Genomic DNA, 562,046 nt, shown 5'->3' with positions numbered 1-562,046 from the left:
GAAAGGAGGCAGAAGAGAAGGCAACAGCATAGAAGGAAGGAAGGTCTTCCTTCATGGCTTCCTGGCTGGAAAGTCACTGGAAGGGAACTAAGTTAGAGTGTTCTCTGGAGACAGCTCTTTTTTAGAGCCTTGTACAGCATATGGTGACGAAAAGGACCAGAGGAGAACAAGAGGTCAGGTGACCGATTTCAGAAACTATTAGTGCACAAACAACTGAGGAAGAACAGGGCCTTGGAACAGGTGTGCAGTCAAGTAGACAGGGAAAGGTAGACTAAGCAAGAAAGGCTGAGCAGGCAAACGGCCTGAGCTTGATGACTTGAAAGTTCCCATGGAGTAGCAGCCCACAGGCTGGGCATCATCCTTGACTGAAGCCAGGCGAGGGTAGGCAACCATCTGTCCCACTTCTGCTGGGCTTGGCACAGTACCAGCTCAGTGGCTACCCTGCTCTTCTTTTTAGTGTTGAGATTATTTCATGTTGCATGTATGAGTGTTTCTGCCTGCATATATGTCTGGGCACCATGCATGTGCCTGGATCTTACAGAGGTCAGAAGAAGGCATCAAGTAGATCTCCTGGAACTGGAGTTACAGATGTTTGGGAGCCACCATGCGGGTGCTGGGAACTGAACCTGTGTCCTCTTTGAGAATAGCAAGTGCCCTTAACCACTGAGCCATCTCTCCAGCCAACCTTGGGCTTCTTTTACCTGTCTCCTCTTGCGGATGATGTATTTGCCTGTTTTCGTTCTTTGAGAGCAAAGATGGAAGGGAGTGAAGGAATTTCTGCTTTGAGTTTGTCATTCAACTGGTTGACTCAAGTTATCTTTAGAATTGGACAGGTAAAAATAAGTATCTGAGAATAACCGCAGGTCTGTGTAGGAACAATTTCACATCTCCGAGACAGGAAAACAGATGTCAAACTTATTTCGAACAGCATGGGCCAGCTTCATGGTAATTGTGATGTCCTTTAGTCCTAAAACAATCTTTCAGACATGAGAGTGATAGGTCTCATTGTGGGCGATATTTGATCATGTGGTGACATCCTAACAGTGTTAATAAAGTTGATCTTGAATTGGGGTGGGGGCCAGGTACTAGCTGTCCAGAATTAGCCATAGAAAAGCCATCATCTCATTTTGCAGATGAGAGATCTGGACCTAGGAACAGCAGAGTAAACCTAGGCTTCTCCGAGGAGAGGTCCAGGATGTCAACACAGCTCTTCCCAGAACTTAGTTTCCCCACGGTGCAATAGAGGGCCTGCCAAAGATTTCCCCTACCCCTACCTCACACTGCTCACATTTGGATTTGAAAGGAGGCCTGGGGTGTGGTGCTGGGGGGTAGCTGTGGGTAAGGCAAGTAGCTTTTCTGAATCTTGCTTTTCTTCAGTCAGAAACTGGATGAGTGACCTCAACCCAAACAACATCACTGAGGAGTGGAAAATGTTGGAACTTCTCTGAAAAAGCTTTGTAGACTGAGGCCACATGCCTCAATCCTGATATCCTTCCTCTTCTGTATGTAGTACCTCTAAGTCTGCAACATGGCTATTAACAACGACAGCCATCCTACTGGCTGCATGGCAGGGGCTGGGAAAGAAAGAACACTAGACTCAGCGTGGTCCCTCTAAATTCCCCACTTACAATCTATTCTAGCAATGGGGCAGGGGGTGGGGGTGGGGTGGTGCTCAGGGAAATCCAACATATCTAGTGTTTAGCAATGTGGCATTTGAAAACGTCTGTTTGTAAGTCTCATTTCATTCTTCTGCAGCTGTCAGAGTCTAGAATTACACAGGAACCACGGCCAGGTTTGGGGGAGATGGCTCTGTGGGGGAGAGATTTTCTCAGATGAAAGAGATAACACACCAGGTCAGTGGTCCCCTCCAGTCACTATGTCATCTGGCAGGGCAACCGAAGGGAGGAGGAATTTCCCCTGTCCCTGACAATAACAGCTTTTCAAAGTAAAATATGTTGAAGCTGAGAGGTTTTTCTTGGCGGAGCATTGTACCATTAACTCAAGATTAAATGCATCCTGTCCAAATTCTTTTGCTACTTGTAATGGGCCTCTGGCTTGAGGCATCCAGATGTTGATTCCACACATGCCCAGGGAAAAGAAGCTAATTGTTCTCTTCTACAAATGTGGAAGTGGGGGCTGTGACGGCTGTCCCTTATACCCTCTCTACATTTCCCAGAAGACCGGAGAGATCTGGTTCCTCCAGCTTCCGGCACTGTGGCCAGCCGATGGGACACTAAACTGATTGATGTCCATAGCTGGATTCCTCTTTGGATACTGTTCTTGCCTTGAGGCAGGTGCAACACTCCAAGTTATACCCTGGCCAAGGCAGCCCCCTGCCCACTCCCCCGTGATTGGCAGATGTAAGGCCACAGAAGCCCCGCCTCCATACCCCACTTTGGGATAACTCAGAAGGTCTCCCACAGCTTTGGGTTCCTCTCTGTGATTGCTACTCATGATTTGGATTTGATAAGATTTAGCATTCCTGTGGAAGCAAATTGAGAAACCCTGTGCACATGAGGGAGTTTCTAGACTGGGTTCATTGAGGAGGGAAGAGTCACCCTGAGAATGGGCACCGTGCCGTGGGCTAGAGTCCAAGACTGAGTAAAAAGGAGAAAGTGAGCCGATCACCAGCGTTTACCTGTCTCTGCTTCCTGACTGTGGGTTCAATGTGACCTGCTACCTGCTGTTCTGGTCACCATGAAGTCCCTGGCTTCAAACCCTTCCATCCTTCCTCTGTCTCTGTCTCTGTCTCCTCATCTCTCTCTGTCTCCCCTGTCTCTCCCCTCCCATCTCTTTATCTCCTAATCTCTCTCTCCCCATCTCTCTCTCTCTCTCTCTCTCTCTCTCTCTCTCTCTCTCTCTCTCTCTCTCTCTCTCTCTCTCTCTCTCTCTCCCCCTCTCTGTGTATGTCTCTCTGCCTCTGTCTCTGTGAGTGTGTATCTGTCTGTCTGTGTTGCTGTCTATCTGTCTCTCTATCTCTGTCTCTCTTTCTCTCATGTTTTAGCCACAGCAAAGAGAAAAGTAACAAATATACCCCATGGGATTAGCAGAGTCCATGTTGCAAAAGCACAGAGTTCATCTTCTAGAGGTCAAGTTCACGTCTTTCACTCCCTCGCCACAGAGGTTGCCCCAGTAAACTAACTACGCGCGTAGAGATCTTGGCTTCTGGTATGGTCTGAAGACACTGACATCAAGGAGCGAGATCTCACCAGGTAACTGGCCTTGAACATCCACTGACTGCACCAGGATGCTATAGACCTTGCTGAAGATTCCATGGTGGACACAGCTGGACCATATGGAGAGGAGCAGAAGAAATAGTTTAGAAGAAAGGAAAGCAATAAAGGAAGGAGGAGGGATGGCAAGAAAACGGGAGGCAAAGAAACTGGAGGATCTTGGATTCAAACATTTTTCTGGGATCTGAACCCAGGTCCTCTGGATGAGCAGTCATGGTCATTAACTGCTGAACTAGTTCTCTAAGTTGCGACCCACCCCAGCTTCTTAGTTCCATCCTAAAGAACAGGTATCAGGTATCTAAAAGGCCTGGTAATCAAACAGCAATGCGTGGGTTCTCTTTTGTTTCATTTTGAGACTGGAGTCTTACTCTGTTGACCCTGGCTCGTGTTGAATTAGGCTCAAGTGAGCCTCCTTTCTCAGTCTATTGAGTAACTGTGACTGGGAATTGGACCACTTTTCCTAATTTAGGCGACTTTTACAGGGAATAAAAGCAAGATGATCTTATCAGTGGTAGAGCTCTCTACTAATCTGGACGTTGTGTGTATGTGCGGGTATGTTTGAAAGTGTGTGTGTGTGTGTGTGTGTGTGTGTGTGTGTGTGTGTGTGTGGTGGGACGGTGATGGTGTTGTCATTGTAGTGGTATGTGCAGGAATGTGTTAGAGGTAGTCAGAATGTCCTGGACTCTCTGGAAACTAAGCTTCTGTCCTGGAGTGGTGCCATAGTGATTTCCCAGGGGAGGTTGCTTCTAGGCTCTGGGGACCAAGAACTTTGTCAGCTGCTCTTGGCTCTGGCATTTCCCATCTTCATTTGTTTTGTCCTTTACCTTACTCATGATAGTAAATGTGATGCGCTTTGTCCATGCATTTATTGATCTATTTATTTGATTTTTTTTAAATGAAAGTGATGGTTTTGGAGAAACTCTAGATAAAATAGGAGGCAATACGGAGTCCAGAGCATCGTTCCATCGCTACCAATACTCATTCAGTGTTTTGGGTTTTTTGTTTTTGTTTTCCATGCTTTCTTAAATTTAGTTATGATTTGTTGAAGCTTGACTGAGGATTCAGAAATGCAAAGTGAGTCACAAGCCTTAGAAGCCAGTCACGGGGGCTGGAGAGATGGCTCAGCAGTTAAGAACACTGACTGCTCTTCCAGAGGTCTTGAGTTCAATTCCCAGCAACCACATGATGGCTCACAACCACCTTGAATGAGATCTGGTACCCTCTGCTGGCCTGCAGACAAAAGGGCTGTATGCACAATAAATAAATAAAATATTAAAAAAAAGAAGCCAGTCACACACCTTTAATGCCAACAGCCAGAAGCTAGGAGGTGGTGGTACACCCCTTTAATCCTACAACTCAGGATTAAGAGGTAGACAGATCTCTGTGAGTCCAAGGCCACCCAGATCTACACAAGCGCGAGTCAGTCTAAAAGAGAACTATAGCTCATACCTTTAATCCCAACATCAGGGAAATATATAAGACAGAAGCAAGGTCTCAGAGAAGCGTTCGTTCTCCAGTCACACTGAGGAAAGGTGACAGTCTGAGGCTTAGTGAGACCTCATGGAGACTGGACCAGTCCACTCAGCCTAAGGTAGAGGTAAGAAGCTAGTGGTCAGCTGCTTTACTTTTCTGATATTCAGCTTGAAGCTTGAACCCCAAAATCAGTCGTGTTACGTAGTTGTGTCTTGACCAAGGCGCATTTACGAGTCATTTAAAAAGTCAGAGAATGTTGGCTTTTGAGTGCAAACAGCACAGCAATGGCAGAGTGCTCCCCACCCCCGCTCCTGCAGGCACCCGCCTGCTGTGTTATTACTTCTCGAAGCTATATCTAGGATGACCACACTCATCTCCCCACAGAACACTTACACTACTATTTCTTCATATGCTACTTTTAGAGGTTTTTCTTTTCCAACTCCTCGGGAGTCAGAATTCTGGCTCTAACATACTCTGCTGCCAAGCTACGATTCCAATTCTCATTTTCGTCTCTTTTTTTCCAGTGAACCCAAGGTTGGCTAAATAAATGATCTCTACTTAAATCTTTCATGCCTAGGTGAATATGATTAGAATACAGCCACATTTCCTACGATGATTACATCTCTTATACAACTTTCTTTGCTTCCCTAGGACTCAAAGTAGTTCCATTTTGTCTACCCAGCTTTCTGTGGCCCCATTGCATAGCCAAGCCAGACCACTGGTTTTCAACCTGTGGGTTGCAGCCCATTGGGTCTAACGACCCTTTCACAGGGGTCACAGATCAGATATCCTACATACCAGATATTTTACATTATGATTCATAACAATAGCAAAATTATAGTTATAGAGTAGCAACATAATAATGTGATGGTTAGGGGTCACCACAACAGGAGGAACTGTATTAAAAAGCTGCGGCATTAGGAAGGTTGAGAACCACTGAGTTACATGGTATTTCCCTCATATATTAATTAGTGCATTCAAATACCGGAGGCTAGCCGGGCGGTGGTGGCGCAGGCCTTTAATCCCAGCACTTGGGAGGCAGAGGCAGGCGGATCTCTGTGAGTTCGAGGCCGGGCTGAACCGACAGCCTCCAAAACAATACAGAGAAACCCTGTCTCGTAAAAACCAAATTAAATAAATAAATAAATAAATAACAAATACCGGAGGCTAGGTCTTCCTCTTGGTCCTCAGAGACATCTCCCTGGAGCACTGTCTTTTTTCTACAGTCTAGGTTGACTGACTGTTCTTCATACTCAGCTGTGTCCCAAGTATTCTGTCATTACTAGTGTGGTGACTCTTATAATTGTCTGTCTCTTGTGTTGGACTTTCAGAGGCCTGGATATCATATTTTCCAAGGCTTTGTGTTCTTTCTCTTTTATAGTGTGTGTGCGCATATGTATGTGCATGCTCTGACTATGCAAGTGTGCATGTATGCATGAGTGTGTCTGTATGCATGAGTGTGTCTGTGGAACCTTGCATGCTGGACCTTAGAAACGTCTGCATTGCTTTTCTGAGGCAATGTTCCTCTGTTACCTGTTCTGTTTTCCATCCTTCCCCACCCCATACTCTTTTGAGCTCATTGAGATTTTTCTTGGTATGTGACTCTATTCTAACCTCCCTGTTAACTTGATAACTAAAGCTCTTTGCTGTGTTACTTTAAAAGTTGCTTTACATTCCGCAGTGTGTGCAGACACTTTTTGCTTGTTGTGTGGAGATAGTTTTCCTATGGATTGCAGTTCAGGCATCACTGACCTCTCCACTGCTGAACTATAGGCACCACCAGGCCCAGTTCACTCTCTCTCTCCCTCCTTCCCTCCCTCCCTCCTTCCCTCCCTCCCTCCCTCCCTCCCTCCTTCCCTCCCTCCCTCCCTCCCCCTCTGTGTGTATGTGTGTGTGTGTGTTTCCAGACAGGGTTTCTCTGTGTAGCCCTGGCTGTCCTGGAACTCACTGTGTAGACCAGGCTGACTTCAAACTCAGAGATCTGCTTGCCTCTGCCTCCCAAATGCTGGGATTAAAGATGTACATCACCATCTCCTGGCCACAGTACATATTTTTAACTTACAGAGCTACTTTAAAGTAATGTTAAGTAGGGCAATTGTGGCTCATGCCTTTGATCCTAGCACTCGGGAGGCAGGTGGATCTCTGAGTTCAAGACCAGCCTGATCTACAAAGCTAGTTCCAGGACAGCCAGAGCTGCACAAGAAAACCCTGTCTTAACTCCCCCTCCCCCAAATAAAAGTAAAGCAGAGGCAGGTAGACCTCTGTCAGTTCGAGGCTACCCTGGTCTACAAAGTGAGTTCCAGGCCAGCCAGGGCTGTTACACAGAGAAACCCTGTTTTAAAAGCCAAAAATGAAATAAAATAAAATAAGTACATCAGAACCTTACAATTGAGATTTCAATACATATTTTATGTAGACCTTTGTGTTAGTTTCATTCTTTTACTACTAAATACCTCACCCATTTGCTGATATTTTGTTAATATTTTCGCTTTGTTGTATTTTATCTTTTAAAAAGATTTTAATAATAATAAAAATAGTTGTTTATAGATAATCAGGGTAGCACAGGCCTATAGTCCCAGAACTTGGGAAGCTGAGGCAGGAAGATTACTGAAAACTTGAGCCAGCCTGGTCTTCATAGAGAATACGGTTCTGCCAAGGTCACATGGTAAGACAGTATCTCATGGACAGGAACAGCAAACAGCATTTATATCTATTTCCAGTGTTTCTCATTCGTATTTCCGCCGACATCACTTCTCCTTGGAGCCCTTCCTTTAGCATCTCTTACAGTGCAGGCATGCTGCTCGGCTACTTCAGCCTTTCCATGACAAAGTATCGGATCCTTGATGTTCTTTGAAAATTATATTTATTATTAGTAGCATTGTGTGTGCCTGCCTCTCTACCTTCTGTTTTCATGTCTGTAGTGTGTGTGTGTGTGTGTGTGTGTGTGTATCATGTGCAGACCACAGGGTACTTGGAGGCCAGTTCACAGCTCTGTAGAGTTAGTTCTTCTCTTCTACCTTTATGTGGTTTCTAAAGATGGAATGCAAACTCCTGGGCTTGTATAGTACACCCCTGAGTTGAGCCATCTTCCCAGCCCGCATGCTTGATTTTTTTGAAAGATAATTCACTGTGTAAAGAATTCTGTGCTGACCATTTATTTTTTTTCATTCTCTTCTTGGTTAAGAATGTTGCTTCATAGTTGGAGCTTGCATTGCTCAGTTGAGAAATCTTTGCTTATCCTTATCTCTTTTTTTCCTGTGTAGAGATGGAGTTCCCCTGCCGCTCCTCTTAAAATTTTTCTCCTTATCATTAGCTTTAAGAAATCTGATGATCCCATGGTTTGATACCATTTTTTCATGCCATTTTCAGTTTCTTGGATTTGTGAGTTTATATATCCCCTTATATTTGGGTGGAATATTTTTTGCCTCCAAAGTTTTCCTTTTGGGGGGGATCGTTAGTGTCTGGGCTACTCACCTTCACACCTGCCTTTTGTCTTTAAAAGTGAGTCATTAAACCCAGTACACATTCAATGTGGAAGACTCATCCAATGGCTTGCACAGTAGGGAATCGCTTGGTTTTTTGGAGTCCACTGCTCAGTAATCCTTACTTTTAAGTGCTTAAACCTGCCCCACATTTTACTGATGCTTTTTGCCTTGTTTTGTTGCGAACCAAGCTGGCCCCAAACTCCTGAGCTTAAGTAACCCTGTCTTGGTTTGGCTTCTCAAGTACTAGTAGTTCACACCTGTAATTCCAGAAGCTGGAAGGTAAGGCTGGAGGATTGCCACGAGTTTGATGACGTCTGGGTTACAGAGTGAGACTCTGTCAGAGAGAGACAGACAGACAGACAGACAGACTGAAAGAGGAGTGAGGGAGGGAGGTGGGGAGGGAAAGAATTGGAACTAGAGCAGGCATCGCATTCAGCTTGTGTTCCTTTTTGACCAGAGTCTTTTATTTTTCATTCTTCATTCTTTCTAAGGCAGTGTCTCCAAGTTCATTGCTATATTCTGATGTCTCCTTTATTACTGTTATAGCAGTGTTCAGAGGTTGAATTCATAGGAGACACTTAGACCAAAAAATGCACCAAGTCCATGGACACAACAGGAGAAGGCTAATTGTAGAAGGGGACCCTCCCCCCCCCTTCTCTGATGTTCTCCCATCATGTGATGGCCTTCACCATACAATGATACAAAAAAGTAGGACCCTCTGTTCTGGACATCCCTCCAAAGCCACGAGCCGCATAAACTCCCATTATTTATGATTCATGCAGGCTGTGGTACTCTGCTGTAGGACTGGGAACTGGGAGAGAGCATTCACAGATCTTTTTCTCTATGACGTGCAACGTGCCATTAGTGCTGTCCAATCTAGTTTTCATGTTGGATATGAAAAATTTCCCCTCCAGTTCCGTGTGGTCTTTAGTTACATCTTCTGTCTCTACACATTGAATCTTCATGTCCAATCTTTCCTCTAATTTTTGCTACTTGGAAATTTAAAATGCAATTATCACAATATTTGTGTCTAATATCATCATCTGCGTCAGTCCCCCTCAACTGATATTTTTTCCTGGTATGAAGTCCATCCTCTGACTCCTGACTTCTTTTCATGATGGTATTATCTATCTATCTATCTATCTATCTATCTATCTATCTATCTATCTATCTATCTGCTGCCAGGTATTGTATTTTGCTCGACATGGTCTAACTATCCTTGCATTCTTGGGAAAACAAATGAAGTTAAATTAAATGGAAGAAATATAATCTGTTTGATTCTTGCTTTTAATCTTTGTTAGACTGGAAGCAAGCAGTGGTTAAACTAGGGGTGACTTCCCCCAAAGCCTGATAAACTCTTCCTTAGTACCCAAGCCAATGCCTCATGAGTCATGAAATGTTCCAGGAGCAGGCACTGGTCCAAGCACTAGACCCTCTAATCCTCTCAAGTGTTCTGTGCACTTTGCCTTCTGAGTTTTTATGATTAAATTCCCCACTGCCTCACCTATCCCTGGAGTCTCCAAGGTGGCACCATCTACAACTCAGTATCCTTAGTAGGAGAAGCTACATCATTAACCCAGAACAGATGCACAAGGATGAGTGGGCTTCTGGAGGGCTCCTTGCTCCTTATGTAGAGTCTGTGTTAACACTCCAGCATTGAGCTCCACTCTGAATTTCTAGAAAGAGGGAGCCCCACTGGTTCTGAGCCTGTCCACGCATGGGCTTGCTTTGGCTTTCTTTGAATTCTATTGAAGAGAATTCGAATAACCTTTCTCTTCTCATCTCCCTCCATCAGCCACGGTTAATCCATCGATTTCACTGGAGCTTTGCTGATATCTCTTGTGGGCTGTTGTCTCCTCTCCACATTGTTCAGCCCACCAAGGAAAGTTATCCTGCTGACTGTGTCAGGCACCACTGTCTGTTTTCAAGCTTCCAGAATTTTGTCGCTATCTCTAGTCTGTAACATCTCCTCCCGGGTCCTCTTTGTCCTACAGGCCTGTGCCTCTTACATTCCTGTCCTATCATTCGAGTGGGATTCCAGGAGGCTGTGGAGATAATGCATGTGGCCATGGGGCATTTACTGGAAGAGACAAGACAGGGACCCCAGGCCATCTATCAGGAAGCATGGAAGGTGGTGATCAGGCAATGCAGAGGCCATTTCTCTTTTCTGGCTACAGCCTACCACGGGGCTCCATTGTCAGGGCTAGCTCAAAGGAGAGTGAGGCAGTGACCACAAGTTTATCGCAGACTCAGCAGGAGCACTCCTAACCCGTCATAGCTGTGGGGACCCATTTTATTCCAAAGGCTTGCGCTTGCGGTAGTGCCCTTTGACCTCAGGACCCTCATTTTTTAACCACCGTGGAAGCCCAGAGAGCAACTTCCCTTGATATCTGGAGAGCCATAATTGCTCAAAGCTACCTGAGACCGGAGACCAGAGACAGCCATATTAACAGAAGTTTGATATTAAAGACAGACAGGGGGGGCAGAATTACTAACTAATCTAGGTTTTCTGGTGGAGAACTTTAGTTGAACAATGCCCCTTTGATCTTCGGAAGCAGGCCACAAGATCCTGCCTACTCTAGGCTTGGAGCAGACCCTGGAGGCCAGTTGGAGGCCCCGGTAGAGTCCAGTTTCCAGAGCTTCAGACCGGAGTGATTTGCATTTCAAAGGCTTTGGGATCAACTGCCAAGAAGCACGTGGGGAGGGGGGGCAGAGATTATTCCAAGAATGAATTTCAGAGAAGAGAAAGTGTAGCGGATCACAGGGGGAGGGAGTTGGGAGACGGAAATAAGCAGGAAGGAAGGGGGGGCGAGGGGGGTCGGGCTCGGTAATCCGAAGTGCCACCGCCCGCAGCACCTGTATTTCTAGCTTTTCAGATACATCGGGCTGGCGCGAAGTTCCAAAAAACAGAGGCACTTAGGTGTTAAAGGACAGGGGTTCAGTCAGCGGCCAGGTTCCTGAAGTCTACATGAGGATCAGAAGCTAGGTCTCATGCCCCAGTATCGTGTTCCCCTCAGGTGCCTACCTACCTCCAGACCTGGCAGATACTGACCAGTGAGGCCTCTCTTTGATAGAGGAAGGACCATGAGGCAGAGGAAATGGGCTATGGGGAAGGTGTGTAGAAATGTAAGATCAGTCCTCAAGTTCTCATTTTATGATCATTTTGAAAGTTTTCCATTTCTTTTTTTAAAAAATAGCATTTATTTAGTTGGTGAGCATGTGTACCCTTGCCCTCCTGGGGAGGTCTGAAGAGGTCAGAGGACAACTCGGGAGGATCTGTTCTGGATAGAACTCAAGTTGTCAGGCAGCTGAGCTGTCTCATCAGCATGATGTGTGTGTGTGTGTGTGTGTGTGTGTGTGTAGAACTGTTCAATGACATGTGTGGGAGTCAGAGGACAACTTTGGGGAGCACGTGGGATCCCAGGATAAACTCAGGCCATCAGGTTTGTGTAGCAAGTGGGTTTACCCACTGAGCCACCTCAATAGCCCTGACAAGATATATATATTTTGAAAGAATATCACGTACCCGAATGCAAAGAAAAAAGTTAAATGCACATCAAAAGTTAATAGTGGTTATCTTGGACAATGAAATGATTGTCTCTGGTGTTAGCCTGTTTTCTTGCTCAGAATATGTCATATATATATATGTATGCATGTATGCATATGTATGTACATATATGTAATTTGTAGATCCAATAAAAACATGTATGTGAAAACAAGTTATTGAAGTATATCGCAGAGCTTTGTTAGGTGATGCTGAGAATCAGACCAGGGGCTGCAGACGCACCACACAAAATCTCTTCATCCTTCCAGGTCGGCCATTTTATGCATGCTGCTCCATGCTTAGGTTTAAAAAAAATTACTAAAACTGAGCTGTTGTACTGTTTTCATATTTTGATCATAGAGCAGTCCCTACCTGACAATGCATACAAGAGACTTTGTAAGTGTTGAAGCAGAACCAAAGAGATCGTGGATTACCAGTTTGAAACAAAGGTTTGTGTTACTGTCCCTGTCGAGCCGCTTGGCTGTGAAGCCAGCAAAATCACACTTGATTATCTTTGGATGGCTTTGCTTTTTAGGCTCCAAATCAAACATTAATTAAACATTTTATAGGAAGTCAGATGTGGAGGCTCACACCTGTAATCCTAGCACTTGGGAGGTTGACCCAGAAGGATGGATGTGAGTTCCTAGCAATACCCACAGAGACAGCTGACCTGAGCTTGTGGGTGTTTACAGACTCTGGACTGACAGCTAGGGAGCCAGCGTGCGATCAAAAGTGTGTGGCCCCACTCCATGCTCAGTGCTTGTCTTTCTGAGTCTGGCTTTTTGAGACTGAATTTGCTGCACATGATGACCTTCAGCTCCATCCATTGTTCCACAGAGGTCATAATTTCATTTTTCTTTACAACTGGATAAAACTCTACATAGAGTATACCGTACAAACTATACACAAATACTGTATTTTCTTTGCCTTTTCATCAGTTGATGATTATCTAGGCTGGTTCTTTATCTTGGCTATTATGAATCAAGAAACATGGAAGCCCAAATACCTCTGTGGGTATAATCCCAAGAGCAGTATAACTGGATCATATCGTTTTTTTAGTGTGCATTAGTGTTTTATCTGCATGTATGTCTGTGTGAGTGTGTTGAATCCCCTGAAACTAGAGTTACAGATGTTTGTGAGCTACCATATGGGTGCTGGGAATTGAACTCAAGACCTCTGGAAGAGTAACCTCTGAGCCATCTCTCTAGCCCCCTAGTGTCAGTTTGTTTGTTTGTTTTTTCGAGACAAGGTTTCTCTGTATTGCTTTGGAGGCTGTCCTGGAACTCCCTCTGTAGACCAGGCTGGCCTTGAACTCACAGAGATCCGCCTGCCTCTGCCTCCCGAGTGCTAGGATTAAAGGCATGCGCCACCACTGCCTGGCTAGTGTCAGTTTTTTAAAGGGCTTTCCTATTGATTTCCACAACGGCTGCACCAGTTTACAGCCCTACCATCAGGGAGAGGAGTTCCAGTTCCCCCACATTCTCATCAGTGTTTGTTGTACTATTTTTCTTTTCTTCCTTTTTTTGGAGATAATATCTAAACCCATAATCCATGATGGCCTAGATCAAGTTCTAGCCCAGATAGCCTTGAGCCCATACCAATTCTTCTGTGGCAATCTCCTGAATGTTTAGATTACAGATGTGAACCAATATGCTTGTTTTCTTGACAATCACGCTGACTGGCATGAATGGAGTCTCCAAGAACCTTTAACTTTCATTTCCCTGTGGCTAAAAATGTGTATCATTTCCCCACACACTTGCTGGCCATTTGCAGTTATTTTTCTTTTGAGAATTATCTGTTCATTTCTCACTTATTGATTGCGGGATTATTTTGGCATTTTTTTGCAGTCTGATTTATTCTAGATATTAACCATCAGTTGGACGTACAGCTGGGAGATCTTTCTTTCATTCCATCTCTTCACTTTGTTGATGGTTTCCTTTGCTATGCTGAAGATTTTAATTTCTTGTACTCCCATTAGTCAGTCTGGGGACTATTTCCTATCTACTAGGCGCTTTGCCTATGCCTAGATCTTCTATTTTTACTGTGCTGTCTCAGAGATTTAGGTCTTCACATTAAGATCTTTGTACAGATCTAACGTTAGCCGTTAACTCAGGAATATCCAGTTTCCCAGTGCCATTTGTTGAAGAGACTGTCTTTTCATATTTTTGATATCTTCATCAAAAATTAGGTGGTCATAGCTATGCGGATTTATTTTTGGGTCTTCTATTCTATCCCACCGGCCTCTGTCTATTTTTGTGCTAGTCCCGTGCTATTTTTTGCTACTGTAGCTATGTAGTGTTGTTTGAGGTCAAGTATTGTGATGTTTCCTGCTTCACTCTTTCTGTTGAGGATGGGTTTGGCTGTTTGGGGTCCTTTGTGCTTCTATGTGAATTTTAAGAACATTTCCATTTCCTAAGACAGAAACTCCTTGTAACTCCTCACTCTTCCCTGTTTCCAGTTCCTGGAAACCACTTGTCTATTTTATGTTTCTGGGTTTTAACTACTCCAGGTGTCTCTCACATGAGTGAAATTGCATGGCCTATGTCCGGAGTCTTTGTCCTCTCCATGTCAGCACAACGTCTTCAAGGTTTTTTTTTTTTTTTTGCTTTTTTGTTTATTAGGTTTTGTTTTGTTTTTGTTTTTGTTTTTTCTTTAAGGCAGGGTTTCTCTATGTAACCTCCCTGGCTGTTCTGGAACTTGATTTGTAGACCAGGCTGACCTCAAACTCAGAGAGATCTGCTTTCCTCTGTCTCCCAAGTGCTGGGATTAAAGGCGTGCACCAACACCACTCAGTCAATGCTTTCAAGGTCAACTCATGTTACAGCATCTCTCAGAACTGTAATCTTTTCTAAGACTCAATAATATTTCACTGTGTGTGTTGCATGCCCCGTGTTGTTTATTCAGCTGTCAATGGGCATTTGGGTTATGTCCATCATCTTTTCACTGTGATGAATAATGTTCTTGTCAGCAAAGGTGCATACAGCAGATTTGTTCCTATCTCTGACACACACACACACACACACACACACACACACACACACACATACACACACGTGAGATTCCTGGACCATATGCTTGAACATTGACTCTCCTCTCATAATAAAGACTGTCTATACTGTGACCTTGGGTAGGTAACTGCTTCTTTGTGTATGTCATTGGAAGTAAAAACTCAGCTAGGCATCATTTACTATTTGGACAGGGATGCTATATAGATATGACACAGGTCAAGAAGAAATAATTGGCTGTCCCAGAGCTGTTCACAAGTTAGAGTGACCGATAGTGTCTGTCCTGTTAAGGTGGCCTCTAAGCATCACCTCTGGCCTGTGTAGGACCCTGACTGCAGAGCTTCATTCCCCAGCCCACAATACCCCCTACTTCTGTCAGCAGACTGTGTTCCTGGAAAGTCATCCAGAGTACTATTTTAAAGCTCGTTATTCAAGGAACCCTGCGGTGGTTCCTTCTGGAAAAGCAAGGCTCTGCCGGTGGAGGAAATAACATGTTCTAAATGACTCGTCATAAATCAGAACCTTGGTATACAGGCTTTGACCTAGCCTGGGACTTCCCAGTTGACACACTGCTCTAACCTCTGCCCGTCCCTGTCACCTGCTACCATGTACAAAATGGGCTCTTTCCTTCAGAAAAGAAGCAATGGGCTAGCATTGCTGCCGCACACAGGGCTTGGAAAGCTTCCGATCTGGCCTTGATGGTGTCTCTCTGCTGTTATTTGAGCAATACTGACCAAGTTGCTTATTCTCGCTGGAACCTAGTTTCCTCATCTGGAAAATGCAGATGGTGTGTGGGAGGGATTGGGTAAGATGAAGCCGCTTAGCCCATGACACGGAAGCATCTCGAATGCTGCCTGGAGGAGGCCTCTGAATAATATACATATGAAACCTCAGAATTCTTATTTCATCATTGTTTTGATGAGGCTTTCAGACAGCAATTTTTTTTGCAGTGATGCCAGGATGAAAGGTCTTTACTATGCATGGCTAGTTTTCTGCAAGCTTCCCCAGTGTAACCCCCCTGGATGATTTGTCTAGTGTGCCTTTCAAGCCAGGCCTTTATTTCACTGCTCGATCTGTGAGCTCTTGTCCCTTTTATCACTCGTTCTTTATAACAACAACAACAGCAACAAAAGCCCAAAGTCCAGCCAACAAACAAGAGCTGAAGAATACGGAAACGGTGAGCAGGGTAATATTGTGTTTCCCGAGCAATGGATTAAAAAAAAGAATCTATAAGATAAAAACTGGAAGTAGTTTTTCTCAAGAGGGGACTGCTGCTGTCCCATGGAGTCAGGACAAAGCCTTGTCATCTGTCTGGTGCATTGTGGAACTGCACATTCCTCACATTCCCTCAGCCCTCGAGATAGGCAGTACTGGGACCATTGTCCTCATTTAGAACCTGCAAAACTGAGTTCCAATCAGTAAACTCAGTTGCCCCAGGAAACGGGCTGATGGGCAGATGAGGCAGTATCTCCTCAGGCCACAGCCAGCCAGTGGGCCCCAGAGCCACTCTGTAGGCCTGCAGTGGGGACTCTTACACTCTCATCATTCACAGGCATTAACATGCTGAGGGCGAAGAGACCCTTTTAAGGACCCGTGTGCATTCATACGCGCGTGCATGTGTGTGTGTGTGTGTGTGTGTAACCATGCAGATGCTGAACTCATTAATAAATAATAACCACCATTCTAGACATTTTCAGGGTCAGTTGTGCAACAACTGGAGACAGAATTCCTCCGTGCAGGAAATAGCCTGCAGAACAAAGTGCTCTTATCTCAGGGGAGGCAGCTGAGGTTTCTTGGGCTCCTGCTCCTTCCCTCGGGGGCCCATCACCGGAGAGGCGCCAGAGCCTAGAGAAGGCTTGCAGACTGACTGAACCCCAACCTGGCTTGTACTCGACATACCCACACATCTGTGGGACAAGGACCAACCAATTCTTGGCCTTGCCGTTGCCATCTGAGAATGAAGACAATAGCGTGTGAGTCTATGCACTATGAGGACTGAGGGAGAGGTCAACCCAGCATTCTAGGGAGTGGGAACCAGGCAGTGGGCTGGTGCAGTGATGGTTTTGCCTGTTGGCTAAGCTGGAAGAGAAAAGAGGGTTTTAGGTTTTAACCAAGAAGGCCTCAGTGAGCCCAAGATAAGATGCCGAGGAAACCATGTGTATCACCCTCGTCAGCAGGGGCTACAAGCCTCCGGGTAGAGGGAAGCTTGGGACAGACGTAGATTAGAAGGCAATTCTGTCACACGCCATCCTTGGCCCTCTTTCAGAACCCAACGGGACACTCCCTTTCTTTCACTGGCCAGGACTCTCTGCTCACACCACCAGAGAAACTGTAGACACTTAACCCAGCAGCTTCCACTTCCTGCCTGGGAGACAGCCAGCTCTCACCACAGTAGTTCTCAGGATATCAAGAACATCAGTCCCTGTGTTCTTGTGACAAGGCGAGCTGGTCCTGCTGTTCTAAGCTGGCTGGCCTCATGCTCTCCTAGGCTCCTGGGAAACCCTGGTTCTGCTCTCCCCAGGAAAGAAGACGATGCCCCAGGACTTTGTTTCTGTGACTCACAGTCAGTAAAAAGTGAGTCTTTGCTCCCATGTTTGGCCAGCATGACCTCCACTCGGAGTCTTTTTGGCAAGTGTCTTTGCATGCACATGAACAAACATGTGTGTGTGTGTGTGTGTATCACTATGTGTGTATATATCTGTGTGTCTCTCTCTGTGTGTGTGTATGCTTTCTTACATGTCTTTCTCCATTTGCCCCTGCTCCTCTCCAGGCTTCAAACCCTGATTGTCTGGGTGTCTGCCTGTGGGGTTCATCTCTGTGAGTCACTCCAGTGGGCCTCCACCTGCCTGCCAGTTCATCAGGCCTCCCATGCCGCCTGCCCTTTAGCCTGCCTGTCAGAAAACTCTTCTGGACTCTGGCTGAGGTCAGGGGTTGTCACGTGGCAGGGAGAAGCGCCGAGTGCTAACAACTGGCTGACAGCTGGTCACAGCTGGTGACAGCCAGGCTGGCTTGGGCGTGGGAAATGCAACTCAGGCAGCAACAGCTGGGAAGGGGACCACACTGAGAAGATGAGCTGATGGGCCGTGGGGCCGTGTGCAAAGGGCAGGACCCGGTTCCTACCAGTCTCACCCCTGTCTCCTGGAAAAGAGCCAGCACAAGGAATGGCTCAGAGTCTGCACTCCCAGCCTTCGTTGCCTGGTCAGAGACAGTTCTGTGAGTGTGTGTGTGGGGGGCGCGGTTCACAGAGCTCTTCCTTGCTCCCGCTCAAGCCCAACTTGGGTTTTATTTGTGGACTCTACAGGGTAAAACCCGAAAGCATGTGTGCATCTTGGAGAATGCTTACATGGAAGCTGTGCATGTGGGCGTGCAGCGAAGGGATCCCAGAGGAGTGAGGGTCCTATGGGAGAGCTGACATGGCTAGAGGGCCAACAAGGGCCTGTGGTACCGACTCTGTAGTGAGCATTGTGTCTGGAAAGCAGTGGATACAAAAATCTACAAATGGTGCCCATCGTCATGACGACGGTTGCTTCTCCTTTATATCAGGAAGATTTACCTACTTGGCATAGACACAGTTCAAAAAACGCACACGTAGGTCCAGCAGTGGTGGCTCACACTTTTAATCCCATCCCTCGGGAGGCAGAGGCAGGTGGATCTCTGTGAGTTTGAGGCCAACCTGGTCTACAGAGCAAGCTCGAAAATAGCTAGGGCTGTTGCACAGAGAAACCCTGTCTTGGGAAGCAAAACAAAAAACAAACTCAAATATCCTGCTTTCTCAGTCCAGAGGCCTGGAGCACAGGTAAACCAAGAGCAAGGACTGTGTGTGGTTGGAAAGGTAGGCCGGACCTAGAGGAGGCATAAACTTGTTCTTATACCAGCTAGGCCTGGGTGGTTCACCATGGCCTCCTTATTGCCTCCATTCCAGGGGTGCCTACGGTAACTTGTGGACTCCTGGGGGCCCCTCCTAGTTTATAGAGCAGATGACAGGGTGGGCAGAGCTGGGTACCACGCCAGAGCTACAGTCAAAAGACTCATAGACAATAATGGGGCAGACCATTTAGTAGAGCTCAGGGGCTACGAACCTTTGCTAGACATACCCAAGTCTCTGGGTTCAGTCCCTAGAATGCCAAAACCAAGCAGAACAACAGAAAACTCAGCCAAGCAATAAGGAGCTGGGATTTGATGGCCACAATTGTTTTGGGTTACCCTGCTTGGACACCCCTTAGGGAGGGGGTGAGAAGTGCACCAAGGACAGGGGCACTGTGAGTCACTGAGAAGTTGTGCATGCTGAGGAATCCTTTGTTAAGGAAGTTAGACACGCCTTTACACCCCCTCCCAAGGTCCCATTGGCTCAGGCAGCTGACTCTGATGCATGTCCTTTTCTCATTGGTGTTTCTGGGTCAGGTGTCTCTCTGTCAGCATCTCTGGGCGTTGAGGCAGGCTTGGAGGCGTGGCTCATGGAGGAAGTGCCTGCTGTGCATGCGCATTCGGGCTGGCCTGGGCACTGGGTACAGGGTGTCTGCGGCTTGGGTAGGCTGACTGCAGTTTCTTTATACACGATGGGTTTACTTTTGGCTTTCTTCTTTACGAACTTGGGTTTGAAGTGTGTGTGTGTGTGTGTGTGTGTGTGTGTGTGTGTCTTTGTGAGAGAGAGAAAATGAGAAACAGGATAGAGACAGAGAAGAGAGAACAATTCATGGTTCCCCAGCAATTAATGCACTTTGCATATATGAATATTGCAAATTTTTAAAAATCTGAAATCTGAAACACTCATGATCCTAAATAACTCATAGAAGGGATGCATAACCTGTGTGTATCACATCTGGAATACTTTGGATTGTTCTTCTCTCCCCCCCTCCGTTCCCCTCCTCTTCCCTCCCTCCCTTCTGTTCTCCCCCCCCCCCCACTGGTTTTACACAATATGGTAGGCTGGCTTTGGCTCAAGATCGACTTGTTTCAGCCTCTCAAGTGGTAGGACTGCAGGACTATGCCACCATGCCCGGCTAGACTATGAGGTGTTTTGTTTGTTTTGTTCTGTTTTTCTGTTTTTTTCAAGACAGGGTTTCTTTGTGTGTAGTCCTGGCTGTCCTGGAACTCACTCTGTAGACCAGGCTGGCCTCCAACTCACAGAGATCTGCTTGCCTCTGCCTTCTAAGTACTGAGGTTAAAGGCGTGAGCCACCACCGCCTGGCAACTATGAGTTTTTAAGGTTTATTTTTGATTATTTTTATTTATGTGTGTCTGTGTGAGTATGTACCATGTGTGTGCAGGTACCCGAGGCTGACATACTAGAACATCAGATCCCTTGGAGCTGGAGTTGTGGGCAGCTCAGAGTTGCCTGGCTTCAGTGCTGGGAACCAAACTCATATCCTCTGGAAAAGCAACAACTGGTGGTCTCCAACCCCTGTTTTTTTTTTTCTTTCTTTCTTTCTTTCTTTCTTTCCTCCTTTCTTCCCTCCCTCCCTCCCTCCCTCCCTCCCTCCCTCTTTTAGAGTATTGGGATTGGATGCAGGACTACACACACCAAGCAACCAAGGGTTGGGATGAGCTAAAATCTACAAGCCATGCGTCATGCCTCCCCGAAGGCATGGTGGTAATTCCAGCACTCAAAGAAACCGAGGCAGGAGCATTGCCAAGAGTGAGTCCAGCACATTTACATGATGAGTTTCGGAGGCCAAAGCCAAGTACAAACTCTTACCTCAAGAGGCAGAGATGGGGCAAAATGTGAGAGGAAAAAAAAAAATCCAGAATCCCAAATTTGAAATGCTTTGATATCCAAGAGATTTTCTGAGCATAAAATGACACCATAAGGAAAAGTTGCACACCTGACTTTATGAGACAGATTACAGTCAAGATGCAAATAGCCTAAAGCTACTGTATAAATGACCTTCAGAAATGATCTGTGCACACACCAGTGATCACAGAACTCTCCTGGTTTCAAAGGAGGATTTCAAGTTTAAGGCCAGCCTGGGTTGCAAAGCAAGATCCTGACTCAGGCTGAGGAGAGGTGACTCAGCAATTAACACCCTTGTCATGAAAGCAAGAAGACTGAAGTTTGGGTCCCCCAAGTCCCCATCAGAGCTGCGTTAGCATGGCAGCTGCATGTAAATCCAGCCTAGAACACAGGAATGGGATTCTAGAGTAAGCTGGCTAGCCAGCCTACCATACTGGTGAACTCCATGTGTGACTGGGAAATTCTACCTCATAAAATATGGTGGAAGAGTGATTAAGGAAACTTTCAACACTTGTCTTGGACAGCTATACTCATATGCACACATGTACACACGGCCCCCAAGTGTGCACACATGTGTGCGCACACACACACACAGGCAAACACACATGTTTGCACACCATATATAAACACAGAAAAAGGAAACCGAGCAATCCTGTCTCAAAAAACAAAAACTAGCCAGGTGGTGGTGGTGCATACTTTTAATCCCAGCACTCAGGAGGCAGAGGCAGGCGTTTTTCTGAGTTCCAGGTCAGCCTGGTCTACAGGTTGACTCCAGGACAGCATGAGCTACACAGAGAAACCCTGTCTCAAAACAGCAAAGATATCACCATTATGTTCCGTTATGACTCTATATGCAACATAAGCGAATTTCATGTTAGACTTGGTCTCATCTCCCAAAAAATTTTCTCTCTCTCTCATATATATATATAATATATATTATATATGTATATATAAATAAGACCCTTTAATACAGTTCATTATGTTGTGGTGATTCTCAACCATAAATTTATGTTGTTGCTACTTCATAATGATAATTTTCTACTGTTACGAATCATAATGTAAATATCTGATGTGTAGGATATCTGATACATGACCTCAAACAGGTCCAGACTCATAGGTTGAGAAATGCTGGTACAGGTCAAAGGATGACCTTGGGTATCTCATATATATATATATATATATATATATATATATATATATATATGTATTCTTGGTATCTCATATATATATATTCTTTTCATATATATGCAAATGTAAGGAAGGGAGTGGTAGGTTGCTCATGATCCAATAAATGACCCTATTCCCATGTACAAACTGAAAGTTCTGATTGGATTCAATGGGCTAAAACAGAAAAAGGACATGAAGTTAGGAAGAAACATGTCTATATGTATGAAATCCTCAAAGAAAAAAAAAGATTTGTTTCTCTTCATTTTACATGTGTAGGTGTTAGCCTGCACACATGTCTGGGCATCACATGCATGTGGTGTGTGATAGGGCCAGAAAAGGGCATCAAAGTCTCTGGAACTGGAGTTACGGATGGTTGTGTGCCACCACATAGGTGTGGGGAACCGAACCCAGGTCCTTTGCTAGAGCAATAAATGATGCTAACCATGGATCCATTTCTCCAATCCCAGTTAAAAAACAAAACTTGAAATGTTTATTGTCCCGAACATGTATTAACCACAATCTAAAATAATTTTATGTACTTTTTAAAAAATTGTAATCTGTTCCCTAGCCTGCAAGTTACCTGCAAGCTCTTTGAGGTAGTGGCCAGTGTGGTTTGTCCACTGTCCTATGTAACTCTCAGCATCCAGCCAGCTCTCCTCACTCCAGGCACTCAGTAAATATTTATGAGCAGAATAAATGGCTGCAACACACTCATATCTTGGAAATCCTGGCCTCACTGAGCCAAGAGACATTCCAACATGACGGAAAGTGACATCGACTGTCCTTTAAAAAGACATGGCCCTTACTGTTTGCTCAGCTTGCTCAGGATGGGGGAAGATAATCCCCTTCCTTAGGATATCCACTGTCCATGGAAAGATGGACACAGTTATTATGCTTGCACCAAACAGAATCTCAAACTTAGAGTCACAAAGCAAGTGTTTGTATGTTGGCTTAGGGGTTGAGAATTAAGACAAAACAGTGTGGAAAGACTGGATTCTCTCCTACGGCCTCAGCAATTTGAGGAGAAATAGACTTTTCTATGATGTCTCTACTGAGAGGACTCCAAATCTGAGACCTTGGATCAGTAACAGGATGGCTTCCTTGCATGTGTGGAAAATGATGCCTTGGCTATCTTCCTGTGGGATTGTTCATGTAGCGTGGGGTCCCTGATAGCATGGTGGCAGATTCCAAACACAAAACTTGCAAACTAGCATGGAAATCATGGGGTATCACTACTCCTTCCCTTTTTTCTTCCCCATCTCTACCCCCACCCCCAGTTTATTTGCTCATTCTTTTTCTTTGTGTGAGCATGAGTCCTGTGCCTGTGTGTGCATATGTGGTTCTCAACCCTCCTAATGCTGCGACCCTTTAACACAGGTCCTCATGTTGTGATGATCCCCCCCACTAGCCATTAAATTATTTTGCTAATTCATGACTGTAATTTTGCTACTGTTATGAATCATAGTGTAAACATCTGATATGCAGGATATCTGACATGCTACCGCTAGTATAGACCAAAGGATGATCTCAGGCGCCATTCCTCAGGCACGATCCTTCTTGGGGGGGGTTGTTTGTTTGTCTGTTTTTTTGTTTTGAGATAGGGTTTCTCTACTGGCCTGGAACCTATCAAGCAGAATAAGCTGTCTTCCCAGTGAGCTCCAGAGGTCAACCTGATTCCATTTTCTTAGTAATGAAAGGATGAGCCACCACTGCCCGGCCAGTTTTAACTCTAACCACAAACCTTCCAGCCCAGAGACCTCAAGTTTACCCAGGAGAAAAGTGAGGTTCAGAATGGAGGCAAGAAGGCTACTCCAGACCACAGTTCACAGAAGATGGTAAACACGGTTGCCTCCTCCAGGCCAGGAGTGTTCCCATCCCGTCTCCCAGCAGACCTGGTGACTGACAGACTCTGTTAGGATTTCCGACTCTTTAGATCAGGAGAAGATGTTGGCGGTTTACTATCATTCCACACTTTGCAGGTGGTGTGAAAGCAGGCATTTTGCCGGGGTGGTTTCTGGGATTTTCTTTTCACTGCTGTCTACTGGCCACTTCTGTATTTCCACGGGATGCAGTCGCAGGGTCACCATATCCAACCTGGACGAAACCCATCTGAAGAGTCAACCGCGCTTCCTCGCTACATGCAGTCTCAGGCAGACACTCATGGATGCCAATTGTTTTCGCAAAGTGGTTCTACCAGTCCATACTCCCACCACCAGTTTATAAATATTCTGGCTCCTCCAACATCACCACCACCCAATATTTCCAGACTCTAAGCTGCTTCCCACTCTAGTGTGAAATGGTGGATTCTTTGTGAGTTAAAAAAATGCCTTTTCCTAATTAGTAAGTAAATGGAACAGCTTTTCATATGTTTAGTGAACATAGAGGATTCTTGTTAGATAAAGAGGCTTTTCCAGTCCTTCCCCAAATTAGCTATGCAGTTTAGTTATTATATGAATGATAACTTAATGCTTTATCTATTACACTTGCAGACAAATTATCAAAGAACGGTGAGCCGGTAACTCGCTGTAATTGGCCTGGTTTGCATTGTTCTGTTACAGCAACACGACAGATTAAGATACCTTGGAACAATATGCAGATGACCCAAATATAACATGTACTATTAAATCAAGATATGCCTGGTCTATACAGTGAGTTCTAGGACTGCCATAGGTGTTTTACACACACACACACACACACACACACACACACACACACACACAAAGCTTAACACAAACAAATGAAATTCCATTCAATTATCCACTGTTTCATTAAAAAAATCTCAAATTTGATGCCTTACAACAACAGCATTTATTTTTCTGGTGGACAAGGTTCAGGGTTCAGTAAGAACATAACCTCAGCTTTGGCATTTCTCACTTGTCCCTAGTCCCGTGGTTCTCAAGCTCCTAACGCTGCAACCCTTTAATACGGTCTCTCTTGTTGTGGTGACCCCCAACCATAAATTATTTTCATCGCTATTTCATAACTGCAGTTTTGCTACTGTTATGAATCACAGTGTAAATATCTGTGTTTTCTAATGCTCTTCGGTGATCCCTGTTTGAGAGCCACTGCTCTGGTGGATCACTAAGCAGAATCTATTAGTCCTTATGCCTCATCACCTCTCTTTGTCTCTCTGATGCATCCTAAATCATTTCTTTATAGTCCAATTTGCCATTTTCTCCTGTTGGGATTAATTTCCATTTGAAGGCATCTATTTAATTTTTAAAACTTTAACATCCTTTTTTTTAAAACGTTACATAATTTACTATAATTAGTAGCAGTATGTATGTGCACATACATGCTATGACATATGTGTGTGGTCTGAGGCTAATTTTCAGGGGTGAACTCTTTCTTTCCATGGTAGTTTCCAGGGATGGGGCTCACATCCATGCTGCACATACCTTTCACCTGCAGTATTATCTCCTCAGCCCCTGGACTGTAGCACAGAAAATAGAAGACCCAGAGACAGATATTGGGGTTCAAGCGTCATGCTGAAGATCAGAGAAGCAAAGCAGCCAAGCCACTAGCTCTTACCTCTACCTCAGACTGAAAGGTGATCCTGGCTCCACCAAACCTCAGACTGAAATCCCAGACTGCAATGCTCTCCTCAATGTGACTTAAGAATCCTGAGACTCTGTGCCTTCCTATTCAGGAGTGAGGAGAATGAATGCCAGCTCCAAGTGTAGCTGGAGAAGGTATACCAACTCTGAGACCTTGCTCCTGTCTTATATCCCTCCCTAATGCTGGGATTAAAGGATCAAAGCCTTGAGCTCTGTTACTCTTTAATGTTGTGTAGGTCATGGTGGTCTTGAACTAACAGCGATCCATCTACTTCTTAATCCTGAGTCCTGAGATTAAAGGTGTGCACCACCACTGCCTGATTCTACAGCTTGAGGCTGACTTTGTTTTCTGAATCCTCAGGCAAGCCTTAACAGGTCATAAATAATATATCACCACACTGGACTTCCTTCTTTCAAAATATACTTATTAATAATAATTTGAAAACTATAGAAGCTATATATCCATTGATCAGTCAGGTGAATTTTGACATATATATATATATACATATATATATATATATTTAAGGTAATCTTCCTCCCACCAATTAAAATATAGTAATCTGTGTCTTTATGAAGATCCACCTATAAATACAATTAGGATGCTTTATTTAACAAACTTTAAGCCACATTTATGTACTGTAGGTGTGGGTGTGCATGGGTATGTGTGGGTGTATGTGTATGGGCCTGTGGGCCATGGTGCAAATCTGGGGTCAGAGGACAACTTGTGGTGTCAGTCAGTTCCCAACTTCCACCATGTAGGTCCCAGCGGTCAAACTCAGGTCATCAGGCTTGGTGGCGAGAGTATATCTTGCTTGCACATAAAGTATTTTACTGTCTGCATAAATGCAAACTATATCTACGCCTTTTCATAGTCAGTAACAGCCATCATGCCTCACCTCACTCCTTCTCTGCCAACACTATTCGCATTTCCCCATCACAAATTATATTTTCTTGCTCTAGACCCTGTTATGAACGAAATCTGATGGCATATGCTCTTTTGAATCTGTGTATAATTTTCTCCTGTGCATAATTTCAAATTTTACTCTGATTCAAACTGTATCAGTAGAGCCCCCATTATATGAGAATAGCAATTTATTTATTTGTCCTCTCATTCATAGACATTCATAGATTTTTTGTTTGTTTGTTTGTTTTTTGGAGACAGGGTTTCTCTGTGGCTTTGGAGGCTGTCCTGGAACTAGCTCTTGTAGGCCAGGCTGGTCTTGAACTCACAGAGATCCGCCTGCCTCTGCCTCCCAAGTGCTGGGATTAAAGGCATGCACCACCAACACCTGGCAACATTCTTAGATTTTTTTTCCATTCCTTTTTTTTTTGTCATTTTGAATAAAGTCACTACGCCTATCGAATATAAATGCTTTTTCTGGGCATATGTTTTCCACTTTGGTAATTACCCCAGAGTAAAATTGGTAGACGAGGGGAAGTTTATGTCTAACATGAGAGAAAATAAAGCTATTTTCAAAGTATTTGTGGCACTCTACACTCTCTCCAGCACTGCACAATTCTGCTGCTCCCTGGGCCTTGCCAATATTTGACATTCTTAAGACTTGAAAAGTTTTACTAGTCGTCCTTAACTTCTAGCGGTATCTAACTATAGTGTTAATTTGCGCTTCCCCACATCTCAAGATGTCAAACAACTTTTACAGGCTTGTTGATCACTCACATTTCTTCTTTATGAAAACTGTGTTGCATCTTCTGCCCATTTTAAAATTGGGTTATTTTTTTCTTCTTATCGAACTACAAAGTTGTTATTCGCATTTCTAGATGTAAGTGGTGATAGTTAATATTGACCGTGATGATCCAAAGCAATGTAGGGACTGAAGTGTCTATTTTGTCTTACAGTAGGGGTGGGGGTGGAGTGGGGGGATACAATCTACCATGGCCAGGAAAGCATGGTAGCACAGAGGGCAGTGGATCCCATTTCCTGAGCACATAGGAAGCAGAGGAAAAGAATAGGAAGTGAAGGTGACGTATTTCCTCCATCAACAGGAGACACAGTGTTCAAATCCATGAGCCTATAGGGGGCAGTTTTCTTTCAAACCATGACAGACAATATCCAGAGTCACTTCTGGGCATGTCTATGAGGGGGTTTATAGATTTGATTAGTTGAAGTAGGTAGACCACCTAATCTGTGCCACTCCACAGGCTGGGGTCCTGTAGTAAGTAGAGAGACAAGAGAAAGCAGGGTGAACACCAGCGTGCATCTCTCTCTGCTCCTGCTGCGAAAATGTGCTGTACCCTCCAACTGTGAGCGAAACATTATGCTCCCCTTTCTCGAACTGTCCTTGGCATAGCCATGAAGAAAGTGAACAACACAAAGTCCTTCCTCTGTTATTGTGTACCCAAACATTTTCCTCATGTCTTCCTTTTTCTTTCTTTTTAAGCTTTTGACAGAAATCTTAGTTATGTTCCCAAGCTGGCCTGCAACCTACAATCCTCCTCCCTCAGACTGTAGAGGAGCTGGGGTTACAAGCATGCACCATTATGCTCAGCTCCTTCTCCGTGATTTCCTGAGAGGAAGAGGACTTTAAAAAACATTCACTGACTGTCACTCACCCCACCTTGCTGTTTTTGTTTGACGCCCTACGTAGAACACACTGAAATATATATTTATGAACTCTATCTCCCCTACCAGAACATAAATTTAACGGATGCAGGGAAGGGATCTGACTCTCTGCTAAGTGCCAAAGCCCTGTCAGCTGAAAACATTGATATCTAATGGGCATTGTATAACTCTTTAAGAAAATGGGTACAGTCCTATTTCTTTCTTTCTTAGTGGGATAATAGAAACTAAATCAAAATTTTATTGTAAATGTATGTGCATTTACTTGTCAATTGATATCTAAGATAAAATTTAAGGGTCTTAGCTAGCAAAAAGAATTTGAAAGAACACCTAGGCAGAAACAACATTGGCTTCTTACAGAGTTAAGGGACGTGCTTGAGGAAAAACTGCCCAGTTTGAAAGATTGTAAAAGCTATTGTCTTCAATCATCTTTCTCTAGGCTGTTGCGCTCTTTAAAAGAGAAGTTGAGACAATTTCCACACCAGGAGATACACAGTGAATGAACAGCCATTATCTGTGCTCGAAGTCTGACAATTGCAGGGTTGAATAACGCCATTCATTGAGAGAACTTTCAGAGAGTCAGAGAGAGAGGCTGCCATAACAAAATATATTTATAGAATTCTCTTGCCTTGACTTTAAACAACTTGTTATCAGTATAAAACTCTCAGCTTTAACCCTTTGAACAGAATTCCACACATGCTTCTCACCCCCCCCCGCCCCCCCTCACACCCCTGCCCCCGTGCATTTGGATCAAGCTCCAAGGTTTTTCACGTACAGCCTTTCGATTTATAAATTTAGCAGTACCTGAAAATTTTATGGAAGATACTGTCATTGTTTTCCTGGAGGTTCTACAGAGTGAGCTTCAGCTGACTTACTCGTGATTTTATCACTGAGTTAAGACTTCCACCCATGCCAGCTCTGTTGTCCTGGAGGTATCCATAGGGTTGGTTTAAGAGGGCACTTTTGCTGACTTGGTTTAATTCACAGACTGTGTTATGTTCAAGTTTGCTAACAGTTCATTGCACTTATCTGCGTTCACATACACACATAAAATGACATGTACATCTAACTGAGAAATGGTAGTGGTATTAAGTACTGATCCCCCCCCCCCAGAAAAAAAATGAGCTGGCTAAAATCCCAACCCAGATGACACTTGCTGCCTCTGCAAGGTTGATGGCTGCACCAACAGCGCCCCCTAGAGGTCTGGGTGTGACGGGTCCTCAGCTAAAGTGTGCAGCCTGGCTGCACTAGGGACCATTGTCACCTGTCTTTGAACATTGCATTTTCATCATTTTTTTTTTTAGCCACCTGCTTTCCAGTGTTGGTGCCGACATGCTTCCCGTGGAGTGCTTTCAAAATTTCTATTTGCAAAGGCTCTTAGATTAATATTTAGAGACCAAGTGGAGTCTGGGAGTGTGGCTCAGTTGGCAGAGTGCTTGCCTCGTGTGCACAAGCCTTGGGTTCAAACCTCAGCACTTTAATCTGTGTGGTGACATGTGTTGGTACCCGGAATTATGCTGACCCCGCCCCCCTGACCACCGCAGGCAGGGTACCCACACAAGCATTCAGGCAGATACTTAGGCAGCTCAAAGGGCCCTGTGCTGTGTGGATACGCCATGACTATGTCATGCATTACATGGCCGCAAAAGGACTCTGAGCATGTGCAAACTTCCCCTTTTAAGCGAGCTCTTCCACCCGTTCGCTCTTCGTCTTCTTCCCCCTTCTTTTTTTTCTCTGTTCCGGGTTGGCCAACACCTCACCCCGTGGTCCTGTTGAGTCTCGTGTTTCATTGCCTGTGGGGGCCATAAAAGAACAACACACACTTGCAATTCCAGCACTGAAGAGACGGAGACAGGAGATCGGGAGTCTACCTAGCCTCAAAAAAGCAAATGAACAAAAAAGCCAACCACTAACTGTGTTCTACTTAAGCATGGAACAGAACATCCTTCATTCCTGTTGTTTTAACTGTAGATATCCCAAGTACTCCCAAAGTCGTCAAGGACTATGACAATCCAGCTGGGCCTTCCATTATTGATGCTTCTGCACTATGCAACTGGTTTGCTGTGGTCCTCCCTGGAAGATAGAATCTTCTAGACTTCATCCTGCTTGGAAAGGACCCCTCTAATTGTCAGTTGTCATTGACTTACTGGGTGTTTCAAATGCTCTGCTATGGAAACATGACTTCTGGCCACCGACCACAGTTTTGCTATTCGGTAGGTGGATTACATTTATAAACCGAGTTATTTTATAAACCAGACATGCGTCTCTTGGTATTGTAAATGCACACCAGCTATGATGCTCGGGACTAACTCAGTAGTTTTTTAAAATTGAATCAAAATGGAAACGTCTTGGGAACTGGAGAAATGCCTGGGCAGTTAGGAAGAGCTTGCTGCTCTCCTAGGGAACTACTGCTTAATTCTTAGCACCCAGATGGCTCAGAATCGCCCACAGCTCTAGGGGATCCAACAAGGATACTTGCACTGGAGTGTACATTCCCCTGTCTCCGAACATACAGGTAACTAAAAATAGTAAAAAAAAAAAAAATCTTCAAAAACTTTCTAAGCTAGGGGAAGTTGGCTTTGTACTAGACATGTTAGAGTGATGCCCACCAAGTGAAAATGCTGACCAGCTCACCTGATTGGAGTTGGCAGAAATGATTACATTCATGTCCCCTGCACCTCTGTATTCCATGGAGATCTGGATAAAGACGGATGGAGTCTTGTCTTAAAGACTTTTCTTCCTGAGCAACAGAGCTGTTCACTCTCAATAGCAACCAGAATTGCGGAAGTGAACCTAGGGAAAAAGTTTAGGATGTAGGAAGTTAATAATGCTGTGGTGTGATATCTTAAGTGACATCAAGGAAAATTTTAAATTAGTAACGAAAGACGTAAAAGTAAATAACCTATTTAAAAATAGCTTATTGCTGATGAATTTGAATGGCACTTGTAGTGGATAGTTATGGAAAGTATATTTAAAAAACATTTTTTTGTTGTTGGGGACTGAACCCATGGCCTTGTGCATACAAAGTGATCGGTTCCTCGTGGACCGAAGCTCCAGCTGAGCTGTGTCATTTAAGCCATGCACTAATCTGAAAAAACAGGACTTAGTTTCTTTCCCATTTTGGAAGGGAGTAGAATAGGCTTCGAAAAACGAAGGTCTAGACTCGTATAGCTAAGCGGTGTATTTCTTTCTTTTTTTTTTTTTTTTTTTTTTTTTTTTGGTTTTTACGAGACAGGGTTTCTCTGTATTGTTTTGGAGGCTGTCGGTCCAGCCTGGCCTCGAACTCACAGAGATCCGCCTGCCTCTGCCTCCCGAGTGCTGGGATTAAAGGCGTGCGCCGCCACCACCCGGCCTAAGTGGTGGATTTCTAAAGCAATATTCTTTCTACCACATTCCACCCATCACTCGTTTGAATGTCATTGTTGAAAATGGGTGATTTGTATCAACAGCCTGGTGATTAGCATTACAAAACGCCCCAGGTTTTGGTGAGACACCCATCAAGGGCTGCAGGAACACCGATGGACCCAGTCGGTTGCTGTTGCATACGGTAGCACCTGGAACAACCAACCCAACTTAGTGAATGTTCTTTCCAGGACTCTACTCCAGCTTTTCAAGGTTAGAGCGAGGCCACACAGCTCTCTGCCTCTCCTCAAAGGCTTAGACACATAGAGCACCCCCAGGAAGCATTTATTAGTGACAGAGACAATTACACTAACGCGCTGTAGAAATAGAATGACCTCTGGATCTGTCGACACAGGCTGGTGATCTTAGCTGCTCAGGTAGCTGAGACAGGAAGATGGAAAGTCTCAGAGCATGAGCTCAAGGCTAGCCTGGGCAACTCAGTGAGACCCTATCGCAAAATAAGAAGTCAAGTGACAGCTGGGGATACAGCTCAGTGGGAGAGCATTTGCCTACCCTGTACAGTACACGGGTTCAATCAAGACTGCGAGGGGGGAAAAGAGACAACAGTTAAACAGTTGATTCCTGGATCTCCACAAAGGCAGCAGTCTCCTGCTGCATTCCAGGCAGAAGACGTAGGAAGATCATTCTGTTTGCAGAACAGGCGCCTCGTCTGGAGACGTGTGTGTTCCCTGAGATAATGGGAGGTGGGTGCCGTCTTTACCTAGTGCATCATTCATTGAGTGGAGATGAGCCAGACGCTCCAGGCCTGCCCCTCTTCTCTGAAGGTGCTGCAGAGTCCGACCTCCATGAGAAAGCACACTAGAGACATCGGTCTCCTTTTGCCTTTTGCCTTCAGAGTCCTGCACTACCTTGCTGTTCATGTTAAGTGCTGCTCTTGGGAGACTCTATTTCCGAGTGATTCGTTGAGAACATTGAGTGCCAGACCACATGCTAATTAAGGCTTGTCACATACCATAATGGCACCTTAGCAATACACCAATTAACAGTTACTTTAATTACACCACTTACATGAAATTAATGAAGAGTCTAGCTGATGAGAAATGAGAGCCCGTACATTAGAGCAACACGGAGCGTTCGTCAAGCCTCTGGTGAAACAGCCTCTCAGAAATCTGTTCCTTTCCATTGCCTAGTTTAAAAAAAATCACATATATTCTCGGGGCGCTGGGGTGTGGCTCTTTGTAAAATGAGCCTTCAATAAGCAAAGGGAGAGGACTCATTTTTGGTGCTAGAAGGGATGAATGTCCAAGCTTTGAAGACAGAGGCTCAGTTCAAATACAACATCTACCCTTTCTAATTGTATGCTCAGTGAACAGGTATAGAGGAGAGTTTCTTCAGCTCAAGAAAAGGAACCTAGAAGCATCAGGAGGTAACAATTTAATTGTGATGAGGGACTATATGCCCATTCTTTCCACTTCTATTGAGAGTTGTATGCTGTATATAGTAGTCCATAGTTAATGTGACAAGAGAAAAGAAAAATGCATCTAAACGGAAAGAAACAAAAAAAAATTCTTAATTGTAGACTGCTTGGTTACTGTGATGGTTAAACTTGTCGGCTTGATGGCAATAAAACTCAGGGCATCTCTGGGAGGGTTTATCAAGATTAGGCTAACTGAGGTGGAAAGAACACTCTAATTGTAGAGGGTACCAGTCCATGAGTTGGGGTCCACTAGTGGGAATACCCCAAATGTGCACCAGTCTGTGGGATGGGGTCCAGAAGAACTCCCTAAGTGTTTACCAGTCCATGGAATGGGGTCCTAGACTGAACATAAAGGAGAGAGCAAACTAAGCACCAGCATCCCTCCATCTCCGCTTCCTGACTGTGGATGCGGTGTGACCACCCGCCCAAGGCTCCTGAGGACCTGCCCTGTTTACCGTGACAGACTGCATCCTCAGCCGCAAGTAAGAGTAAACCCTTCTTTCCTTAAGTTGCTTCTCTCAGGCATCTTACCACAGCAACAAGATAAGTCACTAAAGCAACCACTTACGTAGAAAAGCCAGTGAGTTTAAAAAGTTACTACAGGGGGATGGCTCAGTTAGAAATGTGATCATGACACAGGCTTGAGGATCTCAGCTTGGTCCTCGGAGCCCACATAAAAAAGTCAGATAGGTGGTACCCTTTTGCAATCCCAGCACCAAGGAGACGGACAGAGGATGATCTCTGGGGCCCAGTGGCCAACAAACTGAGTCAAACTGGTGGAACCCCAGGTCCCAGTGAGAGACCCTGTATTAAAAAATATGATGGGGGCTTTTATGATTGACACCCAAGTCTGACCTCTGGTCTCCACACACATATGCACCCACACACTTTGAACATGAATGCCCCAACACCCACAATACCACAAAAAACAAAGCATCTACAATTAACAGGCGACTTTTGCAAGATTGCAGCATACGAGGTCAATATAAAAAATTATTGCCATATTTCTATAAACCTTGGGTAACTCTTTAGCCTCCCTGGGTCAGTTTTCTGTGTTACATGGTAACAGATACTTTATGAAATTGTTTTGGAAGGTAAGAAAAGGTAAGTTTCTAAGACAAAAACCAAGAAACATCGGTTTCCATTTTCAGTATATAGCACATGGAAAGTCTTGTGGACCTGATGTGATAGCTTACCTTCACAAGAAGTATGAAAGAATGAATGGTACCCTAGAGCGGAGGTTCTCAGCCTGTGGGTCGCAACCCCTGGGCTTAAATAACCCTTTCACAGGGGTTGCCAAGGCCATCGGAAGTAACCAGATATTTATATTATGATTCATAACAGTAGCAAAGTTACAGTAAGTAGCAATGAAAATCATTTTAGGTTTGGGGTCACCACGACATGAGGGACTGTATTAAAGGGTTGCAGAGTTAGTTGAGAACCACTGCACTAGAGGAAGGATACTGAGGTCTGGAAACATCCAGGAACCCTAGAGATGGAAACCACACAGATGGAGCGACTGTCAAGAGACATCCCGGGCTCATAGTCCAAGCTACTCATACCTGACCTCCTTCTCATCTGCTGTTCTATTATTTGCATATCCTGAGTTTGAGCTCAGATTTCATAACAACCCCTGTTTGGTGCCTGTGTTTTCAGTGGTGCCCCCTCTTAAATCCAGCCTGCCCACGGTGGTCAGTGCCGTCTCTTCGGAGTGGAAATGCAGTCCCTGTCTGTTTTCCCTCTGCACAGAGACTCGAGGTGCCTCCTGGTGCGCTTGCTCCAAACACAAGGCACATTCTCCAGTCCTGATTTCCTGAGTAGACTGCAGTTCCCCAAAGCCTTCTCTCCACTTGTACCGCCTCCCAGTCATTGCCCAGCACACCTCCCTGAGCCCTGAGCTCTGTCTCCAGGCCATCTCTCTGAAGTCTCGTAGACTGCTGGAGACAGGGTGAGCTTCCAAAGTCTGTGCAGCCTTCTATCATGGCGCCTACCATATTCTGTTGCAATCGATCACCTGCCTTTCTATACCTCGAGGGCAGAGCCGCCCCTGCTTATCTCTGTGTCCTGTGCTCAGGGGGACTGCATACACGTTTACTGGAGATCTCCATCATGTCCTGCTTCCTAACTTGTTGCCTTTGCCCCACTCCGGTCTAAACAGCCCTACCTGTAGGCACATTTCTGCCTCCACTTACCATTCCTTTCTTCAATTTCATCCTATGGTCAACAGCGAAATTCTGGCCCTTTCTGAAACCTACCCCAGTGTTCACAGCGGCAGATTCTGCTGTCTGGGTGATCTGGCATTTCCTCTGTTGGTGTCTTCCTTATATTGCCCTGCTTTCTTAGTACTGGGCTGAAAAGGGGAAAGGACCGCATTTAAAACAGCTTTCAAATCAGGCACAATCCCCTGAATGACTCCGCTACTTTATGTTTGTTTGTTTTTTCTTTTGTTTGAGACAGGGCCTCCCCATGCAACTCTAGTTGACCTGGAATTCACTATATAGACTAGACTGACCCCAAACACACAGAGACCCACCTCCCTCTACCTCCTGAGAGCTGTCATTAAAGGTGTGCTCTGCCATTCTGGGACCTGTGAACGTCCCCATGAGCTACAATGGGAGGCCGTGTTTTCCAACAAGACTAATGACAAGAATCCAACTCAGACCTGGACAATCAGAATCTCCAAGAGAAGAGTTTGGAATTTCCAAGGGATGGGTGTAGAAATGTTAACTGATATCTTTGGGTGATTCTTAACACCAGGAAAGACCTAAGTTAGGCATTAGGGGAGTTCACAGGTCAGGCCTGATGGCAGACAGAGGAGGGGATTTTGTATCTTAACCTCCTTCCACTAGGGTTTGCTTGGTTACTTTCCAAGTCTCTGTGACTCAGATGGCTCCATTTCTGAACAAAGAGCAAGGCCAGTGCTGGCAGCTTTGATGTTCTTCTGCCTGACTGGCTCCAGGGGTGTAAGGAACATAGCAAGAAAAGGATATAACTCTACCTTGGGCAAAAGTATTCAAGGAAAGCCCCCTCTCATATCTGTAGCCTAGATAGCTTCTCTAAGCTCAGATGCTACTTGGAAGATAACTACAAAAAAATGTGGGAACACCAGACCTTGAGCAGAGACCCACTTCCCCTTCTGCCTGGGAGTAGGCAGCTGTAAGACAATGTTTACTAAAAACAATACAATGCCTGGGGGCATTAAGTTCCTGGAAAAGGCCTGCCCGCAGAAACCACCCTGACCTCGACCTTGTCCAAAGACTAACCACCTCTTCTGCCACGCCCAGATCAGTTTCTGGGGTCAGAGCAGAACCAGCCAGGGGAGAAGAGAGAGCAGAAGCTTCTCTGGTGGGAGCCTTTCTTGGGAAGTTTTCTTGAACCTTTTTGGAGCCTGCTTAAAGTTTTCTTTACATCGTTGAACGAGTCTCTGTGTTGTCAATCCCCGACACCCTCCGCACGTTCTCGGACACAGGCCGCGCAGCAGACGCGACAAAAAAAAAAAAGCAAAAGAAACAAACCAAAAACCAAACATATATATTATATGCACACCCACACAAACACACACACACACACACACACACATGCACCCACAAGCGTGCAAAGAGAGAGGTAAACTAGAAAAATTATGAGACATAATACTAGACAGTAAGGTGTTGTTATAAATATGAGCATGTAGATTATGAAGCAGAAGGACCAGACTGGTAGCTCTAGCATACATGGGAACTTGATATAGACAGAAGTAGACTTAAGGAAAGGAAATTCATTCAGTAGATAATGTAGAATCTCAAGCTGTTTCAACCCTAAAACTTATTTTATTTCACATTATGCTTTGAAGTAAGCTTCAGATGAGCTAAGAAATCAAATGTAAGAACATGAAACAAAGAATTTGTCAATGATTTCATTATTTAGCATCCAGAGAGCTACCTGAAGTGAAATTGAATAGAAGAAATAAAAAAGAAACATATGTAGGTTTGAACTGTGTGTAAATTGTGCAATTAATTATTTATTTAGAGACAGTATTTCACTGCGTAGCTCTGGCTGGGCTGAAACTTGCTATGTAGACCAGGCTGACCTTGAACTCACAGAGATCTGCCTGTCTCTGCCTCCTGAGGTTTGGGTTTAACTGCCACCACACCCAACTAAAATGTGCATTCTCAATGAACAATTTTAGGGCTGGAATGGTCACTCATGGATAGATTGCTTGAATAGCAGGAGCAAGGCTCTCAACTTGATCCCTAAGTTACCATAAAGAAAAGAAAGAAAGGAAACAACAAAAGAAGACCAATATTAAATGTTGGGGAAGACCTGTTATTTGCCTGTTATTTGTCAATAAAGTACTGTTGAGCCTGTAGGAATCTAGATGGGTGGGGCTAGGAGTCCAGGAGGATTCTGGGAAGGAGAAACACAGGGAGTCAACATGTAACGCCATGGGGGTAGGAAGCCTGGAACTATTCTCCGGTAAGAAACATACTTAGATTAACAATTATGGGGTAATTACTTAAGTCAGAGCTAGCTAGTAAGAAACAAGCAAGGCCAACAGCTTCATAATTAATATAGCCTCCTGTGTGTTTATTTGGGACTGATTCGGATCTGGAACCAGGCGGGCAGGAAGGCTCTTCTCAAGGAAAGCTTCTCTTAACAATTAAATAACAACAACAACAACAACAACAACAAAAACCCTCTGAAGTCAGTATAACTAAAATTCATTATTGAGTATATAAAGAAATCCTACAAATAAATATAAATATACCATGAAGCTGCTTTGAGAGACAAGACCCCATTCAGATAATGGATTATTAGATGATATGCCTGAGAGTCAATATGTAGCTTAATCATACTCTGGTATAGTCAATCACCAAATACAACTAATGACAAATAAAATTATGCCACGATTTTCATTCAGCAAATTGTCCCAGCTTCTAAAAGGTAAAACTGTGAATTATTGGTGAGTATATTGTAAGACAGACTTTGTTATGAACAATTTTTGTTTATTGGTGAAAATATAACTTTAAAGATAGCAATTTGATGGCAAAAATAACAATCTTAAAATCATAAACAACATAAATTAAATCAAGGAGGCTCCTGACATTCCCAAAACAACAGAGACAATTGCCTCTACTGTTGGTTGCCAACCAGAACTACTTGGCAAGACCCTGTTGCTTAAGATACCATATGCCTTTGTTGCAGGACATAGAAAAATCAAGCTAGAACTGGGCTGGACATCCCTTCCCCCTCAGGTAGCTCCCACAGTACTAGAAAGTGCTATGCAGGTTGCTAGGGAAGAATTGTCATCCACGATCTTACTCAGTTGTGAACTCTGTGTGCAACAGTATGGGTTGGTCAGACAAAATGAGCCCACAGGTATAACAGTGGCAAGTCTATTATAGGAGTAACCAACCAATTTCTGATTAGGTTTGGTTCTTGTTCCACAAGAGGGAACTGGTATACTGTGATTGAAAAATCTCATGGCTGAAACACTTAAGGTCATCTAACAAAAATCCCAACACCAGGCATAAGAAGCCTTTTGAGCTGTTGGTCAGGGTTGTTAAGAGATTCCCAAAACACTACCAGCTATTGTTATTGCTCTTGGTTTCCCCCTAGAAGTAGAAAGTAAGTTCCTATTGCTGAAGACATCATGCACTTCAGACAGAGCCCAGAGGCCCCTGAACTAGAACTGGCCTGAAGCTTCTTCACTGAGGAATAGCCTTTATGGTACCAGAAGGTAGCATAAACGCTTCCAAAGTGGGAAGCAACCAATGCTCCTACCTAGTTTGATGTCTATGAACTACAACAATGACCAACATGGCACAATAACCCTAAGGGTTCATTAATGGCACATACACTTACTTGCCTGTAACCAGCAGCTCTCTAATTGGACTTGAGACCTGCTCAACAAAGGGGAAGTCATGCCTGGTACTGGAAACCTCACAAATTACTCATGGTTAGTGAAGTCATGAATCTTAGAGGATAACTTACAACCACCACTTTACTGAATCGGCATAATCCTTAGCCACATTCCAAACATTTATCCTTCTACTTACAGAAAAGTCTAGTTCTCACTCCGCATCAAGGAAACTTTTCTTTGCAACAAATGGAGAGACCATACAGGAAATCAAAAGCATCCAAAAAGCAGTTATGAAGCTTAGTCCCAAATGGATACATCTACGCATTCCTGTATCTAAGGCCAAGGGAAGATTCCAGAACAGGGGACAGAAAGTTTGTAAGAGACAGGATCAAAAAGTGTTCTGTGAGATTGTGTTTCCTGGTAGTGTCAGAAGCTACACATATAAAGTCTCCGAACATGAATACGCAAATGTGAACTGAAAACTAGACATGCTAAAGTAGACTAGGGAAAGATGTGAGCCTCAATTCCACACAAAGAACTACAGGCAACTTAGGAATGCTGAGAATGAGAAAAATAGTCTTCCCCAGGGAAGAGCATACCAACTGGTAATCCAACACCAAATAGTCAGTCCTAAACACATGCATGCAAGTAATATTGTACAGACAAAGTAGGTTGTTCTTACATATTTGGGAATACATAAATAAATATACATAGATGTATGTAACTATAGTTAAGGAAAAAAAGAGGTCATGAATTTGAAAGAGCAAGGGAAGGTATAAGGAAGGGCTTAGAAGGAGGAAATATAAGGGGGGATTGTGTAATTATATTTTGACCTCAAAAAATAAGAGAAGTCACTAAAAAAAAAATCTCATAACTGAGGAGAGCATAGACCAATCAGGTGTCTTAGGCAGGCAAAGTCAAACAGATGTAACACACCTTTACATAATTAAACACACACCCTTACATCATTAAACAAATGCAGCATAAACAAAAATAGCACACCTTTTCTCAGTTAAAGTAGTATTCCACAGCATAAGCAAATGTAACACATCTTTGCCTAGTTAAAATAATATTACAAAATAGTCACTGGTCGGGGAGGGGACAAAATTCATTAGATTTGTAATGTGATTCGCAAATATACATGCATAGACACATAATAGGATGTAAAACTAAAGTCATACTTTAAGACGATCCACCGCAAGATGAGTGCAAACCATATACCAAAATGTTAGCAGAGGCCATGTGGGGGCGGAGAATTATGAGTGATTTTCTTTCTTTCTCCCCCCTCACATTTTCCACAGTGTCTGTACAGAAGCCTATTAATAGTCATTCTTCTGAGGTGAGCCTTGCCTGACCTTTCCAGCCTACCACAAAAAAAGGTCTGTGTCTGAGTGAGGAGCTTTAATCACTACCGTGTTTTTCTCTCAGCTCCAAATGCACTATGGAATCAGCTTCTGGTTAAGGGCTGGGATTATGCAATGCCAACTGGCACCCTCAGACAGGGAGTCAACAGAGAGCATGATGGGAAACCGGAAGGCTGGAGCCCATACTTTGATTGAGAAATAGTTTGTAGGTTGTATAGAGGCTGTGCATGGGATGTATGCAAATGTTAGACCTCCTTAATAAGAGACTTAGATGGCTTTGGATTTTGGTACCCACAGAGGCCCTTGAGCCAATTTCCTGGGGATGCCAAGAAATGGCTGTGTTCTTCCGGCCTTTGTTGTGCAAGTGAGAAAAAGTCACAGTCTGTAGACCAGGCTGGCCTCAAACTCATAGAGTATCTGCCCGCCTCTGCCTCCCTAGTGCTGGGGCTAAAGGCCTGTGCCACCACTGCCAGACTAGGACAGCTTAAAGAGGGATCATGGGAAGCCCATGAGAGACGTGTCCCGGAGCCACATCCTTCATGATTAAAGGATTTTTGCCAGGTAGACAGGGTGAGGGTTGGTGCTCTTCACATGTAACTACAGGAGGCCAGAAGAGCATGGTGTCTGTCCTCAAAGAGCAGAAGCAGGGAGCGATGGAGAATGGGTGGGTGGGTGGTGGTGGTGGTGGTGGTGGTGGTGGTGGTGGTGGTGGTGGTGGAGGGACAGGAGAGGAGAAAGTGATCTTCCTGGAAAAAACATCCATTCTCACCTAGAGACCTTAGACTTCATCCTAGAGACCCAGAGACCCTGACCCGACAGCACCTGCCCACTGTGGTCCTGGGACAAGAGGGTGGCAGGGCTGGGTAGGAAAAGCCAGGATGGCAGTCTTCTCTCGGCATCTCCAGCCTGCTGCAAATTTGCACATGACTGTTCTGGGGCAAACTGAAGCTGCTTCCTGCAGATTTAATTCAGTGTCAGCTGCAAAGCTCTATTAACTAAATTGGCCATCAACCTGCGTGTCTGTTCCACATAATGGGGCTTTATACAAAACGAGTTTTTCTCTGCGTTAAAAAGTGTCATGTTTGAATCAAAACTTATTCCAGCGCTCAAGCTAATGAAAGCCCCGAACGAGAGCTGATCAATGGGTCCTGAGGTGTTTCCATGGAAACAGGAGCAGAGAGGCAGTGCACCTAGGTGATGCTCCAGGGTGCTCATTGGCAGGACCCCTTCCCCCATCTATTCCAGCTGAGGTGCTAAGACCTGGAGGTGCACAGAGCAGGGACTTAGATGCAGTGTTACATGCAAGAGGTCCCCCAGCTGACTAAAAGCCCCGAGCAAAGCCCATTTGCTGCAGAAGTCAAATGCTTACTGGAGGATGCACTTTTAGCCTGGCCTTATGGTGAAGACCTACAAGCCCAGCAAGATCTATCAATCATACCAGCTACTGAGAAGACTGAGGCAGGAGGATGGCAAGTTCCAAATCTGCCCAGGCTCCAGAGTTAGGTTAAACCTGGGCTGGACAACTCAGTAAGATCCTGTTCTACAATTAAACACAAAAGGGAGTCCCGGATGCAGGTCAGTGGTGGGGCAGCTAGCCTAGCATTCACAAGGCTCTGCATCTAACCTCTAGCACCACCAAAATACAAACAGACAAATAGAAACCCAAAGTATACAATTTTGTATTTTTCCTGGGCCTTCAATGTTTCAACTTAAATGCCTCCCACATGCTGCCCGCTCAGTGGGTCCTGTCTTCCTTCATTTACCACACTAAATTGGGGCGAGCAGTGAGAGTTGGCATTGAGCTTGAGGATGGCACCTCACAGCAGGTCTCCGGAGTCACTGCCTGTCTCTGGCTGTAGGTTCCCCATCTCTTAACAAAAGGTGCAAGTGGACTGCTAGAATAGGACCTCATTCAGACTCCATTCTCTTTCCGCAGATGCTAGCCTCTCTGAGGGTGAGTTCCTCCGTCCATGGTCCTGCACGTCCTGATTCTTCTGGCTAGGATAATGTCACTGGGTTAGGCATCTGATGGGACTTGGGCCAGCATATAGGCAGCCTAGATGACATGGTGACTCCCACTTAGGCTTGAGAGATAGGAGAGGATGTAGCTTATGTTTTGTCTGGGCATAGATATCACACACACACACACACACACACACACACACACACACACACACACACACACAGGTTACCACCAATGCCTACTTCCTGGGTCTAGTTTCCTATCTCATGTCAGTTTCATACTCTCTAGCCAAGGGAGGCCTTGAACTTGTCTTACTCCTGCTTCAGTCTCCAGGGTAGCTGGGATCAAAGGCCTGCACTTCCAGGTCTGCCTTAAAAAACAAAAAATCTATTCCAAGGGGCAGTCAAGACGAGAGTAACCGTGGCCCTGTCGCAGACATGTGAGGCTGTCACCAAGTGAGGAGGGGGCAATCAGAATCTCGTATTTGTTATCTCCTCCCTCTCCTTCTCTTTTTCTTCTTTTTAACCGACCATAGTGGCTCCTGAACCCAGCATTGTCCCCCTGAGCCAGTCTCTGGCTGTGGCTTTGAAGCCAGACTTCTGGGCTGGCCTGTGCAAGCTGCTGTGAGGCCTGACAGCCCGCCACAAATCCACTCAATTTACCCACATGACCACATGGCCGGGGCCTGCTTGTGTGTGGAACGTAAGGCCAGTGAATGGCCCACTCTGTACCAGGAACCAGGGTCTGATTCAATTTAAACCTGCCTGTTCAGGAGTCAGCCTAAGGCAAGAAAGCCTGCTTTCTTTCTGAGAAGCGTAGGCAAGCTACAGCCAGAGGCCCTGTAATCAGGTTTGCAGGGGTAACATCAGACCCAGCACCAGTCCCCCACCCCATTAACACCGCCTCTGTGGGGTCAGTGTGGTGGCATGCCTGCCCTGTGGCCTCATAAGACTCCTCTTTCCCCCTTAATCAAATCCGGCCTCCAGCCTGGCATTCCCCTGGCCTGAAGTCATCTCCATGGGGAGGGGAGCTGTGCCGGTGTTAGACACACAGAGCTGAAGGCAAGGATGGCTGAGGGAGGGACCTAAGAAATCATTCATGGCAAGATCTTAGGCAGAATAGGCAATTCGCCTTCACAAATGTCACAGGGCAGGGCATGGAAGGACAGGGACTCCAGAGCTTAGGACCTGAGTATCCCCAAAAGCAAGGACTGCCACTCTCTCTTCCTGGTATAAAAACTCATGCACATTGGAAAGAGAATGGCCAAATTATTGTTCCCCCAAACATGCCAAGCCTCTCAAAATAACAGTGAGAACAGAAAGGGTTAAGAGCACACGCTATCTAATATCATCTAGACCACTGGTTCTCAACATGTGGACTGGGGGTTGGATGACACTTCTTCGGGGGTCACCTAAGATCATCAGAAAACACAGATACTTCCATTACAATTCATAACCGTAACAAAATTACAGTTATGAAGTAGCAACAAAATGATTTTAAGGTTGGAGTCACCACAACATGAGGAACTGTATTAACGGGTCACAGCATTAGGAAGGTTGAAAACCACTGCTCTAGACAACCACTGTTCTACACAGCCACCACTCAGTTGTGAGACCAGCCTGTGGATTGTCTCAGAAGTGAGAGAACTCTGCTTTTCCAGAGAACTGGTTACTGAGAACAAGCAGAACGTGCTGGGGACAGGAGGGTCAAGAGCCGATGACATGCTTTGTGATGATCAGGCAAACCACACACATAGGATTTACAGATGTTCCTCTATGCCTGTGACATGCTCATAAGCAAAGAGGCTCTTAAGCACCAGAAAGCTGGGAGAGACTGCAATGGAGAGAAGTATTTGCTGTGTGCCTGTCCTGCCTGGTCCTGTTGTCCAGTAATCCATGAATGACTACAAGAAGCCCAGAATCCAGCTGACTGCATGGCAGGGCAGCGAATGCTGAGCATGGGGATATTACATGAAGACAAGAAACCCCTGAGAAAGGAAAGGAGTAGCAACGCTCTCTAGAAACTGGGGCTCCTGCAGAAGTGGTAGAGGAGGAGGGTGTGCCTAGTACAGGAAAGAACATTCTAGTCATAGAGGCTCAGGGTCAGAAAGTCATGCTACATGGGATTCTGTACCCCACAAAGGGCCAGTCTGAAGAGGTCACAGTGAGCAAAGGGGTTAATGATCTGTATCCGCCAGGAATCATAATCTCCTGGTGTGGCACAATGACAGCAAAAGCCTCCATATGGGGGCTGCTGATGACATTTCAACGAGAGGCAGTTGATCAAGATCAGCTCTCCAGTCGTCATGGGGGCACAAACCTGTGGTCATTACAGTTGGGTGGTAGAGGCGGGGGATAAGGAGTTCAAGGTCACTCCTAACTATGTGATAGCTTTAAGGCCATCTTGGGCTGCAGGAGACCTTGCCCCCAAACACAAACAGATTACATTCCATTGAGAGGGTCATGCCTTCAGAGATACAGTATAAGCCCTGTTTCTGACGAGAGGAGGGCTGGGACACTCAGACAGTGGGGCCATGCAGAGCTTGGGGCTAAGGTGATCGTGACAGCTGGGACAAAAGGAAGAGGAGAGATCTTAGACATATGGGGAGGGTATGCTGGGATACTAGAATGCACTTCAAGAATGACAGAAGAGACTATGAGGGTTGTGCCCAGATTTCTAGATGGAGGGAGGGGCAGTATTATGAGATAGCAAGTCATCATGAAACAAAATGGAGTGAGACGTAGATGGAGGGGCTGGGAAAGACATGGTGGGAAACTCAGGAGCCCTGAACGCATGTGGGGAAATCAGAATTAAAACTTAAAACCTGGAAGGATCACCCAAGTGTAAAGATGCATACAGACAGGCACAGAGACAGGCAGACAGACAGACACACACACACACACACACAGAGAGAGAGAGAGAGAGAGAGAGAGAGAGGGAGGGAGGGAGGGAGGGAGGGGGAGAGAGAGAGAGAGAGAGGGAGGGAGGGAGGGAGGGAGGGGGAGAGAGAGAGAGAGAGAGAGAGAGAGAGAGAGAGAGAGAGAGAGAGAGAGAGAGAGAGAGAGAGAGAGAGAGAGAGAGAGAGAGGGAGAACAAAGCATCTTCCCATCAGGGCATCTGGAGACTGAATACACTCAGCCTCTCCGGTAGAGGTTGCTTTCCTCCTTGAGAGAGAATTTAAACTGCTCCTGCACAGAACTGGCATGAACCACTGCCAAGTCTCATCCTTGCCTCCGGCTCCTTACATGAACCCATGGTGTGCCCCTTCATGACCTACCAGGTCCACCTAGCAGAGGCATTGTGAGCCTTTCCGGCAGATGCCCCCTTTGGGGATTACCAGAGCTATCTGGGAGCTGTCCAAGGTGTTTCCTCTAGGAAAGGTACTTAACGGAGGACAAAAACCATGCCCCAGACCTAGACTGATTCAATCTTCTCCATGCATCCCCGGAGACTTGTCATCACGTGACCTCAACTGCACCTCTAGGACAGTTTGAGGCAATGGCATCTAGTAATGCCAGCTTGATACATAGCATTTTGTGAGTACCAGAGCCTACCAGAAGTCTATAAAACACTCAATGCATCACTTCTTTCCCAGGAAACAGACTCAGAAGACAAAAGCTCTTTCCTAATCTCAAAGCCCAGATTTAGAAAGCCACCAGGTGTCCTCTGCTTCCCCTGGTACAACTGACTCTGCTGACTCACCTCTGCATGAAGACGACTCAAGCAGAGGTCAGCTGTGAGTTCTGACTCTCACTGCTTTCAGTGTTCTCTGTGTCTCCATTTCTCTCCATCTCTTACTGACAATGCTTGTCCCGAGAATACTCACAGTCCCGGTTTTGGTGGACATTTCAGAGGAAGTCTGCCTAGTTAATGATCAGCTTTGGAGGAGACAGGCCTGGAGAGTGCCCAGTATAGGTGGGGCCAGAAGAGCTGATCACATGCTCATGAGTGACAGTGACACGAGGCTCAGTGATAATAGACTATTGCTCCTTCCCATCTGCCCAAAGTTCCCAAGTGTGACTACATCTATTCTCTAATGATTTTTCTTTTGATTTTTAAAATTAGGCGATAATTCAGTCTAGTAAAATTCTCTTTTATTGCACACACACTTTCAAGAGTTTTGAGAAATACACACAGTCATGAAGCCACCAGGGCGGTCAAACTACACTCACCACTTTGTAGTGAGCCCCTGTCTCTCCTCTCAGTCCCTGGCAACCTTAATATTTCTTCTGTCCCATCATCTGGGCATAACATAGTCTGGTTATCCTGTCACTAGATGAAGACCATTGAAGTTGCTTCAGGATAGTTACACAAGCCTAATAGTTAAGTCATGGTGAACTATACACACCACAGTAATCTCCTGAGACTTTAACAGAACTGTGTCCCCATGGCCTAGTAACATTGTAGCCATAGTATGCTGTATTGCAATGCATTCTCCACCTCTATAATCGGCCAATCACTTCTACACAGTCTGCCATACTTGATAGCAGTAATAAAAGGACTGTGAAAGTCATATCTATGTGTTATCTCTTTATTTTAGTGCATTGATCTGTCTGTCTGTTTTTGTGATGCTGGGGGTCAAACTAGGCAACTACTCTACCACTGAACTACATCCCCATTCTATTTCTTACCTTTTGAAAGAAGGTTGACTGGGCTAGTGTGTTTAACAGTTTCCTTTGAGACTGAAACATTCCGTACTGCAGAAACTCACACACACACACACACCACATGCATACAGCTGAACAATACACCTACACAGGCATACATACACAGCTGCCCAATTCACCTACATATGCATGCATGTATACACACACACACAGCTGAGCAATGTACACATATATGTATATATATGTATGCACATAAACATACATACAGCTGAGCAATCCACCTACGCATGCATGCACACACACACACACACACACACACACACACACACACAGCTGAGCAAGTCACCTAGACATGCACACAGACATGCACATGCAAAACTTGGTATAAAAACAATCTAATGAGTGATATCAGCATCAGTCTCAGATTTCTTGGGCTTGTCTTTTGGATGAATCATTTCACCCCTCCCAGTGCTTGATTTAATCCCTTGGTGTTGTCTTTGTCATGGACTTATACTGGCTAAGCCCAATGCACATACCATGTGACCTAGATGTGTCATGGGTTATACAAGTCTTTTTTGACTTTTTTCACTCAAGTCTCCTTTTGATGGAGAAAATTTTACACCTGCCTTGGGTTATTTAGGCAAATAAAATATACAAATTAAGCTTTACTGATAATAAATTATTAAGGAATTTATTTCAAAATAATTCTTATAAATATATGTTACCGTCTATTATAGACTAAAGCAAATTTGCATACTAATGAGATAGACATGCTTGTTTATTTTTACATGTAGAATTAAGTCTTGGCTGAATATTTGGTTCTGCAGGATGTAGAGCATCTTCCACATTTTTCAGGGTTGATCGATATTTTGATTTTGTAATTGTCAATGCTGTGAACGCCGCTTCGCATAAATATGCAGTACAAAATAGCAGAAGTATGTTCTGGGCCATTTCAGAAATTGTTGGAAATTCTGTTCTTATCTCAAGCCAAAATTCATTTTAACAATTTTTAAATATGAAACTCAAGTCAGCAACTCAAGCAGCAATTTTTAAAAGTTAAACATTTTAACACAATGCAAACTGAAGCTATACTAATTTTATTACTTACATGAGAGAGGAATGGTGGTAGGAAAACAGAGAAATGTCTTTGTTTTCCATAATTAAACCATTATGCTTCTGTAGGAACAGAAATCTTGTTGTATGCAGAAAATATGAAACTGCAATTTGTGGCATACAATAGCCTTGGATGTGAGCTAAGGTGTTTGAGGCAGGGTTTGTTGGCGCTGTGGTGTGATGGCATGTGAGGGGCCCTGTGTCCATGTTGTATGTTCAGAACCATGTCTGCAGTCAAGTTGCATTGTGGGACACAGCCAAGCTCTGCCACTTCATCTTCCATTTGGTTGGAGCTCAGTTTTGATTACAGCACATTTAGAAATGTGTCATTATTGCCAACATTTCCACAATCCCTACATTCAGTTACACCACCCCACTACTTTCGTTTTAGGAAGCTGTAGCCCATGGTATCTTAACTCAAGGACACTTGAGGATGCTCCCATCACCAAATCATCAACAAGCCATTTCTCAGAACATGTTCTCATCTGGCAGTGGGTGGTTGAATTTGGTCAGAGATTGGGAATAAACCCCATGCCAGCAATCACACACTGGCTTTTATGACAGTGTAAATGTTTAGTTCTCTGAGTGTTAGCTGAGCAGTGAGCTGGTTGGATCACGTGGTATGCATATGTGTTACTTTGTGAGAAGCTACCAGCTTTAGTCCAAAGTGGCCACCTGCTTTTTATTCGCTTCGAGTCCTGGCTTCTTCACTGGGGCTCTGCTCCGACATTTCTCCTCAGATATTTGCATAAGCACACGATACATTGTGTAACTCCGATTTGAAAACTATCATAAAAGACTGCCAGCGATCATCATTTCTGCACTTTCAGAGGTTCAAACTGAAGCTCAGAGCAAGCAGTGATTCACACACATTTAGTGACTTTAAAAATCAGGACACCCACTGGGGTCTTCTGGATGGGACTGGGGCTCTCACCGTGTGCTGGGTAGAACACCTTCTCCAGGCGGTGGTGTGGGCCGAACAGGGGTGTGAGGAGAATGGAGAAGACCAGGGGATGCCATGCCCTGCTCCACTGGGACTCTTCCTGAAAGTCTTGATTTAAGTGGGAACTGGAGTTGAGCAGTGACAGACATAAAACAGGGAGAGTAAGTCAGGCAGAGAAGAAAGCAGGGCCTGGCCATGAAGGTGAAAACACGAACCTTGAGGCTAGAGAGATGAAAGTTCAGCTTTTCGGAGCTCTTGCAGAAGATGCAGACACAGTTCCTGGTACGCACATTACGACCACTCATAACTTCAGCTGCAGGGGATCTGGCTCATGTATGAACACATATATGCAGACAAATTTTTTTGTTTAAAGAAAGCACACATACTGTGTTTGCACCCACTCTGCCTCCAGTATGTTTCAAGAGGACATCACACTGCAGGGGTTGGCTGGGTAGAGTCCAGATAACTGTGATGTTGGGAAGTGTTTCTCCGGGTGAAGAATATAATCACACCCCTACCCCCACTTCCTGCCTCCAACCCCCATGGAGTACCTCAAAGGAGCTCATACAATGCCAGATATGAAAGCTGCATGAATTCCACATGTGAGGCCGAATGAATACTGCCAAGGGCACAGTGCCCCAGCATCAGGTGTGTTCCTCAAGAGCTTTCCATTTAATGTTTCTGAGACAAGGTCTCAGGGATCCAGTGCACATTAAGAGTGCCTCACGTCCGCTCTAGATCAATACCTCCAGGTTCTGAGGTTCTCATATGCTCTGACTTCTCTGTGGCACCTAAGCATCCCTTCAGAGATGCAGATGAAACCCACCAGCCCTTCAAGACTCATCCCTTCCAAAAAGCTGCCTGGGATCTGGTCATCAAAACCCATCTCTCCCCCAACCCAGGACCCCACAGAGCTCTGCAGGAAATATGTCCCCTGTCTCCCCCTTTATGTTAAAATAGACATAACATTACAACATAATTGATCATTTTAGCTACTGCAAGTGACAACCAGACGATGAGTAACATTAAGTACATTCATAATGTATAGAACCTTTTGCACTGAACATTTCTGGAATGGTTCATCTCATAGTGAGTCCCCCTAGCCCATGCACTCCCCATTTCCACATTTCCACCATCCTCACAGACTCTGGCACCAGCTACCCCACTTCCTGTGACTCTGACAACACTTGGTACCTTGCGTGAGTGGCATCACACAGCATCTGTCATTCCCTGCCTGGCTTCTCACATTTATCATGTCCTCAGGGCTAACCTCTGCTGCCGCTGTGTTAGTGCTTGTTCTAAGCAGTGCCCCGTGGCACACAGGTCCATATTTTTTGTTCATCTGTCAGCAGAGGCTGCTATGTGGCCCCTGTACCCTGGGCCCCCTGCTTTCAATTCTTTTGGGTGTCTACCTAGGAACGGTTCTGCTGGGTCATGTGACAATCTGTGGTTAGATTTTTGAGGAATTTTCTCCAACCCAAGAGCATGAGGAGTGTGGAACCCACACCGCACCCACCTCCACGTGGCAAGCTCTAAAGAGGACTTTGGGATGACCTCTGGTTCAAAAGTCACCTCTACTTATTAAAGAAATGTATATTATTTTCATGTATTCATTTTATGCATATGTGTTTCATTTTATGCACGTGCGTGTGCACAGTGTGCAAATGGAGATCAGAGGACGGCTTCAGAAGCTGGTTCTCACCTTCTACTATGTGGGAGATCAGAGGACGGCTTCAGAAGCTGGTTCTCACCTTCTACTATGTGGGTCCCAGGGATTGAACTCGGGTCCTGATGCTTGATGGCATCACCTGTACTCACTAACTCATCTCAGTTCCCAGTCCCGCCCCCAGCTCTGCCTCTTAACCACTGTATCCCCTTGTTTATAATCATAACACCTCCCTCAAAAGGTTGCTGTAATTATTGGTCTTCTTATTTTATTTATTTATTTATTTATTTATTTATTTATTTATTTATTTATTTATACAGAGTCTCATGTAGCCCAGGCTGGCTTTCAACTCAACCTGTAGACAGAGATGACCTAGAATTCCAAATCCCCTCATCTCTACCTCCTTGTTCTGGGATGGTGGGCATACACCACTGCCTAGTTTTTGCTGCAGTTATCAAGAGACTAATGATGCAATATTCCTGGCACATTGCAGGTGCTCAGGACATACCCATCCTGCCATGCTTCACTTCTGTCTCTTCTGCAAAAAAAAAGGGGGGGGGTGAAGAAGAAAAAAACCCTATTTACCTAGTGCCTCCAAATCCCAAGTGCTTTTGGGACAACTGGATAGAAGCATTTGTGGCAACTTTCTTTAGAAAACATCACCCCCCCTTTAAAAGAAGCCCACAATTCCTCCACATGCTCTCCCATCTGTTCCCCCAAATGTGATAATTAGGAAATGATGCTGTCACTTTCCAAAGTGTGAAAGCTGCCCCTCCCCTTCCATCTCTGAGTGACATGGCAGAAGGATGGGCAGGTCCAAGTGCTCAGTAAACCTCATGCCCAGGCCCCCAGAGCACACCGGGCCCAGATTTGATGGGGTCACAGATGAGGCCTACAAGGCAGCCTGAGGTGTCTGAGCAGAGGGTGCTGGTAGAATACCTTAGCCATCCCATCAGCACTTGTGGTCCTTGTCTTGTGGAGTCCCCAGCGACACTTAGTGTAGGGAATCGAACAATCACCTTCAAGGCCAGAGAGTGGTGATCCATGGCGGGTCTATGGGCTCCAAGATTCAGCAGTCTGGGAAAAGAGCTAGGTCACCTTCCTCCTTTTAATCTCTTTTGCTCAGCAGATGGATGTAGTGTGTTTGAGTGAGTGCGTGCGTGAGTGTGGCTGTGTGTGTGTGTGTGTGTGTGTGTGTGTGTGTGTGCGCGCGCGTGCGCGCGCACGAGCGCGTGCGTGCATGTGTGGTCTGAGAGATTTATTCATTCTTAAATATGTGAGTGCTAGATTTAACAGTGCTTGCCTAAATTTTATCCCAGGACCACAGAACAGGACCCTGTAACAGTCTGTGTTTTCCCACCATGGCTAAGCGGGATTGGCAGGAGTCCGTAGAATGTCACAGGAACCATCAGTACCACAACGGAATGTTCGAAAGAAAGCAATATCCTTCCATTTCTAGCCTTCCTTTGTAACTCTCACTGGCCAATCACACACATCCTTTTAAGCCAAACTCAGATCCCACCCCAGCCCTGAACTCTGCCTCTGCTGCCTGCCCCTCATGTAGGCATGCTCAGGTGTTTGTCTGGGGCTACGAACCCTAGGGCAGAACATTTCCACAGAGCTTACTGCAAGGCTGACTCCAAGGTGGGCCTGAAGAACTAAGGCTAGTAGCAAGACTGGTTACAATAATCCTATTCCCATTGCCAGTGTGACTGAGAGGCCCATGGGGGACCAAGGGCTTCTCAATCCAATATGAAGAGAGGCCTGCACCAGGCATCTTCTTTTGGGTCACCAACCAGCTCCCTTATCATGACACAGAGATTTATTAGTTTTGAATGCTTGGCCTGGCTTAGGCACATTTCTGACTAGCTCTTTTAACTTAAATTAACCTGTTTCTCTTTATCTACAGTTTGCCTCAGGTCTTTTTACCTCTCTTACTTCTATATGTCTGTCTGTCTGTCTGTCTGTCTGTCTGTCTGTCTGTCTGTCACCTGCCTGGCTTCTTGTACCAGGCATGTCCCTTGTTCTCTCTTCCTTCTTCTTCCTCTCATTCATTCCATCATCCTTGAGCCTAGATTTCTCCTCCTATTTATTTTCTCTGCCTGCCAACCCCGCCTATCCTTTCTTCTGCCTAGCTATTGGCCGTTCAATTTTTTTATTAGACCAATCAGGTGCCTTAGACAGGTAAAACAAACGCAACACATCTTTACATAGTCAGACACACATCCCTACACTGTTAAGCAAATGCAGCATAAATAAAAGTAACACACACTTACACAGTTAAAATAATATTCCACAGCATGTTGGGCAGCTCAACCTCTGTGTTGTGAGCATAAACAAATGTAACATATCTTTGCCTAGTTAAAATAATATTCTACAACAGAGGTCTTCTGGGAGCTTTGGAGGAAAGTGTCCTAACTTATCACAGAGACACAAGAAAGCACTACTCATCCATCTGTCTGGACGCAGCCTTGCCAGGAAGTGGACACTGCTCTCTCCAGGGCACTAGTGGTCATTTGCAGACACACACAGAGGTTGAGCTGCCCAACATGCAAGTTAACCCAGGTCAAACAAGGTGTAGCTTCATTCTGCCTCCTTGTGCCAACTCTACTACATGAGTATAGTGTTAATGAATCTGCAAGACATGCCTAATAAATTGTTAATTAATGAATGAATCATTGCAGCACTAAGGTTGATCCTAAGGGTTTGGACATGCTATGTAAGGACTTTATTCCCGGACTCACACCTTCCTCTCTCCCTTCCTTCCTTCCTTCCTTCCTTCCTTCCTTCCTTCCTCCCTCCTTCCCTCCCTCCCTTTTTGGAAACAAGGTCTCATGTAGCCCAGTTTGTCTTCAAATTCACTATGTAGCCCAGGATGATCTTGAACTCCTGATCCTCCTGTCTCTACCTCCTGAGTTCTAGGGTTATAGGTGTGCATCACTGTGCTTGGCTTATACAATGCTGGAGATTGACCCTAGGGCTTGTTAATGGTGATATATTGTTTATTATGTAATATAGTCAGCAAAGATCTGAGCATCAAAGCATTTAGCCAGTAGCTCTTACCTCTATCAAAGCTGAAATGGAGAGCCTGTTTTACCTGTGACTGGAAATTGAATCTCTCCTGTCCTCAATGCAGCTGGGGACTAATTCCAGAATACTGAATGCTGAATGCTCTGAGACCGAAGACCAGCTCTGAAACCCTCCTCCTTCTTATATACCTCTCTGGTGCTGGGATTAAGGGTGTGAGCTCTGTTTCTCTTTTAGACTGATTCACTTTCATATAACCCTGGGTAGCCTTGAACTCACAGAGATCCACCTGCCTGTCTCCCGAATCCCGGAATTAAAGGTATGTGCCACCACTGCCAAGTTTCTATGGCTGTCTAGTGTGGTTGGCTTTGTGTTCTGTTCTTCAAGCAAACTCTATTAAATCATAAATAATTTATCACCACAGTGAGTACTCTACCAACATCCCCAGTATGCTTTTTGTACTTTTCAAAATTCACAGAGACAGAGTTGCCCAGGATGGCTGTGGACTCAATGCTATAGCCTGGGCAGACCTTAAATTTGATATTCTTCTGTCCTTTCATGGTGAGTATCTGAGATCCTAGACCTCGGCTATGAAACCAGCCCAATGAGACATCTTTATGGAATGACACACATATGATAAGGCTATATGTTATAAATTAAGGAAAATATGAGCAGAGGCTGGTAAGATGGGGTGTCCCTATAGCAACTGGTTCAGGGTTGATTCAGCACTCATGGTTGTGGATAGAAGTTTCTGTCCCACACTTGTATTGGTCTAATAAAACTTCGACTGGCCAGTAGCCAGCTGAAAGCATAGGCAGGGCTACCAGACTAGGAGAATTCTGGGAAGAGGAAAGTGGAGAGAGAGTCACCAGCCAGGTACAGAGGAAGCACGATGAGAATGCCTTACTGAGAAAAGGATTAATTTAAGTTGTAAGAGCTACATAGTAATAAGCCTGAACAATAGGCCAAACAGTTTGTAATTAATATAAGCCTCTGTGTGTTTATTTGGGACTGAACAGCAGTAGGATGGGGCAGGACAGAAACTTCTGTCTTTACATGGTGACTGAATAGGACAGAGTACTGTTAGTAAGAACTAATTAACCCATATGGGCCCAAGTTTTAATTATTCATCTCCATTCCAATGTTTATGTAGATGGCAACTTAGAAAAGGGGTGTATTTCCCAGGGTTCTGTATGTCCTGAAGTGACCATAGAAGGTAGGGAGCCATGCGAGTATCTGGTGGCATCTCTTTGTGTCACCACCTCCCTGCCATGGTCTCTGGTGCCCAGACACCTGTCCCAGCCAGACCAACCGATGGTCATTGGTCACAGGGTTCTGAAGGGTGGGGTCAGTCTGTGAGAAGCTTTAGGAGTGACCACTGGAACCTGGTTTTACCCACTGGTGGAGAGGGAGTTGAACTACTGTGTGGCTTCAGTCTCAGAGCTATTGTGAGGATGACATAGGAAAAAATGTCCACAGTAGCATTTGACGGAGTGGAAGCACCTAAAATGAGAGAGAAGGTCGGATGCAGGTCGCAATTTCATGTGTGTCAAATTTGCTTGATCAAGTGTGTGTACAAACTCATCCTTAGCACTAACTTCATGAGGGAGATGTGCTGGGCTACCATCTGAGAACAGAAACCTCAGGGCAGCCCTCCTCAGAGTCCACACAAGCAACACTGAAAGGGGGATCTCATAACTTTCTGTCAGAGTTCTCAAATACGGAGCCCAAGTCACCTGTAGAGAATTGAAGACAATCCCCAGGCACACGCGCGCGCGCTTGCACGCATGCGCGCGCACACACACACACACACACACACACACACACACACACACACACCTGCCATTCACATGCCACCAGAGGCCTCGGAATAATTTTTGGAAAATTTCAAAGTTAAGCAGGACGAATAAGAAGAAAGGGAGCCAGGCAGTGGTGGCTCACACCCTTAATCCCAGCACTTGGGAGGCAGAGGCAGGCAGAGCTCTGTGAGTGTGAAGCCAGCCTGGTCTACAGAGTGAGTTCCAGGACAGCCAGGGCTACACTGAGAAGCCCTGCCTCAGAAAAAAGAAGAAGGAAGATAAGCATCAAGGTCAGGTGGTCTTGCCAAGAAACCCGTAATTTAACTGGGTTAAAAAAATGATGAGCCATTTCTCTGTAGAATCACTAAATATATAAAACACAGGGGGAGAGGATGCATAGAAGGTGATGCCCACTCTAAAACTTTCAGTATATTTAATAGAAGTGACAGCTCAAAGGCTTTGTAACACTTAATGTTCATGGAATTAAAAATTTTAAATTACCTAGGAAAACTTACAAGCTAATGGAATAACCAAGGAAACAGTCCCAACTACTCTCTTGGTGCTCTGTTTGCCTTGATCTGGGTATTTCTTTTTCCTTTACCTCTCTGCCCTGCCCCATATCTATCCCCCAAAAGATTATTCTAGAACTCAAATCCACCATTAATAACCTGCAATTGACCAATTAGGTTCAGCTTCGAAGTTAGAATTACACACTTGAAATCTTAAACGTTCCGGTTCAGCTTAGGAAACAAATGAGACCAGAAAGCCCCGTTTTACTTAATGAGGCAAATTTACCATCATTAGTGGTAATTAAGATTAAAGTGTTAATGACTCTGTTTACCAGGGTGGGAAAGCAGGCAGGGCGCGTTTCTGGAGGCGAGGCAGGAGCTGGACACTGGGCTCTGCCTGAATGGAAAGTCCCTGGGGTGTGGAGAGTGCTACCTTTTCTCACCTCCTAGAATGCTGGAAGATGGAAGGTGCCTTATGAATAATGTTTCATGCTGGGAAAACTGAGACTTAAACCACAGGGCTTACTTGCCCATCTGTAGTCACAAAGCACTCTGCAACCCTCTACTTAGAAACTGTCCCCAGTGGCCTGCTGAGCTTTTGCTGATGGGAAGTATGAAGCAGGGAAAAAGGGAGCTATTTATGGACCACCCGTAGGGGTCAAGCATATTGGTCACCTGCATACAGGATTTGAAATAAACTGGATCAATCCCAACAACTATAGCTAATAGCATACCATCACCCCATTTTACAGATGAGAACAACAGAGTTGCAAGGGAAGTCGAGCAGCTTATGCAAAATAACACAGAGGTTAAGACTTAACCCCAGTTGGATCCACTTTATCCTTAAAGTTTCAAAGGTCCCCAGCTCTCCGGACTCACATCTTCCCAGCCATGGTCAGCCTAAACCTTCGGGAGGGAGCCTAGAAAGGAAGACAGGAATCAAAGAGCGTTTGGGACCTGATGGGGCCTGCCTACCTTTCCTGGGGTTGCCCTGCTTGTGAGGACCGGCCCAACCCAAGCTTCAGGGTGGGAAAGGACAGAGCTGTGGTATTTCTGAGCTCAGGGGTGGAAGGCAGCAGGGAGCTAATTAACGGGGAGAGAGCAGTCAGGGATTGAAACAATTACCCAGCTAATTGAAGCCCAGTGGCCCACTTTCCCTGAACATCTGGGTGCCAGGCCCAAACGTTTGACAGCCCTAGCCATCAAGCCGACGGCAGCTGAACCATCCGCGCGCAGGGGGCACACGGCGCCCACAATGCTGCTGGCGCAGAGGGTTCATCTTTGGCCGTCTTTCCGGAGGTGAGGGAAGGCTGTGCGAGAGGTTGCTGTTCACAAGATCGGCCACAGGCTCTTGGCATCCTGGGGCCATAGAGAGCTGCTTTTCATCAGTGACATTGGATTCGATGACTTCTTGACACTTTGACATCTCTCTGAGTTGGCACAGCCATTTCACGTTATAGCCAGCCGTTTGCTCGAGCTCACAGCCAAACCCGAGTTAGCTCGTTTTACCTGGGCCTTTCCACCCCTGGGCTGTCATTACGCCCACCCCACCCCCATCCCACCTCCGGCTCTCACAGCTAATACTTGTCCTATGGGTTTCGTCAAGCCCTCTCCCATCTCCAGCTTTCCCATCTCTAGCCCCCTCCTGTAGAGACAAACCCATCCATCCTCCTGAACCAATGCTGAGGTCCCCCGTTCAGAAGCCCAGCCTTTGTATTTGTTGTGTACACAAAGGCAGCCCAAGTTAGCACATGTGTTCCAGCAACTTCCACCCCCAACTCCTCTCTGAGGACCCACGGGAAATTCTGCTAAGATAATTATCTCCAACTGGGGTTTTGTTCAGTCTGCTGGTAAGACAAGCCCCCCCCCCCCCCTTTAGAATAATAAGGCTGTGCTATTGAAGGCTAGCTGGGAGATATTTTTCAAACAAGCATTTCACGTATGTTTTTCGCATATGCCGCTCATTAAGGTTTATAAGGCCTTTTGGTCTTCACAATAAAGCTTGTTTTTTTTTTCCCCCCAAAAGGTTAGAATCAGCATGCCCTTGGTTACTGCCAGCAACCTGCTTCCCTCTTTAAATGGGACAGGACTGCTGGGAAGTGTCGAAAGGGAATCAAAGAAGCTGATGTCTACAAGCCCAAAGGAAGGAATGATGTCCCCAAGAGGCTGCCATTGCCCCAAGAGATGGAGGGGGAGCCTCCCGTCCCCTACATAGGGCTCTACCATGTGGAAAGCAAGTGCATCTGTAAACTTAATGATTCTCAACCTGGCAGTATCTTTGCCGGGAGGTTTGGACACTTAGTCCTCCAAATCCAGGCTAAGGTGGATAGAGGTTGGATCTTGGTGTTGATTGGGGTTCAAAGGTATACTTTCTAGCCAAGGTGAAAGCTGTTGGTTTTCTCGAGGTCCCTGGGCAATGCTGCAAGCAAACAGGCAATCCTCTCCATTCTAGGAAGAAGAAAGCAGGTTACTTGAGCAGATGCCTCCAGCCTACAGTGCTGGAACTATAGAGCTAGAACCTACAGCTCCCAAGTTCCTTGCTTGCCATCCACCGAACGGGGCTGACTGCCATATCTGGACCCCAGGCCTTAGTAGCCAAGTTCTTTCAGTCCTGACCAACCACTGACATCAGAACTGTGATCCAACACTTGGCAGATGAGGACCTGGAAAGAATGCATGACACTACACCAAGGTTTTCCAGAAGGCAGGGAGGGAACTGGGGCCAAAGGAATTTGTCCATCATGTTCTCACCTTCAGGTAAAGCAACATCTCCTTCCTATGTCTAAAGAGTCTGTAAATATCTTACAAAGAATGATGAGGCTATGTATGTTGACTCACTAGGAATGGCCTAGATGCTATACCACATTGCACTTAAATTTACAAATTTTGACTATTTAAGGCAGATACTACTTTCCTTAACTTAGAAGGAAGCCAAGGGCAGTTGAATGACTTATCATCACAGAGCCAGGAGGTGAGCTCAGGTTACCCTCCAAAGTTTTTGGCTCTATGCCATCACACCTTGTGGTCACGTTTCTATCAAAGTGGTGTTGGGAGGAGGGAAGGGTTATTGGAGGTGAGAGGAATACAAGAGAAAGATGAGCATGCCCTGAGAATGCACTATATATGTGTATGAAATTGTCAAAGAATATGTTAATAATAAAATAATAAAAATAATAAATAACCTGCCCAGATGTAGAATTTCAGGCAGATTTGAAAACAACAAAGATAATGTTTTAAAAAGGAAAACTTTCATGATAGCCTTGGCTTTTTTTTTTTTGTTTTTAAAGTCACTGTTAATTTGATACTAGGATGTGTTAATCAATTAAGTCTAAACCAGTATTTATGAACCCACATTGTCCACATTTTTACCTCTAATTAAAAACATCGCTCCTTTCAAATAGTCTACTGCCAAGCCGTCATTGCTTCCAGTTTCTTTTCAACATGGCCACAGGGGCAGTGAAAGCAGAACACTGTAATTTGGAGTATGTTCAAAGTGTGGGGAGTCAGGAAACTAAGAATGTCTACCCAGCATCCCAGCTGAGTGATTCAGGACGAGTCACATGACCCTGGAGAGCATCAGTTTCTTTCCTAAACGAGAGATGATGGTCTCTGTCTCATCTCCCTGTCAAGGATGCTATGAAGTGAAAAGGAGACAATCAAAATAAAGCATTAAAATCTACAGGGTTATGCAAATAAGAGGGTTTGTTGCTAAGCAAGGCATTGCTATTAAAAACTAACAACTGTTTACTAACAGTGGTGTGAAACATGCAGTGTTATTCCTGTTGGGAAAATGTCAACGACAATTGGAAGGCCGTGCTGTCCTTTGAGTTCCTGGGGACCCTCAGCCGTGGACTATGTAATCCATGGGACTGGTCTCTCTGTTTCTAGCTAAAATTTCTTTCATGTCAGGCCCTAGGCTTGGGAAGGCATGGTGATCAGATCCAGTGTACTTAGGTTGGGGTGGGTGACTTATGCTTTTGCCCATAGACCACAAAGCGGGAAGAAGCGTGGCCTGGAGGACAGGGAATGGAAGAATTCCATGACGGGCGCTGGCATGCTCTGAGTCAGCTGTGCCTCCCACGCTGGTCAGCTTCATGGTTGTTCCTTTGCACTGATGTCCCCAACCTTCAGCTCCATCCACAGTCTCCTATACTGTTTCTCCCGGGGGGGCGTCTCAGCAGAGTAGGGGTGTGTGTGACAGGCCGATGTCCACAGAGTGGGCCTAGAGAGTACTTCGGAGAGTGTGAGCGCGACAAGGGCGTTGATGTCACCATAACGTTCGATTTGCTTATTCACCTCCAGCTGCCCTGAGCACGTAGCCTGAAAACTCCTGAGAGAGAAACTTCTCCGGGGAGTCACACAGGTCAGGCTGTCGGTGTGTGTTCCAAGTATTCGTTCGTCTGTTTGTCCTTCCAGAGAATTTCTTTGCTGGCCAGCTGCCATTGACACATGGACATTTGACCAGCCCGCGTCCATCCCTTTTCAACACTCAGCTTTTGGAGGAACTGCCTGGAGTTATCACTCGCTCGTTCAAAAGAGATTTATTGGCAATCTGGTATTGGCCAGGCTGATTCTCTGTCAACTGACATCTCTGAAAGCCTTCCTAATTCAATTAGCTATGACAAGGAAGTTCTTTTCTCTTTTCAGCTCACCTAAAAACATGGGATAACTGTAATGTATTTATCAAAAATGCCATGTTTCATTCAGTGCCTGTATCACATTCCATACAGTCTGATACTTACAAAAAGAAGATAAAAGTCCTGATTTATTGGAACTCTCAGGGCTAGCTGGTTAAAGAGAACATGTCCCAATTTATAAGAGAAAACTAAGGCCTGATGACTTGGGAACAAACTGTTCCAGGTCCTGAAGTAGAGAAGGGGTAATACTAAGATTCTAAACTTCCTTTCCCAAGATCTGGGTCTCAGCATTGCATCAGAAATATGCCTAGAAACACCAAGTGCAGCTACACAAACTCTTAACCACTGAGCCATCTCTCCAGTTCCAAGACAAACTCTTCTTTGGAGGCAAGTTTCTCACCTCCAAAGGACTCCTGGTCAACCTCTCAGTCGTGTTTTCTAGGCCTTTATGCAGACCATCGGCTGGCATGCAGTAACAAAAGCTGAAGGAATTTGGCCTGCTTTCTACCTAGACCATAATGAATCTGTCGGTAGATTCAATCTAAAGGCACAACCGTTGTTCCTGAACAGTCTGTTCAGAACCGTAGGTAGGCTGCCCTGGGGTGTTAGGGATGATGCCGGACTCAGAGAGATTCTCCCATGTGCAGTTCTGGTCTGTTATGTCTTTAGGAGTTTGGTATATCTGAGGTGAATTCTTGGCACCGACAAAGTGGGCAGAATTCCCACCGCTGTGAGCCCAGATCCTAACTGCATGCGTGTCGTGCCCCCAGCTCCTGGATGATACCCTGGTGGAGCACAGAAGGGTGCCAGTAGACACCCGTTCATGGAACCAAGCTGCCATGAGCGGCCAGACTCTGTGAATTGCTCTAAGAGGTTCCTTGGAAGCCACTCAACTACCAGATGCCCAGCACCTTGAATGCGGTCCCTTATCATTCATCTTCTGTCCTAACCACCCACATGATGTAGTTGCTCAATAGTGACTATTTGAGCAGACTATTCACTACATGGTTCCCTTTGGGTGTGGAGACAGTAGGCAACATCACCTTCCATCCTTCAAGTCTGCAATTCTCAAGTCAAAATAAGAAGACGAAGAACCCTGGCCTGAAATGATTCTTCTGAATCTCACTGGAAGAAGACCATGATGAAGATATACTTCATAAAGGCAACTCCCTGAGAAAAGTGTTAACTCGTGTTACTGCCACGACGAGACAGAGGCATGAGGGCTTCAAGAATCCTAGGCAGAGGAGGGCAGGGTTCCATCTGAAGAAATGCCAAAGGAAATATGGCCTTTCAAACTCAGAAGATAAGACCAGTTGCATAGGATTTGGTCAATCACTTGCTTGGACACTTTAATTTGGGGTGGGGGACAGAGCCAGCGACCAAATGAAAGACACTCACAGTCCAGGCAGGGCTTCTGATGGAAACAGCTTCTTTCCTTCTGTTGAATCAAAATGTGAAGCGGGTAACTCACATCTATCTATGAAGTCTTCGCTGCTCTTAGGGCACTTTACATACCTTATCCCATTTAATTAGTCATTTGAGGGAGATTCAAAACTGCTGGCCTGTGGTTATTTGGTTCTGGAATTCAGGGATCTGGGAGGGCTGAGGTCAAAGGTTTCCCATTATCCAAGCGTCCAGAATGACAGAAAGATCCAACGCCCGCCGCCTGACCTCCACCTCTACCTCCGCCTCTCCCCGTTCGCCTGCCCAGCCTCTGCCTTATTCAAATAAACAGTCTTGGGTCCCAAACGGAGTTCCCCTTGAAGCCAGAGCAGAAATCCTAATTGTGGTTTAATGAGGCCAGGCTTTGCTCTCTACTGAGCTGTTTACTGAAGCAATTTCAGTTTGCTCCTTCTGGCCAGAGACCATAGTCACTCACCTAACCCTGTTTAAGATAAATGTCACCGCAGGCACCAAGGGAAGTTTTGACGGCTCCCTTCCCAGTGTCAAGCCCAGAATAAGCGCCTGGCAACCCCTGTGCTCCCACCCTGCAAGAAGAGCTGAGGTCTGAGGAGGGAAGGACGAATCGAATCGTGTTTCTAAGGACTGTCTGTTCACCAAGGAGGCAGTTCCCAAATGGGCAATTCTGATGGGGGCTCTAGGAACTTTGAAGGTGCAAGGGCAGCCTTTAAACCCAGCTCTGTTGGATCAAAAGGAGGCTCTCTGTAAAAGAAAGTGTGGCACAGCAGCTTCTAAAGGGACAACAGTTGTGGGGCCCAGGATCACGGCACCCAGTAGAGTGTACCGCCTCTGGCCTCAGCACACCACTCATTCATCAGGCCAACCAATCATTCATCCAACCAGCACACACAAGTGGCTGGACCCTCAGTGCGTTGTTCTAAGAGGCCCATTTCTTGAACAAGTTGAAGTTAACTGTTGGTCCTTGACTATTTTGATTGATCAGTTATTAGTTCTAGCGTCCAGTGGGGGAAACTGAGACTTAGAGGGACAATGACTTGCCCTGAGTCATAGAACAGTGGAACCAGACTCTCCTTAATCATTGATTTGCTCAGCGATTATCCAGGGCTATCGAGGAGCCAGGTGTGGTTCTTAACGCTGGGGATAGCTCCAAGAATAATGAAAGAACGGGTCTGATGGAGATGGGATTCCAGGCTGGGAAACAGACCATGAACACCTTGATGTAAATATAACGTTGATGATACATGTCTTACTTTCATTCTGCTACATACCACCTTGGCTTTCATTCCAGAACATCTGGCCTCTGACGGTGCCCGGCACTGTGCTTATTTCTGGGAGCTGGACATGCAGGCTTCATAGCGTGCTGTCTACCCACACGCCTTCCATAAACCCTAAATGCTCCTTCGGGGGTTCATGCCATCCCCACAAAGGCAGTCATGGCATCAAAGGAGAACTGTTTTCTGCCTGATGCCTGTGGAGCAGCTGTCCTCAGCAGGCCTGGAATCCGCCCCAAAACAAGTCGGCCCCTGGGGTTCTCCCGTCCTTCCTGGAGGTACCCTCTGAAGTTCCTGGCGAGGAAGTTCTGGTTCAGATAAAGGTTACCCAAATAGCTGCAGCCGCCCCAAATGTGGTGGGAGATTTACAGGAAGCAGGGAGGGGCTGCCCGGCAGGAGCCGTAAATCTCTGCTGCTCCAGGCTGGGGAGAGAATGTGAAGCAACCACTAAATCAATTTCATTGGCGTGCTGCGGAGTCTCTGCACTTGGAGGCTGGGCCCGGAGTAGAAAGGAAACAGTTGTCAAACACCAGGAATGATGAGGACAAACGCCAGAATCCGAGGTTTTGATTTCCTGTGGACCAGAGAGTTGGCTTAGCTCTAGGTCTTTTCTGTAGGGTTTTGTCACAAAATGTCTCTGTCCATCAACTCAGTAGTCCAAGCTCTATGGTGCTGACACTCTCTAGGATCTTTCCGGTCTTCTCACCTAGTCCCATATGAGCTAACTTCTTGGGGTTCTTTGCATACCTAGCTCCTGCTCATCGGTGACACCTGAGCTTCAATGTCCCTTTGGAAAGAGGCCTTCCCTGGACATTGTCCACTGTGAGCCCAGGTCTCCCACTGCTTGCTCAGAATTGCTCTGGTTCAGCTTCCTTGCAGACAGCTTTGTTTGAAAGAATCTGGTCCATTGACTATCTGGCTGTCCACTCCCCTAGATAACTGGCCCACCAACATATTCTGTACATGTACCAGTAGGTACTCAGTGCATATTGACCCAATAATTAACAATGACTGCATTCACTCAGTTTACCTCCTTCATCTCCATCTTCCACCATGAATAGCAAAGAAGGAGTGTTGGGGTGGCAAGGGAAATCCATTGATATTTACCTCTCATCCTCATGTCTATTTGTGGGGGATGCTTAGCTCTAAGAGACATGCTTACATACCGATTTCTCTCCACAGTAGGAACTCACAGAAACTGACATATTCGTTTTTTTCTATGAGGGACCTGAGACCCCAAGACTTGCTGTTGACTTCTGTCCTTGTGTCTTACTGTTTCCCTGATGGGGGCTTCCCAGCATCTTAGAAGCGATGCGGCTTCAGGGGCTGGTGGTACCCTGGCAGCTATGACTCTGCAGCCACTAATGGTCTTCATCTCCCGGCCCTCAGTCTTTCTCATCTGGAAAGGGGTGACTCTCCTAGGACAGGAGTACTCGGCTATTTCAGTCAGTCCTTTAAAGATCTCCTGCCACTTTCTGGAGCTACACATCAGGGTTGAAGGTCACACAGCCAGGAGAGGTGTCAGACTTAAGGACTCCTGACCCTAAGGTTAGCACCCTTTGGACCACATGGATCTTTAATACTCCAGGAAGCACACTGCAGAGCCATCCAGCCATTCTCAAATGGAGAAAAGTGCAAGGCACTGAGGGCCAGAACACTCAGGTTCCAGCTGCATGGCCTTGATCAGACTGAAGAGTGTCCGTCACCTGGCCTTGAGATGATCTGTGGAGGAGTATTTCAAAGGGGGATGTGTCTCTGTGTAGCACTCAGAGATCTCTGAGGTTCCTTTCCCTTTTATGTATCCACGGTCCCCCCAAAACTATGCACACAACCACACACACAGAACTACACACACACAAGCACATACATACACACACAACCACAACCACATACATACAACGACACACACATACACATAGTCACACATATGCACACAACCACACATATACACATACAAAGACACACACACTGTCACATAACCACACACACATACGCACAACCGTAAACATGTATATGTGTGAGTTTGTGTGTGCTTGTGACAGGGTGTGTGTGTGTGTGTGTGTGTGTGTGTGTGTGTGTATGTGATTGCAGGGGCCTGTCAGGGCTAGAAGGGGCTGTTGGTTCTTGGTTCCCCTGAACCTGGAGTTATAGGTGGCTGTGAGCCTCCCAAATTGGGTGCTGGGGAGTGAACTCAGACCCTCTGCAAGAGCAGTTAAATGACCTTGCCTGCTCGATCATCTCTCCAGCCCCAATTTAACTCAGTGTTAAACAATAACAGCTAATAAACAAACAAACAAACGAACGAACAAACTGCTCCAAAACCTGGAAACTATCAAACAATAAAAAAGGAAGAAAGAAAAGAATCAAGCAAGGTTACTATAGAGACAGCTGTGCACCTTTCTACACTATAGTACCAGCCCCAATAGACATACTATGGAATCCACCTAGGTGCCCATCAGAGGATGACTGGGTAAAGAAAATATAGAATAAACATTACAGACTTATGCTTAGTTCTAAAGGAGAACTGAATTATTCATTTCAAGGAAAATGAATGGATTCAGAGAGCATAATATTGGGGGTGGGGTAATAAGCCAGACTCAGAAAGACAAGCAACAACTTTCCAGTTACTCCTCCCTGGAAGTGTTCTTGGATGTGCACCACTCCTCCTGGAAACCATCTTCAAAAGGGAGAACATCACTCGGCATGTTTTAACTTCCCTTTCTGGTTACAATTTTAAGTAGCCGGTGTCTGTCAACATTTATCCATTCAACCAACACAGAGCCCCAGCTGTGTGGCAGATACAATCATCAGCTTCGAGAATATGCTGACAAATCATGCAGAGACCTCACTCTGAGAGTTCCCGGTCTAGTGAGAGAGACAGACACACTTGTGCAGGTGGAATGAGAGGTTTAAAGAGGAAGTCATCTAGATTAGTGCCGGTGGCTGTGAGGCGGCCAGTGTTTACCGCAGCGGAGGTGTGACTCTCATGTACAGAACGGCCCAGTGCGCATGTTCTGGGAGTGGGGACAGTTTCTGTCAGAGGTTCAGGGAATGCCTCCCCAGCAGGAGCAGCAACAGACTGTTCAAGGCAGACCAGCGGAACCAACTCATGCACTGTTTTAATTAAAGCACACGTGCTCAAGCCATCCCCTCCCGGCCAAGCAATGGGGGTCTTTTCTAGGTCGGCAATACATAATATTCAAAGAAAACCCTAAGGAAAACTCTCCTCCCATCTGGCTTGCTACTCCCTTGGAGTCAGGTAATTTCACAGTAATGAAGTCATGTTTGGGAAGTACTTGGGTAGCTCCATTTCCCATCCTTCAGTGTGGTCAGATGGCCACCTAAAAGCCACACGCGCCTTAAGGAGGTATGCTCAGGTTAGATCCTCGACGTTCACCAGAGAGGCCAGGTGGGGGGACAGATGAGTATCCACTGGGTGACAGGCTCACCTCAGTGAGAGCAGGTGGTTGGAAGGTCAGGGAGCGGCTGCACTGTTGGCATCCCAAGGTGACACAAACTGCCCAACCCCATGAATCAAGGACCCAGAGACAAATGCAAAAATAAGAATAGGTGGTCACCTGGCCCTGCCTGCTCCTGATTGGATCCCTACGTATAGCCTATTCAGAGGCAGCTTCATTCTCTTAGCTTGTAGTGTCTCTCCAGCCACGCTGGGGTTCCGTGAAACTCTCCTTCATCCTGTTTAGCTTACATGATCTTCTGAGCCCAGACCTCCCCTACTTCTTGGTCTCACAGTCTTTGTCCCTTACTTTAGAATAGAGGGAACAGAAGGGGTAAGTGACTTTGCCCAAGTCTCTCAGAAAATTCGTGGCATGTCTGGGAACAGAAACCAGCTCTCTTCCTCACGGGGATCTGGTTCCTCCCCTTTTGCTGTGTCAAATCTGTTTATAAAAGAGAAAAACCAAAGACGTTGTGTGTCTTCCAACTTGGTTTTGAATCACGGAGGCTTTCATGGAGGAGACATAAGGCACGTGGGAGGCTGGAGGAGGGTCTGCTTCTCCCGGGGAGGCTGGAGGTGTCAGGGAGATGTGACACGAGGAAATACATTTGCACGGAATGAAGATGGGGACTGGTGGAGGGGCGACTTCCAAACCTTCCAGCAATTAGGGGAAAAAGGCATCTCAGGAAATAAAAAATGACCCTTTTAGGAACATTCCTTCAGAGAGTGCGCGAGAAGCCCACACAACTATTACATAAAGTAAATAGTCTGGGTACCTGATGCTCTGCATAATTGATGGCACATCAACACAATCACTCTGGCATTTGTGAACAGATCCCAAAAACTAGTTTTAACACTTGCCACACACCAAAAAATAAAAAATAAAAGGGAGGGCACAGACACATCCCCCTAGAAGGAATTTATTTCATCGCCCCACAAAAGGGTTGATATAGATAACAGCTCCCATGGTAAAGAGCTTGTTTTGTTCATTTCTGCCCTTGCTGCACTGCCCAGGACAAGTTCAACCACATTTTATGTCCAGCCGCCCCGTGTTCCTGCCCTGGATGCTTGGACCGCTGTTCCTGGAGGATGCTCTGACTGGTACCCGGAACTGGGGCAGGGAGGGAAGGGCAGGATGCAGAAGAGATGCTTACTGGGGGAGAAGTGGCAAGCAGACCTCTGACTCTAGAGACAGGCAGCCTGATTCCCAAGCTGCTGTGTCTTCACTGTGTCACCCCGAGTCTCATTTCCCTCACTAAAGTAAGATGGAATCAAGCTGAGAGCCCAGTTCATGAAGCCGTGCCCATGGAATACCCAGCACACAGCCAAGTGTGTGGTTAGCACTTAAAGAGAAGTAGCATACTATCTCTTTGTGCAGACCCCTTCCCTTTCCTGAAAGAGCTCCAGGCTCCAGGAAAGAGACAATTAGAATGCAGTGTGTTAAGTGCTTTGTGGGAGAATCTTGAAATAGAAGCAGAGCTGCGGAGAGGAGAGAGTGATTAGTTGTCTCTGGGAGGGAGAGCGGGAGGGAGTGTGGGTTCATCTCCCCGAGGTGCCTCTGCTCAGGTGAGACTCTAAAGGATGCAAGCCAGGGAGGGGGAGGCATTTCTAGGCAGGGCTGATTGGTGAAGAATCTCAGAGAGGAAACCTGCTAGGAAGCCAGCAGACTTGGTGCACAAGGGTGGGCTAGCCTCATCAACTGAACAGAAAAAAGAGCCTGGTCCTGGTTCATCCCGTGTCCAGAAGTGACCATCGCATCTGTCCTGCCTACGAGGACTTCCGCTGGAGCTCCACAGCCTGAACGCTGACCAGAGCACGCCCTGCAGGAGGCATCCTGTCCGCTGTGACCACTCAGTCTGAAGGGACACTCTGGCTTTGCAGCTCCAGGAAACCAGCTCCAGTTGCCCAGATGGCAGTGGGCCCCCGTAAACCCAGACAGGGGGATCTGAAAGGGACCCCTCAGGGGAAATGGCTATATATCCTGATGAGGACCCAGAAGAAAGAGGCTGGGAGGGCGATGTGGAAGAGAGGGAGGGAGAGAGGATGTCTTAGCCAGTGTTCTTTCAGTGGTCTATTTCTGTCCCCAGCTAGCACCGTGGTGCTATACCATGCTTCCTGTGCAGGACACAGCCCGTGTGGTCAGAGGCGTTGGTGCAGGCCCAGCTGGAGAGACGGTTACATGGTTAAAGCACTCACTACACAATGTGAGGACTAGAGTTTGGATTCCCAGATCCCACATAAACACTGGGTGGACATGATAGCTTGCCTGTAATTCCAGCTCCGTGAAAGCAGAGACAGGGAATTCCTGTGGTAGCTGGATATGTAGGATAACTATCCATCAGCTCTGGGTTCAATTGAGGCACCCTGCCTAAATGAATAAGATATAATAGACAAGATCTAAGGCTCCTATATCAACCTTAGCTCTCTACACATATGTACATGTCCATGCATGCCTGTACACATGCATGTCACGTACAGGCATACATCTACACATATACAGCACACACACATACATATGAAAACAATGTTTAAAATCTGTTTCCCCAATTGACCAGGAGCAAAGGAAGTTAGTGTTAAGAGATATGATTGGTTAGTCTATACCCCATCCATCAGACAGTTAAACTCCTGGGTGAACGGAAATGGTTGCCAGGACCCTTTGTTTCCAGTCTAGGATCCTGGAGCCATATTCTCATCTCTTAGCTTCCAGAGACTTGATGCACAACCGGGCTCCTGGGGTTGTTTAGTTCAAGTCCTAGGGCTTTTGGACCTGTGTCCTCAAAAGAACTTGAAAAGCTTCAGTAGCTGAGAAGTTGGCATCTTTGGCCTGGTTTCAAAACCATGATGCATCCATGAAGCTCTTGCCATGGCCTAACCTGTCCACGGCCAATCCTGCTGAATAATCACTACAGACATGCTGCTGGGCCCAGAGGACACCTACTGGTTCTTCTCTAGACGATGACACTGGGACAGCTAACACATTCACTTGGAAGATCATCCTTAGGTGCCAGGCTCTGCTCTGCATGGCTGCTTGGAGTTGACCTTAGTGTAGACAAAATATGATTAGTTTTCCATCATTAGTCTAGTGTGCCCACACACAGTACATACAGCATCAGCCGATAAGTAGAACAACATCTTTGGAATTCAGTTCTGTTTCCCTTTATTGTGATGCCGTCTATATGAGTTAGTTTAGGAAGGAATGGTTTAGTTCAGCTCACACTTCTTGGAGTACAGCCCACTGTGTTAGGGAAATGATGGTGGGGGAACTTGAGGCAGCTGGTCACCTGGTATCTGCAACCCGGAAGCAGAGAGCGCGATGAATGCACTTAAACATAGCTTGTCCCCCACCCTCTTCTGGTCAGTGCGGGGCCTCAGGTCATGGGATGGTGCCACCCACAGTTAAGGTGGGTATCTCACTTCAATTAACCCAATCTTGAAATTCCCTCAGACTTGCCTGGGGCTTGTCTGCTTGGTGATTATAGATCCTGTGAAGTTGACAGTCATGATGAGGCATCACACTTCCTACGCTCTACCCTTTCCGTGCAATGTGGAAACGGTACTGGGGGACTGCTACGGACGCTCCGCCCCGTGTGAGACACACACACCGGCACTGCTTTCCTAGGGTTTCTTGTCATTCGCACCCCAGAAGGCCTTTGTAAAAACTAGCTAAATCCTCAGCACCACTGACCGCCATATTAGTAACAGATAGAGTTGGAGTTAGCACTTAGCTGTACCGAGCACTTAGATGTCTCCTTCTGCACACATCTCCTAAAAGTAAACTTGAGCAGGTCCGTTTCACCCACAGGGATGCTGATGTTCCAGCCAGTGGGGTGAGCTGTCCTTGCAGGGAAGGGGGAGCAGCTGTCAGCAGAGGAGAGCTATCTGAGCCAGCTCACGGACCACACCCTGGATGTCTCTTTCCACTGTGTTTGTCTTCACCATGCCACTCACCCTCTGATTTGTCACGCTGGGTTTAAGTCGTTAGCTTTCTCCTTGGAAAGAGCCTGCTTTCATTTGGCATTGGCTTCTGCAACTGTGCAGTTTGAGAACAATATGAAAATCAGCACTTCATCAAGATATACTGCTTGTCAAGCGAGATCTCGGAGTCTCCAGAATTATTCCTCCAGGATCGGGTGGAACAGAAGACATTTTGGTTTTAAACATTCGTTGGAAAAAAATGTGACATATATGTGCAAGAATTTATCAAAATCAAGCCCAAACAGTTGGGTGAGTCTTCTGCCCTGTGTGGGTTTTGTCACAAAATTGACCCCTGTGCTGCAATATGTTAAGTGTGGGGTAGGGAGAAGAATGAGGGCTGGAAATGGGGATCAGCTCCTGCTGCTGCTGGGGTGATTCCTGCATTCTCTGCATGCATGCTTCTTCATGAAGTGGGACACATGCTTCCCACGAGGAGTTTGGGCTGGGAACCCCTGTGTCTCCCCTCACCTGTGACTGTTGGCAAATGTGACCACCAGTGCTGAGGTATTTGCAATAGGACATAGCAACTTGGTCTCAGCTTCCCCCTTGGGAAATTAAGTCCCATGCACATCCAAAGAGATGAAAACTGTGACAGGGTCAGCCTGAAGTTCAGCTACTTAAAGAGGATCACACCAGTATCCACTACACACCTACCACAGGAGAGTCCTGTGAATATGGGACCTGGTAGCTTTCCCATGTGACGGGAAACGTGTTTTTTCCCAGCTGTGCAGCGCCTGCAGAGAGGTAGGGGCAGTTCAGTGCCAACACCTTAGGACAACATCCCTGAGGTGAGAGGAAGAAGGAAGGAAGCACGTTGGAACTTCGGCAGAACCAGGAAACCCTCCCAAGAACTCAACAAATGGGCTCAAAAACAAAACAACACAAAACAACAAAAGGGATCCAGCCAAACGCACAGCTGTCTGGAAGTCAGGACTATTTACCATAAGGATGCAGTTCACAGTCTAGTGGGTGCTTTGCTCCTGCCCGTGCAGGCAGAGACAACGATGTTCCCAATGGGACAGCTGGAAGATTTCAACTGAGTGGGTGTTAAAACAATTCTTAGTAGTGTGTGCATGCGTGCATCCTTGAGTGTACACACACTTGGCACACAGGTGCCACAGCACATGTGTGGAGGCCAGAGCCATATCACTGGCCCAGAAATTGAGTATTGTGTGTAGCAAGCATGGCCAACATTTTGACATTGTGACACAATGCTGGCATCTGCAAGGTTCATGACCAAGACCTGCTCAGTGGAGTTACCAACACTCCCACCCCCATAATGTAATAAATTTGCAATGCTTTAAGTAAGTTTTGCCTGGAACTATACTCAGAGCTATCCTCAGCTACTGACCACAGCCCACCAGCTGCAGGTTGGCCATGACTGGAGGCACATGGACCGGTTTCCAGCACATAGCAGGTAGCCCTCAAAGGCTTGTCCAGTTAAGGTAGGGGTCATGTGGTGAAGTAGACTCCTCCTCTCTGCTCCCTTCCTTCCCATTCGATCCTTTCATTAGTTCATAGAAGCAAAGGAAAAATGGGGAAATGGCTGAATTGTCTTTGAGACCAAAATAACTGTTCTTGCCCTCCATGCCTGGAGCTCCAGGTGTGTGTGCTCAACCCCAGACATTTCCAGAAAGGGAATGTCTGCTGTTGTTTAAAAATGCAAATTAAGGGGGTTGGGCTTAATCTCCAGAGAGAGAGAGAGAGAGAGAGAGAGGCAAAGGAGCCATACCAAAAGGGCATGGTGGTGAATACTTCTACTAGGATTGAGAAAACTGAGGCAGGAGGATGGCCATGAGTTAGGGATTAGCTTGAATACTCAGTGAGCTCAAGATGAACCTGTCTCCAAAAGAAGAAAAAGGACAGTTAGAGAAAGAGGAAGGGGGAGGAAGAGGAGGAAGAAGAAAAATACCACTAACGAGGACTTGAGAAAATGTGACTCTGTAGATGTCAGTTCGCTGTAAAATGTATTGAAGCCCCAGGCATGTCCTCTTAGAGAACACATGGGACCCCTGAGTGAGAAAGGACAGACCTGAGCCCTGCAGAAAACCCAGGGCTGGGTGCTCTGGTATCTTGACTGATCCATCCTTATTCCCAGAATTTGACTGCATTTCCTGTCTCAGCTCCCCTCGGCTTCCTGGAAAGCAAGGCTCAGTTTGATCGCATCAGTAGGCCTCCTTTCTGTTGCTTTGTTCCACATCTGTCTTCAGTCAAGACCTGAAGCAGAGGCAGTGGGGAGGACAGCAGTTCTGTCCCTGAGCTCCTGGAAGCTGGTATGCATCCTTGTTCCTCAGTTGCTGTCAGTCACAGGCAGAATCACTGATGCTCCAGTGCAGGTCCTTGTTCCTGTGGAGTAGCATGTCCTCTCAGATTGGATGGTAGTTGGGGTAGCGCTTAGAGGTCTCAGATGTTCAAGCCATGCCTGGTGTGGCAGTCACTTCCTGCTGCCATCAGATTCAACTGTAGAACTCTCAGTTTCTTCTCCAGCACCATGTCTGTCTGCACAATACCATGCTTCCCACCATGATGATAATGGACTAAACCTCTGAACTGTAAGCCAACCCTAATTAAATGTTTTCCTTTATAAGAGTTGCCAAGGTCATAGCGATAGAAAGCCTAATTGAGACATAAGTCTTGCTGTCTTTGACTCCCTAGTCATAACAAAGCTTCATCCACAATTTTGAAGGAGTCAAAGGCCAGAGAGGGCTGAAACTAGAGTTGTGTGGGCAGGTGTTGGGGGGGGGTCCCTGCTCTCTGTTTCTTCCTTCTCATTAGCAAGGCAGCTCCTAAGCTTCTCCCATGAGCTGGAGATTTGGAGCCAGGCTTGGTGATGCAGGCCTATAATCCCACCTAAGAAGTGGGAGCAAGAAGATCTCAAGGTCAAGGCCTACCTAGACGATAGATCAAATTCAACTTGGGAAACATTAGTGAGATACTTGAAACAAAAAGTAAGAAGAGGTTGGAGGGAATAGGTTAGTGGTAGAAGGCTATCCTTGCATGTGTAAGGCCCTAGGTTCAACTTCTAGTACTGGGGAGAGGGTGGTGGGGAGGTTTGGAAGGGCTGGAGAAAGACATGAATTAAGAAATTTGGGGAGCGCCGGGTGGTGGTGGCACACGCCTTTAATCCCAGCACTCGGAAGGCAGAGGCGGGCGGATCTCTGTGAGTTCAAGGCTGGGCTGGACCGACAGCCTCCTAAACAATACAGAGAAACCCTGTCTCGTAAAAAAACCAAAAAAAAAAAAAAAAAAAAAAAGGAAAGTTGGTAGAGCTGACAGATTCTTCCAAAAGCATGGAAGCTCTGCTGAGACTGAATCATGAATAGTTAAAACATAGGATAGAAGATAGCAGGTTAGAGGTGGATAAGCAAGGTGAGAATAAGGTAGAGGGAAGGCAATGCCAAACACATAGAAAAGGAAGATGAAAAACAATGAGGAGAGAGAGAAACACAGGCCATGAAAATTGAAGAAAAGAGATGATCCATATCAAACTCATGTCCTTCATGGCAAGTTCCATGAGACCTATAGTTTCCCTATAACTCCTGTTTTTCCTTGTACAAGAACCAGACTTTCCTTCCATCTACCCATCTGCCCATCTACCCACTCATTTATACATCCATCAATCTATCCATCCATAATCCATCCATCATTCATTCATCTATCTATCCATCATCCATCCTCCATCTATTCATCCATCATCCATCCTTCATCTATCATCCATCCAGCCACCCATCCATCTATCCATCTATTCACCCATTCATCATATATCCACCCATCCATCCATCTATCCATCTACCCATCCATCCATTCATCATCCATCCATCCAGTCATCCACCCACCCATCCACTCACCTATCCATCCATTCACCCATCCATCATCTATCCATTCATCATTCATTTGCCCATCCATCATCCACTCATATATCTATTCATTCATCCATTCATCCACCCACCCAGACATTTGTCTGCCCATCCATCATTCACCCAAACATCCTTCCATCCATCCGTCCACCCATCTACCCATCCATCCATTCATCCAACCCATCTACCCATCTATTCATCCATCCATCTGTCTATTCACCCACATATTTGTCCATCCATCCATCCATCCATCCATCCATCCATCCATCCATCCACTCAGCAATCCCAGTAGATCCATGTGATGAGGCCCTAGGTAAGTTTCCCTAGAATATTCCTGCAGGCTCCATCAGTGGTCCCCATTTCTAGAATTCTCTCATTCTGCTTGCCTGCCCAGAGCAGTCCTGCTGACCCATAAGATCTTCCTCAAGTATTATGTCCATCAGGATCACTCCTTTGCCTATGGTCCTCTGTTTTGGAACATATTACCAGGTCATTCTCTCTGCCTTCCCTTGGGGTTTCCACTTGTATCCTTTCCTTCTGGTTAAGAGACAGCTGGAGTCATGTTCTTAGCTTGGCTGGGGGTCCACTTTTTGGAACAAAGCAGTGATTTCCTCCAGTATATCCCACACTCCCAAGTCCTTAGGGAAAGGCAATTTGTGGAAACGGAGCTGCTGGGTAATAGATTTCTCTGTCACCATGATGAGTGAAAGAAAGGACTAGGTAATTACCAGTAATGCACGTCAATTATGGCCCCACCTCCCATCCCCCCCACCAACCTCGGCTCCTTGTCCCCATTTAATTTTCATCTAAAACAAAACAGTTGCCACAGACCCCAAAGCTAAAAACAGAAATCCCTTTCAGCTCATGGCAAATTAGCAGGAATGTCTTATTATGGAAGCTGTGGGCGACAAACGTCTTCCAGGGCCATACAGGAAACAGGGCCTTCTCTCACTAGCCATTTTCCAATGCTCTAAGCAATTAACCTTGTCCCTGCAGGCCCCAGGTCACCCTTCCCTCAAAAGCACGGCCTAGCCTCTTTCAAAGCTCTTCGCCTGAGGAATTCTGTCAAAAATCAGTGGCACCTTAGAGGAGGCCCCAGGTCAAGGGACTTCCTTGCTACACAGGAAGGCGCGTCCTATTAGAAAAGGGAAGTGCTCCCGATCTCTCAGATCTTGGGCAACTAAAAATAAACTAATAGGCCTTAAATTAAGTTTTTCTTTCTCTTGCCCCACCCCCACCCTTCCCTTCCCTCTAAGACTTTTGAACTAGGAGGAAAAGCATTTATTATCTGAGAGTGACACACAGGAAATTAGACTTATAAAATGTGCTTAAAATGTTATAGTTTCCAACTTTCTTTAATGCTAATCTTAATGCTAATAGGTTGTGAGATATGTGTTTTGACTCAAGAAGTTTTTTTTCTTTCTAATTAATTCTCAGCTACACCACATGAAACATTTGTGGTGGAGGAGTTCCAGGAGCTTACACACTGCTGGAGAAAGGGGCTGCCTGCTGGGTCTGAAATGGCCATTTTCCTATAGAGGCTTCCAGAAGAATGCTTCTTGGAGAGTGTTGTTTATTTAGTCCATCCGGAGAGGCAAATGCACCTTCTCCATTGGAAAAAAGATGAGATAAAGACATTGCACTGCCCTAATGCTGGGTCCCTCTCTTCCCAACCCTTGTTATGAACTCTGAAGTTCTAGAACAGCACTTTCTGTTCCTGTCTGAAAATCTCTCAGTGTTAGCGTGTATGCCAGGTTCACACAATTCCCCCACCTGGAACCCTGCCATTTCCACAGGATTCTAACAACTGTGGCCCATGTGAGGACCCCTTCAGCTTTGGTACGTATTTGTTCTTCCAGTTATTAGGTGACGGGCTCGGAGTTACAAGTGGGAAACCCTCTCAAGGATAGGAAAAGTCTGATCCCTAAGCCTGTGCAGCACTTAATACAGGGGATGTTGATTCAGGTAGTGTTGGAGGAAGAAGGTAGGGGAATGTTTCATGGCTTTCTATAATCTTCGAGGAAATCTTTCAGATTAGGGGACCTCAGAGTAAGTCTACACCACACACACACACACACACACACACACACACACACACACGCCCCTTTAAGATGAAAGTTAATGATGTGAAATGTAAATGCCCATGGAAGACTCGTTATCTATTCCCCAAGTCAGTTGTCTTTCTAGGCACAGGGATACACCATCTGTCCTGCCCCCTTGCAATCAGCTGTGGGCATATGACTAAATCTGTTCAAATGGAATCCAAGAAGACATGATGTCTGTCATCTGTAGTCACTACTTTCAAGCTTCCTGGGCAGGTAACCCCCAACGCTCTTTCCTTACCTCAGGGCCTGGGTACAGGAGGAGGCAGAGGCTCTGCTGGCCGTCTTAGCCACTGATTGCTATGAAGCGACAGCATGACCAAGACAACTCTTAAAAGAGAAAGCTTTTAACTGGGGACTTGCTTACAGTGTCAGAGCTGTAGCCCATTATCATCGCCACGATGTGGAGCGGGGAGGCACATGTGCTCCGCAGTAGTAGATGCATTCTGACCTGCATACGGGTGGAGAGACAGAGACTGGGCCTGGCATGGCTACTGACATCTCAAAGTGCGCCCCAACAGACACATTTCCTCCAACAAGGCCACACCTCATAATCCTTAAAATCCTTAAAAAAAATCCCACTCCCTGGTGACCTAGCATTCAAACATATGAGCCTATGGGCCATTTTTATTCAAGTCACCACAGATATTTTCTGTCCTAGTTAGGGTTTCTATTGCTGTGATAAAAATACCATGACCAAAAGCGAGTTAGGGGGGAAAGGGTTTATTCGTTGTACACTTTCACAATGTAGTCAACCACTGCAGGAAGTCGGGACAGAAACTCAAACAGCAGGAAGCTGGTTGCAGAGATCGTGGAGGGTGCTCCTTACTGTTTTGCTCCTCATGGCTTGCTCAGCCTGTCTTCTTATAGAACACAGGACCACCAGCCCAGGGATGGCACCACCCACAATGGGCTGGGCCTTCAGTCGTTAATTACTAATTAAGAAAATGTTCTTCAACCAGATCTTATGGAGGCATTTTCTCCATTGAAGTTTCCTCCTTTCAGATGACTCTAGCTTATGTCATTGATATAAAACTAGCCAGCATAACTGACCCCTGTCAACTAAGACACACAGCATATCACTATTAAGACCGAACCTTTCTAAGATCACACATAAATATCACTACATTATAAACATGCCAAAATAGTGAAAAGTCCCACAGGCTTTAAAAATTCAAACACTCAAAACTTCAGTCTTGCCAGGCGTTGGTGGCGCACGCCTTTAATCCCAGCACTCGGGAGGCAGAGGCAGGCGGATCTCTGTGAGTTCGAGGCCAGCCTCCCAAACAATACAGAGAAACCCTGTCTCGAAAAACCAAGAAAAAAAATAATTCAATCTCTTTAAAAATTTCAGTCCCTCAACTATGTCAAGAACAGAGGCTGAGAGGTTACCTGTGGCTATGTCATCCAGGGATCGGTGAGCGGGCAATGAAAAGGCACTAAGGTTTCAGGCAGGGGAAGGCTGTAGAGCAGTTCTCACCTGTGGGTCAAAACCCCTTTGGAGGGTCTGAATGACCCTTTCACAGCAGCCGCAGACCAGATACCCTGTATAGAAGATATCTGTATTTCAATTCATAACTAGCATTAGTTATGAAGTAGCAACACAATAATTTTATGGTTGGGGATCACCACAACATAGAGGGTTAATCCCAGCACTCGGGAGGCAGAGGCAGGCGGATCTCTTGTGAGTTCAAGGCCAGGCTGGACTGACAGCCTCCAAAACAATACAGAGAAACCCTGTCTCGTAAAACCAACCAAACAAACAAACAACAACAACAACAACAACAAAAACAAAAAACCACTGTCCTAGAAGGATCTTTTCCAAAGACCTCTTGAGACCAGGCCAGAGAAGGGAGGTCAGAGGGAGTTTCAGTTCTCTAGGGAAGAGATGATGGCAATCTGAGTTGTGATGCTGGAAGTGGGCTATTGACATCTCAAAGTGCTTCCCAACAGATACAGTTCCTCCAACAAGGCCACACCTCATAATCCTTAAAATCCTTTAAAAAAAATCTTCAGCCTGTCTGACATCCACAATGAGACATCCACAGAGATACATCCCAGATGCTCCTCTGAGCATGCCGCATCCAGCTTATTAGTGGCTCCCATTGCCTAGAGGACCAAGTACAACTCTTTGCAACTGAAGAACTTCACACCCTTCCAATATGTCACGAATCACCCAGGACCCCCAGACTGAGGATGGCACCACCCTCAATAGGCTAGGACCTCCCCCATCAATCACTAGTTAAGAATATGACCTACAGCTGGATCTTATGGAGGTATTTTCTCAGTTGAGGTTACCTTCTTTCAGAAGATGACTCTAGCTTGTGTCAAATTAACATAAAGCAGCTAGCACAGCTGGCCTGGGTGAGCAGCCTTCATCTTTAGCCCTGGACTCACCTCCCATTCTGTCCTTCAGTGGGAGATCAAGCTGAGACTCTCCAAGGTGTATCTGCAGGTCTGTGCTGTGAGAAAGGACAGCAAGACTGGACATTGAATCCAAGTGTGACTCTCATCTTCAGAGCTTTGGGGAGCGGTACATATCTCAGAGAACCTTAGTCTTTCCTTGTAAACGGAAATACCACCATTGTCTCATGGCGAAGAGAATTTAGTAGGATCATGAACTGGGAAGCTCTTTGGAAACAGTAGACCTTATATTTTGTTTTACTTAACAAGCCCACAGCGTTGTATGGCAGAGTGCTTACTTAGCACATGTGAAACCCTGGGTTGGATCTTCAAAGCAACACAAAACTGAGTGGTAATTCTGTGCTTGCAATCTCAGAATTCAAGTGGTGTAGCCAAGAGGACCGGAAGTTCAAGGCCGTTCGTGGCAATGTAGTGAGTTTAAGGACAGCCTGGGCTACATGAGATCCTGCCTTAAAAAAATATCCAACGTGTATCTGAGAGCATTTGGTGTTCAGTGGTCTGACATGGTCATAGGACAACCATATCCTCTTTATTTTTCCTGTGTCTGTAGAGCAGCGGTTCGCAACCTGTGGGTCATGACCCCTTTGGGGGTTGAATGATCCTTTCACAGGGGTCTCATATCAGATGTCCTCTAGTCAGATATTTACATTATGATTCATAACAGTAGCAAAATGACAGTTATGAAGTAGCAATGAAATAATTTTGTGGTTGGGCCACTGTCGTAAAGGGTCGCAGCATTAGGGAGGTTGAGAACCACTGTTCTAGAAGAAGAGTGGAAGAACAGAGCAGGGACCAGACTTGACCAAGAAGCCCGTCTCATGCCAATACACTCATGCCTGATGCAAGACCCTTTCTTGGGCTTTTAGAAAGATGACCTGGCTCCCGCATGAGGTCATGTGATGTGGCTAGCCAATGAAATAGGTGCACAATAAACAGCTAGGTCACTTTTTCCAAGGCATGTAAAGGCCACTGTGCCATGATGATGTTGTATGAAGTAATGAAGGTGGCATCACAGAACAGAACCTAAAGTCTGAGTCTGGAGTGATCATATAATTTAACATTAAAATGGAGACACTTTGGATGAAAGTGGTGTGTGTTTGTGTGTGCACATGCATGCATTAATGATGGTTGTGCCAGAAGAGCAATTATAAACCAACATGGCCCCAGACAAGTGGGAGGTTCAATCCTTTTGATTGACTAGTTTGGAGGGGGAGCCTGAATTACCAGCCAGGATGTGGAGTAGACTTCCTATGTAATGGACTTGGTGAGAAAAAACTACCCTGATTAGGAGAATCAGTCACATCACCAAATCAGTTTGCACAAACACTCTGCCAGGTGATATTATTTCCTTCAGATGAGACAAAGGAAACATATAAAAGTTATATGTCTATAACTTTTAGATAACTTTTAGATAATGTCTAACATTCCAAGACATTGTAACTGGTTCAAATCTTAATTTGGTCTGATTCCAAAGGTCATATTTTTTTTTCTGTCCCATGTTGTTTTTCTCCTTACTGCTAAGTTGAGACTTTCTAATTCCTACTTCCCCCACCCTGAAAGACTAAACCAGAAGATGCTAGAGCCCGAAAGAGACATATGTGGGCCCCCAACCCTTCTGCCGTAACCCTTAAGGTGGAACCCTCCTGGCTTCGTCCTCTACCTGCAGAGTTCTAAAGGGAAATGCTCATATTTCATTAAAAGAAGAAAAAGGAGAAAAAGAAAGATCAAACACCCTCCATCAGTGACTTCAACTTATTTATGGGTTTGAGTTTTTTTCTTGGATCATTTCCCTTCATTCCTGCCAGAAGCCCTCGCCTGCAATCCTCCCAAGTTATTAATAAAGGCAGTCAAACAGTAGCGGGTGCAACGGAAGGTTCTTGGCTCCTGTTGCTGTGTTTGGGTTTGTGCTGGAAGCAGATGTTTTCGCCCAGATCCCAGACACTTGCCAGGCCCTTTACATCTGTCCTGTTCTCAGATGAGGACAAAAGAATTCAGGGAACCAAGTCTCTTTCCAACTCAAATAGGAGAAAATGAAGACTAAGAGATCACACTCAGTGTAATGCACTGTGGGTGCACTCTTGCCCGAGCACACATACATTCACACTCCTGGGAGTTTCTGGTGCTGCACAATTACTAAGGACCCCCTAGTGAGAACATAATCCATAAACACTCACCCTGCTTTTCGTCCTGCTGCCTCAATAGAGTGCAATATGTCAGCGGTTTCTAGGGTGGGGTTGTAAAAGGCTGCTATACTTTCCTATTGTTATACACAGCTTTCTTAATATAGCTGTGTTGGTAGTGTGTGTGCATGCGTGTGTGTGTGTGTGTGTGTGTGTGTGTGTGTGTGTGTGAGAGAGAGAGAGAGAGAGAGACAGACAGACAGACAGACAGACAGACAGACAGATATAGACAGAGAAACAGAGACACAGAGTGAAGACATCTTAGAAAGGGGCTGGAAAGATGGCCCAGCAGTTCAGAGTGTGTATAGTGTGTATTGCTTTTCCAGAAGTCCTAGGTTTGATTCCTAGCACCCACATCAGGCAGCTTTCAACTTCCTGTAACTACATCTCTAGGGGCTCTGACATCTTTAGCCTCTTCAGGTACCTCCCCCATTCGCATATATTAAAATGATAAAATAAATCTTTAAAATATTGTTTCTTTGCCCATTTGTCAGATGCTTTTGTCCCCTGAGATTTTATTTTATATGTGTAGGTATTTGCCTGAATATGTATGTGACTATAAAAGCCACCAGAGAGAATTGAATTCATTGGGACTGGAATTACAGAGGGTTGTAAGCTACCATGTGGGTGCTAGGAATCTAATCGTGGTCCTCTGGAAGAACAGGCAGTGCTCTTAACCATAGAGCAATCTCTCCAGCCCATAATATATACATATACATATATATATAAACATATACATATGCACACCTATCTGAAGATCTATCTTCTCTTTATATTTTTCATCTCTCTCTCTCTCACACACACACACATACACACACACACACACACACACACACACACATCTAGCTGGATGTTTAGGCCCAAAACAACAGATATCTTATAGCTGAAATTCCAGGGCTCAGAGGGGAAACTAGGGTACTAACCCTTCTCAGACAACTTTATCTTGACCAGGATTTTGTTCTCCATCCCCCTGCCCCTACCATGCAAATGAGAGTAGGTGGAAAGTTTCTCTCTGCCTGTGTGGGCAGCACACTCTCCTGTCATAACCAGATCTAAACATTCTCGCTTGATCTACATGTCTTGACTACGTGTGGTGTTCATGCCTGTAATCCCAGTAGCTTGGAGGCTGAAGCAGGACAATAAAGAGGTCCAAGCTAGCCTGAGCTACAGCTATGTTTTAAATACAATAATGAAAACAAAACAACAATAGCAAAAGATGAAGTCTTCCTTTGAATTTTCCCAGACATAGAAAATCCAGTTCTGTTGAGAAGGTCCAGGATGAGGAAGACTGAGGCAGAGTATAGATGGTTTATAAACTGAGAGAACAATGCAAGACTGACAACTCATGACCCAGACTCAAGGAAACAGGGCAGATCCTGAGAAACTTACAGGCAGGGTCACAGAACCCTGCTGCTACTGCTGCCTCTGTCACTAAACAACAACTTTGGCTTCTTCATCTGGAAAAGATGCTTGGGGTAAGGGGTTAGTCACTTGTTTGATTACCAAAGGTGGCTGTGAGAATGAGATATCAGAAGAGGAATGGCCATCTGAGTGGGAGGTCAGTGCAAACTTGAAGGTCATTCTACAGTTGTTTGCCCATTGCGAAATGATTGGGCCAAGGTACATAACTAGACCTGAATTGCTCAAATTTCCACATGTGCTTGTGTCTTAGTCACTGCTTTATGGCTGTGAAGAGACACCATAGTCAAGTCAGTTTTCATGAGGGAAAGCATTTAACTGGGGGCTTGCTTACAGTTCCAGAGGTTAGTCCATTAGCATCACAGTGGAGAGCATGGTGGCACACACTTGGCACTGAAGAAGTAGCTAAGAGCTCTATAGCCTGGTCCATGGGAAGGAGACAGAGAGAGAGAGAGAGAGAGAGAGAGAGAGAGAGAGAGAGAGAGAGAGAGAGAGAGAGAGAGAGAGAGAGAGAGAGAGAGAGAACTCTGGGCCTGGCATGTGCTTTTAAAACCCCAAAACCCACCCTCACTGACATATTCCCTTCAACAAGGCCATACCTCCTAATCCTTCTAATCCTTTTAAACAGTTCCACTCCCTAGTGACTAAGCATTCAAATATATGAACCTATTGGTGTATGTACGGTGTGTGTGTGTGTGTGTGTGTGTGTGTGTGTGTGTGTGTGTGTGATTCTTATTCAAACCACAACAGCTCATGTGTATGTGAACACACCAGATTTTAACTGTGGAAAGGAGTATTGAGGGAAAGACTTCTTGCAGCATTGCCAATGTGCCCTTCATGGATGAACCAGGCTGGGCAAGCTTCCCTCATGGCCTGTTCTGTCATAGGCCAAGCACTGAGCTATGTGCCTGAGTTCCCAGGCATCTCCAGATCTGCTCTTCTATTTGGCTGACTCCTGGCCTGTAGCCACCTGCTCCCAGCCATTGGCTTGTTTGCATGTGGCCCCTATAGGTACCCGTGACAGATGCCCACACGATGAGATAGTTGTGTTCCTGCTCTGACCCCTAGAGTCCAACCCGAGGTCTGCTCTCTCATTATGGGCTCATTCATCTTAAAGGACACACAGCCAGTCACAGCCTAGCCAGGACTCACCCAAGAGGCTGCTAAGAGCTTATGTCATACAGGCAACATTGCTCAGATTCCTGGGGGAGGAGTGGCGAGGTGCCTGGGCAGGTCTGCAAAGATTCTTCCTGTCCTGGTCTTGATTCAGGTGTAGCCTTACTTCCTGGTTCTGGCATGCTGCTTGCATCACCTGAAGCTGGGCAATTCTCTCTCGGGGTCTTCTATTCTTCACAGAGAAGGCACATCCTTATAGGACAGGTTGTCTGAGCTCCAGATCTGCCACTTGGCAGAAGCATGATCTCTGTGAAATTCCTTTGTCTCTGATGGCCTTCATTGATCGATTTGTACAATGAAGATATCAATTCTGCCACTGGAGACGGCCGTGGCAGTGAAATAAGCCATGTTGTGCCTGGCAATGAGTAGGAATGGATAAGGGGTTGTGTATTTGAATAAATGCTGTGGCTTTGGGCTAGGATTTATCTTGCAGGGCTTTCTCTCTTCCAGGGAAGACAGGTGACCATCCTGGGAGCAGAACATGGGGCCATAGTATGGGCAGAGCATACTGAATGGACAGATGTGAGGCTGTTCTCTCTACTTTTTGGCTTTGTGCTCAATCTATGGGATGTCTCCATGATTTTAACACCATTGGGTGGGGTAGACATGTGGCTACGGCCCAGGGTGAGGGTCATGTAAAACATGCATGGTGACAACGTCTGAAACTATAATGGCCTCTTCACAGCACAGACTCCCAAGCTCCTTGAGCCTGTGCTACCCTTGCTGCATGTGTTTCTGATTCAGATTACACGGGCTGACCTCACTGGAACTCTATGCCTGGGGTAAGCTGGGAGCGCAGGGATTTCTGTGCCAGAAAAACTAGATACTATAGGTCAGTCTGCTTTCCTCTCCAGCATACAACCATCTCTGGATGTTTCTGGGCTTGCCTCATAGGTCTTTGGCATTCATAGAAAGAGGGCCAGGTCAGGGCCCAGGGTCACCAGACACCTGCCTCTTCCCTCTGAAAGTAGCCAGAACTTTCTGGCTCATTCTCCTAAGATACTCTTCTCTGTAGAAAGTTTTGAAGAGCATTCAGGGTGTACTCACAGAGATGTCCCTCTTCTCCCAGGACAACCCTGGGAAGGGCAAGGACGTTGGGACTGTGGAGGGGGCATATTGAGTTAGCAGTAAAACCTACAGGTGCCACCAGATCTTGACTTTAAGCTTGTGTCTCTCCATTGTGACGGTGACCTGGAAATACAATGCTGCCGGATCCGCAGCATGCAGACAGAGCACAGGCCATCTCTGGGGAGAGACTGGAAGTGCATTGAAGGTGTGGATTGATTTCTGGGGCCTGTTTCCCCACACTGTGCGTGGTATTTACAACTGAACACATGCAGGTTGGGCCACTGAGTGCCTGCCCAGCTCTGCAGATGATAGTCTGAAGACATATCACCTGACTTTGAGAGAACTGCAGTCTAGGAACAAGGGAGTCACCAGGCTCACACTTGGGAAGAAAGCAGATCAGGATGGTAGCCATAATCAGAGAGGGTGACACCTGGGCTGGGACTTGCCTGTGGGACAAGACTATTGGGAGGTGGAAGATTAGGGCCTCAGTGGGGAGGGACTGTCCAGATGGAACTAAAGTAGGGCTATGGAGCTCCAAAGGTCTCCCTGCCTGGGACATGCTGCTCCTCTGTCCTGGACACATGCACTCCAGAGCTCTCTCACCCTCCAAGTTCAGTCCAGGGTTTTCTTCCTTTCTCCCTCCTTGTATCCCTCCCTCCTTCCCTCCATTCCATCCATCCCTCCTTCCCTCCATTCCATCCATCCATCCATCTTTCCTTCTTTTCTTTCATTCCAGCAAAGCTCCCTCTAATCCTGCCTTGGGTGTCCTATCATATCTCCAACATCCCTTCCTCATACTACTTTCTTCTTCCTATATCTTCTCAACTTATTTGCCCTTCATGTTAGATGCCACAGACAGAAGCTTAGGAAGAAACCCATGCATGATGGGAAAGAAAGGACAGTGGGCTAGTGATGGGCCAGGCTGTGATCCAAATGTATGGTGTGTGTGTGTGTGTGTGTGTGTGTGTGTGTGTGTGTGTATGGTATGTGTATGATATGATGGTATGTGTGTGGTGTGTTATGTATGCACATGTATGTGGTATGTCTGTGTATGTATGATGTGAGTGTGTGTGTGTATGCATGTATGGTGTGTTTGTTTATGCTCATTCATTCATCATAGAGACGAGACTGGATGTGACTATCCTAATAGTCACCAGATCACCAGGACTTTGTAAATCCTAAAACTTGCTTGGGAAATTGGTTTCTTTCCCAGTAGCATCAGAAGCAACTTAGCTTCAGTTTCTCTTCTGAAACACCCCACCTGAGCCACAACCAGGACATTCCCTGAGATGCCTCAAGAGCTTAATTTTCTTCCCTTCTCCTTCCCTCCCTGCCTCCTTCCTCTGCCCTTCTTTCCTTCCTTCCTTCATTCCTTCTTTCCTTCCTTTCTTCCTTCCCTCCTTTCTTCCTTCTTTCCTTCCTCCCTCCCTTCCCGTAATCAAATAGAAACCTGTCCCCGAGAAGCTCACAATCTACTGGGGATAAAAAGGGTGCTAAACTCTGCAACTGAAGTAAAGCAGATTCCTGGAGGAGGAGGAGGTTCTCCAATGTCTTCATGAACTTCTGGGCAGCCAGACAGGAGACCCAGGGGCGAGCTTCCTTGTCAGGATAACAGAACCATGGCAAAAGGCAAAAGGGGAAGAAAGAGGGAGCTTAGTCACCAGCCAGACCTTGGCCCTGCGGGACAGAGCGTGGGAGCTAGGGAGGCCGATGTATCAGGTTCCCCCGGAATCAGTCCTATACTGCTTGATGCCCTTATGGAAGACTTCCCAAGGAAAGTGCTGGGGAATCCACAGAGGACGAGGGAAAGCAGCTTTGTCGCATGGACAGTGGCAGCCTTGAGTGCTATAAGCTCCATTTGTGCGTATTGATGAGGGAGGGGAGACACCGCAGAGGTGAGATAGAGAGTCCTCTAAGGGACTTTGAGAGCCTAAAGGCTGGAGTGACCTGCGGTACCCAGTTAGGGAAGGAGAGCCTCCTAGGACAAAGAGGAGAAACATGAGGAGCAGGAACTGAGCATCTAGGTAGAGGGACCTGGGAAGACAGGCAGGGGGCTTGGGACCAGGTCAAGGCTGTGTCTCCCTAGGGACAACCTCAGCCTGGCCTCTTCCTTCCTTCATATGCCCAGCTCTGTAGGTTCCTAATTTATTTAGCTTGAAATTTGGGTCAGACTTTTTTTTTTTTTTTGCGGTGGGAGAGGGGAGGGACGGCATAATTGAAACCAAACCTCTAAATGCTTGCTCATTCCTAAAGGAAATTAAAGGTGATTTCAAGCACTAAGATCACAGAATTCAGAAAAGGGGACCGAGGGGGGAGGGGACATATCTTCTAAACTGGAGCTCAGCTGGGGAGGTAGGAGGCAACGAACAGGATTCAATTAGCTGCAGCTGATTGGCCTTTCCAAAGGTGAAGTGTTGTCCACAGGAGCTGGGCCTATACCCACCCTGCCCCTGTGTGGTGGCTCAGTGAACAGAAGAAGGGCTGTCAGCTCCAAGGCCTGAAGCAAAGCCAGAGGTCTGCGGCCACCTTCTCCACGCCCCCTTGTCTGGGAAGGTCTAGGATTGGGAGTGGTCACTGGACTCAGATGTCCTTCTCTGGAAGCCGTTGTGATCTGTCCTAGAGGGAAATGAATGGAGGACTCAGAGGAGAGCGTCTTGGTCCCCTTACTCAGGAGCTGTGCAGCCTCAGGTCCTCACCCAACCCCTCTGAACCTTCTGCATCCCAGTGATCTTGTTCATGCAAGGGGGTTGGCAATGCTACCCCGGAGTGGAGGAGGAGCAGAAACTGAAAGAAATGTTGCATGTGAAACCCTAAGGGTCTGGTCGTAGCAGAGCACAGTGGGGAGAGATGGAACCCCAGCTGGCCTTGGGTTACAAATAGGCACTCAAGCAATGCACTTTATTCCAGGAGTGAGCGGGGGTGTCTAATAAGTAAACGGTATATGCCTGCCTTCCAAAGGCCTTAAATATGGTCGTCCTTGTGCGAGGCACTGCTGCGTCTATCCTGTGAAAGGAAACACTTGATAAAACCAGAAACTGTCCTTATCATCCCATTTTAAAGCAGAGAAAGGTAAGGGTCAAACAAGGTGGTATGACTCTTCTTCACGGCACAGGACAGGGCTTGGGGAGAACCTGATAAGCATGGCCTTAACATGCCCATTCCCTGAGCTTCCTTGCATGCCAGCTCAGGGATTTTCTATAGACCTGGGCATATTCCTGAAACTCCCAAGGGGTGCCCCGTACTCCAGAGAACTGCTGTGGTCTTCCTCTGTGTTTCTGTCTGCTCTCGGACTCCCTGCCTCTCCCCTCATCCTCATCTCACCCCTAGAATGGGCAGCCAGCATCTGTCTTCTTCCACGCTCCTTCCAGGTGTTCACCAGCAAGGCTATCTGGGGTTCACAGATAGCACATGTCCTACCCATCTGCTAAGACCCTCTTTCACGAACGTGATGTTAGGTGGTTCATGCCCAGCCCTCAGACCTGGACCAGATACCAGCTCCCCATATTTGAATTGCCGGCCTATGGCTTTAGTGATTTAAACCATGTCTCCAAGGCAGAGTCTGGAAGTGGCGGTGGTTCTCCAGCTAATCTCCCAGAGGGGGATCTTAAGCATTGGCTACAAGGCTAACCTGCGTCAGGACAGAAGAAGTTCCCTAGTCCTGGAGGTGTGCAGGCTAAAAGGTACAAGCAGATGGTCTCTGGGCAGGAAGCCACAAAGACCAATCCGACTTGCCTCCTGGGAAAATTTTACACAACATTAGGGCTGGCCCACCTGGGAGGCATCCAAGTTATTCGTGTGCTTGCTCACGAAGCTCATGGCAGCTAACACCTCTCAGCCCTTTCTGATCTGTCACTAGTCACTTCTGCTGAAACTGCCTAGTAGACCCCAGGTCTGTGCTTGTCCTTTCTGTGGATGGGTTTGAGACCCAGCACCAGGACCAGGGTCCCGGGCAGGTGTTTGAGGCTGGCCAGCAGCCCACACTGAGCCCTGTCTTGGAGTTCCTCCTCTCCCACAGCTTTATCTGACAATCACACGGTTCTGCACCCAACCCTAAAACTCAGTGAAGTTCCCAGCTTGGCACCAGCCCACTGCACCCAGGTCTCCGTTTCTTCCCATGTGGCCTCCTCTGCAGACTATGTGGTCCAGCTAACTTAGCATCCTCATTAGCCACAGGAGGTCATGTGGGCTAAGATGACACGGTTCAGGCATGGGTATGAATGAGTGAGTGGGTGTGTGTGTCTTTCTCTGTGTGTGTATGTGTGTGAGTCTCTGTGTGTGTGTGTCTCTTTCTCTGTGAGTATATGTGTGTGTGTGGTATATATGAGTGTATGTGGTGTGTGTATGGTGTGTGCATGACTCTCTGTGTGCTTGTGTATGTGAGTACGTGTCTGTGTGTGAGAGAGAGACTCTCTTTCTCTCTCTGTGTATATGTGTGTATGATATGTGTGTGTGTGTGGTATGTGTGAGTCTCAATGTGTGTGTCGAGTGTGTATGTCTGCATCTGTATGAGTGAGTGTGTGTGTGTGTTACTTGTGGAAATGCACATTGTGTTCAGCAGATCTGGAATCCAGCCTGAGATGACATTACTAGCATCCGAGGGATGCTCCTGCTGTCAGTCAGTAAGCAATGACTTGGTGGAACAAAAAGAAGCAGGAGACACTGACCCTAAGATCCTTGGGTGTTGGACAAGGGCAGAGGCCAGAATTTCCATGGTACCCACTCACCAGTCATGCCAGTTTAGAATAACACGTTAAACACACATGATTCAGTTTCCTTACATGTGAAATAGGCTAATTATAGTAACTACCTCATAAAATTATTGCCAAGAGAGTCAATACAAAGCACTCTAGAACATTACCTGCAGATGTGCATGGGAGTTTGTTTCATTTTGCTTTAATGTAAAAGGATAGGTGGATGTCTTTGATTTTTTATGATGTATCACAACTACTTAATAAATGTTTGTGACATCAAAAAATCAGGGGATTGGTGAGAAATCATCCAGGTCTTCACCCTTTCACCAAGAACTTTCACCAGAACTTCGAATTGGCTTTAGGGGAAATATTCCACAAATGCTATCATCCCCCAATGCAAAGATTGGCATCTTCTTCTTCTTTTTTTCTTGAATCTCAGTGAGTTACAATCAGCGAGTTTCAGAGCTGGCGGATATCTACCATGTGATGCAGCTTCCTGACTGTGCAGCAAAGGGCTGCGAGGCAGGGAAGAAGACCACTCACCAGAGAAAGCAAACCATCGGCTCCTTTAAATTATCCGGAGTCCTGGTGTTTCCTGGAGGCTTTGCATTCTGCTGGCAAACTGCTTAAACAGCTCATTGTCATTATTGTTCAAAAAGCTGCCAACTATACCAACAGCAGCTCCTGGGGTGACACACAGTTAGGTTTCTGTGAGGTTGCTGTCACTGTCTCATCAACCCGCAATGCATAATATTGTGTGATGTGTGTTCCCAGGAAAAGATAATGTGTGTGGTAGAAGATGTTGACTCACCCACACTGAACCGCAGCCAACAGCACATATCTGAAGGAAGAACTGTCTAACAGCAGCATTTTCCCCGTAGGGCACGTCACTACTCCTGTGCTTAGGAAGTACGGATGGCATTTCAGGGAGGTGATTGGAGTCCATTTCTAAACACACACACACACACACACACACACACACACAAAACCAATGAGAAATATAAAAGTATGAAACAGCTGCCCATCATAGACAGACTACACTAGGAAAGCTGGGAGAAGCCAGAGTTCACACTGCTGACCTTGGCTGGGAACAGGCACATTTGATCATTTGGAATTTTCACCACTCTAGACCCATTAACAAATAACACACACACACACACACACACACACACACACAGCACACACACACAGCACACACACACAGTAGTATACATGCACACACATGCACCGCTGCCTCTGATGTGGGTGTTGAGTACAATTGTTGATGTGGCACATTCATGAAACAGAAGCTGGGCATATTGGAAGTTGACTGCATCTCTGGGCTTTAACACCCAGTACTGGGCCAGGAGCTGTGAGAGAGAAGGTCTCTGTCTTTTGTCCTTTTTCGTCCCCATGCCCTGGAGTCAGGGACAAGAAAGAGAGAGAGGGAAAAAGTGAGGATGGAGTTGGCTACAGCTCCCCAGCAGTTCAGGAGCCAGCAGCCAGTTGGTACTTTGGGAGCTAATACTCTCTCTAATGGGCATTAGGTGATGCTATGTAGAAAAAGTCAAGACGGCCACTCTCCAGGCACCAGAGCCATTTCCCAATTGTGGGTAGAGCTGCTCTCCAGGCCTTAACTCTCATCCTCCCTGCCATTCCTGCCGGCATCTCAGGGGACCAGCAGGTTTGGTGGCATGGGAGATGTGGTTCAACTAGGGCCTCTGTTTTCATTAATTGCTGTCATATGCCCACATGCACTTGCACGCGCGCGCACGCGCGCGCGCACACACACACACACATACATAAACACAACCTGCCTACTCTGCATAATGTTACTTGTATGTATGTTTTCAGGACTGACCATGTGGTACTGGATAGCCAATTGGTGTTTTCTTCCCTGGGGAAGACTATTTCTCGCAAGACTATTTCCCCACCCACTTTGGCATGTCTATTATTGTCGCCCTTGTTCAGCTCATGTAGATTGGTGAGACTGTATGGCTGTAGCTTCTGACATTACGAGAGGCACAGTCTCACGGCAGACTCCCTGTTCCTCTGGCTCTTACAGTCTTTCAACCCTCTCTTCTACAATGTTTCCTGAGCCTTAGATACAGGAGCGTTCTGTAGAGGTGCTCATTAGGACCAGGCTCCCCAACTCTGTGCTTTGATTGGTTGTGGTTTTCCATAATGGTCTCTATCCGTTGTAGAGTTTTCTCATTGAGGGGCAAAGATCACACTAATCTGTGTATATAAAGACAACTATTTGGAGTATAGGAGTGCTTCAGTGCACAATTCTTACCCAACTATGTAGAGCAGTGGTTCTCAACCCTCCTAATTCTGTGACCCTTTAATACAGTTCCTCATGTTGTGGTAGTGGCCCCCAACCACAAAATTATTTCATTGCTACTCCATAACTGTAATTTCGCTACTGTTATGGATCATAATGTAAAAATCTGATATGCAGGCTATTTGATATGTGACCCTTGTGAAAGGGTCATTCAACCCCTGAAGGCGTCTCGGCCCACGGGTTGAGAACCACTGATTTAGAGTGTAGTTAGAGATTGGGGTGGTTTAGTCATTGTACTTTATTTTTTTTAGAGTCAAAGGCTAAACCACAGCAGTCTTTACCTGCTACAATGGGCCACCAGTTCTAACATACCCATCAAATGGGCAAGTAACAGTGGAAAACAAAAAAAGATTTATTCAATGGGGCCACACTGGGAGGTCCAGTGGCAGCCCCCCCCCGCCTTAGGGATCCTAACTTGAGGGTTAGGATGCAGTCCTAGTCAGAAAGGATGGTCCCTCCCATCATCATCACTTAGTCTCTGGTCCCTCCTACACGGCGGTGGGAAAAGTCACCAGAACCGTGTGGAATCCCTTCCTGGAAGACGTGTTTCTTCTAGGGCTGGCACTGAGCTTCAATCTCTCCCTTCTTCCAGTAGATTACTGGGGAATTTCTAGTTCCTTGGGGACCACTGTGTAGATGTATGAAAGCCAAGGGGCAGAAGCGTGTCTATTTAGAACATTTTCATCCCGGATAGGACAAGGCTCACAGTCACAGCCAAAGGCCGGTTTCACGCTCCAAATGTCACGTTCACCCTACCTCTTCCTCTGGCTGATGCTGGCCTAGGACAAGTCACAGTGACCAGTCTGTGTTGTGACCTTAACCAGGAGGCAGAACTGCGGTGGCTACATTTTTTTTCTGGGGAATGAGAATTGAAGAAAAAAGCAGGCCTCTAGCTCCAAGGGTGGGCCACAGCTAACAGCAGGAGGGAGAGTTATTGAGGTCAGTGCAAGGACCTCTGACCCCTCACATCTCCTACCAAGGGACAAAGGGCACCTGAAGATTCTCCATACTGGGTCAGCATGGGGACCCAATCCTGGTGACTTTCTGGAGCTCTGCAAGGGCCTACATAGGTTTTACCATCCACAAGCAGACGACAGATGGTTCAGCTCCTCTGTCTGCCTCCTCGAACTTCTCTCTTCCACTCCTCAGCTGTTCTGTAACCCTAAACAACCAGGGAACAGGTCGAGTTCTCAAGTCAGGGTTCCTGAGCTCACTTGGCTGTGCAAAGGCAAGCAGGGATGTGTCAGAGGAATGGTGACAGGAGAGGGTCAATGCTGAGTTAAGCCAGGGGGGATGGGGAAGAAAGCAGTGCTCCTCGGGGATCCTCCTTGGCTCCAGAACAGGCAAGTCTTGTTGATGGCCACTGAATGCCACTGGGACCTCCTGTGGCTGGGGAATTCACTGCAGAATAAGAGGAGCCCTTTCTTCGCGCCCAAGCCCAAGATCCCAGCTTCACTGGTTCTCACAGGCTTCATCAAGCCCAGGGATTAGGAGTATAAGTAGAAATGTGGGTGTTGAGAAGGCATCAGAGATGGCCTGCACTTCTGTTACAGGCAGGGCCCAACTCAGATGTCTTCAGTCCTTTATCTCAAATGTTCCACCAGATCCAGCTTGCTGGAGGCTATTGGATCCCCAACTTCAGCCTGGAATTCAAAGACATTCTCTAGCTCAGACTGTTAGGAATACAGCACGAGGTGGGACCTCAGGGGATCCCATGGTGGGGGACAAACAGGCCATCAGGTGGGACTTACAAGGGAAGGAATTTTCATTGGGAAGGGAAGGGAGTGGGGGAAGGGAGAGAGAGAAGAGAGAGACAGACAGAGAGAGGAGAGGGGAGAGGCAGAGGCAGGGAGATCTGTCTGCCTCCTCAGAGGGATGGTGGAAAGAGAGAGAGGGAAGGTGGGCGAGTTGCCTGTTAAAGAAAACTTCGTAGCTGCCTGCGGATTATGTAGTGATTTAGCAGCCATAGGACCATGGGCTGGCCACAGTAGCCGGAGTGCATCCTGCCAGGGGACAGGGGACAGGGGGCAGGCCAGCATAATGCCTGAATCCTAACACAGACTTCCCAATATTCCCTGCTGCTCTTGTCTGAACACAAGACAACACCCAGGACAGGACTGAAATTCTGGCCAGCCAGATAAAGGGCTTGACAGCCTGCTGCAGCTTTGTGAGCATGCTCATCCCCTCAGCCTCGAAGCGTCTGCTCTCATACTGAACCAGGATCATGACGAACTCACAGGAGGAGAAAAAAACCCATGTGGTTCAGATCTGGCACTGTGCCAGAGGGATGGGCATGAACATACAACGCGATTTGAGACAAAGAGAGAATGACTGGAAGTTTTCTCATTAAAGGAAGAGAGAGTAAATGCTGTAGGTTAGGGGCATCCTGTGGCCTCTGACGTAACTGGGCAGTAATGTGCAAACAGCCATAGGTAATAGGCAAACACAGAAGCATGTCTGTGTCCTAATAAAACTTTATTGACAAAAGGAGGCAGCACACCAGACTTGGACTGCAAACCTGGCCCCTAATTCAGGATATAAGTTAAACAATAAATTATTTTTAAACACAGAGGAGGAGTGATTGCCCTGGGGTGGTGATGAGCTGTGGAAAATGTAACTTTCCTGGGAAAGAGAGTGAGGCGTGCAAAACAGAAACTGGGGGAGAGAGAGAGAGAGAAAGAGAGAGAGAGAGAGAGAAGGAGGGAGGGAGGGAGGGAGGGAGGGAGGGAGGGAGGGAGGGAGGGAGGGAGGGAGGGAGAACATAAGAATGAGTAAGTAGCTCAGGCTGAGAAAACATCTGAAAAAAGTTGCTATTGGTCTTGAATTTGCGAGACAAGCTCAGCATGAGAGGAATATTCCCGCTTGAAGGGCCTTACAGTAAGGGCTGAGGGGAGATGCAAAGTGAGGCAGGTTCCTCACACTGATTATGAAGACCTTCAGATGCCAAGATAAGGCCTTCATGGTTGATCTGATAAGGCAATCTCAAGCCTTCTCCCATCCACCCTGGAGAGGTGCTGACTGCATGATGGGAGCTGGGCTTTTGTTCAGCAGAGTACAGCTGGAGGCATTCTCTTCAACAGCCCCTCTCCAGCTTGTTGGAACGACACAGAACTGGCCAGGCTCTGTATTTCCTTCCCTTCTAGAATGGAGCAGCAGGTCACAGTGCCTTCCGTGGCCTGTTGTAGGGCGTGCCAGTTGGCGACTGTGATTCTTGTACGCTGGCCACCAGCTCCTGCCATTCACTGGCCACTGAGCCCTTTTCCATATATCAAGTCTAGCTAAGGCACTCTTCATGCATTCCCAGGTCTATGTGCACTCGCATGTGCAAGTGTACGTGATCACGTGTGCACATGTATTAGGGGGCCAGAGGTCAAACTGAGATATTGTTCCTCTAAGGCAATCCACTTTGTTTTGGGGACAAACTAGAACCTGGGTCTCTCACTGGAACCTGAGCCTCCCTGATCAGACTAAGCTGACTTTGCCAGGGAGTCCCTGATGTCTCTGCCTCCCCAGTGTGGGGATTACAAACATATGTAACCATGCCTGGCTCTTTTTTTTCCCCATGAATTCTGGAACTCAAACTCAATTCTCGTGCCTGAACAGTTTATTAGCCATCTCCCCAGCCCAAGTTGCCATACGTAACCTTCACACAGTCCCATTGGATAGTCTCACTGTGCATTGACTTCATTTTCAAACCAAGAGACTGAGAAGAAAAATTCAGATTTAGCAAATGCCTACCCAGTGCAAACTTCGTTGCTCTGGGAGAAGACTGGGAAACCGTGCTGTTGTCAGGAAGTCACTGGTTTCACTGTACAGACCTCCATCACATTTCTTCTTTTTAAATCGGGGAAGACAGAGGACCCCAATTCACCCCAGCTCCCAGAACTCAGTATTGGACTGCTCAGAACTGCCTGCAATTCCAGCTCCAAGGTATTTGTCGCCCTCTTCTGGACTCCTTGGAAACCTGCACTCATGTGTACATACCCCCACACAGAACACAAGCCTACATACATAATAAAGAAAAAAAAATCTAAAAACAAATGGACCAGGACCGAGAGGAAAAGGACCACCCTTCTGAGTCACACAGCCTGCATGGTAGGCTCTCTGTAAGCCTCCTGCTTCCTTGACCTGGGATCAGGGCAGAGCCCCCCTTCCATGTGGTTACAATTGGCCCTTTGAGGGGCCATAACCCGAGGGGACAGAGCCAGCTTCCCTTCTCCACCCCCCAAGTGGTCCGATTAGAGCCAGCCACCAGAGAGAGGCATCCGGGGGCAGAGGCCGGGCAGTGATGGATAACTCTAGCCAGGGACACACATATCCAACTATTTTGGGGCCTCCTGCCTGGGAGGCAGCCTCCTTGGGGCACAGGGGCCAATGACCTGGAAACAAATTAAAGGCACATCTGTTAGGAGGCCATTTCCAGCAGTGGCCCCAAGCAGCCGCCAGGATTCCAGGAACAAGGGGTCTGTGTGTGTGGTGAGTTGGGTACAGGCTGTTGGAGCAGAGAAATGCAGGCCATAGCCTCTGGCCAGGAAGAAGCAGGGTGTGGGCTGGACAGAAGGAAAGAGTCATTTCTGGGTCTTGCTTATGTCCATCAGAAGGGGTTATTTTTTGACTGACCAGTGTGCAGGTATCAGGACATTGGATACTGAGTGTCCTTAACACTCACACAACTCTCTCATGAGAAGTCCTAAGATAATAATCTCCAATTCCTTGACAACAATCCAAGCACTGTTATATTTGCTCATGAGGTCTGTTGCTTAACATACTACTTAGGCCAGGAGCTCAAGAACTCTGCAAACTGACTATAGGGTACCTGGGAATGTAGAGTCTGATTGTGGACATTACATTTTTGTCTCAGTGTACCTCTGGTGTGCACCAGGGCAGTGTCTGGACTCTGTAAATATTCTCTGGTGCATGGGAAGTGGGATGAAGGATGGATGGATGCCAGATGATGGATGGATAATAGACTGATGAATAGGCGGATGGCCAGATGAAGGTTAGACAGATGGATAGATGGACGATGGGTGGGTTGATGGATGGGTTGATGGATAGACGAATAATAGATGACTGTAGGGGAACTGAGTTGAATGAAGACTCTGTGTCTACGCAGACAAGAAAAAGATAAAAAGCTGTCCACGGCAGAACCTCCAAGCGTCTTAGATGTTGATGGTGTTATCGTCACATGAAAAGAAAGCTGACAGGAGCAGGAGCTTCATGGCTACCCCAGCTCACTCCTTATGATTCAGCACAAACACCATATCCTCTATGGGACTTGCCTTACTGATGTGCCCAGGGCCCAACCCCCCCACCCCTGTACCCAATCCCTGCTGTGACGGGGACAAGCAGGGAAGTCAGGAAGACCATCCCCAAAAGGCACATATGAAAAGCATCTAATTTTGTTGACTGACTGTTGAACTTGAAAAACTCAGAGAGGATGAAAGTCTCCATTGACCGTGTTCATTGATCCATTTGTTGAACAAATACATTCTCTAGGCACTTGCTCTGAGCCTGTCTTTGTGTGAAGGCTGAAAGAACCAAACATAAGTCATCCAATTCCTCATGTCTAGGGGCTCACAATCTGGCAGGAGAGGAAAATAAACTCATAGATGGACATTATGATGGCAGCAATGCTGTGTCGTATCAAAACCAGAACGCCTAGATGTGAGTCCTGGCCCCATCATCAACATGTTGCATAGCTTTGGAAAAGTTCTCAACTTATCTGTGCCAAATTTTGCCATCTGTAAAATGGGTATAATTGTGGGTTAGAAAGAACTATTATTCATTAAAAGAGGTTCTACTTGTTAAATAAAATAGCAGGATGCAGAAGAGATTTTTCTAGAGCATTTCATCTGAACCAGAAACTGATGAATGTGTAGTTTCATGTTTAGCTGTTCCTTAAGTTTACCTAAGATATCTGCTATATTCTGAATACTATTAGGTTCATTATCCACTTGGTCTTTCATCCTTCAATAGGCAGGTGTGAATGTTATGTGCACTTAACACATAAGGAAATGGATTCAGCAAGGCTGAGGAACTTAACCAAAGTCATACAATAGGTCAATGGCAGAGCCAGGCAGCAAAAGTCAGACAGATATTTTGGCTCTGCCCTGGCTTGAAGACAGTTGCTTTGTGGTCAGTGGGGTACCTACTTGGGTTGAAACTTAACCCTCATTTAAAAACACACAGGCAGGGCTATTTGTGACTCCTCCTCACATTCTATCATTCACTTTCCAACCACCTTTCTCTGTGTCTTTCGGGTACCTTGGGCACCAGGCAGCATGTATCCTCTTCTGGAGAGGTGGTGCCCGTGCCTCTTGCTAGGGTGGCTGTGTGTGTGTGTGTGTGTGTGCGTGTGTGTGTGTGTGTGTGTGTGTCTTCTGAGGGAAGAGTGTGGTGGAGTTTAGTTCTCCTAAGCAGAGGCGGAAAGGGTAAATCTGCACCTTTTCATCAGAAAACACCACAGAGTGTGCCCAGTGTGCCATGTGTCTGCTCCCCAGTGGCTCCCATGTCCTCTCCCAAGATGGTTGGTATCCTCAACTCAGACCCTAGAACCCAGGTGAGACGATGTAGCTGGCAGGGGTTCCCACTTCTTCTTCTTCTTTTTTTTTTTTTTTTCATGTGAAGAGCCTTGGGCCAGAGCCAGGAGTTACGGCTCAAGCCTGGATAGCATGTCCCCTCACCTGGGAACACAGGCAAGCCTCTCTGGTCACCTGGGAGCAAGGACCAGCCTTTCCCCTCACTGCCATGCCCAGGATAACTTCTGAGGCTGTGCATGTGCTAGAAAAATAAGTCTAGCATCCTGCCCAGAGAAAGCCAGTGCGGGAGAGATGTGGGGCTGATGCCTTACCGACTCTCAGATTGCTAGTGTTGGTCTTGTGGTATAGAAGTTGTAGGTGGAAGAAGGTTCCATTCTCAGCTGCTGGCAGCGGTCAGTAGGCCTCAGGGTTGACCCCAGACACTTCCCATGACAGGGTATGCTTTGATCTTTAGAGCATGTCTCTGCACCTCCCAGGACCAAGTTCCTGCTGGAGTTGCCCTGTGGGTACCACATCTGTCACTCCCTGGGGCTTCTTGGGTCTAAAGGGATTGCTAGAATCACCTCTGCAGCATTCAGATACAGGGCAGAGGAGTCAAGTGACCTGGCCAGGTCTCATAGAGAGTCATTTCCATTAGAATCTAGAACATGGCTAAGCCCTTCTCTGGCCCCAAAGCCCGGTACCTACCCCGGCACAAGAACTGACAACAGTGGGATTGGAAGTAGGAGGTGGCTGTGAGAAGTATAGGTGTGTATGTGGAGTGTCTGTATGCACAACATACATTATGAACTGCGTGTTTCATGTCGGCTCATTTTATGTGCATCATGTGTGCTGCATGTTGTATGTCATACAAGCATTCTGAGCATATCAGATATGTGTTGTGTATACTGTGCTGCATATATAGTGTGTACATTGTGTCTCATGTGATGAACATTGCATGTGTTGTATGGGATGTGCATCATATGCATTGTGTGTCACTTGTATGTTACATATACTGGGCATAGGTTGTATATGTTGTACTTTATCTGTAACTCATGTGTTATATGAATATGCTTTATGGATTGAGTGTTATTGGTATTATGCATTTTTCATACTGTATGTTGTATGTATCATGTGTGATATACATTACATGTGCTGTATATGATCTATCGCATGCCACTTGACTATTGTATATATTGTATTTTCAATTGTGTTGTACATGTTGTGTATGTTGTTGTGTTAATATGTTATTGGTACTGTATGTATTATATATGAAACACTACATGTGTTCTGTGTTATATGAGTATGCTATGTGAATTTTATGTTGAGGATGTGTTGTGCAAGCTGTGTGTTGTATGGGTCATATGTGATGCATATCGTGTATGTTTATTGAATGTTGATTATGTGTTCCATGTGTGTTGAATATGCTGCATCTATGTTGCATATGTTGTTTGTTCTATGCCATTTTTGTACATATTAGATATGTTGTATGCTGTGTAGTGAGCACTATATGTGCTGTGTGTGATGTATGTGGTATGTATGCTGTGTGTTACATGTATATGTTGCTTATTTTGTGTGGTACTAATTGTGTACTATATGTATTACATGTTGTACATGCTATGTTCATTGTGTATGTCATATGTGATGTGCATTACATATGTATGATATGTATCCTGGATAGTTTTATATCAACTTGCCACAAGCTAGAGTTATCAGAGAGGAAGAAACCACCATTGAGAAAATGCCTCCTTAAGATCAGGCTGTAGTCAAGTTCATAGGGCATTTTCTTAATTAGTGATTGATGGGGTAGGGCCCAGCCCATTGTGGGTGATGTCACCCCTGGTCAGGTGGTCCTGGGTTCTGTAAGAAAGCAGGCTGAACAAGCCACGTGGAGCAAACCAGTAAGCAGCACCCTCCATGGCCTCTGCATCAGCTCCTGCCTCCAGGTTCCTGCCCTGCTTGAGTTCCTGTCCTGACTCCCTCAGTGATGAACAGTGATGTGGAAGTGTGAGCCTAATAAACCGTCTCCTCCCGAGTTGCTTTGGTCATGGTGTTTCATCACAGCAATATAACCCTAACGAGTATGCTATACAAGCATGATATTTTGAGTGTTGTATGCATTGTGTGTGTTAGATGTAAGGCACTTCTGTGTGGCACGCATTGTGTATATTATATATATTATACATGTGGGATATTATGTGTTATTTGTGGTATGTAGTATATATGTGCTGTTATACATGGCATGTGCTGTGCATTGTTATGGCCCAGTAGGGCTGGGACTGGTAGTCTAGTCGTGTCCTCATGAACAGAGCCTCTAAACTGAGTCTGGAAGGAGGAGTAGCAGGTTCTATCAGCAGAACATGGGAACAGCTGCTCCCCAGAAGTAAACTGTGAATATTCAAGGGACTGATGTGCTGGAGACGAAAGGGGAGACAAGCTACTGTAACAGATCCAAGAAGATTCTAACTGTTCAGTCCTGGGGGGTGCTGGAGCTGGATTTGCAAGAGCAGTAGGGCCAGCCATGTGTGAAAACCCTCTGTGGACAGCAGGGTGGGGTGCTGAGACTTGAGACGGAGCATGCTGGCCTGGAACATCCTGGGCCCCATGCTATCAGCACTGGGAGGCCCTGATAAAGCCTGGAACTCCTAGGAGGTAGGTCAGAACAACACAGGGAGAGTAGGATGAACCCCCACTGGAGGGTCAATCATCAGCTGACCCTGCAGGAGTCTGAGGTCTGCCTGAGAGTACACTCAAAGGTGATGGTGGACAGGCATGTTTGATTAAGGAAAGGGTCATGGGTTCAATAGCCCTGTGGTAGGCTTAGGGGCTGTCTTACTGAAAGGATAATAGTCACCATGAACTATTGAGGACTGTCAGTGCAGCATCAAGTGAAGCAGGAATAACTTGTGACATATCCTGTACTTCCCACAAAAGCTGCCCTAAGGCAGCCCCCAAATCTGAGCTGAGGACAAAGCCTGAAGGATCCAGGAGTCTTCCCCATGGAAACCCAAAGGAGACCTTAGCATCATACACTCTGGCCACCATAGTGGCTCTCAAATCCTTGTTCACCTCTACTGTGTCTGGACCCAGTTCCGCACAGGGGGATCTCATGGCTTTTCAAGGCTCTCTTCATCTCCCAACTTATTTCTGGTTGTTGAGGAAGAACCTTGCATACCTCCTACGGATGCCCACCCAACAAAATGAGGCGGATGTATACACCCATCTCATAGGTGGTTAGGATAAGCTAAGAGCCCCTTGAGTGTGAAAGCATGGTGAAGGGCACAAGTTCTCTCTGTCACCAGTAGTGACCATTGTCGTCACCAGTGGTGGTGAAAGCCAGTCACACACCCACTAGAAAGTTCCTCTCTGGTCCTATTGAGTGATTTAGAGCACAAAGCTAAGGTGAGGATCCAGTTATGCCCTGGTTATGTTTCATGCCTGTGCTGACCTGCTGAAGGACAGACTCTCTTGGAGGAATGAGTCTACCACCACTGCCGCTGTCCAAGTGGCCTCTGGACATTCTGTGTCTGTGCCTCTGATAATATTGAGAGGATATCTATTTTAAGTGGGATTTCAGGGCAGGAATCTGCACATTTTACTTAGTGAGGACAATGGAAGCTGAGAATCTATTGCTGCCACCGTTCCCACTTTACCCTCTCCCCTTCACATCCGTTGCCACCACTGTTCCCACTTACCCCGTCCCCTTAGCATCCATGGACACATCTAGAAAGATTTACTTTTTCACTGTTCAGTTTCTTTGGGGCCACTGTTCTCCCCTCCTCTCATCTTCCACCATTGGCCCGGCTAAATTTCTCCATGAGAAACCTCCAGGACAGCTGGAACATGAGGGTGGTCAGGGGACTTCCTTCCCCCACCTCAAGGTGGACAGAAGATGTCCTGTGACCTTCCTCTGTGGTTATCTCCTTTATCTGTAAACACGGAGCAGCCTCTCTGGACATCCGCAGCCTCACACTCAGGGTGACAGGCTGTTTGGATGTACCTCACCGGGCTGCCTTTGTTCTCTGAGCTTAATGAAGGGACTGCTAAAACCTCGGTTTTGAGATAAGATGACAGGGCCATCTTTTAGGGTTATAGATGGTACACAAGAGGTGACAGGATGCATTCCTGTGTGCCGAGGGGTCTGGGAGCCCTGCCGGCCATCCAGAGGATGTATTCATTGCTACAAGCTTAGTCCTTTGGTTCCCAAAACAAACATACCAGAAGATCAGAGGGAAAGAGGGGTGGCATACACTTGGGGTGGGGGAAGTGAGGACATCACCCCCACCAAAGCCAGGCCTGAGCACACCTAGGAGGGTGTTTCCATATCAGCCCACCTTCAGACCAACACGTCCCTGGTTTCTTTCCCTCACAGTAAGAGCCACATCTCAGCGAGTACAGTTTAGTTTACAAAGTGCTTCTCCTTGAGTTAACATCATCATCCCTGCTCCTTGAGAAAGAAGACATGATGTGAGGGCTCTGGGATGCCAGCATCACCTCTGCCATTCACATCTATGTGTGTGCATAGATGCTTGTGCTCAGTGTGTGTGTATATATGTATGAATGCATGTTTCCATCTATGTGTGTATATAGATGCTCGTGCTGAGTGTGTGTGTGTATATGTATGAATGTATGTTTCCATCTATGTATGTGCATAGATGCTCGTGCTCAGTGTGTGTGTATATATGTATGAATGCATGTTTCCATCTATGTATGTGCATATATGCTCGTGCTCAGTGTGTATTTATATATGTATGAATGCATGTTTCCATCTATGTATGTGCATAGATGCTCGTGCTCAGTGTGTATTTATACATGTATGAATGCATGTTTCCATCTATGTATGTGCATATATGCTCATGCTCAGTGTGTGTGTATATATGTATGAATGCATGTTTCCATCTATGTATGTGCATATATGCTCATGCTCAGTGTGTGTGTATATATGTATGAATGCATGTTTCCATCTATGTATGTGCATATATGCTCGTGCTCAGTGTGTGTTTGCATCTATGTGTGTGCATATATTGTGCATATATGCTTGTTTTCTCTCTCTCTCTCTCTCTCTCTCTCTCTCTCTCTCTCTCTCTCTCTCTCTCTCTCTCTCTCTCTCTCTGTGTGTGTGGTCCAGAGGTTGACCTCAGGCTTCTTTCTCAATCACTCTCTACCTAAGGTTTCGAGCTAGACTGGCACTGAGTGGCCAGTGAGTTCCAGGTTTCCCTTGGGTCTGCTTCCCCAGTGCTGGGATTACAGGCATGCGCCACCACACTCCCTTTTACATGGGAGCTGAGGATCGAGCTCCTATCCCCTGCTCGTGGAGCAAACGTTACAGCAACTGAACTATCTTCCCATCCCACGGGCCACATTCCTGCTGCCTGAATAAGCAATTAGTGGGAGCATTGGTACTTCCAGTAAACTACCAGAACAAAGGTGGAGGAGCCTAGGTTTCTGTCTTTAGGGATACTGCACCCCAAAGTTCTTGTAGGCATCTCCAGACAGACGGAACCTTCTAATAGTTCCTCCCTGACTCATCCCACACACCAACCACTTTCAACACCCCAGGGACAGAGGAACTTTCTCTTCTGACCACTGGAAACTGATCTCACCAAAAATTTCCACGCCTCAGGGAAACCAGGGCCACCAGGCAGCTGAGCACATAGCTACAGGAGTGCCAAGGGGACTAGTCTGGAGACTGGGTGTGGCTTTTAGGACTCACTCAACTTCCAAGGGAGGTTTCTATGGAACTCTAGGGAGGTTTCTATGGGACTCTAGGGAAGTTTCTATGGGACTCTAGGGAGGTTTCTATGGGACTCTAGGGAGGTTTCTATGGGACCCTAGAACCACTTGGCCATATCTTCACTAACTGCAGACTTCTGTGGCCTCTCTTGTCACCTTCCAATCGCAAAGGGCCAGGAAGGGCTGTAACCCAAATCGTCCAGTCTGCAGCAAGCTCTTCAGTCTTGAACAGCCTTTTCCAAGGGCTTTGCATTCTGCCAAAGTACCCCTACCTTGAGTTTTCAGACCGGCAGGCTATGGATGCACATCCAGCAGGCCGCTCCGAGATAAGCTTGAGGCGTGTGGCTGTACTTCCCCACCTCTTAACACGCCTTCATCTCCCTGCTCTGTGGCTCTCCTCTCCATGCACACAGGCCTGCATGGGAAACGGAGCTCAGTCAGCTAGCTGGGCCTAGTCCGCTGGCAAGCTGAGGCCTGAGGGTCCCTAACCGTGCATTCACAGGCAGACAACGCTGGCCTGTGGCGCAGAGTGGGAGGTGGGTGTGCAGCATGATACACCACGTAACTGAAAATGCGCTGTGACGGAGCACAATAAACACAAGACCCGCAGAGACTCCCCTCCCCTCCCTTTCCCAGCAACCGCCTGGTCAGCGAAGGAACCCGCGTTCCCCCACTCTGCTACCCACAGGTACCCACTCCTCTCTATTTCTTCCCAACTCTCACCATCGCGCCAGGCCTAACACAAAGGCCTCTTTCCTTCAGTCTGACCCCCTAGAAGTATATGCATACTGTGAAGCCCTGTGACACAGCTGTCCTCTCTCTGTTGTCCATCATTCTTAATGGCTCCGCAGTGCCCCAAGGCAAACATTGATTGCAGAGGTTGGAATTCAAGGCTGACCTCTGTTGCCAGGTTGTCCCTTAGCTGTAGCCCTGAAGACAGGGAAGGCTACACTTTCTTGCCACCTCACCCTCTCTATGCTGTGCCCACCCCAAAGTGCTCCCTGATCTACCCATCACCCACCTCTCAAGTTCTAACTAAAACCCTTTAGGGCGTAACCCCACCTACCCACAGTACACACCTTCCTCTCATGAGGCTACCTCCTGAGTCACCAAAGCCACTCAAGCAGCCGGGCTACAGCTTATTCCTTGCATTGTGCCTGTTCCCACTCTGGAACTGCTCAGAGCAAGGAGGGCAGATGCCCACACAGATGCACCCGGCAAAGGTTCAGAGGGATCACTGAGGAAATGCATTAGCGCATTCCTTTGAGTTGCTGTGTAGGCCCTGGCAGCAATGGAAGAGGCTGATGAGGGGGACATGGTATAAACTGAGCTCTGCTGGGCTGTTCCTGGGAGAAACGGCAGCTTGGGGGTGGAGGGGAAAGCTCACACTGTCCTGTGGGGGATGTGACCCTTCAGAGATCTTTATTCATTACAAACCGTAATTGATATTCTCAATATCAATAAATATGATGAATTCTCCCTATCAGATGTTAAATCTCTATTGATCTAAGAGAAAAAAAAAAGAAAAATGACAAATCCGAAGAAAAACAAGAGTGGATTAAGGAAAACCCAAGAAACCCCAGGAATTTGGGCCATGCTCTGGCTGGGGTGGGGGAGTGAAGGGGTGGGGTGGGGGTGGTGTCTCTGCTAACCAACAAGGAAGAGGCACCTGGAACACTTGACCTCTCTGGTCCTGAGCCACCAAGCAGACAGAGTCAGAGACAAAGGGGGAGGAAGGAAGGGGGAGGGATAAAGGGGCAGAGATCATGGGAGGCCGGGATGGGAGGAGGTTTGGGTGAAATAGATCAATAGCCTCAAATGAAAGGGAATTAAGTTGACAGAGCAATGACAGAACCCACATACGTGTACTTGCATACACACATACACATGCATACATGCACATATGCACACACACATGCACACATACACTGATGCACACATATACACACATACATGGAATACACACATGCATACGCACTCATGCACATACATGCACACATACATGAAGCACACATGCATACACTCATGCACACGCACATTAAACACACATGCATACACACTCATGTACATACTCATGCATACACACACACACACACTAATGAGATTACGGGGATGTTGAGTCACGGATAGCAAGGGACAGGACAGGAAAGAAACAACAAACCTCCTTAGTGACAGAGAGGGTATGGGCACCCAGTTAGCTCACTGTTGTCCCCACTTGTTCAAGACACACAGAAAAATGAACAATTTACAAGAGGGTCACCTCCCAAGTCCCTGATTAGAGCAACTTTCAGAGTGTGTCTTTCCAGCAGTCAGTGCTATCATCATTAGGAATTACACTGACTTAATTATTCCCCATAACCCTGGACCTTCCTGGGTCAACAAAGACATTACATTTAGCATTCCCATGGGACTGCTTGCCCACATACCACTGCGCCAGACATGTGATAAACACATGCAATCCACACACACAATGGAATAAGAGTCAGTCCCCAAGTGGGTAAGAATTCCAGTACATACTACATGAATGGCTTTGGAAGGCATGGAGTTAAGAGAAATAAGCTAGACATGAAAGAGCAAAGATTACATCATCCCATTTAAAGGATCCCTGAAGTCTTCAAATCCGTAGAGATGGACAATGGGGTGAGCATTACCAGGACAAGAAAAGGGGTGACAGTTTAATGTCACCTGGGATATTTGCCATCTTCCCAGGCCCTCATGTGCCTCATCCTTAGCAATTATAGTGAATGGATACAGTCTTGTACTGTGAGCTCAGTACCCAGGATAAAAAATGTCACGACTCTGCCTTCAAGATCTTCATCAGGCAGGGAGAGACCTGGTATCAAATGTCCAAGATGCTCAAGAGCAACCTCTGAGGAGGAGCATGGAGCCTGGGGGTGCTCCCAGGATGCTCTGGCTCCAGACCAAACCCCAGAAGCTTTAATCAGCTGTGCACTGAAGCCTGACAGGGTCTACAGCTGAGAGTAGAAGGGGTAGGAAGGGGACCCCGTGACTGGGTAGGAGGTGTCCCCAAGGAACTCAATAGAAGGTCACGTACCTTCTCAGAAGCCTTTTGATTGGCCCTCCCACTCACAGGCTGTGTGTGGACACCTCCATTTCTTCTTTATTGTTCTCTGGATATGATATGGCTGCTGTCATGTCAAAAATCAGAATTATAATTCCCCGTATGAGAGAGTCACAAGATTGGGCTCACTAACACTTCCTGGTGGAAGAGGGGAAAGGCTCATGAAGACATGCATGAGGGCCTTCCTCAGTAAGGATCTATAGACATAAACAGTTGCTGGAGAAGGAAGAGACTCTTCAGTGGTATGACTGCCTGTAAGGTCCCCAAACCCTAGGAAATGTCCGCAAAGCATTCACTGGCCCACCAAGCTTGATGGCAATAGGATCTTTGCTTTGTTGTCCTCTCCATTTGGAATGGATATAAACAGACTCACAAGAAAAAGCCATGCGACACATCTGAAAGGGACATGGTGGCCTGGGTGGGGGGACGTAGCAAGGCATGAGGTACCCCAGGAAGATGTGCTTAGGTGTGTCTGCTATGGAGCATCTACACATAGCAGTAGCGTTGAGGCCCTGGGTATGTGAGATTTCCAAATTGGTCCAAGCTCAGTGGAGAGTCTTCCAACCTGACTGTTTAGTCAGAGAGAACAGAGCCACAGAGCTTCAGGAAGGCAGCAGGAACGACAGCCACAAGTTGAAGGTAAGCTGGAAGGTAGCTAGGCTCCAGCAAGGTCTGGTAGTGTGTGAAAGCCAGATCTCCTCAGGTGAGGGCCCTGCCAGCAGTGCCGAGCTTAAGGGAAGAAAGGGGTTTTAAGGCCCCACCCTCTCAATCCCGGCCACCACATCTGGGGTTCCCTCCCACAGTCACTATCAGAATTTCATCATAAGCCTCCCATGATGCCGCTACCACCACCGCCTAGCCCCTTCCCACTTTCAACCCCATCTGGAAAATAAGGGGTAGGTCTCACAAGAATTGCCCAGCTGCGACTTTTCTGGTTCTATTATTTCACAGTTCAAAACAGCATGACGCTGTGACTTGGCGGGTCCCTGGATTTAGAGGCCAGCTCACTATTTGTTGTCTGTGTAGTTTGGACACACTACGTAAAGCCCCAGACGTCCTTGTCTGTAGGCCATACTCACGACTGGCCAGATTCTGGGAGGCCCACGGGAACTTGAACGTTTTTTTTCTCTCCTCCAGAACTGGTAATTAAAGCCAGGACCTCATACATGTGAAGCAAGCACTGTTCCACCAAGCTACAGCTCCGACCCCGGGAGCTTGCACTTTTAAAGGGTTCAGCCACAAGGAGTTGATGCCGCGAATTCCTCCCCAGACGCTGCTGCTTATCAGCCTCCCCAGAGGGCAGCTGTTTTGGAGGAGAGCCAGGGAGGCGTGGAAAATGATTTTCTTCCCACCCTTCTCTGGTTGCCCCCTGGAGAAGTTGGCATAACTGAAGAAATGAAGCCGGCTTGGATGGTAATCATCAGAAGGGCCAGGGTCGAGACTGCTGGAAAGAGAAATAAACATGGCGGACCAGAAGGGAGCTCAGATTCCCAGAGCAGGGGTGGGTTCCAGACCCTGGGCAGGGGCTTCGACACCTCCTTCATCTCGACAGCCCAGTGAAGAAGGAAGGTACAGGAGGAAGAAGGAAGGAAGGGAGGCGAGTCCCAGAGACCGGAGGAACCTAAGTGCCTGCCTGGGGGCCCTTGAATGCCAAGGAGAAAGCTATGGGGAGAGACTATTTCCGGACAATTGCCTATTAACACTCATTACCCATAAAATGGGCAGTTTTCAAATAGCCAGATAATTGAGGCTGTTGGGGGAAGGGGGCTGGAATTACTTGATTAATTGCCACACTTGTTTAGACACAGTCTCCGAGGGTCTGTTTGTGCTTTGAAGTCTTGCTGCACTTTCCCTGTTTCTCTCTGTGCAAGCATCCAGCCTTGTTTCCCGAGTTTCCCAGGAGCCCGTGCATCACATCCGTCAACACACAACAACCATAAACTTTTCTTTTTAATCCTCCCTTTAAAAATCAACCCTTTGGGGCCTGTTCTGTGCTTTAATCTGGCTCCAAATTCTGTAGAGTCACTCACCACCCCCACCCCCAATTCATTTAATAAAACTGTATCAAGAGCTTATCACCCGCCCCCTTCCAGCCTAGGCCCCAGTGGATACACACAGAAACAACAACAAAATAAAATCAGAGCTGGGGTAGAGCCACCCAGCTTAGGGATGCTGAGGCTGTGTTTCTGTCTGCTCACACCACGGTGGTGACCACAGCTCCTGCTCTGTGGGGTGATTGGAAAGGGAGTACTTTATCTAAAAAGAAACAATCTACTTCCCTGCCTGTTGGAAAGGCAGCACGGGTAAGTAAACAAACAAGATACAAACTTTGGAGGGAATGGGCAGGAAAGTGAGGGGAACTGTTTCCTGCCTGATGGCCGGAATAGAGTCTAGGAAGTGGCCATGTACAGCTGGGACAAGCCCTGCTCTGCTCAAAGGAATGTCGGCTGGCTGGCTGGTTCCAGACATCAGGATCAGACGTCCCACATCCCAGGAAACTCCTCAGTCCCAGGAAAAGGAGTCAGTATGCACAGTGCACTGAACAGGGACTGGACTTGGATGCTAAAAAAAAAAAAAAACAGCAGCTGCTGCAGGCTAAGCAGCAGCCTGGTGAGCAAGGGACCAGGACCTGGACCTGGAGGCTCCATCCCAGAAAAGTGCTCAGATAGGATATTTTTCAAAGGATGCGGAGATGTTTTACTGTTGTTGTTCCAAGTAATAGATAGTACATACCTAGTATATTTTAGGTCAATCTTCCAAATAACCCCAAGGAATAGACACTGTCCCTATCCTTTACAGAGAAGCAAACAGAGGCCTATCAGGTTCCATGACTTTCCTGGACTCCACTGGAAACAGAGTCAGGGGTTAAATGCAGTGGCCCAGAGCAGAGTGAGCATCCCTCCCAGCATGCATCACTGCTACAGTCTTTGCTCACACAGTGCCACTCTTGAGAATCAGGTAGCGCATTTTCCAATGGGAGAAACTGAGGTTTGCATCTTCTGCCTGTGCGTCAGCGATCAGACCATGAGTGATTCTTTAAAGCCGGGATGTTCCTTGTGAGGCCAGTCCTAGCTCATTCTTCAACATGACACCATGTTGCAGAATAAGCCTTGATACCCATGGAGAACCCCTTGATCCCCAGGCACAGGCTCAGCTCCTGGAAGAGATCAGGTCATCACCGATGCCTTGGCTAAAATGCCTCAGAGCAATTGATTCACCAGAGGCTCTGCTACAATAGCACCTGGGTCCCTGACCCTGCCTGGCACTCTCTGTCTTTCTCACCTCTGCTCAGGTGCACATTGGGGTCACGGCAGCAGGAAAAGCCTAAAGGGAACCTGCCTGGATACCGACCCCCAAACACACACACACACACACACACACACACACACACACTCACACACACACACACCCCTGCCTGCTCCTTTCCCAAGGGAGAGAGAAGTATTTGTTTTCCCTGTCGCCCTGATTTATGGACCACTTTGTTCTTTTATCTGTTTGCACAAACTCAGTAGAGTGACCTGTTTTTTCCCAGAGGGTGGGATGCTGTCAGCACCTTAGGGTCATAGGTCAGTCGACCTGTCTAAGGAAGAAGGGGTTACAAAAGGTCACCTGGGAACCTGTTGCAGGTACCAGCGTTGCATGGCTCCACATGGCTTCCTTGGGACTAAAGAGGGCAGAGCAGAACGGTGACCCTGCTAGGGAAGTTCCAGTGTCTGCACTTATCAGAGGTTGGGAACAGAGACGTGGCAATTTATCCAATGTGGCACAACCAGAGCGGATTTGACTCAAAGCCTTCAGTGACCAACCCTGCCACTTACCCATTAGCCTGTCTTGCTCTGGGGATATAAGCCAGAGAGCTCCACGACACCCAGTGCTTTCAACTGGGTGCCTAGGCAGAGAGGCCAACTGCACCCTCCGCCCATCTCTCTGTAGCCCCACCTCTCTGTGAGCCCCAAGGATGCACAATATGTCAACGGGAGGTCAAATTCAAGCCCCTTGTGGCCACACTCCTGGTGTATTCCTTTGCCGGCAGATCTTTTCCTCCCAGACTGCCCTAAGATGACTCTAAGGGGGGGGGGATAAAAAACTGGCAGGGGGTAAGGAACCCTCAGCAAGCAGCAGATTTTTCTCTAGTGATCTTGGAGGACCTCACCCTCCAGACTTCCTGGAGGTCTTCAGGATGGCTGAGGAACAGGTAACCTATGTGTGGGGTTCTGTGTGACCTCTAAAAGACTGTACCTCTTTATTTCACAGAGGAAGACATGGCCAGGCGCAAACAGTAAGAAGCTGATGTTGCCTGAGATGTGGTCACCCCAGGAATCTATAACATGACCTGTCCCTATCTCACCAATATCGGAAGGTCTGAAGATACGCATTGTTTGGGGGTAGACCCTCACTTAGTGAGACAGCTTCCAAATATACCGTGAGGGGTTGAGGCAATTATTCAGGTAATTAATGTCAGATACTCCTACAGATTTTTCTCCCCAATTATTAGCATATTTCAGGTGTAAAGTGGTGGGGTTTTCACTTAAATTACTTGGTTAATTGTCGTGCAGGTGTAGACACATTCTCAGAAGGAGGAGACTGCCAAAATTGCTTGCCCAGCCCCCAGCCCCAGGCACCTTGGCACAGCAAAACCTTTGTGAGTGAACCATCTAGCAGAAATAACAGTTATTATTATTATTATTATTTGAAAACATGAGATGTTGGAAAAATGGCATGCATCCAAGTACGGAAAATACTCTCCCCCAGGGGTTGCCTACACTAATGATTTCCCTGGTCGTTATTTCAAAACTGACCTGGTAGGAGATTTCTCCCCTGGAAGCCCTGCCAGGAGTTTTGAAACTAATGCATTTAAAGAATGTTCAAACATCAGAGATGCAAGAGCTTTTAAAGTTGTCTAAGCAAACACCCTCATTTTATAGAGGGGAGCATCAAGGCCAGAGGAGGGCACTTGCTTCACAACATGACGTCCACGGCACAAGAAAGAAAAGGAGGGCGGCCCAGCCTGGAGCGACCTCTTTCCCCTTTCACCTTGCTGAGTCTTCCATTGGTTTTCCTGGCCCCATCCTTTGCCCCACCCAGTGACTATGTAGGACAGTGCTTCTCTGCAACAGAAGAAAAAGATTTGGTTCCTGAGGCTAGGCATCCTCTGGGGCTTTTGTTCTCATGCTATCTGCAAGGGGTAGACACTCAATCTTCACAGAGATTTTCAGTTTCACCTTCATGTTGCCCAGAAAGGGAATGAGGTCTAGAAAGCAAGAAGTGATGATAACCCTCGTTTTATCAATCTGAAATGTTTGAAGTGGTACCTCTGTGTCTCACCAGGCTCACAGCTCAAGGTCTCATAGGAGATCCTTAGGGTTCAGATACTATAGCATAAGCTGCAGAGAGTCCTGTAACTGGTGAGCCACTCGTGGACAAGAAAGCTTACTGTGCGGGACAACTGGGCTAAACTTCCTAGCCTTGGCACCAACCATGCACGCCTCTGGTGTCGCCCTTATCTTCTGGGTAGAGACTTTGTGAATTGAACCCAGAAGCAGGAGCAGCCCCGTAACTCCCAACATTTTAAAAGCTCCCAGCTACAGCCTTGGAGAATCACACCCAAGGTTCCCCCCAATACACATTAACACCCAAGGAGCATGCAGGGCCCTCCCTGTTGATAAAGGGTGCCTCTGAGTCCCACCACACTCTCCAGGGAGAACTCTCCAGGGAGAAGCAGAATGAGTCCAATTACAACAGACACGGGAAAGGTTGTCAGCTTGACAACTCTGATTCCAACTCCAAGTCCTGAGCCCTCTGTCCTAGCCCAGAGTGAGGTCACGTGGGGGTGAATTGGTTCTAAGAGACTTCTCAGTGGCTCCCTGCTTTGTGGGCTTTGTAGAAATGCTTTGGGCAGGGAACGATTCCTGGCCAGCTGCTTTCATGACTTCCAAGGTCTTGGGGAGGTCACTTGCACTCAGCCTGTCTCCTCACATTCACAGTGAGTCTGATGAGTCATCCAGCCCACCTTGCTCCTTGCTGCTCAGCTGGTTTTGTTTTGATTTTTACCTCTTCCATCTCCTTGAACTGTCAGGCTTCCAGCAATGTGTACTGAGCAATGATGTTGAGGGGACATTTGTACTTTTCAGCAGCCAATAATAACAATAGTAACATCTGTGGGGAGCAGAATTGGTGTGACACCAGCTGACACCTCCAGCTCCAACTGGCCAACCTATATCCTACCCAAAGCTGGAGCTTTTCCCTGGCCTCTACTGATTGGGGACAACTGCCTATATCCGACTTGGGGTTGGGGACACAGAAAGTAGACACCCTCACTAGTGGTAGGTGTGTTAGATGGGATGATGCAGGGGTTGGAGGCTCTTAGGTCCCTAAGACCTGCTGTTCAGGTTCCATCTACTCAAAGATACAGAAGCAATAGGTACAACAGCCAGGGCTCCTGGGGCAGAAGTGACCACCTGGGCAAGTGACCATAGCAATGTCCAGAGTGCACTGCTCAAGACCCGACACATCGATGGAGCAAACGGCAGCTTGTGGTTCTTGAAGGGAAGGTGTCTTTCCTGATGTTTTTTTTTTTTTTTGGTTTTCTAATCCTTCTGAATGTATTAATTTCCCCCCTTGAGTGCGTGCATACATGAGTGTGTGTGTGTGTGTGTGTGTGTGTGTGTGTGTGTGTGTTTCCTTAGGAGCTGTCTGTCTACCTTGTTTTCTCATTGGACTGGGCTTGCTAAGTTGTCCAAGCTTGATGGCCAGTAAACCCCAGTGATTCTTTGTCTATACCTCCCTAGATCTGGGGAACATGCTACTGTGCTCAACTTTTCCTTCCTTCCTTCCTTCCTTCCTTCCTTCCTTCCTTCCTTCCTTCCTTTCTTTTTCTTTTTTCCATGGGTTCTGGAGCTTGAACACATGTCTTCTCATCTGCAAGACAAGCGCTTAGCAACTAGACCATCCCCCAGCCTCTTTTCTGCCTTTATTGATAATTATCATCTCAGTTACTGGCAGTAAAACTCTGATTACTAAAGATACCACATGACCAAAGTGTCCCAGACCATTTGAAGTCATGATTTTCTGTGTGTGCTCTCAATCATGTGTGTGCATCCTTGTGCCCATCTTTAACTCTTGGGATAGTCATACATGCTATGATAAGTCTCAAAAGAGTAACCAAGCGAATTCATCAACTCAGTGGCAGCTCCTGGCACCGAGCATGTCATATGATCAGACTTCAAGAATCCCTCCATCCTCCCCCTTCTGCTTCCTTACGCAAGGTCAGACAGAACCAGCATGAGGTGTTTCAGGTGATTTGTCACCCTGAAGACCAAAGCATCCCTGCCCATCACTCTTTCACCTCACCTCAAGCAATCCCTGGCTTGATGACCTTCTCAGCTCTTCACCACTCACATCGGTCAGACCACTTGCCTTCTCCACTGTCTCTTGCTCTCTTGACTGACTCTGACCCCACCTCTGCCCAACTGAGCATGGCTCGGTTTTCTGCCCCACCGCCATTCATGCTCCCATCCACCTACTTTTCTCCTCTCTTTGCTTATTTATACGGCCACCATGACGATTAATATTGGCTGTCAACCGGACAGAATCTAGAATCACCTAGGAGACAGATCTCTGCGCATGTCTGTGAGTGATGGTCTAGACCAGCTGGAGGCAGGGAGACTCACCCTGAACACAGGCTGAGGTCCATTAATAAAAACAAGAAAGTGAGCCACCAGCATTTGGAACTTCTGCTTCCTTAGTGTGGATGTAGTGCTGTTTGCACATGCAGCGTTACCAACAGCCTCAGCTCTGGTCGCCACGATGGACTGCCACTTCCAACCATGAGCCAAAACAAGTGCTTCCGCCCTTAAGTTGCTCTTGTCAGTAGTCTTGTCACCGCCACAAGAAAAGTAACAAATACACCTATGCACTCTGCTCATCACTCCAGTCTTACTCCTGTCCATAGGGGGTGCTAGTTATCCTCTACCCTTTCATTGGCCAGCAGAAGGAGGTAGGTGTGGAGTGCTAAATCTACCTTACCCATATCCAAGTTCATACTCCCAGGCCTTCAACCTGGCTCTGAGTTTGCTGAGGCCATTATCATTATCCCTGGGCATTCCGACTGGAGCTCCTGATGGATCTTGTAATTTAGGACCAATAGAGATAACAAACCTCATTTCAAAGAGGAGAGTCTCAAAACCAGGAATGATTGCAAACAGGCCTGTTTTCTGTGCCCTGTTGAGTGTGCTGGTCAGCCTCTTCATTCTTACTGTGACTGATGAGAGAGGTCTCTGTGGTCCAGATGGACAATGGCTTTGAGATAACACCGTCATGTCATAACTTTGTAGTTAGTTTGCATAATTTTGACACGACTCTTAAAAAGATTAAACATCTTAGTGAGGAGGAAACAAATTGCTGCCTATCAGTAATTAGGAGTCTATTTTCGTCTTAAAGCAAGGAACAGGTTGAGGAAGGTGACAAAGAATTTCACTCAGAAGTGATGTGTCAAAATTTCTCTTGAAGCAAGAGTATCTCCTTTCTTTCCATAAATGAACTCTCCATCAATCTAGGTTGACATAAGTGGCCATAAAAGACAAGTCATAGGGATTGGGTCCTTGGTTAGCATCCAGACAGAGCCCTCTGTGCAGGAAGGGAAAGCTGAGGTCACACAGTTAGAAGCCTTGCTTGAGGCTTCCCAGGAAGGGAGAGGTAGAATCTTATGTAAGACTTAGTGGATTGTGGAGCCAGAGTTGAACAGACCCTCCCACCCCCATCATCAGTCCGGAACCAGAACCTGAACCTCAACCTGGATAATGTAACCTTGAGTAGGAAACTCTCATGCTGTGGATTTGTGTCAGCCTGATTTCTGTTACTGTAGCCAGTTCCTGAGGGCTGGTGCCTTATAAAGAAAAGAGCTTGAGAGACTCATGGTTTGGGAGAGTAGTGTCAAAGGCATAGTTGCGGCATTGGCTCAGCTATAGTCACATCCTCATGGTAGATGGTACCACAGTAGGAGTGTGTGCAAAAGAGAGAGATTACATGGTAAGACAAGAAGGTGGAGGGGGCCAGCGATGACTTCCCACTAGGCTCTACTTCTATGGATCCCACTACGTCTTAAGACCACCATGCTGAGGACCAAGCTTCTGAGGTAACCTTTGTGGGTGCGTTTGTTATTTCTCTTGTTTCTGTGACAAAATATCTGGAACAGCAACTTAAGAAAGAGTAGGTTTATTTTAGGTCACAGTTTCAGGGTACAGCCTATCATGACAGGGGAAGTCATGGCAGCAGGGACTTGGGGTAACTGATCATATGTTCCATGGTTAGGAAGCACACAGTAATGAGTGCTGACACACAGGTCACTTTCTCCTTTTTATCCAGTCTAGGACCAAAGTCTATGGAATAGTGCCACTAAAGTTAGAATGGCTCTTCCTACTTCAATTAACCTGTCTAGAACCTCCCCCAGACATGCCCACAAAGCTTATCTTCAGGGTGATTCTAGATCCTTCTATGGTAGTGTGAAAGAGCATTCCTCATGGTCTTGGGCATTTGAATTCTTGATCCCCAGTTGGTGTTATGTGGGGAAGCATAGGAGGCATGGTCTTGCTGGAGAAATTATGTCACTTGGGGGTGGGCTTTGACAGTACAAAGATTTGGAGCCATTCATGGTTTGTTCTTGGCTTCCTGCTAGTAGTTCAAGAGGTGAGTTCTCAGCTTGCTGCTTGGGGATACCATGCCTGCCTGCTGCCACACTTCCCTGTCATGATGGTGATGGGCCTTTAGCCCTCTGCAACCATTAAGTCCAAATAAACCCTCCCTTCTGTAAGTTGCTGTGATCATGGGGTTTTATCACAGCGATAGAAAAGTAACTAAGACACCTGTTGAGTATCAAATGTTACATGAGACAAAGTGCCCCTGTATTCAAATCACAGTGGGAATGAATCTAAAGCCTCAGGGAGATGAAGAGTCACCAGCATCCTAAATACATTCTTGATTGGTGGCTTGTGTAGGGCACTTGACACCCAGGGTTTATCATTTTTTAACCACACCCCCTTCTGCACATACCCTTTTAGTCATAGGCAATGTTAGCTTGATCATCTCTTGTTTTAAAATAGGTCATTAACAATTAAAAACAAAATGCATTTCACTTTCAAAGAGGTTATCAGAATTTGGTAAAATATTTTATGTGCAAATTAAAACTTACATTATTAAGGAAAAATTTTTACCTCATAGCTCACATGTGTCACTGTTTTAAAATTTAAACATTAATTAAAACTGAGTATTTACAGAGGGTAGAATAAAGAATTCAAGTCCTGTTTCTTCTCATGGATATTTACTTCTTGTATATTACAACTTCAATAACGAATGATCTCACCAGATCAGAGATGTGGATCATAACAAGTCAAGACCAGAGTACTCAGCACTTGCAAGACTGATGCAGGAGGATTACTATGAGTTCAAAGACTACATAGAAGTAGTTTAGACTACATAGAAGGTTCAAGGCAAACCCAGACTGCGGAATGAGCCTGTCTAAATAAGTAATAAATAAATACCACCACAAACAAGTCACAGCTTTTTCAATCCATCCCGCAAAGGAATTATTCTTTTCTCTTTCACTGAATCAAGCAGAGGTGGGTAACGCAAACAGGAAGAAAAAATTAAAATAAGACAGGCTCTTGAAGACACAGAAACATTATGATTTGAGAAGTAACTTCAGCCAGAAGTAAAATGTCAATTGTCTTTGCATCGATAAAGCCTGCAGAGGCTACTATATCACAAATGCCTTCGACTGGAAAACTCACAAAAAGACACAGCTGTTCACCATTCTGGAAGTGGGGAAATCTCCAGGGTCAGGCACCAGCAGATTTGGTACTTATGAGGACCTGTCACTCATGAAAGGGACCTGTGTGCACCATCATGTGATGGAAGGGTAAACGCTCTTCAGATCCCTTTTACAAGGACGTTAACCCAATAAAGAGCGCTGCTCCCTCTTCTTAAAATATTGACACAATCGAAGTTGGATTTCACTATATAGATTGTGGTTGGCTTTAAAATTCAGATCATGCCAGCAGCTTTTAATCTCCATTCTTAAATTAATTTAATGGCTGAGTTGTTTAGGTTAATGCTCACTCCCATGTCTACAATACAGGGAAACTTTCCAAGTCCTTTAACATCGATTTTCTTAACAGACTGACCATCTTTATTTGTGATACATGAAAGGAGCTAGAATTCAAGCTGTTTCACAAAAGCTTCACAGACAAAGTGTAATGTGAGCATGTTGAGCATGTGAGCATATGAGTATGGGTTTCTTCTATAAATAATGCAAGACCATTCTTTTTATGTGAGTCATATTATTGATTATTATTTGATCATAAAAATCATGCTTAGCATTTTGTGAGGTGGCACTTTTTTATAAATTATTTTCATTTACAGTATTTCACTTTATTTTCCTTAATAATTTTATTGTCTTGATCTATTCTTGGTCTTGCCATGGTCTATACTGTAAAAAATGTATATGAGATGACTTATGAACAATAAAAATTGATTTCTCACAGTTCTAGAGGCTGAAAAGTCCAAGATCAAGTCCCTGACAGATTCAGCAAGAGCCCATTTCTAGTTCAAGGCTACTGTTCCCTACCTTGTCTTCTCAGGGTGAAAGGGCAGGTGACACTCTCTGAGGCTTCTCTCATACAAGTGCTATTGTCACCTTTCGCTGCTGTGACTGAGTCCTTCCCAAAAACAGCTTAAGTCAGCAGTTCTCAACCTTCCTAATTCTACAACCCTTTAATGCAGTTCCTCACGTTTTGATGACCCTCAGTCATAAAAGTATTTTCGTTGCTACTTCATAACTGTAATTTTGCTGCTGTGCCGAATCATAGTGTAAATGATTTGTGACCTCTGTGAAAAGGCTGTTTGGCCCTCAAAGGGATCGAGAACTACTGACTTAAGGGGTGAGATATTTATTTTGGCTTGTGATTCCAAAGCCCCTCAGACCAAGGAAGGCATACTCAGACACCCCCATCCACACAGTGAGCTTATGAGGTAGAGAGCAGCTGTTGACATCATGGCAGACTGAGGGGAAAGTAAGGTCTAGAACCAGGGCTGGGATATACACATCAATGCCTACCTCCAGTAACCTACTTCTGTCAAATAAGCTCCACCACATAAAGGCTCCATATCGTCCAAAAAAAAGAGCAACTCCAAACAGGGAACACACGCTCTAAACACGAGTCTATGGGGGGCCATTTCCAGTTCAAGCCATGATATTTTACCTCTGACTACCAAATGTTCATGGCCACCTGTCTAACCCTCTTTGCTGTAATAAACACTGTACATAACCAAAAGCAACTTGGAGAAGAAAGAGTTTATTTTAGCTTACAGGTTAAAGTCTATTATCAAAGGGGGCCAAAGCAGAAACACAAGACAGGAGCTTGTAGAGGAAATCAAGGAAGAACATCGCTTACTTGTTTGATCTCCTGGTTCATGCTAGTGTTTTATCAGCCTTCTTATAGATCTAGACTTGTCTACTCAGGAGTGACATCATTCACAGTGAGATAGGCTCTCCCAGATAATAAAGACAATTCCCCACAGCCTGGCTACAGGCCAATCTGATGCGGTAATCCGTATAATGAGATGGCTTCTTCTTAGGTAACTCTAGGTTGTGAGGGCTAATCATCATCATCATCATCATCATCATCAAAAATACTTATCCCATAATGAAAAATGCATTTTAGCCCAACTCCAAGAGTCCCCATATTCTTAACTTCCAACATTCTTCAAAAGTCCAAAGTCTATTCCAAGGTACAAACTCTTAGCGGTGAGCTCTGATAAAATGAAGAAACAGTCAAGTTTCTGCGTGCCTGCTGTTGTGTAACAATTTCCTCTGAGAATGAAACATTCTATCCTGCAGGGAAACTCTTGACCCAGGAAAGGGAAGAACTCAAAATGGCTTCAGGAAGTCCCTGAAACTAATGAGATTCACTAGGCCCCTCCCTGTACAGTAAGCAATAAAAGCTGAGTGCCCCCCAGAGGGTAGGAGTCTGAGTGGCAGAGACTCAGACCATACCTGGAACCAGCACAAGCCAGTAGAGCTGCCTGGAAGAGGTTTAGACTAACTGAGGCACCTGGGAAGGACTCTCTCCAGCCTGTTGCAGGATAGCCTGGACAATGGGAGACTCCTCCAAGCAAGTAATTTGCATACTTCTAATACACAATGGTACAGAGTAAACACTCATCCCCAAAGAAAGAACCACAGAAGAGCATGGAACAAAACCAAGAGTGAGAAATGAAAACCAAACATCAAATCCTGTAGCTCCACATTCTGCACCCGGGGCACGGCATGCACCGCACACAGGGTTTTGTTTTTTTTTAATGTTAATTGTAGCTCCTCACACTCGCATGGCAAGCACTTTACAAAAAGGCTCATCTTTCCAGGTCCATATTTCTTTTGTTTTGGCTCACTGTGATGGTTTGAATGAGAAATGTCCCCCCCAGGCTCATATATTTGAATACTAGGTCCCTAGTTGGCATCTCTTCTTTGGGAAGGTTATGGGACTTTTAAGGGGGTGGAGCCTCACTGGAGGAAGTTCATCACTGGAGTAGGGGCTATGACGGTTTATATTTTGCCCCATTTCCTCCCTGATCCCTCTCCTTCCTGCTTCTACCACTATGACTTCCCCATCCTATGGATACCTATTCTTCTGGAACCATAAGCCAAAATAACTTTTCCTTAATTGCTTTTGAACATGGTATTTTATCAAAGAAATGAAAAAAATAGCAAACACCCTCGCTTTTTGAAAAATAACACACACCCTCACTTGGTGGTCATTTGTTACAGCATCCCAGAAAAGGAACCCATATAGAAAAGGGTCTGAGACAGACAGGAGGCCTCATTGCTGTGGTGGTTTGAATGAAGTGAGGATGAAGGTGTTGCAGACATCTGGGTACAAGCAGGTAAGTCACAGAGTGAACCATTGTGGTACCTGCCCCATGCCTTGCTCTCAGGCTGCATGTTCCCAGAGTCATTGCAGAGGGATTTGTATGCTGATTCATGTCTCTCGGCTTTGCACAGGTGACCCATCTGCCTGAGCACCTACCACCCTTCATCCTCAAAGACAGACAGTATACTGTCTCTTCTTGGAAGGTTTCCCTAATTCGTTCATTTCTTCAAAAATGTTTGCTGACATCTACAGTGTGCCCACATTTCCCAAGTGGTGAAAATCCTGACAGATTGTTACTCTCTTCTTGGTACTATTTCTCTGTTTGGGTTTCTTGGTTCTATGTATAGGAAACCGAGGTCTAGAGAGGGCACGTGACTAAAGCCAAGATGATATAATCAAAGAGGAAATGAGGGCTGTGTGTGGTTGGCTACAAATGGCTTTTGAAATCACATAATTCCTGATCACAGAAAATGCTGCCAACTCATTGAAATCTTGCTCATCATGCTGGCCCAGGACTCAAAGGGATTGGAATTACATTACCATGTTTATGCCCCACCTGCCTCTGGCTCATGTCTATTATTATTTCTTCATTGTCAGGGGCTGTTGTCCTAATGCCAGGAAACACATATTTCACACTCTGCTGGGAGGGACAAAAGAATTTAGGGGCCAAAACAGAAGTCAGACTGTCACATTGTTCTAAATAAGAATGTGTTGAGTCGATGCCAGGGATTCAAAAATGACGAGAATGGAGATGTGTATTTTGCTGCTGGAGAGTCAAAATATTTTCTTTGGAAGGTGTCCCATGGGTGCTCCCTCTACTGCACATCCGGAAATAAAACACTCTTGTTAATGTGCTCTTGGCATCGAGAGACAAAGGGATGGATGACCAGAAGGCCTGTGAGTCCTAGCTTAGGTTGGTAGAGTGGGTTTTCGGAGCCAAGCCCTGTTGACCACACCCAATCACAGACCACATGACCCATCCACATCACTTCCTGTCTCCTGCTTGTAAGTTCCTCAGAGCTAAGTAACAAAGGGAAATAGGGGTTCCCCCAACATGACCCCATGGCAGAAGTCTGGGTACACTGACATAACAAGGACTGGAGGGTAGGACCTACGGTGATGGGAGATGTCATTCTGTAAATAAGTTTCTCTTATTGGTTAATGAATAAAGACACCAGGTTTGAAAGTTCATGTACCAGAGGCTGATAGGGACTCCCTCCATGTCTGAGTTGACAGTTCCCCAAACCTTTTCACACTAGGCGTCCTTCTGGAGGATGTCAACAGCCTGTCAGAGCAGATGATCAAGTCACCTTTTTGTGCCAGGGAAATGAGCTGAAAGACTTAGATTCTTTGTGTCACATCCTATGATGACATGTCTTGATCACCTTCTGGGGACACAAAGCAAGGGGATGTGAGCCCTTCCTTCTGAAACGCACAGCTTTGTCTGCTACACAGCAGTCATGGGAGCTTCCAGGTGATAGAAATGGAAAGCTGGGGAAGGCCATGCCTCCATACCGTAAAACTCTGTTGTTTGTGGCAAGTATTGGTGCATGGGACACTCATGGTACTTACCTGGGTATAGGGGATAGAAGACAGCTTCCTGTTTCAGGAAATACAAAGGGACTTCATAGGGATGGGATCCACAAGAGGCACTCAGCTTTCTCCTGAGTGTGGACATTGCAGAGCAACCTTTGCTTCTGATCAAATGGAGCTCCAGTTTCCTCACAGCAGTCAATGATCCTAACATTGATTTTTCCTTCAAGTTCATAGACGGTCGTAAAAACTGTAACAGCGGGAACGTTTGTCTTCAGCACTGCGTTTAATCCTCACTGGAGAGCTTGATTTAGGTGACAGCACAGTCCACCCTGTCTGGATGAGCAAATGATGTTTAGGAAAGGGGCTGTGACATCCATTAGACTTCAGAAATGACACTTGTTTGTTTACCGCTAAGCTCCAAAATATTATAGATAAAAAATGCTAATCCAGTATCACTTCTATTTTAAAAACTCCCCTCTCAAGCCAGACTCTCTTGTATCTCTAGCTGATTGTGAACTCTCTAGAACTCGAGTATCTCATCTTCCTGCCTTTGTCCTCCCTCCTGGAGGGCCAGAATCACAGACAGCCATCTTCCCAGGCCAGGATTTCTCCTTTTGTGCTAAAGTACTGCTTATTTTTTAAAGCTGTTCTAGGTCTCTTGAGCAGAAGGCACCAGAGATTTTCACATCACAGTCCCCTCCACCTCCTGCCTTCTTGAGGCCTGAGAAACTCTTCTGGCCCCTGCTGAGTGAAGTGAGCTGTTTCACAAACACCAATTATCATTTTCCTAATCTCCTAAATTCTCCACCTGAAGAGGCCAGCTTTACTATTTTTAACTCCTTAGAAGTGTAATAGAAGATGGACCATACACCCTCTTGTCTTCTTGAACAAGGTCCGAAGAAGCATCAGTGACTCCAAACAGACTTTAAGACCCGGCAGGAGTATGGCGTCATGTAGGCTGGCTACCTCCACAGTGTGTCCTGTAGTTAATGGTTGGTTTTCGTTCCCATTGCCTCCCTCACCCAGCTACTGTGTCTCTGTTCCTCCATGTGTGGCCAGTTACTTCAGAACTGTTCTCACCAACAAGGAAAGGATTTAGGGTTTCCTGAAGATGTCAGACATCCAGCCTAACTAAACCAGAGATGTGTACTTCACACACAATTCCTATGCCACCTAACTCTCCAGAGATTGTCTGAAGTTGGTTTGTGTCTGCTCTGTGCAAAGCTGAAATATACATGTGGACATCCACGTGGTTGTTATTTGTGTGTCTTCTTGTTCTTTCCAGTATCATGGCCAGATGAGCGGAGTGCTGAGCTGCCCCGCTGGCCAGGTAGACTTCTGAACCATCAGGGTATTGGCCCTGGCCATGCACAAGAAATGCATGCACTAGAGTTAGAATAAAGAAGCAGACCCTAACACTTGCAGACAGGCACACCAAGAAGGAAGCCAAGGATCGGGGTGAGTGGGGTTCGTGTCAGAGGAAGAGAGAGAAACAACTCTCCAGGAAATGATGTTACCAAGCTACCCACCTGCTAAAATGAGAGGGTTGTACCAAGCTACCCACCTGCTAAAATGAGAGGGTTGTATCAAGCTTTGTGAGTGTCCTTGGCAGCTAATTTGCTGAGTGATCAGAGATGCCCACTTCATGTACAGTTTTATGCCTCCCCTTCCTCTTCCAACTGGTGGTCCTTATACGTAGGTGAACAGTTTATATAGGGAGAAAGCTGCTAATTTAACAGCTTCAAGAAGTACAGAGAAAGTAACCAGGAAGGCATTTCACCCACAGTCCTCCATGAAGCCCAAGGGCTCTTGCTGGCTATGACATGCCATACCTCCAGCAAAATGAACCAGAGTCACACTCCTGAAATGACACTGAACATAGCTGGGGTATACCTCTTAAAGCCTTCTCCTTACCCTAAGTCTCTTGACACTACCCTCTTCTACATTCTTGCCAAGAAGACTCCTGAGAAATTCAAGGGTCCTTATTTTACAACATTCCTCATGCCCCTGTTTGTGATTAACATCCCAGGAAGCTACCCAGATGTCCCAGCCCCTGAGATCCAGCTTTTGTATCACCCAAAGGTAAAAGTCCAAGGTATCTCTTACAGGTACAAGTCCACACAAGCACACAGGTTTAAATGAATGAATGTCTTAACAAGTCATTTCAGCCTCCTACTAAAGAGCAAAAGTCACCATATCTTCAAGAAGTCAAAAAAAGCATTGCAGGTCCCATCGGGAGAGTTTATAGAGATGGGTTTTGAACCTAGGTCTGAATATATGCAAAGGAACCACTGTCCCTTAGTGTCCTTGTCATGTCCTGGAATTGTTCACCTAGCCATGTGAAATGGGTGTTTCCAGACCCACTTTAATCTAAAGAAACTGAGGCTGAAAGGGGTCAGTCATTAAGGACATTAAGGTGACTCCTTGATGAAGGGACCAGAGTCAGCCTAGTAGACATTAAGCCAGTGCATGCTACACCTCAGCCCATAGCCTCAACAGTGTTCTTGCCTGGGCTTCCTCATTGTTGACTGTTGACCTCTGTCGAGAGTGTGACAATGTGAAATTGGAAACTGAGTCATCTATTTGGCAAGGGATCCTGATTAACACTAGGCTAATCTTAGATTCCTTCACAATTACTCCTCCTAATATAGAACAGCCCTTAGGATGATGTTGGCAGGTGTTTTGTTTTTGTTTGATTTGACCAGAAAAGAAGGAGGACCACAAAGGAGATGAAGTCATGGGGATAGTACCGATCTGGCACTTGCTCTCTTTGCACAGCCTCAGGAAGCTCTGATAGGGTCAACGCCAGGAATGGCCTTGGGTTTTTCCAGCTAATTGTCAAAGGTCTTTCTCCTCAGTTGCATCCCCAAGCTTCCTGGCTAGAGATTAATAGAAGCAATCTAGCCTGGACTTTCTGAATCTCAGAGCCGTAATGAATGCTTTTAGATGGCAAGCACGTAGGGGGCGGGAAGCAGGCAGATGCCAGCTGGGCAGAAACACCCCAACATACCTGTACATGCATGGCCTCCCCTCCCCCTCAAATTCAGCTTCCAGCCACCATTGCAAATGAAGTCAGGTTGTTTGAGAATTCATGTTGGAGAAATTACACAGATTTTTTATTTTCTGTAATGTCTACTTTTCTAAAATATGTTTTATTATTTTTATAATGTGGTATTTCAATGCCTTAGGAATGTTCAACATAAAAGATATCTGCCACAATGTGAAATCTCAGCTTGTTAATATGAATCAATATGTTTGAAAATAAAGAACAGTTTAATTAAAAAAAAAGAAATCAGGTTGTCTCCTGCCCCTGAAGAACACTGTCGTGGGAAGCCACCAGCACAGATATTATGAGTACCCGCCTTATAGTTAGGGTTTCTATTGCTGTGATGAAATACATGACCAAGAAGCAACTTGGGGAGGAAAGTTGGGGAGGAAAGGGTTTGTTTGGCTTACACTCCCACATTGTTGTTCATCACTGAAGGAAGTCAGGACAGGAACTCAAACAAGGCCGGAACCTGGAGGCAGGAGCTGATGCAGAGGCCATGGAGGGTGCTGCTGACTGCCTTGCTTCCCATGGCTTGCTCAACCTGCTTTCTTATACAGAACCCAGGACCCGCAGCCCAGGGATAGCACCACATACAATGGGCTGGGACCTCCCTCATCAATCACTAATTAATAAAATGCCTTACAGCTGGACCTTATGATGGTGTCATTTTTCCAACTGAAGTTCCCTCCTTCCGGATAATTGTACCTTGTGTCAAGTTGATGTAAAACCACACAGCACAGCACCTGAGAGTGATCATGAACATTTGAATTTTATTTTGTTTTGTTTTTGAGACAGGGTCTCATGCATCCCCGAACTCACTATGTATGATCTTCCTGCCCCCATCTTCTGCATGCATGAATTAGAGGTATGCATCGTCTTACCTGGTTTATGCGATACTGGGAATGAACCCAGAGTTTTGTACATGCTAGGCAAGCATTCTACCAACTGAGCCACATGCCCAGCACACGAATATTAGCATTTCGGAATCAATTGACATGTCCATTGCCTTTAAGGGAATCACAAGTTAACAGTTTCTCCTTCTCCAATGCATGGGGTAGGATATGCAGCACAGGTGTCATGTATTGAAGCAGACACACCTGTAGCTGCATGGCAACACCGTCATTTCTGGATTGTGCTAGCTGTGTGAACTTGAGTAAGTACACGCCCCACCTGCCTCAGCCTCAGTTTGTGTATCTGCACGTCAGGTTGGATTGCTTGCTTCAGGGAACAGTCAGGAAGGCGGGGTTGAGAAATGAGGTGGTTTGAAAGAAATGGCCCCATAGGCCCCTAGGGAGTGGCACTATTAAGAGGTGTGGCCTTGTTGGAGTAGGTGGGGCCTTGTGGGAGGAAGTGTGTCACTAGGGGCAGTATTTGAGGTCTCAGATGCTCAAGGTAGGCCCAGTGTGACTCTTTCTTCTTGCTGGCTGCTAATGCAGGTGTAGAACTCTGAGCTGTCTCTCCAGCACCATGTCTGCCTGCATGCCACCATGCTTCCCACCATGATGATAATGGACTAAACCTCTGAACTGTATGCCGGCCCCAATTAAATGTTTTTCTTCGTAAGAGATGCCACGGTCATGGCATCTATTCACAGCAATAGTAACCCTAAGACAGTTCACTGTATTGACTCAGTCCTGGTCATCAGGGCCTCTATGACAGAAGGACAGACCTCAAGGCTCTGGTTCTGGAGTCCTCTTTGGTTCATGTGTGAAGGTCAGGGAGCAATATTGGATGTCTGCCCTCACATTCCCCCTTGCTTGAGACAGGGTCTCACAAAGAACTTGGGCACTTGCAGAACTATGGCTCCCTTGTTGGAACCTTCCAGAGACTACTGTGAGGGCTGATCTATAGCCAGACAAAAAGGGGAATAGAGTTGCCTGGAAGGCATTCTAGCTAGGGAACCCCCTGGAGAAACTTCTCTGGTCTTATGCAACCAGGAGTCACAATCATGAACCTGCTTGTAGTTATGAAACCAGATGCTCTGAGGGGCTGAGTTACAAAGTCACACAGTTGTCTGCTAGGAACCAACTTGAGCATGACACTTGTCTGCTTGTCCAGTGCCTCAAGAGCTAGGGTTTCCGTGAAGTAAGCTTCAGGACCCCTCCCTTCCCTTCAAGGTTGTTCAGAGGCCTCCCTGGACAAAGAATGAGACCCCACAGCAGAGCTCTTCCTTCATCCCACACCTGCTTGCTAGCAAGTGGTCACCAGGTAACTGTTAGAAATCAGAAGAGAACAGACATCAGAACAGTCTTTAAAAACCACTGAATCCAAACCTGTGGTTTCCACAGCTGGGGAAACTGAGGCCAAGACAGAGAAAGGATGCCGAGCATAAAATACAAGAGTAGGGGTTGTGAATATCAGTCTTGGCTTTGCTTATAAATGATTGAGTCTATAGCTACCCGGTAAGAACACACACCTGCACAGCTGAGAAGGGGTGGGCTTTGCCATTGCTTCACACCGTGAGTGTCATCCGCAATGCATGTGGGTGGGATTGGGGGAGCTCCAGCTCTCTGGCCCTCCTTACCACACCCCCAGCCTGCGCCCCACACTGAGACGCAGAGCCAAACTTGCATGGGGTTTGCCTCCTTTTCCCTGGCCTGGGAGTGATTAGAAGAGAGATAACATTCCGTTGAGGGGGGCAGGGGATGCAGATGGAGACTCATCTAACTCCAGCCTGCGGGGTTTCGCTCCTCAGCTGTCTGTCCGTCACTGGAAGGCCCTGGCCCCCAGCCCTAGGAATGTAAGGAATCCCCCTCCCAAACTCCACAGTGCTTCTCTCCCCGAAGCATCTCCTCCCTCCCAGGCATCCATCAGCTCAGGCCTTTCTGGAATGCTCTTGCTCCTGGCACCACCAGCCTCCGGAAGAGTCTTAGTCTCATGCTAATCCCTCAATGCATTCATCACTCCTCTCAGGCTCTGCCTCGACCTGCCAAGTCCCAAGGCTGGACAGATGGCTGAAAGGACAGACAGCCCAGAGGGCCAGGAAGGTGGCCACACAGGACATGCCAGTGGTCCCAGCAAGGTGTGTGCGTTTGGGGGGTGAGGAGGGGACTGTTCTTGAGATCTCTGCATAGCTGTAGAACTCTGGAAACCCCAACCTTCCAAAATGCATTTTGTTAGATGGTGGCGAAGACGCCTAGCACTGGGGAGCACTTGAGGCTTGAGAGACTGACACAGCCCTCACTCACTCTGGAAGAGGGTGAACAACCCTGACACACAGGAGGAGGAGGGTTGGAAGGGATCAGAATGCTAATCGCCCTCATTTGATCATTATGAATCATTTGCCCCCGTCCTCACAAAGCCACGCCCCATCACTATATGAAAATGCACATGTGAATTAAGAAATAGAAAGTTTGGGGACAGACTGGGGAGAATGTCTCAGTCCATAAAGCCCTACAGCCTGGGCCTCTTTACCTCCTGAATACTTCCCAGGGTCTCCCCAGCCCTGGTTGGTATGCCAGACACCACTGTGCACTTGGCACTCTTTCTTTCTCTCTGTCAGGGTAGTACCCCACCGATGCTTCCTTGTCAAGGCACCTGTGTCTTCAGCGCTCACAAAAGTTTAGTTGTGGTCATAAGGCATTGTCAAAGCCGGCACTTCCTGGCTGGGTGGTCATCAGCCACTCTGAACCTCTCTGAGCTTCCATTTCCTCCTCTGTGAAATAAAGACCCCCCCTCTCTGCGAGATAAAGACCTCTCAGAGTAATAACAACCTAAGGGCTTATCTTCAAGACTGCCATTCAGAAAGGAAGTTTAGACACCAACAGAAACAATGGAGGCACAGCGAACCCTAAAGCAAGGTATTTCCAAAGACACTGTGCCTATAGACGGGCGTCCAAAATTTCTTATGTGCCGGGTGTCACCAAACCCGATCTGTAAGGAAAGTGTCGCGTTTCCTCCTTGCTCATTACTTCAATCAATTCGGCAGTTTCTGAGTGTGTCCTGTACATTGGACACAGTGATATGCATTAGGGACAGAATGAAGAGCAAGATAGTCCATCTTCTAGAGGAGAGAGCTTCGTGAACAGACTGATGCTGGGCAGTGTGACAAATGATACGGTGGGGGACCGTATTTAGCTGGAACTGGCGCAGGAGGAAGGCGTGCAAAGAAGGCTTCCTGGAGGAGATACACACACACACACACACACACACACACACACACACACACACACACACACGGCGAAACCCTGTGGTGTGAGCCAGGCGGTGGATCCAAGGAGAGGGAACACAGAAGGATGGAGAATGCCTCGCTGTTCATATGAAGCCCTGGTGGGCAGGGCTGGGGGTGGGGTGGGGCGCACTCTTCGATCCTGGTTCCCTGGAGGCTGCCACACCTCTGTCCTCTAGGCCCCCAAATGGCTGGGAGCGCAACCCTGGATGTAAATCAGCAAGATCCACAAAGGCCCCTGGGCTGTCTGGCTTATAGGAGGAATGCAGGAAGGGTGGAGGGCACACAGCCTTCAGCTGGTAATTTTAGACCATTGTCATGCCTGCCCTGGGCCACCCCTCAAGTCTGGCCTGGCTAAACAGGGAAAAGTCTGGAGCCCTTGAGAGGATGTGGGCGTTGGACAGAGGCCAGGCTACAAGGCCCTGGTGGCAGAAGATTCAAGAGGGGCTTTGGGTGAGTGAGGCACTTGCCGGGCTGCTTATACCACGGAACCCCCACTTAATGATATGGTATCTATGGAGGGAAGGAAACACAGCAGATCAAAGCCCCCCCCCCCAGTTTTTATTTCAGAGGAGTTCTGGAGCTCTGTAACAAGGGAAGAGTAGAAGAGCCATGAGCGGAGGGGTAGATTGGGTGAGCCCAAGGACACTCAGCCTCCGGCCTGCCCTGTGCTCTAACTGCATGAGCGTGGATAGATGTTATGCTTCCCAGTGCCTTAGTTTTCTCATCTGTGAAATGGGATCATTCCTGCAGGGTGACTAGCAGAATGTCTCACACAAGGTGAATGCTCAATAAACATCAAGTATGGTCCCAAATCCCCAGCGCTGGCCTCAGTTCTTACCCTCTGACAGTGTCATCCCCTGTCTAGGCCTGGGTTTCATGTCTATGGGAGAAAATGCCTCAAATGAAATGAGTGTTCTCTTCTAGGTACAAGGACAGGAGGTGCACCTTCCAAAGCAGATGTTGCTTTTCAGACCGTATGAGTTACTCAGTTATGCCCCCTGGAGACTTTAGTGCCCCCCTTGAAGGGTGGATACCTGCAGGCAAGTCACTATATCTCTGACCAGAAAGGCTCTGCAGCGAAGCCATTGCTGGACAGTGGTTTGAAAAGAGAAGGGAAAAGCCACGAGGACGTCTATGAGATCGGAAGGACACTCTAGTTAGGAAGAGGGGACCACGACTTCTGTGCCACGATCATGGGGTGTTTGGATACAGCGGCATTCACAAAGTTTCTCCATGGTCTTCAGTGGTGGGGAAACCAGTGATGAGGCATGGAGGGAGAGAGCTCTCACGAGATGACTTATCTCACTCCAGGGCTGAATGCAGAGGGCGGAGTTCAGACCCTGTGTGTGCCCTGTGGTCCCAAGAAATGAGCTGCAGAGCAGGCAGCAGGCCACTGTGCCCAGGCTCATCTTTCGTAGCAGTGGCCATCGACAGCCCGGGTTTCTGCCTTCTTTTCTTTCCTTGGCTACCCTCCAGCTCTGTAAGCGTCCTCTCCTCTGGAATGACTGCTACAGGAAGGCTCTTGAAGGCACGGGCACTTTGTCATGAAGGCAGAGTTTGGAAGAACCTTTTCCAGATGCCACCCGAGCTCCCCACTCTTCCCTGCTGGTCCTTCTCAAGCTGCGTCTCATCGTTAGTCACTCAGAAAGTGAAGAGACTACAGCATCTGCCTGTTCGTAACAACCAGCTGACGAATCGGCACAGGGAGATTGCTGTGCTCTGCACGTCACTGCGGCGTCACTTGTAACGTAAAGCACTCCCAGAGCCGTAAAGCACAGCCCCATCTGCTAACTTCTGATTGATTCCTTGCCACGAGGAGGGCATCTGACCTCCTAGTGAGTAGGGCAGGCCCAGCAAGGTCAGCCATGTGCTGAGTCAGAGGACTACATGTCTTTTCTGCAGCCTGTCATGGCTGCTAAAGTGGGAGGCTGGTCCCTTCGCCAAAAAAATGATGTCTAAATTTATCAAATCAAAGCCAGAAATCAGCAAAGTGGATTTAAAAAGTGACACTCATTATAGCTAGGGGAAAGCTAATTTTCATAAATTGCATACATATTATTTGAGTTCTGGGCCTTGACTACATGGGTGGTCACACACACACACATCTATATAGGTGACAGAAGGCATCAGACTATATACATGCCTACAGTTACTTTCCCGATTGGATATCAAGCTCATTGTTTTGCAGGCACCAAGGAATCTGGATGAAATGCGTTGTCAGGAACTTCTTGTTTTATCTGCTGGTTCCTGTGAGCCTGTAATTATTTCAACATAAAGAATTAAAAACAGAAAGATTCTACTAAGAGAATGAAAACATGAGCCACCAAGTGGAGGGAAATGTTGACAAAAATGTATCTGAAAAAGACTATTGTCTAGAATCCATTAAGAACACAGGTGAGAATTAGAATACAAGTCATACAATAAAGATGGGCGAAAGTTTGGAACACATACTTCACTAAAGAAGAGACAGGGATGGCTAAGAGTACTTGTTATTGTGGAGGACTCCAATATCCCCAATATCCACCGCTCCTATGCACAGTTTTCTTCCCGGTCAGTTCATACCTGAACCCAAGCCAAGAATCCCAGCCCACCTTGTTGCTAACAATGAATTAAAATCTCAACACTATTTCTCCTTGGCGACCAAGCTATGGGTGGGATGAACAAGTCCAATGTTGAGTAGCGATACCCAAAGCTTGCTGTTAAGGATCAGATCCTGCACCAGGAAGATGTCTCATGGCATTTATAGCCAGCCCATTCATGGTCACTAGGACACAGAAGTGATCCAGGTCCCCTCCGTGGAGTGATGCAGCAACCCAAATCCCTTCCTCCCAACATCTCTCCTTCAGAATAGACTCTCCAGTTGTCCCCTTAGGCAGAGAACATGGAAAGATGCAGACAGTGATTTGGCTTGGTTTAATTTGGTCCATATAGCCAGGGCTTAAAGCAATGGTTCTCAACCTTCCTAATGTTGTAACCCTTTAATACAGTTGTGGTAACCCCCGACCATAAAGTTATTTCATTGCTACTTCATAACTGTAATTTTGCTACTGTTATGAATCGTAATGTAAATATCTGATATGTGACCCCCACCGCCAAAGGGGTCGCAGCCCATAGGTTGAGAACCACTGGCTTAAAGGAACACTCACATACCATTGGCTAGAGCTCCACTCATGACTCCACAGGAAGTCAGAAACTCTCTGCATTGCAACGGAAGCAAAAATGGAGACAGCAGTCTCTGCTATGGCCCTGTTAAATCCTGTTCCTTCCCTATCGAGTGAGGCTTCCCTGCTTCCCCCGAGACCCTCTGGGCTCTCTCCAGCCTTCCCCTCACTCACCTTGCATCTTTTCACCTACTCTGGCACGTGGCCTTTGTACTCTTAAGGGATTGGTGTAGTTGAGCCTGATGATGCTGCATTTTCAAAGAGAATCAAGTTTGCAAGCATGATTCCGCAGCCACAGGGTATTTTCTGAGGCAAGACTCCTGTGGTGCCCTAGACCTCATAATACCCTGAGCAACTGAGGCTCCAGTGGAGAGCTGGCAGGAGCTGACGGCCCAAATACACCTCCCCACCTCTGCTCATGTGTCTGTGCTCCAGGCAGACTGGACCAATCCAAGTTCAGAAGGAATGCTGCCAGGCCCTCTCTAGGATGGAGGGGACCACTCTGTCCTCTGACCTGGAGAGACTCCTACTTTTCAGTCCAATCCTATTCAGTCACAGACAGGGAATGTGGAATGTGACTAAGCCAGATGGACAAGCAACTGAGGACACAGTATTTACAAGGCTGGGCCTTTGAAGAGATTGAATCCAAATCTTCTCCCAGCTCTTTCACTTACTAAGAGGAATTTGAACGATTAGCTCAAACTCTCCAAGCCTCAGTTTCCTTATCTACAAAATGGGCATAATGCTTAATTAGGGTCATTACAAGGACCATATAAGAGTATATAGAAACATTCTGTGCCCGTTCCTGACTGTTGCTACTGTTCCAGCCTTTCTCCAATGGAAGCTCTGCTTATCCACCCTCCCCCACCCCAAGCTTCGTCCCTCCATTTACCTGATGGCGGCTTATATAACTATCGGCAAACACCTGAGCCCACACGCAGACTGAGTGTTCACTCCAGCCGGCAATCACTGAGCTCGCAGTGACGGATGGTATGACCGTTTTGTTTGGGTGTTTGGGATACACAAGGACATGAGAAGATGAGGGAGGAAGATCCTTTAAGATACAGGTAGGGATAAGGATGGGTACCCTGCCAGGTGATGAGCTGATCTATATGTTTCTGGAAGGAAGACCAGTACCTATAAAGATGCTGAAGTATTCAAGAGCACGGCCCATGTGAACAATAAGGGGGGAAGTTCACTATGGGGTGGAGAAATCATAGAGGATAGACTGGAGATGCTGTAAGGCACATGGGCTTTAGGGAAACGATTCACTATAAACTACCACTCTATGCTAATGACTCTGAACTTGACCCTGAAAGCCGCTAGGCACTGTCAAAATGTATGAGGCACAGTTAGATTCATTTCTCAGAAAGGTCATCTGACAGCCTGAGGGGACACGGATGCCTAGGGCAGAAGCCAGGGGAAAGGAGGGAGCTGTCAGAGAACATTGTAGTGACACGAGCCCAGGAAACTCGTTGACATTGGAATGGAGAGAAGAGAAGCGCTGCTCTTCTCTCTTCTGCTGCTCACAAGAATCTCGGCTGTAGCTCCTTAGGGGAAAGGACCAGTAACCCGAGGATGTTCACCCCGCGCTTCTGGCTGATTTAGGCTCCTCCCTGAAAGTCATAGCCCCCAGCCCCCCAACTATAAGAAACCTTTCCCACCTGCTCATTTTCCACAATTCTGTTGCCCATTTGCTCCTGTGGAGATTGCTGGAGCAGGGCGGGAGGACCAGGACTCAGAATAATGACAAAGGATGACCGTGTGCTGGGAGCAAGGGAGAGAAAGGAGTTAGATGCTACACCTTGTGGCCTTCCTTTCCATTCTTGTGAGCTACGTGGCCTCACGTGCGAGCCATGCTTACACCTCCCTGAGACTTGCTCTCTGGTTTTGAAGAATCAGAGGGATGATAATGCTCCCTGTATCGTATTCTTCAGTCTTGTCTGACATGGGGTCTGGCACACAGCAACCGTGAGTAGTATCTGTGACACTGAGACATTCTCTGGTCGTAGAGGTAGTGTTTGAGCAGATAGTAATGATCACTAAACGGCTCCATGGGGGAGAGATGTGGGGGACTGCCTGGGGGTGACGTAGAGCGGAAAGAGGCTAAGGTCCTGTCAAGACCCGTTGGACCTTCCTTCTGTCTTCAGAGAAAGCCTGCCATCCACAGTCTTGGTAGCTGCGTTAGTGATTTCCCAGTGCCTTCTTGGGAATGGGAGGGAGGAAAAAAAGATGCAGCCAGATGCATGCTTTAAAAATAACCCACGCACGAGAAAGAAGAATAAGATTGTGCGTTTGTTCCCAAGCTGGTCTGAAATATTTGAAATACACAGCCTCCAATCTGTCAGGAATCTGTAGCTCTATTTGGTTTGTTTCAACGTTGGGGTTAGACACAAAAAGATGGCAATCTGGTCTTTTAAAGCTTCTGCAGCTGCATTTGGGATTGTCATCACAATAGGTGTGTCCCTCCATCAAAGGAGAAAAGCAGAGCAGGAGAGAGAGAGAGAGAGAGAGAGAGAGAGAGAGAGAGAGAGAGAGAGAGAGAGAGAGAGAGAGAGAGAGAGAGAGAGAGAGAGAGAGAGAGAGAGAGAGAGAGAACGGGAACTCTCATTTGGACCGCAGCGAAGCATTTGAGGTGCCTCAGAGGAGGTATGGTCAGTCATTTACTTTACATGATTGGGAAGAGAGGGTTTGCACTGTGGCCAAGTGAAAATACAGTTTCAAACACACACACACACACACACACACACGCACGCACGCACGCACGCACGCACGCACGCACGCATGCACGCACGCACAGAGCTTTAGTGGTTTACATCAAACACTCTGGTGCTAGACAGCCCCAGCCGGAGTGCGCCTCCACCACTCCAACTGCATGACCTTGGCCATGTGATCTAACCTCATGGACCTCTACCCGCTTCCATGAAGATTAAATGAGCAAATGTTTACAGGGCACAACGTCAGGCTCACGGTAAGTGCAATGAAAGTGTTTGTGCAATAATAAACAAGTAACGTTAAAGTTAAAATGAAAGGTAGGGATTGTGAACCTCTTGGGGACATTTGCCTGCTAAGTTTAGTCTTAGAAACTCAGTACTTTGAGTGGCCTGTCCTCTCACATCCAGGCAAAAGGTACTATAAACTGACTCTACAGGCTTTCTTCCTCCAGATCTTCTCTTCGCAAAAGAGGGAGGAGTGGGACTCAGGAGACGGCTCAGTGGGTACAGCTCTTGAAGCATAATTGTGAGGACCGGAGTGCAGGTGCCCAGCAGCCACATAAAACTGGATGAAGCAGCACACATCTGTGAGCCTGGTGTTCTTACTGAAAGATGGGAGGCGGAGACAAAAGCATTCCCACAAGTCCTGAGTGAGCTGAGAGACTCTGTGCCCAACAACAGAGCAGTCAGAAACCCTTGTGGTAGTCCTCAGACTTTCATAGACGTCTCATGGCACGCCTGTGCATACACTCATATACATGAACACACACACACATACATACACAGAGACAGAGAAAGGGGAGAGAATTTTAGAAGGTGGGAGAAGGTACTTGTATTCCTAAAATATGATTTTTTTTCCAATTTCCTTATAGGATTGTGATCAAGCAAGCTTTATTACTAAGTAAGTTTAGGAACCACTAACTCCAGAGAGCTTGATCTTAGTTAGTAGAAACCAACAGGGTTTGGTAGCCTGCTTTTCTTGGTGCCAGACTTTTTCTTGTCTTCCTCTTACCCCCAAAACAGGTCACAAACCCTCCCCTAAGTGAGCACCCTATCCCTAAGCCACACCCTAAACAATGTCCTTTAGGTCATGAAGTCAGAAGCCCCATAGACGTCAGGTCCCTGGACTTTGACTATATACCCCAGTCTTACTCAGATAAAGCTTAGGACCATCACTGGTATAGGTAAGATTCAGACCTCCTTGGATAGCTCAGTCACAAAGAATGATGGAAAGATGTTGATAAAATTTTTCTGTCCTAAATACTTCTTAAAGATACTCTGGGCGAGAAAAACAAAGATGTAAATTGGATCCATGTCTGGGAGAGATAAGGGAAGATCTTTTTTTTTCTTTTTGTCATCCAAGGCCCCACTTGCATCAGGGAAGCACTAGTCTCAACAGGAGCACTGGGTTTATTGGAGTCACGAGGCCTGGCTGTGTGGCCCTGGATTTATCTCCTTACCATAACAATCCCCTATCTGTAAAAATGGATCTGTCTCACTATGATGAAATACCTATGGGGTCAGCAAATTCTGGGAAATTAAAGTTCAAGTGGGATGACGTCACCCAAATGGTACCTAAATGGCAATCAGTCTCCTCTCTTCTCCAGCTTGAGAGAGAAACTCTGATGGGAAGGGAATCTGATCTTGGCACTAGCCTGCTGGGGCTGATGGGAACCTTGCATCCTCCCTGCACTCAGGGAAAAGAGAAAGGAGTACTTGATAGATGTCACAAGAGGGGTGGACTGAGAGTGAAGGGTTATTATGAAAATTGCACAGAAGCCTGAAAATAAGACTTGTTTTGTTTTCACCCTTATTAGAGAAGCTGAGTCCATCCATCATCCATCCATCCACCCGCCCATCCATTTACCATCCATCTGTCCACCCATCTACCCATCCACCTCTTTATCCATCCACCTGTCCATCCATCCACCCATCCATTGTATAAGAGACCACTTGCTACATGCCAAGCATGGGAGGATTAAAAAATAAATGAATGAGCCCATTCTGGATTCCGCTGGGGTGGTCATACTGTCGTGGGGAGGGCAGGCCTCCAACAAGTCTCAGAATTGTGATGTGAAGCATGCCTACGGGTGGAGAGCTTTTTTACGGAGGCTGTAGGCTAAAGGTTGCCTGCAATGAGGGTGGGCAGATAGAGAGGAGAATGAGAGATGTTGCAGCTATGGGTGGGACAAGAAGAGTCAGAAGTAGGAACCTGCCAGCCTAAGGATCCGAACACAGAGCTCGAAAGCTAAAGGGAAATGGCTAAAAATCTGAGTCAGATACAGCCTGTGGGGGACAGCCCAGCCTCCCATTTTCACCCCTAGACTCTATTTTACAGGTGATCTCTCCCACAGTCTACGTCCTCAACTGTCGGACAAGCACTGAGGTTGATTCCCTCTTCTGTGTGTAACCCTCTCCTGGTCCTCATCATCTTCCTTGACCATTCCCTTCTCTGTACCTAAGCCGAGGAAGCCAGTGGGGCCTATCCATCTCAGAGGGGAGGAATCACCCTGTCTTCGGGATACAACCACCCTCCCTTGGATCAGAGGCTGCACATCGGGGCTTCAGATGAGATGAAGGCTTTCGGGAGATGTGAGACCTCAGGTGAGTGGTCATACGGCTTGCAGTTGGCAGGCAAATAAAGCACTGGGAGACCTTGTCTTAGACAGGAGCCTATCACAAAGGGTTACAGAGGGCTGCCACAGCCCAAGAAGGTGGAAGAATAGACTGCTTGGCAGGGTAGCCACTAGGAACAAGACCCTAGGGGCACAGGTTTTCCCATCCATAGTACTTGGACATAGCTTGGGGGTATGCAGGAGTGCTCATGGGGTGGGATCTCTTCTGTGGTTTAAAGTGAAGCTGCCCTAGGAAGACACCATAATGCTATGAAACAGACCCCTTCAGCCCTTAGAGAAGTAATGGGACCCAGACGTGATGCTCCCTACTTGCTACTGTCTTGCTGGTGCCCAGTGAACACCCTGGGTTAGCACGGTCCTTTGGGTGTCTGGGAAATCACATGCTGACCTATTCCTGAGCCAGCTTTGACCGCAAGGACATGTCTAGCAAGTACTGGCTGAATTGGCAATGCTGGTAAGGCTAGAGGGTAGAAGACTAGTAACGCTAGTAACGCTAGTAATGCTGCCTCGGGAGCCAAGTCTGCTTGCAGCTTTTGCCTCCGTGTGGCTATCTTGCCATTCACTCCTCCCCTCCCCCATGCATCTGTTTTGAAAGGGTTCTGGAACCTTGGATTCTGGAGACCTGATGCCCTGCCACAGGTCAGTCTCTGGGGCACCTCCCAGCGCTGCCCTGCTGCCAAACCACAGCCGGCACCTGCCACTGAAGCTGGGAGATTGGCCTGGCCCCGTGCCCAGCCTGCACAGCTGGGGAAAAACAGTCAGCAGTGTCTTGTCTATCTGTGTGACCTAAAGGCCACAGGAAGTAAATTACTCCCAAATGATCCCAGCAGGGACTTCCCTAAAGCCCGAGGGACTCAGAAGAGTCCTCCTGCCCAGCCCAGCGCCAATCAGAAGCCACATACTTGAGTCTGAATCCTAATGGACCTGTGAGCAAGTTAATAGACCCCGGTGCCTCGGTTTTTCCATCCATAACTAAGGGTGATAACGGTATCTACCTAGTGGAGTTGTGCAAATTGAGTTAGTACAAGTAAGATCTGATACACGCTAGCTATTGTTATTGTGGTCCTTCTTTGTGTTGTGACTCTCTGGCCTCTCTACATGCCATGCCTTTAAAGGCTAGCCGGGCCGTGGTGGTGCCTTTAAACCCAGCAGATCTCTGTGAGTTCAAGGCCAGGCTGGTCTACAGAGTGAGTTCCAGGACAGCCAGGGTTACAAAGAGAAACCATGTCTTGAAATAACAAAAACAGAAACAACAAAACAGAAAACAACCAGTCCACATGCCAAACTCTCTCTTGCCCTGACAGATTTGTAGTCAGATCTTCTCTTCTTACACTCTCCTTCATGTGAGAATGAGTCCCTTGCTTCCTTCCAAATTGCTCTGGAGGAGAGAGTCTGCATTCTCTCTGCTTCTTCTGGTTCCACCCTTCTCATGACGGACTCATTTGTCCACTTTGCCTCTGGACCACTGAAAACAACATCCCAGGAGTGACTAGAGTTAGACCATTGTGTCCTGCCCCTTATTCTAGATGTATAATCTCTTGCCAGGCAGCTTGGTATTACTACAGCTTGATCAACTGCCCTCATAGACAGCTAACTCATAAAATTGAGCTTGTCCTTCCCTAGAAACTTCTAGGAACCACTCATTCAACCCTGTGCACCAAGAAACCTTATATCTGGCTGGGCGTTGGTGGCACACACCTTTAATCCCAGCACTTGGGAGGCAGAGGCAGGTGGATCTCTGTGAGTTCGAGACCAAGCCTGGTCTACAGAGCGAGTTCCAGGACAGGCTCCAAAACAATATAGAGAAACCCTGAGAAACCCTGTCTCAAAAAAACAAAAAACAAAAAACAAAAAAAAAAGGAACCTTATATCTGTATCTCTGAGAGCTTGTTTACTTGAACTTTTAAGACTCGAAGACTTTGATATTCAGCCCATGAACTTTCACTGGTTCACACTGTCCTCATTTGATGTCAGCTGTGATAGTCATTGATCCCTGATGCTGCATCCCAGCCACGGTATCCCTCTTCTGACCCCCAGTAAAGCTGCACAGGTGAACCTCAATGTCTTACTTTCACTTCTGTTGCTATGATCAAATAACCTTGACAAAAAGCCTGTGGGTGAGGAAGGACAGCAAAGAACATGAGCAGAGATGAGTGCTTTCTCTCTGTCAGACGTGGTTAGCATACTCCACTTCCTCTAGTGACTACTAACAGGGAGAACGGATTCTATACCCACCCTACAGTTGACAAAACATAGCTAGCATGGTAGTGACTGACAGCCTGGATCTAAATTCATCTCATTCTAGTTCAGAATCCATTTTCTTTTCCTGGATATTGTCTTAGGAATTCTAGGTGACCCCAGGGCCGAGATTTCCACTAGTGCTAAGTGGGTATGATGGTTTGAGTAAAAATGACCCCCATGGGCACACAGGGAGTGGCACTATTAGGAGGTGTGACCTTGTTGGAGTAGATGTGGTGTTGTTATAGGAAGAGTGTCACTGGGTGTAGGCTTTGAGGTCTCAGATGCTCAAGCCAGGCCCAGTGTAGCCTTCTCTTCCTGCTACCTGGGGATCTGGATGTAGAACTCTCAGCTACTTCTCCAGCATCATGTCTGCCTATGTACCGCCATGTTTCCTGTTATGTTTTCCACCATGATGATAGTGGACTAAACCTCTGACACTGTAAGCCAGCCCCAATTAAGTGTTTTTTTTTTCTTTATAAGAGTTTCTGTGTTCAGAGTGCCTATTCACAGTAATAGCAACCCTAAGACAGTTGGGATATGAATTATGGATCCAGAGAAATGCCAGTCTTGTCTGGGGATACCTTGTTATCATGTGAGTTGGGGGAGTGTTCTAGTTTCATTGTAATTGCTCTGGTAATGTATCCCAACCAAAGCAACTCAGGAGAGAAAGGGGTCATTTTAGCTCATAATTCCAGATTACAGTCCTCCATAGCAGGGATGTCAACACGGTAGAAATTTCAAACAGCTAGTACGCCCATAGTCAAGAGCAGGAAGAGATGTTACTTGTCCCCAGGACCCCTTTTCTAGGGAATGGTACTTGCCAGGGTGGGATAGTTCTTCTTATATCAATCAACATAATGAAGACAATTCTCTCATAGACATGCCCACTGCCCAACTTGATATAGACAATCTCTCTTTTCAGGTCATTCTCAGTTGTATTAACTTGACAACGAACACTAACTATCCCAGGGATGTATAATGACTATGTCATCTGGTATGTAAAAGTCAATGACAAACATCCCGTGATGTATAGGACAGCATCCATGACAACGGGGATGAGGTTTAGAAACTCCGCCTTAAAGTGGTTAGTATAACCATCTGGCTGAGCACTGACTGCATGAGGCTCACACGCACACACACAACACACACAACCAACCCAGAAAGAGGGAGACCGGGAATGGAACTCACAGCCTAACTGATTCTAGAAAGAGAGTCACACTGAACTGCAGCTCCATCAGATGGAGCATCATCACAGGGGTGACCCCAGGGCGCACAGATGATCTCTGGGACACCTCAGGAAGCGTGTCTGGCTTGTTCGTGGTCAGGGGGTGTTGACGCTTCTTGTCCTCATTAGGATTCCGAGATGGCTGGCCTTTAATTCAGCCCTGAGCTTGACGATGGAGGTGGGATTTTTTTTAACAGCTGCTGTGACGGTCTGTACATAACTTCAGAGCTTCCTGAAATTTTAACTTGAGGCTGCGCATCGTAAAACACCATGTGGTTTTCTTGTGGTTGCTTCATTTCCTACAACATGCCACACACAGAATGTACTTGACAATGAACATGCAGGAATGAAAACATGGTGACCTTCATTAACTGGCTCGCTCTTCTTTCAACCCAGGATTGCCTTTCAGAAACGTAAGAGAGGAAGATGAAATGCGCTGTCAAGTCCTTCCCTTGGGGGGTGTTTCCTAAGCCTTCTTCTCTTCATAAGTTCTGCAAGATTTTATTGAAAAGAAGTATCCGAATCTGTGGCTTTAGGGAATTCTAACTTTCTAGTGTTCAATCCAAAAATAAACAGGCAGCCAAGTTCAGAAGGAGGCACCTTCCACAGGGAGGGCTCCCTTGATATCAAAAGCTGGCCTAGGAGCAGTGAAGGAACTGAGTGCATTTTGAAATAGCAGAGCCAATGGGAATGACTTGTCCTTCCCCTTTGCAGTTTTCCAGTGACAAGAAAAGGCCGCAAGTGTGGTGTAGCAGAGGTTTTGGCGCCCTCAAAACATTTGCCTGCAAGCTAAACTTTCATCGCCGACTCACCCTACCCTGGAGACACAGTAAAACAGGTTCCCTGCCCACTCCAGAATGACCTTTAGTGGCTTCCAGAAAAGCTTGGTAGAAGACAGAAGCCCCAAGTGTCCCAGCACAGTGATCAAGTAGTCTGAAAGATGAAATGGCATGGTGGCCCTCTCTGCAAGGGGTTAATGCAAACCAGAGACTGAGGCTGTCAGTTTCACAGCCAGTCACAAAGGAAAGGCTTGGGAGAAGGCTCAGGCAGCGAAGGAAGTGCTCATCTTGCAAGTAAGAAGGTTTGTAGTTGATTACCCAGAATCCATATTATAAAAAGGAAAGAGGAAGAGAAAGAAGAGAGAGAGAGAGAGAGAGAGAGAGAGAGAGAGAGAGAGAGAGAGAGAAAGAGAGAGAGAGAGAGAGAGAGAGAGAGAGCGAGCACACCGGGTTGAGGTGGTGCACACCTTTAATCCCAGCACTCGGGAGGCAGAGGCAGGTGGATCTCTGTGAGTTCGAGACCAGCCTGGTCTACAAGAGCTAGTTACAGGACAGCCTCCAAAACCACAGAGAAACCCTGTCTCAAAAAAACAAACAAAAAAGAAAGAAAGGAAGGAAGGAAGAAAGAGGGGGAGGAAGGGAGGTTGGGAGGGAGGGAGGGAGGAAGGAAGGAAGGAAGGAAGGAAGGAAGAAGGAGAAGGGAGGAAGGGAGGTTGGGAGGGAGGGAGGGAGGAAGGAAGGAAGGAAGGAAGGAAGGAAGGAAGGAAGGAAGGAAGGAAGGAAGGAAGGCGCAGACAGACGAGTGAGCACGTGAGCAAGTGAACAAACTCAGAGGCAGATGCAGATGGATTCCTGGGGCTCACCGGCCAGACAGCCTAAACTACCTACGAGTTCCAGGTCCGTGATAAGCTGTCTAAAACAGCAATCAATCAAACCCTAGGTGGACACTGAGAGCAATGACAGTCATGGCTGTTCTCTGGCCTGTATTTGCATGTACATATACATACATGTGTCCTTACATACACAAATCTGTACATACATGCACACATATGTAAAAAAGAAAGGTAGAGAAAGAGAAAGACTATCGCAGATAGGGTACAGATACAATGTCAGTCAGCACTGGCCTTGTATCGTTGGCCTGTTCCAATTTCTGGCTGTGACCCACTTTTCTCCATCTCTCTAGGATCCTCCTGTCCCCTGATCTCAGGCAATCATGGTTTCAGTCTCACCCTATTAGGAACAGGTGAATAAGTAAACAGATGTTTGACAAGTGCCTGGGAAGGAGGCGAGGAGAGAGTTGTGCCCTGGGACACGCAATAAGTTATTTTTAAATTGTGTTTCTTTCTTCTTGGGCCACCTGGATCTGGGTATCAGGAAGATTTAGTAGAAGAGATGAATGTACACTAAAGCTAAACATTTGACAAAATAGGTCATGCTCTCCTTAGGGACATGCTGGAAATCACAGAAACCCAGTCAGGGGCCTCTCCTGGGCTCAGCGTCTACATGAATTTTGATACTTGGACAGAGAATTGAGTGTCAGGATGGTCGAATATGAGGGTGATGCACATTTAGGAGAAGTACAACCTTGTGTGACCCTGGAGTCAGAGTCCACAGTCCCCATCAAGGCTGAGAGGAAGCCTCATCTGTGAAAACTCAACAGAATAGCTCTGTACATGAGCAGTGGCTCCCCAGACCAATTCAAGAGGGAGGGGGAGGGGGTGGAGGGACCAAAAAGGCTTCTTGTCCCTATGAGCCCCATGTAGAGTAGCAGTAATGAAACACCTAACTCAATTAAATGCCATGTTTATTAAGTTGTTAGACCCAGAGTGAAGGATGGGCTAGGCAGGTCATTCTTGTGATAAGGGACCCAGAGGTGAACACCAAGCGAGAGTTCATTCAGAAAACACGTCCTAACATACAGCAGAAATTGCTTCTACCAGAGAGGAGAGGGTGGGGTGGGGACTCGGGTGTAGAAGTCCTAGAGAAGTAAGGACCTGCTGGGTAGCATGATGACAAACACTAGATGAGGTTAGCCCTGTGTAATGGAGGATTTGAGCAGTGTGAGCCATCTGCTGTAGAAAGATCTACCATCATCACAGATGTTAAGTTCCCATCGTGGGAGGTTCTCAAGTGTAAGCGAATGGAAGAACTTATGAGAGGCAGGGTGGTTCCACTGGTTCATGGGCAAAGTTCAATAGTTCACTTCACGGTTGCTTTCAGCTTCGAACCTGACACATAGTAGGTAGGCAGAAATAGTTATTAAATATACTTATGAATGATTGAGCTATGTAGTGAGTCCCAGACCAAGTTGACTGGCAAGCCAAAACCTCCTCTATCGCCTGGAGTGGCTTTGTCTACCTCTTCATCTGTTGTGGCTACTGTGAAGATCCAATTAAAAGAAATTCCACGTTGTGAAGTTCCGATGAATGCATATGGCTGTGCTTTAAAGAAAAATAGTGCCACAAAAAGTCCCAGCTTGTCTCTCTTTTGCAGCCCTGCATGCAAGTCTCAGGGTGACTATCTTTCTGTTCATAACAGTTCTGACAAGAAAAGGACCCCCAAAGAATTTGGCTCCAGCCCTTTCAAGGAAAAGACATGGAAGTCTTCAAAGGCAGATAAAGTAATTTATATTTATATGGAGTCAGAAAATCCTCTCTCTCTCTCTTTTCTCCTCAGTTCCCACACTTTAGATTGTTAAAAGAACCATATTACAAAACAAACCACTCTAAATAAAGAGAGGAAATCAATCCCAGTTTAGACCTTGTTTAAAGAAATCATTTCAAATCCCACACAAGAAAAACATACACAGGCCCTGATAAACGCCCTGGAAGCCAGCATGCCTGGGAGGAGTGCGGGGCCAGAGGAACAGGACATAAACACAACCGTGCTGAGCGGAAATTCACAACCATCTCCTGATGCCTTGGGTGGTAACAGGGTAACCTGGCAGGAGGGCTCCAGCTTTGTCCAGGCTGAATGGGCATCCGGCATTGGTGAGGCCAATGAAAAAGGGAAGGCTGTGAAGATTCTGGGAGTTGACAGCAAGAATGAGGGACCTGGTTAGCAACATGAAGGCCAAAGTGCATGGCTTAGAAGTCTTCGGGGAGCCTTGGCAATCTTCAGGGAAAACACACACACACACACACACACACACACACACACACACACACACACACAGTGGTGGAGACAGGAATAGAGAGACCTGAGGTCACATTCCTGCTCCTACCTGGGTGAGACCTTGGTTTGTCCACCAGTCACACAGTTGAGGTTCTCATCTTCCAGTCAGAAGCACCCAATCTATATCAATGTCAGTGAGCACTCCCACTATGGGCTAGAAGGATGCCAGGGGCTTCTCGTAAGGACAGTGGCTGGGGAAGGAAGCAGGAGAGTGTCAACGTTTGGGAACTGGGATACGGGATATTCTTGCCTGGCTCATCCAACATTGCCAACCAGGATCTGCAGCCTTCCCCTGTTCACCTGTACCAACTCACTCAAGAGCCCCTCAGGCCTGAAGTCCTGAGATACATGGCCAGACTCTGTTCCCTGCTGTATCGTGGCATCAGGAAAGGTCAGCTAATACTCACGTATATGGGCTTTGACCTGGATTTCCAACAAGACCATACTCTTGGAATCATGGTTCTCTCACAGAAAATAGGGTTTTGTCAGGAAGGGATGTTAGATATGGACCGTCATCAGATGCTGCCTTTAAGGAAGCCTATCCATTCAGTCATTCAATGTTTTGTTAATCAAGTGACCCAACAAAGAAGACAAGTGTTCAATAGAAAAAATAAATCTTGAACCAGACATATTGGCACACGCCTCTAACCCCTCTATTTGGAAGGCAAAGCCGAATGGATCTCTGTGAGTTTAAGATCAGCCTGATCTACAAAAGGAATTCAAGAACATCCAAGGATGCATAGCGAGACCCCATCTCTATATAAATAAATAGTACATTTCCCCTTTAGGTTGTTACATTATGGAAAATTTGTGAAAGCATGTAATTTTACTATTTATTCATTTTTAAATTAGTTCGGAGTTTTTTGTTTGTTTGATTGGTTGGTTGGTTTTGCTTGCTGCCTTTGCCTCCTGAGTATATGAGTGTGGCGGGTATGTGTGGTACCATGCACAACTGAAAGGTAAATAACTGATTTTTCCACTAGACACCTTGGTGTGGCATGTGTGGCACAGAAGAGCTACTCAATCAAATGGCGGGCTCACGTGTGTGTGTGTGTGTGTGTGTGTGTGTGTGTGTGTGTGTGTAGGCCATGCATGCCATGGTACACAGGTGGTGATCAAAGAACAACTTTGGGTACCAGTCCCCCACCTTTCACCCGGTATGGGGCAGGGCCTCTTTCTTGTTTGCCCCCGCATATGCCAAGCTAGCTACCATGAGCTTCCAGGGATTGCCCCGCCTCAGTCTGCAGCCTCGTCAGCACACACAGATACTGCAGACACATGCTACTACACGCAGCTCTCTGTGGGTTTGGGATATTTGAATGCAGAACGTCACCCTTACACAGCAAGTGCTTTACCCACTGGTCCCCCGCCCCCAGGCTCTCAAATGGCCTTTCTTAAACAGAAAACGCAACAATATCCTGTTTCACATCTATGCATCTGGCAAGAATTTAAAGCTCTGATAACATCAAGTGTTGGTGAAGACGTGGAGTGAGGAGAACTCAATTAGAATACCGCAAATGCATGCAACCACTTTGGAGAACAAGTTGCCAATATCTAACAACATTGAAAATGGATCCAGTCTATGAGCCAGATGTCCCAGTCCAGAAATACATGTATATATTTAGAGGTCTAGTGAATACACTGAGGCCCACGCACAGGCCCTGGTGACTCACAGGCAGCTTAGAGCCTCTGTGTATCCTTGCAGGATCTTTCTGCAAAGGCATCCAGTTGCACAAATGCACAAATAGTCACAGAGAAGCAGAGATGTTTATTTCCTAGGGGTTTTTTGGGGGGGGCAGGGTGCAGGGTGCTAAAATGGAACACTTCTGTCCTTCAGATTTTTCATGACTTTAGAAAATGCTCTGGCCCTCCCTAACAGATTGGGACATTTCCTATTGTTGTCGCAGTGTGTGTGTGGGGGGCAGACTTGTGATGCAGGTATGTATTCACATGCATATGGAGGTCAGAAGTCAACTTTGGATGTCATACCTCAGAAGCTGTCCACTTCTAGAACCAATTTTGCTTTGATTATTTTATGTTACCTGGGCAAATCATCCCTTAATACTTACAGCTATACCTTATACTGGGTTTCCTGTTTCAACACTCTTCTTCCTGTGGATCTGCCACAGACTTCCAGAAGCAGGAATCCTAGAACTCCACCTTGTCTGTAGGAGAGGAATACAAGATCTTGTGTCACCACACTCTGTCCCTCCATGGCACCACAAATGTCACTTTCTGCTGTTGCCTTCTGTTGTGTTCTCTACTGAGCTACTGAGAATAGGTTTCAAATGTGCTGTAGCATCAGACTGCAATGCTTTGCCTGTCTTAGAACCCTCCTGTAGTCTGATACCCACAGAAACCCCTCAAGACCTGCTGTCCCCATGGTTCCCCCCTGAGCCTGTGTCTGTGGGGACCACCTGTGCTCCCTGTGTGTAGCTACCATGTCAGTGGCCCTGCATGACTTATGCTCTGCCTCTTCTGCTGCACTGAATGATGCCCTAGGATCTGTCCTTTGCCTCTCCATCCCCACAGAGCTCAGGAAATACGTGTTGGAAGTCTTTTCTACAAATATAGGAAGCAAATGTTATAGTTCTTGATGCCTGGCTAATAATTGCTTCTGAAGTCAACAGATGATGTAGGAAAGCCCAGGACAATGGCCCTTAACTAACATCCCATAGGAGATAGATGGAAATATGTACAGAAAGAGTCAGCCTAGCCATGAATCTGTCACTTCTGCTTCTCTGGAGAGCGCTGGCCAACACACCAGGGACAATGATACACCTGTGCTTCTGCTGCATTGGCCTTGGGATGATGGCCTCGGTGGTGTAATGTCAAGAGCTCTATAGGGATGTTGTAGCTATCCTTCTGCAGCAATGAAGGCACACTGGGGAAGCACAGTATTTTCACTTCCGCAGGGCTGGGTAGGGGAGCACACAGACTCCACTCTCACTATCTGAAGCCATCACTAACTAGCAACAATGCCTTAGGAAAGCCATGGGCCTCGGTGGAGCCTGGTGACCCAGCCTTCTCAAATCCTTTCTCACAATCTTTCAGGTCCATCCCTTTAAGGATAGCCCTCCTTGGTGGCCCCTTTGCACCTCCTGATGCCTGAACGTCTTGTTTAGTACACACAGCACCACAGTCAGGCGGCGGTGGCACACACCTTTAATCCCAGCACTCAGGAGGCAGAGGCAGGCGGATCTCTGTGAGTTTGAGGCCAGCCTGGTCTACACAGAGGAACTCTGTATCAAAACAAACAAACAAAAACAAAAACACACAGCACTACATGTCCCTTTGAGTTCTCCCATCTGCCACCACTCACTACCTATTGCAAGTGCAAGGACCTCCCTCGCTTGTGCTTTGAAAGATCTGCTTCCTGTTTCCTGCTCCTCTGTACCCCCAACTGTCTTAGTTTGCCTTATATTGCTATGATAAGTACCATGACCAAAAGCAAGTTTGGAAGAAAAGGGTTAATTTGGCTTACATGTTGCAGTCCCTCATGAAGGGAAGTCAGGGCAGGAATTGAAGCTGAGACCATGGAGGAAGACAGCTTACTTCATAGCTCCTCTGTAGGAGAAACTGTGGCCAGCCTACCCAAGCCACAGTAGCTGTACCCCGGTGCCCAGGCCAGCCCGCATGCGCATGCAAGGCAGGCATTCCTTCTCTGAGTCAAGTCGACAAGTCTGCCTCAACGCCCGGAGACTCTGACAGAGAGACATCTGACCCAGAGACACCAATGAGGAAAGGACATACAGCAAAGTCAGCCGCCTGAGCCAATGGGACCTTGGGAGGGGGTTTAAAGGCAGGCCTGACTTCCTTAATAAATGAGTCTGCAGCTCGCTCTGCTACTCACTGACTCCCAGTGCCTGAGTCCCTGGTGCTGCGTCTTCTCTCCCCCTCCCCCAAGGGGTGTCTGAGTAGGGTAACTAGCAACACTCCTCATGGTTGTCTCATTTTGCTTTCTTAAACAACCCAGAACCAACTGCTCAGGGGAGGCATCACCTATAGTGGGTTGGATCCCCCCACATTAATGATAATCAAGAAACGCCCCCACAGAGATGTTCACAGTCCAACCAGATGGAGGCAATGCCTCAACTGAGGTTCCTTCTTCTCTGGGGACTCCAGGTTGTGTCAAGTTGACAAAGACTATCCAGTATAGGGACATTTGACGATGGGTCACTGGGTCGTGAGCCTCAGGAATGAGCAGCCCCTGTGACCTGTTGCCCAGGTCTCTAATGACTCCTCCAGGTTTCCATAGAGACATGCTTCTAGGACCAAGAATTTATGCTAGAAAACGACTATTTTCAAACAGCCCATTGTACCTTTCCACTGATGTCATCTACACATTCCCAAAGACTCTGTCCCATTGTCCCGTGTTACAGGTGAATAAGCAGGAGCCCGGGGAATCACGCCGGGAGACACTGGTCTTACAAAGACCAGAACCCTGGTCTCCTGACTCTCTCTAGGCCAGCCCCACTGTCTCCTTGACTGGGGGTGGGCATGGGGTGGGCTGGGGGTGGCAGCTGCTGGTGGGAGTTGCTGGTGGAGAACTAAAGAGAAGGAAGACAGCCCTGCTTTCACAAAAGCTCTTCCCCACAGAAAGTTAAATGAGGACAATAACGCCTTGCCTGCTTCCCTCCCAGAGGTGTTTTGAGGCTCTGCTGAGATAATGTGTGTGACAGCTCTTTGAAAAGCATAAAGTGCTGTAGAAACACCTGAGTCTATTATATAGCCAAGCCTTTCCCAAGTCACGTGGCGTTGGCAGCATTTTTTTTTTTTACTGCAGAAAAGAATGAAGCAGGGTCCTTCCTGAAAGAAGCTTCTAACACCTTGAACATAAGGAAATCCTTCCCCAGCAGAACCAGCTCCAAGCTAAACAGGGGAGAATTGTTTGCAAGAAGCTCCCACTTCCTCCTTCCCGCCCCCCAACCCCCATGCAGAGTATTTAAACGGGCACTAATTTCACTTTATAAATGGAAACTGAATCACCGCATTCCAGGCTGGAAAATGATTGGAAATGAGAGTATGTCTGAGGTCAAGACCTAGCCACTTCCTCTCTGGACAGGAAGTAGACTCTCCAAACGGTCCTTGCAGGACCTGTTATGATAAAAGGCCTACTCTGGCCCTTAACTGGGAGAGCTGTATGGTGTTTTCAAATGGCACTTTAAAGGAGCGAGAGGGAAATGAAAAACCCGGATGTCCCTTTCTAAACAGGCATGTCAGCTCAGGAAGGAGGGGTTGTGCAGCTGCCTTCTTGCAGGGGATTGTCGACAGCATGAGAATTGTTTAAAATCTGTTATAAACACACACATAGTTATGGTGAGTCAGGGAATGGTACTCCGTCTCTGCAAGAATGCACAGGGTCTCTCAGGGCATCCAGACCCTGCTTCACACAGCTGACTAGGCTGTAACTCTAAAGACACCAGAAATCTGGGCACATGGAGGACCCAGATAATTTGTCCCAGATCCATGTTGGACACAGTGACGTCAGGAACACTGTGTAGCAGAATCTGAAGTTAAAGAGAAACATTTGGTGGCTTCTGTCATCTGCTATGTGAACCAAGGAATAGAAAACAAAAAACAAACAAGAAACAAAAAACCATGGGGATTCCTGGAAGGTCATTCAGATAGGATCCCATAAGGCTTCAAGGGAAGAAGCCTTCAGGAGCCTAGAAATGGAGATTGCGTGATGAAGAATAAGAGTGTGGTTAGGAGACTCCTGTGGACTAGGTGCGGGGATCTCTGATCACCTTACCAAGACACATGGAAACTCTGCCCCACACCAACAACCTGGGCTTAGTACTCTGCAATTTCTAGAGGGATTGTTAGTATCAAAGATCAGGTCTGGAGATATACCCACTATAGGCTTGGAAAGCTGAATTTGTGCACTAAAATATCTGCCGAATAAATCAAAAAGGTCAAGTAACCCAACTCGAAGAAATCTAGATCTTAATAACACAGCTGCGGCACTAATTTTTTTGTTTGTTTGTTTGTTTGTTTTACTTGTTTATCCTAAGAGTAGAGAACACACACTATAAAGCCCATACAGAAAGGGATCACCAAAGGCAGCCACTGTTAACATGTTAGCATTCTCTTCTTGTTTTCTTTCTTTATTAAAATTTCTTCTTGTTGCTATTTTGTTCTGTTTTGTTTTTTGAGACAGGGTTTCTCTGTAGCCCTGGCTGTCCTGGAATTCACTCTGTAGACCAGGCTGGCCTCAAACTCACAGAGACCTGCCTGCCTCTGCCTCCCAAGTGTTGGGACTAAAGGTGTGCATCACCACCACCCGGCTTTTTCTTGTTTTCAAATTAATTTTTAGTACTTATCACACTTTGCATTTCGGTTGCCGCAGAATACCTTCCCAAGTATTGGGTGATTTAAAGCAACGCCCATTTAATAGCTCATCGTTTGGTCAGGTAGGAATCCAGGAGGGCCCACCTGGATTGTCTGCCTAAAGGTTACATGCTAAAATCAACATGTTGGATATCTGGGCTTCTCTAGAAATCAGGGAAATGTCTTTCCAGGCTAGCTTGGGGCTATTGGCTGAATTCTGTTCTGTTTCTGGAAGCTGTAAGATAGGTGTCTCTGTTTCCTTGCCAGCTTCTCTTATCTTCTAGAAGCTTCACTGCCTGAGTTCCTCCTCCTTCAAGGCAGCAAGGCTGAATCAACTTGTCCTTGTGCTCAGCATTTCCTTAGCTCTGTGGCCTGCTGGAGTGAATGTTTAGATTCTAACTGGTTCAGGTGATTAGGCCCGAGTGGACAGTCTCTCTTTCATGATATGGGTTAGGTACTTTCCTCATTTTGACATGACAAGAAACAAGCTAAGGAAGGAAACGCTCATTTTTTTGGCTTACAGTTTAAAACAAAATACAATCCCTTAAGTCAGGGAAGGTGTGGCAGCAGGAGCTTCAGATGACTGGTCATACCGAGTCAGGAAGCAGAGAGTGAACAGGAAATAGAGCCAGGCTTGAAGCCCACCCACCCAGTAACTCACTTCCCCCAACAAGGCTCTACTTCCTGTAGGCTACACAACCCGACTTTCTGAAGGCATACCACCAACTGGGGTCCAGTCGTACCATTACATGAGCCTGTGTGGTCAACATCTCTCTCAGTCCACACCCCTATATGGTCTAATCTCAGGAGTAATATCAGTTTAAAGGTCATGGGAGGCCATCTTGAAGTTGTGTCTGGCACATTGCATATTCAATTCTGTTTCCTAATATCAGGATGAAGAAAACACCACTGTCATGTTCCTCATTAATTGCTAGAAATTGTTTGGGGGATGTCCTGTTTAACTGGTTAGCTCTGAATATTATTGTTAGTCAATTATTAACTACTTTGAATATAGCCCTTGCTGACAAGCATTTTATCTATTAAAGGCGACGGAACTGGGCTCAGGATGGCTGGTAACCGAAGAAACACTTGTGTCTAGGAACACAGAGGAGATAGAATAAAGATGGCCTGCCCTCACCAATGTGGATGGACACCCATGCAATCCACTGAGGACCCGAATAAGGCAGGAAAAAGATTTTTGAGCGGGACACCCATCTTCTCTTGCCTTCAGATGTCAGATCTTTGGGGTCTTTGAACTCCTAGCCTCTCACCAGTGTTCCCATATCTCTTTTCACCGGTCTCGGGTCTTCAGACTCAGGCTGGATCATAACACTGGGCTTCCTACTTCTTTAGCTGACAGGCAACAGGTGGTAGAATGGTTCTCCGCAAGCGTAGAAGCCAGTTCTGTGAGTGTGTGTGCCTGTGGGTATATACAAAGTTTGTTTATCTCGTCATCCATTTATCCTGCAAGCAAACACTGAGCTTCACCCGTTCACTCTGGGGGATAGCGCTGTGAGTCTTGTAGTCATACAGATTGCTTAATCCAAATTGGGAATGCTGGGGGTAGGAGACCAGTCAGCGACCATGGAAACAAATTGGGGCCCTAGAGGAAATCAAGTGAGAGGAACACTGTCAATTCACTTAGTCACCAAGAGCGTCACACAGTCAGTGCTTCATAGCTCCAGCAACAACTGCTAACTGGGTTGTGACTGGCATGGTTCTAGAGACTGGTGATGCGAATAGTCTTCTCCTGGTTGTGAAGGAAGTCTAATAAATAAAATGGACATAAGCTGATAACCCATCTTAGGGTCCTCTGTGGCCTTCTACACAGATCCAGAGCAGACAAAAGAGGAAGTGGCCTTGTTGTCCTAGAGTTTTGGGGAATAGATTTTCCAGTATTTTAAATTTTATTTAGAGAAGAGTTGGTCCATGCACACCAAAGTGCCTGTGTAGAAGACCATAGACAATTTTGAGCAGTCAGTTCACTCCTACCATGCGGGTCTAGAGGACTTAGCAACAGGCGCCTTTACCCACTTCATGCTGTTCCGAGAAATCTTAAATAGGAAGTATTATGGTTTAGTTCTGTCCCTTCTCCCTACCTCCAAGACTTCAGAGTATGACCTTATTAGGAGATGTGGTCTTTATGGAGAGAATCCAGATAAAAAGAGGTCATTAGAATGGATTCTAATCAAATAGAACTGGGGTTTTTAATAAAGGCGAACATGTGTATACATATACACACAAGAGACGACGCATTCAATGCCCAGAGGTACAGAGGAGAAACCAAAACCTGCCAACAATCACCAGAAGCTAAGATGGGAACCTGGGACATTTCAACCCCAAAGTCTTCAGGAAAATCATGTCCCTTCTCACATCCTGACCTTGGGCTAGTTGTCTCTGGCACTGTGAGACAACAGGTTTCTATCGCTTAAGCTGTTTCATTTATGTTCTTTGTAAAGCCATGTTAGTAAAGAAATCCAGTAAATGTCTACAGGGAAAGCCTATTCGGGGACACACCGTATGAAGAGGGCTATCTGGTTTGGGATATGTGGCGTGGTTGGGAAAGAGAAGCTGACATGCAGAGACAATGGCTTTCCTCTACTTGGAAGGTGATGGGCACTCATGGAAAGGTCTCGGGCAGTTTTAGGGCATTGTCCCATTTCCCTGAAGTCTGCGTGGAGGGCACAAGAAAAAGAAGCAGGGGAGTGAAGTTCATCAAGATTGTTGGTAATGCCAAGGCAATAATGGACAGGCTGTGATGTGGGCCAATAACAAAGAGATCTACCAGAGAGTTGTAAAGAAGGAGGTAGAGTCACAGGGTGGTCACCAATGGTGTTTGACAAGGAAGGGAGAGTGTAAGATGGCCTCAGACTTCTGTTTACAGCTTATGAACCAGAGTTCACCACTTTTCCAACTCAGAAAAATGCAGTCTTTGGCCAAGATGAGTAGTCACCAGGCAGTTAATTGCTCCTCTTGGCAGGAGAGGCAGAAGCATCAGTTACTGTGATGTGAGTTGACTTGTCCGTTTCAGGTCACCTACTCTGATAACGGCAGTTGTCATCCCTATCCAGAAAGGGGACACGATGACTATGACTGTCATTTGACCCCCCCCACAGTCCGGTGTTTCCACTGTCACAGTCTTGGGAATAGCCAGGAAGTTCCAACAGGAAACTCCCTTTTGGAAGTGTTTTGTTTTCATTAGAGTGCCTTTATTCCCCTCCAAGTGTGCTCTCCAAAATGGAACAGAGCCTGGAGCTTGCCCCTGCTACCTCCTCCAGGAAGGGGACCTCAGCCACCTCTCAGACTGGTTTTAGGGAATCACCTGGCTTCAAACTCACACCTGTTCTCTGGCCTCAGCCTCCCAGGTTCTGGGGCTGCAGATGTGAGCTATTACACTCAACTATTTGAGTCAATTTCTATCTCTGAGGGTTGGCTGACCCTGGAATGGGGAAGGCTGACTGCTCCTCAGATTCAGCAAGAGGTGACAGGTGCCCAAAATGTCAGATGGGACTATATGGTTCCCAAAATCAGACAGGCCTGAGCACAGCCCTTGGTACAGATTTTTTTCATACTCTTGGTTTCCCAGGGTCTCAAGACGATTTGGGGCAGTTGGGACAGAATGATAACCCCCAGGTTATGGGAGGTTGAAATACAGTGGATAAAGTGACCCGACAGGCAGTGCAGAGCTGACTTCCATGAAGTTGGGAATGTCTATGGAGTTCCCCATTCAGGTATATAGTACCTTAGTGAAAGATAAGGGCTGTATAGAGGAAAGAATACAATCTTGTCATTAAAATTGTTTTTTGGAAGATGTCTTAATCTGGGTTTCTATTACTGTGATAAAACACCATGACCGAAAGCAACTTTGGGAGAAAGGTTTTGGGTTTGTTGTTGTTGTTGATGTTTTAATCTTATAGCTTGTAGTCCATTATCAGGGAAGTCAAGGAAAGACTCAAGACAGGAGCCCAGAGGAAGGAGCTGATGCAGAGGCCTTGGAAAATCATTACTTACTGGCTTGCTCCTTGTAGCTTGCTTAGCTCTTATACATCCTAGGATCAACTACCCAGGGGTTGCATCACCCACAACAGACTGGGTCCCCTGACATCAATCACAAATTCAAAAAATGTGCCATAGGCTTGATACAGGCCAATTATATGGAGCTATTTCCTCAGTTTGGGTGCCCTCTTCTCAGATAACACTAACTTATGTCAAGAAGAAGTAGAAAAAGAAGGAGGAGGAGGAGGAGGAGGAGGAGGAGGAAGAAGAAGAAGAAGAAGAAGAAGAAGAAGAAGAAGAAGAAGAAGAAGAAGAAGAAGAAGAAGAAGAAGAAGAAGAAGAAACCAGGAGAGAGAGGGAGAAAGATCAGAAAACATCTATTTTCTAAAAAGGAGTTAATATCAGTGGCTTTATCAACTTAGCTCTGTCCAGGGTTGTTGCTTACTTTACAGTCATTGATTCTCTCATCCCTTGGGCCACTTGATTCAATTCAATCCAATACAGGCTTCTGTGCTAATAGCTTCAGAAAGAGATGTGTAAGCTCTCAAGATCTAATGAGGATAGGAGGGGAGACAGAGCCCTGAACAATCCTGAGCAATGTTTTACTGAAACATTCCAACTTTGTGCTTTTGGACCTACACCTCCTATTTCCCTGGTGACCTTAGAAAATGTAAACACTAACTTCTGTCTTTTCATAGGATTTAAATCACCATATGAAAATGTGGAGCTATTTGGGCCCTAATTGAGGCCTATTGAAGCAAAGTCATTTCCTCTTGGTTAAAAAAAAATAGAATATAAGTTCTACCTCTGGTCCTCAGTGAAGACTGAATATCACAAGATACCAAAACATAAAAAGTTAATCCAGCTAGACCAGTCAATCACCTGGCAAAGAGATCACAACTCAGAAAGGCTGATTCACCTTATGCTATGCTAAAGAATGGGAGGAATAATTATCCCTTTAATCAGATAATGTACTTCCCCTTCCCAGAAACTGCTCTGGCTATAGTATCTTTTGGAGTCACAGCCCATGCAGCTATGTTAATCCTGCCTTTTTTTCCCCTAGTCCAGAAAAAGAAGAGCTCTTCCTTTTTCTTCTCTCTCTTTTTCTTTCAGAGACAGGTCATAGCCTGGATGTGTTTTCCTGCACATTCTCACTCTTTTCCCAACATGGAACTGTTTAATAAATAGCATGACTTTCTCTCTTCCTCTCATCTATCTCCCTTCCTGGGCAGTCATTGATATTTACAGCTTGCCTGCCCTAGGATTTTTCTTTCAAAGTCTAATAAAGTTGCTCCCAAGTCTGCTCTTGAATTCTTTTATCAGTGAGACTAAGAACCAGAGAGGGAACCCAGCTCTCCTAGTAACATATGGTACCCTAGGCTTCTCAAAGGTTCTAGTGACACAATCCATGTAGATACAGACTAGGGGGCCTGAGTGTTTACAGAGGAAAATGATCACTTTTTACACAATAACTTTCAGGAAAGAGTTCAGGGAAGCAACAACTGTGCTGGTTTTTAGGGACAAGTTCACCAGATGGATAAGGAAATAATCCATTTTTTTCTTTTTTTGTTGAAGGGAATAACCCTGGCAAAGACCCAGAATAGATAGGATCTCTATCATTGAATCATCTTGATTGTTCTCAGCTTTGAGTAAAAGACTAAGCTAAAGATGGCTTAAACAATTAAAAGAAAAAACAAAAATTATTTTTTAATGTAGAACTAAATTTATCTCGCTAATAACCCAGATGGAGGATGGGGTTGGCCAGTCCAGCAGTTTAAGGACATCACTGAAGCCCTGGGTCCCTTCTTTCTATTCTCAACAAGATACTTTTATTTCCAGACCTTTCCTCCTCATGGTCACAAGATGGCTACAATAGATCCGAAGATCACAGCCTCATGCAACGATTTCAAAAGACCAGAAAGAAGCATGTCCCTTTCTCATGTCCCCTTTTAGAGGTAAAAAAACATTTCAGAAAGCCTTTCCCGGAAGCCCTAGCAGGGCTCCTATACTTCCCATTTGACAGAATTTCATCACATGGCCATTTCTTTAGTTACAATAGTGACTAGCCAGGAAAACAGAATGAAGGAGGCTAATTTTGACTACTCAAGGCCTTTTCTAGGACCCCAGAGTGGCAAACTTCCCTTCTGCACATGGTCTCCTAGATCTGGATAGAATGTGACCCTGTGTGGTAAGTCTGATGGGTTACAGCCTCTGCCCCAAGCAAGACCTAGCTCAGGAGTGTGGACACTCGAGCTTGGGTGCCTCCTCCAGTGGTCACTCACTGAGTGGCTTTAGGAAACCTCTTTCTGTGTCTACACAGCTTTGGATGCTCTAAACAGGAACTTGCTATGTGGCTGGAGGCTTTGTTGAAGTGAGTAGCAGGTTCAGACACAGAAGTCGGTAAGTGTGTGTGTTAAATTCTCTCTCCTCTGGTCCTCTCTGTACCAGTACTGGGCCTTTACTCTTCCTAGAGCTCCAGGCTTCAGAGATGGCTGACAATGAAGAGAGTGAAGCCCACCAAGGAGTCAATGGCTCCTCTCCACCTCTCCATCCCCCCTTCCCATCCTCCATAGTAGAATGGAAACGGGCTCCTCGTCAGACGTGATTGAGCCCTACAAACAACCTATATACTTCCTTGGCTCGTATGTGCTAAATGACAGGTCTCAGATCATTAAAATCGTCCAGTGGTACGACACTTCACCAGGTGTGAGCAGGGTCAGGTGAGTTCCTGGGTAGAAAAAGAGATTTGCCCATGAAGAAATGACATTGACATGTGAGCAAATAGCAGTGTTAGGGTGATGGTGTTGTTTCCCTGGCAACAACAGGGCTAGCAATGGTTCCAGACCTGGCAGGAGGATAAGTGACAGTGATGCTGGAAGTCCCAGAGGAAGATGAAAGCGGCTAGCAGGGGTGGAGCAATGGTGATGGATAGAGGTAGTGCCGCAGGGGTGTGACAATGACAGCAGAAGCTCTGGGAGTGGGTGGGGATGGCGGTGACAGTGGCAGCTTCATAAGACCTATGTGTGTTCTGAGTCATCAAGTAGGGTCCAGCTCCCTCAGACATACTAAGTGACCCTCAGGCCAGGTCACAAATACTTTTGGACTCTACCCCTGTCAAGAGAAACTAGCTTATTTCCTAAGGAATCATCTAGAGCTAACGTGGTGACGCAGACATGTAATCTCTGCTTTTGGGAGGCTAAGGCAGGACGATCAGTCAGACTAGACAACGTAGTGAGACCCTGATTCAAATGAGGAAAAGAACCCCAGGAGCGGTGGGTTGGGAAGATGGCTCAATCCGTAAAGTGCTTGTGGTGCAATTATGAGGGCCTGAGTTTGGATCCCCAGCCGTGTGCAGCATCACACATTTGTAATCCCCTCAAGGGAGGCAGAGAGGCAGATGTTGGAATCTTACTGGCTGGCCAACCTAACTGCATCTGTGAGCTTCTTGTTCAGTGAGAGACTCTGTCTCAAGACAGAAGGTGAAGAGCAGTTGAGGAAGACACTCAACATTGGTCTCTACTTCCACACCTGTGTGTGTGCAGCAACTGTGCAAGTTGCAAGGACACACACACACCCACAAGAACATGAACATGCATATACGCACACACGCGTGCACACGCACACACAGTAAAAAGAAAGTGAGGGAGGATGGAAGGATGAAAAGAGGGAATATCATGAGGGGAGGAACGTACATACACCATCAGCATTCAGCAATTACTAGCTTATCTAATTCTGCACTGGTTGACTTATAAGTGACCTTTAACATTTTACAGTCTTCCAAATCAATACTTTTAAAATAAAAACTAACTGTTCTGTTTGTATCTTTTAAAGCAAGCAGGCTTTTTGAACCCCGGGCTATGGGCATCTGTGGTTATGGGTGGTAGGCACAGTATCTACCATTGCTCGCGACTGAAGCTATTGCAGTGAGGAACAAGAGAGGAAGGGTTCTTCCCACATCCACCTAAAGCTTGGACAACCTGTGGGTCCTGATGTGAGGAGGGTCTCCCATACATAATGGAGGCCAGATGTTGGCCCTCTTTTCTAAAAAGGTCTAGAAAACGCGTGCATGCATGTACACACACACACACACACACACACACACACACAATTCTGCAGGCCAAGAGATTGGAACACCAGGCCTGGAGCTGTCACCACCTGTGGCTGATGAGCTAAGGCCCCCAGGGACACAGGGGCATGAGGGCCGAGTCCTAATGACTCAGGCCTGCCAACATTTCCGCAGCTCCACGGGCCATAACGTCTCCCTTGAAAAACAACAATTATTATTTTAAAGAGAAGCAACAGAGAGAAGAATGACAAGTGGAAACGAGAGGTCTTGCTCTTTGGCCTGAGCAGATGTTCTGGTAGCACCCTGCAGGGAAAGGGCTGTGAGCCCAGGGGCTGCCCCCCACCCCCACCCCGTGGAGTACTGGGGCTTGGGACTGGTCATGAGTGGCCATATAAAGGTACTAGGAAGTTCAGGTGTTGTTCAAGAGCAGTAGAAACTCAAGAAGGCCCAACTCTTGGAGAAGGATCCTCCAAGTTCAGGCTTCTAAGGGTGTAACCAACAAGAGAAAGCTATGGTGGTCAAAGATTCCCTTCACAATAACAAGGAAAATGAGGAGGTTGTCAATGCCTTTGTCTTCTGTAAGGCAAGGTTCAAAGTCCTAAGCATGGCCTGAGGGTTGTCTGTGATGGGATCCCCTGTGTCATGGGGAAGGGTCTTCTGCTTAGCTTCCTGTTTTACTCCTAAATTCAACAAAGGCCTCTTTGCCCCTCCCTTGTATACCTGGCCCTTGTGTCTGAATATTCTTGAAAGCCACCACTCCTTAGAAGCAGACTGTCCCTTCCCAGGAAACATTACTCGGGTACTGCATTTGGGGGAGTGCTACCTATTTGCATGTTCTTTCTGGAACTGCAGAATCCTGTTCGCCCAAAACACACAATTGCCTTTTACTCACTGGCGTGTCCTGAGCTGCAGGCCTGCCCTGCACCTACAGTGGGTTCTCTGCAGCTACATGAACATGAATGGGACAGGGATGCCTGAAAACTGAATTACAGACAGACCGACAAACAGGTGTGTACTCCTCACTGAACGACAGCATCTGTGTGAAAGGCCTCCTCCGGCCTCTGTGAGGGCCTCCCTGGGGAAGGGCCCCTCCCTGGGGACTGGGGAAGGGCTTCCCTCTGCACTAATGTTAACCATGTGCACTGCTGGGCGGGCTGGCAGGACACTTCATTACTTTGTGCTTAAGGAAATGCCTCCCAGCTCCGCACTTGCCTCTTTAAATTTCACAACCACTAAATTCACTCCCAGCGGTTTGACTTTTTTTTTTTTTTAGAGCAAATGAAAGTGGTGTGTGTAGTGGTAGAGGGGTGAGCCCACCCGCCTGTGAGAGGCCTGGAGTACTTAGATGCTACCCAACTCTGCAAGTTGGTCAGAGGGACAAAAGCTTTGTCTGCACCAGCAGCCAGGCCTGGGTGCTAGGTAAGGATGAACCATGTGGGCTGTAAGGGCAGGTACCAATCTGGCTCAGAAGTGCCCTGTACTACAATACCCATTGGTAGCTGTGGTTTTGTAGAACCTACTTGTGGTCTGGCAACTATTCATGACTTGGAGCTTCCCCTAATATTAAGCAGAATAAAAAGAGTACTGCAAGAGCTGAATCCCCTTTCCTAGGATCCAGCATTTAATCCCCCTTGCCACAGACCTAGCCTGTGTATTTTTTGGTCCAGCTGTTGTTCCCACTGGCTGCCAGCTGTGGCTCCTGTCCCACTCCCTCTCCCCTGTCCACTTCAACCTGCTTGTTCCGTTCACTCTCCTGCTCAACAACATTTCCAAAGTCTTTTCCTTGTTAGAGGTACCAAGAATGTAGGAAGGGGTCAGACACACTTCTTACCAAAGGTAGTCAGACCCACGGAGGCAATCATTCTCACAAGCGAGACGACCGTCTCTTCCAGCTTCTCTCCATCCTCACACCTTCCCAGCATGCAACTTAAGCAAGCCATGCTAGGGAAGGATGTGGGGGGAAGCCTCAGCCTCTGCCCAAGGCTATCCATTACCTGTCTCCTTGAGAGCCAGGTTGGGGGCGGGCTCCAAGGGGTGGAGGAGAAACTCCTGAAGCTTCTACTCTGAGTACTTCTTGGTGTGCTGTTAGCCAATGGTCCCTGAATGCTATCTCCTGGAACATCTGTCTATGCCATCACGAGAATGGACTTGCCAGTTTCCAGCTATAAAGAGACTGCTTGCTTAATGAAGACATATAGTCTATAGATCACAAAGAACATCTTAGTTCCCAGGAACTAGAGTCCTGCCTCAAGTTTGGCTCTGGGTACCCATGGACCCCTTGAAGCAAGACTCTCTCCCACTGGGCATGAAATCTGTCTGCCAGAAAGGATGTGTTCTCACCCTGAAGCCTGTGCGCCCCTCTGTCTAACCCTAGTCCCAGAACCTCTGAACGCCCTGCCTGGGGTCCATTCTCCTCATGATGACTGAGCCTATGGGTTGCTCACACCTTGGTCCAAGACAAGGCATGGAGATAGAAGACTGCTGGAAACCAGTATGAACTGAGTCTAGAAAGAATGTCCAATGGCCGGGAGGTGGTGGCTCACGCCTTTAATTCCAGCACTTGGGAGGCAGAGGCAAGCGGATCTGTGTGGGTTTGAGGTCAGCCTGGTCTACAAGAGTTCCAGGGCAGCCTCCAAAGCCACAGAGAAACCCTGTCTTGAAAAACCAAAAAAAAAAAATCCAATAAAGTAGCCACCATGCGTGAGACAGAGCCAGGGTTATGCAAAGTGAAAAGAGGCAGGCTGCAGGCAGGGGCCTCAAGGTCCCTTCTTCATTCGGGAGAGGGGAACAATGGACAACACTCTCAGCCTCCTCATTCCCCTCAGGGCAGGTGCCACCTCCCAAGCAGCCATCCTTTGCTAAGCAACCAGGGCCTTCCTGCAGCTTCTCCCATTGCCTCTGGTTGCTATGGAAGCTGCTTCAGAAAATCTTGCCTGCCAACAGTCAAGGCGTCTTTGTCAGAGGCTGTCTCAGAGCACCTTCCCCTGTCAGCTCAGGGCAACACACACCCAGAGGGCACAGGGGTAGGGATGGAAGAGGTAGGTGTCCCGCCAGGAAGACAGCACAGCTGATGCTGCTCTGGCAACCCCACCAACGTTTCCAGAATCGCCCTCCTCCCAGGTCCTATTTGTTCTCCTCCAAGAAGCCCTCTGCTAACCAGCCTCCCACACTCCAGCCTTGTTTCGTCTCTGTCTCCCAGCCATGCTGTCTGTGGTAGGCTTGCACGGCTGCATCCTCCGAGCATCAAATGGTTTCCATGGTGAGTAGGATGCTGAAAACAAAAAAAGCAAGTCAGCCTTCTGTCGGGACCAGGTGAAGCGCCTTTACCGAGACATTTCTGCAGCCGGATGCAGTGGTGACTCATGTCCCAACACTTGGAATTCTGAGGCAGGAGGATTGCTATGAGTTTCAAGCCAGTCTGAGTCACACAATCAAGATCCAGGACAGCCTGGACCACAGTGAGATCCTATCTCAAAAGCAAGCAAACAAAACCCATCTTCTCCCCCGCTTAGAAGGACCGGCTCTTGGTGATACTCCTGGGTGTTTTGTTAACAGAGTCTGTTTCTCCTGTCTTCGTGTCACCTCTCTACTAGAGCTGCTTAGGAGTGCGTGGGACATGAGCCAGGTGGGAGGCAGAGATAGGAGAGTGTTCGTGCCACCTCTGGCTTTACCCAAACACACACTGTTAGGTTTCTGCAGAGATAGAGTTCTCATTCTTGCAGTAGGGGTGGCTGGGGGAGGTGGGGTGTTAGGGTGGAGACTGGGGGGAGTCCAGGTGCATATCTTACCCAAGGACTGGCTATTGGACAAAGCATTGACCTTCAAAGAGAAGCAGCTAGGAAATTTGAGCAGGTCCACCTCTGCCATACAGACCTGACTTCAGAGGATGAGAAGCAGAGAGAAGGCCTGGCCCATGAGAGGAGTGTCACCACCTGGTGGCTCTGGGACCTTGGGCAGGGACTTCTGCTACTCCCAGCCTCTACTTGCTTGTCTTCACAGTGGTGATATACTTCCTGTGCATCTGCTTGGACAGGCAAATGGAGCATGAGCCGGCCCAAAGGAGGTCTCATTAAGATGCCTCCATGAACTATTGACATCCGCTGGCATTGTGCAATTACGGGATCTGTGTGGCAAGTGCCTGGGGAAGGAGACCTCTGATCAAAATGTGTGCTCAAGTGGGCCAGAGAGCAGATAAGAGCTGAGTTGATGGTGCCTGGCTACCAAGCAACCAACAAAAGGACCAAAATTATACTAAATACACATTTGGGGAATGAATGGATGTCACCTCAGGACCCAAAACTACAGCACTCCAAGTTCCCATACATGCAAAGATTCTGTTTCATTGGGTATATTTTTGTCAATGACAAAAAGGGGAAAAAAAGTCAAACCTACTCTCACTTGAATGCTGAATTAATTACACAAATGAACAAAACAATACACAAGAAATGAAGAGTACAAACAGACAAAGCAAAGTACGACTGGGCTCACCAGGTGTGCATTTCTGGCATTTTCTCCTGGCACCACCCGAGGGTGGGTCCCCACACGAGGATGGACCCCCCACCACACACCCCCCATTTGCTGCAGGGAACCCTGCTAATCACAAACTGTTTCCTTTTTGGCTCGTTGTGATTTTGGCTAAAAGCACCTCTTGAAAACCTATTTTTTTTACCCTCAAAAGAAGACTGGAAGTCATCCTGTGAGAGAAGTAAGACACAGCCACCGCCAAAAATACCGAGTAATTGCAAAGTGGCCCAAATAAAGCAGCAAAAAGGGCGATTGCGATCAATTGATTTCTAGAAAGTCGGTTTATTGTTAACATCTTGCTTTGAATTTGGGATTGAAAAGCTTCAAGAGAAAAAACCAGAATGAGTCAGCCCCAAAGCCTTGCTTCATTTCTAAAGAAATGGCTCAGCCTCCTCACAGATCCTAAGAAACTCAGCTAAATATTTGAAAACATTTTTTAATTGCCAAACCTCGCATTCCCTAGAATCTCATAGACTTTCAAAGCTGACAACAACATTCACAGGCTCCAGGTTCAAGATTCTAGCTCACTTTAGGTGGAAGAGAGAGGAAGCAGGGGCTTTGAGTTTGGACAGGCCAGGGTTAAAGTCCCAGCTTCACCTTTGGCTACAACAATGGTTTGGGGTAAGTCACCTAACTGCTGTGAAACAATGAAAGTGCTTCTGTGAAAATGACTGTGGTAGTTACTTTCCTTTGCTGTGAAAAAAAAATACTTTGACTGAGGCGACTTACAGTTCTCAACCTTCCTAATGCTGTGACCCTTTAATACAGTTCCTAACATTGTGGTGACCCCCAACCATAACATTATTTCTGCTGCTACTTCATGACTATAATTTTGCTACTGTCATGAGTCATAATGTACATATCCAATATGCAGGATATCTGATATGTGACCCCCCCCTCAAAGTGGTCACACCTCCCAGGTTGAGAACCGCTGTTGGAGAAGGAAGAGTTTATCTAAGCATACAGTTCCAGAGGGTTAGAGTCTGTAACTATGGGGAAACATGGTAGCAGGCAGGTAGGGTAACTGGATTGGTAAGTTGAGAGATCACATCTCTAGTTGAAGGAATGAAGAAGAAAGCAAACCAGAAGTGGGGTGACAAAATCATATCTAAGTCCCTGTCATGTGCTTCCTCAAGCAAGACTGTCCCTCACCTCTCCAGACAGTGCCACCAACTGAGGACCCTGTGTCCAAATGCATGGGTCTATGACAAACAGTTCTCATTCAGACAGTGTCAGTGACCATGACCAGCCTCACCTGCAGAGTAAAGAGAAAGCTTTCCTCAGGCTGGGAAGATGATCTGGTAGTTAAAGTGTTTGGTTTTCAAGTATGAGAACCTGGGTTTGGATGTCCAGTACACGGGTAACAAGCAAAGGCAGCATCGAGGCATCTGTAATCCAAGTTCTAAGAGGCAGAGAGAGGAAGATCCCTAGGGTTTACTGGCAGTCAATCTAGCCAATCAGCGAGCTTCAGGTTCAACAATACACCCTGTCTTTAAAAATAGAGACTGATAAAGGACAATACCAGACACCAACCTCAGACTTCTATACATGTGCGTACAGGACAGCACACTCCCACATACACAAGTCTGCACACATGAGCAACTTGGGGAGGAACGGGTTTATTTTAGAACTCTGAGGTCATACTCCATCACTGACGGAAGTCTGGACAAGAACTCAAAGCCGAGATCTGGAGGCAGGAACTGAAGCAGAAGCCACTAAGAATAATGCCTACTGGACTGCTCCACATGGCTTCTTTAGTTTGCTTTATCACACACCCCAGGACCACCTACCCAGGGGCAGTACCACCCACAGTAGGCTGAGTCCTTCTTCTACATCAACCAGTAGTCAAAAAAAAAAAAAAAAAAAAAAGGTCTCACACACGTAACTACAGGCCAGTCTTATGCAGGCCTTTTCTCTGCTGAGGCTCCCTCTTCTCAGATATATCTAGGTTGTGTCAAGCTGACACAAACAACCAGCACACCACCATATCCACTCCTCACTGCTTTAAGTCCCTCCATCCGCCAGCTGCCCCTCTCGTACTAGTCTTGATTCTGCTGATTTTGATGTAACTCAACCCTTTGAAGTCCAATCCCCAGCCTTACTGTTCTGCAACAGCCTTCACCCAGTGGAGGGACTCTTTTGATTTCTGCCTAGAAGAATGGTAATGCCATGGGCGTGAAGGAGGACATGTCTCTACAAGACTTGTCTGAAAGCATTAATATGTATTTAAAGTATGGTTGTTGGAGGGGAGAAATTATAAGGAGCATAGGTTCCCTGCTGCTGACCCCAGCTGAGCTGATCCTCCCAAGCACACTAATATCCAATTTTCAGAGGGGCAAACTTATCTAACACTTGTCCAACAAGCACGGAATGAAAGAGAAGGCCCGCTTCTGTTGACGCCCAACATAAAACTAAGAGGTCTCATGACTCTTCTGGCTACTTCTGATCATGGAAAGACTGTTCTGGGGCCACCTACCTGAGCTTCACTCTATTTCCAAGGAGTCTCTTTCCCAGATGCTACAGTGGTGACTTCTCTTTCTTCAGTCTCTTCAACCTAGGCTGGGTACAGATGTGGATCTGTGGTGAAGTTACATGGTGGGTCACCTCCATCAAAAGGAAGGAGGCAGTGAGGATCAGACAAGCCCAGTTATAGTCCTTGCCTGTTCCAGCATGATCTTGTTCTCAGTCCATTCTTCCTGGTCTTACTAAGGTCAAGTCCGATGCCTTATACAGTCTGGATAGACAGCATTTAGTGTCAGCAGCTACAGAAATCCTAGTTTGTCCTTTTAAGTCCTCATTCTCCATCACTTACTGTGTCCCTATTTATCTTAAGAAACCCCTAAACAATAAAACAGAGTGCAAAGGTTAAGAAGGTGGTGCCTGGAGCCACACATCCTAAGTTCAAAACTTGACTACAATATATCATTTGGTCTTTGATCTCACCACTGCCTGTCTCAGTTTCTATAAAATAGGGTCAACAATAATATCTCTCTCATAGATAATTATGGGGTATAATGGTTTAATACATACAAAACAATTAGAAGAGCCTTTTCCACACACATGGCATTATTGCTAATGTTATCTCTTTTTCTTTTAAAACACAGTGAGATAAACATATTATTGTATTTGGTCACCAAAGAGCTTAGATGACTTTCTAGGTCCATTTGACTGGCAAATGACCGAGTTGCATTCAAAGCCAGTGAGTTTGCTGGTAACTACACTGGGCAAGGGAAAGTTGCCTTTTCTGTTCCTTCATTTCTAATCCCTTTGAGGAAGCATCTTCTTGGAAAGCGTCCAAGGCTCTCGCTTCATAAGGACCCTTCATCATTTTAATCAAGAACGGAAATAGTCATCAACTCACGCCTTTTTAGACAGACTGAAAGAACTTGCAGAAGTGATCTTTTTTTTTTTTTCCTTCCATGTGGAGTCCTTTTATGAGCATAGTACAAGTTCGCTCTTGACTAATTCAGAATTTCAATTAATTGATGAGTGTTTATTCAGCACTGCTCAACCCAGTGTTGGACTAAGCACCATGAGATGATCAGGCAAAATGGATGGGACAGTGAGAAATTTATCTGAATTTGAAAAAGCCTACATTGGTCTATTCACTCTGAAGTTTCCTCTTAGCTAGAAAAAAAAGTGATAAGGGGAGCTCATCTCTGTATAGTTATTGTATTTCCATCACTGAGGAGGCTGAGGGAGGAGGGGCTCAAGTTTCAAGCCAGCCTCAAATCCAGGAAGTCCATGATGAGACCATCTCAGAAACAGTTAGAGGTAGGGGCTATAGCTCATCAACTTCAGTTTTGCTTGCCGTATACAAAACAGTAGGCTCAGTCTCTGGCATAGGCAAAAAAAAAAAAAAAAAAAAAAAAAAAAAAGATTCACATCCTAATACCTGAACTTTGTTATTATAAACTTACTTGGACAAGGGTGTAGACTATCAGCCTAGGTGGGCCCTACATTCAATGACTACCTTGAAATGGAAACAGAGGAAAAAGACAGATACAGAAGGAGGAAAAGGGCTCAAGAAAAACGTCTGGTGTGTATCTCTTCTGATGCACCTGCATTTTTCTTTCCTGTGGAAGGAATAATGAGTCATGGGAGCTGGAATTGGTGGGCGGCACACAGCTACAAGCAGACAAGGAACTGAGTTGCGTGTGAGGGAAACAAGACAAAGTGATGAATGGGAGGTGGGAGCAGGTGGGGCGGTGGAGCGCTGAGAACGGTCACCCTCACACAGGAAGTTAGGGAGGACCACAGTGAGTTTGTAGGACTATAGGACGGCCTGAGCAATGGCTCAGTGAGCGGGGGTTTGCTTGTCCACTTATTGTAGTAAGCCTTGCTAAGGAGCTCTGTTGTCTCGGGAGTGCTTTTTCTCTGTTGCCAGCCTCTACGCAGAAAGGAAGTCCGGTGTACTGTAGAGAGAGGTTCGTGGGGTAGACTACGATGAGCTGACCCATCTGAGTCCTGTCCAAAATGTAGACACATGAGAACAATGACTAGCTGCCCCCACCATGCATGCCTGTGTGTGCACATGGTGCACATGTGTGGGTTAATGTGGGTACATATGCATGTGAGGATACATATGTACATGTCTTCATGTGGAAGCCAGAGGACACGTTCACATGCCATCCTATCTTTGCCTGTCCTGTCATAAGATTCCAAATATTCACCACTATGCCTGGCTGCTTTAAAAAACAAAAGCAAAAACATAACTTCTGGGACTCCAACTCACAGCCTTATGCCTAAGTGGCAAGTTTTTTTTTTTCATCCATTGAGCCATTTTCCCCTGCCCCGGTTGTTACATGAAGCTACTAAACTTTCGGGTTGTTACTCCGCAATAGGTATTTGTACCTAGAAGTCAAGTGCTATCATAATAAAATCCTAAAACATATGCCATGGACTTCGGGACTTAAGAGCCTCCAAGAGAATATTAGTGCAAACTTTGAGGAACTTGAGAAGTCTGTCAAGGAGGCATTGGGGGAAATCGTGAAAACATGATGGGAGTCTTCATGTAAAAGAGCCCTTTGTGCTGTGGTGGCTGCAAGTTTGGCAGTCCAGTAGTCTGCAATAACAGAGTAGAGGAAGGTCCCTGATGACCTCAAGCCAACTGAGAAGGCTCCAGGCAGCACACTGAAAGTGCCATCAAACTTCTTGCTAGGACGATAAAATGTGAAAGGAAAGACCAAGTCAAGAAGCCAGAATTTGTTAGCTTCAAAAAGAAACATGTGTTTTATTTCCAAGTGTAGCATGACAAATAAAAGACCCAGAGATTGATATTGGGGTTCAAGCTTCAAGCTGAAGATCAGAGAAGCAAAGCAGCCAAGCCACTAGCTCTTACCTCTACCTCAGACTGAAAGGCAATCCTGGCTCCACCAAACCTCAGACTGCAGTCCCAGACTGCTTTGCTCTCCTTGATGTGGCTGGAGAATCCCGAGACTGACTACTGAAGGCCCTGCTCCTATCTTTTATACCTCTCTAGTGCTGGGATTAAAGGCATTGAACTCTGTTACTCTTTTAGACTGATTCAATCTCATGCAGCCCTTGGGTGGCCTTGAACTCAAAGAGATCCATCTGCCCTTTGTCTCCTGAGTTCTGGGATTAAAGGTATGTACCACCACTGCCTGATCTCAATAACTTGAGGCTGACTTTGCCTTTTTGCTTTCTGAATCCTCAGGCAAGCTTTAATAAATCATAAATAATGTATTACCACACCCTTCTTCCTTGGTGGAAAACTGAGATTCCAGCCTGAACTAGCATGGTACTATAAGACCCTAGAGTTGCCTAAGATGGTATTTCCTAGAACATCTCGGGCAGACAAGGGTCTTCTAAGGATCCTAAGGGTTCATCCTAGTGAAGCTGCTCTAGCTGAAACCGCAGCTACCCAGCTTGGAAACTCCAAATTCAACACCAATGATTACATTGATTTTTCTGGTTACCTTCTGAGATATGCTGAATCCCTTCTGCCTCACTTAATACATAAGAAAATCAAAGATCGGGTAGTTTACCCTATGTCTATAGTGAGAGATACAGCACATTCAGAGCCAGGACCTGAGCTGAGAAACGAAGCTTAGTTAAATAAAGCTCACTTCCTCTGTCTTTCTGAAAGTTATTAATATAAAAAGATACTAGAGGAAAAAATGACTAAATCATTAAACAAGTAAATCTTCATTTTTTTAACCCAAGGGGCATTAGTGATAACCTTTTATATCTATAGTGCTATAGTTTTTAGAATACCAACCAAGCCTGTATTAAAATATTAAGATCTGATAGGTATTAGATAAATATTTGTTTGCTGTATTATTCACTACTACTTATGTTTTGTCTTTCCATTTACTTTACTAAGTCCTGATTATATCTAACATACTTAAGATCAAAATAATTTAATTCATTGTTTATGATGGAAGCAATCAAAGTAGCATCACTTTGGTTCATTGATCAGCAAACACAAGAAATAATATAGATACGATGTTTTCCACCTCTTTCTAACATGTTATTATCTTTTTACTTCTGGCCTTGATTCATACAGGGAGAAAATTGGGGGGGTTGGTTTTTCATTTGTTTGTTGTTGTTGTTGTTGTTGTATTTGAATTTTGAATTTATTCTTACTTTCTTGAAGGAGGAGGAGGAGGAGAAGGAGAAGGAGAAGGAGAAGGAGAAGGAGAAGGAGAAGAAGAAGAAGAAGGAGGAGGAGGAGGAGGAGGAGGAGGAGGAAGAAGAAGAAGAAGAAGAAGAAGAAGAAGAAGAAGAAGAAGAAGAAGAAGAAGAAGAAGAAGAAGAAGAAGAAGAAGAAGAAGAAAGAGAGAGAGAATGGCCAGGGAAATAACTGATAAACACTGAATAGGAATGAAGACTCTAAGACTTGGGGTACTCCTGTACCCTCAACCTCATATCTCTAACAGCCTTCCCCCACTGGTTTTCTTTTCAAAAAGACACCCAGATCAGCAGCAGAGGTACCTAGGGTCGTCACTGAGAATCTGAACCCTGGGAATAGGAGGGGGAAAGTCTAAAAATTAGGAGCTGAGAAGAAAAGGGGACGGAATGAAGGAGAGCCTGGGGCTCTGGAGGACGGAGTTGGGCCACAGGGGGAAGTGAGCCAGTATGGGGGTGCCCCTCCTGACTGCTGTGACCCACACTCCCTGGACCCCAGAGCACCCCATGGTTTGTTCTGCAGTCCACTCCCTTGCTCCTGAAGCCTCAAAGGCCCAGCTCCAAGTCTTCCAGCTCCTCTTCCAGAGCCCTCCGCTGGGCCAGCTTCTCCAGCTGCTCCCTGCTGGGCTGGCTGACCTCCCCAGCCTGGATGGGCTGCCTCAAGCTCCTCCACCTGCCGCAGCTTCTTCCTCAGGTTCTTGTCTCCTTGGCTTTCTCTGTGGTGGCAGCAGAGTCGGATGCATCAGGGGCAGCTAGAGGGATGGCCTGGGAGCCTTGGAGGGCGCTGGGTGTTTGGACAGTGTCTCCCTGCTCAAGGCCTCCGCCTCGCTCTCTCACTGCTGCCTCTTCTCCTTCTGCTTCAGGTTGCCTTTGGCTGTCGTGGAGAGGCCTGCTTCACCACCTTCGGGTCTGGATGGGGTGACCAGTGTAATGTCCTCAGGGCTCAGCCCAGGAGGAAGTTCTGACTTACTCTTAAAACACTTCACATACTTGTTTTCATAGACTGGGACCTCCTCTTGGGGCACGTATCCTTCTTTGACCCTGCGTTGCTTGCTTCAGGTCCCGTCGGGTCTCTGTGTACTTGCCACCAGTCAGATAGGGAATCGCTATCTTCTTGTTCTTGTATTTTCGTTGTTGGGTTCTTTTTGGGGGGGTTCATATTTTTTAATTGGAATTAGAAACAAGCTTGTTTTACATGTTAATCCCAGTTCCCTCTCATTCCCCTCCTCTCCTGCCCCCCACCAACCCACTATCTCAGCCCCTTTCTGCTCCCCAGGGAGAGTGAGGCCTTCCATGGGGGATCTCAAAGTCTGTCATATCCTTTGGAGCAGGGCCTAGACCCTTCCCCGTGTGTCTAGGCTGAGAGAATATCCCTCTATGTGGAATAGACTCCCAAAGTCCATTCGTATACTAGGGATAAATACTGATCCACTGCCAGAGGCTCCATAGATTTCCCAGGCCTCCTAACTGACACCCACGATCAGGGGGTCTGCGTCAGTCCTATGCTGGTTTCCCAGACATCAGTCTGGGGTCCATGAGCTCATCCTTGTTCAGGTCAACTGTTTCTGTGGGTTTCTCCAGCCTGGTCTTGACGGGGGAAACTATTTTTTATAAATTCAATCACAGGATGTATTGCAAGATATGCAATTTGAATCCCATTTCCAGACCTCCACCATGAACACTTTTGTTCTACAGATTATAATCTGAGCAGTTCCCATAGTATCCTTTTGGGTGGCTATAGGTCACTGTAACCTAGTCATCAGTCTTGCTATTTTATCCCATTTCAATCCTTTCTAGCCTTTTGCTCCTTCAAAGCCACCTTCACAAATACTTTATGGGCATAATTTTTAGCTTTCTTTTAAAGTTAAATATGTTTAATCACAATAGTCTCCAATTATAAAAATCATGCATATGATTTACCTCACTTTGCCCATGTCTCATATTGCTATTTATTTGAGGTTTGTGTAGAAATTCCTTCCATTGTTAGTAGACTTATTTGCATGGTAGCTATCACAGATATTTCAGGTCCGTAACCCTAAGGCAATAAGAGAATTTCATAATCTGGGCCCCCACTCTGAAAGCATTTCCATTTGCTCTTTGTATTCTTTTTTTTTTTTTTTTTTTTTTTTTTTTTGGTTTTACGAGACAGGGTTTCTCTGTATTGTTTTGGAGGCTGTTGGTCCAGCCTGGCCTCGAACTCACAGAGATCCACCTGTCTCTGCCTCCCGAGTGCGCCACCACCTCCCGGCTGCTCTTTCTATTCTTTTTGGATTCCTTTCTCATCCAAACAAGGTGCTATCCAGGCCCATCCTTGTGTGCATTTCTTGTTGCTCTGGATGGGGGAGAAGGGAGGGGACAGGGTGCTTAAGGTTGAGACACAAGCAAGTGCCAAGGAATGGGAAAGATAGCAAGCTGGGAAAAGAGGGATCCTATGACAGCTCAGAGCCTCACACAGGAGTGTAATATAGAAGCCCAGGGAGAACCCATAGGAAAGTCACTTTTGGTCTTTTGGACAAACTAGAAATTGACAAAAAGACACTTCATAAAGTATAACCTTTGGGTTACTGAAGGAAGTTCGGGACCATTATTCCTTTTTCAAGAACTATTCAGAATTTACAAACACACCTAAAATGATCCAGCCCGTTCTATGCATCACAGGGCTTAGGAAGCTAGCTTTGGTTTTCATAACTGACAAGGAAAAGTTCTAGTTGCCCTCAATTTCTTTGACTAGTGGTCTCCAGTAGGGGAAGGACATGGAATTGATGAAGACTTCAGGATTAGTGAGGGCCTTAGAAGTCATCCTAACTTCCTAGCATGGAGGTAAAGACTGTCTGGTGGGTGGAGCACACACATAGCACAGCAACCGATGGAGTTGGGAGTGTCCAGGGAGAGGAGCAGTGGCCTGAGAGCACGGGAGGAGTGTCTAGGATGAGCAGCAGAGGCTGAGAGCACAGGGCTTAGGTGTAAGTACCATCTTGGGCCTCAGCTTGTTTGTGACTGAAGAAAAAAACATCACCCTCCTGTTATGGGCTATATTTTCTTCAGAAGGGAGTGCCACCAGCTCCGCACTGTGTATTCCCCAGACCATGCAGAATGAGCCTTGATCAGGCGACAGAAACCATTTTGTGAGCCACAAAGAGATGCACATCAGTAAAGGATGCTGAAAGGGCTATCTGCCCCTCCCCCAGTGCTACCTTCTTTCAGATAGATGAAAATAACTGAAAGTATAAAATAGTGGTTTTGACACACATACCTACTGACAAGTTTCAGAAGTAAGCCCATGAGCTATTGTTTCCCAAACGCATCCCAGTTTGCTTCATTAACTTTAAGAGCCCTGGAATCCATTGGCAGAGCCACAGCTCTGTTCACAGCTATAATCATGCTTTAAGAGAGAAGTTATTTATATTGGAAATATCCAAAATGACATTTTTATACCACCGCATTATAACCTTCACAGACGTCTCTTTGTCTTTCTCCTCATCTTCTACCATCATCACTGCCTGACTTCTGGAGCCTGGGGGATATTTCTGGGGCCAATATTTTCCTTATCACTCAGACAAAATAACCTGGTAAAAATACTTAAGAGAGGACGGGTTGATTTTTGGCTTGTGGGTTTAGAAAGAACTGTCCATCATGGCAGAGAAGGCACGGCAGCTGAGGCAGCTCCACTCAGGATGACGCAAGCTTGTAATGTGGCTTGGCCACACTATGGTGGTTTCGGAAACGGGGAATTTGGTCAGAAGTATGGGCGGCTTTAACCCTTAGAGGCCAACTCTCCATTCCTGTCACCACCAGCCACTCTCAAAGTTCTCACAATCTCTCCACACAATGCCAACAGCTAGGAACCAAGTGTTCAAACACACTAGGCTGGTGGAAACATTTCACATGCAAATGATCACACCAACAGAGTAACATGCATGGAAAAGGTCCAAGTTGAACCAATGCCAACTTAGGGCCATGAGCAATGCCACAGCCTTGGATTGAAGTGTTTTCAGCACACTTAGTATACTGGATTGAAGTATATTCAGTGTGCTTGGGCTTGCATTTGTTGAGATTCTTAAAAAGAAATTAAAAGGTGTTGGAAAGAGCCTCCTCTAAGAACTCATGATCTAGTAGAAAGGTCAAGAAGTAAATAATTATATCACAATATTAGTGCCCGAGAAAGTTGCAGGTTATTGTACGAAGATGTTATGGAGAGTTCGTTGAAAAATCATAAAGAAATTGCAAATGTGAGGTGAACTTCAAACACTGAGGCAGCATTTGGGGGAAGAGAGGGCATTCTGGCCAGAGGAGATAGTATAAGCCAAGGGCTAGAAACGTGAGCTGCATGGAATGCTTGAAAGATAGTGAAGGACCTAAGTGTGATGTGTATGTGGGTACAGATGAGGGTGTGTAAGTCAGGAATGGCTATGAGAAGATGTGCTGCCAACATCCCTAAAGTCCCAGTTGCCTGGAATACCAGGAACTGGGCTGCAGGTCCAGTGTGATTTTCCATATTGTCTGCACTCCAGGATTCTGGCTAATGATACAGCCACTATCCAGAACTGCATATCCAATATAATATCCGCTGTCTGTGGGGTTATTCTCTAGACACATATAGCTGACTAGTGGCTACCATGCTGGACAGCACAGATATTAGAGAATATTTCCAGCACAATGTTAAGTATCATTGGCCAGCTTGGTCTGGAATAGCGGTCTATAAACTACAGCCTGTGAGCCCTATGTAGTCTTTAAATAAAACTTTATTGCAACACAGCTGTGTGCATTGAATTGCATATTACCTCTGATTACTTTCACATGTCAACTGCAGAGTCTAGAAACTATAGCAAGACCATATGGACTGTAGCACTGAATATACTCCTTGGAGAAAATTAGTGAAGACCTGATGTATACCATACCCCAGTTGTTCAGAGTAGGGGAGGTGCTCATCTCAGCCCATGACTCCTAGGGCACAGCTAGCTATTTGTCCAGCTGAGCACCAGGAGTGGGGAAGTGCAAATCCTCACCTTCTGTCTAGAAGAAAGGGAAACTGGAAGGCTTTTTGCCTTGTATGACAAGCGCAGGGTTCGATGTGGCCCAGAAATTTGACTTAAATTTGTAGAGGGTCTACAGGATCCAGAAATTTGAACTTTCTCTTAAAAGGAATGGAGTATTAGCAGGATTGGGGGAGGAATAAAGGAACTGGTCCAAAAAGCATATTGGTAAAGGGGCTGTTAGAATGGACTGGGGTAACTACTTCTGGAAGAAGGGAAGCCAAGAAAAACACAGAAAAAGAATAGAGAAAATGCAGAGAAATAGAATAGAACAGAGGAAGAATCCAAAAAGACTGGGGTTGGGTCTGGAAATGCTCCCCAGGGCTATCTAGTCTAACGGAAATGCAACAGAGCTCTTCTCTGGAGCTAGCCCAGATCCAAAGAACAAAACTGAAGAAACAAACAGCTACTTGAGCCTTCCCTTCCCCAGCACCAAAGAGAATGCTTAACTCTCCCAGCATCCCCATGAAATAGGTACTGCTGTGTGAGTACATATGCTCATGAGTGCGGGGGTGCGCATGCACACGTATGCACACGCATGTGGAGGAAAGGAGACTACCTCAGACACTGCCCATCTTTACTTTTGAGACAGGCTCTCTCACTAACCTGGAAGTTACCTGTCCAAATGAAAGGGTTATTCCGCCTGGTTGACTGACCACCAAGCCCCACTGATCCTTCTGTTTGTGCTCTCCCCCGCCCCCACCTGTCCCAATGTTGGGATTACAACTACATACAACCACACTCAATTGTTTTTTAAAGCATGGATTTGGGGTTTTGAATTAAGGTTCTCATGCTCGCAAGACAATTTCCTTATTATCTGAGCTATCTCCCCAGTCTAACATGAATACAATTTCATCCCCATTTTCCATATGAGGAAACTGAGGTTAAGCAGGATAAACCACTTGTCCAAAGTCACACAATGGGAGGGATAAATAGCATAGAGACTCAAAACCAAGAGTCTACTCTTCCATAGTCCTGTGCCCAGAGTAGGAAGTGCCCCAGCATTCACCAATGTGAACCCCTCCCTGGCCATCTTTCTATGTCTTCCATACAGCCCTAGTGACTTTCTAGCCAACTGTCCAAATGAAAGGATTATGCGGACTGTTGCTTTTTACTCTCCAAACACATTAAGTGATTTTGTCTGGAAATGTTTTACAAGCCCCAATTATGCCTCCTACATTCCCTCCCCAGTTCGGCCCAGGTCCCCAGCCAGGACTGTAAAAGAGCCTTTTCTTCTTTGCAAAGCTCTTAACTCTCTGCCCCCAGAGAGGGCCAGTCCTCCCTCATCTGGGAACAGCAAAGCTCCCGTCCTGGCTCACGGGGAGTTTTTAGACCGACCGTCATGTCTCAGTCCTGCCCTTGGTCTTTTCATAGGGCTCTTTAATTAGGTTCTGAAACATGTTTATGATCCTGAGAACCAGCCCGTGTTATATTAGGCAAGTTCAAAGCTTCCTTTCTCCCAATAACTCTCAGAACATTTCACTAAACTCAGATGCCTGGGAAACAGCCATCTCTGAACAAAATCAGATCGTGAGCAAATAGCACCCCCAGCATCCTGCCCTGGGCAGCTTTGGGATGAGGGCTGGGGGTGGGAACCTGTGGATACTGGGGTTCTATTTAGGCCCACCCAACGCCCATGGTCCAGTGACCTCCAGCACATTCACTTATTTGATTTTTAGAACAGAGTTAGAATGAGAACAGTGGTTCTGATGATTATAAGGACTTGATTCATAATCTCAGTTCTCTTACATTACGAACACAAGAGTGAAGAGGGGCAGGGAGCAAGGGCTGACTGAGCACACAAGTAGACGAACCTGAGTTTCAATTCCATGTAAAAAAAACAGATGTAGTGGCACATTGTTGACATCCAAGAACTGAGTAGAGACAGGTGGATTCTCAGAGCTCTCCCGCCAGTTATATTGTGCATTCCAGATTCAGTGAGAGACTCTGCCTCAAAAAGTAGGTGGAAAACAATAGAAGAAGACATTGAACATCAACATCTGGACTCTTGTACCTGCACATACACACATGTACATAAAAGAACACATAAACCACACACCCCGCCACACACACACACACACACATACACACACACACACACACAGGGGGCATTTTTTAAACAAGTCTAAGCAACACAACAAGCTGTGGTGGCTCACACCTTGTAAAGGTAATGTTTAGAAAGTAGAAGAGGAGGGTCAGGAGTTTAAGACCAACCTCAGCTATGTTGAGAGTTAAGACAACTTTTGCCAAATGAGAACCTGTCTCAAAAAAACAAGAAAACAAAGCAAACTACTGAATTTCCATCAATGAAGACATCCAACACTTGAACTCAGGAAAGTTGCACTTAACCAGTGTGGGGTGAAAACTGTGCAATGTGGTGGACATTCATTTCTAGCCTCATGAGAGTTTACAGCTCCATTTCAATGTATTTCTTTATACCAGTTCTTTGCTATTGGCCTTGTATATTATGCTGAGTGAACTTTGTGTGTACACTTAAAGCAAGACTAAGAGGTTTTGTTTTCTGTCTTCTTACTTTCTAATCTTGTGATTCTTTGGCGTGTATGTATGCAAAATGACTTTATTAGAATGTTATTCACATGTCGATTATGTTCAGTAAGTTTTAGCATATCTGTAGAGTCACACAACCACTCCAGCAAACGCATGAAGTTGTATCTGTTGAGACATGACTCACACATCATTTGGTTAAAACCAATGAGTTTACTAAATCTGCAGATGCACACAGCCAGCCCTGTAGCACAATTTGTGAAATTTCCCAAAGGGTCTTCATCCACTAGAAGTCCTCCCCATCCCCATGCCTGGATAAGCTCTAATCTACTTTCTTCCCTGGATTCTCCTAGTCCGGAATTTCCTATCAAGGGGGTCCCTCACTCTGTGTTCTAGGTGCCTGGCTTCTCTCACTTAGCGTAATGGCCCAGGGCTCACCCACGTTGCAGCCTGCATCTGTGCCTGTGTACTTCCTGTCTTTCCTTTCCTGGCCTCACCCTGCCTGCTCGGTGGCCACGGGCTCACCTCTCTTTCAGGCTGCCCTAGCCTCAGGCCCACCCCTCTGGAATGCTCCACACACGGAGCAGTTGTCTGCACAGGCAATCCCAGAGGTGCACAGCCCCCTCGGCATCCTACCTCCCGCCCCAGGAAATACATTTCTCAGCCCTTTCCACAATTTGAAAGGTTTTAAGACAAACTGACCCGCCGTTGACAGCACTAATTCCTTTCTTCCTCTCCAATGCTCCTGTCTCTGCTCTTTCTCTTTTTTTATCCTAAAGGAATTTTCTTAGATGTGTGTATGGGTTTTTTCCCTGCCTCCAGCTGTCACTTTGGTATGGGGATTGATGTTAAGTAGCACTTTCCACTGGCTTTATATATACAAGATCTCCTTTGCTCTCCACAGGGTGGGCATTATTATGTCCATACTGTAATAATGACACTGAGACTCAGGGAAGGCTGGGCTTCACCCCAGGACTCTCCCAGGAGACAGAGAACTTGAACCCTTCTCTCTTTGGCTTGTTCTGCTAACCCAGAGACGAAAATCGATGAACACCTGGTAATGGTTCTAACAATTTCTTTCAGAACCTTAGACATGACTGAGCCTGTGACAGGCAGGCCACAGACTCCTTACTGCAAAGCAGTTGCAGGTCAGAGAGGGCCAACCCATTGTCCCCCGCTGACCTCCATAACACAGAGACCCCCAAGAGCAAGCTTTACTTGTACAAATCATCTCAGAGGGAGAACAGAAGGTCCCCGCTTCTAGCACAATGTGACATTGATGAACTAAAATATGGATGTACCATTTATTTTCCTATACTCTTTCTGGCACTGAAGTCCTGGATGGCTCTCTGTGTCCACCTAACCTTCCTTCATTTGGGACAAAAGGCACTTTCCTGGCACAAAATCTCTGTATTGTCATCCACAGAACATGTTCCCCACTGCTCAGAATCTTCCAGCAGCAAGATTGTAGGAAAAGCATCACTAACAGATTAATCACATAGAGGTACAAGAGGAGGCTGGGTGACAAGACTTTTCCCAAGGAACAGAACTGACGCCATCTCCAGGGACACGTTAGAGCTGTGGGAGGGATTGCGGATCACTCACCGTGGTTACCAGACTCCCCTTGTCCGATCTGAAAGTATAAACGTGCTCAGGAATCAATGAACGAGCCGGGCCTGCTGGTGGCCACTGCTCTACCTGAGAAGCTGCAGGAAAGACAGCTGCAGGAAAGGATGGGCAAACACAAAGCAACAAGGGTGGAAGGGGCAGCTGCAGTGGCGGCTACCCAATTCCTATGACACGAACCGTGGGACTTTCGCTAAGTGTCTTTCTGACAGCCCCAGAAAGCCACCGTAAACAAGGGATGCTAGGAGGAGAGAAGTGTGATCCAGAATTGGGGTTGGCAGTAAAATGAGGGGAAGGGAGCCAGAGAGAGGTGAACTTCTAGGTCCAGGGAGATTTGTATCTAATTGTTACCCAACAGAGCATCTCAAGGCTCAGCTGCTCAAGGCAACATAGATATATACATATATATGATATCATATACATAGATCTTTATATGCAATATATATACAAAGAACTATACATATGATATCATATACATAGGTCTATACATTTGATATCGTATACATAGATATATACATATGATGTCATATACATGTAGATACATATCCTTATGGAGATACATATACCCATGTATAGTCTCCTTCTGTTCCTAGAGTAGGGATTTGAGGGACAGTAAGTACTTACCTCATGAGGCTACAGTCAACTACCACTTGAGTTGTTACCATCTGAAGTCCTGAAGCTGGAAGACCCTCTCGAAAGATGGTCACACAGAGTGAGCTATGGTCTGGAGTGGTACTCAGCTGCACTCTACCCACAATGCAGTTTGAGCTTCCTTACAGCATGGCACTGGCTTTCCTGAGAGCTAGAGATCGAATGGATCATAGTAAGTCCTGGTGTGATGTTATAACCTGACTCAGATCACACACCATCACTTCTGCCCAATCTACTGATTCTCTCTAGGAGGGAACCACCCAAGACTATAAATGTCAAGATAAAAGGACCACCAAGAGGTCACCTTGGAGGCTAAAGCACATTTATAGTGGCCCTATTGTCTAGTTTCTTTTCCTGTTCCTGTGATAACATAATCTTACCAGCTTAATTTAAGGAGAAAGGGTCTGTCTGGCTCACATTTCAAGGTGAGGAAGTCAAGGAGTCGAGAGCTTGAGGCAACTGGTAATATCACACCCACAACCAGGAAGCAGAGAAAACTGGGTGCACCATGCTACTGCCCAGGTCCCTTTCTCCATTTATGCAGTACAGGATCCTCTGCCTAGGAAATAGTTCTGCCTACAATTAGGATGAGTCTTCTTCCATTAATAAACGTCAACAAGATAATTCCTCACAGACATTCTCAGAGGTCAAACTTAATCTAGATGATGCCCTCACTGCCTGGATATCCCAATGGTCATCTCCCAGATGGTTCTAGAGTCTTCTAAGTTAATCTCAGTAAACACCACACCTACCAGCTCTAGAAAGGGCCCTGGCAGATTCATATATAGTATATCTCTATGCTGTAGGAAAGGGAAGCATGATTGGTTAAAGGTGTGTCGTCCATCACCATCTCATGAATTCTTTAGGCTGTATAGCTCTAGCAAAGTGTACACAGAACCCCAACTTAGTAAAAAAAACGATGGCTACAGCAAGAATCTTAGAAAATCACTTTATGATCCATACCTCCTCTGCATGCCAGATCCTTCTGTGATAAAGGAAGTGACTGAGGCCTAGAGCCACTACACAGCCAAAGCTCACACAACCAATATGAGAAAGAGCTGGTAGAACGCAACTGTCAAAACCGGATGGGATGGGGGAACCCCAGAACTCAATCAGTACGGAGTGTATCTCAGTTAGTGGCTCTTTTAAAGAACTGAACTTTGAGGTCGCAGGTGGTGGCACACACCTTTAATCCCAGCACTCAGGAGGCAGAGGCAGGTGAATTACTGTGAGGCCAGCCTGGTCTACATACCAAGTTCCAGGACAGACAGCTACATAATAAAGAGACCTGTCAAAGACAGAGAGAGAGAGAGAGAGAGAGAGAGAGAGAGAGAGAGAGAGAGAGAGAGAGAGAGAGAGAGAGAGAGAGAGAGAACTGGTGTCTGAAGGCCAAGGCTTCCTACCAGGCAGCCCAAGTCAACCAAGGAAAGCAGCATAGTGTCATATGTTTACATGATTGGCAGTCCTACCTGTATCTTTTCACTTCCTGTACACAACCCTTGGCAGACAATTCCTGACTTTCCTCCCTCAGGAACTTGCATTTGCAGAGCCAGGGGCTCCTGCAAGGTCAGAGAGGAAGTTTAGGACTCAAGGGACTGTCCCAGTCCACCCTTGAGTCAAACTCTTCCTTTCCAATGGGGACTGGAAATCCCCACTTCCTGCTGCATCCCTGGCAACCTCCCCCGCAGGGCCTTCCAGGCCACACTTCCAACTGCTCCCTTGAGATTCAGCCTTGCCTGAACCCCAGCTCCCTGGGGTTACCTGGCTCCCTGAGCTCCTCAACTGGCTTAGCAACCCTTCCCTGTGAAGATGAGAGCTGGACTAAGAATTGGGTAGATTTAAATATATTAAAAAACAAAACAAAAAAATAGGTGTTGGAGATGTGGTGGAGCAGGAATTCTTGCACACTCTTGCTAGGAATGCAAAGTGGCATTGCAGCTGTTGAAAACAGTGTAGAAGCTATTTACAAATTAAGGCCAATTCTTGGTGTGTATCCAAAATAATTGAAATCGGGATTCCCAAAGAGATATATGTACTTCCATGTTTATTGAGATACTGTTCACAATAACACAAATGTGGAAACAACCTAAATTTCCATTACAGAGAAAATGCAGTATATATATATATATATACAAATGGAGATTATGCTGACATAAACCTAAAGGAAACCCTGAAATAATATGTGATGGCATGGATGACCCAGGAAGACATTATATTAACTGAGATAAGCCAGCCACTGAAGGGCAAACAGTGTGAGTCCACATCTGGGAGAGATCTAAAGCAACTGTGCATGCTGGAGATGTAGATAGAGGGCTTGCCCTGCAGTAACAAAGGCCTGGGTGTGATCCACAGCAGTGCAATAAATTAGGCATGATGACATGTACCTGTTATCCCAGTACCTGGGAAGTAGAGGTAGGAGGATCAGAAGTTCATGGTCCTCTTTGGTCAAGGATCCAGTTTGAGGTTGGCCTGGTAACATGAGACCCTGCCACCAAGAAAAAAAAAGAAAAAGAAAAGAAAAAAGTCACACCCACAAGCACAAAGAGGACAAAGGTGGCTTCCTTGTGTTGAGGCTCAGAGAATAATAACTGTTTAATGAGATGAAATTCCAAGCATCCTACCTAAATAACATCTCCAGACCCACTGTACAGGATGCATTCTATTAATAATATAGTATCGACTACTTAAAGTGATGGGGAACTTTGCCTTTGGCTTTTTGAGATAGGGTGTCATTATGTAGCTGAGGCTGGCCTGGATTTGCCTCGAATTCAAAATCCTCCTGCCTCAGCTTTTTGAGTCTTGGAATGACAGGAATGCATTACCATGTCAACTTGTTCCTGAGGTGAATTTCTGGTGAGTGTTCTTAAGACCTGAAGGCAAATAAAAAAAAAGTATCAAGAAGCATACGTAAAGTTCAGCATGTTTTGGATGTCTCTATTGCAATGACTGTACCGTGGTACCGTGAATATTTGTTCTGTCCAAACTCATTATATTTAGATAGCTTCGTATATCACCCCCACAAAGCTAGTTCTAAAACTGACCAAACTGAGGCCGGAGAGATGGCTCAGTCAGTAAGGTGCTTGAGCACATGAGGAGCTGAGTTCAATCCCCCAGGATGCGTGGTGGAAATATCCGTAACCACAGTGGAGGGCAGTGTTATTTCCTGCAGCAATGGGCAATGAAACATGAACCACAAAAGGCAACAAAACCCGCATGGAGTTGATTGGGGAAAGGGAGTAAAGGGAAGGGGTTGGCATGGAGCAGAGATGGAAAGGGGAAGGGGGAAGGGGAAAAGGAGGGCGAACAGGTGGGAGGCTCGCTTAAAGGAGAAATCTTGCACATGCGTACAGACTCCTTATGCAGCCACATAACACATGATGTAGTCACGCAACACAGGACCCTTGGAGCTATCTAAGTATCTGCCTGAATGCCTGCCAGTCGTCAGGGGGCGTGGTCACCATAATGCCAGGATATCAACAGAGACAGGTGGATCCCTGACGCTTGCTAGACAGCCAGTCTATCAATCAATGACCAATGAGAGATGGTCTCAAAAGAGATGTGGTGGAGGAGGAGTGGTGAGACGGCGCAGTGGTTACCTGAGTTCAATTCCCGGGATCTACATGGGAGAAAGAGAGAACCAACTCCTCCAAGCTGTTGTCCCTTGGCTCCCCCATATGCTTCGACGCACATAAATAATCACAATTTTGTTTAAAATTGATGAAAAGAAAAGAAAGAGATGGGTAGATAACTGAGAATGTTTGAGGTTGTCCTCTGGCCTCCACACACGTGAGCATACACCATTCTGCATGACCGTCGATTTCACACACACACACACACACACACACACACACACACACCATAGCGACTGACATCCTTGAGACACCGAACAGGTTCCAAGGTTCACGTCTGGCCAAGAGACTTGGTGCCATTTGATGGCCCCTGTGGGCTCTAGTAGCTTTGGGGCACCCGTGTTTATTGAGTGATTGGGTAAATGAGCAGAGACACCTTCAAAACCAAGGGTTGCTGACGGTCTGCATGGTGACTGAGGAGAGTCGGCACCTCTGTTTTGTCTGTTTTGTCCCTTGTTCCCTCCCTCCCCTCCCCCGTACCACCTCCTCCTCCCTCTCTGTATTCCCATTTATACTCCCAGCTGTTGCCTAGGGAGCAGGGCAGATCATGTGACCCCAGGCAATACAGCAGGCAGAGCAGTCCTTCCGTGCTGGGGTAGGTCTGTGACACACAGCTCCCCCGAGGAGACCTCCCTGCTGCCTTTACCTTGTTAAATGAAGCACAGCTTCCACACGATGGCTCTAACACCACTCAGACAGAATAAAACATTCTTTTCCTTTTTTTTTTCCCTGGGTTGGAATTTGCTTCCATCCTGATCAGACTCCACTAAAATGAACCCGGGGCATGCCTGCTTCTCCTAGCAAGCTGAGCTAACCCAAGGACAGTCATTAACTTGTTATTCTACGTAATCCTCTGCTGAAAGCTGTGAGCCGCCTGTGGTGGACGAGAACAAGGCTTTCCAGTACCAAAAAAAAAAAAAACGCCGGACTTGCTGCCTCATATGAAGACAGACAGTTTCCAAGGAGGTGGGAGAGTCGCTGAGGGGCCCTGAGGCTAGCTGGCTCCAGACAGCACAGAAGAACCAGGGCTGGGCAAGCCTCATTCAGCCGGCTGTGCCAGCTTCTGCTGCTGTGTGGAGAGTATGGCATCAGCCCACCACTCGTGACTGTCTCCATCCTTGTGGTCAACAGGAGACGCTGCTCTATTTACACATGAGATGGACAGTGGAAGTGACCCTTGGGTTTCCGAAACATACATCTTATTATATGCCCCAGTTCAGATAAGAAACCCAACACCAGACCAGTTCCTGTGGGTGCCCCCCTTTCTTCGACCCCATCTTCCTCTTATCATTCCTCCACCCTATTAGGAGGCTCTTGTCTGTTGAGATTGTGTTGGCGTAGTGTATTCCCTATTTGAAGGAGTGCCCTCCATTTTCCCTATGAGGGATTCACAGCAGCTTTCCAAGCAACTCTCATTCCCCAGCCAGGATTCCCTGCTTGCAAACAGGCATCTTGCTGGGGTGTAGCTCAGTGCCAGAGAGGCCTTGCCTTGCATGCCACAGGCCCTGGGTTCCGTTTCCAGCACTGAGAATGCAAACAGCCTCTTCAGTCACTGCCTTTAGTACGTTGTGCAAGCTCCTGGTTGACGTCCGCGACCTGAGATGGGGCTGCAGCCTCCCCCAAGATGACCTGGAAGCTGAAACTCAAGGCCTCTAGTGATTCGGAAACTTACCTTGTCTTACTTCTGAAGTGCTCAGATCTTGGCAAGAGCAAACTTCCTGGGAGAGGGGTCTAACATTTGACTTTGGCAGGGTTTTGGTTCCCCCCACCACCACTACTTAAGCTTCTTTCTAAGAACATGTTGTGTGCCTTTTTTGGTCTAACATTTGACTTTGGCAGGGTTTTGGTTCCCCCCACCACCACTACTTAAGCTTCTTTCTAAGAACATGTTGTGTGCCTTTTTTGGTCCCCTGACACCCACAAATTCATTTCCTCTCTACAACTTCAAGTGTCCCAGTGCACAGCCTTTGATAGGCAAATCCACACACAGCTGCTGCCTCAGAGACCAGAAACCTGGAAGCCTCTGCTGCCTGCCTGGTTCTCCCCTTGAAATGTCTGAAAAGACTTCCAGAAAGAGGCAGGGGCTGCTCTAGCCTAATGAAGACTGGAGATTTTCTGGAGAATGGGAGAAAGTTCAGACCACGACCACCAAACTTTTATATCTTCTGTCTTAACTGGTAAAGTACCTCCTGGAAAATATGACGGAGCTGACTTTGGCAGACCTGTGGGTCTTTTGCAAGCAAAGACGCGTTCCTTCCAGGCTTGGAATCTGAGCTCCTTCTCCCCCTCCCCCACTGCCAAGAGTAACAAATATAAAGTTAGCTGCCACTTTTTTCTCACTGCTTACCATGTTCCCAGCACCGTTCGAAGAGATGGATATGAATATTTTAACTGCTTGATGAGTGTGGCTCCGGAACCCACCCCTCCCCCACATTTGAGGGGAGCAACTGATGCTTCCTTTAGCTACCCTGTAAATAAACAACACACACAAGGGGTGCCTGGTTCGGGAAACATCCAGTGCCACCGGGAAAATCATTCACCTAGACAAGCACCTGCTGTTGGGAGCACTTAGCTGTGGAGTCCATTATCACCAGCTCAAGCGTGACAACACTCAGCCAGCCCTGACCCAGGAAATGCAAGCCCAGAGTTCCACAGAAAATTTTCCCAGGCCTCCCTTGCCTGCTCCAAGGGCTACAACTGCTCGGAGGTGAACTTTGTCTTCCTCTTCTGCTCTCTGCGGGGGAAGAGACATCATGACTTTCTCTCCAAAACCCTGGGATAAGGATCAGGTGGATGGCAACCCGCTATTGAGTAGTGCATGAAGTCACATGCTTTTGTGAGAATGTGAAATTGCAGGATCTTCGCATGTTTTGTCCACTGCCGCATACGGCGATACTTGCTTCGTGAATGAATGAATGAACAAATGAGGTAAGTATGTTGACTACAAGCAGTCAGTTAGCAGAGTCAGCCGCTGAGTACAAGGATTACCTACTGAGGATGCTAAAAGCAGCTCCCACCAGCGGTGTATAGACACATGTGATTGTATAGAGCATGAAGAATAGTACATGAGTCTATTAGCTTCAGGACAAGTGTCTGGAGTCTAGTGACAAAGCCATTAACCAACAAGTCCGTGACAACCCTAGCCTTAGTCCTTCCATGCCTGGCACTGGCAAGTAAATACAACTTTTCGGCAGGGGGTTCATTTTATCCACGTGTGGCATGGCTTCACAGTGCCTGTCTGTCCCCACAATGAGAGCCAAATGACAAGGCAGGCCAAAGCGCTTTGGGAACAGCAAAGATGAACCGAATTGAGTTATCCCATCCTCCCTGAGGCTGGCTCTCCTCATGTCTATAATCATCGCACTGCATGCACATCCAGCCCGTCAATGAGTGGGATCTTCATTCACTTCCAAGCCTATTCAAACTCTCTCACGCCTACCCAGGAACCGCCAGTACCCAGCACGCACAAATGTACACGCAGTTCTAGAATAGGGACCTCTGGAGAAGGCACGGGTTTGGTACAAAAGGATGAGAGGGTAAGGAGACATGTAAGCTTCACCAGCAGATAATTGGAGAAGAGGAGTGAGTTTGCAGAGGACAGGACTAGTGAGATCTCTCTGCTCCCCACTGCTTCCTTGTAATCATCTAACAACAGACAGAAGTAGAGGACAGAACACGTCGTGGCACCAGGAAACCTGAACTAGCAAGTGTACCTCCTCTTCCAAACTTGGAACTTGTCCCTTGGTCCCTTCCTGCCCAAGGTTAGTTAGAGGTCAAGGGAAGTTGCTTTGTGAGCCCTGCTCATACCTGGGGCTCCTTGTGGCAACCCCCAGGGATCTCAACACTACTCTAACCCTGAGAGCGTAAGCATTGAGGGCCACCCAACCTAGGACTTGGGAACCCGCAAGACCTTCCCTCTGTGCAAAACCTGGGTGTCGTCTCTCATGGGCAGGTGGTTGTCTGTCTACTGTCCCACAGCATGTAATTGTAGCCACTGACATTTTCAAACACCCAGGGAGGAAATCATAGGCTTTCTTAAAACACAACACATCCTTAGTTAGAGATGATCCCATTGGCCTATTTAGGGGGCTGGGGTGCTTGGGAGTTGGGTAAAGACCTGAAGGATCTATTTTCTGTATTTCTGGTCGCACCTCAGTTCACTTTGGAGGCCTCAGCTGTGGGGGCCCAAGACTCTCTCACTGGCTCATCACACACCACAAAGAAGCTACTGGTGCTTGACACAACTGTCTCTGCACGTCCTTTGTGACCATCTGCCTACTTCTCTGTCATCCTGGGTGGTGCCCTGCCAGCCTGGTCCAGGTCCCCTCGGTCAGGTGCAAACCTTAACCCTGAGTGGGGGTGGGTACAACCTCCCTCATGCCTTGCCCACACCCCCAGGGCTGGCACAACATCAAGGTTAGTTAAAAGGGGCCTCCAAAGCTCTCGCATGTGGCCTAGGGTCCGAGCGACTCATTAGGCGGTGGCGGCTCTCACACACAGCCTTTAATGTGGGGCGATGGTATTTTTCAGGATTCTTTTCAGAAGGAAAAAGTTAATAACGTGAAGGCTTTATTAGCTCTCTCTTCCCCCCTCTGAGATGTGCCCTTTGGTAGTGCAATGCCTGGGCTAGTTAAGGCCGAGGCCAGGGGATTTCCTCCTCTCTGGGAAAGACTGTAATTACACACACACACAGGGGCCAAGGCAGTGAAGTGGTAACACACCAAGGTCTTAACCTCAGAGGCGGGAGGGGAGCTAGGTGTGAGCCGTCGTGGCCGGGCCTGCAAAGCAGAACCATATGGGAAATCCATTACCTGCTCTACAAAGGCGGCCTTGCTAATAAACGTATTTACTGGGTTAAATAAATATGCGCAGGATTGTTAAAAGCCTGGCCCTGTGACTTCAAGTCACCGACATTTTTCACTTGTCAGAAAGAGCCTTTTGGAAGCTTTCAAGCGGCCTGCCTTCCTGCCCATGTTTATGCATCCACTGTGCCTCTGCCCACCGAGAAAGAAAGGGTCTTTGTCTAGCACTGGGGAGACCATACAGGTAGTCAAGGGCATACACGGGGCTGTGTGTGCCGGGCCTCAGGAGCGCAGGCCACTACTCAGAGCTGGTGTGAGGAAACACATTTCCATACAGCTCTGTGTCCAAGGAGAGGGAGGGCTCTACTCACATTGCATCACAGGATCTTCATGACTGTAATTTCTTGTGTATTTTTTGCTGTCAAATATGTGTGATGTAAAAAATCACTGTTTCAACCATTTTCAAGGGTACATTTCAGTGTATCTAGTACATGTGTCACCACTACCCTCTACTTCATAAATTTTCAATGTTGCAATGGAAACACTCTCCCCCACAAAGCTGGAGGTCTCCCCTTCTCTCCGCTCTAAGCCCCTGGCAACCTCTCTTGCCTCCTTTCTGTGGGTGTAGCTACAACAGACACAGGGCATCCTTTGTTCACTCGCTAAGCAGTTTTCATCTCATCCACGTTATAGCTTGTGTCCACACTGCATTCTTTGTTACGGCTGAATAGTATTCCTTTATGTTGTTAGATTACATTTTGTTATATATTCAGCAAATTGATGGGTATCTGGATTGGCTGCTTTGGGATATTGCAAATGTGCTATTATGGACAGTCTTACACCGTGTTTTTGAATACCTGTTTGGAATTTTTGGGGGAATATACCTAGGAGTAGAAATTGTGGAGTACAAGGCAACTTTCTATTTAAAAAAAATAATGGTGGTCAGTCTACCTCCTTTTGTACTTGGGAGAAAAATCAAGGAAGCAAGATACATATTTTTTCTTATAAAACTCTAATTCTCATAGCTCTGCCCCAATGTTGGGCATATTCTCTTCATCTTGCAGACAAATATAAAAACCAAGGGATTATAGTCATACCAAATACAGGTGCCTGGGATTTGAAAGGTGGTTATTGAGCCCATGAAATGAATAGTCTACCTTTTGCCCTCACCCCACTGGGTTGCGGTTATATAGGAAATGGTCTGTACTTCCAGAGCCCCAAGAGGATCTCAGGAATTGTTAAGTGGCCTTCGCTAAAAACATCACACGGCACATGAGTTTGGTCCCCCAAAGGCAGGGCTTCTCACATCATATCCCTAAGACACCAATAGGAACTTGGGTGAGTGTAGAGAGGGACAGCTCATTTGTTCTCAACCAGAGGGTTCATTTCTCTCCAAGAAGAGAGATTCCGACATTACCACAATTGTTGGCTGTTGAAAACAGTATGTGACGCCTGTTGAAAACAGTATGTGATGCCTCTTGTATGGCTCTGTGTGTATGACCTCACTTTCCATGAACAGAGCACCCCAAGAATTGACATAAGGAAAACAGCTGTCCCTTCCACCTTACTCTGCTCTTCATTTTACTACCATGAAAACCTTACTGTCATCACCTAGGTCATTCTTTTCTGTGTAGTCCAACAAGTATTTCTCTTCAGCCCTTTGATTCGATGCATGTCAGTCATCTCTCTCTCTCTCTCTCTCTCTCTCTCTCTCTCTCTCTCTCTCTCTCTCTCTCTCTCTCTCATGCACACACACACACACACCTGTGTGTGTACTGCAGGTTGCTGCATGTGCAAACTTAGTCACAGTCATTTCCTTTGCACTGAAGATCTACCCAAAGCAGTACAAACAGGCTCTGATACCAACAAAGGTGGGCTTGAGACTCAACTGGGAGTTCTTCATCAATGTTAAGCAACCTAAGAGCCCATCTCAGCCTCTGCCTCCTTACCTGTAATCACAACCTAAGTCATGCAAGATCATGATGGTTTTGTTTTTTTTTTTTTGGTGTGTGGGTGGTGTGGGTGTACATGTGTGAGTGCCCATGTAGATGTGCATGTACATGAGTGCACATGTGTGTGGAGGCCAGAGATTGACATCTGGTGTCTTCTCCATCTCTCTCAGTCTTATTATATATTGAGACAGTGTCTCTCGCTTTAACCTAGATTCTGCATTCCAGATACGTGGGTTCTGGGGGTCCAATCTCTGGTCCTTATTCCTGCACAGCAAATACTTTACCTGCTGAGCCACCTCTCCAACCTCCTGTGATGACGTTTAATGAAATGATTTATTTCAACACCCATCCAGTTCTGGCTTAGGACAAGTCAGCAAACTTCCACATACTCCTCCTTCTTTTGGTGATGGTGGCGGGGACAGAAAGAGCCAATGAATAAAGGAACAACATGCTTTCAATGGAGCCACTCTATAAAATATGGACATGGTTTTCCTTTATGTACATCACAGAGATCACACCACTTATTAGCATATTACAATTCCGAGCCAGGAAGTGGTAGTACCCACATTTAATCCCAACGCTCTGGAGGCAGAGGCAGGCAGATATCAGAGTTTGAGGCTAGCCTGGTCTACTGATCAAGTTTCAGTATAGCCTGGGCTACACAGAAAAACTCTGTCTTAAAACAAAACAAACTAAAAGATATTACATATCCATTACGACAATTCTATTGCAGTCAAAATTGTAGACACAGATTCAATTGGGAAAAGCTGAGAATTTGGTCAAGCTGCATAAAGTAAGGACCACAGAGTCCAGTGAGCCATCTCCTGGTCACTAAGGACCATAGAGGTGGGGAAGGAACTTTCAACAGCCCAGGCCATTTAGTGTGGAGGCGACTTTCTGGCGTGTATCCGCACTCTTCTTCCTTTCTCAGTGGTATAAAACCAGCGTGTTTTCTGAGGTCAGTGGCTCCCTTTGGGAGCAGAAACGGGAGGGAGAGCAGAAAAAGTGTCTTCAGATAATGAGCAGAAGTTTTCAATCAACTTGATGCATGTTGGATTCTCCCAAGATGAGTTACGTGCGGCAAACTCACTTCTTTCAAGTCCTGTTTATGGTTGGTTAAATAAGCAAGGGGATGATCTGTCACTTCGGCTCTCAGCTGGTGAGCGCAGAGAGCAACAGGCTAATCTGATGTGAAATTATTTGGACAGTAAATAAATAAATCCCACCTTGATAAGCTGGATTCCTCGGGAGCTCTCCCACGGGCCCTAAACATTCTGATTAAGGGTTGATGAGGGCTTCCCAGGGAGAGGCCAGAGACATCTTCCCTGGAGGTCCCTACAAGCAGAGCCACATTCCATCTGTTGGGGGCACAGTTTAGGTTGAAGGAGGGCAAGCGGGTGAAGGGGTGAACCAGGTGACCTTTCTCCGTCTCATCCACCAGGAAGGCTCAGAAACTTATCTCGAGGCAACTGACAGATTTGGAGCACGCACCCAGGATAGGATTCGCACTGAATTTCAGCTCCGTCAATAGGGATGACTAAAAACACACATGAAAGGGGAAGGGGGGGCATGCGCCTAAGCAGTCTTCATACGTCTCATAAAGATGCAACTACTCCCTGAAAGGCAGTTTAGCAGAACAGGGCATCTAAAGTCACTACACTGCTGGAAAAGGAGTATTATCCTAACTAACATACTCCTGTGTCTCTAGTGAAAGCTTTCTTTCTTCCTTTCTTTCTTTTTCTTCCTTCCTTCTCTCCTTCCTTCCTTCCTTTCTCCCCTTCTGTAGCATCTTTTTTCAGTGTGAGGTGGAAACATTTATTTATGTGTATACTTTCCTGGTTTCATACCCATTCCTACTTGCTACCCATTAAAAAAAATGCTCCGGAAGCCACATGCTTTCAAAGACCGTCAAGGCAACAGCTTCCCTTGGTTAAGCATTTCAGTCTCTTCAGTGTAGCCTCTGGTTCAAAACTGGGAGGCAGCCCTTACGTGGGGTACAAACAGCACACGCTCTTCTCTGGATTTGATTCTCGACTCCCATATGGTTGGTCAGGTTATCGAACCATCTGTGCCTCCGTCTCCTGATCTATGCAGTGCTGTCTAACTGAGAGGGTTGTCCTGAAGCATAAGGGGGTCAAATGGTGAAGATCACTCCCTGTTGAAATTCCAAGTCTTGTTAAGAAACGAGAATCTCAGCCACTTCTCACGAAGAAGGCCCTACGGAGCCAATGACCCCTCGCTGTCTGCTCTCATTCCATTTCCTCTTCTGCTTGGATTTTGTTTCTCCTCTTCATCATCTTCACTTCTAGTCATAAGATTCCTCTTGGTTTTTAGGAAAAAAAGTATTTGCATTTTCTTACATTATAATAGTAACTCATATGTATGGAATTAGAAAGAGGTTTTAAAAACTAGGAAGAAAGAAAAGAAAGGAAGGAAGACAAAAATTCAAGTAATTAAAAATTCTATCAAATGGAGACAGTTGTTATTTTTGGAATGCTGTTATCATGTTTTTCCCTTGTGTGTATGGTAAAGGCCTGTATATTTTTTCTCATTAGCAAATTTGGGGGAGGTGGTTTATGCAACATACTGCACACATTTTGTTCATTATCTTTCAAGTACTCTGGGAGCACATTATGACCTGATTCTCAAATAGGAGGGGCATTTTGGTAACAGCAATAACCATTTCCCAATTGCCAATTACGTGCCAGATGCTGGCTGCTCCAGGAAGTCTGTGAAAATTACTTCATTCATTCTCCTAAGTCCCCATGGAAATGTTGTTAGGTTCTTTTATATAAGAAGGACTGGATCTCAGAAGGAATAAATGATACACCAAAGTTTACACAAGTCAGAAAATGATAAAAACCAAGATTTAAAACCAGGCCTGGGACCAGAGAGGTGGCTCAGTGTGGAAAAGCATTCACTGTCCTTTAGTACAAGCCTGACAACCTGAGTTTGATCCCCAGAAGCCACGTAAAGGAGGAAGGGAGAACCAACTTCACAGACCTCCGCATGCACTGTGGTCTATGTGTTCAGACACACCCGCCAATGGCAATAATAAACCCAATTCAAAGAAAGAACAAAACAGGTCCGATGTACTCCGTAGTATAGCTCTTGCATTCATTCAGGGGTTTGAATACATTGTATACTAGAAATCTTCAGCGAGCACAGAGGTGTGACCCTTCTCAACACAAAGCCTACAGTTTACTTGACAAGATGGATGTCTGTCCATTTAGCATACTAACAAACTGTAGCACTACAGAGGACTCTAAAGGAAAAAGAGCCTTGGTGTTCAGAGAACCTGAAGTGGGGAGCCGTTGATACGGGGCTCATGAGACACTCCCTTGAGGGAGTCACACTTAACTGAGTCAGGAGATGTGAGTGAACCTAACTGGCCAAGGAGTGAGGGATGATTAAAGAGGAACAAACAGCAGAGGGTTTCTGGGAAACAGCAACACAGGGCTTTGAGAAATTGATAGGTGGTAGGGAATGGATATGCAAGGGGACAAAGACAGGCATGATGACAAATGAGACCAGAGACTGAGAGGACCAGGAATGGAGGGCTTAAATTCAATTAAGGAAACTTGATTTTCTCATAGGGTCCATGGAAGGTATTAAAGAACTGAAAGCAGGAACGAGGTTAGGGACCTAACTTGAAGGACCATCATGGCCTCCACAGGGATGTTATACTGAAAGCAGGAATGAGGTTAGGGATCTAACTTGAAGGACCACCATGGCCTCCACAGGGATGTTATACTGGGAGAGGTATAACATTGGGGAGCAATGACTGCAGCTTTGACCAAGGTATAGGTGGGTGTAGAGATAACAGAATCAGAGAGCATCTTGGGAGGTACACTCTACAGAGCTTGCTGATGAATTCTCTATGGGAAGAGTGAGGGCATGAGGAAAAACCCAGGACACTTTGAGTTTGTTTAGCCTAACTGATGGTGGTACTCTTCCTGAATGAAAGAATATCATGGGGGGGGGTGGGTCACCAGTTCAGTGTTTGGATACATCAGGTTTGAGGTGCCAGAGAAGGTAGGATCATCACATGGAGGCCTGTCACTCGCCTCCTCTTCGATAAAGAACCAGAAGTCTTAGCTACGAGCACAGTAACTCTTCACCACTATCGTAACAGTGCTAGAACCTAGCAAATGAATGACAGATGCAGCCCCATAGACTTGGGGCTGTCAGTTGCAGAGAGTGGAAAAAAGTGCCCTGGAAGCTGCGATCCTGCTTCCCTACCTGGGAACCGTTGAGGGGGAAATGGTGAATATGACAATCCCAGAATTGTGAGTACTTGAAACCTCACCATGGTCGCTGGCAAGTCTTGCAATGGGAATGACAGACTGGAGCCAGTTAGCAGAGCTCTCTTGGGTTAACACCGCTGCTTTGCCCTAAAGAAAGAATTGCACTGTCTGCCTCTCTACTCCCAGATCTCTGACTGATGAAGAATGGGCTTGAATATTACAACCCAGCCAGTTTAAGCCACACCCTCTTGGGACACTAGAGTATTCCTTCCTGTGTGGTTCCTTGAGAGAAAAGATCTCTTTTCACTGAACCCAAGTCCATGGATTACAGCAGGAGGAGCTATAGGAAGACTCAAGTTATGTTGTCCCATTGGAACCAAAGGCAGCATAGCCTTCTGAAACATTACTTTAGGACATAGCTTTAGGATAAAGCACGCCAGTTACCACCTCCTGAAAATGATGGAGATGATTTGTTCACCAGCTGTGCAAATCTCAATGGAGGTCACAAGAAATAGAGGAAAACACAGTAACATGAGACCTACAAACAACACATTAACTCTTCAGCAACAGACCTCCAGGATAACAAAATACCTGGCAAAGAATTCAGAAGAATGACTAAAAGGAAGCAACGGGATTAGGAAGAACACAAATGCAAATTTCAACAAAGCCAGAAAAACAAATGAGAAAGTCAGCACAGAAACAGAGGGGTTTGAAGAGGGTCTGATGACCTCAACATGTCAGAACCAGGATGCAACTGAAGACCTGACTAGCTGAAGGAGAAAAAAGAAATTTCAAATGTGAAATTAGCCATTTAAATGATATATTAAAAAAAAAAGCTAAAGCTGCATTTGAGATACCACTAAATGTATAAACAGGATCACCTAAAGGAAGAAACACGAGCTGGAAAATCCTTTGGATGAAGTCATAGCTAAAAAATTTCCCTAGCCTTGATAAAGATAAAAGACACCAAGGCACAGGATGGGTCTAAGGCTTCAACTAGATTTGACCAGAAAAGATCTCCATCGTGGTTTATGATAGTCAAATTACCAGAAGTAGAAGGCAAACAGAGAGTACTAAGAATTGGAAAAAAGATTGCCAAGTCTTATTTAAATCTGCAACCATTGGATTAAAAGCATATTTCTCAGCAGAAAGCATACACGCTATGAGGGGATGTGACATATTCCAAGTTCTAAAAGGAAATACGCAATCATGACTACTATACCCAGCCAAGATAACCTTCTGAAATGAAGAGGAAATAAAGACACTCTCAAACAGGTAAAAATGGAGGGAATCAATCACTGCTGTGCCAGTTTCACAAACATGTTTATGGAAGTCCTATATTCAGATATGAAATACAGTTACCATGATGAAAATCAAGGAGAGTGTAAAACCCACTAGAAGATACACAAAACAGAAATTACAAATTATCAAAATGTAGCAGTACAGTAAGTATACCCCCACTTGCATAGCACGTTTGTACACACCCAGATAACAACATCCTCCCTCCCCCCATGCACAAATCATTTAGAACTAGGATAATGTCTCCCATGATTGCTTCAATCCCACACATTTTCGACTCGGCACTGAACAAAGATGAACTCTACTACAAAGATGAAAAACAATGAAATAAAATAAGATATTTTAACAAGCATTAATAGATTAAGAAAATGGTATGTAAATTGCTATTTACCTACTGCAAGTTTGAAGAGAAACAAACTTAAGTTCCTAAATAAAAGATGCAGACCATCTGACTAAACAAGATATCAAGATATCAAGATATCAAGCCCAGCTCAGCAAAATGCTTAGTTTACAAAGCATTCAGTTTACCAGGGAAGATGCAACTCACAAACTAAAAGCCAGAGAAGCCACTGATAATATCTACTCAACCAAAGTGGGTGTTAGATGTGTTGTATGATATAGAATTTATAATGAATGTCTGGAATAGATTTGTCTGTGTGTTTCTACCACCTGTATATGAAAGTCATTGAATGTTTGTCATTCTTCTAGGCTGTTACACACTTGAACCCCTTTCTCATGATTGGGGAACCTTTTGTCTGATGGGGCCAAGTCCATTTCTAACTGTAGATGCTGAAAGGTGAGCCTTCAGAGTGACTTGGAGCTAGTTGGAGCTGGGTAGGAGACTCAGTTGGTAGAGGACCCATGATGCAATCATGAGGACCTCAATTTGGATGTCCAGAACCATGTGAAAGGTAGTTCTAGCATATGCATATAGCCATAGTGCTAGGAAGGGGGGCAGGTCCCAGGGATCCCAGTCTAGCCAATAGATAAACTCTGAGTTCAGTGAGAGACCCTGACTCAAAAAATAAGGTGGAAAACACCCAACATCAACCTTTGGCCTCCACTTGCATAAGTGAGTATGTGTTTTGTGCATTCATCACACACACACACACACACACTCATTAGATGGAAGATTGTCTCCTAGGACTGTTTCAATCCTACACATTTTTGGCTTGGCATTGAAAAGTTTCCCCTCCTAATAAATCAAGCCTGGAGGGCCACCTGCTAAGAAGAGCAAGCTACACTCCCAATAGTCAGCCATGTGGCTTGGCTCATCCCTTCCTCCTCCTCTGGCCACCTGCCCAGGAGACTATGGATGTCAGAGAAGTCCAGGCCTTATTTTATTGCCCCCTAAAGCCTCTCACATGTACATGTCCTTGGTAGCCAAAGTAATCACCAGGTTAATTCAGACAGAGCAATTATCTAACAAGGATGAGAAAGCAGATTTTCTTTCCTGGCCTTGAATAATGAAGATTGTTCATCCTCAACGCTGTAAATATATCACCCAAAATAGCATGGAGTTGAGAGAAATCAAAGCTCATCGGCAGATTTAAAATTAAGCTCCCTTCTTTCCCATTGACAATAGGATTTCTTTTTAGTCTATATTTTTTGCTATGAACTTCATTTCATTTTGCTTAATTAGATGGATGTAATAACTCAGACCTAGAGGAGTTATCATTATTGATAATGAGGACACAACAGAAACAATTTGGACCCTGAGAGGTGCTGCCTCACTAGGAGACCTGCACCTTCCATGTTGGATAACACAAAATGGACTTGGCTTTTTTTGTTTGTTTGTTTTTTGCTTTTTGGGATGGAGGTCCTGCTGAGGGGGAGGACAGACTGGGGTGCATGATGTAAGATTCCCAAATAATCAATAAAAAAGGCCTATAGCGTTTGTGTGTGATGTAAATGCTATGTCTTACATTGTAACTGAGTCATTTCTAGCAACATGTGGCTACTGAGCACTTGAAATATGGCTAAGAAGTAAAATTATTGGAGGCTGGAGAGATGGCTCAATGGTTAAGAGCACTGATAGCTCTTCCAGAGACCTGGGTTCAATTCCCAGGACCTACATGGCAGCTCACAACTGTCTATAATTCCACTTCCAGGTGATCCAACACCCTCACACAGACATACATACAGTCAGAATGACAATGTGCATAAAATAAAAATAAATAAGTCATTTAAAAAGAACAAAAAACAATAAATTTAATTATCATAAACTTACAAGTAAGTTGCTACATATGACTAGTGATTACAGTATTAGACAGGACAGGGGATATTTGTGACCAGATCTCTCTTGCTGTGACCTCAACAAGAAGCCCCAAAGGAAATCAAAATTTCCCAAAGTTAGTCATTTGATTGGAGCTTGTTTGGAGGCAGGAGATCCGGAGCAGGATTCCTCCTTCCCCAACAGTGTACAGGGGGTTTATTAATTGTCTACACAATTGCCTTTGTAAAGGCTCTACTTCTCTTAACCCAGAATGAGGAGCTCTGAATTTGAAGCCATTTATTAGGCTTAAATTTATGTGGTGTGAAATCTGTTAGATCATTTGCTCATCAGTAGGTTGTCTAGAAGAAAGGCCCATCTACAAAGGGCTTGGAGGGTGAGGGTCACTGGTGTAATCAGAAACATACCACGCCTGCCCTGCAGCTAACGGGTCTGTGCTTTCAAGTAAATCTTGAGTTTGAGAAGTGGCCTTTTGAAGACCTCCCTATTGGTAACATTTCCTTTCTTATTAAAAAGAAGACGAAAAAAAACACAAGTCATTATTTTTCACTATTGTCCAACTTAACAACTGAAAGGTAGAAGCCCCTAGAGGTTCACATCTAAAATCAGGGAACACGTGAGGCCGCCACAATGGAATGAAACCTTCAGACTTAATAGGCAGGGGCTAGGATTTAAGAAGGCTTGAGTGGGATTTGGACAGAATGGTAATAGGACTGATCAGCCAACCCCAGCCATCAGAGGCTGGCACAAAACTTCAACATCCAAGAGGAAATTGTCAGTGTTGGTTTGGAGGGCAGATTATTCATCCAACAAATGCCAGTCATGGGCCACACAGGCCCTGCACCATCCTGGGGAAATAAAGATGAAAATGCAGCTGTTGCTTGGGGATTCACAATTCTAGGATAGCCCAGTGGGAACCTCTAGTACGCTGTCACTGGGGACAGCATGGCTCAAAGCCAGCTGGTGGAATCTGAGACGTGGGTGGAGTACCTGTCCAGCACGCACAAAGCCCCCCATCTCTTCCCTAGCACTGCACAAACCCGGGCATGTTGGCCAATACTTGTAATGCCATGATTCAGCAGACATGGTGGGGAGGAGCAGAAGTTCGAGGCCATCCTTAGCTATGTAGAGAGTTCCAGAGAAGGCTGGACTAGATACTATCTTAAGTTAATAGATAAAATTAATTACACAAAAGCAGCAAAACAAACAAAAACAACAATGATCATCCTAGCAGCAATTTGAAAAGCAGGGTTTTTTTTCCTTCTCAAATATTCTCATTTCCCAGTTCTGCTCAAGCCGTGAGAATGACTGAAAATTGCTTTGAGAGACCAGGTCTTGGTATGTAGTGTAGGTTGCTTTCAGAGTCGTGGTCCTTTGCTTTCGTCAGCCTCCCAAATGCTGGGATTACAGGTGTGGGTCACTCCATCCACCAAAGAGAATGAATGCATTTACACTAAGAACATTCCAGTACTAAGAAGCTCTTAGAAGACCCGTGTTAAGAGACAACTTGGGGAACTTGGACAGAGTGAAGGTGTCGTTTCTCAATCCTCATCACCCGAGTTGCTTCAGCAAGACTCCCTAGATGCTGACATCATTAAGCCCAGGAATTTTACTCTCCTGGGTTCCCTGGATCTTTCCTTCAGTGTGTTTCGCATGGAAGGCTACAAACATTCTCCTTTCTCTTCCATCTCCATCTTGCTATAAAGCCATCCTTGGAGCTATTGTGACTTCCCAAAACGCGAAATTGAATGTGCTTAGTTATTGTTCATAACCTCCTTCTGCAGACCTGACTCCTGGGAGACATCTGTGTGCTGGCTCTGGGCTCTGGACAGGCCCTTGTCTGCAGTCCCTGTGTCGTGTGCTCACCAAAAGAACAAGTATCCCTCTTTCTAGATTCACCAAGTCCCACCACTGATGTACGTACAATCTGTCTGTGAAACCCCTCCTCTTCCTGTGAGGTCATGTCGCTTGCCCTCCTACCTCTGCTGGTGCCATCTGCCTATTAGGTCTGAAGGTTTCGTTTCATTGTGAGACTATCTCAGAATGGTCAGAATATAGGTCATGGGGACAGTATCATTGGGACACGATCAGAGACTTTAAGGGAATTTGAGTCGGAAAGAATGGTAAAGCCAAGCCGCGCGGTGGTGGCACTCGCCTTCAGTCCCAGCACTCGGGAGACAGAGGCAGGCGGGTGGGTCTCTGTGAGTTCGAGACCAGCCTGGTCTTCAACAGCTACTTCTAGGACAGCCTCCAAAGCCACAGAGAAGCCCTGTCTCAAAAAACTTAAAAAAAAAAAAAGAGGTAAAGCCAGACTGTAGAGTTGGTCTCATTCTGTAGACATGGGAAGAAGAACTCCTTAGAAGACCGTCCTCTGACTGCTGTCTGATGAATCTTCCTACTACAGATTTCGAAAAATATCATAAGTATCCCAAAGTAGACCAAATGCTATAAGGAAAGTTCACCACTAATGAGTATGAAGCATTACACTCGTTCCCGGGACACGGAAACTCAAGTGTGTATTGTAACCCTTGTCGATGCCCAGGCCTTGCCCCTCCTGCCAGGTCTGCCTATTTCTGATTCATGTCTTCCTCCAGGGCTCCCATTCCACCCAGCAAGGGCTCGACATGGAGAACGGAGCAGTACATCCAGCCTGGTTAGGGGCCATCACATCACCCACGACATCTGACCGGGCTGGTGAGTCCCACTCTGGCACCCTGTCCTCCTCTCTGACCACTTAGCATGGGAAGCTTGAGAAGAATTAGATATTGGGAGTATTAGAATAGCGGTCATGTAAGTGAAGCTGGAGAGTGGGGGAGGGGTTGAAGCCCAGATGCCAAGCAAGGTAGCTTGGAGGCAGTGGAGAGGCAGTCCAGAATAGACTGAGATCAGTGAGGTATCCACGTCACAGGTGACATAGGAATGTGACGTAAGAATTGAAGTCACATCAGGCCGTGAAGCAGGTAAAAGGGGAAATGGTAGATCTGCATCCAGAGCCCAGAGGCTCTCCTTGGTGAACAGCTGAAGTGCAGCAGCCAGCTAGCAGTAGCGCCTGACGCAGAACCTCTAGAGTCAAGCCCTTGCCCCCCACAGCCTCTCTATTAATGCTAACCACCTGGCACCTGCCATTTGGTGGCCTGATGCTGGCCAGGCCTCCTCAGGCACCTTTCATGTGACATTCCTCTCTCCTCAGCTTTCACAGGACATGGGGTTACTGCCTGCAGTGCTGGGAGATGAGAAGCAGGCCTCAGGGGTGAGGAGGAGGCTATGCTGATGCCCCGGGCCTCCCTGAGGGCAATGTTCCTAACTCTGGTTCCCACAGAGCTGAGCTTCAGGACTGCTGGGGCAGTGACAGGAGGTGTGAAGTCCACAGAGGGTCCAGGGCTTATCTGCAATGAAACCTCAGTGTGGGAGCCAAAGGAGGCTGCAGCTCCACATTACCCAAACTGCCACCACTGGCATGTCACCAATGGCCTAGGGAAGGGATTCTCTGGGAACTATTTTCTACCCGTGTCAGCAGAGGAACCCAGGACAGCTGTTGAATGGACATTGGCTATCAAGGCACAGTTTCTTTCCAAGGATGTGTTTTATCTCTACAAAGCATATATGCAAAACTATCCCAGAGTCCCCCCAGACAGATAGGGGCTCAAAGTATGAATTATAGTTGCTAATGATGGTACTGGTGGGAAACAAACCCGCTTAGAGGTGATTAACAATCTCTTCGAGTCAATGTAATTCACAAAGTAGGCAGAGGAGCCCCTGGTGGATCAGGGAGAAAGCTTTCCAAAAATCACAACTTAGCATGCAATCTCTGTAATTCCTCCAAGGATGGAGATAATACCTATTTCGCCCAAAGTTCTTCATTTTACCTAGGTAATGCAGGAAAAAAGCAAAAGGTTTTGTTATGAGCTAGAGCAGGGAGTTTTCTGCCATGTGCCATGCATGAGCAGTTCTGCGTGCCCTACTGAACAAGGTCATTACGACCACCTTTTTATTACTGACAAACAAGAGCCTTACACATACATCTTCCACCCACGTCCAGCAAATCCCACACCATTGTGTAAACTGTGTGTCCATGCAGGATCCTGTGGAGATCCTGATTTGAGCTTTGCCTGAGGAAGACACTCAAGTGGGGAGAGGAGGCCTGTGAAGCCACTGGGTGGATGGGTTCCCAGGGTGCACTCAGCCCCCACTTGTGGGACAGCAGGGAGGCACAGAGTGTGGTATAGGGTGTCCATGGGAATCTGCGTTTGCTGGTCATTTGGAACTGTTTGTCTCTGAGGGTGATTTACATCTCGTCCTGCTGGCTGTTTGATCTCCAGCCTGAAGGCTGAACACATTAGCGTGTCCACTCCACCCCCACCTCATGGGGCCCTTACGACCAGCCTTGGATGGTGTGGCTGGCATGGTCTGAGAGCGCTGGGTTGCGGGTCAGGCCTGCCCTGGACAGGCAGAAGCAGCAGAGCTTGGAGAGCTTGGAGAAGGGATGCCCATCGGTGTTCTTTCCAGGAAGGCAGGGCAGTGAGTTGGTAAGCAAGAGTGCTCTGAGTCAGAGCTAACAGAGGCCAATCCAGGGTCCATAACTCACCGCTTGCCAGGCTCAGAACCTTTGTGTAACTTTGAGCCTTCATTTCCTTATTGTAAAGTGAGGGGATACAGCCTCCTTGAGGAGATTTGGGGGCAATAAAGATAGATAATGGGTCCAGGGACGTGGTTTAGAAAAGGCACTCATAAAATTCCTATAAACGTTGTGGTTATTTAGTTGAGGGAAAACTGACCCTGTTACAAAGGGTCCACCCCTTAGACTCTCACTAAGGCTAAGAAGGTGGAAGAGATCTTTCTTTCAAGGTGGAACCCAGGGCTTCACTGCTGAGAACAACAGTCACCCAAGGATGAGAAATTGGGGGGTTGGGGGTGAGAAGGGTGTAGGGAAAGCAAGAGGATGGGGAACTGAGGTTCCAACAGTTTCTTCTGCTCTGCCTCTTACCCGTTTGCACCTAGGCAGAGTAGAGGCGGGGAGGTTGGTCCAGGGGGGAAGAAAGGAACCTAGATGAAGCTCTACTGAACACAGGCTGAGGAGATGCTCCCCGCCCCTCCCCCCATGCACTAGAAGACCCTTTGAGAGCCTTTGTCATTGCCATGTATTCATCGCCTGGGTGAGTGACTCCTAGGGGCGTAGTTGGACATGGTGGTGAGACTGTAGTGCCATCACTTGGGAACTGAGGCAAGAGAATCTCTTGAGTTAGGAGCTCAAGGACAGTCTGGGAAACTCAAAGAGATGTCAGAATGAAGTTAGAAAATGTGGGTGTAGGGAACTTTTGCAAGGAAGGCTGGGAGAGCAGACAGGGAAATCAGCCTTTTTTAAAGAAGGAAGAAAGAATACAAAGGCCTAATGGAATAGACAAAGCAGGTGTTACAAACAACACAATCTTCCTGACCAGAGCTACTGCCTCAGGAGAGAGAGTATAGAGCACTTCTCCCCAATCTGATGAGCGTCAGAACATGTGCCCCCCCCACAGAATCAAGAGACATTTGCTGTCATCTCCTCTCCCAAGTGAGTATCCATCAGTCCTGAAGAGGAGACCCTGCTCTGTCCTACACAGCCCAGGGTGTGTCAAGCCCTGTGTCTGTCTTTGCTCTCTGAGGACTCCTAGGAGGTGCCACCCTGGTCCTTCAGGGTCTGTTCCAACTTTCTCTGGTTTCAGGTGAGCTCCCTGTGTGGAGATGAGTAAGGGAGAAAAGGCCACCCTGCCTTCACAAGTGGGTGGGTAGATACCATGGCAGTGCTTGGGAGGTGAGCAGGTGACAGAATGAGGGTCAGCCAGGTGTCACTGAGCTGGGAGAGAGGAACAGAGGCAAACTATGGAGGAGGAGGGAGGTGGAGGGAGAGGAGGAAAAGGGCAAGGGTAGAGGGAGGAGGGAAGTAAGAACGAGAGCAAGGAGAGTGAGCATGAGCGGGAGAGAAAATGGATAATCCACATCTTACACAGGGGTATGGTGCCCTGGGCTGTAACACATGGGTCTAGCCAGGAGGCCCATCGGACACTTAGAGTCTCAATCCTGGTCTCACTTCCGGCTGCTAGGTGAGGCGCTCAGCATACCGCGTCCTGCCGTTCAGGGCTTACAAACTGTTGGTGATCTTAGGGAAGATAGAGTGTTATCTCATAAGTCAAAGGATCAGAAATTGGGGAAAGACCTCTTTTTTTTCCAGCCTTCCATATGATTTTATTTTCTCCCTTCCGTCACAGTAACATGATTTCCAAGTTTTGTCTTACTGGCAGGTCTGTAAACACAGGCTTATCTCTCCTACTTCTGGGAAAGGCAAATGGTGCTTCTTGAAATGGTCCCAGTGTTAGTATTCAGGCATCTGTACTGGCCTGTCCTTGGGGTTCCGACAGGATACACCCTCAGCTGCAGACACTAAGAGCACCACCTGTGCACATTCACTGTGTTCCCTTTTTAAAGGCCCCATCCACCTCTCATCCTTCTCTCTTTCTCTTCCTCTCTCTCCCCCCTCTTTCCTCTTTCCTGTCTCTACTCTCCTGCTGCTCCTGTCTCAGGGGGCCAGTTTCCCCCTTTTTATGATCCCTTCCAATAATAATAATAATAATAACCCCTCTGCTTCAACCCTGTCTCATGGTGTCTTTCTCTCGCATGCTGGGCTTTTCTTAAATTACAACACCCACCATGGACCCCTTTGGTCATCCAACCCAAGCCACCCCTTTGCCTGGCTTTATCTTCCCTATATTCAACAAATCCCACCCAAGAGTTGTAACTTCTCCATGGCTTCCATGAGTTTGCCATATTTTCTCCATAGAATGTGCCACCGCCTCTGAAGCCCAGAGGCTTCTTGTCAACATGGCCAGTCCAAAGAGGCTGCATTTTTATTTTTATTTATTTTTGGTTTTGGTCTTGGGTGATTCCTCTTAACTCGAACTGTGAGCCATGATCATCGTTTGTGAGTCTGAAGTCGAAGAAGTGGAAAGAGGGACTGAGGTTTAATTTCTCCTGGAGTTGTGCAGCTGCTAAGAACTCAGGATCCCCACCCTTGACCAATGCATTAATAGAAGTCAGGTGTTCATGTCTGGGCAGGTGAGGATCCCACTTCATTCCACAGGTCCTAGTCGGTGCACTGGATTAGGTATGGGTTCTATTTTTGATCATCTTGATCCAAGAGGAGGCCTTGAAGTTACATTAAAGGAGCAGAATTCAAAGGGCCACTGGCAGTTTGGTGTCAGAAAGAAAAACTAGGAAGAGGGACTATTGGAGGGCTTTGTAGAGTGCTGAGGGACTCTCTGGTCTGAGGGAAACAGAATTGAGGAGCAGAGAGAACAGGAATTGCTAGTGTGAGCCTTGGTCTGCCTGTGGAATCAAGTCTGCAGTGTGGGAAAATCCAGCCCTTGAAGCCTGCATGGCACCTCCTGCTCTGGTATGGCTGGAGAAGTTGTGATGCATGGTGTAGGAGGTCAAGTCCTTATTTTTACCCTGTAACATGAACATCCTAAGGTGCTATGAGTTCCTACCCAGGATATATGCCTGTCCAAATGCAGACGCATTCCAGCTGCCCGAGTATCTCCGAGTCCAATTCAATCTGTGCAGTTGTTATGTCCAGGGTGTGGTTCCCACCAAGGCTGATGTCACCATGAAAGCATGGACATCATGTCCCACACCTTTCCAGGTCACTGGGCTGTTCCTGTAGCAGGAAGACAAGTTTCCTGGCTCTGGTCTCCTCTCAGGAGTCTCTGCTCCTAGTATCCTGTCTCTGAGCTGCCAGAGCATCCTGTATTGGTCTCTGGGCTTGCTGGGGCCTCTCAGGGGCTGTCTTGGCTGAAAGTTGGGTCAGCTAGGTAGGGAGGAGTTTGAAGCAGCAGCCCCATGAGGACCGCCTGGGATGTAGCACTTACTTCCCAGGGCAGCAGGACCACAGCAGTGTCCACAAGGCAGACTAGCCAGAGCTGCCAGGCCCAACACAGTGTGGGATGATTGCAAAGATGGTCCCTTTTCCCTCCAGCCACTGGCTTGATTCTAATCCTCCCATAAAATCTCCTTCCCAGTGTTCTCAACACTCCCCAGAAAACTGACCCCCTTGCCTTCCATAGGCAACAATGAGGATGGAAGTCCCAACCCGACTGGCTGAGACGCAGGATCTATCAGAGTTACTCTGAACTCTGTTTCCATGTGGAATGAGCCTCAGTTCTGCACCAGAGACAGTGTCTGTTTCTTCAGAATGAAATTGGATGAGGGCTAGTTTAGCTCAGTGGTCAAGTGCTTCTGGAAGTCGTGTGCAAGGCCCAGTTACCCAGAACTACAGATTATTAACACAAATGGCCAGGTAGTCTCTGCTTCCCTCTGAAACTTCACACACCAGGCCTCCATTGTCTGTGCTGCTCTCAACATTCTTATCTCCCAAGCTCCTCCAGAACCACTCACCAGACTCTCGATACTTAATAGGTTTCCAGCCCAAAGTTCTTTACAATCCACCACAAAGAAAAATGGTCATTTCTATCACAACAATATCCCAGTATACCTGGTGCCAATTTCCATCTTATTTAGCTTAGGCTCACTATTGCTGTGATGAAACATCACGACCAAAAGTAAGATGAAGATGAAAGTAAGATGAAGATGAAAGGGTTTGTTAAGCTCACACTTCCACACCACTGTAAGATGAAGATGAAAGGGTTTGTTAGGCTCACACTTCCACACCACTGTTCAACACTAAGGAAGTCAGGACAGGAACTCAATCAGGGCAGGAACCTAGAGGCAGGAGCTGATGCAGAGGTTATAGAGGGATACTGCTTACTGGTTTTCTCCTCATGGTTTGTCCAGTCTGCTTTCTTATAGGACCCGGACCAGCAGCCTCGGGATGGTACCACCCAGAGTGGGCTGGGCCCTCCACCACAAATCACTAATTATGAAAATGCCCCACAGACTTGTGTACAGTCTGATCTTATGGAAGCATTTCCTCAATTGATGCTCCCTCTTCTCCAGTGACTCTAGCTTGTGTTAATTTGACATAAAATTAGCCAGTCCACAGATAAAATTTTAGAATAAGTACATCTTAATCAAATGAAAGATGGACTACAGAGACTATCTTGGGAGTGCTGAGCCCTAAATAGGATATCTAAAACACCCACATACACACACAAACACACACACACACCTCAGAAAACATTATAGGAGGGGACACAAAGACTGTAAGATTCAGATATTGGAGAGGTCTATGGGACAATGTCTTCTGGGTGTGACATGGCCATTTCACTGATGTACTCCCATTGAACAAGATCAAGCCATCCTAGCATGGATAGGGAAAAGACTGGTGAAGCCCCACCCCTACCTGAGGAGCTTTGGAAGTTGAGAGCTGCTGCCATAGGGAGACTTGTTTTTTTTTCAGGGAAGTAGCCTGTGTTCCCATGGATGATCTTATGCCTGTGCACATACAGACAGCACTGACTAGACTCAGTGGTCTATGAAATGAGGACATGAAAGTTGGGATGACAGTATGGTGAGGGGTTTGGGAGGATTTCAAGGGGAAGGATGGGGTTAACATGATAAAAATACATTGTATCCACACACGAAATTATCAAAGAACTAATAAAAGGGATGAACTTCAGAAAGGTAAAGAGTCATTGCTGACTCTTCAGTGTTCAGCCACAGACACTGTTCTTGACGAGGTTTACTTTCCCGTCTCTTTTGTATCTTATCCTCCTGGGAGTTACAAAAATCATGAACAACTCGTGTTTTTTTTTTTTTCAACTCCACAGCTTCCAGCACAGATCAGTGCAAGGATCATTATTTAATCATTCAAAAGCGACATATTGAGCGTCTGTATCATACCAGGAGTTAGTTACCCGGGGTTGCCGTGGCAATAACTTCAGCTGAACCCAGGCAAGAGGAGCTGTAAGCACCAAGCCGAGGAGCTGAGTGGGACCAGGAGCAGGACGCTAGCAGGCAACAGCGGTGAGCAAAACAACCCCAGCTTTGCAGCCAGAGAAGCCCGGGCTCAGAGCTCGCTTGCCAATCAAGTTACGTGTGGCTACGTTACCAGAGAGCCTTCTCATAGATATCAGCATAATCGCAGCAATCCCTTCCACATTGCCAAGACTTACCTTATTTATCATCTTCACCCGCCCACCCCCTCCCCAGCTTTTCCAAATCCCACTGTGAGTGAGACTCAGTGTCCAATGGGCGCCCCAGTTTTAAGAATGAGATAGGCATCTGATCCAGTCTGGCCAACCATTACCAAATCTCCTGCAAAAGTGCCCAGTCACCACGGGGCCTTAAAAAAAAATCTAACTGTTCCAATTGTCATACTGTATCCTAGGTCTTGATCAAAAGCAGCTCTGTTTCTGCGGGACCCAAGTGCCACCACAAGCCTGGGACTGGCCATCAAATAAACGTGAATAAAACCACGCAGAGGACAGCAGAGCCAAGGAATGCCGAGAAACCGAGTCCCATCTCCGTCACATGCGTCTCTGGGTTAGATTCCTTCTGAGGCCACTTTCATGGGGTCCCCTCAGTTGTACGCCCATCCGTTCTCTTTTGTGGTCAAAGCCGACATCTCTATCTCAAAATACGGACTGCTGCATACCCTTCCCCGCTTACCACCGTGAATTCCACCGAGAAGTCCTCTATGAACCCCTGGGACGGCCTCCTCTGGGACCCCAGCTGCCCTGAGTCTTCAATGCTCCCCCACCCACCCTCACACTCGTGAGTCCCTTTCTCTGCCTGTCCACCTCGCACATTTTGGGAGGAGGCCCTGCTCCTGTGCACACGGCACACACCTCACTGCTTGTCCTTACAGGTTGATGAAGAAGTGACAGATGAGCTAAGTCCACGATAAGATGCGCCAGCAGGGATACAAGGCTCATGTGATCCACTATCCAATTTACAAGTGCATTCTGGGTAACTGCGTCTCCAGATGTCCAGTTTTCTGCTTTGGGTGAAACGCAGAATTCAGAGGTTTCAAATTTTGGGAAGCAAAACCAAAAATCCCTATGCGTCTTGCAGCCTCCCTGGTAGAGAAGTGGTGTCAAGTATTGGTAAATGAAATTCAGATAGAAGCAGGTCTTTCTTGTTTGTTTGTTCGTTTGTTTTGTTTTGTTTTGTTTTTTTCTTGAGGTAAGGTCTCACTGTGTATCTCTGGCTGGCCTGAAACTCACAGTGTAGATCAAGATGCCTTTGAACTCACAGAGATCCACCTGCCTCTGCCTCCTGAATAATGGGCAGATAGAAGTGCTTACCTTAGCCTTCTGGGGGAGAATCTCTAAATCAATGGCTGCCAGGCTTCCTAATGTGACCCTTTTACGCAATTCCTCATGTGGTGATCTCTAACCATAAAACTATTTCGTTACTACTTCATAGCTCTAATTTTGTTGCTGCTATGAATCCTAATGTAAGTATCTAAGATGCAGGATGTCTGATAGGCGACCCCTGTGAAAGGGTTGTCTGACCCCCCAAGGGGGCATGACCCACAGGTTGAGAATTACTGCTGTTAAGGGACACGACCTCTAAGGGATTCACTTTTGCCTAATTTTCTTCTGAAATTCAGAGGTGACAGCTAGAGCTCCAGTAGCATGCTTGTGGCTTGGCATGGGAGTTCCTGCATGTGTGTTCACATGTATGTTTGCATGTGTTCTTGTAGGCAGGTGCTACATGTGCACACGTTAGTGCGGACGTGTGTATGTGTGCATGTGGAGGCCTCGAGGCCAACGTCAGGTGTCTTCCTCAATAACTCGCTCTCCATCTCATTTTTTTTAGATGGAGTCACTGACCCTGGAGCTCTGGGATTACGTTAGGCCGGCTGGCCAGAGGATTACAGAGATCCTCCTATCTCTGCCTCCCCAGTGCCGCGGTTACGGCCCTGTGATGTGTGCCTCCAAGCCCAGCATTTTACCTGGATGCTGGGAACCTGAACCCACTTCCTCACACTTGCATAAGAAGCACTTGGCCCACTGAGCCATCTCCCTCAGCCCTAAAGTAGCTTTTTTTTTTTTTTTTTTTTTTGAGGAAGGCACAAGCTTGAGGGAAGTATGGCAGAACAGAGTCAGTCTGGATACCTGGTGACAGAAGCTCAGCTTTACCAGTTCCAAGCTACCTGTGGCTTCTACGCCTCTTTCAAGAGGACATACAATAGGTCCTCTGTGCCTGAGCTACGGTTGAGAATACTGCGGTATGCGACCGTACCGAACACTAACCGATGTGTTCACCGGTGTTCATGGGCTAGTGTCTTTCCTTTCATCCTCGTCATAAGATGAACTAACTCCATGTTCGACGTCTTGGACAACAGACATGGGCTAGAACCCTGGGGTGGCACACTCCGGGAGACACAGCTGTTTCACAGCAGGTCAGATCCAAGTGCCTGTTCATCACTTTTTCTGAGGCCAAAGGTGCAATTTTTTTTTCTGACTTTATGACATGGAAATTTGAGATCATCAATTGCAAAACAGAATTAAAGCTCCCATTTGAAGCAAAAATGAAGCGAAAGGCCCTTCTCCCCATCCCATAATAGCCTCCTTCAATGGCAGGTGGGAAGGCTGTGGGGACCAGAGTCATTGCCCTGCACCTTCCCGCCCACAGCCCCAGGGGATCAAAAGGCCGAGAGAATGGGGAGTCTCGGCTTCTGCAGGACGGGCCCCTGGCTCTTGAAATGAATGGCCAACTTCTTTAACAGACTCCCCCCCTCCACCCCTAACCCCCCCCGCTCACATTCCCCATGGTTGGTGAGGCAGAAAATTTATCAGAACAAAGCTCTTGCCCTAAAAAGATCTTTTCAACTTAGGGTCAGTTCCACATCGGAGGCTTCCAGAGGAGTCACCTTTAAATTGAGGAAAGGGAGAAAGATGCTATTTCATTTAAGCTCCAGGAGAGCCACACACGAATGTGTGTGGCTTCTGCCTGCCCCACACACATATTCCTCCTGGGAAACTAACAAATTTGGAAGCCCCAAGCAGTCCGAGGAGGTGGGGGAGTGCCCAGAGGACAAGGGAGTCCTAATCCCCAGACTCCTTGTCCTTGCATGGTGAGCGAGTCCAGGATTACTTCCACAAGTCTTGGCCTGTACTCTGCCCACCCCCAACCCCCTCGGAGCTCCTATTAGGTGAAGAAGATGACATCTGTGAAGACTTTGTCATCTCCACTGGTCCGGGAACAGGTCACATGTCACTCCAGTCCGGGCATGTGTGAGCGTCCACCCCATTGCATAGTTACTTGGGTTGAGCCAGAAATATATACACACCTGGGTTCATGAAAGTCAATATTGTATACATTTTTAACCCTTAGGAAATGGCAGAAATCTAGGTTCTGCTATGTGGAGCTGGGATCTTGACCCCTGTTCCTAACCCATGGCCGGAGAAAAGCGGCTGGGTTTGGGGAGGGGTCCCTTCAGTCAGCTCCATCTGAGGACGGGCCAGTCCTAGCTGTGAGCAGTATCCATTTCCCTGGGAACCCAAAATGGGGACAGGGCAGATGAGCCCCCTCCTGGTATCCAAGGCCAGGTCAAGGTGATCAAGTTTCTCCCCGGGCAGAGATACCACCCCTCTGGCTCCAGGGTAATAAACTCCGTGTCAGGGCTTCAGCTCTCACCCGGTTCATTTCTGGGCCAAATCTCTGAAGTCGAAGGGTTTATTTTTAAGGACGAGCAGTTTGCTGCTCCCAGCTTCTCTCATCAGAAATTGTGCGATTCAGCTCGATCTGCATTGGAAGCATAATTTATCATTGTACACAGATGGTGGCTAAGGGTGGGGAGGAGAGTGCTTTTCATTTTAGTTCGTCAAACATTTCCGGAGCTTTTCTTGTGTGGCAGGCACAGAGTAAAACCACAGATGAGTACTGGATGAGTGACTAGAGCCCCTGGTCCCCGAGCACTTACAGGATAAGTGGGGAGACAGAGGCACGGCCTGAACCTTGACACTAACCTTGTGTTACTTCTGAATCGCGCCTCACATTCCCTATTGCAGTCACCTTGGGGAAAGGACCTCATCTCATTCTAGACAAAGCTTTGCCACCTTTGTTGATCTTTCTGAAAGTGGAATCTTTAGTTCCATTGATTTTCTTCTGTTGTTTCCATTTTGTTTATTAACATCTGCTCTGATCTTTATTATTTCCTTCCGTCTGCTTGCTTTGGGAATTATTTTTTACTTTCTTCCACCCCAGCTCCTTAAGATGGGAATTTGACTTGAGACTCTTTTTTTTTTCTTTAATCAAAAAAAAAAAAAAAAGCATGAGTGAGCAATTTGGACCATGTGGGGCATCAGATTCCCTGGAACCAGAGTTACAAGTGATTGTGAGCTACCACCTGGGTGCTGGGAACCAAACTCAGGTCCTCTGCAAGAGCGGCAAGGACTCTTAACTCCTGACCCATGTGCTCACGTCCCCTCTCCCTCCCCCCTTTTTTTTTTCTTTGGTTTTACAAGACAGGGTTTCTCTGTTTTGGAGGCTGTCGGTCCAGCCTGGCCTTGAACTCACAGAGATCCGCCTGCCTCTGCCTCCCGAGTGCTGGGATTAAAGGCGTGCGCCACCAACACCCGGCTCTTCCCCCTTTTTAACAGAGCAATCCATAGCTACAACATCCCCTCTAAACACGGGTGTAGTTACCTCCCATGTCCGTCTTAGCCTTTTCCTCTTTCCCCTCATGATGTCTTCTTTGACGCAGTGGCTGGTTTTGCTCCTGGTGTCACTTACTATCGCAGTGCTCTCTGTTATTGACTTCCGAGTTCAGGGCCGGGTGCTTGCTGGATGGATGTGCTTTGTATGGCTTCAATCCTTTTAAGTTGACTGAGGCTTGTTTATGGACCGGCACATCCTGGGGGATGCTCCAGACACATTAGAAGGATGTGAGTTCTGATGTTGCTGGGGCCTCTAAAGATTGGGTCCGTCAGCCTGTATTCCTTTACTATGATTAAATCTTTCCTGCTCATGTTGAGAATCAGGTTCCAACTAGTATTCTTAAATTGTTATGCCTTAAGTCCTAGTTTCCTTCAAGGACAACAATTATTCCTGCTTGACAGAGGGGTAAAAAATTCAAAACCTACTTGGTGGGGGTGGCGGCATATATCTTTAATGCCAGCACTTGCATTTAATCCGAACACTCGGGAGGTAAAGGCAGGCAAATCTCTGAGTTCAAAGCCAGCCTGGTTACATAGCGAGTTCCAGGGCAGGTAGGGCTACACAAAAGAAACCTTGTCTCAAAAAAAAAAAAAACAACCAAAATAAATAAACAGTAAATAGATACATAAACAAATGAATTGAAGCCGGGCAGTGGTGGTGCACACCTTTAATCCCAGCACTCGGGAGGCAGAGGCAGGCGGATCTCTGTGAGTTCGAGGCTGGGCTGGACCGATAGCCTCCAAAACAATACTGAGAAACCCTGTCTCGAAAAACCAAAAAAAAAAAAATGAATTGAAAACACCAGGCGCAGCCTGCCGCACAGTGAGGCTTCAGCAGTGGCTCCGAATGAGTGCCAGTGCAACACAGTGATGAGGAGAAAGACTTCCTCCCAGGGCAGCTGGGTGGTTCTGGACTGCATCGACACAACTTCATTCTGGAAAACACAAACCACTCTGAAAACAAATGAGTCTACAGCCTAATTTCCAAGATCGCCCATCCGAAAAACAACTACCGAATTCTAACTTCTCATCCTGACTAGGCTAGCTGGTGCCTCAGAGAAGTGTCTCATCGCTTACATTGTCTACTCCTCTCTCCTTCCTTTCCCCAGTTTAACAGATGCTTCCCAACAGCCTTAGCGGGGCCAGACTCTGCCCTGGGTTCCCAGCTAGGTCTGCTTTCAACGCCCTTCCCTCTGCGGCGAAGGCCGCCCCATGGTCTAAGCAGGTAGATGAAACGCAGGAAGCATCCACTGCGGTTAGAGAAGGAACACAAAGGTTTGGGGCACACAAGGCTGGACATGACCTGCCGGGTGGGGGACAGAGAGGAAGCAGCAAGATTAGTTCCCAGCGAAGCAGTGCAGCCCTCAACAGCCTTGGGTTTCATAACCCTCCCTGCCCCTGCCAGCCCTCTGAGGTGGGCGGGGCCCAGGGGGAGGAAAACAAGAGGATGTTACCCGGAGTGAGTCATCCAGCCTCAAATAACCGAGAGCTGCTACGGCAGAAAGTTCTCCGCTTGGCACTTTGCCAACTTCAGGGCTGCAAAAATAGCCGTGATGAATTCACATATTTCTTTGCGAGCGTCGGTCCATCGTGCCAGTGAAATCTCGGCCAGATCAAATTGGAACTTGGGGGCCACATGCTCAAAATCCGGCTCAGATTTCGGTCAGAGGTTTTTCTTGAGAAATCTAAAAAGCTCCATGTTCCTACTGAAAGTGCTCTACTCTCCCGTTCCCCTGGGGTTACTGGACTAGGGGACGCTGTCTCCTGCTTGGAGTGAAAACTCTCTTGTTCTCTTGTTGGAGGTTTCCAGTACCTTAGCGGAATATTCCTGTCAGCTGGAAAACTCCCCGTGACAGTAGAGATCGCGTGGACCCACTCTGCACGCAGAAGAGGGAGAAGAACCCTTTTGCTAGAGGCACCGGGGTCCACCTGAACTGGGGAGGGGGACATGATGGTGTTAGAGCTGAATTACAGTGTGTAGGGTAGGCAAGGGATGTGCTGAGACTTTCCCAGAGGCCCACAGCACAGCAGGAAAGCCCACCTTCCAAGGCTTGAACACTTGGCACCTGGCTTAACCTCCATTGGGCCTCAAGTTCCTTACTTTCAAAAAAGATAGCACCGGTTCTTACAGGAGTCAGAATACAAAATCTCAGGCTTCTGGGTGGCTTTCCAGAGCCTAGAATTTTCATGATCCCTCAAAGGCATGGAAAGGATGACTCAGGTCCCTGACAGTCAAGACGGTGGGAAGGTCTCTCAGCAGGCAACAGCACAAGACTAAAGACAGTCATAGTCTCATTACTTCAAACTAATCACTACCCTGCAGAAGGGAAATGTGAAGGTAACTTAGCTCCTGGGCTGCTAGGACTGTATAAGGATCCTTAGGATGATGCCCAGTTCATAGTATAGACCAATAAACGTTCTCTGTTGTTTACATATGGAGGGGGGTGAAAGGACCAGAAGCGTTGGTAGAAAGGGAGAAGATAATAAGGAGAATGCCCGGAAATAGATTATAGAGAACTTACTTTAAGTTCCCATCTTAGTTGGGATTCAAGTAACACGAGAGAGACCCATCTTAGGCTCTTGAATGGGTTTTGACACAGATTAATAATCAAAATGATAGAAACCAAATGAGTTCCTGTCACAGTTTTAAATGGTTCCAGCAAAGGATGCCGTTGAGTTAGTGTCTTAGCTAAGGTTTCTGTTGCCGTGAAGAGACTCCATGACCACGGCAATTCTTGTAAAGGAAACACATTTGAGGTGCTGGCTTACGTTTTCAGAGGTTCCATCCATTATCATCATGGTGGCGTGCAGGCAGACATGGTGCTGGCTACATCTTGACCGGAAGGCAACAGGAAGTGAACCGCGTCACACTGAGTGAAGCTTTAGCAAAAGAGACCTCGAAGCCTGCTTCCACAGTGACACACTTCCTTCAACAAGGCCATGCCTCCCAACAGTACCAGCCCTCTGAGTTTATGGTGGCCAACTACGTTCAAACACCACAGCTAGTGACTTAGTTTTCCTACCTCCAGCACCCAAGATGGTGTTCACTGATAGCAGAAGGATTGGAGCTGGTGAGACAGCTCAGCTCTTAGCATTTGTGGCTCTTGCTAAGGTCCTGGGCTTGGTTCCCAGCACCAACACGCTGGCTCACAGCCATCTGAAACTCCAGTTTTAGGGGATGCACATCATCCTATGACCTCCACGGGTACTAGGTACATAAAACATGAATACGTATCAAGTAAAACTTAAAAAAAAGAAAACAGAAGCCACTTGCTGAGAAGGGAGATTCTGGAAGACCATTACTTGGGATGACCTACATTCTAATTTTTTCAAATGAGTACTCATAGGTTGCCACGTGAACTGACTGGGCTCATTGTGCTGTACAGGCCCACACATCCTGCCCCTGTCCTCACCCATGCCCACCCACAGGCAGGCAAGCCCACCGGACCATTCCTCAAATTTCTAGTGTGCTCTACTGGGGCAGTGGGGTGATTCCTAGGATCAGCTGTAGAAGAGGCCGGAAGTCTGGTGGGTGTCAGCAATTAGTTAGCTCGACACCCACCTCGCTCCATTCAGGGCTGGCCTTTCGGAGACAGGCAGACTCCAAGGAAATGACTGAGAAAAAGCACTCCAAGTTCTGGAGATGTTAATGAGCACAGCAATTAGTGAAGCATGATCGTGACATGTATGCAGGTTCTTTATACAGAGAAGTCTCCACTGGTGGGCCCAGGAGAAGGCTGGGGTGGTGGCCCACCATCCTGTGACAGGAGGAACCACCCAGGCACTAACCATGTGGGGCCAATTCATGGGGAAAAAAAATCCCAATATACATTTCTTGGCCTTCAGGATCTAGCAAAAAAAAGAAAGGAAGAAAAAAAAAGAACACAGCCTCTGACAAATGTAATGGGGAAATAATTCCTTTGAATCTGTGAATTTGCTTAGATGGGGAAAAAGGGGAAGCCAGGTAATCCTTAGGTGACCCCAAGTGGTAAAAATACACCAGCACATGTGTTCAGGGCTTTGCAGGTATTTACGGTGTGACTCTAGCGCCACCTAGTGTACATAGGTGGGAAACCAGCCACAAACCCCCAACACATGACTGTAGTCTCTCCATTATTAGATCTGTTTTATTTTGCAGTCTTTTCTTCCTGCTGGGTCGTGAGCCAATAGCAGTGGTAAAACGAGTAACAATTTATGGATGGACACACATTACAAGATTTGTTATTACAGCCTACAGCACTAATACCAATATTTTAAGTAAACAGTATGTAATGATACGGATATGATCCAATCTCTCCAAATTGCCTGCCTTTTAAGCGCCAAACAAAATATCTCAAACTCTAGTCTGAGACTGCAGGCTAATGGCTCTCACTCAAGTATGGCTAAGACTTCTTTAGCGAGTCCTTGCTAAGTCTGACTTCTCCAGAGCTTTCATGCTGGTTCCCTTTGCAGTAATAATTGCTCACAGGACGGGTCCGAGCTAGTCCCTCCTACTCCAGGACTTTGTCTAAGAACTTTCCTTTCATACCCAAGTCATACCGATGTGGTAATTGTTAGCACTAAGTAGCAGATATTTCAGGGTGTGCAGGGATTTACAATGTGGGTAAGAAAATGACAACTCATGATGGACATCACATCTCCAACATTCAAGTAGCGGTCTCCTGTTCTACCAGGGGTTTCCATTGCAGATTCTCCCCAAGACTCTGAAAACACATGCACGCACGCATGCACACACACACACACACACACACACACACGCACGCACATGCACACACACACACTCAGATATGGCAGCTTGGGCATGTGGAAAGGATGAATAAGACTCCAATCACAGCAGCTTGCTAGCATTGCCCGGGCCACCCAAGGCCTTCTCCAACCCAGAGCAGTTAGAGCTCCTGGAAGTGAGGTACAGATATTGGCATTTCATTTAAGGCATCATCAACTGTCATGATGTCCTTTGAATCATCTTAGGGTAAAAACATGCCACAAGAATGAAATCTTGAGAGCGCCTTCTCCTTGTGCTTCTCCAATCCTTGTTTGTGATCCCTCACCAACCCCACGTGGTTAGAAGGCAGAGATTTTGGATCCCACCCTTGAGCTAACACTGCAATCTGAGTGGGCTAAGGAGACGTCTGTAACTATTATTGGGATCAAATGCTGGCCTCCTAGATTCCAAAATCTTCTAGATTTCCCTAAGAGTTTAACCAGAAGTAGAATGTCAGAAACAAACAAATAACTAGAGCTTAAAAGGATTTTAAACAAACCTAAAACAACTGAGGAGAAATTGACAGCAAAAACCCTCCAGCTTTTCCTCCCATTAAGGGAACCTATGATCCCCACCTTCTCTTCCACCAAAGGAACCCTCTACAATGTCCCATCTCCTCCCCCAGAGGAACCCCGTAGAAGCCACCTCCTATCCTATTCTCCCTAAAGTCCCCATTGAGGCTCCACAATTGTTTTAGAATAGCAAAACAGTATTCCTTCCTTTTCTTCCTGCACATTGCACTTTTGTTCTAACATGTATTCCTCTACCACCCTCACAGAAGTACTTCAGTGCGGCTGGTAGTGCTTTAGAAAATGCCTGTGTCTATACAAATGATAAGATTGCTGTAAGGGAATCTACCCTGGGTTTCCCTGTATATTTACCTACATTTTTTTTCCCATTCCACATACCTCAAGCAGCAATGGGGTGCATATTTTCTTTCTAAGTCAAAACAAGGTAAGGAATGTGACTAAATGGTTTTGCCCACTTAGACTTGGCCGGGAACCAATTCTTTTCTTTCATTTTAAGTCTGGAGCAGTTCTGAGTCATTGCCACTCTGTTATATCTTGAAGGGGGTGGGGGGATGAAAGGGAAAGCCAAGTGCAAGCCTAGCTCTTAGTTTATATTGTATTCCAACGCAGTGGTGGTGATGGTGGTGGTGGAAACCACAGGGAGGGAGGGGCAGGGTTAGGGAGTCAATCGAGAAGGGTCTCCTGCTTTCCTCTCACTGGCCATGACCTACAGGCTAAACAGGTAACAGGAAGACAAAGGCTTAGACGCAACAAGTCCCAAGATTTTAGTTCATAAGTGTATTCCACAGGGCTCTTCCCGAGTTGTCAATGTAAATGTCAACCAGCACAGCCCTTTCAAACAGTGACTTGGCACTGGTAACCCTGAAAAACATCCATCATGTTCATCCTCTTGAAATCAGCGTTTAAGCAGCCATTCCAAAGCGGAAGCTACACCCGCAGTACTGTGCACAACACGAGGGCAATGAAAATGGTGTGGATACTGATAAGTGTGGCATGAGTGCCTCTCATCCCTTGGACTTGTGCTGAACGCTCGACAGACTACTGAATCATGCAAATTATTTTCACGAAGGAAGAACAGTTTAGAGAAGCTGGTGGCCTCCCCCTCTAGCATACTGAAGGCATGGGTTCAAGCCAGATTCCGTCTAGGCCTGCGGTGAATAAAGTTCATGTGCTTTTCAGTTCCCCTTGGTGCTCATCAACATTGGGGACGGGACGCTTCACTGGGTTGTGACAAGCGTATCAAGGTTAGAAATAGTCCCCAGCTCCCCAAGCACATAACCACCCCAGGCACTATGCAGGAGAGGCCCTCACACCCCGAGCCTGAAGGCAGGGCTGGAGAAGACCACACCCATTGTGAGCTCAAGTGGGGCAAGCTGTGGAGATGGGTGGAGCCCAGATCTGTGAACAGCGGCTCAGTTCCTGTGGAATTTAATAAACAAGGACAACAAGGAAGTCAAGTCAGAAACATTACCACTTACGAGTTAATATTTCACACATCCTAGCTTTTCAAAGGCCTTTAGTGTTGTGACCAATATCTGATCATGAGGTGGCTCAGGTAAGATCCCTTAACAGACAATTTGCTGAGAATGGGAGGCTATTTTCTAGGGTCAGTCGGGTCCCTTATCGGTTCTCTGTCATTTCCCAAGTATCACACTGAACTAACGGTATCTACTGGCTCTCTAGAGCTGTGTGTGTCCAAGGTCCAGGCCGAGTGAGGGGAGTCAGGAGGAGGAAGCCCAGAAGTGATCCTCATTCCTTTCCTTCACACCCAACCCCACTGATGGCATCCTGGGAAGGGGTCCTAGTAAGACTTGGGAGCTCCCGAGACTGCCGGAGAAACCTGCAGAAAACAGTTGACCTGACCCAGTGAGAGCAGAGACCCTAGTCGTAAAGCTGGGGAACCAGCACTAGACCGAACCAAGCCCTCTGAATGTGAGTTAGGAGGCCAGGGCAGTCTGTGGGACCTGGAACAGTGGAGCCAGTGTTTATCCCTAGGTCACAAATGGACTTTGGGAGCCCATTCCCTATGGAGGGATACTATTGCAGACCACATGCAAGAAAGATTACCTAGGCCCTCCCCCAAATGATGTGATGGATTTTGATGATCTTCCATGGAGGGGGGGCCTCACTATCCTTGGGGAGCGGGTGGGGAATGGGTTGGGGGGGTTGGTGGGGGAGCATGGGAGGATGGGAGGGCAAGGGAATGGGAGGATTAATATGTAAATAAGAATGCTTCTAAAATAAAAGAAAAACTAAAAAAAAAAAAAGACACAGGAGCTCCTATTTCTAGGAGCAGTATCTCTCAGGTTGTAATCAATGGCCATCAGGCTTGATGAATGACTAACAGGATTACCATCAACACAAGCGCAAGGAAACAGAGGGAGCTAACAGAAAAATCAGTGAAGAGGAGGGGAAAGAGACAGCAGGTCAGGTCAGGCCTCCGATGAGCACTCCTCAACCCCCTCCATCCCTACTTTGGGTCCACCTGAAGCTTTTTCCTGCAATAGTCTGAAGTTGGACAGCAATTTATGGAATCTCTAGGATGAGAATAATTCTACCCCATGCCTCTCTGAAACTACTTTTTCAACTAAAAGTCCAAAGGCACAAAAGACCAATTCAATGGTATGCATTTAAATTTCTCCTTGAGATATTTTAATCAAGGGACAGAAAAGAACTGATTTTTTAGAACACAGAGGGTCAGCGAAGTCATTTTGTCTTTCTGTGCATCACCTGCAAAGAAAGGTTCTTAAAAAAAGAATCCAGAGACACCTTCACTGTCACCAACACTAGTCATCAATCCACATACACCAAATCATAGCTAAGTCCTAAGCACCCTCTTGCTTTCCAAGTTGGCCAAAAAGCCCTTTCATCTTGGGATCCTTGGCTTTTCTTTCACGTTGTAACTTTCCTCCTGCTTCATGATATACCTAGATGGCCTTAAGTATCTGAAAATCACATCAGCCTAGTACTGCTCCTGAGAAAAATTCTACTTAAAGGATATTCGATCTGAGTCTCATTTGGGTCCTAGGTTACACTCATCATCCATAAAAACTATTTCACAAGCATATAGTATTCTTAAAAGATGAAAAAGGGAACTTTAAAAGAAGACACAAACTTCATGAAAGTGTAACTGTCAAATTTATTTTCATTAGGCTATCGTTTTATGAAGAATTCCTAAGGTTTGTGTTTCCTGACATGCAAGAGTTAGCGGTTATAGCCTGGTTGCTATAAATACTGCTCTTGGAAGCAGCACCACCACGTTAGAGGTAAGACTCTAGACTCTATTACTGCCATCCTATTCCGTCTGCATGCAATCAGAAGGTTCTGAACAGCTGGTTGGGAAGGTAGCCAAGGTGCAGGAAAGATGTCTGTGCTTCCTTTTCAAGGGCGGCCAACTCCTGAACGGTAGGTGCCAAGATATCCACATGGCCTTTATAGTTTCCACCTGCACCACACACACAAATCATAAAATAATGTAAATGACACGCATGAAGACTTGTCAGGAAGACTTGGGCTCAATTCTACTCTATCACTTCAAATACTGTTTCTAGCATTAAAACCTTACTACTGGGAAAGTTTTCTACAGTACATTTAGCTTTAACTTTGTAAATCAAGAATTTCAGTAGAAATTAATATTCATAGTTTACTCTGAATCAGAAACATTCAGAATCAGTCTGGGCAAAGAGAACACTAAACAAGTCGCCATTTACATGAAAGACTTCTGATTCTTTGTTCAAAATCACCTACAATACTCATTTCCTAATACTTCATTAAAAGTTCAAGTACTCTTGATATGAATGCTTCAAGATGATCAGCTAAATTGCTGTCCCTCATTCACACACAGATCACACAATAAAATGCTACAAACCAAGTAATAATAAAACACTGGAGAGTAATTGGTAGAGAATAATTAACATGCTAATAATATACTATTAGCATAAGGGAACAAAATCATGGTCTTCACACAATGATATTCAAAGAGGAGACTTAGCTAGGTGTGGTCATACATGCCTATAACCTGATGGGCACTGAAAAGAGGCAGATTTAGTTGTGTGGTCATGTAAGCCCGGCTAGCACTGAGAAGGCTGAGGCAGGGGGATGTTGAGTTTCAGGCCAGTCTGGACTACGAATCAGTGGGTGCAGAGCGGGGAGGGAGGGAGGCAGGTGGGCCAGTGCATCGGAACATCGGAAAGCTTACCGCCAGCAGCCCTCTTTTGCCCATATGTAACTTTCCCATCAAACTCATCCACTGGAACCTTTATATCTGGCTCAACCTGGGAAATGGTGCAGTTCAGGTGTTCTTCTATCTCGGAAAGCAGCTAAGAAAAAATGAGAAAATTACAATATTTCAAATCAAAATTTCACTTTGATAGAGATTAGGCCAGCCTCAAAGGTTGAACAAAATACAAGCTAGATCTCTGGAAGGAGTTCCCAAATCACAACTTACAAATAACATCATTAGTCAACCGCAAACAGGTCAAAGTAGAGATGTATTTTTCTAGACAGATGCAGTTTGTCTATCTCGGTCTCACCTGCATTTCATTGTACCAGATGGTACAGCCGCCATCTTCCTTGAGCCTCGTGTTATAGCATCCTTTCCCACGGCTGCTGCACACATGATACCAAACCTACAGTAAAGAGAGAAAAGCATGAACATGTATAGAGATAGGGACTAACTACATATTTTGCTATCAATTTCTGGGATTTTCACATTTTATTTCCTTAAAACACCAGAAAAATAGGATAATGTATTTCATTCAATGGCCACTGCTTGGTGGCTAATTGAACAGATCATTGAACAAAAGGATGTGAGTTACAGAAAGAAATTCTTAAAGCAAACAAATTCATATACTGACATGATAACCTGATGTCCAAAGGGACACATGCAGCCAGGTATGGTGGCAAATGCCTGTAAACTCAGCACTCAGACTAAGGCAAGGAAGATCAAATTTGAGGCCAGCCTGGGCTACAAAACGGCAGGCATGGGGTAGGAAGGAGATAAATAGTGGAGAAGGTTATATTAAAATTAATATTTTAAAGACTGTTTATAGCTAAGAAATATAAAACTCATAGGGGAAGCATGCACTTGAATTTGAGAAAAAGATGTATGGGAGACCTTATAGAAGTTAAAAGTTCTTCTGCAAATCTGTGTGTGTGTGTGTGTGTGTGTGTGTGTGTGTGTGTGTGTGTGTGTGTACCTGTGTCACCCCAAAGTGTGCATCACCCTATAGTGTTAGTTTTTGTTGAAAAAGCTGTGCTAGGGCTCTTAGGAATGTCTGTGTTTTGCCCTTTCCATTGTAAACCATGTGCTATTATTTGTCTATTCAATCCATGCAGAGGGAGGAAATGCCATAAAATTTTCACTTACTCCCCTTTGTGACTGATTCTAATCTCAGTAGGAAAATCAAACTGCTTTTACTTCCCAATCAAAACTACAACTCACAATGACCATAACAGAACACTGGGAAGATTACCTTTTCTTTTTCTGTTGCCACCAGGGAAATGGCCAGGCCCATCCTGCAAGATTTCAAAGCCTGAATTAGACCTCAGTTCTGAAACACAGGAGCTCAAAGGGGAGGAAGAGCCTGGCCAATACCTTTCAGCTCGCCCCACTCTGCCAATCCGGTGCACGTAGTTCTGCTTCTCATCAGGCAGGGTGACATTTATAACTGCAAGTAAAGCAGGGTTAACAGCTGCCATTGTCTGTGAGGTTACAGTGTAAAGCAGAAAACGTCTTCTCACCATATGGAACACCGTGGATATCAATTCCTCTAGCAGCTACATCTGTGCAAATCAAGAATCTTACGTCTCCTTTCTAAATGAACCAAGAAAAAAAGAAAGGATTCTGTCAGTGAATGTACAAGACATGAAAACAATCTTTCCACCAAGAGAGCTAAACATTACTTTCAGATTTGCTGTCTGGACATAACCTGCTGGACCAAGTCTTGGCGTTTTACTCTAGTATCTGCAGAAACACGATATGAGTGGTTGGATTCAACCTTGTTTTTCTTACACCAGTGTTATTAAACCTGGCTTTATCTTTACTCTTTAGAAATGTCTTCAGAAACCCCAAAATACACAATAGAACAGAACATAGAAACTTAGGTGTTAACTTTACTCAGATTAAACTAAATCTAGGGGCTGGAGAGATGGCTCAATGGTTAAGTGCATTGACTGTTCTCTGGGTTCCGTTCCCAGCACTTATATAGCACTAGCAACAATCTGTAATGTCAGTTCCAGAGGATCCAACACCCTCTTCTGACTCCTGTGGGCACTACACACATGTGGTGCAGGTAAAACACCCACACCTATTTTTAAAAAATCTCAAATACCAAAGTAAGTCCAGGCAACTAGATACATTACCCCAAGGTCACACTTCTTTTGTAACAACAGACAAGTCCCAGAGAAGGAGTAGGGAATGAGCCCCTGGTGCTTACAAAGGAGACACAAATGAGCTTTGGATGCTTCAGTGCAGAGGAAACAGGATTGGGAGGTGAGAGGAGCACACTGAACTGACTTTTGGTCTCCTGTAAGCCCCAAATGGCAGTGCACTTGGTGAATGAAGCCAGGGATATCAGCATGGGCATCATATGTCCACATTTTCCACACCATGGGTCTCATGTACACCTATCCTGTACATAGCAATGAGCACTCTGGTGAACAGGAATGTCAATGAGAAGGAAGAAAGTGCTGATGTTCAGCTCTAAATGGCTGAGGCCTACTAAACACACCCAGAGCTCTGAAAGCCATCAGTATGCAGAAGCACCTGGAAGGGTGCACTCCAAACAAGAGCAAAATGCAACCAAACCCTAATGACCACCTTCATTTATTAACAAAGGGAATTCTCTGTAAGTGTTCATGACATGGTTTACTAGCCCATACTTGTACAAAGTATCTTCGTGAGAAAAGTAATGTAAATGTAGGTATGTCAAAGAATAGCTTATTGAGCACACTACTCAGGAGCAGTGGCCGTGGTAGTAAGCCTACCTACCAGGAACATGAAATTTGCTATCTGAGTGTCAAAGATGACTAACACATAGTACAATGAAGATGTATGGGTAAGGGTAAATGTTTTCAGTCTCTAGGATAAGAACTGCTTCAATGATATAAAGTGTCACAAGAACACTACAATCAACAACTTTAAATAATAAGGAAACGCAGGCAACCAGGCACTGTACCTTAAATCTTTCCAAGTTTTGTTTTCTCTCATGAGGCTTTCTGTCACCGTGAAGACACACACATGAGAACTGGTGTCCTTTTTTATCAGGTCCTAGTGAAAAGCATATTGAACAACTGACCTTGAAAGGCAAACTAACAGCACCTATCTATAAAGATCATACCCCAGCTTGGCACAAATGCAGGCAACAACTTTTCTGTCACAGGCAAAATGACATTAAAGTAAAATCCACGAAAGGCTGGGGAGGCAGTAAGCATGGGCAGAGTCAGCATCTTTAAGCCCAGCACTGAGTGTGGGGATGGACAGGTAGACCCTTGGAACTCACTGGCTAGTAGTGCAAAAAGGTGGGAAGTCATCAAAGACCTCTCTGGCTTCCACGCATGTGTACCCCCCCACCACACACACTCCCAAAAACCTCTAAGCTAACTGTGTAAGAATGGACCCTTTGACTGAAGTGGTTCTACCACTTAATCTCAACACCAAATGAGAGTACTCAGGCATGCTCCACAGCCCTAGCAAAATTTGATATTTCCATTTCAACTTAGGAATATTTCCACATTGATTTATGTATTTAAACATGAAATCATCTAAATGTAAAAAATTTCCATTTTAATGTCTATTCTACCTGTATAGGAATTCACTGACTTGTATAGACTTTGGGTCTAGTTAATTTTAATGTCTTATTTATTTGCAAGGTTTGGGCCATTATATTTTCACTATAGTAGTGACCCTTTATTTCGACTAATACTTTTAAGATCTACTTCTTCATCCCTTACTAGACTTTTAGATTAGTATTTTGCCATATGTGTTTATTAAAATTAAAGTCATGACTAACATAATAGAACGTGTATCTTGCAAACCAGAAAATGGTTTTTAATAATTTTCTTGGGTTTTTGGTATGTTCTTTTTTTAACAACATATACCTAATATTCATCTAGATTAATACTCTATATGACTTTAGCAGAATACTTCAGTCCACCAACACTTAAGTTTAGTCAGGATTTTTACAATATTAATCTTATTCTCTGATTTCTAATATGTATTTTTTTCCTTAAGGACTAGAGATGGAACTCAGAACCTTATTCATGACCAGGCAAGTCCTACCTCTGAGCTATATCCCCAGTTCTTGGGCTTTTGAGATACTATCTCACCTCATGATCCTCCAGCCTCTGCCTCCCAAGTACTGGGATTACAGGTGTGTACCATGATGCCTGGCTTCTTTCTTCCTTTAGCCTTATTTAAGGTTTTTCCCTCATTCCTTTCTCCTATTTACCAGTCTAGAAATCATACTTTCTATTATTGTTTTAGCCTTTAGTCTTTAAATGTTAGTGTTAATCAGTAACCTAGATCTACAGCCTTAGAATTCCATGATTCAGGTTTACTTTAATGAAGACTGTAGCAATGTGGGAAAGTTCTCACAATTTACCCCCAAGGTTTATCCATGAAAATGTACTGGAAAGACACTGGTAAGTTACAATGTGCCATCACTGCTTTCAACTCTCTCTGTGCATGCATTATGGCTTTTATCAATGTGCAGCTAATAGTCTATGAAATGAGGAAAGAAGTGAAAAAAATTTACCTCCTCCTTGTTGCATAAAGTACTGCTCCAAGTTATCACAGTCAATTTTAGTTCTACAGAAGATAATTGCTTGATCCATCTTGTGCTCCTTGATTGCTCGGACAGCATACTCCCCCTTAAGTATTTTAATAGCTTCAGACCACATCTCTTGATTACCATAGCAACAACAGAAAAAGTAACAGAATGTCAATCTGAAGCTGTCATGAGTACACATTATCAGTCAGACACATTGCTTAACTCTAAAAATCCCTGCTATACTACAGATAAGGTAGAGCATGAGAGTGAAATATTGAGTTAATTCATTACTTCATTTATTTCTGTTTCTGTCGATGTCTTATACTTTTAGTGCATTCTCTCTCTCTCTCTCACACACACACACAACCTTTTAAGAAGAACACAAATGTGCAAACACACTAATACAAAAGCTACATACACCAAACCTTGGTACTTTCCTCTCAAGCATTAGTTATAATTGCTCTTGCATTAACTTCCCCTTATGTTCAAGACCTGATTACTGGATTATCTTAAGCCTTAAGGAAATTAGTAAATCTAACCAGCCTAACACTACTCCACAGAATGAAAACCTGGCTGGAAGCTTCTGAGTCATGGAAAGGAGTACTATCATGTTAACTCTCTGCTGATGCCCAAGCTGTGTGTAAATGCTCTCTGGTTGTCTCCAACTACAGTGGAGTCAGTGAAAGCTTTAACAGCAACACAGGATGCAGTAACAACTGGTACTTATGAAGTTATGAGGTGCCCCTCTGACTATGGGTTAACAAAATGTGCTTAACTAGCACTTTGTCTACTTTTCTTCAACAGGAAGAAGTAAGTACAGATAATGCTAATCTGGAGTTATACATAAAACTGATTTCAAAGGAACTCTCATCAAGATTGTAGCCAATCCCTTTCAAATGCATGTCACAAACCTCTCAGTGAACTCTTCTTCTAAGGACCCACCCAAGACATCTGATGCCAGACATGCAGTCTACAAGTTTAAGATCCATTTACTTAGGTTGTAGCACCTTGTATCCTACTGTACCTATACATTTTTGAAATGCTATGGACACGAAACAAACTGTCTCATAGGCTATCTTCATTGAACTGTGACAAACGGGTAGAGTTTTTGTTTAAGTATATGAAGCCCTGCAGACAGACAGTAGTAAGGTTGAACAATATAAATGTGTTTAATGCCCTGAATCACACATTAAAAGTCACAATGATCACAAAAATAATCAAGAAAGCCAGATTATTTGTCTTTCACCATTATAGCTGAAGGCATATCCTCCCCCCATGCCTCATCTTTATTTTTCTTGAATTTCAAGGTCAATATAAATCTGTCTCTAGACAAATGTGTTAAGTTTTCTATGATCTAAAAGACTTATGATTCTGAAGTCACACAACTCATGTCTAAGTTCACTGATTCACATTCCTCCTCTAAGCTAACTGGTATTAGCATGCCCCATTTCTTGTTATTTCTTACTGCTTTTATTTTCCCATTCTAACTTTCTAGGTCATATCTCATGTCTTTCAGGAAAATAGTTGAAGTAGAAATCCAACAGAGCAAACAAATCATCTCTAAGATCCTTAACACATTTATTAATTTTTTTCCGCTTACCTGGACTGTTAGCACCAGGTCTTGTGTTATCTTTTGCGTGTACATCATCAGTCTATCAAAAGTGAGAGATTAAAAAGGAATGGGGATGATAAGGAGTGATTAAGAGCAAGTGTCTAAAGGAAGAAATTAATCTGTCTTTACACTGAATTTCAAGCACTACTTTATAATCTGTACACAAAACCATTTTTCAGATTCAGAAAAGTCCTTCATTAACTAAGGAAATTAAGTATAAATGGACCAGTGGAAATAAAAATGTAGCTTTCGGGCTACTGCATACTTAGAATGCACACATCTTTATTATATAAGTAAATGTAGTAACAATGGGGAAAAGGGCAAGATGAGTAAGTGAAACGGACTTTGATGAGAACAGGGCACAACAAAAGGACACAACATAGCTCCTATTGGAATGTTACTAAAATGGAAGTTTCTGCATCTGAAATTTGACATAGGTAATCTTATTTGCAAAAACTGGATCAAGGGAGCTAATCACAAAGAGAAAAGTAAAAGATGAAATTTGACATTTATTTGGTGCCTTTTACATGCCCAAGCTTTCACAGTCAAAACACTGCTTCATGCTAGGCTCTGGGACAAAGGCTCGAGCTTTAAGCACTGCTAAGAGCCCAAGATCAGCTCTCCACACAAATGTTCACATTGCACGGCACTTACTCGAATGTGGTTCTTTCCAAGCCGTTCCCAGAGCTTGTCAGTTTTCGGATTTACAGGGACAACGACGTGGTGTACAGTATCTGGAACAGAATCTTCCCCTTTCAAATCGACCCACGTGGGAAAATGCATTATCTTCTCAGAGAGTTTCTTTACATCGAAAGAGTGCAAAGTAGCAGAGCAAACAATCACCTAAGAATGGGAGAGCTTGGTTCAGATCAGCTTTATAACAATCAGCATCCCGTCACACTCCCCTTTAAAGCTTATTTCTTTTATGTTTTGAGAACCACACTCACAATGAATGATGTAAGAACAAAGTATAGTAACCAGGGAATCTAAAACACATCCAATACCTGACTCCATGTAATAACTACTAACAATGTGACAATGGAAGGCTATCAGTCAGTACATATCCATGCACTATTAACTATGTCACACCGGCACACTGTCAGTCCCCTCACTGTCACATAGAAACCATGCCATCTCTCCCTCTGGAAGCTTTCCAGTTTGTTTGTTTTTAAAATCAAAGGCTTCAAGTTATTGTTCATTCCCTTTCTTTAATATCTCTCTTTTCTCAAATGCTTCCTATGGAAGGATGAGAAAAGGAAGGGCAATGCTTTCAAAAACAATCACTACAAAGGTGACTGTCAATAGCTGAAGCTACTTCCCCTTCGCACAGGAAACAGCACCTCTATTTAGACTGTCATCTGTGTGTGTGTACTCCTCAGTAACTAGATGGTAACAAAGAAAATGTTTTATACAGTGTACTTAATCAAAACTCTTTGTTCCTGCAACAGTGAATAACACTGTCTACAGACATTTTTGAGCCGCATTAGTCATTTGATACCTGAAGTCTTTTCCCATCAGAAGTAATCTGAGGAATCTGACCATGCATCCTGTTGATAAAGTCAGAATAACCTTGAGAGAGAAGCCCATCCTGTAGAAGAAAAGAGTTTTTAATCAGTATTAAAATCTTAAGTTTTAAATTGAAAATGTAAGATTAAAAAAAAAAACAAACATATATACATACATATCCCCATATTTATAAAATAATTATCTGCTGGATATTAAAGACAAGTTATAAATTCAACTTTAGGTTCCCTGTGACTACAATATGAAAAAGGTATAATAAATAAACCCAAACCATACTCCAATATTCTAAAATTAATACAATAGTTTATAACACATGTCATTAAGATAATGACTTCAATTTGAAAACTGAAAAAGCTTCAGTGCTGGGAAATTAACCCAACCATCTTGAGAACAATTTGAAAGAGTATTTCAAAAGCCTCAAACACACTTATGTTCTTCCAGATGGTCCACATTTTGCATCTGACATTAAAAAAAATAATTTGTTGTATAAAAAATAATGTATGTACAAACAGCTATTAGGAATAAAAAAGCAAACTACCTGTGGAACTAGTCAGAGAGAAATTAAACAAATCCTGATGTATCCATATAACAGATCATTAAACAGCCTTCAAAGAGTAATTACAAATAATGATATGAAACATTTGTGATGCAATTTTTTTAAAATAAAGATTTGCCTGAACTTCCAAAGATTGATTTCAATTCCCTACAGTAATTCAGTGCCAGAATCCCTACTGGATCCATAAATTCAGATGCTCAAGTCCTTGGTGTAAAGCTACTGCATATTCTCCACCTACTTTAAAGCACACTTGGATTCCTCATATCTACATGCAATGTAAATGCTATGTAAATAGCTGTAGCACTGTATTATTTAAGCAAAATCATAAAAGTCTACATATGTTCAATATAAATGGGATTTCTCAAATTTTTTTACTCAAGCTTGATTTAATATACACATACAAAAAGTTAAATGTCTGTATATCAACAGTATTTGAAAATGTGCTTAACTGTGATATTTAGGTAATAGGACATGGCTGAATTATATTTTTTCCTTTTTATAAATCTTACATGAAAAAACATAAGCATACTCTAAAGAAAATATTTCAACATACTGCTTCATCCAGAACCAAGAATCTAACTTGAGACAAGTTGAGCTTTCCAGTTGATACCAAATCATCTAATCTTCCTGGAGTACCGACAACAATATCAACCTAAAAAGACAAAAGTAACACTGAAGGTAAACTGAAAAATTAGTATAATTACTTTAAAATAGCAAAGTATCACTTTCTACTTAAAACAAATGCGAGAATACTGAAATAGTGACAGTCAATACAATGGATATATAATATTATACATCACATTTGTGTTTCATTTGAAGTTAATATAACTTTAGCAACTGATTTTAGACAGCTTTAACTTCTAAACATAGTCTAATATATAAAATTTGCATTTTGCAAGAAGAAACATGAATTTACATGAATTCTAAAATTAGACAAGAACTTGAATCCCAGTTCCACCATTATCCCACTGTGAGACCATGAATGATGTCATCTAGTATCAATTTTCTCATTTTAAACAGGGAAAATTCTTTATCTTACAGAACAGTTTTGATAATGAAGAAAAGACACACAGAGCACTGCATGCCAGTATGTGCTGAGTGTTCCCCATATGTCATTATAGCTGAGTAACTGCGATTAGACTGAGTGCTCCCCTTATGTCATTATAATTGAGTTACTGTGATTAGACTGAGTGCTCCCCTTATGTCACTATAATTGAGAGTAACTGCGATTAGACTGAGTGCTCCCCTTATGTCATTATAATTGAGAGTTACTGTGATTAGACTGAGTGCTCCCCTTATGTCACTATAATTGAGAGTAACTGTGATTAGACTGAGTGTTCCCCTTATGTCACTATAATTGAGAGTAACTGTGATTAGACTGAGTGCTCCCCTTATGTCACTATAATTGAGTTACTGTGATTAGACTGAGTGCTCCCCTTATGTCACTATAATTGAGTTACTGTGATTAGACTGAGTGCTCCCCTTATGTCATTATAATTGAGTTACTGTGATTAGACTGAGTGCTCCCCTTATGTCACTATAATTGAGTTACTGTGATTAGACTGAGTGCTCCCCTTATGTCACTATAATTGAGTTACTGTGATTAGACTGAGTGCTCCCCTTATGTCATTATAATTGAGTTACTGTGATTAGACTGAGTGCTCCCCTTATGTCATTATAATTGAGAGTTACTGTGATTAGACTGAGTGCTCCCCTTATGTCACTATAATTGAGAGTTACTGTGATTAGACTAAGTGCTCCCCTTATGTCACTATAATTGAGAGTAACTGTGATTAGACTGAGTGCTCCCCTTATATCATTATAATTGAGTTACTGTGATTAGACTGAGTGCTCCCCTTATGTCATTATAATTGAGTTACTGTGATTAGACTGAGTGTTCCCCTTATGTCATTATAATTGAGAGTTACTGTGATTAGACTGAGTGCTCCCCTTATGTCACTATAATTGAGAGTTACTGTGATTAGACTGAGTGCTCCCCTTATGTCATTATAATTGAGTTACTGTGATTAGACTGAGTGCTCCCCTTATGTCACTATAATTGAGTTACTGTGATTAGACTGAGTGTTCCCCTTATGTCACTATAAATGAGAGTAACCGTGATTAGACTGAGTGCTCCCCTTATGTCACTATAATTGAGTTACTGTGATTAGACTGAGTGCTCCCCTTATGTCACTATAATTGAGTTACTGTGATTAGACTGAGTGCTCCCCTTATATCATTATAATTGAGTTACTGTGGTTAGACTGAGTGTTCCCCTTATGTCACTATAATTGAGAGTAACTGCGATTAGACTGAGTGCTCCCCTTATGTCATTATAATTGAGTTACTGTGATTAGACTGAGTGCTCCCCTTATGTCATTATAATTGAGTTACTGTGATTAGACTGAGTGCTCCCCTTATGTCACTATAATTGAGAGTAACTGTGATTAGACTGAGTGCTCCCCTTATGTCACTATAATTGAGTTACTGTGATTAGACTGAGTGCTCCCCTTATGTCACTATAATTGAGTTACTGTGATTAGACTGAGTGTTCCCCTTATGTCACTATAATTGAGAGTAACTGCGATTAGACTGAGTGCTCCCCTTATGTCATTATAATTGAGAGTTACTGTGATTAGACTGAGTGCTCCCCTTATGTCATTATAATTGAGAGTTACTGTGATTAGACTGAGTGCTCCCCTTATGTCACTATAATTGAGTTACTGTGATTAGACTGAGTGTTCCCCTTATGTCACTATAATTGAGAGTAACTGCGATTAGACTGAGTGCTCCCCTTATGTCATTATAATTGAGAGTTACTGTGATTAGACTGAGTGCTCCCCTTATGTCATTATAATTGAGAGTTACTGTGATTAGACTGAGTGCTCCCCTTATGTCACTATAATTGAGAGTAACTGCGATTAGACTGAGTGCTCCCCTTATGTCATTAAAATTGAGAGTAACTGTGATTAGACTGAGTGCTCCCCTTATGTCATTATAATTGAGAGTTACTGTGATTAGACTGAGTGCTCCCCTTATGTCACTATAATTGAGAGTAATTGTGATTAGACTGAGTGCTCCCCTTATGTCATTATAATTGAGTTACTGTGATTAGACTGAGTGCTCCCCTTATGTCATTATAATTGAGAGTGTGATTAAACTAGGCTCAGACCGTCTCATTATTCCTCATCATTTCCATATCCACACTTGTACTCAACATTGCTTGTTTTTAACAAACAAACAAACAAACAAATAAATAAATACACTCGGGGGTGGTGGAGCATGCCTTTAATCCTAGCACTTGGGTGGCAGAAGCGGGCAGATGGCAGATTTCTGTGAGTTTGAAGCCAGCTTGGTCTACAGTATAAGTTCTAGGGTAGCCAGGGCTATTACACAGAGAAACCCTGTCTCAAGAAAAAAAAAAGGCAAATAAACAAAATAAAACGTGACTTTTTTTTTTTTTTTTTTTGGTTTTGCGAGACAGGGTTTCTCTGTATTGTTTTGGAGGCTGTCAGCCCAGCCTGGCCTCGAACTCACAGAGATCCGCCTGCCTCTGCCTCCCGAGTGCTGGGATTAAAGGCGTGCGCCACCACCGCCCAGCAAAATGTGACTTTTAATTAGAAGTCTAGAAGGAAATTCCCAGGAAGCAAAGCATAAACAAAACATGGTGGAATTTCAGATGGAGAATTTAAAAAAGGACAACTGCTCTAACTTCTGGGTAAAAAGAGGATGTGCCCACAAGACATCTTTCAGCAAAGCCTCTTTTGAGGTCTTGTGCTCATTTTAGCCTCATTTGACTTTTCTTGGACAAAACAGAATTTGTTCCGAAGTTAAAAGCACAACTTACCCCATTATCCAAAACAGACAGCTGATCCCGAGCTGCAACACCTCCAATTATGAGAAGCTCCCTGGAATGAACAGCAGAATGATAAAGGAGGAAGACTAAAGTCTGGTCTACAGTTACGTCACTGATGGAGAGCCGCGATAAAGTGAGTACGGAGATGGGAGCAGAGCACCTCACCCCCAAACCCAGGAATGGCACGGAGGAGACTGAGAGCTTAGAGTAAGGAACTCAGTCCTCAGCTGCACAGCCTCCCCCACATAAGCTCTCCAAAACCAGATTTCTACCTTTTAAAATATATTTATTTGTATATAGAGTAGTTCTGGAAAAATGGCTCGAAATCAGAATTTAAAAAGGTTGCCTTTAGGAAGGACAATCAGAAACTAAAGATAAGACTTGTATTTAGTGTCACTCATAGCTTGTTTAAGAGACAAAAAATTATCTCATTAAAAAGAGATTTATAAGCCGGGTGGTGGTAGTGGATGCCTTTAACCCCAGCACTTGAGAGGCAGAGGCAGAAGCAGGCAGATTTCTGTGAGCTCAGGGTCAGCCCAGTCTAGTAAGTTCTAGGTCAGCCAGGGCTGTTAAACAGAGAAACCCTGTCTCGAAAAACCAAAAAGAAAAAAGATTTATTTCATGTGCACGAGTGTTTTGCCAACACGCACACAGCATGCAGTTATATACGTCACATACATGTCTGCTGCCCATGGAAGGCTGTCAGATCTGCTGGAACTTGAGTTACAGACCATTGTGAGTCAACATGTGGGTGCTGGAAATTGAACCTGGGTCCTCTGGAAGAGTAGCCAGTGCTCTTTACCAGTGAGCTATGTCTCTAGACACCAAATCCCCCTTTTTTGAAGCAGGGTCTCATTATGTAGCCCTGACTGGCCTCAAACTCACTGTGTAGATAGGTTAAATATAGTCAAATAGGCACTAGAACTTCAAAGTAAGGCAAGGACTTATTTGTATTAAATACCAAATTAATAATCCATAGTTTCATCATCTTCACCAGTGAACTGTTTTTTACCATCTATCTCCCCCTATAGCCTTTGTCTAAGCACATTAATTTTTATAGATAGCAACAGTAACAAATCAAGCCACACAGGCATTTTACTTGTTTCCAAAAATACTCCTCGGAAGGTCTCAGACTCTTATACACTAAGCAGGAGCTCTGTCATCAGTGAAGAGTGAAGAAATGAAATTAATTTAACACTGAATGAAATCAACCTCTGGCCAAAGGAAGAAAGTTTGAATGAAAACACTATTACCACAAAGTTATAGTGTTTCATGTAGTATATCAATACCTCCTCTTGTTTAACTTTATTTTTCCAGAACAATTTAAACTTAAAGACAATAAGCATTGAGCTCAAAAGGAAGGCTTACCGTAACTTAGGGTTATCAATATACTTCTTAAACTGCTTGACGTTGTTCAGGGTTTGTTCAGCTAACTCCCGTGAGGGCTCCACAATGAGAGCTTTTGGAGCATTAGGGAGAAATTTTGTTTGTGACACCTGTGCATTACCTTAGGAGAACAGAGAGGACCACAGGTCACATAAAGCACACCCAAAAATACCATCAGTTGAAAACCGTGCATGCTAATGTACGGTAATAATAGTAAAATATGGGGACATAATCCAACAAAATAAAGCTAAAATTCCTAACATAACTTATGATTTTTTAAAAGTCTAATTGAGATGAGAACAATTGATTGATACAGTTGTTAAAAATAACCCATTTCCTTCTGACAAGCCAGAAAATGTATTTAAGTGGATGAACTATATACCAGGCAATAATACAGGAAATGGTGTAAACTTTCAAGTCAAGACCACTTGGATCTGAATTCAGTCCTACTTATCTTGGGCAATTGACTTCAAATCCTTATCTTCGGGCCCCTTGTAAAATGTGAAGGGCACTACCCCAGAGGGCTGTGTGAAGACTAAACAATCTGTGGAAAGCACTTACTCACAAGCACAGAAGCCAAGCCTACCACTGCCATCAAGACTGAGATAGCCCAAATGCCTTAACAGACACAAAGTAATTCATCATTTAAGTTCTGAAATGGAATTTTACTAGTCTCTTAAGGCGGTGGATTCAACCAGAACAGGAGGCAAATGGGACTCACTAAGAGGAGGCCCTCCCACTGGAATTCTCTAGAAACTCTCACCCTCTCAGATGCAGTAAGTACCTGTGTGCTGCGACTTGACAATGTAACTATCTGGGGCCTTGGAGAGACCAACAAAACCGTCTTTTGGTGGAAACTTAAATTCTTCTTCACCAAAGTTAAATTTCAATTCAGCATTCTGGTATTGAATAAAAGAAAAAAAAAGTTTTAACCTAATGGCAAACTGCCAAGTAAAATATAATGAAAATCAAACAGTTTAAATCACAGAAAAACTTCTAATTACCTTCAAAACACAGGCAGGGAAGAGGGCTTGGTTTTTGATATGTGCTGGTATTTCAAATGCCAGACCAAGGTCTTTTCCTTTAAAACAAATAAACAGAAGCAGAGAAATTAAAATGAAGAAAAATTTCCACATGCACAAGAGACGCCACTAACCTGCCCTGCCTTCTCATGCTCTCTGGAACCCAGGGATGTAGGTGGGCTGTCTGGAGCCAGTCTCCTCGCTGTTTGACGTGACTAACTGTCCCCTCTTCCTGTCTACATGTCTCATTACTCCCTTCTACAAGACCTCTGCCTCTTCATAGCTCACACATACTCCTACATTAGACACAAAACCCTCCCTTGGACCCACTGCTCCTTCCACTTAACTTGCATTTTTCTTTTCATTTATGAAGTAAAGTCCCTGATTTCTGATTTTAGGACATTCTTCCTTCTGTTTATCCCCATTGGCTACATGTCTGACTCATGTTCACCCACCTCTCTGCCCTACCAAAATAGCTATCGAGTACCAAATCCTATAGAGAACGGTCGCTCCTGTCTCTCTTGATAATACTTTCAGCAGAACTGGGCGCAAGCTGAGTTCTTCCCCCCTCTGTGAAATAGTCTCCCCTTAGGTAGCCGGATCCCATGCACCCCTGTTCTTCACTCTCTTCTCTCTGCTAGATTCTCCTCAGTTAGACAGCTTTTAGCCACAGGAAGCAGGCTTTGGAGCTTTACTATCAGTTATGTACTCTTACTCCATAGGTGATTTCAACCCACTTCCCACCTCCTAGTCTGTTTTCAACATAGCTGGCCCATCCTGTTGGAGACATGCCACCCCTCTGTTCAGAGCCGCAGAAGGTTTCCAACATATTCAGAACAAAAAGCAAAGCTCGCTCTACAGCCTACCCACTGAGCTAACATCTCTCCCTGCAGCTCAAGCACCTGACACGGGTACCACCTACCTGTTGCTAAGGCAGTGCACACTTCCACCCCAGAACCTTCTCTTTGCTCTTCCCTCTGCCTGAAATGTTTCTTTAAGTCTCAGCACAACCCTACCCAACTGAAAACTGACTCATTTTAAAGGTCTTCTCATCAGCAGAGCCTTCTCTGAGCTCTCACTATGGAAAAGCACACACCCACACAGCAATGTACTCATTATGGAAAAGCACACCCCCCCACAGCAATGTATGGAAAAGCACACGTCCCACACAGCAATGTATGGAAAAGCACACACCCCCACACAACAATGTACTCCCTTGCCTTGCTTTTCCTCTCCTTCCCACCTAACGCTAACGTTTCACTTGTAAACAATGGGTGTCTGCCTCTCTTCATCAGTGTGAAAGCACCAGAGTTGCCCTTCATCTGCTCCACCTCCTGTCGTGGTTTCATCACTTGACTAGTACAGATGGCGCATAGCAAATACTCAACAAAACAAATACTGAAATGAAAGGTGAATAGAGGACTGAAGAGGAGAGTAAGAGAACAGAACCAAGAATCACAATTTTTCTTACCGAGAAGATCCAGAGCACCTACCATTCTTAGAGAACTTCACATGCCCTTTATCAATATCTAAGTAGCAGCCAATGGTATCGTGCATAGTGAATTCCTGAAATCCCAGAAAGTAAATGTCATTATCAGAAAGCAAGATCTGAAACGAGGTTAACAAGTCACAGACAGCAGCATCAAAGCAAACACTGGTGTTTCAAAAGAATTTCTCTACATGGTAAGGAAGGTCTCAAAAATGACCATCTGGCATGGTGGCTCACTCCTGTAAGCCAGCATGGGAGAGACTGAGGCACAAGATCACCAGGAACCTAGGTTACAGATAAGATTTTCTCTTAGGAAAGTAAACCACCAGAAAACTGTCAGAGCACACATCCCATCCAATAGCAGATACATGCGACAGGCTTCTCAGAATCAACATGACATTAAGGAATAATGCCATGGATTTAGGGTCAGAGAACTATATTTAAAGTCCTCATAACCAAAACTAAGAAATGAGCATAACATAGATATAAGTTCCAAAGTCAGAATGAGATAAAGACAATATACTTTGGAGGGGCTAATAAAATTTTAAGTACTATCTGTTTAGTCGTACATCAATTTCTTTTTCCAGGCCAAACCTGAACTATCTTTGGAAAATGCTTGTCTTTGAGAAGCATTTCCACATGCTCAGTCACGTCCTAAGTGATCAAGAATGCAAGAAGATTTACAAACATTACTGAATAAACAGCATTAGAGCTTACCTCTCCGTAATTATCGAACTGTTTATTGTGGGATTTCTTTCCTGTTCCACCGAAGCCAAATCCAAACTTGTCAGTACCTAGATTTTAAAGGTAGTTTACTAGAACTCTGAGTTTACAACGAGCTTTAAAAGCCACATGGAAGAAGTGATTTTACCCATGCAGTCTCAGAGCCCAGAGCAGACAAACCTCCCTAGGCTCCTGAGCCCTGCATCACCTGGGGTATTTTCAATCAATGCAGAATATGCAATATTACAGACACAAGTGACACTGCTGCACCCTTGGCTTTGGTCACAAACTCACAATCATCTGAAGTGTCTTTGCAGTAGTGTATGTTTCAAGCATGCTAGGTTTAGCCTGATCTTCATTCTTAATCTTATTCTCCAGTTCCACATTGACAGAACATGAAGTGGAGGTGCTAATTGGAAGCAAGCAGTAACTTACTTTAAGTCTTTTCTGGAACTGGGAGAGGTACACATAAATATCTTTTGTGTCCATAAAATTACACCCCAGTATAGTGAAGTCTATTAGTTTGTCTCCCAAATAACAAAATGTTAACAATCTATACGTATAAGGTAGTTCAGTTACTATAGAAACACTTACCTAGGTCTAAGGAGGCCTGCATGGTAGACCACCCAACTCTGCACAGCCCTTGGTCATGACAGGATACCTCATAGTAGTGTTTTCCTGTAAGGGTAAAACTCTATGAGATTTACACAAATTACATGCACACGACACATTTACCAGCCCCCACTGTTCTGAGTTACACTTGTATGTGACCGAGAGCTGTGGGTCAAATACCTTTCAGCAATCCTCTAGTGGCTCTGCACCCATGCCATTCTTTCACTTCTCTGCTCTGACAACACAGGCCATCCGACCCAATTGCTAGATGAGAGAAAAGCATACAGAAGTGTCCATCAGTACAGCCCACAAACCGTCCATCATGAAATAAAAACCAGTCAGTCACCAATAACTGCTTCCCATGCCAGTGTTCCAGAGTTTACATTCCTAAAATGACAGCAATGCTTCCTTTTATCCCTGCACCTCCTGGGCCATGTTGGTTACTAGGGTCTATACTGTCACCCTTAGGACAAAAATTCACAGAAGAAATCCAGAAAAGATGGGCACAACCCCTAGATTGTTTGCCTGAAACATCGTCTCGTGCCTGTTTAGAAGCCATTCCCCAGTGCTGTGAGGACAAGAGGACTAAGGGTGCCATGGGACCCACGCATCACAATTTGCTGACTACTTAGTAAGATGCATGTGACCAGTGTGTGCTATTTGGGTAGTACTGGGAGCTCTAAGAGATGAGGTGTTACATCACATACCAGAGTCAGACATATGCTTATTAAATAAAGACCTGGCTTTTGTCTATACCAGAAACTGTATCTTTTGCCCTATTCATGTTTCCAAGTCATCCTCTGTACCTGGTAAAGAACAAACTTGTAAAATAACACTTCATCAAACATCTTACCACATTTTTCACAAGTTTTAAGTTCTTGCTCATGTGATAATGAATATTAAGAACCTTTGCATAAGGGTCTCTGGTGAGCTGCCTGCAATACCAGCACTTGGGAAACAGAGGCAGGAGAATTAAGAATTCAACAGGGGATCAAGGAGAAAGGTAGATAGATGCATGTAATTAGAACACAGGTCTGCACAGATGGGAATCCCAGTGAATCCTACTAGTTTATACAATTAATGTGTTAGTTAAAATAATAAAACAATAATAAATATAGGCATTCTTTTATAATTTCTAAGTCTTCTATTTGGACTAGAAAAGTTTTTCTTCTATTAGACTATACATGCCTAATTGTACATACATTTCTACTAGATTATACATACCTAATTGTACATACATATACACACACATATAATTTAAATCTCAAGTACATGTGGAATTTATTTCTAGTTATGATATATATAGAAGCCAATTTTTTGTTGCATAAATCTCCCCTCTCCCCAGTGAAATATAATATTACAAAACTACATTTTTTATGCACATTAATTTGTCACACATACTAGGCTTTATTTCCATCATATTCTACTGTCTCCTTTTAGTTGAGCACTATACTGTTTACCTTTAGTGACTATATTCTAATCTCTGGGAATCAAATCATGTACAGCACTTTTTCATACTTTTCTTGGTATTTTCAAATATTTTGTTTTGCTTTGTTTTTGTTTTTTGAGACAGGGTTTCTCTGTATTATTTTGGAGACTGTCCTGGAACTCACTAGGTAGATCAGGCTGGTCTTGAACTCACAGAGATCCGCCTGCCTCTGCCTCCCGAGTGCTGGGATTAAAGGCGCAAGCCACCAACGCCCAGCTTGCATGTATTTTTTTTAAGTTTCTGAATTATCAATGAGTAGGTAAAATGTATCTACTTACCAAAAGCAGACCCTCTGTCATATGGATTCATCTGCCATTTGTTGAGCACTTAACAAATGAATGTAAAAAAAGTGAGTCATAACCATATGAAATATATAAGTCTATGAAAGCAGAAAATAGTTTATATTTCATATATCAATGCCCTTGATCCAACATGGTTTTACACATTATTTGTAATATACACATATATGTGCAGCTGTTTTTACTGAAGACAACACTAACCCTGAAAATTAAAAGGTGCCAATGATAACCACTGTCCTGTTTGACTAAACCTAGTCTCCCTCCTTGTTTCAGTGCACTCTGTATACCAGAGACTGATCTTTGTCACTGACAAAGTGAAGTTCAGGTAACTAAGCAACGCGACCTTAAATAACTGACCTCATCAGCCAGTCCTTTATTTTAATTCAATATGAAATTCTCAAGTCACACTTTCATTTTTCTTCCTATTTTTGTGTTTGGTATCTTCCCTTTTCCAAAACATCTTAATAGGCTATGAATGATAAAAATTACGGTAACTAAAGAGACCCTACATGCAGTTTAGCGCATCTTCTGTCCAAGGCAGAGATCCTTTCTGGCTCATGTCTGGTCAAGCGCTATCTATCAAGTTTGAGTGCTTTAGCTCTGGAGAACTGTCTTCCTCAGGGCTCCCTCTTCCTCAGGGCTCGCTCTTCCGTCAGCTCACCTGAACCACTGGCTAGTCTAAAGTTAAGAGGCCCTGCACATTACGTGTAAGCTGTTCCTGGTCTGCTCCCTAGAGCAAACATGTCCTTTCCTCCTTTGGTCATCGACTGTCTTCTCCCTAACCCTTCGTGTTTATAAATGCACGTTTGTGTCTCCTCACCAGACATGACTTTTAGACCCATCCTGCTTCTTCTACTTAGCCACCTCAAAAGCATTCTTATCTAGCATCATCTCTCATAAATGAGGGCATATAGCTGTTAAAAGTTCTGACACTATTTTAAAATAGGCCAAAAGAATAGTTATATTCATTGTCTATCGCATAATTCATCTGCTAAATTAGTTCATCCTCTCTGACATTATTACTTTCATATCAAAAAGAAAAAGTTGATATGCCAAGTTCACTCAACTTAAACTTGCTATGTTTCACAATTCTGTTTTGTAACATAAAACTAGTCACTTTAAAATATATAACAATTTGTTAAAATGTGATAGAAGCAGAGATGAAGACTGAAATTTAGAAACTATGGAAGGAAAAAGATCATAACTTAAAGAAATGAAAGTGAGATTATTCATAGTAGACAGGATCAAAGCCCAGTAAGAGGATCAGCCTAGAGTCTGTAAGGAAGACAAATCCCACATTGCACAACATACTAATTCAACCATAGTCGTAGGCACACACAGTTACATATGGTTAAGAAAACCACAGAAATCACCAAAGGTTAATTCCAAATGCCACTATGTTCTCAAAAGAAGCATTATCGGTGTTTTAGGATGGAGGATTCACTAATTATGTTGTAAATGTCACTTGTTATCCCTGTTTCCAGGACACAACAAGGCAATTGCATACACAGGCAATAAATGCATACCTTAAACTCAAACTAGCAAACAGAGAAGGACTAATTACAAAAAAGAAAACAGCAACATAAAAATTACCCGAAGCACCAGTTTTGATAGTAGTTTTCCCTTTCTTTCCTTCCTGCTGGTCTTTCAGGGTCTCGTACACAATCTGGATAACTGGAATACTAAAGGCCTGTCAGAGAGATGTTTCCTACATTAGTAGTCAGCCGCTACTGAGCAGTCAGTATGATTGAAGACTGCACATGCACTTTAGAAATTATCCAGAGGGCTGCTCCTATTTCATTACCCAAACCTAAATACCAATCAGATAATCAGGAGTTGACAGACGCAAGCCAGCTGACATCCTGGAATACAGAATGAGGAACTTGAGAATGAACACAAAGCAGAACACGGAAAAGCCATCTACTCAGACTGCTTCTCTAGTCGAGGAGCACGGAAAAGCCATCTACTCAGACTGCTTCTCTAGTCGAGGAGCACGGAAAAGCCATCTACTCAGACTGCTTCTCTAGTCGAGGCCAGCAACAGGCATATTTTCTGGGTGTGGTCTTTTTAAGAGCATCCTGAAATGCCTACAAACGTTACAGAATCTGTGGTGCCTCTCTCTGTAGGCGTCTATAAAACTACATTCTTAAAACCATACTCTCTTCAAACCTTCATAATTTGCCAACAAGAGAAATATTACTCTGAATGGCTATGCTTGCTAGCTTTAAGTCAACTTGAACTGAGCTACAGTCATTGAGGGGACAGAATCTCAACTGAGAAAATGTCTCCATAAGCTCAGGCTGAGGGCAGACCTGTGGGGCATTTCTTAATTAGTGCTATGGGAGGGCACAGACCATCATGGGTGGTGCCATCCTGGACTGGCGACCCTGGGTGTTATAAAAGAGCAGTCTGAGCAGGCCACGAGGAGCAGTCTGTAAGCAGGACACCTCTCAGGCCTCTGCATCAGCTCCTGCCTCCGGATTTAGTCAGGTCTGAGTTCCTGCACTGGCCTCCCTCAATGGACTGTGACTTAGGATACGTAAGCTAAATGAACTCTCTCCTCCCCAAGCTGCCTCTGGCCATGGTGTTTCATCATACCAATCGTAAACCTAATTAAGTCAAAGACAAAATCATCATTTCTTACATACCAGAGGGGGCTGTTTTAATTATTTCAAAATATAAGCTGTTCAAATACACAAAATACAAACTGTTTCAATACTTTAAAATTCGGGTTTTAATTAAATTTAAATGTATTACTTACACCAGTTTTTCCACTTCCTGTTTCTGCTGCCTGAATGGGGGAAATTAATTGTAGTTTAAATTGTGAATTAAGAGAGATCAAACAGCATAATATCATGTAAAAATCTTGTAACACTTGACTAGCTAACTATGCTACCACCCACCATTATCTGCAATAAAAACTGAAAAATCACCCAAGCCTATTCCCACAGCTTCTGTAGAATATGCAGACCATAATATATGAGCTACAAATGCTGGTGAGTTAATAAAATTAATTTGGTAAAACAATTCCAGTTGTAAGCTTCTGAGGTATCTTAAAGTGAATTATACATAGCCCCGGAACATGTATGCCCCAAACCACCAACCACATTACTAAGTGTAAACCTACCATAAGTACATCACCTCCTCCTAGGATCAATGGGATAGATTCGGCCTGGATATCAGTTGGCAGACTAGAAGAATCACATTTGAAGAACTGTAGTTAGCTATTTGACAAAAATTACTGTTCATATTACAAGATTTTTGTCAAAAATGTATTTGTGTTCTATATACTTACAGCCAATCCATCTCTTCCACAGCTTGTGCAATCTCAGGCATAACACCCATCTCTGAAAACAAAAAGTCATTTTAATAATTAAACCTATTAATAAATCATATTCTCTTTAAGTCTCTTATATGGAACTGGGGAAAGCTTTGAGTGTGGCTCTTATACTGGACCTTTGTATGGAATTGCTAAGAGTGTTCAGTTTTGAGACAGATTTCACTTCAATCCAAGGTCTCATTTACAAAGACAACCTTGGGACAAAACTATAAATCTGTTTTCTCTGCAGAAAAGGGGACTTGTCATCCCTACTTTGTAGGAGTACAGGAAAATGTGAGGTAACACTATAATACCACTGGCACAGTGCCATTAGCACATGGTAGCCACCAGTGCTTGTTTAGCTATTAATGAAGGAGTTAAAAATCTGACAGTTAGGCTCCTAGACCTGCATCTCCAGTTTCACTGGGTGATAATGCAGCAGTTCTATGTTCTGGCTAGTCCAAGACCATCTGAATACCCTCTAGGACCTAAGAAAAATAGACAGCCCACATTTCATTGCAGCCATATCAAAATTCTGTTCATAAGGCACCATGTATCCTAGACTAGAAGAGGTTTTAATGTACTTACTATAGAGATTTGACAAGTCTAAGGTAATGATCATGCTATTTTCCCTGATTTGACTATTATGAAACACATTTAGGGATCAAAGCTTCACACTGAACTTTCTAACTACATACAAATACTATGTTTCAATAAAAACTTAAAGTGTAAGTAAATCAGAAACTCCCATATATAGGAATAACTTCGGTTTTGAGCCTCGTAGTCCTTCTTAAGTTTAGATAACCTCTCAGCCACCACTACAATGCACAGCACACAAGGCGTGTGAAAAGAGTTTTCACAGTAACACCACTGCTTTAAGGGGAAATTCATTTCTCTAAGTTTGAGAAATAAAATTGTTTGTATTTTTAATATATAAATACTGATTAACCAATGGGAGGCAGGGGTGCCAGTACAGAAAACCTGAACAATGGGTTGTCAGGTGAAGACCTGTTATGTTAATTGTCTATTTAAATAATTTTGCAGAAAATAAAAAATTTGATACAGTGGACAGTTGTCATTGTATCATTACTCAAGTGAAACCAGTTACAGTTAGGTAAATTACTTAACCTTCCTTTCCACAGATAAACTACGTAAGCCCTAAAGATGAACAACTAGACTCACCTGCCTAGCAACTATACCCTACAGTCTAGGTCTATGCTGTCTCCTAAAATGCAAACTATTGGGGAGAAAGGAGAGCAATGGCCCAGGCTCAGTGGCTTAAGACACTTGCCACCAAGCCTGAAGACCTGAGTTCAAGCCCCTGACCCCACATGGTAGGAGAGGACCAACTCTAGCAAGCTGACCTGACCTTCACTCGGGGAACATGTCTGTTCAACTCCTACCACCAAAACATAAGGAAAAGTTAAAAGGAAAGAAAGTGATGGTTTTAAATATGCTACACACAGAGTATTGCAAGCTCAAGCTGTTTGCAAGACTGTTACAAGCAGCAATCACGGCCGGGCGGTGGTGGCGCACGCCTTTAATCCCAGCACTCGGAGGCAGAGGCAGGCGATCTCTGTGAGTTCGAGGCCAGGCTGGACCGACAGCCTCCAAAACAATACAGAGAAACCCTGTCTCATAAAACCAAAAACAAACAAACAAACAAACAAAAAAAAACAAGCAGCAATCATGGGTTGCTTTTACCAAATTTTAGACAGTTTCTTGCCAGATCCTGGTCATGTGTTGGGCATACTTTCTACAAACTTAACCTTTTTAAGGGAAAACAGGACATGCTCAGATTCTTTAATTTTACTTTTGTCCTGAAACTTAGACATTTCTTCCAAAGATGTGTGTCTATAAAACAACAACCTACAATTTCCTGACAGATTTCAGGTCTAAAATTGTATTAAGTGAGAGCATTCCTCTTAGGAGACGTGACTTTAACAGAAAGCCTGAGATTTCGAATTTCTGATATTCTTACTGGAGAAAATGGAAAAAGCAAACAATATTAAAATGTCATTTAACTAGGTTAATATGAAAAGATAGCAAGTCTAATTTATTGCTCTGTGTGTGTGTGTGTGTGTGTGTGTGTGTGTACACATATACAGAGGGATCATATTTCGTATACTTAAGGTTGGCTGAACTTTGCAAAACTGTGGGTGCATAAGCAAAGGTGGATCGAGAAAGTGAGAAACATCAACTGGTGGGTTCAACACCCCATTCCAAATTCTGTTTGGTGTCAGAAAGCAACTAACTCATTCTCAAAAGTTATAGTTAAATGTGTCCCCAAAGAAAATCCTTTTCCTTTGGCTTTGACATTCAACGTTAACCCTCACAGTGTGATGCTTAACAAACGACGATTAGATTTAGTCGTGGTAGTTTTTTTTTTCCCCCTCGGGAAGGCTTGTGTGTGGGAGGGGAAGGGGGGACCCCTAAACAGGACAATCATCCTTTCCCCCAAAATGCCCCCTTCCCCACGCTAGCGGCTGCCTGGCCTGGCCAAGGCCAGATGCGTCGCGGGACCCTGCCACGTCAAAGAGGCAGGAGGCCGGGCTCCGCGAGCGCAGACGCCAATGTCGGGATTTGCAAGACCCACGGCAGAACGGGGGAAGAAAACGCTGCTCGGCGAAGACTCCCGGGTAGCGCTCGCGAGAAAAAGCCAGGCCTGAACCGGCCGCCCCTGCCGGACGGCGCGGGTCCCCGGAGGGCGACATCTCTCCGGTCTCCCGCCACCCGACCCACCCCACCGCCACAACAGTAACCCCGAAAGGCTCCCCGTGGGCCGGGGCGAGCCGCTCACAACCCCTCAGCTTCCCACCACGCACCGGAGAAGGCCGCCATGTTCGCGCACTCCTCCGCCGCTCGCTCGGCCGTTCCCTCCCTCCCTGCCTGCAGACACGCCGCGGCTGCGGCGGCGCGCGCTTCCGGTCCACGCTCTTCGGTGTTCCTCCTCCGGGCGGGGACGCGGACCGAGGACAAAGGTTCCGAGAAAGAAAGGACCTGCCGGGCTGCTCACCTAGTCCTGTTGGACTTTGGTTTCCCCAATAGCCAGGTCTGGTCGTTATTAGCCCTCTTTAGAATTACGGTGTGCCTAGAGGAAGTCGTGTGCTGTTGAGATTATTTTTTCCTCGATAAAGAAGCCGCGATCCTCAAACAAGGAGCCAGGCTGCCCTGACAACAGAACTGGGCTCTCTGACCTCAATCTCACAAGGATGAGAGGGACAAATGGTTTGGGAATGACTTGGGAATGCTCTGAATTCATTGCCCAGCCAATGAGGACTAGAGAATGTCTGCCACCCATAGGACCAATTAACTATTTTTAATAGAAAAACTAGTGGTGCAGGTGTTCTTTCCCTCCTTCAACCATGTTTAATGTAGTGCTGATAGTTTCAGGCTTGACTTCAAGCTATCTTAAGTCCCCTTTCTATTCAGAGAGACGGGTCAGTAAAGAAACGATGGCTCCTCCCCATATGTGTGTTAGAATCTTCAGATATTCATCTAAGATCCCGGAAAAGTTTACATACTTTATGGAAATACTACTCAGGAGAGTTATGTAATACAACAGTTGTGAGCATACACCAAATATGCCCATGGACCAAAGAGAAGTACCAGATTACATACTGTGCCACAGACCAAAGCAGAATCTGAGACTTGGTGTCTGTGCCTTTAGCTAGCACTCACCCTACATCTGTCAAAGTATTAAGAGGTGTGGTGGTATGGATGAGAACTGTCTCCACTGGTGTGTGTCTTTGAACATGTGAGCCCTAGTTGGTGGCAATGCTGGGGCATATTTATGTGCTACAGCTTTGTTGGAGGACAGGCTTTGATGTTAAAAGTCCTGTGCCGTTTGCAGCTCTCCCTCTGATTTATGCTTGCAGTTCAAGATGTGAGCTCCTGGCTTCCTGTTCCTGCTGCCATGCTTACAACATGGTTGCATGCCTCCATCTACCCCTCTGTCACGGACTCTTAGCCATCTCGAACCACAAGCCAAATATACTCTTTCTTCCTTAAGTTGCCTTAGGTTGGGGTGTTTTATACCAGCCACAGGACAGTGATGCCATAGGCAAGTGAAAATATTTTTTCTAAAAAGGAGCTGCTGATGTCCAGCTGTGTTTTCCGTCTCAAAGGAAAAAGCATTTTCCAGGGTTCCATTCAGAGAAACTTTAATCTCATGAGTATGAGTCTTGTAGTAGGACAGAAGGGAAAAGAGGTTGCTGGGAGAACAAAATGTGTCTTCAGTAACTGTGGAAGAAACACGACTTTTCCCACCAAAGACCAATTGAACCCATGGGAAGTGAACTTCAAAAGGAATGTGTTTAAATGAGTTGCCCAGAGAGGCTGAATGAGGCATCAGATAAAGACCCAAGTTGTTTCCACACCATCCAATGGGAGCAGGGACATCACCCATGAAGAGTCACACTCTCAGGATAGCAGTAGGAGAATTGCTAAGATATGTCCTTTGAGGGAAAGAATAAGTCTTTGCTATCAAAGTTGTTAGGGTCAGAGCTTGGGCTTTGGCATCCCTAACAAGCTGGTATCAGCCACCAGTCCCCAACAGGCCAATTAAACATACAAGTGACAGTGAAAAGTAGAAAAAAGATACTTGTTCAATATGGACACATTGGGAAGAACAACAAAGTAGCCTGGTGATGTTCTCTTCATCTTTAGGGTCCTGCCGTGAGGTATAGGTTTAAACAGAGGGCAAGAGCTATGTAGAACTAATCAAGTCTTGTCAAGGTGTGGTCCTGCCCATCATCATTGTCTCAGCTCCAGTCTCTGAGAGCCTGACCAGTCTTCAGGAGTGACTGAAATCTGTTGCAGGGATACAATTTTTTCTTCTGTGGGCACCAGGGCTTCAGCATTTTTCTCCTTTGCCCAGCATGAGATTTCAGGGGAGATTGCAGTTTCTCAGGGTGCTTTGTTTCAATGGTCTCATTTCCAAAGACAGGGACACCTGTGTCTCTTCAGAGTGATTTTACTCCATGTACCTTAAGCATGACTGAATCAGGGCATTGCCAAGAGGAATCTAGTCTATCTTTACTTATGTATCAGGAACTGTGGTGGTTTGAATGAAAACAGACCCCTGGTTCACACTGGCACTATTAGGAGGTGCATTCTCGTTGGAGTAGGTGTGGCCTTGTTGGAGGAAGTGCCTCACTGGGCTTTGGGGTTTTAGAAGCTCAAGCCATGCTTACTGTCTCATGGCTCACTGTCTTTTCCTGCTGCCTGCAGATCCAGATGTAGAACTCTCAGCTAACTCTCCAACACCATGCTGCCTGCCAAGATGGTAATGAATTAAACCTCTGAACTGTAAGCCAGCCCCAGTTGGATGGTCTCCTTTCTAAGAGTTGCCATGGTTATGGTGTCTCTTCACAGCAATAAAACCTAATTAAGAAAAAAGACTTAATTTGAGGACGTAGAAAAGAGGAGAACAAATGCCCTCTCCACTGCATTGCAGGCTAGGAGTGAAAAAGCTACACCTTCTTCAAGTTATGACTTTTAACCACTTTACCGGACTCTGTAATGCTAGATCCTACAGAAACTCAGTACAGCTGACTAACTGAGGTGCCTGTTAACATCTCAAAGCAGACACTGGCATCCAGGCTCACCCAGAATCTAAGTGATTGTTGCAGAGTCCTGGCTTCTCCCGGAACTTTCCACTCCCGTCCACTGCCTCTTGAGCCCCCAGTTTCATGGCCCCACCACCAGTTTCTGGTTCCTCTATGACCACTCGTGGTTTTTTCTCCTCTCTTTGTCCTCATTCTCCTGGTTCTTCTCCTTCTCTTGCCCCTGTCCTCCCTCAGCCCATGTCCGTGGTCTCATCTATTCTGCCAGCCACGTTTAGACTGGACTCTTCCAGACGCCTCTGACTGTTCTCTCCCTCAGATCCACAATAAAAACCTTCTCCTCAACCATAGCTAGCAGTGGTCATGTCCTAATTTCCATTCAGGTAGCTTAGTTACAGAAATTAAACCGTGGTTGATTGTGATTGTGATTAAAATAACCAAAACGCCTTCATTAGTTGAAAATGACCAGAAGAGCTTTAGAAGTAGGTCAAGGATTTCATTTAGGTCAGGGAAAGAAATGAGACTCAGAGAGACAGTGAGATGGTTCAGCAGGAAAATCAGAAGGAGAGAATGGGCTCCACAATGTTGTCCTCTAATATCCACACATGTACTGTGGCATGCATGCACACATACAACAATAATATATTTGTTAATTTAAGAAAAGGAAGAAAAACACATAGATCATATTTCAAGGCAATTGATAATATTTTATATGAGCTCATGTAAATACACTGTTCTAATTGTAAGTGTGTGTGTGTGTGTGTGTGTGTGTGTGTGTGTGTGTGTTGCAATACCTTCAAGAATGCAAACTGGAATACAGTGTGCATGTTTTTATCTGTTTGTTTGTTTTAGTTGGTGGGTATGAGAAAACCAGGTAGAGATGACCAGGCAAACAAAGGACTAGAAACCAGAAAACAAAGGAGCAGTTTCTTACTGGTCCAGTCTATGAAGAAATTTTTTTTTGGTTTTACGAGACAGGGTTTCTCTGTATTGTTTTGGAGGCTGTCGGTCCGGCCCTGCCTTGAACTCACAGAGATCCACTTGCATCTGCCTCCTGAGTGCTGGGATTAATGGCATGCGCCACCACCGCCCGACAATGAAGAAAATTTTGACTAAATGTGTCTACAGAAGGCGATTTCTAGAAACACTTGATTCTACAAACTCAGTTAGCAAAGGACAGGCACCATGTGTGGTTTCAAGGGGTAGGTAGACAGGGAAGACATTCCACTGGACTATCCAAGCTCCACATGTAGTTTTTTTCTCAGCATTTATTCCTATGGTCTCATAATAAACTCACAGTTTGTGTAATTGGGTCTTTGGGATGCATTAATCATGATACAGAATTTTACTGTATCATCACACATCAGGCAGACTGTTAAATATTTGTTGAGTAAGCTATGTTCAACTACAGAACAGATGGTTTTTGCAAAGGCAAGCCTAAGGAAAATGACCTTCAGCTACCCAGGACAGTGCATAGAGATTGGGCCCTGCAAAACACCTTAGATTGGCACCATAAACCACGAAAAGTCTATGTTAGTTCATTTATATTGCAAAAACAAAATGCAACTTCCAAAATGATGAGTTTTTAAAAAAAGAAAAAGTTTAAATGGTTTAACTAATGGAGAGGTTTCCCATTAGTTAAGAAACAAACGCTTGATCCTCACACTTCGGTAGGCTGAGAAATCCAAGGTCTAGATGTTTTTATATTTGTCCATTGTCAAGGATCCAGTCTCAACTTGAGCGCTGGCCTTTTGAATACTGCACCCTCTGAAGCAGTAGAATGGTGCATCCTTACATGACAGAAGATAGAAAACCCCAGTGCTGCATGAAACCTCTTTTGGAAGATCTTAATCACATTCATGAGGGAAGGCTATATTCACCTTTAGAAAGTCCTGCCTCTTAGTACTATCACATTGATGATGCCTGAATTTGGTGGAGCTGCATTCAAATCATGATAGCCTTCTCTTCTCCAAATTTCTCTTTCTTTGCTATAGGGATTGGAAAAGAAAACAATAACAAAACAAACAATAAAGCAAGCAAAAACAAGCAAACAAAAGCAAAAGGCAAAACAAAACTATTTCCCCAGACTCCTTTGTACCAGGACAGTCTTGAGACCCAGTTCTGCCTGGAAAGGTAAATGTAATTTCAGACTGGTCCTTCCATGAATGCTTCACAGAAGATGATAATCTGGCCAGGATTTGTTCTTTTCCTCCTGAAACACTAACATAATGCTCAAAAATAAAACAAAATAAAGACTCTCAATCAGGCTGTTGAAGCAGAATATGAAAAAAGACTAGACTCTTCACCTGATGAATTAAGCTACCAGTCCTGGTATGTCTACCTTGAGAGATCTCTTTTTTTTATTTTAATTATTCACCATAAAACACTTATTTATGTGCTTATTATATGAGGGCATGCCATGGCCTGTTTGTGTAGATCAGAGGAGAACTTGTAGGATTGGTCTTTTCCTTCCATTAAGTAGGTTCAGGGAACTGAACTCAGGTCATCAGACTTGGCAGGAAACATATTTATAAACTAAGCCATCTCAAAAACCCCTGGTGACCTCTTGGGGCTTGAAAAAAAAAACCTCCCCATTAGTTAAACCATTTAAACTTTTCTTTTGTCAGCTGCCCAACAAGCTAAGCAAACTCATCATTTTGGAAGTTGTATAAATGAATCTATTGGAAAAATTCAAGCAAATTCTTGGGAAGATGGTTCCTTAGGTAAAAATGCTTGCTGCACGAGCACGAGCACCTGAGTTTGGCTCCTCTGTACCCACTTGCGTGCCGGGCATGTGTGTGTCCATGACCTCAGCACTAGGGGGGTGGAGACAGTTATATCCTAGGGGAATCACTCACCAGCAAGGCCAGCCAAATCAGCAATCTTTAGGCTCGGTGAGAGAGACCTTATCTTAAAAGAGAAGGTGGAGAGAGATAGAGAAAGCCGCCTGACATTGACCTCTGGTCTCTACGTGGATTTGCATGGGCCAGTGCACCTGCAAAGGCAGTCTACTGTGTCTCTGAGGAGGAGCGGATATGTGACTTAAGTTGGGAATGTACCATTAAAAACAATCCTTAAATATTTGGTCCTTTCTTCACAGCCAAAAAGGAAAAACAAAAGGAAAAATCATACAAACAAGCAAAAAGGGAAGTGTGTCTCATCCTGTGGGAGCTGTGGCTCTGAACCCAGCCTAGGAAATGTAAACCAAGCTGGTTGTTTGCTTTTTCCTTTTATAAGTTATTAACTCTCTCCCTAGTTCCTAGTCTCGGATGCTTCTTGGAACAGGAAAAAAAAACTGCCATGTTCCTGAAGATTGAGCCGAGAATGAAACGGCAAGGGAAGATGCTTTTTTTTTTAAAATGAAAACAAACCCAGTAGAAAAATGTCTTCTATCCACATTCTCCCAGTCTCTATTCACACTATCAGATATAAACCCATCTGTCATTCCACGAGACAACAGCAATCTTCTCCCTCTTAAACACTGCCCAGGAAAATTGCCCTCAGATCCACATGTTGATAGAAAGAACTCAGGGAGCCCTTGCTGTTCATATAGAATCGTGACCTTCTCTCAGCCTTCTCCCCTTCACTCCCCGTCTTGATAGATGAGGCTCTTGAGTCTATGTTTGTGAGAATGGCACACACCAGATCTTCCACTCCTAGACTCCTGCTGACTTATTACCTGCCACTGTCTTCCATAAATTCTACTCTCCAGCCTATCAGACTGTGTAGAATCAGTTGCACACACCAGATTGTCTCGAGGCGCTGTATATTTTTCTAGGTATGCTGTTCCCCGCAACAAGAAGAGCCTTCCTTTCTAGTTCTTGATATCAAAACAGTGTAACAACCACCCAAATCCCAGTGGTTTAATATAACAATCCATTTCTTAGCTCATAATTGTGTCATTCAAAAAGTGGGGCAGAGTTTTGGCTGAGTAGTTCTCCTCTATGCGACAGTCCTAGGATCCTTCATGCCGTTGCATTTAGATGTTGTTGGGAGGTGTGAGGGGACCACTTCTGTGGATAGTGAGTCAGCATTCTGTTTTGTGGTTTTTGTTCCATGCATGTGGTCAGCTTGGACCTTCTCAGGGTTAATAGCAAGCGTGAAATACTTCTTGCTTCCTAACTGGGTTCCACCAACATGTGTTCCCCCCAATACAGGCTGCATAACACCTGCGCTTGTACAGTGTCATTTCAGACAAATTCTACTGGTCCTTATTCTTGTAGCAGGGACAGAAATACATTCTCCCTTTCAGTGTAATTAATGGCAAAGAATGTGCACCCATTTATAATAAAATTATCATCCATAGATCATTGGGCATATTAACAAATATGCCCATTACATCTTCCCATGATGACAGCTGTTTTCTTGTCAATCTCCTAATTGTCGTTCAGATTCAACTAAGCTAGCACCTTGCTGAAATTCTGTTACTCTGTTTATTTCTCATTTCCCTTAAAATCTGGACTTTTGTCTGTACACAAGGCCACCCATTGATAAAGACTGCTTCTCAGTCAGGTACTTCCAGTACCTAGACATGGCCATATTCACCTGTTCTGGTCAGTGATGTATAAACAGAAGTGGCCTGTGGACTTCTGGGAAATACCTTTATGTAAGGTGTTACATGCTTCCTCCTCTTGGAAAAGGGATATAACAGCTATACTGCACCAAGCCAACAGAGCTCTGCCTGCAGTATTCACCAGGAGAGATATAGTTCGAGTCCCAGATGCCATTGTTCCAGGGACTGCATATCTCTCCTGTGGGAAAATAAGTGCCTCTCTTCTCATTGGGGTTTCTGTCCCATGAAACCAAGTGATTTTTAATCTCATCTGGTTATTTATTGCTACAAAACAAGTCACCTTCACATAACAGTCACCTAAAACAATGTGTGTTTATCATTGCTCAGTCTCTGTGGAACAGGAATTCAGGAGTAACTTGGTTGGGCAGGTCTGCTTCCATTCTTCTTTTGGTGGGGATCGTAACCATCCATCTAATGGTCTTCTTGCAGCTGGAGATCAGCTTTAAAGGGTCACTCGGTCACGTGACTGTGTTGTTAGTTTGCCGAAGGCCTCTATTCTCCACCTGTGACTGGGCTCTTGGCGATGTCATGCTATGCCTGTTGGCACCTTTCCCTGCCTTCCCCATCAAAGCAAGCCACCCCAGAGAACAAAGTGGAATGGTGGCAAAGCCATCACAGTCACATGTGGTCACTTCTGTAGTCTCTTAGCTGGCCCACAGACTTGTTTAGTGTGGAAGGGGACTATATAAACAGTTGGTAAAATTGTCAAATAAAAAATCCTTCAGGGCTATCTCTTCTGTGGGATATCACCCCCCCCCCACTTCTCTAACAGACTCCATGTCCTGCTCACGTACAAGCAGTAATCCTCCCATTCTGGAAAGAGACTGATGCTTCACAGCCTCTGAAATAAATCCTGCTGCCTCTAGACCATCTATTGTCATTAAATTTGTTGGCTTACCTTCCCACCATTTTCACAATTTACCTGACTCAGAGCAATTTGGATAAGGAGAGGGTCGAACATAAACCTTCCCTTTATTTCTTTTTGTTTGTTTGTTTTTATCACTGTATTTTCTCCAGTTTCTGAGCTGAGCAACCATCATTGAATTTTATGCTTTTGTCAAAAATAAGCTGTCAGAAACTGGCCCAGATCTATTAAAAGGGAACATCCGTCTCCCTGCCCTGGCGTTCACCTTATGGTACAGGGACCAGAGGGGGGCCTGGCAAACACACATAAATCCAGAGATCTATAACTCTGTATCCCCTGAAGAAGTGGCCATAAAGTCCTTCACTCCAGATATATGGAGGGAGGGAGACAAAGGGCAGCCGGGAGAGCTGCACCGGGACTGTAAAGCAGAAAAAGAGATCTCACTAACTGTCCGTCTCATTATAAGTAAGCCTGGCAGGGCCATTATTTATGGCTTGATGCTGACTGGCAGACAGGCAGGCAGGACTGCTGCTCTCTCTCCTCCATGCCCGCAGCCTGTCTCCTCAGCTCGCCATCTTGCAGGCTCATCAGGTCCTGTGAGTGATGCTGATGGCTCCCTGGGAAATGGCAATGCACTTGGAGTCTGAGCAGGAGAACAGGGCCTGGAGGCTTTGAGTACTTAAGAACAGAGTGCGCACCAGACAGACATTCTAAATGCTAGCATCCCAGAATCCGCTCACATCTCCCTTTCCCAACACTTGCTGCGGAGAGCCATTTTATGCCAGCACATGGAAATTGTGGCTGGCTTCCTCCTTTCTAAGGTCCTCGTCCGCTGCACCTCCTATGTACCCATGATACTGATTGTATAGGCTGTGTGTTAGGTTAGCTTGTGATTACTTAGCAGGTTAAAAAAGACGACTTGCTGTATCAAAAAAGGGGTGCATAGCAAATAGGACAGTCACCAATACTTCAAAATATCAATCAGGAATGATGCTAAATATAGAAGTTCATGTTACCTTATCTCTATGCTACAGTGATGAGGGTGGGGGATTTGCAAAGACCGATTCAAGTAGCTCTGAGTGACAATGCGACTCACTATGGCTGCATAGTACATCATCCCCCAATATGGCTTAAAACATTCAGTTGTTTTGTTCTTGGATTCTGTGGGTAAAAAAGCCAGTCAGGGTACAGTCTGTATAGACCACCTCTATCCCATAATACCTAGCAGCTCTACTGAAAGACTCTAAGACTGGGCTAGACTCAAGACAGGATTCAGTCATTTTCATCAGTCGACTGATGATGCTCATGTTCATGAGCTCCTGGCTGGGGCTGTGGTTAGTTGTAGCATTGCATGCGGCCCACACAATAGTGTTTGTGTTCCAAAAGTAGGTATTTCAAGTATGCCCACTATGTGTTTCAGGTATAACCACTGTGAGTTTTAAGTATACCCACCATGTGCTTCATATATACCCACTATACTTTTCAAGTATACCCACTGTAAGCGTTTCAGGATGGGTTGGGACAGGATGGAACAGGAGTGGGTCAGGTATTCTGGCACTCGGGAGTCACAGAATACTGAGTGTTACACAGCTCAGGTGGAAAGGTATCCTGGATCTTGGGAGCCAAGGACCACCACAGGTTGCAGTAAGCTTAGCAGCTTACAGCCCAGCCTCAGAGAAAGGCTTCTCCCGTGTAGGCTCCAATCGGGCAGGACAGGGTCTTCCAGCTGGGGATGTTCGCCTAGTGTAGCAGTTTTGCTCTGCAGGAGGTTTCTTGGGTGGGCGAAGTTGCTACAGTTCAGCTCTGCTCCTAGAGAGCAGAGAGCCTGGAGCCGTGGAGCGGAGTGTAACAACTCTGCTCTGCCAAAGGGAAGGTTTCCCGGGCAAGTGTTACAGCCCTGCTCGTTCTGCTCTGCTCTGCCCAGGGTTGCCTCTGCTCTGTTGCAAAGATCTTCATTCAAAGCTCATCCAAAGGGGTTTATTGGAAGGCAGCTGGACCAGCCAAGCTGAACATACACAGGGTTTATATAGGGATTCTTGGGGGCGGGGAAGTTTTTCCAGGGTAGGGATTGGTCCGATTTCAGTGCTGAGCTCAGATTGGCTAGAGCTCTGCTCGAGGATTGGTTACTTTTCTGCACAGGATTAAGGTCAGATTTGGCTCTGGTTTCAGGGCCAAAGTGTGTTTCTTTCTCTGGTCCTTTTTAGCCTTTTGGCTCCAATTTTAGGGCCAGGATGCGTTTCTTTCACTGACTCTGATTCCAGGGACAAAGTGTGGTCCTTTGGCATTGGTTTTAGGGTCAGGAAACCTTTCTTCGGTTCTAGTTGCAGGGCCAAAGCGTGTTTCTTTGGCTTTGCTCGGGGTGTGTTTCTTTGACTGGTCCCTTTTCCCTACACCCACCATGCGGCTTTTATAATCCAGTTTTACACGTCAAGTGTCATCAATTCCCCAAACTCTATTAATTAAAACAATGATTAAGGTCAGCTCAATTTCAAGGGAGTGATCTTTAGTCCAAGAGCTCTCCATTTCAGAACAGTAGTCCAATTTCTTCTTGGTAATTAGGAGAAATCACCCTAGTCAGCACGGTTAATCCCTTCTTTACCTATTGGTTCAGGAACATAAGTATCCACAAGTGGCCATACGGTTGTGCTGATTGTCCATTCGCTATACTAAATATAACCATGAATAAATCACGCTGGCAATACAAATTTATTCAAGGCAAACTTTCAAGATGAGATTATAGAGATTAAAAAGTCAATTTTGGCTAGATGTGTTATACTTCTTTAATCCCAGTACTCGGGAGGCAGAGGCATCGGATCTCTGTGAGTTCCAGGCAAGCCAGGGCTACACAGTGAGACCTTGTCTTCAAAAACTTGTCACTGCCCAAACAAATATATCTTTTTTAAATTTGATTTTTCGACAGGGTTTCTCTGTGTAGCTTTGTAGTCCAGGCTGGCCTTGAACTCACAAGAGATCCACCTGCTTCTGCCTCCAGAGTGCTGGGATTAAAGGTGTGTGCCACCACTGCCTGGCTGAAATAATTGAGTTGCTGGTGTTATTTGAGTTTCCGTAGGCATCCCACATCTATGGACATACTGGCAGGTACTGTGATGGGAACCAGTGTATCCTGTTCCCTGTTGAAGACTTGAGATACTCTGTCACTAGCAAAAATCCTTTACCAAATAGTTCTGGAGAACTCCAGAGGAGGCTGGTGCATACTGGCAAACAGTTCATTCCTTTTGAACTCTGTCAATCATTTCTTTTGGAAGCCACTGTTGCTTTGTTTCATCTGTGAATCTGTGAGATGCCTGGCTCTGTGTGGTAAAGCTAGGGAGAAGCCAGCTGTTTTCCTCTGCTAGGTTCAGTGAGCTTCTTTTTTAGGCAAGTTGACAGACAGCACATTTTAAAAGACTTCCCTAAATAACACCCATAGTAGAAGCTAAAATACATTAAGAAAAACAAGAAAAAACAGAACTTTAAAAATGAGTGAATGAGCATGAAGCTCTGGACACAATTCTCAGCACTGTAGAAGTTCTGCTTGAGACAGAGAATGAAAGAGAAGGGGGGGGAGAGAAGACCTTTTCCAAGAGTCTACTTCCAATTGGTACATACCTGTTGGCAAAGGGAAAATGATTTTTCTCCAATGAAGTGCCAGTAGGCATATGAACCACACTCCAAGGCAGCCTCCGTGCTCAAGAGCAGCTGGCCAAAAGAAAATGAACTCTGTGTTGTTTGTGGGCTTTTGTTTTGGTGTGTGTGTGTGTGTGTGTGTGTGTAGTGCTACTTTTTTGTTCATTTATTTTTATTTTTGATAAGTTTGTTCTTGAGATTATAAGCTTAAAGATTATTTAACCATTTCCACCAAAATTCCAAGAGAAGTTTTACTTTATCCCTCCTTATCCTGTCACACCCTGCTCAAATCGATATATTTTCTTTATTTCCCATATTCCATCTCATGTTTTGGGGGATGCATGTTTCATTTTTTCTTCTGTATCAAGCATATGATTGTCTTCTCATTGGACATGAAGTTATTTAGTGTCTGCAGCATCCTGTAGAGTCCAAAGAGACCAGTACATTAGACACTCATCTTCCCTTATTGATAGTGTTGTAGATGTATCCCTTTCCAGCATTTTCATATAAAACAAAGTTGAAACATTATACATATGAAATATCATTAATATTTCATATATGTATATGTATATATATCTTTCCATTTGTTTGTTCCTCATTGTATCCACTAACTCATTTTATATTTTGAGACACTTCTAAGTATGTTATAAATGATTTACCTTTGTTCTGAAACAGAATTTACAAAAGCAATTCTCATTTATAAGTCAGCAACTGTTAATTTACCCATATATTTTATTAGCAGTATTTATTTGTCTATATTTTGCGTTTACATCTGGTCACCCACAATGGTACATTTCATCTCTTCACCAAAAGCTTTAGCAACTTTTGCTATGCATTCTCTGTGGTGTGCCAACCTAGGACTCAAACTTGGAGAACCATGTGTGTGGATCTCTTGTGATCTTAGAATTCTATCTGACTTGGTTTCCAGGTCTGTGAGTGGATTTCCAAGCTTCAGTCCCAAGTACCCATCTGTCCATCCCAGGAGAGACTGTGAGGGCGAGAGAACAATGTAAAGCACATGTAACACATAGCATCAGTTCATAAAAGCAATCAGCCAGGTTAGAAGCAGCACTGAATGCCACATGCTTATTGGTGTACTTGCCATTGCATATGGCTCTGGGAGGGTCTCTTCTCCAATGACCGTTCCATTTAAATTCAGAGCGACAAAAGTAGAGGAAGAAATCACCTATTTGAAAGTATGGTACTTTAAGTAGGGGGCTGGGGATTTCTTCTTGGCTCAAATCACGCCTGAACTTTATGATATTATTTTGACTGCCAAGAGATATTATAGCAGTCTTACAACATTTATGGAGGTTTTGACTGGGATCTTTAGACTTTTAGAGAAAAAAGAATTTCTCCAATGACTCTAAATATGCTTTTATTATTATGATTAAAATTTATACTCTTCATGAAAAAGTTTTGCACTATCCAATCACATAGGAATGCATGGCACCTATGATGGGTAGGATTTAATGCCTTAGTTCAATTTTGCTACACAGTTTTAAATTTAAAATGGAAGGAACTCCACGTGACAAACCAGTTTCTTTGGTCTCTACGAGCACAAAAGGGTAAATGCTGAATCATTAATGGCTTTTTAGCTAATGGGGTTTTAGCTGACAGGGACTAAAAAGCTGAGCTCATGCGAAATGAATCTATCACTTAATAATAGCTCTACATAGAAGAATTAAGAGACAAAATTACTAATTTTCCGAGACATTGTTAAGCAGTTTCTGTCTGATTGTAAGGTATAAATGTGTATGGCCACCAGCCAAGTAAATTCTCATCGCATTTTAGTTGATTTGAGATTTATTTGATGTGTACTGAGGGTAGAAGGATTTGTGGATATATCCCTATTCCTTGCTCCTCTCCACCCCTCCCCATTAAAAGCTTATATAAGCCTCAGATCATTGCTCTTCAAATGAATTTGCCACAATGACTTCTCTTAGGGATGCCTCCTCTTAGGAATTTGAACCCTTACCAGTTTATGCTCTCAGATCTTCAGTTTCTTCCTGTGTATCTTTCAACATGGTTGGGGGCAGGCATATCCAACTGTGATGGTGACTCCTACTGTATAACTTCTCAGTTTTCATTTGTTGTATTTCCTTAAGTTCTTAACAGAGTTACAACTCAGGTCTAGTATCTGCAATAACCTTTCTTTTAAAAATGATTTATTTATGACTTGTCCATGAATTATAGGTTCTGAATTATGGGTTGCTACAATATAATATCTAAAATGAACTATTTTCTAAAGAGAAGAAATTAATTGTAGACCATTCTTGAGGCTGAGAAGTTCAAGATCAAAGCAGACACGTGTGCGCATGTTTGCACACACAAAATTGGTATCTGCTGAGAACTCTATTCCACAGATATAGCACTTTCTTCCTGTGTCATTACATGGTAGAAGGGACAAAAAAATCCCTCAGTGATTTCGTGTATGTATGATGTATACGTGTGTGTGGAGGCAGAGGGGCATGCTGGAAGACCTACTCTATCACTCTCTGCCTATTCTCTTGAGACATGATCTCTCAGTGAAACTGACTAGTAGCCAGTTAGCCCCAGCTATCCTCCTGTCTCTGCCTTCTGTGCAGCCATTCCTAGATTTGTATTTTCTGTTCGTGCTGAAACAGGTCCTTAAAGCTTTTCCCCCACTGAACATCTCTCCAGTCACTTCAATTATCTTTCCTGAGCCTTACTTACTTATAATAACACCCCAGTTCAGAATGTTTTACAGTATGAATTTGGAGAGAAGACATATTCAGTCCGTAGAAGATAGAGTTTCAACTGCATGACAATGACGTTGATTAGATGGCCACAGTAGCACTCGGCAATCAGACTCTTACATACCGCATTTTATTTTCCTCCAATAGAGCAGGCTGATAACAATATAATTCTACATGCTGTTACAGCACTCCTTGCCATTCCAAACTGCTCATTTACATCTTCAACTGTTGGAATGCCTTACTGACAGTATCTAATTACCCTTTGCAGCACACATCTCTGCCACGTGCTGCCCTCTGAAGGAACAAACGCATGGGTCTCAAGAACCATACTTGTTTGTTTAAAGGCTCACCATGTAGCTCAGGCTGATTTTGAACTCAGGAATATCCTCCTGTCTCTGTCTCCCAAGTGCTAGGATTACAAGCGTGAATCACTGTGCCTGGCTTGAACACTGGTTCAGTTTTGCTCTGTTGTGTTTGTAGGCTTTTGTAAGCTTAAAGTTTCCATCTGTGAGTGGAAGCTCATCTCTCAGTCCCAAGAACACATCCTTGGTTCATTGTAGCTGTAAGATCAGGTAGACGGGACTAAGAAAAGGGAAGAGGCAGAAAGTAATCCCAATATCTGTCACAGGAAAGACAGGGGTGAGGCTGGACAAGGAATGTTGGTAGACAGCTGAAGGTGGGTAATCTTTTGACGTACTGTATAACTCTGTTGTGAACCCTAACATCACCCCTACCCAGTATTCACATCTCTTTGTAATCTCCAGTGTGAGAAGTGCTCTTTGTGGTTGCCCAACTTGTTATGCTACACAGAGGACATAGAGAGAATGCTGGCGTTTGCTTGATAAAAAGACAGCTGCTGTAAAAGAAATACTCCACTGTGTAAAAATAAGTCACTTGAAAACCCTTGTGTTTTGAGAACTTCACAGAAGGTAGATGAAAGAGGTTTGCTTGACACTAGGAGTTCTAAGCTTGCTGGGTCATTTAAGGAGTTTGTTTTAAAGTTTTTTAAGATTCTTCTTTTGTCCAACAGCAATATAAACTTTGTCCCTGTTCTGTGTGCACTCTGTCCGGTCAGAGCTTACATTTGGAGGAGGTGGACAGACAGTGCACGGATACAATAACATATACATTACATAGCGTATCAAATGATAACACATGTTATGAAAACACACACACACACACACACACACACACACACCCCAAACAACTGAACAGGCATGGGGGAAGGCTGGGAAGCTGGAGGAATGAGGAGGTGTTTGCAAATTTAGACAGAGGCAGGCAGGGTAGAGTACAGAAGTAAGGTGGCATTTGAACAAAAACTTGAAGGAGCCACGGTATATCAAGTAGAAACTTCATGCACAGGGAACATCTCTGTCAAAGTACCTGCTGTTTATGTGTGCGTAGTTTCTCAGAAACAGCAAGGGTCTGGCTAAGCGGGGTGTGTGTGCAACAGGAGTTCAGTTGTGAGACTACAAGGTGCAGGCAAAAGGTATATGGCTGTGAGTTAATTTAACTCGGAGAGAAATGGGAACCATTGGACGTGCTCTAGTTGTGCCTTTATAATCACACTGTTCCCTGTACATGTACAGAGATGGTTATTGTACAGTATAACTTCTGAAGGCATCTTGGGAAATTGTGCTTCTTTTTCAAGCAACATGTGTGGTCATTCAGGTCACAATTGGCTTTGTTTACAGTAAAGGTCCTTCCACAGAGAGACGTTTGTTCATGAATAAATGAGGCACCCCTCCCCACCCCAGGGAATCCTCAAGCTGTCATACCTTTATCATACTCTACACCCTTTCTCAACTTGGCCTCTCTCCTTATTCACCGCAGTCCCTTCTAACTTATATATTCTCTCCCGACCTTCTCTAGGGGATCCAATTTCTATCTACAGCTGAAGGTCCATGGCTGGGCATGATGGCACATATCTGCACTGTGTCCTGCGGAGGACTGAGTCTGAGACTAGTCCATGTTGTATAGTGATTTCTAGGGCACCCTGTTACACAGATGACAAGCTCTACTTGCTATAGGAAATCTCCATCAGATCTTCTGGACCTCACTAGGTTTTTGGGAACCTAAAAACAGCGTCCCTGTGATACTCAGCCATTACTTTAATCTCTTGATCTGGATAACCCCTTATTGTATTTAAAGTCCTCTGTCCAAACACTTTCTGTGTTGGGGGATGGATACCTAAATGAACACCAGCATTTTGTGAGGTACTTGCCCCTAGTCTTTTGTAGAAACTGACTGGGTAAGAAAAACTCAGTGAATTCGGTTATTTTAGGCACAAATGAGCACAGAATGGACCGGGTCCAAGACCTACCTCAGACAGGACAGGGTTATTTTTCTACCCATAGTATTCCCTTTCAGCGGCCAACTCACTTCACTCTCTTCCAATCAGCAGCGGCCGCGTCCAGGGAAGTTTGCCCCGCGTGAGGTGCCGTAGCGCCCCTCCCTCCGCCCCTCTGTTCCCGGTCAACATGGCGGCCTCCGAGTCCGCGCCGGCTTCGAGTCCCGGCTCTGCTGACGAGGAGGAGACGATTCTCTATGACTTGCTGGTCAACACCGAGTGGCCACCCGAGACCGAAGTGCAGGTGATCCGGGCCCCCCTTGAAGGCTGTCGGCTTAGCGCGGGCGGGCGCGGGGCGTGTGGAGCCACGTCGCGGAGCCACGCAGCACAGCCGAGCGGGTCGGCAGCCGTGCTGTCGCCTGGCAACCGCGGGGCGCCCGGGTCTGGGGCTCGCTGAGAGGTGTGGAGTCAGCTCCGCGTCAGAGTGTGGCTCTGCATCCTCAGGCAGGCTGTCACCCCCTCGGGAGGCCAGGGTCACTCGCCTTCCTTGGAGGGAGGGAGTCCTTTCCTCATCCGGACTTTGCTTGCTACCTTGTTCTCTCTGTGGCGGGAGAATTTCGCCCGACCCTACGGTCTTCTCTAATAGGTGTGTGGTGGGTGCAAATGTGTGTGTGACATCTCAGTAATATAGGTGTGTGTGTGTGTGTGTGTGGTGTGCATGTGTGTGTGTGACATCTCAGTAATATAGGTGTGTGTGTGTGTGGTGTGCATGTGTGTGTGTGACATCTCAGTAATATAGGTGTGTGTGTGTGTGTGCACGTGTGTGTGTGACATCTCAGTAATATAGGTGTGTGTGTGTGTGGTGTGCATGTGTGTGTGTGACATCTCAGTAATATAGGTGTGTGTGTGTGTGGTGTGCATGTGTGTGTGTGACATCTCAGTAATATAGGTGTGTGTGTGTGTGTGCACGTGTGTGTGTGACATCTCAGTAATATAGGTGTGTGTGTGTGGTGTGCACGTGTGTGTGTGTGACATCTCAGTAATATAGGTGTGTGTGTGTGTGGTGTGCACGTGTGTGTGTGACATCTCAGTAATATAGGTGTGTGTGTGTGTGTGGTGTGCATGTGTGTGTGTGACATCTCAGTAATAGGTGTGTGTGTGTGTGTGGTGTGCATGTGTGTGTGTGACATCTCAGTAATATAGGTGTGTGTGTGTGTGTGTGTGTGGTGTGCACGTGTGTGTGTGACATCTCAGTAATATAGGTGTGTGTGTGTGTGGTGTGCACGTGTGTGTGTGACATCTCAGTAATATAGGTGTGTGTGTGTGGTGTGCACGTGTGTGTGTGACATCTCAGTAATATAGGTGTGTGTGTGTGTGTGCACGTGTGTGTGTGACATCTCAGTAATATAGGTGTGTGTGTGTGGTGTGCACGTGTGTGTGTGTGACATCTCAGTAATATAGGTGTGTGTGTGTGTGGTGTGCACGTGTGTGTGTGACATCTCAGTAATATAGGTGTGTGTGTGTGTGTGGTGTGCATGTGTGTGTGTGACATCTCAGTAATAGGTGTGTGTGTGTGTGTGGTGTGCATGTGTGTGTGTGACATCTCAGTAATATAGGTGTGTGTGTGTGTGTGTGTGTGGTGTGCACGTGTGTGTGTGACATCTCAGTAATATAGGTGTGTGTGTGTGTGGTGTGCACGTGTGTGTGTGACATCTCAGTAATATAGGTGTGTGTGTGTGGTGTGCACGTGTGTGTGTGACATCTCAGTAATATAGGTGTGTGTGTGTGGTGTGCACGTGTGTGTGTGTGACATCTCAGTAATATAGGTGTGTGTGTGTGGTGTGCACGTGTGTGTGTGACATCTCAGTAATATAGGTGTGTGTGTGGTGTGCATGTGTGTGTGACATCTCAGTAATATAGGTGTGTGTGTGTGGTGTGCATGTGTGTGTGACATCTCAGTAATATAGGTGTGTGTGGTGTGCATGTGTGTGTGTGACATCTCAGTAATATAGGTGTGTGTGTGGTGTGCATGTGTGTGTGTGAGACATCTTAGTAACAGGTGTGTGTGTGGTGTGTATATATGTGTGTGTGACATTTCAGTAATAGGTGTGTGTGTGAGACATCTCAGTAATAGGTGTGTGTGTGTGGTGTGTGCATTATGTGTTTGTGACATCTCAGTAAAGGTGTGTTGCGTGTGTGGTGTGTATATGTGTGTGTGACATCTCAGTAATAGGTGGGTGTTCTGTTGTTCTGTCTATCTGTCCACTCCCTAAGGAGACACAGCTGACCAGTGACCGTTTTTCATTACCAAGCCTGAAGTGAATCTTCTGAGCAAAATGCCCAGGGAGTGACAAGAAAGGAAGAAGCTATGGCTGGTGGTTCTCCAGTTTGCTGGGAACGAAGTTATGGTGTTTGCCAACTTATGGGCCCTGGAGTTAGGAGTTTCCTAGGGTGAAGATAGGAGCCTCAGGACCATTTATGTGACATGCGGAGATCTAACATGCCAGTGCTTTAGGCTCTGGGGAAGCAGCTGCGTGATCAAGGTCCTTCATTAAAATCTTTCCTGAGTGTTTTTTCCGCTTGTCTTGAATTATGTTTTTCATGGGCAGAGATCTACATATATTGTTTGTATTAGTTCTTGTTTCTCCCAATTGAGGTGTACATTTTGTAGATTATGAAATTAAGAAGCTGTTGCTTGCTGCCTTTTAGTTGGGTAAAGATATCTACCACTTCTGAGATGTCTGTAATAGTGTCTCAGAATGCTTACCACTGATTTAAAAAACATCGCAGCGTCAGCTTGCATGGAAACCTCATCGTACTTTGCCCTGTCTCACCCCTCTTTATTATTGATTTCTGTATCTGTTCACCACAGCTATTGACCTCTGTCCTCTGCATCTGATTCACTTTTATGTCCCTCCACTGTGACAAATTGTCTCCTGAAGATCTCTTCATGGTTGTTGAATGATCTTCTTAGGGAATAATGTGTCTGTACTTATTAATGCTTTTATTAATTTTATTCTTGGTAGTAGTTTAATGTGTCTTACTATATGAAGTATTTGTTCTTTATCCTACATCATTTGGTTTATTGAATGTAGTTATATCTCAGTGTTTTGTTAAAAGCACTGTCTCCATGGATACACAATAGATAAGAACTTTTCATCTGAGTAAAATTGTTTCAGATTTCTGTGGTCTACCTAAGTAGACTGTACTGATTTTGTCGGGCCCTGCATGTCATAGGCAAGTTCTCTACCATTTAGATGCACCTCAGACCTGCCCCTGGGTTTCCTTGTCTTTTTGTTGGTGTTTTGATTGGAAACAGCTTCTAACCTCATTTTTGGGTTCTTTCTGACATGTACCTGGAACTGTCATTCTCACTCTTAAGCCTCTGCACATAGTCCAGACGATATTATTTCATATTGGAAGACGTTTGAAAACACTGTTAGTATTCAATTCTCTGGATATAAGTAAAGAAGTATAAATTTATATGTTGTAAGTTTGTAACATTTTCAGATGTAAGATTTTTAAAAATTTTTATTACTTTTTTAAATTGTAGCCTAGAGGCAACCGAAAGCATGGGGCATCGTTCATCATTACAAAAGCAATCAGAGGTAAATATGGCTCGTGTTTTATGTGTTATATAGGTAGTGGACAGATTTTTTTCCTCGTTTCACAACCGTGCAGTTTTAGACAGCCTAGTGATTTAAAAGTGTTCTCCTTAGACTTCTGATATAGAACCTGAGGAAGGTAGTTTGCATACGTGTTGTCTGAGTTTAATTTTATATGTGCTTATTTCTACAGATGCATCTATGTATGCATGTATGTTAGTATGTATGTATGTATGTATGCATGTATGTTTTCATTCTTAGGTAATTTCATTCTTAATTCAGTTTAGGGCTAAGCTATAGCCATTATGTGGATTGTATGAGGATGGTGGTGAGTAAGCCCAGTGTAAGTGAGAGACTATTATAAGTGGTTTGCACAGTTTCAGATAGAATGTCAAAAATGCATGAATTACAAAATTGATTAAACTGAGCATCCATTTAACCAATGATAGACTTTACGTATAAATCAGCAAGAGTCTGAAAAAGAATTAAGCCCCAATCTTTTTGAGCTATGAGGACTTTATTATATTAACATATTAATATAATTTAATTCTTCCACCAGATTGACAAGTTAAGTTCTGTTTTATATTTGTTTATTTCATATTGTGTGTGTGTGTGTCCCTGTGTGTATGTATGTGTACCATGCGTATGTAGGAAACAATGGAAGTCTGATGAGATGTGTGATCCCCTGGATCTGAAGTTGCAGGTGGTTGTGAGCCATCATTCTTGTGTTGTGAATCGCACACAAGTGTGTTCTTAAGCACTGAGGCATCTTTTCAGCCCCTTACCTTTAATGGTTTTAGATGTGGAGATGTAGACTTGTTCATATCATTCTTTGAGAATGTGACGACCTGTCTTTCTGGCCTCTAAGGCCATCCTTATGTTGGATCTGAGTTTCTTATGAAGAGAAAATCTAGTTCAAAACAATTAAAAACTTATGAATAACTATGATCTTATATAAGTTGTGGTATATTCATTTTTCATTATCATAAATGAGGTTTTGGTTTAGTTAGAAAATATATGTAACTGATTAAAATAATTGTAGAAAAATTTGAAAGTATAAATAACCACATATCCTAATGAAAAGTCTTCATTTTACAAGCTAGAGATGATGCTCTTCTTCAGACTTTTCTCCCTTGCTCTATACCTAGCTGTGTGCACAGGAGTGTGTGTGTGTGATGATATAAAACAGTCTTGAACCTGTGTTTGAAATTTTGCTTTTCACAGACATCTCCAGGTATTCCTTATAGTTGTTATAAAGTTCAAATTAATATCTTGATTTAAATTTCATATTTTATACAAATAGATTTGTTTTAAAGAGCAATCTACTATGATTCTTAGTAATGATTTGGTTAATGCTTCTGAGATTAAATTAAGCATCTCAAACCATTTTTAAAATATGTAGTTGGGAAATATTTCAATGTTTTGAATAATATAAACTTGCACTTAATATAAATGAGCATATGATCTTATGAAAGTTATAGTGTATATTAAGTTGGTCTCATTTTACAAGTTGTTTGCAAATGAATGCTAAAGGGCCAGTGTTTCTTTTTATTACAGATCACCTGTTATTTTTGCGTCAGTACATCTGGTACAGGTGAGCCTTCAGTTCTTACAAAGATTACCATTTTCTGTGATTTAAGGCTTTGAATATCAGATTAAGGTAGAGATGTTAACATTCAGGCAAACCATTCAGGCTTTGGAAATGTGTTCCAATTTGTAGGTGCCTTTTAATTTCTTAATGATGTGTTTGAAAAGTTGAAGGTCTTCTTTTTTTTAAAAATTTATTTATTTTACATTCTGACCACAGTCTTCCCTCCCTCCTCTTCTCTACTCCCCCTCCCACACCCTCCCCCCAATCCTCCTCTCCTCAGTAATTGCTCAGAAAGGGGCAGGCTTCCTATGGCAAAACTGTTTCTTTTTTTTTAAATTAATTATTTATTTTTTAATTAAGTTAAAAACAAGCTTGCTTCACATGTCAATCTCAGATCCCTCTCCCTCCCGTTCTTCCTCTCCCCCTCTTAAACCATCCCCAGCCCCCCACCCAATCCCCACTCCACTCCCCAGGGAGGGTGAGGCCTTTGTGGGGGATCTCCAAAGTCTGTCATATCATCTGGAGCAGGGCCTAGGCCCTCCCCCATGGGTCCAGGCTGAGACAGCATCCCTCCACGTGGAATGGGCTCCAAAAGTTCATCTGGGTGCCCTGGATAAATGCTGATGTATTGCCCAAGGCCCCAAAGAATGCCGAGGCCTCCTCAATGACAGCCATGTTTAGGGGGTCTAGATCAGTCCCCTGCTGGCCTCTCAGCTATCATCTGGGATTCATGAGCTCCTGCCTTGTTCAGGTCAGCTTTTTCTGTGGGTTTCATCTGCCCAGTCTTGACCCCTTTGCTCATCATTACTCCCTCTCTGCAACTGGTTTCCAGGAGTTCAGTACAATGTTTAGCTGTGGATGTCTGCCTCTGCTTCCTTCAGCCACTAGATGAAGGCTCTAGGATGGCATACAAGATAGTCACATTATCAGGGGAAGGGCATTTAAGGAAGCCTCTCCACTATTGCTTATTTTGCCATTTGGTGTCATCCTTGTAGGTCTCTGGACATCACACTAGTGCCAGATCTCACTTCAAACCTATAATGACTCCTTCTATTATGGTATCTCTCATCCTTCTCTTCTCTATTCTTCCCCCAACTCAACCTTCCTGCTCCCCCATGTCCTTCTCTCCCCTCTTCTTCATCCCCTCTCTTTCTCCCAGCTTCCTCTCCCCTCCCCTTGTGCTTCCAATCCTGTCAGGAGATTCTGTCCCTTTCCCTTTCTCTGGGGTACCAAGCTTATCTCTCTTAGGATCCTCCCTGTTTCCCAGACTCTCTGGCTGTGGGATTGTAGGCTGGCAGCAAACCCGGTTTTTAGATAGGCATTTCACAGAATTTGGTGTAAGCTGACAACATCTCAGTACACTGGCTAGTTCTTGTTTTCTTAGTCAGTATTGACCATATCCTGCTGACTTCTGATTCCTCTGGAGAGTGTCCCTAACTGCATAGGGTCTTGTATATGTTAAAGAACAATTTTGTTCTTACTGTTGTACCAACTTTGTGGACAAATGGCAAGTTGCTGTGTGGTAGGTCGTCATATTTTACTCCTTGTGTGTTTTTAATTCTTTGAGTGTTTGTTCAGCCATGATGTTGACTTTCATGTTCAAAAAGGACAGGGAAATAAGCAATCTGATAAAATGATTTAATTCTGCATTTAGTAATGTTTGCAGTGTTCTTTAAAAATAGACTTATTAACAGTTCTAGAGATAAGATAGTCCTAAAATAGAGATCACCTGTAGAACTATTTGTCAGTGTTTTTTTTTATTGTGTGTGCATGTGTGTGTGTGTGCATGTGTGCGTGTGTGTGTGTGTGTGTGTGTGTGATGTGTTTGTTTTGTTTTTTGAGGATGTAGAGTACAATAGGGTAGAGGTGGTTGAGAAAAAGACCACTTTGATCATTGTATGGGCTGTAAATACACCACAAGTGTTTATCTCCTACTTCTCATGAACGTTTCATATATCAAATTAGTAGTTTTTGGATTTAGGTTTACTAATGTTCAAGTTTTATATTCTGATATAAAACCCTCTAAGTATACATTTTTCCTAATCTCATATGATTTTCATGATCAATTTTAAGCTAGCTATGTTTTGGTTTCAGCCCTGCTCCATTTTTGCTTCCCGATGGACTAGTTCGCTTGGTCAATAAACAGATAAACTGGCATTTGGTTCTTGCAAAGTAAGTATGTGTATAATTCAATTAAACTCTTCTGTCTGCATTTTCTCCTGAATCTTGACACAGACAAAGATTTTTGGGTCTTTGTGGCTTTCATTATTGATTTGTATTAAATTCCTTTTGTTACATATGGTCTTGTTGCTTGACCATATTAATTTAAGCTGTATTAAATAATTTCTATGATTTTGTGTTTGTATATTCATTTAACTGTCAAGTGAAAAGGTAGATAATGATGGCAAAACTTTAAAAAGCTGACTGTAAAGTAATTGCATCCATGCTGAAGACTCAAATACTCACAACAGGATTTCTTTCTTTTCTCCCATGCAGCAATGGCAAGCTTTTGGCTGCTGTTCAGGATCAGTGTGTGGAGATCAGGTAATGGTTAGTGTTGGTCATATAGAAGATTTCTTTTGAGGAAAAACAATATTTCTTATACATAAGAACTAAGGTTTTAAATATTTTCAAGGAGATGTACTTTAAAGGGTTTTACTGTTAAATCAGTCCTGTGTAGTATCAAAGACTAGCTTATAAACGATGCTCCCAGTGGAGTTTGTTCTTTGTCCTTTTCCCAGTTACACAGTTGGCTCCTGAGAAATGATATTTTCTAGAAGTCTGAAAGTAACCGTTGTTTGACTAGTTACTGACAGATAGCTAATTAGACCAATGTAAGATGTTTCAAGATGTAAAGCAAAGTAGGGCAGCTTTGTAATAATGCTACAAATGTGTGAATATAGGTCAGTGAATGACCAAGGTGACATGATTACTGGAGATTTGTCTGGTGTCTACTCAATACATTCAATGATTCTGTATACACCTCTAGGGGTTGGAGAGATGGCTCAGTGGTTAAAACTGCTTATTGCTATTCCAGGGTACCTGATTTCTGTTCCCAGTATGGTGACTGACAACTGCCTATAACTTCTGTCCCAGAGAGTCTGATGCATTCTTCTGGTCTTCATGTATACCTGTGTGCATACAATACACGTAAACTCACATAGACACACACGTATGCACATAAAAAATACTTTTAAAGCTGATCTGAGTTTCAAACTCAGGAGTAGTGGATTTGTTTTGAAATTTCCATCAACCCTCTAAATATTTGCCATTTCTTTTCTTAGGAAAAGCCTGCCTATTGGTTGTCTAAATGTATGTGGAGGGCTTGGGTGATGACTGAGCAGATAAATAGCTTGCTATGCAATCCAGAAAAGTGGGGTTTGGATTCCTAAAACCCACGTGAAAGGAGGGATGGGCATAGTGTCCTGCCTGTAACAGTGTCCTGTGGTAGGCAGAAACGAGGTCCCCATAGAAACCCAGCTAACCATAGCAGCTGAAAATGTGAAGTCTGGTTTGAGCAAGAGACCCTGTAGAAGCATGTCGGTGGAAACTGATAAGGAAGATGCCTGTTGTCAGTTTGGAGCCTCCACATGTCCACATGTCCACCTACACATATGTGGACGTGGATGCTGAGGGGAAGAGATTTAAGAGTACTTAGATACTCTGCTCCATTGTTCTCTACTAAAATAGCACCAGTGCCCATTCAGTTGCTATTGCATTGGTGCTTGTTTTCTGCCTGTCTTAGATTTTTTTTCTTCTCATGTATCCAAGCTGAACTGGATTCTCTCAGCCTATTTGGAGGAGTAGAAAGGTCTTTCCCTGTCAGGGACTGAATTTGGGTGAGGAGGCTTTCCAAGTCCTCTCGAGCCACCAAGGAAATAATGATGGCAGTTATGACGGTCTTTCCATGCTTAGCAGTTTAACCTGATGTGGCTAGATAGATACCTCTATGTTGTTGTTTTTAACAGCATTATTAAGCACACATTTGGCAGTATTTGGATCTATACTATTAGTAGGAATGGATAGAGCCTCCTATTCTATTTGTTGTAGTTTTGTGAAGTGTTTTGAGAAACAGGCTCATAGTATATGCCTTACTTATAAATATCAGTCAGGAAACAGCAGTCACTTTTCCCATGAAAAGAGAAGCTGGATGAAGTGATTCTTGGTATAAGAGTCAGAGCATGTATATATGATGAAAATATTTAAGTTGGAGAGGGGGAGCTTGACCAAAGATTCATGGAACTTGCTAATGAAAATTTAGAAGAAAGGATGATTTGCAAAAGCTTTGAAGTGCACGCAGACGTTGGTGTGAGATCATCTCCACCCGGAAGCCTTTGAAAGCACACTGTGTGCGGGGCTCCTCACACCATAGCAGCTGTTACACGAGCACACTATGGTTGCTCTCAGTAAGTTAATGCTAGTGCTGGCTGTTGTAAGCGCTCCTGTTAACGCATAGTGTTCTCGTTCTCGCAGGTCCGTGGTTGTGTAGATTTTCCTCTGGTTTAGAAATGGGGAGCTGGCACATGTGGTTAAATGGCGTATGTGAGAATCCAAGATCCGTTCTTGTAGCTTGAGGTTTTGTGCTCTGTGTTGCAGCCATGCTGTGCTTTGGCTGTGTGTCCCCTCATTATGATGAGTACCTCTGTTTTCTATGACTCCAGCACGTGCCATTTCCTAGGAATGCAGTATGAATGAGGCCTGGAGTGTGCAGCTCTGGTTATATTGTGTTTTCTTTATAGTTAGGGATAGTCTCTCTTTCTCAGTATGATGTATTTCCAAAACTATAGGGTTGGGGATTAGCTCAGTGGTAGAACTCTTGTCTATTTGGGGCAGAGCTCCAAGTTCAATCGCGTCCCCTCAAAAAAGGTCACTCTCCACTTGTTCCATTTCCTCATGGGACATAATGGGAGTTACTGGTCTATATGATGAGTAAATGTGATCTATGCCAGTGCAGTAGGAAGAACAGGCAGATGCTAAGAGGGAATTACAGGGTGTAGCTTTGTCAGAGTTGCTATTTAGTTGCTTTTGTGTTGAATATAAGCTCATGTCTTGACTTTTTCAGTAACCTAAAGGAAGTCTTTTCCAGTAAATGAGGAATAACCAGCAAAGGAAATCCCCCAAAATAAAGTATATGTAGTGATTGCCCTGCAGTTTTTCTATGAGATAGGATCTTTCTTTGTGACCCTAGCTGGCCTAGAACTTGTTGTTGTTTTTTGTTTTTCAAGACAGGGTTTCACTGTGTAACAGTCCTGACTGTCCTGGAACTCACCTTGTAGATCACACTGAGATCTTCTGCCTCTGCCACCCAAGTGCTGGGATCAGAGGTGTGCACCACCACTCCCTGATTGGCCCATAACTTTTAATCCTCCTGCCTCTGCCTTCTCAGTGCTGGGATTCTAGGTGTGTGCCACACCACTGTGTTGGGCTGTTTTTGAATTTTGAAGGCATTTGTTCTTTCTATTGTGTGTGCATTCTGTCTGCAACAGTGATGAACACACGTGCCGTAATTATTTCAAACATTTCTGAGACAAAATACCTAGCCAAACAAACTTAGGAACGAAAAAGTTATTCTGCTTTGTAAGAGATGTAGTCTGTCGTATCAGGGAAATATGATGGCAGGAGCATGAGGCAGGATGGTCATCTGGCTTCAGAAGTCAAGGGACGGAAAAGACAGGAAGTAGGGCTGAGCTGTAAAACCTCCAGGCCTCCCTGCAGTGGTCACTTGCCTCAGCACATGTCCACCCTGTAAAGGTTCCACAACTTTCCCAGACAGGCCCAGCTGGGGACTAGATAGTAAAGCACATGGGCCTGTGGGGGCATTTCCTATTTAAACTACAACAGTGTACAGTGTGAGATTGGCTCAGTACTAGTTGTAGTGACACTGAGTGTGTGCTTTTATTGAGTATTTCTATTTCTTGAGTAGTTGGGAGTTGATGCTAGTATCTTAGGTCATTATTTGCTTTCAGGAAGCAGTTGTTAAGAGGAAATGGTTCCTGAGAAAGAGACATGAAAAGCTAAGGCATTTTAATTTTTGAGAGGTAGCTCTGCTTTTTGCTGTAGTACTTGGATTGTTGTTTTCCAGTGATGTTCTTGTGTTAAATACTGCCACGATCACTTGCTATGCTGTCCTTAACTTGCTTAAGCTAGGGGCTATAAAATAATAATGTGTGAATTACTCTTTAATTTGCATTTTGGGAGTAGCTACAGGTTATAAGTGGTTAGTATATGCTTCCTTTGTTTCTTAAATAGTGAAGTAATAATTCCACATGGATATGGGCTGCTGTTAATATGGGAAGTAATTAGAAGCTGTGAAAGAACCCAACAAAGACACGAGAGACTCTTGAGAAAACGTGTAAATATTCCTACCCCAAGTTTGCTTTACTAAAGTGGATAAAGTATGATGTTTTAGCAAAACCATTATGTCTATTCCACTCTCCTCTTCCCCAGCAAAACGGTAATCCTCATTTACTGTCACATTAAGAGTGGATGTAATGCACATATACTGACGCCGCCTTCAGTGTTTTTTCTAGCTGTGTGAGGCGCGATCATCCCATTATTTAAAGGGGGGGAGCATTCATCCTTTGTCTCAGGCACTGAGATTGAGTTGGAATCAGGTCAGCTTCATTTCAGAGTGAGTTCTTTCTGCCTCGTCCCATTTGAGAATTGAGCAATGTGTTGTCTTGGAAATTTATTTCTGTATTTTTGTCTGTATTCATAGCATAACAGTATTTGAAAAATAGCTAAAATATTCAAAATTTTGTAAATTATTTAAAAAGCAGTGCTTAGTAGTCCCTTTATACTAATAGAATATATAGTTAAATAGAAAGAAAGAAATAGAAATTACCTTTTGACGATCCAACTTGCTTACTATTAATATTTTGAGGTATGCTCTTTGAAACTTGCTTTCTCTGTGTGTGTATGTTTAATTAGTGGATAATATTGTTTATTCTATTTGATGCCAACTTGTGAATTACTCTTGTGATTTATAAATTTTATTCTTTAAAATTTATATCACTTTTTTTCTTCGGTAACCTTTGAAATTAATCTATTATGAAATTGTTCCATGTCAGGTATAGTAATTGCATAATATTTCATTGGATGTGCACAGCAAAATTTAATTAATTTTCTTATACTTGATTTGTTTTTCTTCTTTATAAATTGAATTGCACTAGTTTCCTTGATAACTATATTAGTCTGTAATTATTTCCTGGGAATAACTTCATAGAAGTGAAATTAGTTGGTCAAGTTCTATAGCTATTAAAGTTTTAGGTAATTGTTTTTAAATTATGTTCTTAAAACTTCACCAGTTTCCATTTTGAACATAGTTTGTACCAATTATATTACTATGTCCTGTATTTCAGGACTATAGATTGTAAACAGGTCACTGGTTTATGTATTATAACCTATTTAGGTTATGTGATTTATTAAAGTAGACATTATATGCCTCTTTTTCGTTGTGATCAGACTTTGTAATATGCTACAGATTAGTGGTTCTTAACTGGTATCGGTGTGTGAAGCTTTAATCGATCATCTTACTTGGGTCCCATCCTAGATTTATCAAATCAGATCCTCTGGGCCTGTGGTGCAGATTTCCTGCTGTACCATAAGGTCATGCTTAAGCACACTTCTGCTGCATCCAGTGTTGTTCCTGCCCTACTCCATTTCTGTAATGAGAAGATTATTGTTAATGAAAGAGTCCACTTGGGGACACTAAACCACCCATCTCTGTGACAGAAGGATGACCTACTATTATGAATAGGCGTTGACTAAACGACAATATCTCATAGACATACATATCAGGGTTCTTGGGGTAAAACTGTTATTTTTATTTATCATTTGTAGGTCTGCAAAAGATGATTTTACATCAATTATTGGGAAATGTCAAGGTAAGAGTTTCCAAAATATTGAAATATGAAAAATTTAAATTTGTAATGGTGTACAATGTTTCTGTAAAGTTTGAATAGATATTCCCAAAATGTTTACTAGTAAGATCTTTTTATGCCTTTATTAAACTTATTTAAGAAATTATAGTTGTTTAATTTTTTAATCTTTAAATATTTTGATTTAACATGTATACTTTTTGGACTTTGAAATTTAAATTGTTTTAATATATTCAAGGTTTTTGAAAAGAGTATTTGTAAGTACTGTAGTCTTTTATTTTGGAGTCAGTGCAGGGATAAATAGTTATAAGTTCTAAGTTTTTCAGATAAAAACTAATAAAAAGTTTGGGATTTGATCTTTCTTACTAATTCGTCTGAGTTCAATATTAGATATTTTGTTTTATGGAGAGAAAGCTAACACTCTTGCCTCATTTGTAGTATCTGCAATATCCACATAACTTTAAAATATTAAGTTACAGAGAAATTATGGGCTATTATATGTACAACTTTCACAATCAAGTAGTGTCGAATGATAGCTACTATGAAGTGCTAAACAGTAACTCTTAGGTACTATGACTGTGTCTAAAATTTCTCAGTTGATGGCTTCTGACTGTGGAACATGGTTCTTATGTTGTAACTCAGGATTATTCTTAGCCTACCCATCTTCTTAGTCAGGTCACCATTGCTGCGATGAAACCCAATGACCAAACACAACGTGGGGAGGAAAGGCTTTATTAGGCTTACACTTCCACATCACTATTCATCGCAGAAGGAAGTCAGGACAGGAACAGGGCAGGAACCTGGAGGCAGCAGCTGATGCAGAGACCATGGAGGGTGCTGCTTACTGACTTGCACCTCATGGCTTTCTCAAGCTGCTTTCTTACAGAACCCAGGACCACCCACAATGGCTGGGTCCTCCCCCATTAATCACTCATTAAGGGCATGCTTTACAGGCTTGCCTGCAGTCTTACAGAGGCATTTTCTTAATTAAGGTAGACTTTTAACTTCAGTTGACATTAAAACTAGCCAGGACAATATCCTGTGAGAGTTTTTTTGTCAGGTGCCCCATGTTGTAGTGAAAAGCGTTTTTCTCAGCCCCACTGTGCCTTTTTCCCATGAGCTTTTACAGAGCATTCGCTAACCAGCCCTGCCTTTGTGCGGTCAGGTGGCAGCTCTTCTCCAGACCTTTCCTCTGTGTTCTCTTCCTCACCCTTTGTCAATGTCTGTGATTCTCTGATACTTGTCTGCCTGCATAGCAACCCTTACCCGGAGTTTGCTTTTCCCAATTTAGATGATGGTTTCTTTTCTAATTACTGTGACAAGAGTATTTGACCAAAAGAACTTCAGGAAGAAAGCATTTATTTTGGCTGGCTCAGGTTTTACAGCCCATCATGGAGGCAGAGTGTGTGACCACTGGTTCCATGAGCTAAGTAGTCTGGAAGCACAGAGAGGAGAGTAGGGCCAGGGTGGGTCGGAAAAAGCTGATCCACTTCCCTAAGCATGACTGCACTTTTAAAATATCTATAATTTCTCAGATAGTACCGCCACCTGGGGGCCAAATGTTCAAATACATGAGTTTATGGGGAATATTTCACAATCAAACCCTAAGAGATTGTAAATTCTTTGAAGGCAGGGCTCCTTTTTTACTCCACTTGAAAAAAAGATTCCTAGTGCTTAGCAGGCTTTCCCACACAGGGTCCCCACACACCATAGTCACATAGATTTCTAGTGCTTAGTATGCTTCCCACACATGGTAATTACATGCATTTCTAGAGCCTGGCATCCTTCCACACACATGGTCCCCATACCTGGCAGTTACACTTCTAGTCCCATACATTGTGATTACATAGATTTTTTTTGACTCTGTTAAATTGGTAATGATATGTGGGAGCTAGGAGATTTTTTTTTTATGAATGAGTATGAATTTGTCCTTGGCTAATTTTGGAAACTTTTGAGACTAAATATTTATTTTATGTTTGTATACTATAGTACATATGTACATTTTTAATAATTGTGCCATTCATGCTTAGTATTTCTATTGTGTACAGTGTGTATACAAACCACAATAGGACCTTGTGCATTGATAAGCCCTTTCTGGGGAGTAGCCTTTTCGTGATAATAAGGAGAAGCAATGTTTAAATGTTCACTGTTAACTTGGAACTCAGGTATATACTGAATTTACTTCATGCACTTTGCTCAGCAATAGTTGCTAGATTAGGCTGGTTCTGAATAAGGATCAAGGTATCTACAGAAGAGTCATGTGAGCTGTTCAATTACCTATCCGTCAGTGTAGCTTTCTTGCTGCTGAAGGCTTGTGGAGTCTGAGATAGGTTTCTTCTGAGCATGCTCAATGTTGGAGTGATGCTGACTACAGGGAAGGGCCCTTTGAGTGTTTGCATTAGGCACTTGCTCTTAGCCAGTAGGTAAACTGAAAAGTCACGAGTTAACATGAAAATAGGAAGCCTGAGTCTTCTGTATTTCATACAAATTGTATTTGTAAGATTTTTTTAGTGCGTACAGTTAATGTGGCAGCCTAGATGAGATAATGCGGTGAGAAGTAATGGTTTATTTTGTTGGCTTCTGTATGTGGGAATTTATGACCTTAATGCTGCATTAATGGCTTCTCTCCATTTCGTATAATGTGAGGCAATGATCATTTGCTTATTACTTGACTCGTCTTTATGGGAATCACTCCCATATGCCAAATGATATTTCATGTGTGTGCTTGGAAAAGACGAGCCAGATTGTTGTTAATGCATTTTTGAGACTACATATTGCAGAGTCTGCAAACTGAAATAGGAGCTATTTGGTTCCACTTTGATATTTTTCAATTACTGTTTTATAAAAGATAGGCCATTTGAGAATGTTTGAAATGTGGGCTGGAAGTTGTTTGGCTCTGTTCACCAGACCATTGATGGTAATTCAGTCTTCTTTTTCTGCCTTAAAAATAGCAGATAGGATAAGACTTTTGAAGATCTGTTGTGTTGAGTTTTTCGTTCTCTTGTCTACTACTGTAGGAATGCCAAGAGAGCCCATTGCCTTCCAATCCAGGGTTGGTGGGCTGATGGTCCCTGGTTACCTCTTACTTTCCAAATCCTCATCAGCTTACTGTTAGATGCTATGTGAGCATCTACATGAAAATTATCAGGAACATAAACTATTTGAAATGCCCAGACTTTAAAATGAAATTTTCAGTTTTCAAAGTGTGAGTCTAATGTCTCATTATCCAACACCCATTTACTGTTTTTTTTTATTTTTTAGTGAAAATATTTTTTAATTGAAAATGTAGTGCACATTCTTAGTAGCAACCAAGGATGAGCAAAAGTAGACATTAAAAAAAACTCAATCAAGAGATAAGTATTGCTGATTTTTTAGGAGTTTTCCTCTAATACCTGTAGCAAAATATGTTCTATAGAAGTAAAATGTGATGAAGTCTGTGCTCTCTGCTTGATGTGATGGCTGTGAACTCTCTTTATGTTAGATGGACACAGTATTCAGATTATTAAGAGAACCCTAGACATTCCGATAAAATTGATCTCTGAGTAGCAAACAATTCAGTATCGTATTGAATTCCCTCCGGATCAAGGCCATTACTAGGTCTTTATGCAGGCACAGTCATCAAAATATAGAACCTGCATTCACAAAGGATATAGATATGTACTTGTTTTCATGTCCTTCTGGTTTTATAATTTGATAGTGCTGGTCTCAAAATAGGAGTGGGTATTGCTGCTTTTTTATTTCCCAAAGAGTGTATAGAGTCTGTATTAATTTTTCTTTAAATGTTTTATAGAATTTATGAAAAAAGTTGACATTTTTTTTAAAAGCAGGATTCAGTTCAGTTTAAAAAACATTTAAAAAATTTTGGGTTTTGCATGAAATCTTTCTTTGAATAGTACAAGTCATAGCTATAAAGTTGTTTATAACATTATTTTATATTCTCTATTATTACTTTACTGTCCATTGAGACTGTACTGATCTCTCTTTGCTTGTTTCTGTAACTTACACCATCTTTTCTTTCTCTTCATTCAGGCCAGAATTTTGTCAGTTTACTAATGTTCTTCAGTAATAAAAAATCGGTTGTTGGTTTCTTTTTGTTATTGTTGTTTCTGTTCTTTGATTTTTGCCTTTATCATTTTTTCTTCTGCATACAGAGTTTAAGTTGCTTTCATTTTGCTAGGTGGGATATGAAAATTTAGATAATTAATTTCAAACCCCCTTTCGTCTCTGTATTTGTTTATTTATTTACTTTATAATTTATCTGAGTCATGGTTTGCTACTTAGCCCAGGCTGGCCCGGGGCTCACCATCCTCCTTGCCAATATTCCCAGCTCATAGTCTGTTTTTATCTCATATATGTGCCTGGCAGGAAGTCTTTGATTGGATTTTACCTTTTTCATACTCTAAGTATTCTGTCATTTAATTGGAACGTTTAGAACATTTATATTTAACACAGTTACTAATTTGGTTAGCATTAAATCTGTCTACTCTGTCTTTCTATTTGTTCCATTTGTGATGGGCAGCCTAGCTTGAAATTTTTTATTTTATTTATTTTAATAATAAATCTGATACTATAGTTGTAATGAATCAAGTAATACAGGGAAGTAGAAAAAAGTAATAAATTAATCTTTTATTTATTTACATTTTTCTTAGGTTTTTAAATTAGTAACTTAAAATAACCCTTCCATAATCTTGTGTACACATGGATTGGCTTTTAAAAAATGGGGTATATTTAGTTTTCTTCAAGTTATTATGTATATGTATATACGTAATATATTCCATCTTCACTTCTTAGATTGTATCTTCTTGTAATACACCATTGCCTATACTTAAAAACTCTTGGTTGTACTTTTTCTTTTCTTTTTTTTTTTTTTTTTTTTGGTTTTTTGAGACAGGGTTTCTCTGTGTAACTCTGTAGACCAGATTGGCTTCTAACTCACAGGGATCTGCCTGTCTTTTCCTCCCAAGTGCTGGGATTAAAGGTGTATGCCACTACCACCCAGCTCTTGGTTGCACTTTAATGTTGTGGATTTTTAGAGGAGCAGAACTCAGTGGGTTAGTTTTATTAACTCTCTAGGTTATTGCTGCATAAACTTAATGTACTTGTGACCCTTACTTGTCTATGAAATTTGTATGTCCCCAGGACTATAAACTAGGTCTGTAAATAAAATATTTACTGAAAATAAACCATACAAAATGTATTTAAAGTATTTTGGCATGTATATATATACATATATATATATACACACACACACACACATATATATACATACATACGTATATGAGTATATTCACATATAATCTTGCCTTTTATTAAAGAGGAAAACAAACCTTCATACTAATGAGATAGATGAACTTGATTATGTGGTACCACACGATGTAAAGAATTTTTAGTGTTTTGCAGAGTTTGATTGACACTTTGATTTTGTAGTTATCAATACTGAGAATATGCTTCACATAAATTCATAGTACCAAATGGCAGAAGTATGTTTAAGACCATTTAGAAATTGTGGGAAGTTGTGTCTTAATTCTAAACCAAAATTCTTTGAACAGTTTCTCAAGCAATCAACACAAGTAGCAGTTTTAAAACTGAACGTTCTAACACAATACAGTCCAAATATTTAATACATGCTAAGAAATAATGATAGGAAAGTATTTAAAGTCTTTGTTTTCTATAAACAAAGTATATTTTGTATAAAAGCGGAAACTTTTGTATGTGTGGGAAAGAGACTATTACACACAGGCATTTTTGAGTCTGAGTGAGGATTTCAGGGAGTCTTCCTTGGTGCTGTATGTTCTAACATGCCCTGCAAGTGCAAGGTGCATGTGTTGTGTGCTCAGAACCTGCAGTGCAGCTAGGGAGTACAGTATGGGTGGATGCTGACAGGTGCACTTCAGGTTTATTATGTGTTTGCTTTTGAATCAATTTTTGGTCATCGTGTATCCAGAATCTCTTATCATTCTCAACTTTTTCTTGACCCCCTCAGTTAGATTTGCCACCTCATAAGGCAACACAGTTTAAGAATGTAGGCTCTGGGCTTCTGATTACTCTCAATTCTGTAAGTATTTTGAGTAGGTTACACTTGAGTCCTTTCTAGTCTAGGGCATGTTCAGCATTTATCAGAGCTCTAGCCTCAGTAGGCTGCTTTGCTTGTGAGGTAATGGAGCCAGAGTTTGCCATGGTTTGTGTCTTGAAGTAGGTTTCTGGGAACTAGTATGTCGAATGAAGAATTCGATCCCTTTAGGAGATAAGGTACTTAATATTTATGTTAGCTACAGCCATTAAAACTGTTAGCTCTCACTGGGCGTTGGTGGCGCACGCCTTTAATCCCAGCACTCGGGAGGCAGAGGCAGGTGGACCTCTGTGAGTTCGAGGCCAGCCTGGTCTACAAAGGGAGATCCAGGACAGTCTCCTAAACAATACAGAGAAACCCTGTCTCGAAAAACCAAAACAACAACAACAACAACAACGAAAAACCCAAAAAACAAAAACAAAAAAACAAGCTGTTAGCTCTCTTTATTATGCATTGTTTAAAATTTCTCTCTCTTTTTTTTATTCTAGTTCCAAAAGACCCAAAGCCCCAGTGGAGACGGGTAGCATGGAGTTATGACTGCACACTCCTGGCTTATGCTGAAAGCACAGGGACCGTAAGGGTGTTTGACCTCATGGGAAGTGAGCTCTTTGTCATTTCCCCGGTATGTGTACATTTTAAATCAACACTCCCCCATCCCCCGCTTGTGTGTGTGTGTGTGTGTGTGTGTGTGTGTGTGTGTGTATGTGTGTGTGTTTGTGTCTTCTATGTATGTTACAATGGATGAATGTGAAGAGAGGTGAAATACAAGTATAAATGAGAATATAAGCTATGTTCCAATACTTAGCATTTACATAATTGTACTTATGTCGTTTTTTTCTTTATATTTGTTAATGTACTTTATAGGTGTGAGACATTTTATGACAACCAATGAACAAAAATGATTAAATTCTTAAGGTCAGGGGATGTCTGAAATAAAGGAGTTCATTGAGTCAATGAGGTAGAGACTAAGGATCAGGTCCAGGGGATATTTTCCCTGACTCAGAGGAGCAAGGTTCTATGCCTGTCTCCTGGACTCAGAGTGAAGAGTTGTTTGGTAGACTTAGGAGAAGGAAAGCACTGTTTACAGTGGGTCTACATTACCATAAAAAGGAGGGGGGGCAGATAATGTGAAGCAGGGAAGCTTAGGGTGTGAGGGCCATGGTCAGGAGAAGTGGCTGTTTATGGATTGGCTAGCTGAACAGCCAGGAAACATTGCATGTGGGCCTGGTGGTTGGTCCTGATGGGATTTAAGTCACAGTTTCGGCAAGAACACTGTGTTTGCCTCATGCTTTGCTTTCTCCTACTACTGTCCCTCCATTTTCTGACCCTCGTAATTATATTTAGGACATGTCAGTTTTTCTTTTATCATGGTATGGATTGTTGATAGACTACAATGAGGGAAGAAATCTGTGGGCTGTTGCAACAGAAGCAACTTCTAGAGAAACTGAACTTACCTTAAAAGTACAGGAATTAAAACAGAGAATAGAGAAAGAGTAATGGACTGATTTAAGAAGTTAATGTTGAGAGCCAGTGATACAGGGAATGATTTTCCTAAGAAAGAGCAAGTGGAAACATGAAAAGAATGAACAGAGCTTATATTGTAGGGGTTCCACAAAACCTAACTAAGGTTCAAATTACCATTTAACAGGCTAGTGCTGTCCAGTAGGACTGTGACGAGAGTTATCTATGTGGTTGAGTATAATTTTACATTTTCAAGAAGTTGTAATAAGGGACATGTGAAATTTATGGAGGCTGTATTTTATTTAATTGCAGTATGTCCATCACAGGGTCATTTTAACATGTAATCATTATGAAATGTTGTAAGATGTTTTGCGTTTTTTGCCTTGGTACTAAATGTGAAATTTGGCGTGTGTTTTGATATTTTCATATTTGTAGACTCTTTGTTTGAATTATGTCTGTGTGGTGTTTATTGTATAGTTCTAGATCATGAAGAATTATTTGAAATATTGGAGAGAAGCCTTCTCTTGTCCCTCCACTTTTTTGAATTTACTTTTTGTGGGTCTGCAACTACATTTTTACAAGAGACAGATTAACATAATAAATGTTTATTGATACTTAAATTTTTGCATGCATGGGGCTTTATAGAAAAGTGAAACCCAAAGAAACGGTTTGAGCCAGGAGCTTTTGCACTGTTTTAACAGAGGCTTGTAGAATGTGGAGAAGTGACCACACAAGGGAAATGGAGTGTGGCTCTAGGGTTGGTGCACTGTGGGAAAATGATGTGCAGATAGATAAGGGGCCTAACTGATCTTTAAGAGGCTAACAGACTTATTGTTGTGCCTCTCTTTCCTCTGCCTGCTCCAGAGGGACACTATCACCAAAAGAAAGTTGCACCCCATTCTTAAGTAAGGGGAGAATAGAGATCCTTGCCCGTCCATTGATTCTTAGTTGTCTTTAGCCTAAAATAGTCTTCATGCCAAGATGGAGCATTCTTACCATGTTCTAGGTGGATACTGTTATGTATGCCTCCAAAGGTGTTTAGACTTTCAGATCTCTGTCAGCACTGTCAGATAGTTGCTTGATGGAAAAGCTGATGTTGAGTGCTGCATTCTAAGTTGCTGAGTAGCCACATGGAAAGTACCTTAAGTCTTTTTACTGTAGACCGTTGCAGTGGAGATTAATACTTGAAAGCTTATGTCTGGAAAGCACCAAAATGGTGGCATCTCCTGCTTTTCTTTTTCCTCTTTGTTTTACAGGGAATCTCAATAGAAATGTGCTTATTTATAAGGTTGAGTATTTCAAGGTGCCTAGTGTGTTTCTAACTGGTTAGGAACCTGGTCTAAACTTGGTGTCACTGCCAATGTCTGGGATGCTGTCGAGACAGGCATGCACTAATCTCTCTGCTATCTCTATAGTAATTTAATTTCCTCCTGTTTTCAGGCATCTGGCTTTGCTGGTGACTTGAGCTATGCCATTGCTGGGTTGGTATTTTTAGAATACAAAGCAAGTGCACAGTGGTCTGCAGAGCTCTTGGTCATCAATTACCGAGGAGAACTTAGAAGTTACCTTGTCAGGTAAAACCACATTGAAAATCATTTTGATATATGTTTATTTTTCTTTGGCTTAGTATCAGGTATTAATATTGAAAGTATTTATCATACTATGAAAAACTGCAAATATATTAGGTACTTTGAAAGACTTATATAGTGAATGCTCATACATTTGTTTCTTATATTTCATACTGTGTTGGAAACATCAGATGCTTGAGAATGCATATTATTAAGAGTTCATTATTTGCTCATAGTTTTTTTTGTTTTGTTTTTGAGTTGGAATCAGCATGTAGTGGGATGCACAGATATTAATTGTAACTCTCTGTGAGTTTGTTAGGTGCCAGATTTGTACCATTCAGACCTCTGTCAAGAAATAGAACATTGTTACTGGATTGGAGAGCTCCCTCCTCCTCCTCTCCCCCACATCTACCCATGACAACTAACATTTTCAAATGTTTTATTTTTAATCATAAATTAGTTTTGCCCATTGAAACAGTTCACATCAATGGAATCATATACAATCTTTTCCCAAATATCATTTATTTTGCATATTTTGAAATTCATGAATTTTTTATATATTACTTTGTTTTTAAACTATGATTTCATCTTTCATGAATTATGTAAATATATTTACATATAGATACACAGATAGCTCATGGTTTGTTATTCTTTTGTAGATAGACTTTCCAGTTTAGGGCTGTGGCAAACTGAACCGTTCTTGACCATTGGATCATGGCACAGATTATACTATGGCCATTCTTGCATAAGTCTTTATGGATAAACATTTTTATTTCTCCTGGGTTCTTTTCTCCCAATGGGATTGCTGGGTCATAGGGTGATATAGTTTATTTTTACATGAAACTTTCAGACTTTTCAACAATATGGCTGTATCAGTCATTTCTCTACTGTAGTGTGTCTGGTTGTTTTATATCCTCAATAGTATTTGGTGTTGTCTGTCCCTAAAGACTGGCTGCTAAAGGATCCACTGGTGTGCATGGTGGTTTAATGACATTTATTTCTGTTTTGCTTTCTTTAACTTAGTGTTGGAACAAACCAGAGCTACCAAGAGAGTCACAGTTTCAACTTTAGTGGTCATTATCCTCATGGGATAAATACCGCTGTTTACCACCCTGGCCATAGGTAAGCAGTCGTCTGTTCTCTTATTTACTGGACTGTTAGGTTCATATAGAAATCTGGATGTTTTCATTCTGTATTTTGTGTATAGTTGTGTTTAATATCTGTAATATTGTCCTCATATTCTGATTCCTCTGCCTCTGGCCTGGCTCAGTGAACTTCTCTGAACCAGACAAGACACTGGAAATTTCATTGAGAAATCTGTCATGTTCTAATAGCCTCCTAGGCCTATTCTTTCTTTTAAAAAAATTTTTTTAAAAAACATTAATTAATTAATTAATTAGTTTAATGTATACTGGTGTTTTGCTTGTATATCTTCTGTGTGAGGGTGTCAGATACCCTGGAACTGGAGTTAAGATAGTTGTGAGCTGCCATGTGGGTGCTGGAAATTGAAACCAGGTACTCTGGAAGAGCATCTAGTGCTCTTTGTTTTTTTTTTTTTTTTTTTGGTTTTTACGAGACCGGGTTTCTCTGTATTGTTTTGGAGGCTCTCGGTCCAGCCCGGCCTCGATTAAAGGCGTGCGCCACCACCGCCCGGCTCATCCAGTGCTCTTAACTGCTGAGCCATCTCTCCAGCCCCACCTTTTCTGTCTTATCTATACGTAACACCCGTCTCGGGGCTATTTGGAGGACTGCAAGAGGACCATGTATGCAGTTCCTTCCTGTGAAAGGGTCTCGGTAGATTTCACCTGATTGCTTGTTATTTGCGTGGTACCTTTCAATACTTGTCCCCCATTCTTCATAGTTTCTCTGCTTCATTATTTACCTACCTCCTACACTGAAGTTCACTGGAAACTGTGAATGTCTCTACTTTTAGTGACTTTTCCTCTTTTGTTATTTGAGACTGAAATTGACGTGTATTTTATAAGTTGGCCAAGTTACCTGTCTGGTTCTGTAAATGGAAAGAGTATCAGAGTTTGAGTCAGATGAAAGAAACATGAGTTTTGAATTTTTTTCCTTTTTTTTTATTGCTTTGATTTTAAATAGCTTGCTTCACATGTCAATCCCAGTTCCCCCTCCCACCCCTCCTCCTGTACCTCCCTACCATCCCCCCCCAGCCTCCCACCCTATCCCCACTTCCTTCCACATAGGGGATATCTAGAGTCGGTCATTTCACTCAGGGCAGGGTCCAGGCACTCCCCTAAGAGTCCAGGCTGAGAGAGCATCTCTCTTTGTGTTATGGACACATGAAGTCTGTTTGTATGCCAGGGATAAACACTGATCCACTGCCCAGGGCCCCATAGGTTGCCCAGGCCTCCTCACTGACTCTCACACTCAGGAGGTCAGGATCAGTCCCATGCTGGCCTCCCAGCTGGCCGTCTGGGGTCCAATAGCTTCCCCTTGTTCAGATCAGCTGTCTCCTGGTTTTGCCAGCCCATTCTTTGCCAATTTTCTCATTGCTCCTCTCTGTCACTGGGTTCCATGGATTCAGTTCAGTGTTTAACTGTGGGTGTTTGCCTCTGCTTCCATCAGTCACTGGATGAAGGTTCTAGGATGGCTATAGACATCAAGTTCATTATCAGGAATGGGCATTTAAGGTGGTCTCTTCACTATTGCTTAGATTGCCAGTTGGTGTCATCCCTTTAGATCACTAGAGGTCTCACTGGTGCCAGATCTGTCTTCTACCCTATGACTCCCTCTATTATGGTTTTCTCATCCTGTTCTCCCCCTATTCTATCCCCCACTCAACCCTCCTGTTCACCCATGACCTACTCTCTCTTCCTCTTCTCCCCCTCTCTTCTTCCCAGCTCCCACTCCCCCCACCCCTTGCCATGTTCCCAATCTGTTCAGAAGATCTTGCCTGATTCCTCTTCTCTGGGATACCATGCATATCTCTCTTAGGTTCTTTCCTGTTTCCCAGACTCTCTATCAGTGGAAGTGCAGACTGGCACTATCCTGATCCATGTCTAAAATCCATATTTGAGTGAGTACATACCATGTTTGTCTTTTTGTGACTGGGTTACCTCACTCAGGATGGTTTCTTCTAGTGCCATCCATTTACCTGCGAATTTCAAGATTCCATTGTTTTTTCTGCTGAGTAGTACTCCATTGTATAAATGTGCCACATTTTCTCTATCCAGTCTTCGGTTGAGGGGTTGCTTCCAGGTTCTGGCTATTATAAATAATGCTGCTATGAACATAGTGGAGCAGATGCCCTTGTTGTATGAATTTGCATCTTTAGGATATATGCCTAAGAGTGGAATTGCTGGGTCTTGTGGTAGATTGATTCCCATTTTCCTGAGGAATCTCTATACTGATTTCCAAAGTGGCTGTACGAGTTGGCACTCGCACCAGCAGTGGAAGAGTGTTCCCCTCTCTCCACATCCTCTCCAGCATAAATTGTCTTTGGTGTTTTTGTTTGTTTTGTTTTGTTTTTCGAGACAGGGTTTCTCTGTATTGTTTTGGAGGCTGTCCTGGAACTCACTCTGTAGACCAGGCTGGCCTTGAACTCACAGATATCCGCCTGCCTCTGCCTTCCCGAGTGCAGGGATTAAAGGCGTGCGCCACCAACGCCCGGCTGGTGTTTTTGATTTTAACCATTCTGACAGGAGTAAGATGGTATCTCAAAGTTGTTTTGATTTGCATTTCCCTGATGGATAAGGATGTTGAGCACTTTCTTAAGTGTCTCTTGGCCATTTTAGCCTCCTCTATTGAGAATTCTCTATTTAGTTCTGTATCCCACCTTTTAATTGGACCCTTTGGTGTTTTGGAGACTTGCTTCTTGAGTTCTTTGTAAATTTTGGAGATCAGCCATCTGTCAGATGTGGGGTTAATGAATATCTTTTCCCATTCTATGGGCTGCCTTTTTGTCTTGTTGACTGTGTCCTTTGCCCTACAGAAGTTTCTTAGTTTCAGGAGGTCCCATTTGTTAATTGTCGATCTCAGTGTCTGTGTTACTAGTATTATGTTCAGGAAGCAGTCTCCTGTACCAACTCGTTGAAGAGTATCTCCCACTTTCTCTTCTAAGAGTTTCAGTGTCGTTGGATTTATGTTGAGGTCTTTGATCCATTTGGACTTAAGTTTTGTGCAAGGTAATAGACATAGATCTATCTGCAGTCTTCTGCATGCCAATACCCAGTTATGGCAGTACCATTTGTTGAAGATGCTTTCTTTTTTCCATTGTATAGTTTTAGCTTCTTTGTCAAATATTAAGTGTTCATAGGTGTGTGGGTTAAAATCAGGATATTCAATTCAGTTCCATTGGTCTACTAGTCTATTTTTGTGCCAATACCAAGCTGTTTTCAGGACTATTGCTCTATAATAGAGCTTGAAGTCAGGTATGGTGATGCCTCCTGAAGTTCCTTTATTGTATAGGGTTGTTTTGGCTATCCTGGGCCTTTTGTTTTTCCATATAAAGTTGATTATTGTTTTTTCAAGGTCTGTGAAGAATTGTGCCAGTATTTTGATGGGGATTGCATTGAATCTGTAGACTGCTTTTGGCAAGATTGCCATTTTTATTATGTTGATCCTACCAATCCAAGAGCATGGGAGATCTTTCCATTTTCTGGTATCTTCTTTGATTTCTTTCTTTAAAGACACAAAGTTCTTGATATATAGGTCTTTCTCTTCTTTGGTTAACATTATCCCCAGATATTTGATGCTGCTTATGGCTATTGTAAAGGGTGATGTTTCTCTGATTTCTTTCTCAGCCACTTTATCATCTGTATATAATAGAGCCACTGATTTTTTTTTTTGAGTTAACCTTGTATCCTGCCACTTTGCTGAAGGTTTTTTTTTTTTTTTTTTTTTTCAGCTCTAGGAGTTCCCTTGCGGAGTTTTTCAGGTCACTTATGTAAACTGTCATATCATCTGCAAATAGTGGAAGCTTGACTTCTTCTTTTCCTATTTGTATCCCCTTGATCTCCTTTTGTTGTCTTATTGCTGTAGCTAGAACTTCAAGTACAATATTGAAGATATATGGAGAGAGTGGACAGCCTTGTATTGTTCCTGATTTTAGAGGAATTGTGTTGAGTTTCTCTCCATTTAGTTTGATGTTAGCTGTTGGTTTACTGTATATTGCTTTTTTTTTTCCTTTGGTTTTTTGAGACAGGGTTTCTCTGTATTGTTTTGGAGGCTGTCCTGGAACTCGCTCTGTAGACCAGGCTGGCCTTGAACTCACAGAGATCCACCTGCCTCTGCTTCCTAAGTGCTGGGATCAAAGGTGTGTGCCACCAACGCCCGGCTTGTATATTGCTTTTATTATGTTCAGGCATGTTCCTGTTATCCCTGATCTCTCAAGGACCTTTATCATGAAGGGGTGCTGGATTTTGTCAAAGGCTTTTTCAGCATTTAATGAGATGATCATGTGGTTTTTCTTTCGCAGTTTGTTTATATGGTGGGTTACATTGATAGATTTTTCTAATGTTGAACCATCCCTGCATTCCTGGGATGAAGCCTACTTGATCATAGTGGGTGATTTTTCTGATGTGTTCTTGAATCCGATTTGCTAGTATTTTATTGAGTATTTTTGCATTGATGTTCATGAGGGAAATTGGTCTATAGTTCTCTTTCTTAGTTGTGTCTTTGTGTGGCTTGGGTACCAAGGTAATTGTAGCCTCTTAAAAAGAGGTTGGCAGTGAGCCTCCCGCTTCTATTGTGTGGAATACTTTGAGTGTGTGTGAATGTGTGAGAGTGTGTGAGTGTGATAGTGTGAGTGTATGAGTAAGTGTGTGTGTGTGTGTGTGTGTGTGTGTGTGTGTGTGAGTGAGTGAGCATGTGTTCCCCCATCCTTTCAGCTCTAGGAACCCATTGCTGCAGATCTGTGTAGGTTATGTGCTTGCTGCCTCACTGTGAGTTTATATGCGTATCAATTCTCTTGATTTATAGAACCTTGTTTTCTTCATCCCCTCTGCCTTTTGCACTATTTCTGCCTCCTCTTTCAAAGGGTTCTCTCAATCCTCAAGGGGAGATATTTGATGGATACATCACATTAAGGCTGAGCATTTCAAGGTTTTTCACTCTCATCATATTGTTTGGTTATGGGTTTCTGTATTTGTCCCATCTGCTGCAGGAGGCAGCTTCTCTGATGGTGACTGAATAAGGCACTGATCTATGAGTATAGCACAATGTCATTAGGAGTCATTTTATTGCTATATTTTTTTTTCTAGAACAGTAGTATTTGGTTTTCCCCTAGGTCTCTGGGTTATCTAGTCTCAGATTCTTGGCCACCCCGGCAGTGTTGGGGATGGGTTCTGTCACGTTGAGTGGGCCTTAAATCCAGTCAGATAATGGTTGATTATGCCCACAAACTTTGTGTCACTGTTGCACCAGTGTATCTTGCAGATAGATCACTCTTACAGCTGGGGTGATGTTTACCTTTCTCATTTGGTAGTGTGAAGAGTACTTTTCAGTACCAAAACTCTAGTCCAAGGGGTGAAGGCTCTCGGTAGGCTCTTGCTCCATTTTCAGTGAGTTATGCAGGTGGTTGTCTTCAACAACCAGGGCCTTACTGTCAGTTTGTGGAGAGCCGTGAAAGTAGCCTTAGTATTTACACTCTTGGTGGTGGGATTTGTATCAGATTGAATACCTGTTGTGAAAGTGTTATCTTTGGGATGGAGCAGGTGCACCTCAGCAGTACACGGGTGTGGTACTCTGCAAAAACCCAGGAACTGAACAAAAATATCCATTCTAGTTTTAATTTGCATTTCTTTGTCTACTAATGATGTTGAACAGTTCTTTGAATATTAATTGGCTACTCATGCGTACTCACTGTGAAATGCTTACCATAGGGTCTATTTTATTTGTTACTTTGGTCCTCACATTTTGTATAATCTATATAAACTTCATGTTAATTCTGGTTGTGTGAGATGCATGGTGAATGTAAGATGGCACTTACCATTACAGTTTTTTTCTTTCTTTTGCCTTTTATTTTTATGAATGATGTTTGCATATAATTTCAAGTGTTAAGTAGTTCTAAAAAAATCCTTGCTCCAAATTCTTGCTTTTTATGAGTAGACCCTTTCAGCTATTGGTTGACTCTTTGTTTTTAAGCTTGAGGTAAAACTCTCATATTGTTGCTTTTTTGTTTCCAGTTTCACATGCTATATATTGACTTGTCTTTGTGGACAGTGGTATTTATTTTTCTTACCCATTCTGCTTGTCGTGTACAATGCTTTGCTGTTCTCCTTTATTGCTCATAGTTTTGTGAGTGCATACTGTTGTGGTTATGAATGTGCTAGCTGCAGGTGTTGACTATAATGCTCATAATACTGCACACGTTTCCATTTTTCTCAGTGAACATTGATATCTACCCTCTGAGCCCTCTGCTGGACCTTATGTAGCCTACTGTGGAAGGATCATAGGTGACAAATAGAGGACATAAAGTATGTGAGGGGCTGCTAAGTGCCCCTGGGAAAAGAGTTACAGAGAAGGAGAGTGAGGGGCAGATGATGAGTGTCTAGCTGGTGAGATGTCTGGGCAGGACAAGGTGCTTGTTGTGAAACCTGATGACTTGAGTTCATTCACATGGTGGAAGGAGATACCAGGCTTCTACAAACCGTCCTCTGATATCCACATCTGTGCTGTGGCATATGCTCTTGCACACACACACACACACACACACACACACACACACACGTAAAAAAATGTCTAGGTTACCTGAGTAGAAAAAGTAATGCCCCCTCCCCAAAGACTGGCAAGAAGGTGAAATATCTAGCTCTGAATGTCCTTGGTGTTGTCTAGGAGTAGCAGGGAGGTCAGTTTGGAAGGAGCCGGAGCCAGTTGATAAGTAGATGACCTCTCTGAGGTCAAAGAATAATGCTGAGTGCCGAATCAAGTAGAGCATTGTAGGCCAAATATGATGACACATATTCCATTTAAAGTTTACTCTCTGGTTAGTTAATTCTTGTTAATTATTAACCCCCAAATGGTGGTGCATGCCTGTAAACCCAACATACAAGAATCTAAGCACCTGAGGGCATGTTTGCTAGTGGGAGTGGTTTGTTTAATGAGTTTAGAAAGCTAGGTATATTCTCTAACTGAAGGAGATGCTCTCCTTGATTGTATAGTCATATGTAACTCTTGGTAGCAGTCGCCCTAGAGATGGATGACATTGATGTTTCTGGTTGAGAATTGCTGTCAAGCGGGAATGAATGTAAATATCCCACTGGGAATGATAAAACATTTGCTTCGTGGTTTATATTTTCATTGTGTGGCCTCTTTTTAAATGAAAGGAGGTGGAGTATTTATCACAGTTTTGTTTATTTTCTCTTTCTCTAGTAATATGAGCATGTGACATTCATCATCTACAAGGTTTTTGTAAGTGCACAATAAATCAGTCATATAGAGTTGGAATAAATTGATACCACACAAGCTCATGTTTTTTATGAAATTCATTTTATTGTCTGGTGCTGCAAGCTTTGTTCAAGAAGAGAAATTGAGGTGGTAAATTGGGTAACATGAAACAGAAATTAATTGGGCAGCTTGGGAATGTGCTCTATGGATGTGCTTGGTTATTTTCCCTTCATATCTAAGTCAGCCCAAGAAGTGCACTTTATCCTCCTTGAACATTCAGACCATCTCACACTCTAGCCCCGCCCTCTTCTCCTTCTCCTTCTGTCTCGTGTTCTGCTCTTTTCCTTTTTACTGTTTTCTTTGACCTTCTGGTTTTATCCTAGTTTATGCTGTGGTTCTGGCTGAAATCAATCCCTTACTTTCTCAGAGGAGACAACACTGAACTTATATTTTTTAAAGATTTATTTTATGTGTATGAACATTTTGCCTGAATGTGTATATGTGTACCATGTGTGTGCTTGGTACCCTCAGAGGTCAAAAGAGGGAGTCATGGAACTGGCATTACAAATGGATACTAGCCACCCTATGGGTGCTGGGAATTGAACCCAGGTCCTCTTCATGAGCAGCAAGTGCTCTTAACCACTGAGCCATCTCTCCAGCTCAGACATTGAACTTTTAGTGCATGGTGGGTGGAATGCTTGCTGGAGGAGTGTCTGGAGTGCTCCCTGTGTTTCAGGACTGTGTAGACAATCTCTGTGGTCATATGCTAATATACATTTTAAATGACGGTGACGACTTTAAACAGTGTATGGGCTTTTTTTTTAAGCTTTTGTTCTTAATTTAACTGTATATATAGGTAAACAAAATTTGATTTATTACACTTTGAGTTTCCATCAGGTCTTTGATAATGACATAGTTACTGTTAAGTATTGGCTACTTTAGACTATATCTCAACGATGTTGAAAGGCTGAGAAAATGCCTCCTGTTTTTTTGGGAGGAGTGTCCTTTTGAGGAGACACTGATGCTCACAGTTCTTGTTGATACTGGCTAACAATTAGTACAATTCAGTGATTTCATTAAATGTTTAAAGTGATTCATCTACAATTGAACGTGGTTTGCTGCCTATTACTCATCAAGATCTTCCAAGCCATGAATTTTATGGACATATGTCAGACTAGAATAAGCTGTTTTGTTATTCCATTTGTACTTGGTATCAGGAAATACTGGAGGTGTGCTTTTTTTTTAATTTAAGAAAACATGTTTATTTTGGCTTATAGTCCTAAAGGCCTAAGAGAGACAGAGAGAGGAGAGAGGAGGAGCAGTTGGGTACAGGAGAGGAAGAGGGAAGAGAGATCCCAGCCCTCATCTGGTTTCTGTACCACTAGGTTTTAATCATGGAGGTTCCCCTTAATTGTTTTACCTATTCCTAATCTCATAAACATCTCTTAGTACTATAGTTTGGTTAATTTTGTATACCCTCTTAGTACTTCACAAGGAGATCAAATTTCAACACATGGAGCCAAAGCCTTGAGGTTGCAAGCACATCATTTCCATGCCATTGCACTATTCTATATGAATAATTGAATAAATCAGAAAGAAAAAGAGGTCCTTTAGTTTGCATTTGAACATTTTATCTTTAACACTCATGTTTCATGCAGTCCATGAGAAGTACCTCATTGATGAATAATGCAAGTCATAGCTGTGCAGAGGGAGAATTCAAGTCTTTGGATGAGTGAAAATATACCGTCCTTGAAGTGAACATTGTTTTAAACCAAACTTGACACCACAGTTACAGAGAATAATGGAACATCAGCTTGCCCTTAAGTGGATGATTGCCAACTAGGGGTGAACTGGAATGCTGAAGGGCAGTAAGTTCAAGGCTGTCCCCTACACACACAGTAATCAGGGCCATGGCTGTTCTAGGAGATGGAAGAGGACATACATGGTCTTCAGGGATATAGGGAATACTTTCAAGTAATGGAGTGCTGAACACTGAAGAACTGTGCTTTATGGATACTGATGTGGTTATCCCAGGTGGGTTTCTGTTTGCTTTGTCCCTTAATCAAAACATCCATGTTTTGTACATATAACTCCCTGGACTGGAGGTATACTGTAAGTATTTCAAAGAAGTAGTTAGTCCTTAGGGTGGGAAGAGGATGGGGTAAGATACTTCCTGTGTGAGTGAACCCTAATGTGACCTGGACATAGGGTCGAGGGTGGGTAGCTCTGGGGTCAACTTGGTGATTCTATTCAGGATTGCTCCTAGGAAAGGGAGAGGGCTTTAGTCAGAGTCGCTGCTGCATCGGACCTTTGATGACACAGGGACTCATGGCATTTCCAAGTTCAGTGTGCAGTGTTGTATTTGACATATGAGCATCAGTGATTGAGTGGAGGTTGTACTCTCAATTTCCATTCCATAAGCACATGCTGGCTTCTGATGAGGGGTATGCAGATATTGTAGTCTCTTTTTTTCCTCACTTGATATTTTTTTATTTAAATTAGAAACAATCTTGTATATCAATCCCAGTTCCCTCTCCCTTGTATCCTCTCGTGCCTCCCACAACCCCCCTCCCACTCTCTATCCATTCCCCAGGGAGAGTGAGGCCTTCAATGGGGGATCATCAAAGTTTGTCACATCATTTGGGGTGGGACCTAGGCCCTCCCCCATTCATGCACTAGGAATAAATACTGGTTCCACTGTGAAAGGCCCCATAGACTGCCCAGGCCTCCTAGCTGACACCCAAGTTCAGGAGATCTGATTCGGTCCTATGCTGCTTCCTTAGCTGTCTAGCTGGGGTACATGAGATCCCCACTTGCTCAGGTCATTTGTTTCTGTGGGTTTCCCCAGCATGATCTTGGCCCCTTTGCTCATCACTCCTCCATCTCTACAACTGAATTCCAGGAGTTTGGCTCTGTGTTCATCTGTGGATCCCTGCTTCTGCTTCCATCAGTTATTGGATGAAGGCTCTAGGATGGCATTTAAGGTACTCATCAGTTTCATTATAGGAGAAGGGCATTTAAGGTAGCCCCTCCACTATTGCTTAGATTCTTAGTTGGGGTCTTCCTTTTTGATCTCTGTAAATTCTCTAGTGCCAGATTTCTCTTTAAACTTAAAATGGCTCCCTCTATTACGGTATCTCTTTTCTTGCTTTCCTCTATTCATCCCCTGAATCAGTCTTTCTGATCCCTCATGTCCTCCTCTCCCTTCCTCTTCTCCCCTCTTCCTTCTCCTACCTTCTTCCTCCTTCCCTCATGCTTCCAATTTGTTCAGGAGATCTTGCCCCTTTCCCCTTCTCTGGGGGACCATGCACATCTCTCTTAGGGTCCTCCTTGTTTCTTAGCTTCTCTGGAGGTTTGGATTGTAGGCTGGTAGTCCTTTGCTCTATGTCTAGTATCCATATATGAGTGAGTACATACCATGTTTGTCTTTCTGTGACTGGGTTATCTCACTCAGGATGGTTTCAAGATTCTATTGTTTTTTTTTTTCCCCACTGAGTAGTAGTCCATTGTGTAAATGTACCACATTTTCTTTATCCATTCTTTGGTTGAGAACTAAATAGAGAATTTTCAATAGAGGAATCTAAAATGGCTGAAAGACACTTAAGAAATTGCTTAACATCAACATCAGGGAAATGCAAATCAAAACAACTCTGAGATACCATCTCACACCTGTCAGAATGGCTAAAATCAAAAACACCAATGACAGTTTATGCTAGAGAGGATGTGAAGAAAGGGGAACACTCCCTCCACTGTTGGTGGGAGTGCAAACATGTACAGCCACTTTAGAAGTCAGTATGGCGGTTTCTCAGGAAAATGGGAATCAGTTTCCTCAAGATCCAGCAATTCCACTCTTAGGAATATACCCAAAGGATGCACATTCATACAACAAGGACATCTTTTCAACTATGTCCATAGTAGCATTATTAGTAATAGCCAGAACGTGGAAACAACCTAGATACCCCTCAACCGAAGAATGGATATTGTAGTCTTTAGAGCTTTAGAGATGAGCATTTCAGAAGTGAGTTGATGCTTGCTGAGATTTACAGATTGACTTTTTGGTCCCAAAGGCACTGGGGAGTGGAGAACCAGGACTCCTGTCTAATGATGTTTTTATTATCCCCTGGGCTGGCAAAACTTGGTCCTTAGCAGTCTCCAGCTGGGTACAACTTGTTAATTGCTTTATCTTTGTGGTGAGGATTAGAGTATATGCTAAGATTTTGGCAGTTGTGGCTTGACCTTGGCCTGTTGTTGAAATCAACAGTGGACAACAGCTTGGTGCCCCTCCCTGTTATTGCTTGTCTGGAGAGTCCTTGATAGGCGGTGTTGGTACTTGTCCTAGAGTCAGACCTTCGCAAGGCTGATGCTGTTTCCACTCACTGCTCTGTTGTCGCTCTGGCTCTGATGATTTTTCCCTCCCTTTCTCCTTTTGTCCCTCCTCCTTGTCAACTTGGCTAGACTGAATTTTTTTCCTGTGCTCCAAATACTGCCTACTATTCATTCTTGGGAATGAATGAAGAACTGCATTGCCTAACCTTGATTTATGTCATAGGAATTTCCTGTGGGATCACAGACCCTGGCCAGAAACCCACCCCTCCATCAGCCTGGGAGTAGGCAGCTGGGAGACAATGTTTATTGAAAACATGTTTACTGAAAACAATTCAGTGCCATAAGCTCCTGATAAGGGCTTGATAAGGGCTCACTGAAACACCCTGACTTTGATCCCCCCCTTCCCCCCATGGCTAGCTACTTCTTCCTGCTCCCTGCTGTTCCAGACTCTGGTGCCAGAGATATAACCACCAGCCAGGAGGAAGGAGAGAACTGTGTGAGAGGTGTGTGCGTGTATGGATGGCAGAAGCTTTTCTGAAGGGAAGCGTTTTTCTTGGGAAGTTCTCCTAAGCCGATTTGGGGAGCATAAAGTTTTCTTAACGTAACCGACTGGTCTCTGTGTCATTAATCTTGACCACATCGCCACATCTCGGATACAGGCTGCGCAGGAGGTGCGGCAATTTCCCTTAATTTTGTTTGAGAGGAACAATGAATTTTGTGTGTGTGTGTGTGTGTGTGTGTGTGTGTGTGTGTGTGTGTGTACATATATAAAACATTATATTATATACTTCTTGAGTCCTTCCTTAGTTTGACAAGTCTGGTCTTAAGTGTTTTTTTTAATGGTCCTGGGATGTAGCCAGGATGTAGAGAAGTGCTCCACCATTGAGCACACCCAGTTCTTTAAGTATTTTAAAATTTTGAGCTATGAGTACATTTTTTTCTTTCCTTGTTTCATTTTTGAGTGCATTAAGCATTCTGCTCATTGTATTCAACACCTGGAACCATGTTTTTTGTTTTGTGGGCCTGAAGGGATTTCCCACCACTAGATGGCAGATTCCTCCAACATTTCTAGACTGAAGACCCTTAATAAGCCATTTCTAATTCTTGAAATGCTTTTTCAGTGTGACTCTTCATTTCATCAGCATTACATAAAGTCTTGGTACCGAAGGACTTGCATCACCTGTCTGTCCTTTCTTAGGCGGCTGTGACCACTTCTCTGTTGCTGCCCCTGTTCCTGTTCCCTTGCTTTGTTCAAGCTCAAGTTAATTCAGCTCTTCACACCCTCCGTGTGTGTGTGTGTGTGTGTGTGTGTGTGTGTGTGTGTGTGTGTGTGTGTGTGTGTGTGTGTATGCCACTTTATTTTTTCTGGTACCCGTGTACTTGCCCTGACTTCCACAGTTAGAGCATCAGCGCTGGGCAGCCTTCATCTGTCGTTGGTTAAACTCTTCATTTTCCAGGTGGGAGAGCTGTAGCTGAGAGAGGTCAAGCCAAGGACGAGGACTGTGTCTTATATCAAACTTGCTACCTAGATAGGTGTCTCTTGAGTGAGGCACACTGGGTAAATGCTGTAAAGAATACAAAGATGAAGTGGACACCACCAGCATGGCTCCCCCTCAGTGATGGGATTATGCCTTGATTAACTGTTGCAGTGGATTGTGCTAAGTGTTCAGCACTTCCTCTCTTGTTCCTGGCTTGCTCGCTTCCTGGAGACTGCAGGCACTCACAGCATTTCTTACAGCCTAGCTGTCCTGTGTAGCATGTTCCCTTGGCCTGAGTGTTGTTACTAACCCACTTGTCTGACTGGGAACATTTCAAGGGCTACCTCCCTGTGAAGCCCTCCCTGACATCTTCCTTCACGAATTCTTGTCCCTGTGATGCGATTTTGTTCCAAGCTCTATGGTTGCTGCAATGTTCTGTGGTTCCTAATGGTTTCTAATAGTTTCATCTGCAGTGGATTGGGTCCATGGTCATTTCTGTGTAGGAGGATGCATCGAGGCTGTGGACATAAGGAATGCACATACAGAATGCAAGCCTGCTAAGCAGGATATGCAAATGATCGGCATTGACTGTGAAGTGGGAGAGTTCAGGTTGATGTCAGGAGAGTTAGAGGTGGCCTTGTCTGACAGTCCTTCATTCACTTACTGAATACTTCGTGTACTAAATTGGTGAGAAAGGCCTGTCTACAGATCACACACCTTTCTGCAAAGGCGTTTGAGCATCGTGCCCTGACTCCCAAAACCATGATAGTTTCTGTTAATACTCACGATTTCATACTGAAGATTATTAGGAAAGAGCTGTTTGTTGTCCGTTTTGTTTTTGTGAAGGAAAAGTAGTTTTGTTTATGAGTGCTGTGGCCCTGTCATGTCTGGAAAGTGCTGTTTCTAGTGTTCCTTCACTATTTCTGACTCTTACAGTCTTTCTGCTTCCTTTCCCATGATGATCCTGGGGGGAGGGGATTAATGTAGATGTTCCAGTTAAGGCCGACACTCGGTAGTCTCCTATTTTCTGTCCTTTGAGCAGTGGTGAATCTCTATATTAATTGTTAGCTACTCTGAAGACTGAGAGTGCACTAACACGTGGGTGTAAAGATAACTATTTAGGTTCCCCTATTTGCCTGAATAAGTTATCCCGTAGGACCTGTGACCCACCCAACATGGTTTCTTGGCTCAGTGAACAGCAGTATTAGATAGGAGTTTGTCACAGCAGTGGTGACTGTATGCATCTGACCAAATCAGTCACAGTAGTTCTGGGATGAATCAGGGAGGGGCTCATAAAGTCCTACCCATGGTTGAAGAGCTGCTGGCACCTGGTGACTACTGGGGGAGGGAGAGTCAGTTTACTTTGGAAGTCTCCCGTGGTAGGCTGTCCATGTTCCAGTGGGCGTCCTTACACCCATGCACACGCTGGCGGTACTGTGCCTACTCAGTGTGCTAAATAAAGCGAGTACATGAATGTGGAAGGGAAACTGACGAGGGTATGGGAGGAGTGGAGGAGTGAGAGTGATTTGTTTAAAACACATTACATTTTTGTGTATGAACTTTTCAACCAGTAAAAAACAAACAAAAATTAAATCTACTTAAAACAAGGCAAAAAAAAGAAAAGAAAAGCAGCTTTGTGAATCATGTGTTTTAGAGAGTTTTATTTATAATTACTGATTTTAACCTTATATATTTATATAATTAAAAGTTACATAATGCATCTGTATGATAATATGCTTATCATATATATGACAGTATTGTGTGACATTGAACTTCATGACTCAGCCCGGTAACTTCTGCCTATGCCCTGCATCTGAGTATTCTTGGTGGAGGAACTTAATGATGCAGAAAATGACCTTAGTGCTATAAATTATTTTCTACCATATTGCCTGTTTGTATTTAATTTCTGTAAAAATCAAACAGTGATTTTATTGGTTAATCCAGAGAATCCTAAGCTATAGCCATTAAATTCCTGCTTCTTTCCTGTATTTAACTCTCCAGGAGGCAGTTTTCATGACTTTATTTACATTTTTTTGAAATTTATTTTGTGTGTATGGGTATGTCTTACCTGTACTTATACCTATGCACCACATGCATACAGCACCCATAGAAGCCAGAAGAGGGTACGGGATCCTTTTGGACTGGTGTTGTGAGCTGCCATGTGGGTGCTGGGGAATTGAACCAAGGTCCTCAAGAAGAGTAGCCAGTGCTTCTCTATAATTCTTTTGATATGTCAGATCTAAGAAACCTTATGAAATGGTGTTATCTCTACTAAAAACAGACAAAAACCAAAATGTTTCAAGCTGAGTTTCCTGGGAATATAGCCTAGGAAAAAGACCTGATATGTGTGATGAAAGCACATTCTCTTCTCAGTAAGATGGGAGCTTTGTGGTGAAGGAGGCTTCGTTGACTTTGATGTAAAGAGGCTTGGCCAGCATCCTGTCACCTGAAACAGTGGTAGAGAGTGTTGAGTACACCATGGGAGCAGAGGTCAGGAAACCTCAGCTGGAAAGTCTGTCACTGTCTTAGGTAGTGGGCAGTTTTTAAATCACGGAAACTCTGCATTGTTATAATTATTAATCATTAAGAAATACATGAATTATTTTTCTTGTTATTTCTGTTGTCCTTTGTCATTGACAACATATAACCCACAAACAATGGATGTTTTCCTGTTACTGTATCACAACTTTACCTTTAGTTTTTTATTATTTATTTACCAGTTATTATTTTTATGTGCGCATACATGGTTGTATCATGGCATGTGTGTGGAGGTCAGGGGACAGCTTTGTGGAGTCAGTTCTCTTCTACCTTTACCTGGGCCGTGGTGATCTAACTCAGATCATCAGGCTTGCATGGCAAGTGCTTTACCTACTGACCATCTTCCTGACCCTACCTTGACCTCACCCTCCCCTTGAATAGGAATGATCATTAAGGTCTACTGTGCAGGATCCTGACAGATGTGCTGACCCTGGTTTAACTGGCAGAAAATGGCTGCTTGGCTTTCACTACTCACCAGCTTAGTTTTGTATTGGCTGCAGGGTGTGCCTCTTGCTGTCCAATGTTTGCCCTCTTAGTAACTGGCCTGTAGTTTGCTAATGGAGTATGGCCGATAGAAGTGAACCATCAGTAGCGTGCTGCTCACCTAGTCTTGCCCCTGAGCAGTTATTGCCATATGCTCTTTCCCATGGAGCACACCCAGCTTCTGCCATGTCTTTCTAAGGCTGCTGATGTGCCACACTGCTTCAGATGTGTGTTGGCACCACTGCGTGGTCTGCAGGAAGCTGTCCGACTCCAGCTGATGCTTGTTAGGTGTGATAAAGCTAATGTCTGAGGTGCACATGTACATTCAAGACAGTCTCCTTTAATTCTAAATTTCCAGATGCATTTAGGTGCCAAGATGTTTACCCTTTACTTCTCGGTCGGTGAAGGTGAAGTTCAAATTGAAAAGCCATTAGGTTTCTTTTCCAAAATAGTAATCATGTAGGTATAATGACAGCAATTTTAGCTTTCTGTGTAAAGGTGACCTGTTCTGCTCTGTGTTTTTGTCCATATTTGTAATTTATTAATTCTGTTCTCATCATTTTTAGACTTTTATTGGTTGGTGGATGTGAAAGTGCTGAACTGGGCATTTCCAAAGCTTCTAGCTGTGGCCTTTCTGCATGGAGAGTCCTTTCCGGTTCACCGTATTATAAGCAAGTTACTAACAGTGGAGACAGGGTCACTGAGGTATGGCGTTAGTACAGTTATCTCCACTACTTTCTAATTGGTGTTAGATAAAGAAACCCTGTAAGATGTAACCAGAAAAGTTTGCCTCAAAAAAGGGAGATTAATTAATGGTGGTGTGATTTTAGTGTTTTATTATTCTCATTTATTTGTTAACTGTAATTAAATATTATTATAATATATTATAATAATGCATAATATATCACAAATAATATTAATAATGTAACTAAAATATTTAGTATTACTGTATATCAAGTATAGTAAGTATATGTCTTCCCTTTTAGTAATGGTATTTTTAGATATTAGAAAAACAATGTAGGTCAGACAAGGTGACTCAGCAGGTAACCGTGTTTGCCTTGCAAGCCTGGTAGTTTGAATTTCGTACCCAGAGTCCATTCAGAGGCAAAAGGCGAGAAATGATCGCACAGAGTTATCTTCTTGTACACTTTGGCTCACAAATCCCAGTGTGTGTACACACACACACACACACACACACACACACACACACACACACACACACACACAATATACAAAAATGGAAAAAAGAGAGAACAAAGTAGCTTGGCTATTGTCTTATTACTTGTATTTTCTAATTTAGACATTAACATTTAGCAAGCTGTTTTTGTGTTGATGACTATTCAGAGTGCTTTTATCCTGTGCTAGCTCACCTAAGTGTCCCTTCAGGTGGGAGCTCAGGTCAGTTAACAAGCAAGTGCTCTGGGTTACCTAGCCAGCAAGTGAAGACTTAGAGTGCCAACTCACAGAAGTTCCCAGTTCACATTCCTAACTAGCATGTTTATATGAACTGTTATACATCCTTCTATGTTTATATGAACTGTTTTTATATTTCTGTATTCATTCTTTATCATTTATTGGACCTCTGTTTTGTTCCACACACTCCTTGTATTAGCTTTTTACCACTGACATAAATAATTAAGTTAATTTTGGCTAGCAGTTTCAGAGACTTCAGCTTATGGTGGCTTTATTCTGTTGTGGTATCGTAGCTCCTGATGAGACCAAATGACATAGAGAGTACTTACATCATGGTCTCTCTGAGAGGCAGGGAGAAGCGGGGTCAGAGAAAACATTAACTTGATATGAGTGTCTACCGGGGCCCCTGTGTCTCTGTAGGGTGGTGTCCTTTCATTGATGTGTCTTCCTAATGTCCTTCTACAACACCCTCTCCTAGAGGGAATACCTGCCTTCCAGTAGCACTGCCGCTGGCAACCAGCTCTTGGACCCATAGGGATTTTCCAGATCCCAAGTATAGGACCCTGTTAGTCTGTAGCATTAGTGTAAAAAGTCATATAATGACACAAATAAGCATATGAGAATACCTAAAGTGTCTGTGGCTTGCCACATCAGAATTCCTGGCCAAGCTTGCTGTTGCTGCTGTGTCTTTTTATTGTAATTGGTGATCAGAGAATCTATGGAAGAGAATCTTTTTTTTGAGGTCCCACTATCTCCACAGCTGGCTTTAGGAAGGACAGGGGAATTAAAGGCGGAACTATCACATACTTATCCCAGAAAGCAACAGAATTTTTGTTCATTTATCAAACTGTAACCACATGGCCATTCCTAGCTCGAAAGAAGATATTATGCCTACCATATTGGCCATACCCTACTAATATGTGTCTTGCGTTTTGGGTAAATTATATGAAAGTGGGCAGCTGTATATTTTTTAAGTGAGGGGTGAAACAGGGAGATTAAAGCATAGTATAAGGAAATGTGTTAGACTGCTCATTTCATGGTGATTGTATTTGTCTTGTTATTTTTCTTAAAATATATTGATTTAAAAGTAATCTCTGAAAGCAGTTAATGACTTGGTATTGAAAAAGATTCTCAAGGAAGTACTTTTGAAAAAGAAGCCTTCAGCAGTTATAGCAGTCTTCATTGTTATTATTAGAATTGCCCTGCATTGAAATAAGTGATACTTTTTAAAAATGATACCAACTTACTGTTTTATGTGGTACCAAACCTTAGCTGATATTTGCAGCTCACATAGTACAGAGTACTGGTTTTTCCTTCCGTTTATGATCCACCTAGCAGCTTTCCCTGCTTGGCTCTTTTCTCTTCAGACCCCAGGAAGGAGGCAGTTTATGCTATCAGCCCCTTTTCTCAGCCCTGGAGTGTTAGGCCACATGGAGCTTAATGACCGAAGGCAGGAAGATATGGCGAGGATCGGATCCCCTGGTTCCGTATAGCATTTCCCCTGATATTAGATTTTCTGTACCTCTGATTATGCCACTACGACTGGTACTCTTACCTGCCCCAGAAAGGACTAAGGTTAGGATTCATTGCAGAAATGGTCAGATTACTACTTCATTTTATAGGAAGATCTCAGCTATGTTTTCTCTGATTTTCATAACTTTTAGTTTTATGTGACATAAATTAAGCAGACCTTGGAAAAATCTTATCATTCAAATCTGCCTAAAACAAATATGATGCTCATAGCTTATTTTCAGATGGTTCAGTTAAAATATAAATTTCAAAAAGGCATTTGTATATACAGAAAGCAAACCGATGTAGCAAAATGTAAATGACTGGTGAGGGCAGGTGAGAGGTCTGGGTCTCCCATCATACGATCACTTTGTCTTTTCTGTAGTTTGAAGTTTGTTCAAACCAAAAGTGAGAAAAGGGAAGGAACAGATGAGTATGGAAGAGACACAAGACCGTGCAGGCACTGTGAGTCTTTTGGTCCAGCCGCATCGAGGGTGTCTGTATACAGTGGCCCAGCAGAGGAACTCTGAGAGCTGCTGCAGGGTTCTTGTGCGCTTCCACGTGGCTTCCCTTTGACTTCTGTATTGGGAAGTGCTTTGCTGTGTATAATCCTTCTGTCTTAAGCCCAAGGGATTTCAATATTGGCTTCTCTTAAAAAATTGCTTGTCCACTGACAAAGTAAGTGAGGAAAATATTGAATTGCAGATTGAATGCCCTGCTGTATAATTGACTTCTTGAAATGCTGCAAATGTATTTTGATTCCATTAGTAGCTTTCAAATGTGTCATGTAGCTAACTTTACAGTCCTTCGTCATAGCCATTCCCACCTCAAATCATTGGAGGTTATAACGTTTGTCCCTTTCATCAGGAGCTGGGTGCTGTGCCTAGCGAGCTTCCTCTTGTTGAAGGTTGCATGTATTAGGCAGATATTGATTGAAAAAAATTCTGATCACATGTATATTCCAGTCTCCTACAGCCTGGCAGGCTATAAAAGAGACTATGCACAATTCAATATATGCATTGATCAACAGTTCCAAATGTATGCTAGTGTCCTACATGACTTTACTTATTCTTTATTCAACATTGAATTATTGTTCCAAGCATTAGGAATATAACAAAAATCTAATGTAGCTGTCGTGACAAATGAGTACAATAAAGTGTAACAGTGCTCAGTTGGAATTCAGTAACTGAAATAGACAATAGGCATAGGCTCTGGAGTAGTGTCTGTCCCTGTCTGTGTCCACCCCCCCCCCACTTTATTTTTGCCACTTGTGTGATGAGGCTTTTGCCAGGATCTAGTGAGTCAATCTCTTTGAAGGCAGTTGATAAACTCCTACAGCAATATATATGGTAATTATTGTTGTCTGTTAGGAGTTTTAGGATGAAAATTTGGATAAAGAAGTGTAAAAATAAAAGTTCACTGAAGTTTTGTTATTGATGCTGGCCCCTTTCCTGATGCATCTTACCCTGTGGAAATAATACAGGCACTTTGGGCATATTGTTTCCCTAAGAAATCCTTTCTCTCAAAAGAGGGATGCAATCCAAGTATTTCCCCCGAAATTCTCCTCCTGCCCAACCCTGACCTGTGTGTGTGTGTGTCTTCCCTTGCTCCTACCCAGCACCCTCTCCTCTGTCTTTTTTTGTTTTCCTCTCCTGCTTGTTTCCCTTTCTGGCCCCACAGTGTCTGGTTGTGTAGGCCAGGCTGAGCTTGAATTCAGACATCTCTCTTCATCTTGTTTTGTCCTCCCGGACACTGAGACTAGAGATGTGCTAATACTCTTTGCCATTAATGTTTCATTATTCTCTTTCCTTTAAGATTTTTTTTTTGCCAAATTTTCTTTTTAGTTACTGGGTTTTTAACATATGGCAATTAAAAAAAGTTTTCTTCATCCTTAAGTTCTTGTTGAAGCACGTTGTTTTACTTAAAGCAGTATTTTTTTGTTTCCTTATGTTTGTTGGTTGTTTTCCCAAGCATAATGTATCCTTGTTTATATATGTGAATTTTTGTCTTCTGATTTTCTTTTTATTTTTAATTTTATTGATCTTTATGCTATGCCAGGCTTTCGATATCTACGAGATATTTATTTTGTTTGCTGGAATGATACTAGAATATTTTCCAGGATTCTGAGCTTAGTTCCCTGGGTGGTCGGTAGAGTGAAGCTCAGGTGCTCTGTAGATGTTGTTGGTGGGAAGGGCTATGGGCTCTGGAGCCAGGGCTTCTCTCTTGAATTGAAGCACACTGCATTTCCTTCTTTGCTTCTTCTATCCTCAGCACGTGGCAAACGAACCTTTTCATTGTTCTTCCTCAGAAGCTTGTTCCTGTCAGATCTCTCCCTTTGAGCACAGTGACTTGTCTGTCCTTTCCTCTAGCCCATGTCTCATTGACATGGATGCTTCTTCAGTGTTCTCAGACAACAGACAGACTTGATGGCTTTGGATTGTATTGAGATGGACCCTGACTTCTTTGCTAGCTTTCCTTGGTTGCTCTTCTCGGGTCCTGCAGTATTTTCCCCATCTGCCTTATTCATCATCAAGCAGGAACAATGGATGTGACAAACTTACCTTCCATTTTGCTTATTACAATATTGCGGTAAAATTCCTATGGTACAAAAGCAGTTGCTTTAAAGTGTACAGTTTAGTGATGGTGTAGACCTAGGAAAGAATCTGTACACCATATGATAATTTTGTTTCAGTTTTGAGGATCTACTAAACGTTTCCACAGTGCCTGTATTGCTGTAATTCTCAAATAAGAGAATGATGGTTCTAAACTCTCTATATTGTAATAACACCTTTTCCATTCTAAAAATTATAGTCATTTCTTTGTGTTTTAAATCCTGGTTTCTAAATGTTATTTTTTCCTCTTGTATGTTTGAAAGAATAGATTCAGTTCCAAATGAATGATGTTTCTTTGAGAACTTTTGAAATTTTTCATAGTGATAGTAAGATAAATGTCAAACTTAGCCTCAGCTAGAGCATGCTGTGATTCTAATTTGCCTACTGAGGAAAGCATTTGCTTGTGACTTTATCTTAGACTGTACCACTTGGTAGATTCCCTCGCCCTATTAGAATACCATCGAGATCCTTGAAATTATTGGTTTTGCTTTCTGTTTGTTTGTTTAATTTTTTGAGACAAGGTCTGACTATGTAGCTCTAACTGGCTTGGAACTTGCTTTGAAGACCAGGCTGTCTTCAAACTCACAGAGATCCACTTGCCTCTGCCTCCTGAGTGCTGGGATTAAAGACTTAAAAAAATTATTTTTTTACAGTTAATTTAATACTGGGCTACTTGCGTCTTGGTAACCACATTGAAACTACACTCTTCTTGTTATTACTTTATATGTGGTAAGATGTCTCAATATGTAATGTTCATTTTCTTTTCTGAGCTGCATCCTTAGCCCCACTGGTGGGTTTCTTAACTGTTTTTTTTTTTAAACTTGTTGTGTGCTTTGAATTCACAATAAAAAGGATTTTAGATGATGAATAAAGGATTCCATTAATCCTTCTTTATATGCTGTATCTTAATTTTGTAGGTGCCGAAGACACTGGGATTATTAAAGCTGCTAAGTGTCAAGTTTTACACTCGCCAGGGCCAAGAACAGGTAATGTAAATTTGCTTGAGTTTGTTTCCCAAACACTTTTGGCAGAGTGCCTTTAAGGTTAGAGTTGAGTGAGGTGTGGATTAGTCAGACTTTTTTGTTACTGTCACCAAATATCTGGCACACAAGTAGAGGCCGAACAAGCTCACGGTTTCAGAGGCTTGAGTCCAGCAGGCTAACGGGAGCCGATGGAGCATGACTGTTCATGTAGGGCAGCTGGAAGACAGGTGGAGCAGGCCAGCTCAGGTGGAGAAGGAGCAGAGTAGAGCAGTATCAGAAAGAGGTGCAGCACGCAGACCGTAAGGCCCCTTGCCTAGGACCCTGCTTCCTCCAGCCAGACCCCACCTTCCAAACTGAATCCATGATTAGCTTAGACCATTTAATAGTTGGAGTCCTCATGAGCTAGGCCCACCTGGAACATCCTGGCAGACACACTTGGAGGTGGGCGGGTCACTCATCTGTCTGGTTCTCTTTGTCTGTCTGATCAAGAGGACAATCAAGGGAACTATCAGAAACCTTGGATGATCTAGATCTTCATCTCGGTGTATTTTAGTATGTATTAATCTTAAAAAAAATGCTCTTGGAGGATGAAGGTACAGTCTGAACAAACCATTCTCCTAGAAGCAATATATCTTTACAGATTATTTTTAAAATTGTATGAAAATTTTATTCTGACTCATAAGAAATCTATCTGTGTGTGTGTATGTGTGCACATAATTAAAATTAAGGTATTTCTTCTCAGATATGAGGTTATTGATGACTCAGTAGGAAAAGAGTCATGTTGATCTGTGTTGGTAGCTAGGTGTGACTGCATAACACAACCTCTGGGGGAGGTGGGTATATTGTCTGTCCTAGCAATACTTTAAGACTTTTAAGGATGCTCCATCTCCATGGGATATCAGATCATACTTTTGTTGTGGGAAGAGTCAAGTGGCCTTATTTTTCTCCTTTCTTTGTTTCCTTCCTGAATCATCAGGAAGAGTATACTGAGAGTTCTGTTGCTACGTTGGTAGTTAGTATCCAGTGCATTTTAAGTTCGAATTACTTCTTTGCCATTGGCTTTAGCATGGTCATGCACTGTGGATGGAGTGGATAGAGTGGCCATTCTGACTGTAGAGTTGAGAGGTAATAGTGCCCTGTGTCTACAGCCTTAATCCTCTGTGGATTTATGCTGTATTCTAGTTGACATCCCTTTTAGTTTTTACCTGCAGCTGTCTTCATTTTGCAGACAAAGAAACATATGTAAGACTGAATGACTCGGCTTCTGTCTTGAAGTTAGTTTGTCTAATGTTCTGTGCTGCCTGGGTTGGTCTTAGAGCACCATGTTACTGGTCAGGACGCCCTCCCCTTTCTCCCTGAATCACCTTTGTATTGTCCATAATGGTTTCTGAGTACTTGCTCTTTCCCTTTAAGTAGGGTTCTGTTGTTGTTGTGAATTAAGTCCTGTTGACTATGTGGAGTAGAGAGTGTGGTGTTTTAGGATTCCTGGTTCTCAGTCTGTAGGTGTGTACTTTAAGACAGACACAATGTCAGTGCTGAGAACTAAAGGTGGTTTAGTGCAGGCATCTCCTCAAAGCCCACATGTGATGGGGTAGACCCTGATCAGGGCAAAGCACACACTACTAACTGAAGTGTCCCAGAAGAAGCATCCAGCCCTTGAGGTGCCTTGAGGAGCGGAAGTGCCCAAGTAGGGAAGAGAGGAGAAGTGTTCTGTTGTGGGGGTCAGTGTGCACAGGCATGAAGAGTGGCAACGATGCTAGACAATCCATGGGCTCTTGGTTTTGATTTTCCATGCCCTTATATTTAGAACAATATCATTATAGCAATATAGCATCTAGGGGATTGATATTTTTGATTCTTTCCTGTGCCATCTCTGGCTCCTATTAGAAATGTGTGTCAGCTGATTAGATTTAGCAGAAGGAGGTGTGGGTCTGTATGGTAAGTGTACAGAGACTGTTAGACTGTTTCTCTTTATGGTCATACCACCTAGGGACTCGAGCTGATTGTGTTATTGGTTATTCTCATCAGGTGGCACTCGCTATTTTTCATTCTGCCATGATTCTCTGGGATTGAGCAAAGCAGAGAGAAGCCAGCAATTAATTTCATTGTATTTTGATCCTGCATTTCCACATACTGTCCCTAAATCTGTACCTTGTTTGGGCTTTTGAATTTAGTATTCTAATCCCAGTGCTTTCCAGAAAATATCTTGATGTTGTCGGTGTCATCTTGTTTGTACCTAGACATTTTGGTTTATGGCTTGTAGAGTCTTAATGCTATAATTTCAGAGCTCTTGGCGCTCAGGGAGAACTCAAGGCCTTCCTCCTGTCATGAGCACAGCCTAACCAACAGTGATTTCCCATGATGTCACAACAAGCTCTGTGACTGGCATGGTCTTGTCTTTTTTTGTTGTTGTTGTTGAAGAAGTTGAAGCCCAGGGCACTTAAGCAAGCATGATGCTCAGGTTTGCTTTTGGAAGGGCTTTGAGAGGTGTTATTTTCTACCACCTCTGGCTGTGGAGGAAACCCTCAGCAGAACAATGGGGAAATAGTTGTACTCAAGAGGATGCCAGACCTTCAGTTACACTGTATTCTAGGAGACTAATCTACTTTACCCCTTAACGTTTGACAGCAGTCATGCTATCTTTTTCTGAGGCAGGAGTTTGTTAGGTGTTCAAGTCCCATCTTTGGTGGCAGAGTAAGACCCTGTCTCAAAAGGGAAAAAGTCCTTTACCTATTAGTATTTTAACGTGATCTGCCTTTTTCTATGTGACTATATAGCTACTATTTATTTTACTTTTTCTTTATTCACTTGTCATACTTTAAATCAATGACTGTCATCTTACAGACACCCAGTGAATGTGTAGTAGTGGCTGTTATTACTCTCTCTTTTTTTTTTTTTTTTTTTTTTTTTTTGGTTTTACGAGACAGGGTTTCTCTGTTTTGGAGGCTGTCGGTCCAGCCTGGCCTCGAACTCACAGAGATCCGCCTGCCTCTGCCTCCCGAGTGCTGGGATGTTATTACTCTCTTAATTCCTTCATGCTCACAATGGTACCAATATTAATCTGAACTTTAATTCCTTTTGTTGGCATGTGTGCATGATGTATATATACTGTATGCACAAGTTTATGTGTGCATATTTCTGTGTGTGACTGTGCCTTGTTTATTTTATGTATAGAGGACAGGACAACACTGGTGTCAGTTCTTGTCTCTGCATTGTTTTAAGTGGAGATCTCAGCAGGGTGGTGGTTATGCATGCCTTAGTCCCAGCACTTTGGAGGCAGAGGCAAGCAGATTTCTGTGAATTTGAGGTCAGCCTGGTCTGCAAAGCAAGTTCTAGGATAGCTAGAGCTATATAGAGAAACCCTGTCTCGAAAAACCAAGAAAAAAAAGGAAGAGATGATGTCTTTGTTAAAAAGGAAGAGAAGATGTCTTTGTTAAAAAGGAAGAGAAGATGTCTTTGTTAAAAAGGAAGAGATGATGTCTTTGTTAAAAAGGAAGAGAAGATGTCTTTGTTATTCCCACTGTGTATGCCAGGCTAGCTGACACCAGAGCTTCAGACTCTATTCTTGGATTCTCATCTTGCTGCAGAGGTCTGGGACTCCAGATGAGCTCTGCCATGCCTGGGTTATAGGTGGGTTCTGGGCTTCAGACTTAGATCTTCGTGCTGTGTGGACAGCACTTTTCTCCAGTTAGCTCTCCTCCTGGCCCTCCACATTCACTTAAACATGATGGTTTAATGTGCCTATATGTCATATGGCTCAAAATAATTAGCTTTTGTTTGTGGTATGTATGTCTTAAGACTGTAATAATAACTAGAATTACTCGTATTTATGAGTGGACTGGATTAGAGATTTTTTTTCTTCATACTTCTTTTTTTTTTTGTCTCAGGTTGTTAACCAGGCTCTTGAGGATGGCTGTTTGAGTTTGAAAATTCCCTTCCTCTGTCCCTCTGTCCCTCCGTCCCTGCGTCCCTCCGCCCCTCCCCTCCCCTTCCCTCCCCCTCCCCTCCCCTCTCCTCCGTCTTTTTATTCTAAATTACACTAGACTATATAAACTTAAAAAAAAAAAACCGAAACACTAGTTGGAGTCAAATTAGGCGCTCCTAGATGCCATGCAAGGGTTGCATCCTTAACATCTGGTAAACTTCCTAAGGACAGGGATTTGTGTTTATTTTGCTTACTGCAGACAGCAGAATGTGGAAACAGAGCCTGGCATGCAGTATTTACTGCCCAATATGTAATATTCAGTAAGTGCTTGTGGAATGTTAGCGGGGCTTCACTTACAAAATTGCATTTTATTGATTTGATTTTTTTTCTTTAAGAATATGTTGAAATTCAGAATGTTTTGAATGCATTCATTGGAATTTAGTAATTTATTTATATTTATTTTAATTTCATTTGTACAATTGAAAGATGTAGGCAATGGAAACCACTCATTTTTAGAGGTGATATGCAACTGAAGAAAGTGAGATAGTTTAAACAAATTTCAGTCTAACACTCTATCAGTCTAACACTCTATTTAAAATCATCAAGATCCCTTGTCTTAAGGACGATTGAAATTTTATTACAGTATTTGAGACAAGGTACAAGTCCTACTTTAATGGTTGATGCCAGTAGCAGAAACCTTTAATTAGTGCTTTTAATTAAGAAAAGATCCAATGGACATTTGAATTAGTACTTAATACAAGCCAGAAGGTGCATGAAATTGCATCAAGGCAACATGTGCTTTAATGATTTCATGAAACAGCTTTATTGAAATCATATAGTCACCTTTTAGTTATTCCTTAGTTCTTATTGTGGTCACAGAATTGTACCACCGCCTCAGTCCCACTTTTAGAAACAGTTTTTTTTTTTCACCTAGAAAGAAAGCGACATACCTCTTAACCATTACTCCCGTGTGTGGTGTATATTTCAAAGAATTCATAATCTGCTAAAGCACGACTATAAAAGTTGCTGGGAAGCCGGGCGTTGGTGGCGCACGCCTTTAATCCCAGCACTTGGGAGGCAGAGGCAGGCGGATCTCTGTGAGTTCGAGGCCAGCCTGTTCTACAAGAGCTAGTTCCATGACAGCCTCCAAAGCCACAGAGAAATCCTGTCTCGAAAAACCAAAAAAAAAAAAGTTGTTGGGAAGTCTTGGTAATTGTTCTGGGAATACTTTCATGGTGCTTGCCCATTTGAGTCTGGAGTACACTGTAAATCCGCAACACCTTACAGAAGGCAAGAACCTTGCCAAAGCAGCAATGTTGTGCCGTGTGCTGCAGCACCACCGTCTCAATGTCAGATTGGCAGGGCCCTCAGCTGCCCATGCTGATGGATGACAGGCAAACCTGCCAAGTACTGTTTGAGTTCTGAAAGCTTGCTCTGCCCACATGTCTTTTGCACTCACTGCACTCTTCCTGTGCAGGATGGAATCTTCAAGATGAGCCTTTCTCCAGACGGGAGCCTTCTTGCAGCAATCCACTTCTCAGGGAAGCTGAGCATCTGGGCCATTCCATCCCTGAAGCAAAAAGGCATCTGGAGTCAAGATGAACAGGTGTGTCCTCCGTTAGGTCACTCTTGAGGGTGAGGTCTGACAATAGTAATTTCAGTTTGTCGATGTTTTTCTGAAATACACAGTTTTCCAAACCTATGCTAGTCTTAAGTCAACTTATAAGTATCACCTAATAAGGACAAATCACCATCAGAAGGTTCTGTGCATCAGTTTTAACTTGAAACGTGGCACACTCTACATAGCAAGTAGGCTGTATCGAACTCTTTTTTTCCTCGTTAATGTTCAACAAACATAGAATGGAGATTGTAAAATTCCACCAAAACCAGGTTTAACAGTAATTGGGTAGTTAAATGCTAGAAGGGTTACTTTTCTTTCCAGAATCTTGTAGCCCCTGCTCTACACTTAACTTAGAGTCTGAGGGCAGTTGTCTTCTGTCCTTGCAAGGGCAGTCGAACTGATATGGAGAAAGATGGGCATTTTGCAGTCTTTTACTTTCTTGAGATAGCAAGTTTTAAGAATTTGGTGAGTTTGTTCAATAATATTGGGTAGACTCAACCATTTTAATTTATAGTCATAATGGAAATACAAATTAAAGTTATAATTCAAATTTATAAGGGAAAGTCAGATGTACCCATGGGGAAGCCCTATATTATGACAAAGATTTGTTATTATTATTCTTTAAAATTTACTTTTAGATGTATTTTATTTCATGTGGATGAGAGTTTTTTACTGCATGTATAGATGGGCACTGTATACATGCTTGGTGCCCATAGAGGGTAGATGGGTTATTTGGATTTCCTGGAGCTGGAATTAAGGATGGTTGTGAATCACTGTGTGGGTGCTGGGACCCACACCCAGTACTCTGTGAGAATGACAAGTGCTCTTAACTGATGAGCCATCTCTTCAGCCCCTAATATTTTCTTTTATTTTTGTGATACAGTTTTCCTGTGTAGCCTTGGCTGGCCTGGTTCATGCTGGATAGAGCAGGCTGGGCTTGACCCTGGAGTTATTGTCTTGCCTCTGACTGTTCCACTTAACCTTAGTTTTATTCTTTTCAGTTTGTAATTTGAAGCAGACTTTCTACCACTCCTACTGCCCATCCCTTCTACTTAATGTGGGGTCCACATGTCTACCACTCTTTCCTTCTCTTACTCCGTATAAAGAGATGCTCCTGAGACTAAAACCTGGGAGATGCATAATTGGGTACAACTGTCTGTTGCTGTGAACTGACTGGCAGTGGATTATAGCTTATTCTGATTGACACTTACATCCTGTTGTTCTGTTTCCTGAGACCCACTAGGACGTTTCTACTTTGCGTTATTCAGAGATTCTCCCACTGCGGTGTGCTTTCCTTGGCTATTTATATGCAGCAGTAAAGTGCTCACTTCTTTCATTTGGGCAGCTCATTGTAGATGGAGTTCTGTCCCACCTGGTCTCAAGTCGTTTATCACCAAATAAACACAGAGACTTGCATTAATTATAAACTGGCCAATGGCTCAGGTTCCTTATTGGCTAGCTCTCTCTTAATTATTATCCCATAACTATTTTTTTTTTTTTTTTGGTTTTACGAGACAGGGTTTCTCTGTTTTGGAGGCTGTTGGTCCAGCCTGGCCTTGAACTCACAGAGATCTGCCTGCCTCTGCCTCCCGAGTGCTGGGATTAAAGGTGTGCGCCACCAGCGCCCGGCTATCCCATAACTGTTAATCTATGTATTTCTACATGGCCTTGTCTTCCTAGTAGTTACATGGAGTCCCCCTGGCGTCTTCTCTCACTCTATCCTCTCTTTGCAGCATTCTCCTTGTCTGGTAGCCCCACCTATACTTCCTGCCAGGCTACTGGCTGATCAGTGTTTTATTCATCAACCAATAAGAGAAACATGTTAACAGCATACAGAAGGGCATACTCCATCATCTCATGATCACTTCATATTTGGGAAACATCTTTTTAAATGGTGAAGTTTTGAACAGTGAGGGTACCTGAGCTTTCTGTCTCCTTACATGATATTCTTTCAGTTAATAGAAATATTGCCCAGCTCCTGAAGCACTCTTAATATTCAATCATATACTGCATGCGCTATAATTAGTAGAATTGATTAATGTGCCTTTGATGTCTGCTGAGGTTCTGAAGGGCCATCTTTGCCTCTTGTACTCCTTATGGCATGTGCTCATCATTAGTTGTGAGGGAATGCCATTATGTTTAATTACTCTTCAATATTATTTATTTTCTTTTAGAAATAGAAAAGTTTTTATTTTCATACACTATATTCTGAGTATAGTTTCTCCTTCCCCAACTCCTCCCAGATCCTCCTTAGGTTTTAATAGTGGGGTCATTAAAACTTAAAATTTGCTTAAAAACTTTGAAATCTGGGAATGAGTAAGTGTATTTAGTTTTGTAACTTTAAATATGTGGTTAACTAAAATAATGAGGCAGGAAGGATGAATTTTCCAAAATTGAAGAAGTATGCAGAAGAGATGAGTTGAGACTAGAAGTTTGTGTCAACCCGGTGAGTCTTTAGACCACAGATTCCGGAGCATCTGTAAGGCAGTGGGGTAGCTGTTGCCACACCCTGACTGTTGGATATACAATCCTATGGCTCCAACTCAGTGCTTCCCAAACAATGCTCAGGTTGAGCATGTGTCTTCAGTCTGTGTTAATCAGAGGCCTCCTTGCTCTCATGGGTCTTGTGTCTGTTAGTAAGAGTTTACAAGTGTAAACTATGACATCTGTGCTCTTTCCTTGGCCTTGTAGGAAAACACATATTTAAGCAAATTATGGAATAATAAAACTCAGTTATTAGACCAGTGAATGCCAGAACACTCAGCATACGTCTGAGTTCACAGTAATTGTCATGCTCTTACCCTAGGAACATTCTGTTATTTGAAAGATCAGACTCAGATGTGACAGGTTAAGAAATCCCAAATTACTCTTCCTAGTTATACTGTTTTATATCAATTCACTATTTGGTAATCTTTAGAATCTGAGACAAGTTCTGTTTCCTTGCGCCTTGCAGAGTGAACGCTGGTCATCACTGCTCCTCAGATGTGCTCACTCTTGAACTACTAGTTAGTTTATACCAGGTAGCTGGGGAAATAATTGGTGAAGTCTCTTCCTGGTAAACTCTTAGCTTTTTAGAGGAGTCCAGAGGACTGGAGACATCGATCACTTGGAAAAGGTGAAGGTGGTAACTTTCCTATCATTTGAAGAGCAGACTTTGTCAGAGTCTCACCTAAGTCTTTGGACGTGGTCACACTAGTTGTGTGTTTTACATTGGGACTTTAGCATGTGTAGTATTAAAACCTGGTACACTATAGTGAACACAAGGATTAGTTATAACCATTCCATAAAATGGAATAGCTTGTTCCTATAGCCATGGTAACACCATCATAAAACCATAATGTCAAATCTCTGCTGAACTCTGCAGGAAGGAATGTGGTAGGTATCAGCCTGTGTCCTAAAGATAGTCATAGTCTTGCCAGGACAATTATAGAGAAAAAAATTCAAGTAACATTTTAATATTAAAAGGAAAAGCTCAGGGAAAGAGGTTTGGAGCTATAGTGTTGGGGAGGAGAATTCTTGGAACTAAATTTGCACATTACAGCTTGGCTTTTTAACAGAGCAGTTGGGTTTATAGCAAATCTACTTAGTAAAAAGTGTTTTTATTCCCATTTTAATAGATGTAAAATAGTGCAAAATAAATTAATATTATATCACTATGTGGTGGAATCAAGATTCTATCCTTTTGTTAGAATATTGACTAGCAGTGTTTATAAGTACTATCTTTGTGAGTTCGAGGCCAGCCTGGCCTACAGAGCTAGTTCCAGGACAACTAGAGCTGTTACATAGAGAAATCCTGTCTCAGTCACCCTCCCAAAATAAAAGTACTGACGTGTTTAAACAAATGAGGTACTAGCATATGAGACTAATGTACTCAAGGAAGGGATAGCGCCTTGCAGCCTGTCTGGGTGACACACACTGGTGTGCAGTTCATTATTCAGACACTGAAAATATGCAAATGCGTAGCCACCAGGGAGTGGCATAATACTGTCATTTACCAGATGTGTGAACGAGTGTGTACAAATTCACTGGACTCCCTTTAAAGTGGAATCCCAGGTTCTGAGAAATACTTGGTTGGCTGTACTTTTCTCATTTTTCCAGCAGTCATCAAGAGAGCCTGGTCCAGCAGGCAGGGCAGAGTTCTGCCTCCCTTTGTGGCTATGTTACGGAAGGAGTGGACAGCCCAATGAATGAATTGATAATCGATTATATGGCAGTATGTAATATAGCCAGCTTATAACTGTTGTTTGAGAAGAAAACAGTGTTACTTCTGCCCTGCACCTCTTTACAGTTCTTTACCGAAATTGTGGATTCAGCTCATCTGGGGTTTTCTTCATGCAATTTGCCGCTTTATTAGTTTTTATAATGTACTTTGTGTGACTGAGTATTTTCTCTGTGAAGACTAATGATTAGAGATAGTTATGGGAGTGCCTATTCTAATTTACTTTGTATCCAGTTTTGAGTTGATTAAATACTTTGGCTTTCATTGTCACTGTGAAGAATCCATCTGGCTGGAAATCTCTGTGCTAAATTTGTTCATGTCTAGAAGAGAGTAAAATTGTTCCAATAATTTTCATTTCAAACATTTCCCATATGTTATGTTTATATCTTTACATCTTGTATTTAGTCTTAATTTTTCTCTGAAGTTTTATTACTTTTCAACCTCTACTTGTGTGTAGGTGTAAAAAGTGAAATAGAAACTTATCTTTTCCATTTTAATTTTATTTCTCTTTGATACAGAGTAGGTGTTGGACTAATTTTGTTAAATGATGAATCAATGAAGGACACGTGGGAAGGCGGTCGCTAGTGTGATTAATCTTGTTAGAACCCACAGCTGTTTTCACAACTTCACTAAACTGTGGACTCTGGTGAATCAGCACTGTGTATACCTCACTGGAAGCGTTACCAGGGGTTTGCATATTAAACACTAAGAAATATTTGTACAGTGAATACACACTTGAAATCTTGCTCCTGTTCTGTGCAAGGCTGAGACTGATTCTAGTGGTGAAAACAAACAAACACACACACAAAAAACTGGGAAATAAAATCTTTGAATCTAAGAAAACATTGTTTTAGTTCATTATGGCAATTAAGCCTGTCAGTAAACAAAACGTGTCCGTGTTCTTAGAACATGTTTGGGCCACTGCTATACTGCAAAGTGCTGTGCGTTTACTTTTTTGCAGACACAAAGTAGAGAGAATATATTGGGCTGATTCTTCGCCTCACTGGTGTGTGTATGTAAGGGATACACAGACCTGCATAGCCAAAGATAAGCCCATAAGAGAAAGGCATAGCACATTTTATTAATCAGTGACTTTCTCCTGCAAGGGTTGGAAAAATGTGCTGTATTTGGAAAGAAAAAAAGAAATACTGTGTTTCTGTTCTCAAACAGGCTCTGTAGGCAGATTCTGGAAAGCTGATTGTATTTATTTATTTTTCTTTTTCACTTTTTTTTTTTGTTAGCAGTTCCACGATCTCATCCTGATTGTATTTATTTCTCCTTTCACTGTTTTTTTGTTAGTAGTTCCAGGATCTCATCCTCAGGACTCAGAGTGAGTCAGTTTCCCTGTTGCCCAGCACTGGGTGCCAGAAACTGTGGGAGTGAAATAAGGTGTCAGGATCACTCCGAGGATAGCCATACAAAATGTGATTGGACATAAAGGTTGTAATCTAATAATGATAGACCCTGGGGAACGCCAGCGAGGACTCGGCTATCCTTCCGTGCCTTTCTGTCAGCCCCTCCACCACAGCTGTGTGTGGTTAGACCCAGGGGCAGGAGACTTTGCAGGTCAAGAACCTTGTAGCCTTCATGGCTCTCTTTGGAGCAGGAGCCCTAATTTTATGACCTCCTGTGTGAGAGGAATTCTGATTCCTGTAACTCACTTTTGGGAAGAATGAGGGACTGAGATAGGAGGGCAGGAGACAGTCAGAGACACATTGCTTTAGGTCACCAACTTCAGCTCAAAGTCACCAACCTAAGGTGATGTACCGGGTGTGGTGTTATGTCTTGAGCTCCAACAGATGACAAAAAGAAGGAAAACAAGGCTGTGCCTTAGACCGTGTCCATGCAGTATTAAGAGCAAATGGCCTGGGGGTGTGCTTCCTTGTAGGCTGTGAGCTTCTAGGTGCTGCTGCCCTTGGCATATCCATCTGCATAGATTCAAGGAGTTTGGAGTGTACCCAGGCCAGTGTTTACTCATAGCAACTCAGCCACTACCTCTTAGTGTGGGTACTTGTCCAAAGAGTAAACTGGCAGTGAGGCTAGCTCCTTCTTGTTCCAGTTGTCTACACTGGTGATCCTGTGTATGCATGTTGAGGCATAGTTCCTGTCTGTGAGCATTAGATACAGTGATATCTGTGTCACCGAACTCCTATACTGACGAAGACTTGGATTGGAACAGAGACCAAGGGCAAGCATCGATTCCCCATTTTTTTTTTAATTGTAAAAATTTCCTGGGTCTTGGTGAGTTTCACATAGTTTTCTTACATATTTGACTCAATAAATTCTATACCAATCTTTTTATTTAGCCAGGCCATGATGAGCTTAATCCTGATTGGAGGTTGTCTCCTGAGAAGAGGAAGAAAATAAAAGGTGAGTGGGGGTTACAGCTCTACAAGTTTCCTCTTATCACTTAATTATTCTTTAGATGTGTAAAGCCTCTAGAACTTCTTCCAATTACCACAGAATTGTAGCAAGGCATGTGATTTTTTTTTTCATTTTTGTTTCTTTATTTGAAAGACTTATAGTTCTTTCTCTGAATTTTTTATACACCTTTATATTTGAAATAATTTGTTTTCTAAAATGATTTGTAAATGGGGACAATCAACATTTGCTATTAAATGAAAGTAATACTTTAGTAGTAGATTCAAACAGAAGAAATGACCCCCCCCCCATTTTTTGTTTGAGATATATGATGTTTTTCATGTGCTGGTGATTTCAGTTTGCAAGTACTTTATTAAGAATTTCAGTTTGCAAGTACTTTATTAAGAATTTCAGTTTATGGTTTTCTCTTTTGTCCGTCCTTACTGTGGTTTGTTATCAGGCTAATTCTTATGTGATGGGATATATTTGCTGTTGTTCTTTTCCTTTCTATATTATGGAATATTTGGAAGTGCTAATGTGTCCTCATTAAAGGTCTGGTGGGATTTGGCAGTGACTCCCTCCCATCCTGGACTGGTGCTTATGCTGTGAGACTCTCATCATTGCTTCATTCTCGTAGTGAAGTCTAGGCGCCTTCACATGCTTTTGTCCTCTTGATTTAATGTTAGTAGGTCATATGAGTTTCTTCTCAATTGCCATTGTTGTGAATACAGGTTTTCAATGTATTCTGTCATAACTTTCTGGATTTTGGTGGTACCTGTTACAGTGCTACTGTTTGGTCTTCTTCCTTTTTTGGGTTAGTTTGGGTAGAGTTTGTCAATTTCATTTTTTCAAAGAACCAACACTTGTTTCCTTGACTCCTTGTATTGTACGTTTAGTACTTCATTAATTCTGGAACCCTTGTTAACTGTTAGTCTTCTGATTTTGGTTTTGACTTCTTTTTTCCTGAGACTTTAATGTGCTCTGTTGTTTATTTGAGATCATTCAGAGTTACAAATGTAAAAGCTTATAGCTATGAACTTTCCTCTTAATAAAACCACATTTGCTGGATCCCAAAGAGTATAAACAGTGCTTTCATTTTCATATGATTCTAGGAATTTTTAATTTCCTTTCTGATTTCTTTACCCTTCAAGAATGTTCAGTCTGTGGATTTTGTAGTTTCTGTGGTTTCCCTTGGTATTGAATTCTACCTCTATTCCACTGTGATCTAGTAAGATGGAAGAGATGATTATATTTCTTGTTTTGTTTTTGGTAAGATTTGCTTTATGGTCTAATGCAATCTATTTTAGAAAGAGCCTCATGGGCTACTGAGAAGAATGTAGATTCCAGAATACACTTAGTTGTCTCTGTAGTCTATTTGATATGGTGAAGTTTGACTCAAGTTTATGTCTTTTAATAGTTTTTGTGTGTGTCTGGATGATCTGTCTATGGATTAGACTGAGGTATTAAAATGGTATATTGTTGAATCTGGATCTTTCTCAACTGTGTATTATCTAATAGTTTTTTATGAAGTTCATGTACTTATAATTGTTATATATTCTGCATAGATTGTTCCCTTTATTAATATATAGTTGCCTCTTAAAAATGTCTTTGACCAATTTTGTCTCCTTTATCAGATGTTACTTGTTTTAGATTATAGCAACTTTCAACCTTTTACTATCAGTCTCTGTGATTGTGCCAGTGAGATGTGTTTTGTAGACAACCAAATGATGCGTCTTGGGTTTTAGTCCAGCCAGCTACTGAGTTTCTAATTGGAAAGTTAAGATCACTCATCATTACTCTTTTTTTAATGTTTATTTATTTTCATTGTATGTACATTAGTGTTCTGCCTGCATGTATGTCTGTGTGTGTGTCACAGCCCCCAGAACTGTAGTTGTGAGCCATCATGTGGGTGCTGGGAATTGGGAAGAGCATCCAGTGCTTTTAACCTCTGAGCCATTTCTGCAGTCCCTGTCTTTAGTCTTGTTATTAATAGGGATGTGCTGAATTATGTAATTTTGTGGGTTGATTACCTGGGTTGTTCAATTATTGTTGACTTTTTCTTTTTCCCCCTGTTCATTTCAGTTATTTACTGCGTTGGACATGAGTGATTCTTTCTCTTTTGCTCTTCTCTTCCTCTCATGAAATTTATTCTTTTCTATGTTCTTAGGATTAATAGCACCCATATTGTGCAGGTGTCCATTAAGTACCTTCTGCAGTGCTGGCTTGGTAGTTAGTTATTTTTTCAGTTGACACTTACCTTGAAATGCCTTCATTTCTCTATTGATTTTTTTGAAAGATAACTTTATTGCATGTAGTAGTCACAGTTGGCAGTTATTTATTTTCAGGGCTTCACTTATCTTATTGTTCCATTCCATCTGTTTTCTTCTGCTGAGAGGTCAGACATGAATTTTGTCTTTAAGAGTAGAGTTTTTCTTCTTGGAGCTTTTAATATTGTTTGCTTTCTAGCTTTAGCATCTTGAGTACCATGCGTAATGGAGCACATTGGTTCTCAGTTCAAGTTTACTTGGGGTTCTAGCTGCTTGTAGTCATGTCTTTTCCTTTATTTGTGATGCTTTCTGCTATACTTTGATTAACTGGATTTTCTCTGCCTTTGCTTTGTATTTTAACTTCATCTTCTGCTTCATCATTTCCCAGAGTTCTTGCATGTTGTAGTCATAATTGTTTATTTCTTTTTATTTTTTATGGGTATCTGAATGTGGTATATTTTTCTTTCCAGCTGCTGGCAATATAAGCTCCAGATGCATGCATGAGCCTAGAAACCTCTAATTTAAACAAATTGCTTGAGGCTTCCATTTGAAGAAATGTGTTAGGGTCACCCCCTCTTTTATTTTAAATTAATGAGTTGTTTTCCGTCTGACTAATTTTTAAAATATTTTCTTTTTGAGTTTAAGTGTGCTTTAAACTTTATGTTATAGGCATCATTGGGCCATATCATATATATTGTGAAATAATACTCATTTAAAAAAGTACTATGAAATTATAACAAAATATCATGACATTTCCTTTTAAATTCCCCAGTTTGGTGAACCATAATTATTTTAGTATCAAAATTTTTTATTTGTTCTCTATTAAACGATAAGTAACATATCAACAGTTGGAAGCTGATATTTTTTAAATATTATACATTTTTATTTTTAAATATGTCTAAAATGGTAGGAGTACATTTTCTAAGATCTTTTATAACATTGTATATGTGGGATTTACATGCATCTGCTTTTCTACTTACTATGCTGAAAATGGTTACGTATCTCTTTCTTGAGTATATAATTTTGTTTTTGATGAGTTGTGTCCTGTCCCATGTCTCCCTTCCTTTTTTGGTTACAACCTAGGGTCTTACAAATGCTAAGCAAGAGCTCCAGTTGTCAGCTGTGTGTCATTGTTTTGAGGAAAAGGACCTTAAAGTGCTTACTTTGCCTTATTGTTGCCCCTTAGGTATTACTTAAGTGAATTACTGTACCTTTTCTATCTTTACCTGAGTAAGAATTTGAATGATGCTTTCAGTTTTACTTTCCTCTTCTATTTTTTAAGGCATCATTGAAATCCCCCAAATAATGAACTAACTTGGAGTTTAAATATTACATGAAGATTTTGCATTTGAATCACATTTGCAGATGTATTCACAGTTTCTTTTTCCTTCAGATAAAGAGTCCTTTTACCCATTGATTGATGTCAATTGGTGGGCAGATGGTGCAGTGACCTTGGCTCGATGCTCTGGGGCATTAACTGTTTCATCAGCGAAAACTTTGAAGAATTTACTGGGAAAATCCTGTGAGTGGTTCGAGCCATCTCCCCAAGTTACTGCTACCCATGATGGGGGCTTCTTAAGTTTGGAGGTGAGGTTTCTCTCTTTGAGAGGACATGTGCACTAAACTGAGTATTTGGCTTTTTATTTGTGTGTGATGTAGTTCTGTGTTTAAACATAAGTCTGTTGTTGAAATACAATACTGAGTATAATGTGAAAAATCCCATAATCCATGAATTAAATGTATTATATTGGTAAGAGAATAAAGAACATTTGTAGCTATTTTGTTTCCTTTAAAACATTTCATCTTCGCCTTTAATCCCAGCACTGGGCAGGCAGAGTCAGGCAGCCTCCAAAACAATACAGAGAAACTCTGTCTGGTTAAAACCAAAAAAAAAATTCATCTTTACTGGACATGATAGATATTTTCTTTTTTTCTAGATGAGTCATTTGAAAATATATAATGCTGTCATTACTTTCCTGTTAGGAATTACTTAATGTCTGTATTATTATTTCTTCAAAGTATGGTAACCTAATTTTTTTTTCTTCTTTCAGAAGCATGTTGTTTATCATGATGAAAGCGTTGGCCATGTCTTTATAGCTGTGTCTGGTGGTTCAGTTCTTAGTGAATTCTTTCAAGGGTGTAGTCCTCTGTAGCTTTACTTCTGCGTATACTGACAGACATTCTTAGGTCTGAAGTTTACCATCCAGTCAGAGATCTTCCTTACAGAAAACCACAGTTTCAGTGCCAAGCCGGTTCTGGTTATGTTAAGTCTCAAAGGAAGTTATCTTAGCAGCCAGCCTTTCAGCTTCAGGCTTTGTGACATCGCAGGACTATTCTTGGCAAATGAAATGCAGACCTTCATGCCATTTTCTAAGTTGTCTTCTCGTTTTTTCTACAGCAAGCGCAGACATACTAGAACTTAAAGAAACTCATTCCCAACTCTTTTAGTTCTGTGAAGTCATTGCAGATATTTATATTAATGTCTTGTTATTAAAGTGGTCTTCAACTTTAAAGATTTGGAAACCATATGAATGTGTATATCTAGGTCTTTGATTTGCTTTGTTTTCTTTGGATCTATTGTGAATGACACGTAATGAATCAAACCAGAGTATAGTTAAAATAATTTTTCATTAGCTTTTAAAAATCCGTCTTTAGTTTCTTATCATTAATTTTATATCTCCCCTTTCAATTTAGTGTGAAATTAAACTTGCCCCCAAACGATCTCGCGTGGAGATGAGGGCTGGAGAAGAAGATGAAGGAGACGAGGATTCTGACTCTGATCATGACACATCTGCCAAGGCTCGTTATTTTGGTTACATCAAGCAAGGCCTTTACTTGGTGACAGAGATGGAGAGGTTCGCACCTCCAAGGAAACGGCCACGAGCTATCACTAAAAACTACCGCCTTGTGAGTCTGCGCTCCACAACTCCAGAGGAACTTTATCAGAGAAAGGTGAGCCATCCATCCTGCTGCTCCTAGCTCTTGTTTATTGCAGAACTGTGTACTATTTCAGTAACAGAAGAGATCCAAAGATGGCGTGTCGGCTTAATGACATGTGAGAAATACCAGTTCTGTGAGCTTTTTAGAAGGATGCTCTCTTTCTAACTGAGGAATCAAAGTCAGTAGTGGATCAGAACTCAGGGACTAGGAGACAGCCCAGGGCAGTAAGCATGCGGACCAGAGTTCAGATGCCAGCGATCAGCTAAATGCCTGGTGGGCATGCAGCACTGCACCCAGTGCTCCTGAGGTGAGACTGGAAAATCGCTGAGCTCTGAGTTCACATGAGAGACCTTGTGTTGGTGTATAGGGTAGAAATCAATTGAAGAAGACATTTATCCTGCTTTGGCCTCCACATGTGCTTGCATGCATGTGTACCTTCCACACACACACATGCATAAACAAAAATAAACAAGGAAACAATTCATTCTGCTCAGTTATCCATCTTGTGGCCTAAGGTGTTTAATATGTTTCATTATATTTATTTATTTACTTAGCACATGAGTGTGTGTGTGTGTGTGTGTGTGTTTGTGTGTGTTTGAGTGTGTTTGTGTGTGTTTGAGTGGTTCCACAGTGCATATTTGAAGGTCAGAGGACAACTTGCAGGAGTCAATTCTCTCCTTCCACCATGTGGTTTCTAGTGATTAAACTCAGGTTGTCAGACTTGGCATGAAGCATCTCCTTGGTCCTAGCCTGATATTTTTTCTACTTGCTGTGTGCTGTCCTGTTACGCCTGCTGCACAGCCTGTATCGGAGAATGTGGCGAGGGTGTCGAGATAGATGACACAGAGACCAGTTGGTTGCGTTAAGAAAACTTTATGCTCCCCAAATCGGCTTAGGAGAACTTCCCAAGAAAAAACGCTTCCCTCCAGAAAAACTTCTGCCATCTATACATGCACAAATCTCCAACAGACCTCTCCTTCTTCCTGGCTGGTGGTTAAAAATCTCTGACACCAGCATCGGAAAACAGCAGGGAGCAGAAAAAAGTAGCTAGCCATCAGGAAGATCAAAGTCAGGGTGTTTTAGTGAGTGAGCCCTTATCAAGCCCTTATCAGGAATTTATGGCATTGGATTGTTTTCAGTAAACATGTTTTTAGTAAACATTGTCTCCCAGCTGCCTACTCCCAGGCTGATGGAGGAGTGGGTTTCCTGCCAGGGTCTGTGATCCCCACACTGTCCCTCCTACTTGTATTTAAGTACAGGTCTCTACTAAGATTACAATGGTGATCCTGTCATAAAGCAGGGGAACCAGCATTGGACCTAATCAACCCCTCTGAATGTGGGTACCAGCTAGGAGGCTGAGGCAGTCTATGGAACGTCTAACAGTGGAGCCAGTGGTTCATTCCTAGGTCACAAATGGACTTTGGGAGCCCATTCCCTATGGAGGGATACTATTGCAGCCTAGATATGGAAAGGAGGGCCTGGGCCCTCCCCCAAATGATGTGATGGACTTTGATGATCCCCTGTGGAAGGCCTCACTATCCCTGGAGAGTGGGTGGAGGGTGGGTTGGGGGTAGGTTGGTGAATGGTGGGAAGCATGGGAGGATGGGAGGGTGAGGGGATGGGGGATGGATATGTAAATAAGAGTGTTCCTAAAAATAAAAAAAAAAAAACAGATTACAATGGTGAGCTTCAGCAGCTGGCTTGGAAGTTTGTGTGGCCAACACTGCCTTTCAGAGTTATTCACTGTGCTCTGGCAATATTTTGAATGAATGTTGACCTGAGCCTGACTGCAGCCTGCCTCTAGTGCCAATTTTGGCCACCATTTGGCTGTATAAGCAAGAGCTTTTCATCATGTTTGTTAAAGTACTAAATGAATTCCTGACTCACCTGCTTCTCAGAATGTCTGAGCTTCTGGTAACACTGCATGTGTATTCATAACTCGTTGTGTAGGCCAGGCCACTGTCTTGATCCTTCCTCTCATCAGAACAGCCTCATGGGTAATTCATGTCTGTTTCTTTGACAAAGATTGAAAGTGAAGAGTATGAGGAAGCCTTGTCTTTGGCTCACACATATGGCCTGGATACGGACCTTGTCTATCAGAGGCAGTGGAGGAAGTCAGCTGTCAACATTGCTTCAATTCAGAATTACTTGGTATGTGTAAATAGTTGTGATAACATGATGAAATTCATATTTATGGATTATCTTATGCTTATAGAGCATTTCACACTGCTAATTTTTGTATAGGTAAAGAAGTGCTATCTTGGAAAAATTGTCAGGACATCTTTCTTCTGCTGTAGGATTTTGATGCTAAAGATATTGAATGTATACTTTCGATAAACCAATCATCTCTTTGTTTGTTTCCGTTATTGAACCTCTCTTCACTGACGTTGGCCAGGCCCTATTTAAGAACCAGTAGGAGAGTCTCAATGTTGAGATTGGCATTTCTGGTAAGGAGAGATTAACCACAAAGGGGCAAGGAGAAGTTGAAGGAGTATCTTCAGACCAAGAGACTTCATTTAGGAGATGACGCAGTAGTTGGGACAGATTGCACGGAAGAGATGCTCTGGGATTGTTTTGGACCAGAGCTGGTCTCTAATGGTTTGAGATGGAAAGAGAAGATGGATATCTGCTTGGGTGCCAGTAAGCTGAGGTGGAGGTCAGAAAGTCTAAGTCTTAGCAAGCAGGACATGCCCCAGAAGCAGGGTATAGATTAGGGTTGGCAAGCAAGTAGGACCATGACCAGGATTGGCAAGAAAAACTTTCTGAAGATCTATTTCCCATGAGTTTGTATGATTGAGTTAGCTTGACCCCGTGTGGTGCCTCTCACAGTTAAGTGAAATAACCACAGTCTGTGGTGCTCCTAGAGTTCCACTTCAGAGGTAAGTGTGCTCACTACGTTGGAAAACACCGTATCTTACCTCTCTGCTCTATATTCTTTCTTGTACAACCAAAATGCAATCTAGAGGCATCTACAAAAGATCTTTTTTATACTATAAGAAAAGAGTACTAGAGCTTTGTGTTTCACTGTGGCTCATTAGAATTAAAAAATGATTGATGCTGTGAACCTAATGCCCCCTCCCTTCCAGTTCTTTCCCCACCCCTTTCACCCTTTTCTTCTAGCCCATTTCCACTCCTTTGTGACTCCCGCTGACCCACAGAGCTTCTGTCTGCCACCATGCTAGGCTGGGACTCAGTCTCAAGGATCTGTATAGAGGAGGAGGAAAGATTGTGAGGAGGTGGAAGATTAAGGAAATATGGTTCTTCCAGACACTGCAGAACCGATTCATGTGTGATCTCGCAAACATGTGACACCATGCACAAGACCCCCACAGGTCCAAACCAGATAGGATCTTAGCACTGAGAAGGGGAAGTAGACACAAAGTCACACCCCTAACCAAGAAGCTATTTGTAACTGATGCCAGCTAGGAAAGGGAAAACCAGTGTTTTCCAATGGGCTGTCACTAAGTGTGTCATCCACACTCAAGGGCAGGCCCCATGCCCTGGAGTAGTTGGTCAACACACAAAGGACTTTTTTTCCCTATAGTGTTTCCATTATGGTACTTTTTGTCCTATTAGTCCTGCATCACCCTTGGAAAGACAGAAAGAGAAAAAGAGCATGATGTTGAGTTGGTATGGAGGTAGAGAACATCTGGGAGGAGCTGGGGATGAAGAAACAATATGAAGAAAGTTTATTAAATAAAAAAAGTTTAAACAGGGTTGGAGAGATGGCTCAGAGGTTAAGAGTACTGGCTGCTTTTCCTACATTCAATTCCCAGCAACCACATGGTGGCTCACAGCCATCTGAAATGAGATCTGGTGCCCTCTTCTGACCTGCAGGTATACATGCAGACAGAACACTATACAATAAATAAATAAATCTTAAAAGATGTTTAAACAAACTAGAAAGCCTGAATGATGTTTGGAGTTATACTTTTTATATCCAGTGGCAATCACCAATAGTGAATTGAATTAGTGACTTTTTAGGTTGGTATCAAGGAGCTACTTAGGACCAAGGTCTTTTAATGACCCTAATACAAAATGTCTAGTTATTATCTAAAATTCTAGAAAGCAGTCATCCGGTTTTATATGATGACATGTGTTCTTAAATGTTTCCTTTTCTTTTTCTTTTTCTTTTTATGTAGAGTAAAATTAAGAAGCGGTCGTGGGTTCTCCATGAGTGTTTGGAGAGAGTCCCTGAAAATGTGGATGCCGCCAAGGAGCTGTTGCAGTATGGGTTGAAGGGCACAGACCTGGAGGCTCTCGTGGCAATAGGGAAGGGGGCAGACGATGGCAGGTTGGTTTTGGAGATCTACGCTCACTGCAGAGGTGACATAGAGAAAAGTAGGCTGAGACATTGGGCCAGGTAGACATAAAGTTACCGTTGAAGCTGTTGCGGTTGACCAGTGCTTTCTTTCCTGTCAGTTAACTATATTTGCAGGTGGTGGTTCGGTGCTGAGGGCACGTCAGGCTCTACACACACTTGCTTCCTGCCGGGGCTCTGTGCACTAACAGTGGACTTTCCATGTCAGCCTATAGGGTCATGTTAGTGTTTACCCGCCTGATGAACCTACCCTCAGGTGTTTGACACTATTTACATGCCAGTTAATAATGTAAGAATAGTGTTCAATTGTGGGACAAGCTATTGTTTACCAGACATTTGGGACTTTGTTGAGATATAAATAATTTATATATACCTGACAATTATATAATTTTAATGAGACCAGCATTTTTTTTTACTATGTTAAGATTGTATGTGTGATATTCCTATCTATGAAATGCCAATCAAAACCACAGCAACTTATCATTTAAATCCAGTTACAATGGTTGTTACAAAACGACAAAAAATAAACAAGTGTTAGTGAGGACACAGAGAAAGAAAACTCTTATGCAACTTTAGTGAGAATGTAAATTGATAAAAACCACCATGGAAAATGAAATGGAGGTTCCTCGAGAAATTACAAAAGGTAAATGCCATGCACTCTAGTAATTCTGTTAGTGTATATTTATAAAAAGGAAATGAAAATCTCTACCCCTATTAAAATAGCATTGTTCACAATAGATAACATATAGACTCTAGTAAGATGCCTATCTACAAATAATCAGATGAAGAAAATACAACATATTCACACAATAGAAGCATCGTTTTTTTGACCATAGAACCATAAAGCAGGAGGCTAAAGAAATGACTCAGTAGTTAAGAGCACTTAACTGCTACTGCAGAGGACCTGAGCTTGGTTCCCAGTGCCCATACTATACTCTAGTGCCAGGGCATCCAATCCCCATGTGTTCAGGAGTGTGTGCTCATGTGTGCGAGCGCGCGCGCGCACGCGCGCGCACACACACACACACACACACACACGATTATAGACAGAAGTCGTTTGAACTGTAAAACCTGTTTTATGTCTGGTGAATGTACCCTGATACCACCCTTATTATTTATCCCATTGTTATAGTGAAGGAATGCTGTTTGGCAGAAGTTTAAGAAGGTTTTTTTTTTTTTTTTGGTAGAAACTAACTTAGTTGAATAAATATAGGAGAAAGCAACTTTTTATTACATGGAAAAAGAAAACCAAGCTAATAAAAATCAACTGAGTTCATTTCTCTTTGCAGATTCACATTACCCGGTGATGTAGACATTGACACCATCGCCTATGAGGAGCTTACCCCACCTGACAAAGAGTCTGCCAAGAGCAAACGGCAGAAAGAGCTTAAGAAGAGACGTGAGCTCTTTAAATTAGTGAACTTTTCAAAGTAAGCTGTTCATTGGGAAGTAAAATCTCTGATCATTTCCCTGTGCTCTTACTGTGTGAATCTCTGAGTTACTGAAGCAGCTTGAATGTATTACTTCTTGTTTAGCCCTCATGATTTTTTGTATGGTTCTAAGAGCTGTAGCCCCAAGGGAACAAGGGTTTTTTTCATGCTGTTTTGCCTCCTAGAGAAGCGTATGTATGTAAATGTGAGCAGCTCAATCGAATTCTTCCACACAGGTTGACCCTGGAACAAAAGGAACTGTGCCGTTGCAGACTAAAGTTATTAACCTTTTTAGATCGACTTGCAACATATGAGGTAAGAATTGATTTTAGCCCATCAGTTATGCTCATCACCTCTTCTGATACATGCCATCACTGCCCTAGTGTCTGATATTTCAGTCTTTGAGGTTCTGTATATGGGAAAATTAATTTATTGAAAAAACAAATTCTTTATTAGATTGGTTTTGGTAAAAACTGGAAATTATAAAAGGCCAGAAGTTGTATTGTTAGACTAGAGGATGAAAAGACTTTATCTGTTTCTGTGCACATGTACTTTCTAGATTTAAAATCCTTTTCATTTACCACTTGTTCATTTCCAGGTAATGGCACAGAGTTGATTCTAGTGTGGAATTTCAAGGCATACTGAGTGTCAATATTTATAGAACTAACATTCTCACCCATTTTAATGATTTGTTAGTGAACTAAGTTTAGTTGATTGATCTTTGATCTTTATTAGAGCCACTCTTGAATTTAATAGCAATATGCTTATTTGTTTTTTGGGGACACAAGCACATATATCCCTCTGCTGGGCATTTTGTTTATATTGAGTTGTACCAGTTTAGATAGTGTTTAAACATGGAAGTAGACAGCCCATGCTTGTAATGGTGGTAAATTTTTGGAAACTGAGGCAGGGGAATTGTCTTGAGTTTGAGAGCAGCCTGGGCTATAGAGTGAGACTTTATTTCAGAAGGCAAAAGGCAAACAAAAATACTAGGTGGGAGTGAGCCACGTCCAATGACTGAGCAGTTTGATTTGTATGTGTGTGTGTTTCATGCGATCCTCTTATGTAAAGTTGCTCAGGTTTCCTCTTCCATCTGGAGCCTTAGACTCTGAGTCTCATTTGTGTTTGGCATCAGCCATACTGCTGAGCAATGTATGGAGCCTCTCGTACATACGCTCTTGGCCTAATAATGCTAAAGGTATTTAATTAACCCATCTGACCCTCCATACAAACCCCGAAGCCTTGGATTTCCCCCACTCCTTGAAATGATGTCAAACAAAGCACTGAAAGAAAAACTGTTGCTGGCAAACTGGAGATCACATGTAGAAGAATAAGTTAGACCCCTGTCCCTTCTCACCAAGCATTAAAAAGAAAAAGCCAGCATGGTGGCCAGGCATGCTAAGCACCCAGCAGATAGATGCAGAAGGTCTTGTGTGAGTTCCAGGCTAGCGTGGTCTACACAGTGAGTTTCAGGACAGCAAGAGCTACATAGTGAGACCCTGTCTCAACAACCAAAGAAGAAAGAGGTGGAGATAGAAGAGAAGGGTAAAGAAAAGAAAACACTAAGAGTGAGTTCTTTCTGTGGCTGGTAAGAGTGAGTCTATAATCTAAATGAGAAAGCTTTGAAGAGTTCCCGATGAGTTCATTGGCTGATGCTGGCTTGGTCGTTGGACTGTCTTATTCCTTTAAAGTATATCCTTTTTATTCTAGTTCTGTGACATTTTGAGGTAATATTAAGAGTAAACATATTGGGAACTGCCTGTGCCTGTAGAGTATGGCTCATTTTCATAATTCACTTTCGTTTTATTGGATGATAATATCTTAGAAAAGATTCTTGCAATGTTGAATTTGACTGTGCACTTAATATTCTTTATTATTCACTGGCTGTTGAATTTTATTCTCCATATGACAATAGTAAGTATATTGTTATTATATTATGATAGTGACCTTTAAAGTACTTTTGAGACCACTCATTTTAGGAAATTAACCTTTTAGGAGTCGATGTCTTGGATGAACTTGGCTATTAAAACTATGTAATGAGAATGTTTGGCTGTCATGCTTGCCAGTTACGTAGCAGCAGAGATAGGCATTGCATTTTCATATTGGGCATGGCTAATGCTTTGATTCCATGCAAATAAGATAAAGGTGAATTCATTTACATTTTACCTAGGTGCTTCCTACATGTCAGCTATAATGCTGTTGCTGGAAGTAGGGAGACATGTGAGCAGCAGTTTTCATGCAGTACTCAGGACACAGACATTTAGTGAAGGAAGCAGAGGAGAGAAGAGTACTGAACTCTTCCTGGAGATGCCCAAGAGGCCTCTATTAGGAACTCGCCATCAACTAGTCCTTAAAAAGGGAAGATTTATAAGAGAAAGGAGGGTAGAATTCAGAGTTTTGACTTGTTTCCTTAACTCCAGAGGTCAGCATGGTATCTGACTCACTGTAGACCTTGTAAATACTTGTTCAAAAATACCTTCAAAATTGCCCTCACAAACCATCAGCCTATGTCCCTAATACTTAGTCCCTAGAATTTGATAATCTTCTCACATGTATTTGAGGTCATCATTGCTAGCCATTTTTTGTGGATATGAAAACTGAGTCTATAGCTTGTACAGCTATAGCTTGTCCAGATAAGTAGGAAGCATAAGGAGATTAGGAGTTTATGATGATAACTGGAGTCCAGACAGAGGCCTTAGGGCATGATCGACAAAGCTGGCATGTCCTTGAGAATGTGTACTGGCTTCGTGTTTTATAGCAGAGAGAAGAAGGGACATTGTGTGTTAGCGGGAACAAGTTATTAGAGGGATGAGGAGAGAGTCATTGAGTGGAAGAAAGGAGCATGCTATGTAATCACAGAAATAGAGTTGAAGTGGTATTCAGTGTTGTTAAAATGTTTAGGTTTGTCCGGTAAGGAGACACAACCCGTGACTCAACGATCCCACGTGGAGTTTATTGGTAGACAGGGAGGGAAAGGGGGGTGACAGGTAACCGTGGCGAGAGAGAGAGAGAGAGAGAGAGAGAGAGAGAGAGAGAGAGAGAGAGAGAGAGAGAGAGAGAGAGAGAGAGAGAGAGAGAGAGAGAGAGAGAGAGAGAGAGAGAGAGAGAGAGAGAGAGAGAGAGAGAGAGGAGAGAGAGAGAGAGAGGCAGGGAGGCAGGGAGGCAGGGAGGCAGGGAGGCAGGGAGGCAGGGAGGCAGGGAGGCAGGGAGGGAGACAGAGACAGAGACAGAGACAGACAGAGACAGAGATGAGAATAAGAGAGAGTAAAAGAGTAAGAGAGCGAGAGAGCGTAAGCAGGCAGGGGTTAATCCTTTAAAGGAGTCCTTTACAGCTGTGTGGTTCTCACAGAACTCTGGGCTGGCCAGAGTGCTGCCTGTGTGCATCTTGCCAGGAAACAGGGCAGGCCAGCGTAATGCCTGAACCTTTCACAGAGCATGGGCGGTGTTTCGAGACATCGAAGGTTCAGAGGTGTGTTTGTTTTGACCATCCTTGAAGGAAGGAGAATCACATTGGTGAAGATGTAGTCTTACAGTTTTGGTGGGTTGGAAACTGAATTTCCATCAAATAGTAATAGTTTAAAATGAATGTTTTCAGCTAAGAGTGGTGGCTGAGGAACATGTTGGAAGTTTGTAAATGACTAGGAAAGAAAAGCTCATATAAGTAGTGCCCACTCTCCATTTGAACACTTTGATTTTAAGTTTGTCAGAAGTTTTTTAGCCTTTCATTATAAAATATTCAAACTTGAAGAGTGGTAGAGGATAGTATGATGAACTCAGAGGTACTTCCTCACAACCTCCAACATTTTTAGCATGTAGCTATCTTGTAGTCTTTAGGTTTTGCTTCCCCACATCTGCCTTTTTTTCACTTTAATATTTTCATGAATATTCCAGGATGTTCTGTATCTCTGATTAATATGGACTTTAAGAAACAACAGTGACATTATTGTTTGTATCAAAGTCAACCCAGTTTCCTCATATCATGTGATACCTACTTCATGTTCAGAGGTCTCTGGTGCTTGACAGATGCTTTAAAAGATACACTTAACTCATTTTTTACTGGTTGAGCTGCTGGTTGAAGGCAGGGGAAGTGTACTGTTTGCTGTATCTCCAGTGCTTCTCCCAGTGCCCTAGGACAGGGTGGACACTTGTCCCTTTGTGTTTGCTGAGTGAGTGAAAGCCTCACTTGTGTTTAACACCACTCCCTGTAACAGTAGTAAAATTCATGTGCATTCTCATGTAGAGATGGTGGGTGCTTATAACAGTGGCCATGGTAACTGTTGCTTATCTGTTGTATCAGGTGCTTTTTGGTTGTCCTACAGAAATCAATTTAATTTTCACTATTTTATATTTATTTATAGATCTAAAATGGTAATAACACTTATAAACAAATATAGGCTCTCAAAAGATAAAGTACTTAAGTTAGCAGTTGGTAGTTGAAATAAACTAATTTGGGCCTTATTTATTTTGGCAGGCAGAGGTATAATGGATTTTAATATTTTCTTGTCACCCGTATTTAGAAGTGTATTTATTGTCACTGTTTCCCTCAGGAAATCCTAGGGGCGCCTCATGCATCTGAACAGAGATATGATGCTGAATTTTTTAAGAAGTTCAGAAGTCAGAATATTGTTCTCTCAGCAAGAACGTATGCTCGGGTAATTGCTTTTTGTAAATAGTGTAATTATGGTAATTAATACTAAGTCTTGGAGGTGGGTAGTCAATGTTAGTGCATGCATATACTCTTACACTCTTTTCTGTTGTAATATTAACAACTGTACAGAAAATGGTGCTATGTTTTGAAAATGTCACCATTAGAGTTTTAAAATAGTGCCTTGCCTTTCATCCAGGAGAGTAATGTCCAAGCCCTGGAGATCCTGCTGACATACCATGGCTCTGATCTGCTCCCTCATCGCCTTGCCATCCTCTCCAACTTCCCAGAAACCACTTCTCCACATGAATACTCAGTCTTGTTGCCTGAGGCTTGGTATGCTACTCTGTTTTATCGATTATGATTGCGCTTGTGTGTGTTTAATGGTAGACACCTTACATCCTAACAAATAATCATTTAAAACTTAGTTAAGATGAACAAAAATATATTTATCAAAATAGGATCCCTTCACATGGACTTATTTTCTGCTTAAACACAATGCTTAGGCTGACAGTGCCTGCTTGAATTACTTCTATCTTTCAGAAATTGAATTGGAATTCTAATAAGTAAGATTAGAGACCCTGTAGTGTCTGCATCCTGCGCCGCTTCACAATCTTGTCTCTGATTGAAATCCCAGAGACAGAATGGTGAATTCATAATATGATCAGTTGGACTAATAATGCTCTTTATTCAATATCAAGGCTGTTTGATAAGTGGTCATGCCAGGCATCTGGATTCTAAGCCAGTATAGACATCAAGCCCCAGTATTACCACTATGCTTTAGTAGAGACCTCAACATCTCCTTTTATTTACTTTATTTGTACTTTTTGGTCTGTTGTTGAGATAAGAGCCTCACTAGAGAGCTCTCACTGGTCTGGGACTTGCCATGCAGAGCAGGACAATCTCTGGCATGCAGTGACTTCCTGCCTCTGAGACGCCTATCTTAGGTCAGCATGACACATGGGCACATTAACTCTTCTTTAAAGACATAGGGTGACTTTGTAAAGTGGGTCCTTCCATTGAAATAAGAGGCTATCAGTGTCCTTAGGGGACAGGAGGACGCTCCATGTGGTTGTTTTACCCAGGATCCAATAACCTGAAAGGTTTGTTTTGGTTTTAACTCATGGAAAAGGCATTGGCTTTTCTATCTCTTTATTGAATACCTCATTTATATCTTATTCTGAATTGCATATTTTATCCACCTTCTTATTGTATTCTCTTTGAATTCAGTAAGGAATTTTTGAGTTCATTGAACTGTCTTGTAATCATTCATTTGAATTCTTTGGGATTTAATTTAATTAACTCTTGTAATCTGTTAGTGCAATGTTGATAAATTTGTAAGGAGTCATATTTCCTGGACTCTTTGATGTTTCTTGGGGTCTTTCAGGTTTCTTGGTTAGTTCATTGATTGAATTTTTGAAATCATCTGTGTTACTTCAGATGAAGGACTTTTTAAGTGAGACTAGTATGTTTGGTGTGTCTTTCCTAGCTGTGAGGTTTTTCTTTCTCTCAGTAGCTAAACTCTCACCCAATGTTCTCATGACATTGGATATAATCAAATTATGCCCCCCAAACTGCAAAAGCAGCCATAAGTGATAGTCTCAACATTAAATACAATAGTAGTTAATTCAAAATTGCCCCTTCAACTCTAGTAACTTTTTGAGAATGAAGAAGCCAAGAGAGTCTGCTTGTACTGATTTATTAGTTATGGAGTATAGGAATGAAAAGAGAACCAGTTAAGGTTGACTAGCAATTAATATTAGAGCAGCAGGAAAAACAGAAGAGAAAAAGTCAATAAAGGGAGAGTAGCAAGAGCAGGTGAGACAAGGCAGCTCCAGCTCCAGGCATAATGGCATCAGAATGCTGGAAAGAAATGCACATGCAGAGCTTAAATTGATCCCAGCACTGAGGGATGAGACAAGGGACCCCATTCCCAGGCTAGCCTAATCCCTTTGGGAAGTAATCTTAGAGAGCAGGAGTAGGGGATTGAAACTTTATGGAACAAAATAGTGTACAAATCAGAATTGATTATATAGTGTCTGTTTCTGAGACCTTGCCTGAGTGATGATCCCCTGCACTGCTTCTCCTTTTTGGGCCCCTGGGCTGGTGTTTTCTGGTTAGAGTAGAACCTCCATGGTGTTCGGCCTCTTAGTCTGATCTTCATGCTTTGTCTCCCAAGCAGAGTGTGTGATTTGTGGATCAGACAGTGGGTACTCCATTATTCTGTGATTTTTTTTTGAGAGAATTGGATATATGCATTTCTTTTCCAGAAAGTGTACATAGGAAAGTTGCAAGTAGTTTTATTTGAAGGGTTTAGAGTACCATACAGAGTAGCAGTCTGGCCCTTGCTTGTAGCATCTGTTTGTCTGTCCATGAGCCTGGGAGGATGCCTGCTTCTCTCCCTCTTCAGCCAGGCTGTTCTTAGTGGGGTATGGATGGACTCAGAAGAGGTGCTGAAGTGACTGGGACTCACCATGTGCCTGTCTGTGTCTGGAGTACATGCTGCACTGGCCAGGCCAGGCTGGCCCTGATTAGTCAGTATTTTTCTATAGAATTAATTTTCATTTCAGGTATATATATGGGTGTATGTTTGTGTTTGTGCGTGTGGGTTGGAGCACATATTTGCAAATGTCTGATCCCTGGGAACTAGAATTACAGGTTGTTAAGAGCCTCCTAACATGGTGCTAGGATCTGAACCAAGGTCCTGTGTGAAAGCAATGAGCATTTTAAACTATCAAGCTATCTCTCTAGTCCCTGATTAGCCAGTTGTTTCTCTCTCTCTCTCTCTCTCTCTCTCTCTCTCTCTCTCTCTCTCTCTCTCTCTCTCCCTCCCTCCCTCCCTCCCTCCCTCCCTCCCTCCCTCCCTCCCTCCCTCCCTCCCTCCCTCCCTCCCTCCCTCCCTCTTTCTTTTTTGTTTTTTCGAGATAGGGTTTCTCTGTATTGTTTTGGAGACTGTCCTGGAACTCACTCTGTAGACCAGGCTGGTCTCGAACTCACAGAGATCCGCCTGCCTCTGCCTCCCTAGTGCTGGGATTAAAGGCGTGCACCACCAACTCCCGGTTAGATTAGCCAGTTTTTATTGATTCAAATTTTATCATTTCTATGGCCAGGAAGCATCCTGTAAGCAGGTTTTCTGTCCCACCTGCCAATTCCAAATAACCACTCAGATAATTATTATTAATTATAAATGCTCAGCTGATAGCTTAGGCTTGTCTCTAGCCAGCTCTTACAGTTTAAATTAACCTATGTCTATTAATCTATGTGCTGCCCCAAGGCTTGTTTACTCCATCTATGAACTTCCCATGTTTGGTTCTTCCCTGTTTGACTCATGACTCCTCCCACTCCACCCTCCTTCTTCCCAGCATGCTCTCTGCCCTGAAATCCTTCCTACCTACCAGCCAATGAGCTTTTTATTAACAATGAAAGCAACACATTTCACAGTATACAGAAGAACTATACCACATCCTATCTTGTGGTCTATATTGTCATTCTTAGATCATAAGTGTACTTGACATTGATGAAATGTGACCAAGTAGTTTAAAGCTTTGAGATTACATTTTTTTTGTCACATGTGATGTATCATTTTATTAGCTACCTATTCTATGTCAGTTTTGCAAATATATTTACATTTTGTTTTCAAGCCCCAGAGCACATTTCTTAGTTAGGATCCTTGTTTAATTAATAGAAATACTCATTATATAGATGAGTTTTTATGTTTCATAATTTTGAGTATGTAACACACTTAAGAAAGAATTTTGTTTATCTCAATCTAGATTTCTCTGCTTTACCACCTTTTTTTTCCCTTTAAAATCAGAGTGATGACTGTAACATGATGAAAAGGTGAATTGGATGACTTGGCTGTCTGTGGGAGTTATGTAGCTCAGCGTGAGACCCCGTATCTGGGCTTAGTTTGCTACTGGCACTTCCATCAGTGCAAAAAGGAAAGTGGTGTGATTTTAAAATATGAAATGGTGTGATTACAGTGACTCTCCTATCTTAGTTAGCATTTTTATTGTTGCGATAAAACACCAGGAACAAAAGCAATTTGGGGAGAAAAGGGTTTATTTCATTTTACAGCTTACAGTCCATCATCCAGGGAAGTCAGGGCAGGAACTCAAGGCAGGAACTGAAACAGAAGCCATGGGGAACTCTGCTCACTGACTTGTTCCCATGACTTGCTCAGCCTGCTTTTCTTATAAGCTTAAGGACCTCTTGTCCATGGTGGTAGTGCTGCTGTGGGCTGAGCCCTTGTATATCAGCCATCAACAAAGAGAATGCCGCACAGGCTTGCCTACATGCCAGTCTGATGGAATAGTTTTCTCAATCGAGGTTCCCTTTGAGATGACTGCAACTTACATCAAATTGACAAAACTAACCAACACACATGAATGCAGAAGCCACTAAGAACAGTGCCTGGAGTGCATGCCATTAACAATTATTAACAGAGTTTCCTACTAACTCTGGCCTTATGTACTTAAATTCTGTATATACTTACTCTCTTAGGCTTCTCATTGGATTAAGTGTATATTTTCAAAAATACTGGAAGGGAAATAGAGAATTAGTATTCTGTTAATCAAGAGTTCCATCTCATTCATACGTAGAGCACAGTTTTCAAAACAAGAAACTGAGTTATCGTTTCTGTTGTATTGTGACACATGCATTACTGAAAATCTTTGCATGTGCACATTGTTCAAAAGAAACTGTAGAAACTGCAGGGCATTTTAGAGAAATGAGGTAAATGAAGTTGAGGCATTTGTCACACTGCTGGAAAGAGCAGCTAATAAAACTCACACATGGTTTGATATGTGTGAACTGATAATCACACATAATACTGAAGCATGGCACTGATGGGAACTGAGAAAGAGCTTTTGTTCAGAAGCCATCATCAGGACACTGCAGGTTGTGAGTTCTGGAGACGTGGAAGGAGATAACAGAAACCTGATGGAAACTTGAAATTCCAGGTATGGTTGGAATGATGTCTAATGTACTTTTTGAAAGAGGAAGCTGGTTGCCAGTGAGGAGTATGCATGTACTGGTGCTGTTTTTGTTCATTTAGCTGGCATGTGCCCCAAGGATGGCTGAAAAGATTATGTGATTGTTTTGGTGGGGAGATGTAATTGAAAGTACAGTTCTCTAGTGTGGGCTTTGTAGGTGATACTGCTTTGTCTCACTGTCAAAGGTTGGACATGCAGGAAGCATCCTTCAGAGAAAACTGTGCATTGGCAACAAGAAATAGGCTATCTGTAAGTTGTTTGCTAGTACATCAATTTATTGGGATACATTTACATTTGAAACTATTATAGCCTACTTATTATACAGTACAATGAACTAGCTACAGATTTATTTATCTAGTGTTTTACTAATACCCCTATTCTGTTGGAAGAGGCTGTCCTAGATTGCTACATTGCATATAGTCGTCATTTACTTGAATTTTTAAAATTTTACTTTTTTTTAACATTATTTTATTTTATGTGTGCAAGTGTTTTACTGGCATGCATGAATAGGTATCACTTCCATGCCTGGTGCTCATGGAGGCCCAAAAGAAGGTATTGGGAGCTGAACACAGGTCTATTGTAAGATAACCACTAAGTCACCAACCTGTCCAGTCCCTAAATTCTGTACTTAAGTATTTGTCAGTTGTGAAATTCTTTGACAGAATTACTAGGCAATAAAAATATTCATTCTGATGTAATATACTCCTAGACAGTGACAAGAAAAGACTGAATATTTATTTTGTGCTATTATGGCAAAGTATTTATAAAACAAGTGTTGGGATTTTATTAATGGGATAGGATATCTGCAGCATTTTGTTATGATTCAGGAAACTGTGGCAGCTTTGCAGTGTGTTTGTGTTTAATCATGGAAATTTAGTGAGGTCACTTGGCAGTTGAAGGTTTGACTCTGAAAAGTGTCCTAGCCCATGCAGAAGGACTGCGAATGGTCCCTGAGCTGCAGATGTTCCCATTTTCTTTTCTGTTTTGTGATGATTATTTATCTAGTTTCACATTTCACATTACTATTTTTATTTAGTTCCCCAATAGTTTAGATGCCATTTTATCAAGGCTAAGTGTAAAGATGACTAAATGAACAATTTCAGAATAGATTTGATTATGTCAAATTGATTTACCTTATATTTAAATCATTAATCTAATTTTTGGTGGGGAGAGTTGAGTCAGAGTTGCTGTATAGACTGGCTTGGCTATGAATTCATAATGTAGCTCAGGCTAGCCTCAGACTCACAGTGTTCCTCTTGCCTTAGCCTTTTGAGTGCTGGGATTATAGGCATGTACCACCATGCCTGACTTGGAATCATTCATACAAATTATATCACCATGTCATTAATACTAATCTGCAGTTCTCTGAAATTTTTGCAACAGTTGGAACATTTTCAATGACATCAGAATTGACCCCAGGCAGTTTTCAATTCAGAAGGTATAGCACTATTATTTTTATTTTCCTTGAACATCAACAGGACATCATTCCACAGTTGGTTTCCGTGGATGTATTTTATATTTTATAAATATTCTGGAAGTTTATTTGCCATAAAGAATGTTTTAATGGTATCTTGCAAAGCAGATATTTTCTTTCTTTTTTTTTTAGCTTTATTCTTTTTTCATTGAAATTTATAATTAGTCATGAGTATATGTGAGACTGATTTAAAAATTATGATATTTCTGAATGATTTCATTTCTTTTGTAAAGACATCTTAAAGAAGACATGAGTCACTTAAGATTTTGTGTTATTTCAGTAGAAATTTTAGCTTGTGTTTGTGTTTCATATATAGGCGTTATATTAACTTGGATAGGTAGATATAAATATGAATGCAGTATGTTCTCTTTCTCCAGATAAATTATAATCTAGCAGGGAAGACCAGAGGGATAGGTATAGATGTAAGTACCTGATTAATGATGAGAGGATGGGGTGAACCAAATGGCTCTGTGGGTAGTGGTCTGTTTCCAAACCTTATGACCACTGGGGTAGAATGAGAGAACCGACTCCTGCGTGTTGTCCTTTGACCCCCTCCCCCGCTTGAACCATGGCAGGTATGTGCCCAAATACATGCACATACATATATAGATAATGCAATTTAATAAAAACTGAAATGATTGTTTCACAGAGGAACACAGATAGGTTTGGAGACAGGAGAGATTACATTCCATTGCAAAGCAGGATCAGGAAAAACCTTCTTGCAAAAGGCAATGTTTAGATCTAAGCCTTGAAAATTCACTGTGTGATTGTGGAAAGTCTGAGTAGGAAAGGGATAGTTGGAAAATATTTCATCTGAGACTGTTCATGTACTCATTACTTATTCACAAGGTGCTAATGATGTCCCCTATTAACTCCTTAGTTGAAATGATTCAGCAGCCAGGCATATTGCCTCATGTCTGTAATCTCAGCTCTTGCCAGCCCAAGGAATGGATGATGCATGCCATGAGTTTGAGGCTAGACTGGGTTATAATAAGGAAAAAAAAAGGAACCTTTTCCAACAAAAAAAAAAAATAGGAAGTCTTAGTTTACTTATGTTTTATGTAGCCCAGTGTTTTCGATAATAAAGATTTTGTTCTGAAATTTTCAAAAGTAGTTTTATGTTCTATCTATACTATATTTTTATTGCTATAATGAAATTTGTAAGAAATACTATTTTCTTTAAAAATGAAAAGTTTACCAGTTATCTCCTAATTAAGTTCCCATTTGCATAGATTGTTCCTGAGCTGTGAGCAGAGAGGAAAGTGCGTGCGCATAGGGTTTGTCTTAAGGAAAGGCCTCTGAGGAGCTGTCAAGAGAGGAGTACTGTTAAATGGACTGTTCTGGCCATTTCTGACTCCAGGAACGTGTTGTTGTATCAGGACAAGCTGTGGCCTGTCTGGCCCCAGGTCTGACTGGAGGGATAGTTAGTTGGCTTGCACATCTCTTGTTATGGTGGATACTGGGTTGTATTCATCCTTGTCTTTCTATTATTTAAAGGGAGAATGGGCTTTGTGTAATTTCTCTGATTAAGAAGACAGAAACTAATATTTCAAAGTAAAAATTGCAACATTGACATTATGTTAGCATTGCCTATATTAGCTGTCTGGAACCCTGGTGGTCATTTAAAAAAATAAGGTGTAATGACTATCTTATTTTCTCTTATTCAGACATTTCAGGATTGAAGTTAGAACATTTGTTTGCATTTTATATTCTCATTTTACCCATACAGTTTTCATGGCACACTCCTGAAATAAAGCAGAAGAGGGATTATCATCAGACATTGCAGGGGCAGTCATGAGCCAGGCTTCAAAACCGGAATTGACAATTAATTTCAATTGCATTGCTGTTCTACAGTGCATGTAACTATTGCCAAATAGTTTGAATGTAACTTAGTATGAAGCTACCATTTTCATTTGAAGCTAAGGTTGTTTGAGAGGGTACTCCACACATACCTTGCTTGTTTTCAGGCTGATGTCTTACCTTCAAAAGATAGAGTTAATAGACTCGGTGTTGTTGATTGCAACAAGGTTAGACTTTTCGTGGAGATGAATGTTTTCTCTCCTTATTCATTTTCTTATGAATTTGAGCAACCTTACCAATGGTTTTAAAACCTATGATCCTTAAACTGAGTATAACTTCCTCTGAATGGCTGAATAGCCTCAGCAAAGGAGTTCCTATAATTCTCTTTGATCACACAATGTCTTTGCCCGTCAAGATTTCATTACTGTATAAATACTTGTCAGTAACAGCAGTTTGTCTTTATCCTCCTATATTTAATTAACAAATAAATAACCCAGGGAGACACTTTCTCCAATTTTTTATATAGGCAAGACTGTCTAAACATTGTATTTATAATAAGGAAAATGCTATCAGCAGTTATATTTGGGAATAAAACATGCATTGAGATGTTTTAATTCAGTGTATACCCATTTTATTTAATATTTTGGATGCTGTGTATAAATCCTGGAAAAAGTCTATGACTATATTTACTGGGCTCTTGACCTGGTGTTGATATGGGGAGATGGTGGTTTGTCGTGTGGATATGGAGACCTTTCTAGGTCAGGGTTTGAACTTGTTCTTGGTTCCCATCATGGCTATCTGGCTTACTTTTGGAAGCTCCAGTTCCAAGCACTTCTGTGATGTTCATGGGATAGTGATGGTGCTCACAGTGAGGCTGAGAGGTCACAGTGAGGCCGAGGAGGTGACAGTGAGGACGAGGAGGTCACATGGAAGCAGTTAGCATTTTCAAGAGATGGTTTTGACAAAGATGCAATTCTTTGGGGAGAGGTGGTGTACACAGCAGAAGCACACACGTGTGCGATGGATATGGGCTTTTCAGAAGAGCATGTTACACTTTAGTATTTTAAGAGTTGCCTTATGTATTTTGGGGACTTCTATTCTTGGGTGTTGCTGAGAATTGAATTTAGAGCAACTTGCATGTTAGGCATACTACAGAGCTGGCTGTATTCCTAGCCTGAATTTGGCGACTTTCAAAATTACTTTCACTAACGTGCTTATTTATTTGAAATGTGTATGTGCATGGGGTGCTCACCCCTGAGCAGGTACGGAGACAAAAGGTCAACTTTAGCTGCCCTCTTCTGTTATTCATGGTAATTTTTTGAGATCTGGTGTAATTGGAGGTTTCTTTCCCAGCCACCCAAATAACCACTGTCAAGCTTAATATTAATTACAAACTGTTTGGCCTGTTAGTTCAGGCTTATTATTAACTAGCTCTCACTACTTAAATTAACCCATTTCTGTTAGTCTGTATTTTCCCATGAAGCTCATGACTTGTTACCTCACATCTCGCTGTTTGGCAGCTAGCTGACTTCTCTTGACTCTGACTTCTTTCTCCCTGTATCTTTGCTTGGATTTCCCTGCCTGGCTCTATTCTGTCTGGCTATTGACCAAATCAGCTTCTTCTTAAACCAGTCATAATAAAACATATTCAGGGCATGTAGAGAGACATTTCACATCAATCTGGTCTTCCATTGAACTTTGAGCATGCTGTTTTAGCTTCACTGGCTGGGCAGTATGTTTCCGGGATCTGCCTGTCTATACCTCTTCTCTTACAAGTGCAATGGTTACAGGAGATGAGCCATCAAGTCCAGCTTTTCATAAGGGTTCTGAGGATCTTGGATTCTCATGCATGCTCAGCAAGTACTTTACCCATCTTCTCAGCCTCAGGAATTTATGCTTACATAATAGAGACCCTAGGTTAGTACCCAGTGTGCAGTGGGAAGAAATATAAATAAAAGCAGTAATCACAAGAGTCAAACGAGTCCTTCTGTAGTAAATCTCAAGGAAGTTAAGACTTGTTTTGATGGTAAAGTGTTTTTGATCTTACTTCTGAGATTCTCAGGTAGGTCCAGGTTAATAGCTAATGAAGGAGCAAGATTAAAGCCATAGGACATATACACTGAGGCATTATGCATCTACTTTGATATTTTAGTATTCTTGTTTTTTTTTTTTTTTTTTTGTTTCTTTGTTTGTTTTTCGAGACAGGGTTTCTCTGTATTGTTTTGGAGCCTGTCCTGGAACTCGCTCGGTAGACCAGGCTTGGTCTCGAACTCACAGAGATCCATCTGCCTCTGCCTCCCGAGTGCTGGGATTAAAGGCGTGCACCACCACCGCCCAGCTGGTATTTTAGTATTCTTAAAAATTAAAAATATTAGCTGGGTGTTGGTGGCACACGCCTATTAAAGGCACTCAGCACTCAGGAGGCAGAGGCTGGTGGAGCTCTGTGAGCTTGAGGCCAGCCTGGTCTACCGAGCGAGTTCCATCCAGGACAGCCTCCAAAACAATACAGAGAAGACCTGTCTCGAACCCCCCCCCCGAAAAAAAAACCCAAACAAATATTTGTATAAAAAAGGAATGCTGTCTCAATTCTCAGATCCAAGAAATTCCACCTAGACTCTGGGTTGTGGACTTCCTTTCTCTTGCAATGTCTTGTCTTTATCCTATAGTACAGTATTTCTCCCCTTCCTCCTTCTCCCTTTCCTTCCCTCCCTCCTCCTCCCTTTTCTCTCCTCCCACTTTTGTCATTGGAAGATTCTTCAAATGTAGGAGTAGCAATGGGCATCTTGGGTAATATGCCTTTGAAGGTGTCTTGGCCTTGGCTTGTTCTGTTACCTCTCTCTTGACTTTTGTAAATTAGTAACCCTGCTCCAGCCTTCCTTCTCCCCCTGAGGTTCTGCCTCATCTCAGGCCCAAAGTGTTGGAGTCAATGTGAAATCTCTGAGACCACAGACCCAAATAAACCCTGTTTTCCTGGATGTTTGTCATAATACCAAAAAGTCTGACTAATAAAATGTAACATTGCAGATATGAGTATTACAAAATAAATAAAGCATGTGCTTATATATTTCTTATTTCTCTAACACTGCGTATTGTAAGGATTACTCCATGAATGTTTTATTTTTGTTTGTCAGTTAGGCTTATTTTTGACAGAATTAAAAAAAAATGCACCTAGGTTTGTGGATGCCTTCTTTTCTTTTTTCTTTGTGACTTCCCTTATAGCAAACCAATTTATTCTACTTTAGTCTCAGGGCCTTCATTGTCTCTTTTTCAAAATTAGAGTCAGCTTTGCATTATGCTGGAGGTAGTAATGATGGAAGATACCAATTTTATTCTAGTGATGTCTCTACTCATTTGTTGCTGATATTAATCATCTTATATAGAACACTCTTAATAACATAATCGACTTTTCTGGGAAGTTCTGTAGTGGAAATACAAATGGACTTTGTGTCTTTTACTTAAAATGTAATGATTGTTTTCAAATTACTACTCTGAGATATTCAAATCATTTCTTTCTCATTTGGCAGGAAGACCAGTCTTTTTGGAAATTATTAATATGGTTATATAGCTTACTATACAATACATCTTGCAATGTAAACTAAATTGACATTTATTATATATTTGCTCCTTAGGAACAACCTTCTTGCTAGTGTTAGGAATAATATAATGGTTAGTACTGAACATTTAGTGTGCTGGGAGCCATGCAAGAATGTTATGTGTAGTAATTGAATCTTCTGCAAGTCTAAACTCAGAATGATGCCTTTTTCTGTCTTGTTGCTGTGAGTGATAACTGACTTTGTGATGGGTTTCCCACTGAGTATATGATCATCTTGACTTTTTAGTGATGATAATCCAGGGTAGTCACATATGGAAGCCCAATGGTAGTTATATATGGAAGGCCCAGTGGAAGCTTTATTTGCCAGAACATTCTCTTCTTTGTTAAATAATAGAAATAAATAGAAGTCCACATCTTAAAACCAATGCATACAAGGTAGCAATTAGTAGCAATACACTGTCTACCCTGCCTTTGTTTCCAGGAACATGAACAAAAAAACTTCAGGAAGTCTGCACTTCATACAGTTTGCTTGAAATAAAACATTTATGTTTAGTGAAGAAGTATTTGGTAAGAGGATTGTTGACTATAATAGAACTTATTATATTCATTCCTTTCCTGCTGACAGATAAATGCTACCTTCAAATGAAACCAGCATAGTTAATTATTCAGAAAAACATATGAATAGGGCTCTAATACAAAGAATCCTAAAGTCAAACAAAAGCAGTTATTGCTTTGTAAATAGAAAATTTCAGTATTCTAGGTTATTTTTCTAAAAGTGGGGATGATGCATTTAAATTTCTGAATTCAAGTGGCGTCTGAAAAAGGAAGAGTAAGATAAACAAAGAAGGCGTATGTACAAGCAGTTTTGTGTTTCTAGAGCTTGGCTTAAAGGCTTCATGATTAGCTGAGATTTGTAGTGTTTTGTGAACTGTAATTTCACAGTGGCGATTGGCTTACATGATTAGTATTTTAGAGGTAACCACAATAAAAAGGGTTTTCTCTAAATTTCCTTAAACATTCTGTCATTCTCTTTATCTTGTAAGTTGTTTTGAATTGTGAAGAATGATGGTGTGTCACTTCACTTATTACTGTGACAGAGATTGACTAGAAACAGCGAACAGAGGGAGATTTCTTCTGGCTTATAAAGGGGATGCAGTCCATTATGGTGGGAATGGATGAATGTGCAGAAGCTGGTCTTATCATGGTGGCATTTGGAAGAAAAAGGGGAGGAGTCGGGGGACAGAGACACAAAGGGAAAAAGGCAGAAGGGTCAACCACGTTTTTCCAGCAGGTCCTACCTCCTAAAGTGTTCCACATTTTCCCCAAACAGTTGTCATCAGCTGGGGACCAAATGTACCAAAGCATAAGTCTATAGGGGAATTTTACATCTGAACTGTAGCAGTGAGCTTTAGAGATCACTCTATTCTTGTCTTCCTCTCCCCATGTGACATAAAATATCTTTACAGTCAAATGCAAACAAATGCTCTCAACTCTAGTATTCTCAAGCATCCTGAAATACCCACGTAGTTTTCTCTTCCATCAGTATAATAAAAAGATTAGAAAGTTGTTCCTTGTCTCAATCTCATCTGTTTAAGTTTGTACTGTGTAGGTATAACTCTGTTATTGTGAATAGATTATTTGCATCTGTTACCATATTATAGTTCTCACTTTTTGTACTATTCATGAGAACATTTAAAAATTCTTTGTTGTTCTGTTAATTATTTAAGTCACCAAACACATACGTTTTTAGAGTCCAATAAATGCCAGGTACAATTTTAGTTGCTAAGGAATGGCAGTAGACAAAATAAATAAAAACCCTGTTGTGTTAGTTACTTTTTGAGTTGCTGTGAGAAAATACTCAGATAAAAGCAACCTAAGGGAGAAATGGTTTCTTTGACTCCTGATTCTTAGGTACAGCCCATCAGGGCTGAGGAGCCAGGGTGGCTGGAGCATGAAGCAGTTGGCCACATTGAGTCCACAGTCAGGAAATAGAGTGTGGTTAATGAGTGCTCATGCTTAGTTCATTTCTTCTTTTTACTTTCTTAAAAAATTATTTTTCATTTTACATACCACCTCCAGTCCCCCTCCCCCTCTTTTCCCACTACCATCCACTCCTCAGAGGTGGTAAGGCCTTTCTTGGGGAGTCACCAAAGTTTGGCATACCAGGTTGAGGCAGGACAAAACCTCTTTCCCTTGTATCAAGGTTGCACAATGTATCCCATCATATGGAACGGGCTCCAAAAAGCTGTTTCATGCACCTGGGATAGGTTCTGGTCCTACTTCCAGCTCCCCTCCCCCAATGATCAAGCCACATAGCTGTCACCGATATTCAGAGGGTCCAGTTTGGTCCCATGTAGGTTTCCCAGCTGTCAATCCATAATCGGTGAGCTCCCAATTATCTCAGTTCAGCTGTCTTTGTGGTTTTCTCCATCATGCTCTTGGCCTCCCTTGTTCAGATGATCCCTCCTCCCTCTCTTCATCTGAACTCCAGGAGTTCAGCCCTGTGCTTGGTTGAGGGTCACTGTATCAGTAACTGGATGAAGGGTCTATGATGACAATTAGGGTAGTCACTACTCTGATTAAAGGGGAAGGCTTGTTCAGACACCCTCTCTACTATTGCTAGGAGTCTTAGCTTGGCCCATCCTTGTAGATTCCTGAGAATTTGTCTAGCACCAGGTTTCTCCCTAACCCCATAATGGCTCTGTCTTTCAGGATATCTTTTTCATTGCTTTCCTCCTCCATGCCTCTTTCTTCTTGATCTCCCATGTTCCCATTCCCCGTCGCCTCCCTTCTACACCCCCTCCCAGTCTACCCAGGAGAGCATAACTGTTTTCCCTTCCCGGGGCCCTCCATGTGTGTTCCTCTTAGGGTACCTTTTTACTTAGCTTTCCTGGGGTTATGGGTTGCAGCCTGGTTATCTATCCTTTGCTTTACATCTAATATCCACTTATGGGTGAGTTCATACCGTGTTTGTCTTTCTGGGTCTGAGCTACTATTTTATTTTTCTTTCTAGTTCTATCCATTTGCCTGCAAATTTTAAGATGCCATTTTTTTTTAAAACCGTGAGTAATACTCCATTGTGTATTTTCTTTCTCCATTCTTCAGTTTATGGGCATCTAGGTTGTTTCCAGCTTTCCCAGTATCCCATCACAGGAAATTGTGCCACCAAGGGAGTGGGTTTTCTTACCTCAATTAACCAAAAAAAAAAAAAAAAAAAAAAGATAATCCCCATACATCCTGAGATACTTGTCATTCTAGACCTCAAGTTGACAAGTGAGATTAATCCTTAACCTGCCTTGAAGTAGTTTTGATTCCGGTTTGGGAAGTGACCCTTCCTTCTCTTAAATGCTATTATTTGAGGTAAAATTAAGAATTTGCTATTCTCTTTCAACTAGTACTGTGATCTAAAAGGGACTATAAAATAATTTCTAGTAACAACTGCAAGCAAACAAAGCCTTTTCCCCCCTGTTTGAGACAGAGTCTAACCATGTAGCCTGATAAGACCTAGAATGACTGTGTGTTCAGTGTTACTCTTGAATTCAAGATACTCCTGCCTCAGGCTTAAAAGTGATGGGTCTGTATCCATATGCTCCCATGCTTGGCTTTTGCTTTTCATTGTGTAAGCTTTGGAGATCAGATCTGAAAGTAAGCCATCTTTGGTATAATTTCATTCCCTAAGACCCATAACATTGATTCTATCACTGGAAAGTGAAGAAAATAATGTGGCTGACTCATTTTAGACTGGTAGGCCTGAGTGGAGGTATTGCACTTGAAGAGCATTCTGTGCTGTTGGGGCCATAGGAAGAGATCGGTGAACACTGTTGCTGGTCACTGCTGACATGAGGAGGGGGCTAGGTGCTGTGGTATTAGAGTAAAACACTTCATTACTGACAGGGCTCTTGGTCTCTCTTTCACTGTGGGTCTCTGAGCAGAATTATTTTTACTATCTTAATGGGTTTCTTACCCATTCTATTCAACAAAGACCCATCAAAGTGTTTTGCAATTTTCTAGAGTATATTGTACATCCGAGCATGCCTGGCCCGGGGTCCTGTCTGTACTTGTCATTGTGGTAAGGACTTTTGGGTTTCATATATCCTCTGTAGAAAATACAAATATCAGCTTGTAATTTGTTTTTCTGAAATTCTTTTGAAAACATTTTGTGTAGCTTAAGGAACCGTGTCTGCTTTGATTTGAAAAGTTATAATAGCTGCCGAGATGTATTTTTTCTCCTTCTCGATTCATTGCACTAATTTGTTGTTCAGTTGGCAGAGTGGGCATCATCATCTCTCCATCCAAAATATTATCTTACTTTTCATCCCAGCAGTTTGCAATAAAATATTCCTGACATGAAAGGAAATAAAATAGTCTATTTGGTGACAAATGAATAATACCATGGCTTTTGCCCTGATTCCAATACTTAAAGATCTGAGCATAAATATGCTCACAATGTGTGTTAGGCACTTTGTTTATTAGTCTAGTCTATTTTGTGTTGGTTAAAATCTGTACTTCCAGTAGGGCATCTGATCAACTTATTTAATACTGGACCTTGTCTCTGGCTAATTGGTTCTAGCAATATCTGGTGGCATTTGTTGTCTATTGATAGGCATTGTTGCTCTTTCCCATCCCTCTCAGCCTTGCCTCCACCGCAGAACCCCCGCAGTTCTTTCTTGTTCGTTTTCACATGAAGACTAATCTCTTTACTGTAGTAATCTCTCAATGTTTATGGAGTGTTTCTTTTGTGGAACATGTTTCACAACCTCACAGCATTTGGTCCTTTCTCTAGGGTAGTGATACATTTAGGAAAATGCCACAATCAACAGTCTGAAATACAAGAAAAAGTATTTTATCGAATTGCATAAGCAGTACAATTCAAGCTTTTCTTCCCTTTTTCTTTTTAAAGTTTTGTCTTTATTCTTAATTGAGCATGTTTCTATGTTTTACATGGATCTGTGGCTGTGAGAGCTAACGGAGACTCTGCTGATAATGTTTAAAGCCCTCTACTGCTTGTTTTCTGTGACCATTGATTTATAGCAAATTGTTCTTCATATTAACATGTGTTCACCTCCATTTTTCTTTAAATGGATTCTTTTAAAATATGCTGTTATCGTGTGTGTGTGTGTGTGTGTGTGTGTGTGTGTGTGTGTGTGTGTAGAGTACAGGACAGCTGTGTGGAGTTGGTTCTCTCCTAGCTTTACATGGGTTCTAGGGATTGGTGACAGCATCTAGTTGTATGTGACTATTTAAATTGAAATTAATAATAATAAATAAGATTAAAATGAACTTTCTTAGAATCAGCTGCCTTATTTCCAGTGGTTCATATGTGCCCATGGAGCTTGTGAATACTAGGATGACACAGACAGACTGTTTCCATAGTGAAATACCATAGGGGATTGCTTGCTGGTGTGTGTGTGTGTGTGTGCAGAAGACTCTGGGTTGAAATGACACATACAGTGCAGGATCTTGATTCTTTAGCCATGTGAGTGGATGCATACTCCTGCCATCCTTTAACTCATCACGGTAGTTTTGTTTTTCTTTGGAATTTTCCTTTGAAATAGTTAATGGATTAAAAAAAAAAAAGAGAACAGTGTGCTGGTTTTCCCTCATACATTGTATACTCTCTGTCATGCACCACTTAGGATAGTGTGAACAGGAACCCTCATGGCAGCACTTTTATGTATGTATCTTTTTTTCATTTTTTTTTTAGCTTTAGAAACATTCTTATTTACATATCCACCCCCCCATCCCCCCCGCCCTCCCATCCTCCCATGCTTCCTACTGAACCCCCAACCCACCCACCACCCACTCCCCAGGGATAGTGAGACCCTCAACAGGGTATTATCAAAATCCATCACATCATTTGGGGGGAGGGCCCAGGCCCTCCTTTCTGTATCTGAGCTGCAATAGTATCCCTCCATAGGGAAAGGGCTCCCAAAGTCCATTTGTGACCTAGTAATAAACACTGGCTCTACTATTAGAGGTTCCATAGACTGCCTTGGCTTCCTAGCTGGTACCCACATTCAGAGGGCTTGGTTTGGTTCAATGTTGGTTCCCCCCGCTTTACGACTAGAGTCTGAATGCTCTCAGACCTCCAGAATCCAGTTGTGGAGAGGGAGGAGAGATGACCAGATGAACCAAGACAGAACTGGAGATACCCGCAGAAATAGTTGGCCTGACCTTATGTATTTCTTTTAATTTTTAGTTGGAATGGTGACTCCTTGAAGATCATTCCTTGGGCTGAGCATAAACATCGGGCTGAAGATTGGTGTGAGGAATTGGAATGCAGGTCAGTATCAGCTAGCACAAGTCATCTTTGTTCTTTGGGGCATGACTTATTAGGTGGCCCATGGAGTCCTACTTCGTGGTGTTCCTTTAATCAGAGTACTTTAGAGGAGTTTTTAAAAAACACTAATGACTTGGGATATAGTAAAAGAAAGAAAAAAGGAAAGAAAAGAAAAAAGAGAAAAAGAAAAGAAAAGAAAAAATTAAGGAGACAATACCAAATGTTGAAAGGGAACTGTTTATTTGATGATCTTTATCACAACTCTTCACTTTAATATATTGACTTTCAGTTTACCAAATGAGCAGATAAATTTTCACAGTTATAGTCATGATGTATATGCAGTTTTATTATTTGTTAAGTTTTAGTTCTCGTTTTTCTAAGACTGTACTCAGGGAAGCCTCAGAATATGGAGATGTCAAATGCTACACAACGAGGTGTGTATAGTGAGGTGTGTGGGGCAGTCAGTAGGAGGCACCCTTGAATCCCTGTAGTTTCTACCCATTAGCAACAGGAAGGGACCCTTCACGTGTCCTCCTTCTTTACTTTCCCTCCAGGAGACAAGAGCTTTATCCTTCAGACCTGTAGACTGCTTGTTGAGTTACCAGATCTCCACATTCCTGGATGCCAGGCAGAGCATCTGGAGGAGGGATGGTGAAGTGATGCTCTGAAGATCCAGGCTTTTAGAAAATTTACACATTTTCATCCCCCTTCATGTTCCTAGAGGCAGAGTATTCCTCATGTGGAAGTTTATAGAACTCTTTTCTGGAGAATTTTTCTGTAGAATGAAGTAGACTCAGAAAAGGGGCCTTTAGGTCCCGAGGTATGGTCCTCATAGGTTTGGGTGCTACCTGGACACAGTGGAGCTAACAAATGGACAGGTTCTGTCACATGCATAGAGCTTTCTGGATATCTGGGATAGATTCTGCTGGATAGAACAAAGAGAGGAGGAACATACACAGATAATGGAACAACAATGAAAAGGAGACATCATGCAAGGAGAAGAAAATGTCAAAAATTATAATTAATGTCATCTAGAAGATAAGTTGCTATAGTTTGTGCAATTGAAATAACATAATACTAAATAAAAAAACCATAGCCACCCTACTCCAATGGATAATGCCACCCCATATCCATACAGATAGATGGCTGTTGTTAACTTGGTGGGTCACAAAATAAAAAGGCACGAATGTGGACAATGTGGACTTGTATGGTGGGACTGACGGGAGGACTAAGAGAAGGAGTGTGACCAGAATACATTAGAAATACATATGAAGTTGTCAAAGGAGAAGAAAAGAGTCTTAAAACAGCCAATTTTAAGTACCATAGATCTGTATGAAATAGGAACAGAGACTAAGAACTTACTTAGGGGCATTCACAAACAGAATAGTATACAAAAATTAGATAGGAGTCTACTCACGATAGAATCAAGACATTTCCTTAGAAGTTAGAGTAAATATGTAGAGCTGGAATAGGATATTAAATGTTTAATAAAACAAGTCTACTATTCAAGTTATAGGCACTAAAAAGATGGCATAGAGGGATAGAGGAGAAAAATTTAAGAATATTTCAAGCCAATAGTTAGAATTTGAAGGCTTCAAGTTTTCAGATTGAAATGGTCTTTCAAGTACTCTTCCCCAAGGTTCTAGAATATGAAGAATATGTTCATTGACAGAGAATGACCCTATTTCATGAAAGGAAATCTCAAAGTCAGAGTGACCTGGAATGTGGATGTGATGGTGTGTGTGTGGGAGAGAGGTGGCGGGGAGAGAGGTTGCTCTGGCAGAGGCACCCAGTGGGGTGTGTTCTGTAAAGATTTTCAGGTTTTGTTAGTTCCTATCTGCTTGAGTTGAAGCATAGTTGCTTTGATTTATTTTCCATTCTGAAGTTTGGAAGTCAGGAAAACCAGTTGGAAAATGTTAAATTTCCCAAAATGTCAGATTAACTTGCAAGTGTGCACATACATGTGAGAAAATACCCCTTCCCACAGACACCCCATCCCTGTCAGCTGCTCTCTCCTCATCGGTGCTGCCATTTCCGGCAGCATTCCAGACAGTTCTAATTGTTCCTGCCATGCTTTGCAGAATGGTGGTGGAGTCCAGCCTCCAGGATGACAGTGAGTTTCTGTATGCTGAGCAGCCTGAGCTACTGCAGTACAGGATGCTGCAGCTCACGGTGGAGAAGGTGATGGACTGGTACCAGAGCAGAGCGGAGGAGATAGAGCACCATGCTGGGCAGGTGAGGGGACAGGGTACTGCTGCACTGCTCTTCAGTGGTGTTGGTGGTGCTGGCTTCTTAGGACCACGAGGCAGCCAGGCCAAAATCTCAGGTGTAATTCATAGGGCCGAAAGGAACAGTCCTTAGTGTGTCTCTTCATTTGCCCTTTGCCTGAAAGTCTTTGTAACTTCTAGATTCTTTCAAAGCAAATGCATGCAAGACAAGTTGTTTAAAGTTGCCCTTTAAAACGGGAACTGCAAACTATGGTACATACTCTTCCTGACTTTTTCTGTATTTTAATAGACATATTGCCACCATAATGTAACAGACTGTATCAACAGAAAGAAGTGTTTGATTAATTCCTGTTGCAGTGCACAGCCACAGGTGATGGCAGTTATGACTTTCAGGAACTCTGTTCCCATGTGCCTCCTGTTTTTCTTATGCCTTGACTTCACAACTCTGCGTTTTTACTGCTCGTGGTTTTCTCTAGTGGTCTCTGACGGTTGCAAAGAGAAGTGATGAGGGTGAGGACAACACTTATCTGTGGGTCGAAGGACAAGTAGTTGTTAGGGATTGTGCTGGTTTAGTGAAGTGGCAGTTGCAGGTTCTCTTCCGAGACTGATGACTCATGCATTCCGAGTAGTTGGCTTCATTTCCAGCACTAGGTATGGTTACTCTCTTGTCGAGCAGCTCCTGATTCATCCAGAGTGTGTGCGCCACTACTGCACCCTCAGGGTTACTGTGCCATGCTGGTCACTGTGGTCATGGGCTTTAGAGCTGGGTAGGACTGTTGCTTGCTTCCCTCCTTTGGAAGCTTGCATGGCTCCTGCTGCTGCTCTGAAAGCTAGTCCTCGGGGAGGCAGCTTTCAGGTGAGTTCCAGATCAGGGGCCTCTGGGAGCTGTGTCTGAAGTGCATGGTGCCATCAGCAATGCCGACTTCCTCCCTTCCTTCGTGGGGCAGGGGTTTTAGCAGCTGTGTGGACACTGGTTTCTGCCCAGTTTTCCTGCGAATCTGAAGCTGCTGCATTAGAAGAGATGCTACTAATCCTGAGACATCATGAATTCCTTCTAGGAGACTAGAGTTGATGATAAAGCAAAAGGGGCTTGGGGTGCTTTATATTTAGTTGGATTATGTCCTGTCATATCATTCATTAGTTAAAAACACTCATAATGACTTTTATTGTTTGGCTTCCTGTGGGATGCTGACATTTCATGTCATTTGTGATGCAATCAAAGTGATATCTGACATGGGTTTTATATTTTTCATTTTTAGAGGTTCAATTGATGTGGGACTTCTAAATGCCTTCAGCAAAACTTGTTTGTCCGTGTAGAAGTGTTTATGGTGGTGAATTTTCTCCCTTGAAGGCTCCAGCATGTGGAACTTTGCTGTTGAGTTTTCATTGGTATCTGCTTTCCTTTCAAGTTTTGGTAGCTTGACCTGTGTACTTTAGCAAACATTGGGGAAATAGACAAACACAAATGGCGGATGTGCTGTCTTCCAACTGTTCCTCGTGCAGTTTTTGTGTGTGTATCAGGTTTTCTGAAGTCTTCTGGATCGTTTTAATTGTTATGTAGATAGAAGTGTACTTTCAGATGTGACTTGTTCGCTTACAGTCATCATCAGTTGTCTCCAGGTCCTGCTTTTTTTGCTTGAGCTTTGTCCCCTCACACTCTTTCCTTTTGATTTATTTGTACTAGTCTTTCCATGTAGCTCACTCCTTACCCCCCCACCCCTCTTTCCCTCTCAGCTGCCTGACAATCCAGAGGTTTTGGGGCTGTGGGGGCTCTTTCCTGTGCTTTATGGGTGTTTTCTCGTCCATTCTTTGTTCTTCTTCTTACTCCGCCATTTCCTCACTACTCTCAGAAAGTGATTTTGCTTTGTGTCTCATCTGGGAATCTGAGGACTTCCTTTCTTCAGGACCTCCTGGCTTTTCCCAGAGGAAGAGGCCTCTGTCCTTGAGTTCACAGTCACCCCTTTCTTTCCCTGTGCTCTGGATTTGGCACCTGCACTCCTGTGTGTGTAGGATGTTCCTTTCACTAGGTTTGCTTATTTCCAGTCTCCACACTCGCCTTTCAGACAGGAAGTTCAGTTCTTTCACTTGTGTGTGTGCAAAGTGTGAAGGGGAGCTGTCTCTTACTTACGGGCTTCTGCTGTCTTTCTTGTTTCCTTCGTAGCTGGCCCAGAGTTAGGCCCTCTGCCTTTGGAATTGGTCCTTGTCATCTTTCCAGTCCAGCTGTGCCTGCCACTGTCTGGAAGTTTTGGCCAGGGAAGCTGGCAGTCCTCTCTTATCCTAACTTAGCCTCTCTTCTGGTGGTACTACTTTCTTTTCTTTGCAGAAATCTCTTCCTTCTGGGCTTCTGTGTTCCCAGCTCAGGTTTTCTTTGTCTTTGTCACAGCCATTCATTTTACCTTGCTCCTGTGGCTCCTGTTTGTGGACTTGCCCCTTATCAGTATTCCCCAGAGGGCTGCTGTTGACACTAATCTTGTCTACACATGTGACTTGTTCAGATCTTCTTCTCAAATTGTGCCCCATGATTTATGTTCCCAAGTGTCCACTTTAGCTACGACATTTCTTTCACAGAGATTTTGGTTTCTTTCATTTGGGCATCCTGCACTGAGATACTGTGAGGGCTGCACAGGCTCCTCAGCAACACTCGTGCAGGACAGAATTCACTAACTTCTTTTGAGTGTTCGTGCGTCCTCAGCATCCTCCTCTTCTCACCGAGAGGAGGAGCCAGGCCATCCTTGTAGAATCCTACTTCTTAACCCATTCTTCATCTGGTCTACCCAATGCTGACTTCTAATGATCTGTTGTTCCTTCCCTTGTATGCATGTAGTTACACTGTGCAGCACACGGGGAGTGTCCACTGAATGTTTCCTCAGTGTGAACAGTGAGAGCACTAAGAAGGGGTGTACAGTGCCTCTCTGGCAGGGCTTCTCATCACCAAGAGCTACAGTTCTCCTGAATGCTCCATCTGCTTCCAGTCCATTTTAGATTCACCATTCACATTAATTCATCCTTCATCAGAGTGTAAATGTTTGTGACACGATCCTGTGGAATTCTGTCCTTTGGATACGGCATGGTTAGTGCCACCCAGAAACAAGAACAGTTATGATTGTCTACATGAGTCCCTCATAGGCCCAGCGTTTCCCTGAGGACACATAGCGAGAAACAGTTCCTGGAAGAGGAGGAGACTCGTGGGTGTAGTTACTCTACGTGACCCATTTTCCTGAAAGAGACCTCAGTTCAAATCATTGGTTCACTAAACTTGGCGTGGCCAAATCTTTCCCTGCTCTGTCATCAGTGCCCTGTCTGGGGTGAATGGATGTTTGTAGTATTTCTCCGGGGAGAGTCACACAGCACATGCCTTGGTGGAAACTCTTGGTCAGGTGTCAGTCACTGTATTTCCAGTCTCTGATGGCCGACACATCATCTTGTATTTCTGACACCTAGGTTGGTGTTAGCTCCTCCTAGGCCCTCTGTGTATTTTAGAGTAGGAACAGGAGAGGAATGCTATTGTAGGCTACAACTCATGGTTGGATGCTAGTTTATAATTGTTGTGACGGAATAGAAGATAAATGTTAGTCTACTGTGCAAGTAAAGGAAATGTCGTTCATTGTTTTAGCTAAGAAATAAATATTTATTGGGTGGGTGCAGCTGGCTTGGCATGGGGCAGGGAAGCCTGTGGAGCAAAGCCTCATTTATGAAGCACAGTGCTGTAGTGAGAGTGCATTTCATTTGGCTTTGTCACTGCTATTTGTGCCATAATTCCCTCTGCGTTTGTTATTTTAATGTAAGAATTAGACAGCTCTGTTTCTCTTCATATTTGTGTCGTCAGTACATCTTGCTGATTGATGCATTTCAAACAGTTTGACACTGACATGCTTAATAAAGTACTCCAGTCCTTTTGTAGCAAGACACATTCTGACTATGAAATTGTACAGAAATAGTTACGTGCTCATCTACACGGGAGGTTTCCACTTTGGCTTAGTCAGGAGTTTACTGTCATTTTTCAATTTTAGGTTGACTGTTCCTTGTCACTTATACGCCTTGGAGTGGAGCGCTGTATTCCTGGCTTGCTGGTTCTGTGTGACGATTTGGTGACTCTGGAAACACTGGTTTATGAAGCAGGCTGTGACTTCACCCTCACTCTGAAAGACCTGCAGCAGAAGAAAGACTTTGAGAAACTCAGATTGCTGATGGAACATGTAGGTACCCTCTGACTCTTCTGAGCATCCCTGAGCCTATGTTGTTGTATGTTGCATGAGGCAAACAGGAAATGTAAGAGTCTAGGAAGGAATATGTGTGGGCATATTACAGCAGGAATACACAACTATGGTTTAGTTTATACCTTTATCTTCTGCCCCCTTTCTTTCCCTTTTCTGTCTCTGTGTGTGCATCCCCTCATTTCCATCTCCCTTTTCTCAATGATTTCTTTATCTTAGCAGCCATCAGTGAGATTCGATTGTGTTATTAAGACCCTTCTTAAGAGTGGTAGGTTTATGCTGCGTATAGTGGTACATGCCTTTAATGTCAGCATTTGAGAGGCAGACACAGGGGGATCTCTATGAGTCTGAGGCCAGACTGATCTACATAGAGAGTTCTAGCCAGGGCTATGTAGAAAGAGTCTCCTGAAAAACATATAAACAAACAAGCGAAGAAATAAAAATACTGAAAAGAGTTGTATCTTTTCGTCCTGGGGAGAGTATGAGAAATGATGGTCTACTTTCAGAGAGGATGGACAAAAGGACCCATGCCATAATGGGAAACAATGAAAAAGGAAAAAAGGGGAAGGGGGAGATGGGGCTTTTACTAGTGGGACTCTGTTCCTTAGTGGCTCCTTTCTAGGGAATGCCTGCTCATCTGTTTTAGCGTCTCAGTGCTTTCTTCCTTTAACTCTGACTTGGTCCCAGATGTTTCCCTCTTACATCCTTTCACATGTTCTTTTTGTTCTTCCTCTGGGTAGAATCTCTCTCTGCTATTGGGACCTCATGGCTGAGTAGTAGCCATAGCGTGTATGTTGTCCAGAGCTGGGCCTAGGCCTGTGGGTCCCTAGACCAGTTCCAGTCCACACAGATGGGATGCACAGGTATAGCCCCTGAGTCCCCCCAACCCCAGGGGAAGGTGCACATTCTCCTGCTAGTGGCTAGGCCCGCAGTGGGTGGGGATGTGCAGTGCTGTGGAAAGTGTGGGGCCTGTACTGCTTAGCACTAGGCTCACTTGTCTAGTATAGTGCTGTTTTAATTATGCTTGCTTATTGTGGTTAATTATACTTACAGTGTTCTGAGGACACTTATGTAACCAGTGCTTACCAGTGGATGGTTCCCTTCCTCCACCGCTGTGAGAAACGGTCTCCAGGTGCAGCCAATGAACTACTGAAAGAATATCTAGTAACTCTAGCTAAAGGAGACTTGAAATTTCCCTTGAAGATATTTCAGCATTCCAAACCTGATGTGAGTAGCAACCCTAATTTCTTTATAGTCTTTTCATTTTTTTCCCCCATGAGTCTGTAGTATTAGGTTTAGGCATAAATTTTTATAATCAGCCTTAGAAATTCCTTCACATAGAAAAAATTGTCATTTTATTCTTTAAAAGTGTTTCAACATTGTTGATGTACATTTTCCCCAAAGTTTACACAGTTATGATTATTTTTGATTCATTCATTCCATATTTCTTGTATGTTGGAACCTGTCAGTACTAAGATCTATAGGTACAGATGTTGAACTCTAACTATGAAGACAATTCACTAGAGTTAACTATTCTGTTTCTTTAGGAAGGGTAAGAACTGGAAGCGGATTTATGCTGTAAAGTATTCATTCTATTGCCTAGCTCTTCTCATCCTGCACCATATTCTTGCCCAGCATCTTTATGATGCCACCAATAAGCAGAAGTGTCTTCTCTCAAGGCCATTCAAGTAGTTTATGAAGGTCTTTAGGTTCTCATAAGGTACCCTCATTCATCCCATGATTCTTACAGCTGCAGAAGACTGCCTATTTAAGTTTTCTCCTGTGCTGTTTTAGGTCACTGGAGGGAAAGCCATTTTGTTAGGCGCAAATACTTTTGCATTGTGAAAATCTCTTAATTTTGTGGTAGATAAAATGTGCTATTTCAGGCAATGCAGTGACTCCCATGTCATTGGAGAGGGACTGTAAGCGAGGTGACACAGTCCCTGTAACACAGTCATGAGACCAGAATTTAAGCCAAAGGCACTTCAGGCTTCTTCCAGATGTTAGTTCTGTTAAGCCTGCTTCTTCATACCGGCCTCAGTTAGCTCTGTGAACCTCACTAAAATAAACAGTCATGGCATTGAGTAACCCAAACAGCAAGCAAAGTATTGCTCTGTCGTAGGCATTTCTGGGTTTATACATTGATTGCCTATCCAAGACGCCTCTGCCCATTGGTTATTTAAAGTTTCTCATCTTCTAATAATCAGCTTCCACTTAGTGACTGGTTTTACATTTGGGGTGAGCCCTGGTGGGCACTGATGGCAGCAGCATACTGCATGCGGTGCAGGATGGATTGACAATGAATGTTTTATGAGAAATGAAGAATTGACTTTAAATTCTTTCTGCCATCACGTTTGTGATAGGTCTTCCATATGGGAGCTTGTAAATCCTTTGTGTATAGTCAGCTTTTGTTGTTTTTACCTGGAAATTTAGCATGTGCTTTTGAATAAAACATGTAGTCATTTGCCTTTCTTGAAATATGTGAATACTAGAGAGGTAATAGGGATATTAGACTCTTTCTTTCCAGGACTGTCTCCATATTTCTCAGTGTCACCTTCCTGCAGTACAGATTGTACCATGTCATTAATCTATACAAGTGTTCCCAGTGACTTGTGGTTGTGGACTGGCCTTGGAACCTCCAGGGTGACTTGATGGGGCTTCGCTTCCAGTCTGCCTCTTCATCCTTATTCTCTCCATGAGCACGTGAGGCCATTCAGAGGGAACTTAACTCTTGACCTCTCCAGGGCCCCTTTTTGGCCTTCTGTGTTAGTGGGCTAATTCCTTCATTAAAGATAATCACCTCCCTCCTCATTTATTTGATAAATAACTCTCTGTTTTGTGCCACCATTCCTTTAGATAGTCTCTGATATCCATGATTTCTCTGTGCTTTGACATAACTCTGTACCTGCCTCTATTATTATGTCTTGTCTTAGTCACTACCATGTAGAATTTTTAATCTCTGTGTAGTCAGATTCATTGGCCAGATACCTTTGTGTTTTCCCACTTAAAGTTTATAGTAGAATTTTGCTTTCTTTGAGTATTTGTGTGGAAAGAGGCCTGAAGTGGCCATCTCTATACTTCAGAGCTAGAGTGTGCTCTGTGGTTGTGCCAGTGTATAGCAGTTGTTCAACTCAGTAGGATGGTAGCACAGTACGTGGGCTCTTATGTTTGTAACGTTACTTCAGGAATTTCATACATTTTGTAATGGAAACACAGAATTTGACCTTGGGATTAGAATGCTATTGTTAATGTCACCGCGTTGTTACTTGCATCTCCTTTATTTGGAATGGGTCATGACTTGAAGAGTCTGATTTTAGCAGATGGAGCTTGTGGCTTACAAATGATCTTTTCTAGCTGATTCTGTAATTAAAGTGTGATTTCATTTAGAATTATTAAATACCTCAAAAGTCTGCAAGCTACAGAAAAATCAAGAGTTGTTTCTTTGGCTGATTAATGACACTGTTTAATATTCCATTGACAGTGGTGCTGGGTTATGGGGAACTGACACTGAGTACAAAATGCTTCATTTTCTCTAGCTGCAGCAAACAATTATCCCTGACCAGGACCAGCTGATGGCAATAGCACTGGAGTGCATCTATAACTGTGAACGGAGTGACCAGCTCTCTCTCTGCTATGACATCCTAGAATGCCTTCCACAAAGGGGATGTGGGTAAGAAGCCGAGGAGGCCAATCTTACCAAGTCTTCTTATTTCAGTGCTTAAGACAAAGGCACCGCTTTTCTAAGGGTTCACCAACAGAAAAGTTAGAGGCAATGAGAAAACAAAAGTGTGTGTGGGGGGTAGTAACTCAGAGGTGGAGTGCATGCTCAGTGTTCATGTGATCTGAATCTACCCCAGCTCTGCAAGGCATAACGGTGAGCCACACAGAGAAGAAATTAAAACTGTCTGTCAGCTTGGTGTCTGGAGAGAACCTTCATTCTTTTGTTACTAAATGGGTGTTTCACTATAGTTGTAATTTCGACGATTGTTCCATTAACTGTGACCCACTGAAAAGCAAGAAACACCAGCAGTGTAGCAAGAATACTCTAAAAGTCTACAGTGATTTCTTTGTGCTTACAGTGTGCTTTAGGTATTTCTTTCTTTTTTTCTTTTTTGTATATTATAGACCAACTGCATTTATTTTGTGAAGTCTTTCTTCATTCATTCATATTTACTAGCTCTCTCCTGAGATGTCACATAGCTGTCATTTTCTTGCTATCCCTTTGCAGTCTTATTCCTAAGGATCCCATGTGATGCTCACAAACATCCTTGTCTTTGTGCCTCTGGTACTTGAGCCAAAGCCCTCAGCCTATGTCTTCTGCTTCTTGTGTAAAGTTAAATGTTTAGACAGGAAGCCTTCCTTGCTGTATATTTCTTCTGTCCTTCTATTTTCTATCCCTCATCTCGTGGCAGGGAAATGTTTATTTTTGACTACATGGATGGTAGCAATCACCATGTTTGCAATCCATCCTAAAACACTGATTCCCATAGACTTGGATACAGGGAAAAGAAGAATGGAAAATGAGTTTTTGCCTAGTGTAGGGTATCGTCCCAGAATCTGTCCTTTTCATTTTCAGGCTTCAAAGGTGATGTTTGTCTTCACAGAGTAACAAAGTGGCTGCCAGCACATTTACCCAACTATCACAGGAGCATCCCTAACAGTAACCCTCCTTGTGTGGTGAGCCAAGAAACACTGGATGTCACAATGTCCCTTAGGAAAATGAGTCATGTTCTAACTGTTTGACCCAAATCCCATGAGTTCTTTGGACTGACCTTGTGGCTTACAACTAGTTCGGGGGCAATGTGAGCTTTTCCTGCAGAGATGTGACTAAGTGCTTTCTCCACACAGGGTATGAACGATTAGCCAAAGGATGGTTCTGTGTTCAGCTCCATGAACTAATGTGCTTACTGATCAGACGCTGGGAGACCCCAATTCCGCCCCACTATTGTAAAGTCTGATCTGGATGAGATGGAGTCTGCCCTTCAGTTACCTTCACGGTTTATGTTCTCTACTACCCCTTAGAGCACAGGCCACGTGCAGCTGGGGCACAATCACATACAGCTGGCGTGGAGGTGTGGCGCGTGGCTGAGACCTCAGGGAAGGGTTGGCCCACCCACCTCATTCCTCCCTTCCCTGAGAGGCTGTCAGCAGTCCAGTCTCCGGGTTTGCTCCTGAGTCATCACAGCATCTCCAGATGACAGTGGTGATAGATGCCGTGCACAGGGGGTGGTGTTCAACAACAGGGCACAGAGAGACCTACATGACACCTCAGGAAAGCAGCACTCTGCTATGCACAGACTGTCTGTCACACCATTTATGAGACAACTGGCCCTTTCACTGTGAAAGTTGGTACCATTTAGAAAGACACTTGGTTAGAGAGGCCCCGTTGTGTCATAAGGGAGCCCATAGGGAAATAGTCCTCTCCTGATTTGCACGTGTAAGATAAAGTAAGAAAAGAGTTGAAATGAAGATTAAGACAATAAACAACTTTTTGGTGCCCACTTTCCCAATATTAGATGCCTGTTTTAACAAATTAAATGCTTTTTTTTCCTTTTTTCTTTTGGTGGGATGTTTTTGACATAGGGTTTTATGTACCACAGGCTAGCCTTTGACTCCTTTTGTGGGTAATGCTGGCCCTGAACTTGTGATGCCTTAATCTGTACCATCCAAGTGCCTTGCTTAAAAAGCAAATACTTTCAAGGTCATTTTCTTTGTCTTTTCTTTGCTTGTTGGCCACCCTGAAAAAAGGGAACCCAAATTGACAAACTGTCTCCATTGGATTGGCCTGTGGGTATGGATGCCTGAGGGGCATTTTCTAGATTGTTGATTGATATGGGCGGGCCCAGCCCACTCTGGGTGGTGTTATCCCTAGGCTGGTGGGGCTGGGTGTGTAAGAAAGACAGCTGAGTAAGCTAGTGGAAACAAGTCAGTAAGCAGATTCTCTGTGGTTTCTCTTAATTCTCACCTCCAGGTTCCAGCCTTGAGCTCCTACACTGGCTCCTCTTGATCATTAACTGTAACCTGTAAACCAAATAACCCTCCCCCCTCAACTGCTTTGTTCATTGTGTTACCATAGCAGCAGAAAGCAAACCAGGACTCCCTTTGTTATAGTATTATACAGTATTTCATTTCACAGTTAAGCTGTAAACCATGTAAAAATCATTGTTCATTAGCCTTCCTCCACTCTGTAGTGTTTCCACCATCATGATTATGTAAGCATTGTTCAAACAGCAAGGTGAGATTGTTTGCCTTCTTTCACTTGCTCTTTCCTCTGGATTGGAAGATTCCGGCTTCCTTTTTTTTTGTTTTGTTTTTTGTTTTTTTTTTTTGGGCTCCTGACTGAACCATAAAGTAGTCAGGAATACTAAATAATCTCTCAGCTTCCTCTTTTCCTGAGTCTTTATGTAGCCCCATAATGCATGACTAGCCATGACGTGGCCATGCAACACAGGGCCCTTTGAGCTGCCTATGTTTCTATCTGAGTGCTGATATGAGTGTCCCACCCACAGTCAGGGGATGGGGTCAACATAATGCTGGATTCCAACAGTCTGTATCACTCTACTTCAGACCTAGGAGGATAAGGCCCCGGTGGCACATTCCTAAATAGTTCTGCTTTTTTCTTTGATGAGTTTATTTGTACTCTCCTCTCCACTGCCTGCAAATCTTGTTATTCAAAGGTTAGGTCTGCCAGGTTTGGTATTTAATTGTAGATCTTATTTGTTTATGTGTTTGTTTGCATCTCCTTTTATTCTTTTCCCCATATTTTGACCTTTTATGAATTGATCTGATATTTCTTCAATTTTATCTTCTAATCCAGCTTTTACATTTTAATATTTATTTTGGCCTTTTAAGTTCAACAAACTGTTTCTTGTTCATTTAAAAACAAAGCTCAGAGTCTTAGTCTAAAGTGCGTAGATAGATGTCCGCCCTCCTTCCTTCTTCCCCTCCTCCCATTCCCCAGCTCTTCTGGGAGCATAGTACCCTCCTCCCCGTTTCCCAGTTCTCCTGATAGCTCTGCTATGCCCTGTCTGTTTGCATGGGACCTTTACTCTGTGCTCCTTCTTTTTGAGTAATTCTTGATCATGTTTTCTATTGAGGCACTAAGACGCTGATTGGAGCCTTGTCTCTTTGGGAAGAAAGTTTGTTTCTAGGTAACTCTTGCCATTACACAACAAGGAAAGCACATTTAAGATGTGTGGAAGAAAATTCCTGAAGAAAAACTGAGTGTGTAGAGATGAACTCATTAGAATTTCAGAATTGTGGAGAGATTGGAATATTGCAAGTCCAGATTACCTTACTGTTGACTAGTTCTAGCCCTCAGGAACAGCCGTTCCTTGGCCACCTCTGTGTCTCAATTAACATCTTGTGACAGACAAAGAACTTTTATAATCTATTAATTTAGCAGACAACTCACTTCCACCAACCCAAAAACTAAGAGGGTTGTCAGATAGTATCTGAAGCCTGTAGAAAAGCTTCTCCCCCATCTTGGGCTCTCTCTTCCTCCCTCCCCTACCTCTCTCCCTCCCTCTCTTTCATCCTGATGACTTTGGAAAGGAGGAGAGACAAGTGTGCAGGTTCAGTCTGATGTTTCTAACCTCTTATCTCGTTGTGACAGGCTCAGGCCTTTACACTGCAATACTGTTTGCAGCTAGATGACTGGAATTCGTTTAGTTTTGTTTTATTTTGCTGGGGATGTGGGGTCTATCATGTCACAAATCTTGATCGTTCTCTTCTCATCAGAATTCTGGTAAGTGCTGACCACCAGAAGGCTACTAGGACCTGCCTTGTCAATGGTGAGGCTAGATGGAGATTGTCTAGTGTTTCATAGTCTTTTCCTTGTTTGTTTGTTTGTTTGTTTTAAACAGGGAAAGATAAATCAAGAGGTGTTTGTTCCTTAACCTACACCATTGTGTCCACAGGCTACTTCACATCTATGACCTTCATTAACTAGCAAAAGGCTAGTAAGATAGATTATGGCAACAAGGTTTTTATTGCCAACATCATTAGTGATCCACTAAGACCATTGCCCAAAGCATATCGGAGTGACAGAGGCCAAACTGCATCTACACAGGGATGCAGGATGCAGGGGTCCCTTACTAACAGCTTCCCCAGCAAACAGGGTTAGTGAAGATTGTCCTCTCAGTGTCCTGTCAACTAAGCCAACCAGACAGAATCACTGACTCCCGACACTGGTGTAAAAGAGCAGCAATATATCTAGTCCAATAAAGTGCTGTGCATGTTAGCTAAATAGCTTGTTTCATTGGGTTAAAGAATTCTTGGCCATTATGTTTGTGAATGCCAACTAATCCAGGAAGTACACTGTGTTTTTTAGTATTTGTGACAGTTGCTCCCAAATGGTGATTTAAAAATATTATTTCTGTGTGTGTACGTGCTGATGGACATTCCCTTTATGACCTGAAGGACCTTATGTAGCCTATTACCAAGGTATCACTGGTTCCAAGTCTAAAACTTGTTTTTCAAAGATAGTGTAGTTTGGGGATTGAAGAGATGGCTCATGAGTTAAGAGCACTTACTGCTTTTCCAGAGGACATGAGTTTGGCTCCCAGCATCCACATGGTGGCTGACTCTCAGTCATCCATAATCCAGTTCCAGGTAACCCAATAACCTTTCCTAGCCATAACAGGCTCCTGCATGCATGTAATACATATAAATACGTGTAGTCAGAATACCATGCATATAAAATTACAATATTTTTTAAAAAGATAGTATAATCTCTGTAACTGTCAGATTAATTTCAGCCAGGGTGGGGTATGTTCAGTTTGGGACATTTTGGAATTTCCAAGTGCAGGACAAGGTTTTCATCTGGGCTACTTATTCATAAAACTCAGTCTAGAATTCAGTAGGCTCATGAATCCCAAGCACTTGCCAGTGTCAGGTCAGTGGAGAATGGCCAGGACATGGAGTTGTCAGGATAGTACCTCTGGCAGCTGCCAAGCCCTACACCAAATCCCAGCTCACATGTGTGTGTGTGTGTGTGTGTGTGTGTGTGTGTGTGTGTGTGTGTTGTGCCAACTTTATGTGACTTCACGGATACATTTTTGTTAATCTGTGGTCTCTTTGATGCTGATGGCTCATAAAGCCCAGAGGCTCCCTTTTCTATTTGTTCCCTGTTAAGGACTGTCTTCTGATGGGTGTACTTGTCCCTGGTTCCTTGTTAATGAAGCTGATGTGATTCCCTTCCATGAAAGGAAAGGGTTAAAGCACTCCTGAGAGTCTACTAAGTGTGTGCCCTGAGTATTAGTCCTAGTGGGACTTCCTTGGGAGGCCACAGCACTTGATAGGCCTAGGAGAGAGCAGGCATGTGGGCCCTGTACCCTAGTGTTTTTTCCATGATACTTTTACTCTTCGCTCATTCTTCTTTGCTGCTTTACCTTGTGACTAAGACCAATTGTGACTTTTTTTTTTTTTTTTTGGTTTTTACGAGACAGGGTTTCTCTGTATTGTTTTGGAGTCTATCGGTCCAGCCCGGCCTCGAACTCATAGAGATCCACCTGCCTCTGCCTCCCGAGTGCTGGGATTAAAGGCGTGCGCCACCACCGCCCGGCTTCAATTGTGACTATTTTTAAATTTTAAATATTTTTTCTTTTGCAAATTTCATTCTTGAGTACTGTGTTCATATCATTTCCATTCCTTCCTCTCCAATTCTAACTTCTCCTGTGTCTCCCTATTCCCTCTTGTTCTTTAATTATTGTTGTTTCACACACACACACACACGCACACACGCACACACACACACACACGCACACACACACACACACCCCTAGTTAACAACTGTTCATAATTCTTTTTCACCTTGAAGCCCAGCCAACTCATAAGTACCTTAGAAATGAGCTGCTCACATCTGGGTAATCTTTAACAGAGAGTGATTTTTGTTCATTGAGTTGATTTGGCGAAATAGGCACAAGCGATTCACTATATGCTCTGGGTATGACCAGAGATGTGCCTGATAGTCACATTATGCTATCAGCTTCTCATGTAAATAGTATAGGACCCTATAGTGTAGAATCCAATAGTTTTTGGATAGTCCATAGGAAATAAGCCTCAAAATTGAATTGAACAGTATAATATTGTTGTGTGTAAGAGTAACATGCTTTTCTCTCCCATGTAGTTGTTTTATATTTTATTAAAACCCACTTCCAAACCTAATTTTTATTTCTTTAGGTCTACAACAGAGGTGACCACAACTCTTCATGACATGGTAGACCAACTGGAAAAAATTCTCAGGTGAATAAAAAAGACAAGTCTTTTTGTTTTCTGCTTATTAAGGTGTGTGTCTAGCCATGCAGCCATGGCCCGCCTGTTCCTCATGTCCAGTTTGAACATGTAGTCTCGTGACTCTCTTGTATGTTTTCTCAGTGATGCATGTATTAGCTTACTCTAGCAGTGTGCTGGGGTAGGACCCTGATACCCGATGAGCCGGAGTGTGAGTATATACATCTGCTTGTGTGCCCCAGCCCAGTCACTCTCCTTCCCTCATAGGTTTTGCTGGGGCCCAGAGCTCTCTATGTGGACCAGGATGTCCTTAGACTCATGGATGATCCTCCTGCCTCTGCTTCTCCTGTGCTGTTCTTATAGTTGGGTGCTGCTTTTGTTTGTTTGTTTTTATGTTTTTTAAAAGTATCTGGCCATGTAGCTCAGGCTGGCTTCAAACTCACAGTCATCTTCCTGCCTCAGCCTTCCAGTGTTGGGACAACAGGTATGAGATGTCATACCCAGATAAGTGTTATTTAATTTCAAACATTCCTGTTCACTAGCTTGGTGACCTTTGGGCCTATGCTTTTCTTATCTATAATGATTAGTTCATGAAATAATGAAAGTGCTATTAGATTAAGAAGTTAAAGCCCCTCACACTGTCTAGGCGCACAAGAAATGTTTGTCAATTGCACCAGTCAGTAAACAATTTCTGTTAACTGATAAGACTTATAGTACAGTAGTATGTTTGAGTGATGTTGGGATAATACCAAACTGTTGTAAATTTGATGCATTTTTGTTGGGATATTCTTACTTTTACAATGAAATGTTGAGTCTGAGCTGTCTTTCTCTGAGACAGTTTGCCCTTAAGGAGTTTGGTATTATTTACTAGCATTCATATGTATGTATGTATGTATGTATGTATGTATGTATGTATGTATGTATGTATGTATGTATACATGCATGCACATTTATGTATATATACATGTACATACATATATACACATATAAAAATAAAAATTGAATGAAAACTAGGACCTGAGAATGTAACTCAGTTGGTATTGTGCACAAAGCTCTGGGTTTGATTCCTAGCTCTTCATAAAATGTATATGTGGTTGTCTGTGCTGGTAATCCAGCACTAGGAGGTAGAAGTAGGAGGACCAGAAGTTCAAGGTCATCCTCAGGTATGTAATATGTTCATGGTCAGCCTGGAGTATGTGAGACTTGCATTAGAAGGAAGGAAGTGGTGGGAGGGAGGAAAGAAGGCATAAAGAAAGGAAGGAAAGAAGGAAGGGAGGAGCAAAATAATAATAACCAACTATCCTTTTAATATATAATTGCTGATGATATCATTTTAGTAACAGTGTTTGTATAGAAAAATGATCATTATTTGAAGACCCTTTACTCATTTTATTCACTCAAACTAGAGATTGTTGCATAAAAAATAATTTAAGTTTCATTTAAGGGAACAGAGTGCTCTATACACCACAGTGCTTGTGTACTGCCAAGTGTTGAAGCCTAATACTAAAGTCACACAGTTGCCTTATTACTGTTCGTGTTTTTAGAGTGCAGGAAGCTTTCCAGAGAGATTTTCAGCTAGATATTTCATCTTTTGAAGAATAGACCATTTATTCTAAGTATAGTCTTATAGAAACCAATGAGAAATATGCGGTTTGATATATAATTATGAGTTTTGTTTTTGGTAAGAGTTAATGTAATAATCAATACTGGATCTGCCAAATGTCTAGGTATAATTTAAATGCTTAAATACTTAGTCTCTTTGTTTGGATGATGGTCGGCATTTCTTCTTTTACTTACAGTGTGTCTGAGCTTTTGAAAAAACATGGACTGGAGAAGCCAGTTTCGTTTGTCAAGAACACCCAGTCCAGCTCAGAAGAGGCACGCAGCCTGATGATTCGACTGACCAGGCATACTGGGCGGAAGTAAGTGACAAACACACTTCTTGGATGCTTGTAGATGGTGTTTGTTGTATTACTTGTTTTCTTTATATTGACAACTTCCATAAGTTATAGAATTGGTCAATGACATACTGCAGCTATTAAAGTATATAATTTGGTAAGTTTTGACATATGATATACACTGTCATTATATCTAGGATAATGACCATACGGGGTAATAGTCCTTACAAGTCGCCCCTTATGTCTTCATAGTTTCTTTCCTCATATTCATCACGGCCTCGCCATTCATGAGGCTGCTGCCGATTTATTATCTATTCCTTTACACATTGTTTTCAGTTTATTAGACTCTCACATAACTCAGCCAGACATTATTTTGTTATTTGCTTTCTTTTGCTTAGCATAATTGCTTTGACTTATCCACATTGTGCCATGACTTACTAGATTATACTGTTTCCTTTGCAGAATAGTAATCAATGTGTTTAGTTTATCTCACATTTTGTGTTTGCACACCTGTTAGTGGACACTGGGACTGTTTGGAGTTTTGAAATTTACAAACACAGCTTTTATAGATACTTATTTAGGTTTTTTATGTTTTCAAAGGAATATACTTAATTTCTTTTGGATAACTACATAAAGGTAGATGGCAGTATTATATGCTGGGGAAAGAAACAAGGTAAAACAAAAAAACCTGCCAAATAGTCTTTTCAGTATGCATTCTGCTTAGTTTGAAACAAGTTTTTAGGGGTGGGTTTGCTACTTGTTATCCTCATCAACTCAGATGTGTTTCTGCATGTTTCTCTCTTGATGGGTAATGGGTTACCTACAGCTCTTTGGGTAACAGCTGGAAGCATAGCTTTGGTCCTTTCCATCTGTGCATCTTTTCTGTCCATTCTAAGCACTGAGCTGCTTTCTTCTTACTGCATCTGATCATTTTTCCACCTGTTCTGGACGAACATTGTCCTTAGAGGCATGCGTTGATGGAGTCTCCCCTGTGCCCCTGCCCCTTTCCATTTTCTTGCCTGTCTAAAACAGTTGTTCTTCGTTGATTAAAATTATTATTTGGCAGTGTCATACACATCTGTAGTGCACTCTGTTTACTCTCACTCTACTCTCAATTACAACTCCCCAGTTTCTGTCACCTGTCCCCTCACCCCTGGCCAGCTCCAAAACCACATTCATGACCTTTGCTGTGTGTCATGACTATCTGCTGTTAACCAGGATCAGCTGTGTGGCCATGGGTTTGGAACTGTCCAATGGAGCCTGGTGGGCACACTCCTGGCACACACCTGAAGGCGACAGCTGACTACTCTTCTCCAGAATCCAGTATTTTGTCAGGGGCTTAGAGCCCATGGGCCCCTATGCAGCCCACGGTTGGCTCCTGTTAGGCGCAGTCTTGTGCAGACGCCCATACCCGATGGGACTTTTTGAAGTCTCTGTGTCATGCTCTGAGCATGGCATTTTGAAGTTCTCTCTGTCCTACAAATTTTACATTCTTTCTCTTCTCTCATCTAGAACATTCTCTGAGCCTCAGAAGGAGTGGTGGAAATGTCCTGGTTGGGGCTGAGCCCTGAACTTGCATTTTTCTGAGCACCTAGATATCTTAGATATCTTGAATGGCCATTGGTCTCTGAGCAGACTCCCTTTTTCTTTCAACCAACCCCAAAAGCCAATCTGTACATTTGTGATTGTGCTTATATTAGTTTTACAGGAGTGTTTGTCATGAAGTTTTATTTTTATCTTTTCTAGCCAAACTTTTAGATTCAAACAAATTAAAGTCATGATCCATTTTCACAGTTTTTGATTATTTTTCAAACTATGGGTGCAAATTTTCTTACTGTGTAACTAGCATCCCACTGTTTGTTGAAAACCCTGCCTTTCTGTATCGAGAACCTTTGTAACCCTACTGAGAATAAGTTTTCCACACAGATGCTGCTGGGTTTTGACATTTTTATTCTTTTTCTTCTACCTATTTATTTCTTTTCAAATAGCACACTGTTTTAGTTATCTTAGATGTATTATAAATATTGGAATTACGTAATATTCTTCTCCTTACTTTACTGTTTCAAATTTGTTTTGTTTATATGTTATAGGGCCTTTCCTTTTCTAATATAAAGTTTAGAATCGACTTTTCAAATATTGTTATTTGTGATTTTCTTTTTAATTCTTTCCTGAATTAAAAAGAAAATCTGGAGAAACGGCTCAGAGGTTAAGAACACTGGCTGCTCTTCTAGAGCATCTGAATTCAATTCCCAGCAAACACATGGTGTCTCACAACCATTGGTGTTAAGATTTGATGTTCTCTTCTGGTATGCAGGTATACACTCAGATAGAGCACTTGTATACATAAGAAAATTAAAAAATAAAAATAAGGAAAGAATCTTGCTACATAACCCAGGCTGGCCTTGAACTAAATATATAGCTCAAACTGGGATCAACCCCACTATATGCTCCTGTTTTTTAGCCTCTTGACCCCTGAGTTTAGAGGTGTGTGCTAGGTAACAGGCCCAGCTTCTTGTGGGATGGTGGTAGTTGTGTCAGGTTTGTTCATCAGTTGGGGGAGTGATGCTGTGTTAAGTCAGTTTTCAGACTTTCATTCCACAGGCAGAGAAGGCCTTTCTATTCCTTTCTGTGTTTCAAAGTTTCACAGTATGGGAGCCTTGTAATTATTATGTGAAATTGATTCCAGGTATGCTTATATGCTTAGTGGCAATTTGCATTGAATTATTTGACATAGTCTATTCTTAATGTGTAGAATACCCTCTCTGTCTCTCTGTCTCTCTGTCTCTCTCTCTGTCTCTCTCTCTGTCTCTCTCTCTGTCTCTCTCTCTGTCTCTCTCTCTGTCTCTCTCTCTGTCTCTCTCTCTGTCTCTCTCTCTGTCTCTCTCTCTGTCTCTCTCTCTGTCTCTCTCTCTGTCTCTCTCTCTGTCTCTCTCTCTGTCTCTCTCTCTCTCTCTCTCTCTCTGTCTCTCTCTCTCTCTCTCTCTCTCTCTCTCTCTCTCTCTCTGTCTCTCTCTCTGTCTCTCTCTCTCTCTCTCTCTGTCTCTCTCTCTCTCTCTCTCTCTCTCTCTCTCTCTGTCTCTCTCTCTGTCTCTCTCTCTGTCTCTCTCTCTGTCTCTCTCTCTGTCTCTCTCTCTGTCTCTCTCTCTGTCTCTCTGTCTCTCTCTCTCTCTCTCTCTCTCTCTCTCTGTCTCTCTCTCTGTCTCTCTCTCTGTCTCTCTCTCTGTCTCTCTCTCTGTCTCTCTCTCTGTCTCTCTCTCTGTCTCTCTCTCTGTCTCTCTCTCTGTCTCTCTCTCTGTCTCTCTCTCTGTCTCTCTCTCTGTCTCTCTGTCTCTCTCTCTCTCTCTCTCTCTCTCTCTGTCTCTCTCTCTCTCTCTCTCTCTCTCTCTCTCTCTGTCTCTCTCTCTGTCTCTCTCTCTGTCTCTCTCTCTGTCTCTCTCTCTGTCTCTCTCTCTGTCTCTCTCTCTGTCTCTCTCTCTGTCTCTCTCTCTCTCTGTCTCTCTCTCTGTCTCTCTCTCTGTCTCTCTCTCTGTCTCTCTCTCTCTCTCTCTCTCTCTCTCTGTCTCTCTCTCTGTCTCTCTCTCTGTCTCTCTCTGTCTCTCTCTCTGTCTCTCTCTCTGTCTGTCTCTCTCTCTGTCTCTCTCTCTGTCTCTCTCTCTCTCTCTCTCTCTCTCTCTCTCTCTCTCTCTCTCTCCTCTCTCCTCTCTCCTCTCTCCTCTCTCTTGTGTGTGCTTGAGTATGCACTTGTGAGTTGGAGTCTCCTAGCTCAGACTGGTCTCAAACTCATGATCTCTTAATTCTTATGTCCCACCTTTTGGGTACTAACATCACTAATATTCGCCACCAGAACTCATCAATTGATCTTTCTTATATTGATCTCTTGTCTTCCAGTCTTGCTGAATTCACTTATATGTAGTTGAGTGTATAACTTAATTTTTATTGTTGTTGCATAACAAAGTTTCTAACATTTTAGATATGTGTGTTTTCAAATGAATAGGTGAACAAAAGATATTAATTGTAACAGTTCTTTTTGTTTTGAGACAGTGTTTCTTTGTGTGTAGCATTGGCTGTCCTGGAACTTGCTTTGTAGACTAGACTGGCTTCTAACTTACAGAGATCTGCCTGCATGTGCCACCACCACCAAGCATAAAGCAGTTTTGAAAGTGGAGTGTTTGTGTTTTGTGATTTTTGGTTCTTTCTATGTCTTCATCATTAAAGTAGTATATTTATTCTGGATGGAATTATGAATTTTGCTGCTTCACTTTTAAAATTCAGAAGTTATAAGAAAGCTAGAAAAACTGAATTCATTAGTTAATAATTGCATCTTTCCCCTCATATTTTGTAGTTACATTTCTTAATTATATATTTATTTATACACTTTTATTCACATTATTTTTTGATTATTTTGTTAATATTCACATTTCTTAATCATGAATATATGAATTTTTATACATTTTAATTCACATTATTTTATGAATATTTTGTTACAATTTTGTGTCATCCTGTGTAAAGGCAAGAAAGATTATATCTCCTTTGTCTGTCCAAGCTGTCCAGTTAAATACGAGAGAAAAATAGATTGCCTTATAGGAAAATTGGCAAAGGCTTTCAAAGGTATTTCCAACTATGTGAGATCCAAATGGCCCATAACCAAACTGGCAAACGTTTGACCCTTCCCAGCAGGTCTTCAGGTGGACACACAGTGAGCCCCAGTGGGAAGGCCCTGTGACTTTGCACTGCTTGTCACACAGTAGGTGGAGAGCCTGACGTGAAGAGGCTGCTGTGAAGGTGAAGATTCTGGGACCAACCTTCAGAGCTTTGAGGGTGGCCCCCTTGTGTGACTAATCTGTCACATGAGGAAGGCGTGAAAATGTAAAGATGCAGGAGGGGACTCATATCCTAGTCAACGGGGCGAAGCTTGCTGGCGGTAGGGTTAAGTAATGAATTGTTAGAGATGCAGCTCAGTTGGATAAAAGAAGAAAGACATTCTAATACTAATAAGATAGTGCTTGTATTCAGCTCCTCCAAGCAGAGTCAAACTCTCTATCCTGGGAACATCTTGCATCTTGTGTCTTTCTCTCATCACTGTTTCCCTTTCTTGCAGCACTGTACTGTCTTTATTAGCAAACACATATCTGTGCCTTGGGTTTTCTTTTAGGTTGCAAGTTAAAGCCCCCGTGTGCTTTAAATGGGAAGGGTCTTATGCACCATGGCCCTGATAATTGCTGATTAAGTGGCTGTTGCCATCTAAGACAACTTCACAAGGGGTCAGTTCTCCAGGGTGGTGCTCCGGCTGCTGAGTCAGTGTGTGCTTCTGATGCAACAGCACTAATCTCTACGCATAGCAGTCTGCTTACTGTGAATATTAGGAGAACATGCACTCACTTTCAAAGTTGTCAGTTTGATATCAGTTTCGTTTTTATAGTTAATATTTATTTTATGTGCATTGATGTTTTGCCTTCATGTATGGATGTGTGAGGGTGTTGGATCCCCTGGAACTGGAATTACAGACAGCTGTGAGCTGCCGTGTGGGTGCTGGGAATTGAATCCGGGTCCTCTGGAAGATCAGTCAGTGCTTAACCACTGAGCCATCTCTCTGGCCCCTGATATCAGTCTTAATATGTGAGTGTGCCCAAGCCTTCAATACCTCCAAAATGGTTTTGTATATATTATAAATGATGACGGAGCCCATCACGTTTATAATGCATCCAGGTTTTACCATCTTGAGTATGGTACTGTTTATATCCGAACTGGGGCGGGGGGGTGGTGGCGGTGGATATCTATCTCCATGACAGACTTGTAGCTAATACTATGTGTTCAGGCATCTTGTTAGTTTGCTGTATTCTAGTTTTTTTATATCCCACTCTTGATTCTTATGTATGGGATGTATTCTGAAAAAGGCCATTGTAAATGATATGCTTTAATTTATTTTAATTAGAATCTCCACTTATGACTAGCCATGTGTGAGGGACCATTTATACCATCTGTCCTAGTGCTGATGGCTTCCAGAGGAACAGCTGAGCTGAGAGACTTGCGTTCAGGCTGACAAGGCCAAGGTCTGACTTAGTTGAGCTAATAATAAGGTGGACACTAACTTCAGACATTTTCTTACTCCTCTGCCTTCAAGCCAAATCTGAAAGCAGCCCCGTAATTCTTTGAAGTCCATCACAAAAGTTCAAGGAGCAAGGCTAAAATACTGGATATACCTTATGGTTGTCATGGTATATTTGCAAGCAGCAGTGTGTTGTCTATGTGTGTGAGAAACATTGTGTCCTTGTGTGCCTTGTGGCACATGGAACAAGAATTGTTCCTTTCATGTAGTAAGACTTGTTCTTATTAAAGTTTTAGGCGTGGTGACCAGGGCTATTGTTATCTCAGCTACTTGGAAGACTGAGGCAGAGAGCATGCTCAAACCTAAGCGCTTGCCGCCAACCTGTGCAGCATAGTGAGACTCAAAAGCAGATGTGCAAAGGCAAAATGTTTTTTTAAATTATTATATACTTCGGATCTATCTTGTTCATTTACATATATAACAGTTAGAAATAGTGATTATTATTGTTATTGTTTTTGACATAGCTTTTTACCTTGTAGGTCAGGCTGCCTTAAAATTATGATCCTCCTGCTTTAGCCTCTTGAGTGCTGATGTGTACCACAGCACCGGTATTGTGATGATTTTAAAGGACAATATATTGAGAAAAAAAAAAGAAAAAAGATTCATGTAAAGGAAACATCTATTTTTTACTTGAAAAACACGAACATCTACTTTTTCAAATGTTGAGCTCTGTTATTGTCTAGATGATTCTAAGCTCAGGTACATTCGAGTAAGATGAACTGATAGCATTTTCCCTCCCAACTGTTTTGTAACCTAATTATGTGTATAAAACTTAAAATGTATTTAAATCCAAGATCCATCCATTCATTCCCAATTGTCAGAGACTTCCCCAGGAAACTTGGGTACTTTTTTATATATTGTACTTTAAGTTAGACTTAAATATACCAGTGGTGGGAGTCTAGAAGTCAAATGAAACACTCAGCTCTGTGCAAGTTATCCATCTCATTTGTATGTTAGGGCATCTTCTTCCGTGTCTGCAGTTGCCTAGATTTAATCTCACTCATTCTTTGTGAGTCTGTGAACTGGCTTTGAGTAAGGACTGTTTGATTCAGTAATGTCATGCATTCATGCCACAAATTTATGACTCGGTGAAACTGTTAACAAACCTCTCTTCCCTGTTGCAGAACCTGCAGCTTTGGAAACAGACATAAAACGTTTTATAGTCATGGGTTTGCAAAGGCCTCAATGCCTTGTGGAACTGCGTAGGTTGGAAAATTGACTCTGTGTATGTTGTAGAATGCTGTGCTTGGAGCATAGCCGTCTTCTTCAGAACAGCTAGGATTCTTTGCTTGTTGACTGCTGATGTTCCCTCACAGAAGGAGGGGAAGAGGAGGATCATTGGGTTGTCACGTGAGGGCATTTGTGCCTGCACTTTCTGTCAGCTGTCTATCATTCTGCCCTGATTTCACATAGACTCCTGGTCTGGGGAGGGAGGCTCTAGAGAATATGCATGGAAGAGTCTGACTTCCTTCCATTCCCCAAAGTATCACTTTGATACTTTCCAGTGGTTTGTCTGCTTTGGGGTCATCTATGCTCCCTTAAGAAACCCAATAAATGCATGGGTTCACCAAGTTAAACTGGCTTTTTATTGAAGCCATTTAAGGAGGGAAGTATGTATGTATTTATAGGGTCTCCACAACATTTAATGTTGGTGGCAGGATTCAACAAAGCCAAAGATGTGTGTGGAAAGAGCAGTGGCATTTTCTTGCCAGGGGTGATAGACAGCTGGAGCTACACTGTCTGAGGGTGGGTCATCTCTGGTGCGTCAGATATGAATATTCTCATATGATGCGGAAAATTATGTTAGCCTCTGTGCTCTTGTAGTCATTGCAAGGTTGCTGTTTTGCATAAGACATAGGATTGAAGCCTGGATGGTTACACAGAGGAACCTGCATGTATAAAGGAGAAATTACAGTGCTTTAGCCTGTTGTTCCAAAAGAAAACTGGAAAAAAGGGAGGCGGGAAAATAAGAAAGAGGTGTAAGCTTGCACATTTAAAGCTGGGAGGGCACCTAAAAGGTTGAAGAGAATACAGGTATGTGTTAAAAAGCCCTCCTGGAATCCAAAAACAAAACAAAACAAAACAAAACAAAAACAAAAAACCCCAGGAACTCATGGGAACTGTTTGACAGTAAAAAAGAAAAACACGAGGTAGAGGTGATCGTGACTAGCTTAGGATGAGAGCTGGGGTGTTTTTTCCTTTACCATTCAAGAAAGGACTGTGTTTATCACAGTTGAGAAAGGTTGGTTTGGTTTTTCATGACTTTGATGAAGCCCATAATAGAACTGTTTTTGATGAGGCAGGAATAGCTATGCAGAATTTGACTAGTATAGACCAGAGAGTAAACTGGGTTGATAAATTCATTAAAGAAGGGGTAGAAAATGGAAGGAAAATGTGTCATTCTTAGTTTCTGCTAACAAATTTTAGCAAAATCTATGTTAAATTTGTCTTTTCTATGAGATAAAATTGAGAGAAAATAATTTGGAGACTTTAGAGTCTTAGTTGGCAGTTCAGCAAGGGTGGACTGTTGGGAGATGCCAGTGAACCCCACTGTACTTGCCACATTGGAGGAAGAGGCTCTTATGGGGGTAGACGCCACGATAACCATTAGTCTCCCCAATCAGAGGCCATGTGCCTGAAGGTAAGGGCTGTGCAGGATGATTGGAAGCCTCATACTGACCTGCTCATTTATTAATCATCTCTCTGTAGAGTATCTGAGGAGGGTTGTTGATACACATTTATTATCTTCTACTGCTAAGCACTGGGGCAGAGGATGTTTGAATCAGTTATTTCCTGGATTTTAGTAATTCCAGGACAGTGACAATTAGCTGATGAGTATGGAGATAGCAGGGTGCAGACAGAAGATTAAGCTTTGCCTAGGGAATGACATTTCCCCCTGTCGTGGATTGTTTGCCCACCCAGGGACCCCTTAGGCATGTGTGACTAATGGAGGCATTGGCTGTCTATAGTTGTTATACTGTGCCAGTTAAGATTCTGTCAAGCCTAAGGGACCAGGGCTGGGCATGAGTACAGTCCTCTGCACAGCAGGGATGATTTATAACCAAACACTGTCTGGGCAGCAGCTGAAGGCTTTGGTCTTTCTTGAGTGTGCTTCGTGACTTTTCTTTTGAGGGAATCTTGAAAATCATGTCTCAGAAATTGTGGCAAAAATTACTCTCTTTTTGGAGATTGAAGCTTCTTACTATGGCAGGTGGCAATGCATGTAATCACTCTGAGGTTCTGGCAACATGTCCCCGGGCTGTCACCTGAGAATGTAACTCCTGAAGGTCTCTGTTTATTGCTTGTGATGTGCTGCCTGGAATTCTACTTAAAGCAGTGGTTCTCAACCTGTGAGTCATGACTCCTTTGGGGGTCACATATATCCCACATATCAGATATGTATATTGCAATTCATAAAAGTAGTAAAATTACAGTTCTGAAGTAGCAATGAAAATAATTTTATGGCTCGGGGTCACAACATGAGGAACTAACTGTATTAAAGGGTCCCAGCATTAGGAAGGTTGAGAGCCACTGACTTAGAGCAATGCCTCCCGCTATAATGCTGGTGGTGGGTGGTTCCTGTGCCCCAGACCTGTACTAAGAGCAGTTTGTGGTTGCTTTCTGTGTCTTAATGTTGAAATGAAATTTCAAAAGACCTGTGTAGCCAGGCCTGGTGGCTCCTGCACATCATCCTAGCATGGTAGAGTCTAGGGCAGAAGGATCAAGAGTAATTGCAACTATTCGTGGGCTCAACCGAGCTACATGATGAGACAATGTCCCAAAGAACAGTCCCAAAGCTAAACAGAACCAAGTAAGCAACAAACAGAAAGACCTGTGAGAGGGTGCAGATGAGGATGGTATTTGAAACTAGTCTGCCTCTGGTTCTTCTGCTTTACTTTGCTGTTGGGTTTCTCTCCCCATCAGAACTGTGTTTACCTTTTCCTGTAAAGGCAAATGAATTTAGCCCTATTGCTGGAGAGTGGGAGTACAGGGAATGGTAGTACCTGGGCTTTTGGGGTCATGTTAATGCTCCTTCTCTCTCTCCCCAGGCAGCCTCCTGTTGGTGAGTCTCATTGGAGAATGCTGCTGCAAGATATGTTGACTATGCAGCAACAGGTGTACACATGTCTCACTTCTAATGCTTGCTACGAGGTAACTGCCACTGTAACAGTTTTTTTTTCTCATTCAGAAATTTTCATTGTGTTTTGCCCCAAGAGCAAGACGGTGAGAGGCACAGTGTTGATGATTGATAACTAGTACTATGAGTTGAAGCCCTTTCATACGCTATCTTCCCTTTGTTAATTGTGATGCCAGCTATTTAGCAAATCAGTCCTCAGAAAACCCCGAATCTCACATGATTTCTCCCTACAGGTTTTGGTGGCCCCTGAAACTTGATGGCTTCTGTGTTCATATCTTCTGCTTTACATTTATTCACTGACATGATGCCCTGCTTAATACAATCTGTTGTTTGTTCCAAATCACTGTGTAGGCACCCTGTCAGCATTTGGTTTCATCACAATTTCTGTTTTATAGCCACGCTTGTACATTGAGTGAGTTTTCTGTGCCAGATGTCAAAATAAAGACTTCTCTAGTTACGCCCTCCCAATAGATCAATGATAGGTAATACATTGAAAGCTGGACGAAACTCTTGTTCTCCATCAATTTGTTCTTATCTCATCAACTTCTTCACTGTCTTCATCTGCCCATGAATGACAGGAACAGAATGTCATATTGTCAATAATAGGCTTGGGAGTCACGTTGTTTAATACTTGCCAGCAAAGTAATCTCAAATAATTAATTTTAATCTATTCAATGCCATTAGTGCAATAAATTCTTTGTAAGATACCTCCTATCAGTGTCTCTATTTTTTTGAAACACATTTTAATGTCCAAGCTGGAGAAAACCTCAGTGCTCCGTGGTATCATTTCAATTTTTATGTGTAAGTTTACATTTACAGTCTGACTCATTCCTAAAATGAGGCTGGAGTCAGCTTAGAGAGACAGTACTTGCCTAGCATACACAGACATTGGTTGATTCCTGTTCCACAGCTGTAGAGAATATGAACTCCTATGCTGTAAGCAGTGGTACATTATGCATGTCAGATCTTGTTATATCTGTTACAGTCAGCAGAATGGGTCCAGTTTGAGTAGGATAGTGTGTGTAGTAGTTGACCAGTGGGTTTTGTTGACTGCTTATTTACTTTATTTGTAGGCAATGTGTGTAGTCTAGGATGACCTAGGGCTTTGTTTTCTATCTGAGTTTCTCAAGTGCTGGATTACGACTGAGCGTCATCATGCCCTGCTTCAATTTCATTTTTTTTAATATTTGAACTTTACATACTTAAATCTTTATTGTAATGCTTTAAATAGCGTGATTTACTTGTTCTATTCAGTGAAATTTCTTTCTGAAAGCTCCTTTTTTTCTTTTATTGAGGTGGAATTCATAGAACAGCTGCTTTAATGTAGGCAGTGTGTGCTGACTGAATGCACACACTATGCCAGTCAATCCGCAGTTAGAGGATAGATACAGTTTTGATTTATTTCCTTTGATTTTCAGAGTCTTGGTTTTGTTGAACTGAGCCTCCTTTCTTTATCAGTAACTCTGAATGTTTCTTTTTCCCCAGATATTTACAGAAAGCCTTCTCTGCTCCAGTCGCCTGGAGAACATCCACCTCGCGGGGCAGATGATGCACTGCAGTGCTTCTTCGGCCAGTCTTGCAGCTGGTGCCACCCACAAAGGAAGGTCCCAGTACAGGGTGGGGTATGGGAGAAGTATTGACTTGGTGTTGGCTGCCAGCAGAGAGTACTTCAACTCTTCCACCAACCTCACTGACAGCTGCATGGACCTGGCCAGGTAGGAAGTGTGTGTGTGTGCTGTGAGTGCTGTGTGCATGTCCAATGCAGGTTATCTCAGTTGCACGTTGTATGCTGCTTTACTGTAGGGATGCAACCAGCCAATTAGGAAATACTTGAATTCTTCTTGATCCCCCATCGGCTTTCTTTTGGCGGAGTCATTTTGCTCATTATCTGTAAGCTTCTGTTCCTCCTTTGCTAGAAAATATTCATGGGTTCACCCATAAATTCAGGTTCTGAAATTTTTAGCTTGTAGGTAGTGTTTACCTCTTGTATCTGCTCCAAAGTCGTCGAGTCTGGGTCAAAGTCTCCAGATTTTAAGTTCAGCTCCTTCCTTGTCCTTTCGTCTTAGTTAACGCAAGAAACCTGTGTACTTGACGTCTGTGTTTCTAATTATCTTAAAAAGAAAATCTCATGGATCATGGGGGAAGATTTTATTAATTGAATTAGTATACATAAAGTAAATTTTTATGAAAATCAGAGCTCAGTAAAGCTTACTCCCAATTTGTATTGCCTCTGAGACTTCAGTGCTCCAGAGAAGGCTTTTGTATCAGCGCCTCATTGTTCTCCTGTGAAAAGTCCTGAGCTTTTACTCTCCAGGTTTATAAAGAAGTCTGAGCCCAGGAGGTCATGGTAGAGGAAGATATTCTATGGTAAGACAGGAAGTCAGCGGGAAGCATCCAATTTTGAGACGTCTATGCCTTGCCTTTTAATGGTCCTATTCTGTTTAGAGCAATGGTTCTCCATCTTCCTACCGCTGCAGCCCTTTAATACAGTTCCTTATGTTGTAGTGACCCCATTCATAACAGTATTTTTGTTGCTACTTCATAACTGAATGTTTTCTCCTGTTATGAATCGTAATATAAATTTCTGACATGTAAAATACCTGATATTCAACCCCTATGCAAGGGTCCTTCTGCCCCCAAAGGAGTTGTGACCCACAGGTTGAGAACTGCTGGTTTAGATAGTGCCTTCCTGGGAACAGTCACCCAAATCATAAACCCTAGAGGGTCACACACAAGCCATGTCCAAACCAAAGCAATGACCACATGCGGTTCACTCTGTATGAACAGCGACTTAGTTATGTTTCTCCTGGTGCTCCTCTGCCATCTACCATTAGTCTAACTCTGGTCAGCATCCTTTAGGTCACACCTTCGAAGTTTCACTCTGCCTTTTTTCTTGGAATTCTCCCTTTCAGAGCACACTGAGCTTTTCTTTCTCTAGTCTGGAAACACATTACAAAAGTTGTTTCCTCTTGTGTGGCACTATTTCTGACTTGAGCGTCTCATGTCATCTGAAGTTTTGTTTCTTCCTCAAAGAAAATGAGCAAAGCTGCAAACCTTTTTAGCATCTGGTGACCCCAACTTTTCCAGCTCTGTGCCCTGATTTACCCTAACTCACTAACATTCTGTAAGAAATTCTTGACTTAGTTTAATGGTTAATTGCTCATTCCTTATTTTAATCATTTGGATATTCCTTACTTTGCAAATACACATATAGTTTTATAAAGTGGAGACATTACACATTTTTGTTATGGCTTTTTATGTTTTTTTATGCCAATATGTGAACTGAAGCATTTCCACACACTTTACAGCATCATATTAAATGATTCCACTACATTTGTGACAGAATTTAGTTGGTTGCAGTTCTCCTCTGCTCTTTGTTGGAGTGACTGTAGAGCCTGAGGGTATGATGTCCTCTGGATCCAGATGCCTGTACGACAACTAGTCCCAAGGTAGTCTGCAGCCTTGCGATCTGACTTCTTTTGACAGTAAACTTGAGAGAGCTGTTGTGATCCTGTGTGATGCCAAAGGATGATGTCCTCTGTTGATTTCCACCTTAATCCTTCAAGACAGCGTCTGTTACTGAACCTAGTGCTCACCAGGTTCTGGCAATACAGACAACAGCCAGCAGGCCCAATGAACTTAATGCTGACCCCCTCTAGTGCCCCCGACCAGAAGTACTGGGAGCACAGTGTCATGTAGTCATAGCTTTTCTCATGTATGCCGGGGATCACATTCTGCCTTTTCTCTGTTGTGATCTGAAGTGAGTTTTTAAATGGTCAAAACTGTTGCTGTTGTGTGGGCAGTGTCGAATAGGTGATAGGCAACAGGTGAATACTTACGGAAGTTCTGTTATGTTGCCAAGCGGTTCCAGTTTGTTTCCTGTTAGCACATTAGATGCTGATGTGCCTCTTCTCTAAGCATAATGTGCATCTCCACTTAAACTTGTTTTGAAACCTATCTCTAGCCCTAGATTTAGTCTTGTGTTGTTGTTTCTGTTCTTTTTTTTTTTTTTTTTTTTTTTGCTATTGATTCTTTTGTTTTTCATAAAATGTATTGAGAAATTTGGGAGATTCTTAGTCGATGAGGTAGTTGCCATTCAAGCTTGAGGAGCTGAGTTTGCAGCTCTAGTACCCACATAAGCAGCATGCAGTGGCTCAGATCTGTGACCCTCATGTGGGGTCGGGTAAGCGGCTGCACACAGGCATATCTCTGAGTTGACTGGCTAGCCAGTCTAGCCCATCAGGTATTTCCAGATTCAATGAGAAAACCTGTCTCAAAATCACTGAAATAGAGAACAGGCAAGACACATAGCTGATGTTAGCCTCTGGCCTCTGTGTGAACAATACATGCACATCCCTCTCTACAGCACAAGGCTGTTTGTCATTGCCTGTCTTGGTTTGACTTCATTGTCTAGCTTTCTAGGTGTAATTTCTCATTTTTCTCTTTTTAAAGCCTGAGTATATGTGCACATGTATGTGGATGCTTGAGGAGGCCAGAGTAATTGTCAGATCCCTTAGGTGTGCAGTGTCAGACATGGGAACTGGGAACTGAACCCCAGTTGTCTTCAAGGTCAGAGCCATCTCACCAGCCCTGGATTGTTTTGTTTTGTTTTTTAATTCCTTTATGCCATCCTTTGAAATACTAATTGTCATAAAATTCTCATACACTTTGATGCTTTCCATTTAATCTTCAACCTCATTGAGCATGGTTTCAATGTGACAGCTGTCTAGATTAAGTTTCCTCTTAAATGACTGGTAGTTGCTTCAATTCTAGCAAAAGGAAACAACCTTTTCCCCTAGTGGTAACTTATGGCAGAATCAGGAAACAACCTTTTTCCCTAATGGTAACTTATGGCAGAATCAGTCTTCTTCTTCTTCTTCTTCTTCTTCTTCTTCTTCTTCTTCTTCTTCTTCTTCTTCTTCTTCTTCTTCTTCTTCTTCTTCTCCTCCTCCTCCTCCTCCTCCTCCTCCTCCTCCTCCTCCTCCTCCTCCTCCTCCTCCTCCTCCTCCTCCTCCTCCTCCTCCTCCTCCTCCTCCTCCCTCCTCCTCCTCCTTCTCCTCCTCCTCCCCCTCCTCCTCCTCCTTCTCCTCCTCCTCCTCCTCCTCCTCCTCCTCCTCCTCCTCCTCCTCCTCCTCCTCCTCTTCTTTTTTCTGTCTTTTTTTCTCTCTTCAAACTGTTACTGAACCTGTCAGAGTTCTTTAAAGTAGTTAGTAAATCTTTTTCTTTGTCTCCAGGGATACTATTTTTATTTCAAACCCTGGAAATAGCAAATAGAGTAACACTTGAAATTTCAAGTTGTGCTTGACATAAAACTTGTAGGCGGTGCTTCTCAGATGATTATAAAATCCCCTTACTGCACTATGCCTTTACCGCATCCCTCTCTATCCCACAAGAATGCACGTTGGTTTTCTGGTGAGGCCATGTGTATATAATGTTGTGCTGGACTAATTGTGGTCTATGAGCCATAAGACATCTGTGTTATGGTATGGATATAGAAACTATCTCTTCTCTTCCTATTTATTAAACTGGCCTTTCCTTGAGGGTGTAAACGGTATCTGTGCTGGATAGTTTTATGTCAGTTTAACACAAGCTAGAGTCACTGGAGAAAAGGAAGCCTCAATTGAGAAAATGCCTCTGTAAGATCAGGTTGTAGGCAAGGCTGTAGGGCATTTTCTTAATTAATAACTAATGGAGGAGGGCCGAGCTCATTGTGGGTGGTGCCATCCTAGACTAACTGGTAGTCCTAAATTCATGAAAATCAGGCTGAACAAGCCATGAAGAGCAAACCATTAAGCAGCATCCTTCCAAGACTTTTGCATCAGCAGCTGCCTCCAGGTCCCCTGCTTGATTACCTGCCCTGACTTTCTTCAATGATGGACTAAGATGTGGAAGTGTAAGCCAAATAAACCCTTTGTTCCCCAAACTGCCTTTGACCATGGGTTCCATCATAGCAGTAGAAACCATAACTAAGACAACATTCAAAGAATATAAGAGGATATGAATTGTTAGTTTCCTTAACTTCATTCCTCATCTGCTTTTCAAATTGCTTTCTTGTGTGTGCCTTCAAGACATTTCATTAAGTTTATCTTCTCCGTTTTAAAACAATTCTTTGCTGTATACACATTTTTATGCCTTGTTTTTTTTTTTTGCATAGACTCCGTATTGAATATCTTTTTATCTGGTAACATGCAAATCTGCTTCATTCTTTTTTCTTATTTGCAGAGTATTTCTTTATCATTTAATTTTAAAAACTTAATTTTTTTCTGGATAATAATATATATTGTTTTATACAATGCATCCAAATAACATAGATTCAAAGTAATTTAATGCTTTATTGTATTTTTCTTAATAATGTACTTGAAAATAATATAATAAACATTATAACAGTTTTGATGTATATATGGAATTTCTAATATTTCATATGCAAAAATGTAAATTAAAAATTACAAATTGTGATACAATTTAAAATAGTCACTGACATTTGTCCCATTAAATATGATACAATAAATTTTATAATGAACAAAATTCAGATTATTATTGTGTTTTTACATTTTAAAGTAAATCTGTTTAAGTAAATCATGCAATGGTGTCATTAATTGTGGGTTCCACTGGGTACAGTATGCTGAAAGGAACCAATGGGAAAGTAGACTCCTATGTGGTCATCTCTAACTACTTAGATCCAGAAGGCCTTAGAAGATGTGCCACCTTGCACTTATTCTCAGAACACTAGCATCTTTATGAACTCCCTGGAAACTTTGAGCTCTGTGTAGCTTATGTGACAAAACAGTGTGCTCACAAAGGGACAAATGCCAACTCAAACGAAAAGCCTTGTAATCTGGCATCTTTTTCATAAGAACTCTGATAGATCTCTCACTTTTACTCTTTTACTCCTCCACTGTATTCATAGGCGTCTATGGGCCACCATAGCATTTATATCCCAGACTGAAACCTACCATCTTTTTAAAAAATTATTTATTAAATGTAGATTCCCCCCATTTCATTAAAAATAGATTCTTTTCTCATATAGTGTATCCTGATTACAGTTTCTCCTCCCTGTGCTTTTTCTCCCCACCTCTACTCCCACCCAGATCTACTGCCTTTCTGTCTCTCAGAACAGGCTTCTAAGAGATAGCAAAACATAACAAAATAAGATGTACTAAGATAAAACAAAAACCATTACATCAAAGCTGTTCAAGTCAAGCCAACAGAAATAAAAGCGCTCCAATAGAAGGCACGAGAATCAGAGACTCATTTGTTCACATTCTCAGGAGTCCCATAAACATACTAAACTGGAAGATATGGTAAATTCTCAGAGGACCTGGTGCAGACCTGTGTAGTCCCCAGACTTGCTGCTTCAGTCTCTTTGAATTCACAATTATGCTAAGTTGATCAGGAGGCCCTTGTTCTCCTGGTGTCCCGGATCCTTTCTGGTTCTGACACTTCTTCTTCCACCTATTCTTCCAAGGGGTTCCCTGAGCTCTGATGAGAGAGATTTGATAGAGACATCTCATTTGGAGCTATTTGTTCCAAGGTCCCCCCCACCCCTTACATAATGTCTGGTTGTGGGTCTCTGTATTTGTTCTCATCTGCTGTAAGGGGAAGCTTCTCTGATGCTGGCTAACTGAATAAGACACTGATCTACGAGTATAGAAAAATGTCAATAGTAGTTATTTTATTGTTCCTTTTAAAAAATACCATTAATATTTGGTTTTACCCTAGCACCCTGGGCTATCTAGTCTCAGATTCTTGGTCACCCAACCAGTGTTGGGTTCCATCTCATGGAGTGGTCCTTAAGTCACCTTAGATGTTGATTGGATACTTCCACAAGCTTTGTGCCACTATCTAGCATATTTTGAAGGCAGGGCAAATTGTACATCATAGGTTTTGTGACTAGGTTGGTGTTTTTGTTTCTCTTTTGGTAGCTTGTAGAATACATTCATTCCTGTACTAAAGACACTAGAACATGGGGTTGAAGGGTCTATGTAGGCACCAGCTTGACTTCTCCATGTTCAACGAGTTGTGTGCGTGTTGCCCTCATCAGTGAGAACTTGCTGTCAGTTTGTGCGTATCAACCTATTGTCTTAGCAATAGACTGGGTTGTCTGGGCGTTTTTGCTGGACCCCTTTGGCCCATAATTCATTTGGATATAACCTAGTCCCAGTACTGGAAGCTTCATTTGGTGATGAGGCATGACTAGTTCGGTTTCCATCTTCCTCATTATTTGCAGACTGTTAAGATTGCCTTCATATATTTTAGGAAGTTTTTACTGCACTAGGTTTCTATATCACCCCTCAAATGCCCTTTTGTTCTAGCTGTTTCTCCCCATATTTCAATTATATCACTTCCCTCCTTCCTGTTTCCTTCAGCCCCTCTCAGCTACCTCCACTAAAATCCTTACATGGACATCTTACGTTCATAGCCTCTCTTTTTTTATATTTGTTTTATACACACACACACACGTATGTATTTATGCATATTTATATGTGTATGTACAAATATATACAGATACAACCCTTTCAGTACATTTTTTGTGTTTGTATATGGTTGTATAAGTTTTCAAGGTTGACCATTATGCAGCTAATAATGGGGCTCATCCCTGGGAGATTGACTCTTCCCTGCAGTTAATAGCCCATGATTCTCTGTCCAGTTGTGTGACCTTATGGAGGATTTGGTGGCTAGGATCAGCGCCAGTCACACAGTTGTTGGTTGCCACCAGCTTGTGAGTACCACTTCTTACACCTTAATGAGTATCTTGCCATGCTGATAATTGTTGTGGTTCATAGGTATTGCATCTAGATAGGACTGTTTATTTGCATCCCTCCCTTGGCAGGTAGCATAGTATTTTCTGGAACCACAGAAGCTAGACCCTAGGAAACAGGCTTTCAGGTCAGAGGCAGCTGTTGTTACCTCTCCGGTGTTGAAGGTGAATCCCTCCACCTCTCAAAGATGCATCACACTTAGGACACATGGCTCAAATGAGTCGAGCTGGATATGTCCTTTCTTTTTTGTTGAATTTACCTATTTTCCAATATTTTTCTAAAACAAAAGAAAATACAGCAGCTGGTAATGGGGATGTGTAAGCCTTTGTGTTGGGTAAATTTCCAGTCTGAAATTCATGGATTAAAGGGTTAGTGCATATAAAATGTTTTAGGCATCAGAGTTGATAATCTTTGCATTAGAATCAACAGATCCTGTGAGTGCTCACAGATTCAAATTCTCCAACTGTGCAAGTTCAAGCTCTGCCTCTTGCCATTGAGTCATACCTGCTATTGAGTGACACCAGTGCCCCACTGGTGTCTTGATTCCTTCAGCTGTGCTGTCTACTGTCAGCATGTAATAGCCCATGATGGCTAAATGGGCTTTTCAAAAATAAGTGTATTCATTGGAGAAAACTTTTTTAAAGTAAATTATTTTTATTTTTGTATTTAAATTAGAAACAAGCTTGCTTCACATGTCAATCCAAGCTCCCTCTCCCTCCCCTCCTTCCCCCCTCCCCCAACAGCTCTCCCAGGCCCCTATCCAATACCCACTCCATTCCCCAGGGAGGGTGAGGCCCTTGATGGGGTATCTCCAGAGTCTGTCATTTGATTCAGGACAGGGCTCAGGCCCTCCCACATGTGTCCAGGCTGAGAGAGCATTCCTCAGTGTAGGATGGGCACCCAAGTCCATTTGTATGCCAGGGATAAATACTGATCTACTACCCAAGGCCCCATAGAGAGCCTAGGCCTCCTCACTGATGCCCACATTTAGGGGGTCTTGATCAGTCCCATGCTGGCCTCTCAGCAATCAGTCTGGGGTCCATGAACTGCCCCTTGTTCAGGTCAGCTGTTTCTGTGGGTTTCACCAGCCCCGTCTTGACCCCTTTGCTCATCACTCCTCCCTCTCTGTCACTGGATTCCAGGAGTTCAGTTCAGTGTTTAGCTGTGGGTGTCTGCCTCTGCTTCCATCAGTCACTGGATGGCATATAAGGTAGTTGTCAAACTCATTATCAGGGAGGGACATTTAAGGTAGTCTCTCCACTATTGCTTAGTTTGCCAGTTAGTGTCATCCTTGTAGGTCTCTGGAAATCTCACTAGTTAGTGCCAGATCTCTCCTCAAACCTATAATGACTCCCTCTATTATGGTATTTCTCATCCTCCTCTCCTCTGTTCTTGCCCCAACTCAACCTTCCTGCTCCCCCATGTTCTCCTCTCCCTTCCTCTTCTTCCCTTCACTTTTTCCTGGCTCCCTCTCACCTACCCCCATGCTCCCAGTCTGTTCCGGAGATCTTGCCTCATTCCAGTTCTCTAGGGTACCATGCATCTCTCTCTTAGGGTCCTTCCTGTTTCCCAGACACTTTGGCAGTGGGATTGTAGGCTGGCACTCTCATGATCCATGTCTAAAATCCATATATGAGTGAGTACATACCATGTTTGTCTTTTTGTGACTCGGTTACCTCACTCAGGATGGTTTCTTCCAGTGCCGTACATTTGCCTACAAATTTTAAGATTCCATTGTTTTTTTCTGCTGAATAGTATTCCATTGTGTAAACGCACCACATTTTTTCTATCCACTCTTCAGTTGAGGGGCATCTAGGTTGCTTCCAGGTTCTGGCTATTACAAATAATGTTGCTATGAACATAGTGGAACAGATGTCCTTGTTGTATGAATATGCATTTTTTGGGTATATGCCTAAGAGTAGAATTGCTGGGTCTTGTGGTAGACTGAGTCCCATTTTCCTGAGGAATCTCCATTCTGATTTCCAAGGTGGCTGTATGAGTTGTCACTCCCACCAGCAGTGGAGGAGTGTTCCCCTTTCTCCACATCCTCTCCAGCATAAGTTGTCATTGGTGTTTTTGATTTTTGTTATTTTGACAGGAGTAAGATGGTATCTCAGAGTTGTTTTGATTTGCATTTCCCTGATGGTTAAGGACGTTGAACACTTTCTTAAGTGTCTCTCAGCCATTTTAGACTCCTCTATTGAGAATTCTGTATTTAGTTTTGTACCCCACTTTTTAATTGGATCCTTTGGTGTTTTGGAAAGTTGCTTCTTGAGTTCTTTGTAATTTTTGGAGATCAACCCTACTATATACAGATGATAAAAGGGCTGAGAAAGAATTCAGAGAAGCATCACCCTTTACAATTGCCACAAACAACATAAAATTCCTTGGAGTAACACTAACCAAACAAGGGAAAGACCTGTATCGCAAGAACTTTGAGTCTTTAATGAAAGAAATTAAAGAAAACACTAGGAAATGGAAAGATCTTCCATGCTCTTGAATATACAGGACCAACATAGTAAAAATGTTACTTTTGCCAAAAGCAATCTACAGATTCAATGCAATCCCCATCAAAATCCCAGCACAATTATTCACAGATCTTGAAAGAACAATTCTCAACTTTATATGGAAAAACAAAAGACCCAGGATAGCCAAAATAACCCTGTTCAACAAAGCAACATCCAGAGGTATCACTATTTCTGACTTCAATCTCTATTATAGAGCTAAAGTCCTGAAAATAGCTTGGTATTGGCACAAAAATAGACAGGCAGACCAATGGAATCAAATTGATCCCGATATTAATCCTTACACATATGAACACCTGATCTTTGACAAAGAAGCTAAAATTATACAATTTAAAAAAGAAAGCATCTTCAATAAATGGTGCTGGCATAACTGGATGCCTGCATGTAGAAGACTGCAAATAGATCCATGTCTATCGCCATGCACAAAACTTAAGTCCAAATGGATCGAAAACCTCAACATAAATCCATCAACACTGAACCTCTTAGAAGAGAAAGTGGGAGGTACCCTTGAAGTAATTGGTACAGGAGACCCCTTCCTGAACATAACACCAGTAGCACATACGCTGAGATTGACAATAAATAAATGGGATCTCCTGAAACTGAGAAGCTTCTGTAAGGCAAAGGACATAGTCAGCAAAATAAAAATGTAGCCCACAGAATGGGAAAAGATATTCACTAACCCTACATCTGATAGAGGACTGATTTCCAGAATTTTTTATGAATTAAAAAAATACACTTAAAATACTCTCCACAACTAGCTGTTAAGTCAGAAGGCCAGGACATTCAGTGCCACACAGAAAGGTGCTTTCTCAAAGCGAAGGAAACAAATGTAATTCGTTTGTTGACTAGTGAATCACTTTCTCTTGTTATTTTCATCAGTATCGTATTACCAACTGATTTTTCTCTTTTGTTAGAAAAATGTAGTGTGTGTAATCTTTTGGTTATTTCTTAAGGGATTCCAAATTGTGAAAAGTGAAGGTACTCCTGTTTTCCTAGAATTCATCTGAATTGTATCTTAAAAACCAAACCAAACCAACAAATCCCACCCTTTTCAGATAGTCATTGCATCTGTACTCTAAGTTAAAACACCACTAAACAGAGTTATATTGTACCAAACCGGGTACCAATGCAATCTGTCATGGTCCCTGCTGTCAAATCACTTTATCCCTAGGAGCTTCTTCAGCAAACTCTGGCATTTGCTTATCTCATGTGTTACTGTGGAATTAAAATGACAATCATATTCTTTATCCATTCTTCAGTTGAGGGCCATCCAGGTTGTTTCCAGTTCTGGCTATTATGAGTAAAGCTGCAGTGAACATTGTTGGACAAGTGTCCTTGTGGTATGGTGGATTGCCCTTTGGGTATGTGCCCAGGAGTGGGATAGCTGGGTTTTGAGGTGACTGATTCTCAATTTTCTGAGTAACCACCATATTGATTTCTAAAGTTGCCCTCCCATCAGCAATGGAGGGGAGTTCCTTTTGCTCTCTATTTCCACCAGCATTAGCTGTCACTTGTATTTTTATCTTAGTTGTTCTGAGAGGTGTAAGATAGATTCTCCGAGTCTTTTTGTTTTTATTTTCCTAATGGCTAAGGTTGTGAACATTTCTTTAGGTGTTTTTCTGCCATTTGAGATTCCTCCTTTGAGAATTCTCTCTTTAGATCTGTACCTGCTTCTTAAATTGGGTTATTTGGTTTGCTGATGTCTGGTTTCTTGAGTTCTTTTATATATTTTGGATATTAGCCCTCTGTTAGATGTGGGTTGGTATAAATTTCTTCCCATTCTGTAGATTATTGATAGTTTCCTTTGCCTTACAGAAGTTTTTCAGTTTCATGAAGTCCCATTTATTAATTGTTGCTATTGAAGTTGTCTCCTGTGCCAACGCATTCAAGGCTGTTTCCCACTTTCTCTTCTATGAGGTTCAGTGTATGTGTATTTATGTTGAGATCTTTGATCCACTTGGACTTGAGTTTTGTGCATGGTGATAGATATGGATCTATTTGCATTCTTCTACATGCTGATATCTAGATAGATAAACACCATTTGTTGAAGATGCTTTCTTTTATTCTTGTGGAATTCTGATTTTTTTTTGCCAAAAATTAGGTGTTCATAGGTATGTTCATTTCCATCTAGGTCATCAATTCGATTCCATTGATCACCTTGTCTGTTTTTATGATAATACCACGCAATTTTTATTACCATAGATCTGTAGGACAGCTTGAAATCAGGGATGGTGATGCATGCTGCAGGTCTTTGATTGTACAGGGTTGTTTTACTGTTCATGACTGATTTAGCTATCCTGGGTTTTTTGCTTTTCCATATGAAGTTGAGTATCATCCTTTCAAGATCTGTAAAGAACTGTGTTGGAATTTTGATGGAATTGTGTTGGGGATTACATTGTATCTGTAGATTGCTTTTGCTAGGATGGCCATTTGGTAATCCTACCAATCCATGAGCAAGGGAGATCTTTCCATCTTTTCCTATCTTCTTCAATTTCTTTCTTAAAAGCCTTGAAGTTGTTATCATACAAGTCTTTCACTTGCCTGATTAGAATTACTCAAGGTGTTTTATATTATTTGTGACTATTGTGAAGGGTGCTGTTTCCCTGCTTTTTTCTTAGCCTCCCAGCCTGTTTGTCATTTGTGTATAGAAGAGCTACTGGTTTTGTTTTGGTTTGTTTTTTTTTTTTTGAGTTAATCTTGTATCTAGCCACTTCACTGAAGGTATTTATCAGTTATAAGATTTCTCTGGTAGAATTTATTGGGGCTATTTACATGTACTATCATATTATCTGCAAATGGTGATAGATTTTTTTCCCTTCCAATTTGTATCCTCATGATCTCCTTCAGCTAGAAGAACTTCAAGTCCTACATTGAATAGATATGGAGAGAGTGGAGAGCCTTTTGGCAGACCAGGTATCTGATTGGTGCTGGATAAATATGTGCTGGAGCACTGCTTGTCCAACATAGAAAGGTAACTTGAATGCGTTTATGCTGCTTGTTTTCAAAATATATATTATTTCTTGTAGGTGTTGCTTACAGCTCATAACGGACAAGCCGGCCGCCATTCAAGAAGAACTAGACCTCATCCAAGCTCTGGGTTATCTTGAAGAATTTGGGGTAAAGATCCTGCCTTTGCAAGGTTTGTCTCCTGCTTGGTATTGCATTGCTAACTTATTTTTCTGCCATTAAGTAGTTTTCCTTTCTATTTTTTGCAATGAAAGTAACTTTGATAATCTAAATACATTAGTAATAAATTTGTCTTTGTTTTTTATTTTTGCAATTAAATCTAAAATAAAAACATTTTGCTGCAATTTTTTAAATGTATTATTTATAACCTTTAAAGACATGACAGTAGTAACAGTACAACTGAGCAGTGAGACTATTGGATCAAAATAAACATAGACGTTATTTTCATGGATCATAGTTATAGATTTGCTTTTGTATTTTACTTTCATAGGTTATTAACTAGCTACCCACTCTCAAGTTTGGTTTAAAAATTATGAGAGAGAATTCTTCCTTAGAACTTAATTGTCAATGATATTTTCATTTTGCTCAGGTTCTTTTGCCTAAATGAAACAGCTATGCTGGAGCCCTCCAGACAGATTTGGTTACACACCTGTTCCAAGTGCTTGTCCTAAGTTGTGAGGATGGTGCATTGCAACATTCCAGGCCTTCACTGACCATAGCTGATAAGTGGGGCTTGCATTCTCAGTCTCTTCAAATCCGGGACTCCAGGCCACTGAATGAAGAGGTGGTTGCCTAGGGAGAAGTACATTTGGTTGACTGCTGTAGTCTGACATCCCTAACTCTAGAACTGTCTGGAACTAGTCTGACATCCCTGATTCTAGAATTGGCTGGAACTAGTGACGGAAGCTATTTTTGAGTTCATTTCATTTTTTTATTTCTTTCTGCTTTCACCATAGTTGTCCTCTCCTCTTTAAAAAATAACATAGGAACACAAGCCTCAGTTCCTTCAGGTGCTAGTTGAGGTAGAGTATTCTTTTAAGGTGTGTGACTTTTAATGCTGCATTTGTTTAACTCGATGAAGTTATGATTCTTTGCTTGCCTAAAACACCTGATGGTCTAATAAAGAACTGAATGACCAATAGTGAGGCAGAAGCAGGGATAGGTGAGGCTAACAGAGAGTATAAATAGAAAAAAATTAAAAAGAGCAATAGAACAAGGAGAGGAGGATGTCAGGGACCACCCAGTCATCCAGCTAGCCATGGAATAAGAAGGAAAGTAAGATATACAGAAATAAGAAAAGTTAAAAGCCCAGAGAGGAAAGGTAGATGGGATAGCTTGAGTAAAACTGGCAAGACAAAAGAGTAAAACATCATAACAGCTAGTGACCGAGTTTCTTTGTCCCCTGCAGTGTTAGCATTGACTGGGCCTGTGGAGTTGCGAATAGTCATAGTCTCACAGTTTTAACCTTTATATGGGTTTTCATTGTGGTTTTCCATAAAGTTTCGCTTCTTAGTAAAAGCTACCGTGCTTGAAGGATATTAGACTATTGTTACTCTGAATGTCACTGTCTGGTTCTAATCATTATGTAGTTGTAAATAGCAAGACGATGCATAGCATTTCTATTCTTATTCTTTGTCCAAAGAAGTCTTAGTGCAAGTCTAAGGTTAGCGAGGTGGACATTTGGGTGATGTCACTGGGATGGATAACTGGGGACATTAATGGAATTTGCAGAGGTTGTACTCAGATGTAGAACCAACTGCAGCAATCGTGAAGGAATTAACTCACAGAACATTTGCCTTGTATTTTCCATAAAGTCTTCAGCAGGATGAGTGTCCTGCAGTATGCAGCTGTCCATCCTCAAGCATCCTGAACTTCAGGACATATGTACTGGAATATGTCTAAGGGACGTGTGGTTTGCAATTTTTCCTCAAGTGGTTTAAAAAAAAGTATATGTCAGTGTATGTGTGTATGCATATAAAGGAGGAGAAGGGAGTGAGTGGGAATGTATGCATATTTAATTGTGTATACATTTATAAGATTAGAGGAAATTATTAGCTAGAAAATTGAAATAATACAGTATTACAGTGTAGATATTTTTGCAACACACTTGCAATCTTTCTGTAACTTCCAAATTCAGCTATAATAAAAATGTAAAAATAAAAGGCTAATTCAAAGAAAAAACCACCATATCTTCATTTTCCTAAGACTTCTGTTCTCGCTCAGCCAACTACACATGAGGAATTTCCAAAGGGCAGGCTATGTAAGGATTTACTATGGATTTAGGAATAAAGATAAAGCCACAGACAACATTTACAGAGTTGGGTTGAATTCAGGACCTGCCTCTTTTCAATGGTCTTTGTTAAAGTATCTTCAGCTCTCTGTACCCCAGTTTCTTCCCTTGGGGTTTATTAGGGTGGGTGTCGTGTTGTTGTTACACATAAGTCAGTGCCTGAGACACAGTTCATCTCCATTTTGTGTTAGCTGCTGATGCAGTTGTCATGGTTACTGCAAGCCAGCTGCCTAGGCAGTGTTGTCCTCCTTGCCATTGCTACACTGAGTAAGAACCACTTAGTCCTGGAGCTCACTTGATGTCCTTTGACCTTTCCCCTTTAGTACACAACTAGGCAGGTAATCAGGGCTACTTAGTGAGACCTTGTCTTTAGCACTATATAAGTGTACACACACACACAAAGACACATAGACACAGATACACACACACACAGACACACACACACACACACACACATGCACACACGCACGCACACGCGCATACACGTATATTTTGAACTTGGCCTGGGCTTACTATATGGTCTAGACTGGACTCAAATGTATGGTCCTCCTGCTTTAGCCTCAGCCCTGTTTAATTTTAGGGTATGCCACTGCAGCCAGTCTGAGATTAATAATTTCATTTTGGTTCCCATTAACTTGAACATTTGTGACATCCCTTTGTGTCTTCACAAAGTTCTTCATTGTCTGTTTTTTAGTGCGCCTGTGTTCTGATCGGATCAGCCTCATCAAGGAGTGTGTTTCCCAGTCCCCCACATGTTACAAACAATCTGTCAAGCTTCTAGGCCTTGCTGAGTTGCTGAGGGTAGCAGGTAAGTCTTTTGAATGCTAAACTCTTGTGCTATTTTTCACACCAATATATGTGAGTGTCAAGGTTTGCTTAATGGAATCAAAAGAACAGTTTTTTTGTTTGTTTGTTTGTTTGTACTGAAGTTTTGGGGAAAACAGCTGTTCTTGAAATGAAATGAACTCACTCAGGGTGTGTGGTTGTGAGGTCAGTAGAAGTCATTGTTCCATTGAAAGGAGACTCCGTGTGAAGCGCACATTGTATCAGCATGCTTACAAACCAGATGTAGTTTGGTAGTTCTGATAAACTTGTTAGGAAATTTTGTGCACTTAACATTTGTCACAGTTTTCATACATTTTACCTCATTCAGTTTTCTCTGAAATTGTCACGGTGGTGGTTAGCTTCCCATTTTCTAATAGACACTCAGGAGTACAGCATACCACTTACCAGGGTAAAGTAGGAGGCCAACTTCTAAAGGAAATCTCTGAGTACATTTCATGCTTCATTAACCACAGTGGTCCTACCTGCCAGAATATTTTAGTGCCAGGTTTGTATTTTTATTATATATATATTGCACAGAAACACACACACACACACACACACACACACACACACACACACACACACACACACACACACACACATTTCCGTAAGAATAATTGTGGAGTATTTTGTTTCATAAGCAATGATTTGAGTTTGTTGTAGTCTAAACCATGAGATAGACTGAAAAGTAAAGAGAATTTGTTTTTTATTTCTAGCCTTTAAAAATTCAATGTATTTAGTAGACAATATTTCAAAGTTCCAATAAGTAGCACTCTTATTAAGACTATACTTGTAGTAAACATGTGTCATTACTCAGCTTGGAGCTTAGCATTGACATCTGTTACAGACTTGGAAAGGTCTTAGGGCTGTGCTTCTCTACGAGGCATCTTGGGTCACCTGGAAGAACACTGGGTATAGACTCAGAAAAATGGTTCGATTCTGATTGTGTGTGTGTGTGTGTGTGTGTGTGTGTGTGTGTGTGTGTGTGTGTGCGCGCGCGTGCGCGCTTGAGTGCGTGTGTGTGCCCGCTATAAATTTGTAAGCTTTATGTGTCCAGATTTGACATCTAGGAAACAGGAAAGCTATCTCTTTGGTTACCCATAGTCCACTAATAAAAGCCCCAGCTGAGTCCGTGCATAGCAAAGCTCTTTGAACATGTAGGTGGACTTGATAAGGACCTAGCTTTTACAGATGCCATGTGCGACTCCTCTGCACCGGTTAGGATAGTGTCTTGTTTTGTTTGTGACATATAATGAATGGACCTGGCAAACTCCAAACAGTTCTACAAGGAGAGTATTCCTCTTGGGGACACTGTAGCAGATGTGAAGGAAGATCAGTAGTTCTCAGACCTGCTTTCCTTATTGCAGCTACTTTAGTTTTCAAACTTCAGATCGTCTCAAATTGGCCATACCCCACTTCACAATGATATTTCAACTTTGAGCAGTATCATTGAAACATAAGGCTAAAGCATAAAATTTGTTTAACATATTGGTGTTGTGGGCCATGTGCATTTACATAAAAGTGGCTATCAGGTATTAAATTTAATATCTTTTCTATCTTAACCCAGCACCTGTCCCAGTGGCCATAGCTTTTGCAGTTTGAAGTACGATGACATTTCCCTTTTTCAGCTTCTCAGGCTGAAGACTTTTCTTTCTATGTTCCTTAGGTCAAGACCTTTTACCTTTTCCTTAAAGGTTGCCTTTTATGGCTTCATTTTGTTTCTGGCATGCCCAAATGGCAACCATTATCATCTTGGCACTTTAGGACCCCCCACTAAGTAATTAAAGGGTCCATGATCGAGCACTGTACATTGTGACAATGGGACTGATAACAGAATGGTGCAGAGTGACTGGAGAACAGGTTGCATAGACAGTGCCGTATAGTACAGTGGATACAGAGATGACTCATGTCTGAGTACAAAGCATGGGGCAGTGCTCAATTCCATCATGCTACTCAGAACTTCCAAAAGTAAACTGTATGTAAGGAGAGTCATCATAAATAACGACTCATCATCATGGGGAATATCTAGCTATTTGCAGATGTATTTTACATTCCATTTCAGTACCCAGAGCTGTCTGTTGAGGAACCACTAATGTTCTTCAGACAGACCACTGAAAGAACAGTCTTGTTATGGAACCCAGGCTAGCTTCTTATCAAATCTTCCTTCCCCAGCCTCCCAGGTGCTGAATGACAAATACAAGCACCACAGCCAGCCATGAATTGTTGTGTTTGTAGCTTTCCCTGAGCCCCCTGGCTATTCTCTCTAAGAATTTACATGCCTAACAACATTTTCTAGACATCAGTCTTTGAAGGCTTTCTCTTAACCATGTTGAGTTTTGGAATCGCTGATCAGCTAAGTTACTTTGGACTTGGTGATTGCTATTAAGCCATTCTTCATGTAAAATTTATTAACAACAGTAATTTCAATTTCATTCTTTAATAATTCATTCTTTAATGTTTATCTCTGATCCTTGTTATTATGTGCTTTATGTGCAAACAGGTGGATCTCATTTTGAAAGAGAAGACACACGATTAGAGAAATTACTTAGTTTGCTTTTTAGACAGGCAGTTGTCTTGCTACCTTCTCCTTTTGTCTCGTGTGTGTACTCTTTCTGGTGTTGGGTGATGGCACTCAGTGGCCTTTGTGTATTCATTCATAACACTTTTTATAAGTATATGATTGTGCAGAAATCATCGCATATGGAGTTTGTTGAATTTAGGTAAGAGAAGATAGTATTGACACCTGTAAATATTCATAGTTCTTGGAGAGACTGAGACAGGAAGATTGAGTTGGAGGCCAATTTGGGCTGCATATCAAGACCCTGTCTGTTTAAAGAAATGTATAAAAAGACAAGGAATAGGTGAAATCCCTTGCTCTATTACTCCTGCTTCTACCAGAGAAGCAAAGCAATACAGCCTTAGAGACACATGTACAAAGTTGTCTTCTGCTACCATGAGGTGGGTTGGTTGAGTCTGAAATTCTTATGGCAGGGGGAGAAGAATAGGAGCTGGTCAGGTTCCATACATGTGGCCTTAGACTGCTGTGCACAGGAACCTTTCACTCCCACCTCTTAAATCTGTGAGTCTTTCTCTGTGATTCCATCTGCTGCCCAAGATTATCTAGGATTAGCCTTTTCACTTCGCTGTAATGGGCTTGCACATTGTCTTAAACAACAAGTTTAATGTTTGCAGTCTAGCCAAGACACATGAGAAAAAAACACACCTGGCTCTTTCACTTTGTCTGTATTGTGCACAAATGCAAACATTTCAAGTGTATTAGGTAGGAAATGGTTTATATTAAATGCGGTATGCACACTTACTCACTTGCATAGATGTGGTTAGTCATGAGTAAGTCTCTGAAAATCAAGAGTAAAGGATTATGTGCCAGTTTAACAGAGACTGTCTGGGAGGACTTCAAGAGGGAAATATGGAAGGGTCTTTGACTATGTCAGTGGACTGAGATGCTGCCTTGTGGTTTGTCACTTGCTGAGGAGCCCCATGCATATAGGAAGTGTGCATATTGTGAACTTCGTCTTATTTTCTTTTAGTTATGCTGCCTTTTAAAGGAAGTCTTCTCTAAAAAGAATTATTAAAAGGTAGAGGGAAGATTGTTTTTCCTTTTCTAAATGAAAAATAGAGCATGATACTATCCATGCCCAAATAAGTTTGAGTTAAGTTATAGTGTATTTAAATGAACTTTTGTATTATTACTTGTTGACCTTTGCTTTCTTTCATGCTGCTACCTTTGCAGGAAAGCTGAGACAAAAAATGTCATGTACCTTAGCTAGTTTTGAGTATGGTGGTGAAATTATGTTATAGCAGTGTCTTTGAAACCTTTAGGTATTTACACTTTCTTATTTAAGGAATATGTAGTCTAGGTTTTCATAATGACCTTGGCTTGGACCATGGTATCTTCTTGGTTATCATGACAGTTATAGTGTATACACAGTTGTACTGAGCATATTTTAAAATAATAGAAAAATTAAGATAGTAAAAAATTTTCCTTGCATTCTTTTTTTTTTTTTTTTTTTTTTTTTTTTTGGTTTTATGAGACAGGGTTTCTCTGTTTTGGAGGCTGTCGGTCCAGCCTGGCCTTGAACTCACAGAGATCCGCCTGCCTCTGCCTCCCGAGTGCTGGGATTAAAGGCGTGCACCACCAATGCCCGGCTTTCCTTGCATTCTTGACATAAGCATGTCTGCATTACTGAGATATGTGCATACTATTTTAAAATGTTTTAATATTTGCTAAAATATTGAGGGAGACTTTCCAAACTGTTGCTTTAGGTTTGGGTTACTACACTGAGGTTTTTGTAGTAGGAAGTTTATAAGCTTGTTAAAAGGTAAATGGAAATGCATTAAAATTGTAATCAGTTTATTTCCGCAGATAGCATCATGGGTCAGGCAGAATCATACCTGGATTGATTCAGGGTCCTGTGGAATAAAAGAGGAAAACTTTTGTAAGGTATTTAGGAAAAAAAGCAAAAATAGAAAAAAAATATTGGTTGAAGTAGAAACATCCTACTTAGAGGTTAATTGACAGTTCTGATTTCTGGTCTTGATTAGTAGATTCCTAGACCAGAGGCTCAACCCTGAGGATACCTACATATTAGATCTGGCCACCTGTCCCCAAACCAGAGTAAAGGTGAAAAATCCAAAAAGAACTTTAATCACTGTAGCTAAACTGGTGCTATAAGGAGAACTAATGATGTTACTTCTTCAGTCTTCCAGGGAAAAATTTAGAGCTCCTAGATTATACTGGGAAGGGAGAGGAGCCTGGTGCGACATTATCTTATGACTGATCCATGGGCCTCGATTCAGTACCACAGTCATGGCTGTTTTGAGATGGACCCTACTCCCACCAGCTATTTGTTCATCAGACCTGCTGTTTCTGGGACCCGAGGCAACTGAAGGACAAACTGACTTTGGGCGAATGAGATGGATACGGTATAGACAGACAGGCTGGCATTTATCAAGCTTTTATGCACTTATCAGAAGTTTGTAGGCCCAGGAGAGAGTCAGTGCTTTTAGCAAAAAGCCAGCCCCTAGGTCCTTGCAAGTATCACTTGGACAGGTAGTGGTCTCTGATTGTGTCTGCTTAAGTTTTTCATTTTCTAATGCACTTTGTACTTAGATGTTTTTCCCTCAGATGTTCCTTTTAAATACAAAGAATGTGTCACATTTTTATAAAGATGAATTCAAAACAAAATCCCTCCAGTGTAGTTCATGTAATCATTGAGGGCTTGGTCCCTCCTGGCATTAACTGTTCAACACTAAAAATGAGGTCTTCTTATTTAAAAGTCTGGGCCTGCACTGTCCTTCAGCTCTTCAAAGTTTATATCAGCAAATTCAGGCAGGTGCAAGATACAAAATGGGTGTACACTGAGCACTAAGTAAAGAATCAACATGGTCAAGTTCATAGTCAACATGGAGGTTCTCATGACCATAAATTCTTGATGGAAGAGCTATGAGAGTGTCCTGAGCACTCTGAATGAGGAGGAGTCAGTGTTGTGGTGCCCAGGATGACTCTGTGTTCTCGTAACAGCTCTCAGGCCTTGTAGGACTCCCAAATATGTCTGGTTTCTGCAGAAGCAGTCCCAATACCTTGGGACCATACACTGGTCAGTAGGGGACTGAAACCTTAAACTCTGATGGACATGTGTTGTACCACAATAGCTGGCTGTGTGCAGAGTCCCCGTGCATTATTAGAACCCTCCTCAAAGGTCTGTTGCAGCATCAATGTTCTACCAATATATTGAAACAGAAGGAAAAAAGTTTTTAATACTCTATTTTTGGCATTTTTTTCAGGACTCCTGTGTTCATTAAGGCCCAGAGTAATACGAAAACCACACACCTTTGTGAGGTTGTAACTATAGTAATGGGTATACAAACTTTGTTTTGCCTTTCCCGGATTCTCAGTTATCCCAGTACTCTCAGTTACTTTGGTGGTATTAACTGAATGGGCTTACTGTAGCTCTATGACGTTTTACTGCTTCCAGTGGGCTAGATTTCAGTTTGCCTTTGTAGGAAGTTGAGGTGCAGGATTTTTCTCCTACTATCAATGACAGACTGAACTACAAATACTAGTGTGCTTTTTGTGTGCCTGTGCCGTGTGTGTGTGTGTGTGTGAGCTCTCTCTCTCTCTCTCTCTCTCTCTCTCTCTCTCTCTCTCTCTCTCTCTCTCTCTCTCTCTCTCTCTCTCTCTCTCTCTGTGTGTGTGTGTGTGTGTGTGTATGTGTGTAAGATTACCAAGAGTACCCATCAAGAGTAAGAGAGGATTCTACTCACTGAACCTAACAGGATATGGAATTCTTCTTTAAGAGCCTAGAATGGTCAAATATTATGAGATAAGAAATGAACATATGAGATGAGGCAATACAATATACCCATAGTGCGGGATTCTGGCTAACCTAATTGGCGAGCTATTTGCTGAGACTGAAGTGTGGAGGGCAAGCACAGAGTTGAGGTTTAGCAGGGCCCGCAGTTTGTTCAAAGACTTGGTTGGCGGTGGTGGCTTGGTTTAGAGACAAGATGTGTTTATGACTTTGAATTCGCTGTGCTGCCCTGACAGACTTCACACTTGAAATCTTCCTGTGCCAGAGCTCAGATTGTAGGTGTGGGCCACTACATCTGTCTTACTGCTTGAATTTTTAAGATGAAAAAAAAAAATAGTGTAACTTTATTACTTTCTTCACTTATCCTCCCTGTCAGCATTTCTCCATCAATTTTAGAAAGCTTTGTTCGGGTTTTACATTTTATTTACTGTGTGTGGCATGAGAGCAGAGGTAAAAAAGCAACTTGGGTGAGTTAGTTCCATCCCTCTATCATGTGGGTTCTGATGATTGACCTGAGGTAATAAGGGTTGATGGCAAGTACCTTTACCTGCTTAGCCCTCATTTTATAACCTGTTCTTGAAGTTTAAGAATATACTTCTTCCTTAGTGAAGGAAAGAACAAATCTTTTGTAGAGTTATAGACTATCCTGGACTTGTGTGTGTGTGTGTGTGTGTGTGTGTGTGTGTGTGTGTGTGTGTGTTTGTGTGTGATTTGGATATCTCAAGAACTAATATTAATCCATGATCTCTTCTGAGATTTAGGGGGTCTTCTGTGCACAATAAGTAGATTGGAAGGTGAAAATTATTGTAACCTTTATCGTTTAAGTTACTGAAAATCAATCTAATCTATTTTACTTGTGAATTTGAAGTCGATGAGTTGAGGCAGCTCTAATCATCATGTTGTGTTCACATGTGTACAGGTGAAGATCCAGAAGAAAGGCGTGGCCAGGTTCTGATCCTCTTAGTAGAACAAGCGCTGCATGTCCAGGACTACAAAGCAGCCAGTACTTACTGCCAGGAACTGATGGCACTGGGTGAGTAGACAGCTCAGCGCTTTGCTCACATCCATTCTACATGATAAATAATGGAGATATGCTCTTATGAAATCAGTCAGCCTGATTGGTAAGCCAGACACGTTTGCTTGAGATTTATTTTGTTACCAACAAGCATGTATGCTGTGTGTTTATATATTAATATCAATATTTTAATGGGCTCAGGTGCAATAGTTTATCTCTGATTTTGTTTACATTCCCTGTCTAAAATATGCTCATAATTTTAGGAAAAATAGTATATGAAACATTTAATGCTATTTTATATATCATAGAAAATAAATTTTGGAAGATTATGTGTAATTTGTAATTGGAGAGTCAATATTTCTATATCTTAATGTAAGATAAAAAACAGTGTTGAAAAATTAGGGTGGGGTTTTGGTCTGAATATTTTCTAAATTGAATTTAAAGTTCCTGTCTTGAAAGACTATTGAGTTTATTGTGGAATAGTTTCTCATGCAAAGCACACATTCCACAGTGGAAGAAAACACAATACCCTCTATCATGAGCCCTCCATGGGAAAGCCTTTGTCCTCAAATAGGGGTAACGCCTGCCCTGATCCCTCAGGATCCCTGCACTTGTTTGTTACTGGGGGTGTGCTCTGGGGCTTTTTGTATCTAGGGAACTCTGTTACAACAAGGCTGCACTTGTGTATGCACTTTGTGTATGCACTTTGCCTGTTAGTGACTAGTAACTGTAAGGAAGACTTCAGAATTACTGTGTGAGAGAAATTACATGTTGTGAGCCAACCAAAGTGGCTAGTTGAAGGGAATGAAAAGAAGAGAGGCTTGGGGGAGGAATCATTCCTGACTTGTTTTAGGAAGGTCTTTGAAGGTAGGTCCAGGGGAAAGGGCAGAAGGTGTCAGGTGCAATATGCTGCTGTCCATGGGATTATGCGGTGAGAACTCAGCTGATAAATCACTAGGGTAACTCACTGGGATCACACATTCTGATGGAGGAGACCCACATGCAGGGCATTGGGAGTATTTGTTTTTTGAGCAGTCACTGTCCTTATTGTAAATTCCCTGTGAAGTTATAGCATTCCCTGTCTATGGTGGGATTCATTCCCAGAACCCCAGCAGTGTACTCATCAATCACTAGGCACATATATCTGTGGATGGTCAGAAGATGACTTTTCATTTAGCAATATAGTTTTGATATATAGGATAAATACTGGGACATGCTTCATAACTGGATCTATTTGTACCACAAGGTCTGTGGGCACTTAACAGCCTGCATTGTTCTTTTGCTCAGACTAACTGTACAAAATTAGCTCACTTTCACCTCAGAGCAAGTTCAAACTAGACTAAAGGCCCTTTGTAAATAGATCTTGAGTTTGAAACCTTACAGTTATGTACAAGGTCAGAGCCACAGATGTACAACCAAGGTTACTAAGAAAAGCATGCCAATTCTTCACTTGCCAATCTACTAACAGTGGATCTGTGTCTCAAAGTTGTCATTTTTTAAGTCCCCCCACCCCCAATTTTGCTCCTATGGCCTTGGAACCTTATGTTGCCCTTATCACTTATCCTAGGAATCTGTTTCTGACCAATGAAAGCTATTCTTGTAGCTCCTTCTCTTGTTTTAAGCCTCCAGGGGAAGTGAGATTTTAAGAGACTAGAGAAAGAGAAGCTAGAAGAAGAAGAGAAGCTAGGAGGAATCAGAAGTAGGACAGGATTACTAGAGTAGAAACAGACCAATAAAGAAACTGATGCAGAAAAGTACGTAGTGGAGAATTCATTTCTCCCTCAGATCCTTCTAAGTCCTGAGCTTGCTGTCAGCTTCCTATCTGAACCCTGAGAGACCTAAGGGGCTGGGACCCAGAGGACCTTTATAGCAATATTTGATGTGGTGTCGAGAATGTGGATCATGCGCAAGCCTTCAAGAGTTTGCTAGCCTGAGCTATGAGGAGCAGACTGAGGCATGGCCTAGAACAGGAACCTGGCTATTGTTTGCGTCAAGGACTTGACCTTTGGAAGAAATCTGCAAATGGTTTTATACAATGGAAGTCAATACAGAACTTCTTAACCTTATTATTAGGAAGGATTTTCCATGCTGGGCAGTGGTGACACACACCTTTAATTCCAGTATTTGAGAGGCAGTGTCAGGTGAGTCTCTGTGAGTTTGAGGCCAGCCTGGTCTGCAGAGTGAATTTCCTGACAGCCAGTGCTACCACAGAGACCTTGTCTCAAAAAACAAACATACCAAAAAAAAAAAAACAAAAAACAAAACAACAACAACAAAAAAAACCAGCACGAAAAAACATTCCATGAAAACCTGAATTCTGATGTTGCCTCATGAAGTTCAGAGTCATTGTTTTCTACACAAACATTATTGTATCCAAAATTATTTTTAGAACTCTTCATATTAATTTTATTTCATAGGATTGATTCCTGAATAATTTTTAGTGTACATATTTAGAGACATTACCGTTGGTGGATGCCTTTAATCCTAGAGCAAAATCTTCAGTCAGTCTGGACCACCTTCAAATGAAAATAAGTGTTTTTGAAGAATTCATAATGTGACAGTATTGTAGAAAAATATCTGCTGAGGCTTGGGCTAGCTTTATTTGGCTCTGATCATAGATGCCTGTCTTTTATGAAGTAGGTGTTTCTGTATGAGTACCCACTTTAATTCTTTTTATAGCAGTTTGCAATTTCTGTTGCACTTTTAAGTACACGTGTTATTTAGTACTTTCAACAACCCTAGAGTAAAGGGGTTATTATTGTCTCTTTGTAGTTGTAATGGAAGGTGTGGTATTGGAGTTTTTTTCCAGTTCACATGTGTGCTGAGTGGTTGGGCAGTGTGAAACTCTTAGTATTTTGAGTTCAGAATCTACGTTTCTACTGAACATCAAGTTCAGTGAATCTTTTGCTTTCATAATATCAATTCTGAAATCTAAAGGGTTCTATCAAAAATACTTGTTTGGAGTATCCCTGAATTTTGTGGATAATGGATCAGTCAAATTTTTTTTTCTAATTTAGATATTCATGGCTTGTTCTCATTGTGTTGTTAATGACTGCTATTTTGCCCTGGTACCAGGAGACCTAGTTAGGACTCCACTATACCCCTCACCTTTGCTCACATTACTCTTCCTTTGTGCAAATCACTTTTTCTTCTTTCTTTTCCTCTTTGCTGACTTTTCAGGATATCCAAAAAGTTGGGCTGTTTGTAGTCAGTTGGGCCAATCAGACGGTTACCGGGACCTGGCCACTCGTCAGGAGCTTATGGCTTTCGCTTTGACACATTGCCCTCCCAGCAACATTGAACCTCTTTTGGCAGCTAGCAGCTCTCTTCAGACAGAGGTAAGAGATCACAAACACAATAAATCCTGACGTGTGTGTGTGTGAAGTTCAATATGATGAGTGTATACATCTGAGACACTGGGTCAATTCTTTTTGTTTTTTGTTTTTTTGTTTTTGTAGTATATGAATGTTCTAGAAGAATCATGTTGTCAACCAAAGAGGAATTTGAAAGCCTGTTGATATTAAAGTGTTGTTGACTTGGTTATAGTAAGGAAGGGTGTAAGAAATTTTTGTAAAACTGAAGTGAAGAAATAAATGATTGAAAAGTGAAGGGAATATAAAATGAAGTAGATGGGAAATGATCATGTGAACCATATCTGAAACCATGTTAGTTAAAACAAGTGTTATCATGTATTCCTCCTGGTGCCCTTGAGAAATCATGAATGTGAACTGGCCTTGGGGAGATGCTAAATTCCCTACATGTATGTTAACTGAGCGGGAGAGCCTGCTGGATGAGTAACAGAGCTGGCAGAGGGATGGTACTGTGAACCTTACATTTAATACCAAGGACATCCATTCTCAGGGATGATTCCCACTCCTGATAATGTCTGCAACTCTCTTGTGAAACTCCTGACTTGTTTTGTTTGCTTGAGCAACAGTTTATTGCCTCAAACTTCAGTATTAAATAGCTTCCCTCCTTAGAGGAAGAACCCAATACTTCTTAAATTTCAAGTTTACAATATGAAAAGAAGTAAATTAAAACAAAACACAACCTTTCTTGTTTCAGATTCTTTATCAGAGAGTGAATTTCCAGATCCATCCTGAAGGAGAAAATATCAGTGTCTCACCTTTAATTGGTAAAGTTCTACAAGAGGTATGTTAGAAATATGGAAGGAATGAGTTTGAAAGATACTGAGGATGGAATGAAATGGGATCAATTACCCAATGCCATGAATGGGGAGCTGTGTGTGTGTGTGTGTGTGCGTGTGTGTGTGTGTGTGTGTGTGAAGTTACTTAAAAGTTTCCTGATCACAACATAGTAAATAAAGCTACCAAAATCCCCCATGCAGATGAAGAAATAGCATGTGACCAATTTTACACAGTTCTCCCAGTTCAGCTTCTGTCCCACTGCCTGCTCTCAGAGATCCTCATAGTCCTGACGAGTCCTAGACACTCATCCTCGTACAGATTGTAATCATCTAGCTTGCCGTTCCTAGAAGCTCTGTGTTTTCTCTAGAGTCGAAGCAGCTCTAATAGGAGCCCGTGGTCTCTAGCCTTGGGTGTAGTGGGAGTCATCTCGCAGGTCTACTTGAAGACTTGACTGTGTTGACTAATGAAGACTTGGCTCTGTTCATTCTCCACCATCTACCAATCTGACTTGTCTAGGCACATCTATGCTGATGGTCACATCTACTCTGATGGCCTCTGCAGTTCTATCTATTGGTAGTGGTTTTCAAACTGTGAGTCATGGTACACCCGTCTCCTTTCTCTGAGAAGCGTGTTTCACACCTCTCTGTTCTTCTTACCCTTCTCGTTTGTGTTCTGAATTTGAGCCCTTTCTTCTGAATTATTTTCTTTCTAATACTTTACTGGACAACTTCCCTAGTGTTTCCTAAGTATTCTCACATTTTTTGTTTTTGTTTTTTTTTTGTTTTTGTCACTTTGTAGTAGAGGTGGTATCGTGTTTGGTCAATGAAGATAATGTTACTTACCTTTACACCTCCTTCATGGTGTGCTTGTCAGTGGATCCCTAATGTTTGCTAGAGCTCCGTTGGCGATATCCTCTCATTGATAACTACTTCATGACTAACAGAAATGAGGAGATAAATTAAGAATGTAAAGTCTACTGGATTTCCAGCCTCATTCCTCTCCATGACCTTCAGGTCTTGGAATGGTTTGGTCAGTATGAGAGGGTTATTGTTTTTCTGTTTACTATAGAATAAGACCATCTTTCTGCTGAGCTCAGCTCCATGGACTTGTTTTGAATCTCCATCCTCCTTTAAAACAGTCTGTGTGAAGCCTTTTGTGACTTTTGGTTTCTTGGCTTCTGGTATTACAATGAATTACAAAGTATTTGCCTTGTTCAGGATGACTTCTTAGGATTAAGCCATGCTGTGTTGCCACAAGTATGTACATACTTAGACTCTTGTCAGCAGTAAAGCCAGCCACAGCAGTCCTTCTTGTCCACTTAGACAGGAGAGGCATCCTTCCAAAGTGATTATTTTTTCTTAAAAGCTTTCCTGTCTTCCTCTTTCCTCTTTTAGCCACTTGTAATAGATCTAGATTTCATGAAGTGCTAATCCAAACCCTCAATAGCTTTGATGAATGAAGTACATTTCAGAATATTATAGCTACTATTATCAGTGTATAATGTAGTATTTAGCTATAAGCTGCCATGCATTATACATTAACAGTAGAGGTAATAACCATATTAAATTATAACGCATAAATGAAGGCAGATTTCATATATAACCAGCGCCATACTTAAAACTCCCATTACTTCATTTTGAAAATTATTTCTATTATATATTCAGAAAAAATAACGATAGTGTTACACAGTAGCATCCATATGAATAGAGTGGATACTGTACGTGTTAGATGCTGAATTTGTTCCTGGGTGCAAAAATTGTTTATAATAGAACAAAATGCAAACTGTGAATAATTGCAAGATTATAGATTTCCAGTTCTTGTTAATGTTGGTTATTAGGCCTTTTAGATTGAACAGTCTTATACCATTTTGAATACATTAACATTTTGCTTAGGTAGTATCACTTAGCTGGTGGGATTTTCTTCAGATAAATCTAATTAAAGAGAAATGGGTTATATACAGGGTTACAATTAAAAAATTGTTTCACTGTGGAAAAATTGCTTATGAACATTTGATGCTGTAATTTATATGGTTCAGCTATTTAATGTTTAGAGAATAAGCATGTTCTTATCATACTGCTACTTTCAGCTTATAGAAGGTCTGTTTAGAAATACTTAAAGCAAGCTTAGTTTAGTGGCTGTTAGCTTCAATATCAAGGCATTTAGAGAATAAGCATGTTCTTATCATACTGCTACTTTCAGCTTATAGAAGGTCTGTTTAGAAATACTTAAAGCAAGCTTAGTTTAGTGGCTGTTAGCTTCAATATCAAGGCAAGTACTATCTTTTTCCTTTGGTTGAGGGATGGGCTGTTGGATGGTTTCTACTTCTTAGCTACTATGAATGAAGCTTCTTCAAGTGTTTGTATGGAAGTGTTTTTATTTCTCACAAGATGCCCTGGAATAGAAGTGCTATGTGTTGTGTTCTTCATATCTCAATATGCTGCTCATCTGCTACCCAGAGTATCTCAGCTTGTCATAGTTGTGATAAAATAACTGATTAAAAACAACTGAAAAGAAGAATAGCACTGACATATGTTCTCAGAAGCTTCAGGCTTTGGGCACTTGGTTTTGTTGCTTCTTGGATGATGCCTGTGAGGTAGCTAGCACATACTGGAGGGATTTGTGGTGGGGGAAAGTGGCTCATGGGGCACAGAGAAGCTAGGGACAAACCAAGGAAGAGGCCTAGATGAGGCTTCAGCCACCAGTAACGCGCCCTTCATGATCTGCTTCCTCTTATGAGGTCTCATCTCTGTGTGTTCCCACCAGCTCCAGTTGTGCCATCAAATTGTGAGTGTGTCATTGGATCAGTCCATGGGGGAAGGCAAAGCCCTGTGGTCTAGTTGTGTCTCAGGATCCCTCATCGTTACAATACAAGACCAAACCTTTCTTAATTTTATTTTTCGAGATTATCATATGATTACATGATTTCCCCCTTCATTTTTTTCATTTATCCATCCTGTTCTCTTTCAAATTCATAGCCTCTTTTTTCATCAATTAAGTGTTGTTATATGCATATATGCATATATTCATATGTATTCCTAAATACAACCTGGTCAGTTGGTATAATATTAGTTGATGTGTGGTTTTGGGGCTGAGGATTTGGTATTGGATAACCAGTTGGTGTGCCTTTCCCTGGGAAGACTATTTTTTCCACTCTCAACATTCATATGTATAGGGTGAAGGCCTTGTGGTCTTTTCTGTGTCACTTTAGCATGTCTGTTGGTGTTGTCCTTCTTTGGCTCATTTTTAGGCAGTCATGTTGGTGAGACTTAATGTTTGCTGCTCCTGACATCACTAGCAGACATAATCTTAGTGAACTCTTTGAGTTTTTGAAGCTTGTAGTCTTTTTGCCCCGTCTTCGTCATTGTTCCTTGAGCCTTAGGTGTGGGAATTTTGTGAAGATGTATCCATTGGGACTGGACTTTAGACTGCATTTGGATTACTTGTGGTTTTTACATAATGATTTCTGTCTGTTGCAAAGGAGCAGTTCCCTTGATGGAAGATTATGACTACACTTAACTGACAGTAGTAGGACAAGTATTAATTAGAATGTACTTTACGATTACACTGATTTAGTAACGTGGTAGTTGTAGGTTCTCCTCCAAGATCCATGACTTTACTACCTCTGGGCAATTGGCTAGATTTCTAGTACCAGGTATGGATTTCCCCTGATTAAGTGCATCTTAAGGTCAAGTAGAAAGCTGTTGAGTACTACTGAGTTATGTTTGCCACTGCTGTATCCTTTGGGTTGAGCCATGCTGCTCGTTGTTGCAGTTCATTGGTGTCATAACTAGGTAGGACTGTTGGAAGCTTGCATGATACCTACTATGAAAACCAGTTATCAGGGAGGATGCATTCTGGTCAGTTCCAGCACAGGGGCCTCTGGTCCTGTGCTAAGACCAAAACCTTAATACCTAACCCTTTGATGTGCCAATTAATGTGCAAGCCATACCAACATTTTAATATTCTCACAAGAAATGCGTGAAAGTATCTGTTTCTCCACTGGACTTTTATTTTATATGTATGCTATTATGCATTTGATATATTGAGCCCATAATTGTATCCTATGCAGTTATTAGCTTTGACCACATTTTCATATGCTAATTGCCATGTTGAAAGGGCTATCAGCGTATTTTGCTCATTTTATTTTCCAAATTTGTTTCTTGTCTTGTGACTAAGCTGGAAATAAAATTTCAATTACTATTCTGGATTCTAGATACAAGTATTTTTTCTAGATTCATCTCAGATTTGTGATTTTTAAATATTTTTCAGTTCATGTGTGACAGGAATTTTCATTTTCTTACTGATTTCTTTTAAAGTACAGATGTTTTTAATGTTGTCCAAGGTCTGTTTATAGCATTTTCTTTATTGGTTATGCTTTTGGTGTATCTAAGAAATCTGAGCTTGACTCAGTGTTGTGAAGATTTCCTCATGCTATTTCTAAGAGTTTCTCCTTCTTAAACTTATTGGTTAATGTATCATTAGAAATCAGTTTACTGCTAAGTATAGATGTGTGAGAGTATCTATATGCAATTGAATAAATCTATAAAATAACTTATATCACATTCAAAGATTAACTGGGAATTATATTTGGTTAGTTGTCTTTTATATCATGTAATCACTTGTTCTCTGTTAATAGATTTCTGGGAAATTTTATTTCTTACAAGTAAGAAAATGAGATATGAACCATTTATGATAAAATAATAGCATCTGTTAACATTTAATAAGCGTTACATGGATGCATCTTGGATCTTAAGTATTTTGCTTATTTTAGTAAGTTATTTAAGTAACAGTCTGTAATCAGATGGGTTAAAGTTCTTTTCCCTCCTTCTTTCTATCTCCATATCCCATGAATCTCACGGCTCAGACAGAAACATTTTAAGCTGTACATGGTACTCCATGTTGTTTTGTTTCACACAGCGTCTCTGAATAACCCTGGATGTCCTAGACCTTCAGACCCACTACCATTAATATTCCACATTCTGGATTTGCCTGTAATTGCTCCCCAATACACATCCTGTCCCTCCACATTGCTCATGAATGTGTACAGAGGTTATATGTGGCTCTCTTGGCTCATGGGATTTTTTTGTTACTGAAACCATATTATACATGCTCACACATTGCTAGTATTTCTTTGTAGGTTACATGTTCTTGTATTGTTTTATTGGGAGACAGTGTTTCACTAGACAGTCTATGCTGACCTCTGAGCATGGTCAGCAGTAATGAGGGTTGCAGTCTTAAGACTCCAAACTCGGAGGAAACATGCTGCGGTCATGACTTGAAGGAAAGTGTTAAGGATATTTTGGAGAAGGGTCACTAGCTAAGTCCTGCTTGTGTTGTTTATGTTCCTTAAGGAACCCACACATACTATGAGTGCAGTATATAGACAGGCCACTCCGTAAATCATCATAGCAGCAGACTGAGCCACGTTTGATGTGGAAAGTTATCCTGTCTTAGGAGTCATTTCCGTAATAGTGTTTTTTTGTTGTATGCTTTGAAAGATGCGATTACTTTGAACTGTGGAGCATGCTTAATATTTATGAAATTTCTTGCTAAAGTTTATGCTGGCAATTGTTGATCTGGTTTTGGGGTCTAAACTGTTTCTGCTATTACATGGTCTAAGTGAATTAGCAGTGTGCCACTATAAATATGACAAGTGTCATTTCAGGAATAAATTTTTTAACCCCCTCTTTTCTATTCCTGGTATATGAAGCTGAAAGAAAATGTTTTTTTTTTCTTATTAACGACTCTGGTTGCACTTAGATTGTTGTAGACCACCTCCTCTGGTATATTTTGCCCAACCTCTTCTTCATGATGCTGAAAGAGAATGTTTTTCCTCATTAACAGTGTGGTCACACTCTGAGCTTGGTGAACTGTGTCTGGCTTACATGCTAACCTCTGGTCCAGCAGGCTTTTAATTTCATTTTTTGTTGCATTAATTTCGTGCCTGCACACACATGTGCCATGATGAACACATGGGCGTCAGAGGAACTTGTGGGACTCCAGTCTCTGCTTTTATCACATGGGTTCCCAGGGTTGGGCCCAGGTCATCAGGCCAGGTGACAATTGCCATTGCCATCTTGCCAGCCTCACTTTCTCATTGTGAGTATTTCCTAGAGGACACATTTACAGGAAGTCCTTTGCCACATACATTTCGGAGCACATCCATTTCAGTTATCTTTGGAAAGAGTCTTTTTCATTTTGTATAATTTAAATTCTTATTTTGAATTAGCCCATCCATCCATAGGAACGGAAACAAAAATTAGGTTCATTTTATGAAACAAAATAATGGTTTTATGACTTTCATATTTTTATGTCTTTCACTTCCTTTTATTTACCTCTATGGAAGTCGCATTCTACACCAAGTACTATATTTTTTAGCATGTTTATAGTTTTAGTTCTATACTCTGATTAGTTGATGACATTCAAATCATCTGACACACCCTCTCAATTAAGAAGATTCTCAAGATGAACAGGAATTTAAAATGTGATGTGAAATTCTATTTGAGTAATGTTTATTCTAGACACAACTTTAAAATGTATCTTGAACATTTACATGGTGCAGTAAATCCAGACTTCATATGATTACCTGTGGCTGTAACTGGGGAGATTCTCACCTATCTTGTGTCCTTACTCTTGAACAGCCTCCTCTGCAGTAAATGAAAAATCATACTGATGAATTCTGGAAATACATTAAGTGTATAATGGTACGAGTAGATAGGAGGGCAGTAATTTTATTAATGCCACAGAAAGCAAAAAGCATCTTACATGTTAAGATAAACTGAAACATCTTTGTGAACCTTAGAGTTGGCAAAGACTTTTCAGTTAGATCTGACAGTAGTAATCCTAAAGCAAGTATATAAAACAAATTAACTTTTATTCTAAGAAAATGGAATGATAATTCACAGGTTATTAGAAATATTGTTTGCATATTCACTAAGGCTTATGAACCCAAAATATGTACAACTGAGTAAGCTAGCTCTGTGCAGTAGGCTGGCTATGAACTTACTGTGTAGCTTAGAGTAGCTTTGAACTCTCCTACTTCTGCCTCCCAAGTGTTGATATTACTGGTGTGTCCTAGTCATGCTGCCAGTAAAACAACTAACTACTGGTGTGTTTGTTCTCTTGGTGTTTACACAATGTTTATAATTGAAGTTTATACTTTGTAAAGTCCTGGCTCAGAGCAAGGGTTCAGGAATAAGCCTTCATTCACTATTATGGTCAGCTAGTTTTGGGTTTCTGCCTAGTCTTCTCCAAAGGGTTGGCTCATCAGGCGGCTGTGTCCCTTGCACACAGACGTTTAATGATGATGATGATGCCCTAGGTAACTGGTGATGTCTGCATTCCCCCTAATTCTACTCCAGCCCTTTGTAGTTAAGAACATGCACATCGTTCTTCATTTCCCCCCTTTCTTGTATTTAAAATCAACATGGGGTGCTAGGGAGTTGACTGAGTAGTTGCAAGTACAGGCTGCCCTTGTGGAGAACCAGAGTTCAGTCCCAGCACTGTCTGACAGCTCACACCTGCAACTCCATCTCCAAAGCGGCCAGTCCCCTTCTCTGGCTTCCACAGGTACTTGCACTCTGTGCATATACTCCTCCACAGACACAAGTATACCACAGACACATAATTTAAAAGAGGAAAACAAGACAGAGACCAGCAGTCCGTTTTCCTTTCTGTTACTTCTCAGTTTGAAGCAGCCATGTGCTGTGCGTGTGTGCTGCAGCCCTGCAGCCCTGTAGACCGGTGGCGGTGGTGTTGGAGGTCAGAGGCAGCTCTGGCTGTGTTTATTTCTAGTCATTTCCCCGACACTGTGCTCTGACAGTGGTGATGGTAGTTTCCCATGTGTGCCCTGCAGTCTGGATGACTTGGAAATGGCTTTTTAGCCTAGCTTTAGCTCTTTATTGAGACTGTGGTCTCCAATGCTGAATGAAGACAGTATTTCTTATCTCCCAGCTATCATGTTTCAGGTTGGTGTTGTTATTATTATTTTTTTAATGAGTCAGGTTCAGTGATAGATCCCAGAACATGTTTTCACCATTGTGAGTGGAGGTGACTTTTTTTAAAGACTTAGAAAGTTGCTTATGTTGTTGCTAATAGTTACCTCTTGTTACAGGACAGTATTTCAGAGCTTCCTTTGTGGGAGCTTTATTTTCTGGGGAGACATAGTCTACCCATGGAGCTGAAAGATGAGTTTCTGTGCTATGCCGACTCCACCAAGATGGAAGTGGCAGGTTGGAAGTTCATCATTGTTTTAACCTCTGCTCTTACTGTGGCAACAGGGCTCACTGATACAGTTTTATAGGCATGCATATACAATTTATGTTACTCCTGTGTCTGTATATTTCTTGCCAATAGAAGAATCACAGACATGGCAAAACATCAGCCTCTACAATAGCTTTGTCTCCCAGATTTCATGCAGTATGTGTGTGAAATGTGAAGAAAGTGGGTCATGTATGCAACACCAGTTACAAGTGAGTCTAAGAAGTGTATTCTTTAGCTTTAAACTGGCAACACCAGGAAAGTTTGCAGAGATCCAAATACAGTTGAATCAGTCAAGCCGGTATCTGCCCAAACTAGAGCCTAGAGAAATGCTGTACTTACTGTTTCCTAAACCTCAGTTATATTTTGTGTGGTTATCTTATAATGTACCAGCAATATAGTGTGGCTTGTTCTTTACTAGCGTAGCATCTGTTTTCATAGTTAACCTTTAATCTGTAATATTACATTGAGTTCATAGGTATATATTTTCTATTGTAAAAAATGTAGTGAAACATGCACAGTGCATTTTAGAAGAAACAGCCTGGGCGGTGGGGATTAGGCAAATTCTGTGCTTTGGTTAATGTTACTTAAAGGGTTCTTTTTAGTTTCTCTCTAGAAATAATAAAATTCACATTCAAGTGTCCTAACACATTCTGTCCCTTTGCTATCATCACAAACCTACAGCTTTGAGAATACAGTTAATTATTTTATGGTTCCCATGAGATAGGAATTTTGTAGACTCTGGTGGAGAATCTATTTCTATTCTTCTTCATGTGGTTGGCAAATGTCATTCCTTGTGCTAGTGGACTGAGGGCCACATTCCCTTTTTGGTTATCGCCCTACAGTTGTGCTCAAGTTTCTGGAATATACTATCGTTCTTTGGATCACAGCTCTCATGCTCCTTTTTGTAGGGCAACACTGTGGGTTGAGTCGCTTTATATTTCAAATCTTTCACATTCCCTACATCCACCCCCGGCTTCTCCCTTACAAGCTCTTTGACCCTAGTTATGGCAGGTTTTCTGCTTTGTGGGCTCAAGTACTAGTTTGGTTTAATCTTTCTGCTCCCACGGTATTGTCCATAATCATCTGCAAAGTTTCCTTGCCATGTAATACCTACATAGGTTCCAGGGTAAGAACCGGGATGACCCAGCCTCAGTTCTGCTTACAAAGCAACTGTCAAGTAGATCTAGAGCATACCCTTGTCTGAGTGCTCCCTATGAGAGGATGCCCTGGGAACTTTTGGGTGAATTTATGAGGCATTATTTTATTACTTTGATGAACGAAATGACATAGAATTAAATGACAAAACTAGACTGTCTGCTATTAGTACCAAGAAGGCCAAGACAGTTATTGGAATCAGAGCATTATGACTTAGTTTTTAACTCTTACTGGGATATGTAAGTAGACATTAACGTAAAAGTTTACTTTTATAGAATAATTTTGAATAAGAGCAGGTACAGTCTTTGCTATTTTTGCTTAAAAGACTGTTAATGTGTATGAGTTTTCTACTTGTTTGGGTTTTTAAAGGGATAGGTACCATTTCTGTTGAATGCTTCAAAATTGAAAGGACGTGACATCTTTTAAATAATATTAATAATCTACTTGTTTGGAGGAAAGACAGTTTCCTTCATATTAGAAGACAGATTATTGGAGTCTTCTACTTTTTTCAAGGTCATAGAGGCATTGATTACTTAAATGATTTGCTTTGTAATTTAAAAACCACTTAAAATGTGTGGCTGTTAGATTGGTGAAAATAAAGCTCATCACCTCTCTGCAGGTCTTCAAAAGTGAATGTTAACTTAATGCACCAATTTCTGTTCCTTCTGTTTTCTTTTGTAAACAGCTGAGTGGGGAACGATGCAAATAGCATTTCTTTCACATTTGTTTCGTTACTGACAAATATGGACTTGAAGTTTGTTTATCTTGGTGTTTAATGAGTCTGGTTGTTGTCAGCAGTCTCTGTTCTCCCTCGTATACATGACCATTTTACACTTGCCTTTTCTCTTCTCAATGCAGGATGATGTCAGTGCTTCAGGAAGTGGCTCAGCTGACCTGTTACATTGGACCACTGCAACCACCATGAAAGTGTTGTCCAATACCACTACGACTACCAAGGCTATGCTGCAGGCTGTCAGTGACGGGCAGTGGTGGAAGAAGTCTTTAGCATACCTGCGACCCCTCCAGGTAAGCAAGGCATCTTTATGAAAATTCCTTTCATTATTTGCAGCAGTTCATCAGTGCTGCTGTTCAGTTGTCACAATAAATGTGTGATTGTCAAAATATCTTAAGAAGTCTGGTCCTCCCATCAAGTAAGGAACGAGCAGTCCATTTCATAGAATGTAATTCTCTTCCATACATTCCTTGCAAAGGAACTGAGAATCTGTTTTATATGTCATGATTAAAATCCAGGGAGATGAAAGAAGAGCATGATTTTGAGTTCTCCATCGTTTTTCTTGTCGAGGACAGGTGGCATCTTCTTGGAGACAGCGTTATAGACTCCTGCTTCTGCCCTGCAGTTACAAATAAGGCTAGCAGTAGACCAATTGAGGCTGCTTGGGTGATGTCTTTAGTCTCTTTCCCTTGCTGCCTTCTCTGTCTTGCCACACTGGAGTTCTTTGTACTGTGCCAGAAAGTAAAGGATGAAGATATGTGGGTGCAGCACCCGTGTATCCCAAATACTCATGGAATTGTCACTCTTCATTCACTAATTCCTCATCTATCTACTTATCCATCCTTTTAACATATACCTAGTAGTCATTTTCTTTGACTCACATATAGTTATAAATACCAGGAACAGAATGAGGGAAGACTTCAGCGTAATTTTGTTCTCTACAGTGGTGGAGAACATGAAATATTTACATAGTAGTGAAATGGTACTTTGATGTAAAGATGAAAATAGAAAGCGCTCTTCCAAAAAAAAAAATCAGTGTGAGACAATTTTGTCCTCTATTGACATTCTTAATATAGCATTCCATACCTTAGCCAAATTCATAAGGCAAGAGAAAGAAATAAAAGGGATGCAAACAAGAAAGGAAAGAGACAAATTGATCTTTGTAACCAGACATTTCCTGTCCTGACCACTTGGTTCCAAATAACTGCTCTGAGGCTTATATTAACTGTAAATGCTTGGCCAGTAGCTCAGGCTTATTATTAACTAGCTGTTTCTTACATTTTAAGTTAACCCATATTCCTTAGTTAAGCTCTGCTATATAGTGGTACATTTATTAGCATGACATGTTCATCTCCTGTTTTCTCTGCCTCTGGTTGGCATCTCCTGCCTCTATCCTTCTCCTTCTCATCATCCTTAGTTTGAATGCCCTTCTTACTTCCAACTTGGCCAATCATCATCTTATTAACTCAGTTGGAGTGACAAATCTTTACAGTGTATCAGAGGATTACTTCACTGCAGTCCTTGTTTTCAGGTGGATGATTCTACAGTTCAAAGTTCCCAAAGAATTGACTAAAAGACTTCAAGGTTTTGTAAGGACTCTCAGCAAAGTATCAGGAGACACAATCAGGATTGAGGAATCATTACCTGTTCTGTACAGATATTCTATGATCAGCTCCCTGACAGAACTCTGGAAGACAGTCTTATTCACAGGACTACCCAAAACAAACCAACACAAGTGTAAACTGAAAGATGTCTCCAATGAAAACTACAAAGAATTGATGAAGGAAACAGAATAAAAAGATGGAAAGTTACTTCTGAAGAAAACCAGTGAGAATGAATAAAAAATAATTTGTACCAATGACTTTATTGAGAGAGTAACATTTTGAGTTACAGGGAAGCTAGATTTTTCAGAAAATAATCATGTCAGACAGAAATGTGGTTGAGCCACATAGGGCAGGTCCAAAGCCCTGGTGTGTGGGAAGCATGGTTACATTTTTGTAGGATATACAGGAGCTGAGAGTGGCTTTTAGCAGAGAGGTCAGCATTGAAAGCCTCATGCCGACTGTGATGTGACTGTGGACTTTGTCTGCATGAGATGGAAAGTGCTGGAGTCTGTATCGTGTGACTCTCTCTGTGCCGCACCTTTTCTTAATGAGCTCATGTAACTGCTGGGTGCAAAGACAGTGCTCATGGTTGGCGGCAAAGCTGGCTCCTGAGTGAGCCGCTCCAGGTGGGGGATGCCAGTCATTTAAAACAAGTAATTATGAGGGAAGTGAAGTGGCTGTTGGGGAAGTGTTTTAAGTGGTCCCTGATGGTTTCTGCGGGGATTATCCAGGAAAGAGGGACTGTCAGGACAGAGGTGTGCACAGTTGGTAAAGGTGGTTCCCCATACTGAGATGCTAGGCTTGCCTTTGGAATAGACCCTCTGTGTCACACTGGATTATGATTGTCATAGTTTGGTTTCTTCCACCTAGTGGATTTTCTTTTTTACTTTTTTTTGAAGGCTTATGTGTTAAATATGTTCAACACTGTTATTAATGTATCATTTTTATTTTTATTTAATGTATCATTTTTATAAACATTAGCAGCTTCATTGTTTTCTGGGCTGTGCCTGCCAGGAAGTCTGCCATAATCTTTGTTAGAATATCGTTTGCTTTACTTTCTACATGAGGAGTTTTCAGATCTATTTGAGGAGAGCCAAGAGGTGTAGTGAATGCAGTAGGGCAGTAGGTGCTTGTTAATCAGGGATGACAATAATAAACTGAAGGATGTTTGGATTGGTGAATGATAGCAAAGGAGTCCAGCTAGGGAAAGGGGCACAGACAGGCCAGGCTGTGATTTGATGAGACTTGACTATGTGAACCTGAGCCAGGCCTGGAGAAAGAGTCAGACCTCCTGGAGGTCCATAGACCTATAATACCATGTAAAAAAACTCTGTGTGGTTGGCAGAGGGACACCATCTGACTCAGAGCCACTGGCAGTGTGTAGAGCAACACAGAGTAGCATTTAGAGTGGTTACTCTAATACTGTTCTCCAGCACTTCTGATTCATTGATGTCAGCATGGCCAAGGAGGTCAGGAGGCAGCAGGGTGGGTGAAGTGTCGCTCACAGGCTGCAGCTGCTGTCCTTTGGTCCTTTGCTGGGCATCTGTGTCATTCTGCCTTCGCTGTACAAATCACACAGATTGCTTTTTCCTAAAGCCAGCACCCCCACTCCCCTCCCTCCTCCTTTCTACCTGTCTTTGGTCTCTCTTTTAATCCAGTTTTCTGCACATTGTTCTTCTTAGGGGCAGGAATTTGGTGGAGCATATCGAATGGGAGCTGTAGCCAATGACAACCTAGAACAACAAGGATGCCATCCTTTTTATGAGTCCGTCATCACTAATCCCTTTGTAACTGAGGTAAGGCAATGTGCTTAAGAAGACGGACTTAACTGCCATGACTAAGGTGAAACTAAAATTTCCCTGAAGTACATCTTGGGCTTGGCTCTTACTATGTTAGCTATTGGTTTTGGAAACATGGTATTTTACAAGATGTAAATCCACCAAAGTGTTAAATAAAACAATGTGCATTAGTGAGGAATAGTTATTCAGCTCACCAGAAGCCATGAAATCCTGCATCCATGTTTTCTAAGTAAAACTTCTGCTTTTGTGTCATCTGAAGTGACCTGTGCCACCTATCAGCAGGTTCCAGTGGAAAGCTTCGCTGAAGTATTACTGAGAACCGGGAAGCTGGCAGAGGCTAAAACAGAAGTGTTCCCGACCACGGAAGGTAAGGCAGTCAGTGCTCGACCAACAGGGCACAGGTCCTATTAGAAGTGCCATAAATCTCTGAATGGGTGGGTCGTTTGGAAAAAAAAATCACTTTCAGTAATTTTGAATTGCCTCTAGGCAGCTATTCTTTTTGAAAGTATTTATTGAGTTCTTACTGATTTCTAGAAACACACTTAGAAGTCTGAATATCATACAATTCATGTCTTTAAGATGCTAACTTTGACAGTGAATGTGTCCTCTGCTCAGTGTTTATTTCTAGTATTTGGATTTAGAGCTAGTGCTGATCTACAGAGTTTTCTACGTAGTGATGTATTTATGGTAGGATGTTTTGGAAAACAAAGAAATGTGCGAATTTACTAAAGGCAGCTTTTTTGTCTTTTTTCCCCACTTCTCTTTTTAGTTTGATGCTTCTTTTGGAGTATCTAAGCATTTTAAAAAAATAACTTTTAAATCATGTGGTGTGTGTGTGTGAGAGAGAGAGAGAGAGAGAGAGAGAGAGAGAGAGAGAGAGAGAGAGAGAGAGAGAGAGAGACAAGGATAACTTGTGAGTCAGTTCTTGCTCCCACCATGTGAGTCCTAACAATACTCAGTTTGTGAGGCTTGTGGGCAGGTGCCTCAGCTGAGCAGCTGTTCCTGTCCCAGGTGTTTATTCAGTAACATCTCCCTGCTCTCTGCCCTTTGTGGTTAGCATTTGTCAAGGTCTGAAGGCTGCTGGAGCTCCAGCTATCTAGTCTATTCCGGGCCATCAGTGAGAAAGTAGAAGAGGCGATGAGGACAAAACTCGGGCGTCCTCACAGGGCTTTACTTACGTAGTGCCAGGCACCTGTCACTGTCACTGCCCAGCAGCCTGGCCTGTGCCTTCCAGGCTGCCAGAGCCCTTGGCTATGTGCAGCATAACTGGGAGAAGCGCACTGAGAAAGAACTTTTTACTTGACCTAGATACAGCATAGGAAATATATTTTCTTTAGTGTTGACTTGCACTTGGTAAGCTAGAGACAGGGAGCACTTACCTGTGTGGGCCCCAGGTCTGTGTTTCTGTTCATCTGAACGAAGCAACAGGCAGGGAGGCGATAGTGTGAGAGTGTGTGCTGGGGAAAGTCTTTGTTCTGCCACATTCAGCATCTCAAGCGGACTCTCACTGCAAACTGTAGGCATTTTAAGCACATTGTTATCCTATTTGTCTCTGCTGAAGTTCCTGAATCTGTAGAGGGAGTTCATAGTGTAGGTATTCCCTCCCTGGCCTGAGTTCTTGGGTGATGTCACAGTGGTGCACCATCTGTGTACCTGCGCTTAGATATCTTCTGATTTGTGTATTCGGCTTCCACCTTGCACTTCACAATCCAATTATGATTTTTACCCTTTTATCCGGATCTACCTCTCATATTCTCCTTATTGATTACATATTAGAATCACTTAGAGAATTTTAAGAAATACTGACGCTTACATACATATTAAATTGAAAACTTTTTCTTTCAGAATCTTTAGATTTGGATTCGTTAGATTATGAAATTGTAGTTAAGATTATGTGTGTGTGTAGTTTTTCCGACATTCGCTCATCCCAACCACAGTATCTCCCCCACTTCCTTCAAACTCTGTGTTCTGGGCCCTTTTTCCTGGCAGGACAGAGAAGCCACATGTAGTGTTTTCTGTCTGTTCTGCTCAATCTGCAGTTCAGCCTCTGGTTGCTGCATCTGCTGTCAATCCTTCCAGAAGCAACAGGGTGGTCTGCTTGGGACATTCAAAGTGATTGTTTGTTCTTGTGGTGGTGAAGGGTGGTGTGGTACCATGGTTCTCGGGTTAGTGGATCTAGACTGTGCTCTCCATTGATCTGAATGCATTTTTGTGTGTTGGAGGTGGGGTAAGTAAGATTTCAGGGCACCTGTGTGTTCTGTGTCCTGGTATTTTTTTAATATCCAATATTATTGAATAAAAATATTATAGGACTAAGAAAGGATATTTTGTACCTGCCCTTAATTTGTGGTGAACATTTAATCTACGAATCTTGTTAATAATAACCTCTTTTATTTGGATTAGTTTTTAGTGAAGCATGTTCTGAACTAGCTAACATGGTTCTATGGATAATGTTAATATATAGAGAAGATATGTGTAATAGTTTTATACCATCAGACAATGGCCAGAAACCCAGTGGAACTGAAGAATAATAGAAACTAAATTTAGTTAAATTTAAAATCATGGTAGGAATGTGATTCTTGATGGCTTTTGATGTGGATTATAGCACACATTAAACTTCCACAGATAATTTGAATTTTTAGATTCTTTTAATAAAGTTGATGAAAAAGTTTTTCTGGAAACCAACTGAAAAAAATTAATCATTATTTAGCTGAATGAATGATTTAATTAATTGATTTCCAAATCAATAATATGGGTGACTTTGCTCTGAGCATTTAGTTCTGGAACGGAATCACCTGGAGTGTTTTCTAGAGGATTGGAACAGATTATCTGATTTTGAATGCTTAACTTCTCTGGAAAAATGAATTACTTCCAAGGTTTGCAGACTAGCATTGCAAATTAAACTCACACACTGCTAAAATATAGAACAGTTCTTTAAAAAAAACATGTATTTTAAATTTGATGTGAAGTTCCTTTGACTGATTTTCTTCAGTCAGTATGGAAATCTTTGATGCCAAGGGTAGTATGAGGCATGGTGTCCTCCCTTTCCAGTCCTCCCATTAGTTTACTTTAATGGCTGATGTGTTAGGAGAGACCCCGGGCTGGGGTGGAAGAAATTAATGAGTTGTGATCTTATATGGAAAGAAAGTGTTATTCGATACTAGCTGGGTTTGTTATGGGGCCATCCCTGGACACCTGGGTTTCTAGTAGGCCACATCTGAGGTTAAGAGTCAGCTTAGCTGGCTGAATGCTGGGATCAGACCTGGACAACTGTTCTAGAAGGAAGCTTCTGTGAGGAAAAGGTGAACAACAGTGAGATTGAACATTGGACATACTTATTTGTACGGGAAGACATTTAGCGATGTAAATCTTCTAAAATGTGTTGAGGGAAAAGGGAAATAGACTAGTGTCCATTGACATCAATCTTGTGGGGGTATTTTCCACAGGGCAGACTGTAAAGTGGGATTAAGATAAAGAAATGACAGCCACCTTCACCACCCACTTAGGGAAGAAGAGGTAGAGGAGTGGACCATTTGGAGACAAGTGTAGGGAAATCCATGCTGTTGAAACCCATAGACAGAATCATCTACCGTTGTACAGTGCCATATTGAGAGTTGAAAAAAGTAAAGAAAATTGGGTTTCACAGTCAGTGGTCTCACATCAGTTGTGACATAGGGATGCAGAACTCAGGGAGTAGACATGAAGGCAGTGAATACCATGCGCGGACCACTCATTTAAGATGAACAATGAAAAGGAAGGAACACTGTTGAGGTGTTAGAATGGCTAATTGTCAAAGGAAGAATATTTTCCTCCAGACACCCTTGGCTTGTGTGTTGTCAGAAGGCACATAGGAAAGGAAGGGCTTACTAGAACTCTGAAGTCTCCTTTGCAGATGAATGGAAATCATTGCCATCTTCTACAGAGAAGATGAGGGGCAACAGATTCAACTGCTGTTGAGTGCTGCCTGGGCGTGATAGGCAACAGCAAACACAGCTGTGGGCTGACACGTCCCATTAATCAGGGGTGGCTGTTTGAGTATACCGTTCCTTCTGAATGAAATTGGGCTTCTTGTTTAAATGTAATTATTAATTCATTAAGAATTATCATTTATATAAAATGGAAGTAATTGCCTCTTTTACCTGTGCTACCTCTTACAAAAAGGACTTATCATTCATTCAGTATTTGGGGGGAAAATGAAAACAGGTCCTAACTGAAACACGGCACTTTTAGCCAGTGGCTGATGGAGTGGCTGAGAGGTCTGCCTGCAGAGACTGCCCTGCACTCTCCCTGCCTTGCTTCACTTGCTCCTTGCTTAAGAGGCCATGTGTTCAGACCCCAGTCCTGGATGCTTTGAAAACCAGAAGGGTGTTTTCTAACTTGTTGCACCTCTAAGCCTGAACTGAGAGGACACGAGGCTATTATTGTCTGCTTATCCCCTATAGGAGAGTTTGAAATGCTTTGCAGCACATTGTTAATGGCTATGGTTATTGGCTGATCATAGAACGTGCTGGTAAAAGTGCCCTATGTCAGGTACAGCAGAGCCTCCTAGATCTGAAACAATCTCTGTGCTGAAACTCAAATCAAGAGGACCTGGTCATTTTTCCAGGGCAGTCTAATTATGGAGATGGCTTCCTTCCTTCTCTCTCATTTGTCTAAGTTTCACTGTATAGGTCTAGATTTTGCCCTGGTTGTTATTCTAAACTGCACCTGGAATTTTAGGTTTCCTTAGGTGTGCAGACACTTAGGTATGAAAATGATTGTCATGAGGGGAGGTGATCGATATAGATCCCTAAAACAATAGTAAAAACATCTGGTGGGCAGCAGTGACTGGAAGGGCCAAGGACAGCATGCATAATAAATGCCTTTACTGATCTCTTAAGAGGGGAGGGAACATTGGCAAGGTTAACTTTGGGTAGACTGGGTAGCCCAAGGCTATGGATTTAGACTCTAGTTGTCTAGTACCAGGACCTGGAGTGATTTAAGAGAAATAATTGTATAAAACAACCAGATCAGAGAAACTGGTGCATGTCAAATGTATGTTCACAGAGTGTGCATCATGCCCATCATCCGCTAGCTCTGGGAGGACAGCTCCTCTAAGATTAGCAATGACTCCATAATGTCAAAGCATTGTAAAGGCAGAAAATAGAGAATGTAATGGGCATAGCTGTGCATCTGGCATCTGTGTGGGTGGTGTTGCACTGGAGCAAACATTTGTGTCTACAGTGATGGCTTTCACTGCTAGGACAATGATGACCCTTAGAGAAAACTTCAAGTGAGATGCCTGTCACTACTCATAGTTCATGAAAATTGCCTAGTTCCTATTTTACTGTTTTTGATATAAACTGTGTATGTATATTATTAAGTTCAGAGATATTAGTAACAGTTGGGGACTTATATCTGGAATATAGTATAGCTCTTTTCATAGATAAGCTTTCTGGAATTTCTGATGCAGATGAAAACTTTCCCTTTGGAAATGTCTGCTGGAGATTGTTTATTGTAACTTCTGTCATTTCTCTTTTGTTGCCTTGTTTGTTTGCTTTGGAATATCTTCCACATTGTAAGCATATGCCTAGGAGCATCCCATGTGGAAGCATACTTTAATTCCCTGATGATGCTTTGATTTTTGGAACAGTGAATCAAAGAAAAGTTGAATTGCTGTTCCAATAAAGATGTGATGAGAAGATTGTCAATAATGGGACTTAATTTCCCAGGTGGGACTAAGCTTGGCTCCAGCCACAGCTCTGGGAAGCCAGGTCCTGTGCTAGCTGGAGCAAAGCCACAACACGTGAGGTAGATGCTCCTGAGGGATCCCTGGCAGGAGATGAGTGGATTCAGATAGAGTAAGTTAATCTGAAGAAAGTTGGAGGAGAAGTGGAAATAGATTAGGTCAGGTTTCAATTAAAGGTCACATTTGAAAAACCCTCAATAAATAAAATTAATAGGGAAAAATTCTCAATATGTGAAACATTGGAATTTCTTTAAAATAAGGTTTCCAGAGAACTGGTAGACAGCTGCTGAGTAATACAGTGTGACGTAGACATTGGTCAGAACTTCCCCGCTCACCAGCGAGCTACCTGGGAAATGAAAGTCTCATTACTGACCACTGTATGCAGGGTTTTTGTGATGTACAATTCAAGTTGTCTTAACTAGTCCTGTATCTTTAGCAGTCTAAGCTTGGCATGCTTCCTTCTCTTATTTTCAGGTGTCTAAAACATAGAGCCATTGCTGTAGTTCATCCTTAAACTTGAGATCTTCAGGAACATAGTTGTCATCTTGGACTTCTGTCTTGCTCCTGTAATTGTTGGTAAAAATTTGATTTAGGCTTTTTATATTGCACTTTAAAATTGTTTGTTTAGAGACTTGCTTTTGTCCTAATCCATTCATTCCTTAATGACAAGGATTGCTTTGTATTTTAGGGAATATTTACTTAGAGAGGTTTCTCTTAATATTGAAAGAGAGGATAAATTTGGAAGTGGATTTTGATATATTTTGATTAAAAATGTCTCTAGAATTTTATGATTTCTTTGGAGGCCCGACTGTGGTTTATTTGGTTCCAAAGGCTTGGAGAGCACATTGTGGATGTATCTCTTCCTTACAGAAATGGAGCACTTTGAGAAGAGGCAGGGTAGAGAAAGCACAGTATTTTCTCTTTGAATCACCATAGGAAAATTTGTATTCTAGGGCAACCTTTGACACTTGTAGGTTGTTGCTCATTCTTCCAGCCATCAACTAAGCTCAGATTATACTAATAACTTTAATATTTGTCTAAGTAAGGCAAAATTCCTGTGGGAATCCTGTAATGTATTTCCAGAATCAAATTCCATTCACTTTGGTTTATTCATACAGTGTTCTCTTTCACTTTAGTATGATTCTTTAAAAAAAATAATCTTTTTCAGAAGTTTCAAGCAAACACACACACACACTCACACTCCCACACACACACACACACACACGCACACACTCACACTCACACTCCAGTGAGCTTGTATCCAGGTACAGCAGCCATCCTACATCAAGCCTCCAGAGCCTCACGTCGAACTTTTCTCTTTCACTGTGGAATATTTGTATGCATTTGTCTACCACAAGAAATGAAAATTATAACAGAGCTAGCCAAAAGTAGATGTATATCTTTGTTTATAACTTATATTCATTGTCTGTATTTTGCCTATCTTCATCCCCTAATCGTTATCCTGTCTTGTTCTTTTTCTATCTTTCTATTATACAGTACCCACATATACATTTGTCCACATTTGTACATATATTATTGTCTAGATTTCACAAATGAAGGACTGTATGCAGATTTTTCTTTCTAAGATTGTGTGGCCTTCCTTAATGTCATTCTAAGTTGGTTCATTTTCCTGTATATTTTGTGATTTCATTGATGGAATACTATTCAGCTATAAATTTGTCATATTCATATATTTGGTGTATACACACACAGGTTGATTCCAATTCATTGCAATAGTGTATAAAGCAGGAATAAACATGGGGTGCAGCTGTCTCTATGATGGTGTTTGAGAGTGTGTATGCTTTTTAAGCAATGAGGTCACATTGTGAGTGTAAATGATTGCAAGGAATGTGACTAATGTCACACATAAGTAGGATGTATCGTTATCAAAACAAATTGTGTGTAAATCCAGAACTGATTGGCAATGTACTGTTCTCTCTCTGTCTCTGTCTCTCTGTCTCTGTCTCTGTCTCTCTGTCTCTCTGTCTGTCTGTCTGTCTGTCTTACTCCTCCCTCTCGGTTTTTCAAGACAGTCCTGGCTGTCCTGGAAATCACTCTGTAGACCACATTGACCTTGAACTTACAGAGATCTTCCTGCCTCTGCCTCCTGAGTGCTGGGATTAAAGGCATGTGCCACCACTGCCTGGCAATGTGCTGTTCTCTTAAAATTATGACAGTGGCAGGTTGATGCTTGTCATCTTGTGGAAAACCTGTTAATGGTTAGAGAAGTTTAGTGCACGAATAAAGCAAATGGCAGTGAGCAAGAGGGTTGTTCTTGGAAAGAACAAAACGATGGTGATTTAGTTCATAACATAGGCTTTTGTCTTAAATTACAAAGCTACATTTTTTTATTTTTAATTTTTATTTTATGTGTATGGGTGTTTTGCGTGAATACATGTATATCTGTGTACCATGTATGTGTCTAGTGCTCACAAAGTTCCTTGGTTCCCCTGGAACTGACGTTATGGGTAATTGTGAGTTATCATGTAGGTTCTGGGAATTGAACCTGGGTTCTATGGAAAAGCAGCCAGTGTTCTTAACTACTGAGCCATCTCTGCAGCTCCTTATGAAGCTATCCTACTGTTCTGGTCTTATGGTATTCATGTAATCACTCCTAGTTAGCTGTTCTTGATACAAATGATTGTGCAGCACATCCCTAGTCTTTGAAGAGACTGAGTTCTGAGAACCTATCATGGATGTGTTTATGCTTGAACTTTGTAAGAACTGCTGTGATAGGAGTAGCTCTAGTGTTAGTAACACACACTTCAGAATTTCCCAGTTACAGAGGGATTAATGTAGTTAATCTGTTTAACATAGTTTGATGTTAAGTCAGTACCAAGTAGATTTTTGTGAGCAATTAAAGAGTCTTAAACTGTCCCTTGAAGTCATACAAGTCTAAGCATGATACTTCTAACTAAGTGCCATGTGGATCCTTAAGCAGTGTAAGGTAATTATTAAAGATTTTCTTCTATTCTCAAGAATATCATACATATATACAATAACCATATTTTCTCTGCCATTTCCATTTTGTTTTCCACATAGATCCCTGAACAGATCTCCCTCCAGTCCCATACCCCCTTTTCTTTTGTACTCCACTATGCCCAGTTAGTGTCACCCGTGTGTGTGGGCAGTCCCTGGTGGCCACTTTCTTAACAAGAGTGATTCTCCCTCAGCAGTTGCCATCAGCTACAGAAGGCAGTGTTTCACAGGGCTCCTCCCATCTCCTTTTTGCCTCCTTTTCCTCTGTGGGCCCTACACCTGGAAGGTGGGGGTGGAGGTATTGCCATAAATGTTTCATTTGGGGCTAGCACTCACCTCTCGCTCTCTGCACTGCAACCGGTCATAACCTGTCGTGCATCTGTCCACTGACTACAGCCCCTTGGCTTCTCTGACCAAGGCAGAGAGCAGCTCAGGTTCACATGTCAAGTATGCATATTTAGTAGGAGTTTTACAGCATTGCTCTTTAGCAAAGTAACAAAGCAAGTTCCTCCCCAAGTAACACAGTTTTTATTTTTATCCCCTCTACCTTCAGTTCTTTTACAACTAGCAAGTGATGCTTTGGCGAATGACATGACACTGGCCCTGGCTTATCTCCTTGCCTTACCACAGGTAAGCTTACCATACTAACTAGAACTCAGGTAAATGAAAGCCTGTCCTGGAAGTCAGTGTTGGTGCAAGAGTGAATTGTGTGTGTCCTCTTTTCCTGATAATGCCTGGGTACCAGAGACCAAACTGTATACTGCTAACTTTAATGTTCAGTTCATGTTTCAATCCACTTTTATATAGAAATGTCTACTTTATTTCTGAATTTTCATAGTGCATGTTATGGGGGGCCGGGGAGCTCAAATTGATGCGATAGAAGTTTGAATCATAGTCCTAGGGTAATCAGCATGTGATGAATTCTGAGTTGTTTCTCTGTCGCTTCTTCCTAGGTGTTAGATGCTAACAAGTGTTTTGAGAAGCAGGCTCACTCGGCATTGTCTCTCCAGCTGGCAGCATACTACTACAGCCTACAGATTTATGCCCGATTGGCTCCATGTTTCAGGGACAGGTGCCATCCTCTTTACAGGGTGAGTCCTTATGGATTCTACTCTACTAGTGAGTTGAGTTATAGCTTTTCTGAATAATCAAGATAAGTATTTTTTTCCTTTTCTGCCTTGGCTTCCCACAGATGGCCCTGGCCTTTTTTTCTGTGAGGTATAGCTCCTTCCCACATAGTGTGAAGAGGCGATTGTCTAATACCAATGGGGACTCCTGATTCTCTCATTTCTTTTCAAAGATGATTTTACTAAGCTCTTAGGAGACACTGAACGGCAGAATTTGTTTTTTTACTTACCGTCTCCGAAGGAGGCTGGTTTTCTAAATCAGCATAGTAGAGGTGTTTTCCCATTCTTGGGAAACGTTGCTTACAGGATTGAAGGTTTAACTGTTTACAGGCCGAGGTGCGTGCCATCATGGTAGAGTTATCAAGGCAGCAGGAGCTTGAAACAGCTGCTCACATCCCTCCCATAGTCGATGTGTACATGCTGTTTAGTCCTCTCTGTTTGCAAGTCCCGGATCACAGCCTGGTTTCATCAATGGTGATGGGTCTTCATCATGTAATCATGCCCACATTTGCCCCCATCTTCAGATAGTCCTTTATTGCTATATCCGAGTGACAGCACTACTACCCTCTGTTGTAGACCAAAAGTGTGGCCATCATGACTGGAAAGTCCTCCAAAATTACTTGTGTGAAGCACATGTAGTGATCAGCGTTGGAGAATGGTCTGTTATTTGATTTGGATTGTTTTAAGAAAACTCAAATGCCTAAGTAAATAGGTCAGACTTTCACACTGTGCACAGCTCTAATGTCCATATTCTAACGAAGCATGATTCTCCTTCTCTGACCAAGGCAGACACTGAAGAAATAGTTTCATAGGTGTGTCAAAAGTTTCACTGTCATAGCCATTCTAAACAAATTAGACCATAAAGCATGTGACAAAACACAACTTGTGACAACAATTGCTTTCATCTTTCAGTTTTCATTTAAAAGGAGAGTGTGTTATACCATTTTGTTACAGCACAGGGTTATCTTCCTAGGACCACTGTTGGGTGACCATTGTTCCCAGGTCAGTTTTATACCTTAGTAGTGTCTGGCTAAGCAAGCACTATGTTCTGATGCCCTCTAAGTGTGAGGCATTTATTTGGGGACTGTAATTTCTTTCATGGTTGTCACTGCTATTTTCTACAGCTATAGTTGCTAATCATACATAAAATTACTCTAGTAATTTTGTTTTTTTTTAAAGTCTCAGATATTTTTATATAAATCATGAAATGTCATCCGGAAAACAATAGAAAAGCGTGTTCAAGTCCTGGGTTCAGTGTCCAACACTATAAACAAATTAAAATAAATGCATATCAATGGGTCATGGTATAGACTGAGAGAATGAAGTGGTTATATGTAAGGAGTATAATGGCCTTAATGGGACATACTTCACAGGTTTGACACTTGGCTTTCAGCCATGACACTGGTTCTGCAGGCTTTGGAATCTTTGGAATTGACATGTGTAGCAGAAATTGCTAACTGGTCAAGGCTTGGAGGCAATATCTACTTCGACTTTTGGTTCAAGTTCTGTATTTTCTGATCTTTCAAGATGGGAACTAATCACACTGTGAGTCACCGCCTCCATGCACTTAGCAGTTCTAACTGGCATGCTTCCCCTGCTGTGATGAACAGGATCCTTTGAAATTACATGCCGATGCAAAGCTTTCTTCATTCAAGTTTCTTTAGTGAGGTATTGCATTGGTTTCTTTTTTATTGCTGGGACAAAACTCCGTGACCAAGGCAACTTTCAGAAAGAAAGCATTTAACTGGGCTTCTGGTTCCAGAGGACTGGAATCTTGATGGCAGAGTGAAGGCAAGGAGAGCTCACATTTCAAGCTGCAGGCCAAAGGCACTGAGGATGACCTGAGTCTTTAGAAAGCTCAAGGCCCATCCAGTGTGATGGCCACACCCCCACCCACATGGCCACACCTCCCACACCTTCACAAACAGTTCCACCAACTGGGGACCAAGATTCCAATCACATGACTCTCTGGAGGCCATTCTCATTTAAACTAGCATAGGTGTCTTCTTGTAGAGATTAAATAGGAACTAAGTAGGTATTTGTGGTGAGTTTATTTTGTGCTGATTTTCATTAGTATTATATTATATACAAAAGAAACAAATAATTTGCTTCAAGACACCAATTTGTTGAAGCACAGTGAAGTTTTACCTTGCCAAATGCATTGTAGTTTGTTGTAAACATGAATATTTTCCTAGATGATGATTTTAAATTTCAAAGTATGTTTGACTTTGTTTTCTGGATATGATTGACATGCAGTGTAGGTGCTTAAAAGGGGGTCCTCTCACCCCATTTTCAGGCTGTCATTGTATTCATTAGCTTTTGGTCATGGTTGCAGTCACCCAAGAGAAACAATTTTAAAAGAAGCCAGAATTCTACTGCTGCTGTTTGTAATTTCCAAGGCTTGAGTACATATTTGGTTGACCCCATTGCTGGAAGGAGGCATCGCACATCCTGATGGCATAGACATTGGGCAAGGATTGCAGAGAGGAAAGGAGTGCTGCGTCAGTAGATTCCACCAAGTAGAGACCCACTGGGGTTAAAGTAGAACAAGTGATCGAATCAGGTTCTCAGTTAACAGAAGAATTTCTGTAGTTGGATTTGGTTTGTATGGAACTATTCATGGGCCCACGGATTATCAAATGAATATACAGATCATTGAATATGAAAGGAAACAAACCTTGGGACACTAATAGTGGATTTAGTTGTGACAGGACTGCTAACACATTCAGGGTCATGTTCAAAGAACCTATAGAGATCCTGCCCAATGTATACTACACAGCATGGGAAACACTCAAGGGTGCAGATTCTCACTATGGCACAAAAGGACTGAGGAAAGTAATACATGTGACCTCTGCTGCCAGCAAGACTGTTTCTTATTTTTCAGCTCCCTTGGCAATAACAATGGCACTTCAATAGAAGATGGACAAATACCAGAAATAGTATTTTATACATAATCTAGTGTTAAAGACCATTTAGTCTAATCTCAAAACCATAAACAACTGACCACAAATAGTTTGAGTGTCATGAGTATTTATAATTACAGAATAAGAAACATTTTAGTTTCTTACAGGAAGTAAAAGAGTTTATTTAAATCTCTGTATGATTCAAAGGCAGATTTTTCCATTTTCTTGTAACCATCGGGGCAAAGATAATCCAGTTTGTGTGAAAAACCACAATCTTTCTGCTTTGTCTTGTGTGATTCCATAGGTATGCTGACTTGGGATCTTTCAGTAGTTTGGGAGTTCAAAGATTTTTGTCATATGTAGCAGATATGGGTGTTTGGGCTTTTTAAAAAAACTTTTGTTTTTACTATTTTGAAAGTTAGGTCAAATGGGTCAGTATTCCTACAGAACTCTTTTTAACTCAAATAAATAATTTCAAAAAACTAACTTATATTTGGGCTTTTGAAATATCTGGTTGTTAGCATTTGGAATAATGATAAAAATAAGCCTACAAAAACACCCAAGAAAAATTGCAGTGCATTTACAGAAAAGGTATTTTGTAATAGTATAGTAGTGTATTGCATAGTACTGTTTTAAAGCTGTAAGTAGAGTTTGTATAAATTCACCGTGATTGATATAAACAGATCTACAGGAATGATCTGAGATGGATTCTTTATCACTCCCATCCCACTATGCCTGTTGTGGGTGCTGCCAGTAATTCCTAGATGGTTGAGATACAATGGAAGTACCGACAGATACCGCCGTATCATCGCAGTAACCTTGCACAGCAAGAAAGAGGATAAAATACTAAGTTCTTAACAGCTGCTTTGCAATCATAAAGTTGTTCAACCAGTCACTCCTACTTAAAAGGAAGGAGACTTTTTTGTCACCTGCATAGTTCTATCCAAGAAGCAAAATGCTTGGTAGTTGTGACCTTGTTAATGTGACTGACACATCTATAATAAGAGTGGGTCAGAAGGCTATCTGGCAGTGTGATGATGCTACATTTTATATATAAAACAGATTTTTAAAAATACAAGTGAGATAACATCTTCCCCTCGAAAATGATTGTCTTATACAAAAATAAGCCTTGTATAAATTGAACTTAAGGGGCATCAGTCTATCAGATAGTTGTGGAAAATTGTTAAAAATTCTTTTAAGTATCAACTTAAAATTTTTTTCTAAATAGGATATAAAGGATTTCATCAAAAGTAATAATTGGTATTTTCAAGAGGGCAGGGAGGTGATGTGTTGGTGGACAGGGTCTCTTGAAGTTGGGAATTTTTTTGTTGTTGTTTACTCTGGTACCATGATCTTATGTTGTCAGCCTTAGTTTGCTGGAATACCCATTGATGTGTCATTCTTCTAAATTGAAGTTTATCAAAGACTATGGTAACCATTAGGGGAGGTATTTCTTCCTTAGCAAATTGCTTGCCAGAGGTAAGTTAGTGCTTTCGACTTTGGGCCATATGTATGCCTTGCTTTTTACTGAACAACTGTAAAGGAATGTAGTTGACGGAAGGCACAAGAAACGGAAACACTCACTGACATTGGGACATCGCCTGGAATCCTTAAAATAAATTGGTCCTGTTTGTTTAAAAAAAAAAAAAGATAGTCGCATGATGTGTAGATCAGAGTAATGAATACTACAGACCAGAGAACCAAATGCAGATTCAGCATATACTCCAAGAGACAGCTTTGAGGAAGAAACCTTGCAACAGAGTCACACCTTGTCCCTTTCTTGGTTTCACATTCAAAGTAATTTCTAAAGAATTCTTTGGAGGAAAATTCTGGTTAGAATCATATTTACTCTGCTTCCTCTACTGAAAGCTGAAAGTTCTAAGTGTGCACAGTCCCTGGAAGGGTTACTAAGTGTGTACAAACATTCACGTCTGGCTCTTACTCACCCTTCGTCATTGCTCACCATCTCACTGGAGCAGCTTCCCAGAACACTCCCAATCTGTGCAGGCATTGCTCACATACCTAGCCTGCGTGTGCCTATTCATGGTGTGCACACGATTTTTTAGGGACTTTATACTCATTAGATAGTGAGGTATTTGGAGGCAGGGTCTGTTGTATTTATTAGCTTTCCCAGTGCTTAGAGCAGGTCCTGGAATATGAAGGGCTAATAATAAACATTTCTCAGGAAGATGGCTGTAGTACAGCCTTTTAGTGACGGTCTCACATGTGACTACTTTGTGCCAGGCAGTCATCCCACAGGTAGGCATTGCATTCTCCTGGGGAATCAGGCCTGTATTAGTTACATTTTGCTCTTTCAATAAGACACCGTGACCTAAAGCTACTTATGAAAGAGTTTATTCTGTGTTAGGATTCCAGAGAGTGTCTGTCCATAATGGCAGGGGAGGCCTGGCATCAAGAGGCCTGAGCAGGAAGCTGAGAGATCACATCTTCCACATGAACACAAAGTAGAGAGTGAACTGTAGGTGGAGTGAGGCTATAAACTCAAAGCTGGCCCCAGTGATGTCCTTTCTCCAAAAAAGTTGTCCCTCCTAAACTTTCCATAACCTCCTCAAACAGTGCCACCGTCACTGAGCAAAGTGTTCAAATGCAGGAGTACTTCTCATTCAGACTACCACGTACTATCATGAGCAAAATGTAAAGATAACTAATGGGAAGTAGAGAGGTGTGTGTGTGTGTGTGTGTGTGTGTGTGTGTGTGTACTACCTAGAAGGGTCAGGAAAGGTATCAGTTGATAAAGCTTATCCTTGAGTAAAGACAAAACCGTTAGTATCACTGTGTAGACACCTATAGGAAGAGCATTTTGGGTAGGAAACAGCAATACCAAGGTCACAGAAGTGTTCATCGTTCAGCCACACGTCCCGTTGTGTTTTATCACAAGGTAAAGGTCTGTGTCCAGGCCTTCCCCACTGGCTGAGGGGGTGTTAGGAAGGGTTGTGCCAGCAGTCAGCTGAGCGACATGTTCATCCGAGCTGCCAGTGCATAGTGGAAATATAAAGTGAACCTTACAGCCACTTGTCTGCTCTAAAATGCTTTCACATCTATCCTCCATTGGGCCCTGTAAGCAGCTCCATTGTGCAGGGCACAACTGTGCAGAAAATGACTCAAAGGGCTGTGGTGACTTGCTCAAGGTTACTCCAGTAGAAAGTGACATCCTGTCATGGTTTTCTCTGCTCATTACTTGGGCATGCTGCCACTCTGGCTTTTTTGCAAAAGAGAGAGTGTCACTTCTTTTTTTGACCTGAGTGATCTTTCTGGTGTACAAGTCTAATGGAAATTCCCAACAGGATAGTTATATGTGGTGCTGTGTCTGTAATATGAAATCTCAGCTCCTGTGCATGACAGATAAACTCCAGTGTACAGCTCTTTCCTATCTCACTGCCCCAGTTCGGACCTGGCCTCTTTAGAGATTATAGTCTAGCTGTTTTGAAGTTAATTTCTCAGAACTGATGATCCTGTGTGTACCTCTGTGGATGTGTGGATATGATCCTTTCTGCCCAGCTATCTGCTGCACACTACGGACAAGTGAATCTGAGATGAGGGAACTTCTCGAATATCCTTCCTGCCTCCTCCACAGACATGGGCCTCTTTCTCCCATCTCTTTATTCCTTGCATGTGTACTCAGGGTAAAAGGCTCTCCTGGGATATTATAGGTGATGTCCATGTGTCTTCTCTCAATTCGGTGGCTGTATTGGAGGACAAAAACCCCATTTCTTCCTGTATCCTCAGGACCTCATTGCCTATGCATACTCAGTGACTGCTAATTGGCATGTGAATGAATTCAGAACTCTTGTCCACTGCTGTGCAGTGGGACATTAGGACACTAGGAGTTTCTGATGTGCAAACGGGAGGCCTGACCTGCATGGATCAGAGGAGGGAGAGGCAGTTAGGGGACCTGGGTGCATGGAGTACACAGGAGTGTTCCACTGACTAATGACTCATTCCTTGACTGTCTTCAGCATCTTCTGCGTCAAACATCACTGCTGAGTTTGGAGTTAAGTATGACAAACTCCTGATGAATCATCCACGAGAGTGAAAGCAAAGTGGTTTCAATTTGTTACCTCCATGTAGCAACACCCTTTGAAGCTTGACTTTCACTCACTTGTCAGTGCAGCTGGTTCTGGTTCCAGTCTTTTCTCGTTTCTCCACTCCCTGTGGCTAGATGTGTGGGAACACTGCCTTAGCTAGAATGATAGGATACTGCCTGTGCATTAGGATGCTGTTATCCTGAGCCAACCAGCAGGGGTTGGAGCTCTCCAGGTTTTCTGGGGACATTTGGAGCAGACTCACTCTCCAGTAGTTCTCTTCAGTTTTATACAATTGATAAATGAGAAAATTACTGCCTCTATTAACTTTCATCCTAATTTGATCTCATTTTTAATGCTTAATACAAGATCCACATGTGGCCAAAATGTGGAGGTAGAGAAGATGGTATTCAATAAATTCTGTTTCCATTTCATGCCTGTCCAGCAGCAGTTCACAGATATCCATGTTTAGAGGAGTGTATTTCAGATAGATTGTGCTGTGCCCGCTTTCCACTCACATCTGACCTTTGTGATTGTGGTGTATGTGTTTGGAAATACGGTTTTGCTGTAGCAAGAAAAATAAAAAGACCCAGTGACTGATATTGGGTTCAAACTTCAAGTTGAAGATGAGAGAAGCAAAGCAGCCAAGCCAGTAGATCTTACCTCTACCCAACTGAAATGACAATCCTTCTCCATGAATACTCAGAGGCAAAACCTCTCAGTTCCTGCTTCCTCCTGCCTCATATTCCTTTCTACACCCAGCCACATCACTCCTGTCTCTATCTCCCTAGTGCTAGGATTAAAGGTATGAACTCTGTTACTCTTCACTCTTGTATAGGTCAGGGTGGCCTTGAACTCAGAGAGATCCATCTGCCTGTCTCCTGAGTCCTGGGATTAAAGTTGTGTGCTACCACTGCCTGGCTCTGGCTTGCTAGTATGACTGCTGGCATTAAAGGTGTGTATCACCATTGTCTGACCTCAATGGCTTGTGGTTAGTTTTGCATTCTAAACCCTCAGTCAAGCTTTAGTAAATCATAAATAATATATCATCACATCTTGCTGTCAGTTTAAAAGCTCTGAGACAGTATCAGTTAAAAATGGACACATGTCCTTTAGCTTTACAGGCTAGGGTAGCAAATGTAACAGGGATGACAACCTAAATTTCATGGAAGATTAATTGTTAATACCAAATAGAAAACTGTCAAAATAAAAGCCCGAAAGGAGATACCATACCACTTGTTTACAATGTCACAAGCTGTATTACCAAGAAATGGAGACCATCAGATGCAATAGACTTATTCCTTTTTGCTGCTTCAGTAGGATCAGTGAGCAGACTTTTTTGAGAATACCTGTGCATACCGTGGCGTCATAGTGCCTAGAATATATTTTCTAAAGAAATCATATTTTATTCATCCCTTAAAGAACTGTTACTGTCGTGGAGGTAAGTAGAATGACTCTTCACACTATTCTTTTTAAAGTTTTGGTGCCTTATTTATGCTGTGAGGAGTTTCCAGCCTGTGTGATATTTTCCAGTATCACTTGAGTACTGAATATGGAAGGTTCCAAAGCCACCCATGACATCTTTTAGTCTCCTTAGATACTGAAAGCTTTCACACTTACAAATTGTGTCTTCAGGGTTCAGGGAGAACAGGATGGAGTAGAGACAAGAGAGATGGATGTTTAAAAATACTCTGGACAACAAAAATTCCCAAGTCATGTTAGGTGGAAAGCTGGTTTTAGAACACTCAGAGAGATGACTAAGTAGTGTAGGGATAGTGTGTGGGAGGACATGTGGTTTGAATTTTCTTCCCAGCTAGCGGGCTGTAGCTGCAGCACTTGCCTATCCTCCAACCCCGCCACATTGCTGGGTTGATATAAAGTTCAAGTGAAACACTTGTGGAAGTTTACAAGTTTTTGCATTTGTACAGATGACTGAGTGTGTCTATCAAATGAAGTATTGGAGTGAATCAAAGTTACTGTGGGATATTTTGAGAAAGTGATGAGCTCATGGAGAAATTTCTACTGAAATTTAAGTTGAAATTTAGAAGTATCAATAGCCAGCCAAGTCCCTTAAGAAAGGGAGGAAATAATAGTGTCAGTAAGTAAATAATCCACACAGGCAGGTGAGTTTACAGCACTCATCCACCTTGTTGTAGTTAGTCTTTACAAGGGCTATATTGAAGAAATCACTTCAAGTTTAAAACCATACAATTTGATGAGGAAGAAATGCCTGTAATCCAGGCCGCTGGGGCCAATTCATTTGTTTCTTGTGCAGAAGAAATTTTACTTTCTCTTTGAATTCTTTGTGAAAACTTATCCCTTTTTTTATGGTTTCCACAATCATTTGACATACCAAAAAATACCATGTTTAAACTTAACAGATATTTTGATAATTCATGCACTTGTCATGCTGATAAACCTGCCATCAACAATTAACATACTACCACCATTCACCTTCCTGTGAAGGTTGATTCCCTAAAGCTGTGTACTCAGGGAGCCAAGCATGAAGTGCTGTTAGAGTCTAAAACAGTTATTATTCAAGAAGAAAAGACTGGCTTGGAAATAGCTCAGGTCATTCCAACAGTCAGTTATGCACACAGGTATGAAAACAGCTGTCCTTGGTAAAAGGACTTGAGACTGGTCTCATTTATGTGTAGTGGGTAGTATGTGTGCATTGGCCCTAAAGCTCTAAGAGATACCGTCCCTGAATGCCAAGTATAAAAGGATGCTTCTGGAAGGCATTGTGCTAGGGAGTGAGGCCCTTGTGCTCCATGCTACCTGCTTAGCAGCCTTGTAAGCGTTCTTAGTTCCTTGTCCATCTTAATATAGAAATGGTCTTAAGAGACACCTGTCCTCCACGTTCTTCTGCTAGCTGAGACTTGGCAAGCTGTATGAAGTCTTGGCCTTCCATCCTGAACACTTCAATATTGGGGTTTTGTTCTTAAACATGCCATGGGTAGAGTAAATAAATTTGTTGTACAAAATTGTGAAATGAAAATTTTTCATACAGGCCTAGTTTGTTAGTATAGTCCATTGCGTGAGACTCTATTAGCTGTAATTTGTTGGTCTGAAATTATGTTTTTACCAAGAAATCAGTTCTGAGTACTTAGCAGAAGAATGCAAGAGAGATGTAGAAGCTCATTTCCACACCTGGAAGGATTTGCAAGGATTTATTTTATTTTAGTGATTGAATTCGTGTGCACTCATAGATTTTAATCCTAGGAAGGCGAAGATCTCCCTACCCCCTTGTAGAAAGAACACCAGGACAATCGAGAGGTGATCAATTCCTCCTTCCATGGAGTTCCCAGGACTTGTAGCCTCTGGTTCTGCACTGACAGTATTCAGATGCCTCCTGTAAATTGCTTACGTCTACCTCTAGTCAATTCCTAAGTTTTAATGCCTTGAAAATAAGCAATGTGTGTAGCTTGTTTTTATAAAAGAGTAGAGAGAAAGGAGTGCTTTATTAGGGAAGCCTCTGTCTGCCAGAGATGATGGTCAACACAGAGACTCACAACTGTCTCACGTGCAGAGACTGAGACTATGGAAGGGTGATCTCCCAAAGAATCATGCATTCCACATCCTGTCCTCCAAAGATTCAGGGATCAGTGGAAGAGAGGGTGGGGAGATTGTAAAAGCTACCTACAGTCAGTGGATAACTCTAAGGAGGAACTCACCATGGTTCTGACAGCAAGCACCTGATCTGTAGAAACCCAAACCAGACCAGTTCCAGCATAGACACAGGAGTGGCCATGAGGTTCCATCCCTAGCAAGGAGGCATTGGTGGTTGTTAGCTGCTGGGAAAAGAAGGGTCCATTTTCTCTAAGAGTACTGTAGCGCTTGGCAAGTCGGCAAAACTCTAGGAGCAGACCACATATTCATGACTATTTGGACAGCACAAATTAGCATAGACAGCATGCAGAGTTGGGTGGGAATAGAAGGGGATGAGATTTGGAAAGACTTGGGAAAGGGAAGGTAAATATGATTGAAACACATACAAAATTCCGAAAGAACTAATGCAAAATTTAAAATAGCTTATTTGGGCTTTCCAACAAGCTGAGGAGGGTGTTGACTGACAGTCTTTCTTGGAGAAGAAACGGAGGAAATGAACTCTGAGTTACCTCTCTACCAGGTGGGAAACAAAAATACACACTGGACTACTGACCTAAACATTTTACCATGCACTTATCTTTGTAGAAGATTTTGTTGTGTTCTGGAAAAGATGAATTTATGACATGCTCACGGTCTCTCTTCTCCAAATGCTATGATATAATAAGAGAAGGGAAGCATAAATTATGTAATACAAGAGCAATTACTGTAAGGTTTTTAAAACATTTTCCAGCAAGTTTTACATTCCTTGTTATAGTTGTTGTTTTGTTTTGAACCCTCACTTCATACCATGCTTGGTTTGTTTATTTTCTCTTAGGCTTCTCACAGCCATGGAAGCTGTGATGTCCTTGCATTCAGATTACAGGCAGGTCTGTGAAGTTCAGAATGAACTGTCACAAGGTCACCCAGCTGCTAACTTCTGCACATCTGCTTATGGTGCCACCTGATTTTATTGATTGGATAAAGGATATCAATAAGTTCTTCTGCCTTATGTGAACGTGAAGGTAGTATATGTACTTGAAACTTCCTGCTGGATACAAATTACAGCCTGTATAAATAATGCAAAACTCTGTGTGCTTCCATTTTGGAATTTAGTTCACCACATGGCCTTTGAATTTCTGTCATGAAATGTATTAGAACAAAGAGAATCTAATGATGCTGTTAAATGATTCTGTGACATAAGAACAAGCGTACTACTCTTTCTGCTGAGAGTGCACACATACTTAGGGTAGGTCTTCATACCTTATTTAGTGAACACAGTCTAGAAACTTCCTCACAGACATGCCTAGAGACACTGAACTGAACCCAAGGAACCCAGCAACAGAGAGAGAGGAGCGATGAACAAATTGGCAAAGAATGGGCTGGCAAAACCAGCAGAGACAGCTGATCTGAACAGGGGAGAGCTCTTGGACCCCAGACCAACAGCTGGGAGGCCAACATGGGACCAATCCAGACCCCCTTAATGTGAAAGTCAGTGAGGAGGCCTGGGCAACCTATGGGGTCCTGAGCAGTGGATCAGTGTTTATCCTTTGAATACTAACAGACATCGTGTGTCCATAACACAAAGAGGGATGCTCTCTCAGCCTGGACTCTTAGGGAAGTGCCTGGACCCTACCCTGAGTGAAATGACAGACTCTAGATATCCCCTATGTGGAAGGAATTGGCAATAGGGTGGGAGGATGGGGGGGATGGTGGGGGGGTGCGGGAGGAGGGGAGGGAGAGGGAACTGGGATTGACATGTAAAACAAGCTATTTAAAATTAAAATAAAAAAATCATGATGGACTTGTGCCATTATAGTATATGATATTATTTGTATTTGTATTTATAGAATCATAGCTGAGCCTGCTTTGCTTATTGACTCTCAGACCAACATATATATTTGTGCGTGTGTGTGTGTATACATATAATATTCAGTCAATAAATATGACCACTTAATCACTAATTCCCTGTCCTGTCATCTGTTGATTCCCTGTTTTGTTCTTTTTTACTAACTTTATTGTTTTTTGAGATGTTGCCAAGAACTGTAGGCCTCATGTCCTTTTGAGTCCCAAATCAAGCAGAGTCAGTAGTCAAAACCATTGCCTCTTGCACACTTTCTTGTATATATAGAAGTGCCTTTGACTTTTGCAAGCATAAGTTTGTTTTTATTTTTCTTTTTTTTTCACTTATTCCTTGAAGAAAATATTCTCCTTTGATGTCTACCATCTATAGTGAGGTTATTGAACTGTAACTTTCTTACTGAGAGTATTTATGGTGGACCACAGGAATGTATCCAGAGGCAATGGGAGGATGAGAATGTCTTCCCAGACTGAATTATTAAAAGTGATCAGCAGGTTAGGACAAAAATGTGATTTAGCTTTATAGTAGTTGAAAAGCTGAAATTATTAATTTTTAATTTGTTTAGAAATTTTTTAAGATGGAAAAAAAAGATCAAAGCAGGAGTTCAGAAAGCCTGTGTAGACTCAGCTCTATGTCCTTTTCTTTAGGTGTATTAAGTGTCACCTCTGCAGTTGACTTTTAGGTGGCTGGGATTAAATTCACCCAGCAGTGAGAAGTGTCATACAAATTTCCAGGAGCTATGTTCTACTTCTTTTAAATACCTGCTCATATGTGTGTAGTGAATATAAAATACATTTTTCTACAACTTTCATAGGTTGATCCCAAAGAATTAATCAAGATGGTTACCAGGCATGTGACTCAGCATGGACATGATGCCTGGCCTGAGGACCTGGTGTCACTGATCAAGCAACTGCACTACTACAATGAGTGTCTCCTGGATTTCACCCAGGCTCAGCTCCTCCAAGGCCTGCGGAAGGGTGTGGATGTGCAGCGGTTTACTGCTGATGACCAGTACAAAAGAGAAACCATCCTGGGACTCGCAGAGTAAGGGCTTGCTTTGTCTCCTGATGTGTGGATTCAAAATGCAGAAGGTCGAGTTGAATTCATAGGTCAGCATGCATAGTCCTTACCACAGAACCTGTCTCCAGCTTTCCCAGTCCTGTGAGGAATAGATAGTAGATAGACTATCTCAGTTGTCTTAAGATAGAGAAGTCTATCATAAGTAGCCGCAGACTCAGGGGCCTGTAAATTTAGGTAGTAGCACTGAGCTGTGTTGGGGGTTGTTGTTGTATACTGTTAGCCTGTCTTGTCTCTGGGAACCCACTTCCTGAATTATGTCTGTTCTAAGAACCTGGGCAATGGCTTGGGTGAGAAGGATGGTGCCTGTGTTGTAACCTTAAAAGTGAGATGTCCTTTTGATCTTGACTGAAAGTCTTCCTTCTCAAAGTATACAGAATTGATATTCTGTGGTGGCTTGAAAGAAAATGGTCCCCAAAGGAAGTGCCACTATTAGGAGGTGTGGTCTTCTTGGAGTAGGTGTGGTCTTCTTAGAGGAAGAGTGTCACTGTGGAGGCGTGCTTTGAGGTCTCATATGTGCTCAAGTCATATCCAGTGTCTCATTACTTACTATTGCCTACATCAAGATATAGAATACTTGGCGACTTCACCATGTCTGCTTACAGACCACCATGTTGTACCATAGTGTTAATAAACTAAATCTCTGAAATTGTAAGTATCCCCCATTTAATTTTTTCCTTTATAAGAGTTGTGGTGGTCATGGTGTCTCTTCACAGTAAAGAGACCCTAACTAAGAGAGATACAATTGCCTTCATTTCAGAAGATCAGTGTTGTAAGGACAGGTGCCCACATCCCAGTTTCTAGAAAAAGAAGCCATTATTTAGATCAGTCTCCTCATAGAGCAGGAAAAAGCTGCCATTTGCCTTTGTGAATGAAGAGCAGGTCCTCTGTGAGAAGGGGGTACAACTTAAGCCCCGTTGCAAGAGTGGCTCTCTAGGAATGGAGGAATTCCCTGTATTTTCCTGTTGGTGTGCTGTGGCTCAGTAGTTTAGATCAAGTGAGTAGTACTCACTCTCCTGAGGATGTGAGAAGATGGTCACCCACGTGGTTAACAGTAGGAACTGATTTTTAGCACCTCCACACTACAACTGAGTACTCACTGTGGAGCACACCCAAAGTGTTATGTGTGATGCTCTGCAGGTTTCATCTCTGTGATACCAAACTATTCTTATCTGCATTTGTTAAATAAAATATTGCTGCTTTGGGATGGCCAGTTGCTTAAACTTACATGGTTGATAAAAATCTGTAAGTTTGATCTTAGTCTGGGTCTGTCACATTTTAAAGACGTTGCATCTCTACCATGTTGGCATGCCTTCTTGTACACTGTTTCCATTCTCAAGGAAGCACTTGTGGGCTATGGAGTCTTGAAACTTTGAATTGTGTGTATACTTGTAGGAAGATGTTTCTGTTCCATCAGCAATTCCCAAATAAACACATTGAGGTTTAATATTACTTATGAATGCTCAGTCTTGTTATGAATAACTCAGGCTTGTTACTAACTAGCTCTTCTATTTTAAGTTCATTCATATTCCTTATTTATGCTCTGCCATGTTGCAGTACCTTTATTAGCATGGCACCTTCATCTCCTATTCCTCTGCGTCTGGCTGGTGACTCCTGACTCTACCTTTCTCTTTCCCATCATCCTTAGTTTGGTCATCCACCTATACTTCCTGCTTGGATACTGGCCAATCAACATTTTATCAAACCAATTTTAGTGACAAATCTTTATAGTGTACAAAGGGAGTATTCCACAGCATGCACTGATTGCATAGTTACTCATGTCTCCTGAGAAATTAATTTGAAATACCAAAAATGTTGTTGATTGTGGTAACGGTATGTTATTATTCAATATTGTCCTTAAAATCCTTATGACCATGCCAAAGAAGTATTGCCATTCTCTAGTAACTATATTATCTCGGACCTCTTCATTCCCGGAGGCATCTGGATTCTTTGTGAGGTCTGAGGTCTGGATTCTCCCCCTTGCAGGGTGCTGGGAGTTAAAGGAAAGGCAATGGAGAAAGCCAGTACCAGTCTCAACTAAGAAGTGGCTTCCTCTTATCATTTCTCCCGAAAGGTCAGCTTCACGTAATGTCTGATGTAAGGCATCCTAAGATTGTGCAAAGCCCAACACCCTTGCTTCTGGAAGAAAAATCTGAGAAACATGGCTTTAAGGAGTTGTCAAGGTCACACAGCCAGGACTTGAGCCCAGGTGTCTTATTCTAGACCCAGTGTGCTTTTCCTTTGACCATTTGTAGTCTCACTGTCTTGTTGGTGGTTTCTTAGGAGATGGTGATTATGCACAATACAGTACTGGAAGGTAAGGAGTGCCTTAGGTTATTAGCTACATTTTGCTGAAGACTTTGTCTAAGTATGCAGCTAGCATATGCTATTGAAGTATGTCCTCAAGGATAAATATATGCTTTTGATAAATATATAATAGACCCTTCTATATTCCGTTGCTTAGAAAAATACACTGTAGTCTTGGCTGGCTTGTTAAAACGCCTCATCTTTTCAGTGGGTTTGCGCTTTGCCATTTCTAATTTGGTGGAGATTCCCATGTCTAGGACAGCATTGAGAAACAGTTTCTCTGTCTCCACTGACGCACAGTGTGGCCATACTTCCTCTCACCCCTTGACCTTTGTAAGCCAGCGTTTCCTGCTCATGTCTAATATTGTGTGCACATCTCTGTGAAGGCAGGTAACTTTGAAGAGGGTATAGCATAATCTCATTCCTTCTCGTCCTCATGCAGTGATAAAGATACAAGTGCAGGGCTGGAGTGCTGGCTCAGCTGGTACAGTGCTTGCCTGGTAAGCCTGAGGACCTGTGTAGAGAGCCAGACATGGTAACATTTCTTACAATCCCAGTCATAGTGAACAGGGAGGAAAAGATGGACCACAAATCCCAACCTATTTGTGACAATTAAAATGTTTGCTCTCATGGTCAGGTGGCTCCTGGGATCACAATTACCCTTGACAAAGAGCCACTGGCAAACAGGACCTTGCTAACCTGCCTTGCAGCCCAGTGAGTGCGAGCTGGGAAGTCTTTTTCGGCCTTCTTAGGAGCCGTGAACACAAACATACACAGTCCTTCCTGACATGGCTGTGTGTCCTGAGGAGGATTTTTCTTTGCTGATTGGGGTCATTTGTTTCTTCTCTTTCCCTTCTATGTGCTTTGTGGACACTTCTGAAGGACCCTTGAGGAAAACGTCTACAGCATCGCTCTTTCCCTGGCACAGCGGTACAGTATCTCACAGTGGGAAGTCTTCATGACCCATTTGGAGTTCCTGTTCAGCGATAGTGGGTAAGTACAGTTGACATGCACATTGATGTTCATGCCTATCTCTTCGCTCTACTATAAAACAGTGCAATTTCAGGGTTCCTCTTAGCTGTACACTAGGGATGTCTTAGCACAGGTTCGCCTTTTCCAGTACTCCATCAGTGTTAGCTTTTCAGCAGAGCTCTGAGTTAGACACCTTACTGTGCAGTGATATGATCATGGAGAATCTGTTGGCAGTGGTGTTTTAGCAGTGGGGAACAAGTGTGGGTATCTTGGCAGCTTGGAGTCTGCAATGGAAATCAGATGACACTTTTGAGTAATGATTTAGGCAAATATGAAAATAACGCTTATATGTTCTGTGTGGAAAGTACAATTAGGAAGGTACAACAATTAGGGAAGACGTTTCTGAGAGTGAAACATTTGAGCCGGGCTATGATTTGGATATGGTTTATGTAGCCCCCAAGTGTTTCCTTGAAGTTTAATCCCACTGCAGGACAGTAAAGGAGTAGTAATCCTGCTGTAGTGTTTAGATCACCCTTGGGGAGGCGATTGGAATTGGATAAGGTCATCACAGTAGAGCGTCCCCATTCAGTGTGGTGACTATATAAGGAGAGACAAGAGGGTGTAGATGTGTATGCGTTTGTTTGCTTCACCCTGCAATGCTCTGTGCAGACTTTGGACCCTGCTAGCTAGCAGGAAGGACTTAGCTTATAGATCTGTGAGCTGAATACACCTTTGTATTATGAAGTAGTCTCTGGGTATTTCATTATGGTGATTCAGAATGGACTATTGCAAGCTGAGATCTCAGTGTTGAATTGGGCTTCACCATACTACAAGGGGAAGGGAGCCATTTTGGTTGTAGATGATTTAGTCAGCACAGAGGGACTTGCATTAGGAGCTGATGAGTCAGAGGGAGTGCCTGAGAAGTAGGTGAGTAGACCAGAAGTGGGTAATGCGTGTGGGTGAGATGTAGGAGCTAGACCATGCTGTACTTATGATTTGGCATCTTGAAATTGTATTAATCACAGAAATATTAACATCTACATTTTGAGCATTTATCAAATTGTACTGTATTGATGTCATTATAAATGGTAAGTGCACAACCTTTTCAGATCCTAGAAGGGGCTGTTGGCATCTTCCTAAGAATCATAGGCTACTTAGGCATTTGAGTGAAATAAATGGTAAAAAGAAGATGACCAAGTTTTCACTTTGATAAGATCTCTTTGGTGAGTAATTTGTACCCGAAGAGGACATGACAAGATGGCAGCTGCCACAGGGAGAGCTGAATGTCAAGAGAATGAGCACAGAACAGATCCAAGAGCTCTGAGCATGTGGATAACCTCTGTGCTGTGCTATGCTCTCGGCAGGAACCCCATGAGGAAGGAAGGGAGGCCTGAGACAGTGTCCTGGCTAGTTTTATGTGAAGTTAACACAAGCTGCAGTTGTCTGAAAGAAGGAAACCTCATTTGAGAAAATGTCTCCATGAGGTCTGTCTGTAAGGATTTTTCTTAACCAGTGATTGATGGGAGAGGATCCGGCCTGTTGTAGGTGCAGCCATCCCTGGGCTGGTGGCCCTAGGTTCTATAAGAAAGCAGGCTGAGCAAGCCATGGGGAGCAAGTCAGTAAGCAGCACCCTTCTTGGCCTCTGCATCAGCTCCTGCCTCCAGGTTCCTGCCCTGCTCGAGTTACTACCCTCACTGCTTTTGTTGATGAACTGTTATATGGAACTATGAGTGAAACAAACCCTTTCCTCTCCAAAGTGCCTTTGGTCATAGGTTTTCATCATAGCAATAGAAACCTACTAAAACTCCTGGATGTTGAGGGTCTTCCACATACCCTGATAGAGAATTAGTATCTAGCAAAGGGTACAAAGAGGAGATAGAAAGAGATGTGAAAACAGGGTCTCACTGTCACCAGCAGGAAGCCATGTCTAGAGTGTCCCAAGAATGGGAGGAGAGCTGAGGGGATCAAATCCTGCAGAAGGAACAAAAGACCCCTATGCCCTAAGCATATTTAATTTCTATTAATCATTGAACTGTTAATATCTACATTTGAACATTTATCAGACTGTTCTATGAAGATGGTATTATGGATAGTAAACATTGTTCAAAATTCAGCAATTCTTAGACACAGCAATATGTTCAAATAAATATTTTCTGTAATATGTCTGGTGTTTAAAAATATACCATGGCATTTTTATTATGTATCTTTTTCTCTTTCATTGAACTTATAAAAGGGATGTTGTCTGTGCAAGCAGGATGAGTCCTTGGTCTCTGAATATGTTACACATTAGCGGGCAATTGAGGAACAGGCAAGGCTGTTCCTGGCATATCATTATACCTGAGAGCAGTGTGATTATGCAGATGCTCAGCAATTACAAAACAGGAAATCGTTACCTCTTGGCATCATTATATGTGAGTGGCAGTGCACTTAATATTGACTTACCAAGTGCTGTGTGGGTCTGTTTCTTGCTTAGAAGGGCAGCACTTTGCCTGACTACTTCATCAAACACGCTAACTAGTTATTAGAAATCAGCCTTGCAAGTACTGTCAGAGTTGCCCAACATTTTCTTAGTTAAGCCAGTGCCGTTGGGAAGTTAGTCAGTAGGATAACAGAAATGTTGTTTGGGCTTTAGGGTATTGCTTTACTATTCCCTAAAGTCTCCCTGGTCCACCCATGAAGTTCCTTTCTCCACTGGTCCTTTTCCTTCCTCTGACTGATTTTGACCTGCAGCGCCACCTTGACAGACAGGTGCAAGTATGGCAGAGGGTGTCCTCCTTCAGTCCAGATCACTGGACCAGTTCCTGTGTGTGCCTTTAAACTAGATATCGGTGTGTCTTTGAACTAGGATCCCCTTCTCTAGAGCCTGGTTTCCTCAACTGTGAGGAGAAAATAGTACAGTTTAAGTGATCAAGTGATAAAAACCTAATCTACTCCTTAATTTATGGTCCCTGTATCTGGGAGCTGATCCTCTTAAGCACCCACACTTGAGTTCCCCATCTCCTTCTTCCCTATTGTCCCTTTCATCTCCATTACTAGTTTTAAACAAAACAATGCTTTTGCCTGGCTATAAGTACATAGCCCCTCCCACCCAGCAGACACTAGTTCTTTTGCCTCTTGAATCTGCTGTGCCATGCTCTACCTTCACATTCCAAGCTGATCATTGCAGACATAGGGATGCTTTGTCTCAGGCCTTCTCTAGGCAGGTTAGTGGATCCTGTAGATGAAGGTAACCCTGTGAATGTGTGGCCCAGTAGTGAGGGTGTGGGACTTGAAAAATACCACCTTTCAAGATGCAGAGCTACTGCCCAGAGCCACCTCCTGTTAGCCTTGAGCTTGTGTCTTAATCCTCCTAGTCCCAGTCACTGGGGAGAGGGATGGGGGGGTGGAGGGTGGAGAGTGGTGGCGGGCTTCGCTGTGCTTACCTGCAGGATTGTGAAACTTAAAGTCAGAACTGTGAGGTCTGTATAACCCAGTGGCTCTTTATTATTGTCATTCCTGTTATTGCTGTTTTTGTTAATTAATATTTTTCACCTTCAAGTTTTAGAGAAGGGATCATTTTTACATACCAGAAACTATGAATTAACACTGTATTAATTCATTAAATGTATGTGAGAAGAAACCCACCCCTTTGAAGAGGGATAAAGGAAGAACATTCATTTCATCTCAAAGGGGCTGTGGGGCGAGTGTGAGTGCTTGATGTTTTGTAGCCAAAGGAAGGACACATAGCAGATCATGGTGAGTCAAAGAGAGCTAAGTAAGGTTGGGAACAGACATTAGTGTGTCAGACTTATTCTCCATCTCTGTCTCCTTTTACATGTCTGTGCTTTGCTCTCAGTCTCTGGAGTCCTTGGGGTGATGGCCCAGGTGCCTTTTCTTAACTGGTACACAGCACAATACTGTCTTCTTGTTGTTGAGTTAGACACACACAGGCAAATGTCCCCGTCTTTAAGGACTCTGATCCTTCCATCTCAGGTAGAGATGTGCAAGAGTAAGGTGTACCTGTGGGGAGTGAGTGAGTTCTAATGAGTGTAGCTACTTTGTTGTTAATGGAACAACAGACACAGTATGTGTGCCTGAGGGTCGCTTTGTGCCACCCGCCACTTTGTGACAGTCTTGAATACTGACCCGGTCTTCCATTGCACTCTAGAGGGCCCCTGGACAGGAGAGGAGTAAGTGCTGGAGTGCCCAGTAGATAAAGACGGAACGATTCAGTTCATATGAGGTTCCAACATGTAAAGTAACTTAGTTTGTTACATTGGTATGCTGGATCATTGAAAATCAAAAGAATCAGAAATGCAGAGCCAGCACAGGCCTGTACCTGAGGTGCAGTGTTTTGTGTAGACACCCAGATCACAGATCTCATAGTGTTTAAAATTGATCTTTGTTCACCCCAAGGCATGGAGAAGTTGACCAGGGGTGTGATTTGCACTTTGCAGAAAAATAAGTCTACTAGCCCCAAGAGAAACAAAAAAAAAAAAATAATTTCTACCATTGCCAAAATAGAAGCATTCTGCAATTCTCATTTCTGTGTTGTTTCTGTAAAGTTTAAATCCTTGACAGTTTTGCATATGTGTACCATGTATTGTATTCTTGTTCACCCCCATTGTGCCCCCCACCCCATTCCTGTAGTCCTTTTCCTAACCAGTAAGTACCCCTCCCTTTTCCTTGCCTTTTGGCTGTGCGTGTTTTGTGCAGGTAGCCACTGTGGCTTTCTGTCCATAGTTTCAATGACTTTGTCATGCGCAGTAGCAAGAAACTCAGTCTTTCTGCCCCCTTTCACAGTGTTTCCTAGGTTTTGGAGGAGGCGATAAGGATGTCCTGTTTAGGGCTAACCATTAATGTGGTGTGATTCTTAAGGTTCCTTTTTCATACATAACTATCAAGTTCCTGAAATAAATATAATCTTAAATCAATATAATAAAAACAGTCCATTTGGGCCAGTGTATGTCCTATGCCAGGTAAAACCCTATTGCTGTGCCTCTTTGTCTAAGCTGTTCTTTTGGCTTTGACTCATGTAAGCCTGGCCAGGCCCCTGACACTTCCCTTATTTAGTATGTTCCTGATAGAATTCTTTTAACATTCCAATTAAGTTTTCTTCCCTACAAAATGACTTATGCAATTTTGCAAAAATGCTGTGAGATTAGAGATTTATACAGAGTATCTGTCATATAGAGAGTGTTTTAAGTGTCTATTACTGTTGATTTTAAAAATAGTGTACATTTACCAAATTCATCTTATGACCACTTATTCTTCAAGTCAGTGTGGATATCACTTATTACCATGAGAATAGTGATGATATAGGACATGATGCCAGTTACTGTAACTGTGCTATGGTATTACTGGCAATATTGTTAAAGATGCACATTGTATGAAGTTGTATAATCCTGTCAAAATTGACCTTTCATTGTCAAATTGTCTCCTTGGGAAGGAGACAAACTTATTCATGGGAAAGTATTACCACTGTATTTATATAATAAAATATTTAATAAAGGAGCTCACTGATTATCATTGTTCCAAAACAATACAATCTCAGATACTTACTATCAACTCTTTCAGCAACTGTCTACCTAGGTAACCTAAGAAAGTTAAAGTCAGTTTACCCGTGTTTTACCCAGGACACTCTTGTGCTCGATACCTTCATTTGACCCCCTTCTCAGGGGTGGCTATGATTAAGAGGGTAGATGTGTTATTTCACAGTTGCAGTGCTGAGACCACCTATCCATTGGAGTCACTCATTGGCATTCATGGATCTTCATGCTTTGGAGATTAGTCTCTATGGACAATTCCCAGTCACGGTGCCTCAACTCGTGCCTAACAAAATTCCCACATTGCTTTGTTATAGAGTATTAACAAAGGTATCTCTGGAAGGTCCAACTTGGGGCCAGCTCCTACCTCCTTCCTGTTGGATTAGTTTTGTTTGAGCTTTGCCTTCTTTCAGAAAGTAGGAACAAGATCTTCTGTAGAGAGTACTTATCGAGGCCAGAAGATGTCATAGAGCCAAAGCACTGCCAGGTTGCCTGTAAGTTTCATGTCACTCTGTCCCCATCCCTTCTGTGTGCTCCCTCTAACTCCCCTAGCACCTTCTTTTGTCCTCATCATTCTCCTTCCTCCTTCCTCTTCCCTTGAGCATACTCCTTTCAGTCAGCTAATGGAATTATTACCTCTTAGCCTCAGATTAAATAAAGAAAATGTATTTTAATAAATTTATTTTCTTGTACAAATAAAAGTCCCTTCAGTGCATGCTGTTTCGAATCAATTTTGAGTTATTGACAACTTGAAGGCATTACAGAACATCTTAATCATAGCGTTACTCATAATAATTTTACTTCTTGTACATTAAGTACAACAAATGCCAACACCATCCAGTAGTTAACCCCTGAAAGATAAATAGGCAACCCACAGATTAGAAGCTGCTTCATAGATAAACTTCAGTCCAGGAAAAAGAGCACTTAAACTTTTTTTTTTTTTTGGGTTTTACAAGACAGGGTTTCTCTGTATTGGAGTTTTGGAGGCTGTCGGTCCAGCCCGGCTTCGAACTCACAGAGATCTGCCTGCCTCTGCCTCCTGAGTGCTGGGATTAAAGGTGTGCGCCACCACTGCCTGGCCACTTAAACCATTTTAAAGGTAATTATTAGTTCGATTAAAGAAAAGTCTACAATGGTTTCATAGTATTTTTTTTCCAGTGGGATCCTTTGGAATTGTTTTCTTTTCTAAGCAAAGATTTAATTTCTTGTTCCAAAGAGAAGATAACAGTTTGTTCCACTAGAAGTTATTAAAATGGGCTATTGATTACTGGCATCTACAAAAGATCTTAGCACATTGTAATTTACTGGAGAGAGATGCTTGGATTTTTATCATGTGTCAGTAAAGGTGTATTCCAGGATCAGTCTTGACAAGATAATTAGATGAAATTGTACATGAGACAAATTGAATTGTCAGCAGAGAATTGTAAGTGAGTGGATGAGGAGACAGTCATGTTGAGAAGGACTGGAGGACTGGATTCAGAATTAAGTCAAACAGGAGCTAAGTAAATTGCTATGGAATCCTTGTCCATTCTATAGACTGGTTTACCTTGAACAGTGTTTATTGGGGTATTAGGAGTGAAGTGTGACAGGACCACTCTTAGGATATTGTTGCTAGAAGAGAGAACTGTTAAAGACCAATACCTGTTTGTGAAACAGTGTTAGTATGGGTGTGTGACCCTCATGACACCTAGTCACTCTGTGAGGCAGTGAGCAAACATACTCTGAGGCTAGATGGGTCAGGATGGCAATTTCTCATTTAAATGTTGATATTAAGCAGCTGCAAGTAACTAGTGTAGGAATCATAATGAGTATAAAGCTCTTACCCCCCTCCACCATACCCCTTCTCTCTGTACATCTGTCCATGTGGATCATCTTAGCGGGGTTATATGCTTTGTGGATCATCTTAGTGGGGTTACACGGTTTACAATTTTCTTCCTCACTGCATCCTCAGACACCATTTTTCAAATTATGAAGAAATATAAGAACTTTGCTGTCACTTTCCTATACGACCATATACAGTATCCCCCAAGTGTTTTCTCTGCTACCTCAAGAGTCCTGCAAACAGCATTTCTCTTAGTGTGGTGGGCTGCACAAAGGACCCTCACAATAGAGAATGGAGACTCACACAGTCCAGGGTCCTGAGATTGTACGAGGGATGAGTTGACTGTCTAGGGAAAACCAGAAAATCAGATAAAGCCCTTTCCTCTCTCCAGTTACATAAGATTCAGACAAGCCAATCCAGCAAAGAAATACCATGAACTTTTTTTTTGCCTCAGCAGAGAAACCTTAAATAACTCCTATTAATGTTTATGTTTAAATTTGAGTCCGTTTGAAAAGATAGTTAAATTAGTATGAAGATATTAAGATGTATCTTCTATTCAAGAAACAGTCCTATAGGTAGTATTGAAAGCATAATTATTTCATTCCTTTTTTTAATCTTCCTTGAACATGGCATAAAGTTGATGTTTGTTGAATATTCAATAGTCTTAGATGTAAGCCAACTTGCCTAAATGGTGGGATTTTATTATTCCCCTTGGCTATTTCCTTTTTACTTTTAAAATTTGCATTTTTATTTATTTGCTTATTTTGTGTGTGTTCCTGCACACATGTGTGGAGGATTTAGAATAAATGTCCTATCTTGTTTCATGACCTAGCTGGCAAGAATAGGCAGCCCTGGAACTATAGGAATGCCTGTTTCTTGGGTCTGCCATGATTCTGCTTGTGCTGACATGTGAAAGTCACATAGTAGGAGGGCAGACCTCTGCTTCTTGTTTGTCTCACTTTATATACACTGCATAGGTGTTGTGGCTAATTAGAAGAGACTTATTAGAAGTAGCATCTCTGGGCCGGCAAGATGACTCTGTGGGAAAATCACTCTAAAGGAGGGTAATGACCTGAATTGCATCCTAGGACCCAGGGTGGAAGGAAAGAAGCATCTCCCAAAAGTTGTCCTCTGGCCTCCATGTGCTTCTGTGCGGGCTCCCTCCACGCCCCCCTGTGTGTCCCTGTCTCTCTCTCTCTCTGTCTCTGTCTCTCTCTCTCTCTCACACACACACACATACACACAAAATCAGCCTTTCTTCCAGGTTTGAAAGATCATGCTTATTAAAGGAACAACATCATAACACAGACTGTTTGGTTCTTGATTTCAGTTTGTCCACAGGAGAAATTGAAAAGCGAGCTCAGATGCTTCATCTCTTTGACACTTTGAAGACAGATCCTGAGTCCTTTCATAAACACATGGTCAAGTATATCTATCCCACCATCGCGGGCCTCGATCATGAAAGGCTGCTGTATTATTTCACTCTCTTGGAAAGCTGTGGCTGTGCGGACTTTGAGACAGCTCCTATTAAGCCGGAAACTCACATTCGCCTACTGAAGAAATTTAAAGTTGTTGCATCAGGTAGGACACTTAAGTTCCTGCTGCTGGTCCCTCCTTTCTAAATGAAACCTAGTGATGAATTTTCCTTTCACAGCCAGCTGTGTTCACATATCGTCACTGACATAGTGAAACCACAGATTTGGTGGAGGAGATTGACTTTAGTTAGCATCTTCCAGCTCCTTTACCCTACAGTGGGAACACTCAGCATCAGGAAAAGGCAGAAATCTCCTGAAATTCCCCAGTGACTTCAGGTAGACATGCTGCGGACAGCCTTCTTTTGTCATATTTGCTTTTTAAAGTGACATGATTAGGTCACTAGTCTTCGACAGTTTGGCCAAATTTCGCTTTGGTAAAACACGTTTATTTAAAAAATGTCATGGCACTTGTGGGGTTGGAGAGGTAGGTCAGCAGTTATGAGCACTTGCTGCTCTTGCTGAAGTCCTAGGTTGGTTCCCAGCACCTGTATTAGGCAGTCTACAGTTTCCTATAACTTCAGTTCCAGGAGATCCAACACCATCTTCTGGCTTTTATGCCTACCTGCACATGTGGTACACAGACATGGCTGCAAGCATTCACACATACACATAAAGGAAATAGAATCTTAAACATTTATTTGTATGTTTATAATCTGAAATATATAAATTTTACACACACACACACACACACATATATATATATTAAAATATTCTCTGGGAATGTAAATGAAGAACTTTAGGACCTTGATGCATTTTAGAAATGTTTAGAGTGGTGTCCTTGTGTTTAGAACTAGGACTTAAATCTACCCTTAAATCTCTACAGTGCTTCATACTTTATGTGGCACTTTGGTCTGTATTCATCTTCTGTTCATGGCAACTGGGAGGATGTCCTTTAGGTTATCAGTTGTTCTGATAGCTGCCTTCAAGTTGCTAGTGACAAATGGGCAGACTGCTAACTGTACTCACAGAGGACAGCATAGGTGCCGAGGGGGCATGAGCTGCAGAGGCAGGGAGACAGTGTGAAGAAGGACACCAAGAGTTGCGTTAAGTGGAGTGATGTGCGATTGCATAGCGTAGGTCCAGGTTTCTGATCTTCTCATGCAAGCCCAAAGCTCACAGTATAAATTGCTGCCTTTTCAGTCAGCTGTCCACAGGGCTCTGAGTGTTTGACGCACCTGCATGTTTCCACTTGAGTCAGCCGCTTCCTTCTTTTCTCTTCTCCCCAATAGGTCTTAATTATAAGAAGTTGACAGACGAAAGTGGGGATGTGCTGGGAGCACTGGAGCCTGTGCTCACAAGTCAGAATATCTTATCTATTTCCAAACTTGCTCCCAGAATCCCTGAGAAGGATGGGCGGATGCTTTCCCCCAGTTCTCTATACACTGTCTGGTTGCAGAAGTTGTTCTGGACTGGAGATCCCCAGCTCATCAAGCAGGCTCCGCAATCCTCCCCAGAGTGGCTGCAGGCCTATGATGTCTGCCTGAAGTACTTTGATCGCCTGTGTCCAGGTGACCTCATCGCTATTGTGGATGCAATTACGTTTTCTCCAAAAGCTGTGTCCAAGGTAACTAAAAAAGTAGTTCAAGGTAGGTAGAGAGTACTTTGGGAAAAATGAAAATTGTGCTTACATTCTACAGATTTGTTTTGATTTTCTTCCTTGAAGTAGAAAAAAATACACTTGGCTTCTCTTTTTTACTGAGCTTAATTGAGAAATTGCTTTCTCCAATTACATATAAAGAAACAATAAAAATCAGAGGTATCTACTCTAATTTACATTTTGACCATTATAGTTCTCATGGGTATACCATAGTTATCATAGCATCATTTTTTTGTGTGTGTGTGTGTGAAGTGTCAAGGAGCCCTGTTGTCTGTCTATTCTTTTTTTTAATATATATATATTTTTTATTTAAATTAGAAACAAGGTTGCTTCACATGTCAATTCCAGGTCCCTCTCCGTTTCCCTCCCACCAACCCCCCCCCAATATCCCCTCATTATTCTTGATGTCATTTTACTCAGAACCTAGACTGACACCTCTTCAGACTCTAGTTGAGCCCTTAGGATTTTCTTCATGAATATGAGTGATGCAGAGTAGCACATGTGATAGGAGGCCTCTGGGAGTGCATGCCATACTTCCCAGTGCTGCGTGTCTAGATCTAAGACCCTCGCCCCATTCTGATACTGCTCTTCACACCTCATCAATAGCTACCTGGAATCGAAGTTAAGTGGTAGGTCCTCTTTCCTTTTCTCCCTCTGATCCAGACAATCCTGCTCAGCAAATGTTTTCTACTTACTGCTTGGACCCAGGCACTGTGTCTTATCGTATAATCTCAGCCTCTGCCTCCAGAATCACTGTTTCCCTACTTTTACCTACAGCTGACATTGCCCTTTTCTTACTCCAAGACAGCAAGTACCTCATCTGTGTACCTGAAATGATTTATTGTAGGTAACATTATTTTGCCATGACAGGATAGTTGCAAAGTCTTGCAAAACAGTCATCTGGCATTTGGCACTGGTGAATTCTAGGTTTTAGTCACTCACTAGACTCCCAAATTGTGGATAACAAAGAATCTTTTCGTTTCTGATTAGTCTAATCCAGCTAATTTGAATAACTTGATACTGGATTTTCACCCACTGCTTTAAAACGAGGATCGTTGCTTTCCTTTCAGAAGGAAATAAAGATAATTTTAAAGGGAAGCCAGCAAGATGTTTTTAAGAAGAGCACACATTTGGGATCACATGAACTCGGCATGTCATCTATCAGCTGTGAGGAACCATTAGACTTTTGCCTCTTCCAGAGGAGGCTAAGGGTAAATAATCTTTGAGGAAGATACTATTTGTCTAGTTAAGGTTTCTATTGCTGTGAAGAGACCCACAACCATGGCAGCTAGTATAAATAAAAACATTTAATTGGGGTAGTTTACAATTTCGTAGGTTCAGTCCATTATCATCATGGAGAGACATGGTGTGCAGGCAGACATTGTGCTGGAGAAAAGAGCTAAATATTTTACATCTTGATCTGTAGGCAACAGGAAGTGAACTGAAACATACACTGGGTATAGCTTAAACATATAAGACCTCAAAGCCTACCTCCATAGAAACACACTTCCTCCAACAAGGCCACACCTCCTAATAATGCCACACTTATAGGCCAAATATTGAAACACATGAGTCTGTGGGAACCATTCCTTTTCAAACCACCACAGCGGCTGTTACCTGATCTTAGAGGCAAAGTAAAGCTGGTAATGAGGAGTCAGAGTTTAACTTGAAGGAAGCCACATGTGTTCTTTTGTAGCCATTATACTTTACTACCTGTAGGAGTGCATAGGGACAGACCAGTGGAGCCACAGATCCTGGATCCCCTCTAGAAAGTAAGGGGTGCATGGACCAAAGAGCAATCCAGAGCTGCTGTGGGCCATGGCCACATCATGAACTGAAACCTGAGCACTGCTGAAGGAGTTGACAAGAACCAGGCAAGAAGAGAGAAGAACCTTCTTTCCAGCATAGTCTCCTGGCCCACTCTCAGGCTGCAGGATTTTTAAATAGTTCTTGTGAGGCCAGGAATGGCGAGCTGTGGTGTGTGCTAACTGAGAGCATGCCTGTGGAGATCTGACCAGGCAGGGCCTCGACCTTCTTCAGCTGTGATGTGTGTGAAGTGAGAGCAGCCTTAGTGTGGCATAGTTGATTGTGTGCATGTAATTTTAGGAGGAAAAAACACATGGCTGACTCAGTGTAGATTCTGCCAATTACTGTGTTGTTCCCTTAACTTAGGTGGTGTAATTCAGGTGCAGCATTTTTTTTTTTCATGGACTGTTCTTGAGAGTGAGTTTTCTAGTGCATCAGGAAAATTATAAAAGTAAAATAACTACCTTTAAAATTCTGTGTCTTTAGTCTAGATATAAAATTTCTCCCCATTTTATTAGTTGTTTAGTTTTTCATTTTCTGGTATTGTTTATAAAACAATGCACATTTGAAACTATGCAGCAGAGAGAGAGAGGCGGGGGGGGGGGGGAGAGGGAGAGAGGAGACACAAGCCCCACATGTTACAGGACACATTTGGAAGACGGAATACAACTGGATCTGTTCAAATTTTCAAAACACCAGCTGTTCCCACAGCTCGTACTTGATGCTGAAAATGTAAAGTGAGTGTGTTATTCATGCACATTGTGCAGGAGTGTGCCTATATTTAATTGAGAATGAAATCTTTAGAAAGAATGCATAAGCTTTTCTAGAGTGCCTAGCAATACAGTCAGCAGTTGTTCCCACACTAAAATTCAGACAGGATTTTCCTGACATCTGCATCAGGAGCTGAGCCACAGTGAGCATGTCAGTGGTGCGTTTCCATACTTGTCCTGACAGTTGTTTAATTGATGTTGGCATTAGCAGAATTCTTAGATGTTCTGAGGAAAGCACTCACCAAATAGCATTATGTCATACGCAACAGCTAAACTTTCCCGACGTTTGAGGTGGTGGATATGTAGAGGGACAAGGATAAAAATGTGCATCTGTTGCAACCTGAATTGCTGAGTTGGTTGGAGTGGCTCTTACCTTGTTAGTTTCAGTCACTGGAGAGACTTTTGTCTCAGGTACAGACAAGTGAGGGTGGGTGACACTGTTCCTGGGGAAATGTGAGCAAGTGTCCACTCACCCCAGAAAGGGAACCACCAGCAGCAGGTATGGCTCTCACTAAAGCCTGATTGGTAAACCAATTAGTTTACTAGGGTTCCTTATAGAAGTGTGGGTGAGCGGGCAGTTATGTGAGAGGGGGTGAAGGATCATTTATGAGTGAGAGGTCACTTACAAGAGCAGGAATGATTCAAATGTATCAGCATCACAAAAAAAAAAAAAAACCAGTAAAGTCTGGGCAACAGCTCCCTACACTTGGGAGTGTGGAGCTCAGAGCCTCACACGAGGCAGAGCTGGACAGCAGGGGAGGGCCGGTCCTGACTGCAGTACATAAAGACAAGTTGGCCATACGCAGATAGGAGGTTAGGAAAAGGTGGTGTGGTAGCCACTGCTTTAGACAGGATTGTGATAGTACACTCACAATTTTAATAATAATAGTGTGAGCCCAGTCTTTAATCAGGTAAGTTTAATTTTTTTCCCAGTTAATGCCAAACTAAGAGCAGTGGATGCAAATTTACTTTTTAAAAATTTTTTCAAACTATCACTGAAAAAAAATATTGGTCACTGTTTTCCTTGAGGTGGCAGGTTTTTTCAATGTGAAGAAAGCGTCTATCAGATATTCAAACCTTAATAGATCTGTAGTTTGTCAGTTGCTTCAAGAAAAGCAGCGTTGCTCACAAAGCTGACGCTCTGTCAGCTCCCAGTGCAGTCACATGATTGCACAAATTCAGGGTCCTCATCACACTTGTCTTCACAGGGAAGTGCACAGAGCTCACTTCCTCACACTGAGTATTGACAGGTACAGACGGTGATTGTTGTTTAATGAAATAAATTGCTTCTGTTCTGCCATCTAGAACATTCTTAGGTGGAATGTCAGAGTACAGTGTGGTGACTTTTGTCTGCTTTGTATAAGTCCTTCTAGCTTCACCCATAATTACACTTACATTTTGAGTACAATGTCAACACATTGGAAATAGGTAAATAATACCTTCCTGTCATTATAGAAGCAATGTTTATTTTTAAGGCTCTTCGAAGTAATTAAGGATTCCTTATAGTTTGCACATCACACTTTGAAATTGTTTTTGGGCTCCTGATAGTTTGTGGACTTCACTGAAAGTCATCATCTCTAACCAGTATATTTGTCACAGTTCTGTTTTGATGTTTGCATGAAAGATAGTTTCAGATGTCTAAGACTTGATTATTATTTTATGCACATGTGTATGTAGGCACATGAGTTTATGTGCAGCACATGAGTGTAGGACCGTAAATGTATAAAAATAGTTTAGTCAAAATTTCAGCATTGTTATTGGTAGAAGTGGAGAGGGGAATGTGGCTTACTTCTGTCTACCCTATTCATCCTGAACTAGCTAGATGTTCACTCAACCCTGCCAGACACAGAGGCACCTGCACCTCACACACACTCATGAGAAGGGCTACCTCATTTCTAGTCACAGGCTCCAGAGAGGCATATCATGGGTAATGCTCACAGTAGATCTAGCATGCGATACCTGGGGGGTTTAAAATGTAATGGAAGTGCAGTTGTCGTGTGTATTACCATCCCAACATGTTGCCAGTGTAAGGTATTAAGGGGAATGCGCATTTACTTTTTAACTAAGTTTGTAAAGGTGCTGTGTGTACTTACAAGTCTACTCAGATACAAGTGGCTTTCAAATGGTCAGTAACCACATGAGCATGTTAGTCATGCTCTGGAGCCTAAGTGTGGCCCTGAACCATACATGACTGTCAACAAAGGACACAAGTAATGGAAGAGTACTCTGCCACAACAGCCAGGTAAGCCTCCAGAGGGAAGGACAGGGCTAGGTGTACACACCAGTGTCTTTCCCCATGTCTCCTGCCAGGTGAGAAGTAGGAGAGAAAAGAGTGAAACAGAATTTGCTTTCTTTGGACCCATAAGGGAAAATTCTGGTTCATAGGCCAAAGAAGAAACTGAATAAAGAGAAAGCTGCTTCCCTCACATTTCCAGTGGAATGTCAAACTGACACTAAGTGAAACCTTAGAGCTCATCTGTCCTATGTGATGTACAAGTAATGGCTATCATTTATTGCCCACTTACTGTATACCTGGCTTACCAGTTTCTCTTATCACCAGTAAACACCACAAATGTTATAATCCCTGTTGAGAAGTCAGCCCAAGGTCAGAGGTTGGATAATTTCTTCAAAGTCAGAAGTAAGTTGGTAGCTAAGCCACAATTCCTATTCTGGCCTTATTTCTTCTACTGGAGATAGAGAACTTCAACAGACAACCAGCTTTCCCTTAAAAAGGAGCCTACACTTTTAGAGGCAATCTATTCATTTTTCAGGTGTGTCATCACTCTCTATATAGAGTCCACATCTACCTGTTGAGTTTGTTTTTTCTATACCATAGCAATAGTGTCACCTCCTAATGCGGCAGGTCTCTACTAGGGTAGAAAACCATCCCCCAGGAGTTCCCATTGCAGGTGTTCCAATTCACATCACATTCTTGGTTCACTTTATTTTGTATTCCCCCTGAAAATATGCTTATTGTCTTAAATGTCACAAATTTATATTCTGTATACCAATATAGATTTAGTGTAAGGCAAAGTGGCACTGTTTCCCGGAGGCCCCAGCGGACCTGTCTTTGCCTGTTCAGTGTCAGTTGGCTGCTCTCATTCATTGACTCAGTCCTTTTCTGTCTTCAGATACAGAAACCACTTCCCTATGGCACTTGTGCTATGCGTCTTCTCTCTGTTCAAAGTCAGGAGAGTTTCCATTTTGAGGCCTGAGTGCTTAGACTGATTCAGAACGATCTCCCTTCTGGGGGCTCATGCGTTCCCATAATTCTTGGTTCCAGTGATCAGGGATAGGGACATTGGGGGGTGCATAATTACAACCAACCCCCTCCCCAGCTCTAGATAAAATAAGGCTTCAATAGAAGTTATAGGTCCAGGAAAGGTTTGTAAAAGTATTAAAGTGGAGGTCAAAATGGTAAAAACCTTAAAAAATTGCAAAGTTGAAATGTACTTTCATATCTAATACATTTGTTTTCTTAGTAAATAAAATATAGTTTGGGATACATTTTTAATTTCAAAACAGATAATATGGAATATTAGACATTATTTTGACATCTTCCGCTGCGACCCCTGGAGGGGACCCCCGACCCACGGGGATGAAGTGATGAGGGTCGCTACTAATTTGGTGGGTCTTCACGAGCAGATCCGATCTTAAAAAGCAAACTTCAAGAGGTTAAGGGAAACAGCAGGCTCAAGACAACTTTTGCTGATCAAGAGCGTTTATTCTTGGGGGTGAAATAGTTTTTATAAGTAGAGCATCTCAGGGGGTGGTGCAAGCATATCAATCAAGTCTCAACTCAAATATACACCAAATAAGATAAAGATGAAGCTGTAATTTTCCATCAGTTGCATTCTGCAAATGCTTATCAGCGTAAGCCAGGTACAGGAAGTAGGGAGGGTTAACAAAGACAATTGTTCTATAAGGGTTACTTCTGCCTATCATTATGGTAAAAGCATCCAAAGGAACACATTAACCTTTTGCCATCGAAGGCAATTGTTCTATAAGGGTTACTTCGCCCTGGCTAGGCGGGTGGGCTGCCCTGTGTAAATTTAACTTTTGTGGTTAGCTATTTCCTTTGTCTCAAGGGCATGTGTGCTCGCAGTCATGTAGGCAGAAGGCCAAGAAATGGCTGACAGACTCCATTTTGTTCAAGGTTCTTAGCAGTCCCCAACATTCCTATATTCATAATTTCTTAAATAGAAATATAAATTGCCTTAAAACTGGTAAATTCTGAAGCTAACATCAGTATGTAGAAGATTGCATGCTGATGGCTGCTCCCTTATATTACCCTGAACCCAGATGTGGAATATAGTAAAGTATTTTCCAGGGCTCTAAATCTGCTAAGTGCTAATCTGTGGTCTTTTGTTAATTTTTAAACAATGCCCTTTGCCCATTGAGCTCTGGTTTTGTTTGCGTCTCCTGATTTCTGAATGAAAGTGTCATTCCAAATACCTGCAGGAAATTGGTTGAAGGACCTCTTCATTGCCATTCTTCTCAATACTGTAGCAAATGACTGCTGTGTCCCTTGCCTTCTAGCAGCCCTGGTTTATTGTGCATGAGTAGCAAATGAAGTCTGATTTAATAAGCACGGGCCTGGTAAGAACTGACCATTTCAGAAGTTTTAGCTGTGCCAGATAAACAACGAAAACTTCTGTAATAAAAGATAGTTAATACTTGTGAATTCTTATGGAACTTTGCATTTACTATTTTCAGACCATAGTTGACCACATGTAATTGAAACCCCAGAAAGGGGAAACCCTCTCTTCAGAGGAACTACTGTGAAGATGAGGTCCATTGGGATTAGGGGAGGAGCAATGAAAATAGTGAGGAGTGGTCAATTTTGATTGAGCAGATGAAGAGATTAGTTGATGGATTTGATGTGGGATGTGTGGGGTGAGGTTACTAATCCAGTGTCTGTCTGAGCAGCTATAAAAATGAGGACTGCTGCTTACTAAAACAGTCTTCTACCTCTGCTATCTCCCTGACAAGGCCTGTTTCTGTGCTTACTTTTAGAACCATTTGTTCCATCCAGGCTTTTCTAGATATATATGCATGCACCTATTATATATATTGCATATTTCTCAAGAGGAGCCATGTTGTTTGTGTGTCCCTTGATGCAGAGTCCTGAAGGAAAGTCCCCTTGTGACTAACTACTTCCTAGGTTTCAAGAGTCAACCTCTGGATGATGGACTTTTAATGCATACCCTCTCTCCTGTGAGTACACTGGGAAAGGTTCTTCTATACAGGTGGCCTGTTTGTTACATGCTGCTCCTGCCTTCTTCAAAAGGGATTATGGGTATTCTATTCATTTTGAGTATTATGATCTATATGTAGAAGACAAGTGAGAATTGCCCTTCACAGCATGCACAGAGCCTGGTCTACACCAGATGGGGTCCCAGAGCTGAAAGGAGAAGTGGACACACATGTTCCTATTCCTAACCCAGAGTCTATCTCTAATTGATAAGCACCTACAAATGAAAATCTAGTTTTCTATAAGGAAATCTCACTGGGAAAACAAACTACTCATAAGGGTAGGCTGCATACCTGGCAGGAGATGCTCAGCAGGTTGAAAACAAACTCTTTGGCGCTTTGAGGGTTTCTTGTCTCATAATGTTGTATCAGAGCTTTTCTTTCTTTTTAAATTTTATTTATATATTTTTCTTTTTACCCTACAGGTTCTGTGCATATGTTTTAAGGCTTTCAGTTAAGTGTGTTGGTGGGATTCCTGAGTGTACAAATGAGTGGACCGTGCATCTTTATCTGTTTTGTGTGTCTTTTCTTGAACTCTTTTCCTTCTGTTTTTGTCTTTTATCCTATTTGGATATGTCAGTTTTTGTTTCTTCTTACTATATTTTATTTTATTGTCATCGCTTAGAAGCCTGTTTGTTTTCTAATGAGAGATCCAGATAAGTGAGGAGATTGGGAAGAATAGAGGGAAGAGAAATTAAAATCGGGATATCTTATGTGACCAAAAAAAAAATTCTATTTTCAGTAAAAGGTGAAAAGAAAAAAATGGGCAGGCCTCCTGAGTCTGTGAGTATAACAACAAGGAACAACTACTCTAGCCTTCCAGACTGTAACAGTGGAAATAACTGTTTTCTTCCCCTGCCCTTTTCAGAGATAGGTGCTGCAAGAGAATGCTGTGGGGTTTCCCTATAAATAATAGCACCATAAAAGGCAGGAAAGAGAAATCCACAACAGTTAGGTAACTAGGACTCAGACCCATGCCTGCCTCAAAGCTTTGCATTGCATTCTTCCTGTGTTGCTGATTTGGCTGCAAAAGTGCATCTGGGTTGATCATAATTACTGGCCTGACTAGCAAGCTGAAAATGCACTCTCTGCTTTTGCATGGGAAATTATTTCAAATTGACTAAGGTGATAATTGAGTAAGAAATTGGAAATTGGTCAGTGATCATGTGCACCATACAGTCATGAATGACAATGCCTCCTACCCGTGGAGACGGTCTGAAGGGATGCCAAGCTGGTGGTCCTCTTCATTAATAAGCCGGGAAGGAGCCACATCCCCCTTCCCATGAAGCTTAGCGGCTTTAAATTCATTGTGGTGTAAATCCTTGAAAGGACAGAGGAATAAATAAACATCAGAATAATACACAGCCAATATTAAAACATATTTAGCATGAAAAGGAGCAGTGGGGGACTAGAGGTCTGGAAATAACTCCCTCTGCAATCATGTCTTTCCTTGGCAGGCTCCATCATTCTGCACAACTTCCCCTTCAGCACTCAATCTGCAGAGGCATGCTTCTCACTGCCCCATTCTTGGTCCATCCTCCAGGCTCCCTCCCTGCCATTTAACTACCTTTCAAACTTACAACCAGATCTATCTCCTAATTGCTGTTTGTGAACATGTCCCCCAGCCTGGGCAGAGAAGGAATTTGTAATAAGAAGCCCTGCTTTGTCCTTCCAGATAATTGCAGCTGCTTTGTCAGGTTATGAGCAAGAGTCCTCAGAATCACAGCTCTGGGGTTGTCACTTGTTCTTACTCATTCGGTTGTCATGGGGAGCGCTCTGTAGATGAAGGTGTTAAGTGAAAGAAGTGGAAACACTTAATACTTGAGCTAGCTCAGGCTGAGTCAATCCAGGAAGGGCACTGTTGTAGAAAAGGGAGCTCCTGAGTCTGTGTGCTTGTCCTGGGTCCCACTGCAGGACAGACTTGAAGAGAAGACATATTCCAGACAGATGTAGCAAGAACTCAAAGTACTTTCAGTTGACTGAAAATACGTGGGTACAGATAGGTACAGTGTAGGTGGGATCAGGAGGGCATGAAGCTCGAGAGAGGAGCCTTGCGGAAAGGTTTGGACTTCGTCCTGGAAATGATTAACTAGACCTGAGTTTTAGGAAGATACTGCTGGATTTTCACCTTAGGTATGACACTGTGCTGATTGAAGAAACGAACAGATGGCAATGACCTGGAGACCAGGACATCCCAGTGTGAAGGCCATCACAGCACTGATGGGAAGTCAGGAGGGCTCGGCATCTGTGGTTGTTGCTCCGGTACAGCAATGTGCCTGTCTGCATGGCCTTATGTTGTATTTCTAGAAAATACCCTTTGGGAGCTTGTACCGTCTAGCCAACACTATTAGCTGAATCTCTCAGCAAAGCTCCTTAATCACAGTATAGCCATTTCATGTCCACCTCACCTCATGGGTTTCCCATGCCATATTTATGTGGAAAAGCATGAAGGATCAGTGTGCTTGCATGGCAGGTTTTATTCATTGTCACGAGGACAGAACAAATCAGTTGAAATCTGCATGGACCCAGGAATGCCTAGTACATTTCACACTTAACACCACAGCCCTCAGTCTGGTGAATTGAACTGACTTGATAGGTGTTGAGATACACCATAGTTCTCAATAGCATGGTCATGTCAGGTCCAACCTTGGAAAAGTTCCTCTGCTGATAGGAACAGAAGCTTCTCCACTGTATGTGAGGGGGCCTCATCTCTACTGTGTGACTACGTGTCAATTTTAGAATGACACAAGTAAACTGATTTAAATGACCCTTTTAGCTGATGAGAAAATTACCAGTTCATGTGACTCAGAGATGAAGGTGACTACATGGTTAGCTATCTCAGTAGTATATGCTGTCATGGAGCCTCACATCTTTCTTTTGTAGTCTGTGATGTTAGCTTCACCACAAGACTTTATGCTGTTAATAGTCCTCGGATACTATCCCCCATCAGTGAGTGAGTGATGTTGCTTTCTAATTTGTGTCCAGACAGGTACAGTGAGAGCACACACACACACACACACACACACACTCACACTTGCAACAAGCAGATATCTCCCACTGTGCTGACTGTCATACCCTGGGTCAGCCCCTGTGTCCCTGGCTTGCCAGGTGCTGATGACCTCAAGTCTGGATTGCCTGAGCTAATCTACCAGGTCAGCACTGCGTCAGTTCCACATGGCTTCAGGGACACCCTATAGGGACAGTGTGTGTATGTGTGCATATGTGTGTGCGTGGTATGGAATTTTAGATTAGTGCCTAACATGATGGAGTCATGGAGACTTGGTTTTGGTCCTGCTCTGATGGCCTACATTCCTGTGGCTAAAGTCACATGTGGCATCTGGTAGCAGCACACAGAGAGATGAAGTGTTTGAGAAGGGCAGAGCAGGACGTGGTTGCTTTTTAAGAGTCAAGCCAGTTAAAGGCAGCTGAGGTGACTACTGTCTCCTTTGTAGTCCCATGTTTGCTGGCGCCACTAAGTTATTCTGTCATCAGAGCCAAGTTAGAGTCATTTTAAAATTATGCTTTATAAAGTATTGGCAAGGTCTCATAATTAGGTTAAGCCAATGTAATAAGCATTGAAAACTAAACAAAAAAAAACCCACAGGCTGGAGATTAGAACAAGAGTTATCATATTGTATCTCATCTTAGTCTGGGTTGTGTATGCTTCATTAAAGTTCTGTTCACTTTTATTATATACTTGTGTTTCTGAATATATGTGTACTTGCTAATTGAATTTTGATATACAGTCTAACTTGTTCTGAGTATTGAACAAAATATTTGGAGCCAACACAACTGATTGGCAAGTGGCTGAGTAATAAAACTTACCCAGGACTTAGCTTGAGGTGTCCTTCTTCCTTCAGCCCCATGCATCCCATCTAGACACTTATTGGTTCCCAGAACAGCCCCTCCCTCCTCCCACATGTGCCAGTGGGTGAATCATTGAGTCATTCAGAGACTTGGGTTCCCAGAGCTTTTCATAGTGGGTTACACACTTCCATTCTACTAAAATTAGCTGTAATAAGCTCATAGCAAATATAGGGTTTCCTTATACTTTGCCAGTGTCTTTCCCATCCTCGCATAATACTCAGTGTGCCCAGGAATAGGTGTTTCTGAAGTCACACTTAGCTGATTTCAACACAGGTGACAGTACATTAGCAAAATGGTGCTCCAAGGTGGTAGCCCTGACTCCTGTATTCTGTGTACCTTAGAGATCCTAAGATGACTTGCTTACCCTCTCCTGTTCTGGACATTTAACATTTGTATCCTAATTAGAACAGGTCACAAATGAGAGCATGAGTTCCAGAATATTGTAAATAATGACTTCTCCTTTGGAACTATTATGCAGTATAACAAATGGAAATTTGGGATATCTCTGTTCCTTTACCGTCCAAGGACAAATGCATCTTTGATACTCAGGATGAGTGCCCCTTCTTCTCAGACTGTTCCCAATTCATCAAAGTGAAATGATGCTGAATGTACGTAAAAGAGATAAAGATAGATTCTACCTGGTACTAACTAACAGGAAGGAAGAGTGCAGAGAAAATTGAGCTCTGCTTTGCCTACACAACAGGTGGGAGAGATTTCAAATGCTGCTTTGGGCTGAAGGAAGTACTGAAGGATACTGGGGACCAAGGGCAGAGTGACTATACCATCTGACTTTGCTAACTGGGAACAAACTTTTTGTGTCTTTGAAGTGGGACCAGCAACATCAGACCCTTCCTTCCCCTTCCCATAAAGACCACCAGTGAGTAAGAGCTACCTCCTTGCGTGTTTCAGAAAAGTGATTCCTAAAAAGATGTTGGGTACTAGGAGAGTTGCACAGGAAAGCGGGCAGGGTTTATAGCTGCACATTTCTAGAGAATGGCTCTTCAGAGTGGAGGACTGCATGAACCTATTGCGAGTTGTTGGCTAGAAGAACTGTAAATTTTTCTGGAAGCTTTGAGCTTGTCATTAGACCTTTTAAAGGGTTCTCCTTGGGAGAGATGAACTGACACTTCTAGAAACCATGCTAAGGCTTGGTCTGTTCTATTGGTGCTGGGCTTAGTCATTATGTTCTGGGAGTTTTGCAGTCCTCATTTTCATATGGGTTTCATCACTAGGCAGCATGTTGATACTTACAAGTCATTTCTGTATGAGAAATGATTATACAATAGAAATTAACTTGAAAAATTTTCTGAGACCATCAGCTTCTAATATTTTCTTTAAAATTCTGTTGATTTGCTACTATAATTATTGTATTTAATTTATAAGAGCAACATTGGTAAGTTACATTTTTGTTGTAAATAAATAACATGAAAATAAATTGATATTCCAAGTGTACATCTTAGGAGGCGGGTGTGGTTTAAGTATTGGTCTTAATTAGTTTGTGAGTCTTTGTGTGGCTATAACTTATTGCTAGATTGAGGTCAGTGTCGACATCAATTCATTTATAATTCATGATTTCTTTGGGGTATGTGCTCAGAGCACATAGTCCCTGGCGGAAGACCACTGGCCTAAGTGAAAGGTACCAGTTGCTCCACATTTCCTGTGAGGTGGCCTTAGCCTTCTCTTGAATCTCTTCCCTTGACTAACACACACACACACACACACACACACACACACACACACACACACACACACACACACTTTATACTAGCAGGAGCTTTTCCAGGGTAGTGTGGGATTGAGACTGGTGGAGGAGTAGTTCTCATCTTTGAGGATCAAACTTTGGGATATTTTGATATTTGTAAAACCTCTCCCCTCGTTTTCCTCAAAGGTACTGCTGGCCACTGCTTTGCATCCATTTCTGCACCTGGGAGTCTTCTTCCCACAGTGAGCCTGCACCTTTGTTGAGCCAGTAGTATATCCTGAGGTGCTCTGGAGCTCAGTAAATATTGTCCGGAGCAGTGACCGTTGACCATTTTCCTTTATACTAACCTTTGTTTAACTTCTTAAGCTACTGCTTTGCCCAAAAGTCATCCCCTCCCTTTGCTCCCCCCTGAGCTGTTTGTCCCCATTAAGTCCTGGGTCAGCCATTGCCTCCATTTTATAGACTTTTGTTTTCTAAGGCAGATTTTTTTCTCCTTTACTATCTACACATTTCATTTATATTCCTGTACATTTTATAAATATTTAATTTTATCTCATCTTTTCCATTAGCATGCATATTCAAAGGTAGAGTGTCTTAGACTATCCTGGCATCCCTATGTTCCAAGACCAGGCCTAGTGCACAGTCAGTGTTACAGTGTTGAACATAAATGGAGGAGAGAGAGAGGGGAGGAGTAAGTTGGGCTCATAAATAGGAGCATAAAAAGAAAGACTGTCTATTCAATAGTACTTAATTGTATTCTATTTCAAATTAACTGATACTGAGAATGTATGAGTAAAATACATTTTTCTCTTGGCTTTCCTAATATTTCATATAGTTGCTGTTAGCAATGGGAACCATAGAGTCTAGTTTTCCACCCATAGGAAACAACTGGGTCTTCTTAAGTCACCTGTTTCTCAAATGTCAGGTTTATGTCCAAAGTCAATCCGTACTACTTTTTAACACATGTCTTGTTGGTGGGGTTTCTCAGCCGTAAGGTTCCTGCAGCTGAATACTATCCCTGTGAATTTTTGAATGAAGCATTTCCTGAAAACTCCACTCCTGGTTTGGTCATTCTCCTGGCAGAGCTGCTTTCTGTCCTTCCTAGGAATCCAGGTCTAAGAATGGTGTTTTTAGCCTGATACCGGGACTCTGGGGATGTCACCCCGTGTCTTCCCTCCCCTTCTCTGGCATGTCTTTGTTGCACTCTGCACACCAGCCAAGCCTGTGTGCTCACGGCTGCCCGTTTGTTGTTTTTCTGGTGACCTCTCCAGACTCCTTTCCTACCTGAATTCCCACTCACTCTTTGGCCTCTCCTTAGGAATGCCTTTCCCTAGAAGCGCTATCCTGTACTTGCCTGTGACTTCTTCCATTCTGGACAGAGTGCCCTTCTGAATACTTCGATAGGCTCCTATAGCTGCCCTACTTACATAGTGGCCAGGCTTCTTTGTAATGTCTTTTGCTTCTTCCTGTTTCCAACTAGACTGTGACATAGCCAAGGGCAAGGGCTTGATCTACTTTTGTATGTAACCAGCGCTCTGCCCGAGACAAAGGAACACTGTGTCTTGGAAAATGTCTATCAGGTGAATAAACGGAGCATTGCTGGTTGGGCATCCTTGCACACTTCCCTTATGACTTCTGGTCCTCTGGCCTGTCACTGTCCCGATGGCATATTTTTTTAAGCTCAGTTTGCATTATTGTGTCACATTCTCTGGGTTGTTCTTTTTATAGTTGTTGTCTCCTTGGAGCCTACAATGGGGTCCTTGTGCAGAGTCTGGATGGTCTGCACCCCTTAGAGTATTCTGGATCCTGAGTGATTAGAGAGCATGGTACTTCATTATACTTTCTAAAGGTCCCCCTTGCCCCTGCTTGGTTATCAGAGTTGTCAAACAGTTTCTCTTACCATGAAGGGATACAAACTTAATAAAGTTTTAATCCTGAAGGGCATTGTTTAACTGTGGTAAAAACTCTGTGGCTGTGGGCTACATAGAGGGTGCTGACTGGCTTGGAGGTGACATCAGGGGTCAGGAAGGTTCCTAGAGCTGAGTTTCTAAACTGATTGTAGAAGGACAAGGAAGGAGGTCACAGAAAGAATGATGTTTCCAAGGGGGTCATATTTCCCGTCCAGTCTGATCTGCACCAGGAACGAAGTGTGACTGTGGCCGGTATCACTATCTCAGAAACTTAGCTGAATTCATGTAGACATGATACCTATAAGCAACGTGTGCACAAGCTGCATCTTTGGAGCCATTTGTTTGCTTATTTGTTTTGAGACATTTTTTCCTATACCATAGGTCTTTGATGTAGAACCCCCATCCATAATCTCTCTCAATTTAAAGAGAGCTGCATTAAAGCTATCAGGTTTCTTTCTGTGGAGGTCCATATCATCTTTAATTGCATCTCTGCCCTTTGTCATTTTATCCAATTGAAAGAATTTACAAGTGTCACACTCTTGGTTTATCTCTCCCTGAAGCATTTTAATTTTCTGAGGGGTTTATCTGCCATTTGCTGTCTATGGATTTCTCAGTCTTGTGTTCTACTGCTGGTGTGTAACTAACAATTGTTTGACCATATAAAGCCCTGAGTTTCTGTGATATTTTTCTACTCTAGTTGGTTCCTACATACAATCTGGATAATAGTTTGATAAACTAATTTCTAATTTATAGTATTTGACCATAGAATCCTATAACATCCAGCACAGACTGCTAATGTTGATATTCCAGCCTCTCTAGACCTTCACATTCATTAGTATGTGATATACTATATGGGTAAATAGTCTGTGCTATACTATATAAATATATGGTGTATGATATGCTATACAAATAAATGGTATATGCTGTACTATATGGATATGTGGTGTATCATATTCTATATGAATATATGATGTATACTATACACTATTTGGATATATGGGCACATGGTATATGACATACTATATGTATCAACAGTATATGGATAAGTGGTATGTGATATATGGATACATGGTATAGAATATACTATATGGATATGTGGTATATGATCTGATATATAGATACAGTTTTGCAATGGCTGATATGATGACCAAAACTATCCATGGCAATACTCTTAATACCTGTTGTTTGTCAGAAATGGTTGAGGTTCATAGTGGCTTAACAGTGTAAAAGGCTATCGGTCCTTCCTTTTCTAAGTGGAATAAGAGACTGTACCACAAATCACGTAGGGTCTGTGCTGGTGGGGCCTTACTATTTCGTGTCAGTACCATGTGAGCTCCACATTCTCCTTACCTGCTATGACTGAGGTAGCAAAGAATAAAAACCCATGATCCATGGATACTTGTTTTACCTTTCTTCAAAATGGCACATGTCACCTCTGGTCAGATTTCATTGGCTGCAATATGACTGGTCCCAACTTCAAGGAAGCCAACAAGTACGGTTTGGTAGAAGGGATGCTGATGTCTGCTGAGTATGCCATCTGTCACATTAGGAGACAGGTTATCCCCCTGTGGCAACACTCCCCAGGAGAAGCCATGGAGTCTCAACAGTGAAGTGACAGTCCTTAGAGTCAGGTGTATTCTGAAGGTAGATCCAGGAAAATGTGCTGATGTCATGACACCTTGACCTTTTCTCCGCCTTATATTCTGGTATACATACTTTTTTTAATGAGCCTAGTTCATGCTTTTATCTCATTTTTCTATGGAACCTAAAAAATAGACCAGTACCTGTTTACTAAAGAAAAATTTCAGCCATTTACCTTTAAAAACTTTTTGCAATTACTGTTGTGTGTATGTAGAGGTCAGAGGGCTACCTTCCCTTCCACCATGTGAGTTCCAGGGATTGAATGTTGGCTTAGCAACAAGCACCTTCACTCACTTGAGCCATCTCACCTCTCCTAGCCAGCTAGCTACCTGTCATTATTTTAGTGGCAGTTACTAGTACAGCAATAGTAAAAAATAGTATCTGTGTTATCATATTAAAGTGTGTATAGATGACATGTTAATGAACCTCAAAAGTAAGTTTAATAATGAAGATATTGTGTGACCATCAGGTATACAAAAAAAGTTGCTATTTCTTACTCTGGTAATTTTCATTTTTCCCCTTTATTCCTGTCACCTTAATCATAGTTAAATGTAAAGAAAATAAATGTCTAAATAAAGGTTTAGTGATGAGCTTCCAGGCTCTGGGGTCTCCCATGGTGAACTTGTAAAGAAAAATGGTGAAAAGCATGAGTTAAGTCAAATGCACGTTGGGATAAAAGCCCTTTCATCCTTTCGCATAGAACTGTTTCTTTTTTTTTTAATTTATTTTTCAGTTTAAATTTAGATAAGAAACAAGGTTGCTTCACAAGTCAGTTCCAGGTCCCTCTCCCTTTCCCTCCCCTCCTCCCGTACCCTCCCCCCAACCCCCCCCCCCGTTATCCCCTCATTTCCCCAGGGAGGGTGAGGCCCTCCATGGGGGTGTCCATAGTCTGTCATTTCATATAGGGCAGGGCCTAGACCCTTCCCCAAGAGTTCAGGGTGGGAGTGCACCTCCCATTGTTGGATGGGAGTCCAAAGTCCATGTGTATACTCAGGATGGGTACTGATCTGCTGCCCAAGGCTCTATAGATTCCCTAGGCCTCCTCACTGACACCCAGATTCAGGGGGTCTTGATCAGTCCCATGCTGGATTCCCAGGCTGATGCCTGGGATTCAAGAGTTAACCTTTGTCAGGTCAGCTGTTTCTGGGGGTTAAACCTTCCCAGTCTTAATCCCTTTGGTCATCAGTCCTCCCTCTCTGTTACTGGCTTTCTTGAGTTCAGCTCAGTACTTAACCGAGGGAGTCTGCCTCTTCTTCGATCAGCCACTAAATGAAGTTTCTGTCTAGCTATCTCAAAAATATTAATTTAGGGTTATTTATTCACATTAAGTACAGAGCTATTTAGCTATTTTCAAATAGTTCTTTTGAACAATCTGTTAAGGTAGAAAAAAGAAAATGCCTTTTGTGATAGTGGTATAGTGTGAGGATCAGAGTTTAACTGTTGAAGACAGTCAGGGTGACCAGCACACATTATATGACAGTGTGTAGTACAGAGGGGTAAGGCTGGGTGGTGCTGGGAAGCCAAGTTACTGCACACATAAGCAACTGAGTCATGCTCATTGCCGGAGCAGAGAACTTTTCAGTAGACTGAACCAGCTGGATCAGGTTGACCCCATGTTTGCTGTTGAAGTATGAGTAGAGATTTCTCTTGCCGTAAAAGGACAAGCAAATACCCCACTGAGGTGACAGTGACAACCAGGAATTACGGACTGTGTGTGGCCGGAGTCTAGGATATGAGTCAGCTTGGAGCTAGCTTGAGTTTTATGTTATGCTTTTTGATGAGATCCTTTTAAAAACATTACATGAGAAATTCACTGGGAACATGAGAAGACAGTGGGGAGGGAGGATGACCTGTGTTAGTTGCTCAGATTAAAACCCAGGCTCTTTATTGAACTCTTTCTGTAGTCACTGAACTTTAGTGATTGTTTTTATAGACTGCCTTACTTAATTACTGTATGTCATAGATATAGTGTTCACATTTTCTTGGGGAAGAAACTAAAGCTTGAAAGTCTTTGTCAAGTTGTCAGGCAACTGGGACTAAGTAGTAAATATTAGATATAAATCACCTGAATTTACCTCCCTTCCAGTTTCCTATACCATCACCCCAGCGTTTGTCACTGCCAGGTTAAGTCTTGGTTAGCAATGATCCTCCTGGACCTATGCACTCAGTGACTGCTGTTTCTCCCAACACTTTGCTTCCCCCACACACAAGTACTTCCTGTCTTTTTCCTATTCTCCAGCTAGTTTACTCTCAAGACTTCTCTATACCACACACTAGAAAAGGAAGAATAGTGGCCAAGTCAGCATATTCAAATAATTGTCAAAATTTACCTTTTAGGGCAAAAAAGTATAATGAGTCAAAAGAAAAGATTCATAACACTGTTATTCAGCTTTGATTTTGTTGCAATACTCAGTCAGTTGTGCACTCTGTAACAGTCTGGCAGACGGAGGATGCAGAAGATGGCTGGAAAGAAGATGTGTGATATGTGTCAAGACAAACTCTCTGGGTACCACATGGTGTGGATTCCAGGGTTTAGTATTTTTTTCTTGAGACAGAGTCTTACTGTGGAGGCCAGGTCATTAAGTTTTCAATCCTCATGCCTCTGCCTCTTGAATAGCCTCTGCTTCTGCATTGGATTCAGATTTCTTTCCTCTTAACTTTCACATGTACAGGGTGGAGGAGGGAAAGGTCTGTTGAGCAAGCATAAGTATATTTGTAGTGTCTTGTATTTCTAAACCACGAGAGGAAGACTTTTTGCTACAATTAATCCTTCCCCAGTCGTTCTCAGCTTTTCTAATGCTGCGACCCTTTAATACACTTCCTCATGTTGTGGTGACCCCAACCATAACATTTCATTGCTACTTCATAATTGTAATGTTGTTACTATCATGAATTGTAATGTAAGTATTTTTGGAGATAAAGGTAGCCTTGGGTTGTGACCCACAGATTGAGAACCATTGAGTTAGAGGCTTCGGATCTTATGCCATCTGCTTAGTAGCAGAACCCAGACAGAAGTGATACCACACAATACACTTTGAGGCTGCATTACAGAACAGGTCTTGAGTACAAGTCCATGGAAACAGTCACCACCAAGGTGACTTTAATGAGCATTTACGTAGAATTAGGAAAATGTCAGCTGTCAACATTTAAACTAATTCTCTGAGGTAACCTGAAGTTTGGGTTGAGGAACATTTGCTTTCTAGTGTAGCTATACTTGCATTTCAGCTTACTTCCGTCTTTCAAAAAATGTATCAGTGACTAATTTTAAGAAATAGCTGGGAAATCTAAGATGTTATCAAAGGCCATTTATGTGTTTTGTTAAAAAACAAAAACAAACAAACAAAAAAAAACCACTAAGTCCTTTTGAGGATATAGCAGAAATGGGCGTGAGAGGTCAATGGGCACATTGGGTTGCCTAGAGGAGCTCCTCCTTCACAGAAGGTGAGGATGGGCTTTGTGATTCTCAAGTTACATATGCAGGTAAATGAGCTCAATGTGCTTAATAGTTTTAGGAAACTATAAGTCCTGCATGCCCAATGCAGAAACTGCCACATGTCAGGGAGTGTGTGAATGAACACAACAATATTACAAAACCCAGGAAAGCAGAGAGGAAAAAACTACTCAGAACCAGAACATTTTGTCACTAACATTTTATATACTATTAATATATATGTATATAGAATTCTATATGATATGTGTTTGTACCATATACCTAAATGGCCAGACATATTTTTCTGCAGATACTTTATATACATGTTTATGTGCACAGAAAATGTATAATATATGCAAAAATTAATTTTGTATATAGTATAATTTAAATTTTAATGTAAATATGGTACAGATGACCTTATGTCCTGATTTCTAAAATTTAATGTTTTTGGAAGCACTTTGTAAAATTGCTCTACTGATTTTATAGTTCTAATTTTAATAACTGCATAATATGCTAACAACTAATTCATCCTAAGATAGTTACTGTTAATCTTGTGAACTAGATTGCTTTTGAATTTTCCTTTTTATAGTCTTATTCTAGTTAAAATTTTCATTCCTCTGTGTCTGTGTCTCTTCCTCCATCCTTTACCCCATCTCAATTGTTCTAGGAGTTTTCTTTTGAGACAAGATCTCACTACTTAGCTCATGATGGCTTCAAACTTAAAATCCTTCTGCCTCCACCTTGAAAGAGCTGGGATTACTGATGTATGCCAGTATCCCATGGATCTTGATTTTTTTACTTGGCAGTAAATACAAGCTCAGAACTGGAATTTCTGACTGTAAATGAGTTCCTGTCTTTGCACTTTGTGTAAGAGTCAGTGATGTCTAATTTCATCCTTTCCATTCTTTGACCCTCTTTGACTATTATCAATATTTAAAGTCTACTTTAATAGCTGAGTAGAATAAATGATATTTCACTGTTTTTGTTTCCTTCACAGAAGGAAAACAAAACAAAAGCAATGGAAGTGCTAACTGATTAACTTATGAAAATTTCACTTTAATTCTACCCATCTAATACCTATTGAATGTGCCAAAAATAATACTAGGTTTTTACCTGACTTTGTTTATTGCCTTTTTAAAGCTGTCTGTAGAAACACGTGAAGAGATGACCAGAAAGGCCATTAAGACAGTCAAGCATTTCATAGAGAAACCAAGGAAAAGAAATTCAGAAGATGACCCCCAGGAAGGTCACGATTTTCAAGTCACCTACGCAGATGCCCTGGCTCACCTGGAGACCTCACTTGCTCATCTGGAAACCCTCGGCCACAGCTTCATCCTCAGTCTGAAGAACAGTGAGCAGGTATGAACTTGACGCTTGGGGATGACTTGTGGTGCCATGTTTGCTCTGTTCACCTCAAAGCTACTTTAGGAACTCTGTTAGCTCCTGGCTCCTGTAAGAGATATGTGAAGTAATCATTTTGTATGTAGAGAAACCTTATCAACCTTATTTCTGCTGTAGTTTTAAAAGTTTCAGTCTGTGGGAACTGGGCCTCTTTGCTGAAAGGCTTGAGGTAGCATGTGATGGAGCAAAACCACTCACATCATTATTAAGAAGTGAGACAAAGAAAAGACTGGAATCCTACTATGCTCTTCAGTGTCCTGCCGACCTCTCACTGGGTCCTGTCTTTTGAAAGGTCCCACCACCTTGTGTCCTTAAATGGAGTCCTCTGTGGGATGGGAAGATACAACTGGAACAGTGGTGCTGATGGGATTTTAGATATGAAAAGCTGTGTTCTTGCCTTTATAATCTTTATCATTTGATTCTCTGGTGGCTTCATTTCTCTTTCTAAAAGAATTTGGGCCATGGATGTTATCTAGAAAGAGGGAAAGGTATTTCGGGGGAAGCAGGAATTTAGGGAACACTGGGTGGTTACCTAGGTGAGGAGGGACTTCTAAAGTTATGTCCCAAGGATGCCCAGTCTTCTGTCATGCATACCCTGCATTCACCTTGTGCCTGTAGGTTTTGTCCATAAGGGCTCTTATATCTTCCTTAAAAAGATTCCATTTAAATGTAGTCACTATAATATGTAACAATAAAAAACTGTTAGTAATTCTTTAATATCATTAAAACTTTGGTCATGTTCAGGTTTAGTGTGGTGGTTTTAAAAAAAAAGTTCAGGGTTACCAGGGAAACTACACAGAAGCTGGAAAGCGGTGCTGTGGTTCAGAAGCCCTGTATGGTATGTACAGCCATGTACTATATGTGCTGCCATGTGCCATATGGGCAGCCATGTGCTGTGTGCTGGGAACCACAGCTATGGCTGACTTCCTCTTGTAATTTTGGTTTTTACAGGTATGTTTGAAAGAAGCAATATAACATGGGTGAAGAGTGATTTTTGGTCCTAGTCTCAGCTCTTTTACATGGTGGCAATGTGACTTTAGGTATGCCATTTAGTGTCTGGATCTTCAGTTTCTGTTTGATGAGATGAGACTACGTAAAAGTAATTGTAGGATTATTGTTGGAAATAATTAAACTCCATATATGTAACACCTGGGATTATATAGTTATTGCTCAAAACATTATAATGATGATTAAGCTTTAAAGTTCAATTATAAACAGTCCATACTATCTAGAGTATCTAACCCTGGTAATGACCTGATTTTCATGTTATCCCTTGCTGATGACCATGTCAGAGGAATAGCAGGTGGCACTTGAATTCAGGAGTCCAGTCCACCAGAGTATCAGGCACTGATGGTTGAATCTCATTAGGTAAGACTCTCAGAGCTTCCGCTCCAGAGTGTCTCTTGCTGCTGCTGTGCCTTTGCGTGTTTGCCACTGCCATTTTTTTTCTGTTATGTGGCATGACGTGAATTCCTGTAGCAACATCCCCAGTGCCTTTAAGGTAGTGTGATTATCTCATGGAAATTTCCTGCTCTGCTGGGCATTTTTACCTATGGATTATTATGAAGATGGTTTCCTCTTTAGCTGTACTGTTTAAAGTGTTGCCACACACACACACACACACACCCCTCTATAAAGCAAGGGCTGCAGAGGATAGAAAACAGGAACTAGGAAGTGTCACACAACTGGGACTTACGAGTTTCTCCTGGGGAGCCGTATGTATAGATTGGGATTTAGGTTAATGATTAGGAAAACAATTATGTCCCAGGAGATAGTTCAAGTTCTCTCTGATATTTGGAAATGTGTTCACAGGTTTCCTTTTGCATCATAGCTAAAACAAAGATTTAAACAGTTGCTTCCAAGTAAGTAGAAAACAAAGAATTGGATGGTTAGTTAAGATTACTGGGTTCTAAAATATGAAAAGGGAAACTAGTAAGCTGTGTTTCTGGCAATTATAAAAACCACTGCCTATGCAAATGGTTATGGCTGAAAGTCTGATCTATGATAAGTCTCAAAGATAAATGTTAAATGTGTGTGTGTTCTTGGGGATAATTTGTTTCCACCTCTAATATGTAAAAGGTCTAATCATGTAAGGGAGATGGAAAACATGCTGTTTTTTTATGTGTATTTATTGTAATCATTCACTTAAAAAATAGGATGTAACTACATTGTAATTTTTGTATTGCTTCAAAGAGTCTGCTGGGGTATATAAGCTGTCAGGGAAAAAAATTTATGAAGAGAGAAGGAAGACACCAGGAAGTCGTTAGAAGTCATCAGGAAGTAGAGGAGAAGGAAGACATCAAGAAGTAGTTGCAAGGAAGTCATCAGGAAAGAGACAGAAAGGAAACACCAGGGTAGAAGAACAGAAGAGGAAATGAACAGAGTAGAACAAGCAACAAAAAGAATAATAAAATAGAAGAGAAACTTTTATCCCTCGGAAAAGAAGTCTGTGTATTTTTTCTCACTGACTCAGCATTTTATTCCCAGTCTCTCTGACCTGTAGAAGGCTGGACCCTCTGCAATCGCTAGTAGCATTCACAGTACCCTCTTCTGTTCACAAGACTTTTGTTTCTTGGTATGCTATTGATGATAGGAATTTTTTTGTTTGTGGACCTTCTAAATATACTTTGTGTAAGTAGACACATTTAGCTTCTTATTAAAATTTCAGTGTTGATTGCTTTTTCTTTCCAGGAAATACTACAGAAATACAGTTATCTCTATGATCTGTCCCGCTCAGAAGAAGAGAAACTTCATGACCAAGCCGTGGCCATGTGTTTAGATGGCCAGCCTCTAAGGATGATTCAACAGCTGCTGGAAGTGGCCATCGGTCCTGTCAATATCTCACCTAAGGATGTAGTGCATAGTGCAATCACAAAAATAATTTCTGCATTGAGGTAAGCTATAAAGTAACAATTACAGAAGACCTAAGGTAATATTTCCTCAATAGTAATGCCCACCCCATAATCATTATGAAGCTAAACTGTCATCAGGCATGTGGAAGCATATCATTATTTTCAAATGTTACAAACTTGACAGATTACTTCTAGAATTTTCAAACTCTTAAGACCTAAAATGTCCTGAGAATGGACAGACACAGACACAGACACACAGACACACACACACACACACACACACACACACACACACAAAACGTGCCATGAAGCCAATGTTGGGCTCCTTAGAGAAGCAAGAGAAAGGTCAAATGATACGTGAAGTGGGTACCAAGAGCCTGATTGCCCTGTGGCATCAGTGGGGCTGCTCAGCACCTGCCTTTTCTAATTCCCTTCTTGGAGTCAGTGAGAAATGGTGCCCAAGAGGCTCTTTTGATGAACTCAAGTCACAACCAATTCAGGGAAGAAGTTAGGCATCAGCTAACTGTTTAGGACATGGGTTATCTGCTACGAGGGGTGTAAGCTCCTGTCCCCACACAGACACATTAGTGCACAGCAAGCATGAGGGCTAGAAAAGAGGAAAGTGAAGCTAAGGGAATAATGAGGCATCATGCACTTTTTGTGAATAATGTAATTAGGCTAAGAGATTTAGTTGTATTTAATTTATTCTCCTTTTAAGCATCCTTTGTAATTCCGTATTGCTCTTGAGGAACTTTTTGATTAAATGCATGTCAGTTTTCTGAAGCTAAACTGAAATCAAATGAGCCTTTATCAGTTTAATTACCCCAGCCTCATCCAGTCTTCACAGTAATGCTCTGAGCTACCTAGTAATTTTATGCAGAGAAGACAAAATGCAGCAGCACTTCATTTTAGAAATAACAAATTCCACATTAATAAAGCTTTGCTCTATTAGTATGTTGTGATTTCTTTGCTGTTGCTTATAAGAACCACTCATTTCCAAATGATAACATATTTATTTGCCTTATTTTGTACCTTTTAGTTTATAATTATAGTTTCTTAACTAGACAAAGCTTACAAAAGACACTTTTAGCAAAATGAGTGCCTTTATGGCATTTCCACTACGAGAGACTATGTTTAGATCACGTCTGTTTGGTCATGACAGTGCACTGAAGACATCTGACCAATGTGCATTTACAACTTGGAGTGATAGAAGGCTCAGGAACATGGAGAGATCAACCATTGCACTCTCAGGGTCTAGGACTAGGATGCTGTTGGACTAGGCCCCTGCATGTACCTCAGTTAAGTTTAGTAGGTGTAAGCATAAAATGACAAAGACCTCAAAGTGAGTCTAGCAGGTGGTTTAAATCCAAAAGTACTCTGGAAATATGTATACAACTTCTTTTTCTTCTCTTGCACTTTGGGAATTTGCAGGAGTTCTAGACAGTGGGTAAATACCCTTTTGTTTTCTTTAACTTTTCATTTATTATTTGTGTCTTTCACATCATGCCTCCCAATCCCACCCATTCCCCTCCCCCTCAAATAAAACAAATGAAAAACTTTTTTTAAAAAAGGAAGAAACAAAATGTCATTTTGGAAGCCCATCTATGATCTGCTGGAGCATAAGGTTTTGGGGTGTGGGAGGGGTGTTGGTCCTTCCAACCCAGGGCTGTCGGATCTCCACATCACAGGGCAACAACTGGATGAGAACCAGCGAGAGCCCAGCATTGATGGTGCAGCAGAGACCAGGGGGCTCGAATCAAACCAATGATTCCTTGTGATGAACTCCTGCATGTAAAGATAAAGGGGTTTACTGTGTAAATCCTGTTTTTTAAGAGCTTCAAGCTGGTAGGCTTAGAACATTATTATATTTAACGTTTATAATGCTTTAATGATCAGTTGCTTTTAAATGGCAAAGTAGGTTATATTACTCTCCCTATAGAAATGTGTGCATGGATTAACCTTGAGCTCCTTAAGGGTGCCAGCTTTCCCATCCTTAGCACTTCACTCTGAGCACAGAGCAGTAAGCAGAACATGCCACACCATAATCCAACTTGGTTCACCAGAGTGTGTCAATAGAAATTGTCTTTTTGAGGCTCCATTGACCTCTTCTGACCCAATTACTCTTTTTCTCATCACAGTGGCAATAGTGCTGAACTCTGTGGGACGCGTGACCCCCTCCAGGTCCTGGAAGGTGTTGTTGGGGCAGTCCACACCAGTGTGGACAACGGGTAAGATCAGGACAGCTTGTCCATCTGCTCTAAATGGCTTTTCTCCTGTTTTAGTTACTTTATTATTGCTGTGAAGAGACACTATGACCATGCCAGCTTATAAAAGCAAACATTGAATTGCTTATAGTTTCAGAGGGTTAGTCCTTGACCATCATGCCCAGGAGCATGGCAGCAAGCAGGCAGGTGAATAGGTGTAGTGCTGGAGCAGTTGCTGAGAGTTTCCATCTAATCTGCACGTTAGAGGGAGAGAGTGAGCTAGACCAGGTCGGCATGAGGTTTTGAAACCTCAGACCCTTCCCAATGACATAGGTCATCCAATAAGACCACACCTCCTAGTCCTTCCCGAAACACTTCCACCAACTAGGACCAGTAGTTCAAATGTATGAGCCTATGGTGGCCAATCTTATTTAAACAACTACATTATTCCCTGGTCCCCATAGGCCTGGAACCATATCATAATGCAAAATGCATTCAGTCCAACTTTAAAAGCATCCATTATTTTTCACAGTTTGAACACTATTTAAATGTCCAAAGTCTCTTCTGAGACTCAAGACAATCTGTTGACTGTAACCTCCTGTAAAATCAAAAAGCAGAGTCCATGCTTCCAAGATACAGTGGCACAAGAATATACATTAATTACCATTTCAAAATGGAGGAAAGTGCTCATAGTGAGGAAATGCTAGAATTCAGGTCTCAGAAACCCAGGACAAATAGGTAACTGAGGTGCCTATTAACACAATAAAGTGGATCCTGTCTCTTCCAGCATCACTTAGTACCTGTGGCTCCTCTCACCACTCCCAGCATCACTTGGTACCCGTGGTCCCTCCCACCTTCCCAGCATCGCTCGGTACTTGTGGCTCCTCTCACCTCTCTTAGTGTCACTCATCAGTACCTGTGGCTTCTCCCAGCACTTCTCATTCTGCCCCCATCCTAAATCTCTCCCTGCCAGGGGCTGGGCTTCCACTCCAGTCCCCCTAGCTGATCCCGGGATAACTCAGTCATTTTTGCTACACCTGCTTCTTGGCTTCTTGGCCTAGGCTTCCTTGGTCAGTGGTTCTTCTCTTGCTCTCCCTTCCCCTCTTTCCTCTCATGGTCTGGTTAAGTTTGTTGGCCATGCTCAGCTGGACTCATTCCTCAGCCTGATTTCTCCCTTACATCTGCAATAAATACCTTCTCCTTATTTTAGGAGTAGTACTGTTCTCCTCCTTTTGTTTCATTTTTAGTGAACCAAAGCATTACCAAAACCCAGCACGGCAAACTCCAGCCTCCATATCTGATGTCAGAGGGATTAGATGGCTCTTTAGATCTCTCCCTCCTTCCAGTGTTGTTGACTACAACACATTTCTCTTTCTTTCGCTGGTTTCAATCCCTGTGTGCAGCTCTCCCTGGCGGATATCCCATGGCTCTGACATCTCCAACATCTTGAAGTTTCCAACGAAATCCAGGCTTCACCTTCACAGCCTCTCAAAATGGCATCTCTGGGCTTCCATGAATGGACTCCCTTGCCACATACCCGGCCTCAGTGGCTTTCCTTAGCTGTGGAGGAAGATTGATTCCCCATCCTATTTACTCCTGAAGCAGGACTGATGCTGCCCTTGGGATGGAGCCTGGCCCCTCCTTGAACTACATTTGCATAAACTTTGATTTGTTGGTGGTCTGCCTTGTTAGATAAACTTGCCCTTGCTTGAGGAGAAGGTGCCTTAGACACTTCACTTTTACAATTTGGGAGCATGACTGGATGAGGTTGCACCTGGGGGCACCACTCCTTTTATTCCAATTAACTTTAGGCCTTTCTTTAAACTTCTTTTCTCTTTGGTTCTGACATTACATTGCCTGGTTCCCTTTTCCTTCTTGAGCTGTACATTTTGTTTTTCTTTTGCCCTGTTTGCTCTCATTCATTGTAGATCTGCATAAGAATGATCATTAATAACCACATGATACATCTAATACTAGTTTGTCTTGAAATCTCTTCTGTCAATGGTATAGTTCAAAAACTCTTCAGTTTTAGCCTCTGGTAGATTTTTAGGACAAAACCAAAAATCAGCCACCTCCATTGACAAAATATTACAGTTCTTCTTGATCTGGGTCTCAATAGTCACATTGTTCTCAGCACTTATGTCTCTGAGTTCCTACTGGGCTGGCCCATTAAGCCCTACTTAATGCATCCAATCACTTTTCTAGTTCAAATTACCAGTGTCTTCCACATTGCTCCAAAGCAACAGCATGGTCAGGCCTATTAAAATAACACTCCAGTCCCTGGTACCAACTTCCTTCTTAGTCGCTGTTCTCTTACTGTAAAGAGAAGCCATTACAAAATCAACTTAGAAAAAAAAAAAGACCGCCTTTGGGACCCTTGGTTACTGTTTTAATACAGCAAGAGAGAGAGACCTTGGCGGATTGTAGCCAAGGCGCCCCACAGAAGGTGAGAGACAGACACACCATGCAGACAGCATTCACATGGAAGGTTTCTTTATTGGGGTGGGGGTTGAGAGGGAAGAGAGAAAGGGAGTGCCTGGTGGGAGGAGAGACAGACAGACAAAGGTACAGGGTACAGGGTGAGGCAGAGAGCGAGACAGACAGACAGACAGAGAAAGACAGACAGACAGGAGAGAAGAAGTAGAGAAAGACCATACAGCAGACCAGGGTACTTACCTGCATACTGAGCATGCTCACAGGGATGACACACTCCTTGGCCAGGTCTCCCAAGAGGCAGGCTAGGCATACCTGAATGGTTAGTTACAGTTTCAGAGGGTGATTCCATGACCATTATGGCACGGAGTATGGCAGCAGGCAGCCAGACCTGGTACTAAAGCAGTAGCTTTGATCTTATCCACAGGCAGGAGTAGAGTGAGAGTGAGGCTGGGCCTGGTGTGAGGCTCTGAATCCTTGAAGCCCACCCCCAGTGACACACCTTCTCCGACAAGGCTACACATCCTAATGCTTCCCAAAGAGTTCAGCCAACCCTAAACCAAGTATTCGGTTATAAGCCACACAACCACTTAACAGGTGTGCAAGTCCCTTGGAGGTTACAGCAGTCTTTGTTCCAGCTGATACCCATGTCAGTCCTGTCTGGCCTCTCCTCGACTAGTGAATTTCCATTGAAAATAATATCAAAGAGGGGTTTAGTAATTTTCCCACTGAGTAATGATAATAAAATGCCTTTCTTTCCAATTATTATTCAAGTATGCACATGTTTCATATAGTTTCAATAAAGCTACATGGGCACTTGTATATTCTATTCTATTGACTTGTAACACTTGCCACTTATCTTTGTGAATTTAATTCTTAGGATGGTTAGTCTGGCTATGTATGCCGTTGCTGCCTTCGGGAATTGATATAAAAGCTCACCACTTGCCAAGGGCCATAGAACCAGGCTTAGTATGCAGATGCTATGACAGTCTATCTTCATGAGCTCCATTTTGCCACAGGCTTGAGAGGATATAGCTGTGTCGATAAATATGAGAAAGTATTGCAAGCAGGATGCTCTGTTTCCTCTGCCCTTCCCTTGTATGGTTTTCTAAACCTCCTTTGCTAGTGACTCTTTAAATAAGAAAATAACAATGCCCAATTCAGGTCCCTTATTCTGAAGAAATAGTGTTTATTCTGCGTGATTATTGTGCGTCCTGCTCTACTAAGTCATACGGAATTATAGATGAATGAGAAGTAACTTCCAAGCCCAGGAATCTCTCAGTTTTGCAGAGAAGATGAGCTTACACATAGCCCTAGTAACTTCTGTACAGTGGGGAGGACTATGCTGAGCACAGAGTGGAGGACAGGAGAGGGCAGAGTGAAAAGTTAGTGGTACAGGGGCCCAGGCTCTGAACTGAGTCTGTTGGGAGGAGAGGGTGATGGTATCTCGCTGAGACGTTGCCTGAACAGTGCAGGTGCATCAGGTGGTAGAGCAGGTGGATGTGCTGCCCACGTGCACCGACGTGCCTTCTAAGTATTACACACAGCTGCTGCCATTCCAGTGCCAGCACCCAGCGCGTGAGCCCTTGCCAGCAGCCAGCTTTCTCAAGTGGGCTCGGCTCTGGGTCCTGGCCTGTCAAGATGAAAGGCTCTGTCATAGGCTGCATAGGCTGCTTCCATTATCTTGTCTACCTGCGGCCATCTCACAGTTAAAGACAATGTTTTCCCCCATGAATTTCTAGCCAGATCCACCAAAGACTGTACCTTGGGGCTTTGGAAAACAGGCTGTTTATTTTTCGAGCTTCAGAATGGCTTTAGGGAGTGAAGAAACAAAACAAGATCGTCCTTTTCATTCCAGAGACAGAATAACAAAGAAACTTTGGGAAAAGCCTCAGTGGATTTTTCTTTTTTTGAAAAAAATCAAGAAAAGAAAGATATTTTGTGTGTGGGGGGGGTGCAGGGGTTTCAAGCTGAAGATCAGAGAAGCAAAGCAGCCAGGCCACTAGCTCTTACCTCTACCTCTGACCAAAATGGGTGATCCTGTCTCCACAAATCCTCAGAGTGCAATCCTAGACTGCTGTGCTCTCCTCAACGTGGCTGGAGATTAATTCTCACATGGGACCCTTTGCTTCTTCCTTACATTCCTCTCAGATCCTGGGATTAAAGGCATGGGATCCCAAGTGCTGAGATCTCCTTTGTGTAGCTGTTTCTGAAAGATAATATTGTAACTTTTATTCCCAGCAAGTATTCTTGAGTTGGCATAGCTACTGTTTCCTTGGTTTCCCATTCCAGTTGCATGGAGGATTCAGAATTTGCGTTCCAGGGAGTTGCAGGCAGAACCTCTGGAGGGACATGGGGTTCCAAGCCCTCTACAGCTTTACTCTCGGGTCACTCACTTCAGGGTCTTACCTCTAGGTGTTATGCCAGGCCCTCTTTGCCCTTCCTCTTCCTCTTCCTCTTCCTCTTCCTCTTCCTCTTGTCATACAAGTCTTCTTCATTCCCAACAATGTAACCGATGCCCAATGTCTTTTGAGTATCCATGGGGAATTACCCCTGCTCATACATGTCATCAGCCAGCACACACATGAACATTCGTATGCTCTTTGAGATAGGTGTATGCTATCTCAATGTTCCTGCCAGCGAGAGTGCAGGGAAGATTGAGAATTAGAATGTGTGTGACGTAACTACCAAGTGTTTGGTTGAGTGACTGTTATTTTTCAGGTGTTCTGTTTTGTTTTCTTGAGATAGGTTTACATGTATCTCAGGCTGACCCCAGCCTCACTATGTACCGAGGATGACTTATAACCTCTGTTCTTCCTGCCTGTATCTACCAAGTGCTAGGATTATAGGTGTGTTCCCCCATGCCTGTGTGGCTAACATCAGTACCTAGTCCATGTTATAACAGCATGAATTCTTATACTAGAACAAGTCTCAATTGCTTTCTAACTGCAGCATGCCTCTCCTGGCCTTCTCTCTCTCCTGCGCTGATTATAAATCCTGTGAACATGCGGCACTCAGAGAGTATTGACAGAGCCTCAGCCACCTCACCAGACATGGCTACTATACTAGTCTGACAAAATTTTTGATAGAAGCAACTTAAAGGAGGAAGGATTTACTTTAGCTCATGGTTTGAGGATGCAGTCTTAACCAGAGGAGGACATACTGCTGAGAGCAGCTTATAACTGAGGCAGCATGAGTGTGAGCCTGCTTACTCATGTCTGGACGGATCAGGGAGCAGACATCAGGTAGGAAGCAGATTCGGATTATAAATCAAGGCCAGCCCCAAGTCCACTGCTTCCTAAACGTTCTCCAACTTCCCAAATGGTGCCACTAGGTGGAGGTTAATGTTCAAAAGCATGAGCCTATCCCTGCCTTTATACATCAGGGTTTAATGTTCCAAGGGTTTTAAATCATGCCCTAGACCTTTGCTAACATCTGAAGGACTAACACTCATAGCAGATAGGAAAGAGTAATGAGTTAATTAGAAGTTCATGCAGCTTAAATTTATATTATGAAAATGTGTGCTTTCCCCTATTTTGATACATTTCTGTGACATCATCTTTTGAGACTATACTCAAAATTTCTAGTTTATGTGAAAAATTAGGTCATTACTTAGCTTACAAAAATTAAGATGTTTTGGAAACATTCAACACTAGACTGATGAGCTGACTCAGTGGGTTAAAAAAAAGTGCTTGCTTCCAAACCTGACAGCCTGTGTTTGATCCCCAGAACCCATGTGGTGAAAGAGAACCAGCACACACAAGTGGTCCTCTGACTCCCAGTGCATATCATGGCATGTAGGTGCTACCTTCCCACCCTATGCAGACCCTCAGAAGATAAATAAATGTAACAAAACTCATCCAATGGTGAACATAATGTTCTAAAATGGTGTGCATTAAGCCTGGAATTAACAAAGTACTGTTATCATCTAGTTAAAAAAAAATGCACCCCTCCCTAATGAACACCTTCACTCTATGGCAAGACCTTGGAAAGATGCGTTCAGGCACTCTGAACAACCATGTGGCATGCTTATTGTTCCTACCCTGCAGATGAAGCCATGAAACTGGAGGAGTTAGGGGACCTGTTTGAGATCAGCCAGTTGAGGATGTGCTACGTATCCTCAATGTCAAGGCCAGCACTGAGTATGGTGGGCTACTCAGATGTCACCGGTTATAGCAATTATCAGGGGATTGAAGGCTTATAACCATATAGATTCTGTTTGCATAGATCTAGATGGACCCTGAAATTGTCCATTTTAGCCAGTTCCCAGGACCCAACCAGTCCATGGGCTAAAATTTGATTAGCAAGATCGTAAGATGGCCGTGTTCAACAGCCTTCTTGCCTCTGTCTGGCTTGACTTCAGTCTTTTTTTTATTTGACTTGATTTTCTGCTTCTTCCTTCCACATACATGTAGAGGGTTTTGCTAACAATAAGCAGGAACTCATACATTATTGATTCTCAAAACAATGGTTGACATGTATTCAGTTTGAATGATAGCAAGTAATTAATGAACAGCCCAAAGTGTTCACTGGTTTCCAAGGAGGTCTTTCCTGACATTTTGGGCTGTTGGTCTGTGTGCATTGATATTTAATGTAGTATCAGTTGGTGGCTGTAAAGAGTTCCACATACACACACACACACACACACACACACACACACACACACACACACATACACATAGGCGCAAAGAGTGGAGGAGAGGCAAAAACAAGACTGTCAGGGAGAAGGCAATGGTAGAAATGAGAAGAAAGCAGAGTTGGCAGCTGCTGCTGTGATGCTTGTCTGAAGGTCAACCACCAGCCACATTGTAGGACTAGCTTACATTTCATTGTTTCTAGATCAAAAACTTTCACACATAGCATAGAAATGTGTTGGTGTCATCCAATCTTTAAAACTTTTAGAATAGTTTTAATTGAATGTTGTATAGTTATATCATTTCCCCCTCCCATTTCCTTCCTCTAACCCTTCTTATTATCCCTCCTAGTTACTCTCAAATTCATGGCTTATTTTTGTTATTACATATATAAATGCATAAATATATAAACAAATATATAAACATAAGCTCCTGACTCAGTGTTGCCTGTGTACATGTTTAAAGACCTGATCACTTGATCTTGTAGAACTAGTTCAGGGCTTCATCCCTGAGGAAGACTAACTGTCGTGATCTCAGCAGTCATTGGGTACCCATAGTTGTTTGTCTAGGGGTGAGGCCCCATTATCTCCCCACCTCCCTTGTTAGCATGTCTGTCCATATTGTCATTGTCCAGGTCTTGTTAGGCAGCAATGTTATTGCAGTATCCTGGCTATAGCTTCCTTGTCATTTCTAGGAGATGCAGCCTCACAGCAGTCTTCCTATTCCTCTGCCTCTTAGAATCCTTCACTCCCTGCCTCCCGATGTTCCCCTACCTTAGGTGCAGGAGTTGTAGACGGCACATCAGTTATCCTCTGTATTTTGACCAGCTCTGGTTTTCTGTGATGGCTATGGGCAAGCACCCAGGACATTTTCTTAGATACTGATTATCTGGGAGGGCCTAGCCCATATGAGTAGTGCCATTCTTGAACTTGTGGACCTGGGATCCATGAGAAAGCAGGCTGAGCAAGCCATGGAGAGAAAACTGTAAGCAGCACCCTCTATGGCCTCTGCATCAGTTCCTGCCTCCAGGTTCTGACCTATTTTAGTTCCTGTCCTGGCTTCCTCCAATGATGGACTACAATGTGGAAGAGTAAGCTAGGTAAACCTTTTCCTTCCCAAGTTGCTTTCAGGCATGGTGTTTTATCAAAGCAATAGTAACCCTAACTAAGATATGTGTCATGATGAATCCGAAAACTCTTTTAGCGAAGATAATTCCTTTTATGTTCTGAAATCTCACCTTGATTCAGTTGTTCTTTGGTTGACATTGTCTTCCATTCTTTTGTACTTTTCATGCTGCAGTACCAATAGAGGAAAGTGGATGAGCACTCCACCCACCCTGGCGTGTCACATCCGCAAATAATCACTCAGTTAACACTCTTGTCCTGCTGCTGCTGCACTTTCTTGTTAGTAGAAGTAGTTGTTAAATAGATGGCTTACCTGTTGAGCCACAGCTGTGTGTGTCTGTCTGTTAGTTGATAGTTTTTAAATAAAGTGCCAGATTGACTCTTTACAGTATGATAGAAGCAATTGCCTATGTTTTTTTAATAATGAAACTATAGAGATTTTCCTTTTAGCTCTTTAGTAACTTTTACGGATCATTTTTATAATGAAGTAAATGTTTTGAAATGATTTTCTCTTATTATTATTCTCATTGAGCCTTCTTTCCTTCACCAAAGACTATAAAAATAGAATCACTTCCCTCCTCCTCCTTCTGGATCTCTACATTACTGATGTCATGCTTTTCATCCCTACCAATTTTTATTCCCATCCCCCTCCCACACCTATTTATCTTGGAAAGTTTCCAACCCACAGAAAAATGTCAAGGCTTTAAAGAAAAAAAACTTAGCCTGCTTTCTTTTACCGTTGTTTGGCCGTGTGTGTGTGTGTGTGTGTGTGTGTGTGTGTGTGTGTGTGTGTGTGTGTGTGTGTGTGTGTGTGTGTGGTGTACTTACTGCTCTATAAGAATGACCATGAACTTTAAAAACAGTTTTGAGATCGTCTGACTCCACACCCCTGATATTGCTTTATAAGAGTCCTTTCTGTGTGGTCATTCTGATTCCTATGTTCAGGTAGACGTGCAATGAAGCTTGTTCAAGACATTGTGCCGTTGTGTTTACATTTTAGGAATGAGATCTTATAATTTGATACATAATTTGATTATGTATTTGAAACATCAACTTAAAGTTAGAACATGTCTCTCCAAAATGTCAGTTGTTATTATCTGTATAATAAGCTCAGGAATAAAAGAGTCCAGCAGCACAATTATTTGCAAAGTGTTATGATGATCTTTCTGTATCTCATCAGTAACTCAAGTTTCTGCCACAGTGTTATGTAATATGTCCCAGATTGTCTCACTTGCATTACACAGTAATTGACCAGGCAAGGCAGCAGATAGCCCAAGGTTTACTACCACTATGTACTGTGTGACCTTGGGTGATCATTTCCTTGCCTATACTTTAGAGTGATGTCAATATACATGAAAAGGGTAATTGTGATAGTCACCACTCATAGTAAGCCTCCATAAATTATTCTTCATGTTTTTATTGTCCCCCTTAGTGAGGTAGATTATTGTTACTGTAACTTCCATTTGGTCTTTATGACTCCAGTTCTCTGGGAGCTCATCCTATTAGTCTGGACACTTGGTTATGAAGGTTAAAACACCAGCTTCATGTTATGTGAAGCTGGTTTGGATCTGTTTGCAGAAATGAGCTTCAAACAACTTTCTTCCTGATTTTTAAAACATGTATCTTACATGTACTTATTGACACCTTGATACATTTGCATGATGTATCTTGGTTACACCCACCCCTAACTTGTCTCTCCCTCCACCAGCATGTTCTCCTCCCAGCTTTACACCCTCTTGCTGTGTAATCCTCCCTGGCCTGCATCTCAGCCTGCTGGGTCTAGGCCTTGTGGTCCACTGCTGTGTTGTCTGGCCTTGCTGTTGGCCTTATGGGTTGCTTTTCTTCTGCAGGAAACCATAGCTACAGTGAGTTCAGGTGTGCCGCAGCCATGCTATGCATACAGAATAACAGGGCTCCTCCTCACCCCCTGACTCTTCATTCTTTCTGTCCTGATGGTCCCTGTGACTTGTGAGGCTGCTTTCAATGTCCCATTTCTTCCTGATTTGCACTTAGGCAGCTGACACTTCTACCTGAGGCTGCCCAGCTTATGCATCTTCTGTAATCATTAAAAGTGGTGTTGAGCTTTACTGCTTCAAAGTTCTCCATCATTCCTATTCCATGCCCCCAAAGCTTTAATAACAATGGCTGTCGTCATTTGAAGTACTTAGCCATATGCTAGGTATCACTCACATTGCATTTACTACTTTTATCTGCTTAATTCTAAACAACCCTGTGAGGAAGGCATCACTATTCATGTCTATCGACAAGTGAGGAAACCAAGGCTTGGAATTCTGTCGCCAATGCTAGGCCTGGGATCTGAGGCAGGACTTGAAGTTTCAGCCTGTGCTTTCAGAGAGCCAAACTGTCTCTGCATCTTGTGTTCATGGCCTTGGTTCCAGAGATGAGAAAGCTGTCCCTCTGTAGCCTGCTCCTCTGTTCACCTCACCTGGAGCTTTAATCTCTCACTGAGCTTCCATGCCCTTGGAAGTGTTTGCTTTCCCGAGTTACATTTTCCTGTCTCTGCACTCATGCACATCTTGCATATCCTTGATCCTTTTCAGATGCCACATCTAGTGCTCCTAACCACTGAGTTCCCTCCAGCCCTTCCACCTGAGTCTCTCTCGATGAACCTGGAGCTGGCCAGCTTGAGTACATGGACTGGGCTGCAGAGCGCTGGAATCTTGTGTCTCTGCCAGCCTGCCTCCATGCCTGTCTTCCTGCATAAGAAATAAACTAGCTAATAAAGTTGGCAAACCCTTTACTGCCTGTCATTGCCCCTTCCCCCATTTTTCCCATTTCTAATGAACACTGAGAAGGAAGGGTAGCTATTGGTAAATCTAGCAAATGATTCATAAATGTACAAATGTTTAAGCCAATCCTTCACATTTCATGATTTCCTTTAATTCTGGTTTTAATGTAAGTTTCCATAAAACAGCATTTGTCAGGTAGGTGTGCTGTGGTAGATGCCGAGAGATGTGTTCAGAACTGAATTTCAGGAGGTTTGTTTGTTGTTGTTTTTAAAATATGCTATTCTGGTCTTGTCAGAGTAGGAATTGGCATAGCGTTTGATTTGTTCTGCAGCTCAGTTTAAGTAATTCATGCCAGGAGCTTTGTAAATATGTGGTTGTATAAACACCTGCACAATTCAGGGCCTCAGGGAAGTGAGTCTGCCTCGGGTGACACTTAGCAGCTATCACTGACATCAGCAAGTGAGTTCACTGAGATGGGCTTTTGGGATCACAGGAAAACAGAATCTAGACTGGGTGGAGAGGTGTGCAAGATGTCGCCTTCACTGCACCCTTGTAGACTCTGCATCCACATAGCTGAGCATTTACATTTTCTTTTTAGATGATATTAAGTGATTGTATAGCCGCATGCATAATTGTGGTCAGAGTAAGAAGTGATGGAGAAGCCCAGCAGCGGGGTTAAACCGCTCTACATCACAGGTGCCACAGAGATTACACCCTCCCTCTGAAGCCACTTCTATCCTAGCAAATGTGATTGATGATACCTTGTTAGCATAGGTCTTGCCAACTAGTGATTAAGTATATAAAATTACTAGCCCGGGACCTGGCATCGTTAGTACAAGCAGTTAGACAGGCTTTACAACTTGTTAAATTTTCATAAGAAATAAACTAGCTGAGAGCATAGTAGTGGTTACCTTTTGTCACTCAGTTTCATAGGATACTGCTTAAGAATTACATTTATTTTACAAGTTTGAAGATCTTCCAATGTGGTTTTTTAAAACTCTCTTAAAGGTGTAATTTTTTTCCTCATAAGAAAACAAAGTCATCATCTAGTCTTTAGGTCAGTGGTGGCATTTGATTATTAGAAGAAACACAACAAGCCTCAGTAGTTTCTCTCCCTGCCTTGTCTTGCTCTGCAGGGAGGAGCTGGTGTCCGCTGAGGACCTGCTACAGTGGCTACGACCCTTCTGTGCTGATGACACCTGTCCTGTGAGGCCTCGGATCCAGGCGCTCCAAATCTTGGGGCAGTCTTTCCATCTCAGTGAGGAGGACAGCAAGCTCCTGGTGTTCTTCCGAACACAAGCCATTCTCAGAGCCGCATGGCCTCAGAGACAGGTAAGCAGCACCTGCATGCGCACCCTAATTCAAATCAGCCTCAGGTAGAGGGCAGCTGTAGCTGCTAACAACCACCTCATTAATGCAGACTTCCGGTATGTTCAGCACGCTGGCTACAGACTTCCAGAACAGACTTCTTAGTGATGGATTCTGGGTAATAGAGTCTATTCTGATTTTTTTACATGGCTGAACATGACTGGACTGATGAAACACATGTCCATTATGTCCACATGCCCATCTTCAGAACTGTTGATGACATTGATTAACTGGGGTTTGACCCTTTCCGGGAGAAATGCCTGTGTGACTGGAAAGGCAGGTGACTTTGCCTGCACACTTTTGACGTGGCCTTCCTTCTCCTGTACCACTGTGGGCTGGGAGAGATTTAGTTTCTCAGACCTTTTTAGGCTTCCACAGCCCTCTACTCTGGAGCCTTCTCTGAACACAGCAAACTTTACTGAACTTTGATTTCTCAAAGTTAAAATTTCTTTATCTTTTCCTTCCTTCCTTCCTTCCTTCCTTCCTTCCTTCCTTCCTTCCTTCCTTCCTTCCTTCCTTCCTTCCTTCCTTCCTCTCTCCCTCCTTCCCTCCCTCTCTCCCTCCTTCCCTCCCTCTCTCCCTCCTTCCCTCCCTCCCTTTCTGTCTCTGTCTCTGTCTCTGTCTCTGACTCTCTCGTTTTTCATTCTTCTTTTTTAAAAGTTTGTCTCCCTACTATCATGGAATCTCTGAAAGATACAGATCCTAGTTAGCTTTAGCTGCAACTTGCTGGAACTGGGTTAAGGGATTGTCAAGAATAATGGTTGCTGTGGGAGGCCACATCCCACTGTGGGCAGCAAGGTCCCTAGGCTGCAGGTCTGTGCTGTATACAAGTGTCAGTTAGAAAGCAAGCCAGTAGTCTGTACCTCCTGAAGCCCCTGCCTTGGGACAGGAACTGAAAGTAACCTTTGCCTCTCCAAGAGCTAGTCATCAGATTCTCATTTACTGTTTCTGCTTTGCTGCTATGGATGTAGCCTGTTTGCTGTCATACGTAAGGTCCACGAGTAGTTTCATTTCAGGAATACGTGCTGTGAAGCAGCAAACATTCAGCCCTCTCGAAATCTCTCCCAGGCATCTCAGAGTGACAAGTCAAAGTTATCCCATGTTTCATTACATTTTTAGCTTCTTTCCACATCTACTTTTCTCTTAAATAAGAGTAGTTTCCCTCTTGTTGGCAGTAATAGTCAGGTTCCTGAAGTAGTTGGTAGTAGGAATGGGCACACCCCACCTGATGTTGCTCTGCTGGTGTCCTGGATATTCTCTGAGGAACACTAGTGACTGTGTCTCCTCTGTGTCAGCCTGGTTTTGTGGTCTTTTCAGAGCACAAGGGAATTTGATGAGTAATTTTCACATCTAGTTGAAGCAACTTCTTATTCCTTGGAAAATGAAGCAGTGGTTTCAGCATGGAAACATGATCTGAAGTGTTGTGCTAACTATGTCCGTGGTTCAAATCATGTCTTCAGTTGCTGTTTCTCAAAGACTGGGTTATCTTTCTCTAGAACTCTGGAAAGATCGGGGCACTTGTGGGCAGTGCATGTCCCTGTCAGCCTTGTGCCGCTAGGTCTGTCACCCTGGAGAAGACTTTTACACTGAGGTCCTTAACACTTTGTGTGCAAAACAGAACCTTGAACTAAGGTGGACAGTGGTCTGCTCCTCTCCCCTGTCATTCTGTCCTCACCATCCATGCATCCCAGATTCCTGGAGATCAATGTTTGCCCTTGGAAACAATTTCCCTACCACCTCTTTCCTCCTCAGAAGCATTTTCAGTGTCATTACTGGAAGAGACCCATTCTTACAGACCGAAGATGAGAATAGATAACGATACTGCAATGTTCAGTTACAGAAAGAAAATATGGTGGCACGTTAGCCATGCTGCTAATCCTCTTAGGCAGACTTTACCTACATCAAAGAAGGGCTTAATCTTTAATTATCCTCCAGGTACCCAAAGTAGTAGCCCCACAAATCATTGTGTTGCTGGGAAACCAGCCAGTGCCTGCAAGATTCAACATGTCTGTGACGCCTGCTCCTCACTGCCTCACCGAGAGACAGCAGTTTCTAATTTTCTACTGATTGGTTAATGGAATTAAAAATTCAGAGACCCTTGTTTTTTGGGTTTTTGTTTGTTTGTTTTGTTTTCAGCAGTTTGAGAGGCTTTAATTTCCTTCCTAGAAAGGCAGCCCTGCATGGTGTGAGTGGGGAGGGGTAGCGAAGGGGAAGAGAGGGAAAAGGAGAGGGGAGGAGAGGGGAAGGGGTATTCTATTAATCCCTTGGTACAGTTTATCAGAAGTTTTCAGCTTTTGTAATTTTCTAGTTAACTGGCGCATGAAAAATGTGGGTCAAAATACTGATGCTTCCTTTGGAAACTTCCATACCTCAGCACCTCAGATTTTCCCATATTTTTATGTAAAGGGAAACATGTAGCTTAGGAGTTTTGCCTTTTCTACTTTTCAGTCCATCTGAATTTAGTGGTGCAAGACATTTCTGGAAAGATTTAGCTTAAGATAACACTTATTTTGTTATAAAGTCACATGACTGCCTGGTTTGAAACAGGCAAGTCCACGTTAACTCTTCTGCTAGGGATCAACTGGCCTTCAGTGGCCAGATATTAGCAGAGCACCAAGTTCTCTTGTCAGTTGGACCCAAAGAAATTCAATATGCAAATCCATATGTAGTTCCTTGAAAATAATTTACTGTTGCATTAAATGCCTTCAAACTAAAAGTCCGCATTTGGTCGGCTTAACCAAATACAGGTGTGGTCTGATGTAGGGCTGTACATGTACACAGAAATGCTGTATTTCTAACAGCCTTGATGTCCTGCTGCCCTGGAGCTGTGAGAGGTTTTTGTTACCTCCCTGTTCAGTTGTTGTTTTGTAGGAAAATATACACATTTCCAGAACTGAGAAGTTACTGGAATTTTATTTGTCTCAGGTGTGACCTTTCTGAAATGACTCCATGGTTGAGTACAATCTGTTTCATTGCTATCTTAATTTGGAGTGATTTGCCACTATCTGAAAACGTCCTCCCCCCCATCTTTCTGCCCATTTGTTAGATGATGTCTTTCTTCTTCCATTAGAATATAAATTCTTTGAGAGCAGGAGTCTGAAAGACACTCTGTAAATATTTATTGAATAAATGAATATTAAGTCTTTAAGAACCTGTCCAAGGTCATGCTTCAAATGGCAAGACAGAACTCCAACTTTGAGCATGCTGGTCTTTAATTTGCTGCCTGCCTCTTATCTGGAGGCAAATGATTTACTTGGGATGATGGGAAGATGTCCTCTAAGAGTGGCCTGCTATGTCTGGGTTGATGTGGCTTTGTTAGTTTGTCACACTGTCCTCACAGTGACTTCTGAGTAGCTGGCTGCTTCTCAAGTGGCAGTAAGCATTGTTTTCCAGGCATGAGCAGGAGAGCTGAGACTCCCAAAGAGAGCTCTGTGGTATCTATTCCCCACGATAATAAAGCCAAGAGAGCATCCATATTAACTGCTTAGAGATGTATAGAGTCTCCCAGCATGAACCATTTGCTTCTCTTCCTGTAGAGATCTCCACTCTCACTGCTGAGGAAGTCATTTGGGGTCAGAACAGGAGACTGTGAGTTGCGCCCTGTGTGTGCATTAGAACTGCCATAGTGGTTAGCATCCTTCCTGATGTAGGTGACATTGCATGACTGACTTGTGAGTGTTGAGGCAGGAACTTCAACTCAGTTCTCTGCAGTCCCAGAGCCTGTGTTCTTGGTTATGTGCCACAGATCTCCAGACATGCATGTACTCAGCACCAGGACCTAGTCATTATACACGTACTCCGCACCCGGTCATGTTACACTACGTGCAGTGTGCTCCAGAAGCCATTTCTCCTCCCATATGCTGGGTTTTGTTAGACATGAGAAATCAGGAGTTGGAAGGATAACAGGAGGCAGTTCTTTTATTTCACCAAGTCTCAAAACAGTGCTGTATGTGTTAACTACCGTTCAAATGAAATGTTGGGGAATTCTGTGCCTGTTAATGATTGGTACAGTAAAGCACTCTGTGAAATATTCACCAGACATTCTTCAGGCATATAGTATACACTGTGAACTCTAAACACTCTGGGTATAGAAGTAGGTAAGATAGTTGCTGCTGGAGTTCATGAGTTTTTTACACAGAGAGACCTTAATTCAAACCCTGGTTTTACCACCCAATATCTGTGAGCTGGGGAAAGTTGGTAATTCTCTTATCTATAAGTGGGAATAACATAATCATTGTGACAGGTGGATGGAAAAAAATTTGTCATGTTCTCACTTCAGACAAGGGGATGGTTCTTGTTGGTGTGGGACTACATCTGCTGGTTGTCAGTGAAGTGTTCATGAGATAAGAGTTGACACATAGCACACGTGTCAAGGATCACATGGTGCCATGTGTCAAGGCAGTGAGAAGACTCCTCTGAGTAGTTCATCAGAACCAGTCAATCGTGTTAAAATCGGGAGATACCACTGGCTGCAGGTGACATGGGACAGGCAGACTTTGGAGAGCCACATGTGTTCTGATCAGGGAACATGGGAAGGTGATGACATGGAGGTATATGAGCAGACTGCTGTCCCAGGAAATGAACTGGCTGTGATGGGGAGGACTGAGTGAGGCAGTGGTCTGCTTCCTGAACTTGGCTCCTGCAGTGGAGATGGGCATGGGTGGAAGAGAGCCTGAGACCATGCTCAGATGTGGGGAGGTGAGGGGGAAGTTTGCCGGTGCTATGAATTTTACCTGTGACTAGAGAGGATATGGGTAATTCAACTTGCTGGACAGTGCAGGAGGAGAAGCTAGGCCCTGAGTTCTGGCAAGTTATGGGTGTGCTTTAATTAAGTCATCAATTTGCTTTAATTCTAAATAGCATTTTCTATTGTGAGGCAGGGAGGTTCAGTGTATCTCCTTCACATAGACAAGGTGTCATTGTAGGCTTAATGTGTCTTATGAATGGCCACTTCCAAGAAATAGACTTGAATTTAGCAAGTGTCCCCCCAGATGTCATTCCCTGGCTTCCTGACTCTCCTTTCAGGCTCAGGTCTGTTCAGTTGTCTGGGTAGTAGATGACTATATTCCAGTGCCGTTTAAAATGTCATCAATTGTGTTTGTTATTCACAGTGAGAGCTTCATTAGGACAGTGCACATGTCAGTGGGAGGCTTGCTCTCACCTTCCCATTGCCTCTTGTCCCTTTCCACATTCTCCCTGGCCCCCTTCTTCAGCAGTCTTCCTTCTGTCTGCATGCCTTGTGCTCATTTAAAAGCACAAGGGTCTACTTATGAGAAACAAGACACAGTGTTTGTCTTCCTGGGCCTGGCTTAACTAGAGTTTAAGTAGAGATCTCCATTTCTTTCCATTTTCCCATAAAGGATAGAGCTTCCTCTCTATGGCTTCATAAACCTCGGTTGTGTGTGCATCATATTTACATTGCCCATTTATCTTGATGGGCATGTGGGTTAATCCCATCACTTGATCACTGTGATGTGCAGGTACCTCTCCTGGGTGCTGATGTAGAATCTCTGAGCTCCTTACCCAGGAGAGGTTAGCTGGATCATACAGTAGCTGACCCTGTGTTGAGTTTTAGGAAGACTTTCATGCTGATTTCCATGGTGACTGGCCTACTTATATTCCCACTAGTATTTAAGGGCTTATTTTGCCCTTCATCCTTACTAGCATATATTTTCATTTTGACCAGGGTAGAATACAATCTCAGTGTGGTTTTGATTTTCATTTCCCTGGTGGGTAAGGGTGTTGAATATTTTCTATATATCTATTGGTTTTTTTCTCTTTTGAGAACTGCTATTTAATTCATTTTTTCCCATTTGTGGTTGGATTTGGGGGGTTTAAGTTTCCTGATTGTAGATTTAGTCTAGGTGTCAGCTGAGCAACCAGCCAAGGCTCTCTCCTATAGTCTTTCAGCGTTCACTCTGCTGCCTCCTCTATGGGCAGAAGCTTTCTGGTTGCATGGTTTCAGTAATCACCTCATACTGGTCATGCTGCATAAAGATACTTGTCTTCTATGCTCATGTGGGTACAGAGAAGAACTAACGGAAAAGAAAAGGTAAAAGCATGTGACCGTTGGCTCAGACATACAAAAAGTCGTGTAAATTATACATAAATGTCTGTGTAGTTTTTAGTCCAGTTCTGCAAACAGTAGTAGCTCAACCACAGCCACATGAATTCAGTATTGCTCCTTGATTGATACCCAGGTCCTCCACTCTCAGTGGCCCCACTAGTTCCTTTTCTGACCCGTATCCACCCAGGTCACACACTGCATTTGTCATATCTCCTTAAATCCGTAACAACTTTGTAGTGTATACGGACTTTTATGACCTTCAGAGTTCTAAAAAATAGTGGGAAATTATTTTGTAAAATGTCATTCAATTTGACATTGTCATGTATTCAGGTTTTGTGGTTTTAGGAGGAGGCCACATAAGTGATATGTCCTTCTTAGTGCATTATATCAGGAGATACATTTTTTCATGACTGATAGTGTTAATTTTAAGTACTATGAAGCAGTACTTTTTATAATTACTAGTTTATTAGATACTTTGCAGTTATTATTACTATTATTACTATTTTGTTATAGTCTCTCGTCATACTTCCATGTACTTATTTTAGCATGAATTGATTATTGCTGCATAAGAGTAATATAACTATGATGGGATTTTCTTCCATCACTTGTTCACCTAAATGTATTTATTCAATTGCTTGTTTATGTCAGTGTGGTCGTAAGGGTTTTTGTTTTGTTCTATGGTTCTAGTCCATCATAATGATTTGATTTTGCTTAAATCTTCCAGAACTGGTCATTGAGATTTCTCTTCTACATTTTTTCCCAGCATGCCCATCATTTCTGGAGCACTTCTTCATTGTCTAATACTCATGCTTGGGGTGACTTCTAGCTGAACTAAAACCATACAAGTTTTGTTTAAAAAGTGTTTGCACTTTAGCTGCTGAAGGTCCAACTTGTTCCCATATGTTTGAGAGCATCCTGTGGTCTGGACGTCAGGATGCATACATCACATCTCAGCAGTATAGTTCTCAGGCACAAGTATTCTTAACCCACTCTTCACATGAGGAAGGAGGCTAAGGCAGCTAAGAAAGTTGTGCATCTCAGTACTAAACTATGTCAGGCAGGTAAAGAACTAGTAAACTCTATTAGCTAAGGCACTGTTAGATGCCCACAGATTGTTTGTGCCTGTTGCACTCTGTTGTGTGGTTATACATTATAATCTCAGAATCTACTGGGTTTGATACAGTTGCTCTATTTTGAGGGGGGGCAATGAATACATGAAGGCATTAACCTTTTTCTGTGGTATCACAGCTTTGGCAAGGCCAACATTTAGTTCCTTATTATTGTATTCTTGGTCAGGCCCCCACTTATAAAAGATCTTTCCACTTCAGCTCAGGCTATAGAAGCTACCAGAACTCAGGCTCTGTCAGCATGTTCGCAGAACAAAGTCACATGCTTATGACATTCATTCAGTATCTGTGTCAGTGTTGTAGTTCTTTAAAAATGAGAAAAATCTATCCCCCAAAGTACCTTTTAGTATTTAAAAATATTAGTAATATTTTCTTAATTTTGATTTTGTTTGAATGAAATCCATAACTTGGAAATAAAAAATCACCATTAACATATTTTCTTGTCTAGTAGTCATAATTGTGATAGTGCTATTGAGCTCCTCCTCATGTGCTGGGGCTAGTTTAAATATCACCCACATCATTGGGGGAGATCGGTAGTCACCACTTGGTGATTGGTTTTTTATCTTCTCGACATTCCATTTCCAGAAAAACTGACCAGGTCCAGTGGACACGGAGGCCACATTGTCCACCTGAAACATCCTGAGGTCCAGTTTTGCACAGAGCTCAGCTCTGTTAGCCTTTTGTGTTTCTTGTTTTCTATTGAGCCTGCAGACTTTCTGATTGTAATCTGCATCCCTGGGTATAGCATTACAGTGTGACATCATGTTTGTGAAAAGAATGGCTTAGCTATTTTGCATCTTTACATTAATTATCATCCTGTTATTTGTTAGGAGCCCCAAGAGCAGGGCTTAATGTCACTATTACCAAAGATAACAAAGGTTTGTAAAGATTGTACCCACAGAGTTCTTCGATGTTGTTTAGTAGCTGTTGTGGATTTGTACCTGCAGTGACAGTGAGCTGCTGTCAGTGCCTGTGGGAAGATGACTAATCAGGTGATCTGTCCAGCTTAAGGTATCTGGGTTCATTTCCAGCAGCACAAGAAAGTTAAAGGTAAAAAGTGGCTTCCTCTGACAACAATGTGTTAGTCCTTCTGTTTCAAGGACATTGAGCCTGTGTGATAAGGAGCTGCAGCCACTTGACAAATTGACTTACAGGAAGGATGCAAGTCCCCTAATTCAACATGGAAGAGAGAAGCAGTATTGGAGACAACAGTGATACTCTCATATTTGATTCACATTTATATTTTGCCCTTTTCAATTTTATAACATTTAGTTAGTGTCGATAACAAATAGTCACTAAGTATGCAGGTGCTTGTGAAATACTAGCATTTTCTCTGATGCTCCCTGGGGCTAGGATGGAGGAAGTGATACACAAAGCATATGCTGGGTCAGTTTTGTGCTGGGGGATAGCTTAGTGGGTTAGACACTTGTCCCCAGGCAAGAGGGCCAGACTTCAGATCTTCAGAACTTGTGAGAATGCCTGGTGGGTGTGGTAGCTGGCTTATAAGAAAGACTGAGATGGGGGCTGGACGCGCTCATATCAGTGATCTATCTCTGTGTTCGGTTAGAGGCCCTGCATCAGTAAGTTAGAGTCCACTACAGGGGGGTCTTATTTGGACTGTACCATATCCTGGAAGCTGGGGGTTGTCATTCTTGCTTAGATCCCCATCCAGAGTAAACCAGGTACCTTGATTTCAGGTATCTTAGGGAGAGAAATTCTCAGATGTTGACATTAACCACCAGCCCCCACACTTCCAGAAGCCTGTGATATCCATGTAATCAAACTTTTGTGGGCTCAGGAAAATCATTCCTTCATTTTTTAATCTGGAAACTTGTCAATTTTATGAAATGGTGATTTCGTTTCAACTAAAAATTACTTAATTTTTCTGACTCTTTATGATCGATATTCCTAAATATATTCTGAAAATACATTGGGCCAAAGCTGTTTGCTAGAAAGGTATCAATTTTAATTGTACTGTTTCTACATACACACAAGCATAAAAAATGTACATTGATCTTATGGTGCTCAGTTTTTCTCTGCCGACTACTCAATGTGATCATAGCTAACAATTTCTAACTGAAAATCTGTAGAGTGTTCATGATAACGGAGTATTACAGAAGTGCAGTGTGATGATGGGGTTTTAACATTGTTCTTAACCAGGAGAGGGGCAGATAGAGCCTCTAAGCTTTTAAAGACCCAAAGGCCATTATTTTCACGATGGTTTTCTAATTTCTAGAATTAGAAATACCCATGAAAAAGGACTGGACTTAAAGGCGAATGAGTTAAAATAGGATGTGTTGATGTCTTTAAGTCCCTGTCATGTGGGCTCATGACTCTAAATGCAGAGACATACCTTTTCAAAAGTGTGTGTCTTCTTTACCTCAATGTTAGAGTAAATACTGCTCCTCCAAAGTTTATTAGCACTTAGATCTAGAAAGCTATGCTGAAGAACCTTCATTTGACGCTCTTTACCAAAGAGTTGAATGGTGGTAAGAAAGTCCTGGTTGTGCGAGGAGACAGTTCAGCAGTTAAAGAACTAGCTGTCCAAGCAAGAGGACCCCATCAGCCTTGGCTGCCTACCTCCGATTCCAGTGTGTAAGATGAAAATGATGTCCCCAGAGCAAGCTAGCCAGACTAGCTCTATGGGCAAGCTCTGAGTTTGTCTGGGGGACTCTGCCACAAAGAATAAGACAGACAAATGATAGAGAAGTATTCTCTGCAGTAACTCTGGGTCTCCATACTCATACACATATGCACTCATAAATATACATGTGCATCAGTGAAAAGTTTTAAAAAATTAAAAGATAGTTTTGAATGCTTTCCTAAAATAACAGTTAAAGGAACTTCGAAAGATAACTGGAAAATAATATGCCACAGATCCCTCCCATTTCAGCAATGCTTGTGATCAGAGGAACTGATGAGCATGGGTTCTTTGAGGGCATTTTTATAGAACTGCCCTGGAAGATGAGAGTATCTCCATGTGCAGGTCCCATACACTTGCTGTTCAGTATAATAGATTCCTAGCTCGTCACAACCCACTACATGTGCGTATGTCACTTTCCTGAGTACTGCTTCTGAGCCTGAGGACTTGGGAACTGACATAGGAAATGCCAATGCCCTGGTTGCCACGTTTCCTGTAAGTACAAAGGGGTCTTTGTTTCTGATCCAAGAGTTTCTGTCAGAACCACACTATGGCAGACTAGACACGCTATCCTGCTGGCTTGTCAGGAAGAGAGAGTCCTTCTTATCCTTGACAAAGGCTATCTCTTTCAAAGTCAATTCCAGTATCTTATTTCTGTAACACATAATACAGCGCAGGGAGAAGGGCATGGCCCAACCATTTTTGTATATAGTCAGACATGTAGAGGTTTACTTTCACAAATGGGGTCAACCTAAGAGAGGCTTTGCATGGGAACTTCCTTAGAAGCCTGACATGCTCCCTTTGCTTGTAGCAGGGCATCCTAGCCATATCTCTCCTTTGAGTAGAGCAGAGTTGAAGTCCTTGCTATAAGACTCAGGTAACTAACAGTGTGGCAGATGATTTCACTGTGAAGGCAAAGTCACGCAGACCCTGGGATCAGCAGTGTGAGCTGTGGAGAGGTGATGCTAGTCTTGTTTTCTCTCATTTAATCTTTCCAGTGGCTTGAGAAAGTGCTTACCTCTTATTTCTAGAGCCTCGCCATCAGGGTTTGGCTACTTGTCCATATTAAGAGAAAATAAAATGAAATAGATAAAATGAAAATTGGATTTCCTTGGAGCTTTGACCATAGCTGCAGGGAGCTGTTCTTAGTCCAGTGTTCTTCCAGTAGCTGCACAGCAGTCCATAGAAAGAACAAAAGTGTACACAGATTCAATTGTGGAACCAGGAGTCCAGCTGGGAAGTAATCTTACAACTCATAATTGCAAGTTTTCGGGTTCTTATCGTGACTCCTAGTGGTAGGGGCTAACTGTGGGATGGGGGCTCGTGGCTTTCACTCTTAACATAGAGGGAGCTGGAGCTGAAATAATTAAAACCCAAATCCTTATTTCAAGGGAGCTATTATACTTTGGCTCTGCCATACCGTTGGGAATGGAAGCTCACCCCTGAGTGCACAGGTGAATGGATGTTCACACTTACACTCCTCCCTCCCCTGGTCAGCCACAGAGGAATCCCATTGTGTTTGCCTTCTTCCCTATCTAAATCTATCATTTGTAGAATTTTGAGGAATTTTCTCTTTTAAACTTTTTTGTTTGCATGTATATATGTATACAATCTGTGCTTTTTCATGTGTTTATGGGTGAACATATGTTTCTGAATGTGTACATGCATATACATGTCAAGGCCAGAGGTCAACATTGGATGTCACTAGGCAGCAGTACCATGCAAATATAAATATAATATATATATATATATATATGGCTGCAATATGTATATGTATATATTGCAGCCAGATGTCAACATTGAGACAAAGTCTTTTACTGGTCTCAAGCTCCCTGATTAGGCTGGACTGGCTGGCCATCAAGCCCTGGGCATTTCTTGTCTCAGCTGCCTCAGTGCTGGGATCATAAGTGCTTGCCACTATACCTGACTGCGTTGCATGGCTTCTGAGGATCCAACTCTGAGCTCCTTATGCTGACACTTATGCCAAGCACTTTCCCAACTGAGCTGGAATAATTACCATCCCCAGCCTGGGATAATCTTTAAAATAAACATACTATTGTAGGACTTTTTTTTTTAGAAAACAAATAAGCTACATTCTAAGAAACCCAAAATTAGTAATACAAATTCCTGTGGAGTTTGGTGTGCTGCCTGCCACACATAGGATATTAAAAGAAGCCACGAATACTTAGGAACGCTCAACATCAAATGCCTCTTTCCTAGTTCAGTGCCATTTGCAGTATTGCCAGCACTGTGCAACTAACTGCCAGTTCTCAAATGTCTCCATCACCTTTGTCCACACTGAGTTACAGCCGTGTTCCCTGTTGGGAATGTTTAGTAGGACACTGAGTTGGCTGGCCCTTTTCTTGTATGTTACATATATTTTAGCACATGGCAGGACTTCTTTTTTTAATTTAATTTTTTTATTTTATCATGACTTGATTTTCTTTTTATATTAATTTATTTTTTTACATTCCAATCCCAGTTCCCCCTCCCTCCTTTCCTCCTGCTCCCTCACTTTTTATAGTCCCCACATGCAGTGTTTCATCTCCATTCACCATTTCAAATTCCTGCAGAAAGGAGACTCTGAGAACATACGAGTTGTGTTAACCGATAGTTTTAATAACGGCCTGCTGTCCATCCATGTATGTGGTTAGTCAGTTTACCAAGTGAATGCTGCCTCCCTTCTAGTCTGGTTCTAGTCTGACAACATCTTAAATGCCTCTTATTTTCGTACACTATCTTCCTATTTCATTACGCATAGTGTATTGTGCAAGTATCTAGGAGGAATGTAAGAATCTCCTGGGTTTGTTGGGTGTGACTATACCCGTCTCTTAATTTCTTGCTTCTTCCTATTAAAATTGAGTCTCTGCTAAGTATATTTCTTCCAGAGCATTTCTTTCTGTATTCACCATATGAAATGAACATGAAGAAAACCCAAACAGACACACAGTAATTGTAAAGGAAGGAAATGTTTCGGTAGTTCTTGTGATAGATGTGGACATTATTCTTGAATGCTACAGCAAATCTACATTGGTACTGTCCTAAATATCAGTTGCAATGTGGAATTTAAACCATGGCAATAGCTTTTTTTTAACTAGAAAATAAATCTATTGGTCTTCCTTTCTCAAAAGGAGTTAGGAACCCTGAGATGGCTGGGGAGCATTTGTGTAGCAGATACCATATGAGTTTGTGCCAGCATGAGCGGCAGATTGTACAGAAACATACCATCAAAAACATTTGTAAATTGAAACTGTTCTCCTAAAACTAATAAAAACATGAAAGCTTATAGTTAGATTTCCCTTTTAGATGAAATCTTTTCTAATTTTATAGGTATTTATAATTTTTGGAAAGAAATGGGATCTAGATGGTATTAAAAAACATGACTTTAAAAGAAATCTCTTCGTGAGATAAACATCACATGTAGAAAACAACCCACATAGATCCTGTGCTTTGTAATAAAAGGGAAATCTGCTGGCATTAATTATCTTGCATTTAATTGTAGACTCTGTCATTGTTATATTATTAAAAATGTCGGCAGTGTATTGTTTGGTGGGTCTTAAGTGCTTCACTTTTAAGCACAAGCCTTTGCTCAGGTAAACTCTTAAACAGAGACTAAGATTACAAAACACGAAGAGGTCAGCCATTGCCTGGCCCCTGATTTCAGGGACCCTCCTGAAATCTGTTGGTGAGTATAATGCTAGCAACCACCCATCATCAGTCACCTGGGAAGTATTTTATTTTTAATTTTTCTTATCTCTAATAACAAAACCAACCAAAACTTTATGACACATCTATGATGAATTAACATTACTTATGCTCAGTTGTCTTATAAATGATAAATTATCGTTTATTTGTAATTTTGGCCACTCAGTTCTTTCACTTCAGAAGTTCTCATTACACATCATGTAGTTTTAAGCACTAAGAAGGAAAACAAAATAAAAAGATGCGCAGGCATGGGCATGCTATACAATTCAGGCAAGTAAGCAGAGCAGGGAAGCAGAGCTGTCTCTGGGAGGGTGACATTTGTCACTTTGAGGAAATGGGCCTCTAAGCTTCTTCCAGTATCTGGAGGAAGAATGTGCCAGGCCAAGGAACAATTCCAGGTAACTGAGACAGAACACGTATAACTGTGAGCAGGAAACCTCAAGAGGCCTTGAGGCTGGAAATGGTTGAAGATGAGGAGGTTGAGTATGATAACTGCAAGTCTTGACTTTGCATTTTTTACAAATCTGTTTCCGTGGTACTGAGACAATTGCCTGCTCCCAGTTATACCCTCCCTTAAATAATGCCAAGCTTATCTGATGTTAAGTCCTCTTGCCAGAACATGCTGCTCCGATTACCTTTTGGCTCTGTTACTTGAGAGTCCCAGTACTAGGACAGTTGAGCCAATTGTCTATCTGTTCTGTGAGGTTGCTAACCTCCTGAGTGTCTCCCACATGGAGCTGGGGTAGGGGTCAACTGGCTTGCTGTATCATGAAATTATTTCAAAAACTACAATGTGCTCTGGGGCTATTATTCCAGATATGAATGGCCTGAGGCTCAAAGGTGGGCTCTGGAGGATCTGGCAGGTCACTGTGGAACCCAGACTTGCTGCAGAAATTACTGATCATTTCACAGTACACATGACCATTTGCAGCATTGCAGAATCTGTGGTGATGTGACTTCTTCAGATGGTGTCACCAATCGGAGCCATCATGGTCATTAAACAAATACTTTGGAAGCCTGCATTAGTGCATAGCAATTTAGCAGATACGTAAGTGAAACCCATTCTCATTATCCTTCCAAGGTGTGGTCAACTGAATTCCTGTGAACACACATGTCATTCATTTGACATTAGATTGTTGGTGGACCCAAATGCTGAGAACCTGTGTGAAGAGAAACTAATAAGGCGTTGCCAGGCTGGCTCATTTTATGTCAAAACCACTTGTCAGTGTAAAAGCGCTGCACATCCCATGTGTTTGCAACTACCAGCCTTGGGAGAGAAGCCATGTGGTTATGCACAGCAGAGCGGACATTGGGTGTTTGAATCAGTGTGGTTTGTAGCAAAAGCATCATGTCACAAGTGAACTTGTGTACAATTTTTGGTTCAAAAGAGGATTTTCTAGGTGCATGGGGGCAAAGAGTTTTCTGATGAACGTTGGGAATTAATTTTAGACAATTTAAACTTTCAAAAGTCATTTAATATTAAGTGTGCTGAAATTCTAGTTTCAAATGTAAAAGCAATCTGTATTTTAGCATGTTAATGCCAGTGAGTCCTGTGAAGAAAGCTATTTGTTTGACCTTATTTTAGTAAGGGAAGTTGTCGCCTCCCTGCAGCCTTGTAGCTCTCTATAGTTTATGATGTTATAAGTGTTTGAATGTTTGAAGGTTTGTGGACTAGGGTGTTTCTTCATTACTGGAATGAAGTGCCTGAGGCATGCTGAGTATGTAATGGACAGAGGTTTATGCCACTGTGGGTTCAGAGGCTCCAGGGCATGGTGCTGGCATTGGTTCCGCCCTGGTGAGGCCCTTCCTGGCTGTGCCACATCCTGATGGGAGCAGTTGGGTAAGGCAGGGAGTATGCCATTAATGCAAGGCCAGGGAAGAGTAGGGCCCCATAGTCCTTTTCAAAGGCCATTGTGCCGGCAACCTTGGGACCAATAAGCACCTCAAAGGACCCGCCTCCCCACCCAAGCACTTAGGTGACAACATCCAAACCATAGCGGAGTTTTGTTCCAGTTTGGGTTTTGATGGTATTAATTTTCCCTCAGTATATTGCAAATATGTTCAAGGTTCTTTTCTCAGACAGCCCCATTCAGTCTTCAATGGACCAGCTTCAAGTGTGTATCGCTTCTTCCAGGTAGACATAGCTGACACTGAGAATGAAGAAAGCCGCTGCTCTCTGTTCACAGAGCTCCTAGAATCCAGTCACCAAGAGGCTGAATTTCAGCACTTGATTTTACTCTTGCAAGCCTGGCCACCTATGAAAAGTGAATGTGTGTAAGTATTAAGATAAGCTTGCCTGACTTGATATCCTCTGTCTGGATGGCAGTTTTGAAAATATAATGTCTTCAGTGAAGCCAATGTGAGAGAGGGGCAGGAAGAGGGAGAGAGAGAGACAGAGAGACATAGAGACACAGAGACAGAGAGAGACAGAGAGAGGGGGAGAGAGAGAGAGAGAGAGAGAGAGAGAGAGAGAGAGAGAGGAGAGTGTTTCGGACAGTCCCTTACATGAGGAGCCTATGTTCTGAACCTTCTAAAATGTGGATAGTACCACAGTCTGTTCTCCACCATGTTTTCCCCCATACATTTTCCTGTACCTCCCTGCACAGATTTAATGCTTTTTTTCCATCTTAGCTGAGTACTTACTATGTACTGTAGCAGTGATGCTTTCTTTCTTTTCATTATTTTTAAGTTTTTTCTTTTTGAAAATTTCAAAATTGAAAATATGATCCTATCTCCCATTTTCCTCTCAACCTCACCTCATAATCCCACCGTGTTCCTTCCCAAATACGTACTTTTTTATAATCCACTAAGTCCAGATATTGCTGCCCATATGTGCAAGAGGATAGCACTATCCACCGCAGCATGGCACGCTATCCGTAGCCACATCCTCAGTTAAAAATAGGAAGAAAGGCAGTCTGTCCCCAGTGACTATCCATCGCCAGTAGCTCTTCTGTAAGCATGGGACCTGGAGATCATCTCTGCTGTGCATGCTGGGATTTTAGCTGGCTTCATCTTGTGCAGTTCTTGTAGAAGACAGCATTTCACAGCACTCCTCCACGTTCTCTGGCTCTTACACCCTCCCCTACTTCTTTCACACTATTCTCTGAGCCTTCATGGTGTTGGGCTAACATAAATGCCCCACTTAAGGGTATGCACACAGTCGTATTCTCAACCCTTTGACTAGTTAGTTATCTCTCCACTGACTGCTCTCCATTGCAAAAAAAGGTCAATGAATGCATGCATACATGTTTAGAAGACAGTTTGACTAGATGGTCACTTAGCAAAAAAAAAAAAAAAGCAAGTTATACTCTGAGTTCTGAGACCTCCCTAGGTGTGGGCTTTTGACTAAATTACAGTACCAGGAATGAATTTGATGCCTGATAATTTGTGTTTAAAAATAAATGCGGGGCGTGTGTGTGTGTGTGTGTGTGTGTGTGTGTGTGTGTGTGTGTGTGTGTGTGTGTGTGTGTGTTCATGTAGGTAGGTATACATACCAATATGGAGGTCAAAGCACAAGCTAAGATGCCTGTGCCTCTCCCTCTCCACCCTATTGCCTGAGACAGACTGAGCCGGAAGTTCACGGCTTCCCCCAGGCTCTCAGCACCCTCTTCTCTCCAGCCCCTAACCCTAGACACATGCAGCCATGTCAGCAACCACCTCCCTTCAGCTGGGGTTACAGACACATGTCTGGTTTCTTGTGTGGGTGCTGGCGATGTGACCTCATGTCTTCAGGACCTTATGATTGCAGGGCAAGCACTGTTTCCCACTAAGCCATCTCCTGTGGTTGTAATCTTGCAGTTCAAGGTACAGTAAAACTACTGTTGAGCTTCTTTTTCCTGCCTGACAGTTTCATGGTTTCATAGGTCTTGGCAACGTCAACATACAGTTTTTTTTTCTACAGTTGGTAACTTTTCAATTTTCACTTAAAGGGGCACATTATGGCTTCCCTTTGGCGTGACTAAGCTGCCATTGTCACTACTCTTTCTGTTTGAGTAGGCAACCACTGAACAAGTAAGAATTAGTTAAGTGCAGGCACTGGGATACTGTTGACAATCAATCTATTGACAGAGGTGGCAATTAAATTACTACCAGAAAGAAGGAACCATATGCAGCATGAACACACTCGATCACCATGGAATTGCTTATGGAATTTTCCTTTTAATATTTTTTGGATTGTGTTTTTCATGGGTAACTGAAGCCACAGTAAAGCAAAATTGTGGGTTAAAAAATATGTGTGTGAGAGATCATTATTTGACTCTAAGGTAATTTAAATTGTTTTTGAGATATCAGATATCTTTCTTTTTCCCTGTACCTAAACACAGTGTTTTCTTCAGAAGTATCATACAATTAAATTGTTTTTGAAATATTGGAATATCTTTCTTTTTTCCTGTACCAAAACCTAATGTTTTCTCCTAACGTGTCATACAGTATATCAGAACCATGTCTAGTTTATGATATAAGCACAATAATTTTGTTCTGGTATTTTCACTAGGAAATTTCTTGCCTGATTTTTTTTTTTTTTTGGTTTGGTTTTATGAGACAGGGTTTCTCTGTATTGTTTTGGAGGCTGTCGGTCCAGCCCGGCCTCAAACTCACAGAGATCCGCCTGCCTCTGCCTCCCAAGTGCTGGGATTAAAGGCGTGTGCCACCACCGCCCGGCCTGATTTTTTTTTTTAAACAAAGCTTACAGTGCTACCTTGAGAATTTATATGGAACAAATAATTCCTATTTATTAAGTGCTCACAATATTGAGCATGCAGTTTACATACATTACCAATAATCCACACAACAAACATGCAAAGGAAGTTTACCTAATTATATAGATGAAGGAATTGAGTCTCATAAGTAACCTCAGGTTACCCATAGCTAACAAGTGAAGGAGAGAGAATTCTCATCAGGATTGGAGCCATCACAGACTTGGGGTCTCCCCTCTCTGTCTTGGTGAGCTGCCACCCAGAGATATGTGAGTACCTGCCTTGTCCTTGTGCTGTAGGCCATTTGACTCACCCCTTTCCTCTGTCTGTCTGAAGCTGGGTTTCATTGGTGAGAAGCGTGAGGGCCTGGGACCAGCTCAGGCCTGCTCATCCAGTACCTGTCTTCAGTACTCAGTGAGCGATTCTAGCCGAGGCCAGAGAACTTTCCCTGTCTTGGAATGGGAGGAAGGATGCTTCCCCAAAACTGATTTATCCTTGGGACAGTCTAGTAGCCAGAAAGTATTCACTTGAATCCTAGGGTGGAAACTGTTAGGAATTCCTGAAGCAGACTGAGGAGAATATCATCTTCTATTTGTTTTTTGTCCGGATACTTTTAGAAAGGAAAAAGAAGCATGGCTTGTCTCTGTCATCTGTGACAGTGAAGACATGCTTACTTGTGTTCTAAAGACTGGGATTTCACCCTAACTGTTTAATTTGGTTTCCTTATTGTTTAAGACAGTCTGGTTATGTAGCCCAGGCTGGCTTTGAACGAGTGACCCCTAGTCCCTCATGTCCTGCCATACCTGGCTGTCACACCAGTTCTGCTCACCATAGAATCTTCATTGTCTCCGTGAAGTGCTTTCCTGTGGTCTTGCTAAAACTACTCAGGGCCTATAATTGCTTGATAACAGCAAGTTCCTGGGTTCTATGCTCTACTTAAAAATCCCCAAAGCAGAGATTGAGAAATCCAGATTCTAGTATTGGCAGTACTACCTTGGGGTCAGAATGTAAGACTGGGTCTATACACAGGGCTTAAGAGTCTGAACTCTCAGGACATGTCATGTCCCCATGCTGCCCTCTGCTTGCTCCCGCCACAGTGGCCTGCATATCTTCCCCGTGTCACAGGATAGACTAATGGGGTGCACTATGCACTCTCCGAGTGTGAGCCACCATGAGCACTTTATTTCCTAAGTGGAATTTTTGTTGTTGTTGTTTTGTAATTCATCACAGTCGTGATTGTGTTAATCACCTTCAATGTTTTCCGCATTTCTCTGTGAGGAGCAGCGTAGCCAGCAATCTGTGGGTGAGGCTGGCGACGGCGATGCTGACCAGGTGTACGGCAGAGAACAAGCGGGAGCTAGGGGATGAGGTGCTGAAGATCTGCCGCTCTCTCTACAACACCAAGCAGCTGCTGCCCTCGGAGGTGAGTGGATGCTGAGAGGGGCTTCCCTGGCCATGTCCTGTCCTTCTCACAGCACTTGTGGTAGCTGTGCTAGAACACTTAGCTTAAGCAGTTCTGGCAAAGGCCAATAATTTGGATCAAGTGACAAAGAGTAGTGCTGGCAGGATGCCTGGCCGGTGTTTTCTTCCTGCCAGCACTCTAAGTAGCATTTGCAACCCTGTGCCTGGACCAGTGCAGCTCCCTTGGGAAACCTTTTTTATGGCCAATTCTGGTTGAAGGAACCCAGTAGCTCTGGTGTTACCTCTCTGAACCAGGCTGGTTGTACCTGGTAACCAAGCAACCACTCTGATCCATGCATACTTTGTTGTTTCATCATAAGGAAATGGGACAGCCACAGCAGTAACTCTCTGTAACACACAACAGAAACTCAACCCCTTCCATTTTGACCCCATGATTTAAGTGTCACGCGAGTATTTGTAATATGTGCAGCATAGAAACAATTTGTATATAGTAGCCTGCTGTATGTTCACTCGGCATTACACTATTGGAGCAACTTGAATGTCTTAAATTTAAGCATTTGGATAATGGCATTAAACTAATTCATTGGTTTTGAGTTTCCGCCAGATAGGACATAAACTTGAAAGCAAAATTGTAAATCTGATCCTGTAAATCCTCATTGTGATCACTCAGGAAAACCATTCTTGCTGTGAATGAACATTTAATGGATTGTTTTCCAACTTTGAGACTGAGCAAGTATTCTTATTGAATTTTTAAAAGCTTATTTGTTTAAAGAACTCTCCCAACCACTGGAATGACAGAGGTGTTCTTTAAAATATTTAAAGTGCCAGCACCTAAAACATTGTAGTGGAGTTTGTGTTTGGAGTTGTGTACCATGGCCCTCCAGTATCAGCTACATGTTTGCATATGGTCTGCCCTGCTGGATCACAGTGTGCCTTGAGGGTATGAACCTGGCAGAGTGGTCTCCTTATTGGGACAAGATTTAACACTCTGCAGACAGTGAGCTCCAGATGGTTTACAATCTGCACCAAAGTAAGTGTATGCAAACACCTTTGTCTTCATATGGACTAAGATGGAGCATGGTCCAATCAGGACTAAGTGTCAGGATTTCCCTGTAGCTGTTCAGTTGAATTGAATGCTGGTTAGAAAGGTCTTACTTAGGTCCTTGCATTACTCTCTGGCAATTCTGTCTCCTCCACTGTGTCTCCAGCTCTAAGGCCAGGCTGAAGCTCGCTGTGGGCTCCTAATCACCACCACTCTTAGATCCAGAGTTCTCCTTGAGTTGGGGAGGGAGTGGATTAATCACTATCTCAGAATAGGTGTGACAGCCTCTGTGTTTAACTTGCCGGAGGGAAAGGTAATTACGAAGGAGTGCTGTTGCCACTGTGACTTCACTGGCTTCTTAAGCTCAGTTCCTTCCTCATGTTGGGCGTGCAGTTTAAAAATGTTCCTCGCATGTCATGATTACAGGAGATTAGTAAATGATAAGCATTATTTTTATTGTTAAATGTGCTCAATAAAAAATTTAAAGTGTTACTAGGGAGAGAACATAATTATTACAAAATAAAAATGTCTTGAATTTATTTTACCACATTTCAAAGTTGCTCAGTTTAATCTTGAAGCTCCATAATTTCCTTCACCGTGGTGCTAAAATTATCCACTACTCAGTTATCGTATTCTGCCCCTGGCTAATGACGTGTGTGCCCACTTGCGTTAGGGCACGGAAGTGGACCCACCTCTTCCCTCATCCCTGTTTCTCATTACCTACAAAGCCTCATAATTGCAGTCTTTTCTTTCCTCCCTGACTTGTCAAAGCACCTTTTTTGTGATTCCATACTGTTCCTCATTGTACCTGCTTCCTTACAGTTATGATGATTTTTCTCATGGAAAATTACCAGAAAATTAAAATCATTGCTTTTCCCAAGTCGTGTATCCCACAGTTTTGCAAGTTGTGGAGGCTGCCATCCATGGCAATATAAGAAGTCTCCTCAAGAGCCGAGGATGTGTGGGATAGGACACATAAAACAAGATCATGCCATTCGTAGATCTACAACTTGAAATTGCTGCTGTTTGCAAGTGACCCAGCAGGCGTTTAAGTCACAGAGCCTACAGGCTGCTGTGTGGAACAAGTCACTCAGATGAGCCTGGCTAAGCCCAGGTTAGGAACCTCAAGAGTGGTCATCCCTCCTCACAGCTGAGTTGCTTTCGATAATGCTGGGAGCTTGGTTTAGACTCCCCTGTGACATCCAAGCTATTTCCCCTCCGCCTGCTTCATCCTCACCCTCCTCTCATTAACAGGACTAAAATGCCTTCTTGAAAGGTTTGGGGAACTAACCAAATGACATGGTGTGTACTAATGCCTAGCACACATAGAAGGCCACGTTTCAGGTCAGAACTCCTGAGTCTCTAGGTGGAGGTGATAAATGGGGACACATTCAGCATCCAGAAGCCAGGTCTAGGCCTAACCTGACTTGAGTAGCTCTGAAGACCAGGAGCCCACGTGTATCCCAGTGCCCGGCACAGCCTTCACCAGTGTGACAGCAACACAGGGAGCAGTCAGCGCCTCTGCATGTGTGAGCAGCACCCATCTGCGCACACTCGCTCTTTAAGCTCTACAACACCTGTTGACGCTGGTCCTCTGAGTCCCCACAGGTGGTACAAAGGCAAATGAGTGTCAGTGGACTGGTCCAACTGCCCTGGCAACAGCAGGCTGAGGCTTGTACCTGAGCTTGGGCCTACTTGCCTGTCCTCTTTCAAGACCTGTCTTTTTGAGATGTTATGTCCTGACTGTCTGATCTGTGAAGTTGTCATATTCAGCGGGTTTGTGGTTCTCCCTGCCACTTGGCCTTCTTCCAGTCCCCTGGGTGTGTGTATTAGTTCTTCTCTCACAGTGCAAGCACTGGAGAGATTCAACTTGTAGACTGAGTATTTGGCCAATAACTTAGCTAAGAGACTACACATTCCTAAGTGGATCACATGAATGCATCCTCTGCCCTCACAGTTCTTGCCTGGACCATGTGCTGTGTGTCCTGCTTAGATTTTTGTCACAAGGTAGAGCCACCTGGGAAGAGGGAGTTAATTTAGAGAATGTGCCCATCAGGCTGCCTATAGGCAAGTCTGTGGGGTGTGTTCATTTTCTTGAGTAAGGATTGATGGGAGGGTGCCACTCCTCAGCAGGAGGTCTTGGGTAGTATGAGAAAGCAGGTGGTTTGAGCAAGCCAATAGACTGCACTCCTCCATGGTCTGTGCTTCTGTGCCTGCCTCCTGGTTCCTGCTCTAGCTTCCCTTCATGGTGGAATATAAGCTTTAACATGAAGTTAACTATTCCCCAAGTTGCCTTTGGTTATGGTTTTATCACAGAAATAGAAAGCAAACTAAGACACTATCTAGTCATTGTCTTTTCAGATAGTATCTGTATTATTTAATGAAAATTGTCATTTAAAGCTGCAGTCAATAATACGTTTAGTCTAAACATGAAATGCTGAAGCTCTTTGTCAATTATTGATAGCATATTGAATAAACAGCAGGCATGGATGCTAAGAGAGACTCATTTACAAGTCTTAAGTATGGTATGTACCGTGTTACTTTAGAATAGATGAAGCAAGTGCTCGCCCTCAAAGGGGGGGAATATAGGTGAACACAGAAACTCAGGACAGAAGGTAAGAGTATATAGTAGGAGGTAGAATGGAGGCTAAGCGGGCCAGTCAGAGGTGCCTGTCATTGTGTCTCACTATTCTTAGGGAGCTGCGCATCAGTATCTACTTACCCAAATGGGAACCGACAACAGACTAGTGTAAGCATACTACTGACATCCAACTTGGTTTTATGGGGGTGCTTACAGGAGTGTGAGTGAGGGGTCACTTACAGGAGCAGAAACTAGTCTGGGACAGCTGCATCCCGGTGGGTGACATTTCATGAAAGCAGGAACCCTGGAGCTCACTGTTCAGTTTGGAAAGTGTCTCATTCAGTCGGTCGTCATCATCATCACCCTGGAATGATGGACAGGAATGCTGAGAGTGCCCTGGGTTTGAATGTTCCCTGTTCTGCCGGGGGCGGGGGGGAGTAGCACAACAGAACAACCGCCCCACGCAGGGCTGTGATCCTTCATTCGTTTTCCAAAATAGTTTTGCTTTGATGCAATGGGGCCTCACTCGCTGTCTTCTCTTTGGTCTAGTGTTCGGTTCTTTGTGTCATGGCTACAGTTAGGACACTAAAGGCAGCCAGCTCAGCGGGCAAAACAGTTGTATGTTTTCAGTCTCTTTGTTGTAAGGGTTATCTTACTGTTACTTTATTCAGAGTCATTTTCTCTGATGACAGATTCAGCAAGTAGAATGAAGAACTAAGAATGAAATTCAGGTCTACCCGTGGAGATCCACACTTGTTTATTGTTTTGAACCACTGATAGTTTTCACAGTGATGGAATATCTTAAATATATCAAGAATTTCCTTTACTTTAACATTAGAATTTTAAATGTTTTAAAAACATTGTCTTTGCTGATGTCCTTTGTCTCAGCAGATAAGAACTAGATGTTAGCATCAGTATTAGTTGGTAACAGCTATGCTGCTATGAAGTCTGCTGTATGCTTAGCACTGTACACTTATATTAATTCTCAGATACACAACAAAAACTGCAAAACAGATACAGGTGCCTCCATCTTACTTATAGGGAAAACAGGCCTCTGAAAATTAGATTAAATTGTAGCACTAGATCCGCATAGTGAGTGTATCCTGACACACAAAGCAATATTATAACCAGATATCTGAACTGTAAAGATGGCCATAGCTAGCTAGCCAGGTAGTGGTGGCACACGCCTTTAATCCCAGCACTCCAGAGGCAGAGGTAGGCGGATCTCTGTGAGTTTCAGGCCAGCCTGGTCTACAAAGTAAGTTCTAGAACAGCCAGGGCTACACAGAGAAACTCTGTCTCAACCCCCCACCCCCACAAAAGAAAGATGGCCACAGCTTACCAGAAAGGCAATTATGTGGACAGCAACTCTACTCACACCTACACATATGCGCACACAAATACACACAAGCATATACACACCCAAAAAAGATATCTAAATGCATACGCATGCAAACATAACCACACATACAAATATAAGCACAGTATATGTACACATACAAACAAATATAAACACATACACACGTGTATTCACATAGTCACACATACACATAAACACACACAAATATAAAGACAAATACATACACATGTATACACACAGTCACACATACACATATACACACAAGTATAAATACATATACACACAGTATATGTACACATACAAACAAATATAAACACATACACACGTGTATTCACATAGTCACACATACACATAAACACACACAAATATAAAGACAAATACATACACATGTATACACAAGTCACACAAGCACACATATACACACAAGTATAAATACATATACACACAGTATATGTACACATACAAACAAATATAAACACATACACACGTGTATTCACATAGTCACACATACACATAAACACACACAAATATAAAGACAAATACATACACATGTATACACACAGTCACACAAGCACACATATACACACAAATATAAAGACAAATACATACACATGTATACACACAGTCACACAAGCACACATATACACACAAGTATAAATACATATACACACATACACATATGTACAAACATAACCACTTAGGTAGCCACACACACACACACACACACACACACACACACACACACACACACACACACACACTAACTGAGGCATGTAAAGGTGCATCCAGAAGACGCAGCACGGTTGCTCTGTTCCCGAGTGGGACTCACCTCCTCTGTGATTTCAGGGCGTGAAGGAGCTGTGCCTGCTGCTGCTGCACCAGTCCCTCCTGCTCCCATCCCTGAAGCTTCTGTTGGAGAGTGGCAATGAGGCTCTACAGGCCATGGCCCTGGAGCAAATCTCAGCTGTCACTAAGGTATGTCCAGTTGAATCTACTACTGTCTTATTTCAAAAAAGTGAATACAGTGCATTTGTCTATCATTAGCAATAACATGATTAAATTCCAGACTACTTAATAAATAGTGTTCTCTGACTATAGCAGTTACCTCTGATCTATCCAGGTGGTGTACGCTTGGATTCGTGGGCAGCTACTGAGCCTCTCCCATGAGTTAGACTCTGGTTGCTGAGAACACAGACACATGTAACAAAACATTATCCCAGAGAATCAGCATCTTAGTCGTGTGAACCAGTGGCCCAAGCACATTGCCACTCGGTGTTTGGGTCTGGGGAATTTGACCCTGCTTAAGACAGTCATCCATCTCCCGGGTTGTACCTGGTAGCTGCTCACAGACAGAAGCACGCACTGTGGTCATCTGAAGTTCGGAGGTCCTGAGCTGCTGTCTTCTGGAACCTGAACCTCAGCGGAAGCAGCGTTTAGACTTGAAGACAGACAGACTGATACAGACTGATGTGTTTAAGTCACGTTTGGAGATTCCTCCCACAAGGCTGCTGTCTTGTCATGACTGGGGAAAGCCATGATCTCTTCCCCTTTTAAGATGTACAGTCTCTAGTTAGATAGCTCAGGGTTGTGATAGCAAATTCACATCCACTGATCCTTCCCCAAGCCCTTCTGTACAGATATCCTTGTTCCATGTGAGCATTGTGTGAGCATCCATGTACACACAGACACAGATGCAAGTGTGCTCTGTATCATTTTAACATCTGTGCTGGCTCCCTATTAACAAGATGTCGTCTGGGAACCAGAGGGAAGGGCGTTCTAGAACAGAGGTCTGTGCTGACCACAGAAGATAGCTAGGAAACAGATGAAAAGATACCATTGATAAAAATTTTATTAATGACAGAAAACCCAAATGTTACATAAATTGGATTTGGCAGCAGTCATAGAAGGCCCATTGCCTGTGATCAGTTGTATTCTTTAAGTACCTTAAGGATGTCTGCAGTGACATTGGGATGGCTGCTATTATCACTGATGCTGGCAGGACCATTGGGAGGCCAGACTGAAATACTCAGGGGTTGATTTGTTGGGAATGTTTCATGGGTTTGTAACTTTATAAGAATTGAGAATTACAGTGAGTTTTTTCTTAGCCTGTTTTTGTTTGTTTGTTTTCTTGTAAACCCCGGGGGATGAGGAAGAAGATGGAGCTGAACAAAATCAAACCCTGATTCCCAACATGTTCTCCTCCCTCAACTAGCCTTGTTCCAGTTTAGTCTCCCCAAGTCCCTGTGTAGTGTTCCCTATAAGACCTCTCAAAGACAGGACAGTGATGTGTTCTGCTGACCTCTGCCTCTTCATTCTTTTCCTGTTACACTCCTGGTTAGGATTCCATCTCTCATTGTCTTTATTTCAAATACATCTGTCAGAACTGAGCAGGGACCCCAAACTACCAACTCACTCACCACCTGAAAGCACTATCAAAATCAGAAAGTAAATGCGAACTAACTGGCACTAGAGGACCTCTGTAAGAAAGTCCTTGGAGCTTGTGAGGTACTGCACCATGGTAAGACTCTGAACCTAAAACTGCTCTGTATACTGTAAACAGTTTGCCTGGGGCCACTAGGACCAGCCAGCATGTGAGCATTGTGTGAGCATCCATGTACACACAGGCGCAGATGCAAGTGTGCTCTGTATCATTTTAACATCTGTGCTGGCTCTCTATTAACAAGATGTCTTCTGGGAGCCAGAGGGAAGGGAGTTCTAGAACAGATTTTAAACTAAAAGCCACAAGTCTAAATCGCTTATATGTCTCACTCACTATGTGGAGACACTCAAAATTTTAGACATCCAGTGATGAGAATCTGCCTTAAGGTGAGTGTGTATTAGGACAGTCTGCCTGTACCCCTAAAATGTACATCACCAAAGGCTGAACATCCTCAGACATGTTACATGCTCGGAAAAGCTAAAATTTTATCACTTTGAATTTTTAGGGATTCTTTTAGGTAAATTAACTCATATTCAGTTATGGGAAATAAACAGTAAGGTCTCTGATGCTTGTTACTCATCTTTCTCAAGGTAAAATCTGCTGTAACTACAGTAATACTCACGACGAAGATTGTAAGTGTTGATACGGCCTGTTGACCTCTTTTCTTTTTTTTCTCAATATGTTTTTATTTAAATTAGAAACATGAATGCTTCACATGTCAATCCCAGCTCCCTCTCCCACCCCTCCTCCCTTGTCCCTTCACCCTCCCTCCCAGCCCGCCACCCAATCCCCACATCATTCCCCAGGGAGGGTGAGGCCCTCCTTGGAGGGATCTCTAAAGTTTGTCATTTCATCCAGGGCAGGACCTAGGCCCTTCTCCATGTGTCCAGGCTGAGAGAGCATCCCTCTATTTGGAATGGGCTCCCAAAGCTCATTCATAAACCATGATAAACACTGATCTACTACCCAAGGCCCCAGAGATTTCTGAGGCCTCCTCACTTACACTACATTCATGGAGTCTGGATCAGTCCGCTGTTGGTCTCTCAGGCATCAGTCTGGAATTCAAGAACTCCCCCTTATCCAGTCAGCTGTCTTTGTGGGTTTCACCATCATGGTCTTGACCCCTTTGCTCATCACTCCTCCATCTCTGTCACTTGTTGACCTCTTTTCTTATTTCACCAGTTTTCCCCACTTCTGTGTGTCTGGTTCTATAACACTGTGGCAGGTGGCTCTCCTTTGAGAACTACAGTTATGAACCGTGGTGTCCCTGTGGTGACACAGGCCTTCATTCTGCCCTCTGTAGCCTCAGATGCCTTGGCAACATAATCTGGTCTTCATCTCTGTAATGTTGTCATTTCAAGAGGTCTGGATAAATGAATATGCAATTACCATAGTCTGTCATTGTTCTCCAACGCTGGGAAATGGTCCGAACACATCCCCCAGAGAAGAGCATCAGCAGATAGGACTGTGTGCTCCTGATAGTCCGGCTATTTTTAAATCATCCCAGCTGTTGAGGGAGAACTAGAAAACCTGTGCTGGTTTTTGTTTTTGTTTTTTGTTTTTTGGTTCTTTCCTTGACACGGACCCTGTCCATTGGGGAGGGCTAAGGTTCATCAATAACTTTGGTTTTCCCCTTATTGGTTGTTGATAGCAGTTCCTGTTGACATTAAAAAAAATATCATCTGGCAAAGGGATCCTCTGACAGCAATTGGTCCACACGGTGCACAGATCGGAAAGGAGAAACGCCTGCACATGATTATGGCAGTGTGTATTATTTTGCTGTTCATTATCAGATGCTGACAGCTCTATAGCAGTTATGAGGAAGATGCTTAATTTCTGGTGTGGAGCTGGCTGCAGCCGCAGGACCTATTTCTCCCTCTGGGCGCTTCCAGAATGGCATACCTCTAGTCTCAGCACATGGCCTTATACAGATAGGCAGAAGCCTCTCTCCCAGGCAGGATGCAGAGTGTCTCTTGAGATGGTATTGACGATGACTAGTCAGAACCCTTGGTGATAGTCTGCTGGCTGACACCTCCATCAGTCTTGGTGAGACTGAGAGCTTGCTGATAGTACAGTGGTTGACAAGAAGGCTGTTCCTTGATATTCTTGAAGTGGATTTCTAGGACTTGTGAACCAAAATCTTCTGCTTACTATTCCAGATGCCTGGTGGCTCCTGCCCCTCACTCTGCTGCCTCCCAGTCCCTCTGTCCTTCGGCCCATATCCCAGACTCCTAGCGTAAAAGAGTAAACCATGGTTCCGACTTACCAAGGCCATTCTCATTTAATGGTGACTACATCTCTCAAGTCCCACTTGTTGTCAGACATGACAGTAAGAACATTCTTTCTCTCCTCAACAACCTTTCATCACTTACTAATCATCTGGGAAGTGCTTTTCCTCTTTCCCAGGGGAGACACTGAGTCACACTGCCAGTAAGTAGCCAGACCTGACATTTAAAGCCGCACTGAGCCATGCTGCTTTCAAACATGTTTCATAAGCTACCACCAAAGAAACGAGATTGTAGAACTGCTCTGAAGTGTGTAGTAATATCAGCACTGAAAAAGACGAGAGCAAAGTTGCCCAGCTGCATCTTTGTGAGCTTTTCATTCACCTGGGCTGAGGTGGAGCACTGCAGGACATGGACCACTCACTGACCACAGGGCACTGTGCCATTGTGAGCCCCCTAAACAAGGCTTTCACCCTTTATCTTGTGCACGTGAACCTTAGTCCTGCCCTGGGGAGTGACAGATTCAGAGTGAGTGGGACCATCTTTCCATGGCAGACCTTCACAGTTCTAGCCAGTGTGATGCTTCCATCTTAGCATCCAGGCACCAGAACCTGGTAGATCATCCTGTGACAAGTGTCTGAGCTTGAGGGAGGACCTTAAAAATGCTCAGAAGAGCCTGTGTCAGTTGGTAAGTTCCATTAAAACCTAGGATCCCACCTCTCTTTGTCCCCTCCAACGCCTCAGTTTCCCTGTTTCTTCCTAGTAGGAGTCATTTTCATACTGGATTGCCATTGGTGTTCTCTCCTACACCACCTCAGACTCAGACGCTTCCCTTCTTTCCGTGCTGTGTTGTGATAGCAGGCACATGGATGAAGGGCTTCATGACCTGTCCTTTGTCTACAGAGCCCTTCTTTGTTTTTATTTGTCTTCTCAAAGTCTTTCCACAACAGCTTTCCAGCTCTTTTGGTGGAGATGTTTTTGCTCAGAAATGTGGGCATGTAGACTTCTGTGTCAACCCAAAAGTCACAGCACTGTTCCTTCCCCACCGTTATCAGCTCTCACCTGTGCAGCTGTCCTGATGATAGGGTCTGTGGTAGCAGCTCACAGTGCCTGGCTGCTTCCTCCTGTGCTGGGAAACTGCTTCACTCCTTCTTGAAACTATTTGACTTCTGAGCAGCCAGTTTTGAACAGCTCTAGTGTTTGGTTGACCTATCTTGTAGACAGACATACCGAACACCTATGTATGTGCTCAGCCCAGTGTTCTGTAAAGAGTGAAGACGTTTGCAGGACATATGTAAAGATGAAATGCTAAATGAAGTATCTAGGACAGAAGGATCAGAAGCAACAGTGAATTAGAACCCAAAGTCTAGCACCCCACTCTGTTTACAGTCACGACCAGGCTGGAGTTTTCGAAGGTTGTCTCCTGGTCTTGTTAGATGATAAACCAGACGACTTGGCCAAAGCCTATTAGATGTTCTGCCAGAGATAGAACTCATGGACTGCCAAGCAAGTCTTGCAAGTGTTTTCATTTGAAGTATACACTTGTGTTGTTCTTTTCTCTTTCTGCAATTGTAGGTTAATATTTTTAATAACATAGGAAGTATTAGTGTTATGTGAAAAAGAGGTAAATGCCCTCCCTAAGTCAACAGTGAAGCATTAATAATGATCTTTAAAGTCACATTATGCTGCTGGAATACAGCTCACCTCCTTACTGTAATTACTCTTAACTTGATGGAAATCCATAAGATCAAAGGCCTTAATACAGAGAAGGCTCATTATGTATTGTTGAGAGAGGAACTAAAGAGATATCTGTAATGGTTGGAAGACAGCAATACTCTGTGTCTACATGTATACATTCTTCCCCAAGATCTGCAGTTTTATTTAGCCTCAAAAACTGATCACCAACACCAACACACAGAAGAGAGTTGCTTCTCGTAGATATAGTCTTTCCCCTTCTAGAAAATTCCTTATTCCCATTTGTCTGCTATAACTGCAGCTGAACTACACACCAGGCGTTGTGCAAGGCACATGAAGTTTGTGCACTGCCTTGCCTCAGACTCTGTGCCTTTCGGATGTGAAAGTGGAGTTCCTAGAGATTGTTCTTGCAAGGCCACATAGATAGATATTTAGCAGCAGACCCAGGGCTAGAAATGATCTCTCACTCAAAGGACTGTGCCTTACTCTAAGTCATTTGCTTAGTGGGAAGTGAACCAACCCTTTGGGACTTAGCTCATGCTTATATCACAGCCAAACTGAGACTCAGAACAGTAGATTATGTTTTCCTTTGATTCTTTACCACACCAGTTAAGCCAATAACAAGGATATGTGATTTTCTGATGCATGTCTATAACAGAAAAGGGTTCAGGCATCACCCTTGTGCTGTGTGAGACAGCAACCAAAACAGTTCCCCAGTCTGAATGGCGTCAACAGCAGAGCCTGCTTTTCTCACAGTTCTGGAGAGGAGCAGTCTGAAGTCAGTGCTACAGCCAACTTGTTTTCCTCCGAGGCCTCTCTGTCGGGAGGTGACCTTTGTTGACCTTGTAACGTCCAGCTTTCATGTGTCCTCAGTTTTAGTTCTTTGAAAGGCACTAGTTGTAGTAGGGCCTTCAGCTCACCCCTTAGCCTGCATCACCTCTTGGGAGGCCTGGTCTCTAACTAAACCCACTGACTGCCTGCACTGCTGAACAGAGACTGGGCGCTGTGCAATTTGGCAATTTAGGAAAGGAACACAGCACAGTTTGGCTCATAATGACCCAATATTAGCTCACCTAGAGATTTATAGTACAGAAAAATAAAGAAGAAAAAATGTGCATAAAAGTATCCATTGTAGTGTTTCAGTATTCTCCATTTAAAACAGCTGAAAATTTATAGTAGACGTTAATAACAGTAACATCTTTAATTTTTCATTAATTAAAAATTTTAAGTATGGAAACCATAAAAACATTCTTAGAATTCTTAGTATTATTGAGAAAACTAATGTCACATGGTCCCTTGTGAAAAGACTGTTGGCTCATAGCTCCTAGAAGTGGGAGCACCGTCTTGCTCTCCTGTGCTCCTGGCTTGGAGAACTGATTTTAATTCCAAGAACAAGAAGTGGTTAGGGTACATAAGGCGGAGAAACAGGAACTGCCTTCGGTAGTAGGCAGTACCAGATCTTTAAAGGCCTTAGCTAGAATTTGAGACAAAAGCTTTCTGAGGCCTCCATGTGGTCAGTGCCTAGAGTGTTGCTGGCGGTGTGGAGTAAAAGTCTGGATGCCATTCACTGACAAAAGACACACAGGCGTGTGGAGAGGCGCTGAGCTACGGCTGTGACCGCTCACTTGCTTTCTGGCTGGCACACTTCTCTTTAAAGTAGTTAGAATGGGCCAGACAAAAGCTATCTCTGTTGTTACTCTTAGTGTGTGTGAGAGAGGGCACACATACTCCATAGCAGTGTGGAGGTCACAGTACAAGTTTTGGGAATCAACCAAGGGTAGAACTGAGGCCATCAGGTGTGGGAGACAAGCTGTCACCCACTGAGCTGTCTCGTCACCTTCCTCCTCTTCTACTTTTCAGTATGGTTTTGAACTTACTATGTAGCCCAGGCTGGCCTTGAACATCTAATGTTTCTGTCTCCTAGGAGCTGGGATCACTGACTTGAGCCACCATGTTCAGCTTTTGGTTTACCTTTTCACCCTGTACTTTGTTCTAGATGTGCACAGAACAATTGTGTCCACAGCATTTTCCTTGCAGATGACAGTGCTAAAGTCACTCTGTGCTTCTACCAAGAGGCAGGCAGGAAGCACAGGAGGACAGGAAGCGAAGCAGTCAGGGCCACTTTCCCCACACTCCATCTTGAGAGGCAAGAGCAGAATTCCCCCAAGTCTTTCCCCACCTTTATCCATGACTCTTGGTCTTGGCTCCACACTTTCCTGGGGGCATCTCAGTGAGGAACAGTCTTGAGCAGGCCTCTGCTCCTCCTGCTCTCTCTCTCTCCCTGTGGGCCGTGGTCTGCTCCTGGGAAGGCTGAGCCCCACTCACCAGAAGCAAGTGTGATGGGTATCAGGTCTGAACAAGCACTGAGAGGGACTAGCTTTGGCAAGGGAACTAGCTTTGGCAAGGGAACTCTCTCTCTCTCTCTCTCTCTCTCTCTCTCTCTCTCTCTCTCTCTCTCTCTCTCTCTCTCTCTCTCTCTCTCCTCCCTCCCCCTCCCCCCTTCATCTGGAACTGTCTAAACACCCCAGCCAGAACACTTACTTACCTAGGACATCTCACTCTGCAGTGCCTGGACTCAACCATTCAACCAGAAACTTTATCAAACATTTGACAGGGGCCTCCTGGCACACCAGCTGCTCTCTGAAGGCTGAGACAGAGTCTTTGCTTTGAAGGGTAAACCAGAAAATGACATGTAAAGTAACCCAGAAGGCATGTGCTGCAAATGTGCACGATGCCCATGTGGATTGAGACAGTAAGGCCTATGCCTATGGGGTAATTTATTCATTCACATCCTTATTCCACTAGTCTTGGGGTCCCACCATCCTCTTGCCAGCCACTCTCATCATAGGGGCTGCATGAGTAAACACAAGCTGTGGAGTCTCCACCCTGAAGGGGCTGCTGTTCTAGAAGGAAACTGAGAACAGACAAATGCAGAGCAGAGCTGCTCACACAGCCCCACCGCGAAGCAACCACACGATGTTCATCTATTATGAGAGGATGCAGCTGCCATAGCAGAGTCCTATGGAAGCTGGGAACATTTCTCTGGAAATATGCGTGTAGCGGGGATGCAGGAGCTCCGTGGAGTTAAGATTCATGCTTGAAACGTGTCAACAGCAGGGTTGGGCTTGGTTGGGGTGGGGTGGGGGAGAGAAACCATTCAGAGCTTACAGGCACATAGGCAAACCTATCAGGACATAATGGGAACACTCGCCCTCATAGGGCAGGAGAGCCAGGCTTTGAACTCCGGTTGCTTCTCCTATATACCATCCACAAATGACAAAAAGCCCAAAGCCCAGTGGAAATCAACTAAATATTTACCTAACTCATAGGTGTTTGTGAAAGAATTTGGGGAGCACAAGCCAGGTATGGTTGATTGTACCCGTAACCCCAGCACTCCAGGGGCCAAGATTAAGAGGGTTGCTGCAAGTTCTAGTTTTAGGCCAGCTTGAGCTACCTGTGAGACTCTGCCTCAAAACAAGTGTGTGAAATGTGAAGGAACGACAAGGATGTGGAGATGCCTGGATAGCAGCATCCGATGCCCTTGGGATCGATTTGCTGCCAAGATAAGATCTTTCTCACACACTGGTACAGTTTATGTAGCTGCGGCAGTGTTTACTGAAGTCAGCTCATTTGGCCATTAACCGATGTGAACTGCACTGGGGAGTGAAATAGAAAAACTATAAAACCCTTGTATCCTCCACCCCCTAACCCCCTACCCCGCATCCCCTTCAGCAGGGGAAGCAGACGGTTCACCATAGCATAAGGTGAAGAGGCATGGATCAGGTGTGTAGGGAGCTTGGAGGAAGGAGCAATGAGCCTGGCTAACAGCTTTAGAAAAAGTCACAGGAAAGTAGCACTGGAGCTGATGTGTATGCCGGCTACGAATGACCCTGACACACTGGCGATGGAGTCAGCCAGTAATTTATTATCTGTGTTTCTTGCCTTCAGTCTTTGTGCCAGGAGATGGTGTCCTCCTCTTCAGTACTTATCTTCTTCATAACAAGCAGGCACGGGAGAGTGTACTGAGTAGAGTTTTGTGCTATAGTTGATCTAGTTAATTAATGAATTTGAAATGCCACATCATTTTTGAGGTCCACACAGCCTCAGTTAAAACACGTCGTGACAACAACTAGAACCAGACATGCAGCTGTCTCCTGATGCCAGATGGCAATGATGACTTCTGATACGCTATCCATGTTGACTGCATTCTTTGAAAGACAGAATGATAATCCAGAACAGAAAAAAAAATATAAACGAAGTGGCAAAGCTGTGGAAAGCTGTGTGTAGATGTGAAAAATGAGACCTGTGCCTCCCACAGGTGCCAGCGAGAACAGCTTCCGCTGTCTGTTCTTTCCTGTCTTCCTGCTCACTCTCTGCAGAGCAGGAAGACAGGCTTTCTCATCCTGAGAAGACTTGTCGTCATGTGGCTCTGCATTCAAGAGAGAATTGGGGGTAACGAACACAGATGGATGACTAAGGAAACGGTGGATGTGGTTGTTAGCAGCTCGGACTTTGATGGCCCTAAGCTCAGACTGGGGCTCCATGCTTTCTGTGATGTGAAGCAAACCTTTCTAGCACCTTACTTTGCTCATGCGTGAAAGTGAGGCTGAACTGGAAGGGGCTTCTGCAACACTGAACACGATGTGTGGCTCAGTGTATGATTGTTGGAACAGTCAGGGCTCAAGCAAGGGCCTGGTACTTTGTCTCCTTGTGCTGAAAGGAAGCCATGGCTGTTGTCCCATCCCGGACCTCCAAGGTGCTCAGTTCCTCCTTATACTGTGTGGGGTAGGCCATCCTCAGCTGGACAGATGTGCATAGTACTGGAGGCCAGCAGACTACATGTGACACCTCATGGAGAGCAGGGAATTGTGGGAGAAAAGGATGCAAATGCCCACTCATGGTTTTCTTATTTCTTGAAGGTAGATGACTCCAATTGTGACCAGGAGCTGCTTGACCTGCTCGTGGATGCCAAGCTGTTGGTGAAATGTGTCTCCACACCCTTCTATCCACATATTGTTGGTCATCTTGTGGCCACCAAACAGCAAGGAGGCTGGGATGCAGAGGAACTGGCTAGGCACCTGCAGCAGGCTGGTCATGAAGCCGAAGCCGGGTCACTCCTCCTGGCTGTGCAGGGGACTCACCGGGCCTTTAGGACTTTCAGCACTGCCCTTAGTGCAATGAGACAGTGGATGTGAGCACAACCACCCATGACCCTACTCCTGGCGGGAGAGCGCGTCAAACCCCAAAGCAGAATGTGTAGCAGTTAATTGCTGTCGGCATTTCTAACAGTCACGAATAAAGGTGTATGTAAGAGGCAAGCAGATGCCCTCTCGGTGCTTTCCTGATGGGTTGGCATACTCTGCTATTACTGTTGGGTTTTGTTGTTAGTGTTTTTGTTAGCTTGTTTGCTTTTTGCCTTTTCTGGGCAGAACACAGTTAACTGAATCTGTAGCTCAGGAAATTGGAAATGATGGCATGTTGTGTGAGAGAGTGGGGCATACCAGTGGCTTGACCAGCTGCCATAGTCTCAAGATGGTTTATGAGGCCTTCGGTCAAATGGTCTACCTCCCCAAACCTTAAATCAGTCTTATGAAAATCAGTGCTATATTTTATAGCTCACACAGTTATTGAGTATTGTATGAGAGTTTGTATAATGAGTCTTTCTCTGTCCTGCCAGACATCTCCCAAATAATGGCATGGAGACTTATTAATTATGAAAGCGCAGCCTTAGCTTAGGCTTGTTTCTAACTAGCTCTTTCTATTAACCTACGTGCTTCCATGGGGCTTGTGGCTTTACCTCTCTTCCTGCATGTCCTGCTTCCTCTATGTTGGACTGGCAATTCCCACTTGCTTCTTCCCAGGACTCTCTCTGTCCAGAAGTCCCACCTATACCTCCTGCTTAGCTATTGACCATTTAACTTTTTATTAAACCAATCATAGTGACATATCTTTACACAGTGTAATAAAATATCTCACCACAGGTGTGCATGTATGAAGCTCCATCAAGTACCTAGTAAAAGGGTTAAGTAATACTAATTACTAATATTAATAACTGTGTGAATGGTGACTATGAGATGCAGCTGGGTGATCGCTATCAACACATGGGAATGCTAATCAATTAGCATGATTGTTAACATAAGCATATTAAGGCTGACACATTCACATGTCCATAAAGCCACAGAAGGGATGTTGCCCATGATGAGGGGATAAGCACTGGCACTTGCGCCTCCTTCCCAAACACGTGACCAAGGACAGAACCTATGACCAGTGCTCTGCACTTGGTTTTCAAGAGAGTCTCATTCCAACCCCACAGCAACAGCCTAGGTCATGGGATGGGGGACATCCATACCAATGGCATGTCGATTGCCATCACTGTACTATGACTCAAAGGTCCTCCACCCTGCCACCAAGGAATAATTGGGGAGGTATAGCTGATAATCAATAGGTAATAATCTACATGTGGATGGGGTGGCATTTTACTAATCTTTTGTCATGAAGAATAACCGGGAAGGGGCAGCCCCTAGTCAGTTTCCACAACCTCAAAGCCAGTAAGATGACCATAATTGTGCTTCATTTAAGACCCTTTCTTGTGGCATATTGAAGTAGAATGTTCACCACATCCTAACCCATGCACATCTAGGGCACACCAGGCTCTAAGGATGTTGTCTCTTCTCCTGGTTGTCACCACTGGTACTCCCTTGCTCCTACTCCTCTAGAAGCAGCTGTGCAGTCTAAACAGAAAACTCCAGCTACCTTTGGTGACTCCCTGCTAAGTCCACTTTCCCAACCTGTGGCCTTTGAGTCCCTCTCCCCAGCTCTCAGCCAGCACAGACTTGAGAAAGACTGTCGTAAGCCTCAAATCTTTGAGCAGAAAGGGATAACCTGTGCTTTGAGTCTATCCTTCTTATCTGAAGCCACATTTGGAGGGTTTAAGCAGTTGCTATGGATAGGGGACAAGAACAAAATGCAACAAATTCACTCCAGATGGATAGCAAGCAGTTTTAGAATAGGTCCAGAACAGAGTTGATCTCTGCCTTGGTGTTAAGAATAACAACCATAAATGCCAAATGGAGTAAGATAGCATGTCTTTATGGCGAAGGATCCATCAGTTTCCTCAGGCTTTTCTCTTTGAAAACAGAAGAGGAATGGCTTCAGTGGCCTCCAGAGACCTGGGGTACAGACACAGATGAGTCGGTGTGACTTTGGAGCAGCCTTGCCTGCATATAAAATAGCCTAGGTGTGAATACAGACTTTCAAACAGCCTTCTTGTGAGTAAGCCTGGGTTTCCTCATCTGTGAGTAGGAGTAAGAATGTCTACCTCCGTTTACTAAATTGTTTCATTCAGTCATGATGAAAACCTGGGATTGGCTCAAAAACAAAACTTGGCTACAGTACCATGATCATTTCATCATGAAGTGTCTTAGACCCTCTGCTGAGCCACCTGAATGAACTTTTGGAAGGTATTTATATGGCATTCTCCTCTGCTTCCCATTTCTTCTGTTTTGATGAGTACCAGGCTGGGCCATACAGGCCCTATCTCAAATTAAAACAATAATAGATTGATACTGGTATTTCCAAACTCCCCTGTCTCCCTTATCACTGAGGAGCCTCAATACAAACCCTCCCTGGTAGCCCAGCTTTCTCCTATGTTTGTGATCTAACCACACTGACATTCTCTGTGGACAGCTATTATTATACTGTCACTTAGCTGACTCAAGAGCCAATCAAGGACTCTTGAAGTGTTAACAGCCACTTTTGAAGGTCACCTGGCCGGGGGTTACAATGGGCTAGGATAACTAGACTCATTGACCCAAGGGTAATTGAAACACTGAGCCTGAACCTGGAGTCCTTCACTCCACACTCTGGCCAACAAATGGAGTCAGAACCTCTAAGGTGGTCTTCCAGAGACCCCCCCCCAGCCACTGCAAGTAACTGAACTCCCTCCCTGCCTTCCCATCCATCCCATGTTAACCACCTGTCAGTCACTTCCCTTCATTCAGAAGAAATCTGTCATTGCCATAGGCATTCTCCAGGACTGATTGGTTAAAACTTGAGTGGATGTGGAGAACCAGAATATTGCATGTCCAGAGCCAAATTATCTTGGGCTTTCTCTAGTTCCCTATGTGGCCATTTATTGCTCACCTCTGTCTATGACAAAACATCCTTATGGCTATCAGCCAAAATCTCCCAGTAAAAAGCATTTTTTGTTTATGGCATTTTGTATGTATGTATTTCTGTGCACCATGTATACGTGTGATGCCCACAGAAGCCAGAAAGGGGCATCAGATCCTCTTGGACTGGAGTTACAGATGGTTGTAAGCTGCCATGTGGGTACTGGGAACTGAGCCCAGGTCCTCTAGAAGAGCAGCCCGTGCTGTAACCACTCTCTAACCGCCCGGGAGTATATAAACATACTCCCATGACCTAACCGCTAAGATTGTCTCTGTATAGCATCTGAAACCTGTAACAGAGACTTCCCAGCTTTGCTGTAGATCTCTTAGCTGATGTTTCCACCAATGCCTTTGAACAGTGCTGGTTTATGACTTCTTTGTTCTATTCTGTAAAAAACTTCATGAAACAGCTACCATGTTGAACATGAATTTTAGGGTAAGTGAAATCTGCGATCCCAAGCCATTCATGGCTCATATTTGGATCCAGGATAAACTTAGTTACTCCCTTTGAGGTAAGAGATGTGGTTTCTTTGTCATAGAAAAGACCCCAGTCCTGTTTCTCCCTACCAATCCCATTTTGGAAGAACTACTGGAATGTGCTAATTCCGTTTCTGCTGCTGGGATAAAATACCCCGACAAAAGCAATTTAGGAGAGTGTTGTAGTCTGAATAAGAAACACCCCCAGCCCCAAGGCTCATAGATTTGAATGCTTAGTCAAAGCATGAGGTGTGTATTTGTTGGAGAAAGTGTGTCACTGGGGGGTGAACTTTGAGTTTTCAAAAACTCAAGCCAAGCCCAGTGTCTCTTCTTGCTGCCTGTGCATCCGAATGTAGAACTCTGTTACTTCTCCAGCACTGTGTTTGCCTGTATGCCGCCACTGTGCTCCCTGCCATGCTGATGACGGACTAAATCTTTGAAACTGTAAGCCAGCCCCAATTATATGTTTTCTAAGAGGTGCCATGGTCCTGGTGTCTCTTCACAGCATTAGAGCACTGACCAAGGCAGGAAGAAAGGGTTTATTTCAGCCCACAGTTCCAGATGACAGTCTTTCATTGTGAGGAAGTGAGAGCAGGGACTTGAAGCCTCTATTCTCATTGTCGTCAAGAGCAAAGGGAGAATGGATGAAGGCATGGTTAGTGCTCAGCTCACTTTTCTCTACTCCAGATCCCAAACCCAGGGGATGGTGATGCCCACAGTGGTCTGGGTCTTCCCATATCAATCAGTATAATCCAGACAACCATCACAGGCCAACCCCATCCAGACAGTCCCTCATTATGACTCTTTCCTTCCTGGGTGACTCTGGGTTGTGTCAAGGTGACAATTAGAAGTAACTGTCACAAAGAAGCTGGTGTCTTTGTTGCTGGCTCTGGCTCTCAGTGGGAGGTGTGTTGAACTGGGTTGAAGAAGAAGGTACCTAATGTCAGAAAGAAGTGAAAAGTTCTGTGGCTTATTCAATCGAAGCCCAGTTTGGATTGGGAGATAGTGTTGTCTTGTGTTGGGGTTTGGTTGGTTGGCTGTTTTTAATCAGCTGCCTTTGGTCCCTGAGTTTGAATAGCAGCAGCCCCTGGAGGGACAGGATGAGTTAAGTTCTCCATCATTTTCAAAATGAGGTCTTACCATTTTACAAAGAAAACTCATTATGGTAAACCTAGCAGGAGCTCATTCAAAGGCAAGCTCATCCTGTGCTATGGAGCAAGCTGGGGTTTCTATAGTTAACTGTAAACGCTGAAACTCCATGTTCGTTTGGCTCCAGCAGCTGGGGATTCAGTCACTCTCCTTAATAACTCAGAGTCATTAAAAACTGAAGATGGCTTATATAATGGGAAAATAGACTGAGGCCTGTTCCAGGGCTTGACAGGAAGAGAAAAAGGCTTCTTTATTTGAGTACCCGTGCTGTGGCTTTTCTCACCGCTGGCAGGCTGGTTTTCCATTGTGATGAATCCAGAGCTCTTTGGTATGAGAACAGGCCTTGTACACTCAAGAACACTAGAGAGTAACCTGCTCACAGCTGCAGGTCCAGGATCACACACCCCGAATGGTTGCTGGTTAAATGGGCAGTTCATGCCTCCCTGCGGCTGGTGTTGGACTCCTGGGGAATGAACTCCCTGGAGTTCTGGAAGGCTGTCTGCAAGCACCCAGGCCCATTCCAGAAACTAGAGGCTTTAGAACATAAGCAGGGGAGAGAGCTGTGTGATTTGATGCTGATGGGTTCTGGAAACAGGAATTATCCTAATGCTAAGGAGAACAGAGGAAGATCCAGATGGGAACTGAAACCCTGCTCTGACCCATCCTTACCCCATTGACATAGGAGTGAGCACTGTTTTTGCAAGCAGCATACCTGTTTCTGAAGCACGTACTAGACTAGAACAGGCCTGTGGATCTAAATTCAACTTGGCTAATTTATGACCTTGGACACCGTCTCTGCTTGTCTTTCTCTGTGTCTGTTAGCCACCACACCTCCTCCTCATAAGCCTCAAGTTCATTTGAGGGAAAGGGGAGATGAGGATGGGAAGTGGGAAGAGCTCCTTGACAAGAGGGAGCTAAGGGAGGGTGGACCCAGGCCCTGACCTTGCTCAGCTCACAAGGGGAGGCCAGACAGGTCACTGAAACCCTAAGATTGTACCCTGACTGTGGCCTGTCTCATCTTTGGACACTTGAATCATGACTCTCTCTGCACCTGAACTTGGCTAGGGCAACATTAGAATCCTTCCCATCCAGGAAGAAGACAGACATTCATTCAATTTGCCAACCAGGAGACTTAGGACAGGCCTAAGTCTTCCTACCATGTCAAGGTCTGCTGTCCTCTGGCTAAGCTGTAAGAGGAGTCCAGTGGCTCAGGTCCTGTGTATGCTTCACAGACTGAGCTGCTCTGGATACATGAAGTTTACCTCCACACTCAGCTCCCTCTGGATACATGAAGTTTGTATCACACTCAGATCCGTCTGGATACACGTAGTTTGCATCCACACTCATCAGTGTCTGGACATGTCTTTAAGAGTCTTACTTCCTTCGGCTTTCTTTGTCATTAGTCCTGCTGTTTGCAGCTTACCTTTGCCATGAGCTGGGGGGAGGTGTGCTCCTGTCACTCAGTAAACTTGCTTGTGTGCATTTCTTTTATACCTTGGCTGGAAAACCGTTTTAGCAACAGAACAACATAAGGCACAATATCTTGAGACACTGCATGTGTGTGTGCAGGAGGTCATCAAGTTTGGTGGCATGCACAGTGACCTGCTAAGCCTGGTCTCTTCTGTCAGAAGGAAAGGAAGTACCACTCCCATCTGCATATGAGAGCTGCTTCATATCACATAGAAATCCCTTGTAAGCAATCCTCACAAGTGACCCTATTATATATTATTTTTCATGTATTTTTATGGAGGATCATTAGGCTCATGGAGATCAAACAATGCTGCTAAATCATAGCAGAACTGAGCTGGTACCTGCTTGTCTCCTTGCCCTCATCTGTGGTACCATGTTCCAAGCTGTGTGCATCTTAACCACTTCAAGTATGTAGTGCCGTAGGCTGAAGTCTTTCCTTTGTGCAACCCATCCATCCTCAGAGTTTTCCTAACTTGCAGAATTGATATTTTCTACCTATTAAACAGCTTCCCACCTCCCCTGACCCCACTGGAGCTGATGCTGACCTGTTATGCGTGTGTGTGTGTGTGTGTGTGTGTGTGTGTGTGTGTGTGTGTGTGTGTGTGTGTGTAGGTGGACCTTTTTGTCTTCCCTGTAAGCTCTGTCCTGCCACCCAGCTCCCAAATAACCACCCAGAGAGTTATTATTAATTATAAATGCTTGGCTGATAACTGAGGCTTGTTACTAAGTAGCTCTCACAACTGAAATCACCTCATGTTTCTTATCTTTACTCTATCACGTGACAGTACCTCTTTTCAGCACAGCATGTTGATCTTCTGCTTCCACTTCCTTCTTCCCAACATTCTCTCAGTCTGGCTCTCCCACCTCACCTCTTCCTGCCTAACCATTAGATAGTTGGCCCTTTATTAAACCAATGAGATTAATACATATTCACAGTGTACAAAAGGATTATTCCACAGTCTCTGTGTGTGGGTTTGAGCGAATGAGTGTAGTGCCTATAGAGGCCAGAAGAGGGCGCCAAGATCCCCTGGAGCTAGAGTTACAGGTAGTTGTGAGTCCAAGTGGGTCCTAGGAACTGAATTCAGGTCCTCTGTGAAGGCCACACACACTCTTAACCACTGATCAATCTCTCCAGAATCCACTTTATAATTCTTCACTCAGCTAAGACAATCAATATTTTTCCTAGAAACCATCTACTTCTTGGAGTTAAATAAAAGTATTGAATCATTTATGCTTTATTCTCTATATATTTATATCTTTAGGGGGTTTTCTTTGTTTATTTGTTTAGTTACTTTTCCTGTTGCGGATAAAACACCCTGACAAGAGTAACAAGAGAAGAGTTCATTTGGGCTTATAGTTCTAGGGGCATGCAGTCCCTCATGGTGACTGTCTTAGGGTTTCTATTGCTGTGAAGAGACACCAGGACCATGGGAACTCTTATAAAGGAAACATCTATTGGGGCTGGCTCACAGTTCAGAGGTTCAGTCCACTGTTATCATGGCGGGAGCATGGCGGCACACAGGCAGACATGGCGCTGGAGAGGTAGCTGAGAGTTCCACATATGGGTCCACGGGCAGCAGAAAGAAACTATGAGCCAATGGCTTGGTTTGAGCATCTGAGACCTCAAAGCCCTCCCATAGTGACCCACTTCCTCCAGCAACGCCACACCTACTCCAACAAGGACGCACACTCCCTATGATCTTATGGGGGCCATTTTCTTTCCAGCCACCACATGGAGAAAGGCATGGTGGCAGACAGGAGGAGGCCTATCACATTTGCAACCACAGTCGGGAAGTAGTTAGAGCGCTCCCTCTCTCCTTTTTATTACGTCCAGACCCAGTCCTGGATGTGGAACCACCCAGCTCAGCTAAGCTAGAAATCTCCTCACAGGCATGTCTAAAGATGTATTTTCTCCATGATTTTAGGGCCTGTCAAGGTGACAACCAATGTTAGCCATCACAGATGTGTACATCTCTGTTGCTAATTTTGTACGTTTTAGGCAAACTGAGAGGGCTATCGCCTGGTTTTTGTTTGTCTGTCTGTTCACTGTGATTGCTGGCAGTCGAAAGGTCACCTGTTCAAAGCTTCCATTTCCCAGCATTTCTCACTCATCTCTAACAGGCCCCAGCTGCAGGCTTAGTAAAAGTTTCATAGGGTTTTGCTTTGGAGATAGCCTTAGATTCTGACGTCAGCCTTAGTAAAGGTTTCATAGGGTTTTGCTTTGGAGACAGCCTTAGATTCCAATGTCAGCCTTAGTAAAAGTTTCATAGGGTTTTGCTTTGGAGACAGCCTTAGATTCCGACGTCAGCCTTAGTAAAGGTTTCATAGGGTTTTGCTTTGGAGATAGCCTTAGATTCCGACGTCAGCCTTAGTAAAAGTTTCATAGGGTTTTGCTTTGCAGACAGCCTTAGATTCCGACGTCAGCCTCTGTCCAGCATTTTCCCTTGTGTCTGGGGAGACCTCTTCACTCTGTGGATCCAGCAGCACAGATGGACCCTTTCCCCTTCAGCCCCGATTTTGCAATCAAGGAGATCAGTGATTTTTCTGCCCCAACCCTTGGCAGCATACTTGGGAATGTCCAGTCCTTAGTTCAGCCTTTGGTCTGGTTCCATGTGCTCTAGAAGAGAATCATAATCATGAAAGCCTAGGGCAGGTACTCTTCCTGGCTTCCAGCATTGTGCTCTCCAAGCATTTTGTAAGTAGCTGGACTGGACTGGGAGCTTGACACCTGTTTGTATCCTGACGAACTAGCCAAACTGCTGTTTTCCCTGGACCCCAAAGTGTTGTCTCATTTGCTTCTCACAATGACCCTGCAAGATGAATGTTTTGAATTCTCAGTCTACAGAGGAGGAAGCTTCCACACAGCCGGCTGAGAAACCTATCTCATCACCCCTTTGCCTAGATTCCTCCCTACTTACTTTTTTCCTTATAATAACTAAATTGTCTAATTTATTTTACATCCTTACCACAGTCTCCCCACTTCCCCTACTCCAGATCCCTCCCCTGTCTCTGCTCTGCCCCCCCACACTCACACACCCCATCATCATCTACTCTTCCTCTCTTTCTGTTCAGAAAGGGGCAGACCTCCCATGGATGTCAACGAAGAATGACTCCCTGCTAACTTTTAATGTCTCCTCAGGATCTCCTCTGAAAGATGGAGACTTTCAAACCAGAGGAACAACGGGAAGGTGGATTCCCTGAGAGAGGGTGCGCGGCGATTTACCTTGACGCTGAACGATTTACCTTGTCGCTGAACAGCAGTGATGTGGAACCCACAGACAGGCTAGCCATGGGAGGGGCCATTGCCTACACTGGTAGCAAAGCACACAAGAGCAGGGCCGGGACCACTGGGCCGGGGGCTCAGATGCTCTCCTATGTCCCTTCTGCTGGTTTCCAGTAGCTCTGCATTTCTCTGCTGCTGGGTTAGGCTCTCTCCTGCAGATGATCTCTGCATGGGAGACACGTGGCTCCCTGAAGCCTGAGACTCGCCTCACAGCCCAGCCACCAAGGAGGAAAGGGTTTCGCTTTGCCACCTTCTCTGCCAAACAGACGACCTGGGGCTAGTTCTAGACGGGGTTTCAGGCTGTACCCCCAAAAGAAAAAGGAGAGGCGAGAGAGACCTGGATCTTAATAACCACAGTGATGGGAATCTCATTAGGACAATGAAAGGTTATCAGGCAAATATATTCCCAGGGCAGCAGCCATGGGACGTGGGTTCGGAAGAGACAGTCTCCCCAAGAGGTCTGATATTTGCTGAGTGACTGCCAGTTTAGAGAGAGGAGCAGGCTAAGGAGTGTGCCAAAGCTGCCATTTGCCACCTGTATAACCCAGATAAGACCTGTGTGCCCCAGACAGGATCTGTGTGCCTGCTGGCATTTGGAGACCTCTTACCTGAGACCATTCTTGCTTCAGACTTGCTGTAGGGAAGGGAAATAGCAACCCAGTCCTTGGCCTTGTCATTCCTTCTGGGAACACTTGCAAAGTGTTGTCATGGCAACCCTGCTTTTTTTTTTCTCTAAGCCCAGAGTCTGGCTGGTTGTTAACCATGGTAGACTGTCAGTCTCAGGGTAAGAGGTCTTCCTAAGAAAGGTGACCACTCCTTACACTGGACTTCTATCCAGTGGAGGTTTCGAACCAGATTGTTCCAAGATCTCTTGGATCTCTGTTGCCCAAGGCCCTCCACTTGGATAATGGCTTTGGAGAGTGGCTATAATAAGGTCCAGACAGTTCCAAGCTTGCTCAGCCATGCAGAGTGACTGGGATTCAGGACCACGAAGAGGGTCCTTCCCGTTCATTGTGTCAAGGCCCTGAACAGTGCCTTCTCAGTCTTGGATTTGTATAACACCTTCCTCATTCCTGGGGTGGGAGCACAGAGGCAGGAGGGGTCAAGAGGGGCAACTAGGATGCCCACCCCAATGCAGCCAAGCTGGGAATGGGCACATCCACTTTGGATCCCACCCTGCACCTCACCGCTTCATGCTCCTCCCCCAGACTCCTGCTGACTTTGCATGCTAGGACTTGGGCTTTTCCAAGTGATGCTTGCTTTCAGCTTTTCTCTCTAAAGTGAAATCTGGACTTAATTGCAGCTTCCTGTGAAATATTCAAATATTGTAACGCTGATACAAAAGATAATCCTACCTCCCCGCCCCGTGTGTGTGTGTGTGTGTGTGTGTGTGTGTGTGTGTGTGTGTGTGTGTGTACACCATAGTATATATGTGGAGGTCAGAAGACAACCTTGGATATGAGTCCTCGTCTCCCACCCTGCTTGAGAAAGGGTCTGTTGATCATCACTGTGCATGATCACAAGCAAGCTGGGGGATTGTCCCGTGACCACCTCTCATCTGCCTTTACAGGCAGGAGGGCTATAGATGTGTGCTCGTCCTCTGTCTGCCCATGGGTTCTGGAATCCAAACTCAGGTCAGCAATAGAGGGAATTGAGATGGTGACGATGTGGCCCAGTAAGTGGGTGAGGATGGGCATAACAGAGTTGAGCAGCTTCTGAGGCAGGCAGTGCAAGGCCAGATATGTCTGTGTTCTTAAGGAATCTGTTCCACCGAGTCCTGGACAAGGATTCCTCACAAGGTACACTGATGTTTTCTACTCTGCTCTGTGGGCAGAATAAATGTGCCAGTCCCTTGGTGCATCCTGGGGCAATTTTTGATGAGGACCTCGGATGGCTCTCTAATCAATAACAACTGAGTTTGCAGTTGTGGGCAGGAGTACAGTGATGGTTAGTATTGATAATCACCTTGACTAAAAACACTGAAAAGACAAGCCTTGGGGCATGCATGTCTGTGAGGAAGTTTCTAGAGTGGCTTAATTGAGATGAGAAGACTGCCCTAAATGTCAGTGGTGTCACTGGGTCCCAGTCCTCAGCTGAATGAAAAGGAGACAGTGAGCAGGGTGAGCACTGTTCATGCTTCTGCTTCTTGACAATGGGCGGAATGTGACTATCCACTGCGAGTCCCAACCCCCATGCCTCCGCCACCACAGGACAGACTGCACCCTGGAACTGCCATAAGAGGAACCCAAATGAACCTTTAAGTTTCTTCTGTGGGGCATCTTGTCAGCAAGCATTGCAGCCTAATTTTATCCCCAGTGACTTACAAGGAGGAAGACCTCAATTCCCGGCTTGGATCTAAATCAGTGCTACCGTTTTGGGGGATCTCCTAGCCCCTCTCCCCAGTTTTCATGAATGAATTTCAGAAGGTCCAAGAAAGCCATGAAATTATTCCGTGTATATGTTGTGTGTATGGAAGACGTGGAAACAGAGACGCTGGGAGAGAGAGAGGCAGACAAAATAGAAAAGTCAAGAAAAAAGAAGAGATGTGGCCATGATGGTGCACGCCTTTAATCCCAGCACTTGGGAGGCAGAGGCAGGCGGATCTCTGTGAGTTTGAGGCCAGCCTGGTCTACAGAGTGAGTTCCAGAACAGCCAGGGCTACATAGTGAGTCCCTGTCTCAAAACAACAGCAAAAAAAAAATGTAAAAAGGAAGAAGAGGAGAGAGAAAAGGAGAAACAAGGAGGAAAGGAAGAATTAGAGAGAGATAGAGACAGAAGGAAACAGAGAAGAGAAAGAAAGCAAAAAGAGAAAAAGGAGAGAGATAGAGACAGAAGGAAACAGAGAAGAGAAAGAAAGAAAAAAGAAAAAGGAGAGAGAAAGAAGAGACAGAAGGAAACAGAGAAGAGAAAGAAAGAAAAGAGAGAAAAAGGAGAGAGAGACAGCAGATGGAAATTCCTGGAGCCCTCAGGAGATGAACGAGAGAACCAGTTCCACAGGGGTCGTCCTCTCTGGCCTCCACATATGATTTGTGTCTTAACAGTCCACACCCTCCCACGGCAATAAATAAATAAACAATTTGAAAAGGAACTGACAGCTTTGAGGGGATGTGAGTAGGTCATGAGAGCAGAGCTCCCTGATGGGGTTAGCACCGGTCTACGAAGAGACCTGAGGGAGGTCGTGGCTCCCCTCACATGGGTACAGGTTAGATGAACTGTCTGTGAGGAGTGGGCCCTCACCAGGCCTCAAAGCTATGCACAATAAATTCTGATGTATGTAAGTCTGTAAGCCACCCATCCTATCTATTACTGCATCGGCTGAGCAGACGTGGACAGAAATCTGCATTGTGAATCTCCCCGTCCCTTTGGGTGAGGTATCTGTGCCTTTCCGCTCCATTCCCAGCCTTTAGAAAGTGGCTTTTGGTGGGCTAGCCAGGATCCCCACAGAGCTACTGTTCCTAGTGGAAGCACAATGACATTTCTCAACCTTTCTGCCCTCCCGTGGAGAGCAGCCTTAGCTTACCTAAGCAAACGCAGTTCAAGGAAACAAAAACATTTGGAGGGGGGGCGGGGAACTATTGCTTTTAATGCCTGTAGAGCGTCTGCTGAGATTCAGACTAAAACCTGCTTCTGTGAAAGGGAGTAGGAAATAAAAGACGCTTTTATTACCCTGGGCTCTGCCTTGCTCGAGATACTTACCTTTCCATTGTGAAACGTAGGCCTTCTGTGTGTCTTGGCACAGAGCGGCCAGTGATGAGCTTCTGGTGATTTCCTCCCACAGACCATCTGGGCGCCAGAGCCATCTTTATAGGAATGCTTACTCGGTGGAAATCGAGCTGAGGAGCGGGCTGGAACTCTTCTCAGCGAGCCGTTTTATGCATGTGTGGCAATTACTTCTTCAGGAAGCTGGAGAAAGATTTACTGCATCTACGATTGCAGAGCCCTGTTAATATTGCACCATAAAACTCAGTGTCCAGAACACAGCTCTGGAGGAAGGCCGTGGCATGGCTCTCCAGAGACTATGCTGGACACGACACAGTCTACCTCCCAGACCTGAAGCAGGGTGCCCAGTGCTCCTCTGCACACAGGGACATGACACCAGCCTGTGGGAGGTAAAGCCAAGATGTAGGACCAGTAGGGCTTGGGCTGCCAGAGGGTAGGAGCAGCTTGGAAACTCCAAGGGTGTTGGGTTAAATGGCAGCCGGAATCTCTCTGCCTTTACTTGAGTTCTTTGCACTCCGTTTGGTCTTTCTACAAATGCGTCCTCACTATCTTGGAGAAAAAGTAGAAATTTTCAGGAGAGACATAGGGGAAGGATTTGTTATATTCCTACTATGTGCCGGCTGATCTTTAAAGGGCTTAGCATACTTTATTCCCCACCCCACCCCCAGTACTTGAAGTTGAGTTCGTTCGGGAAGATTTCTATCCTCATTTATAGATGGAATATAGAGAACCAGAGGGTCCAAGTTCTTGCCCAAGGACATTCTGCTAGTTCAGGCACAGTGCCACCAAGCTGGCACTTTTTCCAAAGTATTCTACTATTTTCTCGGTTTCCTTACAGCGCGTGCACGGGATAAGTACTGAGGAGCCACCTGCTTCAGCCATGTTCTGAAGCAGGGAGAAGTGCTGCCTCCAGGCTCCCTCTTTACCTCTGCAGAGGACAGCTCCTTAGGGAATTCACCTCTTGTCCCATGTCAGCTCCTAACCCGTCCCTTTCTACCACATGGAGATGCGATGGAAAGGGCAAGGTCTGTACACCGCACACCTTCCTTCCTCAGACAGCATAGTGCCAGCTCCTTGATGTGGGGCTCCCCAGCTCTCAGGACTGCGTCTGAGTTCCAGGCTACAGCCTAAAGGATCCACAGTAAAAAACGAAGGTGGGCTTGGAGACGTGGCATTGGTAACTCTGGGGGGTGGGGGGTCAGAGGCTATGTTTGTTCCTGTGTGGAACGAGGCTAGGCTCAGCTCTTGTTCACAGTGGAGACAAAGGGCTTGCTTCCTAGATAGAGTAGTTGCTTGACAAATTCTTGCTGGACTGAGCTGGGCAAGAAAGTAGAAGCAGGACTGTGTAGATGGGTCAGTGGATAAAATGCTTGCCTTGACTGCACAAGGACTCTGGTCTGATTCCCTGTGCTGACTGGGGCTCGGCACGGCGGGGGGGGCTCAGGGGGAGCACGGGGTGTGGTGGCTGGGCAAAGTGATGTGTGCTTGGAATCCTAGTCCTGGAGAAATGGAGACAGAGAGATCTGGATTCACTGACCAGTTGTCTTAGCCTGCTTGGCAACTTCCAGGCCAGAGAGAGAGAGAGAGAGAGAGAGAGAGAGAGAGAGACAGAGACAGAGACAGAGACAGAGAGGGAGGGAGGGAGGGAGAGAGAGAGAGAGAGAGAGAGGGAGAGAGGGAGGGAGGGAGGGAGAGAGAGAGAGAGAGAGAGAGAGAGCAGAGTGAAGCAGCAGAACTAGTCATCACAGTAAAGAGACAGACCCTGAAACACCTGTGTGCACAGCTCTCAAGAGGAGCAAAGAGGAAGATATCCCGATCCACTGTGGCACCATGATCCACACCAGGGCCCCTGATGAGCAGTCCTGGCAGCCCTGTTGCCTGCCCAGCCGTGAGCCTGCTAACATCTTTAATTAGGAAGGGAATTCCAACAACTTTCTATGGACCCGGGGAGTAGCCAGCATATTGTTTTTTTTTTTTCAAAATTTGGAATAAACCAAAATAAAAACATGCCTGCTTCCAAGCAGACACACAGGCTCGGTCTCGGTGCTTTAAAATAATCATTAGGGAAGCCTGAGTGATCTCTGTGCCCTGCATGCCATGGTTGGCTGCTGTGCTATGCTTCAAAAGCCAGTGTGGAATATTGTAATTTGTGACAAGCACTATCAGCCTCAAGAGCCTTTTATTTCCAAGCTCTTAAAATCTTAATGATAATCCGCATGAATACAACACTTTTTAGTCTATAAAAATGTGTTTGTGGTGGGTATCATCTCACCGAATTTAGGAGTTACAACATTCTTATTGTTTATAACTTTCCTGTAAAGAGATCTCTTCATCCTGTGTCAAAGGATGGATTCTGAGGTAGCGGGAGATGAGAGGACCAAGATCACAAATGTGGTGTTTGAATCAACTCCCCTAAGTTCATAGGAAGTGTCACTATCCAGAGGTGTGGCCTTGCTGGAGTAGGTGTAGCTTTGTTAGAGTTAAGTGTGGTGGTGGCTTTTGAGGTTTCAGAAGCTCAAGTCAGCCCAGTGGCTGACTCTCTCTTGCTGCTGATTGCTAACCCTGATGAACTCTCAGCAACTGCTCTAGTTCCCTGTCTGCACGCACCACACTTCCCCCATGATGATTATGGACTAACCGGCTGAACTGTAAGCCAGCCCCAATTAAGTGCTTTCTTTAATAAGAGTTATCATGTTCAGGTTGTCTCTTCTCCGCCATAGAAACCCTAACAAAGACAACAGAGGTGCTAAACAGTCGAGGAGGGCTTTGCCCTCGAGTCTTCTCACTCTACCTTTCTGCCAGGTGGTCCATGCTCAACAGCAGAAAGGCTGGTTTCAGAGCCTACAGCCTGCTAGGGGGACATCACAGTTCTAAAATGTTAAAGTGCAAGGAACTGGACCACCGTAGTTTCCAACATTATATCCACTTCCATGGCTATGCCCACCAGAGTCAACTCCAGTGACATTGCTCACTCACCTGACTGTTTGAAAATCCAGGCAAAAATCTGCCTTCTGAGCCCCACTACTGGGCCCGGTCCTCCCTACAGGTCCTTCAGAGGACACCTGCTCTTCTCCATCACCTGCAGGGGTCAGCACTTGCTGTGCGCCCTGTCCAGTCCTTCTTTCTCGTGTGTTCCAAAGCAGCCTTTAATCACGAGTTCCTGAGGAGAGTTGGAGCATCCCCTGACTGTCACTAGGGATGGTCTGGGAAATTAGCGTTCATAGACTTTTGCAGTGACATCCAACTAACTGGGCTAGCGAGGCTGGTTTTTGTTGTCATTGTTTTTTAGTTTTTGTTTTTGTTTTTCTGCCCCTCTTTTGGAAATCTCTCTCCAGTTCAGTTTTCATACTTGAAATGAGTCTATAGACTTTGGCAGTTTCTCTCAGCCTCGTGGTAACCTGGTGGTTCATCTTCCTGTTCTCCCTCCCTCCCTCCCTCCCTCCCTCCCTCCTACCCCTCCCTCCCTCTCTCCCTCCATCTTCCTGTTTTATCTGCTTGAGTAGCTGGCAAACAGACATTGCAGTGAATTCTCCCATCGTCATTCTGTGTCTGTGATCCCAGACACAGAAATGGGTCCTATTACATCCTAAGGGTTTCCTTCCAGATGCAAGGTTTGGGTTTTGCACAGTTGGGTGCCGTCTCCCATTGTGGCTTCCTTGCCAGTGTGCAAGGCTCAAGTGAGTCCTCTTGTCTAGCTAGTCCCCAGCAATGACAAGAGCCACCCCAACCTGAGTACTTCTACCTTCCTGACCTCACATAGACTCTTCCTTGGGCCTGTTTTGTTCTCTAGAATTGTGGCCAGGCCTCCCTTTCTCCAGCTTAGCTACCCACCCTTCCCGCCTGCTTCATGCTGTTGCCAATTGCCCAAGCACACAATGGCCCTGGGTCACTGCGTGCTCTCCACTAGGTAGGGCCTCCTATTGCTGCTGCCCTTGCAAGTTCAGTGTGCAGGCCCCTCCTGAGAATCCTGGCTGTGTGGTCAGCATTCACTAAAGGGAGTCTCTGGCTGCATGTTGACTGAGCTGATCATGTGACTTCAGTGGCTTCCTAACTGTCCCTTGTGAGACTCCATTCTCCCTGCTGCCCTGGGCACAGGCAGCATGTTTGGGAGTCTCTATAAACCTTGTGCCCTCTGCAGAACTGGGGTTCATCCGGGGCCCCATTCAGACTGCTTCATAGTCTGAATACACATTCTCTTCCACACATTTTATTCTTTTCAAAATCCCTCTTTGGCTTATCCTTAGAGCCCAGCAAACCTGCCCAGTCTGTTCTGATCAGAGCCTGCTGTCTTATCTGTAGAATGGCCAGGAATCTGGAGAGATGATTTGCCTGCTCCTAATTTACTCATGGAGTGATGAGATAATTATGCTTCTCATTGACCAGGAGTCACAGAAATTTCCTGCTGCCTGGACATTCGGGTTTACCACAAGGTGGATCTTAAGCCTCTGCCTTTGAAAAGCAGAGAAGGTGATTTCTTTAATATATTCAGCCTGACAAATCAGCCAAAGTCCAGGATTCCAAGGAGCCTGTGAGCATCTCTCTAAGAGAAAGTCCATCAGCCTCTTGGGGACCCTGGACACAAAGCAGGCCTCACAGCTTCCAGGCCAGACATGATTTACTTTTCTACAACATGAGCATCTTCCCCAGCTCTGCTCTCAGAGGCTATGGACAGCAGTTAAGATTCCCCAGTAAAGTTCCTAAAGGCACATCCTATGAAGAATGCTATGGAGAGCTTGGAGTCGAGTCCTTTAGAGGCAGGGGTAGACCGTACCTGTCATACTAGAGATGGTGTGTGGGCAACCAGCTCTCCTCCCAGCAAGTAGGGTCTTTATCTGACAGAAGTCACAGAATCCTGTCCCCTGTTCTGGGGTCCTAGGACAGGGGCCCACAGCCTTGATTTATGTAGTCACTCTTTAGCCCTATGGACTTCTGAGAACCACAGGGGCATCTGTCATGCTTGGTTCCCTGTTGGGCTTGACTCAGGGCAGTGGGGCCTACACCCACCCAGCCATCTCCTCTGCCACCTGGCCCTGCCTCTGAAGGGTGGACTGGATCCTCACTGCTGCTACAGCTCTGGATCCTTTAATAGGCATCCCATAAACAGTTGTACCTTCTCATCACACAGGGTAGGCTCCTTGCTCTTTAGTCATCTGGTGTCTAAGATGCTGATGGCTTCCACTTATCCTCAGGGGTATTACTTTCCTGTTGCTGTCATAAAACACTGACAAAAACACCTTAAGGGAGAACAAGGTTATTTTAGCTTACAGCTGCAGAGGGGTATAGTCCGTCAGAGTGGGATGACATGGCAGCGGGCAGGGAAAACATGGCATCAGAAGCAGGAGGCTGGCTGGCTGGTCGTCCATACTCAGGAAGCAGAGAACAAACAGGAAGTAGGTTTCCAGGCCCACCCTCGGTGACCCACTTCCTCCATAAGGCTCCGCCCCCTATAGATTCTGAAACTGGAGACCAAGTTTCGGACACCTGGGCCTTCGAGGGACATTTCGTATTCTAGACACAACAGCGTAAGGTTGGATGCGTTAGATTTTTGTTCCATTATTTGTAAATATTACATATATGTTTCCTGAAGTTCACCGTCACAAAGATCTTCCCTGGTTCCCTAGAAGACATGGAAGATACTTTACTTTCAACTCAGGTTCATCACAGGATGACCTTAGCTACCATACTGTGAGCTCTATTTAGAAGACACCGTTTATAACCTAATCTTTATCACAACTCCACAAAGCAGTAACCGTTGCCAACCATTGCACAGATGGGGAAACCAAGGCACTGGCATCTCAACAGATTGCCTGAGGCTGTACATTTAGGGAAGGGGTCAGCCAAGATTCAGACCAGCCTGTTGGAACCTTAGTTTAGGATCCTAATCTTGACTGTCTTCTGATCCCAGGAATGTTATTCTGCTTTACTCAGTCCCAGGAACGTAGAACCACATCATCATCATATTATTATTATTCATATTATAGTCATATTCATATTGTACTCACATTATTATTCATCGTATTTATTATTCAATAAATATTCCTCAACTAAACAAATGAAAAACTGTAGATGAGTGAGTCTTTAACTGAGGAAGTAGTCACTTTATAGGTGGTTTATGTACTTCAATATGTAACTGATCCCCTCAGAGGACTTGTTATGACCCAGATGGCTGAGCTCTGCCACAGAGGCCACAGCTCAGGGTACCCTGGTCCAAGAATTGCTGATCTGAAGTAACATCTCATGACTCTTTCTCAGGAGGCACAGTGGCTGATCAGAACAGGGGACACAGTGGGGGACAGGAGGCAGTCCCCAGTGCCAAGGCGTCTATTCTGCCCAGGCAATAGGGAGCCTGTAACTCATGTACTTCTGTCTATCTACAGGAACTCAGATGGCCAAAACAATGGCCAAGTCTCAACTGGAAAGCCAGGTGCAGAGTGGAGATGCATTCATAACAGAAGTTTCCATTTGCAAATCCCCTACCACACAGCAGGCTTGGAGATGAGTGTATGGGCTGTATCTATGCATTTTTGTTGTAACACTATGTGTGTGGCCCTAAAAACCACAGTGGTCTTCAAAATTGCATACTAAACACCACAGGACCTAGAGCAGAAAGAAAGGAAGGCAGCATTTAAAAACCAAGTAAGAAGAATGCTGATCCAATCAATAAGAATTAGTAATGTTGATGTTGGGAGAGAACCTACACGTACCCTCTCTGGTATCTGTCTGTCTTTGCTTCCTTAAACCCTGGGATGGGTGTAGCCTCCTTTGAGATTAGAGTCTAGAAAAGGTGTTTTGCTTTTTAATCCAGATCTACAAGTCTGATGGAGTGTGACTTCCTTCATTATTCCCTTGCTCCAATGCAGCAGGAAGTAGAACTGACTCCTCCTACAGCAGCATCTGCTGGCTTCACCTGGTTGATGCTTTCACAGTCCAAATGTCTCTGGGCTAACCACTTTCCAGTAAAGAAAGGCATTTCTGCAAACTGTCAGCTCTTGTCTAAGTCTGCCCTGGCTACCCTGGCCTGCTCCTCCATTGTGAGAAGTTGCCTCCAGCCCCATAAATGCTCATGTAAAAAGTTCTCTCCTGAACTAAAGTGGCCCCTGTTTGGAACATACACAGGGTGGTTTCCCGGTTGGCATAGTCCAGATTTAAGCCCTGAATCCATACAGTTCATGTTTTATTCTTCTGCCTTGTTGTGAGTATGAATGGACAGATGGGTGAGTACTATGGGAATTTTTTATATGAGAGTGTCCAAGTCTGGGCAGATGCCTCTAATCCCATCCCTGGGGAGGGAAGCTGGGAGAAGAGTGGGATACATAGTGTCTTGGTTAATTTCTGTTGATTTGAATAAGCACCATGACCAAGGCTACTTATAAAAGGAAGTACTTCATTGGGTTTCTCAGTTCCAGAGGGTTAGAGTGCATGACCATCATGGAGGAGAGCATGGCATCAGGCAGGCATGGCACTGGAGAAGCAGCTGAGAGCTTAACATCTGACTCACAAGCATGAGGCAGGTAAAGAGGCAGAAAAAATAAACTGGAAATGTCATGGACTTTTGAAACCTCAGAGTCCACTCTCCATGACACACCTCTCCCAACAAGGCCATGCCTCTTAATCCTTCCCAAACAGTTCCACCAACTGTGTACTAAGCATTCAAATATATGAGACTATTAGGTCACTCTCATTCAAAACATAACAAGTTCAAGACGAGCCTAAACTACATAATGAGACTTCTGTTTTAAAATACAAAGCAAAATAATAGGAACAGCAAAAAAAAACCATGGATACTCAAGTATGTTTCTGTTTGGCTAGGAACAACTTTCGGGTGAAGTCTGCTGTAGCCTACCTTGCAGAACATAGAATACCTCATGCCCATCAGTGCTTGGGGGGGGGGTTGTGATGCATGGAGTTACGCTGAGTCACTAGTAATAACAGCAAGCCAAAAAGGACACTATTGCTCTGCTGAGCAAATGCTGTGTTTGTGATTTCTGGATAGGTTAGGAGATTGGTGAGTGGATGGCTGCTACATTCCTGACATTGGTCTGTTAACAGGCTTTCTGGCATGAGTTCCAGAAACAGCATCGGTATCAAGAGCTCAGAACAGTCTCACAGAAGCATTAAGAGATGGGGGTAGGCTTCTGAAGTCTGCCACACCGCACAGCATGTGTGTTGTCTTGTGATACATGTGTGCGAGAAGGGAGTGTGAGTGAGCTCTTGAGGTCAGGGCATGGGAGATCCTGAAAAGGGTGACTGGAGAGTTGGAACCACTGTTGTAAACCTCAACTCAAGGACAGGACAAGGACAGGGATATGGCATGGGTGTAGGACCCCAACTCACAGTCATACCCTTGTTCTTAAATTCTTTGTATTTGCTCTCATTTTTACATGGAATTGAATTTTCAGTGAAACTCTGTGGATCTCAGAGTAAAGCCAGTAAATCAGTAAAACTTATCAATGTGAAGTTCTAGTAGTCACTGCAAGGTAACTCAAAAGGGACTCAAAGCCATGGGCTTCAGA

The 562,046-nt window shown here is 43.3% G+C and overlaps 2 protein-coding genes and 1 pseudogene across 7 annotated transcripts; 1 reads left to right on the top strand and 2 right to left on the bottom strand.

Annotated features, from left to right (window-relative positions):
• Nucleotides 1–171,505: 171,505 nt before the first annotated feature.
• Nucleotides 171,506–172,041, bottom strand: LOC101833919 (annotated as a pseudogene).
• Nucleotides 172,042–221,950: 49,909 nt separating this feature from the next.
• Nucleotides 221,951–248,449, bottom strand: Ddx1 (DEAD-box helicase 1). The gene is made up of 26 exons (XM_040730753.1): nt 248,315–248,449; nt 245,466–245,517; nt 245,298–245,361; nt 244,932–244,961; nt 243,764–243,860; nt 242,150–242,197; nt 240,563–240,646; nt 240,365–240,448; nt 239,765–239,841; nt 239,052–239,124; nt 237,541–237,617; nt 237,321–237,435; nt 236,519–236,657; nt 235,142–235,202; nt 231,848–231,946; nt 230,713–230,802; nt 229,869–230,057; nt 229,203–229,254; nt 227,588–227,734; nt 226,010–226,101; nt 224,574–224,646; nt 224,428–224,500; nt 224,306–224,348; nt 223,364–223,459; nt 223,030–223,150; nt 221,951–222,276 (listed from the first exon to the last, which is right to left on the bottom strand). The coding sequence occupies exons 1-26, from the start codon at nt 248,328–248,330 to the stop codon at nt 222,146–222,148; spliced, it is 2,223 nt and encodes a 740-aa protein (XP_040586687.1). The 5' UTR covers nt 248,331–248,449; the 3' UTR covers nt 221,951–222,145.
• Nucleotides 248,450–265,285: 16,836 nt separating this feature from the next.
• Nucleotides 265,286–540,581, top strand: Nbas (NBAS subunit of NRZ tethering complex). 6 transcript variants are annotated; one of them, XM_005079052.4, is made up of 52 exons: nt 265,286–265,435; nt 268,685–268,739; nt 270,294–270,330; nt 272,422–272,499; nt 272,824–272,871; nt 278,170–278,213; nt 284,766–284,899; nt 287,179–287,312; nt 288,330–288,428; nt 305,047–305,185; nt 310,932–311,000; nt 316,400–316,528; nt 323,069–323,132; nt 326,784–326,977; nt 328,085–328,342; nt 330,356–330,481; nt 332,473–332,624; nt 333,941–334,081; nt 334,318–334,396; nt 338,629–338,733; nt 338,926–339,062; nt 356,747–356,830; nt 358,909–359,062; nt 363,066–363,251; nt 364,323–364,496; nt 366,806–366,939; nt 373,452–373,514; nt 375,302–375,424; nt 385,556–385,658; nt 387,130–387,359; nt 399,955–400,067; nt 402,880–402,993; nt 410,262–410,375; nt 413,538–413,695; nt 414,423–414,509; nt 424,781–424,948; nt 427,942–428,055; nt 428,341–428,425; nt 437,319–437,395; nt 437,719–437,856; nt 451,099–451,328; nt 454,551–454,661; nt 463,318–463,568; nt 464,752–465,086; nt 486,639–486,857; nt 489,591–489,793; nt 491,890–491,979; nt 504,033–504,228; nt 519,939–520,078; nt 523,783–523,921; nt 529,750–529,878; nt 540,183–540,581. In XM_005079052.4, exons 1-52 carry the CDS (start codon nt 265,322–265,324, stop codon nt 540,456–540,458), a joined length of 7,074 nt encoding a protein of 2,357 aa, XP_005079109.1. In that variant the 5' UTR covers nt 265,286–265,321; the 3' UTR covers nt 540,459–540,581. The 6 variants fall into 6 exon arrangements, with proteins under 6 accessions (XP_005079109.1, XP_012975310.1, XP_012975311.1 ...); XM_013119856.3 differs by having other exon boundaries at nt 523,777–523,921; XM_013119857.3 differs by having other exon boundaries at nt 428,338–428,425.
• The last annotated feature ends 21,465 nt before the right edge of the window (nt 540,582–562,046 follow it).

Source organism: Mesocricetus auratus, unplaced genomic scaffold, assembly GCF_017639785.1.
Source record: "Mesocricetus auratus isolate SY011 unplaced genomic scaffold, BCM_Maur_2.0 Super-Scaffold_100024, whole genome shotgun sequence".
In the NCBI taxonomy this organism is placed as follows: Eukaryota; Metazoa; Chordata; class Mammalia; order Rodentia; family Cricetidae; genus Mesocricetus; species Mesocricetus auratus.
Note: the sequence above shows the minus strand (reverse complement) of the source record. Positions and strands in the feature narration are given on the sequence as shown.

Excerpts from the sequence above, each read along its gene's own strand:
- Nbas (XM_013119854.3), top strand. The coding sequence starts at position 265,322 with ATGGCGGCCTCCGAGTCCGCGCCGGCTTCGAGTCCCGGCTCTGCTGAC. Across the intron at positions 385,659-387,129 it reads CTTCTAATGCTTGCTACGAG|ATATTTACAGAAAGCCTTCT; the intron begins GTAACTGCCACT and ends CTTTTTCCCCAG. Across the intron at positions 523,922-529,749 it reads AGCAGCTGCTGCCCTCGGAG|GGCGTGAAGGAGCTGTGCCT; the intron begins GTGAGTGGATGC and ends CTGTGATTTCAG.
- Ddx1 (XM_040730753.1), bottom strand. Across the intron at positions 242,198-243,763 it reads TATCAAAACTGGTGCTTCGG|TGCTCAACAAATGGCAGATG; the intron begins GTAATTTTTATG and ends TCATTTGTTAAG. Across the intron at positions 239,125-239,764 it reads AGTTCGATAATTACGGAGAG|GAATTCACTATGCACGATAC; the intron begins GTAAGCTCTAAT and ends CTGGGATTTCAG.